At 54.3% G+C, this 485,667-nt stretch overlaps 6 protein-coding genes and 1 long non-coding RNA gene across 12 annotated transcripts; all 7 read left to right on the top strand.

The window, feature by feature from the left end:
* The first annotated feature begins 5,601 nt into the window (after positions 1-5,601).
* Positions 5,602-46,087, top strand: QSOX2 (quiescin sulfhydryl oxidase 2). 2 transcript variants are annotated; one of them, XM_050759921.1, is made up of 12 exons: positions 5,602-5,929; positions 24,856-24,956; positions 26,754-26,802; positions 27,546-27,651; positions 27,805-27,895; positions 29,706-29,851; positions 32,718-32,852; positions 33,075-33,204; positions 35,082-35,204; positions 36,474-36,624; positions 40,671-40,859; positions 43,213-46,087. In XM_050759921.1, exons 1-12 carry the CDS (start codon positions 5,602-5,604, stop codon positions 43,758-43,760), a joined length of 2,097 nt encoding a protein of 698 aa, XP_050615878.1. In that variant the 3' UTR covers positions 43,761-46,087. The 2 variants fall into 2 exon arrangements, with proteins under 2 accessions (XP_050615878.1, XP_050615879.1); XM_050759922.1 differs by lacking the exon at positions 5,602-5,929 and adding an exon at positions 13,729-13,941.
* On the top strand, positions 44,366-332,254 carry UBAC1 (UBA domain containing 1). Its single transcript, XM_050760085.1, has 11 exons — positions 44,366-44,621; positions 302,184-302,359; positions 307,846-307,966; positions 309,531-309,604; positions 317,180-317,287; positions 318,666-318,768; positions 319,018-319,126; positions 319,752-319,974; positions 325,235-325,321; positions 326,506-326,644; positions 331,711-332,254. Exons 1-11 carry the CDS (start codon positions 44,366-44,368, stop codon positions 331,824-331,826), a joined length of 1,512 nt encoding a protein of 503 aa, XP_050616042.1. The 3' UTR covers positions 331,827-332,254.
* LHX3 (LIM homeobox 3) lies at positions 50,646-55,705 on the top strand. The gene is made up of 5 exons (XM_050760179.1): positions 50,646-51,793; positions 52,548-52,750; positions 53,376-53,527; positions 53,615-53,783; positions 54,692-55,705. The coding sequence occupies exons 1-5, from the start codon at positions 51,612-51,614 to the stop codon at positions 55,108-55,110; spliced, it is 1,125 nt and encodes a 374-aa protein (XP_050616136.1). The 5' UTR covers positions 50,646-51,611; the 3' UTR covers positions 55,111-55,705.
* Positions 135,085-138,836, top strand: TMEM250 (transmembrane protein 250). Its single transcript, XM_050760434.1, has one exon. The coding sequence runs from the start codon at positions 136,552-136,554 to the stop codon at positions 136,969-136,971; it is 420 nt and encodes a 139-aa protein (XP_050616391.1). The 5' UTR covers positions 135,085-136,551; the 3' UTR covers positions 136,972-138,836.
* Positions 144,206-145,806, top strand: LOC126937164 (uncharacterized). Its single transcript, XR_007719670.1, has 2 exons — positions 144,206-144,936; positions 145,245-145,806. It is a non-coding gene; the product is annotated as an uncharacterized LOC126937164 (long non-coding RNA).
* Positions 207,722-260,038, top strand: NACC2 (NACC family member 2). The gene is made up of 5 exons (XM_050760052.1): positions 207,722-208,815; positions 250,357-250,521; positions 252,797-252,902; positions 253,472-253,569; positions 254,723-260,038. The coding sequence occupies exons 1-5, from the start codon at positions 207,933-207,935 to the stop codon at positions 255,229-255,231; spliced, it is 1,761 nt and encodes a 586-aa protein (XP_050616009.1). The 5' UTR covers positions 207,722-207,932; the 3' UTR covers positions 255,232-260,038.
* Positions 332,255-365,768: 33,514 nt separating the features above from the next.
* On the top strand, positions 365,769-468,832 carry CAMSAP1 (calmodulin regulated spectrin associated protein 1). Of its 5 annotated transcripts, none has more exons than XM_050759708.1 (18): positions 366,132-366,306; positions 390,728-390,990; positions 392,001-392,162; positions 407,495-407,575; positions 408,666-408,698; positions 411,413-411,554; positions 423,493-423,632; positions 423,720-423,816; positions 444,595-444,772; positions 451,464-451,555; positions 452,641-452,725; positions 453,404-455,825; positions 457,460-457,596; positions 457,988-458,196; positions 458,522-458,624; positions 460,927-461,042; positions 461,738-461,856; positions 465,693-468,832. In XM_050759708.1, the coding sequence occupies exons 1-18, from the start codon at positions 366,147-366,149 to the stop codon at positions 465,993-465,995; spliced, it is 4,842 nt and encodes a 1,613-aa protein (XP_050615665.1). In that variant the 5' UTR covers positions 366,132-366,146; the 3' UTR covers positions 465,996-468,832. The 5 variants fall into 5 exon arrangements, with proteins under 5 accessions (XP_050615666.1, XP_050615665.1, XP_050615667.1 ...); XM_050759710.1 differs by lacking the exon at positions 366,132-366,306 and adding an exon at positions 386,657-387,107; XM_050759709.1 differs by lacking the exon at positions 408,666-408,698 and having other exon boundaries at positions 365,769-366,306.
* Positions 468,833-485,667: the final 16,835 nt, after the last annotated feature.

Genomic DNA, 485,667 nt, shown 5'->3' with positions numbered 1-485,667 from the left:
CCACTTTGAGAGGGGACCACACTCCAGACTTTATGCATGCAGTCCGGTGGGAGACATCACAAAGCTGGCCTGGCAAAGCCCTAAGGCGCCAGGTCGCAGGACACACAGAGCTGCCAGGGCCCTCTACCCCACAGCTCTGGTGAAAGACCCCAGGCCCCTGAGAACCCCTTTGGGCCCCCTTCCGTGAGGTAAGAGCCCCTCTCCAGACACCCCTTGCTGGGCAGCAGCTAGGCCCAGCCTGCCTTCTCCAGCCCCGGGGCGGCTGCTCAGCCCCAGGTGCCGTTAGGATGGCCGGCCTGTGTCAGGGTCCCCACTCAGCATGTGTGTGGGAAGCCCAGCTCGGGGCCGGGCATCTGATTTTGCGCCAGCTCCTGCCCAGCCCACCTGAGAACGCAGAGGTTTGGATCCAGTGGGGAATGTATTCCTGCGCCGTGCTCTCAGTTTCAGAACAAACTTTGAGCTGAGCTACAGCTTTCTCACGGATCCCCTTCTAGTCTTCCGAACAAATTAGTCTGTGATTTTTTATTTTTTTCCATTTATTGCTGACCCTTTTGGATTTATGAGGCCGTGGGAGAGGAATTATGTATTTCACACACACGCATCTGGCACGGCAATAAATCTCCTCCACTGAAGCCCCCGCAGATTTGCGGCAAATCCGATGGCTTCCCGGCTCGCCGCCACATGGTTGGTGCTGACGTGCGGTGTGATGCAGTGGCGGCTGCACTCACAGCTGGACTTTCCCTGGGATCCCAGCAGGTGCCGGTGGCAGGGTGCCCTTGAATGGGGCTGGTCGTGAGGAACGAAGGCAAACCCGGGCCAGGGCTTCCAAGGACAGCAGCGCTGGAGGGGGCCGGAGCTATCAGGTTACTCTGACTGCAGGAGAAAAAGCCACTCCACCAGAGGTGTAAATACATTTAATCTCCCAACATGACACATACAGAGCAGAGGGCTTTGGCATTCAGATATATCGACCGGGCGAGATGGTAATCCAAGGTTCCTCCCCTTCAAGGTCTCCTGCTGTTCTTGTCTGGGCTCTGATCTGTCGTCACCGCTTGGGCCAATAAATCTTGATACCGGCCTCCAGAGAAGTCATTATCTTTCATAGAAAATGATTATTTCTCAGTTAAACCCTACGTTTAATTTTCCCGTGATCTGTCTCTTTCAGCTTCCCTGCTTAACGGTTCCCTCCTGCATAAAATGCCCATGAACGTGTCCGCGGCACTCCCAGTTCCAAATCATCAGACAAACTTTACGAGTCCTTTTGATTCCCTGCCCTGCATGGCCATCACGGCCACCCTCATAAAACACACATGAAGGCCAGGGGGGGCCTTTATGAAAGGGGGCGGCTGCACACACTCCTGGGAAGCATAGCCTCCTGGCACCCAGGGGACTGGGAGAACTCACTCACTGCCCAAGTGGAGCAGGGTCCCTGCGGGTCATTTTCTCTGTCCCCAGGGTCGAGCCTGGCCCGTTCATGCCCAGCAAAGCCAGGCTCAGAAGCCGTCCTTTTCGCGGCTCCCCAGGCAGCTTTGGGGTCCTGGAAGAGTGTTGGCAGGTCCCACAGCCATCCCATGGCGCCTTGTCCCGTCCACCCACCTCATGGCAGCATCAAAAGCTGGGAGTGGAGGATGGGATCACACATACCCCCTGGCGCTGCCCCGGGGCTCCCTGCCACCCTTCCCCTGCCCGCCACTCACCATGTCCATCAGTCTGTAGCTGATGCAGCACCGGCCACACTGGTACTGGGAGCCAGCTCGGGCTCTGAGGCTGCCTGGGCCCTGCTCCACCTCTCCCTAGGGGTCTGGCAGGGAGCCCCTGCCCTCAGACGTGCCTCCGTGTCCACAGTCCCAGGAGGGTGGCCACCCACCTCCTCATGGTGTCCTAGGGAGGACATGGAGAATTGTTCCCCCGGGCACTGTTCCTGGCACGTAGCCAGTACGCAGGGGCTGGCACAGGTGTGCACAATTCCTCCTCAGAAGTTTTCCCAAAGTGGGTGGTGGTCGGTCATAAGCAGCTGAGCCCTCCATGCCAAACTCCTGCTAAAGGGGGAGATGTGGATGGCAGGACCAGTCCTGGAGCCAGGGCCATTGAAATCCATTGGGCCTCATCTCCGCTCTCCCCAGGTGGAAAGGGAGGCGGCTCAGAGCTGGGGTTCTGCCTTTGTCTGCAACACAAGCGTTGGAATGGGCCCTCCTGGGTTCCGGGAGGCACGTGGGCCTGAGACTCTCCTCTCTGTCACATACATGCCATATGTCCTTCACCTCACACAGTAGTCAGCCCTCTGAGCCTCAGTTTCCCCCTCTGTAAAACAGGAATATCAGGCCGGGCACGGTGGCTCACGCCTGTAATCCCAGCACTTTGGGAGGCCGAGGCGGGCGGATCACGAGGTCAGGAGATCGAGACCATCCTGGCTAACACGGTGAAACCCCGTCTCTACTAAAATACAAAAAAAATTAGCCGGGCGTGGTGGTGGGCGCCTGTACTCCCAGCTACTCGGGAGGCTGAGGCAGGAGAATGGCGTGAACCCGGGAGGCAGAGCTTGCAGTGAGCCGAGATCACACCCCTGCACTCCAGCCTGGGCGACAGAGCGAGACTCCGTCTCAAAACAAACAAACAAAACAACAGGAATAGCAATACCTGTTCCACGATGGGCAGGCTTGTGCAAACCTGCTCCAAAGATGGAGGAGGCTGAGAGGCAGAAGAAGGGGGCTGACAGGTCCAGTTTCTCAGGACGAAACATTTAGTAGGGATTTACAAATGGAAGCCACATCTGTGTCTCTGGAGGCCCAGACGGACGGGATCCCGCCAGCACCCCCAGGCCCAGGGCTTATCTGCCACAGGGGAGGTTGGTTTAGAAGGGATGTGCAGAAACCTGAAGCAGAGAGCATCAAGACTTTGTGCCCTAAGGGTAGGATTGATGGCAAGTACCTGCTCTACGCAGGGAACAATAGATCCACTGGAAATCTTGGAGGCCTTCCCGGAATCAGGCTCATCAGGATCCAACACAGCAGGTTAGGTCCAAGATGCTGCCTCAGCCTGCACAGCACCTTATCTCATCAGGTCTGAGATGTGATCTCCCCACATTTTGATCCCTTTGAAGCCAGAGCTGTGTCTGTCAGGGCACCTGAAAATTGCCACCAGCCACGTGTTTTCTCGCTCAGCGGCACGCGTGCTAACCGCGCCTGCAGTCACCTGGCCTTTGCCACAGCGACATGTGACATGCGGACGCCTCTCCTGCAGGAGGAGGGGCAGATTTCACGCGGGCTTTGGGCAGGACCTGGCTCAGCACAGACAGCTCTTGCCTAGACTCCGAGATTCAATCCCAACCCCTTCTCCTCCCCCACCCTGTCTTGGATTGGAGAAACCCTGGTTGTTTTGGGGTGTGGCCTCTAAGTGCTGGGCTGAGCTTGGTCCCATGGGTGGCTCCATTTCACCAAGCAGGTTTGGGGTGAAGTGTTGCCCCGATGTTCTGAATGTGCCCCTCCAGTTGGGCTCATGGCATCCTCTGTCTCAGCCGGATCAGGCTCCTTTTCTCCACTCCCTGTTCCCCTGCCACCTCGCCGCTGCTCCTTCTGGAGGCCTGGGGCTTAGCACGTGGCCCTCCCCTCTGTCCCACAGCCTCCCCAGGGGACCTCAAGCTCTGAGCTCCAGACTCGACTCCCACTTCCAAACCCTGACCTGACACCTCCCTTAGAGGTTGAAAAGGCTGCTCAGATGTAACCGGTCCAAAGCAAACTCCTGGCGTCCTCCCCAGCATAGCTCTCCCATCTCACCACTGCAGGATTTAGTCTCAGCCATAAGCAACCCCATTCCTCCAATTGCTTTGGCCCAAACTCTGCCAATGTGACACCCTCCACCTCCACCTCCACCCAGGCTCAGCCGACCCCTCCACCAGCATTGCCTCTCACCCCTCCTCTGAGTCCCTCCAGCTCATGGAAGGAGGCAGCGGCCCCTCCCAGGTCCCCTGCTTCCCCTCCTGCCCCTCCTACTCTGCAACTGGAAGGGCAGAGCTGCATCTTTGCACCAATCCTCCCATAGTGGACCCCAATTCAGCATCAAAGCCCAAGTCTGTGGCCCGGCTTGTGAGGCCCCCTGGGTCTCGCTCAGGCTCTCAGCTTTTCTTCCCTCCCACACTTCCCCCAGCTTGCTCCGCTCCCACCAGGCCCGGCTCCGGCTCCTCGCTGTTCCTCCAGTGCGCTCAGCACCCTTCTGCCCCAGGGCCTTTGCATGTGTGGCTCCTCTGCCTGGGCCATGTGCCTCCTCCCTCACCTCCTTCTCCACTCGGGTCACCTTCTCAAAGACTTCCCCACCCTCCTGTTTACGGCGGCCCTGCTGGCACTCGCCTCCCTATTCGGCTTCACTGCTTTTCATAGCACGCGTTGGCTGCTTTACGCGTTGGTTTGTTTTGGGTCTGCCTGAATGGCAGGCCAGGGGCACTGGGGGCTCAGTTTTGTGCTCGCTTTGTCTCCAAGGCTTGGCACAGAGCAGAAGCCAGGAAACGTGGGTGATGGAAGGAAACGTGAACAGGGAGACGCAGGACGTGAGGGAAAGGGAGCAGGTGCCTCGGCCAGGGGCCCTCTGGGGAGAATCCTCTCATCTGGGGTTAACTGTTGTTAGCAGCAAAACCGTTTAAACAAAATCTTACACAGAACCCCGCAATATAGTTATCTATTTATTTTGAGACAAGGTCTCGCTCTGTCATCCAGGCTGGAGTGCAGTGGCGGAGTCACTGCTCACTGCAACCTGGAGCTCCCAGGCTCAAGCCATCCTCCCACCTTAGCCCCTCAAGTAGCTGAGACTACAGGTGTGCACCACCATGCCCAGCTTTTTTTTTTTTTTTTTTTTTAAAGAGATGGGCTTTTGCTATGTTGCCCAGGCTCACCCACTCTCTTTTTTTGTTTTGGTCACACAGTTCAGAGAAAATACTGACATGTGTAAAAATTAGAAATAGGAACTAAAAAACCCCAGGTATCCTGTTCGATGAAGTAAAAAGTCATAGGATTTCATTTCCAAACCTTGAAGCTGCGTTCGACTGGAACACCCTAAAAGGTAGCACGCAACACATCCGACTTTGAGTGGATGCTTTGCTGCATTTTCTAAGCGTTCAAATCTCATATTAAAAAGTCGAGGCTGGCTTGCAGACCCTCTGAAACCCCAGGTGGGGTTGCCAAGTAAAAGAACTCCGGAATAGTTTTTTACGTCGAATAATGTCTTGTTAAATTTGCATTTCAGGCATGGCACAGACCTAGGCTGAAAAACCGACTGTTTGCTGAAATTCACATTAAACCTGGCGTCGTGCACTTTTATTTGCTAAATGTGGCCACCTGGCCCCGCTCAGGGACGCGGTTTGGGGATCGCGCGGCGGGGCGGGGCGGGGCGGGGCCTGCCACGCATGGGCGGGGAGATGGCGTCATCAGACTCTTGGGGGCGGGGCTGCCACACATGGGCGGGGCCATACGCGCGGGGGCGGAGAGAGGGCGGGGTCAGACTGCGGGGGCGGGGCGGGACAGAACTGGGCGCGCGGGGGCGGGGCCGGACGCGCCGGCGCACGTGACGGTGGTTGCTAGGGTGAAAGTTCAGCGCGCCGGCGGCACTTCCAACATGGCGGCGGCCGGGGCGGCGGTGGCGCGCAGCCCGGGAGTCGGAGCCAGACCTGCGCCGGGAGCCCGGCGCTCGCCCCCGCCGCGGGCCGCACGGCTGCCGCGGCTGCTAGTGTTGTTGGCGGCGGCGGCGGCAGGGCCGGGCGCGGGCGGTGCGGCGCGGCTGTACCGCGCGGGCGAGGACGCAGTGTGGGTGCTGGACAGCGGCAGCGTGCGCGGGGCCACCGCCAATAGCTCGGCCGCGTGGCTCGTGCAGTTCTACTCGTCGTGGTGTGGACACTGCATCGGCTACGCGCCCACCTGGCGGGCCCTGGCCGGGGATGTGCGAGGTGAGGCGCGCCCCCGCGCGGGGACCCCCGACCCCCGGGACGGCGGCCTTCCAGGACCCCCTGCGACCGCCCCAGAAGGCGGGTCCCGGGGCCTCTCTCCCGTTTTTCTTTCCTTACCGCAGAGCCAGCCCCTGCCCCATAGAGGCACCCCACTCGGACCAACCCTGGCCTTTCCAGGGTCAGGTAACTAAGCCAGCTGCTCCCCACGTCTTCCCCAGGTTAGATCCTAGTGAGTCGGGCTGTCACAAGTGAAAATGAAACCATTTTCCCGCAGCCCTCACCGCACACTTGGGGAGAGGGAAGCCCTCCCGTATCCCAGCTCTCAAAATACCTGTGTTTTGAGCCCCAATAACTTCATTGACTGCCAGGCCTCCTACCCTAGCTATTTCCTGGCGTCCACACACCCCATCCCCAGTTATTCCACATCAGTGCCTAGAATTCCTGTTCTCTGAGGATCCCTCATTTCTATTCCGCACTTGTAGCCACCTCATTCCCTTTAAAACCTTCATCATTAGCTTCCTGGTTCGGATAGCTGGCTGTATAGTGGGTGCTCAGAGTGAACCCACAACGTAGCGATGCAAATACTCTGGAGACTTCTCTATAATAACCCACAATAACCTACAAAGCATTTTTTTTTTTTTTAACTCTACAAAGCATTTCTTTGGTGGGTTCCTTGATCACAGATGCACAGCCTTTGAGAAATCTTTCACCAAACTGCCTAGGTAGTGTTCCACACTTGACTGTTTAGTGCTTTCGTCTGGTCGCACGTTGTTAATCAGTCACGAAGTTACTCGCCTGCTCTACAGGTCAGAGTTGGCGTGGGAGGGGCATTTACCACACCCTTCCCTTAAAATGCAATTTAAATCACTGAAGTAGGAGGTCCTCCCGACCCAGTGAGGTTTGGCAGGGCTTCCTGTGTTGTGCTAACCTCTAATTACATGTTTCAGTGGGCAAGAGCTGTAACAAATTGCTACTCTTTCTTCCGGCACCTTTGTTTTTATGTCTTATACCCAATCCTGCTGTATTTTTCTCATCACCAAACAGATTTGTAAAGAAATCTTTTTTTTTTTCAAGTCTAAATAGGGCTTTTGTATGTCATTGTAAATGGTTATCTTTAAAATGCATTCTCCTCTTATCTCACGGTGATGGGGCCTTTTGATTCGAATGGATTCCTCCTCTTTGATCTCATGTTTTCTTATGTCCCTGTTGACCTGACTCAGAACCGAGGTCAGAGACTGGAATAGAAAGACAGAAATTAACTGTTCAGTGGGGTTTTTAAACACTGCTTTTAGGAAAACAATTCAATCATGTAGAGAACCCTTCAGTTCTTGTGTGTTATTCAGTGGCAGAAACAGATATGTTCATTAAAATGCAGGTGGCCCTGGCAGTACTTTGTCACCTGTTTAGCTTTTTTGTGGGTTTTGGGTTTGATTTTTTTTTTTTCAGTTGAGTCGCTGAAGTCTAAAGATGGTAACCAGATTCAAATATTGCAGATTCTGTAGCTGAAGCAGCACTTAGGTAGCCTTGAGAACCGTCCCCAGAGCTCAGAAGGAAGGCCACTCCTGACATCCATACCCAGTGGTGGGATTAACTCAACTCAATAAGTTGAGACCCTTTAGAGGGTCTGACTGTCTTCCCAGTCACAGCAGGAAGAACAGGCTTGGGCCTGAGACTGAGACTGGAGGAGGATATGGCTGAAAGTGAAAGACAGCAGTGGCCTGACCAGGCAGCAGGGAGAGGGCTTCAGGGAACCCAGGCAGAGGGTCCTGTTGGCTAAAAAGCCAAACTAGAAAATATTGAAAGAGGTTTGTTCTGAGCCAATGAGTGGAGTGGCCATGGCCCAGGGAAGAGTGTCAAGAGGTCCTAAGAAAGTGTGCTCCAGGCAGTCACGCTAATTTGATTTTATACATTTTAGAGAGACAGAAGTTATAGGCAGAGAAACATAAATCAGTACATGTAAGGTATAGGAAGGGGTAGGTTTACAGATCATAGGTGGATTCTGATTGGCAATTGGTTGAAAGAGTTAAGCTTTGTCTAAAGACTTGAAGTCAGCAGAGAGAAATGCTTGAGTTAAGCTAAAAGGGCTATGGAGGCCAAGGTTAAGTAGATGAAGCCTCACAGGCAGCAGCCTTGGGGAGAATAGAGGGTAAATGTCTCTTTTCAGACCTTAACGCTGTCAAACTCATTAAATGTCTCCTAGATCCAGGAAAGACCTAGAAAGGGAGGGAGATTCTCCGCAGATGCAAATTTCCCTCACAAAAGACAGCTTTGCAGGACCATTTCAAATATGTCAAGGAAATAAACGTATTTGAGGGTGAAATATTTTGATTTCCTTCAGGGTTTGCTATCTGTCATGAGGTGCTGTACCCAAGTCAGGCTGGAGTTTGGTGTCATTGCTGGTGAGGCTGTGCTGTCTGTCTCTGTTTCATTCACCCTGGTCAGCTCTGCCTAAACTCCAAAGGGAGGTGGTACAACCAGGTGTGTCTGACCTCCCTTGCCTTCAGGGCCTGGAATTTGTTTCCTCAGGTTGCCCTGGGGTCTCCTTGGCCAAGAGGGGGTTCAGTTCAGTCAGTCAGGGGACTCAGGATTTTATTTTTGGTTTACAGTCCTGAGAGCCAAGCTGTGCCCATGAGGCGTGTGGGAGGTGGAGGCCGGGTAGAAAGGGGTGAAAAGCCCTCGGCACCGAGGAGTCCCCAGAGCTGTTTTAAGGCTGCAGCTCTCAAAGTGGGCCACTTGGGGACTTGTTAGAAATGCCTGCTTCTCAGCCCCAGACCAGACCTGCCAGGTCAGAACTGTCTGCTTGGCACCTGGCTCCTCGTCTGTCATCCCTGCATGGAGCTGTTCCACAGGGATAGGGCGCCCACTGCCCGTGGCAGTGCAGGGGTCTGGCCGCATGCAGTCATCATTCCCGTTGTCAACATTCTCATGTTTTCTTATGTCTCTGTTGACCTGACTCAGATCAGTCACCTGTGGCCCTGATCAGTCACCTGTGACTTAGGCCATCCTGCTGATCCCCTGGGGGCACACAGGCCATGGCTTGGGCCCCACTTCGACCTAGAGTGTCCAGCCACCTCCTCCCACCGGTCCCCCTGGCTGGCACCCGCCACGCCCTGCGTTCTCCACGCCTGTAGCTGCTGGGGAGGATGGTTAGGTGTGGGCTCTGCTCCCCAGGAGCCTCCAGCTGGAAAGAGCAGGACAGGCCAGGGCCGCTCTTAGAGGCCTGTTCCCCACAGCTTAGGGCACGTTTGTTTTCCTCAAAAATTTGGATTGAACTTTAGCTCTTGACTGGCATTTTTAAGGTTGGGAAAATAAATGTTTTTCCTTATAAGAAGGTGGCTTAACAAACAAAAGGTGTACTGTTTGGTGTGACCAAATGTCATTCTAGTGTTTGTGGAGATTTGGCTTAAGCCTGTCGCTTCTAAGTACTTTGCAGAACAAAACCTTGCTGAGTTCCTGAAGATCTGCCTGGCAGTGATGGTTGCTGGGTTTGTGATGGAAGATGAGACACCGGGGCCTGGGGCTACACTTGGGCCTGTCTGACCGGTGAGATCTCTGAAATGCCTCTGCAGTCTTGAGTGGACAACAGGATGCACCCTAAAGGCAGGGCCTGTGTGTCTCCGTGAGCCGTCTGTGGCCCTGGTGCCTGTTCCCTCCCATCTCCTTCACTTGGTCAGCCTGAGAAAGCAGGGCAGGCCGCCACCCACAACAGGCCGAGTCCTCCCACACCTGTCCTCAGGAGGGCAGGAGCGCTCATGTTGCAGGTGATAGCACGTGAGGTTGTGTGGGACAGGCCGAGTCCTCCCACACCTGTCCTCAGGAGGGCGCTCATGTTGCAGGTGATAGCGCCTGAGGTTGTGTGGGATAGTCACGGTCATGCAGCTGAGTGACAGGCCAGGATGGGTGTCCAGGGGTGGGTGACCTGGAGCCCTGGCAGTTCATTCCTGTGTCTTTGTACAGGACGGGTGGGGGTTGGGCACATCCCACGTCTCCTGAAGGAAGGGAAGGGCACTCTGTGATTGCTGCCAGCTCCTCTGTCCCACTTGGTCTGGTTTCTTATCTACTCGACTAGGCTGCAGGCTTCTTGGAGATGAATTAGAACTTGGCGTTCCCCACAGACTCATTGTCTGTTTACTGGAGAAAGAAACAATAAGGGCCAGAGGGAGGGGGACATACGGGTGTCAGTGGGCATCTGGCGGGGCTGACGGCCCTGAGAGCCGCCGGATGCTCACTGGACTCGTGGGGATGGAGAGGGTGGAAGGAGGAAGGTGAGTGGGGCAGTGGAGGCCTCCTGTCTCCTTATGGGCCCAGAAATGGCCTAATGCAGCCCCGCTGTGGCGACCGCCTGGGTATTTCACAGAAAGGATGGTGCGTCGGAGCAGCCGGCCTTCCTGCTGGCCTCCCCAGTGGCTGTGGTTGGTGCGCTGAGAGTCTGCCAAGAGTTCCAGGCCGCTTACTTGTTGTTGAAGTAAGGCGGGATGGTTCGCTAAGAGGGCCTTACAGCCACATCCAGGGAGCCGCCTCCGCTGTGTAGTGGGGTCATCGTGCCTTGGGTGACCCGGGTCGCAAGCACTGCTTGGGCTTCCCGATGGAGGACGGGCTGAGGGACTCGTTCCCTCCCGAGAGAGAAGCAGCGTTGGAATTGCTGTCACCCCAGAGCATCCTTCGAGGCTGAGGACCGTGTAGTTGTGGTTTAACGGAACTGAGCTAAATGCTGGGGATCAAGAGTCCACAGGACCCAGCGCTGCCCTCAGTCCGCAAAGGAGGCGACCGTAGCGTGCGTCCAGGTTGTCTCAGACCAGCCCTTGGCAGCTTCTAGGTGATTTGTGTTAGGCTTTCCCGGTTGCTAGGTGGGTTTCATTTCCACCCAGGCCTGTTGTTCCAAACTTGTGTCTTGAACTTGGAGCTTAGCTAAGAAGACCTTTGCTCAGCCGAGAGGGGGCTCCACACAGAGGGTCTTCTCCAGGGGCTAGCGTGCGGAGTTTGAGACCCCAGCGTGGCCCTGACTCAGGAAGGAGAGGCCGCAGTGGAGCTCTGTCCCTTAAACACAGCTCACTAGTTGCATTTAAACTTGGGAGATGATTTCGTCTTTACTGTAATCATTTTCTAGAACTGATCGATACTTCACTATACATTAGACTTCTATAGACTTTTTCATTAGAACATGACAGGCAGCCGTCAAAGAGTTAATCTTGTTAGATTCGGTATCAGAGTTATTTGACAAGTACGTTTGAAATAAATGTTAGTCTGCTATATATAGAAGCTTAATTATTTCTCAAGTATTTTTAAGACTGGAGTACTAAAATAGCCGGGTGCTTGAGCGGAAGTGAGAATAGGCCTGCAGTCTCATTTCTGCCTCCCTTTGGAAGCCCCTGGCTGCGCTGGGTTGGACACCCCCGCCCCTGCCCACACCCTGTGCCTCTCAGCCAGCTCTAACCCCAGAGGCCCAGTGAAAGCAGGCCATTTGCATTCTGCTTTAGAGGTTCAGAGCTGGACAGGTGGGCAGGGCAGGAGAAGGGGAGGGTACCCGTTGAGTGAGGCCAGTGCCCTGAAGCTAAGCCTTTTACATGTTTTGTGTTTTATTTGATAAGATGGACTGCCATATCTTTTGTGTTGCCATGAATACCGTCCATCTGCCGGGTCCTTGCCGGGACTCCTGGCGCCTGTTCAGCTGCTGAGGGCGGCCTGTGTAACTGAAATTCTCCCTCATCTGCTCAGCCTTCCCCGAGCACACGGGCTGGCGTTCTTTCAAGGGCAGACAAAGGCTTTGTGGGGTACCCGCAGGCCCCTTCACCAGGACCGACCCTGCGTGGGGTGGTGGTGTCGGGAGCATAGCTCTGCCGAGGCAGGCCGAGGTGCTGCCCCTGTGGACTAGTGGAGCTGGACTTTCCTGGCCCTGCAGGGTGTGCAGGGGCTGTGCATGAATTCAAGCTCTGGGATGAATTTGCGCTGTGTGCTCTCCCAGCCCCAGGCCTCGGAGAGCTTGGAGGAACAGCAGGGAACAAAGCAGGGAGGTCCCTGCCTGAGGAAGCCTGTGCTTTAGAGGGAGCAGCTGACAGTCAACAGGAAGGCAAATAAAACAAGGAAGCGGCCAGGGCAGTGGCTCACGCCTGTAATCCCAGCACTTTGGAAGGTGGGAGGATCACTTGAGCCTGGGAGTTCAAGACCAGCCTGGGCAACATAGCAAGATTCCCCACTCCTGTGGTCCCAGCCACTTGGGAGGCTGAGATGGGAAGATCACTTGAGCCCAGGAGGTTGAGGCTACAGTGAGCCGTGATCACGCTCCTGCACTCCAGCCTGGGTGACAGAGCGAGACCTGTCTCAAAATAAAATAAATAAGTTACCTATAGATTGTAAGTCCTAGAAAAATGAATAGACCGGTTAGAAAGAAACTGGAGTGGCCCTGGGTGGTAGAGCAAGGCATCAGACGGCAGCGACTTGGGAGAGGAGCCACGAGGTGAAGGTCCTGCCAGGGGCATGGCCAGCACAGAGGTCCCGAGACAGCCAAGACTGCAGTGTCCAGGGGGCCTTTTGTTTTAGAGACTGGTCTCTCTTTGTGGTCCGGGTTGGCTTAGAACTCCTGGGCTCAAGAGACCCTTCTGCCTCAGTGTCCTAAGTAGCTGGGACAATGGGCAGGTACCACCGTGCCCGGCTAAAAGGACTTTGATAGGGCCTTGGTCACTCAAGGGGGCAACCACGAGGTCCCTGAGGGCCCAGCAGCAGGCAGATGCGGGCTCAGTGAACAGTGCTCGTCTTCTTCCTGAGCAACAGAACGCCAAAGAACGATTTTAAGCAGGGAAACCTGGTTTCTAGGTAAAAATCTCCAGCTGCTCTCTGGAGAACTGAAGGCTAGAAACCAGCGGAGGACAGTGGGATGTGTGAGAGGCCAGGCCGCGCCTGGCAGCTGGGACCTGAGGGGTGGAGGGAGGGTTGGCACAGCCAGGTGGGAGGAGGCTGCCCGCCAGGCTTGCTCAGGGCCTGGATTGCGAGGCGGGAAGGAGGCCCGGGAGCGTTGTCTTTGGAAGGCCGGCTCAGGGTTCCCTGATGTCTGAGGGCTCCTCAGGGAACAGAGGGGAAGACTGTGCCTTCCTGGTAGAACTGTGGTTTCAGGTCATGCAGACAGTGTTTGGGCGAAAGTTACCGAAGGCCGCGTCTCGTCTCCTGGGAGCATGAGGGTGCAGGGAGGTGGGCACGCGCCCGAGATGTGGAGCAGCGCGTTTCACTCCTGGCCAGGGCATGGCTCTTGTTCCTGGCCCCCGACTGGTCGGGTTCCCTGTCTGGCTGGTTTTCTGTATCCTGCTGCTAAGGAAGTATTAGGTAAAACCTGGAAACAGGACAAAAGCTGAGTCTCGTGCCCTCTCAGCATCATGTTGGGGTGCTGCACGGGCTTGCCCGAGGGCTGTGGCCTGGGGGACGTCTGTGTGTTTACGCCGCTGTTCACTGCTGACTACGCGCCCAGGCTCTGGGGTTGTGCATGAGCTCGCAGGCCTTTCCTGGTAGAGGGGTGGACAGCGTCTGTCCAGTAGACAAGGAGAGCCCAAAGGTTGTGGTTTTCTTGCCCAGCAGGCCAGTTTCTTTGCACACTGTCCCTGGGGGCAGGTAGCACGATTCTCTGCTCCCCACCTCGCCTCACCGTTTCCTTCAGCAGCCCCACTGAAGGACGTCGATGACGCGTGTTCACTGTGTGTGTGTGAGAATCGCGTGTTTAGCTTTTGGAAAATTCTTCTTGGGCACTGGCACAGGACGGGCTCCAGGTGACGGTGGCCTAGGACGGGCTCCAGGTGACGCCAGCCCAGGATGGGCTCCAGGTGTGCATTCGTCACGCTGGGAATTCACCTGGTGAATTTATCAGAGGTGTCACGGTGAAGTGCACCCGTGTGAGTCTTGGGACGCACGCTGGGTTCTGGAGCACCCGTGTGGCCGGCGGGCCTGTGATTCAGGTGATGCCGCAGCACTGGCTCTTCCTGCCGTCGTGAGGAAAGCCTCAGATTGGCCAAAACTCGGGGGAAAGCAAGGTGGGTCTTTTCTGTCTCCTTTATTTAAGCTGGCAGCTGCCGCCTGTCTCAGAGGGCACGTTCCACCCGTGGATGTCCATCCAGTCCGGCTGAAGGAGAAACATCGCCATTACCACCTAGCATCTGCCCCATCTCCCCACACCGTGCGTCTCCCCGGGAGCTGGCGCACCCCTCCCTCTGTCCTTGGGCAGCAGCCAGTCCTGTCTCCGCGTGCCCCGTGGAGGACAGCTGTCTACCTGGCTCTCTGTGGAGCAGGGAGTGGGAGGAGGTGGAGGGTCAGGAGCGCCGGGACGATGCCTGGGACAGCTGAGTGGAGTGGTGGGTGGCAGGTGGCTTGCAGAGTGTAGACTGGGAGGGGTCCGGGTTGACTTGGTGGGGTGCAGCGCCCTCACCCGGCCCTGACCCTGATTTCCGGTGACTTCGGAACCAGAGGGAGACTGGATGCTCCCTCAGCTAAGGTGGCTGTGAAGTTCCATACTTGGTATTTATGATGGAAACTGCTCTCTGCAGCCCAGTTCCTCCCAAAGCTGAGGCCAGAGAGCGTCGCTGGTGAAAATGTTCGTAGAGGACGTGCCTGCAGGCACTAAGCCAGTGAGACCCACTCCTTTCTGTGTACCCGGAGTCTGTGGCCTTGGATGTGGAGAAGAGACGGCTCAGCCCTGGCCACCCCTGGGCCATGCTGCCTCTGTAGCCGCCAGAGCTCCGTGGGTCGCCTGGGTGTGACCCAGCCCGAGGGTGAGGGGAGCAGGTGGTCTTCAGGGCTCTGGCTGACGCCGACGCTCTATGCTCGTTGGCCACCCGTCTTCCTTCACTCGGACATCGTGGTGTTTGAGTTCTCCACACACATCAGTGGCCGTCCGTGGCTGTTGAGACAAATAACAAAGCCCGCACCAAGATCTGCAGCCTCTTGTGAACCGGCCCGAGCCCCGCTCAGGGCTTCCTCTCGTCTTCTGGGTGACGGTGTCCCTGACTCGAGGGGTTCCTGCAGCCGCCTCCCCTCCTGCTCTGCCAGCCTGAGTTGTCTTCCCTCCTTCTCTCCTTCCTTGGTCGTCACTCCCCGTAAGGACCCGGCAGTGTCCCTGGTCCCTGCAGGTGTGGCTGTCGTGGGGGCGTGGCCTTCGAGTGGGCTTGTTGGTCCTGGCCCTGCTCCAAGCGGTTGCTGTGCCACCACGTGTGCCTCTGACCCGGGCGAGCCTCACACTGCCCTTGGGAGATGGATCTTCCCTGGCATCTCCATGTTACAGATGGAGCAGCAAGAAGAGATTGTAACTTGCCCCAGTTCTCAAAACTCAGCAAGCAGCAGAGCCGGATGTGAAGCTGGACCTCCTGGCTGGGCCTCCACCTGGAAGGAGGGTCTGCTGGGCATGGGCCTTGGGTGGGGGACCCAGTTGAACAGCAGTCAGGGTAGACTCCCAGATGAAGTGGCATTCGGGTGGAGACCTGGGGGGCAAATAGGAACGAGCCCGGTAAAGGGAGCAGGGGTCACACAGCCCAGACGTGTGGGGACAGGACAGAGCAAGAGACGCAGACTCACCTGTGGTCGCTGGGGTGGGGCGTGATGAGGCTGGGGCGGGCGCAATGGAGCTGGGGGGCCTCGTGGAGACCAGTCTTGCTCCCAAGCCGTAGGTGGCCACTGGGGCTTCCTCCAGGGCCCTGCTTCCGTCTCCGCCTGCTGGTGCGAGGTCCATAGGAGAGGTCTTAGTGACAGCAGCCTCATGCCCAGGACGGCTCCCGGGTGCCAGTGTGCTAGCCCTAAAGGGGCTGCGTGAACTCTCACCTTTTTCTCCGCCAAGTGTCTCTTTGTCAGGCTAGAAAGAATTTGCCACCGTTGCTCTGGGATGGTGCGTTGTCAACTCTGAGCTGGAAAAGGTGTGGGACGTCTACCGGTTACGTCTGGGCTGCCCTCCAGGGGGTCAGTTAGAAGGGCAGCACTCCCGTTGTACAGTTGACCCTCAGACAACTTGGGGTCTGGGGGTGCCAGCTCCTGTACAGTGAAAAATGTGTGTATAACCTGTGACTCTCCAAAAACTGAGCTCATAGCCCACCATTGACTGGAAGCCTTACCGGTAACAAATGGTCGATTGACACAAACTCTGTGTGTTACACATGTTCCGTACTGTGTTCTTACAGTAAAGCAAGCTAGAGAAGATTGTCATACAAGAGAGAAGTAGGCCTTCTGCTCAGGAAGTGTCCTAGGCAGACCCTCATAAAGGCCTTCGCCCTGCCCAGGCTGCCCCAGGTGGATCCTCATAAAGGCCTTCGTCCTGCCCAGGCTGCCCCAGGTGGATCCTCATAAAGGCCTTCGTCCTGCCCAGGCTGTCCCAGGTGGACCCTCCTAAAGGCCTTCGTCCTGCCCGGACTGCCCCAGGTGGACCCTCCTAAAGGCCTTTGTCCTGCCCGGGCCGTCCCAGGTGGACCCTCTTAAAGGCCTTCGTCCTGCCCGGGCCGCCCCAGGTGGACCCTCCTAAAGGCCTTCGTCCTGCCCGGGCCGCCCCAGGTGGACCCTCCTAAAGGCCTTCGTCCTGCCCGGGCCGCCCCAGGTGGACCCTCCTAAAGGCCTTCGTCCTGCCCGGGCTGCCCCAGGTGGACCCTCCTAAAGGCCTTCGTCCTGCCCGGGCTGCCCCAGGTGACAGCGGTAGAGGAGGTGGAGGCAGTAGAAGGGAGGCAGATGTGTTCCATGTCACTTCATGGAGGTACGTCATTCTTTCTGTCTGGCTTTTTTGCTTTTTATTTCTCTGAAGTGTTTCTGTGTGGTCCCAGTCCTCCTTCCACTGTTTGCTTTAGTTTTAGTGCTTGTTTTAGCAAAGGGTCCATGTCATGGAAGAAACCAGAAACCGTCTTGAGTGATGAGAGCCCTTCTGCCAGGTGATGGGCTGCGTTTGTGTTTGGCACTGGTCTGATGGGCTGCGTTTGTGTTTGGCACTGGTCTGATGGGCTGCGTTTGTGTTTGGCCCTGGTTTGGAGGCACTTGGATCCACGGCGTCATCTTCTGTTCATTCCTCTGGTATGAAGTCTGTTAGCTGTTGAGTTTCTCCACGATTCGTCTCATGGAATCCTTCTCCCCTACCCTTTTGGCCACATCCACAATCTCCCGTGGTCTCCTTGATTGGCTCTGTCATAAATCCTGTGAGGTCAGGCACAGCCTATGGACAGTTTTCTCCAGCTTGACGGCCTTCACGGCTCTTCCTGTAGCAACGAGGGCATCTTCGGTGGTGCCGTCCTTCCCGCTGTCGTGATGTTCCCTCTGTGAGGTTCTCTGCCACCGCGTTGGCCGTCCCGAGAGGACGGTGTGATGAGCCCTAAAGGGCCTTAGGACCCCAGATCTAGAGTAAGGTTCACTGTGTCTGGGGACAGGTAGACTGATGAAGCCTTCGGTGTTGAACTCATGAGTTCTTGGTGGCCGGGGGCATTGAGCAAGATCAGATCACTGCAAGAGGCAGCCCCTTACTGGAAGGACTTCCTGGCTTCGGGGACAAAGCGTCCGTGGAACCACTCCGGAAAAGTGTTTCTCGTTGCCCAGGCCTTCTCGTGCTACCAGAAGACTGGCAGCTGGTGTTTGCCTTTCTTGTTCAAGGCTCAAGGGTTAGGGACTCTAATTATAGGTAAGGGCAGTCCTGCCGATACACCCGGCAGCACGTGCAAAACTGCGGAGTTGGCCTCTCCCGGCCGGTGCTCGCGCCTCTTCCTTCCTAATTCGTGTCCTTCGTGGCGTTTTTTTTCCAAATGGGCACTTTCGCCTGCATAAAAATACCTGTTCAGGCAGATGTCCTTTCTCCTCCATGGTTTTCTTTTTTTCTTTTCTTTTCTTTTCTTTTTTTTGAGACAGTGTCTCACTCTACCCAGGCTGGAGTGCAGTGGTGCAGTCTCTGCTCACTGCAGCCTTGACCTCCCGAGCTCAAGTCGTTCTCCCACCTCAACCTGCTAAGTAGCTGGGACCACCGTGCCTGGCTAATTTTAAAATATTTCGCAGAGACAGGGTCTCCCTGTGTTGCCCAGACTGGTCTTAAACTGCTGGGCTCAAGTGATCCACCAGCCTCAGCCTCCCAAAGTGCTTGGATTACAGCCATGAGCCTCCAGGCCCCAGCTTATCCAGTGGTTTACCTTTCTCTCCACTGTGAATGGTGCTGTGTGTGGTCTGTAAGTTTTGTGTGTGTGCATTTTGATGCATTGTAACTTTTTATAATAGATTTGTATATATTTTGTGGTAGTAAATGATGAAATAGCATCTACATATGGTCTCTGCATTCATGACATGCCTTTTCTTAATTTTTTGGATATTTCTAAGCCGTGTGGCTCATCCACAAGTTTTTTCAAATTGTCGCATATCTCCAAAAGTTTCCTAATACATTTGTTGAAAAATGCGTATTTAAGTGAACGCACGCCGTTTGAAGCCACGCTGGTCAAGGTGACCCCTTCGCATGTGTCACGGAGAGGAGGGCGGGAGGTGAGGGAGGCTGCCCGCCCTGTGCAGAAAGCCGTCACTGCACGGCCTCGGTGGTTTCTGCGGACTGCCACGTGAAGCGCGAAGAAGACGGCAGGTCCTCAGATAACCACGTTTCTGTCAACATCATTTCCTTACAGCGTGGATGAGGGAAAAAAACTGGTTTTGTTATGTGTCCTTCCGCTTCAAGCCACCGTTTCCAGGAGCCTGTCAGTGACACGAAGTGAGGACTTCTGTAGTTTCCTCTGCCTCCCTTTTTATGTCTGAGGGTCAGCGGGTGGGACAGTTCCAGAACGGAGGTTCCTCCTCGCTGGGAGAGCCTGGCAGACGGACCGCGGAGAGGGTGGAGGGGCCAGAGGAGGCAGAGCGCCAGCCCTGAGGCTCGCTGTCCCTCTCTTGGCCTCTGGGGTCTTGGAGCTCGGTGTCCTCATCTGCCAAGTAGGGGCGGTGACATTCACACCATAGCCTTTGATGGAAGCTCAAGAGGGATAAGGTGGGTCCGAGTGCTTCTAAAGCATTAAGTGCTGAAGAAACTGCACAGAGGCCATGGTAGCGGGCTGGGTAAGGAGTGATCAGTGTGGGGCTGTGAGGGGCACTGCCCTTCCACTGCGTCATTTCACACAACCCCCTGAGCACTGGCCAGCGACCTCCTGTGCGCGGGGATGGGCTGCCAGGCTGATTGGAGAGGATCCCTACCTTCCAAGGGCAGAGCCCTCTGGTCTAGTGGAGAGACGGTGTGAAATATGTTGGGAAGATGAAGATAATTTGCTTTTACAAAGCATTGGTTTTCTGCATCTTGAAGGAGGTAGCATGTCCTGTGGGAGCCTTTGGAAGGGAATTGGTGGAATGATCTCTCTGCTTCACAGGTGTTTGTCTCAGGGTGTAGCAGGTGCAGGTTTGGGCTGCAGCGTCTGACCTGCGTGACGGGGAGTCTTCATTCGCCACAGTAGGATGGGGGCGTATTCTGGTCACACACTAGTCGGAGTTGGGCACACCTGTTAGGAGGTTTGCCCTCAACGCTTGAGGCGCGTGCTATGTGGACCTGACGGACTTTGGAGCCTTCCTCGGCCTCTGCAAGCGTCAGCGTCCCCCTCTGTAGGATCCTGTGTTTGTCACCAGGCCACTCCCGTGGTAGATAATTTGGTCAGAAAGCTTTGTCAACTTTAAAGGGCTGTGTAAATTTACCACCCATGGAAACAAGGCTGGTAGGAGGCTTTTCCTGCCAATGAAATGAGGCCTGGGCAGGGAGTCAGGGAAGGCCTTGCTGAGTAGGTGTTACCTGTGTTCACATCGTGAAATCGATGGGAAAACAGCCACGAACAGATCAGTGGAAGGAGTTCTGCCAGGGAAGAGATGGGGCGAAGGTGGGAAAACAGCCACGAACAGATCAGTGGAAGGAGTTCTGCCAGGGAAGAGACGGGGCGAAGGCCCAGGGGTGGTGGGGTGGAGGTCAGGCCTGTGCATGGCTGGAGGGGGAGAGGAGAGGACAAGTGAACGGAGCAGTGCTGGGTCCGGCGGATCCTGCGGAGACTGGGACTCTCTCCCAGGCGCCTTCCAGCTGGGTTCAGAATGTTAGAATTACGTACTTAAATCTTGAGTTGAATGTTTACTTGCTTATCACGGAAGAGTAACAGGTAGAAACAACCAGCAGACATTTGGTCTTGGGAATTTGAAGCCTCGTTGGAGAGGCAGAGCCTGTGAAGAGCCGGTGACAGGGTGGGTTTGTGGCCCGACGTGATGAGGATGCCGTCACGGAGGCCGACTGCTGAGGCTCGTGTGTTTTTGGGCAGTGCCCTGCGGTGGATGAGCTGGATGGGAGTGGGGGCACAGGAATCAGGGAGCAGTTGTGAGGCCTGGATCTGATCGTGCCTCTGTTCCTCATGGGCTCAGCCCTTCGGCACCTGGGATTCTGCATTCCAGGTGTTACAGAGTTGTTTACTGCAGGGCTGACAGCCATTCCCACCAGCCACATTGAACTCTTCACATTCTCTCTAGCGCTGCATGAGATTCAGGAGGGTTATTAAATTTTAGGTGTTTTTGAGATGGAGTCTCGCTCTGATGCCTGGCTGGAGTGCAGTGGCATGATCTCGGCTCACTGCAAGCTCCACCTCTCGGGTTCATGCCGTTCTCCTGCCTCAGCCTTCCGAGTAGCTGGGACTATAGGCGCCCGCCACCTCGCCTGGCTAGTTTTTTGTATTTTTAATAGAGACGGGGTTTCACCGTGTTAGCCAGGATGGTCTCGATCTCCTGACCTCGTGATCCACCTGCCTCGGCCTCCCAAAGTGCTGGGATTACAGGCGTGAGCCACCGCACCCGGCCGGGAGGGTTATTTAAAAAGAGCAGCATTGGCCGGGTGCGGTGACTCACACCTGTAATCCCAGCACTTTGGGAGGCTGAGGCAGGTGGATCACGAGGTCAGGAGATCGAGACCATCCTGGCTAACACGGTGAAACCCCGTCTCTACTAAAAATACAAAAATTAGCTGGGCGTGGTGGTGGGCGCCTGTAGTCCCAGCTACTCGGGAGGCTGAGGCAGGAGAATGGCATGAACCCGGGAGGCGGAGCTTGCAGTGAGCGGAGATCACACCACTGGGCAACACAGCGAGACTCCATCTCAAAAAAAAAAAAAAAAAAAGGTAGCACCACCTGGCCTGGGCCCAGACTGTCCAAGCAGCCTTCGCCCGAGGTGCTGGGAGAGTTCCATGGCCACTGTGCAGGGCACTGTGTTGCCACCTTGTACCAAGATCCATGGGAAGATAGAAACTAGGAAAATTGCAGGGGAGGTGGCCAGAGGAGGAAAGGGTGTGGTGTGGCCAGCAAGTGCCTGGGGCAGCGAGGACGTGCTGTGTGTGTGTTTGTAAGTAACGTGCACTGAGGACAAATCTGAGAAACCACAGATGGGGCCAGATCCCACCATGAAAACCAAATCCTGGCGAACATCTTGGAACGTTTTCTTCTTCCCGTCTTATGTTTTTGCTGTTTCTAGGCCAGCTTGATTGTGTCACACGGCCGTGACACGTGTGCAGTTTGGGCTCTCAGAGCAACTTTGTTTTCTTACGTGTTATTTCTGGGCACAAAGGTGCTTTTTTTATTTTTTTTTTATTATTAGACTTTAAGTTCTAGGGTGCATGTGCACAACGTGCAGGTTTGTTACATATGTATACATGTGCCATGTTGGTGTGCTGCACCCATTAACTCGTCATTTACATTAGGTATATCTCCTAATGGTATCCACCCCCCCACAATAGGCCCTGGTGTGTGATGTTCCCCTTCCTGTATCCAAGTGATATCATTGTTCAGTTCCCACCTATGAGTGAGAACATGCAGTGTTTGGTTTTCTGTTCTTGCGATAGTTTGCTGAGAATGATGGTTTCCAGCTGCATCCATGTCCCTACAAAGGACACAAACTCATCCTTTTTTATGGCTGCATAGTATCTGGGCACAAAAGTGCTTTTTTTTTTTTTTTAAAAAAAAAAGTGTGGAATAAAAATGTGTCGTAGAAATTCCCAATAAACAGAATGAAACCATGTGGAATTGTGAGCCAGATAAAAGGCCACAGAAATGAGACACTTCGCCAGGACGCACGGGCTAAGGAGCCGAGGCTGTGGAGGGGTCACCGGTGGGCAGCCCACGGCGGGGCTGCTGGGAGCACCTTCTGTTTCCGTGTCCCCTGCCGTCTGCTGTGCTGACTGGATGAGAGCGCGAACCCTCTGCCGCAGTTCCATGTGGTCTGAGGCTTGAGGAAGGTGTGGCCGGGGATGCAGGGAGCTCACGTGGCTTTTCCCTCATCCACTGAAAGTGGCCTCGAAACGTGAATTGGTTTCACTTAGCCAGCGTAAGCAGGAACGGTATTTGATCATTGTTTCTGAAAGAGGTTTCTTTATTGTTGTTGTTGTTGTTTTTAAATTACAGAGAGAAAAGACCAGTATCTTAAACAAAGCTGTGGTATATTACGTAGAAAAATAGCAATCTGGGCTGGGCGCGGTGGCTCAAGCCTGTAATCCCAGCACTCTGGGAGGCCGAGACGGGCGGATCACAAGGTCAGGAGATCGAGACCATCCTGGCTAACACGGTGAAACCCCGTCTCTACTAAAAGATACAAAAAAAAAAAAAAATAGCCGGGCGAGGTAGCGGGCGCCTGTAGTCCCAGCTACTCGGGAGGCTGAGGCAGGAGAATGGCGTGAACCCGGGAGGCGGAGCTTGCAGTAAGCCGAGATCCAACCACTGCACTCCAGCCTGGGCAACAGAGCGAGACTCCGTCTCAAAAAAAAAAAAAAAAAAAATAGCAATCTGAACCGCTAACACACACAAGCCTTCATATTTGTAGTGTCTGTGATACGTTCCGTCTCTTCCAGGCCTGCTTTTAACAGAACCTCTGAAGTTTGAGATCATAGCTTGTTCTCAGAGAAGACTTCTTACTCTTTTGACATGATTTATAGTCGAATCATTGATTTAGACAAGGGGTCAGAATCAGAATCAAGTCTACAAAGAGCCTTATCAGTGTCTCAGTGACAGGCAGACATACATTCCCATTCAGAAATCACTGGGCTTCTGGTCTCAAGGCTGTGCCACGGCAGCGTCCCACGTGGCTCGCTCCGTTCCTCCAGGCAGGTCCATTGGCTGGGCGCCTGGGTCTTGCCTCTGTACCTGCCTCTCCCACGGTGCGGCGTGCCCTGCCACACCGCTGACTCTGCCACGGCCTCCACGCTCCATGATAGCCAGCGCCCGTCCCTTGACCCATTGGTGCCCCTTCAGGCTGTCCCCTCAAAGTCTCAGGGCCTGGAAGGACCCCTACAGGGTGAGGAGCTGGGAAATGTTTGTGAATTGTTGGCAGTGCAATTTTTACATCCCAGAGAAAGAACACACATCTTTTAAAAAGAAAACCTCAGTGGTGAGCTTCAGAAACCATGACTTTGATACTGGTGACTGAGGCACGAGCCGGGCACCCTCCTTCCTCGTGCGAGTCGTTCCTCTGGGTTGCAGTGAGGGCAGGTCTCTCTTTACAGAATTGTCCCAGCTCATCATGAACAAACGGTGAGAGATGACACGTCACCATTTCACTGCAGCCCTAGTGCATTAATGCATTTAGGTCGTGATCACTAAGGAGCGAGGTGTCGCTTGCCTCTGCGTGGAAGCCTGCCCCACTGCCTACAAAGTAATCTCACCAAACAAATTAGACAGGCGTCTAGATCTGAGTACCCTGTTTCAGAAAAGCCAGGAGTCCAGGGTGCTGTCGGTCAAACCCAGAGACGGAAAGTGCCAGGACCCACAAGAGCAACCAACAAGCCTGGCTGGGGTCTCGATTCAAACAAACTTTAAACAAATGAACATATAGGGACTTTTTGTTGTTGTTTTTTAAGACAGAGCCTCCCTGTGTTGCTGGCTCACTGTAGCCTCTGCCTTCTGGGCTCAAACGGTCCTCCCACCTCAGCCTCTCAAGTAGCTGGGACCACAGGTGTGTGCCACCAATGCCTAGCTAATTTTTTTTGTGTGTTTTTTTTAAGAGACAGGGTTTTACCATGTTGCCCAGGCGGGTCTCAAACTCCTGAGCTTAAACCTTACCTCCTTGGCCTCCCAAAGTGCTGGGATTCCAGGCATGAGCTGCCATGCCCAGTGGAGAGCCTTCATCTTTCAGAGGTAAAGCCTGGTAGATTTCGTGTGGAAATGACGTGCTGTCTGAGATTTGCTTTGGGACAGTTCTGGAAGTGGGTGGAGGCTTTGGCAAAACAGGATTCACCTTGAGCTGATAATTATTGATCTAAGAGGTAGGATGTGTGGGATTTGTTACATTTTTATCTCTATTTTACTTTCATGTTAGAAATTTTCCATAGTAAAAACTTTAGAGTTAGGAACAAAATATTAAAGTAAAAACTTTAGAGATAGGAACAAAAAAATATGGCTCCTTTTAGCCTCCCCAAAATGGCACAGGTGTTCCCGGGTTTGTGGGCAGTGCCTGGGATGGGGTTGGAAACCACTTCACATGTGTCTGTGCGCACGTCCTTGCCCTGAAAGACCCTGCTCAGGTGCTGCCAGTACCTGCTCACTGGAGTGAGAACATGGGAAAGTTTTTACCAAACAGCCTGGACCACGTCTGATTAATCTACACATACTTGCTTGCTGTCCTGATGAAGTGCCGGCCGCTGACAGCCGCTTCTGTAACCAGCGCTTTCATCCATCAGGGTGTCATTTAATTAGGGGACCACAGCCTCGTCCCTGCTCCGTGATGTGCAAGTTCAGCACAAATCTGCTTGTTCTGTGACCATCTGTGGTAGGAGAGGCATCATGCTGTGGGTGGAGGTTCTCTTTCCTAGCTCCCCATAGACGCTCTGTGTGGTGAGGGCCTAACTGATGACGTAGAAGGGGTAGGTGGGCTGGTCTCTTAGGTGTCTGCAGCCTGGAGTGGGGACCGCTGGGTCCTGGGCTTCCCGAGAGTTCAGTGCTCACCACACTGAAGGTCATGCTCCTGCTTTTCAGACTGGGCCAGCGCCATCCGCGTAGCGGCTCTGGACTGCATGGAAGAGAAGAACCAGGCCGTGTGCCATGACTATGACATCCACTTCTACCCCACCTTCCGGGTGAGTATCACGGGGTTTCTTGTATGTTGAAATTCGCCACATCGTAGTGCCTGTGTTTTGGCCTCTCTGGCTCTCTCCTTGAAACTTTGTAGGAATTGTAGGAACTGATGTTTGCTAGGGGCAGCTCTTGTTCCACCCTGTTGTGCTGCAGAAGTGTCTGTGGGACTGTCCATGCTCACACAGCCCCGGTCACATGGAGGGGATGCGTGAAAAGACCTCCTGCAGCCTGCGTGGCCAGAGGGCGCAAGGACACCAGGAGCACAAGGGCCGGCACCCCAGCCTGAAGCCACGCATGTGGTCCGTGTACCACGGGGCTCCCCTCGGTGGAACACACACACACGTGCACACTCACACACACACCCACAGGGCCTCTGCCTTCCTGAGCCAGGGTCAGCCCCGCAGAAGACAAGGCTGTGCCCGTTGCTCCCACTAGGGGGCAGAGGTACCTGTGACCTGTTGCAGGCCCGTGCATAGCATGTGTGTACACGCCGGTGCCGCTGCCTCCTGCACGCCTTGACATGGACATCTCCAGAAATGTAGGCGCCTTGGGCCCACTTCCCAGGAAGCTCTGCGCCCCCGTCCTTGTCAGCCCTGGTGCCTTGCTGTGTGGTGTGGTGTCACGTCATGGTGGCTTCCCTTGTGTTTTGGGGGCTGTTGTTTTCACTGTGCTGGCAGCACCTGTGGTCCTGCCCCAACAGGTGCCACGCTGGGCAGCACCGGTGCCAGCCCCGCCCCAGGGCCTCTCGGGGCCTGTGTCGCACGCTTGCTTGCCTGCCCCTGCGTGCGATTACGTCAGGATGGCTTCCTGTTTTGTTTTAGCTTCAGACACAGGTCACGCTGTGCTGTGTGTAAACTTTCGGGCCTTCTTTCCATTACTTAATGGGACGTTGCTCAGATCCACTACGATGCTCATTGGATGGGATTGTCCAATGATGTCACTCTGAGAACCAGAACCCCCCGTTGCCAGGCATGTGGCCTCTTCGAGGCTTTGGTGGCTTTGAATAGCACTGCTGTATTCATTCCCGGGCACGGGAAGAGCCGAGGCTGGGAGAGAAGCCACTGGGCCGCGAACCAGGTCTGTGCACAACAGACCTGCAGGGCCAGCAGCGTCAGGCAGTTTCGTGCTCGCCCAGGGAGCGGTGCAGTCGGAAGCACCGGCAGCTTCATTTGCATTTCCCTGGCGGCTGCGGTGCCAGCACATCAGGCTTCATGGGCCGTGGGTGTCACGGGTGAAGTGTCTGCCTGTCGTCTGCACATTTCCCTCTTGGCTGGCCGGTGCTTTTCTTACCGACCTGATCTCCGCCATCCTGTAACCTTGTCTCGTCGCTGTCTTTGATGTGCCCTTTGATGAAGAAAGTTTTTAATTTTAACCTAAGAACCCCGTCATCCACTGAGAGGTACTGCATAGTGTCTCCTCCTCCTGCAGATCTCTGTGTGGTTACAGCTAACGTTACAGCTCACCATTAGGACACACGCTCACTACCAAGTCCCGGAGAGCTGTGTCTTTAGTGATTCCAGCCCAGTGGAACTGTCTGTTGCTTCTAGCCCTGTTGGGTCAGAAGATGTCAATGATGGGACTGCTGATTGGAGCTAACCTTAGCCCCCTCGTAAATCTGACAGGAAACACTAATATGCACAGACACGGAGAAGCGTGTGGTTTGTCATCAATTTATGAAAACTTTCCGAAGGAAATTGAGTAAAGCTCCTTCTCTAAGGTGACGGTCGTTTTGTTGCTTAAACACATATGCAGATGCCCACGCGAGGCTGCCTCTTACTTGTTCTGTGTTTTCCTCTTAGTATTTTAAAGCATTTACAAAGGAGTTTACAACTGGAGAAAATTTTAAAGGTAAGGACATAAGCCTTGTATTTTAGTCCCTGCGATTCCCCTCCTAAACCTGCTAAAGACACGCGGTCCCAGAGCCTGGGGAGCTCCCAGCCCGGGCCAGCACCTTTGCCTCTGCTGACCTTTCCTGCCTGCTTTCCTTCAAGAGTTCAGACGTTAATAGCTTCAAAGAGAAATTTTCATTTTGTGATTTGCCTTGCTTGGCAAATATGGTAGTAAAAACTTTTTCAGAGTAAATTTGTTACTATAAAAATATCTGGAGATGTACAGATCACATGTACACACCCGATGAATTTTTGCAAACCACCTCACCCAGGCGAGCATCACCCAGTGTGATCAGACCCCTCAGGCCGCACCTGGGGGGGCTCTGCCTGTAAGTGGCCTGGTGGAATTGCCTGGCCTGCTCCTTGCCACACCCTGGGGGGACTCTGCCTGCAAGTGACCCAGTGGAGCTGCCTGGCCTGCTCCTCGCCGCACCGTGTCTTGCCGTCTGCCTCTGTTGCCTGTCCGTGTGGCCCACCCATGCGTGTCTCATTGCCGTGTGGTCTCCAGTTGTGTGAATCCCGTGCTGTCTGTACCACGCCTGTAGGTGGCATTGGGCACACCCGCTGGGATTGCACACATTGCGGCCACCTGCACCCTGCTGTCTTTGGACCCCGGGCTGGGACGGGGCTGCTGTCCCTGGGTGTGCACCTGCCCCTCGAGGACAGCTGCACACACCTCTGACCCTGGTGTGCTTCCGGCAGGACCCAACCGAGAGCTGCGAACAGTCAGACAGACCATGATTGACTTCCTGCAGAACCACACGGAAGGAAGCCGGCCGCCTGCCTGCCCGCCCCTGGACCCCATTCAGTGAGTAGCTCCAGGAAGAAGGTGGCTGTTAGACTCACGTTGAGCTGTGCGAGAAGTGTAATAGGTTTCTCTTAAGTGATGTGGCCACTGGAATGTGGTGGGCAACTCGCTGCTGTTGACAGCACTAAAAGCCTCTTTTTTTTCTCTTGAAAGGCCCAGTGATGTTCTTTCCCTCCTTGACAACCATGGCAGCCATTACGTGGCTATTGTCTTTGAAAGCAACAGCTCCTACCTTGGACGAGAGGTACGGCCTCTGCGTGGGCTCCAGATGTCACACGTGGTGTGATTGGGGTTGGCGGTGCATCTGTGATGAGATTCGTGGATGCCGGTCACTGCGTCGGCGTCTTGTGTCCTGTCTGTGGCTTTAGGTCTTGTTCATTATCGGAAGCGTAGTTAACGTTACTCAGCAAAGTCACTGGTGTCTGGAGAAGACTGTTAGGAGGAACGAGCTTGGCGGTGGGAGGGGTTCGGAAGGTGGCCTAACCCCAGGTTTGAAACTAACAGAGGGCTTTGCAGAAGAGCTCATTTTTACGACAGGCTCAGCTCACCTTGAGGTCATTCTGTATTTCGCATGCAGTATTGCTGAGATTTTTTCATTGCTATATTCTGAACGCTTGACATTTTTGCCAAATCCAAGATTCCGTAAAACATCATTTCTTTCATCGTCATACTTTGATTTCACACGTACAGTTCTGAAGCCTCGCTTTTGGCCAGGTCTAAATAAGGTCCAGGGACCAGGTGCAGGGGCAGCCCAGGGAGAGTCATTATTGCCAAGTCTTTCCGGAGACGAAAGGCCTCACCGCGCACACGTTCGCCCAGCGCTCACCCTGAGCTTCCCCTCCTCCTCCTTGCAACCTGATAGGCAACTGTTTTTCTGTCCACTGGGGGGGCCTAGCGTTGAGTGGAGGAAACAGCGTTGCCCCTGCGAGGGCTTTTGGAGACACACTTGGGACGGAAGCTGCAGACACCCGCGCTGCGACCATCTCGCTTCGTGCCCTGGCTGCCCTCCTGGCACCCCAGCCCCGCCCCCTCCAGGTTTGGTGGTGATGCCAGGATGCCTTCCCGTGGTTGGCAGGGTTCTCCGTGGAGGGCTGAGGAACCGCTAGCGGTGTGTGGCTCTCCCAGACCCCTCGCCCTTGTCCCAAGGCCCCTCATGCCTTTGCTGTCTCAGGCAGGGCCTCCACACACGCACACCAGAGGCAGGGGTTCCCCCGAGCAGAGGTGGGTGTGGGCCCGTGTTGCACGCTCCCCTACCTCCCTGGCGTGCTGCTGCGTTCGGGGCAGCCAGGCTCCACCCGTGCAGGAGGAGTGCTCTTCAGCACAGAGTCACGGCACGGCCCAGGCACCAGCGCGGCCCAAGAGTAGTGATCAGCTCTTCGAAGACACACCCAGCTCAGGAGAGGCACGGCCACTCGGGGCGCCCAGTTCACCGCTTTAGCTAGGGCCCTTGGTTTGAGGAGCAGCTGGTTTTGTTGCTCTCTAAGAGAAGGAAAGACGTACGCCCGATGTGGTGTTGGCGCACACGGGGTTTCTTCCGAAATGCTGAGATGCCAGTCCTGTGCTCTCTCTGCCACCAAGACCCTGTTGCTGCCCCTTCAGCCTGAGCAGAACCAGACAGGAGCAGGGTGGCTGGGGAGGAGTGGCAGCTCGAGGCCTGCTGCCCCGGCCACGAAGCTTCCACACGGGGGACAGGAGCGTGAGGCCATGGGGCGTGGCTGCTGTGTACAAGGACTCACTTGACCAGTGTCAGTGTTGTTAGAGGCGCCCTGGTTTTAGAAAGTCAAGTGCAAATTCATGGATAAGGGTGTTCTTTGATTGGTCTGTAAAATTGCCAAATAACACTGGTTTCTGCGCATGGCGTGTGTGCCATCGGTTGCCTTAAAGTGCGATAGGAATTCAGATGTGCGTGAGGATGTGAGTGAGGGTCTTGCCTGCAGGGGGCACACTCCGTGCCCTTCTGGGAAAGGTTCCCTGCAAGGCCGTGTATCTGCACGTCGTGTTTTCTGAGAAGCTGCTCGCCCCTGTGGAAGTGTCACTGTGTTCTCACCCCCCAGGTGATCTTAGACCTGATCCCGTATGAAGGCATCGTGGTGGTCCGGGCGCTGGATGGGGACAAAGCATTTCTGGAGAAGCTCGGTGTTTCCTCGGTTCCTGCATGTTACCTGATCTACCCAAATGGGTCGCATGGATTGATTAACGTGTGAGTGCCCTGTGGGATCTGGGAACCCGGTGACGTGCAGAGTTACTGAACAGAGGCTCCGAGTAGACCACGCAAGTCTGGTGTGAGATCCGGGGAGCCCTGGCCCCTCTGCCCAACTTCCCTGGGCAGATTTGGGCCCTGGCTCTCAGCCCTTGGGTATTGCTGATCTGTGCTGTGTTTTCGTGGATTTCTGTTTTCTCACTGCTGTGTCCCTGCACCTGGGAGGGGCCTGGCGTGGTGACTCACCAAGAGCCGCAGAGGAAACCGTGGCTAAACCCGCACATGCACAAGGGCTGCTGGGCCAGTGCTTCGGGAGCAGCAGATGCTCCTCAAACATGGCTCTGGGTAGACTCTGGGCTGCAGTTCGATCTGTATCTGGGGCTGGCAGGCAAGCCCGTGTGCCTGCCTCTGCAGAATGAGAAGTAGGGGTGGGCACCAGGCCCTGCCCCTCACGTTCTGCTCTCTTCTCTGAGAACCGCAGAACCTTGGCAAGCCATTTGCCTCTGCGCGGAGTGCCCGTGTGCCCCTCAGATAAGCCCTTCGCCTCTGCGCAGAGTGCCCGTGTGCCCCTCAGATAAGCCCTTCGCCTCTGCGCAGAGTGTGTGCCCCTCAGATAAGCCCTTCGCCTCTGCACGGAGTGCCCGTGTGCCCCTCAGATAAGCCCTTCGCCTCTGCACGGAGTGCCCGTGTGCCCCTCAGATAAGCTCTTTGCCTCTGCGCGGAGTGCCCGTGTGCCCTTCAGATAAGCCCAACAAAAAAGTAAACAACTTGAATAAGGTTAGAAAAACAGTGAGAGCCGGGCGCTGTGGCTCAAGCCTGTAATCCCAGCACTTTGGGAGGCCGAGATGGGCGGATCACGAGGTCAGGAGTTCGAGACCATCCTGGCTAACACGGTGAAACCCCGTCTCTACTAAAAAATACAAAAAACTAGCCGGGCGAGGTGGTGGGCGCCTGTAGTCCTGGCTACTCGGGAGGCTGAGGCAGGAGAATGGCGTAAAAACCCGGGAGGCGGAGCTTGCAGTGAGCTGAGATCCGGCCACTGCACTCTACCCTGGGCGACACAGCAAGACTCCGTCTCAAAAAAAAAACAGTGAGAAAAATGAGGCTGGGCACAGGTGCATCATTTGAGTCTAGGAGTTCGAGACCAGCCCAGGCAACATAGTGAGACCCCGCCTATACTAAAAATAAAAAACTAGCCGGGCCTGGTGGTGTGTGCCTGTAGTCCCAGCTACTCAGGAGGCTGAGGTGGGAGGATTGCTTGAGCCTCAGAGGTCAAGGCTGCAGTGAGCTAAGATCATACCACTGCACTCCAGCCTGGGCAACAGAGCCAGACCCTGTCTCAAAAAAAAAAAAAAAAAAAAAAAGAAAAAAAGATTGAGAAAGTTAAGTAACATCCTGAGGCTGGAGGGGACCCGGCCTCCTCACCTTGGGGAGAAGGACAGCATGAGGCCGGCCTTGCCCCACACTGGGTGGCCCCTTTCCCTGGCCTGAAGCCGCAGCGCCTCCGGCATGTGCGGGTTTAGCCACGGTTGACTCTGTGGCTCTTGGTGGCTCACCACACCAGGCTCCTAGGTGCAGGGACACATCAGTGAAGATAGGACATGTTTCCTGTCTCTTGGGGCTTCCAGTTTAGCCTCTTCAAAGATCAACTGGGGCATGGAGGGCGCCCTACAGAAGCCCCGAAGACCGCAGCTGCTTAGGTATTTTCCTGTCCTTTTGAAAAGGAGACCAGGCGTGGTGGCTTACCCCTGTCATCCCAGCACTTTGGGAGGCTGAGGTGAGAGGATTACTTGAGCCCAGGCGTCTGAGACCAGCCCAGGTTGATAATGAGACTCCAGACTATGAAAAATAAAACATTAGCTGGATGTGGCGGAGAGTGCCTGTGGCCACAGCTACTCAGGGTGCTGAGGTGGGAGGATCATTTGAGCCCAGGAGGTTGAGGCTGCAGTGAGCTGAGATTGCACCACTGCACTCCAGCCTGGGCAACAGAGCAAGATCCTGTCTCAAAAATAGGTAAGTGGAAATAAAAAAGATAAAGCTAGAATTCAGGGTAACCAGAGAGGCCATTGAGCTTGTTAGGAGATGCTCTGAGTGCTTGGGGACCCCGCTGTGCCAACAAGGTGGCCCATTCCAGGCCTGGGGCACAGCACTGCCCTTGGCAGAGCGGCCTGAACCACTGCCAGATATTTGTTTAGTGTTAAAAGTATCATATAGACAACTTCTTAGTGTCAAATAATGTTAGTAGTTTTATAGATATTTCAATATTTTTGCAAATATCACTGCTACATGCTGTCTTTGGAAACAAGCTCCGCGTCACACTGAAGTGCTCGATAATGGCATTGAGGGTGTCCTCAGAAGGCGACTCCACCCTGTCCACACGGGGCGGGCACACACGGGGCTCAGCTCCACCCTGTCCACACGGGGCAGGCACGCAGGGGGCTCAGGGGCCTGACTTGAGGGAGGGGCTGGCGTCCACCCCAGGCCCCGACTTCCAGATGCCCCACTCAGGGCTGGCAGATTGTGGGCGCGTCGGCGAAGGCTCTTAGGCATGTCGGAAATCTCAGTCAGAATAAAGCTGATCTTGGCAGATGCTCAACCCAGCTTTACAAAACGCCTTAAGTTCCCCACAAACATAAATGAGTCATAGTACTTATGACAAGTGGAACTGGCTATAAATCTGTGGATTTGGTGTGTCTCCTCTTATCCCCAGGTGGAAGCTCAGCCGCGGCCCAGGCCGACCCCCAGTCCCCAGTACATGCCCGAAGAATGGATGGGGTGGCCCAGAGCTTTCCTGAATGCCGGGGGCTCCTGCTTCAGGATTTTATAAAGGAGGCTCTTCTCACCTTTGCCCTCCCCTTTCTCACAGCGTGAAGCCTCTGCGGGCCTTCTTTTCCTCTTACCTGAAGTCATTGCCGGATGTGAGGAAAAAATCGCTTTCCTTGCCTGAAAAGCCAAACAAAGAAGAAAATTCAGAAGTCGTGGTTTGGAGAGAATTTGACAAGCAAGTATTCATTTTGAACCGAAGCCCCCGGGGCACAGCGCGGGTAGACCGAAGGCTGCGTGCTTGCTGGGCGGGCTCACTCAGAAACCCACCCCAGCCGCTGAGGGCCGCTCAGGAGCCCTCCCGGGGGCCCCGGGAGTCCGTGGGGAGGAGCCAGGCCGGGGAGAGGTGCTGTGGAGGGAAAGGTTGGGCGTTCCCTGACTCTGCCGTGTCCCGTCGTAGGTCCAGGCTGTACACGGCGGACCTGGAGTCAGGGCTGCACTACCTCCTGCGGGTGGAGCTGGCAGCCCACAAGTCCCTGGCTGGAGCAGAGCTGAAGACGCTCAAGGACTTTGTGACTGTCTTGGCTAAGGTTTGGGACGGCTCTGGTCTGGGCTGCGTGTGGGAATTTGGCCCTGCACAGAGTGGGCCCTGGGGGCCGTCGGACGCTGCCGGGGCTCCGCCGTCTCCACTGAGGTGCTCTCCACCCTGCTTTGTCCGCTCAGGCCCGTGCCCCAGCTCATTCCACCTGTTCCCGAGTGCCTCCTGCATCCCATGCTGTTCCCAGCACTGGGGCTGGCGCGGTGGCTGTGGAGAGGGGCGGGGCCATGAGCGAAGCACCTGTTGGAAAAGCCCAGCTCTGGCTTCCTGGAGAGGAGACGGAGGAGGGAACGGAGGCGCACACCTCAGCTGGCTCTCGGAGGAGCGGTGCACAGGGGCTGGGCGGGAGAGGGAAAGGCGGGGGCCGTGCAGATCCAGGTGGGGGTGTGCACCTGCTCTGCCAGCCAGGTTCAGGGAGGGGTCCTGGGGGCTTCACACTCAGCACTGTCACAAGCACAGATGTGGTGTCTGAAACCACTGAAGGGGTTGCCAGGAGTGGGCAGAGATATGCAGCCCAACAGAGCTCAGGCCTCGCTGTGCCCAGGGCCAGGCTGAAGAGGACCAGCCAAGGAGGTGGCCAGGTGTAACTCCATGAGCTCACTTACTTGTCACTGTCTAAATGACCAGGGGGCTTAGGCTTAAACTATTTCTCTTGCCAAAAATAAGATGCTAGTGATAGAATAATTTATAGTCAGCACTTTGGATAGAGTTTACTTACAATGTGATTTGTGAAAAGTACAGGAAGCCTTGAAGGACCCGAGGCCCCGCAGATGAATGCACGAGCATCGCCTCGGCAGGTTTTTACCCCACGGTGCCATCCAGAGTTCAGAAATCTCTAGCTGGCCTCGTTTCCTTTAAGAAAGTGTCCTGCTAATCTGTCCATCATATTAGCGGCGGACAGTGTGGCTCTTAGTGGTGATGGCCGCCGGCTAATTCGCTGGAGTCACACAGCTGTTGCTAGGCAGACCTGCTCTCCTCTCCCCGCTTCTCTGTCTTCCCCCTCAGTCTAGTTAGGCCTGGAGCTTTTACACTTGTGCTCTAGGTAACTCCTTAGGCCAGGGTATTAGTAAGTTATTCTTGATATTTTTCTGAACTTTATTTGGATGTCCAAAATAAATTTGATACTGGTAAATTAATCATGGTACTTTTTAACCTGCATGGGAGAGTAATATATTGGACTGAGCTGAAGATGCCGGCGTTTCTGGTCTGGCATCGCCACCATGAGCTTCAGCTTGGGTTTTCGGAGCTCTTTCGGCAGCCTGCGTTTTGCACGGTTTGTGGTGCAGCAGCTGATCGGAGTTCCTCCTAAAAAGACAGCCCTGGGATCTTCTCAGCCAGATGCCTCCCTAAGCTGTGTTGATATCAGCCAGCCTCACAGCCCACACGAGGCCACAGGCAGTTAGCCCCGGCTGCCGGCACCTGTGCACTGCCGCGCGCCCTTCACACAGTCAGCGATGACGGAAGGGAAGCCCAGCGGGCAGGCAGGTGGGGTCAGCGCAGCTCCTGGTGAGGAAGGCAGAATAAATCAGCAAGCCCCCGCCAGTTCCATGATGAGTCACACAGCGTGACCTTGCCTGTCACCTGGAGGGAGCGAGGCCGTGGGCACAGGTGGGTGAGCTGCAGGCATGGGCTGGAGAAAGGCATGGCCGTGGGCGCAGGCTGTCCTGGGGAGAGGTGCTGGCTGGACGCCTGCCCCACAGCCCCTCAGGTTTCCTGCCTCCCATCAGAGAAACCCGAGTTCTGAGAGGCCCCGTCCTAGGTTCAGCCCCTCCGCAGACGGAGTTGCTTGTCCCCGGAGGTGCTGTGTCCGGCGGTGGGGGCGGGCCCGGGTTGGGTCCGTAGCTCTCCAGTGGCTCCTTGCTCGTGCAGCTGTTCCCTGGACGACCGCCAGTCAGGAAACTGTTGGAGACGCTGCAGGAGTGGCTGGCCAGCCTTCCCCTGGACAGGATCCCCTACAACGCTGTGCTCGACCTGGTCAACAACAAGATGCGGGTGAGCCCCAGAACCCTTGCCAGCCACGCCGCGCCCTCCTTCCCTCGCCCTTAACTGTGATGAAGGGGAGCGGCGACTTACTGTCTCCCTGACAGCGTCATGGCTACGGCCTCGTGTCTGCCTTGGCAGCGTCTTGCTGGGGCTTCAGTTTGAGGACAGCTCACCAAAAGTGCACTGTGACCACCTGTCCTTTGGACAAAATGGGGTTTTCTCAAGCAGTGTAGTACTTGGGCTTTTTAAATTTAGTAAGCCAATCTAAGGAAAAAAGTTATATTCAGTAAGTGTGGGCAGTCCTGCCGGAGCTTTCCCCAAGACCAGCTGCCAGCAGGTGCCAGTCTTCACTCAGGGGACCAGCACCCCGAGCGGTCCTGGCACTCCCTCTTGCCGTTCCCTCCTTAGTCCAGATCAGCAGCTTCTCTGTGGCCCCCAGAGCATTTAGTCACGGGCAGTAAACCCACCATGCTGCTTGTCCGACGCCCCCGTGGCCGGCGTGGTCAGCGTGGCCGGCGTGGTCAGCGGCACACAGCAGGTCTTCTGGGAATCCTATAAGGTGCACTTAGCGTGCTGTGACTTTGCCAGCCTTGTCATTCGCTGGCTGCAGCTGAGAAGCAGACGGTGCTGGGCTGCTTGCCCGAGTCCGTCTTCCACCTTGACTCCACTCTGAGCTGGAGGTCATGGGCACACCCTCTTACATGACTGTGACGTAGGACATCTCCCTCTAGCGCGCGTCCCAGGCTCAGGAGTCCTTAGGGAGGGAAAGGTGGATGAGACACAAAACCAAACCGAACGGAATCTGCCCAGGGCTCACAGCCCTCCCAGGCCAGCAGTCACCCGCTCCGAGGGCCACCCCATTGCTTCTCCAAAGTGAACACGCCTTGTTTCTTCTGGCCGAGGGTTATTTGAGGGTTGAGCTTTTGTATGTTGTTAGTTCCTTTTTCTGTTAATACTGTCCTTACAACTAATTCTAATTGAAAAGGTGAATCCTTTTTATGCTTAACACTACTGGTTTATCAAGATACAGAAGAGCTCGCTCTCCTCTTCAGAGTGGCTGGAGAGCTCCTTTAGTAAAGGAGACCATTTCCTCTCATTTGTTTTATTGAATTTAAATCTGCGTACGGTAGGAGGCACAGATCTTGTGTGTACAGTTGATACAGCTTCAGTAAACCACACCCCCATTAACCACCCCCCCAGTCAAGAAGGTATCTGTCGACTGTTTTTAATTTCAACAATTATCTTTTATTCTTTGGGTTGTTTTTTTTTTTTTCCTAGATTTCTGGAATATTCCTTACTAATCACATAAAGTGGGTTGGATGTCAAGGAAGCCGATCTGAGTTGAGGGGTTACCCGTGTTCTCTCTGGAAACTGTTCCACACTTTGACTGTTGAAGCCTCAACCCACCCAGACGCCCTGGTTGGCACAGGTAAGCTGTCCCTGTCCAGCCGGAGGGGCCGACGGACTGCCCGACACGTTAACCCAGCCGGTGTGTGCGAAGGCGCGTACTGCTGTATGTGAGGCAGCGTGTCGCCAGGGCACCGAGGCAGGGGAACCGCACCTCAGACTCCGCCCACAGGCAACTTACCCAGGGCTGTGGCTGCGGGGGCAACAGTTCCCCTTGTCAGAACTCACAAGGATGCGCGTGGCTAACGTGCAGGAAATAAACCATGGAGAAGAAAGGGAATGCTGGCTGGGAATTTTCCTGCAGTGTAAACTCCCTGTTTTTTGCTTTAAAAAGACAGAATAGGCCGGGCGCGGTGGCTGAAGCCTGTAATCCCAGCACTTTGGGAGGCCGAGACGGGCGGATCATGAGGTCAGGAGATCGAGACCATCCTGGCTAACACGGTGACCCTCTCTCTACTAAAAAATACAAAAAACTAGCCGGGTGAGGCGGCGGGCGCCTGTAGTCCCAGCTACTCGGGAGGCTGAGGCAGGAGAACGGCGGGAACCCGGGAGGCAGAGCTTGCAGTGAGCCGAGGCTGAGGCAAGAGAATGGCGGGAACCCGGGGGGCGGAGCTTGCAGTGAGCCGAGGCTGAGGCAGGAGAATGGCGTAAACCCGGGAGGCGGAGCTTGCAGTGAGCTGAGATCCGGCCACTGCACTCCAGCCCGGGCGACAGAGCGAGACTCCGTCTCAAAAAAAAAAAAAAAAAAAAAAAGTAAGTGAAATCTGTTTGGAGAGGTGTTTTCATTATCAGCTGTTGCATAACAAATCACCCTGAAATTTAGCAGCCAGAACTTCCCATGGTGATGAGCTCACAGTTTCTGAGGGTCGGGCATGGCCTCATCTGGGTCCTCATCTTCAGGATTGGTCAGGCTGCAATCGGAGTGTCAGCGGGGCCTGGGGGGTCACCTGAGACCCACCTAGGGAGAGTGGCTTCCCAGCACCCTCATGGGGCAGAGAGCAGGGCACACCTCCTTGCACGTGGCTCGCCTAAGGCCCTGAGCTCCATGCTGGCTGTTGACTGCAGGCGCTTAGGGCCTCTCCGTGGGGCGGCTCACATCATAGCAGCAAGCCTCCTGAGCGAGCCAGTGAGAGGGTGCCCATCCGAGGATGACATTCCGTCACCTCTGTCAGATTCTGCTCAGTAGTCAGTCACCAGGCCCAGGCCACTCGCAAGGGGTGGACATTACAGGCGGGGTGAGTATAGGTGGCATGATCTCTGGGGACCGTCGCAGAGGCTGCCCACCGCAAGGGGTTAAAACCTATAAAACTTTGAAGTTGGATTTAATAATTTTCAATTACTAGGAAATAGATAAAATGAAATTTTCTGTCCTTTACAGAACACTAAAGTATGTATTGGATTTTTTATTCCCTCTGAATTTTGATGTGCGTGTGCTTCTCAGTTGAAGCAGTGATTCAGGTTCATTAATGTTTACTTGAAAGCCGAAGTGGAGTCTTGACTCACACAGTTCGATACTCTTTCCAGTAAAATTCTCAAATTCTTTTGCAGTTCTTTTTTGCCACATAACAAACTAGTCTAAAATGCTGGGGCTTACAGCAGCCACCACTGTGTTTGCTTATCATGCTGTGGGTCAGCAGTTTAGACTGGGCTTGGCTGGGCGGTTCTTCTGTGAGTTGCTGCTTGGGCTCACTTGCGTGTCTGCCTTCATCTGGTGGCAGCTGGTCAGTCCAGGGGACCTTGGAATGCCTCGTGCTCCTGAATGTGGTTTCCCCACCAAGTAGCACCAGGTTCAGGCAGGACCCCCCCCGAGAGGCCTCAGTGTGGAGTCACATACTATCACTTCTGCCGTATCCTGTTGATCTAGCCTAAATTCCTGGTGAGAGAAATAGATTCCACCTGTTAATGGGAGAAGCAGCAAAGTCACATTGCGGGAGAGTGTCCTGGGATGGGGGCACTGTAGTGGCCATCTGAAAATCTACTGTTTTGGCCCTCCTCAAGGTGACACTGGATTACTGCTTCTCGAGGGTCTGGTTAGGGGAGAGGGTGGGTTTTAACCTCAAATCCTTTTCATAATGATACAGAAAAAAAGAGTAGTATGTTTTTGGGGAGAAACGTTGGGAGCTGTCCAAACAGAAATTGAAATCAGAGCATCCACACTGCCTGATCTAATGCCCAGCCAGACCATGTAAACCTGATTCTGGGCCATGCACAAGGTTCACACCTGTAATCCCAGCACTGGAGGCTGCAGTGAGCCGAGATCATGCCACTGCACTCCAGCCTGGGCAAAAGCAAGACTGTCTCAAAAAAAATAACTGTTTCTGAAACGTGAGGCTGAGTTAGGAAACCTCACGTTTACACACAGAAAGTTCTGGTGAGGAGATGAGCTGACACGCCATTCCCCTTTCCATCTGCTCTGATCACACGGGCACACGCAGGCCTGAGCCGACACGCCGTCCCCCTTTCCGTCTGCTCTCATCACACGGGCACATGTGGGCATGAGGAACGGTTCCTTGAAGGCAGTGTGGGTACAGTGTTGGCTGAGGGAAGAAGTTGAATGACCAGGGTATTTGATTTTAAACTATGCTAGCACCAGGCCTAGTGTAGTGGAATGGTAAGAGCAGCGTGATGGCAAAGCATACCGCTGACAAGACCCTCAGCGCTCCTTCCTCCCATCAGCATATTGGAAGCAGCCTCCAGGAGTAGCCTCCTGCCAAGAGAATTGGGTCAGTGGCGACCACAGGATTAAGTCTTGGAAGGTTTTTCTTCTCTTTACTGTACGTTTAAGCCCCATCTAGTAAAATGCCTGCAAAGGCCTCTAATCCCCCCACAGGTAGAGGTTTATGGTTCTTGTCCACTTTAAAGATTAGAGTGGCCCCATGCTTGCGGCAATGTGGGGAAGAGGGAGGGGGATTACGTGGAGATGCAAGGCAGATGTCCGTGAAGCCCTCTCGGCAGGAGAGCAGGGCAGACGGGCCAGGTCACAGGGCCGGCGCCTGAGACACCGCCCAGCTGCCTGTGGACACACTCAAGGCCGAGGAGGAGGTGCTCTGCTCTACTCTCACCTTCTCTGGGTGAAATAAACAAGAAGTGTCGGGATTAAGGATCGACCAGGACGCTGAGATCAGGGCCTGCACGCAGCTGTGCTTTGCAGGGAGCCACAACAAGCGTCAGGCCTTCGCTTGCACGGGAAGCTCCCCCAGGGCCTGCTGTCGATGAAGACGGATTCATTCGCGAAAGCGTGTCTTTTTTTAATGCTGACATGTAATCTGTTTTAATCTCATGGGTCTCCTGTCTGTGCGTTCAAGCTCCCGTGTCGGTCGTCTGAGCGGGGACTGCCGAGCCCTGCCCCGTGCTGCCCCCTTGGTTTTCTTAGGGGTTCCCCTTGGGTGCGGTGCTGGCCACTTCCTGCCGCCTGCGGGCAGGGCTTTGCTTTCCTGAGGCGCGCGTTCGTTCACAGCATCTGCAGGCACCCCGGCCTGTCCACGGCTGTTTTTACGTTCGGTGGCACAGACTCTGGCTTGTGGGTACACCCGTCCCTGTGCCTGCCCACCCGCTCCACATCCTCACGCCCGTGGCTGGCAGCAGCCTAGAGTCACTTCCTAAGGCCGTGTCCCCACTTGGGCTGGTGTCCTGCAGGGCTTTCAGACACGACAGCTGCAGATTTCACCCAGCTGGCAAATCCCAGGGAAGAATCATTGCTTGGCACTGCGGGCGTTCTGGCACAGACGGCCGGAAGCCTGGTGGGAGGTTCGTGGAGCTCCTGGAAAGGCTCCTTGGGGCCCTGGCGGCCGAGTCTGTGGCTCATCCTGGCACGTCCACCCTCTGGGCTGTCCACGGTCATCGTGTCTCCAGACACTGCGGCACCCGTGGGCATGTTGGACATCTTGGCTGGTGCTGGCTCCTGGTCTGTGCCCACAGCCTGAGGCCCCGGGGAGACGTGAGGTGGCTTCCCGACCTGTCAGGAGCAGTTTCCCCCAAGGCTCTCTGGACAGGCGTGGGGTCAGGTGATCCCCACGCACCTGCCATTATCAGCACCTGCCATTGTCAGCGGTGTTTCTTCCCCTGCAGGCTTTGAAGACGACCCCCAGGCTGTGCTGCAGACGATGAGGAGGTACATTCACACCTTCTTTGGGTGTAAGGAATGTGGCGAGCACTTTGAGGAAATGGCTAAAGAATCCATGGACTCGGTGAAAACCCCAGACCAAGCCATCCTCTGGCTTTGGAAGAAACATAATGTGGTGAACGGCCGCCTGGCAGGTGAGAAGCCCCTGGGCGTGGGGGGCTCAGCACGGGCGGAGGGAGGCCCTGGTCCTGGGACAGCACGGATGGCGCGGCTGCGGTGGGGCTTGGCCCTGAGCTTTGCGGCCTCGTGCCACCCACTGTGCTGATGGGATCAGGACTTGGGTGGCTGGGAGCTGCCAGAGCCGCAGCCTTTCCCAGGCTGCTTCTGTCCCCGGCTTTCTAGATGGTTCTCTCACTCGGGGGGCTCTTGGACCCTCGTTGGAATGGGCGTGGCTCTTTCTTCCCCTGTCAGTAGCCACTGGTGCCCGTTAGACTCTGAGGATGTTTTCGTGGCTCTTTCTTCCGCCGTCAGTGCCCACTGGTGCCCGTTAGACTCTGAGGATGTTTTTGATTCTGGAAAGCTTGGAACGTAATTAATTGTTGATGAGGAATTGTAGTTGTATGAAAATTTGTTGTCCAAACGTAAACCAAACCTCTCAAAGTGATTTTGTTAAAAAAAAATAGTTAAATAGAGCACATGTATTTTCTCAGAGTCAAGTACTTCAAACTGTTCCTAAATCAGTGGCAGATTAAAATTAGGCTTAAAAATAATTCCACTGAGAAATAAATCTTAATAGAGATGAATAGAAAATGCCACTAAACTATTGGTTTTTATTTAATCCACTGTATTAGAAAAACATATTACAGCTGAAGCACTAAAGAAATTGGTTTTTCTTTGGCCTGAGCCTGACTGCCGGGGCCGTGGTCATGTGGCGAAGGCACCGCGTGTCTGTGGGATTTGTTCCCTGGGTCAGCGCAGCTCCTCCGCCTCTCCACCCTGGCAGCCTCTGCATCGCCGCCGCCCACAGTGCTCCGTGTGCTTTCCCCGAGCCATCGGCTCTGAGGCGGTGGGACCAGGAACCTCACCAGGCCTGCCTGGACCTGGAGCCCCTGCTGTTACCTGTGGCCCCAGCCTGCATGTGCCTCCACCACTCCAGTCATGAGGCTGCAGCAGAAAGGGGCCTTACAGGCCGGCGCGGTGGCTCAAGCCTGTAATCCCAGCACTTTGGGAGGCCGAGACGGGCGGATCACGAGGTCAAGAGATCGAGACCATCCTGGCTAACACGGTGAAACCCCGTCTCTACTAAAATACAAAAAAAATTAGCTGGACGAGGTGGCGGGCGCCTGTACTCCCAGCTACTCGGGAGGCTGAGGCAGGAGAATGGCGTGAACCCGGGAGGCGGGGCTTGCAGTGAGCTGAGATCCGGCCATTGCACTCCAGCCTGGGCAACAGAGCGAGACTCCGTCTCAAAAAAAAAAAAAAAAAGGGGCCTTACAGCCCGGTGTGACTGTCCCTCCCGAGAGTCCCGCCCCACCCAGTCCCACCTCCAGCCTGTGCTTCAAGACCCAAGCTCCTGGGAGGCCCCTCGGAGATCCGCCCGGGATCTTCTGCCCAGGACTCGCACCTGACTTCACAGTCTTGTGAGGCTCTGGCAGCTTCTGACCAAGCGCCACTGGTCTGTGCTTGTCCCCTCTGGCTTCGTGTGCAGCACCTGGCACCGGTTAGCAGGATAGGCAGTCAGTGACTGGCCCGAGCCGGGCATCTCTTGATTTCAGGCACATGTGAAGTCCTCCAGACAAACGTGGTTGCATTTACATTCACTTCTGGAAGCTCTCTGAGGGTGGCCGGGCATCAGCAAGTCGGCTGGCAGGGGCTGGGAGAGTTGGGAGGCGCCGTCTGCCACGGCTTCTGCATGACGGATGCCTGTTGGGCCCAGGAGTGAGCAGGTGTTACTTTGGAAACGAGTTTTGGAGATTTGAAGGGATTTGTAGTCTGGAAAGGGCCCGTGTATCTGAAGTGCAGTGGAAATTCATTGCTGCCCCTCTGCTCTTTCCCCTCTGCCCTTACCTGAGGCCCGCTGTCCATGGAGCCCAGGTGGCCGGGGCACTGTGGGTAGAGGGCCTCAGGTGCACCCTCAGGAAAGGGCAGAGGGGCAGCAGTGAGGGGAGGGGCACACAGGCAGCACTGTGTGGACAAAGGCCTCGAGGTGAGAGCTGCATGCTCCGTTTTGGAAGCAGAGTGCTGGGTGGTTTGGGACAGGTGCGGTCCGGGAGGTGGCGGAGGCTGAGCGTGTAGCGTCCCCTTACTTGCAGGCATGGGAACCGGCAGAGGGGAACACGTGCGCAGGGGCCTGCAGAAGCAGGATGTTACCTGGGCCACACTGCAAGGGAAGGGTGGTGGGAAGGGCAGGGAGGGAGGCCTGGCAGGACCCTGGGCTGGGGCAGCAGAGGCCCGCGGTGGTGGGAGTAGGAGTCCGGTTGCCTCACGCTGCACGTGGCTCCACAAAGCCCCCTTACCTCGGGCTCTCCCGCTTCCTTTCCTTCCTAGGCCATCTGAGTGAGGATCCCAGGTTTCCTAAGCTTCAGTGGCCCACTCCGGACCTCTGCCCAGCCTGCCACGAGGAAATTAAGGGCCTGGCCAGCTGGGATGAAGGCCACGTGCTCACGTTCTTGAAGCAGCACTACACCCGCGACAACCTCTTAGACACGTATTCTGCAGACCAGGGGGATTCCGGTGAAGGAGGAGCCCTGGCCAGGGGTGAGGAAGAGGAGAAAAGACTCGCTCCCCCAGAGATGTCCCGTGGAGAGCGAGACGCCCAGAGCGTCCGTCCACCCAGTGTGCTGGGCCCCAGGCCCGCCCTTCCAGACAGCTTGCACCACAGCTTGGACGTGAAACTCCAGGATCCAGATGGGCCCGGGGTCCACAAGGAGGTGGGGGGCGCTGCACCCTTCCTCGGGGTTGACTTCTCCAGCCTGGACATGAGTCTCTGTGTCGTGCTGTACGTGGCCTCGTCCCTGTTCCTCATGGTGATGTACTTCTTCTTCCGGGTGAGGTCCAGGCGGTGGAAGGTCAAGCACCACCACCCGGCCGTGTGAGTGCCCGGGTGCTGCCAGCCATGGCGGAAGCTCCCTCGGAGGCAGCCCTGCCCTGTGCCACCTGCAGCTTTAACATGATCAGGGATTTTATAAACATGTGGGCCTGCTTTCACGTCGGACGGCACCTTTTGGCTTCAAAGTCCTGGTTTTACAAATGCTCTTCTAACAAGGGAAGAACACGGGGTAATTTTGTGGGGATGTTTGCATTCCTGGCATACTCAAGTCTGTTCATGCTCCTTTTGCAGGTCCTACAGCAAAAAGACTTCGGTATTTTTACTCTTCTAGATCTAAAAAGGAGGGTGGGGAGTCCAGGCCAAATAGTGTACCCCACACACTTTCATCTCGTTTCCTCGACTCTGCCTCATCCTGCAAGGACTTCTTTTTGTATTTAGAGAAGAACCTCGCCCGCTCCCCCCGCAGCACCCCCTGCACCCTCTACTCCCTTGCCCCCCCCTGCTTCCCCCGTGCCCCCTGCCCCCTGCTCCAGGCTGCCAAGTGTTCTCCTTTGGCCGGGCGGGGACAGAGCAGAGTTCCAGGGACTATCCTGTGCTTGTGGCCGCTTCCCTAGGGCAGGTTCCTGAGGGGCTCTCGGTGTTCCACGCCAGATGTGGGGAATTCAACAGGGGAGGAACCACGGAATTCTGTGGCTGTGCTGCATTTCAGAAAATAACCCCCAGAGGCCTCGGGCAGTGGACTTAGGGGTTGGAAGGATGGCGGCTCATTTAACCCTCAGAGGCAGCGCCTTTGTCTATCTGGTGACGAGAGAGGCAGGTAAATGGGGGCCATTTGGCCACTGGTCCCTGGAGGGCAGCTCTGGGATCAGTGGGCAGTGCTCAGAGCAGAGGCCCCTCTGTTGGGGGGTGGGGAGGAGAGCGGTCTGCCCTTGGGAGCACAGGCCCCAGGGAGACTTCTAAAGCCCCCTGTGTTGTCTGCTCGTCACCCAGCACCAGAGGCGTCTGCCACACACACAAGCGTCTCACTCGGCCCGTGGAGGGGCGGAGGTGGCAGGGGCCTGCACCAGGCTGCTTTGCCTGAAGCTGTTTTGGGAAGTGTCTCCACACAGGCACTGATCTCCCAGGCTTTGGTCATGATTTCTTTTACCATTTCATAATTTTAAACATTGTTTTTAAACCCAAAACATTTAGTGGTCAATTGCCTCTGAAGATTTAAACAAACAAATACACTATTTCTGGGAACATTTATATTGAGATTCTTTGTGGCTGTTGGTGTGTCTCACAGGCAAAATTTGATTTGGCTAAAATAGACTCTCATGTATTTGTGTGCCCGTGTGTGTGTGTGTGAGAGAGAGAGACTTTGACAATTGTATTTTTTCCGCTTTGCCTACTTTATGTTGTGTACTCCTGTGTTTACTAACGAGTTGATCACATGGATGTATTCATAAGACCCCTGTAATATTGATGTGATTGTTGCCACTTAAAAAGTCAACAGCTGATTCCTTAAACAACTGTCACAGAATGGCTGGGCTGAGAACGCTGCCCAGGGCCCTGCAGCTGGTGGAAGAGGTGTCTGGTGGGAGAGGTGTCTGGTGCCTCGGCCTCCTGCTTCACGTCTCTCACTCGAGAGTTGCTTATGGTTTCACACTTTTTAACCCCTCTGTGCTTTAGCAGCCGTGACCTTGCCTTCGTTGCTTCATCCAGTGCAGGCCTGGGTTATTGAAGAAACCAGAGTGTTTCTCTTTCAGTTTGAAAACCAGGCAGGTTTACACATGGGTTCAGTGTATTTGCCTTTGAACCCTTTAAACTAAACTTTTGCCTCTTGGCTAGTGTTGAATATATTCAGCTGGGGTGGCCTGGGGTGACCTGGGATGGTGGTGTGGTTTACCGTCTCGTCTCCAGCTTCAGCCTTTCCGGAAACCCTTGTGGAGGGCAGTGTTCGCTGCTTTCCTCATCATATTGCAGTTCGAGGTCACCACTATTTGGGGGACAAGCTTGCGTCCTGCTGAGGGGCAGGATTTTCAGCAGAGCGTCAGTGGTGGGGCTGGGCCATCGTGGAGGTGGCCTCGGGTTGTAATGCCATGCCCAAACACACCTCGTGTGGCCTGCTCAGAGCTGGATGCCGCCTTTAGGCAATGTTTAGAGTCTATTTTCTAAAGTTTTAAGTATTTTAAGAGGTATTGAGACTAATGAATATAATAGTTCAGTAATTTAAATGCTTATTTATTTTCAATGGAAGGATTTTTATTAAAAAGAAGCAAATCGACATGGAAATGTCAGTGAAATTTCTTACCTGCAAGGAAAGTGAATATTTTGTATTTAAGTAAACTATGATGTACACATTTTAATAAAGAAATCTGACATTTGAAAAAATGGTGATTCTTTTGAAATGTGAACCAGCTCTACCAATGGGAGTTGTGGTAGAGGCGGTGGGTGCAGAATGGACCCTTCTTTCTGTTCACAGACTGGACATCTGAAATCCTAGAATTTCTTCTGTCGAAGGAGACAGCCCAAGGGTGAGATGGAAAGTGATGGATGGAAATCAGTGATAGATCGTCTCCCTGGAGCTGATCTGGGGGAGACTCACAGGACAAGACCCTTGATTTTACACAGATTAAAGGGCAGCTGAGATGCATGTAAACTACACACTTACAAAGTGCACGCGCGGCAGCCCTGCCTGAGGGCACCTCAGAGGAATTTAACCTGTGTCAGCGGCCACCCCTCTGCTTCCTGGGTTTGAGTGTCTCGCTAAGGCTGAGTTTGTGGTGCTCTGTGGGGTGCCCTTGACCCCTTGTTTTCTTCTGCCCCACCCCCACTTTTGTTGTGCCGGTGGGGGCGGGGCAGTGGTCTCCAACAGTCTGGTCTGTGGCTTTGGAGGAGTCCTGTTGGCACCTCCCTGGCCAGGCTGTGCAGAGGCTGGCAGGAACTCAGTCCCTCGGCAGGCACGAAGCAGACACCAGCCTGGGTGTGTGCTGGGCAATTCCTTGAGGCCCTGCCTATGCCCAAGGTCTTCAGTCCGCAGCAGTGCTTTTGTTAGGGGGGACTGCAGGTGCCCCTCCTCCTGGCAGCCTGAGGGGTGCCGGGTGGGCTCCTCCCAGAAGTTGGAGGTTGAGTTCAAGGAGGTTAAGAGTGGAAAGTTCCTCGACCAGCAGAACACCTGCAGGAGAGTGCCCCAGTGAGCCCTGGGCTGGAGGTGATCAGACAAGGGGCTGCCCTGGGGCACGGCCTGCGCACTGCTTTCCAGAGGCTGCACGCCAGAAGGGGAGGGTCAGCAGCCTCCTGCCCTGCGGCTGGACGACCCGCTTGCTGCGAATCTCGGCGAATCCCAGCGCCTCAGCGGGGCCTGGAGCTTAGGGAGGAGCGGGCGCGGCCCCGAGAGCGGCCCAACCCAGCCAGGCAGGGAGGCGCGCCCGACGCTGCCCGCCCGAGCACCGGGGAGGGGGACAGGCGGGGGTGGGGACCGGGGCGGTGAGAGGGGCCCCCGAGAGGTGGGCGGGCGCGCGGGCGGGGCGGGCAGCGGGCGCCTCCTTCAGCACCGCGGACAGCGCCCGGCCCAGTGGCTCCCGGGACTTGGGAGCCCCGAGCCCTCCAGGGGACGCCGACCTAGGAGGAGCGCGGCTCGCGCCACTCGGCCTGGTGGCCGCGATGCTGCTGGAAACGGGGCTCGAGCGCGACCGAGAGAGGCCTGGGGCCGCCGCCGTCTGCACCTTGGGCGGGACTCGGGGTAAGCCCCAGCAGGACACCGAGGACAGAAACCGGCAGAGGCGCGAGGAAGTGGGTGCGTGTAGGGCCAGCGGCCAGGCAAAGAAAGTCACAGAGACACAGAGATGGGAACAGTGCAGAGAGTGAGTTTCCAGATCCCAGGGTGGCAGGGAGGGCCTGACGCTGGCCTGCAAGAGTGAGGGACAGCAGTTGGAGTGGAGGCCCCCAGAGAAAAAGGGGCATCGCAGGCACATCTGGGGGGCGATGGGGCTGAGCAAGGGGTGCCAAGTTCTCCCGGTGACCAGTGCCCCTCAGCTCTTGCACACAGCCCTGCCCAGGCCTCTGGACCCCACAGCAGGGGACCCAGGGCTGGGTCTCCCGCCTGAACCACCCTCTCCAAGGGCCATTCCATCACCACGGACGCTGGGAAATAATGGAGGCATTGTTGGAGGGCTGGCCAGATGCCAGCAGAGTGGGCTGCCTCCTTGACCTGCCGCTGCCCCTTCCCTCGTCCAGCCACACAGGGCCCCTGCTCCCTTCGGCAGCAGCTGACGCTCAGCCACCTGCACCCAGCACAGCCCGCACACACTCGGCTTTGCGCCCGCATGTCCTTGCCCTGGCCCTTCTCGGGTAACAAGTGCGGTGCAAAGTGAAGGGGCAGAAAGAGGGCTGCGTGGGCCACTGCTCAGAACAGACACATTGGAACTGCTGGGAGCTGGGAAGGAGGGACTGTGGTTTCTTTTGCCCATCCTTGTAAGCCTGGGCCCTTAAAGCTCACAGTCCAGAAGCCATGGACAGAGTGGACAGAGTATTACTGTGAAACCCACAGGGAGAGGGACCTGGAGGATGGCATCAGCCCCTGGTCCCCCAACCCTTCCTGGGTGTTTCTGTGCGCTGCCAGGGCCCCCTGCCTTCGCCATGTCCTGTGCTGCTGAGGGCCGCCCACTGCTGGGTTCTTCCCCGGGTGGCTGCCCAGGGCTGGTGCTGGCCCAGGGCCCTCTGGGCAGCGGTGGGTGCATCCCTCTGCCTGCAAGGACAGCGTGGGTTCTGGAGAGCTCACCTGTGTGGACTGGGGCAAGGGGCTGGAATACCAGGTAAGGGACCCTGTTCCGATGGAGCCAGAGGCTGGGGGCTGGAAATGGAGGGTGTGCCCTGGGGCTTCCCCAGCTCAGCCCCCCACCACCCGAGGTCTTGGCTGCGTGTCCAGGACACAGCCTATTCTCACTCAAGGATTGCCCGTCCTCCCTGAGCCCAGTCCGGGGCCGCAGTTCCAGGGGTGGAGCCCAGAAGCCCGTTAACATCTGGGATCGGTCGGGCACCTTGTGGTTCCCGGACGCAGCCTTCAGCGCCACACTCACCCCTTCTGCGTTTCGGGTTGAGCTCCTGCCGACCATCTGCGGCTCCCGAGGCCAAACCTCAGCGGCGGGAGGACCCGGCCGCCTTCTCGACCCCTCTCCCGGGAACCTTAGCCCTCCTGGCGTGTGCTCCAGCCCAGGCCTCTGCCCTCGGCCCGCTCCTGCGCAGGAAGCTGCGGGGCCGGGACGAACGCTGGCGGGCAGCTCTGACCTGAGCCCTCCCCTACCGGTGTCCGCCCTCGGGCCGGGCACGCGGGGCGGCCTCTGGGCACCTCAGGTCCCGGCGCAAAGGCGCGCAGAGTCCGCAGTCACCCCGGGCTGGTCTTCGCGACCCCCGGCCCCGCCCCGCACCGCGGCCCCGCCCCCCGGCCGCTCCGCCCTCCGCTCGGCCAGAGGCTCCGGGCCCCAGGGCGGCCCGCGGGCGCAGCACCCAGCAGCACCGGGAGTCGCTTGGACGCCGGTTCGGGACCACTGCGGGGTGGCGTCGCCGGGCCCGAGAAAGTTCGGGACCGGAGAGTGGCGACGCCGGGCGGCGGGACCCATGGAGGCGCGCGGGGAGCTGGGCCCGGCCCGGGAGTCGGCGGGCGGCGACCTGCTGCTAGCGCTGCTGGCGCGGAGGGCGGACCTGCGCCGAGGTGGGTGCCCGGGCAGATCGGCTGCACCGGGGAGACCCGGAGATCCTCGGGCCTTTCCGGGCCTGGCCGCGGAGGCTGGCAGGAGCTAGAGGACCTGGGCGGGAGTGGGTGCGAGGACCCCGGAACGTCCGCGCCTGGGCGCCTCAGCCTGAATTTGTTTCGGGGCCCCTGGCCTGGGTTGTCAGGGAGTGAGTGAGGTTGTGGCACCGCACTGCTCAGGCCAGGGAGCTCTCGGGGGTCCAGGGTGGGCTTAGGAGACCTCTGCAGCCCTGAGCCGGCCCCCTGGGCTGGACGAGGCGCAGGGAGCAGTGGCAGGGCAGTGACCACGGGACCGGAGGGTCCCCAAGAGGGTCGCCCCACCCGAACTGTTTCCACGTTCCAGCGGAACAGAGTCAGATGCAGGGGCCAAGGTCGAGCTGAACTCCGACCGTCGGTCTCCCCCGGAAATCAGGTTTCAGCGTCTGCGTCCACAGACACCTGCTCGGTTTATCCCCGGCCAGGGCCCGTCTGTAGGAAAAAGCCTCGCTTCTCCGAGGCCCCCAGTTTCCTGCTGGAAATACTCTAGCTCCCAGCACTTTGGTTCTTAGAGAACCTGGGCAGTTCTCTTCGACTCCCGGGCCAGCTGGAGCCGCAGGATGGGGAAGGAGGCCCCTGAGCCAGTGGGGAGTGGGAGGGACCGACCGGCGGGAGGACGGGGTTCCATCCAGGTTGTGGGGGCTCGAGGTTCCCTACTTATTTATTTATTTATTTATTTATTTATTTTCGACGGTTCCTGGGAGGGGTTGACCGCGGGGGCTGGGAGGCGGAGAGAGGGAGGGAGGGAGGAGGGCTGCGCGCCCTGCGCTCCGGAGAGCTGGCCAGAGCGGGCAGGCTGGCTTCCAGGCTCCGCCGACCCCGCCATCCCTGGCAGCAGGAGACCCCGCCGGGGCTGGAGTCGCCATGCAGCGTAAGACTGGGGTCGCGGGCGCGGCGCGGGGTGGGCTGGGGCGGCTTTTGCCCGACTCGGGCTCCGGCGGCGCGTTGCGGCCGAGGCGCTGTCCGATCCGCGGTGCTGAATCCGCGCTGTGTGGGCCTGTCGGGCCGCCCCGCTCTATGCCGGGTCCTAGCCGCCCTGCGATCGCTGCCTGCGATGGGGACCCCGGGCGCGCGGCGGGTCCTCAATACTCCGCACCCGGAGCTGCTGCGGTTTTGCCGGATGCGGGGCGCATTCATCGCCGGTTTCCCGCCAGTGCGGGGGGAGGCGGAGCCCAGTTTTTTCCGCCAGAGGCCGAGGGAGCACCTTGCCGGTGTCTCTCACCCGCTGGGAGACGGGCTGGAGCCGGCGGGGTCCACAGCCAGAGAGGCGGATGCAATAGGGCAGCAGGTCCCGGTCCCTTCAGCGGGCACTCCCGTCTTCCAGAGACTTTTTCTAAGTGAAGAGGGAGTCCTAAGCCCTTGACACCTGGAAAAGCCACTCACAGACTCCAGGCTCCCACAGAGCACCCTTGGACCTCCCCAGCGTGGTTCTTCCAGGGGGCCTGCAGTCCCGAAGTGGAGTGTGGGGGGCAGAAGCAGCGGGAAGCCGGACGTTTGAGTAACTCTGATGGTGCTGGGGGCACCCATGCCTGACACAAAGGCAGTGGATCAGCTTGTCCAGTGCACTCATAAGTACTTCTGCGGCCACCCAGTGATGGGAAAGGCATTGATATTTACCCCAGAGGCCTGCAGACAGGGCCACCAGACGGGGCAGCTACATTTTCCAGGAGTCCCTAGAAAGAGTGGTCATGACACTTAATATGAAGGAGAACCCAGTGGGGTGCCCCAGCTCCAGGTGATGGTGAAGACCCGTTTCCCTGTGTTTCCTGCCTTGCTTCAGACAGCAGGCCTGGGGTGGGGTTTCATTTGAGCTCCATACGCACCCTTCTTGGCACTGGCAACATTTTGTAATTGAGTATTCAGCCTCGTGAAATGGCCTGGGCTGCTTTCCTGCTCTCACACACACATTTTTAGACCGATGCCAGTTTCCCCTTAGTTCCTACCATAGGATGCCTATGCACTCCCAGAACTTGCGGGGCCACTTAAGCTGGCTGGGGAAGAGGGCCTGCAGGGAGAGGAGAACCCCTCAGCAGCCCTGAGTCCTGCGAGCTGGAGGGGAGGCTGACTTGCATTGGGGTGGGAAGGTGGCTTCACTGCCTCCTGGTCTAGGAGGTGACCCAGAGCTTCTTCATGCCCACAGAGATTCCGCTGTGTGCCGGCTGTGACCAGCACATCCTGGACCGATTCATCCTCAAGGCTCTGGACCGCCACTGGCACAGCAAGTGCCTCAAATGCAGCGACTGCCACACGCCACTGGCTGAGCGCTGCTTCAGCCGAGGGGAGAGTGTTTACTGCAAGGATGACTTTTTCAAGTGAGTCCTGAAGCCTCGCCTCACTGTGGGAGCGGAGGGCACGCCTGCCCCAGGAAAGGTGGCCCGGAGTCCTGCCACCCCAGGGCCTCACTGTGGGAGCAGAGGGCACGCCCGTCCCAGGGACTCCTCGCCTCACAATCACCGAGGCCAGGCCCTCAAAGCCCACGTCTCTCACAATCCCGGCCCCCTCCTGTCACCCAGGCAGGGCACCCTGCGGCCTGGCCAAACTAAGGGTGGGGCCTCTCCATGGGTGCTCCCTGGGTGGCTGGGCCTGACTGGGACATCAGCAAGTATTATTTGGAAAAAAACAATTTATTTCCTAAATCACAGAAGCAGTCATTAGAGAAGATACGCCCAAGTTTGTAGAATTCTATCGGACTTAGTCCCTCTGAAATTGGTGGTGTTTTTATCCCGAATGCTCAGGACCCAGGGGCTCCGGCCCAGTGGCCTTCATGGTTCCAGCTGTGGGGTGTGAGGGACCAGGCCCAGATGGGTCCTCTCCCTCCGGATTCACCTTCCCAGATCCGGCATGGGTCCTGCAGGCAGTGGCAGCCGGGCTCCCTGAGGTCTTCCTGAGGTTGAGGTTCCCTTCTCAGTGGCAGTGGACAGCTCTGCCCCGGAGGCCAGGCTGGAGACCAACCTGCAGGGCCAGACGGAGCCCTCCTCCGGGGCACCCGATTCCTGCTCTCTGACCCGCTCGGGGCGAAATGAGCCTCGCCCTGCCGCGCTGAGCCGGGCCCTATGCGTCCCGCAGGCGCTTCGGGACCAAGTGCGCCGCGTGCCAGCTGGGCATCCCGCCCACGCAGGTGGTGCGCCGCGCCCAGGACTTCGTGTACCACCTGCACTGCTTTGCCTGCGTCGTGTGCAAGCGGCAGCTGGCCACGGGTGACGAGTTCTACCTCATGGAGGACAGCCGGCTCGTGTGTAAGGCGGACTACGAAACTGCCAAGCAGCGAGGTCAGCCGAGGGGACGACGCTCCCACCTTTTCTGGTCTGAAAAAATGGGGCTGAGGCCAGGTCCAGGGGGGCTTCCGGGGAAATGCTCACTCCAAGCGCTCACTAAAGGGGCCTGGGCTAGGGCGGTGCGGGCCGAAGGAAGCCGAGGCCGGGAGCGGCGGAGTCAGGGACAGACCCGCGCCCCGAACCGCTTCGTTTGGTCCGAAGTGTACGACTTTTCATCCCTAGTCGGAATTATTGCCCTAAACTCTTGGCCGCGAAGACTGGGCCATACCCACACCCTTAGAATAAAGGGGAGCCCGCGGGGAAAGCAGGGTACTTGGAGTAGGGGGGCCAAGGCTGAAGGCCGGGGCGCCATGGAGGGTGGTGTGATTTTAGGGAAGACGCCGCCCCCACCCCCCGCAGCAGAACCCGCCCTCCGCCGGCGCCCCCTCCACCCCGGCCTGGGTGCCGCCCGTTTTCGCCAATCGCTCCCAGCGCCCGCGCATTCTGAGAAGCCCGTGGGGGCGGGCTGGGAGTGGGCACCTGGGGCCCCGATGTCCCCGCGCCAGCTGGGGTGGGGAGAGCTGGGGGTCCGGCTGGGACTGGAGGGGCCGCCGCGTCTCACCGCTCGCCCGCCGCGCAGAGGCCGAGGCCACGGCCAAGCGGCCGCGCACGACCATCACCGCCAAGCAGCTGGAAACGCTGAAGAGCGCCTACAACACCTCGCCCAAGCCGGCGCGCCACGTGCGTGAGCAGCTCTCCTCCGAGACGGGCCTGGACATGCGCGTGGTGCAGGTCAGCGCTCGCCCCCGCTCCCCTCCCGCCCGCGGCCTTGGGGACCCCCGCAGATCTGGGCGGCCGCTCACCCCGCCCCGCCCCCAGGTTTGGTTCCAGAACCGCCGGGCCAAGGAGAAGAGGCTGAAGAAGGATGCCGGCCGGCAGCGCTGGGGACAGTATTTCCGAAACATGAAGCGCTCTCGCGGCGGCTCCAAGTCGGATAAGGACAGCGTTCAGGAGGGGCAGGACAGCGACGCCGAGGTCTCCTTCCCCGGTAGGCAGGGGGGATCGCGGAGCTCGGGGAGGGACGAGCGCGCGTCAGAGGGTTCGCAGGGGGCCTGCGGATCTGAATTTCCCATGGGGTTAGGGGGCTCCTTAAGTTGTACTTTCAAAAACATTTCACTTAAGAACCTGATCCCCAGCACCCTCCCCGCCCTGGCTGGCCACTCCGGACCACTGCTTTTCCCCTGGTTGGGACACAATCCCTGTGGCCCGACCTGTCCCCAAGCTGGGCCCCTACTGGGCTTTCTCAGGTGGGGTGGTGGGCGTGTCCAGACCGTCTCTCTGGCTCCTAGCCCTTGCAGTGATTTTTAGGAGAATGGGCAGCGCATTTTGGGACAGACTGAGTCAAAGTCCCTGCTGCTTGGAGTTGGGGAGGGCCGCGAAGGGGCTACCTGGGGTCAGGGAGAGAAGGTTCCATACCCTTCTGTGGGGCCCGGATTATTTATCTCATTCTCCAGCACCGGGGATGCTGCGTCCCCATCCGTTGATGCCCATCCTCAGAGTGTGGGCAAGACATTCTCTTCTGGGCCGCCTTGTGACCTGGACTACTCACTCAGCCTCTCTGGAACTAAATTTCCTTGTCTGCAAAATGTGTGTGGTGGTATCTGTGCCCCCTCCCTAGGCTGCTGTGGGGCTGGTCCTGAAAGCCTGGGCCCTGGCTGGGCTGTTCCTGACTGATCCCACCAGGCCTGAGACACCTGGGTTGACTCAGGGGTGAGGGCAGGGAAGGGGCAGGGGCAGCCACGCCTTCCAAGAGCAGAAGGGATCTGTGCTGACCTGTCATGTGGCGTGGGGCAGCCACTCCTGCTTTGGCCCAAGGGTGCTTCTGCTTGCAGGATGGGACTCTGAGGGGCTGCAGGTGGAGGGCAGACGCTGACTGAGCCTCTGCTTCTGTTGCAGATGAGCCTTCTTTGGCGGAAATGGGCCCGGCCACCGGCCTCTACGGGAGCTTGGGGGAACCCACACCAGCCTTGGGCCGGCCCTCGGGAGCCCTGGGCAACTTCGCACTAGAGCATGGAGGCCTGGCAGGCCCAGAGCAGTACCGAGAGCTGCGTCCCGGCAGCCCCTATGGTGTCCCCCCGTCCCCCGCCGCCCCGCAGAGCCTCCCTGGCCCCCAGCCCCTCCTCTCCAGCCTGGTGTACCCAGACACCAGCTTGGGCCTTGTGCCCTCGGGAGCCCCCGGCGGGCCCCCACCCATGAGGGTGCTGGCAGGGAACGGACCCAGTTCCGACCTATCCACGGGGAGCAGCGGGGGTTACCCTGACTTCCCTGCCAGCCCCGCCTCCTGGCTGGACGAGGTGGACCACGCTCAGTTCTGACCCAGGCCCAGCTCCACCCAGCACTGGACATGAGGGAGCTGCTCCTGGGTGGGCGGCTCGGGAATGCTGGGGGTTGCGAGGAAATGGGGCCAGGGCATCAAGGGAGGGCTGGTGCCTTCGGAGCTTCCCACTGCTGACCACACAGCTCCCTCCCTGGGGGCTGAGGGACCCACCTGGCCCCTCCTCTGACACAGGGCTGGCCTGCCTGGTGGCCGCCCAGCAAGCCGGCCTTTTTTTGTAAGCAAATTTCTCCCCTTTATTGATCAATTAACCGAGCACTTGCTGCTGTTTCTAGACATGAAATGTCACCTTGCTGAGGCCCAGCCCAGCCCAGCATAGCCCAAGGGCTGAAAAAATGCTTTCATCTCTAAAACTGAGAAATCATCATAATCGTGCTTTCACTTCCTAGGCTCCGTATGTCTCGGAGCCGTCACCCCGAGGCTCCCTCTTTAGGTCAGAGATTGGCCTTGCCTGTCCAGGCAGGATGCCGCGGGGCAGGGACACACCTGTTCCCCCCCCCTCCCCAGACTGTGGGGGGCCTCCCTGCCTCCAGCCCCGCCTTCCCCGGGAGCAGCTTTCCCCAGTCCCCAGGTCTCTAGATCTTTCTGTTTTGTTTTTTTGTTTGGTTTTTTTTTTTGTTTTTTTTTTTTTTTTGAGACGGAGTCTCGCTCTGTCACCCAGGCTGGAGTGCAGTGGCCGGATCTCAGCTCACTGCAAGCTCCGCCTCCCGGGTTCACGCCATTCTCCTGCCTCAGCCTCCCGAGTAGCTGGGACTACAGGCGCCTGCCACCTCGCCCGGCTAAGTTTTTGTATTTTTAGTAGAGACGGGGTTTCACTGTGTTAGCCAGGATGGTCTCGATCTCCTGACCTCGTGATCCGCCCGTCTCGGCCTCCCAAAGTGCTGGGATTACAGGCTTGAGCCACCTCGCCCGGCCTAGATCTTTCTGTTCTTTTTGAGTACCCTGTGAAGGAGGCAAAAATGCCTGGGGTCCCTTCTCTCCAAGCTCAATTCTCTAAGCCCCTCAGGGTCTCCTCCTCAGTCCACCCCAGGCCCTTGGTGTCCAGGCTGCACCCACAGATGTCCATTGCCAAACAGCCTACCCTCCCTGCTGGAGCCGGCTCTGCCTGGCCCAGACTGGGAGGTCTCCCCACTGGAGAAGGGCGGGGCTTCTCTGAGCCTGCCCTGCCTCCTCCATCAGATCCTTTGGGAAGGAGTTTCTGGGAGACACCTGCAGCTGTGTGTGCCCCAGACACAAAGGCTGGCCTGTGTGTAAGTCAAAGTCACTCCCACAAACCTGAATCTCGAGCTACCTACTGGTTCTGTGAATGTTCTGTGTCTTTTATTTATTCTCGGGTGATCAGCTCTTTCCAAGACTTCAATAAATTTGTCAGTTACAGTCAATGGAAGGCCCGTGTTTTTATGAGGCTGTAGGGGTTGGGGGAGGGTGTCGAGTGTGGGGAACATTCTGTGAATGTTGAGAGGCAGCCCTGGAGGGGCCCTGGGTCCTCCCTAGTTCCTTGCTTGGGCTGGCACCCGGTATGAATTTGGGCTGGCTTTATCCCTGGATCTTGGCCATGCTCAGGAGCACTGGAAGGAGGTGGGGGGACAGCCTGTCCATTCCTGATGAAGGGGGGAGGTTGGGGTCTCCACACCCTGTCCCTGGGAGAGGTAGGGGTTGGGATGTCCAGAGAGCATGATGGGGGTGGAGGGTGGGCCGTGTGTGCCACTCACAGCTTGCAGCTGGCACCAGCCCCAGGACAGGGATGCTGGCGTAGGCTGGTAGGGTGACTAGGCTCATGGTCATGGAAGTCTCTCCAGCTTGGATTCCAATCCTGGCTCTTCTAACTTTCTGTGTGACCCTGGGCTGGGGGCTCGACCCCTCTGAGCCCTGCTTCCCCTCCAACCCTCCCCCCCACCGCCGTAAGCCATAAAGAGAAGACAGTGGTGACAGTCCCCTCAGAGGGCAGAAGGAAGTCGTATGCGCCCCACCCCCACCCCCAGGTGAGTGCTCCTATAGGGGCAGTGGTAGAAGCAGGCAGGACTGGCCCTTCCACCTGGGTCTTCCCTCCTGCAGGATGGGAGGGCTGGGCCTCCTCCCTGAGGGTCTCTTCCTCTGAGGGTCTCCCTGGGGCACAGTGGGGGCTGAGGGAGGAGCCCTCTTGGAGCCTGGTCTGCCTGTTTCTCAGTGGAGGGGAGGGAAGGTGGAGGAGCCTGGTCTGCCTGTTTCTCAGTGGAGAGGAGGGAAGGTGGAGGAGCGGGGGAGTGCCTTTCATGGGGATCTTTGCACTGGCCTCAGTCCCCCAAGTAAGGGTGGGGAGGCCCCTCCAGAATGTGGCCAAGGGAAGCTGCAGAACCAGGATCTTCCCCCTTTTTTGACCCCCAAGTCACTCCAGAACCAGCCATCTTTTGGGGGAAACTGGTTGGGACCAGTTGTCTTTTTTTTTTTTTTTTTTTTTTTTTTTTTTTTTTTTTTTTTTTTTTGAGATGGAGTTTTGCTCTTATTGCCCAGGTTGGAGTGCAATGGCAGGATCTCAGCTCACCACAACCTCTGCCTCCCAGATTCAAGCGATTCTCCTGCCTCAGCCTCCCAAGTAGCTGGGATTACAGGACTGCACCACCACGCCCGGTTTTGTATTTTTAGTAGAGACAGGGTTTCACCATGTTGGCCAGGCTAGCCTCGAACTCCTGACCTCAGGTGATCCACCCGCCTTGGCCTCCAAAAGTGCTGGGATTACAGGCGTGAGCAACTGCGCCCAGCCAAGGGAACAGTTGTCTTTTGAGGGACGTCCTTTTCATCGTTTTGGGATGTGTGTCAGGCATGTCCTCTTCTGAGTCCCACAGCGGCCCGGGAAAGGGGAGGGGAGGGAGCAGAGGGGAGGGAAGAGGGAGAAGGGGAGGGGAGGAAAGAGTGGGGAGGGAGGAGAGAGGAGAGAAGAAGGGGAAGGGGAGGGAAGAGGGGGAAGAGGGGAGTGAAGCTGGGGAGAAAAGAGCGGGAGACTGTCCTCAGCTATGCAGGCTTGGGTAACCCTGGGGTCTGGGAGTGATGGGGCTGGGGTAAAGGAGCTCTGAGAAACATCACAGGGAGAGGGTCTGATGTCCAGGCTGCCCTGACCCTGACCTCTGCTGACCTCTAGGCGCCCACAGACCCCAGGTCTGCAGGGCTGAACCCGGCAGGGGCTCTGGTGGGCTCCTGGATCTGTTCATTCCGTAAACATTTCTGGAATTGGCTGTGCTCCGCCCAGCGGCCCCTGCCTGTGGGGAGACTGAGGCCCAGAGGGGGAAAGGGCCTGTCCTGGCCTGGGTCCCCCCACCCCCACCCCCCGCCCCCCGCTGTGGGGAAGGAGGTGTGCTGCTCATGCAGTCAACGCGGTTTCTGTCGGGTCCTCCCAAGCCCCACCCGCCCCAGCGCCGCCCTCCCTCCCTCCCTGTGGCCCTTGACTTTCGGCCCCCAGTCTGGGCAGCCCCTCTGTGTCTAAGGAGGTACCGGGCACCCCTGGGAAGCGGAAAGACGCGCAGGTCACCAGGGCGGCCCTGGGAGGGGAGAAGGGCCCCGACGGCCACTGGGAATGGAGGCAAAACTGGAGCCGAGCGTGGAAGCAGATGGGGTCGGACGCGCGGATGGCGCGTGGGGACGGCGACCAGTTCGAGCAAAGGCGCGCCCACGGGAAAGTGCGAGGTTCGGGGCCGGCCTCGGCGGCGGTGCCCCCAGGGCAGAGACTCCAGCCAGCGGCCCCACGGCCAGGGACGGGGGCTGGAGGGACGACCCCGAACTCTCTCCGGGGACAACGGACAACCCGCGGGGGAAAGCGGCTCCAGGCCCAGGTCGTAGGCGGGATTTAGGGAGCGGGCACAGCCGCCGGGGTGCGGCGCAGGCTGGGAGGGGCAGCCTCGAGGAGGGGGTGCAAATCCCCCAGTCGCGCCCCCACCCCGTCCCGGCCTCCGGCCCCTCCCCCAGGCCGCCCAGGACCTTTTAGGCGCTGACAGGTTAATAAAGTGCCGAGTGTTCCCGCGGGGACCCCGCCCGCAGCAGCCCCCGCCCAAGCCCGCTCCAGCTGGCGGCGCGTCGATAATCCCGGAGCCCGGGGCCGCCCCCGCTTCGAGTGGGGGCGGGGCTGCTCCCGACACCGACCTGGGAGCCGCGGGGAGGGGGGCGCGGCGGGATCGGCGCGGGGTGCGGGGCCTGCGGAGGCGGCCTCCGCGATGGGAGACCCGCGGTGCCCTGGAGAGCTTGTCTGCGTGACCTCGCTGTCCTCAGGTTCCCGATCGGAACAGCGCGCGCCGTACGCGGTGCCACCCAGCGCGGGCCTGCAGGGAGCCCTGTGACCTCCCCGCGCCCCAGGGACAGAAACGCAGGCTCCGACCTCCTCCGGCTCCCGCTCAGTACCCATGAGGGCGAACCCAGAATCAGACTTAGGGCCGCGGCCCCCACCTGGACCCCCGCCAGGCCCCGGGGTGCCCAGCTAGAGCTGCAGACCTCAGGCGGAGAGAGACCTTGGGCTGCGGGGCAGTCTGCGGGCTCCGGGCTGTAGCGAGGTGAAGGGAAGGGGAAGACGGACCCCTCATCCTCCCTGGGTCCCGCCCCGAGGAGACCGACGCCCCTTCCTTCCAGGGTGGAGACGCCTTCTCGCGGATGGTGGAAGCTTTAGTCGCGCGCCTGCGGGTTGTCGGCCCGGAATTTGGGGTTCCTGGCGCCGGGTCTCCCCGCGGAGCGGGAGGTGCGGGGGCAGATCGAAGGCTGATGTCCCGCCCGCGGCTGGGGTCTCCCGGTCTCGGACCCTGGTGGGGCGGCGGGTGAGGCAGGGCCTGGGGCGCAGTGGGAGAGGGGTCGTCCGGGCTGGGGGAGACCCCGAGATGGGACCTGCCTGGTTCTGCTGGCGTCGCCGGCAGAGGAAACTCGGAGGGCCGGGGCTCTGCGCAGCCGGGGGTGCAGGGAGCCGGGGCCGGGGTCGTGCGCCCCGGCACGCGTTTTGTCTATTTTTTCTCGCTCGTTGGGGTCCCGACCCGAGAGGCAGCAGGGGTCCCTGACCAGAGAGGACCGACCCTTGCCAGGGCCCCATCCCCCTTGCAGCAGGGGCGGGGGCGGGGGTGGCGCAGGGCTCTGGGTGGCCTCCCCTTGGCGGGACGGAGAAGAAGCTTGCTAACTTTGGATCCGGCAACTGTATTACATCATCCAACTTAAATATCTGAATAATAAAATAATTTCAACCAACACATTAAAAGGGCTTATTTTCTCTTAAATATGAAATTCACACGAAGAGCTTCTTTTAGCCCAGAGGACCTTCCCAAATCAGGGGATGCCTTAGAAGTCACAGCGGCACCCCTTCCTCTCCCTAAGAGCAGGGACACCCCCTGCTCTACCCTCCCCTCCTCTCCCTCCTCACCATCTGCCGCCAGGTCCAGCCCCCCTCCCCAAGGGGGGACAGGAGCGGGTGGGGGCCCAAATCCCTGGGCTTGCCTGGTCGAGTAGCAGCCCTGATAAATCAGAGGTTTTTCAGGGGAATCAGCCTGCAGCGCTAAATCCCAGAGGCTGTGATGATCAATTCTTTAAGCCCATAATTGTTTAAATTACTCTGAGCAACATAAAACATTAATTTTAAGAAATTTAATAGAAAAAAGCTCTTTAAATCCACAATGAGATAAATGACACCCAGTATGGCGACCTTTTTCCATACCTTGGTGACATTGAATAATCTGAAAGTTATTTACATTTTCATTCTTCGTGGAAAATGTTGACAAGCTTTTGGCCGTGGGCGAGGTGCGTGGTGGCGCCGGAGCGCCCCCTCCCCCCTAATTAATGGGGGAGCAGCGACTTCATAAGCAGAATTTTCATCAGTCTGCTTGTGCGACCTCGGGTGACGGCTCCCACCCTCCTGGAGCTGATGCAACTGTGGCTCATTTTTTACCATAAAAATATTCTGTCCTGACCAGCGGAGCCCCCTCTTGGCATTCAAAAGTAGGTATGAGACGAAGATGCAGCTGTCACGTTCGGGGTGTAGGACGCAGCCCAAGGCCAAACCTAGGAGAAGACTCCAGATTCTGCAGCCCCCCGGGCAGAGTCTGCCCTGCATGTGCGTGAGAGGCTGCAGCACTGTGGCTGTTGGGGGCAGCCGTGCCTGGGAGCCACAGGTTCCAGATGCTACACAGCCCTCCAAACCCAATTCCACACACTTCCCCCTACACCATCCTGGGTTGCCATCTCAGGAGGGCTGGGGTCCCCCAGGTCACATCGTTGGGGCTGGGTGGGTCCAGGAGTCAGGGAGCCACGGCGGGACACCCTGGGCAAAGCAGGCCCCGGAGTACAGGCTCGGGAGAACTGGCCCCTCGTCCTTTGCGTCCATGCGACTCACCAGCCACACTGTGTGATCGTGGGCGAAACGCTCGGCCTCTCTGAGTCTGTGAAGAGCAAGTACAATCTCCTTCCCAGGGTTACCGTGGGGCTCACCAAGGCAAAGCCTGGGATGGGTGGGTGAAGGGCACACCCACTCTGACCTGCACACCCACATCTGCTCATCCACAGGCTCATCTGCTCTCCAAGAGGTCACACACCCACGGCACGGCACACGCACAAACATCCCCCACGCTCTCCCAGAGCATAGGTGCTGGGGGTGGTGGCTGGATTGGAACTAGACTGTGGTGATGGTTGCACAGGGTTTACTTTAAAGTGGTTCATTTTGCGTGATGTGAACTTTACCTCAATTTTAAACGGGAGGATTACTCCCTCCCAGACTGCCCTGGAGGATGAGCCTGGCTCCCAGCGGGAGAGGCAGACGGGAAGTCTTGTGGTTAGCCTGGTTCGGGCAACATCCCACCTGGCTCCAAAAGCTGCCATCTCTGAGAGCCACTCCCCGCCTCACCCCTCTCGGGAGCCTTGGCCCAGGGCAGCAGGACTGAGCCTCGCTAGCCTCTCCTGCACGGGTCAACCCCACGGGTTTGACCTGTGCACAGGGCTGGGCCATGGACAGCAGTGCGTCTGTGCCCAGCACCTGATCACAGCCTGCCTGTGTTGTACAGGATGTCCTTAACCCACCTCCCGCAGCCCCAGGGCTTCCCCGGAAGGCTTGCGTCTCCACAGGTTTGCCTTGACTGGGGAGAGCCCACCAAGGTGGGCGGGGAACTGGGGTCCTTGGGGCCCAGCAGGGATGTGCTTTTCCAGTGTCCCCGAAACCACTGACTGCCTGTGGCTGGTGGTCATTTATAGAGTGGTTCTGTCCTGTCCTCAGCCAAAAGCTCTGCAAGAGCTTTATTCTCAGGCTGGCCCGCCCTGACCGCTGGCTTTGACAGACCTTCAGAGAGGTCAGAGGTTGAGACCTGTGTTGTTCTAGGGGTGACACCATGACTCATGTCACCCTCCCCATTGTCTTCCTCTGCTTGGGGAACAACGCTGGCTGCAGATATGGTGGGTGGCTGAGCCACCCTTGAAGGCTCAGCTAGGTCTCCCAGAGGACAGGGGTGGTGGGACCAGCCAACCACCACCTGCTCTGAGTCCGAGAGGGCTGACCTTGGGATGAGGCAGGGGGAGGGGGAGGACGGTAGAAAGGGCAGTGGGTTGTCTGGGAGCCCCACCTCGGGCGGTTCGTTATAGCACTTACTCCCCTGGTCTGTCCCTGGGAGACAGCCACCCCGCCCTGTCTGGCACCCAGAAGGGGTGTGGCCAGAGGGCCCTTGAAGTCACTTCTTCAGGGCAAAGGCCCCGGAACCAGACCCCTCCTGGGGGCTGCCTGAGGATCTAGGGCCCTGAGAGTCCTAGGCCTGACAAAAGCTCCTTTTTGGCTGTGGCAGGCAGAGGCCCCTCTGTGGTTTGTGCCGGACGCCCAGCGCGCCCTGCGGGGCAGAGAGCAGCTGACGCCAGGGAGCTCCGGGCCTCTCCCAGGGTGGGGCTCGCTCCTCTCCCTGGCAAACGCTTTGTTCAGAGCTCGGTAATCCTTGGAATGACAAGGTTTAAAATTTAATTAGCAGGCTCCTCTTATGCAAACTCTCGTCATTAAACTAAGTGTCCCATTAGTTAAAGTGAAACTATATGGCAGTGGGATTGGGATCGCGGTGGAGATGGATAAGGCAGCCAGGAGTTTTATGGGCGGGCGGGCGGGCACCTTTCCTGCCGCCCAGGCTGGTGTCAACACACGGGCAGGCGGGGGTCCCCCCAGTCCTGCAGGCGACACGGGCCTCAGAACCGAGGGAGGGCCGGGCAGGCTCTGGCAAGGCTCTCGGGGGACTGAGACATTCAGGCCTGGGACCTCTGCAGCCAGGGTGTGTGGAGAGGCCACCGTCTGCAGACACGATGTCGCCAGTGGGCACACCGAGCCCTGACCCCACCGGGCATTTGAAAGGCAGCGTGGCTGACAGGGGCTGCCTCCTTCCCCACCGGGGCTCAGGACAGAGAGACCTGGGTGGCCACGGGTTCCTCGGGTCTCATCTCCCAGGGGCCGGGCTGGCCACGCTCAGCGTGTATAAACTCACATGCATGGTTGATTTTTTGTTACGAAAGTAACATATGCTCATTGTGGAGAATTTGGAAAACAGAACCTGACACTGCCCCACCGGTCCTCTATCCAGACCCCATTTGCTGATGCTCCTTCCAGGCTTTTCCTAGGCGGTGCACACACATATTTTGCCCAGGGTGGGTTTATCTTTTTAAGTAAAAAATAATTATTTTATTTTATTTTATTTTGAGACAGAGTCTGGCTCTGTCACCCAGGCTGGAGTGCGGTGGCGTGATCTCGGCTCACTGCAACCTCTGCCGCCCGGATTCAAGTGATTCTCCTGCCTTACGAAGACCTCCTGAGTAGCTGGGATTTACAGGCGCCTGCCATCGCGTCGGGCTAATTTTTATAGTTTTTAGTAGAGGCGGGGTTTCACCATCTTGGCCAGGCTGGTCTTGAACTCCTGACTTCGTGATCCAAACCCCTCAGCCTCCCAAAGTGCTGGGATTACAGGTGTAAGCCACCGAACCCGGCCCAAAATTTTATCTTTGTTTACTGATTTTGAGACAAGCTTTCACTCAGTTGCCCAGGCTGGGGTGGAGTGGTGCCATCATAGCTCACTGCAGCCTCCAACTCCTGGACTAAAGCGAAACTCCTGCCTCAGCCTCCTGAGTAGCTGGGACTTCAGCAACTATAGCCAGAACCACAACCGGCTTTTTCTGGGGGGCGGGGGGGCGGGAGTAGTGATAGGGTCTCCCTTTGGTGCCCCGGCTGGTCTCCAACTCCCGGCTTGTTTCCAACTCCCGGCTTCAAGCAATCCTCCCGCTTTAGCCTCTCAAAGTGTTGGGATTACAGGCAGGAAACACCACATCCCAGCCCCCAGGGTTGGGTTTCTAGGAGATGTATTGCTTTGTTTTGAGACAGGGTTCTTTGTCACCCAGGCTTAAGTGCAGTGCCAGGATCTCGGCTCACTGCAGCCTCCACTTCCCAGGCTCAAGCCACCCTCCCAGTTCAGCCCCTCTTTCCCTCCAGTAGCTGCAACCACAGGCACAGGACACCCCACCCAGCTTTTGTTTTCAATGTTTTGGAGAGACAGGGACTTATTATGTTAACCAGGCCAATCTCGAACTTCTGGCCTGAAGTATCCTCCTGCCTCAGCCTCCGAAAGTGCTGGGATTCCAGGCATGAGCCACTGCGCCCGGCCGAGATGTACGGACTTGAAACCTACCTCTTGGTTTGATTGTCACACTATGACCATTTCCCAGGCCATCTGTGACCCTCCAGCAATGGGGTGGCAGAGCCTTCTGAAGTTGGGCTGTCCCTTTAGGCCTCTCTCATTGCTTCTACCAGGCAGTCATGGGCCACGTCCAAGCTCGGTGGAGTAGGGGCAGCTCACCAGGCCAACAGGGCCATGTTGGCAGCAGCTGGGCTCACGAGCCCCCCACCAGCACACACACAGACCCAGACACACACAGCCTAGGGTGCGGATGGTGGCCCAGGACTCACCCGGGGGGATCAGCCTCTCCCCTACCCAGGGACGACTCCCTGACCAAAGGAGCAACCCCTTGGGGAGGACTGTTCACATTGCAGCCTTCTTTTTGATTTCTAGAATGTTCCCATGCCCAGACCACTCCCCCTCCCCATCCGTAACCCTCTCTGTCACTGAGGGGGCCTCTGAGCACGTGGGGACCCTGTTCATGGTTGCCATTGTGGCTCTACCCGGCCCCCGGTCTCCCTCCTTCCCTGCCCTGGTTGGGTGACTTTGAGTTTCTCAAACTGCAGCCAAGGGGCCGTCGTTCTCCACGCATCCTGGGTGCTTTGCCAGAATCTTTAAAACTTTGTGTTTTGGGGTTGACCCTGCCTGTGCGTTAGAACCACGTGAGGGGATGGAAACAAACTGCGTGGTGGCCAGGACCCAGTCCCAAGAACCCCAGGTCTGAGACCCGGTACCCGGGGTTCCTACAGCTCCCAGGTGGCAATAAGAGTGGACTGGACACTGGACGGCGCAATGGGCGTAGACTTCTCGGGTGCAACAATAACATGGTCGACGGAGGAATGAGCCTTGTTGTCACTGAAATGCGCGGTTAGTTGGAATGCACTGTTCCGAATTTTAGCCAAAGCTGTTTTGATTTTACAGTTACCGAAGGCCACAGGCCCGAGGATGTTCACCTGCCTTGTGATTTTCACATACTGAAATTATAATAAAGACAGATGAGGTCAGCTTGGAGGACCTGAGAAAAGTTTCCCTCTGAAACTGTCCCCACGCCCGTTTCCGGAACAGTCGAGTGGGCCTGGAGCCCTCATGACTTATGGATGTACCAGCGAACAGCTGGCCGGCTTCTGTCAGCGCCGGAGCTCTCTGAGGCCCCATTTTCTCACCTGCAGTGTGGGGTTGGGAATTCGTTTATTTCGTGGGCCTCTCCTTAGGGTTAAGGGAACAAATGCTGTTTCCAGCCTGGGGATGTGACCTTGAACGAGGCAGCAGGGTCCCTTCCAGCGTCAGAGGTCAGGAAGGAGCTGAGCTGCAGTGGCGGCGGTGGCCGAGGAAGGCTCCCCTGAGAGGCCGTGCTCCCACGAGGCCTGAGGCATCCCCACCTGGGAAGGGCATCCCAGCGGGAGCTGCAGTGGGAAGAGCCCAGGTCCAAAGAGGCTGAGCCAGGGCTGGGTGGGGGCCCTGGGGTTGCCCAGAGGGCCGCCTGCCCCTCGGGGCTCTCCGTCCAGGGCGGCAATGTGATTAGGGACCAGTCAGTCAATGCCCCCGGTGGAGGCGGTGGTGGTTGGGGTGTGGGGTTAGGCGTGGAGGTAGGGATGTGGGTGGATGTGGTCATGAGCTTGTGAAGGCTTTGGGGGACACTGAGAGAAAGTGAGGGGTCTCTCTCGGGGAGGGAGCAACTGAAGGAAGCCCCTTTTACCCATCGTGGGACAGGGTACTGGGAGGGGCCGAGACGAGTGGTGTATTTGGGTCACACAGTGGGTATTGGCATCTTTGAGTGTGCCCTCTCCAAGCACAGCGGCAGTGTGAAGAGGTGCCCTGGTGGGGGGGTGTGGGCTGGGGTGGAGGGTTGGGGAGGAGGGGTGGGCAAGAGGCGAGTTCCAGAGAAGGAGGAGAACCACGTGGTGTGTCCCAGCAACCCAGAGAGGAAGCTTGGAAAGGCTGAGGCCTAAAACGGTTTCCCGCAGTAACGGCTGGAGCATCGGCAGCTGCTGTCCATTGTTGCTACCAATCCTATTCACAGCGCCAGCGCCAGCACCACCGCCGCGCGGTGCCAGCGCCCACTTTCCCTCCTGCCGTGCAGAGCTCACCTCCAGGCTCTGGGGCCCTCGGTCCGTCCCCTCCACCCCACGGAGCCACCCTGGGTGGCTCCCTCCACCATTGGCCGCATTCCCTCCTCCCACCCTGAGGCAGGCGTGTGGCTGCCCTGTGGCACCCTTGGGTAGCGGGCCGGGGAGGGCACCCGGTGGACCTGGGGAGCTGGCTCCAGAGGTGGGGCTCAGTCACCTGCGGGGCAGGTGCTGCCTGGGTAGCCCAGGGACGTGGCCGGCCACTGCAAAGAAGGAAGCCCCTGGTGGCCGCCTGGACCATCCAACCCCACACCCATCCCTGCCGCCCGCGCCCCTGTGCCTGCATCTGGCCATCCATCTGTCCCTTTGTGTGCAGGCCCCGGGCAGGCGGGCACTACACGAGGGTCTAGAAGGGTCGGACCCCCGAGGCCTGCCCAGACCCGCCCCCTGTCACTGTTCCTTAACAAACCCTCTGAGGAATTTTTAAACTGAACTGTCTCCTTTGACTCCCCCAGTCACAGGGCGGCAACAAGAGGTGTTAATGGGCCCGGGGTCGAGGGGGACAGCTGTGGGGGATTGGGGAGCTGAGACAGCCGGCGAGACCCTGCCGCCCCTTCCTCCTGTTCCTGGGGATACCTCAGCTGCTGCCAGGGATACCTCAGCTGCTCCCAGGACGCTGGGGCACTCAGCCTGTCCTCCACTGAGCCCCCACTGAGCCGACACCTAGCATCAGGAGTGGTGAGCGCCGTGCAGGGGTGAGGAGGGGCCAGGAGCTGACCAGGGCTGGGGGGTCAGGCTTTCCAGATGGGGGAGATGTTGACAGAGGTCAGGGCTCAGGCAGCAGCAGCTCGAGTGGGGAGGTGGCGTTAGGAGATGGCCAGACCTCGCACAGGCTGTGACTTCTCACAGGCTGTGACCCTGCACCTGGCCTGGGGGTCAGGGTCACACGGTCCCCCCAAAACAACTCCTCGTTGTTTCATTTGGAGGAGGCATCATTTAACTCAACAAAACAGAGAAATGGTTCCAGGAACGTCGATGCATTTGGGGTAAAGGAACCTGCTGTTTGTTCTCTTCTGTTTTTGTCTTGGTTAAAGTCATGTGACCCGTTAGTCAGAAGTTAGCTGCGATTCCAAAGGAAATGGTTAATTTTCAGGTCAATCCATTATCAACTTTGTAAACTAGATCGAAAATATAAGAGGGCTGAGGAGGCTTCACGTTTGCAAGTTTAATGTGTTTTTAAGACATGGAAGAATGGCCCATGCGCACGAGGCGTTTGCTTTACGTCCAACAACCGAAGTGATTAAAAGGGAAGCCAATTTTTTTTTCTTTTTTTTTTTTTTTTGAGGCAGAGTCTCGCTCTGTTGCCAGGCTGGAGCGCAGTGGCGCAATCTTCGCTCACTGCAACCTCCGCCTCCCGAGCTCAAGCAATTCCCCTGCCTCAGCCTCCCCAAGTGGCTGGGACTACAGGGACCTGCCACCACGCCTGGCTAATTTTTGTATTTTTGGTAGAGACAGGGTTTCACCATGTTGGCCAGGATGTTCTCGATCTCCTGACCTTGTGATCCACCTGCTTCGGCCTCCCAAAGTGCAGGGATTACAGGCGTGAGCCACCGCGCCCAGCCGGGAAACCAAATTTTAAATTTAAATGTTGAAGGAAATTTAATTGAGTAGTGAAAGTTCCTTCACATTGTTCTTAACATTTACTGGCCGGGCGCGGTGGCTCAAGCCTGTCATCCCAGCACTTTGGGAGGCCGAGACGGGCGGATCACGAGGTCAGCAGATCGAGACCATCCTGGCTAACCCGGTGAAACCCCGTCTCTACTAAAAAATACAAAAAACTAGCCGGGCGAGGTGTCGGGCGCCTGTAGTCCCAGCTACTCGGGAGGCTGAGGCAGGAGAATGGTGTAAACCCGGGAGGCCGAGCTTGCAGTGAACTGAGATCCGGCCACTGCACTCCAGCCTGGGCCGACATAGCGAGACTCTGTCTCAAAAAAAAAAAAAAAAAAAAAATTTACTAAGATTCCTAATGGAATCATATTTGTAAACTGAACTTGAAAGCTTAATGAACAACTAGAGTTTTAAATTAATTGAATATTTCAAAAACCAAAATAACTATGCTGAATAATATTTTCTATGCAAAAAAAACAAAGAAAAACATTCAAGAGCGTGGAATACTGATATTTAACAAATTAAATTTTTCTTTCTTGTTTTTATTTTTGAGACGGAGCTTCGCTCTTGTTGCCCAGGCTGGAGTGCAGTGGTGCGATCTCGGCTCACTACAACCTCCACCTGCCAGGTTCAAGTGATTCTCCTGCCTCAGCCTCCCAAATAGCTGGGATTACAGGCGCCTGCCACCACTCCCGGCTAAGTTTTGTATTTTTAGTAGAAACGTTTCATCATATTGGCCAGGCTGGTCTCGAACTCCTGACCTCAGGTGATCCACCTGCCTTGGCCTCCCAAAGTGCTGGGATTACAGATGTGACCCACCGTGCCTGGCCAACAAATTAAATTTTTCTTTTTTTTTTTTTTTTTTTTTTTTTTTTTTTTGAGACGGAGTCTTGCTCTGCCGCCCAGGCTGGAGTGCAGTGGCCGGATCTCAGCTCACTGCAAGCTCCGCCTCCTGGGTTCACGCCATTCTCCTGCCTCAGCCTCCCGAGTAGCTGGGACTACAGGCGCCCGCCACCGCGCCCGGCTAGTTTTTTGTATTTTTTTAGTAGAGACGGGGTTTCACCGTGTTAGCCAGGATGGTCTCGATCTCCCGACCTCGTGATCCGCCCGTCTCGGCCTCCCAAAGTGCTGGGATTACAGGCTTGAGCCACCGCGCCCGGCCAAATTTTTCTTACACAACTTCACACTTGGGCTATTGGGTGCTCTGAGCGTTCTGTGGGTGTGAGATGACAGCCCCCCATCCCTGCCCCCCACTTCCTTTTAGGGGTTGAACTATGTCCCTCAAAAAAATATGCCCACGTTCTAACCCCCGTCCCGGTGAATATGGCCTTATCTGGAAATATGGTCTTTGTTGATGAGAGCAAGGGGAGATGAGGCCACACTGGAGTAGGGGGCCCTGATCCAATGCGGATCCTTCTAAGACTGTCCTTGCCCCGGGTCCAGGCATTTCCTCTTCTTAGAGGGGGATTTGGACCAAAGACACGGGGGAGGTGTACCAGAAGGCCAAGTGATGGCAGAGGCAGGTGTGGCGGAAGCCAACGGGCAAATGCAGCAGCCACCAGGAGCGGGGAGAGAGGCACAGGACGGGACAATTCTCCCCAAGCCCTTGGAGGCAGCTACCCCAGCGGGCCACCTCGATTTCAGACTGTGGCCCCCGGACTCCGGAAGGACGCCCTCCCATTGTGTGAACCGCCAAAGCTGGCGGTACTTTATGAAAGCCTCCCCAGGACACTAATGCGCCTCCGAGGGGTGGATACTTTTGGCTACCCCTCCCCAGGCCGGTCCCTGGCCCGTGCTGACTGGTCCCGGGAGATCTGGCCAGGCCGGTGGGCGTGGTGTACTCGGGTCCCGACTTGGGGCTGGGCACACAGGAGAACAGGGCCCGGTGTGGCCCTGAACAAGTCAGCCTGGGTGCTGGCTCCAGCCCAGGGCACCTACTGGGGCCTCCCATCTCCAGGGCCTGGGGCTGCTATCTCTGTCCAGCCTTGGCAGAGTGACCCCTGCCCCGCCACCAGCTGGGGCCCTTCCTTCTCACCCTGCAGCCCGGGCAGGCATCACAGCCCCAGCCCACCGCCCCTCGGTGCCCTGACTCTTTTTACGGGCTGTGGGTGGTTGGGGGAGGCAGGCAGGGGTGCCCAGCCAGTGCCTTGGCCGCTCCCTGAGGGCCCCCAAGACCTTGCCCTGGCCTCCCAAATCCACCAATGTTAGAAAGGATTTGTGTCCCCGATAAATAATGCAAAGTTAAATTACATCCGCTGCGGCTTAAAATTTCATATTCCTATTTCTCATCTCCATAAAGAAATTCCACTCGCGGGCCCCACGGGTTGGCCTCTGCCAGCTGCCGCGGACACTCCTAATGAAATTGCTCCTCCAGGCGGGGCGGCATGAGGAGCTGTGCAGGGCAGTCGCCCGCACAGGGGAAAAGGTAAAAGGCCAGAGTTCAAATTATTTATCTCCCTAATAACTTAATAGATTACATGCATGATGTCAGAGGCTGGCAGGCAGGCCTCCAGCCAGTTGGGGTGGGTGATCTATGAGGAGGCGGGAAGGGGATCCCTCCCCAAGGGTACAGCTAGGGCATGCCTGCAGAGTTGGGGACTCCTGCATCCATGTCCAGGAGAGGTGGGTCCTGTGAGCTCTGCCCCCACATTGTCCTTCATAAAACCCCACATCCCAGGAGTTGTGGCTCCTCCTGCCCCGGACGGACGAGGCAGGGCTGGCTTCTGTAGACTTTCTAACGCTTTCTTGGGACCAGGATCCAATAGGTGCTCGGAAAGTGTAGGATGAACAATGAAAGTGTAGGATGAACAATGTCACCAGCCCAGGGCAGTGCAGGGCGCAGGGAGGAGGGAGCCCCTGGGCCTGCCTCGAGGGTCCTGGGGTCCAACGGAATGAGCTGGAGTCCAAGGCAGAAGCAGGAGAGACCCCAAGGGCGAGGATGGGTCTAGTGTAGGAGAGGGAGGAGGTGGCCTCTGCAGGGGAGTAGCCCCAGGAAGCAGGACAAGCAGGGAGGCCAAGGCCCAGAGAGGAGCGAGCCTGCCTGCCTTCTTTTCTTCCTTCCTTCCTTCCTTCCTTCATTCCCTCCCTCCCTCCTTCCCTTCCTTCCTTCCTCCCTTCCTCCCTGCTTCCCTCCTTTCCTTCCTTCCTTCCCTTTCTTTCCTCCCTCCCTCCCTCCCTGCTTCCCTCCTTTCCTTCCTTCCTTCCTTCCCTTTCTTTCCTCCCTCCCTCCCTCCCTTTCTTCCTTCCTTCCTTCCTCCCTTCCTTCCCTCCTTCCTTCCTTTTCTTCCCTCCTTTCCTTCCTTCCTTCCCTCCTTCCTTCCTTCACTTCCTTCCTTCCCTCTCTCCTTCCCTTCCCTCCCTTCCTCCTTCCTTCCTTCCTTTTCTTCTCTCCTTTCCTTCCTTCCTTTCCTCCTTCCTTCTTTCCTTCACTTCCTTCCTTCCTTCCTTCCTTCCTCCTCCCTCCCTCCCTCCCTCCCTTCCTCCTTCCTTCCTTCCCACCCTCCCTCCTTCCTTCCTTCTTTCCTTCCTCCCTCCCTCCCTTCTCCTTCCTTCCTTCCTTCCTTCCTTCCTTCCTTCCTTCCTTCCTTCCTTCCTTCCCTTCCTCCCCAAGCAAATCAATACTTCTTTTAACGTGGTAAGGTTTTTTTTAAAAAAACATGGTAGGGCTTTTTTTTTTTTTTAATGTTTTTTGTTTCTTGTTTTTTTGAGACGGAGTCTCACTTTGTCACCCAGGCTGGAGTGCAGTGGTGCGATCTCAGATCACTGCAAGCTCCGCCTCCCAGGTTCACACCATTCTCCTGCCTCAGCCTCCCCCGTAGCTGGGACTACAGGCGCCTGTCACCATGCCTGGCTAATTTTTTTTATTTTTAGTAGAGATGGAGTTTTCACCGTGTTAGCTGGGATGGTCTTGATCTCCCGACCTCGAGATCCGCCCGCCTCGGCCTCCCACAGTGCTGGGAATACAGGTGTGAGCCACTGCACCTGGCCAAAAACATGGTAGGGTTTTGACCTCAAATATTTACTTGGTCTGTTACTCAAATGAACTTGTAGCTGGACATGTCAACCTTGAAGATGCCGCTTCCAGTGCAATTCAGGCTCCAGCATAGACAGTCCCTACTCTGATCCCCCAGCCCCCTTTGCAAAAATCTCTTCCATTTTATGCCGAGTTCCCCGAAATGCATCAGGTATCACATCAACCTGTACAGAGTATCAAGATCTCATTCTCTACGAGAGGACAGGACAGGCCTCCGAGGCCCCAAAAACCAAGCAAAGAACCATGGGTAAAATTTAAACCATTTTTTAATGATTAAAACAAGTGATTTTGGCCGGGCGCGGTGGCTCAAGCCTGTAATCCCAGCACTTTGGGAGGCCGAGACGGGTGGATCACGAGGTCAGGAGATCGAGACCATCCTGGCTAACACGGTGAAACCCCGTCTCTACTAAAAAAAAAAAAAAAAAAAAAAAAATACAAAAAACTAGCCGGGCGAGGTGGCGGACGCCTGTAGTCCCAGCTACTCGGAGGCCGAGGCAGGAGAATGGCGTGAACCCGGGCGGCGGAGCTTTGCAGTGAGCTGAGATCCGGCCACTGCACTCCAGCCTGGGCAACAGAGCGAGACTCCGTCTCAAAAAAAAAAAAAAAAAAAAAAAAAAAAAAACAAAAAAAAAAAAACAAGTGATTTAGTGATGAAAATCATCTAATTGAATGATTAAAACCCTTCCAGCCTGCAGAACGTTCTGGTGCACAGAGATGAGAAGATCCCTCTGATGCAGCAGCCTGCATCCCAGGGCCCTCCCCCCCGTCCAGGACCAGGGTCTCTCGGCTGTTCCCAGCCTCTCCAGGCCTTGGTGGCTGTCCCTCTGGGCTCCCACACCTCTGAGCCCGTCAAGGTGGGCCAGGAGGCCCTGCATCGGGCTGGAGGTAACCCCCAACCTGCCCTACAACTTGGCCCTGCACCCCTGGCTCCCCCATGCCAAATCCAACCTCTCAGGTGACCCCTCCCCTTGGGGCCCCCAGGGAAGCCTCCAACCCTAATCAGACCCTCCAGGCCTCCTGCCTCCCTCTGGAGGTGCCAGGTACCCCCTCACCTTGTATTTATGGCCACTTAATCTGTGTGAGCAGCCGGCCCCCAATATATCTCCAAGTATTGATCAGCTTTGGGCTGATAGAAGTTCAAGCTCACAAGGTCTCGCTCTTTGACCCCCAAATAGGGTATGAATCTCAATCGAATAGACAGATATTCACACGGCTCCTACCCCGGGCTGGAGACCGCAGGAAAATCAATGAAGAGTGTTGGTGACTCACGATTTATAGAACGCCTGCCATTTTAATATTAGAATAAATGTTCTATTGCCCAGGGAGGGGGTGCAGAGGGTCGCACGGCAAATATTTCTTAGAGAGTCTTTTCTGCTGGAAAATGATGTGCGCGGGATTTTATGAAGTCAAATTTATAGACCTCATTGAGGCTTATAATTTAAAACTCCTGATGAGAAAGACATTAAGGAGAGTGCTTGGGGGGTGGAGAGGGGGCACGGGCTGGACAGGTGGGTGGTCCCGGAGCTGCAGCCTCTGGTGAGGGGAGAGAGCAGGCTGCGGCCAGGGGCCTGGCTGCAGGTTCTGCCAGGGCCTGGGCAGCTGGGCACTGGGGAGGCCCCGGGCATGGGGAGGGCTGGTCTGTCCAGGGGCCCATGGGTGACTCAGAACAGGGGCTGCCAGGTTGTCTCAGCCCTGGGGTCTCAGGGCTCTGGAACCTGGGAGCACCAGGCCTGATGTGGGATGGCCCAGGAAGATGAGGCTAGGCCAGGCACAGTGGTTACCGCCTGTAATCCCAGCACTTTGGGAGGCCGAGGCGGGTGGATCATGAGGTCAGGAGATCGAGACCATCCTGGCTAACACCGTGAAACCCCATCTCTAATAAAAATACAAAAATTAGCCGGGCGCGGTGGCGGGTGCCTGTAGTCCCAGCTACTCGGGAGGCTGAGGCAGAAGAATGTTGTGAACCCAGGAGGTGGAGCTTGCAGTGAGCCGAGATCGCGCCACTGCCCTCCAGCCTGGGTGACAGAGCAAGACTCTGTCTCGAAAAAAAAAAAAAGAAGGCGAGGCTGCCCACAGGTGTCCATGAACACTCCAGGCAAGCATGCTGTGTGTGCACACGTGCTCACGCAGGGGGCTTCCCACCCGGTGTGGGGACACACGCACACGGCCACGTTGTGCTCAGTTACACGCATGCACATGTACACAAACACTGCACACAGGTGTGCACGCTCACACACGCCTGTGCACACACACATCTGCTCCTTGCCAGACCTTGCTTGACCTCCTCTCTCCTCTGAGGCCACTCCTCTGATTTCCCTGCTGAAGAAAGTTCTCGGCCTGAACTTCCCACTCCTGGAGAGACCCTGAGCCACATGTGTCCCGGGTTGGGAAGGTTTGCCTTCAGCATTGCTGGATAAACTTGCAAGAAAGCACCACTGGGTCACGGAGGTTAGGGGGACACTGTTTTCTTTTTCTTTTTTTTTTTTTTTTTTTTGAGAAGGAGTCTGGCTCTGTCGCCCAGGCTGGAGTGCAGTGGCTGGATCTCAGCTCACTGCAAGCTCTGCCTCCCGGGTTTACGCCATTCTCCTGCCTCAGCCTCCCGAGTAGCTGGGACTACAGGCGCCCGCCACCTCGCCCTGCTAGTTTTTTTGTATTTTTTTAGTAGAAACAGGGTTTCACCGTGTTAGCCAGGATGGTCTCGATCTCCTGACCTTGTGGTCCACCCGTCTCGGCCTCCCAAAGTGCTGGGATTACAGACGTGAACCACCGCGTCCAGCCACTGTTTTATTTTTTAAATTTATTTATTTATTTATTTGACATGTAGGAAGACACATGGCAAGGGGGTGCTGTTTTGTAGAAATTAGCTCAGGCCAAAGAAAGGGCTTCACCGTTGGGTCTGATTCCGTGGCAAGGAGCAAACCTCCCACCTGGGAAGCAGGACAAAGGGCAGGCAGCCCCTCCTGAGGCAGCCTGACTTTCCGAGGATGGGTCCCTACTGCAGGGTGGGCGGGGGGAGAACAAGGAGCCATGTAGGGGGCCCCGGGGGTTCTCTGGGGAACACTGGAACCATCCCAGCCAGTAAGGGTGACCCCGAGGGTCTCTCGTCTGTTGGAGGCTGGCTGGGCCCTCTGTGGGCTCACTACCTCCCTGTGACTTTGAGTGAATCCCTTCCCTCCCAGCCTCAGTTTCCCCAGCTGTAACTGAAGAGGTTCAGGAGTCTGTCTTTCCGTGCCCGACTGTCCAAGGTCCCGAGATTCCAGGTTCCAGTTTCAGACTGTGGAACCTCCCAGGGGGACCCGTGGGCCTGCCCTGAGCCCTCGCAGTCCCTGCTGGAAAACCCCCCTGCTCCTGCTCGATCCTCCCTGGAAGTGGCAGTTGGAGGGAAGCCCTGGGGCTCAGAGCTGACACTGCCTGAGGGATGGACTGAGGCTGAATGGCACAGGCTTAGCTTATCTTCTAAGGATGATCCCAGACAGGAGAGCCAGGAATGGGGAGGGGGCCCGAGGAGGGTCCCTCCAGCTCTGGGGCTCTTCACTGAGGACTGGGGGGATTTTTTCAGGGATGGAGCTGTGGCAGCTACAGAGGGGGACAAGCCTGGGATGGGGGTGGGCAGCCCTGCCCCTTCGGCCAGCTCGGCTCTGTCCCTCCTGGCCTTGGTGCCGGGTCCAGCAGGGGCCGCTTATGATCACAGGCCTGCCCGTGCTATCTGCAGCGCTGGTAAGGGGGGTCGCTTACCCCCTACAAAGATCTCAGTGCCCCAGGCAGCATCGGGGGCTCCCCCTGATTTGAGGGGCATCTGGGGCTTCCTCGCCCCCAGCACTGCCCACAGGGTCGGGGCTGACCTTCAATGTGGGGCTGAGCCCTGGTGGGTTGGGGTTTGTGTATGAGTGGTAGTGTTACCAGCTGGGGACCTGAGGAGGTAGAGTGAGGAGCCAGGGGCTGGGGCATGCAGGCTTTGGGGTCTCAGCATTCTCAGCATCAGGTGCCTGTGCCGGTCTGACTCAGCATCCATGCCCATGAGCCGGGAGTAGGAAGAGCCTCTGATGCCTGGTCACCAGGACTTTGGGCACGAGACATCGTGAAGAGCCCAGCTTGGGGCCTGGAGGCTCCATGAGCACAGAGACGGGCTCTGTTGATTGTGAAGCTCTCGACAGCCACGCTGATCCCAGTTCCCCCCGTGCTGCCCCCGCCTGTGACGGCCGAGCTGATCCCAGTTCCCCCCGTGCTGCCCCCGCCTGTGATGCCTGCCCTGATCCCAGCTCCCCCAGTGCCGCCCCCTTCCCCAGGACGGTTGCCCTGATCCCAGTTCCCCCAGTGCTGCCCCCGCCTGCGATGCTGGTGCTCTTCCTGCCGTCTTCCAAGTCTTCCAAAGGCTGATCTTTGGGGCGCCTCCTGGGCCCCAGCACCTCCTCGGCACCCGCCCCACCGCCGCCCCACCGCCACCCCCACCAGCACCGCAACCCTAAACGCCCCGGCCCAGGAGACCCCTACTGAGTTCCTAAGGAGATGAGGGTCGTGCTGCCACCTCTGTAAACTCAGCCGCGGGGCCCACGGCGCCCGGTGCGGGACGGGGCGTATTTTACATTTTCAACTTTATTAAAGGAGCCAGGCGGGCCTGGGAAGGCTGCCTTCCCTCTGTGGTCAATTCTGCCCCTGGAGGCGATAAATCTCCAGGCCTGTGATTTGTGGCTCTGCGTTCCCAATAAATTAAATCTTTCCTGATGAAAAGGTTGGAGTGCCCGGCTCTGCTTTAGGTCACTGTGTTTGTTCAAAGTAAGCTGAGCAGGAGTCGCCCAGCCAAGCCCCGCTGCCCACCCCGCCGGCCGCCCTCCCTGGAGCACAGGGAGAACACGCAGCTTCCTCTGCAGGACTGGGCCCTCCGCAGTGACCCACTCCCGGACCCTCCACCACCAAGGGCATGGCAGCTCTTGGTTGAACAGTCCCAGAAATCTCTGTAGCAATAAGGAACGAAGCCCTTGCCCTCCTCAGATGGCAGAGATGGGGACACTCAGGGCCTGGGCTGGCGAGGCCCCTGGGAGCACTGTCCAGGCCCCACCGGTGGGGCTGCCTGAGGACTGTGCTGGACGTGAACTTCTGGGTGATATTTGCCCCATGTGAGGCCATCTAGGGGCATGGGCAGAGGCACTGGGTTAGAGCACTGGGCTGAGGCTGGCTCCACCCGCTAAGGCCTCCCCTGACCACTCTCAGAGCCTCGGTTCCTAATCGGTGAATGGGAGACAAGACCACCTGAGAGAGCTGGCCGGGGCCTGGAGTATGGGAGAGGGCGCCCGGGACCTGTGTGCTCCAAAGCTAGGACTCGGAACAGAAGCAACAGGGCTGGGGATTCTGCACCCCAGACTCGGAACAGAACCAGCGAAGCCGCAGCCCCCTGCCAGCCCCACTCCTGGTTAAAGTTGGAGGTCACTGGCTGGGCACGGTGGCTCACGCCTGTAATCTCAGCACTCTGGGAGGCTGAGGCAGAAGAATCACTTAAGGTCAGGAGTTCAAGACCAGTCTGGCCAACACGGTGAAACCCCATTTCTACTAAAAACACAAAAAATAGCCAGGCGTGGTGGCGGGCACCTGTAATCCCAGCTACTTGGGAGGCTGAGTCAGGAGAATTGCTTGAACCCGGGAGGCGGAGGTTGCAGGGAGCGGAGATGGCTCAAAAAAAAAAAAAAAAAAAAAAAAAAAAAGTTGGTGCCCAGGACAGCCTGGCCCAGGCAGAAGGTCTCCTGGTGCCCTCTCAGACCAAGAGGAGCGAGAGAAACCCACATCCCACATCCAAGGTTGTGGCCTTTCCGCAGACGGCGCTCTCCACGGCTGGCACCCCACAGAATCACTCAGGACGTTAAGTCCCACCTCCAGGCCCCTCTCATTTAATTTACTGCAAATCTGTGTCAGAAACCAAGAAGAATGAGGTCTGCATTTTGGAACAAAAGATTTACAGCCCTGGCTAACACTTGATCCGGGGAAAGTGCCCAAGAAATTGCTCTGCTCGGAACAAAATCTTGCAGAGCCTGGGAAAAGCTGGGGCCTTGGCCCTGGAGCCAAAGTCAACCCGGCTGAGCCTGTGGCTCTGGTTCCAGGGCGGTGGGGTTGGGCTGGGGTCCAGGGAGCCCACATTCCTGCCCAGGGAAGGGGCTTAGGCGCTGGCACCAGAGACAAAAGCCCTAACCCCGAGCTTCCTCAGACAGGGTTGCAAAGCCATTAGGCTGATGAATGAAATCGTTTCCAAAGCTCTCAGCCCTTTCTGGCTGATTGCATTCGGGAGAACCCCTCCTCGAAGGCCCCTCGGAAGTCCCATCTATTTATTCAATTTAAGTTTTGGCTGGGAGGGGGTGGGGAGCCACCTCCAGGTCACACCAGGCTAAGGAGGACCAGCCTGGGAACAGGAAAGCTGATGGACGTTTCATTGCTGTATGGTGTGAGCTTGAGAGTTTAGCATCAGTTTTCACTCGCTCAAAACAAAGGCCTTCGCCCTCCTCTGACGTGTTGAGCTCAGGGAGGAAAAGGAGGCAGGAAGTGGAAGCGGTCCCGGAAAGGATCAGGAATGTGTTGGGGTCCAACTCCTGGGTTCAGCCCCAGAAAGCTGCCCCAGCTGAGGGAGGGTCTGTCCAGGCCCCTGGAGCCCAGGCCCCTGCATGGCTGCCTCGATGCGGTCAGGAAGGCTGGACCACAGCACCGCCCAGGCCAACTGGGGGGCAACCTGGCCAGGACTTTCTGAGCTGTTCTGAGCCATAGGGAGGGGCCTCAGAGTAAGAGGAACCACGGAGAACACGGGGAGCAGGTGCAGAGAGAGGACGCAGCGGGCCCCGCCCTGGCCCTTGGCCCCTGTTCACAGCTGTTACCCTGCTCGTCCTGGGTAGTGTCAGCCAGGCCTGCTCAGCCCACAGGGGCTCCAGGTTGGCAGCAGGTTAGCAGCCAGGGACAGCCAATGTACCTGCTGTGCACAAAACGTGCCCCTAGGGCAGAGGCTGCCCTCCCAGTTCTCCACCCCTCCTGCCCCAGCCCCTCCAGCCCAGCCCAGAAACACCAGACACCCCAGATACTCCAAACACTCCAGACACCCAGACACCCCAGATACTCCAGACACTCCAGACACCCCAGATACACCAGGCACTCCAGACACTCCAGACACTCCAGATACTCCAGACACCCCAGATACTCCAGACACTCCAGATACTCCAGACACCCCAGATACTCCAGACACTCCAGACACCCCAGATACTCCAGATACTCCAGACACCCCAGACACTCCAGACACTCCAGACACCCCAGCTACCCCAGGCACTTGAGACACTCCAGACTCCCCAGCTACCCCAGGCACTTGAGACACACCCCAGACACCCCAGATACACCCCAGACACCCCAGATACTCCAGATACTCCAGATCTCCAGACTCCCCAGATACTCCAGATACTCCAGACATTCCAGACTCCTCAGACACCCCAGATACTCCAGATACTCCAGACACCCCAGACACCCCAGACACCCCAGATACTCCAGACACCCCAGATACTCCAGATACTCCAGACACCCCAGATACTCCAGATACTCCAGATACTCCAGACATTCCAGACTCCTCAGACACCCCAGATACTCCAGACACCCCAGACACTCCCCAGACACCCCAGATACTCCAGACACCCTCCAGACACCCCAGATACTCCAGACTTCCCAGATACTCCAGATACTCCAGACTTCCCAGACACTCCAGACACTCTAGACTCCCCAGACACTCCAGACACCCCAGACACCCCAGATACTCCAGATACTCAAGATACTCCAGATTTCCCAGACACTCCAGACACTCCAGACTCACCAGAATCCCCAGATACTCCAGATACTCCAGACTCCCCAGACACCCCAGATACCCCAGACACCCCAGACACTCCAGACTCCCCAGACACCCTAGATACTCCAGACACCCAGATACTCCAGACACCCCAGATACCCCAGGCACTTGAGAAACCCCAGACTCCCCAGATACTCCAGACACCCCAGATACTCCAGATACTCCAGACACCCCACATACTCCAGATACTCCAGATACTCCAGACCCCCCAGACACCCCAGGCACTCCAGACACCCGAGACACTTGCTCCTTTCTGAGTCTGCAGCCTCAGGGTCTTTGTGCCTGCTGTCTCCCAGCTGTACCCTCTTCTCCTCCTGCTTCCTGAGACCCTGCCCCAGGCCTCCCTAATGTGGGGTCAGTACCTGTGACCTGCCTGTACCCTTCTGTGTGGCCCGCCTTGGGTGGAGTCACTCGAGTGTGCCGGGCCTGGGCTGTGGGGGGCTCTCACAGGGATGCAGTGGAAGACGCTGTGGTAGGGAAAGGGCTGAGGAGCAGAGCAGAGCTGCTGTGGACGGGAAGGCAGCGCTGGCTCGGGGGTGACAAGGAGCAGGGATGCGCGGGCTCAGCCACAGGCCTGGGTCTGTGTTGGGGTCTCCTGGGGCTGCTATAACAGAGGTCTACAAACTAGGGGCTTAAAACATGGATCCTCTCCGCATTCCGGAGGCCAGAAGTCAGAAACCAGGTGTCACAGGGCCACCTTCAAGGCTCCCTCCGAGGCTCCAGGGGGGATCCTTCCTGCCTCTTCCAGCTTCTGATGCCCCGGCATTCCTTGGCTTGTGGCCACATCGCTCCGTCTCTGCCTCTGCCTTCACATGGCCCCCCTCCTTTCTGTGTCCCTCTGCCTTTCGAAGGGCACCTGTCATTAGATTTAGGTTTTACTCTAATCCAGGAAGATCTCATCTCAAAATGTTTACCTTCATCACCTCTGCAAAGACCTTTCCCAGAGATGGTCAACTCCCAGGATACAGACGGGCTAGGACTTGAACACACCTTTTCTGGGGGCACATCCAGCCCACTGAATCCTGGGTCTGCTGCTCCCGGGCTGACAGTGAGCCAGGATGAAGCCCACTCCCCCAGAGCCCCCAGGGTCTCCCGTGTCCTCCCTTGGTGGAAATTGGGCTGCAGCACTGTTGCCACTGTCATATGGGCCTCCAGGAAGCTCTACTCCGTGGGCCTCCAGGGAAGGCTCTAAGATTGTGGAATTCGAGCAATTCCTGGCTCCAAGGAAGCCTGTAAAACTCTGGAATTCACAGCAATGCCTCCTCACAGCCAGGTGGGCCAAGAACCTGGAGGACTACAGGGACAAACTGACAGCTGCATTTCCTGCTCTCCAAAGGGAAGCATTTTGGCCTCAGAGGGATGTCTCTAAATGTCCACCAGGTGCACCGGTGCCCAGCTGCAGAGCAGCACCTGCTCCAGGTGAGTTTCAGGCTCTTTGAGCTGTCGAGGCATCAGGAAACCACAGATGGGAGGAATGGATGATCTCGGTGTTCAGTAATGAACCCAGCAGGGTTCGTGGCCACCTCTCCTGTCACCCGAGGGGGCTGGAGGCAGTGCCTGTGTCTGCCCCAGCCCATGGCCTGACAGGCCGCACTGGTCGCTCAGCTTCACCTCCTGGGGTGCGTCAGGCACTGGGTGTGAGCAGAGGAACGAAAAACCTACTCAACCCGGTGCTGCCCACCCACAGTGCGTCGACCTCAGCAGGGCTGTGGCCCGCCAATAACTTCCACCCCTGCCCTGACCCACACACTTTTTGCAAGTTCAGAGGCTACCTGGTCACTGTGGAGCAAGGCCAGGCCAACACCTCGATGGCCCCCCTCCCCACAGTGCCAGTGTGTATGCAAGGGTCCCGTCCCCCGCTGGCACACCCTCACGCTCACACGTGGGGCTCCCTCATCAGACACTGTCACCAACAACCACAGAGCCCCAAGAGAAGCAGGGACCCCAGACATCTTAGCGGATTCTTGTAACAATCTGTTCCCTGGGACCACCAGCCCCATTTACAGATGAGTAAACTGAGCCTCTTGGGGTGATGCCACTTGCTAGAGCTGCTCACACAGTAGCAGGGGAACCAGGACCAAGGCTATGCCAAAGACCTTGATGTCAAAGGCTGTGCTTCCCCCTCTCACCCCATCTCTCACACCCAGCACACTGGGAGCCCCTGGGGTGTCCAACATCTCCCCCGAGACCACTGGCAGCCTCCTCAGAACAGCCTCGGAGGCTCAGACTGGGAGGCAGGTTCCAGAGGTCCCCTGAGCACCGCTTGCAACAGGAAGGGCCCCACCCTCTGCCCAGCTGTGGCTCAGTCCCAGGGCAGGGGTGGGGCCCATGGGCCCTGTTGCAGCCGTGGTGAGGCTCTGCCAAGAACCTTGGGTGCCAACCCATGGGCTCGGAGCTTTCTCGTTGACCAGGGAAGCAGGCCAGTCCAAGGGGCTCCTGGGTGGTGTCAAATTGCGTGGAACGGAAATTAGACCTTAAGCGGCCTGCCTCTGAGAGAGGAGTTTCTTTGTTTGCTCTTGGGGGTAAATTCCAGCCCCCGGCCTCTCCCCTGTGATTCTACTGACTTAATTTGGGCTTTTGTCTAGGGCAGCCCCTGGAGGGGATTACCCAAGGGTCCTATTACAGTTCCCAAGTCTGGCCCTGCTAATGAGTTCAGGGGCAGGTGGCAAGGTGAGCTCCAGGCTGTTTCCATGTCACCCGGGGAACAGCGTCTGCAGGGCTTGGTCCAGGTGCTGAGAGCGCTTCCTGGGTGCCGGCTAAGCAGACACAGGGCTGGGCTGCTCATGGCACAGAGAGCCAGGTGACCACACGGGCAGTGCCCCTTCGTTACAGGGCTGACGGACCAGCAGACAGGCGGGCAAACAAGCCGCATCCAGGAAGGGACTTTGACATGGTTATGAGGGCTCTAAAGAAAAGGAGGTGGAGGCCGGGCGCGGTGGCTCACGCCTGTAATCCCAGCACTTTGGGAGGCCGAGATGGGCGGATCACGAGGTCAGGAGATCGAGACCATCCTGGCGAACACGGTGAAACCCCGTCTCTACTAAAAAATACAAAAAACTAGCCGGGCGAGGTGGCGGGCGCCTGTAGTCCCAGCTACTTGGGAGGCTGAGGCAGGAGAATGGCGGGAACCTGGGAGGCGGAGCTTGCAATGAGCTGAGATCCGGCCATTGCACTCCAGCCCTGGCGACAGAGCGAGACTCCGTCTCAAAAAAAAAAAAAAAAAGAAAAGAAAAGGAGGTGGAAAGAGAGAGGGCCTGGCTGCGGCAGAGACATGGGCCAGGGAAAGCCTCCCCTGGGTGGGGGACATTTAAACAGAGGCTTTGATGACTCACTGGAGCTGCCCCTGTGTGGATCATTGGAGAGGCCTTGCAGCCACAGAACACAGCAAGTGCTAAGGCTCTGAGGCTGGCAGAAGCCGGCGTGCCCAGAGTGGGAAGGAGGCTGCCACGTGGAGAAGACAGAGGCGCCCAGAACACAGGGGGATGGGTGGGAGCTGGGGGAAGAGGACAGGGTCTGAGGCTCGGTGGGGACCTAAGTGGAGGGGTCTAGGCAGGAAGTGGCCTCATCTGATTGGCTGTGTCACCCAGGCCCCGTGGGGAAGACAGATGGGGCAGAAAGCGGCATCCACAGGATCTGCAGGGGTCCCAGGGCCATGTCAGCATGGGGCCACCAGGTGGGAGAGGAGCTGCCTTGGGGCCAATGTGGGGGCCTTTATGGCTGAGCAGAGGGAGGGCAGGCAGCCTCGGCAATGAGATGGGGCTCTAGGGTATGCCTGAGCCCAGATGGCAGCCAGAGGACAGCAAAGGCCCCCAGGAATGGGGGGACCAGGCTGTGCCCGGTGGGCTCCACTTCATAGAAGAGGAAACGGAGGGTCAGGGAGGGTCAGAAGCAGTGCCCTGGTGATATAGTAGGGGGCCCAGCCGGGATCAAACCCCTGCCCGGGATGTCAACCTGCCCTAGTGACCACCAGTGCCAGGGCCCACCCCTCTGGGGGTTCCTGATCTGGTTTGGCACACCTGCCCCTGCTGGGTCTGCAGAGGGGAGCTCAGCCCGGGCACAGCCGGGTCCCCAATCGCTGGGCTGCCTCTACTGCCCCCTGGCTGCCACTCTGGCCCGGGCAGCGTCAACCCGACCATCTATTATTACCTCGAGACTGTCTGGGCCCAACCTGGGATTTTGCAAACAGGTTCACCAAATTGTCAATTAAGTGAAAATCAATCTTCAGCCATTCATCACAGGCTGCTGGGGCCGCGCACGGGCCGCCATCGATCGGGGCCCCTGGGGAGCGATTGAGGCCAAGTGCAGCCCACATCTGCTGCATCAGGGCAGATGCCACGATCCATCATCCCAAACGGCCGAGGCGCCCACCCGGTGGCCCGGGCTTGTCCAGAAGGGAGGGCAGGTGGAAGGGGCACAGCGCCCACCTGGTGGCCCGGGCTTGCCCAGGAGGGAGGGCAAGTGGAAGGGGCACAGCGCCCTTGGAACCTTTCAATGCTCTGGCCAGTGCTGGATCCCTGAAAGCCCCTTCCCTCCCCGCCAGGCCCCATGGCCCTGTCCTCCCCCTCCCACCCAGCCCTTCTCCCAGTGACGGGGTTGGGGGCACTTTGAGGGCTCTCCATGAAGGGCCATCACCCTGAGGCCGTGGCAGGGGCTGGGGGAAGTAAGGGGGAGGAGCCTGGCCCTCTCCCTGTCCTCAGCCTCCCCTCTCTGACCTTTCGGGAGACGCCCCTCTGCCTGGCTGTGCACACTGGGCACCCTGACCTCTCTTTCACTATTGTTTGTTGCCTCCTCTCCCAACCTGGCACAAGGCTGTGATCCTGCAAGGCACCTTAAATGCACTGGGTTGAGCTTCAGAGCCTCCCGCTCTGTGAGGTCAAAGTCCGGTGAGACCCCATCTAGGGTGTCAGTGCCCAGACAGCAGGGCTGGGATGCTCCCCCAAGGACCAGAGCATTCCTCCGTGACTTCCACAAGAGCGCCTGCCCATGCTGGGGAAAACAGCCCAGAAACGCCCAGATTTCCATCATTTCTTTATAGTGGAGCCTGTAGCTTGTCACTTTGATGCCCTCCTGCAGACAGCCCCCCAGGCACCTCATGCTGGGGCTGGACCAGCTCAGACTTCTGGACCCTCCCCGCAGGCTTTCAGGGGCTGAACATAGGGCTGGGACATGCCATCAGTCCCGTGTGGGCTGCACCCCAGTATGCTGATGGAGCCTCAGGGAGAAGGGCCCCTTCTGAGCACCAGGTCTAGGGCTGACTGGCCACCTGGGTGTCCTCGCTGGACAGAAGAGAACGTGGAGGGGAGAGCTTCCAGCCCCTCTTCTTGGGCTTCGTTGAGGCGGAGACCAGCAAGGGCTGGTCACTGTCAGCATCCCCTCCTCTCCTCGCCTCCCCCTCAGTCACAGAAGTCCAGCCGGGTTGTTCCACGAGAGCCAGAAAGCAGCTGGGTCACATGGGACAAGGGCCTTCAAAGTGCTGAGACCTGCTCACCTTCCAGTTGCACTTCTGGGGTCAATTCATGCCAGCCATCTGGCCTAGGTGGCTCAGACACTGCAGCAGGAGGCAGAGAGGACAACCTGCCCAACCCTCATGGTGCTAAGGCAATTGTCATCAGTCTGAGTGTGAGAAAAGCATTTTGCATGAAGGCATCCTGGGAGCATCATTCATTCATTCATCAAGAAATAGTAGGCTGGGCGCGGTGGCTCACGCCTGTAATCCCAGCACTTTGGGAGGCCGAGATGGGCGGATCACGAGGTCAGGAGATCGAGACCATCCTGACTAACACGGTGAAACCCCGTCTCTACTAAAAATACAAAAATTAGCCAGGCGCGGTGGCGGGCGCCTATAGTCCCAGCCACACGGGAGGCTGAGGCAGGAGAATGGCGTGAACCCGGGAGGCGGAGCTTGCAGTGAGTGGAGATAGCGCCACTGCACTCCAGCCTGGGCGACAGAGCCAGACTCCGTCTCAAAAAAAACAAAAACAAAAACAAAGAAATAGTTATGGCCGGGCGCGGTGGCTCAAGCCTGTAATCCCAGCACTTTGGGAGGCCGAGACAGGTGGATCACGAGGCCAGGAAATCGAGACCATCCTGGCTAACACGGTGAAACCCCGTGTCTACTAAAAAATACAAAAAAAAAAAAAAAAAAAAAAAAAAAACTAGCTGGGCGAGGTGGCGGGCGCCTGTAGTCCCAGCTACTCGGGAGGCTGAGGCAGGAGAATGGCGGGAACCTGGGAGGTGGAGCTTGCAGTGAGCTGAGATCCGGCCACTGCACTCTAGCCCAGGCGACAGAGCAAGACACCGTCTCAAAAAAAAAAAAAAAAAGAAAGAAATAGTTATTAAACCATTAAGGGACTGTTGCCTCCAACCATGATGAAATAACAGGGGTTGTATTTGCTCACGTGCTAAGATGTACAGAACGTGTGGTTTTCTGACACTGGAAGCCGGGCGGCACAGTGCAGCGCAGTGATCCCTGAGAGATGGGAAGCGAGGGAGGCAGCCCTACAGTGGCCCCAGCTTACTGCCAGGCCTCAAGGTAGGAAGGGGAAACCCAAAGAGAGTCCCTGTCCCCGCAAGTTGACAAAACAAAGTTGAGGAGACCAGGACAAAGAGCAGGAGGGGAGAGAGCTGGCTAAAAGGAGGAGAGTTGTACAGAGAGAGGGAGCACTCCAGAGACCTACAGAAGGGTCCCCTCCGCTCAGCAGCTGAGGACTGACCAGCACATGAGTGTGAGGTGTGAGGAAACTGCCCAAGGCTGAGAAGGAACTACAGGGGAGTCACAGAGGGAGCAATCCTTGGAACTATACAGGACTGAGAGTAGTTCATGCTGCCATCAGCCACAGTGAGAAGACCCCATAACACGTGGAGCATCGGGTGGAATACCCTGAAGGGTATTGTTTTAGGACTGGGGCACAATTAGCCCTGAATAGAAAGTGCTCTAGTCTAACATGATAACGAAACTCAAGGTCAAGCCTCTGAAGGATCAGACCCTTTCCAGTAATTTAACAATGTGTGGAACAAAGCTCAAGAATATTTATAGGAATATGGCCGGGCGCAGTGGCTCACGCCTGTAATCCCAGCACTTTGGGAGGCCTAGGCGTGCGGATCACAAGGTCAGGAGATCGAGACCATCCTGGCTAACACGGTGAAACAGCAGAGCAAGACCGTGTCTCAAAAAGAAAACCAAAACATAAAAAAAAAAATAAAATTCAAAGGAAGGCAGAAAAAAAGAAGGAAAAAGGAACAGAGAACAAATGGGAGGAATCAAAACAAATAACAGGTGATATCAATAATCACATTAAGTGTAAATGAGCTAAACATCCAATTAAAAGGCAGTGATTGTTATTCAGTCATTAAAAAAATGGAATTTTGACACATACTACAACATGAATAAACCCTGAGGACATTTGTTGAGTGAAATAAACCTGTCACAAAAAGACAAATACTGTATGATTCCACTTACATGAGGTATCTAGAGGAATCAAAATCATAGAGACAGAAAGTAGAACAGTGGTTATTAGGAACTGGGAAAGGAGAGAATGGGACTTTCGTGTGATGATCACAGGGTTTAGTTTGGGGAATAAAAAGTTTTGAAAATAGTGGTGGTAGTTGCACAAAAATGTGAATGTATTAAATGCCACTGAATTCCACACTTAAAAAGGTTAAAATGGCAAACGTTATATATGTTTTGCCTCAATTTTTAAAAAATTAATAATGTAATATATCGAAACCCACTGAATTATACAATTTAAATGGGTGAATTATATGGTATGAGAATTATAACTCAATAAAGCTGTTTTTTTAAAGTCAATGATTGTTAGAATCTTTTTTTTTTTTGAGATGGAGTCTCACCCTGTCTCCCAGGCTGGAGTGCAGTGGTGTGATCTTGGCTCACTGCAACTTCTGTCTCCCAGGTTCAAGTGATTCTCCTGCCTCAGCCTCCTGAGTAGCTGGGACTACAGGTGTGAGCCACTACACCCAGCTAATTTTTGTTTTTTTAGTAGAAACGGGGTTTCACCATATTGGCCAGGCTGGTCTCAAACTCCTGACCTCGTGATCTGCCCACCTCAGCCTCCCAAGTAGCTGGGATTACAGGCGTGAGTCACTGGACCTTGCCAGAATCTATTTTAAAAATCATCCAGTAGGCCGGGCGCGGTGGCTCACGCCTGTAATCCCAGCACTTTGAGAGGCCGAGGCGGGCGGATCACAAGGTCAGGAGATCGAGACCATGGTGAAACCCCGTCTCTACTAAAAATAGAAAAAATTAGCCGGGCGCGGTGGCGGGCGCCTGTAGTCCCGGCTACTCGGGAGGCTGAGGCAGGAGAATGGCGTGAACCCAGGAGGCGGAGCTTGCAGTGAGCCGAGATTGCGCCACTGCACTCCAGCCTGGGCGACAGAGTGAGACTCCGTCTCAAAAAAAAAAAATCATCCAGTAGGCACGGTGTACCAGGCACTGTTCTAGACACTGAAGATTGAGCAGGAAACAAAAGCCAGCTTGGCCCTTCTAGAGCCCACCTGCTGGAAGTGGGACGGGCAATAAGCAGGGAATGGAAAGGAGGGAGGGAGGTGGCTCCCTGACGGGCTGGGTGGGCCTCGCTAAATGGGACCCTATGACTAAGAGGGACGCTGTGGACACCAGGGAGAGACAGGGCAACCAGGGGGGCCGCCAGGCAGAGGCTGCTGGGCTGGTACCTGCATGGACATGTCATTTATAAAGGCAAAGAAATAGCATCCCAGCCTGGCATGGTGGCTCACGCTGGTAATCCCGGCACTTTGAGAGGCCGAGGCGGGTCAGTTGCTTGAGCCCAGGAGTTCAAGACCAGCCTGGACCACATGGCAATACCTCGAGTCTATGAAAAATACAGAAGTAGCCAGTGTGGTGGCTCCTGCCTGTAGTCCCAGCTAATCAGGAGGCTGAGGTGGGAGGATCGCTTGAGCCCAGGAGGTGGAGGTTGCAGTGAGCCATGATCACACCACTGCACTCTAGCCTGGGTGACAGAGCCAGACCCTGTTTCCAAAAAAAGGGAAGGGAAAGGGAGAGGAAGGGAGGGAAGGGGAGGGAAGGGAAGGGACAGCATCCCCAAAAGGTCTGGAGAAAAGGGAAACCACTCAGGGTTTTATGCTACAATCCATCCCCTGAGTTCGTGTAGCCATGACAAATATAGTTTTGAAAAAGAGAAGGAGTATTGAATAATCTGGGAAAATGTCCGTCGCATTTTGGGTAAAAAAAACGAAAAAAACTGACAAGGTGCTGCCAGTGTCAATGTGTGTGAAAGCACAGCATACATGCACATACCACATAGGCACATATGCCATGTACACATACAAGTGCACACACTCGTGTGTACAGATGCACATACCAAGCACACCACACATATGCATACATATGCACACATGCACACACCCACACACATATGCACACATCCATACACATGTGTACCCATGCAAACACACATGCACACACCCGCACACATATGCGCACACCCACACACATATGCACACATCCATACACACACGGACACACACATATGCACACACCCACACACATATGCACACACATATGCACACACCCATACACATGTGTACACATGCACATATATATGTACTCACCCATACACATGTATGCACACATCTGCACACACCCATACATATATGTACACACCCCCACACAATGCACACACCTATACACATATGTACATGCTCACACACACATATACACACCCATACACATATGTACACACACATATGCACACGCACATGCACACACCCATACACGTGTACACACACATATGCACACATCCACACACATGCACACACATGCACACACACACATACACAACTGTCATCTCCCCTGCAGATGAGGGGTTGAGACCCGGGCGATGTGATAACCACTTGCCCAGCAGTGGCAGAACCGTGTGGTGCCCTCTGGGGCGATCCCCTCCCACCAGGCTGCCTCCTGATGGCTTTTCCCAAGGTTGACTCGGCCCCAGAGGTCTGGCGACATCTCCCTGTGACCACGCTGAGTTCCTCAGATGACTGCAGCTGTGATGAGCCTTGAGGCCCCTGCCGGGACCCTGGCCTGGCCCAGGCTGTGTCCCCATGTCAGAGCATGTAAACAGCAAGGGCTCAGCCCGTGCCCTCTATGCGCCGAGCCTGCCGTCTCAGGAACAAATTAGAATCTTACGAGAATCCTCATAAATCTTCCGTTCCTGACAAATCCAAAGGAAGATGGGGGAGAGGGGCAGGGGGAGGGGAAGGAGCCGGAGTCCCTCGCTAATTTCTCCAAACTGCTGTTTATTGAAATGAGACACCAGGGATAAGCAAGAGATGGATCAATAAAAGGCCTGTCTAATACAATCAGCCGGGGCCGCCAGCTTCCCGCCCCTCCTTCCAGGGGACACCGGAGGCAGGGGGACTGAGGAGCGCAGCTCGGGCCTCCCCGCTCCTGGGAACCTCCCCTCCTACACTGCCCTGAAGAAGCCGTTCACCTGCAGACACAGCCCACATCATGTTCCTGCAGCTGCTTCTCCGAGGCTGCCCCTCAGCTGGCCCAGCCTTCCCCACAGGTGTCTGCTCCCTAGGGAGAGCCAGGGGGGCCGGCTCGTGGAGAGCAGGACCCCACCCAGGCCCTCTGACTCCTGCCATCTCCAAGCCTCACCCCTGCAGCACCCAGCCAGCCCCAGTGCAGCCACCACGCCACCCTCCCAACATGCCCCACACACTCCAGCTTGCTGGGCCCTGCCTTCCTGGGCCAAGTCCGGGCACCTTGCTGTGCTGCTGGCCCTCAAGCAGTGGCTTTTCCTGAGTCATCCTGCCCACCTGCCTCCGGTCCGGTCCCAGGAATAACTGGCCACTCCTCTTCCTGGGTAACTGTGAGTCCCAGACTGGGGCCTGGACTCTGAGTGGCCCCACCCTGGCACACGAGCTCTTGGGGGCAGGACGGCCAACCCGGTGCTGGGCTCTTGGAAGGGGTTGTCATTTTAATTAGGCAACCAGAGGCTGACGGGGTCTTCCAGGGCTGGGCTCTCCATCGGCTGCCTGTGGTGGAATCACCAACACAGGCTTCACGTAGCCCAGGCCCCGTGCACACTCTGACCCGGCTGTTTCCACGCCTTGGCCACACACTGGCGAAGGCCTCGGGGCAGCCAGTTCAGGCTCCTGTTTTGCGGGAAGAGGCAGCAGGCATGGGGCAAACTGTCCTCCCAGCAGGAGCCCATGCCTCTGTGAAGTGGATTTGACATTCTCGGGTGCACCAGGCCCTGACCGCCTGGTCCTATCCAGGCCTCTGACACCTGCAGCAGGTTCCGCTGAGGGACCCCAGCAACCCTGAACCCGTCTCCGCGGATCTGGAGAACCAACAGCAAGTTCTCAGGGTTCAGTCGCCCCTCAGAGCAGGTCGAAGACTTAAGTCATCTAGGCTCCAGCTTCCTGGGGTGACAGACCCCCACTGCCCCAGCCTGCCCCCGACTTTCCCAAAGAAGGTCCTGCTTTCTGAGTATCCCCCTTTCGCCTTCAAAGTTGATGTCTGAAAATAACTATGATTGGGCCGGGCACGGTGGCTCATGCCTGTAATCCCAGCACTTTGGGAGGCTGAGGTGGGTGGATCATAAGGTCAGGAGTTCTAGACCAGCCTGGCCAACACGGTGAAACCCCGTCTCTACTAAAATACAAAAAAAATTAGCCGGGCGTGGTGGCGGGCTCCTGTAATGCCAGCTACTTAGGAGGCTGAGGCAGGAGAATCGCTTGAACCCGGGAGGTGGAGGTTGCAGTGAGCCAAGATCATGCCACTGCACTCCAGCCTGGGTGACAGAGCAAGAATCCGCCTCAAAAAAAAAAAAAAAAAAAAAAGAGGCCGGGCGCGGTGGCTCAAGCCTGTAATCCCAGCACTTTGGGAGGCCGAGACGGGCGGATCACGAGGTCAGGAGATAGAGACCATCCTGGCGAACACGGTGAAACCCCGTCTCTACTAAAAAAATACAAAAAACTAGCCGGGCGAGGTGGCGGGCGCCTGTAGTCCCAGCTACACAGGAGGCTGAGGCAGGAGAATGGCGTAAACCCGGGAGGCGGAGCTTGCAGTGAGCTGAGATCCGGCCACTGCGCTCCAGCCCCGGCGACAGAGCGAGACTCCGTCTCAAAAAAAAAAAAAAAAAAAAAAAAAAAAGAAAGAAAGAAAAAAGAAAATAACTATGATTGATACCTCAGTAAGCCCCAAATGAGTATTTTTGAGAGAACTTGCCCCATTTCCAGCTGTCAGCTGTGGAATATCACAGGTGGGAGGAGAACCAGAAAGCCCCACAGTGCGGCAATAAGTGATGTACGGCAGCAAACATCGCTGCGGAATTCATCAATTGTTTGAAAAATAGGCCTGCGTGTGCGTGCGACCAGCTCCACCACGGCTCTGTAGACGGGCCCGGTCCATCGTCTGCAAGGCCACGGAAATAGATCTCCGCACGGTGGCCATGTCTCTGCCAGCCCAGGTGTGCAAATGTCCCTGTGAAATACACCAAGGGAGGTATATTTCATTACAGAGCTGGGTGGCCTTGAATCACAGAGCCCTTGGCCTTCGACGGTCTTCCGGGAGAGGCCAGTGGATGGCTAATCCCTCCGGGGTAAATGGGAGGCAGGCCGTTCCATACCTTCTCTCACACACACATTTTGGTGATGGCTGGATTAGGACCGGCTGCCGCGGTGCATGGGGTGAGAGTGGGGGGGTCACTGGTGCTATGCAACAGGCAGCTCTGGGAAAGGGATCAGGAAGTTCCAAGTCAATCAATCAATCAATCAATTAATCAACAAATGCAATGCCAAGCTTGGCTGGAGCTTAAGGGTCAGGACATCACTTGTGCTGACCTTGATGGGTAAACTCTGGGAGGTTGATCGTCTCTTTCCAGAAGGCTCCAAGGCAAATGTATGGGTTCAGCTTGGTCAGGGTACATGGTTGCGGGGTGAACGCACAAATGCTCAATGAGGCCAGCGTTTGAGGGCCACGGTCTCCACAGCGGCCGGAGTCCTGGGCTTGTGTCCACGTCTTCCACCAAAGCCAAGCCCACCCTGGGTTCAGCTCCACTTCTGACTACTCGGAGAGACCCTCCCCTCTGGCCCCAGCTTCCCCCTCTATAGGACGAGGGGTTGGGATGCCCCTCTCTGGTTCTGTTTACCGACATGAATCTCTGATTGAAACATCGCTCAGCGTATCTGGTGGGGAGGAGATGATACCGTTTCCACGAGCTCCACTGAGAGATGATGCAATGTTTTTCTTGGATGCACGGTTTTTAAAAAGACCCTGATACGGGACAAGCTAATTGGGAATTCTTGAAGAGAGGAGCACTGGGGGCACAGGAGGTGGCCATGCTGGGAGCCGACCCCCGTCAGTTGAGAAAAGACCCTCTCTAAGTAGACCAGCCGATACCAAGTGGGGGAGCCCCCAGCAGGTGCCCTGACAAAGAGGGGCCCCCGCCACGAGCAGGCCCAGGGCTCCTAAATGGGGATGGGTGGGGGGAGAACAGGGGCTAAGAGGAAATCAAAAGCAAATGATTTTCGGGATTATAGCTCTCGAGCCCCAGCGAGATATTACCCATTTTTCATAGCAGACAAAAACATTTTCCAAGGGATCAATTTTGCCTGCGGAAGTCGCCTTCCTCCAGCCCACAATCCATCATATTTCCCCATTTGCAATTTCTTGGTGTCTGAGTGTTTTAAGTTTCCTATGAATTATTTTATAAAGCTTTCTTTCTTCCTGCTGAAATGAGGTGCTCCTGCCCTACTGGGAGGGCCCAACACCACTGAGTGGGGGACTGAGGGGCCAGCAGTGTCCCGGCGGGGACGTGGGCAGACAGCAAGGGGTGGACTTGGTCAGAGCCAGCCCTGGTGGCCCCCAGACCACCCCCAGCTTGGAGTTGGCCTCCTGGGACACAGGGAGGTGTCCAGTGCGGACCGGGGCAGAGGGTCCCAGCCCAGCCAGCCGGAAGGGACGCAGGTGGGCTTGGCCCTGGTGAGTTCGGGGGAGGCCACCAGCCACTCGGGGCCCTGGGGGGGAGGTGTGCCCAGGGGAAAGTTTTTGAGGAGATTTATTCTGATGCGCTGCTGAGGGGGACTCATCCTTCAAGAGGCAGCGTGTGTAAAAATTCCCTGGCCTGTTGATTGGTCTGTCAGGGTGATTTGTGACTCTTCCCCCGAGGTAATGGGAGCCACTGGGCTGGTGAAAGGCAGCCGGACAGATTGCTGAACAGAGCGGGCGGGAGGCCGCACAGCCGGCGAGATTTATCGACCTCAACCCACGGAGGCCCCTCCAACGCTTTCAATCCCGCCTTTCAGCCGTCACCCCGGCGATGGCCGCCCGGCAGGCTCCTGGAGCCCCACAGCACAGGGCACCAGACGAGGGTGCCGAACCCCGGGGGGCTGCGCCATCTGTCCCCCCAGGAGGAGGAGAGGGCTCCATCCTCTGCTGCCCTGATTCACCGTTTGCTGGAGCTGCTGCCTTTTTGAGCAACGGCTTTATTGAGATGTAATTCACATACTGTACCACTCACCCATTTGCAGTGTACTGTTCAGAATATGCTAAAAACAGTGGGGTGTTTTGTACATTCACAGAGTTGTGCAGCCGTCAGCACAGTCCATCTTAGAACATTTTCATCACCTCAAAAAGAAAGCCTGCCAGGCACGGTGGCTCACACCTGTAATCCCAGCAGTCTGGGAGGCCAAGGCGGGCAGATCACATGAGGTCGGGAGTTCGAGACCAGCCTGACCAACATGGAGAAACCCCCGTCTCTACCAAAAATACAAAATTAGCCGTGCGTGGTGGCTCATGCCTATAATCCCAGCTACTCGGGGAGGGAGGCTGAGGCGGGAGAATCGCTTGAACATGGGAAGCAGAGGTTGCAGTGAGCCAAGACTGCACCACTGCACTCCAGCCTGGGCGACAAGACCAAGACTCCGTTTCAAAAAAAAAAAAAAAAAAGAAAGCGTATGTCCTCAGTCACCTACCCAGCCCCCGACGCCAGCCCTGGCAACCTCAAATCTGCTGTCCGTCCCTACAGATGTCTGTTCTAGGCTCTGCCTGTGAATGGAATCCCACAACGTGGCCTTTGTGCCCGGCTTCTCGCCCTCGGCGGGACGCTCCGAGGCTTGCCGTGTTTTCCCGTGTGTCAGTGCTGCATCCTTTTTACACCTAAATCACACCCCATGACGCGGTTAGACCGCGTGTTTATCCACCCATCTGCCGGCGGACGCCTGGGCTGTTTCCCCCTTTTGGCTGTTGTGAATGAAGCTGCTGTGACCGTGGACGGTTCCGTCTCTGCAGGGCCTGCCTTCGTTCCCTCGGGGCTGTGTGGTCACCCCGCGTTTAATGGAGCAGCTTGAGGAGCTGGGCACGTGTCTGTGGGGCCTGCCTTCGTTCTCTCGGGTAGGCCCTGATAGAGAATTTCTGGGCTGTGCGGTGACCTGTGTTTAACGGAGCAGTTGAGGACACTGATGGATTATTGACTGCTGGCTGCTTCCATTTCATTTTCCACTTTTCCCTGATTATCAGAGTCAGACGCACTCATCATCCCAAACCTGTGACACACAGAACAGTTGAAGAAACACAGCAACCCCTTCCCCATCCGTCCATGGATCCCGGCGGCTGCTCTCCCACATTTTCTGCCACACTCGTTCTTTGCACACCAAGGACATCCTATAGATCCTGTTTTTGAACCGGCCTTTTCTCACCACGGGATCTCCCTGTGTTATTGGAAACTCTTCCTACACATCGTTTTTGACAGCTGCGTAATATTCCGGGCCGTGGAAGCCCCACCACTTGCTCAATGGATCTTCCCAGGAGCTCCAGGGGGCAGAGAGAACGATGCCAGTGCCAGGGGTTGAACAGCCCTCCCTGGAGGCCGTCATCCACTTACACGTCCAGCCATCAGTTTCCCCCCTTCTAGGAGCCAGGGCCCGGCCATGGCCTTGGCCAGCTTGAGGTCCCAGTGACGGGGACTAAGGCTGACCCGCAGGGCCCACAGTGCATCTGGACTCTCTCTCCATGGACAACCTCGTCCACAGAGTCCTCTCTTCCCTCTGGGCCCTTCTGACCCTGGCGGGGATTCTCCACAAGGGTCCAAAGGACACCATTGTCCTCCTGACCCCCTCACGGACGGCTGCCAATATGTCAGGGGGAGGGGCAGGACAGGAAAGAGGGGAGGGGAGAGACTGGGGGATGGGAGAGACTGGGGGATGGGAGAGACTGGGGGAGGGGAGAGACTGGGGGGATGGGAGAGATTGGGGGATGGGAGAGACTGGGGGGATGGGAGAGACTGGGGGAGGGGAGAGACTGGGGGGAGGGGAGAGACTGGGGGGATGGGAGAGACTGGGGGAGGGGAGAGACTGGGGGGATGGGAGAGATTGGGGGATGGGAGAGACTGGGGGATGGGAGAGAGTGGGGAGGGGAGAGACTGGGGGAGGGGAGAGACTGGGGGGAGGGGAGAGACTGGGGGAGGGGAGAGACTGGGGGGATGGGAGAGACTGGGGGAGGGGAGAGACTGGGGGAGGGGAGAGACTGGGGGAGGGGAGAGACTGGGGGGAGGGGAGAGACTGGGGGGAGGGGAGAGACTGGGGGAGGGGAGAGACTGGGGGGAGGGGAGAGACTGGGGGAGGGGAGAGACTGGGGGGATGGGAGAGACTGGGGGGATGGGAGAGACTGGGAGGGGAGAGACTGGGGGAGGGGAGAGACTGGGGGGATGGGAGAGATTGGGGGAGGGGAGAGACTGGGGGATGGGAGAGACTGGGGGATGGGAGAGACTGGGGGAGGGGAGAGACTGGGGGGAGGGGAGAGACTGGGGGGATGGGAGAGACTGGGGGGATGGGAGAGACTGGGGGGATGGGAGAGACTGGGGGGATGGGAGAGACTGGGGGGATGGGAGAGATTGGGGGATGGGAGAGACTGGGGGATGGGAGAGACTGGGGGGATGGGAGAGATTGGGGGATGGGAGAGACTGGGGGGATGGGAGAGACTGGGGGAGGGGAGAGACTGGGGGATGGGAGAGACTGGGGGGAGGGGAGAGACTGGGGGATGGGAGAGACTGGGGATGGGAGAGACTGGGGGATGGGAGAGACTGGGGGATGGGAGAGACTGGGGGATGGGAGAGACTGGGGATGGGAGAGACTGGGGGGATGGGAGAGACTGGGGGGATGGGAGAGACTGGGGGGATGGGAGAGATTGGGGGATGGGAGAGATTGGGGGATGGGAGAGACTGGGGGGATGGGAGAGATTGGGGGATGGGAGAGACTGGGGGGATGGGAGAGACTGGGGGAGGGGAGAGACTGGGGGATGGGAGAGACTGGGGGGAGGGGAGAGACTGGGGGATGGGAGAGACTGGGGATGGGAGAGACTGGGGGATGGGAGAGACTGGGGGAGGGGAGAGACTGGGGGATGGGAGAGACTGGGGATGGGAGAGACTGGGGGGATGGGAGAGACTGGGGGATGGGAGAGACTGGGGGGATGGGACAGACTGGCCACATGGCTCCCTTCTTGATCCCATGGACGCTAATCCAGCGTCTGAAACTGGTTCTGGAGCAGGTGGGACTGTTCCAAGAAGAACGTGCTCCTCTCCTAACCCACGTGGCGCATGGAGACCTCATTCCTCACCAGACGTAGCCACCAGCGCGGGCCCTTCCTGTGTGCTGGGCTCTGCTCTAAGCCTCCGACATGGGACTGCTTGCTTCACCTCCACACTGCGGGGTGGGGGCTGCTGTTCCGTCCACTCCACCGATGAGCAGACTGCGGGAGGAGAGGTGAGGTCCTGAAGCCCGCAGGTGGCAGAGCCTGCCCCGCCCTGGGTGGCCCCTTTTATGGCAGTGTCTCTGCCACCTGCCAGGCAGCCCTTCCAGGAGGGGGCGGCCAGGGCAGCCTTCGGCCCTCCCCAAAGCCGTGTGCAAGACCGGCAGGGCAGCCGCTGGCACCGAGGGCAGGCCAGGAGCCCAGACTTCTTCTCATGCCAGGGGCCTCACCGCTGGGTGGGGCAGGCTCCTGGTGGAGGTGCGGCACGGACATGCACACCCCAGCCCAGCCTCGTGTGCCGTGGGCAGGGAAGCCACTCACCAGCTCTGGGATGTGGGACATACTGGTTGTAGGCCCCGAGCCTCAGTTTCCCCTTGTGAAAAATGAAGTCTTGGGCCTGTGGTTAGCTCAGAGGGATCAGTGCTCCTTTACTCCTGACCCTACCAGCCTCAGACACGGGTGACAGCATGAGGGACTGGCACCACCCAGGCAGCGGCAGTGGAACCCTGGTTCTGGGAAGTGTCGGGGTTCTGAGCTGCTAAGTCCTGAAGTGAGGGCTCTGTGGGGCCTTGTGCCCAGGCCTGGAGGGTTGCAGAGCCAGAGCACTCTGCTGTGCCCAGCCCTTCAAAGGAGGTGGTTTCTTCATCCCCTCAGTGAGAATTCACTGGACGGTCAGGGTGAGCATCTATGAGGCTGAGGCCCAGCGAGGAGGCTCACCTGTGAACCAGCCTGGCCGTTCCCCCTCCGCAGCCCATGCTCTGCTGTGATCGAGTGACAAATCCACTCCTCTGGCCGCTCTGGAGCCTCATTCTTCTTCCCAGCTCCTCCAGCCTCCCTGAGCTCACTGCTGTTCAGCTAGCCCTTCCTGACCACAGCCACACACGGAGCCCTGTTCCTCTCAAACTCTGACCCTGACCCTGGCCATTGATCTTGACCCCTGCCTCAGACTAGGCCCTGATTTCCCGTCACAGACCAGGCCCTGATCCCCATCACAGACCAGGCCCTGATCCCTGTCTCAGACCAGGCCTTGATCCCCATCAAAGGCCAGTCCCTGATTCCTGTCTCAGACCAGGTCCTGATCCCCATCACAGGCCAGACCCTGATCCCCATCACAGACCAGGCCCTGATTCCCGTCTCAGACCAGGCCCTGATTCCCACTTCAAATCAGGCCCTGATCCCCATCTCAGAGCAGGCCCTGATTCCCGCCTCAGACCAGGCCCTGATCCCCATCACAGACCAGGCCCTGATCCCCGACACAGACCAGGCCCTGATCCCCATCTCAGACCGGGCCCTGATTCCCGCCTCAGACCAGGCCCTGATCCCTGTCTCAGAAGAGCCCTGAGCCCAGACCCCAGTTCCAACTAGAGCCCGATCCCAGAGGAGGAAGGCATTGTGCAGGTTCCCATCCTAAGCAGAAGGCTGGCAGGGTCACCCTCACTGTTGGGGGATGGCAGGCCTCTCTGCAGGGGACCAAGAGTGACCATATCCTGAGGCATCTCAGCCACCACTGCTGAGCCCCATGAAGGTGGGGCTTTGGCCACAGGGCAGCTGACCAGACCCCCTTGCCCAAAACTGCTGAGGGTGAGGCCACAGTGTCTGTTGTGACTTCACCATGCAGATTACAGGCCAGATGGCCACTGGCTGCTGGGGGCCTTTCCCAACATCCCAGGAACCAGGGTTCCTCCCCAGGTGCTGTGCGGGGCTGTGTGGGGCTGTGCCCAGGACTCTCGGGGAATGGGACTTTCCAGCTGCCACCTTCACAGGACTAAATTCCCCTTTCTCTAGACCTCCAGCCTTCAAATTTCAATCATAACTTCAGCTAAAAGCAGTGGCAGGACAGACGATGAAGGGAAGTGACACGGAGCTAACGCGTAGTGCTCCCGGAGACGCTTTCCCCGCTTTCTCGAAGCTCCTCCGCACGGCGGCCTGTGGGCGGCCACGGCACCGCAATCTATTCTCAGTTTCCAAGTGGAAATTAAATTCCCTGTAGCCGAAATGAGCCTCCGCTTCAATCAGCCTGAAGCCTGTCTCCCCATCCCCCACCGCCCTCCCGCTGCAGCATCTTTTAAATATGCAAATGAAGACACCTTGCTAAATGGTCAGCAGGATTGATCCTGCTGTTTTCATCAAGAAAATAAAATTAAAAAGGAATCAGGTGGTTACTGGGCTGCCCTGAGAGCTCCCCAAGGGCCTGCGCCCTTTGGCTGCTTGGGTATTCTCTGAACAGACGCTCTCCAGGCCCCGACCCCACTCCTCAGGGGACCACACTGACCTTGAGAACTTCTGGAGGACACAGGTGGTGGCTATTGCTGGCAGGGGGTTTGGGCGCCTGCCTCAGGACCCCAGCTGGGTCTGATCCCACAAGCGCCTAGTGGCGGGGTCCCAGCTGTGCCCGTGACCCCCACACCCTGTTTGTTCCTGCCCTGTCCCCTCTCTGGGCTGTCATTTCTTCAGCAATAAACTCAGGGATCCCCAGATCTGAGTCCCCCAGCATGGCCTGTGGCCCACCTGGGCTGGAGAGTGTGATCACAGCTCAGGCCCCAGCCCCTGGTATTCCCCAGTCAGGATGGGGGCTGCTGGGGACCTGCCTTCTTCCTCTTCTGGGGTTTTGATGCACAATCCCTGAAAGCCCCAGATTTCTAGCATATTTATTCATTCATTCACTCATTCACTCACTCATGCATTCATTCACTCACTCATTCATTCACTCATTCATTCATTCACTCATTCATGCATTCACTCACTCACTCATTCACTCACTCATTTGTTCACTCATTCATTCATTCACTCATTCATTCACTCATTCATTTATTCACTCATTCATTCACTCACTCATTCACTTATTCATTCACTCACTCATTTATTCATTCACTCATTCATTCACTCACTCATTCACTCATTCATTCCACAGACGTCGGTGCACTGGATCCTGAAGACACAGATAAGATGGACTCGGCCTCCCAGGGTGTTCACAGCCCTGTCAGTCAGACTGGTTTTCTCTGGGAGAATGAAGGGGGCTTCCAGACCCAAGAGAATGACTTTGCCACAGTGGGACCTCAGGCTTGGGAGCAGGGGGCTAGAGGGACTTGTGGCCTTAGCCTCCTCCCAGGGCCCCAGCCCTGGGGCTACAGAGAGAGGGCAGACGTCTGATTGTCCCAGAGAGCCTGGTGGCAGCCGCCTCCCAGAAAGCAGGAGCTTTGTTTCCAGGATGAGAGTGGCTGGAGACGAGTCCAAGGACCTCCAAGGCCACGGTCGGCCTGTGCAGATCTGTCTCAGCACCACACTCCACTCAGGCCACCCTGGAGGAGGGACAGGTCAGGCCCAGACCCATCCCAGGGACTCACGGCCAGCAGGGTCACGGGCCTGGCCCACGGGCCGAGTGGTCTTTGTCAAGAGCAGAACTTGGCATCAGCAACAGCCCTTAGTACTTCCTGAACCAAGTCCAGTGCCAGATTGGGTTCCAGAATTCTACCGACGAGTCGCCCCGAATCTCTTGACGGCCCGCAGGCTTGTTTCTGTCACTGCCCACGTTCTACAGGGCAGTGTGTGGTGTGCCCAGGTCCCAGCTCCCCCTCCACAGGGCAGAATCAGGCCTCGAGGGTGAACGTGGTGGCTTCTCTCAGTGGGTCCTGGGTTCCGCCGCTCCCTTGCCAGGGTGTGCAACAGGAAGTCCCCTCCCCCATCTTTGATTTAAAGCTGTGACGTTAATTATGATGCGTGATTCTCACTGTAATTAAACTGATTCATTTCCAACAATCAAGGCTACACTGAATAATATATTTAATTAGCCAGATCTCCTGTGCACGTTGGCAGGACGGAACTGGCAAGTTCTCGGTGTAATACACTTAATTCTGAAATAAATCATTGTTTGGATTGACGCACAGTGGGCCTGCCACCCAAGGGGACCCAAGGCACTGTGGAGTGGGCTCTGGGTTGGAATGACCGGCTCTTCCATCCAGTTCTTCAGGTGTGGGAGGAGGGCCAGGGGGCTGGGGGCCTGGGAGAGGCTGAGGGGTGGAACCAGCTCGGCCTGGGGCTGCCTGTGGGGATGGCTCAAGGCCAGAGGTTGTGTCCTGGGGCCTGGGTAGTGCACAGGCCTCGGGGCTGCCATTTTCATAGAGTGAGGACCAGAAAGCCCACCTCTCAAGCAAAGACGGGGACCCAGAAGTGCCCCCGCATCTCTGCCCGCACCCTAACGGTGGGCTGTGTCCTAGACCAGGATGCCCACCACTGCCCTCTTGGAGGCCCAGCGAGGCTGCAGTGTCTTCCTGAACACCCACCTTTCCCACCGCGCTGTCCAACGCCAGCCTGACCTCAGCTGCCCTGGGGGGTGCCCTGCACCTTTGAGCCCGGTAGAAGGGCTTTCGTGACTTTGGTGCTCCAGCGAAAGTAGGTGATGCCAGCTCACCGGCTGCTCAGGGAAGCCTGGGGCAGACAGCACCACCTCTAGAGAATGCCAGGGGTGGAGCCCCCTTGGCCTGTACAGGCCCCTGGTCTCTGTTCATCTGAGCCCCACGTCCCCTCTTTACAGCCCAGCCCCTGGTGCCCAGCAAGTGCTGGCTCCCCTGTCCCAGTAGACACAGGCCCTGGGGCCTGCCCTCTTTCCCCCACCCCTTCCCTGGCTGGGCCAGGCCCCTGCCCTCTTGGCACCGCCTTCCCGTCCATCTGAGCTCCACACGCCCAGGGGCCCCGCCCAGAACATGACAAAGGAGGCTGCACCCTCCATCTGGAATTCAAAGAGGAACAAACACACTTAAGGGGAACGTTCCTTGGTCCTGAATTATGCAGACCCTTTGTCCCTTGCAGTGGAATCCCGGGGACCGGGGGCCCCCCTGCCCCGTGCGTGTCTTCATCCCCAGGAGAGCAGCGGGGGAGGGGAAGTGTGCCCGCCTGCCCAGGCTCCAGTTACTGTGTGCGCCGCCATCTGCCTGGCCTCCTGCATAATTCAGGCGCCTAAGAGAGGCCCCAGCGAATGAGCGTTGACGAGCTGAATGGCCTGATCGGATGTCACGACACCGGACACTTGCTGAACAGGACACGTGTCCTTTTGCCCCGTCTGTGTTGCGGTGACAGGCCAGGCAGGGAGCGGTGTGGGTGGTCTCTATGCTCAGGTGTGAGGGTCAAGTTGGCTGCTGGTGCCCCAGAGGCAGCCACATGCTTGGTGGCTCAGGGCTTGGCCGTGTGGGGCTTTGGTCCCACCTCCATCCCCCCACCTGCTGTGTGGCCTTGATCGGGTCGCTGCCTCCTCAGGCCTCAGTTTCCTCATCTGTGAAATGGACCCGGGGCAGGACCTGCCTTCCATGGTTGGAGGGGGCGTGAGGATGATGGCCAAGTGGCCCCTGGAGGCCCAGCAGGGTGCGGCAGCTCGGGGCTGACGTTTTGGGGCCCTGGGCACGAACCTCGGCCCTGGCTCTGGCCCTGGGGATCCCGCTTCCCCTTCCATGCTGCACCCTCTGCTCTACGAAGCCAGAGAGGCAATTCCACCCTCATGTTCAACTCTAAAATGAGACCTTGGACCTTGGTATGCACCGCCGGGGACCCATGTGCCACACAGCTTCTCCGAGTGGACACGCCACAGCAACTGCCCGTGTCTGTGTCCTAAGGCCCCTGGGCTTCCCTCCTGGCCCCGCCACGGGTGGGCGGCAGCTCAATACTAAATCCCCGTGGAGGCCCAGCTGCCAGCCAGTCCCAGCAGCCAGTTAGGGGCTGTACACCTGGCACAGAGGAGCCAGCCTGGAAGACCACAAGCCCGTAACTGTGTCTCCCCAAGATGTGCAGCCCCAGGGAGCGCAGCCCACGAGCAGGCACAGCCCTCTCTGCCATCCCCTCCGCCAGGCACCCTGGGGGGACTGTTGTGAGGATCAAGAGATCAGAGCTCCCACAGGGCCAGGCAGGGAGGGGCTGCAGCGGAGGGACCTTCCCTCCCGGGCAGCTGTTCCAGGGGTGCTGACCCAGCTCACTGAGAGGCCTGGGGCTCAACTCCTCCCTGACCTCCTCGCAGCCGAGTTGGCACCTGCAGACCAGGTAACCTGAGCTGGTTACCTCCTGTGCGCCTGTGCTGGGGCCTTTTTTTTTAAGAAAAGAGGGAGCCCTCCCCTTCAATAATTGATGAAAGATATTAACAATTGAATCCTGGAGAACATCTGGCAGGTGGGGAGCTTCTCACCCGGTCCGCAGCAATCAGATTAAACTGGCTTTGAGAGGCAGGGGCACCGGCTGGGTGGAGGCGGGGCCCGTCCTGCCTGGGGTCTGGGAGAGGAGCTCTGCCCACTCACTACTCCGTGGCCGGTGCCCCTTCCACACTGGGGGTGGCCTGGGCCTGGGAACTTCATCAGCAAGGGGGGCTTTGCGGGTCCCTCGAGCCGCTGCTGTGAGCATGGGCTCCTTTCTCCCATGGTGTGTGTGGACTCATACACACGGCCATGCACACACACATTGCACACATCACACACGTATGCATATGTGCACACACGTATCACATGTGCCTGTTGAACACTATGTACCACGTGTGCACATTTGCTTGCATAGGTGCATGCACACACCACACAGCACGCACATGGGTTTGCACACAGCAGGTCATGCATGTACATGCCTACACACATGTGCATGTGCACACATACCACTTGCCCTTGCACACATACACTTGTGCACCTTTGCACATCACACATGCACACATGCACAGATGCACACACGCAAGCACATTCACGCTGTGCACACACACCACACACATGTCCACACTTCCTTTCCCGAAGGTGACCTGCCACCTCCGCCCTGACTCTGGGGGCCTATTGGAGGCTCCAGGGACCTCAGGGACCTCTTTGGGCTCTGCTCAGAAACTTGCCTTCGTGGCTCTGCCCTCGGAGGTGGGAAGAAGGACAGTGAAGCCAGGGCGCTGGGGGTCCTGCCCAGGTCTTGCATCCTCGTTGTAGAAGCAGCAGCTCTTTCCTTCTAAGACCCGAGTGAGGAGGGGGTTGGGGGTGGGGGCCTGGTGACCAGGGGCTGGCTGCTGGGACTGGAGTGGCAGCCGGACGGGTCCTCGGGTCCTCGGGATGGCTTTTCTTTCTTAGAACCACCTGAGTATGGAGACAGGCATTGTCTATGAGGTGCTCCCCCAGGCCTCCCCGGGGTGGCTGCTCTCAGGACAGAATGAGCTAAGCCCCTTCCTCTCACTTTATTCTGTTTAAGCCTCACAACCTGAACTTATTATTCCATTTTACAGCTGAGAACACTGAGGCCAGGGATAGGGAAGAACTTGCTCAGTGCTGCCCAGCTCCAAACCAAGTGGCCAGATGTCCACAGCCAAGTTCCGCAAGCCCTCCTGCCATCCACAGCCTGACCCCGGGGCTCTGCTCCCCGACATAGCGATAACAGGGTCCCACCAGCCCCCAGGGTGCCGGGAAGCCAGGGCAGCTGGCAAGGTGCAGGTCTCCTGCCCTTCCCCTATCCACTGGGGACCCTTCTGGATGGTGCCGCTCCGTCAAGTGGATTCACTCCAGCTCTGCCTGGAGGCCCCAAGGGCGGGCAGCCCGAGGAAGGGGCTTCCTAGCAGGTAAGGGAGGCCAAGGTCCCACCAATGGACTGAGTTTCAGGGAGAGTATCTCAGGCTCCAGAACCTTCCAAGACTTGGGGATTGGGTGCAGGAGTGATGTCTGCAGAGAGGAAATGGAAGAGGATCCCAAAGCCAGGCAACCTCCACTGCATGGAGGACGAGGAAGGGGAGGAGGGGAGAGAGGAGTTGGTGGGTTTGCACCTCCAACCCTGGCCGCCTTGGGTGGGTGGTGAATAAACAAGTTCCGCCCGGAGCAGACGCTGTCTGGGAGCCTGGGACGGCACCCCTTATTTGCCCTGCCACTCTCCAGGTCCCAGCCACACCCATGGGCAACTCACACATGTGGGTCACTTTTCATTGGGTCCCACGGGACCCGTCCAGGTGCCAGCCTCCCAGTTCCTGTGATGGTGCCCCTTCCAGGTACGCCCCCAAACGCCCTGCCCCCAATCAGAGTCAACGATTTCCTCCTTACAGAAACACAGCTGCAGAATCCCTCCATTGTGCCTAAGCTACTGGGCTTTGGAGGATGAGGACTCTTGGGCACACTGGCCTGCTGGAGGGCCTCTGCTGCCCCTGGCCTGGGCAGAGCTGCCTGGGCCTTCTAAGCAGGTGGGCCGCCACGCGCTGAGCGTTCCTGAGAACCCTGACCCCTGAGGAAGTGGGGGGCAGAGAGGATCCGAGAGGCATGCATCTGTGTTGCGACCAGGACTGGAGCCTGCATCCTTCTCACGGGTGCCTTCTGGGGCCTCAGGATTCCCATCTGTCCAGTGGGGCTGGAGTCCCCCAGATTCCTTCTTACAAAATGCATTCGTAATGCTCAATCCACACAGCGTCCCCAGGACGCGGGGCGGCGCTGGACTGGAGGTCCTGGGGTTTGACCGCGTTGAACCTTTGCTATCGCCCTGGCCTCCGCTATAGAGCTCAGGCCCGTTGTGCAGATGAGAAAAATCAAGACCTGGGAGCAGAAGCCACTTGCCTGACCTACTGTGTTTGTAAGTGGTGGGCTGGGCTGCAGAGCTGGACCCACAGGGCCCAGAGCGGGTGGCGGGTGACAAGTGCTTGTGCTTCGGGGGAACCCAGGCACAGCCGTTGCCGAGAGCTGAGTGTGGGGGACCAAGGCCTTTGTCACCACCTTCCACAGCTGAAAGTCAAATGGTGAAACACTAATTTGCAAAGAGCGTCCAGCCATCTGGCTGCTGACCCAGACTTGGAGATGGTGCTGTGGCCCAGCAGAGGGAAGGCTTGCGTTCCCCATTCCCTGGACATGTCACCCTCTGCAGAGCTCAAAGCCAGGGAGCCCATGTAGGTGGGAAGGACGTGGAGACTCTGCCGTGGGCCCTGCAGCACCCTTCTCAATAGCCTCACCACCCACCTGCCAGCATCTCTCCAGACCTGCCGGAGACACCACCTGCCAGGCCCTGCTGGTTCCAGACTGACCACCTCAGGACCTGACCACGTGTGCACTGCAGAGCCGGCCAGGGGGCTGTTCCTGGCTCCTCCAGGGGCCTAAGTGTCCCAGCAGCCAACTTCTGTCAGCCCAGAGGCATGAACCCCAATGCACCGAGGGGGATACTGAGGCACAAGGAGATTAAATCATGTGCTCCATGATCCTGCCCGAGTCAGGATGAGATGACCAGGGTGTCCCTAAAGTTGCCTAAATACTAGGAGGGAGACGGGTGAGGTGGGGAGCTGGGCTGCAGAAATGTGTGGGCCTCTGGGGAGCAGGGATTCCAGCTGCTGGGGGCCAGGGCAATCCAAAGAGTGGGCTGAGGGAGCAGGCGAAAAGCCCATTGCCCCCTCCCCAGCATGCACAGGCTTCCAAGGCCAACCCAGCCCTGCTGGAGGTAGCTGGGCTGGCCCCAGCGGGCACAGAGGTCCTGCTTTCCCTGTAACTGGTCCCAGCTGGTTTAAAAACCCTCCCAAGTGTGAGCGGTGGGGATGGGAACCCTCGTCCTGGCTGCTTGGATGAATGCCGTTGGGGTGAGGAGCTTGGGTTGGGCCTCTGGGGAGGGGCGATAAAGGGGCCCCTCCAGGGAGGCTGCAGGCCTGGCCTGGGGACCTCGGTGCAATGGGGTGGGGGTCCTTGCTGGTTCCTCACCCTCCTGGAAGCACAGGGGCAGCTCTGGGAGGTCAAGGGAGGGCAAGGCCTCCGCTCCCCACCCCGGCCCGCTCCCCACCCCAGCCCCTGGCCCACTCTGCTCCTCCTCTCCCCTACCCCGTGGGTCCTGTTGACTTTGAGGACTTGGATGGGGAGAATTGAGAGCCTTGAGTGTCCCTTGAGCGCCCCCTGGTTTCACAACCACAAACCTGGAGACCTAGGAGGGCGAGAGACTTGTTCCAGGTCTCACTGGAAGAGGCAGAGCCGGGACTCCCTGTCCAGGACCTTGCCTCAGTTTCCCCTTCCACTAGATGGACTGGGGCCCCTGCCACTCCAGGATCTCTGGGAGACCTTGATGATCACAAAGACAGCCGCCCTGGGCAGCCTGCAGGAGGGCACAGGAGGAGTGGCCCCCAGGCCGTGGGGCACAGACTGACCTGTGGCCCAGCCCACCAACCAGGAACGGGGACGGTCCTGGCCGGCCCGGGCTGGGGGCCTCAGCACCTGCGTGCTCCGAGAGGTCCACTACATCTGCATCCATGCCCAGGGCCAGGACCCCTCCTTGCCTCAGAGCCCGGCCAACCTCGGAGGCCACCTGGGACATGTGGAAACAGATGAATAATATGTTTTAAATTTTTCCAGTTTTACAACCTGGAGACAGGCTTTTAAACAGCCTCACCAGTCAGAGGGTGGGGGTCTCGCTTTATGAGGGAAACGGCCGCCCTGAGCAGGCGAGGTATGTTCGCCCCCACCCCCACCCTAGGATCCTTCCCAAGCCCCTGGGGAGCCTCTGGCCATGAGCGATGATGCGGAGAGCCCAGGGGACTGTCCCTTCGGCTCGTAGAATAGTGATTCCAGCCCGCGTGCATTGATCTCCCTGAGTTTTTAAAGGAAATTTTATTTGTTTGGGGTTTCTAGTCATTAAGTTAAAACCAGTAAAATAGAGCAAAATCAATACCTGTAGGACCCAGCACAACCAGTCTGCATTACGATGCTAAACAGGCTGAATAAATGGTGGGCCAGGGTTAGGCTGGGGGAAGGGCCTGGTAAGTGCAGGAGCGGGGTGGGGAGAAGGTAGGGGGTGTAGGTTGGGGAGGGAGGGAGCCCCAGGAGGTGGGGAGGGAACCCTGGGAGGGAGGGAGGGAGACTGGGGTCCTTCGAGCTTCTCCTGAGCTCGAGGGGAGCTGCGAGGCCTGCAGGGGCCAGTGTTGGTGGAGGCATCGGCTTTATGGGGCAGAAATGGTGATCTTGAAGTCCAGAGGGTCTCAAGCCTCCCTGCTTCCCCTCGTACCCCCTGCCCTTTGAACCCCGGAAGCACACAGGGACCACCAGCTCCCTGGATGCGTCAGTTCTGCAGACTGGTCTAGGCTTTGCTTCCTTCTCAGTGACGCCTGCTATGGTGGTGGCAGAAGGAGGCCCTGCCCCGGGTCGGTCCTGCCAGCCTCCCACCGTGAGACTGCCCTGGGCCCCGTCCCTGTGAGTCCCCTGAGAGGTGGCGTTGCTGTCCGGTCTGCAGGGAAGATGGGCCCTGGGCTGTGGGCTTCTTGAGACCGGCACTGGTCACAGCTGGGACCAGGTGAGAGCAGAATTAAGCTTTGGAGAATGGTGGGGACTGCAGTTGCTGCCTTGGAAAGCTCCGGAATGCTCTGGAAAGCTCCTTATGCTGCCAGGAGGCCAGAGCTGGGCAGGAGCTGAGGGTGAGCACCTCCGGGTTGGGGTGGGCAGAGACGAGGGGGCTCTGCTGGGGTGGGACGGGCTTAGCAGGGAAGAAAGCTGGCTCGCTGGCTCGGTGCTGGGCGCCATGAGTTTCCAGAAGCTTCTTGTCTTGGGGGAGCCACATGTGTGCCTCAGCCAATAAGGCCTGGCTGGAAAATCCACAGCTTCTGGTCTCTAGAGCTCAGCCCCTCACAGGATAGGGAATGAGGGGGCAGGTGGCCTGCACTTAGCCTCTATATTTTATTTATTTATTTTTAACTTTTATTCATTTTTATTGCTTTTTGAGACGGAGTCCCCCTCTGTTGCCCAGGATGGAGTGCAATGGCGTGATCTCAGCTCACTGCAACCTCCGCCACCCAGGTTCAATCAATTCTCCTGCCTCAGTTTCCCGAGTAGCTGAGACTACAGGTACGCACCACCACGCCCAGCTAGTTTTTGTATTTTTAGCAAAGACAGGGTTTCGCCATGTTGGCCAGGCTAGTCTCAAACTCCTGACCTCAGGTGATCAGCCCACCTCAGCCTCCCAAATTGCTGGGATTACAGGTGTGAGCCACTGCACCCAGCTGACCTCTATATTTTAAATAACAGCTTTATTGAGATAGAACTCACATCCCATCCAATTCATCCAGTTAGAGCGTATGATTCAACGGTTTTCTGTGTACTTACAGATGTGTGCAACTATCAACACAGTCAATTTTGGAACATTTTCTTCACTTCAGAAAAACTCCAGGAAATTCTGGCACGAGCTGTGATGGGGACGTGCCTGGAGGACGCTGTGCTCAGGGAAAGGAGCCAGCCATGAAAAGGCAAGGCCTGAGTGATTCCTCCTACAAGAGGTCCTGGCGACAGACAGCAGAGGGGTGTATGCCAGGGGCCGGGGGAGGGGGTGGGAACAGAGCTTCAGTTTGGAAAGAGAAAGTTCTGTCAATGGAGAAAAATGATATTTGTACAGCAATGCGAATGTGCTTAATGCCACTGAAGTGTGCAGTTCAAAATAGTGAGGATGGTGTGATGGCTGTTTCGTGTGTCAACTTGACTTGGCTCCTGGGTTCCCAGATATTTGTTTGAACATTTGGCCGGGTGCAATGGTTCATGCCTGTAATCCCAACACTTTGGGAGGTTGAGGCCAGAGGAACGCTTGAGCCCAGGAGTTTGAGATTAGCCTGGGCAACATAGTGAGACCCAGTCTCTACAAAAATAAATAAATTAGGCTGGCCACAATGGCTCATGCCTGTAATTCCAGCACTTTGGGAGGTTGGGGAGGGCAGATCACTTGAGGCCAGGAGTTCGAGACCAGCCTAGCCAACACGGTAAAACCCCACCTCTACTAAAAAATACAAAAATTAGCTGGGCTTGGGGGTGCACGCCTGTAATCCCAGCTACTCGGGAGGCTGAGGCACGAGAATCACTTGAACCCGGGAGGCAGAGGGTGCAGTCAGCTGAGTTCATGCCACCGCATTCCAGCCTGGGTGACAGAGTGAGACTCTATCTCAATAAATAAATAAATAAATAAATAAATATAAATAAATTAGCTGGGCATGGTGGTGTGCACCTGTAGTCTCAGCTACTCGAGGCTGAGGTGGGAGGAACGCATGAGCCCAGGAATTTGAGGCTGCGGTGAGCCGAGATCACGCCACTGCACTCCAACCTGGGTGACAGAGCGAGACCCTGTCTCAAAAACAACATTTCTGGGTGTGCCTGAGAGTGTGTCCAGAAGAGATGAGTATTGGAACTGAACTGATATGTCCCTGCTGAGTGTGGGGGACCTTATCCCACCTGCGGAGGGACCAGAGAGAACACAGAGGCTGGGGAAGGGCGTGTTCTCGCTCTGCCTGCCTGCTCCAGCTGGGGCTTCGGTCTCCTGCCCTGGGACTTCCATCCTCAGCACTCCGGGTTCTCCACCTTTGGACTTGAATGGGAACCACGCAGAGCTTTCCTGAGTCTCCAGTTTGCAGGAAGTCAGCAGGTCGTGTGGCTTCTCAGCCTCCATCATCACAGAAGCCCACCCCTCAGAATAAATCTCTTTCTACATATATCTACATCAATATATAAAGACAGTTATTATGATTTTTTTTTTTGAGATAGGGTCTTGCTCAGTCGCCCAGGCTGGAGTGGAATGGTGCAATCACAGCTCACTGCAGCCTCGACCTCCTGGGCTCAAGCAATCCTCTGCGGCCCTCCCAGGTAACAGGGATAGCAGCAGGTGTGCACCACCATGCTTAGCTAATTTTTTTTTTTTTTTTTTTTACAGACAGGGTCTCACTTTGTTGCCCAGGCTGTTCTCAAACTCCTGAGCTCAAGCAATCCTTCCGCCTCAGCCTTCCAAAGTGCTGGGATGACGGGCACGAACCACCACACCCAGCCATTATGGTCTTTATAGATGAGATTTATAATGATATATAGAAAAGATAGATATAGACTAATAGAGATGGCAACATTTTTGTTAGGTTTCTTTAAATCACAATTTTTACAATGAAAAAGAAGAAAAGGAAAAGAAAGAGAGCACAAGCTTGTGCCCACTCCTCCACTTCCTGCCTTCAGGGATCTACACAAGGCCTTCCTTGTCAACGGAATCACACGCTCGTGGGCTCGTGGGCTCGTGTGTGGCTCTTCTCACTCAGCACAATGTCCTCGAGCTTCCTCCAGGTCTTAGCATGAATCAGTAACTCATTCCTTTTCAGGCCCAGATCACTGTTCCCTCAATAGATCTACTGTTTGTCCACTCACCCATCCATGGCCCCTTGGTGCTGTTTCCACATCTTGGCTTTTGTGAGTGACGCTGCTGTGGACATTCCGTGTAAGTTCTTGAAGGTGCCTGTTTTCATTTCTTTTGGGTTTGAATCCAGGAATTGAATTGCTTGGTCACATGGTAACTCTGTGCTTCAGAGTTTAGAGAACCACCAGAGTGTTTTTGTAAAATTCAACCATTATTCTATTCTATTCTATTGTATTCTATTCTTTTCTAATTTTTGAGTCGAGTCTTGCTCTGTCGCCCAGGCTGGAGTGCAGTGGCTCAATCTCAGCTCACTGCAACCTCCGCCTCCCGGGTTCAAGCAATTCTCCTGACTCAGCCTTCTGAGTAGCTGGAATTACAGGCATGCACCTCTATGCCCAGCTCATTTTTGTATTTTTAGTAGAGACGGACTTTCACCATGTTGGCCAGGCTGGTCTTGAACTCCTGACTTCAGGTGATCCACCCTCCACCCGCCTCGGCCACCCAAAGTGCTGGGATTACAGGTGTGAGCCACCGCACTCAGCCCTTACCTCTATTCTATTGATTGATTGATTGGTTTTTTTTTTTTTTTTGGTAAGAGCTAGAGTCTCTGTCATCCAGGCTGGAGTACAGCAGTGTGATCACAGCTCACGGCAGCCTTGAACTACTGGGCTCAAACCATTTTCCCACTGCAGCCTCCTGAGTAGCTAGGACTACAGGCATGCACCATCACACCTGGCTATTTTTTTTTTTACACTATTTTTTGTAGAGATGGAGTCTCACCATGTTGCCCAGGCTGGCCTCCAACTCCAGGCTTCAATCAGTCCTCCCCCTCATCTTCCCAAAGTGCTGGGATCACAAGTATGAGCCCCTGTGCTCTGCCACCAGCCTGTATTTTTAAAAGCTGCTTTTGGCTGGGTGCGGTGGCTCACGCCTGTAATCCCTTTGGGAGGCCAAGGTAGGTGGATCACCTGAGGTCAGGAGTTCGAGACCAGCCTGACCACCATGGAGAAAACCCGTCTCTACAAAAATGCAAAAATTAGCCAGGCATGATGGTGGGTGCCTGTAATCCCAGCTACTCAGGGGGCTGAGGCAGGAGAATCGCTTGAACCCGGGAGGCGGATGTTGCCGTGAGCCAAGATCGCGCCATTGCACTCCAGCCTGGGCAGCAAGAGTAAAACTCCATCTCAAAAAAAATAAATAAATAATTTTTTAAAACCCCTGCTTTTATGGTCTATCCCAATTAGGAAAGAGAAATTTCCTTCTACAGAAGGTATTCTCCCGCCCCGGGAGCAGCCAAGAGTCAAAGGTCACCACTGCATACTGGACAGGAGGCCTTGCGTCCTTCCGAGGCTTTCAGTAATGACGGGTTGTGGCTGGAGCCGCTGTTCCAGATGCCTGGCGGGTTTTAATCTGGAGGTGACTTGGAGGCTGGCACGTCCTGCAGAGGGTGCTGGCATTCCTGGGAGACAGGTGAGTGACGGGTTTCCTGCATGCAAACGCCCCACTGCTTTTCTTGTGTCCTGCTCCCTTCTGGGGCCATCAAGCTCCGGTGCAGCCACGGTGTGGTGCTCTGTACTCTAAGGACCTGGCTGGCGACACTGGGCGAGACCCCCGCCATCAGGCCTACAGCTCCCTCAGGAGCGAGGCAGGGCTGAAGGTGGCCAGGAAGGACCAAACTTTCCAAAAATAACCCACAAAATGGATTCCCTGCACCCCACATCCTCCTCCCCACCCAGAAGCCCCCCGGATCACCTAAGGAAACCCCTCTCCACCGCCAGCCCAGGGCCAGCAGAGACCCGAGCCACTGTGGGATTTCCAGAAACCCCACCTGGTAGCAAGGGCGGCCTTTCCCCGTGGCGAGAAACCCTAGGCCTAGGGAAGGGAGGTTTTGGGGAGGGGAGGGGAGGGGAGGGGAGGGGAGGGGAGGGTGGGTCAGCAGAGGATTCTGCCCTTGCTGCTGTGAGACAAACCTCACCCAGTGGAGGAAGGATTCTTCTTTTTGTCTCCGCCTGCCAAAATTCAGGAGCTCACACAATCGAGGTGTTTGGCACTTGAATTCCACAGAAAATTAAATCAATTACCAAGTCTAATAAAGAACTCCAGGTTTTTAATTAAACTAAGCTTAATTAAATGGCGAGCGTGGCGTTCTCTCGATGCCCTGATCGGGCCCCGGGGGCTGGGAACATCTGAGTGGCTCACGCTGGCGCAGCCGCTGGCAGGGGACGGTGGGGGGATTGATGGGCCGCTGCAGAGCCGTGGCAGGGTGACAGGCAGCCGGGGTCCCAGCCTGCCCCAAAGAACCAGACTCTGCAGAGAATTGGGGACTTGCAGCTGGACAGACCCTGGTGACCTCCCAGCCCTTTGACAGAAGGGGGCTGGGCCCCTGAGCCAATGACCCGCCCCGGGGTGCCTGGGAGCTCCGCAGCCGGGCCCACACCGTCTCCTCTGCTTGCAGGTGGCATGTTTCTAGGAGTCTCCTCTGCACCGGGTCTCTGCCTGATGGTTGCTTGCAAAGCCCTGGCTGGGCACCCTGCACCCAGTTCCCTTACTGGGACCCTTCCCTCTTCCCTGCTCACCTGGCCCTGCCCGTCCCGGTTCCTGGTGCATTCTTGGTCCTGAGCCCAGGGCCATTAGTGGTCAGAGGAAGCAAAGGCCTGACTCAGCCAAAGGCTGTCACTGTTTCCCTAGAACCATCTGTGCCAGAACCAGGACCCAGGGCAGGGGAGACTCAGGTAGAAAACGTCACTCCCAAGCAGCCACTCTGCCACACACAGCCCCTGCTCCCGCTGGTCCTCAGACCGCCTGCTGCCAGCTCTAGGCACTGACTGCTACAGAGGTGACCCCTGGCCACACGGCCCCTGCCCCTGCTGGTCCTCAGACCGCCTGCTGCCAGCCCTAGGCGCTGACTGCTACAGAGGTGACCCCTGGCCACACAGTGCCTGCCCCCACTGGTCCTCAGACGGCCTGCTGCCAGCCCTAGGCACTGACTGCTACAGAGGTGACCCCTGGCCACACGGCCCCTGCCCCTGCTGGTCCTCAGACCGCCTGCTGCCAGCCCTAGGCACTGACTGCTACAGAGGTGACCCCTGGCCACACAGCCCCTGCCCCCGCTGGTCCTCAGACGGCCTGCTGCCAGCCCTAGGCACTGACTGCTACAGAGGTGACCCCTGGCCACATGGCCCCTGCCTGGTCTGCAGTGGGCAAGCACAGATAGACCTGGGAATGCTTTTCTGGGGGTGAAGAGATCAGGAAGGCATGGGGGACTCTGCTTCAGAGCCTAGGGAGGGCCAGGCCCTGCAGGAAACAGCCCTGGGTTCAAGTCCCCATGGATCGCCATGGGCTGGTGCACTTGTGACTTCATGTCTCTGGGCTCTGCAAAGTGGAGGTGGAAACATCCCCGCTTCCCAGCCCGCTGGGCGATTCAGCTTTATCAGGGCAGCTCACTGAGTCCCCACAACGGCCCACGAAACTAAGCGATAGCCAAGGTGCCCAAAAGAGATCCCGGCAGGCCCCCTCTCCACCTCTGGTTCCTCCCTAACTGGACTCTCCCTGCCAGCCTGAAACCTCAAGAACATCAGGGACCGTGACGCCTGCTGGTTCCGATGGAGTCTCTTCTGCCTAGTCAGTGCCAGGGGCGGCTGAGTGCCGGTCCGATGAAGTCTCTTATTCTGCTCAGGCAGCGCCAGGGGCAGCTCAGTGCTGGTTCCATGGAGTCTCTTCTTCTGCTCGGGCAGTGCCAGGGGCGGCTGAGCGGCCCCTGCTCCTGGCATCTCCGCTCGGCATCATCACGAGCTCCCACTCCACAGTTGGGGGCCATTCCAACCCACTGGCCCTGCAATTCCAGCCGAAGCACCCCAGGGCACCGGCCTCCCTCCCCGGTGCGTCCATCCCTGCCGGCCTGCAGAAATTCCTTCAGGAGCTGCCGGTGCCCAGGGGGTCTTCAAGCCTCACCCTTTCCCTGAGGCAGCCTCGTGTCCCCTCCCCAGCTCCACTCTGTTCTCAGGCGCAGGAGTGCGCCCCTGCAGCCCGCCCAGGCCCCTGAGGCTGATGGATGTGTGTTGACAGTGGTGTGCTGGGAGCATCCCATCCCCGGCACCAAGAACCAAACGCATAATAAAAAAATAGAACCTTCACTGCAATTGTCTGATCTATATTTATTTCATAACATGCAGAATTAATAAGATACCGGGTTTAAAGCTACCATGGCAACCAAATGCAGAAAGGCCTGTCCCAGGAAATAGATGAATTCATAAATAACCCCGAAGTGCTGATATCAACAGTCGCAGGACCCTCCTGCAATGCTAATGTGACGCCCGTGCCCCCTGCGGCCTGTGTCCAGAGCATCCTGGGCGTCTGGGGTGAGGGACGCTCGTGGCTTCCACCACAAGCATCATTCCAGGGCCAACAGACTGGCTGCCCTTACCTGGACCCTGGTATGTGATGGCCAAGTCCTCAAGGCTGGGCAAATCGGAGCCCCTGCCAAGCTCTGATCCCTGTGGGGACCAGCTCTGCAGATAAATGGCCATCGGGAGGTTATGGGGGTGGGTACAGCAAGCCACCCGATCGCCCTATAGTTCTGACAGCCAGGTGGGGGCCTCTGGTCCTGCCTCTGTAGGCATCAAGGCAATTCACGGGAGAAGGCATCTGTTCATTCATGCAATCAGGCGTTCCTTTGACAAATGTCTCCTGGCCACCAAGCTTGTGGGCACACAGCAGGCGGGCTGGGCAGGGGAGAAGCCTCCAGACGCTCAAACAACTGACCCTGCCTCACTGGCCGACTGCAGGAAATGCTGGGGCCACCTCGGGGCTGTCTGCTCCACACGGGGTGACAACCCTGCTGGACATTCCCTGAGCACTTGTCTGAGAGCTGGTCACATGCTGCCTGTGCCACTGTGGCTCTCCATGACCTTCATGTTCCACAACAGAACAGCTCCCCCATGGCCACGATTGTGCCAAGGGGCGTGAGTAGCCAGCAGGGGTCACGACAGCTGCCCGTCTGGCTGCCCACAGGATGGAGCTAAGCCACGTTTCCAGGTGTGTGACCCTGGCCTCGAGTCAGTCCTCAGCCCGTCCTGAGGGTGAGTGCCCCTATCCCAGGATCCTGTCTCCTGTCTGAGCAGTGTGAACCCCTGTCCCTGCCTGGCCAGAATCCCAAGAAAGAATCCAATAGAATCAGCGGAAATCCCGGGGCAGGGGTGAAGGAGGCATGAGGTGAGCCGGGGATTCCTAGGGCAGGGAAACTATAGTATAGAGCACTGTGAGGGCGGGTGCTGTCATTATGTACCTGCTCAAAGCCACGCCATGCACACCTCCAAGAGGGGCGCCTAATGTACGCTGAGGACTCTGAGGAATGATGATTTTGCTATGAACCTGAAACTGCTTTAAACAATGAGGTCTAAGCTGGGCGCGGTGGCTCACACCTGTAATCCCAGCACTCTGGGAGGCCGAAGTAGGTGGATCACTTGAGGTCAGTAGTTCGAGACCAGCCTGGCCAACATGGTAAAAACCCATCTCTACCAAAAATACAAAAACTAGCCAGGTGTGGTGGCCCACGCCTGTAGTCCCAGCTACTTGGGAGGCTAAGGCAGGAGAATGGCTTGAACCTGGGAGGAAGAGGTTGCAGTGAGCCGAGATCGTGCCATTGAACTCCAGTTTGGGTGACAGAGTGAGACTCCACTTCAAAAAAAAAAAAAAAAAAGAAGAAGAAGAAGTCTATATTTAGTTTTTCTCTTTTTTCTTTTTTTTTTTTTTGAGACAAAGTCTCACTCTGTCACTGTCGGAGTGCCATGGTGCAGTGGCCTGATCACGGCTTACTGCAGCCTCCACCTCCTGGGCTTCAGTGAGCCTCCTGCCTCAGCTTCCCAAGAAGCTAGGACTACAAGTGTACACCACCATGCCTAATTTTAAAAAAAGAAATCTTTTTGTAGAGACAAGGGTCTCACCATGTTGCCCAGGCTGGTCTCAAACTCCTGCCCTCAAGTAATCCTCACGTCTTGGCTTCCCAAAGGGCTGGTATTATGGATGTGAGCCACGCCCGGCCCATTATCACACAAACGCTTTTACGGGACCAACTCCTTTCTGAACTGTCCCTCCCTAGACCTCACAGAACCATCTTTCCAGAAACCCCAGAGCATCATCAGCCATTGCTGGCCCGCCAACCTGCCTCCTGTCTGAAGCTGTCTGTGTCCGGAAGAGCCATTCAGCCAACGGGTGTCTGTTTTACGCCCAAGTTGCTGAATGGGGTGGCTGGGGACACAGGAGGGTGGTGGAGGAGCTGCCTGCCAGGGGGAAGGTTGGGGAGATGTCCAGGCTGTGTTCAAGCTTCAGTTCTAACGCCCCCTGGAAGAGGACGCGGTGAGCCAGTCCCAGGGCTGTGGGACTCCTGTCCACACCTATCCTTAGCAGCTCAGACCACCTAGAGGGAGACAATGGCGCCAGCAGGGCCAGCGGCCAGGGGGTCACTGTGCAGTGTAGGGCACCCTTGAAAGGCCAAGCCCTTTCTCTTGCGACCACTGACTGGCCTGACAAGCCGCACTAACCGCTGCCTCCCCGAGGGCTCGGTCTGTGCCTCGCACGCAGTCTGTCAGCTCTGAGACAGATCACTTGCTCCCCACGGCCTCGCTGCCAGCCCGGAAGGAGACTGTGGAGCATCCCGGTGGAACCAGGACCCTGTGCTGTCTCCACGGGAGGCGTCCGGTGCCAGCCTGGCTCACCTGAGCCCCGGTGCACAGCAGGGCTTCGCACCAACCCCATGCCCCGTGTGCTCTTGCCTGAGAAGTGGGGTCTCCCTTTCTGTCTCTGTCTCTCTTCCCCCATCTCTGTCTCTGTTCCTCTCCCTCTCTCCCTGTCTCCTTCCCTCTCTCCCGTCCCTCCCTTTCTATCTCTCTCTCCCTCTCTCTCTCTCCCCCGTCTCTGTCTCTCTCTCCCGTCTCTCTCTCTCTCTGCCTGTCTCCCGCTCTCTCTCTGTCTCTCTCCCTCCTTCTCTCTGTCTCTCTCTCCCTCGCTCTCTGTCTCTGTTTCTCCCCGCCCCACCGCTGCTGATTGCTGGGTGACCCTCTGGAGGGGGCGCCGAGCGCACACACGCCCCTGGCTTGGGTCCCCCACCCCCCGCCTGTGCTTCTGCAAGAAAAGTCGGCGCCCGGGCGGCGGGGCCGCTCTTCCCCTATCAGGAGGAAGGAAAGGGGCACAGGGGTCCCGGCGCGGGGCTGGGGGCGGCGCTGCAAGGCGGTCTCCCCTCCCCGAGCAAGCGGGGGTCCCGGAGCCGCGGGAAGGACAACGCCGCCCCCTGGCGCTGGCGAGCGCCGCTGCAGCTCCTCGGACCAGCTCGGAGCCAGCGTGGTGGCTGCGCGGCTGCGGGACGGGGCGGGCAGGAGTTGGGGGGCGGGCTCGGGGGCGGAGCGGGGTAGGGGTAGGCCCGGGTTGGTGGAGTATCGGGTGCGGGGGCGGGACAGGCTCGGGGTTGCGGGGCTGGGCAGCTGCAGGGGCCTGGCGGGAGCTGGGGGCGGGCTTGGGGACGGGGCAAGCTTAGGGATAGGGGTGGGGACGGGGGCGGGGGCGAGGCCCAGGGGATAGGGGCGGAGCAGGCTGGGGTTGGAGGGGTACCGGGTAGGGGCGGGGCAGGCTCCGGGGCCCGAGGGACCTTGCGCACTGGGCCTTTGGGGCGGCACTGGCACAGCGTCCCGCCTGGGGCTGCCCACGGCCCCCACATCCCTATGTCCTCCACCCCTGCACCCCAGGGACACCACGAACAGGCGGTGCGAGCTCCCGGGCTCCGCGCTCTGCAGCGCCCCTGTGCATGGGGCGGCCTCAGGAAGCCTGGGCTCCCGCAGCAGCGCCGGCCTCGGGCTGAGGTCCCCGAGCCAGGGCTCCACTTCCCGCTCAGCGGACCGCAGGAGTAAACTGAGGCACAGAGAGAGCCGGGTTCGCCGGGGTGCAGGAGCCGCACAGGGAGGATAGAGACTCAGTAGGACCTGGTGTGGGGGATCCAGCCGAGCCACGGACCCCAGCGAGGCCAGGCGCTGGGCGCGGGCCGGGGGCGCCCCCTGCTGGCCGCGTGGCGGCCGTTTCTCCCCCCCCCCCCCCCCCCCCCCCCCCCCCCCAGGGCTCAGTCTACCCTGCAGCCTGTCTGGGCCACCCGCATTCACCTCCGAAACCCAACACTTCATACCCATGGTCTCGGTGCCACATCCAGGCACCACCCCATGCTCCCCTCCCCCCACACCCAAGTGTGGCACTTCCCAAACCCCTGCCTAGAAAGCCACTAGCCCTGCCCGAGGTTTGCTCTCATGTAGGCCCCTGGCCTACACCCCAGGTTGCAGGGGGAGCTCTCTCCTGGGACCGCCCTCCGCCCTCTACCCTCCTGATCCCTGTTTGGCCTCCTCGTAGACCCCCACCTGCCCCATTCCCTACTTGAGCACTCCTAGAGGTAGGTCCAGCCTGGCCTTGGTGTCCGGGACTGCTGCCAGGACAGAGGACAGAGCAATCAGATGCAAGGACCTGCCCCAGGACAACCGAGACAGCACGGCTGCCAAGAACCTTTTGTCAGAGATGCCTGGAGAGCGTTTCTCTCATTCCAACCAGGTCAGCCCTGCCTGAATAAGTTGTGTGATGCAGCGGGTGACAGGTGTGCAGACAGCCCCTCCTTCTCCAGGGCCGGTTCTGGGACAGGCACTGGGGTGAGTCTGGCCTGCAATCAGGAAGGCTTCCTGGAAGAGGAGGCCTTGAGCTGAATTTTGAAGGATATGAAAGGAAAAGTTTGCCAGGGGATGCGAGACTGCCAAGAAGGGGGGGGCACATGGGAAAAGGTTCAGGGGCGTCGGGGGTGTGGCCCCTGGCCATGGGCAGCCTGGTGTCCTTGGGACCGGGTGGCCTCAGCCATGACTGGGCTGAGTTAGAGTCTCTAGATGCTCAGAAAGGAGCCCAGACTCCTGCCTGTGGGTCAGGCTTGCCTTTGAGAAGGTTCCCTCTGAGTGGGAGGCAACTGCAGGAGGACCTGTGGAAGCATCTGGAAGGATTGGGCCAGTGCTGTGGGGTGTGATGCGAGGAGGGGACAGATCATAGTTGGGAAGGTGTCGATGACACTGTAGGTACCTGAGCAGCCAAGCAGGGACGCCAGAGCCTCCCTGTCCGTCCCCCGAGGGAGAGCCACGCAGCTGTGCAAGTGGGTGAGGATGTCTGTGCTCTGCTGCGGAAGGGACTCCAGGCCTCAGGTACCTGATCACGGAGGCGTGGCGTGCTTCTGGCCTGAACGTGAGAGAGGCAGGATGAATAAGGACAAACCCTGTGATTCCGCTCAGGGCCCTCAGAGCCACAGAGACAAAGTCAAATGGAGGGTCCTGGGGCTGGGAAGGGACGGGAGTAAGTGTTTCATGGAGATAGAGCTTCAGTTTGGGAAGGTGGTGAGTTCTGGAGATGGAGGATGGTGATGGGCTGCAGGACCGTGAATGTGCTCAGTGACACGGAATCGTGCACTTGGAAATGGTTAAGATGACAAATTTTGTTATGTGTCTTTTGCCACAATCAAAAAAAAAAAAAAAGAAAGAAAAAGGGAATGTAAACATACATTCCTAATCACACAGCCAGGATGTGGTTTGATCTTCAATCATGGAAATGTCATATCAACTAAAAAGTTACATTTAAAAAATGGTAATGGCGCCGGGCACGGTGACTCATGCCTGTAATCCCAGCACTTTGGGAGGCCAAGGTGGGTGGATCACCTGAGGTCAGGAGTTTGAGACCAGCCTGGCCAATGTGGTGAAACCCCATCTCTACTAAAAATACAAAAATTAGCTGGGCGTGGTGGCACATGCCTGTAATCTCAGGTACTGGGGAGGCTGAGGCAGGAGAATCACTTGAACCCGAATGGCAGAGGTTGCAGTGAGCCAAGATCATGTCACTGTATTCCAGTCTGGGCAATAAGAGCGAAACTCTGTCTGACCAAAAAAGAAAAAAAAACAGGTAATGACAGCAAGATTGGCCAACAGGAGTGACAGTGAGGAGGAGAGTCTAGGACGCCCCTCGTTCCCAGCCCGGGGGTGAGTGGTCTTTAGAGCCCCAGATGCCTGAGCAGGATGGGAAGGTGTTTCTGGTGAGAGCACCACGGCCTTAGAAGCGCTGGGAATGGCCTGTCATTCTGCCAACAGCTCAGGGGTCCGTCAGTGGTGGCCCTGCTTGGTCCACTGTGAGTGGCCCAACCTGGACACTGTCACCCGGGCGGTCCCGGGGGCCCCAAAGGCAGGCGTGGGGATGCATCCCCGGCCTCTGTTTGTCCCAGAGCTTGTCCTGCGTAGACCTGCTCTCCCGGCACAGCGTGTATTTATTTCCATTCTCTTCTAACAGAAGCTGCCCGGCGATGCTGGAATTGGGAGTTGGGATGAAAATGGCTCTCGCTGTCACCTTCCAGCCCTCCTCACTTTACCCAACCTCTACCTGGGCTCCCTGTCTGTCACTTTTGATATCCTTTTTTTCTCTTTTTCTTGTGGTAAAATACACATAATTCGCCATCTTACCTTTTTTTTTTTTTTTTTTTTTTTTTTTTTTTGAGACGGAGTCTCACTCTGTCCCCCTGGCTGGAGTGCAGTGGCGCGATCTCGGCTCACTGCAAGCTCCGCCTCCCAGGTTCCTGCCATTCTCCTGCCTCAGCCTCCTGAGTAGCTGGGACTACAGGCACCCGCCACCGCGCCTGGCTAATTTTTTTTGGACTTTTAGTAGAGACGGGGTTTCACCGTGGTCTCGATCTCCTGACCTCGTGATTCTACCGTCTCGGCCTCCCAAAGTGCTGGGATTACAGGCGTGAGCCACCGCGCCCGGCCCATCTTACCATGTTTAAGCTCACAGTTCAGTGGCTCTGAGTGCATTCGCCTGACGGTGCAGCCATCACCTCCCTCCATCCACGGAAGTCTCCATCTTCCCCACTGAAGCTCTGTCCCCATGGAACAGTCACACCCCCACCCCAGCCCCTGGCACCCACCTTTCCCCTTCCAGCCTCTGGGCGTGAAGACTCACACCGGGGTTTGTCCTTTGGCTGCCTGCACCTGGCTGTGGCATGCCAGTGTCTCCCTTCCAGGGACGTCACCCTCCCAGCTTCCAGCCAGGTCACAGCTCAGCAGCTCCCCAGATGCTTCGGGCCTTCCCTTCCCGAGACAAACGCTCCTGAGCCCCTCAGCCCCCCAACTCCTCCCTGCGAGGGGTGCTCTCAGCTGCCTACGTTGTAAGTGGCTGATGCCAGGCCTGGTTCCCTTGGCAGGAAACAGCCTCGCTGCCTCTCAGAAGACCCCAGGGAGGGCGGGTGAGGGTGGCGATGGTGGGGCTCAGGCGGGGAGCCCCCAGCCCGGCCGGCCAGTGGGCAGCACAGAGCTTGCCAGGGCACGTGTCAGCAGCCTTAGAAAGTTCAGCCCCGTCGGCAGGTCCAACCAGAGGGCGGTATTTGAAATGTACGCGTGCACAGATTTATGTGCAGGGATGTTCATCACAGCAGCATTTATAATAACAAAACATTGGCACCAACTCACACACCCAATCGGAGAAGAAAGGCGAGGTGAATGATGGCACATCTGAACTCTGGAATACACCACAGCCACTGAACACGAGATTTATGAGGGGTACTCGGACTTGAAAAAATGTTCAGTCCATAAGGTCAAGCAGGGAAAAAGCAGAATGCAAGCCCATGTATGTCCCGTCACCCCTATTTTGAAATTCAATTAAAACAGGGCATTTAGCCAGATGGAGAGCAGGGGCCGTCAAACGTCCGAGGCTGGCCTGAAGCCCCATCTGTGCAGGGCGCCACAGAGATGCGTGCTGAGGGCTTCACGGAGGTCCACCAAGAGGTGGGGGGAAGGGGGCCTTGGAGGAATGAGGTGGGGTCCCAAGGTGGGTTCAGGCAGCAGTCAGGGCCTTGGACTGCGCCAAAGTGATTCAGCTCACGGTCAGCTCAGAAAAGGCATGCACCAGCCTCCTCCTCCTCCCTCCCTCTCTCTGTCTCTGTCTTTGTCTCTCTCCATCTCTGTCTCTCTGTTTCTCCCTCCCTGTGTCCCTCCTTCCCTCTGCCTGTCTCTCCTTCCCTCTCTCTGTCTGTCTCTCTGTCTGTTTCTCTTTGTCTCTCTCTCTCCATTGTCTCTTCCTCATCCACTAGAATGACACAATAAACAGGTTTGGCTCTGGTTGAATTAGATTCACTAAATTTTACAAAAATACCCACAAAACTTTTGTTCCATTTTTAAGCACAAACACCTGCGTGGGTCTCGGGGTGTCGGTGCAGTTTGCCTGGGTTTGGGGTTTCTGCCGGATGAGGTGGCCTCCTGCAGTGGCCGAGTAAGCCTGGGGCGGAGCCGCGGATGCCCAAGAGGCTCCAAGCCCACAGTGCAGGCGCCACCTCCAGCCCATGGTGTCCAAGACAGGGCCCCTTCCCCCAGAAAAGGACATAATCCTGATTTAATCAGGAATCTTCGGTAGGCACAAGCAGGCTCTGAAGGGGCGATGTGGATGGAAACAGCCATTCTGAGCACATTTGGGTTCTCATTGTTCGGGAAAAGATACAGAGGGACCCAGGCTGAGGTTGGTGGAGCCAAGCAAAACCGGAGTGGAGCTTTTTCCAGACGGTGTTCCCTGGTCTGGCTGCTGCAGGTGTGGGAAGGAGGCTGCCTCGGGCTGTTCCTAGACAGCAGTGAAGTCGAGCCCTGTGCCTGGCTGACGGAATCTACTTCCACGTCAGGGATTGACCGAAACAGCTCCCCAGCTGGAAAGAGAGCTGGTTCTCGGTCCCCACCTCGGAAGGCCTTCAGCTCCAGGCTTGGTGTCCCGCCCTGGCCCCCGTCGGGCTCGTGTTCACAGGAATTCATCATTTCCCAGCCTCTAGATTACTCTGAGGCTGATTAAATTAGCGAATGCAATCACAATCTGAAGCAAGTTAATTGAGAGAATTTATTTGGGTCTGACAGTTTTATGCATGTTTGATTAAGTATTATAAGGTTTGTTTTTGACTTTGCATAATTTAACTTTAAATCCTGCATGGGGGGGCCCATCAACCATTAATGACCAAAATAAACCTCTTGTAAGATGCTTCTTTTTATGATTTATTTCTGAATGCAATATCTTCCAGATTTTTTTGATGCTATTGCCAAAGTGACAAATATGTTTAAAGTAACATTTTGAGTCATCCCATTCACCCTGTAAATCTTCCAGAATGTATACAATTCATTAAAAGTTTTGAAAGAAGTACAAGTTAGCATTTATATTGCAACAAGTGACATATAAATGCGTATGTTTGTCTTCCAAGCGCGCCATAAAATATATCCCCCCGTGAGCTCCTCAGAGCCGTACAAATCGTCCACGCACTGGGGTAATGATAAACTTGGTCACAAATCTTCACTGCTGTCAACACAAAACTGTTCAATCAACAGGAATATGAGTTGTGTGTTTTGTGAAATTAGCACAGGAGAAAATACAGCCCAGGCCTGGGTCTAGGGACACTGTGGCCCTGGGAGGAGGGCCTGAACCCAGGGTGAGTGCTAACCTTGAATGCAGGCTTCCTAAGCCCACTTTGTAATCTGAATCTGGGTGTTATGAGGCCACTTGCATTAGGCGGCCAAGGGCCTGCTGCCCAGAGAAGACCAGGACCACCAAGAAGATGGACAAGCAGCACCATCCTCCCCATGCTAAGAGCGTGGGGTCTCTGTTCATGAGCCTAGCCAATGCCCTGCATTCCAAGAACATCACTGCTTTCCAACGGTGGTGTTTATTAAGCACTTATTCTGCCCCAGCCTCAGCTAAGGGCTTCCCAGCATTAAATCTTCATTAATAGCCAAAAAGGATAAGCCCAGCTCATAGACATGCATGTTCAGGGATCTGAAGTCATTCACCCAACCGTGGACTCTCCTCTTGCAGCCTGGGATGGTGGGACAGGGACACTTCTGAAATCAAGCACATCTGTGATCCATGCCTCCCTGATGGCCCCTGACACCACTCACAAGGCCCCCAGATGCAGATCTGTGCCTGATGTCTTCTTCACCCCTGCATGGCACCAACAGGCTACTGGACACATGGTGCCAGGGCTGCCCCTGGGTGAGTTACATGCCTGTGGATGCCAGTGGGCCATGCAAGGCTGAGGCCTGTGGCCCTCCCAAGTCCTCAGGCCTCCATTTTTGAAAAGCCAGCACAAGCCAGGCACTTTAATCAGCCAGCCATCCAACCAACCAACCAACCAACCAACCAATCATCCAACCAACCAATCAACCATCCATCTAACCAAACAACCAAACATACAACAAACCAACCAGCCAACCAACCAACCAACCAACCCACCAACCAACCATCCAACCAACCAACCAACCATCCAATCATCCAACCAACCAACCAACCAACCATCCAGCCAACCAACCAACCAACCAACCAAACAACCAACCAACCATCCAACCAACCAACCAACCAAACAACCATCCAGCCAACCAACCAACCATCCAACCAACCAACCAACCAACCATCCAATCATCCAACCAACCAACCAACCATCCAGCCAACCAACCAACCAACCAACCAAACAAACAACCAACCAACCAACCAACCAACCAACCAACAAACCATCCATCTAACCAAACAACCAACCATACAACAAACCAACCAGCCAACCAACCAACCAACCAAACAACTAACCAACCAACCATACAACCAACCAACCAACCATCCAACCAACCAACCAACCAACCATCCAACCAACCAAACAACCAACCAACCATCCAGCCAACCAACCAACCAACCATCCAACCATCCAACATACCAACAAACCAACCAACCAACCATCCAGCCAACCAACCAACCAACCATCCAGCCAACCAACCAACCAACCATCCAGCCAACCAACCAACCAACCAACCAACCAACCATCCAGCCAACCAACCAACCAACCAACCAACCAACCATCCAATCATCCAACCAACCATCCAACTATCCAACCAACCAACCATCCAACCAACCAACCAGTCATATCCAACCAACCAACCAAGCAGTCATCTGACCAATCATTCAACCAACTATCCAACCAACCAACCAAGCAAGTACACACTGGGCCCTACCGCCTGCCAGGTACCAGGAACTCAGGGAAACAGAGGAGTGCGCCTCCTTTCAGAGCTTGAGCTCCAGAGAGGCTGGACAAGAAAGCACAAGCATGGAAGTAACAAAGACCCTGAGATGGCAAAGGCAGCAGGGCCTCTGCACCCAGCACTCAGCACTGAGACTGAGTGATGTATCCAGGCTTGGAAAGATCTGGAAAGTGCCAGCAGGCTGAGGGGACCGCAGGGAGGGGAGAAGCTGGGCTCTGAGGCTGCCAACCCTCTCCCTAACCTGAGTGTCTCCCTCTGTCAGGGAAGAGGATTCTCCCGCAGGGGCTCCGAGGGGCCCACTGCCCCCCATCCTTCCAAAGAGGACACCATGGGGAGCTTGTGTCCAGGCCAACAGGGTACAGAAAGCACTGGTCCAAGTGCTGCCCCCCAGCCTCCACCTGATGGCCCAAGTGACCTCGAGCAAGTCGCTGCACCCCCTGGCCCCTGTAAACAGGGACAACCACAGCACACTTTCCCGGATCGCTGTGACCAAGGCCCCTGCCATGCTCAGCGGAGTGCCTGGTACACAGTTCTCCATCACTCCTCATCAGAGAACATCCAGAATGGGACGCCGTCAAATAAGCAACCCTTGGATTGCCTTGCCCGGCAGCCATAACAAAGGAACACAGATTCCGTGGCCTTAACAGCGTGCATTTATTTACCCTCTCACAGTCCTGGAGACTGGAAGACCAAGATCAAGGTGTGCACAGGGTTGGGTCCTCCCAAGGCCTCTCTTCTGGACTTGCAGGTGCCGTCTTCTCCCTGTGTCCTCACAGTGTCATCCCTCTGTGCATGTCTGTGTCCTAATCTCCCCTTTGTTTACAGATACCAGTCAGATTTGGGCCCACCCTAATAACTTCATTTTACTTTCATGGCCCTTCCTCCCTCCCTCTCTCCCTTCCTTCCTCTCTCCCCCCTCACCCCCACACCATCACCTCCCTCTTTTTCTTTCTTTCTTTGTTTTTCTTTTGTAGAGACAAGTTCTGGCTATGTTGCCAGGCTGATTCAGAACTTCAGGACTCAAGTGATCCTCTGGCCCCAGCCTCCCAGTGTGTTGGGATTACAGGCACGAGCTGCTCCTGGCCTACCTTAGTAACCTCTTTAATGACAGTGTCTCCAAATGTAGTCACATTCTGAGGTGCTGGGGGATTAGGATTTTAACATATGATTTTGGAGGACCACAATTCAAACCCTAACAACACTTCATATCTCGCCCAGGTCTGTAGGTCAGGACCAAGCCATGGCCAAGCTAAGGGTCTGGCTCAGAGTCGCTTATGAGGTTGCAGAAAGGATGTCCCCAGGCCTGCAGCCCTGTAGAGGCCCAGCAGGAGCTGGAGAGTCTGTTTCTGAGGGGCTCGCCCACACGGCCGGTGAGGTGGCACTGGCCACTGGCGGGGGCCTGAGTTCCTCCCACGAGGGCCTCCCCCAGAGCTGCTTGAGCATCCTTGCAACATGGCAGCTGTCGTGCCCTCACTCAGCTTCTCTCATGGGTGATCCGAGTCAGCAAGATGGAAGCCTTGAGGGATTGTGTGACCTGGCCTCAAAGTCACACCACCCTCCTGCCTTGCCCTCTGGCTCACACAGGGCAAGGAGCCATCATGGGCCACCTTGGGGGCTGGCTCCCCATAAGCGGGGGACAGGCCCTCCTCTGCAGGCTCCACGCAGGCCAGCAAAGCTGTTTCCCACAACATCCCTCTGATGCTTGTGTGTCCTTATCTCCACTTTATAGACAAAGGGACTGAGGCCCAGAGAGCTGAGATTTTGCCCACGGTGAGGAAGTGGTGGAGCCACGGTGGAAGTGGCAGGCTGGGTCTGGAATATTTGCTCTGGGTCACTCTGCACAGCCCTCCATTAATACAGTCTGCTCTTTCTGTGGCGAATAAAACATCTGCCTGACATGGGAACATCTGCCAGGGGAGGCAAGGCCATTTCCCCTGAAGGTGGCTATGAGGATTTGAAGTGACACGTTCTTCCACTCAAGCCAGCTGGGCACATCACAGACCACCCCAGACTCAGAGGCACAAAACAGCAACCATTTGGTTACACTCAAGGAGTCTCCAGGGAAGGGCTAGGCAGGACTCTTCTGCTCCACGCTGTTTGGGGCTCAGTTGGGAAGGCACAGGGTGGTGGGTGTTCCGGTCTCCTGGAGGCTTGTCCATGCTGGGGCCAGCTTCTCCCAGCAGGCGCTAAGAGCTAAGAGGAGGCGGCATGTAGGAGGCAGAGGGGAAGCCACGGGGCTGCTTCTGCCTCCGCCCAGAAACTGTGCAGAGTCCCTTAGGCCTCTGTCTAGTTGCAGGACAGTCACAGAGGCCAGCCCAGTTTCGCAGAAAAGAATTGGCTTGGTCTCCTGCTGGGTAAGTGGGGAGGTGGCTGCAGAAGGGCCTGGGTGGAGATGTCCGTGCAGCCGGAGGATGCTAGGCTTCTGTGTACTGCGTCTCCTTCCCCAGCCTCCTGGGTGGCTCAGCTCAGTGGGGCCACAGGCCCCCACCTCATCCCAGAGACATGGAGAGGGGGGTTGTCACTGAACTTGAAGTCACACTGGCCCTGTCCAACAACCAGTGAAAATGACCCTGGAGGCGGCCATTCTCTCCCATCCCTTCCCCTTCTCTGGCCCGAACCCTGCAAGGTGACTGCTGTCAGAGATAGGACTCTCTAGGCCTCTACTGTCCTGGCAGCAAGAGCCACTCCCTGCCGGGACCCTGAAGTCAACCAGCTGGATCAAGTGCCCACAGTGACCCCATCCTCCGCCCCCAGTCCCAGCAAGTGGAGGGACAGAGGGATGGTACTGGAGGGGTCAGGGGTGGGCTTCAACCCGTCCCACAACCAGGGGTTGTACTGTTTCCACCCATTCAACACACCTGCTCAGCACGTGCCCTGGGCTGGCCTCGGTGGGGAAAGTGCTCCTTCCAGGCAGGGGTTGCCTCGCTGTCCCTGCAAAGACAGGACAACAGGTGTTCTCAGCTGCGTGACCACAGACCTGGAGCCACCGGGTCCCACCAGGAGCCGCCTGGTCCCTCCTGCGCTTGGTGGCACCATGGGCACCAGCCCAGCAGGTGGCGCCAAGCCACTGCCCACAGCACAGAAGGAGGCCGGAAGGGGACAGGGACGCGGACAGGGAAGCTGATGGGGACCCCGCTGGACCTCACACGCCAGGGCAAACCTGTGGCAAATCCCCAGCACACAGTGGTCCTGGGGTGACTGAGCTGTGGCCAGGTCACGGGCGCAGAGCTTAGGGAGTGGGCAAAGGGCCAGAAACAGCCGTGGCCGGGGAGGAAATCGGTGTCCTGGGAAGCTACTTGCGCTGTGCACGCGTGGACTGGGTCACCAGGCCAAAACCCACAGTGGCCACGGCAAGAGAGCACCGGGCCAGCGGAGACATAGGCCACCAATAGGCGGGGGCGGCTTTGCGTGTGAAGGAGGGGGAGGCAGGAGACAGTCAGATGTCCCTCACCGCCTGGGGACAGGGTGTGTGACGGAAGGGGCAGCCCGAGATTGAAGGCGCTTCCCAGAGATGGGGCATTCGAGCTGGGTCCTGAAGGGCAAGTAGGAGCTTGGAAGATGGAGGAGAGACAGAGAGAGAGAAAAAGCAACTGTAAAGGGGTCCAGGCTTCCGCCCTGCACCCTGGTTTCATAGGGAGTTAGGGGAGGCTGGCCGTTCTGGAGGGTCAGCCAGGGAAGGGCGACCCCCACTGTCTTCTGTGAAGAAGGAGTGGCCTCAGGGAGAGCGTCCAGCCACGAACACGACCAAGACCAGAACCCACACCTGGGGCACAGGTGCCTCCACACGTGTGGGGCTTGCAGATTCTCCAAACCAAAATTCAAGGCAGACAGACGGGACTTGTCCTATAACCCAAGGCGCGTGGGCGTTTCCCCGATTGTGGCGCCTCTGTTGAAGTCGAATAATAAACAGCTCCGCACTGAAATTCTCATTCTCCTGGAAAGGGCAACCAGGGCTACCCCTCACTGTCCCCTCACCCCAAACCCCAAGTGATATCCCAACCTTGGCAGCAATGGGCAGCAGGCAGCAGGGTCAGCCTGGGCAGCCACCCTCACAGCTGGCCATCACCATCTAGCGGGGAGCAGAGACTGGTGGGGCAGATGGCCAACCAGAGAGTGTGGAACCATCAACGCAGACAAGCTGACAAGGGGACAGCTGCACCTTTGGAATTCAGGACACAGAACCCTCCTGTAGGGAGAAGCACGTGACTGCGGGCCCAGCCTGAGGTACTGGCGAGTGAGGGCCCCAGCTTTCCCGGAGATTCTACTACAGGGACATGTTTCAGGCCACTCTGGCTGATATGCACTTCTTAATTGTCCAAATCCAGCTTTTTTTTTTTTTTTTTTTTTTTTTTTTGGTCATGCTGAAAACATAAAATCAGAAGTACAGAAATGTTAAAAAAAAAAAAAAAAGTAAAATATATTCATCTCTCTAATCCCACCACACACACATCACCTCTGCAAACATTTATTTGCTTCCAGGACTTCACCCAGAAACAGACATCTAAGAATATGTTTGTGCTGATGAGGGGTCATACTAGACGTGATTTTGTGAACCACTATTTTTTTTTTTTTTTTTTTTGAGACAGAGCCTCACTCCGTCACCCAGGCTGGAGTGCAGTGGCGCGATCTCGGCTCACTGCAAGCTCTGCCTACGGTGTTCACGCCATTCTCCTGCCTCAGCCTCCCCAGTAGTTGGGACTGCAGGTGCCTGCTACCATGCCTGGCTAATTTTTTTTTTTTTTTTGTATTTTTTTAGTAGAGACGGGGTTTCACCGTGCTAGTCAGGATGGTCTTGATCTCCTGACCTCGTGATCTGCCCACTTTGGCCTCCGAACGTGCAGGGATTACAGGCATGAGCCACCGCGCCCGGCCTATGAACCACTTTTGACTCAGCCTGGGGGGCTGTCTTCTGGGCACAGTTGGCAGTGGGTTCACCTGACCCTAAGTTTGGCAACAGAAGCTTCAAGGCCTGTTCCTAATTTTGTATTTTCTTAAGGAAGTTCCCTAAAACCACAGAAGCCTCAGGCCCCACAAAACCTGTGTCTGCCCCTGGCTGCAGGACACTTTAGGGTCTGGATGCAGCCAGGGCCAGTCACAGCCTCACTAGCTGGCCACTCCTTTAAGGGTCTGTTCATTGGCAGCTTTGTTCTGATGGCCACAGCCCCCAAGGGACCTCCTTGGCCTTTCGCTTGGGTGATGCTGACCCACAAGGAAGGGTCTCTGGCCCAGCAGTCCTGGGACGTCCCCTGTATGAAGACCATATGTCTGACATGGCACTTGCCACCCTTTCCGGTCATTTGCCCCTCAGCCTGTCCCTCTCACAAGATGGCAGGTGCCTTGAGGGTGGGGGCTCTGCCGTGCCTGTGTCCTTGGTACCCAGAGCAGGGTAACAGCATGGGGGCAAGGGCAGGCACACATGCTGCGCTTCTCTGGGCGGGTACAGCAGGAAGCAGGGGGCGTCAAATCCAGAGCTGGGGCCAGGGGACTGCAGGGCAGGGAGGACACGGGAAACGCACAGCAAGTTTGGGGCTGTGGCTCTGCCCCTCCCGTGGCACAGCACCAGATGGGCCTGGTGTGAGCCCTGATCCATGGACAGGCGACCACCCTCACCAGCACGTGAGAAGCCGAGTGACGGGTGACCACCTGGTTTACACACCACCCTCTTTCTGGCCACGGGAGCTGTCTTACAGTGCCGGCGTCCCAGCATGAGCTGCATGGGAGGGAGAATTCTCTTTAGTTAGTTTGTCTCTAATGGTCCTTAAAACAGAAGACAAAAAATGAAGGCAGGCATTAAGATGCTTTTTATTATCTCAATGTTTATATATTTAAAATGTTTATTTTTGTGGAGGCCATGTTGCCAGCCATGTCGCCCAGGCTGGTCTTAAAACTCCTGGGCACAAGAGATCTGAGGCCGGAACGACAGGTGTGAGTCACCACGCCCAGCCTTATCTCAATAGCTAAACGTGTGGATCTGCCTCACATCTGGAGAGGCAGAGAGGTGTGCCAGCAACGGGGCTATTGAGGAAGGAAGACCTGTTTACTGATTTTAATTTTTTTGTAGAGACAGGGGTCTCACTATGTTGCCCAGGCTGGTCTCAAACTTCTGGGGCAAGTGATGCCCCTGCCTCGGCTCCCAAAGCAGTGGAATGACTGCCGTGAACCAACATTTCTTGCCTGACACCTGTTTCTTTTGGAACATTTGCCACCAGCCATCGGTAAAGAAAACAGGCTCTTGGCCTTTTTTGCTGTGCTACCTCCTGGTGCCCTTTGGTCGTCCAGATGTTCCTCGAACTCCTGCTCATGCAGGAGTAAAGGCGGCTCTCTCTCCAGTGGCGAGGATGGGGCCACAGTGGAGAACGTAGCTGCGCCAGCCCTCAGGGCGGCCCTGGTCCAAAGGACATGGGTCCAGGAGCCAGCTCGCTGTCCTGGGAGGAGCCAGCTCGCTGTAGCCAATGACGGGCCTGGTGGGCAGGAGGGCCCAGCCCCCTTGTTCCAGTGCCATGAATCTGAAGGGCCACCCACTTTCCGGTCGCCCCAGGGCCTGCTGACCCTGCCTTCCCCTCCCACCCAGCAGCCACACCCAGGAGCGCTCCCCAACACACTCCTCGCTGGAAACCCCCAGGACACCCGCCAGCCTGTACGAACCAGGCGTGGGGACACTAACACAAATCCTTTTCCTTCACTGGGGGAACCCTGGGGCTGCTGCTGGGCCTGCTCGCGCTCCGGGGCTGTCCCCTCTTCAGCTGCCGAAGTCGCCGCTGGCCCACCAGGCCTGGCAGCCACCCACCCGCTCCCTGCCGCCCGGGTCCGCGTGGCATCGGCCGCCCCCACCCTTCCCCGCCCTCCCGGAGCCCGGGGGACGCCCCCATTCCCGCCGCCGCCCCGTCCTCCCAGCCCCAGACCCGAGCCTCGCAGGGCGCCTTCGCACACGGTCCCGCGAGGACCAGATCTGTTCCCGGTCCCTGGGCCGCCCATCTCCGCCGGGAAGGCGGCTTCCTCCGGGGCCCGGCCCCACCCCAGCGACCGGCAGCAGCGCGCCGAGTCGCAGATACCTCAGGCCGGGGCCACTACCAGGGTTAAGCCCTGTTCTGGGACCAACACGGGAGCGCGCCTGCGCACCGCCCCGAGGCGCCCCAGGAACGGTAGGCTCAGGCCAGCCATCTGCGCCTGCGCAAGACCAGGTGCGACCCCGAGGGCGTTCGGGGGAGGGAACGCTGCGCACTGCTCGCAGCGTGCGCACGCACGCACGCACGCACGCGCGCCTCGGGAAGCGTCGAGTCCGGGACGCCCAGAGCGGGCACGGAGCAGGGGGAAGGGAAGCGCGGCTCGGTCGGCGCGGGTGGAGGGGGCGTGAGGCCGGCCTACGGTGGCCGTCGAGGGACGGCGCTACGGCTCCCACGCTGGGCCAAACGCCTCCGGCGGCCGCGCCCGGGCGCCCCTTCACCTGCAGGGCGACCCCAGCCGGGGACGCGTGAACCACGCCCGCAGCCGCCCCGCCGGCGCCCCCAGCTCCGCGTCCCGGCACCATGCGGCCGCCCTGCGCACGGAGCCCCGAGGGACAGGGGCGCCCGCAGGCCCGGCCCCCAGCACCGCCGGCCGGCCCCGAGGTCCGGGACGCCAGCGCCGCCGCGGAGAGGGCACCGGGTGAGCGGCGGGCGGGGACCCGGCCTCGGCGGGGGCCGTCTCCAGGGCAACGCGCGGCGCGGGACCCGGAAGTGGCTCCGGCAGGGGCTCTGCAGCCAGGGGGCCCGGCGCGGCGCAGGCCCGGTGCTCACGAGGCGTTGCGGGGGCCCGTCGCGTCTCTGCGGCCCCGAGGAAACGGTCCTGGGTCCATGGGCCGGGCCGAGCGGGCGTCTGCAGAAAGACGGGGACCCGGATGGAGCCGCGGGCCGTGAGACCCCGCGGGGACACAGCCCCGCCGAGCCACGTTTGAGGGGCACCGCCATGGCTGGGGTCCCGGTGGCTGCGATCTCCAGGCCGAGGCCGGCCTTAAATCGGGCCGCTCTGGCTCCTGCACCGCGTGGAGGAGCCGGGCGGAGGGAGAGGGCGAGGCTGGGCCCCTGGCCCCTGCGGGCACGGGAGGGTCCGGCGGCCCGGTCCCTCCCGCTTCCGCCCCGGGCAGGTCCTCACGGCAGGGCCCCAGGCTGAATCTATCTGACGGCAGGCGAAGGTCTTGGCAACAGTCCCCTTAGTGTTACCAACTTTCCTACTCCGATTTTATTTCCTGACCTTTGAGTTCATTCCGTCTGCAGATTATTTAGGCAAGCTATAAACGGCATTTACTAGGTGAAGCTAGAGAGCCAAATGCCGCGTCTACTCTTTGCAGCCCAGTCTGTAGGGCCGCTGCCAGACCCGGGGCCGACCCCACACGGGGGCCTGGGCGCTGTGCCTCCACTGTGCACGCCAGGCCCAGCCCCTTACCTCCCACAGCTACTCGCAAGAGCAGTGCTACTGGCACCCCCATTGGACAGAGCAGGAGCCGTCTTGGGGTCAGGTGACCTGCCCAAGGTCACTGCTAGGGAAGGACAGTGCCAGGGTTCAGGCCCAGCAAGGTGACCCCAGGGCCCCCCAGCCGTCCATCTGGCCCCTAGCACTTGTCAGGTTGCTGGAGTCACCTGCCCCCGCCGGGCTCGTTCTCGGTTCACCTGTGAGTCCCTTCTCCCGGCCCTGTGGTGGCTTTTTGCAGGCACCATTTTAGGGCTTGTGTCAGCCCTGGTTCAGGCAGCCACAGAAGACCAGGGCAGTAACAGGCAAACTGCCTAAGAGCAGAGAGTGGTCCAGCTTGTGGGGGGCTGCGGGGATCCTGCGGGAAAGAGCCACTCTTGCCCCTTCCCATCCGTTTTGGCATTGACCACCTCCGGGGGCCTCCCCTGGCGGCTGCCCCGAAGGCCCCCCTTCCCCAGTGCTGCCCTAGAACAAGCACTTTGGCTTCCCCAGGTGGTGGGCCCCCTGGAAGTATCCTTGGGAGGGTTTGTGAAAAGAGTAAGCCTGGGAGTGCCCGCAGATCCTGCCCTGGACTCCCTTTTCCCGTAGTCCGGGCGCTGGAGTTTGTGTCCGCCTTCGCCAGCTGATTGCCTGGGGAAGGATCCACACAGTGTCCTCACACTGACATGGGTTTTGCGGCTCTCCCCGCAGGCCGACGCCTCCCGCGAGGCTCAGTGGCCGGCTCCCAGGCCTAGGCGCCCATGACCCCTACGCTGACCGCTGCCTGGACGCCGCCGCCACCACCGCGAGCTAGCGCCGCCGCCACCAGGGCCCAATGCCGGTCATGCCCATCCCGAGGCGGGTGCGCTCCTTCCACGGCCCGCACACCACCTGCCTGCATGCAGCCTGCGGGCCCGTGCGCGCCTCCCACCTGGCCCGTACCAAGTACAACAATTTCGACGTGTACATCAAGACGCGCTGGCTGTACGGCTTCATCCGCTTCCTGCTCTACTTCAGCTGCAGCCTGTTCACCGCGGCGCTCTGGGGTGCTCTGGCCGCCCTCTTCTGCCTACAGTACCTGGGCGTTCGCGTCCTGCTGCGCTTCCAGCGCAAACTCTCGGTGTTGCTGCTGTTGCTGGGCCGCCGGCGCGTGGACTTCCGCCTGGTGAACGAGCTGCTCATCTACGGCATCCATGTCACCATGCTGCTAGTCGGGGGCCTGGGCTGGTGCTTCATGGTCTTCGTGGACATGTGAGGGCCGTGGGCGTGAGCTTGATGTATTGTCCCGGCCTGTGGCTGTGTTCTTTACATCGGTGGGACTGCCCATGCCGCAGGCAGTCGCTGCTGCCTGGCGCCCACGGAGAGAAAAGAAAGGGCTGAGACTTCCGTGATGGGGGTGCGGATGCCGCCCCTAGGCTGGCTTCCTGCGTCCACCCTCCCCATGTGCACTCTCGGGGCGGCGCCCACCTGCGGGTGGCTCCTGTTCACACGACTTCAGGTCATACTGCGGAGTGGGCCGTCTGTTCTGCCTCTCTGTGGGCTTCTCTCCAGGACCACAGCTGCCAGGGACTTTAGACGTCACCCTGGGAGGCCTCTGGACACAGAGGGCTGTGTGCCCAGGAACAAATCCGGAGGGGGGGCCATCCTGGCTGCACAGTCCCTTCCTGCGTTCCCTGGTCTCAGGCCCAGCCAACGGGACACGGAAGGCTCCCCTCGCTGACACACCACACTGCCACAAAGCTGCTTACTCTGCCCTGGGCCGCCTGAGTCCTGGCACTGCCCGCGTACCACCCTCTGTCACTCTGAGGGGCTGTGTGGGTCCTGAGTCCCCAGCCAGCCTTCAGGGTCTCCTTAGATTGTGTAGATGCAGTCTAGCAGGGGGGTGGAGAGGGGCTCAGGTGGGAGGGGCCTCAGCAGGCTCTCAGCTCAGGGGCTGGCCTGGGGGAACCCTGGGAGCCAAGGGCTGACTCCAGCAACACTGGCCTGTCTGCCTGTTCTGGGAGGGCTGTGAGGATGTCCTCAGATGCTGTGGATTTCTGGGGAGGCACTTCCACTCCTTTCTGGGTTTTTTTTGCAGAGGAGGGCTTTGGGCCTCTTTCTTTGGGGGAACATCCTCAAAGAAAGCGTGAGAGATCGAGGCTGCAGTGAGCTGGGATGGAGACTTGCGTGTCCCGAGTGTCCGCAGCAGGTGGCAGAGGCCTCAGTGTGGCAACCACAGCCCCGGAGCCTGTGTGGTACCAGCAGCATCTTAGAGTCCCCGGTATATGCTGAGATCCTATCCCACGCTGTCCTCCAGTGACTGGGGGGCCCAAATGATGGCACAGAGGCAGGTGGGCTGGAGGGGCACAGATGCCTGTGTTCAGGGAGGGCGGCCACCATGGGCCGGGGTCTCATCCAGGACCCCGTGCTCTGCTCCTCAGCCTTGCAGTCGCGGTAGCACTGTGGTGGACTGCCCATGGCCGTGTGGCTTTGGGGGCAAGTGGGAGGGTGCCCTGAATAATGATTACAGGGACAACAGGCAGAGCTGCCCTAAAGCAGGACACAGGGTGCGGTACTGACAACCCTAGCGTCACCCCAAATCCACGTCCCCACACTCCGGGCATGGGTGGGACTTGTGACCCTGCCCTGTCAGGTGGACCAGTGGCCCAGGAGCCAGGAGGACAGTTGTGTGCCACTGGAAGAGAAACTTTTTGAAAAACCCTGAATCAGGTAGAGAAAGCAAAAAAATCTTTGGCCGTAAACCGTGCTAATTTGTTGGCAGCTTCTGTGGATGACCTCCGTTGAGCCCCGGCTGTGTCCAGGCCCTGGGCAGGCGGGCAGGAGTTCTGCGTGGGCCTCATTTCTTGCTGCAGAGAATCTTTTGCACTAAGTCACGCTGTTTCCTCAAAGAAGCTTTGTTTTTTGTTAACGTGTTACTCAGAGTCACCCAGGCCCCTCGGCTGAGGGTGAAGGTGGGGCGGGAGGCAGGAGGGGGCTGGCAGTGCCGCTTGTGTGGTGTCAACGCTGCAGGGAGTCGCGGCACCTTGGTGCCCTCTGAGCACCTGGCCGCCTGCTGTCCCCAGTGCCTGTGAAATTCGTCATGAGATGACCCACCTGCATTAAACCTATTTTTTTAATGTGTTGATGGAGTGATTGCTTAAAGCTCAGTTGTTTTATTCCTTTTTGAAGGACGTAATAATCACCCAGAGCACCATAGAAACCATCTTCTCCTGTAAGATGGGAAAGTTTCCACAAACACTCGTTGTGATGCTGGGGAAGTAGCCCCTGAAGCCAGGGTTCCCCTTGTGGGAAGCTGCCGTGGGGAGGTGGCCTAGCTGACAAGCAAGGATTTGTCAGCAGGGCAGTCACCAGGACACTGCTATGCAGGCCGGTGGAGGTTGCATTCAGCTGACTGGCCCATTCAGAGTTTTTTCGGTTTTTTTTTAGACGGAGTTTTGCTCTTGTAGCCTGGGCTGGAGTGCGTTGATGTAATCTTGACTCACTGCAACCTCCACCTCCCGGGTTCAGGTGATTCTCATGCCTCAGCCTCCCAAGTAGCTGGGATTACAGACACCCGCAACCTCACCCAGCTAATTTTTGTTTTTAGTAGAGATGGAGTTTCACCATGTTGAACGGTCTGGTCTCAAACTCCTGACTTTAGGTGATTCACCTGCCTCGGCCTCCCAAAGTGCCGGGATTCCAGGCGTGAGCCCCTCCACCTGGCCTAGTTCAGAGTCTTAGAATAAAGCTGGGGTAGTGTTTCTGACGCTGCTGAAAGGCGAGAGGCCTCAGGGCTGTGAGCAAGCACAGCGCGATCCACCGCAGGGGGAGATGCACACACACAAAAAAAGGTTGGAAGAAAAATAAAACCAAAGTTCTTATTTATTCAAAAAAAACCGTGTGAGGCCAGGTGCAGTGGCTCACGCCAGTAATCCCAGCACTTTGGGAAGCTAAGGCAGGAGGATCACTTGAGCCCAGGAGTTCGAGACCAGCCTGGGCAACAGAGTGAGACCCCATCTCTACAGAAAATTTAAAAGTTAGTTGGCCGTGGTGGTGTGCGCCTAGGAGATCGAGGCTGCAGTAGCTGTGATTGCAGCACTGCACTCCAGCCTGGGTGACAGAGTGAGACTCTGTCTCTAAAACACAAACCAGTTTGAAGATTGAGAGACAAGCTATTCATATTATTCTAGAATCTTTGCTTTGTAAAGGCTTCCTTAGCTTGTGTGAAGGGAGGAAGTTCACGTTTCTCATTTTTTCACTTGCAAAGGCTTCTAACAACATGAAGATGACAACGATTTCCTCCCAGGCAGTTATTATGGCCAGAAAGTATCACTTAAAGGGAAACCAGCTGGGTGCGGTGGCTTACACTTGTAATTCCAACACTTTGGGAGGCCCAGGTGGGAGGATCGCTTGAGCCCAGGAGTTCCAGATCAGCCTGGGCAACAGGGAGACCCTATCTCTACAAAAAAGATTTTTAAATGAGTCAGGTATAGTGGCGCTCACCTCTAGTTCCAGCTACTCCGGAGGCTGAATGGGGAGGATTGTTTGATCCCAGGCCGGGAGGGGTTGAGGCTACAGTGAACCATGATTCTGTCATTGCTCTCCAGCCTGGGTGACAGAGCAAGACCCCGTCTCAAGAAAATAAAGGAAAACTCTGGATTCCGTTAGGTAACAAGCTATCCATTGTAGAGTTTTGTGGAACCGTTTCACCAAACTTTTGGTGTTTTGTTTTTGACGGCAGAGTTCGTGAAATCATTACTAAAATGTGTGCCCCTGAAAAGCTTAGGAGGGTGACACTTGTTTTACCAAACCCAGGGCTGAAGCTTGGTGTGGAGCACTGCTTCCCAGACCGGGCTTCTGATCCGAAGGTCTGGGGGCTCTGTGTGTCCCACAGGGGATGCCAGGCCGCAGCCGAGTCCTGAGGTGGGCGCAGGGCCTGGCTACACAGCCTTACCTGTGCACACAAAGCTGGGGCAGTTAGCCAACGGGCCCTGTGAGGCTTGGCCTGGGAGAGTGGCCTGGTCTTTTTGCTTTGCCAGGTGTGGGTGAAGGTGGCTATGCCCTTGACTGGTCACACCTGGCCACGCCCCACACCAGAGAGGCTGCAGGAGGGCTCCTGCCTTCCCTGGGGGCTTCCCTGGCCCTCCCCGCCTGGCTTCACTCTGGTTTTCAGTGGATTTGGCATGTTTTCTGTTGTTCCCTGCCTAGGCCATCTCAATCTGATAGAACTCCCCGCGACAGTGCGAACGCCTCATCCGCACTGCCGTGTACAGGAGCCACCAGCCCACAGGACCACTGAGTACAGCGACAGGCACCACCGTGACACCTGAATGTCTCATCAGACCCAAGGAAGCAGTTCCCACAGAAGGAGCCACTCGTGGCTGGATTATAATAAGGGCATTTTTTAAAGTTTTCCTTTTTTTTTTTTTTTAAGAGATGGGGTGTCGCTCTGCTGCCAAGGCTGCAGTGGCCACGATCACAGCTCACTGTAGCCTCAACCTCCTAGGCTCAGGCCGTTCCCTGGCCGGGGCATGTCACAGGCTCTAAGAGCCAGGGAGCTTCCCCATGGCCACGATGTGTGCCTTGCGGGAGCCCCTCTAACCCGGCTCCCCTGGGTGGCTGAAGAGCCCTGTGGGGGATCTGAGGGGTGGTGGAGCTGCTTGTGACCGCTCCCCAGCAGACCTGCCAAACTTGGGCTGTGTTAACCAGGCATCTCCCCTGTTTGACAGATTCTGTTTTCGAAGTTGCTCTCCCCTTGAGGTCCCAGATGACCAGCTGAGCTGTGCATCGGCCACGGCTCCAAGGAAGGCCAGAGCTACCTGGAGGTTGTCCCCAGGCCCTTTGTCCACAGTGACAGACACCCAGACCAGACCATGCTGCAGTGACTGGTAAGGGTGCCACCCAGAGAGGGATCTCCAGGGACCGCCGATGGTGCTGTATGTCCGGGGCTGTCCGTCCTGGGCAGCCTGAGCCCTCCCAGCAGCAGCTGTGTTTCTGCTGGGTGGGGAGACACGCCAGGATCTCTGGGGGGGATCAGGGCATTCCACGGAAACGTCACATTTAGAGCAGCCTGATTTGCTGGTGGTGGGCTCCACCTGTCTGAAACCTACATGCCTGGAGGCTTCCAGGGGCTTCCAGCAGTGGGGAGGAGTAGAGGACTGAAAAGGTGTTGAGACAGAACCTAAGCACATGGCCACTGTGGACTCCTGCAGAGGTCTCAGGCAGTGTGCAGCCGCTTTAGAGGGAGCTGGGAGCTGGTTAGGAGACAGGATCCATCCTTTCAAGGCGGCTGGTCCATACAGCGGCTCCCCTCCTGCTGCCAGTGGCCCGGGTTGCCTGTGAGGGAGGCAAGTGGCCCCAGGGACTCAGGCGGCGGCCGGACCTGGGTGAGCTGGGAAGGACAGGTATGGGCAGGGAGGGCCGCTGGCTGCTCCTGGGGACAAGGGGAAGTGGAGGTAGCTGCAGACTGGCCTGGAGGTCAGGAACATACTGGGAAGTTTCTGGAATCAGAGCTGCCCAGCACTGGCTGGATGAGAGGCCCCCAGTGACAGCAGTGGGTTTGAGAGTCATGGGTTTGGAAGTGAGGAGCCTGGTACCAGAGCTCAGTGTTCAGCCTCAAGGATGGGGGAGGGTGGGCGAGCCTGGACCACAGAGAAGGTCTCCAGCCCAAGGCAGGGGCGAAGCTGAGGGGGAGCTGGGTGGGCCGCGGAGGGAGGAGTCAGAGGGGCTCTGGGGAGGGCGGCCCCTGGGTGGAGACAGGTGGGAGGGAGATCTGGAGGTGGGGAGTGGCTCAGTCTCAGGCTGAATAGAGTGCTGAGCCAGGAAGTCACAGCCGGGCACGGAGTGTGGAGGAAGCCACCAAAGCCAGCCAGGGCTGTTGACTTAGTGGGGTCTGATTTTCAGTCTGTGCCTGGCCCGGGGGATTGTGCCGAGTGGCTCCCAGAGCCCCCCTTTCCCTGTCGTCCACCCCATGGGGCCACCAGCTTGGGCACCAGCCGGGGGTCTCTGTTGCTGAAAAGTAGAATCTGAGCCGAGGAGCCAGCAGAGGGCAGGCAATGGCTGGAAGGGGGTGGTGCTGGGGATTTCAAGGTCTAAGATGCTCAGTCAAGATGGGCCACGTGCTGTCCCGTCCCCAGCGCAGGGGGGACCAGGTGGCCTCGGAAGGCTGCCCCAGCAGAGTCCCCGTGTGCAGCCTCCACGGGCAAAACCACCCCAAACGCACAAACACAGGAATGTCCTCCACCTCCCGCCCCTCCCCCGGGGGCAGGACAGGACAGCAGGGGCTGAGGGGGAAGGTGCTGGGCTCCAGACACAGCCCCCAGCAGGAAGGACAGCAGGGCCAGGCGCGGCCCCCACTCTGGACCAGAGCACGACCCCTGTGCCGCTGCGTCGATGGTGATATTGATGCTCTGTGACCTTGGAAGGGCCTGTCCCCTCCAGCGTGCGATCGGAGGAGGGCGCGGGCCCTGGCAGTGCTGTGAGTGCTGATTCAGCGTTTTCCGGGGGAGACAAACGTGCTTCGATCTGCAGAGGCCAGTGCGTTTCTCTTCTTCTTTATGGGTCTCCTTAGGAAAGGTCCCCTCTCTGCCCAGGCCCTCCCTGCAGGCCTCCTCTCATGCCCTCGGAGGCAGGGGCTGCCCTGCACCCAGCTCCGGAGAGCAGCACTTCCCATGCAGCAGGCTGCAGAGGCCGCAGTCCAGAAACCCCCGCACCCCACCGCCTGGCGCGCCTCCCGACAGTTCCCAAAAGAGAGCGCGCCCCGCCGCACCAGCATCCTTGCCCAGGCGGGGCTGTCCGGGTGCAGCTGATTCAGCGGCTCCTGGCCCGGCGCCCCTCCCCCAGCCCAGCTGGGCAGCGTGCCCGGGCATGCCGGCAGCTGTGTCACACGGGCTCTGGCAGGGCTGCTGTGGCGCGAGGTGTGTGGCCCGCACTGCGCCTGGGGGCGGGGTGGCAGGCTGCTGCGGCGGGCGGGCTGCCAGGCGCCCCCTCCCTGCGGGGCCGCTTCCCCTCCCCTGTAGTCCGCGTACGGCCTCCTGCAGAGGAGAGGCCCCGTGGGAGGCGGAAGGCAGAGCTGGCTCTTGGTGCTCTCAGGTACCATCAGCCCCCAGGACATAATCACATCCGAAGCCCCGTCAGCGGATCCACCGCCACATCCAGAGTCTCCCCATAGCCCAGGTCGGGGCCGCGTTCCTCTATCTCAGGCCAGCCCTTCTGGAGCCACCTGCCGTCCTGACCTGGGCGGAGACTGGAAGGGGCGGGTGGGGCGGGGCCCCACAGAGCCCCACCCGACCAATGGGAACAGCCGGGGCCAAGGGGTTCTCAGGGCAGCAGGAGGGCCGTGCAGGAGTGAGCCACAGCCCCCAGGGCCCCTCCTGCCGGCTTTGCCGCGCCCATGAGCTTGGGTTTGTCTCTAGCTGAGGGCATGGGGCAGGCCTGGGGAGCCGGTCGGCGCTGACCCAGCCCCAGGGCCCAGGGGAGGAGGGTGCCAGCTCTGTTTGGGAAGTGGGCTCTGTAAAGCGGCTTGGTTTATGCGAGGACCTTGGTGTCCCCATCCTGTGAGGGCTGTGGGTGTGAGGTAAATGCAGGGCGGGGAGGGAAGAGGGGTCAGAGCAGAGCAGGAGAAGCAGGGGCAGGATAGGTGAGGAAGAGGGGGGTGAGGAAGGTGCCGTTGGTCGAGGTTAGGTCAGGTAAGGACACGGTGGTAGGTGAAGGCCAGGGGCAGGTGGGGTGGGAGGTCTGTGGTCAGAGGACGGGTGCTGGTGGGGCCTGGAGATGGCGGTACTGCCCCCACCCTCCCAAGCCTGGAGGCCTGACAGTTGCATCCGAAACATCCACAGCCACCATCGTATCAGCAGCACGGTGACCATGGCTCACAATGTAGGGACGGGCATTCGTGCCGCTTTCTCAGAATATTAACGACGGTCCCGGCAGAACGCTGTATGAATATTCATACGGTGATCAGTCAAGCCTGGGCTGGCGGATGGCACAGGGAGAGGTGCTGTGACAGGCTGGGTCCAGGTCCCAGCGGGCACACCTTGGCAGGGTGTGGCCATAAGTCTCTACCAGCTCCAGTCAGGATCCACCTCCCTCGGGATGGAACAGGCCTGGGCCTGTTGTATGGCCACAGGCAGAGGAGGCCGATGGGCGACATGACATCACCACTCAGTGACGGCCATCGTCCTGGGGGCCCAGAGGCTGGGGCGGGGCTCCTTCCCGAGAGACCCACAGAAGTTCATCTCAGGTTTTTTTTTTTTTTTTTGAGACGGGGGTCTCGCTCTGTTGCCCAGGCTTCAGTGCAGTGGCGCGATCTCGGCTCACTGCAAGCTCCGCCTCCTGGGTTCACGCCATTCTCCTGCCTCAGCCCCCCGAGTAGCTGGGACTATAGGCGCCCGCCACCACGCCCGGCTAATTTTTTTGTATTGTTAGTAGAGACGGGGTTGCACTGTGTTAGCCAGGATGGTCTCCATCTCCTGACCTCGTGATCCACCCGCCTCGGCCTCCCAAAGTGCTGGGATTGCAGGCGTGAGCCACCGCGCCTGGCCATCTCAGGTTTAACGGGGGCACTGCTGCCTCAGACGCCTGGCAGTGGGTGGTGAGGTCCCTGTCCTCACTGGGGTCTGCAGCCGAGGACTGGCCACCAAGGCCTGGGACTGCCATCCTGACCTGGGTGGCCACGGCCAGTCCTCCCGGGAGCCCCTAGCACCTTGGGCCTGCCCCCAGCTCTCACGGCAGGAGAAGTTTTTTCCCCACTCTGGTGGCTGACACCCTGGTGAAGGGATTTGCAGAACAGGAGCATGTGGATTTCCAGTTCTTCCCAGCAGGCACACGCAGGCCGGTACCCTCCCCCTCCCCTTTGGGCAACACTCGGGTGCTGCTAGACCCTTGGCCCTGCTCACTGCGTGGGCCGTGCTCCACCCATTCCCTCCCAGCAAGGGTGGTCCCGGGGCTCCCCTGACCTGAACTCTTCTGAGCTTGCTTCTCAGAACCAAGAGGGGCTGGCTCTGCGCCCTGCTTACCTGTCCAGGGGTGGGAGCTGCCCTTTGAAGCTATCAATCTGGGTTTTAAGTGTGGATTCATTATTTACAACACCCTGACATCATGCTGACATGAATTATTTGTATGTTTTTCAAATTGTGCTGTGATAACCCTGGCTGTCTTCCTGCTCCCATAGTGGATAAAAGCATCCTAAAGAATGCCGCCATCTCCCTTCTCCTCACAGCCTGGAGCTGGGCCAACCGGAGCTGAGCCACCACGGGTGCTCGGTGCAGCCTGGTTTGACCCTCACCCTCCTTCACCTGGCTGGGGCGCGTGCCTGGTACATGTATGTGTGCACGTATGTGCGTGTGGGTGTGTGGCATCTGTGTGTCCGAGGGTTTTCTGCTGTCATGTTTTATGTCCTGGCCCGGCCGCCCTCCACATCCACGGCTCCTTCCTGTGTTCCCTCAGATGGTCCCCCAAAAAACGGAGGGACTCTGGCCCCTGGAGGAACAGGGAAGCCTCTGCCTGGGTAGCCATTGGCAGGTGAGTCCCGTGTTCCTGCCGGGAAAAAGTCTGTTTTCAAACGCGGACGGGCAAGCACTCCCTTTGCAGTCCCCACACTTGGGGTCACCGGTCGCTGGGCTGATTGGCAGGAAGAGGTACGGCTCCGCAGCCCCTCGTGGGGCTGTGCGGCCATCTGCCCCTCTCTGGGCACAGCTCTTCCTGTGAGATAAGGGGGCAGGAACCCAGGGAGGCTGGGCCTACAGCCTGCAGCGGGGTGAGGCGCTGGACTGGCTCTTCCCAAGGGAAGCCCTAGGCTGGCATTCTGTCCCCAGGTGGGAAGTTCAGGGAGGAGGAACCAGGGCTGGGGCTGGACTCAGGGGAGGGCTCCTGACGTCACCTGTGGCGTGGCTGCCACGGTGGGCCAGGGATCTCCAGATTCCTGGGTCACTGCCTTCCCGGGGCCTGGGTCAGGGTCTGGGTCTGGGCCATGGGATCACAGAAGCAGCACTGGAGGCTGGTGCCCCGTTCCTGCCACCAAGACTGGGCAGACCCTCTCCTCAAGGGAGGGTGCCAGGGACTGGCTGCAGGCCCTGCCCGAGGCAGATCTAATGACCTTGGGCCAGGGCAGCAAGGCCATCTGTGGCCCAAACCCTTTCCCGGGGCTTGTTCTCAGGGATGTATCCTGGGTGGGGGGCGTCTTCAGGAGTGGGTCTGTAGAAGGATGCTAGACCCTCTCTGGGAGCTCTGAGCCTAACACGAACAAACAAAAGAACACGCTGCTGTCCCACGGGTCCCCGGGGCTTCGTGCATAGCAGGCCTTCAGGACCCACTTTCTGAATGACTGTGCCAAGGGCCAGCCGAGGCCTCCACGAGTGCGTCCTCTGGCGGGCAGGATGTCCCACGGGAGCTGTGCTTGCCTCTCGCTGACTTACAACTAACCCCACCCCCAGGCCAGCCACGGTGGCTCATGCCTGTAATCCCAGCACTTTGGGAAGCCGAGGTGGGTGAATCACCTGAGGTCAGGAGTTCAAGACCAGCCTGGCCAACATGGTGAAACCCCGTTTCTGTGAAAAATACAAAAATTAGCTGGGCGTGGTGGCGGGCTCCTATAATCCCAGCTACTTGGGAGGCCGAGGCAGGAGAATCGCTTGAATCTGGGAGTTGGAGGTTGCAGTGAGCCAAGATCGTGCCACTACATTCTAGCCTGGGCGACAGAGTGAGACTCCATCTCAAAAACAAACAAAAAAAAAACAACTACCCCCTACACACACACACACACACACCACAGAAAGGCAGCCCTGCTGTTTGGGACCTGACCCCTTGACGTCCTTCCGTCTGTCCTACCTGGGAACCTCTAGCTGCTACCGAAGGCTTTCCCAAGCCCAGCTCTCACGTGTCCTGCAAAGGGCACTGGCTGTCCCCTGAGCCTGACTTGGCCAAGGGGCTCTGCAGTGTCTCCCAGGAGGAAGTGAGTCACTGCAGCCGCCCGACCCTCAGCCTTCTCTGGAGCAGGAGGCAGCAGCTGCTTTACAGCTGCATAAAACATTAGAGGGAAATTTAGGACAAAAGAGGAAGACGATTAGAGCATCCAGTTTAAACCGAGGGAGGGCATACGGAACCCAAAACGGCACTGCCCTAATTCAGGAGCAGAGGGAGGCACGGGCTTTGCAACCGCTGACAAGAACCAAAATACTCACCCAGTTTTCTTCTGCGAAAGAGACCCAAACTCGCCTGACGAGGCGCCCACAGATGTCCCAGGCCCTGTGGGAGCCGACCTCCTCCTCAGAGGGTGATGCAGCACGCTCCATGCCCATGCCAGCTGGCCCAGGGCACAGCAGATGCCCCAGGTCACCATCCTTCCAGGGACCTGGCTCAGGGCCGTGGGATGTTCTGTTCTTTCCGCCAAGACTCTGTGGGCACCACTGTGGCAGGCCAGAGCAAGGCTGAGAAGTGGCAGGGAAGGAGCCACATCCAACCATGCAGGCAGCTCCCCCAAGCTCCATCCCTGCTCTGTTCTCCCTGGACGAACTGCCCCAGCCTAAGGCCGTGCAGGGCCTGGACAGCAGGGTCTCACCCCAGCCTTCCTGGGCCTGGGTCACAACACTCTTGCTTTCGGGTCAGCATCTGCAATGGTGCTTCCTCCTGGGGACAGGGATGCAGCCCCCCTAGCTGGTCAGCTCTGCTGTGCCCCTCAGTTCCTGCTGTCCACCAGAGAAGATGGTCCTGGGGAAGCAGAGGCTGCCCAGAGAAGGGGGCCTTCCGGGAGCAGTGTGGGGCCAGATGAGCAGGTCTCTATCTCCAGACCAGCCTTCAGCGACTTCCAGCTGCGAGATGAGGACACCTGGCCCTCACTTTAACCACAGGACCACAGAGATGAGGGGAAAAGCAAAATAAGGGAGGCCGGTGGTTTGGAGACCCTGGCTCTGCCCTCAGGAGCACACTGGGCCTGCTTGCCGGGTTGGTCTGTAAGCCAGTGAGCGCTCCCCACCCACCCCACCATGCACTCCGCATCTGAGCTGCCGGGGTCCCCTTTGACCCCCGCGGTGCCGGTGTGCTGGCGCCATCGGCCAGATCCACCACACTGGGTCCTGGCTCAGCCGCCAGTGGAGCGGGGTCTACCAGATGACACAAGGCCCAGGCCAGAGAAACTGAGGAAAGTGAGACCTTCTCAGTGGGGCAGAGCTGCAGGCCCACCCAGATGCTGCTTTCCTAGGGGAATTTAGGAATCTCTGAAGCAAATGCATGCTTCAAGTAGAGTAGTGCTTGAGCAGATTAGCAGGACTTGAAACTGATAGACATTCCTGTCCTGGTCCTGGTAAGGCGAATTAGAATAAAAGCAAACGTGCCCAGGGTTTTTGGAAGTGAGGTGGTTTATGTGATCATCAGCTGCCTGTTCTGTCCTTCAGCTTGTATGTAAGAAGCACCAGGAAACACCCTCCCAGGCCGGGCGCGGTGGCTCAAGCCTGTAATCCCAGCACTTTGGGAGGCCGAGGCGGGTGGATCACGAGGTCAGGAGATCGAGACTATCCTGGCTAACACGGTAAAACCCCGTCTCTACTAAAAATAGAAGAAAAAAAAAAAAAACTAGCCGGGCGTGGTGGCGGGCGCCTGTAGTCTCAGCTACTTGGGAGGCTGAGGCGGGAGAATGGCGTGAACCCGGGAGGCGGAGCTTGCAGTGAGCCGAGATCATGCCACTGCACTCCAGCCTGGGAGACACAGCGAGACTCCGTCTCAAAAAAAAAAAAAAAAAAAGGAAACACCCTCCCCCATGGACACTAAAGCAGGGGCCGTTCTGTCACAGAGCAGCCACCTCCAGATGGCTGTGCACCTGCACACCGGCTGGCACACCCTGCCCGGAGCCAGGTGAGCTCCCTGTACCTGGAGAAGCCCTGGGCTTGCATGGGTAGGCTGCAGGGGTGGAGGGGAGTGAGCTGCAGGAGGGGGTGGGACACCAGTGCTCGCTCTCTCCTGAGACCACATTCCCGGGCATCCGGCACGAAGGTCACAGAAATGGGCAGTGTTTGGCTGCACTTGCTGGGGGCTCGGGGCACTGCTCTAGCAGCAGCAGGGCAGTGCCCCGAGCCCAGCATCTGGGCAGGCGCTCAGCAGTGTGGCTTCCCGGCCCTTCGTTGTTACTCGGGAATTGAAGCCCGAGTCCCGGGCGATGCCCCACTTCCCCATCCCTCCACTGCACAGAGGCACTGGGTCCTTTGCATAGATGCTCTGGATTGTTCTGGGATGCATTCCTGGGACCCGGCCTCCCCTCCAGCCCTTCCGAGTTCCCTGAATCCTGGCAGACAGACAGCCATGAAGCTGGCTGGCAGGAGGCCAGGGGTGCAGCATGGACACCTCAGGGCATCCTCCCCGCCCCAGAGGTCCCTATGCACAGGGCGTGGGGGCGGCATTCATCCCACTGGGGTGCGCCAGGGTGAATAGGCGGAGTCTGGCCTGACTGTGGGCACCTGGAGGAAAGGGCTCTGCTAGCACCTGTGCTGCACTGTCTGCACCCCCAGCCCAGAGGGGCCCCACATGCCACGTCCCTCTTCTCATGGTGGGGACCTTCCCGCCACCTCCGCCACCCTGGGATGCTCTTCTCCCTCACTTACCCTTGTGCCACAGCACCTTTGGATGACCAAGAGCCTCCCTTTCCTCCCAGGGCCAGATCCTGAGCCGGCTCCACAGGCACCAGCAAGTCCCAGCACCTGCAGCTTGGAGCAGAGGATGGGCTGGGTTCAGAGGCTGCCCCCCAGACTCCATCATGGACTCCAGCGTGCACACTGGTCGCCTGAGATTTGGATTCAGCAGGTCTGGCCCCGGGACCCTGTGATTCCAATGGTTCCACCTTTCCTAGAGGCAGCTGCTCTGCCCTGGGGATCTCAAGGGATGGAGGGTGGGCAGAGAGCATCCAGGAGGTGCGAAAGCCCAGGAGAGCAGCGAGGCTCCAGAGCCACTAGAAGAAGGTGGAGAAGGGCAAGGCAGCTGTGGCTAGATGCAAGAGGTTAAGACAGGACCAGGAACCAGGGGCGGATTTTGAGCAATGGTTACCCCAAGTGACCTCCAGCCCCCAGCGACCTTGTCCAGCCATAGAGACCACCCCTGCATCATTGACCCAAGCCCAGTCTGGCCCTGATTCCCTGGACACTTGAGAACCCAGCAGCAACTGCCTGTCCCTACCTGGATGGCCACAGCGGCCCATTCGTCCTCATCTTCCCTATCCCAGGACATAGGGTGGCCTTCGCGGGCCCACCTGCCCGACCTCAGTCTGAACACTCCCCTTCCCTCCCAGCCCTCCTCGTTCCTCCTGGCTCCACCTTCACGGCCCCTCCACTGCCACTCCCACCCTCACTGGACCCCAGGGAGAGAACCCAGCGGGTCTCATAGAACCCTCTCCCCTGCAACCAGACCTCAGGAGGCTCCCCTTCAGCCGCCAGCTCCATCCAGACGCAGTCCTGGCCCAGCCTCTTCCTTCGCCACCTCCTGCCTCCTCCATAGCAGACCTGGGTCTCTTTTTTAACCAGCCTGCCACCTGCTACTAGAACAGGAGCCCCAGAGGAGCAGGGGCCAGTGACCTTGTTCTCAAGGGGGCCAGGTGCCTTCCTGCCCCTCCTGGGAGTCGGGGGTGCCGGCCCGCCCACATACCCCAGAAGGACGGAGAGCCTCACCTGCAGCCCTGCTGGCCACTTAACCTCTGGGCCAACTGGGCCCAAAATCTGGCCCTTCAGGGAACCCGCAGAGGCCTCTGCTGTGTCCACCAGGTTCCTGGCTCCTCCAGCAAGTGGTGTCTCTTCATCTGGGGGGCGGGGGGATGTCAGTTCAGCTGCATCAAGGGCCCTGAGGAGGGAGCCTGGTGCTGGGAGAGCCACCGGAGCTCAGAGACAGCTTCCCTGAAGTCCTGAGTTGGGCTTTGGGGATGAGCTGGAGCTCACCTGCCCCTGCAGAGAGACAGGGGTGCTGGCAGAGGAGCTATGGGTGCAAAGGCCCTATGTCAGCAGCTCAGGGAGAGCCCACTGTGCTGCAAGGAATAGTGTGAGTGGGGGGACCCAGCTGAGGAGTGGGTGAGGTCAGCAGCTCAGGCTGGGAGGGACATCTCTGAGCACAGAGGGACAGTTTCACTGCAGGGTAAGCTGGGTCCTTCCGGCCTCCTGGAGCTAGCCCTGTCCCCTCCACGCAGCCCAGTGCCTGGTGTGGACACAGGCCTCAAAGGTCAGCCCAGCAGGCAGAGGCGCGAGCTGCCGGGATCAGCACACTGGGCTTCATGGTGGCCACAACAGTGATGCCCAAAAGAGCCACCAGGATGCCAGGTGTCCTTGGCATCTGAGGCCCATAGAAGTGCCCTGTTGTCCAGCAGGATCCTAGACAGGATGGGGACCCCCCAAGGGGTGGAGGGCCCAGGGCGGTCCAGCCCAGGCTTTGAACCCATTCACTAGAATAACCGCCCTAAAGAAAGAAATGGCAGTGGGGGAGTGACCAGGGGCCCAGTCCAGCTCGTCAGGAGACGCAGGGCCTGCCTGCATCTCCCATTGTCCTGCAGGTGTGTGGAACCGCAACCAGTGCACCCGGTGGTGGGGGTGGGGCCAGCTGGGCTTGGCCTTGCAAACTGCACACCTTCTAGGAGCTGGCTGCAGAACTGAAGCGGAGGTGGTTTCCCCCGGAGCTGCCTCCGGACCCCGAGGGGTGGTGTTCAAGGTGGACTCCCCAGGGACCTGCCAAGGCCTGATGTTCTGAGTGGGGCTTTGGCTGGAATGTGGCCTCAGTCTCTGGGTGGACAGGTGGGTGAGGCCCTGTCCAGTGTTCTGGGCCATTCTGCTGTGCACAGCCCTCGTCCCCTGGACTCTGGGGACCCTGGCCCCTCGCTCTTCTCCACGACTCAGCAGGCACCACCCTGGGCTCCTGGGCTGACTTCCTACAGGAGGAGGAGGCTGCCCCCTGGAGCAGCCTGGGGGTTACAGGATCAGGACTATTTTAGTAATAAAAGGGGTAATGGGCTCAATTTGAACCCCAAGCTGGAGGTACCAGGCAAAAACCCCAATTGGTGAAACACTGGGCCTGGCTTCTACTGTAAGTTTGGGGGCTGCACCCAGGGCCCAGGGTGAGGCTGGTGGGCCCAGCTTAGCCCCCAATCGCAAGGGCTGGTTCAGCGGCTCCACCCTCAGGCTGGCACAGAGCAGGGCCCTAACAAGGGAGCTGTGGGAGCAGCCGGGGCTTTCCTGGAGCCTCTCTCTAGGACGGATGGGAGTGAAACCGACACCCTGATATGCAACCACGGATTATGATGGAAGGAAGGAACGAGCACTCAGAAAACAAAGAGGGGGCCTAGTGCAGGGCATGGAGGAGGCGCTGCCGGGAGACTCCTGAGCACTGGGAAGCGGGGGAGACAGCGGGCAGGGATGAAGGCGGCTTGGGAGCTGGTCGCCGCGGACGCACAGCCCCGGAATGTGCTAAATGCCACGGAGTTGTTCACTCCACAGTGGTTGCTGTCAGGTTACGTGAATCTCACCTTGATTTAGGAAAAAAGGCAAAAAAAAAAAAGAGAAAGAACCCAGCCCAAGTCAGTCTCTGCCTTTCTGGTCCGGAGGCCATGGCCCTGGGCCTGCCCCCGCCGCCCCGCACACCCCTCCTACCCGCTGGCCCCCACACAGGCCCCCACTGCCCCCAACACACGCCCCCCCCACCCCGCACACCCCTCCCACCCGCCGCCCCACACACAGGTCCCCGCCGCCCCCCCCATACCTCTCGCACCCGCTGCCCCCACTACAGGCCCCCGCCACCCTCGCACACCCCTCCCACCAGCTGCCCCCCACACAGGCCCCCACCGCCCCGCACACACACACACCAGCCCCCGCCACCCTGCACACACTCCCCACCCGCCCTGCACACACATCCCTGCCACCCCCCCAAACGCCCCCGCTGCCCCCGCAGATACCCCCTCCCCCCGCCGCCCCGCACAAACCCCCAGCCCCCGCCCCACACAGCCCCCCGCCCTTGCGCCACCCCGCACACACGCCCCCACCGCCCAGCACAAACACCCGCCCCCGTCGGTCACCCACACACACACCCCCCACCGCCCCGCACACCCCCCCCCCACCACCAGGCACACACACCACCGCTCTTCACCTCTGCCACACCTTCCCCGTGCTGCCTGCTAGACCGCAAGCCCTCTGAGACCAGGCGTTGGGGCAGCTTCACAGGACAGGGCCCCCTTGGGTGCAGTTGAGGGTGCAGGCCCCAGCAGGCAGGGCTTCCTGTTACCCCCCGACCCCTGAGGGTCCCCCACTCCCTCGTTTCCTCCTCAGCCCATCCCTCCAGTGGAAGCAGCCTTCTCCAGCCGTCTCACTGAGCGCACGCGTCTCATGGGGCCTTTATCATCTGCTGCATGTAAGCCACAAGGCCAGGGGCCTCACCACGTCTTCTCCAACCCCACTGCTGGGACTTGGGTGTCTGGGGGGGGACCACGGAGGCTCCCAGTGAGCAGGAAGTTCCTCCCTCACCGGCGAGCCCTGCCCCAGGAAGGCAGAGGACTGGACCGAAATCAGATGGTTTCTCTTGCCCCCGGTGAACTGCTCTTCAGACAATGAAAGCGGCTTCCTCCTGAGACAGCGGCGCCACCGGCCGTCTCACCAAAGGCTGTTCTGCACCTCTCTTCTGTGTTGACAGGCGAGATGCAAGCGAGAGAGTGGGCAGGGAAGCCTTCTGGCTGTCCTCCTGCTGCGGGGGTGCAGGGGTGCAGGGGTGCAAGGGTGCAGGGGCGCAGGGGCGCACTCTGACTCTGGGGAGCTGTCCTGGCAGCACAGCTTAGAGAGCCTGTGCTGGGATGGTGAAAGGCTCCGGGTCCTGGTGGGGTCTTCTCAGCCCAACAGTCCTGGCCAAGGGCTGACCTGAACAGCAGCACCAGGAAGGCACCTGAGGCCCCCCACCTGCTACTTCCCTTTCTGCTGAGGAGCTCCCTGGGCATTTTGAGGACGGGGAAGAGGCACCAGAACTCGGGCAGGTGCGGGGGACGGGGCACAGGAAACAGGGTGGAGACAGATGGAGCCTAGGCTCCAATTCTGAGAGTCCTCAGGGCACCTGCTCTGTGCCAAGCACCCCGCTCGGCCAGTGATGAGACAGTGGACCAAGTGGGAGACTGTGCTAATGGAAGCCAAGGGTGGACCAGTGTCGGGATGGGGTCCAGGTGCCTGTTGCCAATGGCCGTGTGGCTCTTGCATAAGGAAGGGTCACGGAAGGCTTCCTGAGCCAGGGATATTGGGGCGGAGACTCAAAGAAAGTGACAGAGCAAGCCTTGGAGACACAGGGGCAGAAGGTTCAGACAGTGGGAACAGCAGGTGCAGGGGCCCTGGGGCAGAAGGTGCAGCAGAAGCCAGCCTGGCTACAGCTGAGCAGGCACTGGCGTGGGTGAGGGATGTGAGATGTGGGATGTGAGGAGGGATGTGGGGCATGGGTGGGGCGGGGTATGAGGCGGGGGTAGGGAGCTGGGTCCTGGTCACCCAATCACCTGGGCTTGTGCTCTGAGTAAGAAGTGCATTGGGGAGCCCTTGGGGGTTCTGAGCAGGTGGGGGTAATCCAACAGGTTTAGAAACAGCCCTGTGCTGCTGTGTGGTGACAGGCTGGGGCAGGGCTGGAGGGGAAGCTAGAGACCGGCAGCGGGACTGTGGCAGTCACTGGAGAACAGGGCAGTTGCGGACCAGGAGGGTGGCACCGACATGACTTTAACACAAAGCTGTTAGGATGGGCACAGACTGGATCTGGCTTGAGACTGGGGTGGGATGTCACCACCCGCACAATGGCAGCAGCACCTGGAGAGCCACCAAAGGCTTCTGCCATCCAGGGGAGGACAGGCAGGTGTCCAGGCCAATAGGTTGGTCCTCTGTGTATGGCTCCTGAGTGCACCCAGGGGCTCTGCAGTGTCTGCAGATGTGGCTTGTGACCTCCCCTTACCCCCTGCCCGATGCTTTCTGGATGGAAGGGGAAAAATCAAGCTATAAGGCCGTGAGAACTCAGGCCCAGATCCCGGAAGGGGCCTCCCTGAGCTGGAGACCCATAGCAGTGGAGCTGCTATGCTCAGTTGAGACCGTGGCCACCAGGCCCTTGTACCAGCCAGGAATCAACAAGATCAAACACCGGGAGGAAATACGGAGGATGCACCCAGGGTGAGCCCCACTCAGCCCAAGCCCTGCTGGGGACCCCTGAGTGAGCCCCAAGCTAAGCTGTAAAACGAGAATAAGGCCGGGTGTGGTGGCTCACGCCTCTAATCCCAGCACTTTGGGAGACCGAGGCAGGTGGATCACCTGAGGTCAGGAGTTCAAGACCAGGTTGGCTGACATGGAGAAACCCTGTCTCTACTAAAAATACAAAAATTAGCCAGGCATGGTGGCGCATGCTTATAATCCCAGCTACTCGGGAGGCTGAGGCGGGAGAATTGCTTGAACCTGGGAGGTGGAGGTTGCAGTGAGCTGAGATTGCGCCATTGCCCTCAAGCCTGGGCAATAGAGTTAGACTCCATTTCAAAAAAAAAAAAAATGGCCGGGCACTGATGGCTTACGCCTGTAGACCGAGGCAGGTGGATCATAAGGTCAAGAGATTGAGACCATCCTGGCCAACGTTGTGAAACCCTGTCTCTACTAAAAATACAAAAATTAGCTGGGCGTGGTGGCACACGCCTATAGTCCCAGCTACTCAGGAGGCTGAGGCAGGAGAATTGCTTGAACTCGGGAGGCAGAGGTTGCAGTGAGCTGAGATTGCGCCATTGCACTCCAGCCTGGGCAACAGTGTGAGACTCTGTCTCAAAAACAAAACAACAACAAATAAAGCAATAAACTGAGAGCTCACCTCATGGTGCTGTTGTGAACGTTAAATGTGGTAAGGCGTACATACTCAGTAGCACAGGCCTGGAATTCAGTAGGGATGCAGAGTTTGCTTTAAAAGGTGTAAGTATATGTTGGTGTACATACATATAAACATACCGAAATTGGGGAATTGATTTCTGGGTATCTGCTATCTTCTAAACACTTTTCAATGCTTTCCAAATATCTTTCACTAAAGAAGAATGTCTTTAATATTTAGAAAATAAAAGTGATTAAAACAATCGGTCCCATCCCTAGAGGGCCAGGGGGCCTAGTGGGTAGCCCCTTGGGGCCTGCCCCAGGGCTGGAAGCAGCTCCAGGCATCTGTCTCGGATTCACCATTCTCAGGGGCTTGGAGGAGCTGTGCTCAGTGAACCAGAACCCTGAGGCTGCTGAGCTCATGTCCTGGGCGTGGGAGACACTCAGAACCCTCCTTCCCAACCTGGCGCCCAGGGCCTTCTGCCTCCACCTGTGCTGACCAGGTGACACCACTGCACAACTGCTGTCTGCTCACCTGTCCCTCTCACCCTGCCCCTCATGGGCCAGGACCACAAGCCCACACACCAAGCCACGTGTGGCCGAGTGTCTCCAGCCTGTAGAGTCCTGCCTCCTTCCCAGTAGACTGCGGGGCTGGTTTGGAAGTGGCAGTGGTGGAGGGGAGGGGGGTTGGGGTGTGGGACCTGGGACTGCATTTAGGGCTAGGTGGGGCTCTGCGGGGAGAGCCCAGAGTCCCTGTGGGGTTCCATACTCACCCCCATAGAGGGCAAGCCAGGGAGTGAGCTGGGGGGGTGTGTGTGTGCTGTGGACACAGAGCTGAGTAGAACCTAAAATTGGGGTCAGGGCCAGTCTGTGGCCAAGATCAAGGGCCTAGCTTGAGGTTGGGGTGACAAGAACCTGGCCAAGCGTCTGATAATTTGTCCAGGGAATGACCTTGGCTGACTGTGCCAAGAGGGCTGTAGCCCCAGGTTTTGATCCCCAGAGCCCCAAAGGTGTTCTTGGGGACGCTGGTGGCCATCTCCTTAACCCTTCTCCCAGCGCCCTCAGCGCCCCACTGAGGTGGTATCACTCCATTCTCCTGCAAGGACCCTTGAGCAGGCTGTGGGAGTGAGGCTGGCTCAGCCTCTCAGGACCACTGCAGCCTGTCCTGACCTCAGGCACCAGGTTGCGGGGGCAGCTGAGGCAGGGTCTCTGGGTCCTTTAGGGTGTGTGGTCGGTTTTATTTCCGTTCTTGTTTTAAAACTGCACCTCTGTCCTCAGGAGCGTGGCCTTGCACAGACGGAGAGCTGCGTGGCCGGTGCCAGAATGACTGTCAACGCGCCAGTGCGCCCGGATCACACCAGGCCTGAAGGCAGCACCGGGCCCAGTCCAGGCAGCTTGCAGTTCCCGGGCGGCAGCGACGGGCGCCGGAGCGCCGCAGAGGTTCGCCCAAGGGCGCTCCCGCACCGGCGTCTTCCACGGCCCGCCCGAGCGTCCAGAGCGGCTGCGGATGCACGCACTTCCCCCGCCCGGATCCCGGAGGCTGCACCGTGCAGTCGCGGCGGGGTAGGGGGGCCCGGTGGCTTTCCCGGGCTTAGCGAGTCCGGCCGAGGCCAGGGCCCGGGGAGGGCGGAGGGCGGCACTCCTGGTCCTTCCCCGGCCCGGCAGCCGAGCCCTGTCCTCTGCGCCGCGGCGTCCGGTTCCCGCCCGGTGTCCCGCGCAGGGTCGGCCGCCGGCAGCTCCGGAAGGAGGACGCACGAGGGGCGAGGAGCTGCCGCCTTCCCTCCCCCGCGCTCGGGGTTCCCCACGCTCCGCCGGTCCCCACTTGGGACCCTCCCGGCCCCCGGCCCCCAGCCCCGGCCGCCCACCTGGCTGCCAGTGCGCGCGCGCGCGGCCGGCGCGCTGTCCCTTTAACGGCCCGCGGGCACCTCCCCCGCCGCCGCCCCGCCCCCGCCGCGGTGCGGCCGCCGGTGCTGGGCGAGGTCGGAGAAAGTCCATGGGAGCCGGAGCGCCGGGACGCCGAGCACTTCCTGCCGCGGGCGGCGCGCCGCAGCTGCCCAGGCCGGACCGGGCCGGGCGCCCGCAGGTACCGCCAACTTGGCGCGCGCGGCCGCCCCCGGGTTACGCCGCCGGGCGGGGTCGTCCCGCGGGCCGAGCCCGCACTTCCCGCAAACTCCGCGGCCGCCCAACTTGGCGCGGGCCCCCTGCCGCAGTGCCGGCCGCGCGGGGCGGGTGCGGCCGAGTTCCGCGCCGGCCCGGGCGTGCGCGCGGGAACCGGCCTCGGGAGCCCGCGGAGGGGGGCCGGGCGGGGCCGGGAGGTCTCGGCTGAGGCGCCCGCGACCCCGGGCCGGGACGCCGCGCCGCGCGTTCTGGGGAGACCCCGGCTCCAGGCGTCCCGGGGCGCTCCCCACCGCCCGCTGGGTTTCCCTGGATTTCTGGGGACCCGCGCGGCCTCCCCTGGGACCCGACTGGCCGATTCGGCCCTCCGGGTGTAGAAGCTCGGGCAGGACTGGCCCGGGGCCAGGGAAGAGGGACCCACCCCTCCCGGCGCATCTGCGCAGCAGCTTGGCCCAGCCGGGCCGGCGTCTCGCCCTCCCGGTCCAGGTGGGCCCGTTCGTGGGTCGTCGCCGCCTTCCGCTCCTCCCCCACGCGGGTCCCAGCCTGGGGAGAAACTGGGGTCCAGCCGCAGGGGAAGGGGGCTTCGCCTCTCGCCAGCTTCTATGCCTCTGCGGAGCTGAGGTCGGGGGCCCCCAGCTTCTTCTCTAAGAAACTCAGCGGAGCCTGGGGCCCGCCGCGCACCCCGCACTGCCAGGGCGGACCGAGGCCTTCTGACTGAGTTTCCTGCTTCTCTTGCTGGGATCGTGTGGGGTCGGAGGTCAGAGGTCACCTCCCAGCCCCTCTGCCAGGCTCTGGGGGAAGTTTGGTCTTGGACTCTCGTCGTGGAACCGCTTAAACCTGTGGGTCTGCGGGCCGCGAGGCCCGGTCCCTGGAGTTGGCCTCCCAGGCCGTTCCACTCCCTCCCCCAACCCCCGCGCGGGGCCTCCCGATTGGAGGTGTTTCACCCACGTGCTGGTGGGCCCGTCTCCCTGGGCCGCTGGGTGCCCTGAGCTGTGTTCTCTGCTGTGCGTTCCTTTCTGTGTGTGGCGGGGGTGTTGACCCGTGGACGCCCGAGGCAGCCCGGACTCCCATCCCGTGGAGCTGCCTCCGGGAGCGCGTGCACCTTGGTGTTCCCGCCTGCCAGCGTGGCCGCCCTCTCCTGCCTCCTGCCAGGGTCCCTGTCCCTCCAGGTCGCCCGTTCTTCCCACCCACCCCTCTTTTCCTCTGGCGGACTCCTGACCTCCTTCCCTCCTGTTCTCCAATGGGACACTCAGCTCAGCGTTCTGCAGGGTGTTTTAGCCTGTAGCACCCCCAGCAGGGGCACCTAGAGTTAGGTCAGGGTTCAGGCAGCCCCCGCCACCTCTCAGCCACCCACCCCTTCTTCACCCAGCCACCGTCGGAGCACCCCTCCGGTCCTCTGTGGGGCCTTTCCCAGCTCCTCCCTTCGAGAGGCTTCTTGGCATTTTCCCTTGGGGTCACCGTTGGGTGGTAGCCGAGCCAGAGTCCAAGGCGAGGAAATTAAAGAAGCTGCCACCCAAGGTGGTGGCCCCCTGTCCTTTCAGCAAAGCCACTTGGAATGGGCACAGAAAGTGGAACAAGATACCACTTGTCACCTCTTAGTGGCCAGGGATCCTTTCGCAGTGGTCACACCCAGGGCCCGATGGCGCTGGCCCCGGCCTGGCGGGAGGGTGGCCGCTGCGGCAGAGGCACCCCCGGGGAGATCTCGTGCTGGGAGCAGTGGGAACTGGGCTGCTGCAGGCTTGGAGAACAGGCTCTGTTCTTTACCATCGGCTGCTGGAAGGGTGTGCAAGGCCGCTCTGCCCTGGCCGGGGGGCTGGTGGTGACTTTTAAAAAATTCTTCAGTTCTTCCTGTGTTTTCCAATTAAAGCATGAGGCTGCATTATTCATGAAACAACAGTGGCGATCTTGGTGCTGAGCGGTTCTTCCAGGCCTGCGCTCCTCTTGGCCTCCGCCTCTGGAGTCCTGCTTTCCTGGTTTGTGGGCAGTGTGGTCTCCCAGGCCTGAGGGATGGAACAGGGAACCAGGGTGTCATCCTTTCCGGGATGTTGAGTTCCCAGGGTTCCACCCTGTGCCCCTTCCTCTGAGGTCTGTGCCTCTGACCTGTGTCCCTGGAACGCAGAGGGCACTGAGTGCCCACTGGCCCCAGCCACCGTCAGTGGGGCAGAGCCCATGTTCCTTTCTCAGCCAGCCCTGTCCTAGCCAACTCCACACACTGTCCCCAGGCTGCCTCTCTGCATCTCACAGCCCCTTGGGGTCACTCCATCCCCTTTGCAGGGTCATGTAGTGGGTTCCGGGGTCCAGGTGGACTGTGGCCGGTGGGACGAGGCTCCGAGTCCACGGCGGCGGGGGGTAGGTGGCACCCCTTACCCCAGGCTACACCAGCATGTTTCTCCGGAGAACTGGGGCCTTCTACGGACTCCAATGTAATGAACACATTTGGGAACTTGACTCTGGGGCCCCCTGACTCTGCCGCTCCCCCAGCCCAGTCCACCTTTGCCTTGGTAGTGCATGTCCCTGCCTCAATGGCCCAGGCTGGCCAGCCTCCCATTGTGGTTCTAAGGACAAGATAGGCCACTCTCCACTTCAGGGTGACCTTTCTGGCCTGGGCTGAGGAAACCTGGGGCTGGGCTTCCAGGCCTGGCTCGAAGGGGAGGCAAAGCCCCATGGTGTGAGGCCGTGGAGCGTCCTCCAGGACAGGGGAGAAGTAGTGCTAGTCCCTGTCTGGACGCTGGACCTGAGCCATCGTCTGATGTGCGTGGGCAGGTGCGGGAGTTTGTGAGGTCTGATTGGGTCTGGTCTGACTGGGGGCTGATGAGGGGGCATGGGAACCTGTAGAGCTGGCTCACTGGGGCCTCTCACCCCATCTCCAGTCAGGCTCCCTGGCAGTGAGTGTCTGCAGACCCAGCTCCCTAGGTCTTGGGCCTTCCCCGAGGTGCCCTCTCCCCAGCATTTCGTTCCTTTCCTGGCACCCTTTCTGGGCACGCTCTTGGTCCTCCCAGAGGTGGGCAGTCGGGCCTTGGGTGGGGGAGCTTGGCCAGCCTTTCTCTACTCTTATCTCCTCACTGGACCCCAGTTCAGAGCTGTGTGTGGCCCCCACGCCGGCCTCCCCGAGGTGCCCCCTAATCCCCAGGTGGATCTCGTTTCCCTTTCAGCCTGTCCAGAGTCACCGAGGAGATGTGACTGGAAGGTTGTTTGGGCCTTGGCTCTGGGGGCCGGAATGCGGGGTCACCCAGGCCGGGGGCTGCTGCTGCACGCCTGCCCCCCGCCCCCTCCCCGCCGGCCTCTCTCGCAGGGCAGGATCCTGGCGACCTCTGTTTCTTTTTTAGCAAATCCTTGCTCTCACCAGCTCTGGCGCTTGGTGAGATGAGATCATTTGTAAAATATGCTTCCTGGCTGGCCGGGGCTCCCTTACTGTGTCACCTGCAGCTGCCCATTTGCTGGGAGCCCCAGCTCCCTCAGCTGTGGCCTTCCTGCCTTTGTTGTTTACAGTTTGGGTTTTGGAAGCACACACCCTTACACAGGGTCTCAGCAGGGCGCAGTGGGCGGGCATGAAGGTGTCTGTCTGGAAGTATTGGACGCTTGTCATTTGGGGACATGAACTCTGGGTCCGGCACTCACTTCTGTCCACACAGGGGATCAGCTGAGTAGGGGAGGGCATTTGGGACCCTGACCTGGGGCTCCTGGGGCCCCACCACATCCCCAGTGTCTGCTTGCTGGGCCTGGTCCCCACTGGAGCACTTGGCAGCCAGAACCCTGGGCTCAGGTCTCCTGGGAGAACGCCCAGCCCGGGCTGTGTGACCTTGAGTGAGGAGGTCCTTCCTGAGGCCATCCTGCTACAGAGTAGCATCCTCTGCCTCCTCCGAGGAGCTGGAGGCTGAATGTGGGCAGCCCGACCTTTCCGCCTTCACGCCGGCTGGGGCTGGCCTGGGGGCCGTTGGGCCGGTGAAGTGACTGAATCCCAGTGAGGCTCATTACCCTTTAAGAGGAGGCCGCCATGGAGTCTCCCGGGAGAACGAGAGGCAGGCTTTTCTCCAGACGTGGTTTGCAGGGACCCACGGGGAGGAGAGGCTGCTCTGGGTCTCTCTAGAGGAACCTCCCCTCCCCCAGTGCGGGGCCCTGGCATCCAGGAGGGCACAGCGCCATGGACGGCCGCGAGCTCCTGGGCCCGCCCAGCTCCTGCCCCTGTGCCTGGGAAGCAGGCAGGGCTGGGGGCGGGGAACAAAGGGGCCTGAAAGTGCCCATATATAGTCACTGGGGTGAGCAGCAAGCCATGCTGCAGGGATGTCTCCCAAGCTCAGTCTGGCCGGCCCCAGCCCAGCCACCGGGGCCCCGAGGGCAGCCTGGCCCTGGGCTGGTGGTGGCCTCCCTGGTAGTCTGTGAAGGGGTAGAGCATCAACCTCAGCATAGCCATGCCTCAAGATATGTTTGTTGATTGAAAATAAAAATCTCCCCAGTCCTCCATAGTCAGGCTTGAGTACATTTCAGGAGCTGGTGTTGGAAGCTGGAGGCTGGAATCCAGGCTGTGCTGTTGGTCAGAGCCGTCTGGGGTCCCTCACGGAGGGCGTTGGGAGCTGGGTGCCTGCCGAGGGGAGACTCGTTAGCAACCCAGCCCCCACCCCACGAAATGCTGGTGCCTCCCTCATTACAGTGACACTTTAGATGCCCCCCCCCCCCACTGTCCTGGGGCCTCCTCCCAGTTGGCTAGTGTTTTCTGGAAGAGTTACCTCCTCACTCTTGGGCACGCCTGGAGTCAGGGGGCAGCTGTGGGCCTTCCTTGGTGCTTCTGGGGCAGGTCTTTGAGGGAGTCAGCGCTGGCCTTGCCTTTGGATCGGAGCAGAAGGAAGTTGTCCTGCATCTTTCTCCTCCCAGGGTCCTCCTGAGGCATCCCCTGTGGCCAGGGCCCCCACCCAGGCTGGGCATCTGTCCCGGGGGATGTGCCCGTCTCCCTTCTACCACCCAGTTGGTATCTGTGCCAAGAAAGGGGAAGGAACCATCTTTGCTGCATTCCTGACTTTTGTGCTGTTAAAAAATCAGCGTTAACAGAGTTTTGTTCATTTAATTTCATTTCCGTTGCACAGCTAAGCGCCTTTGTTAAATTTTGTATATTGACACTTTTTGTTGTTGTCAGCAGTTTTTTCTCTCTTTCTTTTTTTTTTTTTTTTTGGATATAAAGCCATTAGGGTGAGAGAAGATTAAAAAGATACATTACAATTAAAATGTTAATGAAATCCGCATCACACAACTTTTGAAACCCTTTAGGCATTAATCTTGCCTGTGTCATGTCCATTAACTTTGGCTATTCTTATTCCACACTGACCCCTGCTGAGAGATTTGTGCTATAATTGGATTTTTTTTTAATAAAAAAGGAAAAAAAAAAGCTTTTAAGAAAATAGAGGTTGAGTGGTCGGCCGTGGCTCCTAAATGAAGAGAGAAAGTAGAAGAACAGGACTCACTCTGTTGGGGCTGGGGTCCCCCGTATGAATGGGGACAAGGGTCACTCAGGGCCTCCCCCAGCTGTAGATGTGCCAAGGGGTGTAGAGGTACAGGAGTTGGGGGAGCCTCAGAGGAGGGAGGGCACCCCAAGGCTGAATTCACCTTCTTGGGGAGAGGCCCCCAGCGCTGGGGGAGGGGCTGACAGAAGCCCCCCCACTAGGCGGGGTTGGGGGGGTGACATGGAGGCTCAGGTGGAGCAGAACCTGAAGGGCCTTGAGTTCTCTGAAATCTGTACCCCCACCCTTCGCCTGGAAGTCAGGCCTCGGTGGGTGCTAGGTTTCCAGCAAGGGGGGTGGCTGTGGGGAGGGGGAGCCCCCTTGTCTCCCTCCTAGGGCCATAGGGACCTCAAGCAGACGTGGACCGTGGGTCCTCCTTTGAGGCCCTGGCCAGAGCCTGGCTCAGATCTGGGTGGGGTCCCCAGCTGGGAGGGTCCCCTGGCAGGGGGAGGCTCTGGGTGGGGGCCTGGGGGTAGCCTGTGGCTGCCGCCCCGCTGGTTCTCCCGGGCTGCAGTGCTGCAAACGTAACCCGCGGCGCCGGGAAAGCTGGTCAGGTGGTTGGCAGCGGGGCTGCAACAGACAGATTTCGTGTCTGTGTGTTTTTGCAACACCTTTCTATAAAGGGAAACATAATTTAAAATATGATTACTTAGTGTTGTAACAGCCGCCTCAGCCGCTCCACGCGATGCCGAGATCATTATCAGAGGCTGATATTAACTTGCAAAGAATATTATGCAAATTGCCCGCTGTCTCCTCCGGGAAACCTTCTCCCAGGATGCCGGGGGCTGGGCTGGCTCCCCTCGGGGCTTGGGGTAGGTCCCTTTGTGGGACAGCCCAGCCCTTCATGCCCAGGCCTCAGCCCTTGTCTGTGGCTAGGGGACCCTAGGAGGCATGAAACAGTGGGTCGGGAAAGACCAAGTCCTTTGCCTCCGTGTGTCTCAGTGACCCCAGACCACGATGCCTCCTGGCCGGCTGGGTGGGGGCCTCAACAAGGCCGCTGTGGTTGGGATGGCAGTGAGTCCCCTGCTGATGGTTAACCACGGCTGACTGCGGTGGTCACCGGACCTAGGTCCTCACGAGCCCCAAGTGCCCCCGAGAAAGGGTCCCTGGCCACAGACCGGGCCGTGTCCATGCACAGTGGCTCGTCCTGCTGACTGACCACTGTGGCTTTGCAGTTTCCAGGGGCCCAGGGGCAGCTACCGGGAAAGATGTTGGCGGTGGCTTGGATCCAGCATTGCCGTGTGGATTCAAAGTTGTGCCCTGGGGGAGAGAGGCAGGGAGTGGGGTCTGAGGGTCCCTCGCACCCTGCTGAGAACAGTGTGTGCCCTGCCCCTGTCATCCGTTCCAGCTGGGCCTGGTGTGGGACCCCCCTGCCATTCTGGGGGTCCCCGTGAGGGTCCGCCAGCTCCAGGAGGGCAGGGTGTCTGCACCTGTACAGGTGACAGGCCAGGAGGAGGAAAGGGGCTTTTCCAGCACCCTGGGGTTTGTTGGAGGGGGGCAGAGTATCCATCTCCTGGGGCCACCATGACAGAGGCCACACCAGGCCCAGCAGTGGGACAGTTCCCAGCTTGAAGATTCTCCCCACAGGCTCCGTCCTCTGTAAGGGAGCTGGACAGGGCGTGTTTAGAGCAAAATTCCCCTGACCCCGCAGAGCCGAGGGGCTGCTGATGCTCTCTCTGGACCAGGGTCCTCCTGGAGACCATAGAAGCCGGACAGTCCCCGAATACCGCTCACCTCCGTGCATGAAGTGACAGCCACTGGGGGTGCCCATCTTCCAGGTCACCTCCGAAACTTCTCAGCAGAGTCCCCAGGGCGGGAAGCTGGGCCTTCCCGGGCCGTGACCGGCCTTGGGCAGCAGAGAAAGGACAGGGAGGAGTTGCCCTTCCTTGAGCAGCTCAGGCTGGGGAGGATGGGGCGCTTGAGGCCTCGATGGGGATCTTGCCGGTGCCGTCCTGGGCTGTCCTCAGCTGAGCAGCCACTTCCAGGGTTGGAGAGTACGTTCTGTCTTGGGATTTGAGCCCCATTTCCCCAGTGCCGCGGTGGAAGCTGGGCAAATGCCATGGCCTCCCTGGGTCTCAGTTTTCCCAGTGTGAGCTCCGAATGGGGTACAGTACCCCGCTTTCTGGTCACCAGGAAGGTCTTGGGCCAGTCCAAGGCAGACCCAGAGAGGGCTCCCAGGCGGCCCCAGAGGCTGCGGGGCCTTTCCCCAGCCAGGCCCTTTGTGGGCTGGTTCTGCTGCCCTCCTTTCCTGTGGGGCTGGCCCGACCCCTGCAAATGCCATTCTGGGGGTCCCCATGAGGGTCCGCCAGCTCCAGGAGGGCAGGGTGTCTGCACCTGTACAGGTGACAGTCCGGGAGGAGGGAAGGGGCTTTTCCAGCACCCTGGGGTTTGTTGGAGGGGGGCAGGGTATCCATCTCCTGGGGCCACCCTGACAAAGGCCACAGGTTTGGTGGCAGGAAGCCTCAGAGAGTGCTCCTGTCCCAGTTCTGCAGGCCCGGAGTCGACACGGTGCATCTTCAGGGCTGGTTCCTCCAGAGGCTTTGAGGGAGACTCCATCCCACGCCACCCTCCACCTCCCGAGGCTGCCATTGTCCTGGGCCTTTCTTGGCATGTGGGAGCATCAGCACCGTCTCTGCCTCTGCCCTCACACGGCCACCTTCCTTCTGTGCATCTGTGTCCAAACTTCTCCCTTCCATAAGGATGCGTGTTAGGATCCACCCTACATCCAGGATGATCTCATCTTACCTCCTTTCACTACTGATATCTGTAAAGACCCTGTTTCCAAATAAGGCCTCATTCAAAGGGTCAGGTAGATGCGAACCTCCGCTGTGGTGTGGGGGGGCAGAAAGCCTTTAGTGCGTAGAGGGCACTGGGGGGGCTGGCTCTGCACTTACCCAGGACAGTGGGAGGAGCCAGGCACAGCAGCTGCTGCTGGGACGGTACCTGGAGGGGCGTGAAACCGGTGCAGCCGGCCAGCTCCAGGCCCAAGCTGAGTGGGGGTCGTGGGAGGGAAATGGGGCCACTGGTGGGGGAGGGTTTTCCTACGAGTTGGCGTTGTCATCTGCGGTTATGTAAGTTTGGGAACAGGATTCGTGTTAATTATTGTAACCCAGTTTAGGTGGTGAGTCCATGTCATAGGAAGTGGCCTGGAAATGACAGCGTGTGGGTCACAGCAGAGCCCGGGGTGGGGCTGTGGCTGGGTGCTGGCAGGCAGACGGCTGTCAGGAAGCTGGGGGCATGTGACATCCCTGGGGCCCAAACCAAGCCACACCTCAGGGAAGCCCAGGCGTTCCCAGATCTGGGACCTCGAGAGCCAGGCCTGGTGCCATCCAGACCAGCAGCTGCCCCACGGCTCAGCCCTAGGCCTCACCAGGCTCCTGATGATGCAGGAGAACAGAGGCACCCCTGCCCCCAAACCCTCCCAGCTCTGAGTGGCAGGCCTCGGGGGACGCGTGCCCTTCATCCTGTGCCCAGCTGCGGGGCATGGGGGTTCTCTCACGGGAAGGCCAGCCCTGCACTTTGCTGCTCTGAAGGCCCATGGAGGGTCCTGGCCACGTTCAGGGAGTGGCTTCTGAAGGTTTTTAGAATGTCCAGCGAGGGTCCCCAGGGGTGACTTGGTTTTCTCCAGCCCGAGGTGAAGGGCCTGGAGGCGACTCCTGCCCGTCGGAGCTGCCCTGTGTGGCGCCCGGCCTCTGGGCTCTGCCAACCCCTCCCATCGGAGCTGCCCTGCATGGCGCCCGGCCTCTGGGCTCTGCCAACCCCTTGTCCCAGGCCTTGTTTCCACAGTGAGTCCAGTATTGTGGAGGGATCTACGCCACCTGGCTGCCCAGCACTGGCAGGTGGGGACTTTGCTTTAGTTGTTTAAGAAAAAAGGTAAAAGGGCCGGGCGCGGTGGCTCAAGCCCGTAATCCCAGCACTTTGGGAGGCCGAGACGGGCGGATCACAAGGTCAAGAGATCGAGACCATCCTGGCTAACACGGTGAAACCCCGTCTCTACTAAAAAATACAAAAAAATTAGCTGGGCGTGGTGGCGGGCGCCTGTAGTCCCAGCTACTCGGAGGCTAAGGCAGGAGAATGGCGTGAACCTGGGAGGCGGAGCTTGCAGTGAGCTGAGATCCGGCCACTGCACTCCAGCCTGGGCCACAGAGCGAGACTCCATCTCAAAAAAAAAAAAAAAAAAAGAAAGAAAGAAAAAAGGTAAAAGATAAAGCTATTAAACTTACAGAAAAATGACACATATTGTACAAATAACATTTTCCTGAACCATTTGAGAGTAAACCTCCCCTGCATACCTGTGTCTTGTTCCAGCGTGGGCTGAGGGCTGCCCGCCACTCGCCTGCACCCACCCCCTGGCAGCCGCCCCTCAGGCCCCTCCCGGCCTTACACCAGCAGATCCAGTGCAGAGCCCACAGTAGAGTTACTTGTTGAGTCTCTTTAAATTTAATTTAAAAAAAAAATTTTTTTTGAGTTAGAGTCTTGCTCTGTTGCCCAGGCTGGAGTGCAGTGGTGCAATCATAGCTTACTGCAGCCTCAAACTCTTGGGCTCAGGTGATCTCCCCGCCTCAGCCTCTGGAGTAGCTGGGACTGTAGGTGTGCATCCCCACACATGGCTGATTAAAACATTTTTTGTGCACCACCACATCTGGCTAATTAAATTTTTTTTTTTTTTTTAGATGGAGTCTCGCTCTGTCACCCAGGCTGGAGTGCAGTGGCATGATCTCAGCTCACTGCAAGCTCTGCCTCCCGGGTTCATGCCATTCCCCTGCCTCAGCCTCCCAGTAGCTGAAGCTACAGGCGCCGCCACCACGCCCGGCTAATTTTTTGTATTTTTAGTAGAGACGGGGTTTCACCCTGTTAGCTAGGATGGTCTTGATCTCATGACCTTGTGATCCGCCCGTCTTGGCCTCCCAGAGTGCTGGGATTACAGGTGTGAACCGCTGCGCCCGGCATTAAACAAATTTTTTTGGGCCGGGCACAGTGGTTCACATCTGTAATCCCAGCTACACGGGAGGCTGAGGCACAAGAATCACTTGAACCCTGGAGGCAGAGGTTGCAGTGAGCTGAGATGGCACCACTGCACTCCAGTCTGGGCGAAAAGAGCGAAACTCAGTCTTGCAAAAAAAAAAAAAAAAAAATTGTAGACATGAAATCTTTCTATGTTGGTTAAGCTATAAATTCAGATTTTGAAAAACGTTCTGATTAGTTGTACATAACATTTACCATTTTAGCTTTTCCAGTGGAACGAAGCCTGTGCATTTCTGTGCTGCCCTCACCACCATCTCTAGAACTTTTTCATCTTCCCAAACTGAACCTCTTTCCCCATCAGACACAAACTCCCCATCCTTGCCGCAGCCCCTGGCAGGCACCGTTCTACTTCCTGTCTCTGTGGGCCTGCCTCCGGGACTGCATGTGAATGGAGTGTCCTTGTGTGACTGGCTCATTTGCTGCACACCGTGTCCCCACGGCTCCTCCGGGTTGCAGGGAGTGGCGGAGTCCGTCCCTTCTCCGGGCTGTATGATGTGTGTGTGTGTATGTGCCCGCCGCCATTTCCTTTGACTGTCACCTGTCGGCGGACCCCGGGGCCACTTGCCTCTTGGCTGTCGGGTGCTGCTGCTGTGGACGTGGCATGCACATCTGTTTGAGTCTTGCTGTGTCTCTGGGCTCCTCCAGCCTGGTGTATTCTGTGGCCTTTCCATGGCCTTCATGATCCTGACTCTGAGGTCCAGGCCAGTTTGACAGATTTGATCCCAGCCTCGAGGTGGGTTTGTCTGTGGCCTCCTGGTGATTCGCGTCTTGGGTGGGGACGTCAGAGATGCTGCCTCCTTGGATGTTGCTCCACCAGCTGGAGACCGGACGTTGCATAGGAAGTGTCTGTGTGATGGGTGAGTCTTGGAAGCAACTCTCCAGCAACCCCGCCTTTGGTGAAGGCCACAGGTGTGCACAGGGGCAGGGCTGGACCCAGGAGGGGCTGGGGGAGGGGTCGGCTACCCAGGACCAGATCTGGGTGTGGAGGTCTTTGGCCTGGGAACAGGGAGGCTGCAGGTTGGTGAGTGGTGATGAGGGTCTCATCAGAACCCACTGCTCCCGGAAAGACAGGTCCCCTCCTGGCTGGATCCTTGTCCCTCTGGTGTCCCTGGAGCCACTCTGAGTGAGGGACACCCCTGGCTGGCACCGCTGTCCCCACCTCCCCACTCTTTCTTGGGCTGTGTGGCTGTAGAGGAACTAGGAGACGGGGTTGTGGCCAAGTCTTGGGTCTCCCCACTGAGTGATGAGGGAGAAGTTGGGGTGGGGCCGAGAGGCTTTTTCAGCTGTGACCGCGTCTGTCTCTGGGTCCCAGAGCTGCCGGGGCCGGCCGGGTTTGTGACGGACATGGTCTGTCTGAGAAGATCTGCCCTCAACCCAGCTGGGCCCGGGGTCCCCTCAGCAGCGGTCTAGGCCACACCGATGGTCCTGTAGGTGAATGTCGTGGGCTGCTGGAACATGGCACCACTAACAGGTAGGGGCAGGGAGGCTTGAAACAGCAGGAATTTCTTCTTGCGCAGCCGTGGAGGCCAGAAGCCTGAGGCCACAGTGTCTCGGGGCCCCCGCCTGCCTCCGCAGCGTGGTGTCGGCTGCCTGTGGTGCCCTGGGCTTGTGCCTGTCTCGTGCCCATCTCGTGCCAGTCTCGGCCTGGTCTCTGTGCGGCGCCCTTCCTAGATGTCCACGTTTTCCCTCCTTAGAAGACACCTCCGGACCTGGCCTAAATCTGGGAAGCTCTCATGTGAACTTGATCGTACATCTGCAAAGACCCTGGTTCCAAATACAGTCACATTCGAGTTTTGGGTACATGTGGATTTTGGGGAGATGCTATTCCCAGTACAGGGGTGAAGGCCAAAGTGCCCACCTGCCCCACAGAGACCCACTCCCTCTTCTCCGTGGCTGCCTCCTCCCCAGTCCAGCCTGGGAAGGAAGGGAGGGCAGTGCTGCCTCCCTGAGCAATGAGATGACCCCTGCGTGCCTAGGCTCAGGTTGGGGTGAAGCGCTGACCGTGCCTGGACCCAGGAGAGCAACTCCCCAGGGGCTGACCCCCACCAGCTCCCCTGAGCCCTGTGGCCGCTGGCTCTTCTGTTGGGAGTGTGTGATGCCCACAGCCTCCGCTCCAGCAGGGTGGCCCCGTTTCTGGCATCGAGGAAGAGGACCCTCGGGTTTCTGTTGTGCTAGAAAGGTTTTGCCGTGTGAAGTGCTCGGCCGTCAGATCAATCTGGTCGCTTCCACGTGAGTGTAGATGTCTAATGGGGCAGAAGTTATGGCAGCCGTAAAACACGGCGTCTTCCCCTTCGCCCTGAAATCTGGCAGAAGTGAGTCAGGCAGCACAAATCCTAGGCATGGAGAGGGCCATGCACGGTGGTAAATGAGCAGAAAAATACCCTCAGCTGCTTATGGAAGATGGCATCTGTCTTTTCCTTTGGGGAGAGGGAAGGCAGTCAACATCCAGAGAACAGGGCGGCCGTGGGATCCGCTAGCCAAGAGCCAGCCCCACCCACCGGCGAGAGGGGGCCGTGACCTAGTGGTGCACACGCTGGACTGAGGGCTGTGCCTCTGTTGGGGTTGGGTGCTTCATGGGAGGCTGGTCCGAGGAGGCAGCGCGGGCCTGGCGGGCGGAGGGTCTCCGTCAGCTCAGCAGCACCTGCTAAGATGCCTCGGCTCTACCTGGTTTTGTCTGTCGGGCTCTGAGGGCCAGACCCAGTGCTTCATGGATGGTGACCCCACCGAGGTGAGGCCCACTGTGAGCTCGGCCCTGCGCACACCTGCCCAGACCTCTCACAGGCATGGTGGGGAGACAGGTGAACCTGAGCATCCCAGCCCCCGGCTCAGTGCGTGGCACAGGCTGGGCAGAGCCCAGACTTGGCCTTGGGGTGGCCTCTGCTTCCCAAGCCTGTGTGGGACCCAAGGCTCCCCGCCCCCTTCCGTCAGGCCGTGGCATCCTGGCCACACCGATGGTCCTGTGGGTGAAGACCCTGGGGAGACGGGCAGAGGGGGTATCCCTGCCTGAGCCCCACCTCTCCCTTCTGCTGGGAGTCCTGGGCGATCACCTGCTTTAGTGATGTGCTGACCCGGGGCCCCGGCAGGTCGTGTTCGGGCGGAGAGTCTTTGGGAATGTCTGGTGCCCCCATTTTGTGAAAGGAGAAATGGGCCCAGGGAGGTTGGGAGGCCCTGGCTGGGGCAGATGGGCCTTTGCTGCAGCCTGGCTCCAGCGACAGCTCCACCCTCATCTCCGAGTTCTGCAGGGACCCTGGGGTTTCGGGGGTGCTGCTGCAGGTGGGCTGGGCCGCGAGGAGTGGTGCAAAGACAGCAGGGGTCCGGTGGGCGGGGGTGGGGGCTGGCTGCCCTCCCCGCCTTGCCCTCGGCCTGGTGTTGCCTGGTTACCTGGGCCAGGTGCCATCCAGGTAGAGGGAGCTTGCTCAGGGGCCAGCTGCCGCCGCTGCTGGGTGGGGATGGCGCCCCGGGGTCTGAGCCGGGAGGGCCTGAGTGTGTTCCTGGCCTGGGGGCCGCAGCTGCCCTCCTTGGGCCCGTGGGTTTTCCCAGAGGCTTCGGTTCATCCTCACTTTAACTGCGCTTTCGTAATAATTACACCGAAACCCAGCAGCTGAGAGGCCCTTGCAGAGACTCGGCAGCTGTGATTACAGCCACTGATTTCCAAGAAACGTCACGAGGGAATTCTGTTACAGCCCGAGGTGGAAGCCGACGCCCGGCACCGCCTTCCCGGGCACCCCGCGCTCCGAGAGCAGGTCCGAGTGCCGAGTTCCCAGCTGGGAGGACGCGTGGAGGATGGGAACCATGGCCGTGAGCGAGCGGGGCCGGGTCATGGGGTGCCCAGTGGGTGGCTGGCTTCACTTTGGTTGGGAGAGTGGTGTGCAGGTCGTTCCGGTCACTCTGCAGGCCGAGCCCAGGTATGCCGACCCCTGCCTTGTCCTGCAGAGGCCCCAGTGCCCGTTGGGCCTGAGTCCACCTGGCTCCTTCCCTGGGTTTCCAGCGGCCTGGGCAGCTGGAGAGTCCCGAGGTGGCCATTGGGGGTCCCTTTGATCTGGCCTTCCTCCTCTGGGAACGGTTTCCTGTGTTACGGGAATATGGGAAACACGTGTTTCTTCTCCCCACAGCCATTTGTGATCCGTGACCCTGGGCCCGTGGTGTTCTGGGGATGAAAACTTCCTCCTCCGTCACCTCCATTAATCTGATGTGCTTGGGGTGGGGGACAGCAGGAGGGGCTACTACCTTGGGCCTGTCTGTCCCAGGCCTGTGTGCCCCCGACCTGCTCTCGAGTGACTGGGTCCTGGCACCGTAGCACGCAGGGGCGGCTCTGCCCGGGGTCTGATGCAGCTGGCCGGAGTTTGTGCTGAGCACAGGCTGGCCTGTGGTTGTCTGCCGTCTGCTCTCCCTGCATCTGCATCCTCTGCAGTGACTCTGCTGGGGTCTGGGTGTGTGTCACGGCCCCGTCTGCACGTGTCCAGAGAGGAGGAGACCCCCAGCTAACCCACACCCCACGGCCTCCGAATCAGATAAGAGCTCCATGGAGTGTCCTTCGTGGGCTGATTCTGTGCGGTCTGTGGGGTGGGGGACGGTGCACTGGCAGTAGCGTTGGAGTTTTCGTTTGTTTGTTTGTTTTTTTGCGGGGGGGTGGAGATGGAGTTTCACTCCTGTTACCCAGGCTGGAGTGCAGTGGCACGATTTCAGCACGCAACCTCAGCCTCCCAGGTTGAAGCAATTCTCCTGTCTCAGCCTCCCGAGAAGCTGGGATTACAGGTGTGCGCCACCATGCCGGCTAATTTTGTACTTTTAGTAGAGACTTTTAGTTTTTTAAGACCCCACTGCAGCGGGCTGCCAGGTGGAGTTTCCTAGAACCTGGGTTGAGTTTTGGATGCCCTGAGAGGAGGCATCGCCCATGTAGGGGCAGCAAAGGGGCCTGGGCTCAGAGAAGAGGAGCACAGATGGGTGTGGGGGCCCTGCTGGGATGAGGCTACACAGGCTGGGGATGCAGTGCCGCTCTGGCACCACCCCTGCTGTGGCGTGGCTACGGGGCCCTGCTAGGAGGGCCTTGTGGTCAAACCATTGGGTTTTGCAGGGCACAGTGGCATGGGCTTTGGCTGGCAGCCACGCCCTGGGTAGGGACTGTGGGTGTCTGCCAGGCTGGGCCATGACTACAGTGGGTGGCCAAGGGTGTGGGCTATCAGCCCCAGGCCTGGCCTAGGCAGCCCCATGGCCAGCGGAGCCCGTCTGTAGATCTCCCAAAGGGCCCCCTTTCCCTGGGGAACAGGTGGCAGGGCTGGCAGCGCCTTCCACAGTGTGGCTGTGGCCTGGCCCCTGGGGCCTTGGGGTCCTGAAAAGTGGAGACTTCCCCAGCTGCCGCCTGTCCTGGTGGCCTGAAATCTTACTGCTTTCAAGATTTCAGTAACTTTCCTATTCCCAGTAGCAGAATGGGTAGTGGGAGGCCTGAGACCCATCTGGCTTCTGCAGCCACGCTCCAGGTCTCTGGTGACCCTGGAGGGCATTTGGGGAGTGCTGGCCATGGCAGGGCCCCAGGAAGGATCTCTGGGGGGCCTCCAGCCTCCCTTCTGCCCTTGGTTGAGGGCCAAGCGGCCTTTCCACTCAGTCAGCCTGGTCCTTCATGTCATTCTCAGCAGGCCGTGGGGTGCCTGTGGTGGAGGAGGGGCTTGCTGTCCCACCTGCTGGCTTCCGGCCTGTGCAGCCTGGGGCCTGTCTGGGGATCCTGTTTCTTGGCTGCACCTGGGCCCCGGGAGCCCACGCATTGGCTTCTGCAGTTGGCACCTTGTGCTCGTAGGAGTGTCTCCTGCCTGGAAGCCAGAGGATGGCACCCCATTGCATCAGGCCCGAGGGTGGATGGGTGCCAGGCAGCCCCTCCCGGGTGTGGGACTCTGGGCACGTGCCCGGGCTCTCCCTGGTCTCCCCCTCAGCTCAGAGTGCCGTGCCCACCCTGGGGGGATGTCTGCCCCTGTGGCCCCTCAGCCCCGAGCCCTCTTGGCAGGAGCTCAAGCTTTCTCTTGCTAAGGACGGGACGCGTAGACACGCACCAGTAGTTTTCAGGTTATGTGCCCTAAACTAATACCACGTGCACTTAAAAAAAAAAAAAAAAGCTATGATTGAAGTCAAATTAACATATTTACCTTCAGTGCTCCCTCGGGAACCGTTAGGGAATCGGAGAGGGACGGCGGCGCGGCGTCATGCTGGCGACAGTGCCAAGGGCGTCTGCTCCCCGCGGGGATGGATGTGTGCTCCTCAGCCTCCCTTGGCTTCGCCTGCTGCCCACAGGGTCGCCTGGACGAGGGGCAAGAGGTCTGGCCCCTGAGAGCCTCAGCTCCTGGAGAGGACCATGCTGGGGGTGCATACCGGGGACTGGGACGCGGCGGTGGCTGTGGTGCCACACTCGTGATGACAGCCCTGCCTGAGGGGCCTCGCTTTGCTCAGTTCTGATGTGGCTGAGACCCAGGCGCCTGACCTGTCCCCTGGCCATTCCCGCGGCCCTTTCTGTCCTGCTCTGGGGGCTGGGCTGGCTCCTCTTGCCCGGCACAGGTTTATGGCTCAGGAGCACATTCCCCTGGAATCCTGTCTATGCATCCAGGTAGGGTTCCAGGGCCAGTGAGCCGGCCACTTCCCAACTCCAAGCTTCAGTTTTCTCATCTGTACAGTAGGGCCATGGTATTTCGCCTGAGCTTACTTTAAGGATTAAATGGAAAAACCTGTATTAAGGGTTGCCATTTAAAGATTAAATGGAAAAGCCTGGGCCTTTAGTTCCTGAAATGAGAGCTGGAATTATTTGGAGAACCTGCTTCCAGATGTGCCTGTCCTGCTCATGGCTCATGAATTCTGCATTCCGAGGGACTGAGCCTCATGGAATTCTGGCGTCTTCTGGACTGCAGGCGGGTGGGGCTGGCCACAAGGTTGAGGGGGCTGGGGGTCCTGGGGACCCCCTACCAGGGGGTGAGTATGCACCCGGCCTTGGGGATGAGGGTTTGAGTGGGTGCCTGGTCCATCCCACTGTCTACCACTGTGTCTGTAAACTCATGTGTGGATCGTTTAAAGACGGTACTGCAAACCTCATGATTGTAAAACTATGGGCCAGGCGCAGTGGCTCACACCTGTAATCCCAGCACTTTGGGAGGCCGAGGCGGGCGGATCACGAGGTCAGGGGTTCGAGACCAGCCTGGCCAACATGGTGAAACCCCGTCTCTACTAAAAAAAAGTTTTCTTTTTTTTTGTACTATGATTGGACGGATATTATTTACATGGTTTTCACTCTTAAAAGCACACCTTTGTGTAATAAAGCACAAGCCAGTATTCACTGATCCTTATTCAGTTTTCAAACTACTTTCACTTACCTTTTATTACTTTATAAATAATTTTAAGCACAATTTTATTGCCCCCTTGCCTGCTCCCCCGTGTGGGTGTGGCCTGAGTCCTTGGGGTCCCCTCGCATTTCCCTGGTGACCGCACAGCTGCCCCCTGCTCATGTGACACTGTCTGGGTGTGAAGGGCCTGCTCTGGGCTCCTGCCCCTCCCTCCTCTGTGAGTTTCCCTTTTCTTGATTGATTCGTAGAATTTGTAGAATTCTTTCCATACTCTGACCACACACCCTTTGCTGAAGTTAGTTGCAGATCTCTGTCCTTCTCAGCTTGTTTTTTCTTAGTGTTGGTCTTTATCTTTCTCTATTTTAATGAAGCACGATTTATCAACAGTGTCCCTTGTGCCCTGGTTTCTTTTTGTTGTTTGTTTTGCCAAAGGCAATGTTTATCTTCTGCTTTTTTTGTTTTTGTTTTTTGAGATGGAGTCTTGCTCTGTTGCCCAGGCTGGAGTACAATGGCACGATCTTGCCTCACTGCAACCTCCACCTCCGGGTTCAAGCGATTCTCCTGCCTCAGCCTCCCAAGTGGCTGGGATTACAGGCATGCGCCACCACACCCGGCTAATTTTTTTTTTTTGAGACGGAGTCCCGCTATGTCGCTCAGGCTGGAGTGCAGTGGTGTGATCTCTGCTCACTTCAAGCTCCGCCTCCCGGGTTCACTCCATTCTCCTGCCTCAACCTCCCGAGTAGCTGGGACTACAGGTGCCACCACCACGCCCGGCTAATTTTTTTGTATTTTTAGTAGAGACGGGGTTTCACCATGTTAGCCAGGATGGTCTCCATCTCCTGACCTCATGATCCACCCGCCTCAGCCTCCCAAAGTGCTGGGATTATAGGCGTGAGCCTCCACGCTCGGCCTAATTTTTGTATTTTTAGTAGAGACGGGGTTTCACCTTATTGGCCAGACTGGTCTCAAACTCCTGATCTCAGGTGATATGCCCGTCTTGGCCTCCCAAAGTGAGCCTGGAGATTCTAGGCGTGAGCCTCCGCGCTCGGCCTCTCTTCAGCTCTTGAAGCTTTATTCTTTGGCCTTTCACATGCAGGTCTGATCAAAGTGTAACTTTTAAGGATTTTTATTTTTATTAAATAAAATTTTTTTGGAGATAAGGTCTCACTCTGTTGCCCAGGCTGGAGTGCAGTGGTGCAATCACAGCTTACTGTAGCCTTCACCTCCTGGGCTCAGGCGATCCTCCCACCTCAGCCTCCTGAGTAGCTGGGACTACAGGTGTGTGTCACCAAGCCAGGCTAGTTTTTAAATTATTTGTAGAGACCCAGTTTCACCATGTTGCGACCTCCTGGGCTCAAGCAGTCTGCCAGCCTTGGCCACCCAAAGTGCTGGGATTACAGGTGTGAGCCACCACACCAGGCCAATGCATTTTTAAAAAATTGTAGTCAAATATACACAACCTGAAATTGTCACCATTTTAACCATTTTTAAGTGCACAGTTCAGTGTCAGTAAGAACATTCACATGCGTTGTCAACCCTCACCTCTGTTTCCAGAACTTTCTCATCATCCCTGACCGAAACTGCAGCCATTGAACACCAGCTCCCCTCCCGCTGTCCCCCAGGCCCCGGAAACCTCCATTCTGCTTCCTTTCTCTGAACCGTCCTGCTCTGGGCCCGCGTGTGAGAGCAACCCCGTGGCGTCGTCTGTGTGTGTCTGGTAGCTTTCACTCGGCGTCATGTCTTTGAGGTTCACCGGGCTGAGGGGTGCATCAGAATTTCGTTTCATTTTTGCCATGGTATGGACAGGAAACCTGGCTCAGAGAACGTTTGAGGAACTGGGCGTTGAGAGTCACCGAGGAGAGGAGGCTGGACAGATTGTTCGGTTAGTTACAGCGCTGCTTCCAGTTCCGCAGGGCCGAGAAGCCCTGCCCCTTGGGGTTCTCTTTGCTACTGGACAGAAATCATTTGCTTCTCTTTTGGTTGCATATATGAGACTTAGGATGTCACGGAGTATACGGGGTGTCATCACTACTGAGTTGCAAATCAGGCAGAGGCCGCAAAAGGTGCCTGTTTGCTTTGTTTCCAAGTTTTTGATGACTGTTCTTTGCAGGATCTCTTTGTGACCACAAATAACCTTCAGGCAGGGCTTTGAGAAGCAGGTGTCTCCGAGTTTTGTCACAGACGCAGCAGAGGAACGGGCAGCAGTGTTAGGGCCACAGGCACTGAGCACGTGGAGGGCTGTGGGGCTGCTCCTGGGCGCTTTGTAGGGAAGCCTGGGTTCCGTTTTCAGCAGCCTCTCACTCCAGAGGGGATGACTTTGTTCTTATTGGATCTTGTGTCCTGCGCCTCGGAGCCCAAACCCAAGACCCCTGTCTCTGAGGTTTCACTGACAGAGCCTGTGGGTGTTGGGTGAGTCTCCTCCCCTCGGTGCGGTCTGCATGGAGGTGCCCTCCCTGCGTGTGGAAGGCCGAGCATAGGGAGCTCAGGACAGGGTCCGCACAGATTTCTTGGGGGAGCCTTGCAGGCTCTGCTCCCACAGGACCTGCAACCCTGAACTCCGAATGTGGGCCTGTGCCCCATGAAAGAAGATGCGTCCTCGGTCACGACAGCCCGGGCTTGGCCCCGGCTGCACAGTCAAAGTTTGAGAAGCTGAACTGCGATGTAGGAGACGGCAGGTTCACACGGAGCCGCTGCTGATGGCCGTGAAAGGGAAACGGGCTCCGGGAGACGTTCGCTTCCAAGTTCCAAGCCTGGGGAGAGTGGGCACCTGTAAGGAGCATTTCAGTCACTTTGCAGCAGCCGGCCTCGGGGGAGCTGGGGAGGGCTTTCCCCGCTCAGTATCCCAGCCAGGCGGCCGCAGCCAGCTCACCCGCATCCCGGTCAGTGCCGGACTGGACCAGAAGGCGTCCTGGAGTCCTGGCCACCTCCCTGGGGCCGTGTGACAGTGTCTGAGGTCAAGTCTGAGTGTGTGGGTCCTTGCAGCCTGCTGCACCCACACCTGGGGCTCCCCACTCCTGACCTGCCTCTTCGAGGGAGCAGAAGCCACCATTGAGGACAAGGTGGAATCGGTTCATTTCACACAGAACCAAGAGCGTCAGCCTGGAGGAGGTCACATCCTCTACTGGGCCTCACGTCACTGTTTCGTGAGGATCCGATTGCTGTTCCCCCAGCCCCATACGCAACAGCGAGTGGGGGACAGAGCTCCCGGGCTCCCAGAAGGAGACCACGTGAGAACCCATTCCCACCAGCATCCCCTGACCCTGCCGACTCAGCCTTGGCTGGGAAGGCTGCGCTTCCTGCCGCTCTGTGTAAGATATAGACGCTGAGGCTCAGAATGACACAGACCCGAGCCCTCCGGGTGAGCTGGGAATAGAATGTGATCACCTACGTGGGCCCTCTGGGAGTCGCAGGGGATGGTCGTTCGGAAGGTCCAGCTTTGTCTGTCGGTGCAGTTTAGGGTCTGACTTGGCGGACACACAGTCGGTATGGAGTCAATATTGAACCAGAGGTTGGGTCCTTGTGGAAGGCAGGCAGCCTTGCCAGGCTGGCGAATGAGGAATGGTTTTGACCAGCCTGTCTGTGTTAATTGAAGGGATAAGACATAATTTTAAATAACCTCAGAAATTATTAACATCTTTGTAAGGAACCTTAATGTTTCTGGAATGAAAAACTTTGTTTTCTTTTTCTTTTTCTTTTTTTGAGATGCAGTCTTGCTCTGTCACCCAGGCTGGAGTGCAGTGGCGCGATCTCGGCGCACTGCAAGCTCTGCCTCCCGGGTTCATGCCATTCTCCTGCCTCAGCCTCCCGAGTAGCTGGGACTAGAGGCGCCTGCCACCACACCCGGCTAATTTTTTTGTGTTTTTAGTAAAGATGGGGTTTCACTGTGTTAGCCAGGGTGGTCTCGATCTCCTAACCTCGTGATCTGCCTGCCTCGGCCCCTCAAAGTGCTGGGATTATAGGCGTGAGCCACCGTGCCCGGCCTGTTTTCTTTTTCTTTTTCTTGTTTTTTTTTTTTTTAATTTTTTTTTTTTATTTGTTTGTTTTGAGACGGAATCTTGCTTTGTTGCCCAGGCTGGAGTGCAGTGGCACGATCTCAGCTCACTGCAAGCTCCACCTTCCAGGTTCACACCATTCTCCTGCCTCAGCCTCCCAAGTAGCTGGGACCACAGGCACCCGGCATCATGCCCAGCTAATTTTTGCATTTTTAGTAGAGACGGGGTTTCACTGTGTTAGCTAGGATGGTCTCGATCTCCTGACCTCGTGATCCACCCGCCTAGGCCTCCCAAAGTGCTGGGATTACAGGTGTGAGTCACCGCACCCGGTTTGTTTTCTTTTTTTTTTTTTTTAATTTTTTTGAGATAGGGTCTTGCTTTGTGGGCCCAGGCTAGAGTGCAGTGGCGGGATCATAGCTCACTGCAGCTTCGCATTCCTGTGCTCGAGGGATCCTCCTGCCTCAGCCTCCCGAGTCGTTGGGATGACAAGTGTGTCCCACTATGCCTGGCGTGTTTTTTTTTTTTTTTTGAGATGGAGTCTTGCTCTGTCACCCGGGCTGGAGTGCAGTGGTGCAACCTTGGCTCACTGCAAGCTCCGCCTCCCAGCTTCACGCCATTCTCCTGCCTCAGCCTCCCGAGTAGCTGGGACTACAGGCGCCTGCCATCTCGCCCGGCTAGTTTTTTTGTATTTTTTAGTAGAGACGGGGTTTCACCGTGTTAACCAGGATGGTCTCGATCTCCTGACCTCGTGATCCGCCCGTCTCGGCCTCCCAGAGTGCTGGGATTACAGGCATGAGTCACCGCACCTGGCCACGCCTGACTAATTTTTTAACAAATTATTTGTGGAGACGATAATCTCACCGTCTCTCCTGGTCTCTCACTCCTGGACTCAAGTGACCCTTCTACTTCAGCCTCCCAAAGTGCTGGGATTCCAGGCATGAGCCACTGTGCCCGGCCAAGATCTTAATTAAAAAAAAAAAAAAAAGTCAAGGACGTGACAGAGTCTGTGCAAAGCCCTGTTGGTTATTTCGGTGAGAGCCGGGGTCTGCTTTCAGGGCAGAGGGAAGGATCACCGCTTACTGCTGACCCTGTTTCTGGGCAGACCAGATACTCCAAGACCAGTCGGCATTTTAGCAGACGGATCACCAAATCCTGCTTGGACGCGAATGCAGTACTTGGCAGTGGAGGATGCATAAGCACCTTTAAAACAATTAGGAATATACCCGTCGAAACTGAGCAAATTGTGCCAAAATTGTAGCACACACGCGGCTTCTTTTCATACTCCTTATTTACAGGTGTTATAAACCGAGGGCAATCAAGTCGACTTTCTGCAAACATTCTCGGGTTGTCCATACATCCCCTGGAGTCTTTTGTCTTTTCCTATTCTCTTTGGCATTCTAGACCAATTGTGCATTTCACTTTGAGACAAACGCCTCTTCTCCCCGATGGGCAGAACTATACTCTGATGCAGTTGGATCCGCGCTCACACGCCCTGTCCACTGCAGCTCGTACTGGGGTCCTCAATTTTTAAAAAATTAAATATATATATATTTTGAGACAGTCTTGCTGTGTCGCCCAGGCTGGAATGTAGTGGCGAGACCACAGCTCGCTGCAGCCTTGACCTCCTAGGCTGAAGCAATCCTCCCGCCTCAGCCTCCCAAGCAGCTGGGACCACAGGTGTACTCCACCATGCCTAGCTAGTTTTTATTTATTTATTTATTTATTTATTTATTTATTTATTTATTTATTTTTGAGACGGAGTCTCACTCTATCGCCCAGGCTGGAGTGCAGTGGCCGGATCTCAGCTCACTGCAAGCTCCACCTCCCGGGTTTTTACGCCATTCTCCTGCCTCAGCCTCCCGAGTAGCCGGGACTACAGGCGCCCGCCACCTCGCCCGGCTAGTTTTTTGTATTTTTTAGTAGAGACGGGGTTTCACCGTGTTAGCCAGGATGGTCTCGATCTCCTGACCTCGTGATCCGCCCGTCTCGGCCTCCCAAAGTGCTGGGATTACAGGCTTGAGCCACCGCGCCCGGCCAACTAATTCTTTATGTAGCCTCGATATTAGTCCTTTGTTAAATGTGTTCCTGGCATGTTTTTTCTACCAACCTGTGTCTTGTCTTTTCATCCTGTTACCAGTGTTTTGTGCTGAGCAACAGTTTTTAAATCTTGATAAAGTCCAATTTATCAGTTTTTCCTTTTACGGAAGAACTGTCTGCCTAGCCCCATATTCTGCAGATATTCTCTTACGGTTTTTTTTCCTCCCCTAGTTTTATGTTTAAGTCTCCAATTAATTTGGGGCTTATTTATTTATTTATTTTATTTATTTTTTTTGAGACAGAGTTTCGCTCTTGTTGCCCGGGCTGGAGTGCAATGGCGCAATCTCGTCTCACCACAACCTCTGCCTCCCGGGTTGAAGCGATTCCTCTGCCTCAGCCTCCCAAGTAGCTGGGATTACAGGCGCCCGCCACCACGCCCAGCTAATTTTTTTGTAGTTTTGGTAGAAACAGGGTTTCTCCATGTTGGTCAGACTGGTCTCGAACTGCTGACCTCAGGTGATCTGCCCGCCTCGGCCTCCCAAAGTGCTGGGATTACAGGCGTGAGGCACCACACCCAGCTTTTTTTTTTTTTTTTTTTTCCTTTTCTTTTTTAAGACAGAGTCTTGCTCTGTTGTGCAGGCTGGAGTGCAGTGATGTGATCTTGGCTCACTACAATCTCTGCCTCCTGGTTTCAAGCAATTCTTATGCCTCAGCCTCCCAAGTAGCTGGGATTACAGGCGTGCACCACCAGACCCAGCTAATTTTGTATTTTTAGTAGCGATGGGGTTTCACTGTGTTGGCCATTCTGATCTCAAACTCTTGGCCTCAAGTGATCTGCCCACCTCGGCCTCCCAGTATGGTGGGATTACACACGTGAGCCACCACACCCTGCCTTTGGGTAATTTTTTTTTTTTTTTTTTTTTTTGAGACAAAGTTTCGCTCATGTTGCCCAGGCTAGAGTGCAATGGCACAATCTCAGCCAACTGCAACCTCTGCCTCCCGGTTTCAAATGTTTCTCCTGCCTCAGCCTCCTGAGTGGCTGGGATTATAGGCACACATCGCCATGCCCAGCTAATTTTTATATTTTTAGTAGAAACAGGGTTTCACCATGTTGGCCAGGCTGGTCTCAAACTCCTGACCTCAGGTGATCCACCCACCTGGGCCTCCCAAAGTGCTAGGATTACAGGCTCGAGCCACCATGCCCGGCTTTTGTGTAATTTTGAATGGGATGTGAGGCTTGGATGGAGTTCAGCACATTTACATCTGGACATGCAGTTGCCCCAGCTCCATTGGCTTCAAAGGCTGTCTGTTCTCCCCTGAATTGCTTTTGCCTCTTTTTAAAAAAATCAGTTGGGCAAATTTTGTGTGGATCTATTTTGGGTTTTTTTTTTCATTCTGTTCCATTGATCCGTATGTGTGTCCCTCTGTCCATACCACACAGCCTTGATCACTATATTTTATAATAACCCTTGAAATCAGGTAGCCTGATTTCTCCCATTTAATTATCTCTCAAAAATTGTCTTAGCTATTTTCATTCCTTTGCCTTTTCATATATATTTAAGAATAAGCTCATCTATATTTACAAAAGGTCTTGCTGGGTTTTTTTCTTTTTTTTTTTTTTTTTGAGACGAAGTCTCGCTCTGTAACCCAGGCTGGAGTGCGGTGGCACAATCTCAGCTCACTGCAACCTCCACCTCCTGGGTTTGAGTGATTCTCCTGCCTCAGCCTCGCGAATAGCCGGGATTACAGGCGCCCGCCTCCACGCCCGGCTAATTTTTGTATTTTTAGTAGAGACAGGGTTTCACCATGTTGGTCAGGCTGGTCTTGAACTCCTGACCTCATGATCAGCCTGCCTCGGCCTCCCACAATGCTGGGATTACAGGCGTGAGCCACCATGTCCGCCCCCCCATTTTTTTTTTTTTTTTAAACAAAGGGTCTGACTCCATCACCCAGGCAAGAGTGTGATGGCATGATCATCGCTCACTGTAACCTTGAACTCCCGGGCTCAAATTCTTTTCCCACTTCCACCTCCTGAGTGGCTAGGACTACAAATGCATGTCACCATGCCCAGCTGATTACTTTTCATTTATTTCATTTTGTAGCGACAGGGTCTTGCGATGTTGGCCAAGCTGGTCTTGAACTCCCAGGCTCAATTGATCTTCCTGCCTTGGCCTCCCAAGGTGTTGGGATTACATGTGTGAACCACTGCAGCTGGTCCTTGCTGGAATTTTGATAGGAATTGTGTTAAACTCATCTACCAGTTTGGGGAGACTTGACATCTTCACTATGTTGAATCTTCCAATCCATGAACATGGTACATCTCTTTATTTAGATCTCGATTTCTTTCATCAGCATTTTGTAGTTTTCAGCATACAGATTCTGTGCATGTTTTGCTAGATTTATATGTAGATGTTGCCTTTTTTTTTTGAATGACTGTAAATGGTATTTCAAGTTTTGGTTATTGCTGGTATATAGAAACAATTGTTCATTTTGCAGCCTGTGACCTTGGTTAACTTATTAGTTCTTGGAGGTTTCTTTTTGTAGATTTCTTGGGATTTTCTACATGGACAATTATGTCATCTGCAAATAGGGACAGGATTATTTCCTCTTTTCCATTCCGTGTGCATCTTCTTCACTTACTGCACTGGCTAAAACTTACAGCACTGTGTTCAACAAGAATGGTGTGAACACACTCTTGCCTTGCTTCCTCCTTATCTTAAGGAGAGAGCTTTAGCTGTAGGATTTTGGTAGATGCTCCCTATGAAGTATATGAAGTTCCTCTCCTTATTTCTCTGAGAGGTGGAGTGCAGTGGCACAATCATGGCCCATAGCAGCCTTGACTTTCCTGGGCTCAAGTGATCCTCCCACCTCAGACTCCTGAGTAGCTGGGACTGCAGGTGTGCCTGTCACCATGACTAGCTTTTATTTCTTTTTTTTTTTTTGAGACAGAGTCTCATTTTGTCACCCAGGCTGCAGTGCAGTGGCGTGATCTTGGCTCATCGCAACCTCTACCTCCCAGGTTGAAGTGATTCTCCTGCTTCAGCCTCCTGAATAGCTGGGATTACAGGTGCGTGCCACCACGCCCAGCTAATTTTTGTATCTTCAGTAGAGATGGGGTTTCACCATGTTGGCCAGGCTGGTCTCAAACTCCTAACCTCATGATCTGCCCGCCTTGGCCTCCCAAGGTGCTGGGATTATAGACGTGAGCCACCGCGCCCAGCCTTTTTAAATTTTATATTTTTTGAGGCGGAGTCTTGCTCTGTCTCCCAGGCTGGATGGAGTGTAGTGGTATGATCTCGGCTCACTACAACCTCTGCCTCCCAGATTCAAGCGATTCTCCTGCCTCAGCCTCCTAGTAACTGGGATTACAGGCATGACCCACCACGTCCGGCAAATTTTTTAAGTTTTTTTTTTTAGTAGAGACGGAGTTTCATTGTGTTGGCCACACTGGTCTTGAACTCCTGACCTCAAGCGATCCATCCGCCTCAGCCTCCCAAAGTGCAGGGATTACAGGAGTGAGCCACCGCACCCGGCCCTCAAATTGTTTTTATTGTTTCCACATTATCCTTTTGCTATCTGCAGGGTCTGTAATTATGTCTCCTGTTTCATTTCTGATACCAAAATTAATTTGTATCTACTCTTTTTTGTCAGTCTTGCTAGAGGCTTATCAGTTTTATTGACCTTTTCAAAAACCCAGCTGTTTCATTGATTTTTTTCCTCCTCTATTCTTGTTTTGAATTTTACTGATTTATGTTCTTATTTTTATCATTTCTTCTGCTTGCTTTGAGTTTTGGGTTTTTTTTTTTTTTTTTTTTTTTTTTTTTTTTTTTTTTTTTTTTTTTTTTTTGAGAGAGTCTTGCTTTGTTGCCCAGGCTGGAGTGCAGTGGCCGGATCTCAGCTCACTGCAAGCTCCACCTCCCGGGTTCACGCCATTCTCCTGCCTCAGCCTCCCGTGTAGCTGGGACTACAGGCGCCCACCACCACGACCGGCCAATTTTTGTATTTTTAGTAGAGACGAGGTTTCACCGTGTTAGCCAGGATGGTCTCAATTTCCTGACCTCGTGATCTGTCCGTCTCGGCCTCCCAAAGTGCTGGGATTACAGGCTTGAGCCACCGCGCCCGGCCTTTTTCTGATTTCTTGAGATGAGAGCTTATATGATTGATTTGAGACTTTTCCTTTTTTCTAATACATCCAGTAATGCTATAAATTTTCCTCTCAGCCCCACTTAAGCGGTGTCCCACAAGCTTTGGTATGTTGTATTTTTCTTTCCATTGTATTTAATTTCCTTGAGACTTCTTTGACATATGGATTACTTAGATGTATGTTGTGTATTTCTGTTTCTAGATTTCCCTGTTACCTTTATGTTATGATTTCTAGTTTGATTCTACTGTGATTGGAGAACACACTGTGTAATTTTAAGTCATGTAAAGTTCTTGAGGTTTTTTTTTTCTGGGCCAGAATATCATCTGTCTTGTCATACGTTCCACAGGTACGTGAAAAGAACATATGATCTGCTGTTGTTGAGTGGAGAGTTCTGTGATGTCGGTTAGATCCTGTTGATGTTATTTAATTCACTGTCTCTGCTGATTTTCTATCTAGTTGTTCTGTCATTGTTGAGAGAAGGTTGTTGAAGCCTCCACTGGAATTGTGGATTTGTCTTTAGTTCTGTCAGTTTGTGCTTCATGTATTTTGTAGGTCCGTTGTCTGGTACATGGACATTTAGGATTGCTGTATCTTAGTGGATTGATGCTTTAATAACTGTGTCATGTCCTACTCTATCTCTGATAATTTTCTTTGCTCTGAAATATGCTTTATTTGATGCAAATAAAACAACCCTTGCTTTGTTTTAAGTTTGCATGATTTATCTTTTTCTATTCTTTTCTTTTTTTTTTTTTTTTTGAGACGGAGTCTTGCTCTGTCCCCCAGGCTGGAGTGCAGTGGCCGGATCTCAGCTCACTGCAAGCTCTGCCTCCTGGGTTTACGCCATTCTCCTGCCTCAGCCTCTCGAGTAGCTGGGACTACAGGCGCCCGCCACATCGCCCGGCTAGCTTTTTTTGTATTTTTTAGTAGAGACGGGGTTTCACCGTGTTAGCGAGGATGGTCTTGATCTCCTGACCTCGTGATCCACCTGTCTCGGCCTCCCAAAGTGCTGGGATTACAGGCTTGAGCCACCGCGCCCGGCCTATTCTTTTCGTTTTAACCTACCTATATCATTATATTTGAAGTGAGGTGTGTTTTTGTTTGTTTGTTTGTTGTTGTTGTTGTTTTTTGATACAAAGTTTCACTCTTTCACCCAGGCTGGAATGCAGTGGCATGGTCTCGGCTCATTGCAACCTCTGCCTTCTGGTTTCAAGCAATTCTCTTGCCTCAGCCTCCCAAGTAGCTGGGATTACAGGTGCTTGCCACCATGCCTGGCTAATTTTTGTATTTTTAGTAGAGATGGGGTTTCACCATGTTGGCCAGGCTGGTCTCAAACTCCTGACCTCAGGTGAGATCCACCTGGCTTGGCCTCCCAAAGTGTTGGGATTACAGGTGTGAGCCATCATGCCCGGTTGATAGAAGACATTTTAAAATATGACTGAGCTATATGCTGTCTAAAAGAAACTCACTTCAAGCCGGGCGCGGTGGCTCACGCCTATAATCCCAGCACTTTGGGAGGCCGAGGCAGGTAGATCACAAGGTCAGGAGTTTGAGACCAGCCTGGCCAACATGGTGAAACCCCATCTCTACTAAAAATACAAAAAATTAGCTGGGCGTGGTGGCGCACGCCCTGTAATCCTGGCTACTCGGGAGGCTGAGGCAGGAGAATCGCTTGAATCTGGGGAACAGAGGTCTCCGTGAGCTGAGATCATGCCGTTGCACTCCAACCTGGGCAACAAGAGTAAAACTTCATCTTAAAAAAAAAAAAAAGTATTCTATCAATCTCTGTCTTTTAATGGATGTTTTTAGATCATTTACATTTAATGAAATTATTGATGTGCTAAGGCCTTGTCTCCTATTTCAGTTTTTTATTCTATTCTGTCTTTTGTTTCTTTTTCCTGCCTTCCTGTGAGCCGCTCGATTTTTAAAATTTCATTTTGGCTTATCCGTATTTTTAGTTTTGAAATAATATCTTTATTGAGACAATTGATGTGTCATACAATTCACTCATACGCTGTACGGTTTAGTGGTTTTTAGTATATAGCCACACACTGCATAACAACAGTTTGGTCAGTGGACAGCATATACAGTGGTGCACTCATGAGATTATAATAGAGCTGAAAAGTTCTATTCCCTAGCGACATTGTAGCCATCATAATGTCCCTGCAAAATTACTTTTTTTTTTTTTGAGATGGAGTTTCACTCTTGTTGCCCAGGCTGGAGTGCCGTGGTGCGATCTCGGCTCACTGCAACCTTTGCCTCCTGGGTTAAATGATCCTCCTGCCTCAGCCCCTTGAGTAGCTGGGATTACAGGTGCACACCACTATGCCCAACTAATTTTTGTATTTTTTAGTAGAGACAGGGTTTCGCCATGTTGACCAGGCTGGTCTTATCTCCTGACCTCAGGTACTCCGCCTGCCTCGGCCTCCCAAAGTGCTGGGATTACAGGTATGAGCTACCGTGCCCAGTCACACAATTATTTTTTTAAAAAAGATAAATATAGTATAGCCTAAATGTACAGTGTTTACAGTCTTCAGTAGCATATAGTAATGTCCCAGGCCTTTACATTCTCTTACTACTCACTCACCCAGAGCGACGCCCAGTCCTGCTAGTTCCATTCATGATAAGTGCCCTCTACAATTTCATCATTTTTAATCTTTTATCCTATATTTTTACTGAACCTTTACTATGTTTCGATACACAGATACTTCCGATTGTGTTGCAGTTGCCTACGGTATTTGGTACAGTACCATGCCCCATAGGTTTATAACCCAGGAGCACTAGGCCATGCCATGTAGCCTGAGTGTGCAGTAGGCTGTACCATCTAGCTTTGTTTTTTTTTGTTGGTTTTTTTTTTTTGTTTTTTTTTGAGATGGCATCTCGCTCTGTCACCGGGCTGGAGTGCCGTGGCGCGATCTCGGCTCACCGCAACCTCTGCCTCCCGGGTTCAAGTGATTCTCCTGCCTCAGCCTCCTGAGTAGCTGGGACTTACAGGTGCCCACCACCATGCCCAGCTAATTTTTGTATTGTTAGTAGAGACGGGGTTTTGCCATGTTGGCCAGATGGTCTCCATCTCTTGACCTCGTGGTCTGCCTGCCTCAGCCTCCCAAAGTGCTGGGATTACAGGAGTGAGCTACCGTGCCCGGCCTATCTAACTTTGTTTAAGTGCATTCTGTGATGTTCACAGAACAACAAAATCACCTGTGATGTTCAGACCACAACAGAATCACCTAATGATGCATTTCTCAGAATATATTCCCATCGTTAATCAACACGTCTGTATTCAGAGTTACGCAGTCATTACCGTCATGAATTCTAGAGCATCTTCATCACTCCAAAAAAACCCACACTCTTTGGTAGTCGTTCTCATTCCCCCATCCCTCCCTCACCCCACTGCTCCCGGCTCTAGGCAACGACAAATCTTTTCTTTTTTTCTTTTGAGACGGAGTCTTGCTCTGTCACCCAGGCTGGAGTGCAGTGGTGTGATCTTGGCTCATTGCAACCTCTGCCTCTCAGGTTCAAGTGATTCTCCTGCTTCAGCCTCCTGAGTAGCTGGGATTACAGGTGCCTGCCACCTCGCCCAGCTAATTTTTGTATCTTTAGTAGAGACGGGGTTTCACCATCTGAGACAGAGTTTCGCTCTTATTGTTTAGGCTGGAGTGCAATGGTGCGATCTTGGCTCACCACAACCTCCGCCTCCTGGGTTCAAGCAATTCTCCTGCCTCAGCCTCCCGAGTAGCTGGGATTACAGGCGCCCACCACCATGTCTGGCTAATTTTGTATTTTTAGTAGAGACGGGGTTTTGCCATGTTGCCGAGGCTAGTCTCGAACTCCCAACCTCAGGTGATCCGGCCGCCTTGACCTCCCAAAGTGCTGGGATTACAGGCTTGAGCCACCGCATCCAGCTAAATCTTTTTTTTTTTCTTTTTAAATATATTTAAATGATCTGGACATTTTGGATCAATGGAATTGTGGCCTCTTGTGACCAGCATTTTTTTCACACTTAGCGTAATGTTTTTCTTAGCGTGGGGCTCATCCGTGCTCTCTCAGTACTTCATTCCTATCATTGCCAAATGATGTTGTATGGATATTCCACGTTTTACTTATCCGTTTAGCAGGTGCATTTGTGTATTTCCACTTCTTGGCTCTTGGAAATGATACTGCGAGGAACACTCTGAACAAGTTTCCGTGTGGATGCATGCTTTCCTTTCTCTTGGCGGCATACCTAGGGTTGGAATTACTGGGTCATGTAGGAATTCTCTTGGACCTTTTGGGGAAATTCCAGATTGTTTTCCATACGTGGCCTTAACATTTTACATTCCCGATCGCTACATCTTTTTATATTTCCACCAATCTTTGTTTTCTGTCTTTTTGATGATAGCCATCCTAGTGGGTATGAAGTGGTATCTCTTTGTGGTTTTGATTTGCATTTCCCTGATGGCTAATGATGCTGAGTATTTTGGCGTGTGTATGTTGGACATTTGTGCACAGTATTTGGAGAAATATCTTTTCAGATGCCTTGCCTATTTTTAAATTGGGTTATTTGTCTTTTTATTGTTGAGTTGTCAGAATTCTTTATATATGCTAGATATAAGTCTCTTGTATGGTTGGCAGATATTCCCTTCTATTCTTTGGTTTCTTTTTATTTTTTATTTTTTGAGATGGGGTTTCACTCTATTGCCCAGGCTAGAGTGCAGTGGTGTGTTTGTGGCTCACTGCAACCTCTGCCTCCCGGGCTCAGGCGATTCTGCTGTTTGAGCCTCCCGAGTAGCTGGGATTACAGGCACCCACCACCACACCCGGCTAGTTGTGTATTTTTAGTAGAGATGGGTTTTCACCATGTTGGCGAGGCTGGTCTCAAACTCCTGACCTCGTGATCCGCCCACCTCTGCCTCCCAAAGTGTTGGGATTACAGGCGTGAGCCACCATGCCCGTCCTCGTTTTACTTTCTTTATGGTATTCTTTGAAGCACAAGATTTTTACATTTTGAGAAAGTCTAATATGTCTGGTTTTTCTTTTCTTTCTTTTTATTTATTTATTTTTTTGGAGACAGGGTCTCTGTCACCCAGGCTGGAGGGCAATGGCATGAACACGGCTCCAGCCCTTTCCTGCAGCCTCAACCTCCTAGGTTAAAGTGATTCTAACACCTCAGCCTCCTGAGTAGCTGGGACTACAGGCATGTGCCACCACTCAAGGCTAATTTTGTATTATTTGTTTGTTTTTGTTTAAATTTGTTCGAAACCGCATCTCGCTTTGTCACCCAGGCTGGAGTGCAGTGGCACAATCTTGGCTCACCGCAGCCTTGGTGTCTCAGGTTCAATCGATTCTCCTGCCTCAACCACCAGAGTAGCTGGGACTACTGGTGTGTGCCACCACGTCTGGCTAACTTTTGTATTTTTAGTAGAGACAGGGTCTAACCGTGTTGGCCAGGCTTGTATTGAACTTCTGACCTCAAGTGATCTGCCTGCCTCTGTCTCCCAAAGTGCTGGGATTATAGGCATGAGCCACCACAAAGCCTGGCCTAATTTTTTATTTTCTGTAGCTACAAGGTCCTGCTATGTTGCCCAGGCTGGTCTTGAACTCCTGGGCTCAAGCGATCCTCCTGCCTCAGCCTCCCAAAATGTTGGATTACAGGCGTGAGCCACCACGCCTGGTCTGGTTTGTTCTTTCCTTGAGTTGCTTTGCTCTTTGATGTCATATGTAAGAATCCATTCTTTTTTTTTTTTTTTTTTTTTTTTTTTTTGAGACGGAGTCTCGCTCTGTCGGCCAGGCTGGAGTGCAGTGGCCGGATCTCAGCTCACTGCAAGCTCCGCCTCCCGGGTTCACGCCATTCCTGCCTCAGCCTCCCGAGTAGCTGGGACTACAGGCGCCCACAACCGCGCCCGGCTAATTTTTTGTATTTTTAGTAGAGACGGGGTTTCACCGTGGTCTCGATCTCCTGACCTTGTGATCCGCCCGCCTCGGCCTCCAAAGTGCTGGGATTACAGGCGTGAGCCACCGCGCCCGGCCCAAGAATCCATTCTTTAACCCAAGACCACAAAGATGTATCCCATATTTTCTTGTAAGAGTTTTATAGTTTTTAGCTCTTACATTTAGGTCTTTGAAATATTTTAAGTTAATTTTTGTATATGGTGTGAGGGAAGGGTCCTGCCTTATTCTTTGGCATGTGGCTATCCAGTTGTCCCAGCACCATATTTTGAAAAGACTGTTCTTTCCCCCATTGAATGGTCTTGGCACCCTTATTAAATTAATTGGCTGCAGACACATGAATACATTTATAGACTCATCTATTCCATTGATCTAAGTCTGTCCTTAGATCAGCACCACACTGTCTTGATTACAGTGGCTTTATAGCAAGTTTAGAAATTCAGAGGTATGACTGCTCCAACTTCGTTCCTCTTTCAATATCGTTTTGGCTCTCCTGGGACCCTTGCATTTCCATATGAATTTTTAGCATCAACTCGTCAATATTGGCAAAGAAATTAACCGGAATTTTGATAGAGATTGCATTGAATCTGTAGATCAATTTGGGGCATATTCCTTAATTAACATGATTAAGGAAGACTTTAATAATGTTAGGTCTTCCCATCTCATGAATATGGATATCTTCTCATTTATTTAGATCTTTCATTTCTTTCAACAGAATTTTGAAACTTTCAAAGTATGAGTTTTACACTACTTTTGTTAAATGTATTCCTATGTATTTTATGCTTTTTGATGCTGTTGTAAATGGAATTGTTTACTTGATTTTATTTTTAGGTTGTTCATTGCAAGTGTAGAGAAATACTTGTGATTTTTGGATACTGAGTTTATATTTTGCAATCTTGCTGTGCTTGTTCATTCTCTAGTAGTTTTTAAGGATTAGGATTTACTTTTGTCTTTTTTTTTTTTTTTTTGAGACAGGGTCTCACTCTCAGGCTGGAGTGCAGTAGTGCAGTCATAGTTCACTGCAGCCCTGATCTCCTGGGCTCACGCGATTCTCCCCCCTTAGTCTCCTGAGTAGCTGGGACCACAGGTACATAACACAATGCCCAGCTCATGTTTGAATTTTTTGTAGAGATGAGGTCTTGCCCAGGCTTGTCTCAAACTCCTGGACTCAAGTGATCTTCCTGCCTTGACCTCCCAAAGTGCTGGGATTATAGGCCTGAGTTACCACGCCTGGCCTACAGTTTCTTTTTTTTTTTTTTTTTGTTGAGACGGAGTCTCGCTCTGTCGCCCAGGCTGGAGTGCAGTGGCGCTATCTCGGCTCACTGCAAGCTCTGCCTCCCGGGTTTACGCCATTCTCCTGCCTCAGCCTCCCGAGTAGCTGGGACTACAGGCGCCTGCCACCTCGCCCGGCTAATTTTTTTGTATTTTTAGTAGAGACGGGGTTTCATTGTGTTAGCCAGGATGGTCTCGATCTCCTGACCTCGTGATCCGCCCGTCAAAGTTTACAGGCTTATATTTCATTATATTCCACGAGTTCTAACAGTGTTAGATATGTAAAGTTGCACAGTATCTGCTAGTCAATGAGGGCACAGCTGTTTAAGTGACTTCATTTTTTTTTTTTTTTTTTTTTTTTTTTTTTTTTGAGATAGAATCTCCCTCTGTTGCCCAGGCTGGGGTACAGGTGGTATGATCTCGGCTCACTGCAACCTCCACTTCCCAGGTTCAAGCGATTCTCCTGCCTCAGCCTCCTGAGTAGCTGGTATAATAGGTGCCCACCACCATGCCTGGCTAATTTTTCTGTTTTTAGTAGAGATGGGATTTCACTGTGTTGGCCAGGCTGGTCTCGAACTCCTGACCTCAGGTGATCCACCAGCCTCGGCCTCCCAAAGTGCTTGGGATTGCAAGTGTGAGCCACTGCGCTCGGCCTCTTTAAGAGCTTTTGTAATCTTGTTTGTGCATCCCCTTCCCAGGTAGGAAAAATGCTATACTTTATGGCAGGGAAAGGCATGTCCATCCTGGTGATGGACATGCAGAGAACTTGCAGGCTCAGCCACAGGTCAAACATAAATCTGGAAAATGGCTCACCTCTTCTTATCTTGGAGGGAAGTGTTTGCTTCTGCAATGTATATGACCTCTTTCCTCGATTGAAGAACAGAGATGATCAATAGGGACAGAACCTGAGCCCCTCATTGGCCCTGCAGGCATCTCCACAGGGTCAGCCCGCAGAGTCAGACCCCAGTCTCCAGGGCCCCCTCGCTGGCACGTCGCTCCCAGGTGCTCTGCACAGCATGGCTGAGACCAGCCCAGGGGTCCTGGTAGCTGCTAATCCCCGGTCCCTGCCGCGGAACAGGAATGTGGCTCAAACCACACATTTGACAGGATAGAGATAGATTGACAGACTTGACCCATAACCAGACACGGAAACAGTCCCAGGGAAAAAGGGTGAAACAACAACAAAAACCAAGAAAACGGTGATGGCGAAGTCTGGGTTCTTCCCTCAGGAAGACACGAGAAGACAGGTGTGGGGTTGAGCACGGGCCACATACCTCATGTTGCTGGGATGTCCTGTCAACGTATAATCTTATTTATTTACTTATTTAGAGACAGGGTCTTGCCCTGTCACCCAGACTGAAGTGCAGTGGCACGACCACGACACGCTGCGGCCTCGGCCTCCCAGGCTCAGGTGATCCTCCCACCTCAGCCTCCCAAGCAGCTGGGACTAGTCATGCACCTTCACACCCGGCTAATTCTTCGTATTTTTTTGTAGAGATGGGTTTTGCCATGTTGCCCAGGCTGATCTTGAACTGCTGGGCTCAAGCAGTCCACCCCCGTTGGCCTCCCAAAATGTTGGGATTACAGGCATGAGCCACTGTGCCCAGCCTGTATAATTTTTTTTTTTTTTTTTTTTTTTTTTTTTTTTTGAGACGGAGTCTCGCTCTGTCACCCAGGCTGGAGTGCGGTGGCCGGATCTCAGCTCACTGCAAGCTCCGCCTCCCGGGTTCATGCCATTCTCCTGCCTCAGCCTCCCGAGTAGCTGGGACTACAGGCGCCTGCCACCTCGCCCGGCTAGTTTTTTGTATTTTTTAGTAGAGACCCCGTGTTAGCCAGGATGGTCTCGATCTCCTGACCTCGTGATCCGCCCGTCTCGGCCTCCCAAAGTGCTGGGATTACAGGTGTGAGCCACCGCGCCCGGCCGCCTGTATAATTTTTAAAGTGATAAATGAGGATGGTGCGAATATACAGAGAACATGTATTATGTATTTAACTCATCAACGAAGGAGCAGGTAGGATGATCACTGGCTGGGAGTGTGCCAGAGGAGCCCCTCGGCCTGGGCACTGAAGATGAGGTCCTATCAGATCTTGCTAGACAAGGTCTAAAACTGGTTAATGCCCCCACGGGCCAAAGCCTCATTGTCTTTGGGATTGTCTTTTCTATAGAGAGAAATCTTTGCATGTTTCCTGGACAAAAGCTGACATGTATACCTGTAACTTGCCGGGGTCGGGTAGATGGCAGGTCAAAGTTGCGCCATCCTAGGTAAACAAGTGACTGCGGAGTGGTCCCTTGGCGTCAAGCGGGGAAGGACTTGTAGTCATCGTGTTGCTTAATTGCTAATTTCTTGCTAACTTCTTTCTTTCCTTTCTTTTTCTTTCCTTCCTTCCTTCCTTCCTTCCTTCCTTCCTTCCTTCCTTCCTTCCTTCCTTCCTTCTCTTTCTCTCTCTCTCTCTGTTTCTCTCTTTCTCTTTCTCTCTCTTTCTCTTTCTTTCTTTTTTCTTTTTCTTTTTTTTTGATGGAGTCTCGCCCTGTCGCCCAGGCTGGAGTACAGGTGCAATGGTGCAATCTCGGCTCATTGCAACTTCCACCTCCCCAGTTCAAGCGATTCTCCTGCCTCAGCCTCCTGAGTAGCTGGGATTACAGGTGCGCACCACCATGCCCAGTTAATTTTTGTATTTTTAGTAGGGATGGGATTTTGCCATGCTGGCCAGACTGGTCTCGAACCCCTGACCTCAGGTGATCCGCCCGCCCTGGCCTCCCAAAGTGCTGGGATTACAGCCACCATGCCCAGCCACTGACTTTTCTTAATGGCGTGCTCTGCACCTGGGCTTGCATTTCTCTGCTTTGTGGGCTTGTCCCCGCCTACCCACCTGGCTTCTCGCTGGTTCCTGAGCCTGGTAGACCTCCAATCTGCCCCTTTCTGACCAGAAGGGTGTTGCCGCCTGGCCGTACGAGGGCTGAGGCTGGGAGCTGGGGTAGACCTGCTGGGTCCCGGTGTGAGCTGTACAGGCTCTTAGCTGCTCAGGTTCCGGAACGTGAACACACATCCTCTTGGGTGCGATCAGCATGGCCCATCCATCTACCCTCCCCGACCCTGGCTGCCTTCTCTCTGCTTCCAGCCGCTTCCTGTGGCCAAATGCCATGGACCCCTCAATGGTCAGGGTTCCTGGATGAGGGGGCGGCCCGGGAGTTGGGCCTGGTGACCTCTAGCATCTGGGCCTGGAGGGAGGGGACCCCTCCATCTGAGGGCTGTGCCTCTGTGTGGTGAGTGCCCGGGAAATGGAGCTGCCACCATGGGCAGTGTCTGCTGTGGGTCCCAGTGGCTGGAGGCCGGGGCAGCCTGTGTTTGGTAACCACTCCAGCTGGGGCATCAGGAGTCCTGGCCTGTCCCTCCCAGCCAGGCAGTGGGAGACACCCGTAGGCAGCAGAATCTGAGCCCACAGTGGGGGAGTTGCAGACCCTGATGGGGTTTAGGGGCATTCAAGGGGTGGAGGCAGAAGAGGAGCCGCTTACCGGGCATTATTCCTCCTCCCCCAGCCGCCAAGGGAGCGTCTGTCCATTCTAGTATGTAACAGAGCCAGTGGGCCCTTGTCCCCACCCTATGATGGTGCAGAACAAACTGTGGCCTCAGGCCAGGGCATCCTGGGGTGACATCCTCCCCTTTCACCTTCCCCCGGGCCAACCCCTGACCTCTGCACCCACAGTCTCTCAGGGAATGACTGTGTTGGGGGGCTTCCCGGATGCAGAGAAGGCTCTGGTCAGCTGGCAGATCCCTAGACAGCCATGTCTGGCGGGAGGGATGAGCAGGGGAGGGCTGAAGCCTGGAGACCAGCGGGCTGGTGGGGACGTGCCCAGGGCTCTGAGGGTCCCCTCACGGCTCTGTGATCACTGGCTGTGTTTCCCACGCCCTTCACCCGGGAGTGTCCTGCCGCCCCAGCTGGCACCTTTGAGACCCGATGGGGCTAAGCGTGTGGTGCTGGAGTCCAGCCTTGCCAGGGAGGATCAAGCAGGGCTTGGCCTTCTCGGGACTGGACCAGATGAGTCAAGGTAGGGTGGCATCCCCCACCCGGCCCCAGTGTGGAGCTGACCCTCAGGGAGGGAAGAGGGATGGGGCCTGGGTCTGGCCCTGCCTTCTGGAAAGAAGCGCCTGCTGCCAGTTTTGCAATTGCCATTCCCGAGCCAAGCCGTAGAAGTTGGGTGTTTGTATTTATGGTCTTTATTTTTCATGTCGGTAATTACCTTTTATGGCCCCGGCTTAAAGGCAGCCCAGCCGGCTCCAGGGCCTCCCCGTGATCCCAGAGCCGAGTGCAGGCCTCCCCGCCTCCCGCCTTTTTTCCCTCTTTTACACAAGATTCTTCAGTGTTTCAAAAGAGCTTTGGGGAGATTTGGGTTTTGTGGTTAAGATTCTCACACTGGAGCACGAGGACAATTATGTGCAGCTTTTATTTGGCCCCCAGGATTCTTACTACATTATCCGTATTTCCTTTAATTTGTGGGATTTCTAGTAAATGGGCTTAAAAATAGGTCTGGGCATGCCGCCAGGGCAGATGCGGGCAGCCAGCATCTCTGCATCCCTGTCTCATGGCAGAGTGGGGTCACCCTGCATCCTTTGGCCCTGTGCCTCCTGCAGGTCCCCCAAGTTGGCTCCCCGTGCACCCTGAGGAGGGGACAGGGTGCAGCTCCTCTCTTCTGGTCAGGACATCGGGGTGGGTCTTGGCTGCAGTTGGGTTAGGGTTGAGGAGTTGGGGTCCTTTTGACAGGGGGAGGTGGGGACTCTTCAGGGGACTCTGATGGAGGCCAGGCTGAGCGGAAAGCTGGGGACTCTGGGTGACATGATTGTGGGCCACACGGACACACACAGAGGCCCAACAGTCCCCATGTAGCCAGCAGCCCTGCCCAAGGCAGACTGTCCTGTCCTTGTCATGGTAGAGAGGACCCAGGCCAGCCCTATGGAGGGTGTCCCTGCAACCGGCTGGGAAGTCCCAGCCTGCAGCCTGCTCAGGTCCCCTGCTGGACCTGCCAACCTGGACGCATTGCTGGAGAAGGGACTTGCCTTTTGTTTAATGTCTAGCCGACTTTGACAATCCCCCTCCCCGCCCGGGGCTCCCTGAGTGGACCACACACCCAAGGAGGCGGCCCCAGGTGGAATTTCGCAACCAGAGTGCAGGTCACTCCCCTTGGGCTGCTGCTGTCCACTGTCTCAGGAGCACCAGATCTGGGCTCTGAGGCTTCTCGCGCAGCCCCCGTGCCAGCTTCTCTCTGGAGGTGCTGACCTGGCACGTCCTGGGGCCCCGCTCCGGGAGGACTGGTGCTCGCATCTGGACACCAAGCGTGGCTGTGCCCCTTGCTTAGCTCTGCGGGCCCCTGTGCAGCTCTAGCCTGGGCACCTTTGGCCTTAGCCTTGAGGGTGTCCCAGTCCCGGGGAATGGCCCTGCTCCTGGGCGTGCTGGATGGCAGTTTTGCCCTCGGACGTCCCAGCTGAATCTTCTCCAGGGACCCTGTGATTGTTTCTGTGCTGCCCACAGGGATTGGGGCCGTCTTAGGCTCTGATGTGGGTTCCAGATCACGCTTCTCCCCTGCCCCTGACCCAGCAACTTCCCTCTACAGCCCCCGCGCTGCCTCTCCCTGCAGACAGGAGGGCCAGGCCCAGGGGCCAGAGTCATGCCTCCCACACCCGGGCCTCTGCTGCCCATCCGGGGGCCGTGCTATCCACTGGGCTGGGGTGGTGGTCAGGAGACCATCCTGCCCTGGGCCCTGCGTCCCCTTCATGGCTTGGGCTCTGCCCAGGACTTTCGTCCAATTCCACGCCTCAGCGTGAGGCATTGCCTGAAGCGTGCGGGTGGGGGCTTTTCCGAACCGCCAGTGCTGCGTGAGTTGAATCTTGTCCTTTTTTCAACTTTGATTTTAGATTCAGAGATATGTGTACAGGTTTGTCACCTGGGTGCATGGTGCGATGCTGAGGTGGGTTGCGATTGAGCTTGTCACTCAGGTGGTAAGCATGGTACCCGGTGGGTCGGTTTTCAGCCTCTGCCCTCCTCCCTCCCTCATCCTGTTGTCCCTAGAGTCTGTCATTCCCATGTTTATGTCCGTGTGTATCCAACGTCCCATCTTTCTGAAGAGCTGAGAAAGCCCAGGTCCCAGACGGGAATGTCCAAGGGGTAAAACATGGATGGCCAGGGCCCTGGGGAGCCTCCGGAGCCCCCTCCTAAGCAGGTGCCTGCAGCTTCCGCCGGAGACCCCTGAAGATGTGATCCCAGGTCCCTGGCTGGAAAGGGCCTGGGCCAGGCACTGGGAGCCCGTGGGGACCGGGCAGGGCGGGGTGGAGCAGGGATGGAGGCGACCGTGAGGTGCTGCCAGTGTCTGCCCTGCAGTTTGCCCTCTGGGGCAAAGGCGAGGCGAGGTTGGTAACCCCAATGACATAGCCTGGGTTCCCTGCTGCCCAACTCCAGGCAGAGGTGGCACCGGCAGCACCCTTGCCAGGGCCCAGAGGCGTGTGGCTCCAGGCATTGATGGGCGCCCCCCCCCCCCCCCCAGCGGCTGATGTAGTGTTTCTGTGTCGCTCTGATTTACATGAGAGTTTTAAGCATAATTAGAAATGCAGGGGAGCTTTGTGTCTTACCTCGCCTCGACTATTTATGGCATGATATGCAGATGAGGAGAGCTATGAATATTAACCATGAGAGTGTGCCGCGAAGTCGCCGTCTCTAATGGGCTGGGTGACCAGCGGTGGGGCCCAGCACACTCCAGACCGCCTCCCAGTGCCCACCTCTGACCGCCGGTGCCTGGGATCCGACAGCTTCCACAACCCCCGGCCCCAGTAGTGATGATCAGGTCACAGCTGCCCCAGGCCATCAAGAGAGGGGGTGAGCAAGCAAGGAGGGTCCTTCCCCTCCCGGCCGCTCCGCCTGGGCAGCCTCAATCTCAGCTTCCACCCGGCCACCCGGTGCCGGGGAGACCCTGCCGCGGCCCTGGGGGAGGAGGGGGCCCTGCGCTGGAGCTGGCGCTGGCGCTGGCTTTTTAAGTTATTAAACTGTGCCCGAGGGAGACGCTCTTCAAGCTTACGTTATTTAAATTACAAATACGGGTGAGGGAGATTGTTGGCTCTTTCAAAACACAGCTTAATTCTCTGGAAACCTTCTAGAATGTTTTGTGGTGTGAGGGAGCATCGCACGGTGTGTGAACCCAGTGGGTCTGTTGGCTAGGGCGGGTCCACGGGGTGGGTCTGGAGGCTCAACAGGAGCTGTGCCAGCCCCACCTATCCCTCCCCACCCTGCGACTCACTCTCTTCCTCTGAGCCATCCCTGTTGCCAGTCTGTGCCGTGTTTGTTCCCCAAGTCCTCACCCAGAAGAAAGTCAGAATATCCTGCAAGCGAAGGTTAGAGATGAGCGTGTCGCTGGCCAGGGGCCGTGCCTCAGGGGAGCCGTGGCTGCCTGGGTCATTCCCTGTAAGCGCAGGGCTCGGCTCAGTCACACAGGCCCCTGGACCAGACCCTCGGGCCAACACCATGGGCACCCCACAAGGCCCTATCGGACGCAGAGCCTGCTGCTGCTGTGCTGGGAGCGTCCTCCCAGCCCTCCCACGAAATACTGGCTGCTGGAGACCCACCCTGGGTGTGGGGGCTAGGGGCTGTGCTATCCAGAGGCCCCCTGCCGTGTCCCTGGCTTTGACCCCAGAGGAAGGGCTGATACACGGAGTTGTGGATTTGCAGGTCCTGGAGTACTGCTCTTCTCCATCTGGGAAGAAAGCTTCCCAGGCAGATGTTCATTAGTGCAGTTACTGCCGGCTCTCACGGCTGATGCTGGCCCCGGCTTGTGGTCTGGGGTAGAAGCCGCCTAGGGACCCTGCTGAATGGAGGGAGCCCGGCCTGGGCCCAGCCCTGCAAGGCTCTCCTCCGCCTCCCAGGCTGGGGCAACAGTGACAGTCCCAGGGGGCCCGTCAGCCCGGAGACTCCCCGCACCTCTGTGACCCTGAAGCTGGGAGCCTGTGTGCCCCTTTCCTGGTGCAACTCTCCTCTCTGCTGCAGAGTCCTTGGGGCCCCGGCAGGGTCGTCGCTACCTGGGGTCTGCTGGGCAGGGCCAGGCCTCCCCTCTGGCTCTTGTGACTTGATGACCAGAGACCACCCAGGAAGGATGACGGCTAGGGGCCTGGCCCAGCTGCCTCCCGACTGTGAGGTCTCAGTTTCCTCATCTGCGTGTCCAGTAGTGGGGAGGTGAGCACACGGCACACGCCATCCTGGCTTGTGTGGGGGCCTCGGGGTTGGGGGGAGTTCCTGGCCACCGAGGGCACTGGCCCGGAGCTCCTGCATCTCATCTGCGTGGAGCTGGTGGTTCCATTAGCGGCCAGGCCTCCAGGCGGCCCAGCTCTGCTTTCTGGTGTCTTAAAAGTTTAATGAAAACCTGAAGGCTAAGCTGGTGCCACGCCCAGCTCCCTGGGGCCCTGGCACATCCAGAGCTGGTTAGCCTCTACCCTCTGCCAGGGTTAACCTCCGGGGCCCCTGCCGCCCCCTTGTCCTCCCTAGGGCCCCTCTTCTGAAGGTATGGGGTCCAAGCAAGTCCTCCTGGAGCCTGCACTGTGTGGGACAGGGAAGGCGTTGCTCCCAGGCGGGCAGAGTCCACCGAGAAGCAGCCTCCAGGCGGTGTTCGTGTTTGTGACACCCCGTGTGCGCCTGCTGACTCCAGAGCAGCTGGTACAGCAGGCCCGCCCCATCCCCACACCATCTCACGCTCCAGGAGCACCTTCCATTGACCTTTTAGGAAATGTCCTCACTTACTGCCAGGCGGTCTCACCAGGGGCCGGGGCTGGGGGTAGAGGGGCTCTCCCCTCCGCAGAACATTTCCCGTGTCCCACCTCTCTCCTTCCTCTACCACGTGTTTAATGGCTGTGCATTTGCCGAGGTCCAGAACCTCTTATTAGATTGGTGAAATTAAATCCTGCAAGATAATTTAATTTAATTTAATTTCTCTCGCCTCCCTTCCCCTTGCTTGTAGTGATCCTGCAGAAATTCAGTGCTGCATTCCTCTAGTTTACTGTGCTGGGCTTAGGAAGTGCTTTACAATCTGGAGGTGGAGGGGGCAGGGTTTCTGGGGACTCTGGGCGAGGCCCTCAGACCATGGAGCTGCCTGGCTGGGCCCCGGGAAAGGGGCTCCTCCTGTTGGGCTGCCTGATTGGTCCCTGTCCCTGTCCTCTGGCCTGGGGGATGCTTTCAGGGGTCTTCTACCTGCCGGAGCCTCTGCTGCTGGACACTAGATGCCAGGACCCAGGTGCCCTGGCCTGGCACCAACCTGGTAACCTGTGTTCTTGTGTGAATCCTGCCAGGATGACACTCAGGCAGGGGGGTCATTCTGGAGACACTGCCCCAACCCCTGTGTGTGCATCAGGCTGCGGTTCCAGTGAGCCCCTGTCCTCCCCGTGGGCTCCTCTCACCCACCGGCAGGTTGCTGGGCATGAGGCTCATCACGGTCGGCAACCCCTAACCCCAGGGCAAGCCTGGCCTGAATCTCAGCCTTCCTCAAGTGAGGCTCTGCAGAGAGGAGACCTCCCGCCCTTCCCTGCCGCAGCTACCCGTATTTTCTTATTCCTCAGGGAGGCTTGTGGGCTCAGAGGAACCCAGCCTCCTCTGTGTGTGTCTGTATGGGGTGGGGCACCCAAGGCTGGCACAGCTGCAGGGACTGGACTCGGGCCTTGGGTCATCTACAGAGGTTTTCCAAAGTGGGTTCCGTTCTGATGAAGGGCATTTTGAGAGCAAGGGTCGTTGGTGCCACAATCCTGAGGATGGCCGGGGTAAACAAAGTTGGCGACCTCTGATTTTCTGCCTGGCTCTGCAGAACTCTCCATAAGTGAATGAGTGTGGTGAATCTCACCGAGGAGGGGAAACAATAGGAGGTTTGGGCTTGGGAAGCAAAGTGGTGGGGAAACTGAGTCAGAGAATCTGCAGGGGAGGGTGGAGAGGCCCTGGTGTCTGAGGAGGGCTTGGCCCTGCCCTCCTCAGCAGACAGCCCTGCTCATGTCCCTGGGCCCACCTGGGCCCTCGGCCCCCTCCTCTCTGGCAGTAGGAGGGTCAGTCCCCGCGTGTCCGCTTTCCTGGCCCTGGGGGCGTGAGCCAAGCCTTTATTTTATTCTTTTCTCCTAAAGTTCAGCTTTGTTCTTGAGCCTTCCAAGAAAGCAACCTAAAACCAGCTCCTGTCCGGCTCTCAGCAGGCTGGGCCGTGGGGCTGCAGCCTCACCGGGCAGGTGGCCTGAGGACAAGCCAGCAAGAGCTCCAGTTGTCCTCGATCCCCAGGGACCACACGGCCCCATCACCTTCAAAGGGAATAATGGTCCCTTCTCTGGGAGAGCTGGTCTGGCCCCCAGCCCTGGGGCTCCCGTTCCTGAGGTGTGGATGCAGGCCGAACTGGGCAGGGCGCTAAGACGGCCACCTGGATGCCCAGCTGAGAGCTGCTCTCCTGCCCAGGTCACAGCAGGTCGCAGGCATCACCGGCTTACTGTGTGCGAGGCTCCAGCCGCGGGCTTCACAAACATTGTTTCATTCACCCCCAGGAACCATCTGAGGGTAAATTATAACCCCAGTTCGCAGCTCAGCATCTGAGGCTGCGGCGTCCTTACAGGAAGTGGCTGGTGCCCACGGGACCTAGGATTTCAACCTGGCCAACAGGCCAGGACCCTCTTGCTGCTGGAAGGGCCAGGCTGAGAGCCTACACTTTCCCTTGTTCTCTCTGTCAGCCCTGGCTGCTGGCCTGCGCAGCCCAGGCTCTTGGGACCCCCAGGAGCCGGTGCACTGTGCTGGCCTCTGCCTGTCCCCTCTTTTGGTACAAGAGCCCCTGTATGATTCAGACATCCCTACTCCCGTCCTTGGGGTGAAGTTGCCCCAACAGAAGCCATGGGCTCTCTGGGAGGCTCCTGGTGGTGGGCGCAGTGGGTCTGTGAAGGGAGCTGTTTAGGGGCCTCTGCCCTCTGTGCTGTGTTGCTGTGTTGCACAGGCCCCTCTCTTGCACCTCCCTGCCCGGGCTGTGTCCAGCATTCAGCCCTTGCCGAGCTTCTGAGGGCACTTGGCAGACTTCCTGGAGGAGGCGGCAACTAAGTGGGGACCTGAGGGTGGAGGGTGTGGCGGGGAGGGTGACAGCTGGGCCCTGCATCTCCTGGCCCCGGGGAGCCCAGCTCTTCTGCGTGGCCAAGTGGGGATGTTTCTGTAAACGCCCCCATCCCAGTCTCCCGGAGTCGTCACCAGCCCCTCGTAGGAGGCAGAAAACACTAGGCACGAAGCCACCTCCACGGGCCTTTGCCGGCAGCTTCCCCGCACCTGGATCTCTTCCCGTCCCCATTCAGCGGCTTTTTGTCTGGTCTGGAGAAACTGAACCCACAGTGTGTGACTAGGGAGGAACCAGATGGCCCTCTCTCTGGTCTCCGGATGCCTCAGAGGGACGCCGGGAGTGAGGGGCAGGGCGCTGTCCCCTTGCCTCCCACCAGGCCTGTGTGGGCCGCCTCCGCATCCTGCTACCAGGGTTACAGTGGTGGAGGTAGCTGGCCAGGCAGGAGGGGGCTCACCTCAACGGCCTCGAGCCTGGACCCTTCTTTTGGGTGGAATGTTCTCTTCCTGGGGGTCACCGCCAGTGGCAGGGAAACTGAGGCTGCGCAATCCAGAGGTCGGCCTCAGGGCCTCACTTAGCCAGGGTGGTGTGAGCCCAGGAGGAAGTGCACATTCTCTGAGGCGCCCCGGGGCCACCACAAGTCCTGCACAGCAGCCCTTTCCCAGGAAAAGGCTCAATAACGGTCAGATGCTGTGGACCCCTTGGGCAGGAGGTGCAGCTGATGTCAGCTGAGAAGTGGGGCCGCCAGGAGCCTGTGTGGCCGCAGCCCGGAGTGTGCGGGAGGAGTGGGGCGGCTGCCTTGCCCTCTGCTGGGACCTCTCCGGCGGGGCTGCCCCTTCCGGCTCCTGGTTGCCCGGCCACAAAGTCGCTCTTTTCTTAAAGTGCCAGGAGGGCGCTGCGAGTGGGATGGGGAGGGGTGCTGGGGCTGGACTCCTGGGCCTGCCGCCTGGGCAGAGGACACAGCTCTGAGGCCGCCAGGACCTGGGGTGCTGCCTCGCCCACCCGCTGCCTGCCGTTTCTGTGCCTCTCTTCACCCTCTGCTGTACCTCCCCTCCCCTTCCCTGGCTCCCCTATCTGTCCTGACCCCTTGCCCCCCTCCCCCAGCGCCTCTGCCCATTCCCCGCCCGCGGTGGAGGAGTTCAGCTCTGCCAGCTCTGCAGACTGTTTGGAATAGTTTAAATGCTTTGACACTGGGGCTGTCCTGGAAGGCCGGGAGGCAGTTTACTGGGTAATTCATATGCAAAACTGCACCATAAATTTCCAGGCTGTCTCAGTTGCCGTGGCACCGGGAAGCATTTCTCCACTACTGTACAGTATTTCTGCCATCTTTGTTTGCATTGCAGTGAGTCATCAAAAGTCTGTCTCGTACCAGCACCCGGGGCCGCGCATTCCTCTGGCACCAACACTCCACTGTTTTTAAAGCCGGGGCTGGGAGCTGGCATTTACTTCGGCTCCCAAATCAAAGGCGGCTATTCATTCCCGAGCCGCCGGAACGTTCGTCTGCATCCGGCCCCTTCATTGAGATGCGGTGCGCTGCCCGGGAGGGCCGGCCTGGGTGCAGCTGAGCTGCGGCCGCGAGCCCAGCGCCCAGGCGCTCTGCCCTCCTCCTCCTTCTCCTCCTCCTCCTCCTCCACCATCTCCTCCTCCTCCTCCTCCTCCTCCTTGCCGGCTCCCTGCGCCCTCCCCGCCCCAGGGCTCCCGCTCCGTTTGCTGCATTCGCGGAGCAGCTGGGCAGGCGGGCTGCGTGCGGGAAGCCTGTCCTGCCAGGCGGAGCGGGCAGTGCCGGCCGGCGGCCGCAGCGGCGGAAGGTAGGTCTTCCCGACCGGCCGGCAACTTCTCCGCAGCGGGGGCACTGCGGGCCGCCCCCGGCGCGCGTCCACCTGCCCAGCTCCAGGCGCGGTGGCTCCGCCCTCCTCCCGCCGCCCGGCGCCTCTGCGGCCGCCCGCACTTTCCTCCCGCGGGACACAGCGGCCTTTGTGCGGCCCTGCGGAGTTGGGCCGGCGCCTTCTGGGCCGCCCCCGCCCCCCTCCGGAGTGCGCACCAGATAAACAGCGGCGCCCTCCCCAGCTCCCAGCCCCGGGGTCCGGGCAGCCCAGCGAGGGCTGGGACCCCTGTAGTCACCTGGGTTGGGGCCGGGCCGTCGGGATTGGCCCGCGAGGGGAGCGAGGCGAGCGGGGTGGGGGGCGTCCGCGAGTGGGGTTGCGACAGGCTTCCCAACTCCTGCTCTGGCGGCGGCTCGGGAACCTGGGTCTGGTCCGAGCCGGGAGAACACCGGAGAACGGAGCGGGCGCGCCCAGGGTGGTCTCTCTGCTCGGGGGAGGAGTGGACGCGGCTTCAGCGGACTTCCCGGCACCACCAGCCCCTCCCCACCTGCCCGGGAGGCTCGGGGGGACGAGGGGACACTGGCCCGCCTTCCCCCCAGGGGCCCTCTGTGAGGCTGCTCAGAGGGAAGAGAGAAAAAGCAAACCGCAAACTGCACAGCTCCAAAGACCCCCTCCCTCCTTCCTTCCCTCCTTCCCCACGGCTCCGGCGCGGCCCCTCCCGGGAGCTCCTGTGCGGGCTGGAACTTTTTTGAGGGAAGGATAGTGGCTGCAGACCTGCTCAGAGGCGCCCCCATCTTCCCCGACATCCCCCCCGCTCCTGTCCCGGGGCAGGTTCAGGCCTGCGCTCCTCCTGCCTGCTGAGCCCGAGTCGCTAACAGCAGCCCCCTGGGAGTGGTGGGGCCGCTCTTCTGCCGGGCAGCGCCCCGGGGGTCTGCAGCGGTGCTGGCCGGGCCCTCTTGCTCCTCTGCCAGGGCGTCTGGGAGACCCCGAGTCCCTTCTCTGGAGTGTCCCAGCCGGGAGGGGTGGGGAAGGGTGCGTGGGGAAGGCTCGCTCTTTGTAAGCCGGTGGCAGGAGGGGGCGGGTGTGGGAATGGCCCCTTGAGCGGGGAGCCTTGGACCTGGAGGAACTGACCACGTGCCTCCTGCCCCCACAGATGAGCCCCTTTAGGGCCGCCCCGCGCTGAGAGCCCAGCCCCGCCGCTGCCCGCCCGCCATGTCTCAGATGCTGCACATCGAGATCCCCAACTTCGGGAACACAGTGCTGGGCTGCCTGAACGAGCAGCGCCTGCTGGGCCTCTACTGCGATGTGTCCATCGTGGTCAAGGGCCAGGCCTTCAAGGCCCACCGGGCGGTGCTGGCCGCCAGCAGCCTCTACTTCCGCGACCTGTTCAGCGGCAACAGCAAGAACGCCTTCGAGCTGCCCGGCTCGGTGCCGCCCGCCTGCTTCCAGCAGATCCTGTCCTTCTGCTACACCGGCAGGCTCACCATGACGGCCAGCGAGCAGCTCGTGGTCATGTACACGGCCGGCTTCCTGCAGATCCAGCACATCGTGGAGCGCGGCACCGACCTCATGTTCAAGGTGAGCTCGCCCCACTGCGACTCGCAGACCGCTGTGATCGAGGACGCCGGCTCCGAGCCCCAGAGCCCCTGCAACCAGCTGCAGCCGGCCGCCGCCGCCGCCCCCTACGTCGTGTCCCCCTCGGTGCCCATCCCGCTGCTGACCCGCGTAAAGCATGAAGCCATGGAGCTGCCACCGGCCGGCCCAGGCCTGGCCCCCAAGCGTCCGCTGGAGACGGGGCCCCGGGACGGCGTGGCGGTGGCCGCAGGGGCTGCGGTGGCGGCGGGTGCAGCCCCTCTCAAACTGCCCCGAGTCTCCTACTACGGGGTGCCCAGCCTGGCCACCCTCATCCCCGGCATCCAGCAGATGCCCTACCCCCAGGGGGAGCGGACCAGTCCGGGCGCCAGCAGCCTGCCCACCACCGACAGCCCCACCTCGTACCACAATGAGGAGGACGAGGAGGACGACGAGGCCTACGACACCATGGTGGAGGAGCAGTACGGCCAGATGTACATCAAGGCCTCTGGCAGCTATGCAGGTAATGCGCGATGGGGTGGTGCCCCACACCACCTGGCTGGGAAGCAGGGCATGCCTGGGACCAGGGCGGCTTAGGAGGCCGCTGGACTGGAGGCTTGCGGGGCCACAGGGGAGCCCCCCACCAAGCCTGGAGGAGGTGGCAGAGCTCTGTTCACCAGGGAGTTCACACTTGGTCCTGGATGAGACAGGAACTCCTGGGAGACTGCCAGCCTGTAGGAAGGGTCTTGTCTCCACTGGATAGATGAGGAAACTCAGGCGTCTGTGGCCCAGGGACCTGCCCGAGAACTCATATTCCCCATCTGTGAAGGGCCTGGCGCCACAAGGTGTCCAGGAGGACCCGCCTACTTCCCCTTTAACCTCACCTGGCGAGGTCCAGAGGCTCCCCTGAACTCCGCCCCTTTGCCACCACCTCTCCAGGCCCCACAGCAGGGACGGGCCAGTAAGTGCCCGCTGCGCTGAGCCGAGTGAGTGGTCGTCCTCCCTCCTCCCCCTTCCTTTCTTTCAAGAAGGGCTGCTCTCCCTCCTGGGACCCGCAAACCCAGGTTGCCCTAATTTGAGATTCCTGGGTTACAGCCTTTGGAGACTGTTCAGGCTTTGCTGGGCAGAGTCCCACAGTTGGTGCCCAGAATCGGGTGTCCCCGCAACCTGACTGTGTGTCTGGGCTGGCCGCCTGGCTGGTCTGCATGCAGGGCCTGTGTGCAGTGGCCTGGGCCTGGGTGGGGGCGCATAGTGCCAGCAGCGGGCAGGTGGTGGGCCCTGAGGGGCAGCATGGGGACTCCACCCCACCACACATATCCTCATGCCCTGATGGGACTCCCCCCCACCCTTCCCCTCCTGCAGTGCTGGTTGGGGGCAGAGGGGGCCAGGACCACCCACCAGCTCGGACCCCTAGGTCAGCTGGGTCCCTGTGCAGCATGTGCCACCACAGCCAGAACAGCGAGGTAGCCTCTGCTTTGGCCAACCTGGCTCCCTCTCCGCCTGCAGGAGAAGCCACTGCTTTGGCAGCAGGTGCTCTGGGCTCCGTGGTATCTTCCTGAGAACTCCACACTTTATTTAAATGTATATTGCTGTGTTTGCATGAATCCTACAGAATACCAGCTCACAGGCCATCTAGATCTGGGCTTCACAGTTTTTGTTTTTGTTTAGTGGTAGCAGGTAGGGCTTGATTTTTCCTGAGACCAGGAATTGTGCTAGCTGCTGAATTGGCCCTTCCCAAGGGCAGAGCACACTGGGCTCCGGCTTACCACAGAGGCCGTACAGGATGTCAGCGCTTGTGGACCCGACTGGCTGAGGCCTCCGGGGAGTCCGCCCCGTGTGTACTTTCCCGCTGCCCCTGCTGACAGCGGCCCTGGGGAAGGCAGGGGACCAGCCAGAGGCTGCTGGGGAAGGCTCCCAAGGCCCACCCAGGGGCCCTGTTGGGAACGGGCTCTGTCCACGGGCTCCGGTCCCAGGGCGGAACCCCAGACAGGCTGAGCACCCCTGCAGTCCCTGAGGACTTCCCCTAATGATGGCAGCCAGACAGTGCCCTGCCGACAGGTCAGGAAGCTGCTCTATGGAGATGGAAATAGACCCAACGTGTCCACACCTCTTCCCAGGGTCCTCCCTGCACAGCCCCCTGCTGCTCCAGTGTGACCTTGGGCCTCAGTGTGTTTGGGGTAATGGAAAGCAGGGCTGGGTGTCAGGTTTGCTGGAAGCACAGTGAAGCCTTGTGACTTGTCCTATGCATCTGCTCCTGGGTGCTAGGTCAGCCTTAAGCCATCACATCACCTGGCCTTCGTGAGCTAGAAGCCCCCAAGCCCAACTGCCTTGACGGATTTTTGGGAAGCAGGCAGGACTGCAGCCAGGAAGTGGCTCTGTGGAGTCCCGGATGTGTGTTGGGTGGGAACAGGAGGCAGCCGCCCTGGCGAGTCCTTCCCTCCAGCTCCCCCATACTCAGACCAGACGAGGTACAGCGTCCTGCTGGGGCTGAGGGGCGGGGATGCCCCCAAGGCCATGTTCCTGCAGGGCCTTGTCCAGGCCGCAGGTGCTGCGAGGCAGTCCTGCCTTTGCACGGGTGTTGCTGACGCCAGCATGGTGGAAAGTGGGCGGCTGGGAGGCCAGGCCTGCTCCCGCCCACCTACCATACAGTTTGGCTCTGGATGCCACAGTCTGGGTTTCTTGTCGTGGTGTTTCTGTTCGGCAAGCCCATAAGTGGGACAGAGAAAGGGGGTGTGTGATTTCTTGGTTAAAATCTAGGTTACTGGCTGTGACGTTGCTGGCGTCGCTGGGTGTGCTGGGTTGGCGGTGCCATGGGGGGGAGCAGGTAGAGGGAGGGGCCGTCCCCTGACCCGGAGCTGCCCCTGGGTGCTGGCTCCCTGTGCCCTGTGCTCCCCGTACCCCGTGCCCTGGGCTCGTCCGGGGAACGTCCTTATACCCATGCAGGAGGCTGGCTGCTGCCCTCGCCAGGCCGTGCAGAAGTGGAGTCGGGCAGCTGTCTCTGGGCTGGTAGGACCAGCGTGTTCTAAGGTCCCTGCAGGCTGAGCTCCTCCTCTCTGGCCTCAGTCTCCCCACTTGTCGAGTGAGAGGCGGGCCTGAGTGATTGCTGAGGGTCCCGGAGCTGCACCTCGGCGTGTGGTAATGCGTGTGCCTGTTCCACTGTGTCTCGCGTTAAGAACCATGGACAGCTTGTCCTCTAGGGCTGTTCTCTTGTTTTTGAAATAAGTCAAAATATTACAGATAAAGTGAGTTGCCTTTCGACCCCGGGGCAGCCCCCGTCCCATGGTCTGCGTGGCCTCACGGCGAGGGTCTCCACGCGGCGTCGGTCTCGTGCCTCTCCTCCCTCCCTCCAGGTCCCGCGTCGCCACCCGTCAGAAGGAACCGCCACGTTTGATTTATCCAGGGCCTTATCAAAGGACGTTTAGGTTGTTTTCAATTTGTTGCAGTCAGGAGTGAAGCTGCTGAGAAGGCTCTGTGTTGGGTGTGTGAGGTTGATGGGGCCGAGTCCAGACCCCCCACACCCAGCGAGGCAGGCCCCATCGGGTGGACTCTGGCTGGGGCCGCTCAGTGCTTCCCACCCACCAGCCCTCATCTCTGCAGCAGTCACTTCATGGCGCCCTCCTGGGCCTTAAGCCATCACCCCTGCGGCGGGCAGGGACCTTCCTCCTGGCCCTGTGGCCGGCAGCGATGGGAGACCCTGGAGTAAGATGAGCTGGGGGTGGGGTGCACCCATGGGTGAAAGAAAAACATCGTATCCACCAGAAGGGAAACGCCCAGTGCAGTTCCCCTCTGGCTGATGGGGAAACCTCCGGACAGTGAAGCACGGGCGTGCCTGCCTCGCCTTGTCAGGGGCCGTGCATCTGAGCTAGAGATTGCGAAATGCCTGCCTCTGCCTCCCCTGCACCCCCATCCCCACCCCCCCCACCACGGGGACGAGTCAGGGGCCAGCCCCTGGAGAGAGCAGGAGGTGGGCCTGGCAGAGGGAGCCCGAGCCTCAGGACTTGGTGGTGCTGTGGCCTGAGCGGCAGGCCCTTTCCTCTTCAGGCCCCCTTCCTCGCTTACCCGCGTTCATTCCCACAGAGGGTGTGGCTGCGTTCCTGCTGGCTCTCAGGGCTCGGGGGCACCTGAACGTCCAGCAGTGACTCCAGGAGCCAGGGACTTCCCTGGGCAAGGCAGCAGGTCTGGTGGGCAGTGCCAGCTGCGGCTGGGCTTGGGGTGGGAGCTCCCCAGCTGCCCTCAGGGGTCTGTTCCCGTGGTCTCCTCGGCACATCGGGCTCCACAGGTCCCTGCAGCGCAGCCGAGATGGACACGGCTGCTGCTTTCACCCCAGGGCAGAGGACGGCACGGGGCCCTGGCGGTTATTTCATCATGGTGAGGGTGGCCGTTGTCGCCCAAGCTGAAGACAGGCACCTGCGGCATGGCAGCCCACTGAGGTCCAGGGACAGGGAAATGGAGCTCGAAGAGGGCACAGCGAGGGAAGGGGTAGTGCCATGCTGGGGCTTCTCTCCTGTCTTCTGAAGGGGAGGGGACTGCCCGGACCTGCACCCGCACCCGCTCCTGTGCTTGACGGGGCTCGCCTAGCCGTCCTTTTCACGCCCTCAGCAGTGGCTTCGGGCGGGCAGATGTTTTTTTTTTTTTTTGAGACGGAGTCTCGCTCTGTCGCCCGGGCTGGAGTGCAGTGGCCAGATCTCGGCTCACTGCAAGCTCCGCCTCCCGGGTTTACGCCATTCTCCTGCCTCAGCCTCCAGGCGCCCGCCACCTCGCCCGGCTAGTTTTCTGTATTTTTTTTTTAAGTAGAGACGGGGTTTCACCGTGTCGGCCAGGATGGTCTCGATCTCCTGACCTCGTGATCTGCCCGTCTCGGCCTCCCAAAGTGCTGGGATTACAGGCTTGAGCCACCGCGCCCGGCCGCACATGTTTAATTGCAGCTGGTAGATGTCACTCTGTGTGGCTGGCGGAGACAGAGCCACGCCTGGGTATTGACACCAGCCACACACTTCCACGGTAACCCTTTCCCAGCAGGGGACAGCTCTGGCCACAGGGCCTGTGTGTCCAGGACAGTAACCCTTTCTGGGGAGGGGACAGCTCTGGCTGCAGGGCCTGTGGGCCTGTGAGCGGGTGGCCCTGTGCATTTCCCCTTCCCTTCTGCCCCCCTACCCCTACCTCTACCTCTCTGGGGTCCACCCGGTGTCCCCTGTGTGCCTCTCTGCGGAGCATGAAGGTCAGGCACCCATCCCTAAGGTCGGTATCCACTTCCATGGGGCGGCCTGAACTCAGGCAAAACAGGCAGAGTTGGAACTGCTCAGGCTCTGGGAGACCCTCCCATCCAGCCTCAGCCCAGCTGCCCACATCCTGGACCCTGGACAGATGCTACTGGGCATGGGTCCTGGCACATAGTAGCACATCTATCCTGGCATCCTGGCTCTGCCCATCAGGAGAGGCCTGCTTCAGGCCCCACCCTTTTCAGGGTGACTTGCAAGGTCAGCGCTGACCTCGTCCAGCCCTTGGCTGAACACCCAGGTTTGGGTGGACTACTCCCATCCCTGGGCCACAGAACCCAGGTGGCCAGGGCTGCTGGCTATGGTGGTCTCCGTTGCAGCCACCCACCCACCACCATCACCCATCCGGAAGGCACTTCTGCCTGGTTGGGGGCAGGGCTGTGTGTCCGAGGCCGCTCCCACCAGCAGCTCAAAACTCAGGACTGTTGTTTGGGGTTCCCAGAGAGAAGCGGGAAGAGGGGCTGGACTTGGGGTTGCCAGGTGTGCAAATCGCACCATCCTCCCCCCACTGCTGCCTCGTGGCCTGGGAAGGGGGCGTCCACACTGTTAGAGCGCCACTCCCACCCCCCACCCCCCACCCCCCACCACCACCCAGGGAGCAGAGGGTGCCTTCATCCCTGGCCTGGACAGGATGGGGCCCAAGAGGAAGCCCCAAGCAGAGGTGGGCAGACCCAGGAGTGCTGTTGGCTGCAGGGGTGGGGGGTGAAGAGTTCCTTTTGCTTTGAAGGGCCAACAGCCCTGCAACTCAGGCCTTCCGAGGAGCTGAGATCACAGTTGTGTGCCACTATGCCCAGCTAATTTTGTAATTATTTATAGAGACAGGGTCTCGCTGTTTTATCCAGGTTGGTCTCAAACTCCTGGGCTCAAGCAATCTTCATGCCTCAACCTCCCAAAGTGCTGAGGTTACAGGTGGGAGCCACCGCACTGGACCGTGTGGCAGCTTTCATCAGCATCCTGTACACGTGGCTCATCTGTGGTGCGGCCCGTCTAGGCCATTGTTCTCTCCTCCCCGCCTTTTTTCCTTGTTGAAGTGTTTGTATTGGCCGTGCATGGTGGCTAACCCCTGTAATCCTAGCACTTTGGGAGGCTGAGCTGGGCGGATCTCTTTTTTTTTTTTTTTTTTTTTTTTTTTGAGACGGAGTCTCGCGCTGTGTCACCCAGGCTGGAGTGCAGTGGCGCGATCTCGGCTCACTGCAAGCTCCGCCTCCCAGGTTCACGCCATTCTCCTGCCTCAGCCTCCGAGTAGCTGGGACTACAGGCGCCCGCCACCACGCCCGGCTAGTTTTTTGTATTTTTAGTAGAGACGGGGTTTCACCATGCCAGCCAGGATGGTCTTGATCTCCTGACCTCGTGATCCACCCGCCTCGGCCTCCCAAAGTGCCGGGACCACAGGCTTGAGCCACCGCGCCTGGCCGCAGATCTTTTAAGGTCAGGAATTCAAGAGCAGCCTGGCCAACGTGGCGAAACCCCGTCTCTACTAAAAATACAAAAATTAGCTGGGTGTGGCAATGCACGCCTGTAGTCCAGCTACTCTGGAGGCTGAGGCAGGAGAATCACTTGAACCAGGAGGCAGAGGCTGCATTGAGCTGAGATTTCGCCGCTGCACTCCAGCCTGGGTGACAGAGCGAGACCCTGTCCCCGACCAAAAAGAAAAACCAGAAGTATTTGTATTCTGTGTAAAGTGTGCCGTCAGTGAGTTCGCTGTACGATCAAGGGCGATGTTGCAATCAAGATACAGAATAGTTCCCTCTTGTGGAGGGTTACCCTGGGGTTCTTTGCGTGGGGTTGTTCACCCCACCCTGGCCCCACGGGACCACCACCCTGCTGCCTCCTGCTGCCCTTTTGCTTCTCATAGGATCCTCGTGCGTGGAACCGTACAGCAGTAGATCCTGTCTATTTCCGTGTGTCATGGTTTCTGTTCGCCGTGCGGTTGAATGCATGATGTCAAGGGGCTGCATGAGGCCGCGGTCCCACCAGCAGCCGGTGAGAACGGCAGGCACCCCACGCCCTTACAGCAGCCGGTGTTCTCTGTCAGCCTGAACGTTTCAGCCCTTCCTAGCGAGTGAAATAGCAATGACATCCGCTGTCGTTTCAATTTGCGTTTCCCTGATGGTCAATAATGCTGAGAATGTTTTACAGGTTGAATAAGCGATACTTCATATAACTTTTATTGTGACGTATGTCTTCAGATCTTTTGTCCGTTTTTTAAACATTGGAGTTTAAGAGTTTCCTATATAATTTGCAAGTAAGTTCACATATGTGTATTGCAGGCACTGTCTCCTAGTCCGACCTGCCTTTTCATTATCGTAATGGTGACTCTTAGGCCAGAAGTTTTAAATTTTGATGAAGATCAATATATTAATGTATTTTATGGCTAGTGCTTTTTGTAGCCTGTTTGAGAAATCCTTGTCTACCTAAAATTCTGTGTCTCTGTGTGAATTCCTGCCCATCCGGGATGGGGCAACACTGTGTGTGTGTCTGTGTGTGTCTGTGTCTGTGTGTGTGTGTCTGTGTGTATGTGTGTCTGTGTGCATCTGTGTCTGTGTATGTGCGTCTGTGTGTGTGTGTCTGTGTGCGTGTGTGTGTGTCTGTGTGTGTCTGTGCGTCTGTGTGTATGTGTGTGTGCGCGTGTCTGTGTGCGTCTGTGTATGTGTCTGTGTGTGTGTGTCTGTGTGTATGTGTCTCTGTGTGTGTGTGGTGTGTGTGTGTGCGCGTCTGTGTGTGCGTCTGTGTGTGTGCGCGTCTGTGTGTGTCTGTGCGTCTGCGTGTGTGTCTGCGTATGTGTCTGTGTGTGTGTGCGTGTGCATCTGTGTGTGTGTCTGTGTGTGTGTCTGTGCGCGTCTGTATGTGTCTGTGCGTCTGTGTGTGTGTGTCTGTGTGTGTGTCTGTGTCTGCGTCTGTGTCTGCGTGTGTCTGTGCGTATGTGTCTGTGTGTGTGCGTGTGCATCTGTGTGTGTGCGCGTCTGTGTGTCTGTGTGTGTCTGTGCGTCTGTGTCTGCGTGTGTGTCTGTGCGTGTGTGTGTGTGTGCGCGCGTCTGTGTATGTGTCTGTGTGTGCGTCTGTGTGTGTGTGTGTGTGTGCGTCTGTGCGTATGTGTCTGTGTGTGTGTGTGTCTGTGCGTCTGTGTGTGTCTGTGTGTGTGTGTGTGTCTGGGTATGTGTGTCTGTGTGCGTCTGTGTGTATGTGTCTGTGTGTGTGTGTCTGTGCGTCTGTGTGTGTGTGTCTGTGTCTGTGTGTGTATGTGTGTCTGTGTATGTGCGTCTGTGTGTGTGTGTCTGTGTATGTGTCTGTGCGTCTGTGCGTCTGTGTGTGTGTGTGTGTGTGTGTCTGTGTGTGTGTGTCTGTGTGTGGGTGTTTTCTTGCGAAAGTCTTAGAGTTTTTGCTCTGATGTTCTGGTGGACTGTTCGTGTTGGGCTCAGTTTTGCAGAAGGGCTCGGGTAGCGGGAAGGTTCATTTCCTTTCCCTGTGGACGTCCAGTCATTGCAGCACCAGGTCTCCGCTGAATTCCCTTCACACCTTTGACAAGAATCAATCAACTGTGTACGTGCAGGCCTATTTCTGGATTCTGTTCGGTTCCATTGATCTGTGTGTCCATGCTTATGCCAAATATCCCACTGTCAGGATTACTGTAGCTGTAAATAAGTCTTAAAGTCAGGTGGCGTAGGTCTTCAACTTCATTTTCTTATTGAAAATTGTTTTGGGCCAGATGCGGTGGTTCACACCTGTAATCCCAGCACTTTGGGAGGCTGAGATGGGGAGATTACCTGAGGTCAGGGGTTCGAGACCAGCCTGGCCAACATGGTGAAACCCCGTCTCTACTAAAAATACAAAAACTAGCCGGTGTGGTGGCGTGCATCTGTAGTCCCAGCTGCTGAGGAGACTGAGGTGAGAGAATCACTTGAACCCAGGAGGCAGAGGTTACAGTGAGCCGAGATCGTGCCACTCCAGCCTGGGCCACAGAGTGAGACTCTGTCTCAAAAAAAAAAGAAAAGAAAGAAAGAAATTGTTTTGAAGGATTATCATAGTCCTTTGCTGTTTGCTGATCTCTAACTAAAAGATTACTAAAATGTTGATTGATGCTGCATTGAATATGTGGATCAGTTTGAGAAGAACTGACCTCTTAACAATACTGAGGCTTCTAAGAAACCCATGAAGAGCCGGGCGCGGTGGCTCACGCCTATAATCCCAGCACTTTGGGAGGCCGAGGCGGGCGGATCACAAGGTCAGGAGATCGAGACCACAGTGAAACCCCGTCTCTACTAAAAATACAAAAAATTAGCCGGGCGCGGTGGCGGGCGCCTGTAGTCCCAGCTACTCGGAGGCTGAGGCAGGAGAATGGCGTGAACCCAGGAGGCGGAGCTTGCAGTGAGCTGAGATCGCGCCACTGCACTCCAACCTGGGTGACAGCGTGAGACTCCGTCTCAAAAAAAAAAAAAAAAAAAAAGAAACCCATGAAGAAAATATGTCTTTCAATTTCTTGCCACTGTAATTTCTCGTAGCTTTTAGTATATGGATGTCATTCATATATGTAACAGCTTTATTGGGACATAATTCACATGCCATACTGTTCCTCCATTTAAAGTAATAATCCAGTGGTTTCTTTTTTTTTGTATATTCAGATCTGTGTGGCCATCACTACAATCAATTTTAGAATATTCCTGTCATCCCTCAAAGAAACCCCATGCCATTTGGCAGACATTTCTGTTTCCCCGTATTCTCTTCGGCCCTAGACAAGCACCAGTCTACTTTGTGTGTAGACTCCTGTTCTGGGCAATCATATGATATACTGTGACTGGCTTTTTTCTTTTGGCATCAGGAATCACCCATGTTGAAGAATATGTCAATGCTTCATTTTTTCTTTCTTTCTTTATTTTTTCTCAGATCATGTCTCGCTCTGTTACCCAGGCTCGAGTGCAGTGGTGCGATCTTGGCTCACTGCAACCTCCACCTCCTGGGTTCAAGCGATTTCTGCCTCAGCCTGCTGAGTAGCTGAGATTACAGTTGCCCGCCACCGTGGCAGCGGATTTTTTTGTATTTTTAATAGAGACGAGGTTTCACCACATTGGCCAGCCTGGTCTCGAACTCCTGACCTCAAGTGATCTGCCTGTCTTGGCCTCCCAAAGTGCTGGGATTACAGGCATGAGCCACTGTGCCCAGCCAAGAACGCTTGCTTACTTCCTTCCTTTCCTTCCTTCTTTCCTTTCTTTCCAGGGTCTCACTCTCACTCTGTCACCCGGGCTGGAGTGCAGTGGCACGATCTCTGCTCATTGCAGCCTCTGCCTCCCAGAGTCAAGAAGTCCTCTAGCCTCAGCCCCTAGAGTAGCTGGAACTACAGGCATGCGCCACCACGCCCGGCTAATTTTTTTGTATTTTTGTAGAGACAGGGTTTTGCCATGTTGCCCAGGCTGGTCTTGAACTCTTGGGCTCAAGCCATCTACCTGCCTTGGCTTCCCAAAGTGTTGGGATTACAGGTGTGAGCCACTGCGCCCGGCCACTTTTTTCTTGCAAAGTCAGATTCCACTGTGTGGATAATACCACATTTTATTTATCAGTTCAGTAGTTGATGGACTTTCGGAGTTTTTCCACTTGTTGGCTATTTTGAATAATGTGGTTGTGAGCATTCATGTACAAGTCTTTACAGACGCGTGTTTTCCATACGTTTACTTACATACCTAGGAGTAGAATTGCTGACGTTATGTATTTTTTGCATGTATTTCTCCATTCTCCTGTTTGGTTTTAATTTGGTGCGTTTGTGAATTATATTGTTTATAATTTCATTTTCCAATTGTTTATTGTCAGTACATAGGAATAAAGTTGATTTTTTTGTATGCTGACCTTGTATTCTATAACCTTGCTACCTTTAGTGATTAGTTCTTATAGCTCTCTGTAAATTCCTTGGCATTTCCTACGTAGGCCATCATCCTGTTTGTGAATAATGACAGTTTTACTGCATCCTTTCCAGTTTTCATGCCTTGTGTTTCTGGATCTCCACTCCAGATTGAGTGGAAGTAGTGAGAGCAGACATGTTTGCCATGCTCTCTCTCGGGGGGGGACAGTCAGCCTTTCTTTGTTACATGTGATGTCACCTGTAGGTTTTTCATGGCTGCATTTGATCAATTTGTGGAAGTTTCTATCTATGCAAGTAATTTTGTAGGTGTCCTTAATTTTGTTCATATGGTGTATTCCTTCAGTTACTGTTCCAGTATTGAACCACCCTTGCATTCCTGCGATAAACCTCACTTGGTCATTTTGTGTTACAGTTTGTACATATATTGCTAGATTCAACTCGCTGATATTTTCTCAAGGAATTTTGCATTTATGTTCATGAAGGTTATTGATCTGTAATTTTCCTCTAATGTCTTTGTCTGGTTTTGGTATCTGTGTAGGCTTTACATTCCCTTCTCCTTTATTTTTTCAAAGAGTTGATGTAAGCTTGACATTGTTGAAGCGTTTGATACACTTGTCTTACCAGTGAAGCCCCTTGGGCCTCGGGTTTGTTGCTGTTGTTAATTGTGGGAAAGCTTTTAATTACCAATTTACTGTAATTAGCAGCATTCTTACCAATTACAATTGACTTTAATTAGCAATATTACTTTAGGCATAGAACTATTAGGATTTTCTCTTTTATCTTGTTCTAGTCATAGTAATGGTCTTTCATGTCATTTATCCATCTCTGAAGTCTACTTTGGTATTACCATAGCATTTCGGCTTTCTTATATTTAGTATTTGCATGGTTTTGGCTCTTTTTGTCCTATTACTTTTAACCTACCTGTGTCTTAAAGTGTATTTTTTAGAGACGGCGTATGGTTGGGATTTGCATTTTTATGCAGTCTAACAATCTGCCTTTTATTTGGGATCTTTGGACCATTTACATTTGATGTAATTTTCAGTGGCTTTAGGTGTACGTCTGCCCTCTTGCAATTTGTTCATTTACCTTTTCTCCTTCCCTGCATGTTTCTCTGTTGAATATGATCCAGTGTTCGTGTTCAGGTCCACACCTGCTTACTAGCTATTTCTGCTTCTGCTTCAGTTGTTTAGCGATTGCTCTAGACCACACGGTAGCATCTCTCATGTACCTCAGCCCACCTCCTCAGTTGTGCGACACCCCTCATGCATAACTTAAGACTCTTAAAACAGTGTCTTCTCATGTTCCTCCTCCCCAGTCCTTTGTGCTAATGTTGTCCTACACTTTACTTCTTCATATGCTATAAGCCTGATATTATTTTTACCATAAAATAACCTTTTTCCATTTTTAATAACTTTAAAATTTTACATATTGTAACATTTACTCTTTGGTGTACAATTCGGAGGTTCAAAATAATTTATATTATTATTACTTTTTGAGACAGGATCTCACTCTGTCACCCAGGCTGGAATGCAGTGGCACGATCTCAGCTCACTATACTCTCTGCCTCCCGGGCTCAAGCCATCCTCCCATCTCAGCCTCTTGAGTGGCCAAGACTACAGGCACATGCCACCACACTCAGCTAATTTTCATGGATTTTTTTTGTAGAGACAAGATTTCAGCACATTGCCCAGGCTGATCTGGAACTCCTGGGCTCAAGCAATCCACCTGCCTTCGCCTCCCAAAGTGCTGAGATTATAGGCATGAGCCATCACGCCCAGCCTGGTGTTTAAAAAAAAATGCATATAGGCTGGGCGCGGTGGCTCAAGCCTGTAATCCCAGCACTTTGGGAGGCCAAGGTGGGTGGATCACGAGGTCAGGAGATCAAGACCATCCTGGCTAACACAGTGAAACCCTGTCTCTACTAAAAATACAAAAAATTAGCCAGGTGCGGTGGCAGGTGCCTGTAGTCGGAGCTACTCGGGAGGCTGAGGCAAGAGAATGACGTGAACCCAGGAGGTGGAGCTTGCAGTGAGCCGAGATTGAGCCACTGCACTCCAGCCTGGGCGACAGAGTGAGACTCCATCTCAAAAAAAAAAAAAAAATCTTATAGTTCTGTAGTCACCTCCCTGGTCGAGATACAGAACAATCTCATCACTCTAAACTCATCCTGCCCCTTTGTGGTCATTTCTCCCCAGCTTCCCCTGACTCCCGACCACCACTAATCTGTTTCCTGGCTTATAGATGGCGTTGTGTACAGTTACGTGGCCTCTTGGATCTGAATGCATTAGAGATTCACATGTGTTAACATTTCATGCTTTTTGTTGCTGAGTAAGTAGTATTCCATTGTATGGCCACACCACAATTTCTGTATGCATTCACCGGTTAAAGGACATTAGGTTTTTAGTGATTATGAATTAAGTTGCCATGAACATGTGCATACCTGATTTTGTATGCACTTCAGTTTTCATTTTTTTTTTTTAAACCATATGACCTTCAGTCCTACTCTTTAGGTTAATTGACCCAATAGAAATGAAAGCTTGGCCAGGCACGGGAGTTCATGCCTATAATCCCAGCACTTTGGGAAGCCGAGGTAGGTGGGTCACCTGAGGTCAGGAGATCGAGACCAGCCTGGCCAACATGGTGAAACCCCATCTCTACTAAAAATACAAAAAATTAGCCTGGTGTGGTGGCGGGTGCCTGTAATCCCAGCTACTTGGGAGGCTGAGGCAGGAGAATTGCTTGAACCTGGGAGGCAGAGGTTGCAATGAGCCGAGATTGTGCCACTGCACTCCAGCCTGAGTGACAGAACCAGACTCTGTCTCAAAAAAAAAAAAAAAGAAAACTTAAGTGCATACAAAATCACATGTGCACATGTTCATGGCAGCTTAGTTCATAATTACTAATGAGTACACAAACTGTGGTGTGGCCATACAATGGAATACAAAAATTAGCCAGGCGTGGTGGTGTGGGCCTGTAGTCCCAGCTATTCGGGAGACTGAGGCAGGAGAATTGCTTGAACCCGGGAGGCAGAGGTTGCAATGAGCTGAGGTTGCACCACTGCACTCCAGCCTGGGCAGCAGAGTGAGATTCCATCTCAAAAAAAAGAAAAAACTTTATATAAAAATATCTGCCTAAGTAAGGTATACCTTACATACAATAAAAGGCATCAGCTTTCTTCGTGTAATTTATTGTCACTTTCACTTTTCAAGGAAACTTTTGCTGCATATAGAATTCTAGGTTGACAGGGTTTCTTTTTGCTTTCAGTACTTTAAGGATGTCATATTCTTTGTCTTCTGAATTGCCTGGGAAATCACAGTCATCCTTATCTATCTTCTTCTGTGTTTATTGTGTTTTCTTTTCAGGCTGCTTTTATCTCATGTTTGCAGCAATTTGACTGTTGTATGCCTTTGTGTTGCTTTGTATTTATTCTGCTTAGGATTTGTTGAACATGTGCATTTATACTTTTTTAAAAAATCAAATTTGGGATTTTAAAAATTATTGTTTCTTCAAATATTCTTCTGCCCCTTACCCTCTAGAAGTTAAACTAAATGTATGTTTTTGTCACTGAGGTTCTGATTATTATTTAGACTTTTTCTTCCATAGACTTTCAGCTGAGTAATCTCTGCTGTGGTTTCTTCATGCTCAAGGGCTTTCTTTTCTAAAGTTCTGTTTTGTTCTTTTTTTATACTTTTCATTTCTCCCCTTATTGAGTTCCTGTTTTGTTTTATAATGCTCTGATCATGTTTATAATAGCCAGTTGTCAGCTAATACACGTGTGTATATATGTGTGTGTGTATATGTATAGATGTATGTGTTTGTGTATATATATGTATCTATGTGTGTGTGTATGTATATATAAAATAACCTTTATCAACTAATGCCAGCATTTTGTCATTTCTTGGTCTGTTTCTGTTTTTACTGATTTTTCTTCTCTTTAAGGGTGATCTTTCTGTGGTTTCTCACTTTTTTTTTTTTTTTTTTTTTTTTTAAGACGGAGTCTGGCTCTGTCGCCCAGGCTGGGGTACAGTGGCCAGATCTCAGCTCACTGCAAGCTCCACCTCCTGGGTTTACACCATTCTCCTGCCTCAGCCTCCCGAGTAGCTGGGACTACAGGCGCCTGCCACCTCGCCCGGCCAGTTTTTTGTATTTTTAGTAGAGACGGGGTTTCACCGTGTTAGTCAGGATGGTCTCGATCTCCTGACCTTGTGATCTGGCCGCCTCGGCCCTCCAAAGTGTTGGGATTACAGGCGTGAGCCACCGCGCCCGGCCTTCACTTGTTTGTTTTTTTAATAGATGCTGGACATTGTAGTTGTTGCATTGTTGAGCATCTCCAAGTTGCCGTCCTTGATTCTCTCACGGTGGTGTTAGGTAGAATTTCAATAATGAGTCATGATGTTGGGCACATCCTCATAGGCGTATCAGCCACGTGGACATCCTCCTTTGTGAAGTGCCTATTTAAATATTTTGCCCCAGTTCCTCATAGAGTGAGTTATCTGTCCCTCTCTTGCCACTGTGTGCATTCTGCGCTGTGAATTGACATCCTTTGTCAGACACGTAAGTAGCTTCTCCCACTGTGCAGCTTTCCGTTTTCTTAATATAATTTTTTATAGTGAAGTTTATCAAACTTTTTGTACAATAGCAGTTTTTATATCCTTTTTTTTTTTTTTTTTTTTTTTTGAGACGGAGTCTTGCTCTGTCACCCAGGCTGGAGTGCAGTGGCCGGATCTCAGCTCACTGCAAGCTCCGCCTCCCGGGTTTACGCCATTCTCCTGCCTCAGCCTCCCAAGTAGCTGGGACTACAGGCGCCCGCCACCTCGCCCGGCTATTTTTTTGTATTTTTTAGTAGAGATGGGGTTTCACCGTGTTAGCCGGGATCGTCTCTCGATCTCCTGACCTCGTGATCCGCCCGTCTCGGCCTCCCAAAGTGCTGGGATTACAGGCTTGAGCCACCGCGCCCGGCCTTTATATCCTATTTAGAGAAATTTGTTCCCCCCTCAGGATCATGATGATGCTCTCTATGTTTGTAAAAAAACAAAAAACACACTTTGTTTTGAAATCATTTTAAACTTGCAGGAAAGTTGTAAGTACAGAGAACTTCTGTATCCCCTTCACAATTGGTAGGAACTTACCACGTCTGTTCTGTCATTCTTTTTACACGTAGAGGTTTTTCACTAAATCATTTGAAAGTAAGTTGCAGATATTATGCCCTTTACATCAAAAGGCTGAACTGTTTTTTTTTGTTGTTGTTGTTTTTTACAGACAGGGGTATTCTCTTACATAACGACAATACGCTGTGCAAAATTCAAGAAATGTTATCTCAATACATCATCCTCATGTAACTACAGACTGTACATTTTCCCGGTTGTCTCAATATTGTGCTTTAGAGCAATGGTTTTTTCCCTGATGTGGTATTTAATCCAGAATCACACATTGCATTTTGTGGTTCTTCTCTTTCATCCCTTTATTCTCTAGAATAGTTTCTCAGCCTCTATCTTTTTTGACACTGATCTTTTGGAAAGCACAGTTCATTATTTTGTAGAATATCCCTCTCTTTAGGTTTGTCAGGTTTCATCTCAGGATTGGGGTCAGGTTGTGCGTTTTGGCTGCAGTTCACAGCAGCAAAACCTTCTCAGTGCGTCATAGGAGTCATGTGACACCACTTTGGCTCAATATTGGTGATGTTCCTTTGATGGTTTGGTGCAGGTGGTCTCTGCCAGGTGGTCACTGTTCTCCCCTTTGTGAGAAGAGGCTGTGTAAATATCCTGTGTGTCCTCAGCCTTCTATCTATTAATTCTAGTATTTATTGATGATTCCTGCCTGGGTCAGGTACTGCTCTGATGGGTGCAGATAGGATTGGGTTTTGTTTTGTTTTTGAGATGGAGTCTCGCTCTGTCACCCAGGCTGGAGTGCAGTGGCGTGGTATCAGCTCACTGCAACTTCTGCGTCCCGGGTTCAAGTGATTCTCCTGCCTCAGCCTCCCAAGTAGCTGGGATTACAGGCACCCACCACCACGCCTGGCTAATGTTTGTATTTTTTTTTTTTTTTTTTTTTGAGACGGAGTCTCGCTCTGTCGCCCAGGCTGGAGTGCAGTGGCCGGATCTCAGCTCACTGCAAGCTCCGCCTCCTGGGTTCACGCCATTCTCCTGCCTCAGCCTCCCGAGTAGCTGGGACTACAGGCGCCTGCCACCTCGCCCAGCTAGTTTTTTTGTATTTTTTAGTAGAGACGGGGTTTCACCGTGTGAGCCAGGATGGTCTTGATCTCTTGATCTCCTGATCTCGTGATCCGCCTGTCTCGGCCTCCCAAAGTGCTGGGATTACAGGCTTGAGCCACCGCGCCCGGCCTGTTTGTATTTTTTGTAGAGATGGGGTTTCGACATGTTGACCAGGCTGATCTTAAACTCCTGACCTCAGGTAATCTGCCCGCCAGTGCCTCCCAAAGTGCTGGGATTACAGGCGTGAGCCACTGTGCCTGACCCCCAATTATGATTATTTCTCACTCCACAGCTCCCATATTTACTAGTTAGGTTACTATTTGTTTACTATCAGTATAGAGTTGTGGGTTTTTTGTTTTTTGTTTTTTTTGAGACGGAGTCTCGCTTTGTCGCCTAGGCTGGAGTGCAGTGGTACGATCTCGGCTCACTGCAAGCTCCGCCTCCTGGGTTTACGCCATTCTCCTGCCTCAGCCTCCCGAGTAGCTGGGACTACAGGCTCCTGCCACCACGCCCGGCTAGTTTTTTGTATTTTTTTTTTTTAGTAGAGACGGGGTTTCACCATGTTAGCCAGGATGGTCTCGATCTCCTGACCTCGTGATCCGCCCGTCTCAGCATCCCAAAGTGCTGGGATTACAGATTACAGGCTTGAGCCACCGCGCCCGGCCTTTAGAGCATTTTCTTGCTGTCTTGTTCGGCAAAATATTCCAGGCTCATCCTAGACTCTCTGGTCCCTAGCCCTAGAATCAGTTATTTCTCCTGTAGTGGGGAATTTAGAAATCAGGATGTTTCTGCTAGATTTGTCTACTGCCACTAAATGTTTTTGTTTTTATAGCCTTTTAGCAGTCAGAGCTGGGAATTTATATATTTAAGAATTGTGGGTTCATACTGATACTCCCCAAAGCAACCAACACTCCAGGGTTCTTCCTGACCTTCCTCCTTTCCTTGTTTCTTTTTCTCTTCCTATTTTTCTTTCCTGATAGTCAAGATTCGGACTCTCTTATGATTTATTATTAAAGACTTTCAGGTCTGTAGTATCTCTGGCATGGATTTTTGTGTGTGGTGCGATCCAGGGCTCAGAACTCACTTGTTCCCGTTTTACTTTCCAGTTGACCTACGTTCTCACCGAGAAGGTCTTTTCCACCGCTGGCCTGCAGGGGCCCTTTGCTGTGTATGAGGTGTCTGTAAAATGTGTGTGTTTGTATTTGAACTCTGTTCTATACCCTTGATCTCTCTGTTTTTCCCTATGGCAGTACATGTTTTTACAATTTTTTTTCTAAATCTTTCTAAATATTTTCTCTAACTGTTTCAAGTTTTAGTTCCTTATGATTTGTCTTGCCTTGGCTATTTTTTGCATTTTTTTTTTTTTTTTTTTTGAGACGGAGTCTGGCTCTGTCGCCCAGTCTGGGGTGCAGTGGCCAGATCTCAGCTCACTGCAAGCTCCGCCTCCTGGGTTTACGCCATTCTCCTGTCTCAGCCTCCCGAGTAGCTGGGACTACAGGCACCCGCCACCACGCCTGGCTAATTTTCTTGTATTTTTAGTAGAGACGGTGTTTCACCGTGTTAGCCAGGATGGTCTCAATCTCCTGACCTCGTGATCCGCCCGTCTCGGCCTCCCTATTTTTTGCATTTTCATATGCTTTTCAGAAGTAGATTACCAAATATCACACACACACACACACACACACACACACACACACACACGGCCTCCCTATTTTTTGCATTTTCATATGCTTTTCAGAAGTAGATTACCAAATATCACACACACACACACACACACACACACACACACACACACACACACACACACACACACCCTCACACCCCTGCTGGAATTTGATTAGGATTTCATTGGTTCTGTTGACTGATGCGGGGTGACCTGACATTTTTACCATATTGGGTCTTCCAGTCCATGGGCATGGTGTATCCTTCTGTTTATGTCTGTCCCCATTTTTCTTAGAATATTTTGTAGTTCTCTACACATCTTTTTTTAAAAAGATTTATTCCTAGAAATTCTTTTTTTTTTTTTTTTTTGAGAGTCTCGCTCTGTCACCTGGGCTGAAGTACATTGGCAGATCTCTGCTCACTCCAACCTCCAACTCCTGAATTCAAGTGATTCTCCTGCCTCAGCCTCCCGAGTAGCTGGGATTGCAGGCGCCCACCATCACACCTGGATAATTTTTGTATTTTTAGTAGAAACGGGATTTTACCGTTTTGTCTGGGCTGGTCTTGAACTCCTGACCTCAGATGTCCGCCCACCTTGGCCTCCCAAAGTGCGGGGATTACAGACGTGAGTCACCGCGCCCGGCTAGAAGTTCATTTTTTAATTTGAATTACATAGTACTTAACTTTCTTTTTTTCATGTTTGTTACTAATATGTAGAAACAAATTGGATTATCTTTGAAGTCTGCTCACTTTGCTAACTCACTGATTTACTCTGAGAGTCTACCTGCAGGTTATTTTGAATTTTGTTATTTTATTTTATTTTATTTTATTTTATTTTATTTTATTTTTGAGACAGGGTCTCACTCCTGTCACCCAGGCCGGATGGAGTGCAGTGGCACAATCTTGGCTCACTGCAGCCTCTGCCTCCTGGGCTCAAGTGATTCTCCTACCTCAGCCTCCCAAGTAGCTGGAATTACAGATGTGTGCTACCATGCCCAACTTATTTTATTTTTTTCGAGACGAAGTTTTGCTCTGTTGCCCAGGCTGGAGTTCAGCGGTGTGATCTCGGTTCACGGCAACCTCTGCCTCCAGAGTTCTAGTGATTCTCCTGCCTCAGCCTCCCGAGTAGCTGGGATTACAGGCGCCTGCCACCATGCCTGGGTGATTTTTTTGTTATTTTTAATAGAGACGGGGTTACAGAGATGGAGTTTTGCCATGTTGGCCAGGCTAGTCTAGTGATCCACCCGCCTCAGCCTCCCAAAGTGGTAGGATTACAGGCGTGAGCCACAAGCCACCGTGCCCAGCCTAATTTTTGTATTTTTAGTAGAGATGGGTTTCACCATGTTGGACGGGCTGGTCTGGAACTCCTGATCTCAAGTGATTCGCCCGCCTCGGCCTCCCGAACTGCTGGGATTACTGGCATCAGCCACTAGGCCCAGCCTGTTTTGGATACAGACATGTCATCTGCTCATAACCACAATTTCTTTATTTCTAATTTTAACCTCTTTGTTTCCTTTGTTGACTCATTGGCCAGAACTTCTTACATATCCCTGTCTCATTTCTCAACTCAGGAAAAGCTTTCACTGTTCCTCTTTAAGTAGGATATTTGCTTTAGGCCTTACTGTGATACATTTTATCAGATTAAGGAAATTTATTTCATTTCCTAGGTTAAGAGGGTTTTTTTTTCCTAGTAAGTGTTGCATTGTAACAAAAGCTTTCTCTAAGCATTTGTAACAGTCCTGTGGTTTTCCTCTTCTGCTCTGTTAATGTGCTTAGTTGCATTGACTGCTTTTCCAAATATTGAAATAACTTCCTATTCCTGGAATAAATGCATCCTAGTTGTGCTGTGGCAGCCTTCTGTTACACATTCCTCTGGATGCAGCTTGCTAATATTCTTTCCCCTCCTTTTGGACGGCTCTCCGGAGCCATGGATCCTCCTCAGTGTTAGAGTCCTGCACAGAGCCTCAGACAGAAAAGGCCGGTGGGATTCCAGGAGTCCAGCAGGAGGGAAATCGTGCCTTCTGTGGCCAAACCTGGGCAGTGAGGACCGGGGGTGCTGCAGAGGATGCCCCTTGCCCCCTATTCATTTACCCTGGGCACCCAGGGTGCTGCAGAGGACGCCCCTTGCCCCCACCCCCACCCCCCCGTTCATTTATGCAGAGCACCAGGCCTGAACATCAGGAAAGCTGTTGAAGAGCTGCCCGTGCCCGTACACATCAACTGTGGGTGTTGGTGCAGATGCCAAAACCTCACAGTTAGAGGAGGTGGGAGTACAGAGCCAGGGCCTGGAGGCAGCAGTAAAAGCCATGTGGGTTAAATCAGTTCCATGAGTGGCCACTAGCTGTGTGGGATGAGATCATACATTTCTTATTTGCTAATATGTTCTTTAGGATTTGTGTTGCCATGTTCACGAGAGATTGCCCTCTAATTTTCCTTTAAGGAAAAGTTCTATGTTTTCTTGTTCTTTTTTCTTTTTTTTTTTTTTTGAGACAGAGTCTCGCTGTGTTGCCCAGGCTGGAGTGCAGTGGCCGGATCTCAGCTCACTGCAAGCTCCGCCTCCCAGATTCACTCCATTCTCCTGCCTCAGCCTCCCGAGTAGCTGGGACTACAGGTGCCCACCACCTCGCCCGGCTAGTTTTTTGTATTTTTTAGTAGAGACGGGGTTTCACCGTATTAGCCAGGATGGTCTCGATCGCCTGACCTCGTGATCCGCCCATCTCGGCCTCCCAAAGTGCTGGGATTACAGGCTTGAGCCACCACGTCCGGCCTCTTGTTCTTTTTTCTATGTTTTAAAATGGGGCCATGGACCGGGCACAGTGACTCACACCTGTAATCCTAGCACTTTAGGAGGCTGAGGCAGGTGGATCACTTGAGTTCAGGAGTACGAGACCAGCCTGGCCAACATGGTGAAACCCCATCTCTACTAAAAATACAAAGATTAACCTGGCGTGGTGACGCACGCCTGTAATCCCAGCTACTCAGGAGGCTGAAGCACGAGAATTGCTTGAACTCGGGAGACAGAGGTTGCAGCGAGCCGAGATCATGCCACTGCACTCCAGCCTGGGTGATGGAGCGAGACTCTATCTCAGAATGAATGAATGAATGAGTGAATGAGTGAATGATTGAAAGAGAAAGAAAGGAGGCTGTGGAGTAAAAGAGAGGGAAAGGCACTAACATTGATACCAACGTTCTCATCGCTTTACCTTCCCAAAGTCCTGTGTTTTGATATCAAGATTATCTGACCTCATTAAATGAATTGAGAATTACTTCCTTATCTTTAATGATCTGGAACAGTTTGTATAACTCTGTACTATTTCATTCTTAAACATTTGAAAAAATGTCATAGGCAAAGTCATTTTGGTCTGGAGTTCTTTGTAGGGAGATATTTATTTAGCTTCATTTTCTTGAGTAGCTGCAGGAATAGTTCACATTATCTATTTCCTCTTGTGTCAGCTTTGGTAAGTTGTATATTTCTAGAAGTTCATTGGCTCCATCTAAAGGTGAGATATATTGCCCGGGTGTGGTGGCTCACTCCTGTAATCCCAGCACTTTGGGAGGCTGAGGTAGGCAGATCACTTGAACTCAGGAGTTCAAGACCAGCCTGGGCAACATGGCAAAACCCCATCTCTACCAAAAATACAAAAAGTTAGCCAGGCATGGCGGTGTATTGCCTGTGGTCCCGGCTACTCAGGAGGCTGAGGTGGGAGGATCTCGTGAACCTGGAAGGCGCAGGCTGTAGTGAGCTGAGATGACACCACTGCACTCCAACCTGGGTGACAGAGCGAGAATCCTGTCTCAAGTGTTAATGTACAGATGTATTGACAGGAAATTGTTCCAGTACCCTCTCTGAGATCTTCTGAATGTCTGCAGCAGGGATGAGCCTCTTCTGACTGTGGCGGATCTGTCCCGTGTCCTGTTTCTCTACAACCCGCAAACTAAGGATGGGGTGTATATTTTTAAAGGATTCCTTTTAAAAAGCAAGGAAGGGCCAGGCACGGTGCCTCACGCCTGTAATCCCAGCACTTTGGGAGGCTGAGGCGGGTGGATCACTTGAGGTCAGGAGTTCAAGACCAGCCTGGTCAACATGGTGAAACCCCGTCTCTACTAAAATTACGAAATTTAGCCAGGCACAGTGTGTGTCATGGGATCCTTGGGATGTCACTTCACCAGCCAGAAACCTCTGTGGCCGGTGGTGCCTTTACCCGAGTTTTGCTCGTGCCTGCTGGGCTCATTCCACCCATTTGGCCTGGCAGGCTGTGCTAGGCTCGCACTACCGGCCCGGATCCCACACCTCCGAAGGCGAGCCAGGAACAGAGCAGCAAGGGGTATGTGAGGGAGCAAGCGCCAGGCCCAGCCACTGTGCACAGCCAGGGACACTGCCTGTGGTGGGGTGGGCAGCTCCAGGCACCGGCACAGGTGTTGGCTCCCTGCAAACCTGCAGCTGGACCGGGCATACCTCAAGCAGCTTCTATTGACCCTGGGAAACATGGTGGCACCTGGAAGCTTGGAGATGCCAGGAACTGGAGAGCTCCAAAGAGGGTGTCACAGCCCTGACTCGTGAACCTCCTGGGTCTGGGATCCCCAAAGAGCTGCAACTCTTCTCTCCTCATTGCTCTCAATGTGGTGAGTAAGGGGCATGTTTCAGCCCTGTTTGTGTTACAGCTCTTGCATCTCTTTTAATCCTGCCATTTGGCAGGTCCCAAGTTCTTGTTCTGCATCCAGGAAGAATGAAGTACGCAGACAACTGGAGGTCGAGTAAAGTGAAGAGATGCTTTATTGAGGGACAGTACAGCACTCAAGGAGACCCTGGAGTGGGTAGCTCCTCTCTGCAGGCAGGTCTCCTCAACATCTGCTCAGCTGTCAGCTGAGAGGAGACCCACAGTAGGTAGCTCCTCTCCACAGGTAGGCCATCCCATTGTCTGCCCAAGTCTGGCTGAGTCTGGGGTTTTTATGGCCTTCAGAGGGGAGGACATGCATGCCGATTTGTCCATGGGCGGCCATGAGTGGGCCTGGAAAAGTCGCCATAAGTTCTCACTCTGGTCTGTGGAACTGACAGCCTGGGCCCTGGGCTTCAGGCCATCCCTGGCTTGAAGGTAGGGCTTACCAGGCACCCACCCCTTTCCATCCAGGAGCCTGTCTGCCTCCTGCCACCATTAACCTGCTGTCCATGGTGGTCACACACACCCAGGCTGTTCGTGCTGAGGGGTGCCTTCAGGCCAAAACCGAGCCACCCTTAGCCCCCTCTTCGGCCTCCCTCTTGTGCTTGATGGTGCCCAACGTCCAGAGGGGGCCAAGGCAGCAGGGACGTGGCGTGTCAGCACTGCCCTGAGCGCGTGTGCACCCGGCCAGGTCGTGACAGTGCCTGGGCTAAAAGCCACAGCTTTGCTCCAAAATCAGAGCAGGTCCTGAAAGCAGGGACAAGGCCAGGCAGCAGGAGCAGGCACTTCGGAGCCTGTGTGGGCAGGGGGCTTCCCAGGCCCCCAAGAGTGCAGAGATGCTCAGGTCTGCGGCCATAGCTGGGCAACTGCGACTGTGCCTGGGAGGGTGGAACTCCCACCCCTCCAACTTGGACGTGGGCAGGGTTTCTACCTGTTCCGGCTCCTGTCAGCTCCGTGGAGGGTGCAGCCCTGGCCACGCCTTACCCACTACAGCTGGCGTCATGGCAGTGGCCGATCCAGATGTGCTACCACTGCTGTCACCTGTAGTCACAGCTACCCAGGAGGCTGAGGCAGAAGAATCACTTGAACCTGAGAGGCAGAGTTGCAGTAAGCTGAGCTTGCACCGCTGTGCTCCAGCCTGGGTGACAGAGAGAGACCCTGTGTAAAAAAAAAAAAAAAAAAAAAAAAAAAAAAAAGGCAGCTAAAGCAAAAGACGTGACAGAAAGTACATGTGGTCAGCCTACCTGAAGTATTTACTCTGCAGCCCTTCCAGTAGAAGTTTGCCAACCCCGTTCTGTAGAACCTGTTATGTAATGGAGTGTTCTCGATGTTGTCTTTTTTTTTTTTTTTTTTTTTTTTTGGAGATGGAGTTTCTCTCTGTCACTCAGGCTGGAGTGGCTCCTGCCACTCAGCCTCCTCCCAAGTAGCTGGGATTACAGGCACCCGCCATTATGCCCAGCTAATGTTTGTATTTTTAGTAGAGATGGGGTTTCACCACGTTGGCCAGGCTGGTCTCAAACTCCTGACCGCAAGTGATCCACCCACCTTGGCCTCCCAAAGTGCTGGGATTACAGGTGTGAGCCACCACACCCGGCCGATGTCAATTTTTGTCTTTTCTCTTCTTCTCTTCGGTCAGACTTGCTAGCGAGTTTCCATTATATTTGTCTTTTCAAAGAACCAACTTCTGGATTTTTTCTGTTATGGATGTATTTATATTTTTTTTATTTCAGTTTCTCTCTACTTCCTTTGTGTTTACTTTGCTATTCTTTTCCTAGTTTCTGAGAGAGATCTGTAGATCATGGATACCTCAGCCTTTTAAAGTAAAGCACTTAGGGTTCTGTACTTCCTGATCAGCGCTGCTTAATTCTAACACATTTTCATATGTCAGATTTTCATTATCATTCAGATAAAAGTATTTTCTAGCGAATTGTGATTTTTTTCCCCCTTTTGCCCTTATGCTGTGTAGCAGTGTACTGCTTAATTTATAAACCTTTTTGGATTTTCTGGTCATCTTTTTTGTTATGAATCCTGAATTAAATTTCCAGTGGAATAGAACGCACTCAGCCTAGTTTGTTCCTCTGGTGTTTGTTGAGACCTTCCCTGTGCCCCTGTATATGCTCCATATGCACTGAAAAGAAACAGCATAAGTGGTACTGATAAGGAAGGCAAATGTATATTCTTTCAGATGTGTTTTTATCTTCTTGTGTTGGTTATGGACATGGTGTGTTAAAATCTCTAAGCATGGCCAGGCGCGGTGGCTGAAGCCTGTAATCCCAGCACTTTAGGAGGCCGAGACGGGCGGATCACGAGGGCAGGAGATCAAGACCATCCTGGCTAACACGGTGAAACCCTGTCTCTACTAAAAAATACAAAAAAAAAAGGCCGGGCGCAGTGGCTCACGCCTGTAATCCCTGCACTTTGGGAGGCCGAGGCGGGCAGATCACGAGGTCAGTAGATCGAGACCATCCTGGCTAACACGGTGAAACCCCGTCTCTACTAAAATACAAAAAATTAGCCGGGCGCGGTGGTGGGCGCCTGTAGTCCCAGCTACTCGGGAGGCTGAGGCAGGAGAATGGCGCGAACCCGTGAGGCGGAGCTTGCAGTGAGCCGAGATGGTGCCACTGCACTCCAGCCTGGGCGACAGAGTGAGACTCTGTCTCAAAAAAAAAAAAAAAAAAAGGCCGGGCGCGGTGGCTCAAGCCTGTAATCCCAGCACTTTGGGAGGCCGAGGCGGGTGGATCACGAGGTCAGGAGATCAAGACTATCCTGGCTAACATGGTGAAACCCCGTCTCTACTAAAAATACAAAAAACTAGCCGGGCGTGGTGGCAGGCGCCTGTAGTCCCAGCTACTCAGGAGACTGAGGCAGGAGAATGGCGTAAACCCGGGAGGCGGAGCTTGCAATGAGCCAATGTTGTGCCACTGCACTCCAGTCTGGGAGACACAGCAAGACTCCGTCTCAAAAAAAAAAAAAACTCTAAGCATGATTGTAGTTTTGACCATTTCTCCTTTCAGTCGTGCTAGCTTCTATTAAATGCATATTAATTTCAGGTGTCGTATCTTCCTGTTGAGTTGATGCCCTTATCATGAACTATGCTTCTTCAGTGTTACCAACAGGTCTTGCTTTAGTATCTGCTTGGTCTGATACTAGCAGAGCCACCTTAGCTCCCTTTTGTTTAATATTTACATGGTACGGCCGGGCGCGGTGGCTCAAGCCTGTAATCCCAGCACTTGGGGAGGCCGAGGCGGGCGGATCACGAGGTCAGGAGATCGAGACCATCCTGGCTGACACGGTGAAACCCCGTCTCTACTAAAAAATACAAAAAACTAGCCGGGCGAGGTGGCGGGCGCCTGTAGTCCCAGCTACTGGGGAGGCTGAGGCAGGAGAATGGCGTGAACCCGGGAGGCGGAGCTTGCAGTGAGCTGAGATCTGGCCACTGCACTCCAGCCTGGGCGACAGAGCGAGACTCCGTCTCAAAAAAAAAAAAAAAAAAATATTTACATGGTACATCTCTTTCCATCATTTGTCCTCTTGTTTAAGGTTTTCTCTTGGGTTTGGTTTTATTCATTCTTCACAAACATTAATTTTGTTTATTTGGTTTGAGACAGTCTTGCTCCATCGTCCAGGCTGGAGGGCAGTGGCGCTATCTCGGCTCACTGCAACCTCTGCCTCCCAGGTTCTAGCGATTCTTGTGCCTCAGCCTCCCGAGTAGCCGGGACTACAGGCATGTGCCACCACACCGGCTAATGTTTGTACTTTTAGTAGAGACAGGGTTTCACCACGTTGGCCAGGTTGGTCTTGAACTCCTGACCTCAGGTGATCCCCCTGCTTCAGCCTCCCATTACAGTCGTGATTACAGGTGTGGGATTACAGGCATGAGCTACTGCGCCCGGCCAACAAACATTATTTTCTATTGGAGTGTTTTGACTTTCATTTCACCTGGTTGCTGACTTTGCTGGGTTAATCTACCGTCTTGTCCGTTGGTCTCTGCTCTTTCCCTCTGACCTCCTGTTGCTTCTCCTTTCTTGCCCCTCCTTTCTGATTAATCAGGTATTCCATTTTTCCCTGTGTATGCCTATTGTAAGTTTGTGTACTGTTCTTGTAGTTTAGGGATTTCAGCATTCATCCTGAGTTAGAATGTTCTGTGTGTTAATTCTGTATGTTGTAAGCACCACTAGACCTGCCTTTGTCATTTTACATCGTGTTTATATTTATCTGCACATTTTTTCCCCATGCTTTTCAGTGTCTCCTGCGTCACCTCACTCCCTATCTGAGATCACTTTCCTTTTCATGGAGCTCCATGTCCTTGTTGGTCTGGGAACCTCTCACTCTTTCTCTTCAGAGCCTCAGCCTCCTCTCCTCCTCTCCTCCTCTCCTCCTCTCCTCCTCTCCTCCTCTCCTCCTCCTCTCCTCCTCTCCTCCTCCTCTCCTCCTCTCCTCCTCTCCTCCTCCTCTCCTCTTCTCCTCCTCTCCTCCTCCCCTCCTCCTCCTCCTCCTCCTCTCTCTCCTCCTCTCCTCTTCTCCTCTCCTCCTCTCCTCCTCTCCTCTTCTCCTCCTCCCCTCCTCCTCTCCTCCTCCCCTCCTCCTCCTCCTCCTCCTCCCCCTCCCCTCCTCCTCCTCCTCCTCTCCTCCTCCTCCTCCTCCTCCTCCTCTCCTCCTCCCCTCCTCCCCTCCTCCTCTCCTCCTCCCCTCCTCCTCTCCTCCTGTCCTCCCCTCCTCCTCTCCTCCTCCCCTCCTCCTCTCCTCCTCCCCTCCTCTCCTCCTCTCCTCCTCTCCTTTGGGGGCTCCAGTTGCATGTATGTTAGGCTTTCCCCAAGTCCTATGTGTTCCATGTGCCTTTTACTCTGTTTCCTGTATTTTCTATTCTTTTATCTTGCCTTTTTTTTTTTTTTTTTTTTGAGATGGAGTTTTCACTCTTGTTGCCCAGGCTGGAGTGCAGTGGTGCTATCTTGGTTCGCTGCAACCTCCACCCCACTGGGTTCAAACGATTCTCCCGCCTCAGCCTCCAGAGTAGCTGGGATTACCTGACTAATCTTTTGTATTTTTAGTAGAGACGGAGTTTCGCCATGTTAGCCAAGCTGGTCTCGAACTCCTGACCTCAAGTGATCCGCCCACCTCGGCCTCCCAAAGTGCTGGGGTTACAGGTGTGAGCCACCATGCCCGGCCTATTCTTTCTTATTCCGCATCAATCTGGATATTTTGTATTAAATTATTTTCTAGTTCACAAATCTCATCTGAAGTGTTTAATTTTCCCCTAAATCATTCTTTTGAGTTCATATTGTTAGTTGTTGGAATTTTTGTTTGTTTGTTTGAGATGGTCTTGCTCTGTCGCCCAGGCTGGAGTGCAGCAGCGCAATCTCAGCTCACTGCAACCTCCACCTCCTGGGTTCAAACAATTCTCTTGCCTCCACTTCCTGAGTAGCTGGGACTACAAGTACATACCACCATATCCGGGTAATTTTTTTTTTTTTTTTTTTGTATTTTTAGTAGAGACAGAGTCTTACCATTTTGGCCAGGCTGTCTCGAACTCCTAACCTCAAGTGATCAGCCCGCCTAGCCTCCCAGAGTGCTGGGATTACAGGTGTGAGCCACCGCACCCGGCTGCATTTTTTTTTTTTTAATAGGACTTAATCCTTTTTGTCGATTCTAGTTTTCTGGTGAAATTTTCCATCTTGTTGCCTGCATTTCTTGTACACATTAAGAATTGTTATTTTAAAGTTGGTGTCTGCTAATTGTCTGATCTGATGTCCTTTTGTAAATTTTTCTCTTTTTTTTATCATTTGGTCTATGGGTCCACATCTAACATCTCTTTGTGAATTAGTTTTCTGTCATTTGGTGCTATTTTCTGGGATTCCTGGCCCTTTCTTTTTTATTTTTATTTATGTATTTTTTTGAGATGGAGTCTTGCTCTGTCGCCCAGGCTGGAGTGCAGTGGCACGATCTCTGCTCACTGCAAGCTCTGCCTCCCGGATTCACGCCATTCTCCTGCCTCAGCCTCCCAAGAAGCTGGGACTACAGGCGCCCACCACCACTCCCGGCTAATGTGTTTGTATTTTTAGTAGAGATGGGGTTTCACCGTGTTGGCCAGGATGGTCTCGATCTCCTGACCTCGTGATCCGCCTGCCTCAGCCTCCCAAAGTGCTGGGATTACAGGTGTGAGCCACTGTCTCATGGACGGCCGGACAGTGTGTGAAAACGCATGAGAAGCCCTAAGCAGTGCTACTCCAAGAGGGGTCTGGGGACTGTTGCCTGAAGGTCTGCAGTGAGGGGAGATCTGTGCCATCCAGCAGCTCCCGTGCCCACATTCTCCAAGGCGGGGGTGCTTCTGGTTTGCCACACCGTAGCCTGTAGCCCTTCCTGGGCCTCAGCTGAAAGCCTGGTGTTCCCCAGAACCCCTCCTCTTGGCTGGCCTTGAAATCAATCCATTTTCATCTCTCCGATACACAAGATGCCAAATTCTAGATTTCCTTGTTTTTTTTCATTTCTTGGCAGTTGTTTTTGCTCCATCTCTGCCTGCACACATGGCTACTTAGTAGTCAGCAAATATCCAAGGGACAGTTTTGAAATCGCAGCCTGAGGCCAACTCTCAGGATCCGGGCCCCCAAGGCTCCCGGCTCCATCAACGGCTGCCGACTCCATCCGCTCCACCCCATGGCCAGTAGGTCCCTGTTCTCAGAATCTCAGCCCCTCAGGGTTATCATTGTTTTTTTTGATAATTTTGATAGTTGTTTTTGATAAGGGAGTTAGTCTAATATTAGTTGCTCCCTCATATCCACAATGGGAATCTCTGGGGCGTTTTAGAAGTTAAATATATTTATTTTTGCATAGCTAATGTGTGTTCACTGTCTTAAAGACTAGGAAAAGGTCATAGAGTGAAAGCCGTTCTCCCCTGCTGGTCCTTGCATACACACACACTGTCCCCACACACACACTGTCCTCACACACACACACTCTGTCCTCACACACACAGTCCTTACACTGTCCTCACACACACTCTGTCCCCACACACTGTCCCCACACACACACTCTGTCCTCACACTGTCCTCACACACACTCTGTCCCCACACACACACACTGTCCTCACACTGTCCTCACACACACTCTGTCCCCACACACACACTCTGTCCTCACACTGTCCTCACACACACACTGTCCTCACACACATACTGTCCCCACACACACACTCTGTCCTCACACTGTCCTCACACACACACACTGTCCCCACACACACACTGTCCTCACACTGTCCTCACACACACTCTGTCCCCACACACACACACTGTCCTCACACACATACTGTCCCCACACACACACTCTGTCCTCACACACACACTCTGTCCTCACACTGTTCTCACACACACACTGTCCCCACACACACACTGTCCTTACACTGTCCTCACACACACACACTCTGTCCCCACACACTGTCCCCACACACACACTCTGTCCTCACACACACTCTGTCCTCACACACACACTGTCCCCACACACACACTGTCCTCACACACACACTCTGTCCTCACACACTCTGTCCTTACACTGTCCTCACACACACTCTGTCCCCACACACACTCTGTCCCCACACACACACTGTCCTCACACACACTCTGTCCCCACACACACACTCTGTCCCCACACACACACTCTGTCCTCACACACACACTCTGTCCCCACACACTTACTGTCCCCACACACACTCTCTGTCCTCACACACACGCTGTCCCCACACACACACTCTGTCCCCACACACACACACTCTGTCCCCACACACACACACTCTGTCCTCACACACACACACTCTGTCCCCACACACACACTCTGTCCTCACACACACACACTGTCCTCACACACTGTCCCCCCACACACACTCTGTCCCCACACACACACACTCTGTCCCCACACACTGTCCCCACACACACACACACTGTGTCCTCACACTGTCCTCACACACACTCTGTCCCCACACAAATACTGTCCCCACACACACACTGTCCCCACACACACACTCTGTCCTCACACACACTCTGTCCCCACACACACTGTCCCCACACTGTCCTCACACACACTCTGTCCTCACACACACACTCTGTCCTCACACACAGTCTTCACACACACACTGTCCCCACACACACTGTCCCCTCACACACATACTCTGTCCCCACACACACACACTCTGTCCCCACACACACTGTCCCCTCACACACACACTCTGTCCCCACACACACACTCTGTCCTCACACACACACTCTGTCCTCACACACACACTCTGTCCTCACACACACTCTGTCCCCACACACACACTCTGTCCCCACACACACACACTCTGTCCTCACACACACACACACTCTGTCCCACACACACACACTCTGTCCTCCCACACACACACTCTGTCCTCACACACACACACTCTGTCCTCACACACACACTCTGTCCCCACACACACACTCTGTCCTCACACACACACTCTGTCCCCACACACACACACTCTGTCCCCACACACACACACTCTGTCCTCACACACTGTCCCCCCACACACACTCTGTCCCCACACACAGTCTTCACACATACTCTGTCCCCACACACACACACTCTGTCCCCACACACAGTCTTCACACATACTCTGTCCCCACACACACACACTCTGTCCCCTCACACACACTCTGTCCTCACACACTGTCCCCCCACACACACTCTGTCCCCACACACAGTCTTCACACATACTCTGTCCCCACACACACACACTCTGTCCCCTCACACACACTCTGTCCTCACACACTGTCCCCACACACACTCTGTCCTCACACACTGTCCCCACACACACACACTCTGTCCCCACACACACACTCTCTGTCCTCACATGCACTCTGTCCCCTCACACTGTCCCCACACACACACACTCTGTCCTCACTGTCCCCACACACACTCTGTCCTCACACGCTGTCCCCACACACACACTGTCCTCACACACTGTCCCCACACACACGCTATCGTCACACACACTCTGTCCCCACACACACGCACTCTGTCCTCACACACACACTGTCCCCACACACACTCTGTCCTTATACACTGTCCCCACACACACTCTGTCCCCACACACACACACACTGTCCCCACACACACTCTGTCCTCACACACTGTCCCCACACACACTCCGTCCTCACACACTGTCCCCACACACACACACTGTCCCCACCCACACTCTGTCCTCACACACTGTCCCCACCCACACTCTGTCCTCACACACTGTCCCCACACACACGCTATCGTCACACACACTCTGTCCCCACACACACGCACTCTGTCCTCACACACACACTGTCCCCACACACACTCTGTCCTCATACACTGTCCCCACACACACGCTATCGTCACACACACTCTGTCCCCACGCACACGCACTCTGTCCTCACACACACACTGTCCCCACACACACTCTGTCCTCATACACTGTCCCCACACACACACTATCGTCACACACACACTGTCCCCACACACATTCTGTCCTCACACACACTCTGTCCTCACATGCACTCTGTCCCCACACACACACAGACACACACTCTATCCTCATACACTGTCCCCACACACACACACTATCGTCACACACACTCTGTCGCCACATACACTCTGTCCTCACACACACTGTCCTCTCACACACACACTCTGTCCTCTCACATGCACACTGTCCTCACACACCCAATCTGTCTTCACACACACACTGTCTCCCGGAGGCACGCACAGCTGGCACACATCCTGGGCGCTTCCTCCATGTGTGATGCATGTGCACGTGTGTCGGGGGCTGTGCATTTGTGTGGTTGGGGGCATGCACCTGTGTGTGGCGTTGGGTACACACTTGTGTGGGTGCCGTCCCATGCATTGCCCTTCGTGTGTCCTTAGTGTCCTGGTCGTCATTCTCAGCACACACGGACCTTGCTAGTGTCTTCACAGTGACCCGCGCCATGTGCTGTGGTAGGTGGGATTGGTTCAACCCGTGCCCGTGGCTGGACAAGCTCTTGCAAAGGCAGGGCGGGCCGCCTGCTGTCTCGAGGGCGTCCTTGGGCAAGTCTGAGAAATTCGTGGATGGCTGTAGAGCCGGAGAGTGATGCCATCAGATCAGCAGTAAAAATCTTCGCTGGGATCCCTGTCGGAGGCTTGGACCACTTGGGGACTTCTCGAGTCTCCAGGACCAGGCTTGGTGCTATCAGGAGTGGGTGCTGGGATTTGCAGGAGATAAAATGGCAGCACCTGCCAGGCCTGGAGGGAGCCCCAGCTCTAGGGAGGGCACTGGCCAGGGGTATAGGTGGGGCAGGGTAGGGGCCAGGTTTAATGGGATTGTTGAGCTGGTCACGGAGAAGCCCAGAGGGCCTCAGTCACTCGGGAGGATCCCTGGCTGCAGGACTGTGTCGGCCCCTCACGTCAGGTGCAAGCCCCTGGCGGTGCCAGTGAGGACTCCACCTCTTACTGGTCCCCACATCTTCCCTGCAGCTGCACCATGAGCTGATCACGGGGGCTTGAGAGACCAACGAGCCCCTTTTTTTTTTTTTTTTTTTTTTTTTTTTTTTTGAGACTGAGTTATTCGCTCTTGTTGCCCAGGCCGGAGTGCAGTGGCTCAATCTTGGCTCACTGCAACCTCCACCTCCTGGGTTCAAGCGATTCTCCTGCCTCAGCCTTCCTGAGTACCTGGGATTACAGGCATGCGCCACCACGCCCAGCTAATTTTGTATTTTTAGTAGAGATGGGGTTTCTCCATGTTGGTCAGGCTGGTCTCGAACTCCCGACCTCAGATGATCCACCCTCCCAAAGTGCTGGGATTACAGGTGTGAGCCACCCTGCCCAGCCAAGCGAGCCCCTTTCTATCTGGGTTCCCAGGAGACCCAGAGAGGCCGGATGTGGGCACAGGTCCTCCCTCCCTCCGTCCGTCCTGACGTGAACGTCCCTCTCCGCCTTCATTTTTCTTCCTCCTGGCGTTCCCGGCTGGATTTTCTGCACTTCCCCATGTCTCAGCATCCACGAAACGGGCTGTTTCTCACAGGCATGGTGTGGTGTGGCATTGCGTGGTAACTGGTGATGGTTTTGCCTTCCCAGTTATGGCATGATGTGGTTAAATTGGTGGTACCTTTGCCCTGTGGCACATGAGAGAATGGTGTACCTTATAACTGTGGCCTCTGTGTTTCCACCAAGTACCGTGTTGAAGTCATTTCCGGTCTTTCTGGAGGATGACAGAGGCACCGCACCAGCCAGCACTGGTAGTTGATGGGGCCTGTGTGTTAAGCGCATGCTGTGTGCCAGACCCTGGGGACACTGACCAGCAGGGTGAGCTCCCCTCACTGCCAGAAGCACTGGGCCCAGAACAGGCTCGCTGGCCAGGAGGCAGCCAGCTGGGACCACGGACCCACCCCCAAAGCTGGGTGGAAGGGGCACCAGCAGTGAGGGCAGGTCTCCCCGAGCTGCAGTGACCACACTCAATGCCACGTCTGCAGCACATGGTCCCACGGCCAGCCCTGGGCTCTGGCCATCAGGAGGCACCTGGGCGGGGAGCTGGGAAGCACGTTGTGGTCCCGGCCTGGCTGGGCATCGGGCAGGAGGGTGTTGAGTCCACACCTGTGTGTTTTCGGGGGTGGGACACAGCCCCACATGGAGAGTGGGGTCATCTCCCCGGGACCCACTGCATGTGGAGCACCCGTTACCAAATTGCCCGGGCCTGGTCACCCGTCTGTGGTGCCCCCACATTGCCCCTCACCATTTCCACCTGGGTCCCTGCGCACCTGTTCTGCACCAATGCCACCAGGTTCACCAGTGTTGCCAGAGCTGGTCTGTGCCGAACCAGCAGCTGCAGAGGTAGTGCAGGGCATGTGCCAGGTCAGCCTCCAGATGTGTGAGCAGAGGCAGCCTGGAGTCGTGCAGGCTGCGCCTCTGGGGACAGGTGTGTAGCCTGACCTTTCCGGATTCACAGTGGCTCCCTCGCCAAACCCCTCCATGCTACCCTTCAGGCTTGTCCACACCCCAACACCTGGTGACCACCAATCTGTTCCTGTCCCTCAGATTTTGTCCCCTGGAAAATGTCATGCAAATGGGATCACCAGTATGTAACCGTTTGACGTTTCTGTGTAACAGCACGATTGGAGAGCCATCCAGGTTGTGTGCCAATCATTTATTCCTTTTCACAGCCAAGCAGTAACGCGTCATGTGGATGGTTCACAGTGCCTTGGTCTGCGTGCCCGTTGCAGGACATCCAGGCTGTGTCTAGCCTGGGGCATTCAAGAATAGAGATGGGATAAGCGTTCCTGTGCAGGCTGTCTTTGGAGATAAATTCCCATTTTTCTTGGGCATATACCTAGAAGTATAATTGCCGTGTCGTAAGTGTATGTTGAACTTGATAAGCCGGGCCGGGCGCGGTGGCTCACGCCTGTAATCCCAGCACTTTGGGAGGCCGAGGCAGGCGGATCACAAGGTCAGGAGATCGAGACCACGGTGAAACCCCGTCTCTACTAAAAATACGAAAAATTAGCCGGGCGCGGTGGCGGGCGCCTGTAGTCCCAGCTACTCAGGAGGCTGAGGCAGGAGAATGGCGTAAACCCAGGAGGCGGAGCTTGCAGTGAGCCGAGATCGCACCACTGCACTCCAGCCTGGGCGACAGAGCGAGACTCCGTCTCAAAAAAAAAAAAAAAAAAAAAAAAAGAAATGAACTTGATAAGCCACCAAGCAGTTTTCCAGAGTGGCCGTGCCACTTTGCATTCTCCCCAGTGAGGTCAGGACGTCCCGGCTGCCCCGCATCCTTGCCAGCACTTAGCAGTGCTGGTCTTTTTACGTTTTGCCGCTCTGGGAGGTGGGACCACATCGTGGCTTGATTTGCATTTCTCTAGTGGCTAAGGATGCTGAGCGTCTTTTCATGTGCTAATTTCCATCTGTGAGTCCCCTGGGGAAGAGTCTGTTCAAATAGTTTGCCCATTCTTTTTTTTTTTTTTTTTTTTTTTTTTTTTGAGACGGAGTCTTGCTCTGTCACCCAGGCTGGAGTGCAGTGGCTGGATCTCAGCTCACTGCAAGCTCCGCCTCCCGGGTTCACGCCATTCTCCTGCCTCAGCCTCCCGAGTAGCTGGGACTACAGGCGCCCGCCACCTCGCCCGGCTAGTTTTTTTGTATTTTTTAGTAGAGACGGGGTTTCACCGTGTTAGCCGGGATGGTCTCTCGATCTCCTGACCTCGTGATCCACCCGTCTCGGCCTCCCAAAGTGCTGGGATTACAGGCTTGAGCCACCGCGCCCGGCAGTTTGCCCATTCTTGAAACTGGATTGTTTGTTTTTAACTGTTGAGTATTGATATTTCTTTATATTTTTTAGATACAAGTCCTTGTCTTTTTATCTTCATTCAGAGATCAGAAGTTTCTCATTTTGGTGAATTCTAGCTCGTCAATCATTTCCACTGTGGATGATGCTTCGGGGTCCTGTCTGAGGCTTTAAGCTTAACCTAAAATCATGAAGACCTTCTGCAGTTTTCGTGTCGGGTGCGAGGCTGAGACGGAGGGTGGTTTGGGTGCCGTGCGTGTGTGCGGACGACCCGTTGCTCAAGCCCCGTTTGTGAAGGCCGCTGCCTCCTCCGTTGAACGGCTGGTGCACCTTTGCCAAAAGCCAGTCGAGCGTGGCCGCGTGGGTCTGTTTGTGGGTCTCCTATTCTGTGCCATTGACCTGTCTGTCCACTTTCCTGAACCACACAGGCTTAATGACTGTAGCTTTACAGGAAGTCTTAAAATCAGTGTGATTCAGCACTGCTTCTGTCTGTTTGCATTTAAGTTGTATGTTTCTATATCGTCAAGAACTAGGGGTTCATTTTCTTGTTCTGCATTTTAACAAATGGCATATACTTTTTTTTGTTTTTGTTTTGTTTTGTTTTGTTTTTTTGATACGGAGTCTCGCTCTGTCGCCCAGGCTGGAGTGCAGTGGTGCGATCTCGGCTCACTGCAAGCTCCGCCTCCCGGGTTCACGCCATTCTCCTGCCTCAGCCTCCCCAGTAGCTGGGACTACAGGCGCCCGCCACCTCGCCCGGCTAATTTTTTGTGTTTTTTTAGTAGACACGGAGTTTCACCGCGTTAGCCAGGATGGTGTTGATCTCCTGACCTCGTGATCCCTCCCACCTCGGCTTCCCAAAGTTCCGGGATTACAGGCGCGAACCACTGCACCCAGCCCCCAAAGTGCTGGGATTGCAGGCGTGAGCCACCATGCCCGGCCTAACAAATGGCATATACTTTTAGGGAGTAGGTCTCCCCATCTCCCTCCTACCCCCGCCAAGGCTCTGCTGGGCTCCACCAGGCGGCCCTGCCACCCACCGACTGCCACCCACATCTGCACGGACTCCCCTGGTGGGGCTGCCTGTGCGGTCTCTGATGGTGTCACCTGGGCGAGTCCCCAGTGACACACTGCTTTGGGGTTGGGAACAGGGCTCGCCATCTGGTGCGTCCTGCTGTGGCGTTGGCCCGTGGACAGGGTCTCAGGGTATTTTGCCTGGGGAGGATGTGAGGCTCCTCAGAACCCAGTCAGTGTCCCCCGGGGAGTTGAGAAAAGTTACGGCAAGGCCAATGACACCCGATTTCCCTCCAGACCTGCACAGCCCCCTCCTTCCAACGTTCGTTCGTTCTTTCTGAGCGTTGTTATCGTGGTAAAGCAGACATAAGATGGGCCATTGCAGTGATTTTTTACGTGCGCGGTTCGGTGGTGCTAAGCGCGTTCCCACTGTTGTGTGAGCATCACTGCCGTCGGCTCCAGAACTCCCATCTTCCCCAGATGAACCTCTTGTCCCCATGAAACGGTCCCTCCCCGTTCCCCCACCCAGCCCCGCACCCACCCTCTTTCCCGCTTCCGTGGACCTGACAACTCTGGGGGCTGCCTGCGAGTGGAGCCCCGGGGTGTGTCCCTCTGTGTCTGGCCGCTTCCTGAGTCTCGTGTCCTCCAGGCTCAGCCACCCTGTCCCAGGCTCCCCTGGTGTCGCCCAGCTGGGAGCAGCAGGACCTGGAAGGCACAGTGGGGGCTCCTTCTCGGTCCCTGAAGGCCCCAACCCCGCGTCCTGGGCTGCATTTGTCGTTGTGTTTACTTCGCCCTGTGTGGTCCAGGGAGGCTGCCCACCTGCCCACCCTCAGTAGCTGGGCCCTGCTGCCCGGGAGGCTGCTGCTCCGAGCCCTCCCGTTGTGACCCTGGCACACCTTCCGTGCGGGGGGAGCTGTTGCTCATCTCCATGCAGTTGGCTTGTTGCTCTTCCCAGCTGTTCCCAGATGTCACCGAGAGGTTTGGAGGGCACCGTCCTGGCACCTGAGTTTCTTCACAGGGCTGTCGAGGGTGAAGGCGGCAGTTCTGCTACGGCGGCCAGTCCTGGGGTGACAGGAGGCCATGGATCCCCCAGTACCCAAGACCCAGGCTCAGGAGGGACCTCGGTGTGACTGGCAGGGGCCTCTTCCCTGCTCACAAGCCCATCAAGGGGCCTCCCGCCACTCTGGGAACCCAGCTCTGACCCTGACTCATGGGGCCTCTGCATGGCCCACCCAGGGGCCACCAGGGATGAGCCGTCCTGTCTCTGCCGTGAACAGGTCTCTCTATGGGTTCTCTTTTAAAGCCCAGTTGTAACTTGGACCTTGAAGCTCAGTTCCTGCGGAGGGTGAGTTGGGGGTCGGGAAAGTGGAGGCTGCGTGAAGACATTTGAAGCACCTTTGCAGTTGAGCTTCGCTCGGTGCGGGGTATTTTTAGCCAGCAGCAGCATCCAGTGCACGGCAAGGCAGAAATAGAAGAGGTTTTTTTGGCCGTTCTGATGCTGACAGTCTCTGGCTCTTGGGGAGTCGGGCAGGGGCTGGGGAGGGGCGGGCGTGCCGAGCACAAACCACTTCTGCTGTTTAGAAAAACATCTCGAGATGAGGTGGTTGTGGATGGGGAATTATTTCTGTTGGTGAACTCTTTATGTAAATGCCACGCACCGCGCTGCTCCTCTGCGTGTGTAATCACAGCGGGCTGCACCGGGGGTGGGGGTGCGTAATTATGTTTTAAAATACCACCCGGGTTGTTTTGCTGTGTTCCCTGAGCACCCGGGTAATTCTGGGCTTATCCTGCGGTGCTCTGCCACCCCCGGGAAATGCTACCTGACCCCTGCAGCGGCCGAGCAGGGGCTGGCACCCACCTTCGAGGCCCCCTTTCTGGCCTCTGTTCTGCCGCGGCCTCCGCTCGGGTGTCCCTGGGTCTTGGGAGGCTCCCTCTCCTCCCTGGGACTGACAGGTGCAGTGTGCACCGCGCTCATCCTGGGCAAGTGGTTCCCTGGGGAGGGAGTGTCGGGGTGACTCCAGGGTGGGTGATTTCAGACCCCGCGTGGTTCTCAGGAGTGGAACCCACTGTCTTCAGTGGGGCGCCCACTGTAGAATTGGGACGTGGGGTCCTCAGTAACCAAGGTTTCAGCCCCTCAGGGCTGGGTGGTCTGACCCTCCCTGACAGGCACTGGGTGCAAAGGTGACTCCAGCTGACTCCGGGACCCTCCCTGCCTCCTGTCCTCCTGAGGCTGCTCCCCAGCAGCCCCCTTGGCAGCCCCCACACCCCGAGGCTCAGCCACTCCTGCAGTGTTTTTCTGTGACTCTCCAAAGTGAAGGTCGTGGTTTGGAGAGACGGGGAACAGGGACAGCATGGCCAGGCGCACCTGCCTCTGAGCATCCTGGTGCAGCTGCTGGTGGACTCTGCATGGAGCTGCCTGCCCCGAGCCTGCTGGACACACAGGTTCCACCCCGCCCCTCCCTCTGCACACCTGGGACCAGCAGGTCCTGCAAGCTACCCCCCCCCGCCCCCCACCGGGGGACTTCCCATCTCACTGAGGCTGCCGAGGGGACCGTGCCCTGCCCTTGGCAAGCAAGGTCCAGCCCTGGGTGGCCTGAGGGCCTTTCCCACCTGCAGGCTGCCCTCGTGCAATCGGGCAGGTGGAGGCTGTGCCGTGGGGCCATCCCTGCAGGCCTTGCAGCTTGGTGGGGTGTGCAGGAGCCCAGGGCAGTGGGATTCCCTAGTGAAGGCAGCAGACTGGGGAGGTGGCCCTCTCAGGGCCTTGTCTTTGGTGCTGGGACACAGGAATGAGGGAGGCGGCGCTCTGCCCTCACCTGGGCAGGGTGGCTGTGCGGGCAGCCTGCCAGGCTGGGGTGTGAGGAGTGCCAGACTGGTGCCCACGGTGGCATTTGAGTACTGGGGGTCCGCTCAGGGGAGCTGATCTTCACTCTGGAACCCTGCTGGGCTTGTGAGGACCCCTGTGTGAGGGTGGGCCCTGTGAGGCTTCCTGGGACTCAGGGTAGCCGGTGGGAGGGGACAACAGGGAAGTGGGGACCCATGGGGAAAATGGAGCCCCAGGCATTGCTGGGCAGGATCTGGGGCCAGGGCTGTGTTTCCTCGGCCCCACGTGCCTGGTGCATGCTGGGTGTCCAGCACGTGGTTGTCAGATGAGGGGTCTCGGCCCTGGCCCTCCGTGAACACTCTAGAGGGGCTCTGTGATCCTGACAGCAGAGAGTCCCGCCCGAGGACCCCGGGGTGGCACCATGGGCTGTGTGGCCCAAGAGCCTCCGAGGGGCCCATCTGTGACGCATGGTGCCATCCGGGTCACGCTGCACAGCTGCAGGTCCCGAGGGTGCAGGGTCCCTGGCCATTGTCTGCCCCAGCAGTGGTTTGTCAGGAACAGTCCCAGACAGCAGGAGGGCTGCCCCTGGTGTTGGCGCATCTGCTGGCCTGGCTGTTGGCAGGTGTTTATGGAGCTGCTCCTCGTCAGGCCAGCGCGGTCCCAGGCCGTGGTCTTGGATGCACTGAGTCCCCATGTCCTTGCCTATGAGTCAGGTGGCCGTGGCCCACTGCCCCTTGCTGGGAGCTGCTGGGAGAAGAGTTGGGGGCCACAGTACCTGTCACCCTTGTCCAGCTACCCGCCTCTCCTCCACCTGGCAGTTTTTATGGCCCCAGAGGTGGCTGCCCTGCTGGCCCCACCAAGCCATCCTCCATCCTCCATCCTCCATCCTGTCTCATGCTGTACTCTCCCTTGGGGCCCTGAGCACTGAGCTGTCACTCCTGCCTGGCCAGCAGGCTCTGCATAGCACCCTCCCAGGAGCCAGCCCTCAGCAGCTCATTCCCTGGGCCTGGGCAGGCATCCCTTGCCTCACATCTTCTGCTCACTCGTTCACAGGGGCTTCACTGTGAGGGCAAGGCCAGGTGGGCAAGAGGGCACCAAGTGTAGGGATGGGGCAGGCTAAAGCCAGTCTGACCCAGGCCAGCAGGAGAGCAGCACAGAGTGGCCTCACCTGGGCCCAGGGAGGCAGAGTGGGTCTAACCCAGGCCCCAGGGAGCATGGAGGGCAGGCGGGCAGGCACAGAGCAGCCCAGCCTCCCAGATGCCCACCTGACCAGGTTGTTCTGGGCCCGCAGTGCAAGAGAAGCCTGAGCCAGTGCCGCTGGAGAGCCGCTCCTGCGTCCTCATCCGCCGCGACCTCGTGGCCCTGCCTGCCAGCCTCATCAGCCAGATCGGATACCGCTGCCATCCCAAGCTGTACTCGGAGGGGGACCCCGGAGAAAAGCTGGAGCTGGTGGCAGGTGAGGCTACCTCCCACCCATCTATTGTATGCAAATGTCCTCACTCATTCATTTATTATTTCTTTTTTTGCGGCGCTCTGAACAATGTACTCATCACCAATCAGTCAAAAAAAAAATCTTAAATTTCCTGTAATTTCCTTTTAGAAGAATGTGTCATTAAGAGAAGTTATTCAATTGAATTAATTTAGTATTTTAATTGAATCCCCTGGGCTGGTCACGCTCCTGATTGGCAGGGGCTGCAGTCGCAACGTGTTTTAATTTGGGTCACAGATAAAACCATGTCACGTATGGTTGCCAGCCCTCCCGCCCCCCGAGGGTCCAGTTGCAGCCTTTGGGGGTAACGGCTGGGTTCTGAGTGGTAGCTGCTGTCAAGGCGGGATCCTTCTGGCGGAACAAACACGTCCGAGTCCAGAAGCCTGTGGGGGCCAGGCCTCGCTCAGGAATGTTTACCTTTTGTGTTGGATTCCTTTGGCGTCATAGCTCCTTGTAGATTTTTACAACCGTTCAAGGAGAAGATGAGGCAGGCTGAAGCCAGTCTGACCCGTGCCATGGGCACCTTCTTCGGTGACTATTGGGCCATTTTCTGGGGATTTCTTCCTGGTTTTCCGGGAAGCCCCACGCTGGGGCCCTCAGGCGCTTTCCTTGGCCACAGCCTGAGCAGTTCTGCCCCAGCCCTGTCCTGTTCCTGTCCACCCCCAAAGGCTACATCTTGGGCAGCACGTCAGGGTCCTCCCTTCCCAGCAGGACGAGTGCCTCAAGTGTGCACCGCCGCCTAAGGGTTGCCAGTGGCCTGGGCTGGCCTCACCTTCCAGCTGCCAGGGACTTTGGTCCTCATGGGAGAGCGGCCTCCTGGGCTGCACCTGGCAGTGTTGGGCTGCCCTGGCCAGGAGGGGTAAGGGCCCACCTTGCTGTGCCCTGAGCCCTCACCCTGCCCCGGCACTGATTCTCGATGGGGAGCGCAGTGCTGGGCTGCCAGGGCTGGGTGGGCCCCTGGGGTTGGGCTCTGGGGCACAGGTGCCCACGTGGGCCGTGGTGCATCACATTGGTGTGGTCCTGGGAAGACAGTCTGTCACCCCAGCCTCCAGCAGCTGTGGCCTGTGTTTGGGGTGTGGGGCTTGAAGTTTATGAGCTCCTCAGGAGAGTTCCTCCAGCCCAGACCCTGGCAGGGAGGGCCTGTGGGAGCAGTGGGTCAGGAGACGGGCCATGCCAGGAGGAGGCCATGGGCACTACAGGCTCCTAGAAGCAGGCACACCTGGACATCAGTATCCTTCAGGACATGGCCTCTCGTGGTCATTGAGATTGGCCGTCCCCAGAGAGCGGTCCCTCCCCGTTCTTCCCAGTGGGGTCAGTCCTGCTGCTGGTTCATGCCCTCGCTCACCCAGACCCTAGCGGGACACCTGAGGTGTGGTCAAGTTTCTGAGGGTAAATAGCACAGCGTGGACCTCCCTGGCCACGCCGCTGCCCCGGCTGGTTTCCCCCTTCACACATACTCAGAGGAGGTCAGCGCTGGGCCCTGCAAAGCTCCAGCCATACCCTCCGGTCGGGGGATTCCGTCTCCCTCATCGTTGCTTGAGGCTCTTTGGTATCTGGGACGGAGCAGAAGGGCAAAGACATGAATGCTTCCCCAGACCCAGGGCCAGAGCCAGCCCTTCAGAGTGTGTTCCCACAGGCCAGGTGCCGTGCCCCACTCCTGTAAGCCCAGCACTCTGGGAGGCCAAAGTGGGAAGATTGCTTGAGGCCAGGTGTTCAAGACCAGCCTGGGCAACATAGGGAGACTTCATCAAAATTAACTGGGCATGGTAGTGGTACCTGTGGTCCCAGCTACTCAAAAGGCTGAGGTGGGAGGATCACTGGAGCCCAGGAGGTCGAGGCTACAGTAAGCTGTGATTACACCACTGCTCTCCAGCCTGGGCAACAGAGCAAGATCCCGTCTCTAAACAGCAACAAAGCATGTTCCCAGGGAGGGAGCTGAGCCCGGGGGCCACAGCATAGCGGGGAGAGCTTGGAGTTTGGGGCTCGTTGGGGAGGGTGGGGGGGGGTTCCGTGGCTTTCCCCACCCCCTGCTTAGTTCCATGTGTGATTTGGGACGTGCCGGGGCTGGCCTTGGCCGTGGCCTCTCCTGGTGACCAGCAGGTGGGACCTCAAATTGCTCCTCCCAAAAAAATCCTGGAGGCCTCCAGCTCCTCCCCACCCTCCCCCTCACCCCTCTGTGCCCCTCTTCGGACCCTAGTGGCCCGGGAAGGCCATGAGCCCTTTTTCTTTGTGGCGGCCACAGGCTCTGGGGTCTACATCACACGCGGCCAGCTGATGAACTGCCACCTCTGCGCAGGGGTGAAGCACAAGGTCTTGCTGCGGAGGCTCCTGGCCACCTTCTTTGACAGGTAGGTCGGGGCAGGGGTGCTGGAGGGCACAGTGGAGCTGCGGAGGGTTCTGGCTCCTTTAGCTGTGAGCTGCCTGATTGTCCAGGGTTGTGGCATTGAAAGTCCCCTTGCATTCCTGACTTCAGCCGCGGCCTGTCAGCGCCGGGACGGTGGAGAGGCTCCCGGGGAGCGAGGGGCTGTCTTTCATGGTCTTTCTCAAAGGGCCTTATGGATGCAACCCCCACAACAAAAAAAAGCAAAGAGCCACACTTACTCAGTCGTGCTGATGGGCTGACAGAACCCTTCCCGAGGACACAGCAGCTTCCTCAGATGCCCCCAGAGTCCCTGAGGACAAGGCTTGGGTCACCTTGCAGCCCCGTCACCTGGTCATCTTCTCAGCCCAGACACTTTTCCTTTGTCTTGTCCCTTAGAGGGTGGCTGGGCTGGCTGCTGCCACTGGACCACGAGCTGGGACACATGCAAACCAGCCAAGGGTGAGGCCAAGTGGCCTCCCAGCAGGGCATTCGCACGGGCGGGTCGCCTCCAGGTCCCCTCTCCGTCATCCTCACCCTTTCTGGTCCCTCCACCAGGAACACGCTGGCCAACAGCTGTGGGACTGGCATCCGCTCATCCACCAGCGACCCCAGCCGGAAGCCGCTGGACAGCCGGGTGCTGAACGCTGTGAAACGTAAGAGCCTGGGGTCTCCCGGGTGGGGGTCTGGGGCTGAGGCTGGGTTCGGATCCCAGCCTGAGGAGGACTGGGTGGGCCCCGGGGGTGCTCCCGGCCACCTGCAGCTTCCGTCCCCGGGGGCCGAGCGTGGTCGGATTGAGGGAAAGACAGGAGAAAAGAGCAGCTCTCAGAAGCCAGGTCTCGAGGTGTTAACGTTCTTGGTAGGTTTCCAAGTGTGATGAATTCAGCTGCGAAACTATTTTAATATGTGAAATAGATCTAATTTTCCTTTTTGAACAAAACCCCTTATTTACATTTTGCGGTTATTTTGAGCCTTTGCCATCTGTTCGGCCGGCTTCTGCCTCCCGCTCTTGGGCGTGTGGGGGCGGAGCCCGGTCCATCTCCGGGGCAGACCGCCGCCCCCCGGCCCGCACCCCAGATGTGGAAGATGCTGACTGCTGCCGGCTCACACCAGGTGGCCAAGAGCACAGCCTCCTGTGGCCCTCAGCCCAAGAAGCATTATCTTGTTTTCTTCCTTAAAAAAAAAAAAAAAAAAAACCTGTGAGGCAAATTCTGTTTTAGAGCAAAGGGGCCTTTGCATCCAGGAATTACAGTCCCAAAGCGTAGGGTGGCAGCCGCGGCTCTGGGAAGATTCTGGGAGGCACCAAGGTGGACATGGCCCCTGGGGCCTGCCTGTGGGTTTGATGCCGTTGGGAGGAATGGCCCGGCCTTGGCCTGGGCTCCTGCTGGATAAAGGAGGCGAGGGTTGCTAAAGTGACGGCTTCTGTCGCTCCCCTCCTCCAGGCTGGGACTGGGACGGGGACGGGGAGGGTCTTGTTATTTCTGAGAGGGGGACCCTCTGACCAGTTCCCGTTAGCCAGTGGGGCTAGGGAAGCCCGGAGAGATTAAAAACAGGCCTGAGCCTCACAGCTGGCGGACAGCCAAGGCTGCTGGGCCTGACCAGGCCAGAGACTGTTCCAGAGGAATGGGGTGGGGAGGCCTCCCAGGCCGCGCAGTGAGAAAGGTGACCTCTGGTCTTCTGGCTGAGCCCAGGGGAGCCCCAGGAGCAGCCAGGGAGGCTCATCCAGGGCATCATGGTTCCGCGGCCTCGGGGAGGGGCGGGCCCTCCCGGCAGGCAGGTGGCTGAGCTCACGCCGCCCCGTCCTCACAGTGTACTGTCAGAACTTCGCCCCCAGCTTCAAGGAGAGCGAGATGAACGTGATCGCTGCGGACATGTGCACCAACGCCCGCCGCGTTCGCAAGCGCTGGCTGCCCAAGATCAAGTCCATGCTGCCGGAGGGCGTGGAGATGTACCGCACGGTCATGGGCTCCTCGGCCGCCAGTGTGCCCCTTGACCCCGAGTTCCCGCCCGCCGCGGCACAGGTGTTCGAGCAGCGCATCTATGCCGAGCGGCGGAGCGACGCGGCCACCATCGTGGCTCTGAGAACTGACGCTGTGAATGTTGACCTGAGCACCGCCACCAACCCGGCCTTCGATGCCGGGGAGGAGGTGGATGGGGCCGGCTCGGTCATCCAGGAGGTGGCCGCCCCTGAGCCACTGCCCGCCGATGGCCAGAGCCCCCCACAGCCCTTTGAGCAGGGTGGGGGCAGCCCCAGCAGGCCCCAGACGCCGGCGGCCGCGGCCCGGAGGCCGGAGGGCACTTATGCAGGGACTTTGTAAGCGGAGCTGGGTGGCTGCGCGAGGGACCGAGTACTAGAGCTGCTTGCATGCGTTACTAATACAAACAAATGTGATCAAGCCACTTACCTACTGAACTGCTACTGTTGCCTGAGAAAAATGTGATTTTTATTCTGCTTGTATTTAAAATTGATGAAGGAAACAAATGCATTCATTATACTGTAAACAATTAGGCCACTGGCAGCCTCCTGTGAGGAAGCTCCCAGAGCTCCCTTTTGATATTCACAAGGTCAGTCTCCACGTGTAGCTTCCCTCCCCCTTCTCGGGGAGGGCGGGAGGCCGCCAGGCCCCTGGTGCCCAGCCCTGCCCCTTCCTCCCTGCCCTTCCTGCTCCTTCTGCCCGGAAGGCGAAGCAGGGGCGGTGGCCTGTGGCGGGGGGTGGGGTGAGGGCTGGGGTGTGCGTCACTGACCCTTCCTTCCTTACCCATGGAACCCCTCTGGGGTAATGGGGCAGGGCTCAGGCCCCAGGGCCCTAACTCCTCGTTTTTGCTTCTTTCTGAGACTCGGGGCCAGGCCCACCAGGCCTCCCACCTGTGTGGGGTGTGTGCACGAGTGTGTGTGTGTGTGTGCGTGTGCGGGGGCGTGGCGAGGGGGCAGGGATGGCTGTGGCTCACCCCTCGGGGGTGGAGTAAAGGGTACTTTATTCTGCCCCCTCACCCTGTCCTTGTTCTGCCCAATCCGTCTCGGCTCTGCAGCCCCTCGGTCCCCTGACCCCCAGGGCACCGCTGACCCCGCCTGGCCTCCCACTGTCCTGCCCGGGCCCACTGTGGGACGTGCACAGCTGACGGAGCCCACGCCGCCCTCTGCCGCCTCAGCCACTTTGGGATTATGCTTGTCTTGTTTTTTTTAGGTTTTGTTGTAATTTAGATCTATTTCATGTATGGTTTGGAAACTTTCCGACTCAATAGAGCAAAAACTTTGGGTGGGATGGTGTACCTGTCCCCGGCCCACCATGACTTGGGGCGGGTCATCTGTGGCAGTCAGGGTGCACCCCCCTGGCCCCCCGCCCAGGGCCAGGGACCACTCCTCTCCCACTGGGGGAAAAAGGGGGTCCCGGATGGGTGACCAGTATGTGTGAAGCTGAGCTCAGGGTCCGACCTGGGGAGGGGGGCTCCGCTCAGGCAGGAGGCAGTGGCCAGGGCTGGGCCAGGGCGAGAGTGAGTCCTCCCAGTACTGGGCTCCCCATCTGCCTTGGGGGTGTGCATGGATGGAGGCTGCAGGCAGGAGGTGGCCAAGATAGGTCTGGGCTGGGGCAGTTGGAGGTGTGGGCACTGGTAGGGGACAGAAGGTTAGGGATGCATGTTGGGGGCCAGAGACGGTGGAGGAAAGGCCCATGGAAGATGGGGCTGGTAGGTTTTGAGGCTGGAGTGCTTCCTTTGAAATTTAATTACTATTTTTTAAGTAGTGGGGGTCACAGACCATGTGAAGTCCTATGTGAAGTGCTGGTGTGGCCACCTACCCAGGTGCCTCTCCCATTTGTTTTGGGGGCCTGGGCCCTTGTCCAGGGGCAGCCGTCCTTCTGAAGTGTGGCCAGAAGAACCCCCCATCCCAAGACTTGAAACGTCTGTTGCTCACCTCTGTCCCTCCAGAACTCGGCTTCCCCATCTGCGTGTGCAAAACAAGTGCAGCGCTGTACCCGTCAGCACCCCCTCCCGTGTGCACACAGGCCGGTGAGCGGCGGCCACTCCCCCAACCTCCACAACCCATCAAGTGGAGGCCGCCCCCGCAAGGGGAGGACCTTGTGCTGCACCCTGGCTTGGGGACCTACAGGGTGTGGGTTAGACGCATTCCCACTGGGTAACCCCTTTCTGCCCCACAGCCCACCCCTGTGGCAAGGCCCTGGGAGACCTCCCGTGGGGCCGCCTCTATAGACTGCACTCAGCCCCCTGGGCTTCCTCCAGCCACGCCCAGCACGTGCCTGCCCTCTAGAAAAATAAATTGCTTTCCAGAAGGAGGTGGGGGACCATGGGCAGACACTATGGACACTAACCTCGGCCCCTCCACCCGTTCCTCAGGGCCCAAGTCCAGGGAGACCAAGGCCTGCATTCCTAGGGCCGGAGGTGGATCAGTGGTGCAGAGGCTTCTGGACCTCCTGCTGAGCTCAGAACCACCCAGCCTAGAGGGAGCCTCTCTCTGCCTCTTCCTCCCCTGTCTTGGGCCCAGGTGGGGTTGGAGCCCCCATGGGGCCCACTGGGAACCTGGACCAAACCTTCCTCGGAGCTGGGAGGAAGCGGGGGTGGGTAGGTGAGGTTGAGCTGCACTTCAGTTCCGTCTGGAGTTTCCTGCATCTGCCCCACACCCAAATTTGCACTTTAATTTGACCATCCCTGGGGGCCTGGCTGCTGACAGAAGGGCGCTCTCCGCCCTCCACTCCAAAGTGGGTGCCCCTCACCCTTGGCCAGGACAGGGAGGGAGCCGCTGGCCGCTGCCGGAGGCAGTGGCTGCACAGAGGACGCCTGACTGCTGCTCAGGCCTGCACAATGTCCCGTGGCCCCTTCCTCGTTTGTAATCGCCGTCTGTTCTGTTGTTCTGGGTAAGGAAGGCAAGAGCTATAGGTAAAACTTAAATAATAATAATTTAATGTGAATGGGTTCTGAGCTCTCCCTGCGCCCCGGGCGGGCCAGGCTGAGCATTTTGCACTAATGTGTCCCACGGTGGGCGTGAGTCGGGAGTGTCTGCGGACGTGCATGGCTGCTGAGCGGACCTGCTGTGTGCTCCCTCCGCGTCCTGAATGTACCGTGGGGCGGGGGCGGCGGCCCGGGCTCGGAGGGGCCTTCCAGAGTGCCTTAGCATCCTTTGATCATTTTTCCCAAGGAAACCAATTAAGAAAGCCGGACCCTTCCCTCCTTTGTTTACAAGATGACTAATTCCAGAATCCGGGGTTGTCCTGTCCTGTGAGTGTGACCCTGACTCATCCAGACCCTGTAGAGAGAGACGAGCCACTCAGTATTTATGAGCTGTCCGCACCTTTATCCCTAAGCCTGACTATTAGCAATACGCATATCCTATATAGAATCTATTACAGAGCTACGTTATCTCCGCACCTTTTAAGGAGGACAGAAGGGACTGGACTGTGTTGGAGCTGCCGCCTGGCAGGTGGTGGGCCTGATACCTAGCCGCCTCTCCTGCCCTGCCCTCCTCTTCCCCAAGGGGATGGGCCCAGGAGGCAGCTGGTTTGCATGCAGAGGTCCAGGAGGGACCGGAGGTGTGACAGATACTGTGAGCCCAGCAGGCCGCGCCTGGCTGGGTGCCTCGGTACTTGAATTCTGTCTTGTTTTCCGCACTGTGTCTGCCCACCCGAGTTCTCTGTCGTCACTTAACTTTGCATTGGATTTGGTTATTGTACTTTGCCCCTGAATGTGGATGAAGCTGTGGGCGAGAGGCCAGCAGGACCCGCCTGGATGTCCCGGTGTTGGCGACCGTGGGTCAGGGCTCCTAGAAGGTGGGAGCCAGCTGCCTGGCCTCCTTTCTCCTCCAGAAAGAGTCATTCTTTGGCATTTGTGTTTGCCAGGAGGAAGGCGGATGGTAGGGACAGAGGGCTGGTCGGCCCTCGGGGCTGGACCCCTCTGAGGGGACTCTAGTGCCTGACCCTGGCCTGTCCTCATTCGACAGCTGGAACTGTAAGCACTGGCCCAGTCCCCCCACCCCAACCAGCCGTGTACTGCCTGGGTTCCCCTCAGAAGGGAAATTTGTATGGAAACATCTTGGCAGCAAGTGGAAAAAGGTGTATGGCCCATGAACCAACTGCAAACTCCAAGAAACCTCGTCTGCCTCTGCCAGCGAGTCCTAAACAGAATCGAGAACTCGTAGCTGTCCTCAGCTGTAACTACTGTTTCAGAATGTTGCTGCCGCATAAATTTGTCATGTCAGCCAGCCGGCTCCGGCTCCGTGTGCGAGTGTGTGTGTGCGCGTGCGCACGCGTCTGTGTCTGTGTGTGCGCGTGCGTGCGTGTCACCACCGGAGCATTTAGGGCTTGGTACAAGATGTTTCTCAAATGGCAAAGGTTTTTCGTGTGTGTTTGTTTTGTTTCTTTGGAAAAAGAAAAAGAAAGGAAAATTATGCAGAATCGAAAGCATTCAGATTGGACGACCTGCTCGTATTCCGATCAGTCGCTTCCACTGTTAGCATCGTACACATGATTGTGATTTTTATGTCAAAAGAAGCCAAAACTTGCAATACTATTTTTAGCAGACAAAAAAAAAAAAAAAAAAAAGAAAAGAACTAAGTATAAAATGTATAAATATTTTTGACTTGAACATTTGGATGGCACTGGGTGCAAGTAGAACATCCATCCTTCGGACGGAATGTTTGGAAAAGAGAGACTTTTAAAAAGGAGACGTTTGTTTTAAAGAGTCTGTTTAGGGGTTAAAGTACTGTAACTCACGACTGTTAAAAAATAAATTTTCCTGTGCTGTAAAGGAAGGTTTCACAGTACCACTGAGTTAGATTTCAGCCACAGAAGATGCTTCGCTTTTTTTTTTTTTTTTTTTTTTTTTTTTGTCTTTTTTTAAGGAGGAAGCCTTTGTTTTGTTTTCCTAAGCCCTCACTCTCTTTTTGTGCTGTTACTCGGTAGAGTCAAGACTGTTACTTTTTAGCCATGGCTGACATTGTATCAATAACTAAAACTGAAACATCCAAAAGCGACCAGGGAAACAGAGGGCTTCAAGCGTGCTCAGAGCCGTTTCAGACAGTGGAAATCCATGACAAGCAAACAAAAGGATGTGATCATTAATTGTAAAGCGCTTTGTAAAATTCACATTTACAAAATAATAAAGTCAGTTCAAACCTAAGTTTCCTGGACTTGACTTGGCCCTGTGGGGTTTGGGGGAGACGCAGAGAAGCCAAGGTTGGGCTGTTGAAGGCGGGGTGGCCAGTGGTCCCCCAGGGGCAGCCTCAGGACCCCTGCCCCTGTTAGCGGCGTCCCCAGGCCAGCTGTCCACACAACAGGGCAGGGATCTGGCTGTGGGGTTCAAGGCCACCTGACCCGTCTCTTGCTCTCCCCAGTGTTTTACAAGGTGAGTTGGATGTCTGCAGGTATCTGTGTGCCTGTTAGAGGGGAGCCCTGTCCGGACCCCCAGGTGACCTGCCAGGACGGAGGGATCTGCTTTTCAGGGCCTTGGTTTTATCATCTGAGAAGTGGGGCAGCCCCTGCCTCACCTGCCACCCAAAAGGTGCATGGCTCCCTCTTTCCCTCCCCCTCCCCCCTGCCACCCCCTCCCGGGCCACGTCTGCCCCCAGGTGCACAGAGAGACAAGTGCAGGTGGGCAGAGCTGGGCCCACGGGATTGGCCTTCTCTCCAGCCCTGAGGCTGGTGTCCTGGGGTTCAGGCTGCGTGGCCAGCCCCACTTCCCTTTGCTCCTCTGGCGTGTCCACAAGGACAGGCCGAGTGCTTTGCAATCATGTGTCCCCCAGACCTGGGGTCCTGCCGGGCCCTTGATGGGTGCCTCCTACGTCTGGAAGCACTTTCCTCTGGACACCTGCATGGTGGGCTCCTCGCTTCCTGCGGTCATGTGAGGGTCTCGTCCAGGGGACCATCCTGATCACCTCACGGACACCCCTCCCTGGCCTCTCTTCCCCTTTTGCAGGGTTCGTGGCACCTGCTCTCCCAGAGGGAAGTGGTGAGTTTATTGGGCAGGGCTTCATGGCCGTGTTCCCAGAAGAGGATCCTCTGGGCCAGCACAGGGCAGCCCCTGATGTCTTAAATGGATGGATGTGGTTTCCACACGGGCCCCCTGGATGGAAGGGCCCCTGTGGCAATGCGGATGGTGGCTTGGGGTCACCCTGAGCCATTACCTCCTACAGGAGCCACATCACCACCCTGTCCCCACCAGGAACGCTCAAGGGGTCTGTTCCCTGGTGGGGGCCAGGAAACACGGAGCGTTCCGGTCCCCATCCCACCACCAAGTCCAGCCTCAAGCTGCCAGGGTAAGTGCGTCTGACTCAACTTCCCTGGAGAAGGAGCAGAGCCGCCGGCTCTCAGGACTGTCCTCCTGCCCTGGGCTTTCAGTGTCATCCTCCTGGAGAAGGAGCAGAGCCGCCGGCTCTCAGGACTGTCCTCCTGCCCTGGGCTTTCAGTGTCATCCTCCTGGAGAAGGAGCAGAGCCCCCGGCTCTCGGGGCCGTCCTCCAAGGCAGGGTTTGTTTTCAGGGCTGGTCTGGCCACCCAGCCCCGCTCCTCCAGGCCGACTCTGCTCTAGACAAGTGGCACGTGCCCGCCCCACCTGGCCTATTCATTCACCTGCACGGGGTGGACTTGGCAGACGCTGAGTGTCCAGGCACCTGCCTGGCTGGTGGGGAGCTTGGTGAGGACAGGCAGCTTGGATGCACACCTGCAAGACCCCAAATGCCCCACCCAGGTGGGTTCCAGGCCACCCCAGCAGCCAGGACTGCTGAGGTCTGGGCAGCGTGGTGAGGGGAAGAAGGGTCGTGGAGAATGCCCCAGCTCTGCTCAAGAATCCCGCCACTCTGGGAGGGGGCCCACCCAGCCCAGCCAGCCCAGCCCAGCCCTTCTCCCCCGAGTCAGCCCTGGTTTTCCAAGGAGGAGGGGGAGCCAGGCACCTGCTGCCCATCCCATCCCATGTCCCGTATCCCCCATCCCCCGTCCTTCCAGTGGCTGCCTCGCCCTTGCAGCCCCCACAGAAACCGGCTGAGGCATCAGGGCACCTCCCCCTCCTGGTGCCCCTTTGTCAGTTTGGACAGGAGGGTGCTGCGTCAGCAGGACCCACGGCTTTGTCCCCGGCCCTTTGCACTTCGGCACAAAAGGGTCAGGAGCCCTGGGTGGAGGAGGGGCCCGGGAGGGAGCTGAGCCCAGAGTCTGGGGAGGGAAGGGCGCCTGCGGGGAGCCTGAGGGGCTGGGATGGGGCCCTGTGACCTCCCTCACTCCTGAGCTGCTTTGGGTCACGCGTGCCTTCTGGCACCCGTGGGATGGACAGACCCCACTCTGATGAGAGGAAGGCTTCCCGGGCTGCCAGTGAGAGCACCCCTGCCTTCACCCGCCTCCCGGCCTGATTCTGCTGTTACCCAGGGGCTGGGGCATGTCCAGCCCTGCCCTGTGCCCGTCCCACCAGGCAGCCTGTGAGGAGTAGGCTGGCCGGACATTCTGTTTGGCGGTGGACACAGGCCTCTTGGGGAGGAACCATGGTGCGGGCGGGGGGAGTTTTACGGGTAAAGGGAAGGAGGGCGGGGCCAGCAGGTTAGGGGCAGAGGGCCCCTAGCTGCTCGCCTGGAATGGCTGACCCTGCCGTGGGTTACTGTGGCCCTCAGGCCAGGACTCTCTCTGGTCTCAAAGACTGGAAGATGTCTGGCAGTGGGCACCTCAGGCCAGAAGAAGAGTCCGGGGGCAGGAAGGGGGGTGGGGTGGGTGGGGGGAGGATGGAGCCTCATCTGCCCGCCCACAGGCACCCGGCTCCCATGACCTCTTGATCACTGGGGGCGCCACGTGGGTCTGAGCACACGGGTGAGGGGCAGGAGGTAGATTGAGTGGTGGGGTGTCCATGGGTTCCATGGGCTGTAACAGAGTTGAGGGGTAGAGAGGCTTGGAGAGGGCTGCATCCCCACCCTCATGTTGAGGGCCTGAGGCCACACCCTCCCCTTGGGGCTCCCTGGGGATCTGGGGCCATCCTGGAGGGCTGGAGCTGGGAGCGGGTAGAGGAAGCCTGGGGTGGGGTTTGGGGGAACTCCAGGTAGCCCCACTGGAAATGCGGCAGAAGTGAGCTGAGGGTTGGGCTTCCAGAGGGAGTGGGGAGCCGCTGTGGAGGGGTCCGCCTGGTGCCTGGGACCCCACCAGGCTGAGGGAGGCGATCTGGGTGGGCCAAGGGTACTGAGCAGGGCTGGAGGTGGGAAGGTTCCCAATGATAAGTCCCCACCCACCCTCTCCAGGGCCTCTCTCGCAGGCAGGGCTCAGCTGGCTGCGGAAGGCTTGGGGGCCCAGAGAGAGAGGAGTTTGGGTGGGGTGCACAGACCTCTCAGTGAGCAAATAGCCAGGCTGAGCCACCAAAGGAACTGGCTCTCTGCCAGGTACCATTCCCACCCACCCTCAAGACCCAGGCTGGGCAGAGCGGGCGTCCTGAGCTGGGGGCAGGGGCCTTGAGATGGGGCCAAGGCTGAGATGTGTGGCTGGCTGCCAGCTCTAGCAGGTAAGATGAGGCAACCCAGGGAGGTCACTATGTGTCCCTCTGGCCCCCGTAGTCGGGCAGGTTCTGAAATGGGGCTCCCTGAGCACCAGCGCCAGGTGCCTGCCCTGGCACCAGGAGGCAGCTCTCCCTCGCACAGGAGCTTCAGGGTGCCCCCCTCCTTCCAAGCCAAGCCCCTGAGAAGCCAGCTCCATGGTGCCCATCCCTCGCCCCCCTCAGCCCCTCTTCCTGGAGTCCTCTTGAGGCCAAAACTAGGCTTCCTCTCAAGGAAGCAGCCGTGGCCCCCAGCTGTGGGCCGCACTCAGGAGGGAGGGAGGGAGGGTCACACGGGACAGTCAGGAGGCAGAGGGACAGAGGGACAGCCTCAGAGGTCCTGAGCACGTGTCTTCATCCCCCACTCCTCCTCCCCTCCAGCTGGGAGGCTCCAGCAGCCCAGGAATGTCCACAGCTCTGGCTGCCCACTGGGGCGCTGGTTCCCCAGCTGTCCCATGTCCCTCGTCAGTCGGCCAGGACCGTTCCGGGAGACCAGCGCTTCTCAGTGACTTCTCATCGAAGGGGCTCTGGGACAGACACGACCCGGTTCAAGGTCGGGCTTGGGGCCTGTGAGCTGGTGAGAGGGCACGTCTTTCCAGGCACCTCAGCCCAGGGGTGGCCCCGGAACTGGGATCCCAGCCCAGGGTTGAGGTCTCCTACCAACCACACCCACATGTTGAGGTGCCACCTGTCCCTTCACCTCGCCCCACCCCCACCACGAGGGGCTTCCTCTGCTCTCCTCCAAGGAGGGACGGATTGGGCTGTTTGGCCCTGTCCCTCAGGGGGCAGGGTGACATGGAGGTGGCTCTTTGGGAAGGGTGACAGTAGCAGTGGCAAGAGCATGCACACTGGCCAGTCAAGCTCAGGACACCTCTGAGGGAGTCAGCACCAGAGCTGGGGTGGGCCCCGGGCTCAGCCAGGCCGTCCCGAAGGCAAGGAGTCCTCCCTGCGGTGCCCTCAGACCAGCCTGGCTGCAGCTGGGCAGGTGGAGTCCTGCCAGATCAGGGTCCCTGGGGAGAAGCACTCTGGCAGCCCCAAAGACCCTGCAGGACCCCACGGTCACGGCAGTGCCCCTTCCCACTGCCCAGAGGTGCAGCCGCCCAGAACCCATGAAGATGACGACCTGCAAACAAAGTCCGTTTGCCAAGTGCAACATGAAGCACCCTAAAACAGGGATGCACCCCAAGGGCACGAGGCTCCGTGAGGGGAGCCAGGCTGACAACTCCCTCCTGCAAGGGTCCACTTCGTGAGGTGCCCTGTCACCAAAATCACGGAGACAGGAAGGATGGAGGGGCCCGGCTGTGGGTGCAGGATCCAGTGTTTCGTGGGGGTGGAGCTTCAGTTGGGGAAGATGGAGGGTTCTGCAGACGAGGGTGATGGCTGCACGACAAGGTGACTGTGCTCAGTGCCACTGAGTCGTGCACTGAAAAATGGCTAAAATGGTGGATTTAGACATAGCCGGGCGCAGTGGCTCATGCCTTGTTAGTGCACAGATCTGGCTCTGGGGGTCTGGCGTGGGCCTGGACTCTGCCTTCAACATCCTGGCCACACAGTGAAGCCGTAAGGGCATCCCTTCTGCCCGGAGAGGTCGGCCCACACTCTCTGGTGGAGAGACCTGGCTTTTTCCTCATGCAGCACAGACTTGTGTGCAGAGACTACACAGACCAAAAATTGCACACTCGCTGCCTCCGGCGTTTGTTGTCTGCAGGCCTCGTCCAGATCGGGGTGCTCCGAGCATCTTTGCTCAGCTTCCCTTTGCCGGGCTCATGGGAGCGCTGGGGTGGAGGTGTCCTCACTGCCTGCCCGAGAGGCATCCACGGTCCTCGCTGGAGATGTGCCCGTATGCCACCCCCTTACCAACACTGGGGCTTACGAATGGTTTCCTTTTTTACCAGATGGATGAGTGTTTAAAAAAAAAAAAAAAAAGGCCGGACGCGGTGGCTCAAGCCTGTAATCCCAGCACTTTGGGAGGCCGAGACGGGTGGATCACGAGGTCAGGAGATCGAGACCATCCTGGCTAACACGGTGAAACCCCGTCTCTACTAAAAAATACAAAAAACTAGCCGGGCGAGGTGGCGGGCGCCTGTAGTCCCAGCTACTCAGGAGGCTGAGGCAGGAGAATGGCGTGAACCCAGGAGGCGGAGCTTGCAGTGAGCTGAGATCTGGCCACTGCACTCCAGCCTGGGCGACAGAGCGAGACTCTGTCTCAAAAAAAAAAAAAAAGAAAAGAAAAGAAAAAGAAAAAAAACCTTCTTCTGACCTGTATGGTAGCAAATCTCAGTCAGCGGTTGCACTCCCACGTCCACAGCCATCCTGTGCCTGTCCCGGCCACATGCATGCTTCTCCTTGTTCACCACGGAGCCCTGTACCATTCCTGCAGGCCTTCCCAGCTCACTGGGTCTCTGTGGCTGTCACATTGCTGTGGGGTGGGCATTGGCCCGAGAGAAGTTCTGAGTTTCTCTTTTTATTTATTTATTTATATTTTTTGAGACACAGTTTCGCTCTTTCACCCAGGCTGGAGTGCAGTGGCACGATTTCGGCTCACTGCAACCTCCGCCTCCCAGGTTCAAGTGATTCTCCCACCTCAGCCTCCCAAGTAGCAGGGATTTCAGGCGCCCGCCGCCATGCCTGGCTAATTTTTGTATTTTTAGTAGAGATGGGGTTTCACCATGTTGGCCAGGCTAGTCTCGAACTCCTGACCTCAGGTGATCTGCCTGCCTCGACCTCCTAGTGTGCTGGGATTACAGGCGTGAGCCACCACGCCAGGCCTGAAGTTTGGAGTTTCTATATCCACTCATCTGGCATCCTCCTCCGAGGATGCGTTTTTCTCTTTGACGCTGGCACCTGAGATCTGGGTCTGCTGATAACGGGGTTTCGGAAGCCTTGGCTGGTCGGGTTGCTGAGCAGGGGAGGACAAAGCACCCTGGGGCCCGGGGCATGGCTGGGCCGCCCCTGCCTGGCTGCTGACAGTGTGGGCCTCACTGCCTCCCAGCCTCTGCCTTGCTTATGGCATTTGCACTAAAACCATTTCCCGGCCGGTGGCTCATGCCTGTAATCCCAGCACTTTGGGAGGCCGAGGCAGGCATATCACTTGAGGTCAAGAGTTTGAGACCAGCCGTAGTGAAACCCCATCTCTACCAAAAATACAAAATTAGCTGGGCGTGGTTAGGCAACCGGGAGGCAGAGGCTGCATTGAGTCAAGATCACACCACTGCACTCCAGCCTTGGGCAACAGAGCAAGACTCCATCAAAAAAATATAAAAATAAAAATAAATAAAACTATTTCCCATCCCCCCAGAGCTGCCCGCAGTGGAGGGATGGGAAGAGAGAGGGTCCCACTGCCTGGGGGCAGGGCTGCTCTAGGCCCATCTCTGTGCCACCAGAGGCCAAGTCACAGCAGAGCCGCTGCAGGGGCCTTGGGGGCACCAGCAGTCTGCTTGCCCCGGAACAGCCAGGCATGACCACAGAGTCGGAGATTGGTGACTGGATTTGGCATCAGCAGGGACAGGGGGCCCATGACAGAGGCCCCGGGGCTGGGGGAGGTCCCTGGGTAGCACCTGTCTGTTCTGGTTTCAGTTTCTGGAATCAGAGTCTTGAGGCTGTGAGAACTGGCAGCCGCAGCCGAGGGCCAGCAGGGGCATCCCACGCTTTTTGTGAACGAGGCCTGGGGAGCCCTGCTCCCAGCTGGCATCTCACCTGGCATGTGAACGATGTGAGCGTGTGGCACTTCCAGTGCCAACCTAGCCCAGGTGCTGGCCAGGGGGCAGGAAGCTGATGACAGTGTCCCTCCTCCATGGTAACAGTGGCTGTGGCAGAAAGAGGCCCCCAGGCCCGGGCACACAGAGGGGCTGGCAGGATTCTGGAGCCGGCCCAGAGGCACCTGTGCCACCCTGGAGTGGCGGGGCTGGCAGCCTCGGTTCCTGATAGCGCCAGGGGAACCCACAGAGGCTCCTCCTGCTCCTCCTGGTTCTCTGTATGCCCACCCCACCGGGCTCCAGCTTCTCGCACCCAGGGGAGGAGGAATGGGGGTCACCTCCCGTCAGAGTCCCTGGCTTGGGAGCCACTGTGGTCAGTCGTGAAGCTTTGAGGGAGTGCTGCATTGGCTTTAAAACTCAGGCTCCCTCTGATGGGACAGAGGAGGAGACACCTGGAGACCCCATCACTCCACCCACAGGTGTGGTCACCCAGGAAGGCCTGGATAGTCCCAGGAGGTCCCCCATCTGCACAAGGCACCCCCCTAAGTTGTTCCAGCATCTGGGAGCACCACCTGAGGGTGCAGGTGGTGGGGCCAGGCCAGGAGCTGGGCGGCAGGGATCCTGGGGCCTTGGGCAGGCCACCCCTCTCCTCGCCCACCTGAAGGAGGCTGAGTATGTATGTCCCTGCCAGCCCTGATGGGCTTCGGGTCTGTCCCTCCACACAGATGCCAGGAACCACAGGGCCCTGGACAATCACAGCCTCAGGACCACCCCCTCCTTCTTGTGCCCCCAAGGCGGTGGTCCGAGCAGACCCAGAAACAGCCTAAACAGAGCTGACTCTGGGGTCAGCCCATGTGGAAACTCCAGGGGCTTCAGTCCCGGGCTAGAGTGTGCAGAAGGAGGAACCAGCCAGCTCCACGCTGGGCCACAGCCAAGAGGAGAAGCCGGGACTGCAGGAACGGAAGGCAATGGCCGGGCCAGCCCCAGCCGAGTGGGGACAGGCGAGGCTCCCGTGGGACTTGATGGGAAAGAAATCCCACGCTCTGACCCACTCCGAATACGCACCAAGCCCTCCTGTCAGATGCTGATGAGCCCGGGATGTGTGCCTCTCCCCAGTGGGAGTGCATCAGTGAGTGGCCAGGCCTAAGCCCTCAGGCCATTTAGCTGTCACTGGGTGGCAGAGAGGACCGTGGTGCGCTCTGCGTTCTGCAGGTTGATGGTGCATTTGTACGGAGCTCCGCTTGCTAGAACAGCGTTCCTGGAATGGAGAGGACGGCAGGACTCACTGGAATGGAAATCAATTTGATTAGAGAGCAGTCAATTACCGCTAGGACCGCGGCTGTGATCCGGGTGGAGAACCAGCTCCGTAAAAACATGTACAACTTCCCGGGGAAATGCTGGAGAGAGGATCTGAGGGGGTGGGGAGGCTGCACAGCTGTGCCCAGCGCAGTGCTGGCCCGGGCCTCGGGCTGGGAGGCGTGGGGGTCCCTGGGGTGCTCCCCATTTGGCCTTGGTGTGTAGGTCAGCTCCTCTCAGCCCCAGTGTTCACCTCTGTAAAATGGGATAATGCTGGTGCTCACCAGCAAGGTATGGGGGGGGCTCAAAGTGGCCGTTTTTACAGAGCACACAGCAGTGCCTGAGTGTAGGACGCCCCAGGAAATGCCTGGTCAGGCAGACTTTGCTCAGCCCAGATGGAAGCTCAGCTGCCTGACACACACGCTGGGCCCCCTGAAGGATTTCACTGGGGGATTCTGTGCCAAAACACCGAGAAAGAGCTGGATCCAAACACCACAATTACCCAAGATGGGCGGGTCGAGTGGAGAGGACCATGAAGGGCAAGGGTCCTGGGCTTACGTCCTGGCCACCCTGAGCCTCAGTCTCCTTCTCTGTATGGGACAATGACCACCTCCCCGGTTGGCAAGGGAGGACTGACCACAGCAGGATCCCCTCTGTTGCTCCCGTGCTGGAAGCCAGAACACGGAGGGCCCGCGCCCGCAGCCTGAGCCCCACACGGAGGCCGGTGCGGTTCTGTGCTGCCTTCTCCCTCATGGGCTCTGGTCAGGGATGCAGGCCTCTCTCCGGCCCCCACCCTTGTCACACAACAGAGGCAAATAGTGCCCTTGGAAATAGCGCCCGTGGAAACGGCTCCCGTGGTGTTGCTGTGCGGAGGGTGAGCCAGCAGCACAGAATGGGCCCCGGACCCACCAGACCACTCGGCCTTCTGTGACAATCACAAGGAGCCCCTGGGCAGAGGCAGTGCCCGGCATGTGGTGGTGGGGAGGGAGAAAGGATGGGGAATGGAGATTCGCCCCTTCCTCCCCTTCAGCCGAGTGCCCTTGTGCAGTAGCAACCCGCACACATGTGTGCAGCGGCCTAGCCGTCGGGAGCCAGGTGGGCCTGAGACCGGGTCCCAGCTCCATCTCCTGGCTGGGGACTTTCAGAGTCACTTAACTTGTCTAAGATTTTGTAAAATGGGATCACGATTGCCATCTTATAGATGTGTCACGGAAATTGGAAAACAGTGTCCATTCAGTATTTCCTGAGATGCTACTGTGTGCCCCGAGCTCTGTGGCTGGTACATCGCAGATGCCCCACACAGGACCTCCAATTCTCATGGTTTCCACGGGCCGAGCCAAGAACGAAGCAGCCTCCTGGAGCATCAGGCCAGACCTGCTGCTACAAAGCTGAGACAGGCGTGACCGCCCAGCATGGGCTCACAGCGGCTCAGCAGAGCCTCGGGGCCGGAAGTGCCCTCAGCCGTTCCATCGGAGTCCCTTTGGTTCTGCTCAGTTCCACAGCTCACCTGGCGTCAGCACGTGCAGATGGTGGAACAGGCCTGGTGCTTCCTCCAAAGACCAGGCTCGTGGGTCATCATGGTGACAGAGCCGCGGCGTGCACCCTCGGCAAAGTAGACCCCATCCTCTCCCTCGCGCTTCCTCACGTGCTGCAGAGGTTATGATTCCCATTTAGCAGATGGGAACGTCGTGGCTTCCAGAGGCTCCAAGTCTTTTTATTTTGAGACGGAGTCTCGCTCTGTCACCCAGGCTGGAGTGCAGTGGCTCCATCTCGGCTCACTGCAAGCTCCGCCTCCCGGGTTCATGCCATTCTCCTGCCTCAGCCTCCCGAGTAGCTGGGACTACAGGCGCTTGCCACACACCCGGCTAATTTTTTGTATTTTGTTTAGTAGAGACGGGGTTCCACTGTGTTAGCCCAGATGGTCTCGATCTCCTGACGTCATGATCCGCCTGCGTCAACCTCCCAAAGTGCTGGGATTACAGGCGTGAGCCACCGTGCCCGGCCCAGGGGCTCCAGATCTTATGGTCAATGAGGATGTCAAATGGCGCACTCAGACCCTGTGGAAACAGATCTCAAAAAGTTACACACAGAATCACCACGTGACCTGGTCGCTCCCTCCTGGCACAATGTGTGCACGAATGTTCACAGCCACAGCGCGGATGACCCTTGGAAAGACTGCTAAGTGAGGGAAGGCAGCCACAGAAGGTGTGTGCGGCCCCACTCCATTGATACGAAAGGCCCCGAGCAGGCGACGCTGTGGAGACAGACGGTGGACGGGGGTGGCTGGGACCTGGGGCGGTGGCCAGGGAGGTGTAGGGGTGGCTGCTGAATGGGGTTGGGGCTTCCTTTGTGGGAGAAGGTTTTGGAACTAGATAATGGTGGTAGTTGCACAATAATATTATGTATGTACTTAATGCCACTGGATTATACAGTTTGCACTGGTTAAAATGGCAACCTGTGTTTTGTGCATTTTACCACAATTTTTGAAAAGCTAGAAAAAAAGCCACCTCACAGCTAGTGAGTGGTGGAGCTGAGATGAGAATCTGAATCAGGCCAGTGCAGCTGTGCCCTCCACCAGCCACTGTCCCTGTGTGGGGACCTGGTGCTGGGGAGGTTCACCTGGGCCGGGTGCCCTCACCAGGGCTGGCTGTGAGTGGGGTCTGGCATGCCCAGGGCTTGCACATGGGCAGGTGGGTGGTGGGCTCCTTGCACATTTGTGCCCCCAGTGGCCCGGGCACAGGGATGAGACATGGCTCTGCCCCCACTCCATTCGCCTCCACTCCAGGCTCAAGGGGCACTGCTGGCCCCTCCTAGGGCTCTGACTTCATCCTGCAGAGGATGGCATGGTGAGGGGTTGGCCTGGAGTGGGAGTCCAGCCCACGGGACATTATTGATCACAGGGAAGAGCCGGGGTGACAGGGGCTGGCCCAAGGCTGAGGGCTCCCTGGTGCAGGAGGGGCTGTCCCTGGGTACTCTGGTCCCGGGCAGGGCCCACCCTCCCTTCCAAGCCAGGGGTGGACTTGGCCAGGAAGGGCCACAGAAGGTGGGGGGTGGTGACCAGCCAGCAGGCAGGGAGGAGGGGGCTGCAGAGTCCGCAGACCCCTGCCCTTTCAAGCCACCAAAGATGTTGGGCTAACCCCTCCTAGCCCCTCGCAGCCCCATGCCCCCTTACAGAGAAGGCAAGGGAGCTGTTCCAGGCCGTATCGATGCTCGGGGAAGCAATTCTGGCTCTAAGCATTTCTGTAAGCACCCAGGGCTGGCGGCTCAGAGTCCAGGGTCCAGCGTGGGTGGCCCCTGCAGAGGCAGCCATAGGTACCAGTGAGTTCACAGGAAAGGAACCCCAGGGGGTCACCTAGCGGCCCTGGCTCACGTCAGATCAGGGAGGAGGCAGAGGGCAGTGGTCAGGGCGGCAGGGGAAGTCTTTGTGCTGGAGATGGCCAGGAGCAGGCTCTGCAGGGTGTTCAGGACACAGGAGGGAAGGGCGGGCAGGTGGTGGCACGGCCTGAATCCAGGTGGGAGGCTCAGAGTCCAGGCCTGTCAGAGCCCCAGCGGTAGGGGTAGAGGGCCAGGCAGCCACGGAGCTCCTGCAGCCTCGAATACTGGGTCAGGAGCAGACACCTCTCCAGCCTGGCTCTGCAGTGCCTGGGGTGCTGCTGCCCAGGGAGAGCCAGCCAGGAGCAGCAGTAGTGGTGCGCGCCCCTCCCGGGACCGCGCTTTTCCGCAGCCGCGCTGAGTTATGTGCTGGCTGCTTTTGTATTTAGAGAGTGGAGCAGATGGTGGGCGCAGTAACACTTTAAATTAAGGATTCCAAATACACATTACATTTAGATTTAATAAGACAGTTATTGTATGGAAATTCAGGCCCACCGATTATTTTTGAATATTGGAGTCTGATCACCGACAGCTCCCATCGCTGGGATTTGCACTGAAGGCGTGGCGGGGAAGTGGTGGCTCGTCTACCAAAGCCCCCGAGGTCCACATCCTCAAGCTCCAGAGCCTGCCCCTCCGTTCCATCCTCAGGGCCCAGGAGGCCAGTGAGGAGGGGCAGAACATCACAGCCGCTCCTGTGGGGTGAGCCCCTTACGCCTCGGAGCTGTCCTCGGAGGCCTGGCAGGTGCCCTGGAATCCACTGGAAGCCGCCCGTTTTGTCCATTTTGCAGGAAAGGAAACCAAGGGGTGAAGGAAATCAGAGGGGTGAAACCATGTGGCCCAGGCCACTCTTAGAGGACCAGGCCGGGAGAGGGGACCTGGTGCTGTGAGGGGTATACCCTTCTGCAGGGCATAGGCTGGGCCTGGGAGGGGAGCCTGCTGCTGCTGGACATCTCGGGCCGCAAGGACAACCTTGAGGCCTAAATCCCCAGCCTGTCCTGGCTGGTTGGGGCTTTTTCTGTCTCTCCCAGGAGAAAAGCCTCGCTGAGCGAGGGCAGTGGGGAAAAGGGGCGGGGGCACTTCCCAGCCACAGCCCCTCCCCCAGCAGCAGCCTCCCCGGGCTCCTGGTGGGTTGAGCAGCCTCAGGAAGGGGGATTCCGGGAGCTGGCCAGCCCCCACTCCCCGCAGGCCAGCCCATCTCAGCCCCCACCGCCCCAGCTTCCCCTCAAACCAGGGGCTGGAAGCTGCTAAGTGCTCGGATGATTTCTTATGGCCGCGATAAATCTGGTCTTTTTGTCCCTCCAGAAAAAGAAGGGGGGGCAGTCAAGTCTCCAGACCGGACGAAGCCTGAGCCCTCCCGACCGCCGGCAGAGCCACGCCCGCCCGGCCACAGTTCCTGTAACCGGCAGCTGCACTGTTTGTAATAACTCCTTGGCAGACATTTATCATCCACGCCAGGGAGCAGAGAGGCCTCAGTGCGGGCTGGTGGCCTGGCCAAGGGCTGGGCTGCCTCGGGAGCCGCATGGCCTCTCTGTGCCTAGCCCAAGGCCCTGCAGGTGCCCAGCAAGACAGGAACACCCCTAGCCTGGGCAGGAGGCTGGGATGCTGGAAGTGTCTGGGGCCTGCAGAGCGTCTAGCCAGGGGGCACCTGCTACCTAGGAGCCAGGTCAACCAAGGTAAAGCCCTGACTTCCTCCAGGAAGGGGCCCTGGTGTGGGACCGGGCTAAGGGCTTTCCTCTGCCCCTCTTTGTCACCTCCAAGAAAGGACCTTGGGATGAAAGAGCCAGGAGATCCCAGAGGGAGGTGGCTGCCCTTGGTGAGAACGTCAGGACTCCCAGGGCAGGGGTGAGCCATGGTGGGGGTCTCCCGTGTGGCCAGTTGAGCTCCAAGGGTCTGTCCCTCACCCTCTGGCCAGAGGGAACACATAAAAATACTTAACACCTGGCCGGGCGCAGTGGCTCAAGCCTGTAATCCCAGCACTTTGGGAGGCCGAGACGGGCAGATCACGAGGTCAGGAGATTGAGACCATCCTGGCTAACCCGGTGAAACCCCGTCTCTACTAAAAAATACAAAAAACTAGCCGGGCGAGGTGGCGGGCCCCTGTAGTCCCAGCTACTTGGGAGGCTGAGGCAGGAGAATGGCGTAAACCCGGGAGGCGGAGCTTGCAGTGAGCTGAGATCCGGCCACTGCACTCCAGCCTGGGCCACAAAGCGAGACTCCGTCTCAAAAAAAAAAGAAAAAAAAAAATACTTAACAGCCAGTGAAATTCTCGTTTCATACTAGCAACAAATCAATTTCTAGTATATGATCCATCCAATTTGGGGGCATATTTCTATTTTTAAAATGCACTGTTCATTTAAAATCAAAACTTAGGTGGGTGTTCTGTGCTTTTCTGGTGAGCTTCCCTTACCCCATGGGGTCTCCCCTTGCTCACGACGCCCAGCTCTGTTCCCCGCCAGACCCCTGTTCCATCCTGTCTGGTCCTCCGCCGGGTCTCTGCCATGCAGCCTTGGCCACCCCAACCCCTCTGCTGAGAACACCTTCCCTTTTGTCATGGCCGCCCCAGCAGGGAGCCTCTTCAGACTTCAGACAAGTGGTGCCTCTTGTTCACGTGACAACACACTCAAAACTCCAACCATGTTCACAGCCCTCGTCCTGGTTTTCCAAGAATTCGGGTTTGTATTTTATTTTTCCGGACCGGTCTTAGTCTGTTGCCCAGGCTGGAGTGCAGTGTCTTGACCTCCCAGCTCACTGCCACCTCCATCTCCGGGACCCCCGCAATTCTCCCACCTCAGCCTCCTAAGTAGCTGGGACCACAAGTGTGCACTGCCACACCCAGCCAATTTTTTTTTTTTTTTTTTTTTTGTAATTTTTGGTAGAGATGGGGATCTCACTATGTTGCCCAGGCTGGTCTTGAACTCCTGAGCTCAAGCGATCCGCCCACCTCAGCCTCCCAAAGTGCTGGGATTACAAGCGTGAGCCACGATGGCCTGAACTCATGTGTTTAGATCAGTGTCCCCCACTTACTGTGAACACAGGGGCTCAGGGCTGTGTCTGCCCTGCCGTCCCCCTGGGTTGGGCCTCAAGCTGCCTGCCCCTGCTCCCCTGCCCGTCACAGCCCAAGGACTGGATGCCATTGGCTCTCAGAGCCTCCATTTCCTGGTTCCTAAAGGGGGAGGGACCTGCATGGCCAGACCCCGCCAGACTCACGGGTGCATGCCACCAGGGAGGCTGGGCCCAAGCCCCGGGAGGTGGCAGTGGCCCTGCCTCCACCCCCGGTGGATCCCAGGGCTGAGGTCTGTGCCCTGCCACGGGGAGACTGTGGAAGCTGCTGGGGCCTCCGCCTCCAGCTAGAGGCACAGGGCAGAGAGGGCCCTACATATAGGGGCACCCTGAAACTGGCAGGACGAGGGAGGAGGGCAGGGATCTGTATACGGCATCTCTGGGTTCTTGGGGAGATCAAACAGAACGGGGATGTGATGTGACTGTCTGACCTCAAGACAGGAGAGGAGAGGAGCAATGGGGAGAAAGGGGAGGGAAAGGGCGGGAGGGGAGGGGTTACGGTGGGGTGTGGAGAGGTGAGGGAAAGGGCAGGAGGGGAGGGGTTACAGAGGGGTGTGGAGAGGAGAGGGGAGGGGTTACGGAGGGGTGTGGAGAGGGCGGGAGGGGAGGGGTTACGGAGATGTGTGGAGAGGGGAGAGAAAGGGCGGGAAGGGAGGGCTTACGGAGGGGCGTGGAGAGGGGAGGGAAATGGCCGGAGGGGAGGGGTTACGGAGGGGCGTGGAGAGGGGAGGGCATGGGGAGCGCAGGTCGGGGAGCTGCTGCCCCTGCAGAGGCCAGAGGCCGCAAGGCTGGCTCTGCGCTCCCTGTGCGACCCTCCGATGTGCCCGGTGACGCCGTCTGCTCCACGAAACCGCTCCATGCATGCTTTGTGCGTGTGCTTCCTGAATTAAAAAACAGAAACAGTGACAAATGGCAACGCCACCACGGCAAGCTTGCCCCGTCTTTGCCTGCAGATGCTCCCACAGCTCCTGGGGAAGGAATTTACCCTAAATGGATGGGGGGGGGGGGGTTCTGCCCACCTCAGCTGTGCGGCCCACCTGGGATAATAGGCAGAGGGGCTTCCCATCAGAGGGGTCCGAGGCTCCCTCCCCACAGAGCCCTCCCCCAAATTCTCCCCTGGTGCCTAACACGACTGCCCCAGAGACCAGAATCCAGGAGCCTGCAGGGTGTGGGGGTGCTGGCTTGGATCCAGGCCCCAGGCCAGGCCCACAGCGGGTGGGCAGGCCCAGTGGGAGGCCCCAGAAGGACCCGACAGCCCCAGCAGCCCCTCTGCCGCCTCTCGCTCCTCCGAGACCCGCCTGCAGGCACTGCTCACTTCTGAGTAGTCTAACCGGGGAGATTTCATCCGGGAAGCTGTCGGCGGCAGTCTGCAAACATCCCCTTGCCGCCGCCGCCTGCCAAGTGCCGCCAGCACCGACAGCTTGCCGCGCAGTCGGTCGCACAAGCTGCCTGGCCTGGCACCGGGCTTCTCGCCGACCTCCCACAGGAGCCAGCCGGGAGTCTGTCCCTGGATGTGCTCAGCCTTGCAGCCTCCCCCAGGTCCCCAGGTCCTGTTGTGTCCCCATTCTGTCCAGGGCTGTGTCCCCGTGCCACCCCCCACGGCCACCTCCGCAGCTCCTGAGTCCCCATAGACACAGAGGAAATCCAGAACCCCTGTGGCTAGAGATGAAAGGACTTTGGGAGATGGCAAATTTGGGTAGCGCTGAGGAGCCCTAGAAAGGAACACAAGTGTCATCGAGCCTTGGGGACAGGCCCCCCATCACCTTTCAAGGTCAGCCCTGCACTGGTTTCCGCCTTGAGCCTCTGTACAGTAGCTGATGCCGCGTGTCTGGTCTGTGACTCTCCAGGGACCTGGGATCCAATCTGCCTTTGGGATCCCCTCCAGGGGTCCCTGCGTCTCCTCCGAGATGCCCTCCTTGCCCAGCAGACACTAACCACCAACTCTGGCTAGGAGAGTGGTCATAGGCCTAGGCCCCAGCCAGGCACAGAGTAAAGCCCCTGCTCTGACTGCTTTGGGAAGGGTTAGGCCATCCCCACGTGGGCCCCCTCTGCCAGAATTGGCCCCCAGTGGATGTGGGGAGCTGGCATGGTCGCACCCTCATCAGTCCTGGAGTACTCTGGCAGACCAGCCTCTGGGGCGCCAGAGTCCTGGCCCCGCCCACACCCCCGTCAGCCCATGGGAGGTAGCCTGCAGCCCGGACCACCCCAGGTTCTGCAGAGCCATCTCCCTGGGCCTTCTGCTGTGGGGAGGGGGAGGTCAGGGCCACCCAGGTGTCCCCCAGCCTCACGGCCCTGTGCCCCCCAAGTCCAGTGCCCAGCCGAGTCTCTGAGCCCTGGCCAGCCCTGTGGCTCCCCGGCCCCCGTGAGCCCCTGGGATAGCACTCCAGGCTCAGCCTTCAGGACTGGGTTGCACAATTTAAAATTAATAATCGCGCTGTCTCGTGGCCTCGTAATTAAGTGTCTGTTGTTCATCCCCATTACTGTCTGAGAGTGATTTGTTGTTCTCTGAGCACTGAAAATCAACCTGCTCAAGGGAGGGGCCTGCAAGCAGCCGGGACAGAGCTGCCCGGGAAACACGGTGCGCCCACCTCCCCCAGGAGCCCAGAGGAAGGGGCCCAGTTCCCACACCTCAGGCTGGGGACCCCTGGCCTCCGCTTTCTCTTTCTTTCTTTCTTTCTTTTTTTTTTTGAGACAGAGTCTCGCTCTATTGCCCAGGCTGGAGGGAAGTGGCGCGATCTCAGCTCACTGCAAGCACCGCCTCCCAGGTTCACGCCTTTCTCCTGCCTCAGCCTCCCGAGTAGCTGGGACTACAGGCGCCCGCCACTGCACCCGGCTAACTTTTTGTATTTTTTTAGTAGAGACAGGGTTTCACCGTGTTAGCCAGGATGGTCTCGATCTCCTGACCTCGTGATCCGCCCGTCTCGGCCTCCCAAAGTGCTGGGATTACAGGCTTGAGCCACCGTGCCCGGCCACTGCATCCTTTCTGACTGTCTCCGCTGCCTCGTGTTCACCCGAGTCCCAATCAACAGGTGAGCAGAGCACTTCACAGGGCTCAAGAAGCTTGAAGCTTGGAGACCGACCCACTTGTGTTCAGCAGCTGGGGGAGGGTTGGAGACCGACCCACTCGTGTTCAGCAGCTGGGGGAGGGGACAGCGTCAGCAAGGCTGCATGCCTGGGGCACAGTGGCGGGTACGGGAGCCCTGGCCAGAAGGGCCAGGCCAGGAGCCAGAGGTGGGTGGCAGCTTGTGGCCTTCCTTCTGGTAGAAGGAGGAAAAAGGCAGGGAGAGGAGGCCGACACCACCTCCAGGATGCTCTCCCAGTCTGACTCCCAGGCTCTCCCAGAGAAGGCAGGGCACTGGGAGGTGAGTTTTAGGAGATTTTCCGACAAAAAATAGCCTAGTAGGCTTTAGCATTTATTTATTTATCACTATTATTATTTTTTTTTTTTATTTTTTTTTTTTTTGAGGCGGAGTCTCGCTCTGTCGCCCAGGCTGGAGTGCAGTGGCCGGATCTCGGCTCACTACAAGCTCTGCTTCCCGGATTTACGCCATTCTCCTGCCTCAGCCTCCCGAGTAGCTGGGACTACAGGCGCCCGCCACCTCGCCCGGCTAGTTTTTTGTATTTTTTTTTAGTAGAGACGGGGTTTCACCGTGTTAGCCAGGCTGGTCTCGATCTCCTGACCTCGTGATCCGCCCGTCTCGGCCTCCCAAAGTGCTGGGATTACAGGCTTGAGCCACCGCGCCCGGCCTTATCACTATTATTATTATTATTGAGACAGAGTCTCGCTCTGTCACCCAGGCTGGAGTGCAGCAGCACAATCTTGGCTCACTACAACCTCCGCCTCCCAGGTTCGAGCGATTCTCCTGTCTCAGCTTCCCAAGTAGCTGAGATTACAGGCACATACCACCAGGTTCGACTAATTTTTGTATTTTTAGTAGAAAGGGGATTTCTCCATGTTGGCCAGGCTGGTCTCGAACTCCTGACCTCATGTGATCTGCCCGCCTCAGCCTCCCAAAGTGCTGGGATTACAGGCATGAGCCCCCATGCCCAGCTGACTTTAGCATTTAAAGGCATAAAGTTTCAGGAAACGTACTAATCCGTCACCCCGCCTCTCTCCAACCCATTGATGCCAGATAAGAACAGATAAGACGGCCGGGCACAGTGGCTCAAGCCTGTAATCCCAGCACTTTGGGAGGCCGAGACGGGCAGATCACAAGGTCAGGAGATCGAGACCATCCTGGCTAACACGGTGAAACCCCCTTCTCTACTAAAAAATACAAAAAACTAGCCGGGTGAGGTGGCGGGCGCCTGTAGTCCCAGCTACTCGGGAGGCTGAGGCAGGAGAATGGCGTAAACCCGGGAGGCGGAGCTTGCAGTGAGCTGAGATCCGGCCACTGCACTCCAGCCTGGGGGACAGAGCAAGACTCCATCTCAAAAAAAAAAAAAAAAAAAAAAAAAAGAACAGATAAGACCAGTCACCCTGCCTCTCTCCAACCCGTCGATGCCAGATAAGAACAGATAAGACCCTAAGATCCGTGTGAGGGTGACTGCCACGGGCTGAACTGTGTCATCCCAGAAAGATACGTCCAAGTCCCAACCCCAGAACCTCCGTAGGGACCTTATTTGGGAACGGAGTCATGCAGAGGCGATTGGTTTAGATGAGGCCATCCTGGAGTGGGGGGCCCCTCATCCAATGTGCCCCCACAAACCGTCCTTACAGGAAGGGGAGTTAGAGACGCAGGCCCTTGGGGCAGGGACTGGGGACCTGCAGCCACAGGCCCTGGGACTGGGAGGGCGGAAGGGGCTCCCCTCGGGCCCTCAGAAGGAGCCTGTCTGTTTCTGATTGTGGGCGTCCGGCCTCTAGAAAGCGTGTGTTGAATTAAGCCCTCCAGGCTGTGGGCTTTCTTGCTGCAGCCACAGGATGGGGACACGGGCATGACGGGACAGCGGCCCGCTGCCCTCAAGCTAGCCCAGCAACTGGGCTGGCCCCTCACACAGCTGCCCACGATGCCCTCCACGCGATGCCCCAAGTCGACTTGCTCCGATTCCTCGTCCCCGCCAGCCCTTCTCTGTTTCTCGGCCACTGCCAGGCATCGGGGGGCGCTCGAGCCTGGAGACGGCAACTCTAGGTGAGGAGGATGCACGGGATGGGGTCCGTTGTGCCGTCCTATCTCCCGGCACTCCCCTCCCACCACGGAGCTCAGCAGAGCCCCCTCCTCCACTTCCTGCCTGTGAGCAGCTTCCCGGACCCTCCTGCCCTTTAGGGTTGGGTTGGGATTAGGGGTGCATCACTGAGGACCTGACTTAGCTCCTTCCCCTCCCCCATCCTCCTCCGGGGACAGGAGGGCTGGTTGCAGCTGAGCGGATATGCAGGGGGAGGGGCCCCGGGCAGTGGCCCCCACATCTCACACGGGCCCCCTCCAATGAGACTCGGATGGACCGCGAAGTCTCGTACCTATAACTTTAAATTAAAAAAGCCACGTGCTGCTTATGGGCGCTCCCGGCGCTGGGAGCGGCAGCGCCATAAAGATCATATCAGAGTACAAGCCATTATGCGGGAGTTTACTATATATACATCCCTAAATGGTTCAGCGAACAGCAGCCTACTTACGGGCAGGGAAGGAGAACTGCTTCATTTGGAGTAACAAATGATCCTTGATTTGATTTTAAATGCAATGACAGCCGAATTTATTTCTTATTTAATCACTTTCCTGTGCAGTTGAGAACAGGGTGATATTAAACTCCACAGTGCAGAGCAGGCTCTGGAATCAGCTGAAAGAGGCACGCGAATAGATTATGTTTAGAGGGCGGCGAGGGACTGGCGCACAAAGCACATAGCCAGAATGGGTATTTTTGTCATTTATACGGTAGCTTATATCATTATTTCTTCCTGCTTCCAATTTTTCAGTAATAAAAATATAGGCAATGTGATTCTCTTTGCATTACAGATAAACCCTCTTGATTCTTTATTAAATATTTTTATTAATCTGAAGCACTACAAAGCATCTGAGCAGATAAATCTGGCTGGGCGCAGTCATTTTCCCTCTGCTCGTGTTCCATAAAGCGGCTTCGTTTATGAGGGAGCAATACCAGAAAAGAAGGTTTCCATATTCATTACCGAGCTCCCGTATGTCTCCGCTTCACGGCCATGTGGACTCGGCAGAAGTAGTGCTAACGGGATATTTGCTCTTCAAAATCCAACTGGTTTGGCTCATTGTTGGCCGGCCCCTGTTTTGTGCTCTATTTAATTAGGAATTACTACGCGGGCGCTACTCTCGGGCGCCAGCTGGGAAACGCAGCCCCCTGGGCCGCTGGGCAGGGAGGGGTCTCCTGGAGGGGTCCCCTTGAGAGCAGAAGAAGGGAGGGCTGGGCAAGACCCAGCATGTGCCTGGGGCCTCAGAGGCCACGGAGCAGCAAGAGGCCCCCAGGTGTGACACGGGACCAGCCTACAGCCGGGACGGAGGCAGGGACAGGGTATCAGAACACACCTGCTGTCCTCACTGAGATGGGGGACAGGTGGGTGAGGGGGCAGGCTGGGGCTATCAGTGGGGTTCCACCTCTCGCTGGAACATTCTCTTTCCTGCCCCTGCTGTAGACCCACCTCAGCGGACGGTGGCGGCCAGCTGTGCCCCCCAAATGTCTTTCCCTTCCCTGGCTGCTCCAGCTCTGAGATGACAGCACACTAGTGTGGACCCCCAGGACCCCCATCTCCTCCTGGCTGACGGCCATCCGTGCTGGTGGCCCTGAGGCATCCGTGCTGGTGGCTGATCAATTGTCAATAGGAGGAAAATGATGCATAAACTTGGTCTGAGACTGAATGAGGCCCTGGAGAAGATGCCCTCTTGTCAGTGGGCCCTGTTACCTCTACTCCCCTGGCCTACCACTTCCTGGCCAGTCCAGGCCATGCTCCCATCACTGGCTCTCACCACACACCTGTCCTCCCAATGACAAGGCCCCACTGTCCCCTCACTTCAGGGGCTCTCTCTTCCTGCTCCCCGAATCCTTACAGAGGTTGAACAGCTGAACCCATGGCCAGGCACCCGCTGGAGACTCGGGTGAGATCTTGACTCTGGCGTCCTAGGTCTGGTGACCCGGGACGAGCTCTGCCCCTCATCCAACACCATTTTCTGCTCCAAAGAGTGGGGTCTCCATGTCCACCTTGCTGGCCTCTGGGAGGGGGCGTCATCCCTCCTGACTGGGGGCTATGTGGCCATGACCTCGGCCCTGGAAGGATGCGCTAGGTCCATCTTGGCCAGGTGATGCTGGGAAGGATGCCCTAGGTCCATCTCGGCCAGGTGATGCTGGAGGCAAGACGTGGGGAGGCTTCGTGGCAGGGCTGCGCCATGGAAGGCCTGTGGTCCTTGGAGGAGCTTCATGAGCCAAGGCTGGGAAGGAACAGGCTGGGGGGAGTTCTCAAGGCAGAGTCATGCCTGTAGCTCCTCGGGACCTGCGCTGAGTGGAGCGCCGCCAGGACACTTCCCAGTATGCCTGGGCAGGGCCACGTGTCCCGTGACAACCTGCAAGCAGGGTGGGGGAGGGTCATGTCCTGGTTTTCCAGCCTGGGGTCAGTGGTGGCCAGGCCTGGCCCCTGTGGGGTCCTTGTCCCCTCGCCCAGGGCAGCAGGGTTCCCCCATTACCTCCCTTACCTGTGTCGCTGTCCCACAGGCTGGCAGGGGGCACCCACAGGCCCTGGGCTACAGACAGTGTGTGTCTGGGAGTGGGCAGGGCCTGAGACTCTGCTGCCACTGCTGAAAGTGCCTGAGTGGAGGAGGGTAGGGGCCAGGCTGTCTGGCCAGGCACCAAGAGAACACTGTGTTCCCGCCGCCTCCTCGTCAGGGACCAGATCTGAATGCAGCTCGTGTGTCCAGGCCCAGCCGTGGTGCCCAGGCCGCTGATGCCAGGCTGGCCACGGGGGGTGGGGAGAGGCCAAAGGAGGAGTGGAAGTGAGGCACTAGGCTCAGGGACCACCCCCAACCTGAGCCCCAAAACTGTGCTGGGGGGCCCTGCACAGCAAAGTCAGCTGACTGAGGGGGTGCCTCTCAGACCCTGCTCCTCCCGAAAGTTCTGGTCTTGCTGGAGGGATGGGGGTAGGAGTAGAGGTGGGAGGAGGGAGCTGATTAATTTCTAGGAACCACCCACTGCAGCCATTCACCAGCCTTCTCTGTGCCTCAGTTTACCCATCTCTTAGTAGCAGTACGGTGACCACCTAAAGCTTGTGCTGCCAGCCAGAGGCAGGGTCCCAGGGGCCGGCACAGCCAGGTGGGTGGGTGCTGCAGCCACTGTGGGAGTGAGGCCACCCACAGCTCTAGGGACCCCCCCCAGACCCTCCCCGAGTCTGCAGCCCACTCCTCTTCCCAGCCTGGCTCAGTTGCCCCATATGCTGTCTAAGGAGGGGTATGGGTGGCAGGTGCGTGTCCTGCCACCACGACATGGGAACTGCGTGACCGGGACAGTCCTCACCCACAAATGTGGATGGAAACGCCCACCTTGCCCAGGCATGGGGACTCACTCCTATAATCCCAGCACTTCGGGAGCCTGGACAGGCGGATCACTTGAGGCCAGGAGTTGGAGCCCAGCCTGGCCAACAGCAAAACCCCATCTCTACTAAAAACACAAAAAATATGAGCCGGGTGTGGTGGTGGGCGCCTGTAATCCCAGCTACTCTGGAGGCTGAGGCAGGGGAATCGCTTGAACCCGGGAGCTAGAGGTTGCAGTGAGCCGAGATCTCCCCACTGCACTCTACCCTGGGCAACAGAGCGAGACTCCGTCTCAAAAAAAGACAAAGGAAACGTCCACCCTCCTGGGCCAGGCCTGCACGGCCTCAGCACGGGGGCCGGCCGTGAACTCAGCACAGGGGCTGGCTGTGGAAATGGAGATGGGAATGACCCCCACCCTAGCTGGGCTTCGAGGCGGGAGGAGGCAGCGAGGGCCGTAGTCCTGCATTGCCTGCTGCGAGGCTCCGGCTGTGCTGCTTCAGCCATGGATGTTTCCTGGGTGCCGGGCCTCCCTGGGTGTCCCTGGAGGAAGGGCAGGTATGTCTACTCCTGCTTGGGGTGGTCTGCAGGCCCAGGACTGCCCTCCACATGGCCCCAGGTTGGGACAGGCCACCACCGCCTGCAGCTGAGTCCCTGCCGGTCCCCAGAGTCTAGGTTTTCCCAGACGCCCTAGCAGGAGGCCCATGCCGCAGATGTGGACCGGGCTTGAAGTGCTGTGTGCCTGGATCCTGAAGCCAGATTGAAACCCAGTGTCCTTGTGGTTCATATTCCACGTTCCTGTTTCCAACAATTAAAGGGCGTCCTTGTGCCAGGCCAGCCTTCTGGTGGGAGAGAGGAGGGGACGGGCTGCAGGGGAAGGGGGCGGGGGGAGGCTCTGGCAGGGTCTGGCTGAGGAAAGAAGGCCACCTCCTCTCCTCCTCCCTGCAACTGCATCCCCCAGGGCGGTGGGTGAGGGCCCTGGGAGGGGCCTATGCTCTCTGCGTGGCTGGTGCCCCAGCTCGGTCCTGTTTCCCGGGTTTGGCTGGCAGCCGCCCTGGCCATGCTGCTGTTGCTGGTTCCCGGCAGCTCTGCTCTGCCCCTGCGTCTGGGGACTCATTTTCCTCCCCGGCTGTCATGCCTTCAGAGGGCTCTGGAGTGGTTCTGGTGTCTGGGCTTCCTGGCCTCCCTCTGGTAGAGTTCGGTGACGTGTGGTAGGGCCTCCAGCTGCCGCGCCCTGCCCCATGCGCCTCGCTGTCAGAGCTGCTGCTCACCCCCCACCCAGAGCCACCCAGGGCCTCCACCCTCAGGCTCAGAGGTGTCTATCCTGACAACTGCAAGCCAGTGCCAGGCTGGAGCTGGAAGCCTGCAGAGGGCTAGTCCTGGTTGACAGACAGGAGATGGAGTCCAGGTGGAGACAGCAGTTTTCCCCGGAGCCCAGCACGTTGAGATGGGGAACTGACTCCTGGCCCAGGGTTCCGCCTCCGCTGGCTCCTGTCCCGTCCCTGCAGAGGGGCTGATGCCTGGAGAAGCACAGAGAGTGAGGTAGACACCAGGGAGGCCCAACACCTGGACTTACCCCCAGGACCTCACCTGGGGTCGCTGGGGTCTGAGAGGAGAGCCCCTGGGGAGGTAGAGAAACTGGGGCCCTAACAGGGTGTCCAGGGCTACTGAGCGGGGGATGGGGGTGTCCAGGGCTGCTGAGGGGGGTGGATGGGGGCTGTCCCAGGGCTGCTGAGTGAGGGATGGAGGGTGTCTGGGGGGTGTCCCAGGGCTGCTAGTTGGGGTGGTCTAGGGGGTGTCCCAGGGCTGCTGGGGGGATGGGGGGATGTCCCAGGGCTCCTGGTTGGGATGGTCTGGGGGGTGTCCCAGGGCTGCTGGGGGGGATGGAGGGTGTCCCAGGGCTGCTGGTTGGGGTGGTCTAGAGGTGTCTCAGGGCTGCCTGGGGGAATGGAGGGTGTCCCAGGGCTTCTGATGAGGGGTTCTGGGGGGTGTCCCAGGGCTGCTGAGGGGGAATGGGGGGTGTCCCAGGGCTGCTCTCAGGTAGTCAAATGCTTTCCAAGAAGGGCCAGCAGCCCGCACAGGTGAGGATCCTCTGGAAAGGCCGTGCATTCCATGAAAGAGTGAATTTTGTGTGCTTCAAGTCCAGCCTGCACTGCACGTGCCTGGCTTTTCTAAGAGGCTCCGGACAGTTCTGGTTTTTCTGATTTTACAACTTGAGTTATGGAATATGGAGAGGCTCCAAGGCACCATGGGGGCCGGACGCCAACCCCCTGCAGAGTGAGAGGGGCCCTGGCTGGGTGGTTTCCCCATCGCCGTGTCCCACCTCTGCCCACCACCCCCACCCTGTACCAGGGAGAAGGTGCGAGATCTCTCTAAGACCCCTCCTCATCCCAAGGCCCAGGTTCTCCCAGCTCTCAGTAACGTTGCACTGAGCTAACGACAGCTGTGTGCAGAGAAATGCTCCACCCAAGGAGGACCTCGCCCTCTGGCTGCACAGCCCAGCTGGCTGCACAGGGTAGCGGGGGTGGGTAAGGAGCCCCTGTGCCTGCATCTGCCACCATCTGCTGCCCTCTGCCTCTCGAGTGGTGACTTCCCGGAAACTAGCAGGCCCTGGGGTGGTCCATAAGAGGGCTTCAGGGGTGTTTGTACACCACCACACCCTGACACCAAATGTGTGGATTTTCCACACCAACCAATTCTCCAGGTCTCTATAGACACAAACGGGGGGTGTTCAACAACTCAGTTCAATGCCGACACCAACTGCCCAGAGTTAGCACAGACCCCGAAGGCAGGCTCAGTCCCACAGGACTGCCCCCACCTCAGCTGCCAGTCTCCCGTTGGGGCCACCGCTGCTTCTGACAGACCAACTGTAAATCGAGGGTTCCCACAACCTCTTCCTCATTTGCTAGAATGACTTACAAAACTCAGGAAACAGTTTACTTACTGCTACCAGTTTATTAGAAAGGATCAGCTCCAGAACAGCCAGATGGAAGAGATGTCCAGGGTGAGGTGCGGGGTGGCCAGGGCCTCTGGGTCCTCTCTGGGCACACACTCCTAGCACCTTGATGTGCTCGTCAGTTCGGAAGCTCCCTGGACCCCATCATTTAGGGGCCTTGATGGAGGTTCTATTAAATAGGCTTGACTGATCAAACCATCAACCATCAGGAACGAACTCAACCTCAAGCCCCTTCCCCCTCCCAGGGTCAGGGGATGGGGTTGAAGATTCCAACCCTCTAACCAGCGACTGGTCCTTCAGGGCACCACCCCCACCCTGAAGCTGTCTAGGGGCTCCCAGCCACCAGCCATCTCGTCAGCATCCCAAAGGCAAGCTTGTCACTCAGGGATTCCAAGGATTTTAGCAGCCTGTGCCAGGAATCCTGGACAAAGTCGGAATAGATATTTCTTATTATCACACTATTTAAGAATTCGTGGGGACATTCAAGCCTTAAAAAGGTAGGAAATTGGCAGGGCACGGTGGCTCATGCCTGTAATCCCTGCACTTTGGGAGGCTGAAGCGGGTGGATCATGAGGTCAGGAGATCGAGACCAGCCTGGTCAACATGGTGAAACCCTGTCTCTACTAAAAAATGCAAAAATTAGCTGGGCGTGGTGATGTGCACCTGTAATTCCAGCTACTCTGGAGGCTGAGGCAGGAGAATCACTTGAACCTGGGAGGCGGAGGTTGTGGTGAGCTGAGAGTACTCCACTGCACTCCAGTGTGAGCAACAGAGTGAGACTCAACCGCAAAAAAAAAAAAAAAAAAAAAAAGAAAGAAAAAAAAAGAAAAAACATGATAAATTTCATGTTATGTGCTCTTTACCACAATTAAAAATTTTAGAAATATGTATTTAAAAATCTCTTGGAGGGAAAAACAGATGGGGATATGTCAACGGGGCCCAGGAACCAAACTAAAAGAGCTCCCGGTGGCCAATGCTGGGACAACTTGAGTGACAAAATAGCATAACCCCAGGTCATAACCCACAGTGTAACATAAGGACACATGCGTCCATTCTGCTGTAAATTAAAGATTAAATAAACAAGTAGTGGGAGATAATGGACGCATCTCTCAAGCAGAATTCCAAATAATGTATGTAGATACCCCCCAAGAAGGTGGACCTGAGTCCCCACCCCTTAAGTGTGGCCTGTGCTTAGTGGCATCTTCCAGAGAAGACAGTAAGGGGGGGAGGGTGGCAGTCACTGATGACAAAGCAAATACCAGCAAACTCTCCTCGGCCAGGTGACCGAGGTCAACACTGGCAGTGAAGGCAATGCTGGCAGCGTCCCCCCGTGCGGTGTGGTGGGAGGGTGTGTCACCTGCCTGCTCTTCCCGCCAAACCCATCACCCAGTCCAACCGTGAGGAACACCAAAGACAGAGCCCAGTTGAGGGATGCCCGACAAAACCTGAGCAGCAATTCTCAAAACTGTCAAGGTCGGCCGGGCGCAGTGGCTCACACCTGTAATCCCAGCACTTTGGGAGGCTGAAGTGGGCGGATCACCTAAGGTCAGGAGTTTGAGACCAGCCTGGCCAACATGGTGAAACCCCATTTCTACTAAAAATACAAACATTAGGCCAGGCTCACGCCTGTAATCCTAGCACTTTGGGAGGTTGAGGAGGGCAGATGACCTGAGGTCAGGAGATCGAGACCAGCATGGCCAACATGATGAACACCTTGTCTCTACTAAAAATACAAAAATTAGTCAGGCATAGTAGTGGGCACCTGTAGTCCCAGTTACTTGGGAGGCCGAGGCAGGAGAATTGCTTGAACCTGGGAGGCAGAGGCTGCAGTGAGCCGAGATGGTGCCATTGCACTCCAGCCTGGCGACAGAGTGAGACTCTATCTCAAAATACAAACAAACACACACAAACAAACCCGTCAAGGTCATGACATGGGCAAGTCATGTGCTTCAAAAGCTGGGACGTCTGGACCAGGGCTTGGGAGGGTCCCTCCAGCTCCAGACCCCAGGCTACTTTGCAGGCTGGCTGGTGTAGCAGGTCCCTGGCCTTGGCCCTCCCTTGTGGCACAGAGCTGTCACAAATGCCTCCATCCCCATGTCGGAGCCCCTACTGCATGCAGGTGCCTGCTGGATGCATGGGTAACACCTGTCCCACAGGAGGGGAGCCTCATTTAGGAGGAGGTGGGCCCTTGGGGAGACAGAGCCAGCAGGGGGACTGCAGGGACTGGCACTGGGGGATGGTGTTTTACAGCGAGAGTGGGTGGAATAACCACACTTTAACCCATCATCATGTGGACAGTTTTGTTATGAAAAACACCAGAAAGCCATTAATGTAAATCATGAAATATTCAGCAAGGAAGTCACTTAAATGTCTCGTGTTCCCAGAAACGGTGCCGAATGCTTCCTGCATCGGGGGCACCCAAACATCAGCTATTTTGTGCATCTTCAGAGGCCATTACCACAGAACTGGAAGCATTAGATCATCACCACAGACGGTGGGCCTCCTGCGGCTTAGCTGATAAGCTGGCGAGGAAAAGAGGAGCCTCTGCAGGCAGCAGCCACCGCCTCCCCTGTGTGAGCCAGGTGGGACAGTCACCTGTGTGCACAGCCCTCCACGTTAAAGTCCTCCCTTCAGTACAAAGTCCTGCCTGCCACGATGACGATGAAAACAGCTGCCCTCTGTTTCCTTCTGCGCTCTGCTCCACGCCCCACATACATTTCCTCCTTCCCTCTGAGGACGGTCTCAGGTCACGTGTGGCTGAGCGGTGAGGCAACGCTTTGGGTCCAGCTCTGTTTGGCTCAAAAACTGTGCTCTCCACCACCGTCCTGCCTGCTTCTAGCAACTCCCACTGCAAAAATACAAAGTGAAGCAAAGCAAAACGCAGTCAGAAAAGAAGGTGATGATGCACCAGTTAAGATGGTGCACGACCCAAACCAGAAAGCAACAACAGCAACAACAAAATTAAAGATAGAATTACAGGCTGGGCACGGTGGCTCACGCCTGTAATCCCAGCACTTTGGAAGGCCGAGGCGGGCGGATCACACGGTCAGGAGATCCAGATCATCCTGGCTAACAGGGTGAAACCCCATCTCTACTAAAAATACAAAAAATTAGCCGGGCGTGGTGGCGGGCGCCTGTAGTCCCAGCTACTTGGGAGGCTGAGGCAGGAGAATGGCGTGAACCTGGGAGGCGGAGCTTGCAGTGAGCCGAGATTGTGCCACTGCACTCCAGCCTGGGGGACACAGCGAGACTCTGTCTCAAAAAAAAAAAAAGAATAACTGTATGGTCCAGCAATTCCACTGCAGGGTCTACACCTAAAATGATTGAAACCAAGGACATGAAGAAATATTTACACACTCATGTTCATAGCAGCAGCCACAATAGCCAAGAGATGGAAGCAACCAGGAGTCCATCAATAAATAAGTGGATAAACCAGTGTGGTCCATTCATACAATGAAATATTACTCAGCCTTAAAAAGGAAGGAAACTGACCGGGTGCAGTGGCTCAAGCCTGTAATCCCAGCACTTTGGGAGGCCGAGGTGGGCGGATCACGAGGTCAGGAGTTCGAGACCAGCCTGACCAACATGGTGAAACCCCATCTCTACTAAAAATACAAAAATTAGCCGGGCGTGGTGGTGCGCACCTGTAATCCCAGCTACTCAGGAGGCCGAGGCAGGAGAATCACTTGAACCCGGGAGGCGGAGGTTACAGTGAGCTGAGATCGTGCCACTGCACTCCAACCTGGGCGCCAAAGCGAGACTCCTCCAAAAAAAGATAAACAAATAAAAAGGAAGAAGCAAATTCTGACACAGGCTACAATGTGGATGATGAACCTTGAGGACATTGTACTAAGTGACATGAACCAGTTGCAAAAGAACAAACACTATATGCTTCCATTTATATAAGGTCCCTAGAGAAGTCAATTTCATACAGACAGAAAGTAGAAAGGTGGGTGCCAGGGGCTGGGGGGAATGCAGAGTCAGTGTTAATGGGGACAGAATTTCGCTTGAACCGGGAGGCGGAGGTTGCAGTGAGCCGAGATGGCGCCACTGCACTCCAGCCTGGGCGACAGAGTGAGACCCCGTCTAAAACGACAACAACAAAGAGTAGGTAAATAAATGAACTATACACTTAAAAAATGGTTAAAATGGTCAATTTTACGTTATGCGTATTTTACTAGAGTTTTAAAATAAAAAGATGTGGATGGTGAAGAGTGTTGGTGAGGGGCCCTGGCATGTCCGGGGAGCGTTGGTGAGACAGCGGCCTGTGACTGAAAGGACTCCAGCCTGGAGGGTGGCCAGGCGAGGGGCGTTTCAGCACCTTGGAGAGAGACACCGCCACACCTGGATTGCCTGGGCGGTGCCTCTGGACCTGGGTGCAGGAGCAGGAGGTCCTAGGAGCCTCTGTGGGCTCTCTGTCCACTCTTTTCCTCTGGCTGAAGCAGAGAAGGTGCTTGGGGAGACTTCCCAGGCCCCTGCCCCTCTGACCTGATGCTCGTAGCACTCCCCTGGCCAGGCGGACGTTCCTCCCGGAGGCTGTGCACTTGAGGGGTGCCCCAGCCCAGAAGAGACGGAGGGATTCAGTGAAAGATCCCAGCAGGCAACAGTGCCCCAGAAGGCGGTTCAGAGGCCCGGGCTCTGCACTGCCCACCCCCACGGCCTTGAGAAAGTTCCTGCCCTCTCTGGACCTCTTAACCCCACCCCACAAAGGCTTTCTGGGGCCCAGTGTTTCCCAGCCCAGCCAGAACAGGAAGGGCCCAGGTGAAGCCAGCACAGGGAAGACAGAAACTCCGGTTTCTTTTCTTTTCTTTTCTTTTCTTGAGTGCCTCTGGCCTGCGACCTTCTGGTACCAAATTCTCAGCTGGGGTGATGTCATTGCCTTCCCCCTAGGAGAGTCTGTTGTTGCTCTTGCAACAGGGAGGCAAGGAGTTGTGCTGTTGGCATTTAGTGCCCAGGAACCAGGATGCCAAACCTCCCTCGTGTGAGACAGCCCTGCCCCCCAGCATCCTCCACCCACCAGGCCCCTGTGACAAATTACTGCAAGTTCCACGAATGCCATTTCAGCCCAGAGCACGCAGCCTTCCGGAAAGTAGGCCCACTCAGACTCTGTGACATGATTCCCGGGGATGGTAAAGGCATCCGGTTCCAGTAAAACCTTGGTCCTGAGTCAACAGTGTTCACCCAAGGGTTGCCGACGCTTTACATTCACACAGTGCCATCAACTAATTACATGCTGGAGGTTTACCCCAACCCCGGAACCTGCATGACATTAACCTGGTTGCTGGGAGTGGCCCTGTGGGTCCCTACGGGTCAGAGTCACATTTCTTACCATTGCTCTGAAATGTGAGTTGTGGCGCAGGCCGTGCAAATGAAAACATAATTCACAGAGCCGTCTGTGAGTGGCTCACACTCCATAAACACATATCATTTTCAGGGGAAACCTGCGTCACTGGCCCCTCTGATAGGAGTTCATTCATTCATTCACTTACTCAGAGCAATCCAGCGCAAGTGCAGGCAGAGCTGTTACCTGCACCCAGGCAAGAGCAATAGGGAAGTGGTGAGACCTGGACTCGGTCTGTCAAGGGCAACAAGGGGCAGAGGTAAACAACGGGAACTGGGGTGCTCAATGTGCTGATCCCAGAGGACCTGCATGTGGGGGACCATGACACGGGGGTCCTAACTCAAGCCTGGTGGGGGCTTCCTGCCAGGTGATGGGGCAAGGGGAGAGGGCCAGGCCGAAGGGACTGGGCTGTAGATGCCTGGGGAGAAGCTTCGTGGGTGCAAAAGGTGTGGAAGCCCAGGACAGCCAGGAGCCAGTCTTCTTGGGGGCCAGTTGGGGAGATGCTCCCATCCTGAGGGGCTGACATGGTGGGAGCCTTTGGGGTTTCAAGAGGGAAGTTCCTTCTGGTAACAGCCGGGGCACAGGGAGGCCAGCCATGGTGATGATGCCAAGTCCCAGAGGAGGGACGGTGTGAGGAGGGCCCGTCCCACTTACCACCATCCATCTCTGGAAAGGGGGTGTCAGGAGGAGCTCCTCCTCACGTGAGCAATTACAGAAAGGAGTTTTGAAATTGGATTTGCCACTTAAACATGTGTGCAGTGAGCTGCCATGGCTTCCTGGGCACGTGGGAGAGCCTGGAATTGCATTGAGTAATAGAAACCACCCTGGGAAGCTGCTCCCAGGGAAGCTGAAGTGGCTGTTCCTCGGGCCAGCCCTCGGTGCCATCATTTCTGCTCCATCAAAAGAGGAGATCTAAACTTCAGGCCAGTGGGGTCTGGTCCTTGGTCTCTCCAGATCCAAGGCAGCAGAGAGGGAGAAGAAACACCAGCCCTGGCACTGGGTGAGCATGGGGTCCGATCCTGGTTTGCAATTCCACTGTACAGATGAGGCCACCAAGGCCCAGAGAAGTTAAGTGATTTGCCCAAGAACACACAGCAGGCAAACAGCAGTGTCAGGATTTGAACTTGGCATCTGTCTGACTTCATGGCTATCCTTCCCAACCTGTTACCTATAGCAAAACTGCTGTGGCCCAATGAACAGAGTGGCTGCAAAGACAGGAACTGGAGGCGGACCAGCTTATAAACCGTTAAGTACCGAGGGGAGGGCCACCCATTAACTGCTGTTTCCATGGACTGACTGTAGTTGGGAACTGGTGCAGGGCGACCTGGCATCCCCTGTCTCCCAGGGGATGGCAGGGACTAGCCCCGTTGTGTCATTGAGTTCCTGGGTCCCGGCTGGCCAGAGTGGTCACTGCCTTTTCATTATTTAGGGGTTGGAAAATTACTATTCATGACAGCAAACTTAAAAATGAAATAATAAGTCTGTCCTTTTAAAAAGCAAATTGCGATGCTGGAATATTCATGAGCTGTGACTTCATGGGAAATGGCAGCAGCAGGGAGATTATCATTCGGTTAAGTCAGCAGCCAAGGAATTTAGGGAAATGCGCTTGTCAGTCTGAGGAAACGGGTGATTAATACTTTCCTGTTTGCGAGGCCCCTTAACGGGCGCATTTTTAATGTAATAATTAATTAACCTTGGGATCACTCACATTTCATAAGCTCCCAATGCCTTAACTTCTACAGGGTGGGGGTGTAGCCACCTTCCGGCTCCCCGGCCCCCTGATCCCATTCCCATTCTGCATGCCGGGACACTCGGAACTGACGCCCCTCTGAGGTCACAAGGCCTGAGACCTTGGCTGAGAGACCGAGGCCAAAGCTCATGGGAGACTTGTCTGGTGAAGACGGGTTGGGCCTCCCCTGGGCAAGGACAGGGCGGGGCTGTTGAGGCCGAGCAGGGTGACGAGGACATGCCCTGCCCTAGCGAATACCCATAACCTCTCTGTTGGTGCAGTGAGTTGAGTAAGGGGCCCCAAAACTCATGTCCACCTGCAGCCTCTGAATGTGGCTTTATTTGGAAACAGAGTCTTTGCAAATATCAATAGTTAAGAATCTCAAGATGAGATCATCCTGGATTTAGAGTGGACCCTGAATTCAACGACTGGTATCTGTATAAGAAGAGAAGAAGACACAGAGAAGAGGCCACGTAGGACAGAGGCAGGGATTGGACTGATGCGACCACAGACCAGGGAGTGCCATGAAAGCTGGGACAGACGCCCCCGCCGGCCACCCGCTTCGGAGCCTTGAAAGGAGCCAAGCCAGCCAGTGCCTTGACTTAGGACTTCTGGTCTCCAGACAGGGGAAGATGCATTTCTATTGTTTTAAGAACCCTGGTTTGCAGGGCCTTGTTCTGGCAGCCCCAGGACGCTCCTACAGCGGCTGTCCCTTTCGGGGGCTACTGGAGAGCGATGGAGGGAGGCCTTGTGTGCAGGGTGGGGGACCACGTCCTGAGACCCTGGAGCTCCCACGGACTGGCTGTGTGGGGCCTGATGCCGGCTTTTTCAGTGAGCAGGCCAAGTGACTAGATGCTCATCCACTCCTTTCTCTGCACCTGAGTGTCTCCCGCTGCAGGGGGTTGAACCAGAGCTATGCTTTTCAAGCTGGGTTCCCCAGCACACCCATAGGGCCCTGGGAGCCGGAACGCCTCAGCGCCACCCTCCAACCTCCTCCCTCCTGCTGCCTAGAGAACTCTTAGTCATCCTTTACGGCCCATTTCCAGTGCCCCTCTCTGGGGGTGCTGGCCTGAGCTATCTGGGTCCTCAGAGCTCCACGTATCCCCCACTCCTGTAGGCCAGCTCCTGCTCCCAGCCCAGGCTCTGGCATGGCCCCCTGTAGGGTTTGTGGATCAGAAGCGGCAATCCCAGGCCCCGAGGCCCTGAGTCACTCACACACATGGGCACACATACACCCATACATACATGCACAGCAACATGCACACCCCCCACACAAACATGCACACATATGCATACATGGCACACACGCATGCACACACAGATACATGCATGCACATACATGGCACATATGCACCGTACACACATGCACACAACACGCCCACACACAAGTGCACACACCCCCCCACATGAACATGCACACATGCATACATGGCACACATGCACACACATATGCATGCACATACGGACACATGCGTGCATACACATGGCACATATACACAGTGCACACATATGCACACATGTACACAACACGTCCACACACAGGCACGCGCGCGCACACACACACACCTGCACACTCACTCCCACCACCTCGCCCCTCCAGGCAGGCTGACAGCTCACCTGCACCCTCTAGTGGCTGACTTAAGGCACCACGGCCAGGCTGCTGCTTGTTGAGTTTTGGGTTAGGTCCAGGCCACCTGAGGGTGCAGTGGATGAGAGCAGCACACCCCACCTCCGTCACACTTGGAGCCCCCTTTGCCAGGAGACCCTGCTTGGCCTGCCCAGCCAGGTGCTGACAGCATATGGGGGTTGGGGGCTCTGGCCACATCTGCCCAGGGAGCTAAGTCGAGGCAGGGGTCGGGGAGACGGGGGGCAGGACGGCCACGTCCTTAGCTGCCACCACCCAGGGCAGCTGGGGCTCCTCCAGGGAACTCTCAGGGCCACGACAGGAGCCAGGACAGGCTGGGGTGGCCTCACTCCAGGCCTCAGGCCAGGACTGGCTCTGACCCTGCAGATGCAGGGAATCTGTCACCTGGGCCCTCGCTGATTCCCTGCAGGGCCTTGGGCAGCTACGCCCAGACCAAACTAGGCAGGCAGCTCCAGAGAATGCACCTGGCCTTCCCCTTCCTGAGCACTGCAGGGAGATCTGAGGGCTGACACCGCCGCCACAGAGCCTGCTCCTATAGCTGTGGGGGGGGGTAGGGTGCCCGGAGTGGCCGTGGCGGTGGGCTCTCCTGGAGACCCCTCTGCAGCATGGTCTTGGGGCCCAGCCTGGTCCTCCTGGCCACAGGAGGTTCTGAGAGCGCCCCAGAAACCCCTCCTTGAATTCCTTTTCTGCCTGAACTGGTCAGAGCTGGGGTCTGTTGCTGTCACCAAGAGGCCCCTCCCCCACCCTGGGAGCACGGGGCTCACTCTCCACCAGATGGGAAGCCTCGTGTGTCTTCTTCCTGCTGCACCCCTGGGCCTAAAGCAGCACCCAGCACACAGTAGGCACTAAACACACAATGGACCAATGCACCAAGGGGGGCCTGCCTGGCGGGTTCCCAGGAAGCAGAGGCTGAGATGGAGTTTGGGGTGCACTGGGGACCACACCTGCTGGATCAGGCCAGGGAGGCAGCGTTGGGCAGAGGGAGAAGCCAAACCTTCATGCAGGCCTTGGCCAGCTGGGGGGCGGGGGACTCGGGAAAGGGCTCCCTGCTGGGAGACCCTCTGAAATGGCTGGGTCTTGCCACCCTACTCAGCTCCGCCATGCAGGGAAGGGTGTGACCTCAAAGGTGGCCTCCAAGGCTGAGGCTGAGGCTGAGGGATGGGGGCAGCAGGTCCTCTTTCAGAGGGGGCTCTGGGTCGTGTCTCCATGTCCATACCAAAGCCTAATGCTTCTAGAAAGCGAAACGGAGGCTCAGAAAGAAAAGAACGGGCCAGGTGCGGTGGCTCACGCCTGTAATCCCAGCACTTTGGGAGGCCGAGGCAGGCGGATCACCTGAGGTCAGGAGCTCGAGACCAACCTGGCCAACATGGCGAAACCCTGTCTCTACTGAAAACACAAAAACTAGCAGGGTGTGGGTGCGGCGCCTGTAATCACAGCTACTCAGGAGGCCTAGGCGCGAGAATCACTTGAACCTAGGAGGCAGAGGTTGTAATGAGCTGAGATCACTCCACTGCACTCCAGCCTTGGTGACAGAGCAAAACTCTGTTTCAAAAAAAAAAAGGAAAAAAGAAAATAACCTGTCCAGGCCTCTTGACTGGGAAGAGACTGTGTGGATGCCAGACTGGGCCATTTAACTCCGGGATCTTCCTTTCATGCCAGCCCTTCCCCCCAGGGAGTCCCAGAGAATGGGGCCTGGGAGGCCTCAGGACAGCCTGGCCACTGGAGAGGGACGCCCCCCAGACCTCTCTGGTACTTGCTGTTCCTCTCCTGCATTCAGGGGCTGGGGGGAGGTACTGCCAGCTGACCTCGGCCTGGGGCAGAGCTGCCACCAACAGGGAGGCGGCTTCCAGCAACTTCCAGGCTCCTTGCTGACACACTTGATGTGCTGAGTGGTGTCCCAGAGGAGATGCAGCCAGGGCGGGCTTCCTGGAGGAGGAGGCCCTGAGCCTGAGGAATGGGCTCTGAGGAATGGACTGGATTGGCACAGGCTTCGAGGTAGGGAGAGAAGCAGAAGCGCTGGTGCGGCCGTGAGCAACCCAGGCGTGAGGGAGGGAGGGGCTTCACTGAGACTCAGGAGGCAGAGTGAGGGGCCAGGCCAGGCCAGCCTGAGTGCTTTGGCTGCGCCAGACACAAGAAGCCACTTCTGACACAGACAATGAGGGAGGAGGAGCATAAGCCCTTGTTCAAAAAGGACAGCATCAGAACCGCAGAGGCCGACGACTCCGGCAGGGTGGGAACTGCCTGCCACTGAGGAGCCCCTGCTGGGCTCCAGCTGTACCCGGGGGTCGGCCGGAAGCCTCTCTGGTGGGCTGGATGGTGGTGGCCCTGATAAACACACCTCGGTGTCCCAACCCTGGAACTACGAGTGGGAGCTTATTTGGGGAGAAGGGTTTTTGCAGATGTAATTAAGTTCAGGATCTCCAGGTGAGATCATCCTAGATGAGGGCAGCTCTAAATCCCATGACAAGTCCTCATGGGAGGCACACGGAGGAGAGGCATGGGAAGAGGAGAGGCTGCATGAAGACGGAGGCAGAGGCTGCAGCCATGCGGCCACAGGCCAAGGAACCCCGGAGGTCCCAAGAGCTGGAGGAGGCAGGAAGGACCCTCCCCTGTGGCTCCAGAGGGAGCATGGCCCGCAGACACCTGGATTTCAGACTTCTGGCCTTCAGAACTGGGTGAGAATACATTTCCGTTGTTTTAAGCACCACCCCTCGGCCCCAGTTGGTGGCAATTTGTTATAGGAAACAGCCTCAGACCCGTGAGAGGAGGGGAGACAATGAGAACCCGTCCGTTGACAGCCTCGTGGGTGAAGCGGGGTGGGGGCTGGAGTAGCCGCAGAGTACCACGAACCTCCTATCCTTCCACGGGAGGGCATGGGGGTCCCTCCAGGACTCGGGCCAGCTTTGGCTTGAGTCTTTGCTAGCGTGGCCTCTGTGGACCCTTGCAGGGTCCTGGTGATGGCACTGCCCCCCGCTGTAAAGCCCGTGGTCAGGAGGAAGCAGGGAGACTGGGAAAGGGTTTGATAGCAAGATGGGGGGTTCAGATGTTTCCTGTCAGAAGCAAGCGGGATGCCCCTGAGGCCCTAGCCTCAGCCCCTTCCCCAGCCACCCACCCCTCCTCCTTCCTCCAGCCCCAGCCTCTCCTCTGCCCGCTCTCATGCTCAGCCCAGAAACGCGCCCAGCCTCTCCAATCGAAACATGCCGCTGGGCCCCCCACAGCTGGTGCCCTCCTATCTCTGTTCCCCTAGCCTTCTCGGAAGGTGGAACAGGTGCATCTGTGGCCTCTTGGTGGCTTCCCATGGCTCCAGCCTTTCCCTGTCACTTTGTCCCCTCCCTCTTTAACTTTGGTCCAGAGGACATCAACAAACACGGCTCAAGCAAAGGCTGAAAAATATGCTGTGGTGGACCCCACACACTCCCGTGGGAACTCACTGGGGAACGTGAGACCGAGGCTGAGGGCCTAGGGGTCCTGCCCAGCCCACCTGCCAGCTGACGGTGGGCGCCCCATGAGCTCGGCCCAGCCTGGCCTGGCCAGCAGCACTGTGGACTTGTGAGAAGTGCCGAGGAGTTGCTGGTTATTTAAATCACTGAGTTTTAGGGCGGTTTTGTTACGAAGCATCACCGTAGCTGCAGATACCAGATCCGCAGCCAGGCAGGCTTGGGCCCCAGTCCCCTTCCGGTCCCTGGAGACACTCCCTGAGATGACACGGTATTTCTGGTTCTTCTCTTACGGGCCCCATTTTCTCCTCAATATCTTCTCCACCCTGGTTTCATGGAGCCACTCTCTTGGAACTTTCCTCGTACCACACTTCTCTGTTTTCTTCACGGGCTCCTCTACATGTGAAGGGGGCGGGCATCCCCTTAGCTCCAGCTGCCAACGATGTGCTCATGACTGGCCTGTTTTATTTTTTTTCTTCTTTTGAGACAGGGTCTTGCTGTGTTGCCCAGGCTGGAGTGCAGTGGTGCCATTACGGCTCACTGCAGCCTGGACCTCCTGGGCTCAGATGATCCTCCCACCTCAGCCTTTTGAGTAGTTGGGACCACAGGTGTGCACCACCATGCTCAGCTAATTAATTTTCTTATTTTTTGTAGAGGGTCTTGCTACGTGGCCCAGGCTGACTGCCCAGTGTTTGTCTCCAGCCTGGGCCTCTCTCCTCAACTTCAGCCCTATAGGTCCAGCTGCCTCCAGGCCACCTCCGTGTGAATGCCCCCAGCACATCCAGGTCCCCGTGTCCAAAGCTACTCAATGCCTTCCTGGCCAATGGCTCCTCCTCCTCCTCCTGCTTCCTACTTCAAAGGGTGGCACTGCCCTGCACTTTGCCACCCACATTGGAAGTCTTCAAGTCATCCTTGATTTCATTCTTGTGTCTACACCAGTCCTGCTGGCCTCCCCTCCCACAGGCCACTGGAAGCCCCCTTCTCCTTTCCCCCTCCCTCCACATTGCTCCCCTGGAAGGACGCCCTGCCCTTTTCCCTGTTCCCTCCACAACCATCACCATTCATTCTGCCTCTTGGTCACACCTTGAGTGGCTCTCTAAGCAACGTCTGAATGCTCTGACCTGGCTCCCCCAAGCCCTCTGGCTTCTCCCACTCTCCGCTCACCACCTTGGTGTTCCACCCCTTCCTCCTCCACCAGCTTCCACGATACTACCACCGACTGCACTAGGGTCTCCAACAGTCGGTACTTCTGCTTCCTGTGTTTAAAATGCCCCATTCCAGGACTGGATCCTCGTGTCTGATCTTAATCACTACCGTATTTTCACTGAGTAGCAGAGGCTCCCGCTCGTAAGAGGCAATTAGTAAGTGCTGAGCTGGACACATGGAATCTGGACAAGGTTGGAATTATCAGGAGAAAAATGAGGACGTGTGTGCAAAATGGTGTGGAGAGAGCAAAAACCTGCAGGCGAGAGACGGAGACAGCCTCCCGGGTTAGACTGCTAACCTCTGAGAACGGGAACCGTGCCTTACTCATCTCTGCGCAGTAAAGGTTTTTTTTTTTTTTTTTTTTTTTTTTTTGAGACCGAGTCTCGCTCTGTCCCCCAGGCTGGAGTGCAGTGGCCGGATTTCAGCTCACTGCAAGCTCCGCCTCCCAGGTTTACACCATTCTCCTGCCTCAGCCTCCCGAGTAGCTGGGACTACAGGCGCCCGCCACCACGCCCGGCTAGTTTTTTTTTTGTATTTTTTAGTAGAGACGGGGTTTCACCGTGTTAGCCAGGGTGGTCTCGATCTCCCGACCTCGTGATCCGCCCGTCTCGGCCTCCCAAAGTGCTGGGATTACAGGCTTGAGCCACCGCGCCCGGCGCAGTAAAGGTTTTTTAAATGAATGGGATGAATGAGTACAGATCAGTCAATGCTTCAGGTCTAACCGAACTACAAAATTCATATTTAGGAGTGTGGTAAGAAAGACGTTATTCGGGACCGTTGCGCTAGGTACAGGGACCACTACCACGGGGGCTTGCAGTGCGGAGGGAGATCAGGCTCAGCTCCGAATACAGCAAGGGCAAGCGGAAACTGACAGCCAGGGAGCAGGGTGGGGTCAGTGAATGGAAAATTAATAGGAGAAAACATCAGGGATGAGGGCGGTTCTGGCTAAACCGATCCGACAGGGTTCTTGCTGAAGAGGGGCTGGAGCTATCAGACAGCACCTGGGGGAGGAGGAACCTGACCAGACGTGGAGGGTGATCTGATATAGACGCTGGGAGTTCTTGCTAAACTCACTTAGCAAGGCTCTTCGCTAAAACTGGATTTTACAAGGAAGAGCACAGATGGTGTAGAAGGTTTAGGAGGCTGCCTAAGTTTGGGGAAGCAAAGACTCTTTGTCACACCCCACCGACAATGAGTCCTGGCACCACCTGCACCAAGGGCGGCTTCCCTCCCCTCTAGGTGCCCCGCAAACCTAGGCTTCGCGGGAACAGTGGCTCTCTGACCTGCGTGTGAATCAGAGACACCTAGGCTTGTTAAAGCCAATTTCTTTTTTTTTTTTTCTTTTTTTTTTGAGACGGAGTCTCGCTCTGTCGCCCAGGCTGGAGTGCAGTGGCCGGATCTCAGCTCACTGCAAGCTCCGCCTCCCGGGTTTACGCCATTCTCCTGCCTCAGCCTCCCGAGTAGCTGGGACTACAGGTGCCGCCACCTCATCCGGCTAGTTTTTTTGTATTTTTTAGTAGAGACGGGGTTTCACCGTGTTAGCCAGGATGGTCTCGATCTCCTGACCTCGTGATCTGCCCGTCTCGGCCTCCTAAAGTGCTGGGATTACAAGCGTGAGCCACCGCGCCCGGCCTAAAGCCAATTTCTTTGGAGAGCCTCCGTTCTACAGCAGTGCAGTCCAAAAGAAGTATCACAGCAGGCCGGGCGCGGTGGCTCACGCCTGTAATCCCAGCACTTTGGGAGGCCGAGGCGGGCGGATCACGAGGTCAGGAGATCGAGACCTCGGTGAAACCCCATCTCTACTAAAAATACAAAAAGTTAGCCGGGCGCGGTGGCGGATGCCTGTAGTCCCAGCTAGTTGGGAGGCTGAGGCAGGAGAATGGCGTGAACCCGGGAGGCGGAGCTTGCAGTGAGCTAAGATCGCGCCACTGCACTCCAAGAAATATCACAGCAGCCGTGTGGGCAATTTAAAATTCTATCTTAAAAAGGTTAAAAGAAACAGGTGAAATTAATTTTAATGACATTTTACTTAACCTAATAGATACAAAATATTATTTCAACATGTAATCAATATGAAAACATTATCGAGATGCCTTACATCCTTTTTTCCAGTTACTTCTTTGGGATCCAGCGTGTATTTTATCTTTAGAGCCTATACGGTCCCACGTGGTGAGTGCCCCGGGTGGGAAGAGCCTGCAGGTGGGGGAGCAACGAAGCGGCCAGAGAACTACAGCTCCCGGCATGCTCCGGGCGCGCCCCGTGGCGCATTCCTTTGCGGTAGCCACAGCGCGCCCCTGGCGGCGGGAGCGAGACGCCTGTCTGAGAACCACATCTCCCGGCATGCGTCAGGGGCGCCCGTGACGCACTTCCGGTGCTGCGGCGACAGCGCGCCCCCGGCGGCTGCAGCGGCGGGAGCGAGGCGACCGCTGAGGCCGCAGCGAGTGACGGCGACCAGGCAGACGGGAGCCGGGGCGGGGCGGCGGCGTCCCAGCGAAGGAGCGCGCGGGCGGCCTGGCCCCGCCCCCGCCCCGCCCGTCTGCCCGGTGACCTTCAGGGGCCCGGGCGGCGGGCGCAGGCCCCTGCGGCGGCGGCGGCGGGATGTTTGTGCAGGAGGAGAAGATCTTCGCGGGCAAGGTGCTGCGGCTGCACATCTGCGCGTCCGACGGCGCCGAGTGGCTGGAGGAGGCCACCGAGGACACCTCGGTGGAGAAGCTCAAGGAGCGCTGCCTCAAGCACGTAAGGCCGGGCCCCCTCCCCCGCCCCCAACACCCGCCCCGGACGCCTCCGACTGCGGACCCTGCCTCAGTCCCCGAACCGCTCCGGCCTGGGGTCCGCCGCCCAGTCCGCAGCTCCCAGGCCCTCTTCTCCGGGGGTGGAGGCAGCGCCTCCTGCCCGGTTGTCCGACTCTCCCCCTTTCAGATCCCACACCTCTGGACGCTCGTCTCGGGCCTGGCCAGCGGACACCGGTCGCTAAGCGCTCGCCCGGTGCCAGCCGCCTGGCCGAGCCCTCTACATACACTCCAGCCTCTCAGTTAACTCTGCAGCTACGCAGGGAGTTAGGGGCAGATCGGGAAACTGAGGCCTGGAGAGTGGAGTCGCCGACGGAGCAGGGCCTGACGACTTTCCAGCAGTTGTACCTTTTTGCTGTTGGGGTGAGGTTTTTTCCAGCAGCCTCTCTGAGAGCTGAGAATTAACGTAGGCTCCTTCATTAAGAGGCCCCTTCTCCTTCCTCTTCCCCTTTCCCGCAGAGCCGGCTGCTTGGAGCTCTTTTCCTGGCTGGCGCAGCCGGGCTGGCCACTGTGCCTCTTAGCTGGAGTGCCTGAAATAGTGTCGCTGCGGGACAAGGCCCTGCGCCCCTGCTTTTCTGCAGAGGTAAAATTGGTCAAGAGGGAAGGCCCAGGAGTAGGGTCTCCTGGCTGAGACACTTGTTAAAGTTTATTCACCCGAAATACTCCTGTGTATTTAGTTCCTTAGGTTGCTGATTTTTGGCACTAGTTCTCGAGTCTCTAATGGACTCAGTAAGGTCAGCTAAGCAGCCTATCTGTGTGTCAGACCGACCTCCTGTCTATACTTGACATGATCTGAGGGCTTGGCAGAATTTAGGTTGAAGGAGGCCGCAGCTTTCTAGCGGCGACTCCATGTGATAAGTTACGTATCTGTGTTGACAGGTTGGGTGCGTTAGACTTGAGCTAAGTGTGGTCTCTAAGGATAAACTTCAGTTCTTACCATAGCAGCTGCTTGCATAGTGTACTTTCGAGTTGCTTTTGTGAGCATGGTTCTGTGAAGTTCTGGAACTGTCAGAGGCAGGCTTGGCAAGTCCCGTCTGCAACGCACTGGCTGTGAACAACTGGGAGGTGCTGTCCTCAGGGTTCACACCAAGGAGGGGGCTGAGCCCCCTGCGTTCAAGGGTCCGTATGTTTTGGTTGCTTTCTTGCTTTTCTTCTGGCCCAGTCTGCATGATTTTGCCTTCTGGACAACCATCGGGGCAGCACTAAGCTCCAGCGCCGGTAACTCTGTGGGCATCCAAGCTGTTTGAGCCAGGCGTTGTTGCTTGCCTAGTTGCTTGTGTTTTAAAAAACTTCTCCGGGCTGGCAGGGTGACTCACACCTGTAATCCCAGCACTTTGGGAGGCCGAGGCGGGCGGATCATGAGGTCAGGAAATCGAGACCATCTTGGCCAACATGGTGAAACCCCGTCTCTACTAAAATACAAAAAAATTAGCCGGGCGTGGTGGCGTGTGCCTGTAATCCCAGCTGCTCGGGAGGCTGAGGCAGGGGAATCACTTGAACCCGAGAAGTGGAGGTTGCAGTGAGATGAGATCACGCCCCTGCACTCCAGCCTGGCAACAGAGCAAGACTCTGTCTCCAAACAAAAAAAACTACAACAGACAAAAAAATCCCACAAACTTCTCTGAGGTGCTGTATCCTCCCTGCACCAGTGCAGAAGCTCCTCGGCGGCTGGGTTTATATCCGCAAGTTCAGGGCCAGGCTCAGAGTGGCACCAAAACAAACTTGTGGGTTAATGGAATAGACCAAAATATCCCGTGGACCCCACACTGCATCGACATGGGATGTCACCTGCATTGGTGCAGCATTTAGTTTAACTCCCTCAGGGCGCGATGCACACGCCACCATGACATTTTTTTGAGATGGAGTCTCGCTCTGTCGCCCAGGCTGGAGTGCAGTGGCGCGATCTCGGCTCACTGCAAGCTCCGCCTCTGGGGTTCCCGCCATTCTCCTGCCTCAGCCTCCCGAGTAGCTGGGACTACAGGCGCCCGCCACCTCGCCCGGCTAATTTTTTGTATTTTTTTAGTAGAGACGGGGTTTCACCGTGTTAGTCAGGATGGGCTCGATCTCCTGACCTTGTGATCTGCCCGTCTCGGCCTCCCAAAGTGCTGGGATTACAGGCTTGAGCCACCGTGCCCCGCCTTGACATTCTTTTATGAAAGGAAATAGGAAATGAGAGCTGTTTGATCCGCAGATACTCACTCATGAATTTCAGGAGCACTGGGGGTCAGTTAGGCAGCCAGTTCCGATGTGATGCTGATTATTATATTCCTGATATTTATTACTCCATCTGATGTTGCGCTGTATCATTTGGGATTTTTTGTCGTTATCCTACTTTAAACTAAGATTGTATTTCACTCTGCAGTCTCCGCAGGTGTGGAGGATCTGACTGGCAGGGGATATCCACACCACAAGAGCCGACATAAATTTCAGGACTCCAGAGCTGAGAGTCAGAAAGGCTCCCCACCACCGCATCCCATCGTGGTTCTGCAGGCAGGGCTAGAATGCATTAGTCAGAAAAGAGAACCCTCAAGTTGTGTATTTGAACGTCTCTCTGGAAGCCGATCCCTGGATGTCATCCTGCCGTCAGCAGTGAGGTCTGGTGTGTTTTAGCTTTGTTGCTCCTCGCCAGGTCCCTAGTGCGTGCTGACACCGGCATGATTTTATCCTTCCTCTTTCCCCTCTACCTGGAGGGTCGTGATGTCGGCTTCTCCCCGCTGTGCTCCTGGGTGTGCATTGCTGAATCGAGGGGCTTTATGATTACAACTCTTGCTGTTGTCTTTCCCTTTTCTGTTTTGTGCAAATTGGGATCACCGTGGTGGTCTCTAGCTTCCACGGCCCTGGAATGGAGAAGCGGGCAGGGGAACCCGTCTTGTACAACAGGTGGTTAATGAGTTTAGGAAAATCGTACCTGTGATGCGGTAGAGTTTTTGGTGCGTGTCGTAAACATTCACGAAATTCCAGCCTGGCCAGCATGGCGATACCCCTTCTCTACTGAAAATGTAAAAAACAGCCTGGCATAGTAGCGGACTCCTGTAATCCCACCTACTCAGGAGGCTGAGGCACAAGAATCTCTTGAACCTGGGAACTGGAGGTTGCAATGAGTGCAGATTGTGCCACTGCACTCCAGCCTGGGTGACAGAACGAGACCTTGTCTTTAAAAAAAAAAAGGAGTTCATGAAATTGCCAAAATAGAACACAGTACCTACTAGTATAGCTGTTAAATTTTCCATTTCCTAGATCGCATGAAGGTGGGTCCTCCGATGACGGATTGCGTCAGGAACAAGCAGAAACCTAGTGCTCTTCTGGGGAGGAGCAGGATGTAGAGGGGTGGGGGTGTGAGGGCCTCCTCCAGCGGCCTTGGCTGGGGCTTTTTTGCTGCCATACCCCAGCTTCTGCTGAGGACAAAGAAGCAGAGTGACGTGGTCGTCCTAGTGCTTCCACGTTGTTTCTGGTGTGCTGGTGACACGTGGACTACAGGTTTTTTGGGAATCGGTAGGAGAATTATTTTGGAAAATTGCATTTCGTAGTCTGTATATTCTGAACTTGATAAATGAACTGGCCTGCAAACTTTAGGATCGTGAAGAAGCACCCCCAGTATTTCAGTGAGCAGAGCCATTGTCAAATCCAGAGGCACTTGAGGGGCTCTCTGCCCTGTCATAAATGGCAGGAGTGTGTCTTCCCAGTAGCCGCGTCCCCCCTCACATCCCCTCAGCCTGGCCAGTCTTGTGTGTGAAGGAGTGACAGCCCCTATTTCAAAACTTTTTTTTTACTTTTTCAAAAAAGAGTAACAGAAAATTCCAGTTACTCTTCAAATGCCAGTGTTGAGAGGTGAAGTGTGTGCTTAGATTTTCTTTCCCAGCAAGCAGTTGTGTGTGCTGGGTGTTTCAGAGCCTCTGTGGCAGCAAAGGGAGGTAGAAAGTGAGCTGCCAGCGGGGCCTCTGCCCGGCCACCTGAGACGTCTGAGGACGGCCTGTCCTGGGGTGGTGCCCCGGCCCCGCTCCAGGCTGGGCCATGCTCCTGACCCACGGGCTGAGCCCGCTACCAGGTTTAGAAAGTGCCCCTTGAGGGTTTCATCCTTTTCTGATCTTCAGGTAATTCTACTATCTAACCTCAGGGGATCTGTAAGAGCAAGAAAATAGTCAGCCTTCTCGCCGCCCAAGCTCTGAGTTCTGAAGGGTTTTCAGGCCAGGCTGTGGAAACGGTGGGTATTTAGGTGGGCGCTGTTTGGTGTGCTGGGGTGTGGTGTGATGTGTCGGGCCGTATGGTGCTGAGACAGATAGATAATAGGGTGGAGTCGTGGAGCTCTGGACCGACTTGGGCACGAACACGCAGGCACATGTACCGACCTTGGTCTTCATCATGTGGCACCATCGGTGTTTGCCGTTCTTCACAAAATGGTGAGCCGACACGCAGAGCCCCCGTGTCCAAAGGAAAGCAGAGATCCCGCAAGCCAGTGCCATGTGCATGAGTCAGGGACAGCTGTGTGCTGTTTTGCAGAGAGGATGCTGGCTGAACTGAGGAGCAGGATCCACCCCTGCCAGCAGTTGGCTGTGAGGTCTTCGTAATGGCAGGGTTGGAAGGGATCATAGCCGTCTGCTCCAACGTCCTCCTGGAGTTTGCAGTCGGTAGCTGTCAAGATGGCTTCCCAGGTCCCCCGTGAGCACTGGTCAGAGGTGGCTGTGGTGTGTGTGAGGGGGATCTCCTCACTGCTGCCCACGTGTTGCCTCCCGTTCCCTGTGCGGGTGTTGCAGGGTTTCCAGGGTCCTGGTGACTGTGTGCCCATCGGTCCCCCTTCGAGCCGCCCAGGGGTGCAGCATGGCTGCTGCTCCGTGAGCTGGGCCAAGCCAAGAGCAGTCATGCTAAGTGCCCCTCTTATCCCAATCTCAGGGTGCAGCATGGCTGTTGCTTAGTGAACTCGGCCAAGCCAAGAGCAATCATGCCAAGTGCTCCTCCTATCCCAGTCTCGGGCTCTCTGTGAGCCCGTCTTCTTTCTGGGCACTCTCTTGGGCCCCTTTCTTGCATCTGTGGAAGAAAGAAAAACGACTGCCCAAAACATAGGTAGGTCTTTAGACCATCAGAAAACAATGGATCTGCTATTTTCATTTAAAATTATTTTCCAGATCTTTCTAGACCGAAGAAGCAATTCTGGTGGCTGTGAATTGTCAGTAGGGTGTGTGGTATGTCAGAGCTGGGAGCTTGCTTCAGGAGTACTCCGTGGGCTGGGGATCAGCTCACTGGCCCAGGGGATCTGGCGCTGTGATGCTTCATTTGCCATCTACTATTAGTGGGAATTCTTGAATTTCATCCATGGTGTAATTTCTTAGCTCATAAGGAAACCCAGTAAATTCCAGGTGTGGCTTGGGATGCCAGGTCCTATGTTATTAGAATTACGATTTACTTATTTTCTGCCTTGAAATATCTATTTTTCCCCAGTGTGCTCATGGGAGCTTAGAAGATCCCAAAAGTATAACCCATCATAAATTAATCCACGCTGCCTCAGAGAGGGTGCTGAGTGATGCCAGGACCATCCTGGAAGAGAACATCCAGGACCAAGGTAAGGCTGCTGTGGGCGGGCGGGTTGGCATCAGGCATCGTGCGCTGCTGGGGGTGCTGGAGCTAGGAGGGGGTGGTCCACCCACAGGAGTCAGTGTTCTGAGCTGGACACGAGCACGAAAATGCGATCGACTAAGAGCATTCTGTTTTTCCTTTATTAAAAAGAGTTCCGTGATAGAATACCTGTGAAAAACAGCAGAAATTGAAATGGAACAAGCAGCAGACATTTGAGACACCACACGTGCATTTTGCTTTTAGTTCTGTTTGGAGCAAAGCGAGAGACTCCAGGGGCTCTGCAGCTTTCACCTTCGTTGTGGGGATTGTTGTCAGCATCCCAGTGCAGTGTTAGACACACACGTCCATTTAATTGCTTATGGTTTTGTGTCTGGAGGCACTTGAAGAGCTAACATCGGTTTTGGTTATGTCATTCAAATAATGCCTTTACTGATGGAATTCCTTGAAGTAAGCTGCTTTGAAAATCCTGGAAGTTTTGCTAACAGATACCCACTGAGGTGACCATCAAGCTCCAAGCCAGTGGGGGGTGGTCACCGTCGTGGGCTGAGGATGAGCCACATCTCAGGTTTTGACCTCCGAGGGTTGAGAGTAAACTCTCCGGCCTCACAGACTTTTTCAAAATTGAGCTGGTGAAAATGAGGGCCCCATGCAGGATTGTCACCAATTCGTTGCACAATTACTGGGGCCATGCTGTGCACGCCTCTGGGGCCACGGGTCACCTGGGGCTTTGTGCCAGGCCTGGGAGCTTGTACCTCAGCTAGGGCCACGCAGACGTCCTGAAAAAGTGAGGGAAGGCTGGTGTAGATCCTTGGTTTGGGGAGACCAAAGGAATCCCTGCTGTTCGGAGACATGGTGTCGCTCAGTCACCCAGGCTGGAGTACAGAGGCACAGTCAGACCCACCGCTGCCTTGACCTCCTGGGCTCAAGCAATCCTCTCACCTCAGTCTCCCAAGTAGCTGGGACTGTGGGCATGTGCCACCATGTGCAGCTATTTTTTGTATTTTCGTAGAGATGGGGTCTTGCCATGTTGTCCAGTCTGGTCTTGGACTCCTGGGCTCAAGTGATCCGCCTGCCTCGTCCTGTCAGAGTGCTGGGCTTGTAGGAGTGAGCCGCTGCACCCAGCTGAAGCCCTGCTCTTCTTCTTCTTCTTCGTCTTTTTTTTTTTTTTTAAGACGAAGTCTTGCTCTGTTGCCCAGGCTGGAGTGCAGTGGTGCTCGGCTCACTGCAACCTCCGCCTCCCGGGTTCAAGTGATTCTCCTGCCTCAGCCTCCTGAGTAGCTGGGATTACAGGTGTGCGCCACCACACCCAGCTAATTTTTGTAGTTTTAGTAGAGATGGGGTTTCACTGTGTTGACCAGGCTGGTCTCGAACGCCTGACCTTGGGTGATTTGCCCACCTCAGCCTCCCTAAGTGCTAGGATTACAGATGGGAGCCACTGCGCCTGGCCGAACTCCTGCTGTTCTGTTCTCAGGGCATCTAGCACTCTTTATGCCGTTCTGTGGATATGAAACGATAACCAGTGTGATGGATATACATGTTGTTTTTTCTAGACGTCCTATTATTGATAAAAAAGCGTGCTCCATCACCACTTCCCAAGATGGCTGAGGTCTCAGCAGAAGAAAAGGTAAATTTCAAAGTTTGCAATTGGGGACCTTGATTGGTAGAAGTTTACATTTAAGAATTATAGGCCAGGTGCGGTGGCTCACGCCTGTAATGCCAGCACTTTAGGGGGCCGAGGTGGGCAGATCACCAGGTCAGGAGATTGAGACCATCCTGGCTAACATGGTGAAACCCCGTCTCTACTAAAAAAGATACAAAAAAATGGCCAGGCGCTGTGGCTCACGCCTGTAATCCCAGCACTTTGGGAGGCCGAGGCGGGTGGATCACAAGGTCAGGAGATCGAGACCATCCTGGCTAACACCATGAAACCCTGTCTCTACTAAAAAAAAAAAAAATACAAAAAATTAGCTGGGCATGGTGGTGGGCGCTTGTAGTCCCAGCTACTTGGGAGACTGAGGCAGGAGAACCGTGTGAACCTGGGAGGTGGAGCTTGCTGTAAGCTGAGATCGTGCCACTGCTCTCCAGCCTGGGCAACAGAGCGAGACTCTGTCTCAAAAAAAAAGAAAAAAATAATAATTATAGGCCGGGTACGGTGGCTCGTGCCTGTAATCCCAGAGATTGAGACCATCCTGGCCAATATGGTGAAACCCCGTTTCTACTAAAAATACAAAAAAATTAGCTGGGCGTGGTGACGCGCACCTGTAGTCCCAGCTACTCGGGAGGTAGAGGTTGCAGTGAGCCGAGATCGTGCCACTGCACTCCAGCCTGGCAACAGAGTGAGACTCCATCTCAAAATTTAATAAATAAATAAATAATTTTTAAAAAGAATTATAAAGAAGTTCTCCATACTAGTTGTTCACCAACCCACATATTTGCCATTTACAGTAGATGTGGTTATAAGGGGTTCTCTCTCCTGGCAGAGCCTGTTTAATCCATGTCAGTCCTGGTCCCTGCTCACGGGACCAGCACAGAAAACCTGCCTCTGAGTTGTTTGAGACAGATAGGAGAGTAGGGGCACATCCTGCGTGACAGTTCACTCCCGTGCTGCTGTCCGCCTTCACCTGCGTGTGCTCCCGTTCCCTCCTCTTCTCAAGCAGCCAAGTCGGTCCTGACAGAAAAACGGAGGGAAGTTGGTAACCAACCTCCACACGGAATAAGGGCTGCGCGTACAGAGAGTGGCCGGCGAGGGGGCACTCGCGACAAGCTGCGCCTCACACCGCACAGGCTCGGCATCCCCATCCAAAAATCCACATGCACCGCAGTCCGAAACTTTTTGAGTGCCGAAATGACACTTAATGGAAGTGCTCGTTGGTGCTTTTCGAGTTTATTATTTGGAATGCAGATATTCCCAAATCTGAAAAAACCCGAAATCCGAACCAGTTCTGGTCCCAGGCATTTCAGATGGGGGACACTCAGCCTGTACTCTTCATACTAAGAGGGGTTCTGGCCCCAGGCGTTTCAGATGGGGGATCCTCAGCCTGCACTCTTCATACTAAGAGGGGTTCTGGCCCCAGGCATTTCAGATGGGGGACACTCAGCCTGCACTCTTCATACTAAGAGGGGTTCTGGCCCCAGGCATTTCAGATGGGGGACACTCAGCCTGCACTCTTCATACTAAGAGGGGTTCTGGCCCCAGGCATTTCAGATGGGGGACACTCAGCCTGCACTCTTCATACTAAGAGGGGTTCTGGTCCCAGGCATTTCAGATGGGGGACACTCAGCCTGCACTCTTCATACTAAGAGGGGTTCTGGCCCCAGGCATTTCAGATGGGGGACACTCAGCCTGCACTCTTCATACTAAGAGGGGTTCTGGTCCCAGGCATTTCAGATGGGGGACACTCAGCCTGCACTCTTCATACTAAGAGGGGTTCTGGCCCCAGGCATTTCAGATGGGGGACACTCAGCCTGCACTCTTCATACTAAGAGGGGTTCTGGTCCCAGGCGTTTCGGATGGGGGATCCTCAGCCTGCACTCTTCATACTAAGAGGGGTTCTGGCCCCAGGCATTTCAAATGGGGGACGCTCAGCCTGCACTCTTCATACTAAGAGGGGTTCTGGCCCCAGGCATTTCAGATGGGGGACACTCAGCCTGTACTCTTCATACTAAGAGGGGTTCTGGTCCCAGGCATTTCAGATGGGGGATCCTCAGCCTGCACTCTTCATACTAAGAGGGGTTCTGGCCCCAGGCATTTCAGATGGGGGACACTCAGCCTGCACTCTTCATACTAAGAGGGGCTGAGTTCTGCCTGTCTTGTCTGTTTCTTGCAAAACAGAACTGGATGGCCTTGGTGTGTACATTCACACACACGTTACCGACTCGTGGTCTGCACCGTCCACTCACGCGTGTCCCTTAGGAGAACCGTGCAGCGTGGTGTTTGCTGGCTGCCCCAGAAGCTCACACTTTGGAAAGCTCACTGAGCAGAGGAAGATGCGTTCTGCAAGTGGCACGTCCTACCCCACAGCAGGGCCCGAGCCCGGGCCGAGCGTGGAGCCTGCTGGCGAGAAGGGCAGCCACTTTCCCCTGCTGTCTTTGCATTACTTATCTCGAGGGTAGAGTTTCTTACTCGTGCTTTGAGAGGCTAAGGAGAGTGTTCACCGCAGAGAAGCAGCGGGCCCAACTCTTTTGGGCCAGGCCCATGCCTGGGAGTGCATAAGCTATTTTTGGGTTTCTCTGGGACCACGGGTCCCCAGGAAGAGCGCCCTGGGCTTGGGTCCCCTCCTTATCTTCAGCCACACCTAGCCACGCATGAGTAACACACAGGCTGCCGCCCCACCCATCTGCAGTGGACAGATCTGGGCCTGCCTCCGCCTGTCCCTGAGTCAGGCCTGTTTCTGGGAACTGCTGCAGGCAGCATTCACAGTTCTCAGATTACAGTTTGACCGTTGGTGTTCAGACTTACAGGCCCGTAACTAATATAAACAGTGGTGTCTGACCGGATAGCCACTGCCCCACAGACCCTTGGATGGGTAGCTTGGAGCTAACTTGAGGAGCTTACCTTTTCTCTTCAAATATTTGCAAACTGAAACATTATAAGATATCAATTCATATTTTTATGAATTAATTATTATTATTGTTATTTTTGAGACAGTTTCGCTCTTGTTACCTAAGCTAGAGTGCAGTGGCGCAATCTTGGCTCACTGCAACCTCTGTCCCCCAGGTTCAAATGATTCTCCTGCCTCAGCCTCCCGAGTAGCTGGAATTACAGGTGCGTGCCACCGCGCCCGGCTAATTTTTTGTATTTTTACAAGAGACGGGGTTTCACCATGTTGGCCAGGCTGGTCTCGAACTCCTGACCTCAGGTAATCCACCTGCCTCAGCCTCCCAAAGTGCTAGGATTACAGGCATGAGTCATCGCGCTTGGCCTAAATTAATTTTTAGTTTAGTTTTTGGTTTTGTTTCAGAGACAGGATCTCACTCTGTTGCCCAGGCCACAGTGCAGTGGTACAATCATAACTCATTGCAACCTTGACCTCCTGGGCTTAAGGAGTCCTCCTGCCTCAGCCTCCCGAGTAGCTGGGACCACAGGTGTGTGCCACCATACCCAGCTAATTTTTGTATTTATGAATTAATTTGTAAGTCAAAGTGACGTATGTTTTTAAAAGGTCAAATAATACTACACATCTTTTAATAAGAATTAGTGGTCTTGGCTGGGTGCAGTGGCCCACGCCTGTAGTCGCAGCACTTTGGGAGGCTGAGGTGGGAGGATCACTTGAGCCCAGGAATTTGAGACCAGCCTGGGCAGCATGATGACACCCTGTCTCTACAAAAAACATAAAAAATTAGCTGGGCGTGTTGGCACAAGCCAGGCAGTGCACATCAGGCTGGAGTGTGTGGTATGATCTCACCTGACTGCAACCTCTGCCTCCTGGGCTTAAGTGATCCTTCTCCCTCAGCCCCAGGAGTAAAGCAACTAGGACTATAGGTGTGTGCCACCACACTTTACTAATTTTTATATCTTTTTTTAGACATGGGGCCTCGCCGTGTTGCCCAGGCTGGTCTTGAACTCCTGGGCTCAGGTGGTCTCTTCCACCTTGGCCTCCCAAAGTGTTGGGATTACAGGCGTAAGCCACCGCGCCTGGCCCAACCACTCGTAACTCTTTTTATCTTTAGCAATTCTCTTCCTGATTTCTAAATAATAAGTGTATATTACTATTCCTTGAATGACCAACTTTAGTCTCTATTGACTTCTTGATGAAGAAACTGTAGTACCTCCCTCTCTCCTCCCTTGAGGGTTAGATTATAATGCTGGTTGAAGATCTCAGGGCTTTCATTACTATTATAATTGAAGTGTAGTTTTCAGCCGTGAGCAAAATAGATTAAGATTATCCATCCTTCTCACACAACTTTGTTTTTCCTGGAATTAATACTTGCCTCTTCCTTTCGTTTGCTTGTTGAGTTTCTTGTAGGCTTATCGCTCATTTTTTCACGCTCTTCCACAGAGCTGATAAAGCTTCTGGAAACATGGGCACAGATGTCAGGTCGCCGGGGCCTTCCCTTTCTCCTGGGGCTGTCCCTCCACATCCCTCTGGCCTGCGCATCTGTCTGAGTCGCTGCCTTCCAGGCCTGCTGCACGGCCTCTCTCCTGTGGTAGAGTTTGCTAAGTCTGTGCAAGTTTTCCGTTGCCACGCAACAAATCGCCACGCACGTAGGCGCTTAAAACAGCACTCGGCTTGTAGCTTGCAGTTCTGTAGGGCAGAAGTCTGGCTGGGTGAGTTCAGCTGGTTTCTGTGCTCAGGGTCTCGAGCTGAAATCAGAGTGCCGAAGGGCTGTGTTCAGGGTGCTGAAGGGCTGCCTTCCTTTCCGAGGCTGGGAAAGATTCTGCTTCTGAGGTCTTCCGGCGGTTGGCAGAGTCCAGTTCCGACCCATTTTCTTGCTGGTTGCCGGCTGGGGGCTGCTCTCAGGGCCTGGGCGTGGCCCGCATTCCTACCCACACAGCCTCCTCCTCCTTCAGAGCCAGGAGCGGGATTTCTGAAGTGTTGAATCTCTCTTTCCAGAAAGAGACCCATCCCTTTTAAGGACCTGTCTGATTAGGTGAGGCCCACCAAGGATCATGCTCTTTCTCCAGAGTCGGCTGTGCCGCGTGATGTAACCTGACCCAGAGTGGACTGTGTCCTCCTGCTCATGCTCTGCAGCCACGCACGGGCAACTGCCAGGCACGGGGAGCGTGCCGCCGTCCTCGAGTTCTGCCCGCCGCAGGACCAGGTGTCTTGTTCTTCTCGACCTGTCCCTTGGTCTGGTGGAGCCTGACTTCCTCTAGTGCCCGGGAGGAGAAACCATCTTGAGGCCTTGCATTCCAGCACAGGAGCTGTGGAGGGGGCACCGCCGTGTGCAGCACACGAGGCAGCTCTGAGCCGCTCCTCCCAGCACCAGCCGAGGCCTCCCCTTCCTCTGCTCCTTCTAGAACCTTCTGCCATCTGGTGTGCTGTAGCGTTCTGGGATGTTCCACGGTGTCTCTGCTGCGGGTCTTTCTCTCTTCGCTCTTCCTGGCGCATTGACTCTGGAAATTCAGATGTTTGAGTTCTGGGAGATTTAGTCCTGGAAAATGTCCTGAATTGGTTTTTTGATCTCCTTGTTTTCTTTTCTCTTTCTGTAACACTTATGAGTTGGCCGGCAGGCCTGTTTTCTGAGGGGTTCCTTGCTTTATCTTCTAAGCATTCTGTAGCGTTTTTGATCTGGCTGTAACGTATTTAAATTCCTAAGCCGGTTCTCCTCCTCGGATGTCTTCTAGTGTTCTCGTGTGTTCCTCTGCGGGCCGTGTGTCCTGGCTCATAACCACTGTCGTCTTCCCTGCTGGCTCCTCACTTTGTGCTGTTTTCTGTTGTTCCTTTTCTTTTATTTTTCAGTCGGAGTCTCACTGTCACTCACCCAGGCTTGAGTGCAGTGGTGTGATCTCAGCTCACCTCCCAGGTTCAAGCGATTCTCCTGCCTCAGCCTCTCGGGTAGCTGGGATTACAGGCGTGCACCAGCACACCCGGCTTATTTTTGTATTTTTATTAGACATGGGGTTTCACCATGTTGGCCATGCTGGTCTCGAACTCCTGACCTCAAGTAATCTACCCACCTCGGCCTCCCAAAGGGCTGGGATTATAGGCATGCACCGCTGCGCCCAGCCTGTTCCTGTTTTTATTTGGGTTTTTGTCTTTTGTTCTGGAAGCTTTCCTCAAACGTCTGGCCGGCTGTCTGTGGCTGAATGCCACCTTCCAGAGGCTCTGGATCTTGTTAGCAGTGCTTTGGGACTGGGTGGCTGGCTGGGGCACTGCCCTTTGGGTGCAGACCCTGCCATTTTGCCCCCTCCCACCTCATGGCTGTGTCTGCCCCACTCCCCTGCTGCTGGGTCTCCCTGTCGAGGGTGCTGGGGGTGCCGCTTTCCCTCTCATGAGCCGAGGGCTTCTGGCCCGGGGTCTCAAGCCCAGCTCTCTGGGAGTTGCCGGCAGGACTGGATGGCAGGGGAGCGCAGGGCAGGGTGGGGGAGGATGGAGTCCTAGCTCCTGAGGCTCGCTCCCCGTCCCCTGCCACCGATGCAGTTCTCGGAGGCTGGAATGGTCTTGCTCCCCGTCCCTGCCACCGATGCAGTTCTCGGAGGCTGGAATGGTCTTGCTCCCCGTCCCCTGCCACCGATGCAGTTCTCGGAGGCTGGAATGGTCTTGCTCCCCGTCCCTGCCACCGATGCAGTTCTCGGAGGCTGGAATGGTCTTGCTCCCCGTCCCTGCCACCGATGCAGTTCTCGGAGGCTGGAATGGTCTTGCTCCCCGTCCCCTGCCACCGATGCAGTTCTCGGAGGCTGGAATGGTCTTGCTCCCCGTCCCTGCCACCGATGCAGTTCTCGGAGGCTGGAATGGTCTTGCTCCCCGTCCCCTGCCACCGATGCAGTTCTCGGAGGCTGGAATGGTCTTGCTCCCCGTCCCCTGCCACCGATGCAGTTCTCGGAGGCTGGAATGGTCTTGCTCCCCGTCCCTGCCACCGATGCAGTTCTCGGAGGCTGGAATGGTCTTGCTCCCCGTCCCCTGCCACCGATGCAGTTCTCGGAGGCTGGAATGGTCTTGCTCCCCGTCCCTGCCACCGATGCAGTTCTCGGAGGCTGGAATGGTCTTGCGTCCATGCTCTGCTCTTGGCCTGAGCCTTCGTAGCTCCGCTGATCCCTCCATCCTCATCCTCTGCCGTCTTCTGAGAATGTGCTGTCACTCTTCCGGTTCTGTTCCTCTCCCATCACTTTTGTTCTCGTGAGTTTCTGCTGCCGTAACTGCCCGTCAGGAGCTTCCAGAAGGAGCAGAGATGAGTTGGTGATTTTGGCCTCAGGGCTCAGCTGCAGCCTGGGTGGTTCTTCTGGAGTCGCCTCCCTTGCCCCAGCCCTGCCACAGCCCCCGTGTGGTTGTCGTTCTGTGACCCTTGCCCCTGCTCTGCCCCTCACCTACCGCTTCACTCTCATTTACGGCAGAGCAGGCGCTGAGGACGCGTCTGCTGTCCCTGGGCCTTGCCCAGAACTCTCCAGGCTCCCCCAGCTCATCAAGGAGTTTACACCTCTGGCTCCTAAAGGAGACGGAGTCTTTCCTGGGCAGAGCTCTGCTGGTTCAGTTTTCATCATCTTGCTTTTTGGTGCTGTTACGTTCATGTCTGACTTTCTGATTACTTTTCTGTGTAGAAAAAACAAGACCAGAAAGCTCCAGATAAAGAGGCCATACTCCGGGCCACCGCCAACCTGCCCTCCTACAACATGGACCGGGCCGCGGTCCAGACCAACATGAGAGATGTAAGTGTCCGCCCAGAGCGGCGGCGGGCGCGTGGGGTCCCCGTGTGGGGGATTGCCGTGGGGGGTTCCCGCAGGGCGGGGCAGCAAGAGGAGATTCTCTAGGAGTATTTGGGGAAGTCAATGAGGGGGTCTATAGGACTGCACTGTTTTGCATTTTTCTGTAAATCAAAAATTATTTCCAAGTAAGAGTTGGAAAGCCATCTGAAGGCAGGGCTGGAAAGATAGATACCCCTGGGAAAACGTCAGTCCGGCCCTGAGTTTGGCAGAAATGTTTAGATAGAATTCTGCACCCAAAGCGGGCGGATCACCTGAGGTCAGAAGTTCGAGACCAGCCTGGCCAACATGGTGAAACCCCGTCTCTGCTAAAAATACCAAAAATTAGCCGGGCGTGGTGGTGGGCACCTGTAATCCCAGCTATTCAGGAGGCTGAGACAGGAGAATCGCTTGAACCCGGGAGGCAGAGGTTGCAGTGAGCTGAGATCGCATCACTGTACTCCAACCTGGGTAGCAAGAGCGAAACTCTGTCTCAAGAAAAAAAAAAAAAAAATCTGAACCCGTGAGTTATTTTGGATCAGAACGTTGTCAGTTAAAAAAGAAAAGTGTTTGCAGTGCTCACGTGGACGCCCCAGCAGTGGGGCACGTGCTGTGCTGGGGTGGGAGGACGGCTGGCTTCCATCGTCATCCGATGCCAGTCCGACCTGAGGGCACTGCTGCCATAACCCCTGTTTCATTTTAGGAATGAACCTCTTGTGGTCTCTTCCAGAGAGTTCTGTGCCAACCAGGGCGTGGTGACTTTTCCCCAGCAGCCAGCCTGTGTGTCTCCCATCCTGTGTGTGTCCAGCTCAGAGGTGTTTCTCTAGTGTGGGATCCACACCAGGGCTCACACTTGTGTGAGAGAAGGGACAGCTGACACCTGACCTCTAGCTGTTCTGGAGGGCGTCTCTGTTCCGTCCCACCGCTTGTCCTGCCTGGGGAGGACAGTGATGGCCACCGCTGTGTGGCAGGCATGCCTCCACCGGGGGCCGGCAGACTCAGGGGCGTGGAGCCTCAGATGATTCTGTTTTCTTCAGTGAAGCCAGAGAGGGTCTTCAGTTGGCTGGACCTACGGTTTCCTCACTGGGCACGGGCTGAGTATCAGGCCAGCACTGAGTGACTGTCACCGGGCGTTCCTGTCCCTTTCCACTGGCTTCAGTCCCACCTTCAGGGAGGCCCCTGGCCCTGCCGATCCCCTGCCTTGCCCTCAGTTGATCCTGCTGTCTTGCAGGAAAGCAGTGTCATCTCGACTCTGAGGATCGGAGTTCCAGGATGGGAGCAAGCCATAGGTCCAAGTAGGTTTGCGGGACATTTAGAGAACTGATCTCCTTTTTTTTCACTGCAGTTCCAGACAGAACTCCGGAAGATCTTGGTGTCTCTCATCGAGGTGGCGCAGAAGCTGTTAGCACTGAACCCAGATGCGGTGGAACTGTTTAAGAAGGCGAATGGTATGAGTCAGCCCTGATGCTGCATTCCAGGCGTGGTTCGCTGCCTGCCTGGGGGAGCGTCTGCAGCTCACGCACCACCAGAACCTCTGTGCTGAGGGCCTGGGGCCTGCCTCACCGGCAGCTCCTGTTGATACGCCTGAGGGCGGGCAGGCAGAGCTCAGACAGATCATTCCTGAAAATGTTTGTGCTCAGATAAGGCCCCTGGGCCTGAGGCTGGAGCCTTCATGGCCCTGTCGTCTCCCCCCGCAGCGATGCTGGACGAGGACGAGGATGAGCGCGTGGACGAGGCCGCCCTGCGGCAGCTCACGGAGATGGGCTTTCCGGAGAACAGAGCCACCAAGGCCCTTCAGCTGAACCAGTGCGTGGGGGCCACCTCCTTCCCTTGCCGGAGACACGTGGGGCCTGGTCTTGTGGGGCTCCCACCGTGGGTGACGTCCTCCTACCCTAAACTCTTTGTTTGACTGAATCTTTTCTAACGTGTGGGGTTTTCAAGAGGTACCTTAAATATGGGCCTGCAAAGCGTTTTGGGGGTGAATGTGGCAGAGCAGTCGTTGTATAAATTCTCTTTGGGCCGTTGTATGAGAACTCAAGGTGAAGCCCGTTCGTAGCAGGAACACGGCCTCTAACATCTTCTCAGGATTTCCGTGTGAGCTACTGGTCCTGCTTCTGTGTTCAGATCTAAAACGAATAATCCGAGATCCAGGGGCAGCCGGGGGCGCTCCATCCCTAAGCTCCCAGCAGAGACCTCCTGGTCCACTCGCGTCTCCTTAGACGGGCTTCTGTTTCTGCCCAGGGTCTCAAGGTAGTCTGAGGCAAGGACCAGAGCTTCCGTTGCACCTGTGTTCATTCAGGTTCTCATTATAAGGGCCACCAGCTGATGCTGGAGAAGTCACTACCATAGCAGAGGCTCTTGGGAATGGACAGGAGGCGAAGGCCCCGGTCCGTTAGCCTGGGGGTGTTGGAAAGAGTCTCTTGCCTTGCAGCATGTCGGTGCCTCAGGCCATGGAGTGGCTAATTGAACACGCAGAAGATCCGACCATAGACACGCCTCTTCCGGGCCAGGCTCCCTCAGGGGCTGAGGGGGCCACCGCAGCCGCCCCAGAGGCTGCCGCAGGAGCCGGCACCGCCGACGAGGAGGCCAGAGATGAGCTCACGGAAATCTTCAAGAAGATCCGGAGGAAAAGGGAGTTTCGGGCTGATGCTCGGGTATGTGTTACTAGACCTGTCGCCAGGCAGAGTCGCCATGTCTTCCCTTGAGGTGGCGCCACGGAAAGGAGGCTGGGGCTGTATGGCTGACCTTGGGCTGAGCCGGCTCATGTCCCAGGAGAGAGAGAAGCTGGGGAAGGGGGTTTATAGGCGGGCCTGGGAAGTGGCGAGCCTGGACCGCGGCCCGAGTTTCTGAGCACCCCTGTAAGTTATCCTGGCTTGAATCCAGGCACCCCAGTTTCCTCTCTGTTGCCACATTCGTCACCTTTTGAAAAACGACATTTTACAGTTCCTGCTGACCACTCATGTCCACAAGCCGCCCCTATTTAGCCGCGTGTCTGCGGGGTGGGGGTCCTGCTCAGAGACCGGGAGGGTCATCTGCCGTGGTGGGTGTCTGTGAACGAGGGGCCGCTCAGGCTGGCCACCCGCCTCCATGGCGCGGTCTGCAGGGCTGCAGGGTCCCTGCGCCTGTGTGTGTGGACCTTCCTCGCCCGCACCTCATGTCCCCGTTCTTCCCTCTCTCTCCTGTTCTTTGATTCGGGTCTTACTTCCTCCTCAGAGGTCTCTGTCTTCTCCGACATGCTCAGACGGCAGATCCGCTCCGTCGGGGCTTCCATCCGCATGCTCTCGTCTCACATGTGGCGTTGATGGTTTCCCTGGGGTGCGTGACGTTGTGCTGTGGCCTCACCTGCGGGGCTCGTGTCTTCCGTGGAGTTCCCTGTGGCCAGGCTGTAGACATCCACCTGGGGTGATTCTGAGTTTGCTTCTGCCGGTGATGAGTGGGGCCCCTGCCCCTCATGTCCTGCAGTGTAACCCCCGGCTTCACAGCTCAGGTCTTCCCTGCACAGGGTCCCGTGGAGACAAACGCTTTTCTTTGTTTCTTTTAAAATTTAATTGAATTTTAAGTTCTGGGATACATATGCAGGATGTGCAGGTTTGTTCCAAAGGTAGACATGTGCCATGGTGGTTTGCTGCACATGTCAACCTATCACCTAGGTATTAAGCCCAGCATACATTAGCTGTTTATCCTGATGCCCTCCCTCCCCCGGGCCCCCAGCAGGCCCCGGTGTGTGGTGTTCCCCTCGCTGTGTCCATGTGTTCTCACTGTTCAGCCCCCACTCATGAGTGAGAACAGGAGGTGCTTGGTTTTCTGTTCCTGTGTTAGTTTGCTGAGAACAATGGCTTCCAGCTTCATCCATGACCCTGCAAAGGACGTGATCTCGTTCCTTTTTATGGCTGCCTAGTATTCCAGGGTGTGTATGTCCCGTATTTTCTTTATCCAGCCTACCCAGTTTCTTTTCTTATCCATGGGCATTTGGGTTGATTCTATATCTTTGCTGTTGTGAATAGTGCTGCAGTGAACATATGTGTGCACTTATCTTTATAATAGAATGATTTCTGTTATTCCTTTGGGTATATACCCAGTAATGGAATTGCAGGGTCAGATGGTATTTCTGTTCCTAGGTCTTTGAGGAATCACCACACGTCTTCCACGGTGGTTGAACTAATTTACGTTCCCACCAACAGTGTAAAAGCGTTCCTGTTTCTCCACAGCCTCACCAGCAGCTGTTGTTTCTTGACTTTTTTTTTTTTTTTTTGAGACGGAGTCTCCCTGTCGCCCAGGCTGGAGTGCAGTGGCCGGATCTCAGCTCACTGCAAGCTCCGCCTCCCAGGTTCACGCCATTCTCCTCCTGAGTAGCTGGGACTACAGGCGCCCGCCACGTCACCCGGATAGTTTTTTGTATTTTTTTAGTAGAGACGGGGTTTCACTGTGTTAGCCAGGATAGTCTCAATCTCCTGACCTCGTGATCCGCCCGTCTCGGCCTCCCAAAGTGCTGGGATTACAGGCTTGAGCCACCGTGCCCGGCCAATTTCATGACTTTTTAATAATCATCATTCTGATTGGCATGAGATGGTATCTCATTGCGGTTTTGATTTGCATTTCTCTAATGATCAGTAATGCTGAGCCTTGCTCTGTTGCCCAGGCTGAATTCTTCCTGCCTCAGCCTCCTGAGTAGCTGGGACTACAGGCACGCACCCACCACGCCCAGCTAATTTTTGTGTTTTTAGTGGAGACAGGGTTTCACCATGTTGGCCAGGCTGGTCTCAAACTCCTCACCTCAAGTGATCTGCCCGCCTCGGCCGCGCAAAGTGCTGGGATTACAGGAGTGAGCCACCGCGCCCGGCCAACTGTCTTCTTTTGAGAAGTATCTGATCATGTCCTTTGCCCAGGTTTTAATGAGGTTGTTTTTTTCTTGTAAATTTGTTTATTCCATGTGGATGATGGATATTAGACCTTTGTCAGGTGGATAGATTGTAAAAATGTTCCCTTCTGTAGGTTGTCTGTTCACTCTGATGGTAGTTTCTTTTGCTGTGCAGAAGCTTTTCAGTTTAGTTAGATCCCATTGAGACAAATGCTTTTCTAGTCCATCTTCTCATCTTTTCAGGGTCCTCGTTTTTCAGTAAGGGTCTCATTTCCCACTGTCTACCTCCCATGGGCCCAAGGCGCACGTTCTGTCTGTGTGTGGACGTTAGACCCTGTGCACACCCTTTCACAGAGCTAGTTTTCTGTCTCTTCCTTCTTGGTTTTTGTCACTTGTGGATATCCCTTTCTTGTGAGTTTAGCTATGCATTTAAAAGTTTCTCTTTTTTTTTTTTTTTTTGAGACAGTTTCACTCTGTCACCCAGGCTAGAGTGTGGTGGCACAATCATGGCTTACTGCAGCCTTGACCTCCTGGGCTCGAATGATGCTACTTCAGCCTCCTGAGTAGCTCTTACAGGCACGCACCACCAAACGGGGCTAATTTTTTAATTTCTAAAATTTTATACAGATAGGGATCTCCCTGTGTTGCCCAGGCTGGTCTTGAACTCCTGGCTTCAAGTGATCCTCTTGCCTTGGCCTCCCAAAGTGCTGGAATTACAGGCATGAGCCATTGTGCCCAGCCTAAAAGCATTTTTGTTTTATTTTTATCTAGCATTTCTAGGTTTAGCAGAAAGTGTGTCTCGTTGTGCTTGTCTCCTAGGGAGCCAAGTTCACATCTGATCCTGGAAGCCTGTCGGGCGGAGCGGCCACTCTCCAGCTGGGTCCCTTGTGCGCTGAGGCTGGACTTTGCACTCTCCCGTGTTGTGGTGCTACACGGTCTCTTGGAAGTTGTTAGTCATATTCTTTCTTGCCGTCTTAAGCCTTTTTGTTAAATAATATGCTCATTCTTAACAATCTTAACGTGCTCATTTTCCTAAGATCTTCCCCATTGTCATTCCCTCCTGTCATCTCTCTGTGTCAGAATATTCCGTAGAATGTCTTTGATGAAAATGGTTACAAGGTGGTCAAGGCTTGAGGGGCCAGCCTATCAGTCCTTCTACCCTTTGGTTTCTGTATGAGTCTTGAGATCAGGCAAGTATCCAGTAGAGATCGAGATATTAGCTTCGTTACCGAGAAAGGATTGGAGATCTCTGACTTGAGGCCAAAACAGATTTCCTGCTGCCCCTCCCTTTCCAGTGGTGGACAGGATACCTGCCGGCCGGGGGCAGAGCTGGCAGGGCCTGAGGTCCTGCAGCCCGTGAGTGCAAGGCCCCTCTCCCATTGCTGCCCACAAGCAAGTCTTTGCCCCCATGGGCTGGGAGGGAGGGCGGGGGCTGCCAGGTGTTGCCTCAGGAGTACTGGGGCATCATTTCCTGGGCTGAGGTAGAAATGAGGGAGAGTGCTTCCTATTGAAGCTAGTGAGAAGGGCATCCTGTCCTTGAATTCAATAGATTCCAGGCTATTCTATATGACTTTGATACCAAAATATTGTATGGTGAGTTCTTCCAAAGTTCATTGTTGGAGCTCCTGGAGTTAGGATGTGTCTCAGGAAGGACCATAAATAGAAGATACGGAGTTTTTTTCTTTTTTGAGATGGAGTATCACTGTGTTGCCCAGGCTGGAGTACAGTGGTACGATCTCGACCCACTGCAGCCTCCACTTCCCGGGCTCAAGCGATTCTCCTGCCTCAGCCTCCCGAGTAGCTGGGATTACAGGCGTGTGCCATCACGCCCAGCTAATTTTTGTATTTTTAGTAGAGATGGGGCTTCCCCATGTTGGTCAGGCTGGTCTCAAACTCCTGACCTCAGGTGATCCTCCCGCCCCGGCCTCCCAAAGTGCTGGGATTACAAGCGTGAGCCAGTGCGCCTGGCTGGGACTTTTGACCTGATCACGCACACAGTTTAGCTCCAGCCAGCATCCTTCCTGAGCTCCACCCCAGCTCAAGTCTTTTTCTGCCAGGTTCTCTTGAAAGCATCTGACAATGCAGTCCAGACTGGCTGCGGACGCGCACGGTCCGTGGGGCGCGGTGCTGCGTGAAGTCAGCCTGGGTGGTGCTGGGAGCTGTGTGGGGCCGGCACCCCTACACTTATGGCCTTATGGTGGCCGGAAAACTGACAAAGACGGAGAGGACTCTGGGGGCTTCAAGAGAGTGGGATCTGACCTTTCAGGGATTAGGAGAGGCCCTTGAAATTTTGATAAAGCCTTCTTTTTATTTATTTATATTTTTTCAAAACGGACCCCTTTAACATTGTGTTATAAATCTCCAGAGTAAAGGATGTATTATCTTGTTACATGAATTGTGTCCAGAAAAATGTACGCCCTTCCCCAAAAATGAATTAGTATATGTTTAGTTGTAGCTTAAGTTTTGTTCAATATTAAAATTAAAAAATTAGTTTTAGGACTTTTTTTCTAAGATAAAATCTGAATAAAACCTTTTTTCATGGATTACAATGACATTTTTGTTTCCATTGAGATTGCATTTACTGACGTGGCCTTTCTCTAATGCCACTTATTCTTGGATAACAAGCCCCTCTGGGGTAAACCTGCAGTGGCTGCTGAGACATCTTATCCACACAGTCATTGGGACAAACCTGAAAGGGTCTGAGGTTGGCCTGACTGCCTCATGTCCACATAAGCGATGCATTTCTACCTGTCATAACCTGTGGCTTCTCCCCACAACCTGTGGCTCCCTGAAGACAAGCCTGGGAGCTGCACTGACCCCCTGGCTCTGCTAACTACAGTCATACTCTTCACTTCTTCGGCTTTAGGATGCTGAAAACCAAGATCTGTTTCAGTAGAGCTGTGAGGAAAGAGAACGTGGACGGAGAACGTCCGCAGTGCTGTTGGGAGCACCCCCCGCTAGGGTGCCGGGGAGCAGGGCCCCCTCTCTGCACGCAGGGCACTGGTTCCTCGGCCTCCTGCTGCCCCCAGCGAGCTAACGGCTGTGCTGTCCTCTAGGCCGTCATTTCCCTGATGGAGATGGGATTCGATGAGAAGGAGGTGATAGATGCCCTCAGAGTGAACAACAACCAACAGAATGCCGCGGTGAGTGTCGGGCTGTGGTGAGTGAGTGTTGGGCTGTGGTGAGTGTCGGGCTGTGGTGAGTGAGTGTCGGGCTGTGGTGAGTGTTGGGCTGTAGTGAGTGAGTGTCGACTGTGATGAGTGAGTGTCGGGCTGTGGTGAGTGTTGGGCTGTAGTGAATGAGTGTCGGCTGTAGTGAGTGAGTGTCAGGCTGGGTGAGTGCTGGGAGCCTCACTCATGAGTGCCCCGGGCATGATAGAGGCCGTGTGTTTCCCTATTTTCACATGCAGTCGGCTGTGTGGCTCTTTAAGTGAGATAATAGGATAGATGGCACAAACAGTATAAAAATGTAAAAATACAGAATTCTAGGCTTTGTCTTTTTAAAAGGGTGCCTTATATGTACATATTTTATGGATGGGTAATTTGTTCATTTATCTTTTTTTTTTTTTTTTTAAATTTTTTTGGAGTCAGGGTCTCACTCTGTCCCCCAGGGTGGAATGCAGCAGTGTGATCACACTCACTGCAGCCTCGATCTCCTGGGCTCAAGCGATCCTCCCGCCTCAGCCTCCTGAATAGCTGGGACCACAGGCATGCACCACCACGCCCGGCTAATTGATTTTAGTTTTTTAGAGACGAGATCTCCCTTTGTTGCCCAGGCCGATCTTGAATTCCTGGCTTCGATCGATCCTCCTGCTTTGGCTTCTGAAGTGCTGGGATTACATGCATGAGCCACCACACCCAGCCCATTTATCTGATTAAACTGACTCTAAGAATGATTCCTGTCCTGTGCCCGTGTGCCAGCTGGGCTGATGGAGCTGTGCTGGGGGAGGGCCCTGTGGTGGCCGACACCCCCCCACCATCCCTCCTGCCAGTGGAGTTGGTGGCTCACACCTCCAAGACAGAGATGAGGAGCCTGTGTCCTCATGGCTCCAGCACTACTGACTGCCCATAACAGGACCACAGGCAAGCTGGGCAATGCCAGCGTCTGCAGAGAAAAGCAGACTAGCTCTTCCTTCTCAGTCCGGCCTGGTCTGACATGCACAGCAGTGAATCCAGACTGGGCTTGTCTTCATGGTAGGGTCCCTTCCAGTGAGATCAGCCTCGGGGGCTCAATAGAAAGGTGCAGGAGCCGTTGTGCCTGCTGCTGGTGGCGTCTTGCAGAGGCACTGAAGGCGCTAACAGTGACATTGGTGCTCTTGGCTTTGCAGTGCGAGTGGCTGCTGGGGGACCGGAAGCCCTCTCCGGAGGAGCTGGACAAGGGCATCGACCCCGACAGTCCTCTCTTTCAGGCCATCCTGGATAACCCGGTGGTGCAGCTGGGCCTGACCAACCCAAAAACATTGCTAGGTATGTGCGCCTTCTTTACGCTAAGTCACGGGTCGGGGAGGCTGGCTGGTTCCCTCGTAGGACGTGCGGGTGCTGTGGAGGCGACGCGGAGGATCCAGCGCTGAGGATCGCCGTGCGCTGGCAGCACGTCCTGCCATGCAGGTTGGCATCCTGCGGGTGTAGCTCTGCTACGTCACCACGGAGCCCACAGGTCAGGTTCTGATCGTGGTGTGACTGTCTCCTGCGCGACGACTCTGACACAGGCTTCAGAAAACCAGTGCCAGTGGCTTTCCGAGGGCCAGCGGGGTGGAGACCACACCAGCAGCTTAGGAACTCACATGAGAACAAGGCGTGGTGTGGGCTTTTGCTCTTACTGTTCCTCAGGGTCTTCGATGGCAATTGTTTATTTTTATTGTCAGATACCTACATGCAAAAGTATATATGATGTTGTAACTTTAAAGAAGGATAAAACTAATAGCCGTGTATCTGCCATTCAGCTCTGGGCCTGGGGTGCCCCTCCCCTACGTACCTCATCCCTCCCTCCAGCCTGGCTGTCGCCGTGGCCGTGGCTTACCTCTCTGCTTCCCTGTAGAGTTTTGCCATATTTGTGTCTCCTCAAACAATCTCTCATTTGTTACTGCTTTTGTGTAAGTAGAATCACGTTTTAAGCAGGCCTCTGTGACTGACTGACTGCGTTCTTTGTGGGGGTTGTGGAGTATTTTGTTGATGGAAGGCACCGGGAATCCAGGGGTCATTGGGTTGTCTGCATGTGGTGCCACTCCCGATGTTCCCCCCCCCTTTTTTTATTTTTTGAGACAGCGCCTCACTTTGTCACCCAGGCTGGAGTGCAGTGGCGTGATCTCGGCTCACTGCAACCTCTGCCTCCCAGGTTCAAGCAATTCTCCTGCCTCAGTCTCCTGAGAACCTGGAATTATAGGCGTGCATTACCATGCCTGGCTAATTTTTTGTATTTTAGTAGAGACGGGTTTCACCATGTTGGCCAGGCTGGTCTCAAACTCCTGACCTCATGAGCCACCCGCCTCGGCCTCCCAAAGTGCTGGGATTACAGACCTGTTGGTCCCTGGGAGCTGAGTTCCGGGATGTTGGGAGGGCCTTTGCCACCCAAGCAGGCTGGAAGTGTCTCTGGAAGCTGTGATGGCCATGCCCTGATCTTGAAGGCTGGCCTTCTTTCAAAAGTGTATTGGCCATCTGTAGAACCTCGGCTGTGAGAGACCGTCTGCTCAGTGTTTGGCCTTCTTTTCTCTTGGATTGTTTTCTTTTTTTTTTTTTTTGAGACGGAGTCTTGCTCTGTCGCCCAGACTGGAGTGCAGTGGCCGGATCTCAGCTCACTGCAAGCTCCGCCTCCCAGGTTTACGCCATTCTCCTGCCTCAGCCTCCTGAGTAGCTGGGACTACAGGCACCCGCCACCTCGCCCGGCTAGTTTTTTGTATTTTTTAGTAGAAACGGGGTTTCACCGTGTTCGCCAGGATGGTCTCGATCTCCTGACCTTGTGATCCGCCCGTCTCGGCCTCCCAAAGTGCTGGGATTACAGGCGTGAGTCACCACACCCGGCCCGGATTGTTTTCTTATTCATTCAGAAAGGTCCTCACCTCCTGGATGCTGACCCTTTTCCCATTTATTTGTGCTGCAGATGCCGTTGTTCAGTTTCTGGCTTATTTACTCATGCTGATGGGCAGAATCCCATGTTTTGATATCTTTCAGGGTGGTTTTTTTAAGGATGTGAAGCTTTAAAGAAAACCTTCCATGGCGGGGTGTGGTGGGTCACGCCTGTAATCCCAGCACTTTGGGAGACCGAGGCAGGTGACTCACGAGATCAGGAGTTCAAGACCAGCCTGGCCAAGATCGTGAAACCCTGTCTCTACTAAAAATACAAAAAATTAGCTGGGTGTGGTGGCATGCACCTGTAATCCCAGCTACTCCGGAGCTGAGGCACAGAATTGTTCAAACCTGGGGGTCAGAGGTTGCAGTGAGCCGAGATTGTGCCACTCCACTCCAGCCTGGGCGACAGAGCGAGACTCCAATCTCAAAAAAAAAAGGAAAAAGAAAAAAGAAAACCCTCCTATCCCAAAGTCAGAAATGTTTTCCTTTTTTAAATTTTTTTCCAAATATTTTAAAAGTTTCTCTTATTTAAGTCCATAATCTACCTAGAAGTATGTGTGTGGTGTGAGGTAGGGATCTTCTTTGTACCCAAATTCTAAAACTTGAGAATGGACTTTTGTGAGTTTGTTTTTATTCTTAGTGATTCCTTTCTCACTGAAAGCATATTCCTCCTAGCTCTCCAGCTGTTTGTATACCTTAGGATATTAGTGTGTGCTGCCTTGGGGTCTGTCCAAGAACTTTTTTTTTTTTTTCTAATAGATATAGACTCTTTCTCTGTCACCCAGGCTAGAGTGCAGTGATGGCGCCACTGTCCATGCAAGATCTGCCCTCAGCACACACACTTGCCCACCTCCATATCATAGACAAGACCTCCATTGTTTTAACTTGTATTCTTTTTGGTATTAGCAATGTTGACTACTTTTCTGTTGGTCATTGCATTTCTTCTTTTACATATTGTGTATGCATATCATCTATTTGTTTTCTTTCTTTTTTTGGAGACAGGGTCTTGCTTTGTCACCCAGGCTGGAGTGCAGTGGTGCAATCACAGCTCACTGCAGCCTTGACCTCCTGGGCTCAAGTCATCCTCCTGGGTAGTTATGACTACAGGCACACACGACCATACCCAGCTAATTTTTTTGTTGTTGTTGAGATGGGGTCTCTTTTTTTTTGCTCAGGCTAGTATTGAACTCCTGGCTTCAAGCAAGCCTCCCACCTCTGCCTTCTAGAGTGCTGGAATTACAGGCATGATTTATTGCACCCGGCACATCTGTTTTTCTATTGCAATATTAATCCTGGAGCTTCTTTAATAGCTTCTTGGATGTTAAGCACATCTGCCTTTGTTGCGTATTGTAAACGGTTTTTGCTCTCTAATTTTGTGTGGCATTTTCTGACATACAGAAGTTAGGATATAGAGAAGAAAGTCCTTCCTCAGGTTGGGCATGGTGGCTCATGCCTGTAGTCGTAGCACTTTGGGAGGCTGAGGCAAGAGGATCACTTGAGCTCAGGAGTTCAAGACCAGTCTGGGTAACATAGCAGGACCTCCTCTCTACTAAAAAAAGCAAACAAACAAAAAAGCAAAATCAGCCAGGAGTGGTGGCACATGTGCCTGTAGTCCCTGCTACTCAGGGGACTGAGGTGGGAGGATCATTGAGTCCAGGAGTTCAAGACTGCAGTGAGCTGTGATCACGCCACTGCACTCCGGCCTGGGCAACAAAGCAAGTCGTTGTCTCCAAAAAAATTAAATTCTCAGATAAATAATCATCTGTGTGGTTTTTAATATTTAACTCTTTATCTTTTTGTTCAACTCTTTCATCCTTCCAGAATTTATTTTGCTGTTTTTGAGAGGAAATGGGAAATTAAGTTCCCCGCCCTGCGTGTGGGAAACAGCTGTTTCGTACCTTATAGTTTGTTCTCGTAGACATCAGGTTGTCATTGTCTTTCTGGGACTTTTTGTGAGATTTTTTTTTTTTTTTTTTTTGAGATGGAGTCTCGCTCTGTCACCCAGGGTGGAGTGCAGTGGCACGATCTCGACTCACTGCAAGCTCCGCCTTCCAGGTTCATGCCATTCTCCTGCCTCAGCCTCCTGAGTAGCTTGGGACTATAGGCACCTGCCACCATGCCCGGCTAATTTTTTATATTTTTAGTAGAGACGGGGTTTCACTGTGTTAGCCAGGATGGTCTCGATCTCCTGACCTTGTGATCCACCTGCCTTGGCCTCCCAAAGTGCTGGGATTACAGGCGTGAGCCACCACACCTGGCTTTTTCAGAGATTTTAAGAGTGGTTTTTGGGGACTTTTTTCTTTTTTTTTTTTTGAGACAGAGTCTTGCTCTGTCGCCCAGGCTGGAGTGCAGTGGCCGGATCTCAGCTCACTGCAAGCTCCGCCTCCCGGGTTCACGCCATAATCCTGCCTCAGCCTCCCTAGTAGCTGGGACTACAGGCGCCCGCCACTGCGCCCGGCTAGTTTTTTGTATTTTTTTAGTAGAGACAGGGTTTCACCGTGTTAGCCAGGATGGTCTCGATCTCCTGACCTTGTGATCCGCCCGCCTTGGCCTCCCAAAATGCTGGGATTACAGGCATGAGCCACCACGCCTGGCTTTTTCAGAGATTTTAAAGTGGTTTTTGGGGACTTTTAATCAGAACACCAGAGATTGTTTCAGGGCCTGGGGGTTGTTTCCGATCACGAACAGAGCCAAGTCGGGTTCACTCTGAGCTCTGTGCTCAGCCACAGGCTACTGGGCCGTGAATGGCTGTGAAATCCTGTAGTGAGCACTGTCCCTGGAGCCTGTAGACCTGGGGCCACTTACGCTGAAGTGCATCCCTGTGTGTCAGGTCAGCATGGAGCCGTCGATCCTGCAGAGGGGCCGGCAGCCAGCAGAACGTGTGCTCCTTCACAGTGGGTGGAGTGGAGAGCTGTTCGCTAAAATCCACCTGTTGGGGGGAAACAGTTTTGTAAAGCTGTTAAAACCCAAGTTTTCATTTTGAAGAAGTGGTGTGTTGCATTTTAAACGCGCTGGTTTTTTAAAGAAGTAATTTTCTTAAGGCTGAGCATTACGTTTTTCCAGTTTGTTGTTAACTTTGCAACAGTGTCTTTGTGTGTCCTTTCTGCATCTGCTGACCTTCTCGGGGTGGGATTGGAAGTGGAGTTGTTGGGGGAGATGATTTTTGAGCCCTGGCGGCTGCCAGACAGCTGCCCAGAGTGTGGGTGCCATGAGCATGCACAGGCATGCTGCCCACCTGCCAGAATTGAGTGCATGATTGTTTGTGATCAGATCTGATTTGATGGGTGCATCTGACAGAGTTGGGTGGGTTTCAGCCTGAGAGTGCACACTTAGCAGTGAGCTCTGTGTGGCCTTTGTATTGGAGACACACCCTCTTCGTTAGGAAGCTGCCGAAGAGGAAAGTCACGCCTGTGCCTGTTGGCTGAGTGGGGGCATGGGCACTCAGGCTGGCTCTGTTTTCCCTGCAGCATTTGAAGACATGCTAGAGAACCCGCTGAACAGCACCCAGTGGATGAATGATCCAGAAACGGGTCCCGTCATGCTGCAGATCTCTAGAATCTTCCAGACGCTAAATCGCACGTAGGTGGCACCGTCCCACTTGGCTGTCCGGCCACAGCAGCCCCCTGGCGCGGCCGGAGACTGGGCAGAGCGGACCTAACCTGAAACTCACCTTCAGCACCTCGGCCCTGGACTGTTAGAGGCGCCGCGGCTGCTCCCGCTCTCTGATCTTATTGCTTATAAACTTCGGTGACGGTCGTGTGTAAAGCCGTATTTTTAGCATCTGCCAGGTGTTTACAAAAAAGTGGTTGTCGTGCTGGGAAGTGGAGTGATGGCCTCCTCTCCAGTGCTCCTCTGGGCTCTTGAGTCGCTGCTTGAATTGCCCCATAGACGTTTGCTTGGAGAGTCCACGTGTTATTTGACGGAGGTAGGTTTCAACCCAGAGTGTTAACGTCAAGCATGCTACTTTAGTCACTCACAGATGACTTTTCTTTAATAAAATCCCTTTTCCTATTTCCTATCTTGGTCTTTTCTTGGTGCCGCAGAAGCAGCCCATGCGTCCCTGGGAGGCTGCATCCCCACGGCTCCGTGCTCGCTGCTCCCACCCGGAGTGGGCGCCGGGGCCACCGCAGCATGTGGGCGGTCTTGTGGCGTCGTTTGGTGGGCAAAGCCTCGTGTTGTATTGGATTTAAGGGACTGGAGCTGAGCCCGTATTCCCGGGACACAGGTGCTGGGCCTGAGCACGGCAGCGCCTGCCTGCCTCTGGCCGCCTCCTTATTTTTCGTTTTAAAAAACATTACCATTACCTGTGTCTTAAAGTGAGAAAATGAGTTTTGTTTGTTGTGAAGCCTGCTCGTTGTTGTTGGAAGCAGTCAGTTGCGAGCTGTTTGTTTTGAACTTCTCTCCTGAACCAGCCCCTCGTCTTCCCTTCCCTGCCCACTGGTGTGGGAACCTTAGCAGAGCTCTGGCTGTATTTTAGCTCAGTAAGAATGTTTTCAGAAAATGTTTCTCTTCACACGTCTAGATCTCTTCATTGTTTTTGAGGTTGAGATTTAAAACTAAAGTTAGTTTAAACTCTTTGGGCAGAAATACTAAAAATGCTTTTCGAAAGTTGCGAATCTTACTTTTTTTTTTTTTTTTTTTTTGAGACAGAATCTTGCTCTGTCGCCCAGGCTGGAGTGCAGTGGTGCGGTATTGGCTCACTGCAAGCTCCACCTCCTGGGTTCACGCCATTCTCCTGCCTAGTCCCGAATAGCTGGGACTACAGGCGCCTGCCACCATGCCTGGCTAGTTTTTTGTATTTTTAGTAGAGACGGGGTTTCACCATGTTAGCCAGGATGGTCTTGATCTCCTGACTTCGTGATCTGCCCACCTTGGCCTCCCAAAGTGCTGGGATTACAGGTGTGAGCCACTGTGCCCAGCCCACAAATCTCACTTCTTTTTTTTTTTTCCTTTGAGACGGAGTCTTGCTCTGTCGCCCATGCTGGAGTGCAGTGGCGCGATCTCGGCTCACTGCAAACTCCACCTCCCGGGTTCACGCCATTCTCCTGCCTCAGCCTCCCAAGTAGCTGGGACTACAGGCGCCCGCCACTACGCCTGGCTAATTTTTTGTATTTTCGGTAGAGACGGGGTTTTTTAAGACAGTCTCACTCTGTTTCCCAGGCTGGAGTGCAGTAACTTGATCTTGGCTTACTGCAACCTCCACCTCTCAGGTTCAAGTGATTCTCGAATCTTACCCTCCCGAGTAGCTGGGATTACAGATGCACGCCACAACGTCTAATTTTTTTTTTTTTTTTGAGATGGAGTCTCACTGTTTGCCCAGGCTAGAGTGAAGTGGCGTGATCTTGACTTACTGCAACCTTCACCCCCTGGGCTCAAGCAATTCTCCTGCCTCAGTCTCCCCAGTAGCTTAGATTATAGGCACCCACCACTATGCTCACTAAGTTTTGTATTTTTAGTAGAGACTGGGTTTCGCCATGTTGGCCAGGCTGGTCTCGAACTCCTGGCCTCAAGTGATCCACCCACCTCTGCCTTCCAAAGTGCTGGGATTACAGGCATGAGCCACTGAGCCTGGCCTGTGTTTCTTTTTTTTTTTTTTTTTTCTTTTTTTCCTGAGACGGAGTCTCTCTGTCTCCCAGGCTGGAGTGCGGTGGCACTGTCTCAGCTCACTGCAACCTCTGCCTCTTGAGTTCAAGCAGTTCTCCTGCCTCAGCCTCTTGAGTAGCTAAGACTACAGGTGTGTGCCACCACAGCCAGCTAATTTTTGTATTTTTAGTAGAGACAGGGTTTTACCATGTTGGCCTTGCTGGTCTGGAACTCCTGACCTCATGATCTGCCTGCCTCAGCCTCCCAAAGTGCTGGGATTACAGGCGTGAGCCACTGCGCCTGACCTGTGTTGTGTTTTGTTTTGTTTTGTTTTTTTCTTTTTTTCCTGAGACGGAGTCTCTCTGTCTCCCAGGCTGGAGTGCGGTGGCGCGATCTCAGCTCACTGCAACCTCTGCCTCTTGAGTTCAAGCAGTTCTCCTGCCTCAGCCTCTTGAGTAGCTGGGATTACAGGCGTGCGCCACCACAGCCAGCTAATTTTTGTATTTGTAGTAGAGACAGGGTTTTACCATGTTGGCCTTGCTGGTCTGGAACTCCTGACCTCATGATCTGCCTGCCTCAGCCTCCCAAAGTGGTGGGATTACAGGCGTGAGTCACCACGCCCGGCCTGTGTTTTGTTTTTTGAATGACAACTAAATCTTTTATTCTGCAAATTCAAAGTACATAGTTCATAGGTCTCCTATCTTTTCTTTCCTGCTCTGCTCCCACACTGTGAAATTGCCCCATCCTGAAGCTGTGGGCCGGGCCCTGGGGCTACAGCCTTCCCATGCACATTAAACTTAAAGCACGGCCCTGGACAGGGTGCCCGGGGCTCTGTGTTTCCATTCTCATCCTCTACAGAAAAGCAAAGCCCCCAGTTGAGAATGTCCCGGGGGTGCTGGGCTGGCCCCGGTACATCCCAGCCCTGGGCAGGTGGGTGCAGGTAAGGGAATCACCCCATCGGGCTTCACACAAACTCATGCATGTCTCCCGTTAGGATGCTTCAGGAGGCCGGGTGAGCGGTGGCTCACGCCTGGAGTCCCAGCACTTTGGGAGGCCGAGGATCAGCAGGAGGATTGCTTGACAAGCCCAGGGGTTCGAGACTAGCCTGGGCAACATAGTGAGACCCTGTTTCTACCAAAACATGCAAAAATTAGCAGGGCAAGGTGATATGTACCTGTAGTCCCAGCTACTCGGGGAGGCTGAGACATGGCAATCACTTGATCCCAGGAGGTCAAGGCTGCAGTAAACCGTGATCTGGCCACTGTACTCCAGCCTGGGCAGCAGAGCAAGGCCCTGTCTCAGGAGATCCCTCAGTAAGAAAAGCCTACTGGGGCCAGGTGTGGTGGCTCATGCTTATAATCCCAGCACCGTAGGAGGCCAAGGTGGGAGGATCGCCTGAGCTTGGGAGTTTGAGACCAGGCTGGGCAACATAGTGAGACCCCTCTCTACAAAAAATACAAAAAATTAGCCAGGTGTGGTGTTGCATACCTATAGTCTCAGCTACTCGGGAGGCTGAGGTGGGAGGATTGCTTAAGCCTGGGAGGTCGGAGCTGCAGTGAGTTGAGATTGTGTCACTGCACTGCAGCCTGGGCGACAGAGCAAGACCCTATCTCAAAAAAAGAAAAGCCTATTGGTGCCTGTCAGCGCAGCCGTATTCATTTTGGTTGTGCTCCTGTGCCTTTACGCCTCCTGGAAAGAGGCAGGAGCCGTTGGCCTCGAGGGGCTTCCCGCATGCCTGCTTCCTTCCCACGTTGCTCTTGGGTTTGAGGGAGGGGACAGGACGGCCCCCGGGTGCTCGCGCTGGCTCCCCACGGGCTCCTGCTCCTGAGGCCGGTTTCCTTTCCCGTCTGGGGACCCGGAGCTGTGGCCGCCCCAGATGGGTGGGGTTCTGTCAAGCGGGTGGCAGCCACAGCTTCGTGTCTCGTGGTTAGGACCTGAGGTCAAGTTGCCTTCATGGGCCTCGCTCGGATTCGCCTGCTGTGCCAGTTGCCTCTGCTATTGACAGCACTCGGCCTTGACCCGGGCCGGGCTCAGCGGAGCAGCCTCCAGAGCCCGCCCTGTGGATCGCGGCCCCTCGTCTGCAGCGGCTCCTGCTGTGGGACCTCTGCTTCGTGGCAGCGTCACTCGGGTGGCAGCCTCAGTTGGGTGGCAGCTCCACTCGGGTTCAGGTGGGGCTGGTGGTATCTGGAAAACCACCCCAGCAACGCCTCAGGTGCTGGGACCTGCAGTTCCCGGAGTATCTGGTGTGGGAGGCTTCTGTTCCAGATCGAGGTGGTGATGTTAGGCTTACGTTGCCAGGCTGCCTACCCGTGGCATTGCTGACACCGTGAGTCTGTGTGGCCACACTGCACCGAGCCTGGGCATGGGGCCTGGGTGGGGCCAGGCATCTCAGCCCGCTGTTTATAACGGAGCTCCTCTAAATGCTTCCTTTGCTTTCTTGCAATGATATTTAGAGAAAATACAACCTGTATACAAGCCTAGCTTTAAAAACCCGTTTACTGGCAGGACGCGGTGGCTTATGCCTATAATCTCAGTGCTTTGGGAGACTGAGATGGGTGGATCACCCGAGGTCAGGAGTTCGAGACCAGCCTGGCCACCATGGTGAAACCCTGTCTCAACTAAAAATACAAAAATTAGCTGGGCAGGCTGTGTGCAGTGGCTCACGCCTGTAATCCCAGCACTTTGGGAGGCCGAGGCGGGTGGCTCACGAGGTCAGGAGATTGAGACCATCCTGGCTGACACAGTGAAACCACACCTCTACTAAAAAATACAAAAAATTAGCTGGGCATGGTGGCGGGCGCCTGTAGTCCAGCTACTTGGGAGGCTGCAGCAGGAGAATGGCGTGAACCCAGGAGGCAGAGGTTGCAGTGAGCTGAGATGATGCCACTGCACTCCAGCCTGGGCGACAGAACAAGACTCCGTCTCAAAAAAAATTAAAAATTAGCTGGGCGTGGTGGCGGGTGCCTGTATTCCCGGCTACTAGGGAGGCTGAGGCAGGAGAATTGCTTGAACCCGGGAGGCGGAGGTTGCAGTGAGCTGAGATGATGCCACTGCACTCCAGCCTGGGCGACAGAGCAAGACTCCATCTCAAAAATAAAACAAAAAGTCCATTGACCATACAGGAATAGAAGAGAAAAGGTAGCAATGTTAACAAATTGTGCATTTGAGTGTGTGGATTCTCAGGCGGCAGCACCGGGGAAGGAAGAGTATAGTCGTCAGTCCCTTATCCCTGTGAGTGGACTCACTCTGACATTGAGAGTGACGCGTTCGGGCTGAGGCCGGGATGGGCTCAGTGACAGCGCCCGTGGGATGTGGCCGTCAGCTGTGATTCTCAGGAGTGGGCCCCTGTCCTGGATGAAGTTCCAAATTCAGCAAAGGACAGGTGACCTGGTAGCAGCCTTCCTGGAGAACTCAGCGAGAACGAAGACTATGCCAGAAATACTGTTTAAAACCATTTGTTTCAAGGCTCAGGCAGCCCCGTTCTCGGTCTCAGCTGCTGAGGGCTGGGCCGGCCCTGGGAAAGCTGGGCAGGACAAGGCCGTCCCCTGCCAGCTGCTTGGGCCCACAGTCCCCCTCGGGGCAGGGCTGGGCTTGCTGAGGGTCCCGGTGACGGGAGAAACAAGAACGAGCAGCGCAGCGGCTCTGCCGCATCCACAGACCGCCCCCCGCGTGCCCCTCACCCCAGTGGGCATGCACGGGCCAGGTGGCTGTGTGGCCTTGTGGGGATCACTGGGAGGCACAGTCGGTCTGAGATGGATCCCCTGTATTTTCCGATTATGAGGCCGGCAGTTAAACGTGGCCTGTGGAGAGCCCTTTCCCTCAAAGCTTCACATGTAACCCAGCTTGATGGGTGTTACTTTCAACAAAATGCAGTCAGTGTGGAAACCCAGTGGTGTTTCCCCACCAAACGCTGGGGACTTGGTTTTCTAAGTGTGTTTGAAGTCAGGGAGGTGGCGGAGGCGAGGAAGCACCCGAGACCCTTGTCCGCAGTCAGCCCGTCTAGATGGCTCTGCTCGATGCAGGTGCTGCTCAGGAGAAGTGGGCAGGGCTATGGGCCTGTGAGCCCTGGGCCTCCAGCTCTAGGACCTGGGTGCAGAGATGCCTGTCCCCTACCCTCGTGCCAGGCCACAGGCCCTTGGCCCGTCCCATGCCAGCAGGGTCTAGCCAACCACAGTGCCCCCCTCGCCCGCCATCCTCTTTTGGCAAACTTGCGAGTCGGAAGAGAATGTTCTCCTCAGTGGGTTTAAGAGTCGAGGTTGGAAATTGCTTCCCAGGAACCTCTGGACAGGTGTGTCCTCGGGGCGGCTCCCGGTACTGCAGGCTGCGGAGCCGCGCTCTCCAGGGGTTCGATGGCTGCCCGGCTCATCTTCTTGCTGTGGCCTGAGCGTCCATGAGGTGGGCAAGGGGTCACACCAACACCTGCCTGATGTGGCGGCCGTGAGGAGGGAAGCGTGTGCCTTTCCTCAGAGATGCTGAGTTTGCTGCCGTTGGCTGGTCCTGCACACTCAGCTTCCCCAGGTGCGCCTCCTCCACTGGCCCCGTGTTCTGCTGCGCCCGCCTTTCAGCCCCCCGGGGCCCTGGGGTTGGGGATGCACGTTCTCACTCAGCCCTGTCCTCTGGTGAGCGTGGATCCATATGTTAACCTGGTGGCGGTTTGCTTGCAGTCGTGGAGTTCTGGGAAGAACCACGGCGGTGAGTGAACACCCTGTGCCACCGAGGCCTTCCCCGGGGCGGTGGGCCATGCGCAGGTGGGTTCTGGAAGGCACGTCGCAGCTGCCCTGGTGAATGTGGTTTCTGCTCCTGCACCGGCTGCTGGCGGGGTGGGGAGCCCTCTGGGCCTGGTCACGGTCCTGCCGCTTCCCTGGGCCAGGCCATCAGCGCACACATGGGCGAGACACCGTCCCTGTGAACAAAGCCTGTGTCCGGCGCGCGTATTTTAGGGCTGAGGTTGTATCTTAGAAGGTGAAACAGAATGGCTGGCAAACTCTAGAAATTCTTCCTTTACGTGGACTTCAGTTCCATGACCAGTAACGCCTCTGTCCGCGTGTGCCTTTGCCACAGTGACCCATGAGCTAGGGGCAGGCAGCTGCCCAACCCTGGCTCTGAGCGCAGTTTTGTTCCAGATGCTGAGGGCCAAGTGGCTTCTCAGCCCATTGGGCCAGGCTGCCTGGCTCTGGGGGGGCGTGGGTGCTCCCACACAATGTGCCAGTGCACAGCCTTCTGTTGAGCTAAGGGCCATCGGTGTCAGTTTGAGCTTCTGCTAAGCTGTTTTTCTTCTTCCGGGCAGGCCCCCGTGGCCATGCTCAGGGCTCTAGACCAGGGTGTGGCGCTGAGGCAGGTCACGTGTATGCAGGGAAGGTGGAGGGATTTGGAGTGCTCACTTGGCCAGCTTCCCTCCTGCGCAGGCGGCCGAGCTCGGCGATGACACACGTGTTTCCTCGTGGAATGGGATCACGCTGAGATTCCAGGACAGCGTGGGTCAGCCACGGGAGGGGTGACTTCCCCTGAGATGGTGTGCTGAAGACATTGCCGCGCCTGCTGTAGGCGCCGTCCACGCAAGCAGGGCATTCCTCCCCCTAGGCACAGAGCGAGGTGGCCCAGCCACTTGGGTCACTATAGCGAGATGGCATGGTGGTGGGACCCCGAGTGAGGAGTCTGAAGGCAGGGGTGGGGCTCACTGTTATCTGGTGGGGACTGGGGGGCTCCAGGAGGTACCGGTTGTGGGACAGGCTGGGGGTCCACCAGCCCGCATCCTTCTCGAGGTCAGGGCCCTGCTCTGTTTCAGGGCTGGCTGGTCGTGGCGGCACTGGGACAACACTAGGTGGAACAGGCGGGTGGGAGGTGGGGCTGGGACGGGGAGCATGGGAGCCATAGACCGCAGGAGCCCAAATCCCAGAGGACAGTCCTGCTGGGGGTGTGGGGACAGCACCATCGGGGCCTCTGTGCATCCAGGGAGCAGGTGGGGCCTGCCTGGGTCCGCCTCAGCCCAGCCGTGGGGTTCGCACCTGTGCCCTTCGCTGCCCTCGGAGGCGTGCTCGGTCCCACAGGAAGGCAGGAGGATGAGCTGCCATTTGTGGGGTGTGGGGTGGGCAGAGCATTCATGTGCTGGGCACAGCCTCAGCCAGAGGAAGGGCACGGTTGGCATTGTGGGCCCAGCACAGGCTGGTGAGAAGGAACCCTATGTGCAGACGTGGCCGAGTCTCCTAGCCATGAGAGCCTCCTAGCCATGAGAGTGCCGCCCAGAGACAGCGTGTGCCCAGCGTGCCCCCACCCACCCAGGGGCTCTTTCCCAGGTTAGGGCTGGGGGTGAGGTGTGGCACCTGCAAGCAGCTTTCTGTGCCCAGCGGAGGCTTGGAAGGCACAGCCGCCTCCAGGTGAGGACGTCTGGTGCCTGGCTGGGGACTGGCTCCTAAGAGGAGAACACAGCTGTGTGGCTCTAGGAGACAAGGGTTTGGATGCTGCAGACTGGGCAGGGCTGGGGGGCGGGGGTCCGAGGCAGTGAGTGGCTCTTCGAGGTGCTCTCAGAGCTCGCTTTGGTTTCCCGCCTCACAGTCTCCCCTTGAACAGCTGCACTTAAGTGAGGTCCACCCTTGCCCCACTCCCAGGGGGGCTCCCTGGCCTGGCACACAAGAGCCAAGAGCTGGCTCCCTGCAGAGGAACCTGCCAGTGCACCCCTGGCACCTTCCTGGGATCGAGTCTCCGCCAGGGATGTCTCCTGGCTTGGTCCTCAAGGGCCTGCCAGCCTCATACCCCGCAGGGCACGGTGGGCTCTCCAAGGCCAGACAGGACCTTTTTTGCTGGGTTTAGCCTAAGCCCAGGGCTGGCAGGGCCAGGGCCTGCAGTTGGGCTGCTCATCACCCAACAGTCGCCGGGGAGCATGGCTGAGTGCCCTGACCCCAACTCTCACTGCCACACAACTGGATGTGGGCCCAGGGCTTTCTTTGGCCAGCAGGTGCCCCACTGTCTTCTCCACATTCCCAAGAGAGGCTCCCTTCTCCCACAACCTGTTCTTAGGGGCTCAAAATGAGTCCCAGCCTGTGTAGGGCCCCCAGTGTGGTCCTCCCACACCTCCCAGGCAGTCCCCGGGCTGTGGGCAGGCTCTGGTGCCAGCGGGGCATGAGCCTGGCTCTCCCCCAGCAGTGGGTCTCTGTCCGCCCTGCATCGTGCCCAGCCTCCCCCAGGCAGCTGCGCTCTTCCTCTCAGCAACCACGCGCCCCCTGGGCCGTGGGGCCCCGCTCCTGCCCTGCACTTGGCTTCTCTGTGGGGCGGGCGGGGATGTCCATCCTCCCACTGCTGCCTCCCAGGCTCCCGAGAACTGCGAGCCCCATCCTGGGCTGGCCTCTGCTTCACCCAGAGGCTGTGGACTGCACAGCCCAGGCATATCCCCTTCCCCTCTGGGGACCTGGCTGACCCCTCGTGGGCTCCTGAATGACCAGGGCCTGGATCCCAGACTTGTGGGGGCCCTTCCAGTTCCCTGTCAGAGTGGACCCCACCCACACCCAAGAGCACACTCCTGCCCCGGTGTGAGTCTGGGGCACCAGGGCCACAGCCAGGGGTGCCGAGGGCCGTGGTGGAGCAGGCACTGGACCAGGAGCCCTGTGGCCGCAGCGGCTCTGCAAGCTGACAGGGTCCTGACAGAAGCTCTGGGATCTGCACCCCCGTCCTTGAGTGGAGATGGATGGAGACAGGAGACCCGGCGTCCTGGCTCTGCCGCAGCAGGCACTGCCGTGGCAGGTCGAGGTGATCCTGACTTCCAGGGCCCAGCCTCAGAGTCTAGAGAAACAATTTTACTCGGGCTCGGGGTTGGGGGGACACAGGTGCCACAGAGCAGGAGGTATGGTCAGGTGGGGCCTTGGCTCCAGGGCCTGGGGCCTTCCCGCCCACAGCACTGGCTCTGTCACCAGAAAGATCCTCCTCGAAGTGAGCTCGGAAGCGGACTCGCCCAGAGGGCAGGGGTGTTGGCTGTGGGGCTGTGGTACACTCTGCCTGCGGCATCGCCCGTGTGTGGCCTGTGAGGTGTGTGTGTGGTGTTGTGGTATGCGTGTGTGCATGCACAGGTGTGTGTGTGGGTGCCTGTGTGCTCTGTGTGGGGGAGCATCACGGGGAGGCCAGGCATGTGCCCAACTCCCCCAACAAGGCCTCCTGGCTTCCCTTCCGGCTGTCCCGTGGCTCCTGTGTGACCGGGGCCTCTGGTGTGGACCGGCAGCTCTTGGCCCCTGATGGGGATGGAGCAGCTCCAGGGTGCCTGGGACCGGGCTGGCACTGCTGGCGAAGGCAGTAGGAGGGGCGCAGCCCCTGGGGACAAGGACAGGAAGCAAGGCCAAAGGCACCGCCAGGACAGGCCAGGACAACTTCTTGGCTTCCACGCGGCCTTCCAGAGCAGGGCCACAATGCTGTCTGTGTTCCAGGTTTGGAATGTCCTGGAGATGCTTCTCAGGTGGCCAGCCCTGAGTCCTGCACTGGAACCCAGCGCGGCAGGGCACATCCCACGGCCACATCCCTGTGGTCACAGAGCAGGTTAGGGCACTGGGGGATCCCGGCCCGGCCTGCCCAGGAGAGAAATGGCTCTCTGTGTGGCCCTGGTGCTCGAGTCCTGGAGGAGCCTGTGGCTGCAGGCTCTCACATCTCCTCCCATCGGGCGGGGTCTCTGGCACCTCCGCCTCTGACTCACTGGCCACCAATGGTGTCAGCAGATCCCCGGCTGCCTCAGCAAGGCCCTGTGGTACCTGCTTGCCTCTTGCTTTTGTTGTCCTGAGTCACCACCACGCAGGAAGTCACACTGCCCCGAGGCGGCTGCGTTGCCAGGAAGCCCAGGCCACGTGGAGAGGCCACTCAGAGAGCCCTTGAGTGCAGCATGATAAATGCTGTGTGAAGCTGTCACACCTGGTGTCACTGGTCACTTGAAGTCACCGCAGCACCAGCTGGAGGCGAGAGGGTCCGGCTCAGCTGAGACACCGCTTCCCATGCAGTGACTGGAGGCAACTCTGTTGGAGAGTTTCCCAGCCTGGGACGGATGCAGGGGAATTTGGAGACTGGTCCCAGCCAGGGTGCATCCCAGGGCGTGGTGGGAGCCGCCCCAATCAGCACGTGCCACAGTTCCTCGCACCCTCTGACCACTGAAGACCTCTGAGGCCAGCCTAAGGAGGGCCTGCAGGGCTCTCCTTGTTTTTTCTTTGTTTGTTTGTTTTTGTTTTTGTTTTTTGCACACAGAGGCAGAGTCTCGCTCCGTCACCCAGGCTGGAGTGCAGTGGCAAGATCTCAGCTCACTGCAACCTCTGCCTCCCGGGTTCACGCCATTCTCCTGCCTTAGCCTCCTGAGCAGCTGGGACCACAGGTGCCCACCACCACACCCAGTTAATTTTTTTATTTTTAGTAGAGACGGGGTTTCACCATGCTAGCCAGGCTGGTCTTTTAACTACTCACCTCATGATCTGCTCGCCTCAGCCTCCCAGAGTGCTGGGATTATAGGCGTGGGCCACCGCAACTGGCCGTTTTCTTTTTTTAGGTTTTATGTATTTACTTTATAGACTAGGTCTTGTTCTGTCACCTGGGCTGGAGTGCAGTGGAGCCGTCACGGCTCATTGTAGCCCGGAACTCCTGGGCTCAAGCCATCCTCCCGCCTCAGCCTCCAGGGTAGCTGGGACCGCAGGTGTGCACCACTGCCCTCAGCCACTTTTTAAATTTCTCTAGAGAGGGGGTTTTGCTGCGTTGCCCAGGCTGGTCTTGAACTCTGGCCTCAAGCAGTCCTGCCTCAGCCTCCCAAAGCACTGGGATTACAGGCATGAGCCACAGGGTCCAGCCTCTCAGTGCTTTTTGAAAATGAGCTGCTTTTCTCCTCCGTCCCCAAACCTGAACCTCAGCGCTCCTGGAAACGCCCACACTTGCATTCTGATGCTGAATTAATCACCGTGTCCCCAGGTGGCTGCTCTTGCCAGCCAAGCACTGAGGCCTCCAAACTCAGTCCCGGGATGGAGGTAGTCAGACCCCATGCTTCCCTGGGGCTCGCTGAGGGAGGGGATCTGACCCCACAGGCCCTACCCAGGAGTGAATCTGGGGCCAAGGTGACCCTCGCTGATGGCGGACGCTCTGGCTGCTTCCCTCCCATCCAGGTTGGCCCCGCCACATCCATGATGCGGCTGCCCTCACGCCACTGCCAGCCCTGGAGCTGTCTGCTGTGTCACTGGCCTCTCAGAGGCTGGGGAGCAGGTGGTGCATGGTGGGGAGGGACTATGGCTGATTTGCAGTCCCCAGGGGCAAGAACGGGTTTGGGCTTGTGGGTTTGAGCAGGGCCCTGCGAGGGTGGTGAGGACGGGGGGCAGGACAGGGGTGACTCTGTGCGTGCCACTTAGGGCTGGGGATTTTCGTGAAAAATGCACACAAGCCCTGAGCTACACCTGTGGGTGCTCCTGCTGGAGGCACTCACTGCAGAGGAGGTTGCTGCCACCCACCGGAAGGGAGGACTGTGCCCTCCTCACCTGGCCTTTGCCCCCAGCTCTGACACTGGCTGTCCAGCCTGCATCCCGTGACACACTGCACCAGGGTGCCCAGGTGTAACCCCCAGAAAATGGTTCTCAGATTCCCACTCACTTCACTCAGTGCAACCAAACCTGGCTGCCCCAGCTCTCAGCTGCTTCCGATGCCTTCATGAGCGCACTGCCTCTGCCTGCACTGGGTCATCGTGGGAAGGATGGCACTGTCCTTTGTCAGAGCATCCACCTCCTGAGAGCACGCAAGTACGCCCCCTACACACATGCACATGCATGCACCCACACACATGCACATGCACGCACACCTACACACATGCTCACACCTACACACATGCACACACGTACCCACACATGCACACACCCACACGCATGCACATGCACGCACACCTACACACATGCTCACACCTACATGCATGCACACACACACCCACACCCACACTCATGCACACACACCCACACACATGCACATGCATGCACACCCACAGGCATGCACACACACACATGCACATGCATGCACACCCACACATGCTCACACACCTACATACATGCACCTGTGTGCACACTTACATGCATGTGCCTACATCCATTGCATGCATTCCTACATGCATGTACACAGTTACATCCATGCACATGCCTGCACACACACAGGTGCAAGCACACACCTACACATATGAACATACCGGCATATGCACACACACCTACATACACATGTACATGCATGCACACGTCTACATGCATGCACCTGTACTCACGCCTACATGCATGAACACAGATGTGCATGTGTGTGCACATGCACGCCTATACGCACGCATGTACTTGCACATGTGTATACACAGGCGCACACAGTGCACGTATGCGAATTCCCTCTTTTTGCCTCTTTTTGTGTTGTCCAGTTAACTTTCTCTTGGAGGGAAGTGCTCCATGGGCGCCCTGTCCAGTACTGTAGCACAGGCTGCATGAGACTCCTGAGCACTGGAGGAGCTGAATTTTTTTTTTTTTGAGACGGAGTCTCACTCTGTCGCCCAGGCTGGAGTGCAGTGGCATGATCTCGGCTCACTGCAAGCTCCGCCCCCTGGGTTCACGCCATTCTCCTGCCTCCGCCTCCCAAGTTGCTGGGACTATAGGTGCCCGCCACCACATCTGGCTAATATTTTTGTATTTTTAGTGGAGATGGGGTTTCGCCGTGTTAGCCAGGATGGTCTCGATCTCCTGACCTCGTGATCCTCCTACCTTAGCCTCCCAAAGTGCTGAGTTTACAGGTGTGAGCCACCGCGCCCGGCCTGAACTTTTTATTTAAGTGAAATTGTCATTGTGTTTGGTGGTGTCTGTAGGGGTGCACGGTACCCCTGGATCTGGAATTTAGATTTGTGGTTTTTCCTGGCACCAATGCTTAGAACATTTTAGGTGCTGCAAGGAAGAGGTGCTGCTGGTTGGCACCTAAATAGAACCAAAGAACTGTCAAAAGGTTGGGCGGGCAGTCAAGACCTGTAATCCCGGGCATCTGGGAAACCATCACAGCTCATGCCTGTAATGCCAGCACTTTGGGAGGCCGAGGCGGGTGGATCACGAGGTCAGGAGATCGAGACCATCCTGGCAAACACGGTGAAACCCCGTCTCTACTGAAAATACAAAAAACTTAGCGGGGTGTGGTGGCGGGCGCCTGTAGTCCCAGCTTCTAGGGAGGCTGAGGCAAGAGAATGGCGTTAACCCGGGAGGTGGCGGAGCTTGCAGTGAGCGGAGATCGCGCCACCGCACTCCAGCCTGGGTGACAGAGCGACACTCCGTCTCAAAAAAAAAAAAAAAAAAAAGGCCCCCAGCATAGGGGACCTGCAGCTGCCAGGCCACTGGTTGCACCGTTCCTGAACCTGCGGGTTTCTTTCACCCTCTGTAGATTCGACATGGCTTGGTGTTTCACACCTTGAAACTGCAAGAGTGAATCTGAAAGTTAGTTCAAAAAGTCAAAGGGGTTCACAGCAGCCAAGAGGTGGAGACAACACGAAGCCCATCGGTGGAGGAGTGGGTGGGCAACGTGTGGTCGACCAGACGCGAGGAGGTGAGTCCTGATGCAGCGACAGGTGTGAACCTTGAAGGCATCATGCTGAGCAGGACAAGCCAGGTACGAAGGGCCACGTGTTGTCTGATTCCATTTCTATGAAACGTCCACAACAGGCCAATCCACAGAGACACAAAGATGGGTGGTTACCAGGCGCTGGGGGAGGGAGGAATGGGGAGTGGACGTTTCCTTCGGGGGGCATGACGGTGTTCTGGAACTAGGTGGAGGTGCTGGCTGCGGTGCATTGGGAATGGATCAGACGGCACTGAATTGTGCACCTTAACATGGCTGCATTTGTTATGTGAATTTCTTTTTTTTTTTTTTTTTTGAGACGGAGTCTCACTCTGTTGCCAGGCTGGAGTACAGTGGTGCGATCTCGGCTCACTGGAAGCTCCGCCTCCCGGGTTCAGGCCGTTCTCCTGCCTCAGCCTCCCGAGTAGCTGGGACTACAGGCTCCTGTCACCACGCCCGGCTAATTTTTTGTATTTTTTAGTAGAGACGGGGTTTCACCGTGTTAGCCAGGATGGTCTCGATCTCCTGACCTCATGATCCGCCCGCCTCGGCCTCCCAAAGTGCTGGGATTACAGGCGTGAGCCACCGTGCCCGGCCTGTTACGTGAATTTCACCTCAATACAAAAAAAAAAAAAAAAAAAAAATTGCCTCCACCTTTCTTTCCAGTTGTAACTTTTGTGATTTTTAAGGCGTTGAACCCAATCCCTCCATTTTATATCCTCTATGAACTAACCAATGCCACCAAACTACTAAATTTCATTTCCCAGAAAGTTCATGAAAAACCAAAATTCCAAGGAAGAAAAACTTGAGACCCAAGCTAGTCTCATGTTTTTTTATCAACTGTGATTTTTCAAAATTTCCATGCTGGGTCTGAAGTACTGTAAGAATCAGAACAGTTTATTTAAGCAAATCAATATGCATGTTTCATCATAAAATAATTTCCACATGGTAATACATTTGTTTTTTCTGTTTGTTTGTTTTTTGAGACAGAGTCTTGCTCTGTCACCCAGGCTAGAGTGCAATGGCGTGATCTCGGCTCACTGCAACCTCTGCCACCCGGGTTCAAGCGATTCTCCTGCCTCAGCATCCTCAGTAGCTGAGATTACAGGCGTGTGCCACCATGCCCAGCTAATTTTTGTATTTTTAGTAGACACTGGGTGGGGGTGTTTTGCCATGTTGGCCAGGTTGATCTCGAACTCTTGACCTCAAGTGATCCGGAATTACAGGCGTGAGCTATCGTGCCAGACGTTATATGATAAGACATCTGTAACAGTGGTATTTTATTTTATTTTGTTTTATTTTTTATTTTTATTTTTTTGGAGACGGAGTCTCACTCTGTCGCCCAGGCTGGAGTGCAGTGGCACGATCTCAGCTCACTGCAAGCTCCGCCTCCCGGGTTCCCGCCATTCTCCTGCCTCAGCCTCCCGAGTAGCTGGGACTACAGGCGCCCGCCACTGCGCCCGGCTAGTTTTTTGTATTTTTAGTAGAGACGGGGTTTCACTGTGTTAGCCAGGATGGTCTGGATCTCCTGACTTCGTGATCCGCCCGTCTCGGCCTCCCAAAGTGCTGGGATTACAGGCGTGAGCCACCGCGCCCGGCCGACAGTGGTATTTTAAACATGACGGGCAGGCACGTTTTGGTTTGGGTTCTGCACATTTTTAGCCTTGCAAGTCAGTGGAGACAGAGGTGCGTGCTGCGCTGTGGAAGGTAACTAGCCTGACCGGGAAGGGCTGGGGCACGGAGATCCCCAACCCGGGGCTCCCCGCCAACTCCTGGAGCCCAGCCTGGAGGTCGTAGGGGAGTGGGCTGTGCCGCACTCCCATGCATGAGTGGGCAGTGGCCACGCTGACCCCCACACCAGGCCTCCGTCCCCAGGACTGGAGGGAGAGGAGGGAACGAGGCAAGTCCTAAAGCTAAGCCAGCTGTTTAGCCCGTTTTCCTGACCGGCCCTGCCCGCTAAATGGTAAATGTTTTAATCTCCAGCGACCTAATTTAGTTCTTTTTAAAAGCACAACTCAGCAAAAATGAAGCTGCCTAATAATATTTGTTAAAACCCTATTATCAGGAGAAGTGGTAATATGTTGAAATTACCTTTGCAAAAATTAAAAAAAGAAAGTCGGCCGGGCACCGTGTGTAATCCCAGCACTTTGGGAGGCCGAGACAGGCGGATCACGAGGTCAGGAGATCGAGACCATCCTGGCCAACATAGTGAAACCCCCACATCTACTAAAAATACACACACACACACACACACACATAAATAAATAAATAAATAAATTAGCCAGGTGTGGTGGTGCACTCCTGTAATCCCAGTTACTTGGGAGGCTGAGGTAGGAGAATTGCTTGAACCCGGGAGGCAGAGGTTGCGGTGAGCCGAGATCACGCCATTGCACTCCAGCCTGGGCAACAAGAGGGAAACTCCATTTCAAAAAAGAAAGTCTATGCGGGGTGGCTCATGCCTGTAATCCCAGCACTTTGGGCGACTGAGGCAGGCAGATCACATGAGGTCAGGAGTTTAACACCAGCCTGGCCAACATGATGAAACACTGTCTCCTAAAAGTATAAACATTAGCTGGGCGTGGTGGCAGGCACCTATAATCCCAGCTACTTGGGAGGCTGAGACAGTAGAATCGCTTGAACCTGGGAGGTGGAGGTTGCAGCGAGCCGAGATTGAGCCACTGCACTCCAGCCTGGCAACAGAAGGAGACTCAAAAAACAAAACAAAAAACAACAAAAAAAAACACACCTAAAAAACAAAACAAAACAAACCACTGTCATTAGGGGAGATGGTAATATGTTGAAATTATCTCTTTACAAAAATTATTAAAAAAAGAAAGAAAGGCTGGGCATGGTGGCTCACACCTGTAATCCCAGTGCTTTGGGAGACCAAGGTGGCAGGATTGCTTGAGCCCAGGAGTTCGAGACCAGGCTGTGCAACATAAGACCCTGTCTCTATTATTATTATTATTATTATTATTATTATTAATGAAAGAAAAGACCTCCTTAGGATGAGGTGAGCAAGCGTCAGCCTGCAGGCCAGATGCCCAGGAGCATGGGCTCACCCTGCCCTGACTTCCAACTAGGCTGGAGGCCAGGTGGGGAAAAGTCCTGTGCCCCTCCTGAGGGGGAACAGGGCCCGATTTGGAAGGCCTGGGTCCAGGGCGGGACACTGCCACCTTTACCAAGCTTGTGTGACCTTGTTGCCAGGGGAAGGTCTGATGGGCTGGCCCGCTGGGGATATCTGGGCTACCAGCTGGGCCATCCTGGGGCCACCGAGAAGGCAAAGGGCGCAGAGCTCAGCCAGGCCAGGGTTTCCTCTCTCATCACTGCCCACTTCTCCGTCCATGCCTAGGGGCATCTGCAGGGCTGGCCTGGGGCCGCCCAGAGGCTGTGAGGGCCAGAAGGCCTCACCTGGGTCACCACCCAGAGTGGGAGCTGAGCTGGGGGCACGGGAGCAAAAGGGAGGCAGGCAGGCTCAGGGGGAAGAGCCCCAGGAGGCAGGTGTGCGGTTAGGGTTAGGGTCATGAAGGAGGGGAGGGGATGTGTGCGTGATGGTGCATTTTGCCTTCCCCAGCAGCTGGGTCTGAAATGCTTGGGGATCAGGTCACCCAGGAGGGTGGGGTGACCAGAGGCCAGGGTTCCAGAAAGGGCTGGCACCTGACCGTGTTGGATGAGGGTGACAGGGACTGGGTCCATGTGCCACAATCCACACGAGGGTGTCCCATTCGTCCCTCTACCTCCCCCCATGGAGGTGGGAACCTGGGGCTGGTGAGGGTGATGGCACCTCCCTGCAAGGCCCCCAGATTCCTGACGCATAAGGAAACAGCGCCTACTCGCCCCACTTCTCAGGTCGCTGACCACCAGAAATCATGAAACACGGGGGGATGATCCACGCAGCATGAGGACAGGCAAGCAGGGTAGGGGAGCAGGGCTAGAGCCGGGGAGCCCGAGGTGGCCTCAGAGAGCACCTGTGTGGAGGGAGGCCCGGGGGTGTCCTGGGCTCGCCTGTCCCAGGAGCCCGATGGCCGGCCGAGCAGTGTGAGAGAGGACAGAGCCCAGTGCAGGACGGGCAAACCCAGGAGGTGTCTGGGAGCACCAAGAGCAGACAGCTTCTCCCGTGGGAGAACAGAGCACAGCCGCTCTTGGGGAAAGGAACATGTGTGAGGCTGAAACTTGGGCGTTCACCAGGTCTCGGGTGGCACAGACCTCTTAGCTGTTCCATGGCGTGGCCGTTCAAAGCTCACCCGTACCTGGCAAAATTGCATTCCTTACTATTTAATTTCTCTCACAAGGGAGAAATTGAATTTAATTCACTTAATTAAATTAGCATTTAATTCACTTAATTAAATTAGCATTTCCTCCTTGGGGGAGTGATGATGTGGTGAGGCCGGGAAGCCCTGCTTTAAGTGTGCCTGCCTGGGCACCACCTGTGCCAGCCTGGAGCGGCCTGGTGGGAGTGTTAGGGGCTGTGGTGTTGGGTGGGTGTCCAGGTCTGATGGGAGACGGTCCGATTCTCTTGCATACTTGTAGAGAGCGACATTTTTCAGTGGAAGCGTCCACAGGTTTTCTCCCCAGCGGTGGGTTAGCCGTGGGATGGGAGGTCTGTGAGCACCCCTGCTGGGTCCTCCCAGGGCTGGGCCCAAAACCCAGCAGACAGTGCCAGGCCTGGTTCAGGCCTCAGGAGAAGCAGCCCTGAGATTCACAGAGGCCAATGTCCCTGAGTCTCTGAGACTCAAGTTTCCACATTTGCAAACTAGGGGACATCGTGGGGCCTGGGTGCAGCTCCCAGTCCTGACTCGGCACACAGCAAGTGCCCAGGAGTGGCTGGCAATGTCAGTGTGCCAGGATCTGAGCCTGCCCCGAGGGACTGGGGATGGTGCCCCCAGCCTCCAAGGCTCCCAGCGAAGTGGGGATCCATCCTTAGGGTTCATAGATATGGTGCGCATCCAGAGAGAAACTCGGCAGCCGCAGGGGCACCTCCCAGGTGATAGCTCAGCTTTCAGCGCTCGTGGAGCCCACCCCAACCCCAGCCCCCATTGTTCTTGCTCGCAGTGCTCACTGCTGTGGCTCACAGGCTGTAAACTACCCCCTCCTGGCAGAACAATCCAGTGGGCCAAAGCAATCCTCCCGCCTCGGCCTCCTGGGTAGCTGGGACCATGGGCACACGCCACCACACCCGGCTACTTTTTTTGTGGAGGTGGGGTCTTGCTATGTTGCCCAGGCTGGTCTTGAGCTCCTGGGTTCAAGCAATCCTCCCACCTCGGCCTCCCAAAGGGCTGGGATTACCGGAGTGCACCACGGCCTCAGTCCGTTTTTATTTAACAGGTGGAGTTTTTGCGTTGGCTCTGATGGAGGCCAGAGGGGTCAGAAATCTGCCTCCGAACTACCCTTCCCACATCATTCCTGGACTGGGAGCTTCCGGGACGCCTTCTTGCAAGTTAGCATGAGAGTCCTCCCTCCCATGGAAGAGTCCACAGGGGCTCTGCCAATGTCCTTCCTGCTCTCATTTTCTGCTGAGGGTGTGTTTTGGTAGGTTCAAGATGCCCAATAAGCTGGGATTTCCTGGGTTCCAGCAGCCCTTGCCATTTCCCCAGGAGCTGGGACTGCAAGTGGGCCCACCACAACCACTCTATTTTTCTCGGGGGGTGGTGCAGAACCTAGGGGAGAAGGGGCCAGACGGCACGGGTGGAGCGAGGAGGGGGCCCATGGGGAACAGAGTGGGGGAGGTGTGTATGGTGTGGTGGGGGCAGGTGCAGGGCCCTGGCCTGAGCTGAGGCTCCAACCCTCAGCGGATCCCAACCTGGTGAGAAGTTGCTGCGCTGTGCACCTCAAGATGAGGGGGGCCTGGCACCACGGGGCACCCGCTGGAGGGCAGAGATTGACCATTGCAGGTGCGCAGGTCAGTGGCACTAAGCAGTCACTGCAACGCAGGACCGTCACTTCCCTCCATCCACAGAACTTTCCATTTGCCCACTCTGTCCCCATGAAACACTCACTTCCGTCCCTTCCCCAGCCCGGCAGCCACCTTTCACCTTCTTGTCTCTATGAACCTGATGACTCTGGGGACTGTCAATAAGCGGAACCACAGGATGTGTCCTTTCGTGACTGGCTCATTTCACTCTGCATAATGTTCTCAAGGCTCATCCGTATTGTAGTGTGGGTCCAAGTTTTCTTCCTTTTTAGGGCTGAGTAGTATTTTCTTGTGTGGCGAGGCCACATTTTCCTTGTCCATCATCTGTCCACAGACACTTCAGCTGTTGCCACCCAAGTGGAATAAGGTGCCATGAACAGGGGTGTCCAAACACCCCTTGGAGACCCTGCTTTCTTTTTTTTTTTTTTTTTTTTTTTGAGACGGAGTTTCGCTCTGTCGCCAAGGCTGGAGTGCAGTGGCCGGATCTCAGCTCACTGCAAGCTCCGCCTCCCGGGTTCCCGCCATTCTCCTGCCTCAGCCTCCCGGGTAGCTGGGACTACAGGCGCCCGCCACCTCGCCCGGCTAGTTTTTTATATTTTTTAGTAGAGACGGGGTTTCACCGGGTTAGCCAGGATGGTCTCGATCTCCTGACCTCGTGATCCGCCCGTCTCGGCCTCCCAAAGTGCTGGGATTACAGGCTTGAGCCACCGCGCCCGGCCCCCTGCTTTCAATTACAGGGTTCCATGGTCATTCTGTTTAATTGTCTGAGGAACTTACATGCTGGTTTTCGCAGTGGCTGCACCATTTTACATTCTCAGCAACGGTGCACAGGGCTTCTCGTTTCTCCACATTCTCCCCAGTACTTGCTATTTTCTCGTTTTTTGGTAGCAGCCATTCTAGTGGCTGGGAGGGGGTCTCTCATGGGTTTTGGTTTACGTTTTCCTGCTGACTAGTGATGTTGAGCATCTTTTCATGTGCTTCTTGGCCATCTGTGTATCTTTTTTGGAGAAGCGTCTATTCAAGCCTGTTGCTCATTTTTTAACCACGTTGTTTGGTTTTCTATTTTTGAGTATTAGGAGTTCTCCACATGTTTTCTGGATATTAATCCTTTTTTTTTTTTTTTTTTTTTTTTTTTTTTTGCAAAGATTTTCTCCCATTTTGTAGGCTGTCTTTGTACTCTGCTGAGTTTTTTTTTTTTTTTTTTTTTTTTTTTTTTTTTTTTTTTTTTGAGACAGTCTCACTCTTGTCACCCAGGCTGGAGTGCAGTAGCACAGTCTTGGATCACTGCAACCTATGCCTCCTGGGCTCAAGCAATCCTCTTGCCTCAGCCCTGCCAGCAGCTGGGAATACAGGAATGAGCCACCATGCCCGGCTAATTTTTGTGTTTTTTGTAGAGACAGGGTTTCACCGTGTTGCCCAGGCTGGTCTCCAACTCCTGAGGTCAAGTGATCCACCAGCCTCGGCCTCCCAAAGTGCTAGGATTACAGGCATGAGCCACCACGCCCAGCCTCTGCTGACAGTGTCTTTTAATGCAAGTAATGTTTTAATTTTCTTGATGTCCAATTTATCTTTTCTTTTGTTGCCTGTGCCTTTGATGTCATATCCAAGAAATCATTGCCAAATTCAGTGTTACGAAGCTTTTGCCACATATATACATATATGTATATTTTTTTGCTACAGGGTCTTACTCTGTCATCCAGGCTGGAGTGCAGTGGTGCAATCACGGCTCTCTGCAGCCACAAACTCCTGGACTCAAGTGATCCTCCCACCTCAGCCTCCTGAGTAGCTGGGACTACAGGTGTGCACCACCACACCTGGCTAATTTTTAAATTTATTGTAGAGCTGGGCTCTCTCTCTCTGTTGCCCAGGTAGGATTCAAACTCCTGGGCTCAAGAGGTCCTCCTTTCTTATTTTTCGAGATGGAGTCTTGCTGTTGCCAAGCTGGAGTGCAGTGGTGCAATCTCGGCTCACTACAACTTCTCCCTCCTGGGTTCAAGCAGTTCTCCTGCCTCAGCCTCCTGAGTAGCTGGGACTACAGCGCACGCCACCATGCCCAGCTAATTTTTGTCGTTTTGGTAGAGACAGGGTTTCACCACTTTGGCCAGGATGGTCTTGATCTCTTGCTTGTGATCCACCTGCCTCGGCCTCCCAAAGTGCTGGGATTACAGGCGTGAACGACTGCACCCGGCCTCAGGGTCGGGGGGGGTCCTCCTTTCTCAGCCTCCCAAAGTGCTGGCATTACAGGTGTGAGCCACTGTGCCTGGCTTTGCCCTTTATTTTCTTCTTAGAATTTTATAGTTTTGGATCTTACATTTAGGTCTTGGATCCATTTTGAATCTTTCTATCTGTGGTAAGGGCCAAACTTTATTTTTCTGCGTGTGGATATCTACTATTCCCAGCACCATTTGCTGAAAAAGACTGTCCTTTCCCCACTGAATGGTCTTGGCACCCTTATTAAAAATCATTTGGGCTGGGCGCGGTGGCTCAAGCCTGTAATCCCAGCACTTTGGGAGGCCGAGGCGGGCGGATCACGAGGTCAGGAGATCGAGACCATCCTGGCTGACACGGTGAAACCCCGTCTCTACTAAAAAATACAAAAAAAACTAGCCGGGCGAGGTGGCGGGCGCCTGTAGTCCCAGCTACTCAGGAGGCTGAGGCAGGAGAATGGCGGGAACCCGGGAGGCGGAGCTTGCAGTGAGCCGAGATCGCGCCACTGCACTCCAGTCTGGGCAACAGCGTGAGACTCCGTCTCAAAAAAAAAAAAAAAAATCATTTGGCCATGTATGCAGGGGTTTGTTTCTGGGCTCGCTATTCTATTCCATTGGTTTGTATGTCTGTCTTTATGCCAGTGCCACATTGCTTACTATAGCTGTGTAGAAAATTTTGAGATCAGGAAGTAAAAGTCCTTAAACTTTGTTCTTTTTCAGACTGTTTTGGCTAGTCAGGGTCCCTTGAGATTCCAAATGAATTTTAAGATGCTTTTCTGTTTCTGCAAAAAATGTCATTGGGATTTTTATAGGGATTGCATTAGATCTGTAGATTGCTTCAGGTAGTACTGACGTCTTAACCATATTAAGCCTTCCAGCCCATGAACACAAAATGTCTCTCCATTTATCTGTCTTCTTTAATTTTTTTCAGCAGTGCTTTGTAGCTTTCGTTGTATCAGTCTTTCACCTCCTTAATTCTTGTTTTGTTTTTATGCTATTGTATGTGGAACTGTTTTCATAATTTCCTTTTCAGATTGTTCTTTGTATCCTACTGCTTTGCTGAATTCATTCATTAGTTCTAACAGATCTTTTGTGGAATCTTTAGGATTTTCTTCATATAGGATCATATAATCTAAAAATATTCATAATTTTACTTCTCCCTTTTCCATTTGGATGCCTTTTACTTTTCTTGCCTAATTGCTCTGGCTAGATCTTCATGGAAGGGGCAAAAGTGGATATTTTGCCTTATTCCTGATTTTAATTTTTTTTGAGATGGAGTTTTGCTCTTGTTGCCCAGGCTGGAGTGCAATGGTGTGATCTCGGCTCACCACAACCTCTGCCTCCTGGGTTCAAGTGATTCTCCTGTCTCAGCCTCCCGAGTAGCTGGGATTACAGGTGTGTGCCACCATGCCTGGCTAGTTTTCTATTTTTAGTAGAGACATGGTTTCTCCATGTTGCTCAGGCTGGTCTTGAACTCCCAACCTCAGGTGATCTGCTCACCTCAGCCTCAAAGTGCTGGGATTACAGGCATGAGCCACTGCACCCGGCCTCTTATTCCTGATTTTACAGGAAAAGTTATCAGCCTTTCATCACTGAGCAGTGTTAGATGTGGGCTTTGCATAAATGGCTTTTATTATGTTGAGGAAGTTTCCTTCTATTCCTAATCTGTTCAGTGGTTTTATCATGAAAGGGTGTTGAGTTTTGTCAAATGCTTTTTCTGCATTGAGATGATCATGTAGTTTTTTCCTTCATTCTGTTAGTATAGTGTATTACATTGATTTTTTATTTTTATTTTTTTGTATGCTAAGCCATCCTTGAATTCCAGGAATAAATCCCCTTGGTCATAGTGTATAACCCTTTTAATATGCTGCTGAAGTTTGCCAGTACTTTGTTGAGGTTTTTTGCATCAGCGTTCACAAGGAATATTGGTCTATAGTTTTCTTGTGGTGTGTATGTCTGGCTTTGGTACCAGCGTAAAGTGGGCCTCACAGAATGAGTTAGGAAGTGTCCCCTTATCTTCAGTTTTTTGGAAATGTTTGAGAAAGGCTGGTATTAGTTCTTTACATGTTTGGTAGAATTCATCAGGAAACCATCAGGTCTTGGACTTTTTTTTGAGATTCAGATAATGCTTTTAATGCCTATAAAGATTAAAAATGAAATTAAAAGACTTTCATTGCAAATTTTAAATGGTGGTACAGCATTGCATGTGCTTCTTTACGAATGCATTAAATAATGTAATCGAGCAGCTGGTCTAGGAGTTATGGTAATTTTGAAGCGATGATGAGCAGAATGGTATTCTGTGGCATCTGCAGCAATGGTGATGTGATGTGAGACATCCATGACTTCTGTAGGAGGTGGAGTCCCAGACACTGCTGATGCTGCTGCAGCAGTTGGTTGCCTAGATTCATAATTCAGGAAAATGTTAAATTTTGATTAACGGCCAGTGATGGTAAAGATGGTATTTTTTTTCTGTCCCAGTTCTCAGTATCAACCTTCTTGGTGTGCTGGGTATGGCAACTATCCCAAACACCCCCATGGGCCCATGTCACACATGAACATATTCTGTTATATCTTTCCAGAAAAAAAAAATGCTGAGAATTACCACAGTAAGGGACGTTTTACTTTGAAACATTCACTGGTGTACCCAGCCCTGACCAAGGGCCATGTGGAGGCTGGAGTGCGCAGGTGCAGGGGGTGGTGCCCTATGCAGGAGGGTGGCCTTGGCTCCTAGGGTGCACAGGCATGGCCTCTCTGCAGGACCTGTGCTTCCACTAGGAGGCTGGGGTGGTTACATGCTCCTGAGTGTGTTTGGGGAAGGAACTCAGTAATTAGTCACCACATGTATACGTTTCCTGCAGCTGCTGTGGCAAATTACCACAAATTCAGTGGCTGAAACACAAGCATTTATTCTCTTACAGTTCTGAGGTCAGAAGTCTAAATTATCTCTCTGGTAAAGTCAAGGTGTTGGCAGGGCTGGCTCCTTCTGGAGGCTCTAGGGTAGGGGGGAATCTGTCTCTGCCTTTTCCAGCTTCTAGGGGTCTCCACATTCCTTGGCTTGTGGCCCCACCCTCTGCCTTCAAAGCCAGCATCTTCTCTCCTCTGACCCCTGCTTCTGTGGTCACATCTTCTGTCCAACTGTGAAGCTCCTGCCTCCCTCTTATGATCATGATTACATGGGACCTACCTGGATAATGCAGGACAAACCCCCTTCTCAAGGCCCTTCACTTAATCCCATCTCCAAAGTCCCTTTTACCAGGTACGATGATTTAAAAGATGTCATCCCCTCCAAAATTCATGTTGAAACTGAAAGTTGTCAGCATCAAAGCAGAGTGACCAATGTTGAGAAAACCCTAACAAATACAGCTAGGGAAGGCCACAAAGAGAGGGTCTGTATGCCCGATAACAAAAACTATCACAAAAGACTGCAAAAACCACAACCTTGCACAAAGGTCATTGTATTTTTTTTTTTTTTTTTTTTTTTTGAGCCCAAGTCTTGCTCTGTCGCCCAGGCTGGAGTGCCTTCTCCCTGAGATCAGGAGCAAGACAAGGATGTCTACTCTCGCTGCTGCTAGTCAATATTGTACTGGAGGTTCTAGCCAGGGCAGCTAGGCAAGAAGGAGAAATAAAAGGCATCCAGATTAGAAAGGAAGAGGTAAAATGATCTCTATTCACAGATGACACGCTTTTGTATAAAATCCCAAGGAATCCACTAAAAGACTAGAAGAACTAATAAATGCCACTAAAAGACTAGAAGAACTAATAAACGGGTTTAACAAGGTTGCAGGATAAAAGATCAATATACAAAAAGCCCTTGGAGTCACCCTTGACCTTTCTAGGTCACACTCCACATCCCATCTGACAGTGGATGGCCTCCTGCCTCCTCCTCAGTCCTTCCTAGTCTGTTCTTCACCCAGGAGTCAGAATGACCCTTTTAAAGGCTTAGTCACATCCTTCCCTGGGCTCAGTCTTCCGAAGGCTGCCCATTTCCTGCAGAGAAGGGGCCACAGTTCTGACTGTGCAGGACCTGCCCGCATCCCTCCATGTCCCCACCTCCCATTTCCCACCAGTCCTTCCAGCTCGTGGGTTCAAGCGATTCTCCTGCCTCAGCCTCCCAAGTAGCTGGGATTACAGGTGTGCCCATCACCATGCCTGGCTAATTTTTGTGTTGTTAGTGAAGACAGGGTTTCACCATGTTAGTCAGGCTGGTCTTGAACTCCTGACCTCAAGTGATCAGCCCACCTGAGCCTCCCAAAGTACTAGGATTATAGGTGTGAGCCACCACGCCTGGCCAAGGTCATTGAAATCTTACACAAGAAAATACTTCTGCAAGGATACCTGCCCAGCAGCTACCTTCCAAACTTGGACTGGTGTCGCCCTTGCAATTAATCTTTGCAGTCAAGGGTAATCATTTCAAAATGATTATGTCATCCTCCTTTTTTCCTTTAAAACCTTTGTCTTCCGGCTGGGCGCAGTGGCTCACGCCTGTAATCCCAGCACTTTGGGAGGCCGAGACGGGCAGATCACAAGGTCAGGAGATCGAGATCATCCTGGCTAACACGGTGAAACCCCGTCTCTACTAAAAATACAAAAAACCAGCCGGGCAAGGTGGCGGGCGCCTGTAGTCCCAGCTACTTGGGAGGCTGAGGCAGGAGAATGGCGTAAACCCGGGAGGCAGAGCTTGCAGTGAGCTGAGATCCGGCCACTGCACTCCAGCCTAGGCAACAGAGCGAGACTCTGTCTCAAACAAACAAACAAAAAAACAAAAAAAAACCTTTGTCCTTGAACATGCACAGTTACTGTAATATGCGTGTTCCCGTTGCAAGGCCCTCTTCCTGAATAAATATCTTTTTAGAGAGCTCCTCTGTTATTTAGGTTAACTAACAACAAACTTGGTACCCACTGTGGTGACAGAAGAGGTAGGGCCATTTAGGACTAGGTCACTAGGGCTCCTCTTATAAAAGAGGCTTCCTGTGGAGTTTGGCTTTTTCTTGCCACTCTGTTCATCCCACCTTGTGAGGACACAGCATTCTTCCCTCCAGAGGAAACAGCAACGAGGTGCCCTCACCAGACACAGGACCTGCCAGTGCCTTGATCTTGGACTTCCCAGCCTTCAGAACCATGAGAAACAAATTTATATTGTTTATAAATCACCCAGTCTGTGGCATTTTGTTATAGTGGCACAAATGAACTAAGACACCAGGTAAGGTCACACATTCACAGGTTCCAGGAATTAAGATGTGGACATCTTTGGGGGGGCGCCGTTGCTGTTACTGCACTATTTTGCTAGTGAGGTTGCAACAGGAAGTCCAGGGGCCTCATCCTGTTGCTTGTATCATAAGCCAATGTCCACTTGGTGGGACCCTCAGGATGTGTCTAGGAACAAGAGGGGAACAGCAGGGCAAACAGGATGAGTTCTCCTCTTGTGCTTTCCGTGGGCAGGCAGGAGCCCCTCAAGGTATGTGCCCATCCAACTCCTCCCCAGAAGACTGGGCCCTGGAGTTACTGGAGCTGTGCCTGAGCTGGTGCTATGCTTGTAGGAGACTTCTGAGCACCTTCCCTCTACCTTCATCATGTCTAATGATGCTGTAACTTGGTCTCAACATTAAAGATGAAAAAAAGGGCCAGGTGCGGTGGCTCATGCCTGTAATCCCAGCACTTTGGGAGGCCGAGGCGGGCAGATCACGAGGTCAGGAGATCAAGACTAACATGGTGAAACCCCGTCTCTACTAAAAATACAAAAAATTAGCCGGGCGTGGTGGCGGGTGCCTGTAGTCCCAGCTACTCGGGAGGCTGAGGCAGGAGAATGGTGTGAACCTGGGAAGCGGAGCTTGCAGTGAGCCACTGCACTCCAGCCCCAGCAACAGAGCGAGATCATGCCACTGCACTCCGGTCCGGGCAACAGAGCGAGACTCTGTCTCAAAAAAAAAAAAAAAAAAAGAAAAGAAAAGAAAAAAAGGTCAGCCTGTTTTGCTCTAACAAAAATATTTTTCTCCTTTTTTTTTTTTTTTTTTTGAGTCAGAGGGTCTTGTTTTGTCACTTAGGCTGGAGTACAGCAGGAAAATCCTGGCTCACTGCAGCCTTGACTTCCTGGGCTCAAGTGATCCTCCTACCTCAGCCTCCTGAGTAGCTGGGACCACAGGTGCACACTATTGCTTCTTGCTTTTTATTTTTTATTTATTTTTATTTTTTGTAGAGGTGGGGTCTTATTTTGTTGCCCAGAATGGTCCTGAACTCCTGGGCTCAAGCGATCCTTCTGCCTTGGCCTCCCAAAGTGCTGGGATTACAGGTGTGAACCACCATGCTGGACCAGAATTAGTTTTTTTTTTTTTTTTTGAGACGGAGTCTCCCTCTGTCTCCCAGGCTGGAGTACAGTGGCACGATCTTGGCTAACTGCAACCTCGCCCTCCCAGGTTTAAAGCAATTCTCCTGCCTCAGTCTCCTGGGTAGCTGGGATTACTGGCATATGCCACCGTGCCCAGCTAATTTTTGTATTTTTAGTAGAGACGGGGTTTCACCACGTTGGCTAGGCTGGTCTTGCAGAACTGGGTTTTAATAAGCAATGAGAAGCATTATAGCAGCCCTGATAATGAAACTTCGATGATATCAAGACTTCTTCCTCTTCTCCTTGTGGCTTGCTCTTTAAGCCTAGGGGGACTTCTGGTCCCTGGACTCTCCCCTCTTCTCACTCCCCACTGAGGTCTGGCGTCAGCATGCATCCTCACATGCGCCCTCAACTGTTCTGCCCTGGTCAAACCAGCCACTGTCTAGGCCCCACCTTCATCCTGTGTTCTTGGTGAGTGGACATATACCTGTACCACCCGGCCTTCCTGTCCACTTAAGGGATGTCCCCAAGGAGGTGAGAATACTGCCCCACATCCAGCCCAGATAACTATCCCGGGCCTTCTGTGCCTCCAACCTGCCGTGCCTCTGCCCTGCCCTGCCCTGCCCTTAACCAGTTCCAGGGCCACCAGGGGAAAACCAGCCAGGCTCCCATCCCAGCCCAGCCCAACCCTCCTTCAGTCCTGCACCCTGCTGCCTTCTCTTCTGCTACAAGAGGAAAAAGGGTCTCTCTGCTGGGCTCCTGCTCAAGGGCACACGACACCTGCTCCCCATCATCAGATCCTGTCTACTGCATCACTCCAACGGGAACCTGTCATCACTCCCATTTTAAACACGCCATTCTGCACCCCATGCCTGTCTCGCTGCTCTCCTTTACAGCAAACTCAGGCATGGAATCCAAATACTCATCCTCAGAACTCCTGCCTGTCTTTTGTCCCCACCCAAATCTCATCTTGAATTCCCACGTGTTGTGGGAGGGACCCGGTGGGAGGTAATTGAATAATGGAGCAGGTCTTTCCCATGCTGTTCTCACGATAGCGAGTAAGTCTCACGAGATCTGGCAGTATTCAATTAGGGCGAGTTTCCCTGCCCACTCTCGCTCTTTGCCTGCCGCCATCCACGTAAGATGTGACTTGCTCCTCCTTGCCTTCCACCATGATTGTGAGGACTCCCCAGCCATGTGGAACTGTAAGTCATTAAACCTCTCTCTTTTGTAAATTGCCCAGTCTCGGGTGTGTCTTTATTAGCATTGTGAAAACGGACTAATACACCACCATTCCACAAAACCTGCACTCGCCAAATCTGAGTCAGCTCCCAGGCCGTAAGCTGGAGACCCCTCTCCTGACTTCTCACCTTTCAGGCTGGCTACTCCCAAGTGCTGCCCCTAGGCCCAAGCACCACGCCTCAACTTCCCCTCCACCTCAGCAATGGCTCCTTGGTGCCTCTTCCTGTCTGACAGCTCTAAAGGCTCTCTCTGTGGTCACAATTCCCAGTCTCCAACATGGGCCACGCCGGTGAGTTGTTCATCCAACCACCCACCAGCGTTTCCATGAGGGGGTCCAACAGGCATCTGAGACTCAACACATCCAAAGCCACAGCCCAAACTCCGCTGGTATTATATTAGGGGGAGTTTGTGGGAGGGACCCGGTGGGAGGTAAAATCCCTGCACTACCCTGCCCTGACCTTTCCCATCTTGGTTAAGGATAACTTTCTCCTTAAAATTGCTTAGGCCCAAAACACTGTAACTTAAATAAAATGGACAAATTCCTCTAAAGACACAAACAGAGGATCTGGAAAGACCTATAACAAATAGAGATTGAATTAGTAATCAAAAAAGCCCAGACCCAAATGGCTTCAATAATGAATTCTACCAAACACTTAAACAATTAAAGCTGGGTCCACTGGCTTGTGCCTGTGATCCCAGCTACTCAGGAGGCTTGAGGTGGGAGGATCAGTTGAAGCCAGGAGTTGGTGACCAACCTGGATGGTATAGTGAACACCGATCTTCTAAAAGAAAAAAAAATTAATAACAATTACAAACTCTTCCAAAAAAAAAAAAAAAAAAAAAAAAAAAGAACACTTACAACTCATTTTATGAGGCCAGTAGGACATTAATTCCAAAACCAGACACAGACAACACAAGAAAACTTCAGACCAGTATCTATGACGAATATGGATTTTAAAAAAAAAAAATCACCCAAAAAAACTGGATTAACCTGAATCCAGGAAGAGAGATACTCCATGACCAACTGGAATTTATCTGAATGCAGGGGATAAATATCTTTTCAATATCTGAAAGTCAATTAATGTAACACACCACATTCCTAGAACAAAGAAAAAAAACCCATGATTATCTCAATGGACGTGGAAAAATCATTTAACCAAATCTGACACCTTTTCGTGATAAACACACTCAACAAACTAGAAATAGAAGATACTTCCTTGGCTGGGCATGGTAGCTCATGCCTATAATCCCAGCATTTTGGGGTGCCGAGTGGGGGGTGGATTACTGGAGGTCAGGAGTTCAAGACCAGCCTGGCCAACATGGTAAAACCCCATCTCTACTAAAAATACAAAATTAGCTGGATGTGGCCATGTGTGCCTGTAATCCCAGCTACTTGGGAGACTGAGGCAGGAGAATCACTTGAACCTGGGAGGCAGAGGTTGCAGTGAGCCAAGACCCAGCCACTGCACTCCAGTCTGGGTGACAGAGTGAGACACTGTCTCAAACAAGAAATAGGTTTTATCAGGTTGAGGAAGTACCTTTTTTTTTTAGATGGAGTTTCCCTCTTTTAGCTGGGATTACAGGCACCTGCCACCACCCCCAGCTAACTTTTTGTATTTTCGGTAGAGATGGGATTTGTCCATGTTGGCCAAGCTGGTCTCAAACTATGGACCCCAAGTGATCCGGCCGCCTCGACCTCCCAAAGGGTTGGGATTACAGGCGTGAGCCACCGCGCCCAGCCTGATAAAACCTATTTTTGAAGCACCCACAGCTATCATTATACCCAATGGCGAAAGACTGGATGCCTTCTCCCTGAGATCAGGAGCAAGACAAGGATGTCTACTCTCGCTGCTGCTAGTCAATATTGTACTGGAGGTTCTAGCCAGGGCAGCTAGGCAAGAAGGAGAAATAAAAGGCATCCAGATTAGAAAGGAAGAGGTAAAATGATCTCTATTCACAGATGACACGCTTTTGTATAAAATCCCAAGGAATCCACTAAAAGACTAGAAGAACTAATAAATGCCACTAAAAGACTAGAAGAACTAATAAACGGGTTTAACAAGGTTGCAGGATAAAAGATCAATATACAAAAAGCCCTTGGAGTCACCCTTGACCTTTCTAGGTCACACTCCATATCCCATCTGACAGTGGATGGCCTCCTGCCTCCTCCTCAGTCCTTCCTAGTCTGTTCTTCACCCAGGAGTCAGAATGACCCTTTTAAAGGCTTAGTCACATCCTTCCCTGGGCTCAGTCTTCCGAAGGCTGCCCATTTCCTGCAGAGAAGGGGCCACAGTTCTGACTGTGCAGGACCTGCCCGCATCCCTCCATGTCCCCACCTCCCATTTCCCACCAGTCCTTCCAGCTCCTGGGTTCTCGACCTAGCGGCCTCTGCTGTTTCTTACACTCCAGGCTCTTGTGTCTCAGAGGCTCTGTCTGCCGTGCCCCCTGCTTAAGACACTTCTTCTGCAGATATCCTCACCCTCGACGCCCACTTCCCGCCGGTCTTTGCTCAAATAAGTGCCCTCCTCCTGTGGCTTTCCTTGACCGTTCCGCCCTGTCCACCTCGTGTTCTTTTCAGACGGCTGACTCAAGAAAAAATAAACTATCTCAACAGACCTATAACAAGTGAAGAGTCTCAATTAGTAACCAAAAAACTACAACTCAAATAAGTCATCAAAAAAGCTCAGCCCCAAGCGGCTTCAACGTTGAATTGAAGCCTGCACGTGGGTTGGTATGTGAATGACGGACTGCCCGGGTCCTCTGGGCACTCGGCATTTCCTACACGCTCCGACTCTGGCACAGGGTGTCTCGACCAGGAACAGACAGGCTGGGAGCCCCGCGCCGGGTGCCTGCTCCCGGGAAGCTCCACCTCTCCCTGCCGTCACGGCGCCGGTGGGCGGCACGTGGACCGGCTCTCCCGGGGGCAGTTCTCTATTCCGGCCATGAGGTTCTCAGACCAAATCCTCGGAATGCAAACTCTCACGGCGTTCCCGTAATTCTCAGCCCAGCGCGGGCCCCGACGCAGGCTCCAGGGGAACGAAGTCAGCGTCCCTTCCGGGGGATGCGCCGGCTGCGCTGCACCTGTTTCTGCCTCAGGGGTCCAAACGCCCATCTTCCCTGCACCGGGACTGGGGCCTGGAGACCGTGGCACGTCCACCTGGTGCCCGTCCACGGGCTGTCGCCTGCCGAGGTCGCCGCCGGCCACACCCACGAGGTCTCCAGGGCGCAGGCGGCGAGAGCTCGGCCGGCCAGGGGGCCGGGCTGCGGCTGAGGCGGGACGAGCCAGGGCCGGGGAGGAGGCACGGCGCGGAGGGTTGGCTGCTGCAGGCTCAGCAGGGTCCCCGCCGCCAACCCACTCCGCCCACCCCGCGCCGCCGATCCCGCGCCCCGCACCGCAGGCCTCAGAACGTGATGGAAGCAGCGGAGCAGGCGCGGACCGGGGCGGGTCCTATTGGGCCTGCGAAAGGGGGCGGAGCGGGGCGGGTCGACGCTCACTGCGCCTGCGGAAAGGGGCGGGGCGGGCACCGGCCGGCGGGTGCCACCTACTGCGCCTGCGGAAAGGGGCGGGGCCGGCGCGGGCTTGCAGGCGGTGCCTAGTGCGCCTGCGGGAAGGGGCGGGGCGGGCGCGAGAAGGGAGCGCAGCTGGGGGCGGGGTCGAGGGCGGGGTGGCGGGCGGTGCCTACTGCGCCTGTGCGAGGCCGCGGCGGTGAGCGCGCTCCTGCTCCTTGGCCGCCGCCTCAGCCGCTGTCGCCGCCGCCGCTCACCCGGGGCCGCGCACGCGCTGCCACCGCCCCCGGCCCGCGCCCGCCCCCGCCTCCGCCCCCGGCCCGCGCCCTCCTGCCGCCGCCTCTCTGGGCCGCGGGCTCGGCTCCTCCTCCGCCCGGGCTCGGCGCCCGCAGCATGCAGCAGCCGCGGGGGCGGCGACGGCGGCGGCTGTGAGGTGAGGCGGGGGCCGCGCTCGGGCGCCCCTCCCGGCGGGCCGGCTGCGGGGCCGAGTGGGGGCTCGGGGCGCACCGGGCCCCGCGCGGCGAGGGGCGGCGGCGCCTTTGTTGCGGCCGGGCCGCCGCCTCAGCCCTTTGTCTGCAGATGGTGGACGCGGGCGGCCGCGCCGCCGCCGAGGGCTGGAGGAAGATGGAGGCCCCGCCGGACGGCGCCGCCGACCTCGTGCCCCTGGACCGCTACGACGCGGCGCGCGCCAAGATCGCCGCCAACCTGCAGTGGATCTGCGCCAAGGCCTACGGCCGAGGTGGGCCGGGCGGGGGGCGCGGGGCGGGGGGCAGGGGCGCGGGCCGGGGCCGGGGGACGCGGCCGGGGTCGGGCCGGGTCGGGGTCCGCGCGCCGCGCCTTTGTGCCGCGTCCGCACTGGGTCGGGGCTGGGCTGGCCGCCTCCGAGATCCCGGTGGCGCCCGGGCAACGCGGAGCGTGGGGACGCGGTCACCTGGCGAGTGGGCGTCCCCGCGGCGGAGGGCGGCGTGGGTCGGGGCTTCCGCTCCTATTTCGGGAGTGCCCCCAGCCTCCCGTTGGCGGCGGCGGCGGGAGGGAGCTGCCCGGTTTTGGGCGCAGGGAGGGACCATGGGGACGCGGGGCCGCTGTCTGAGACGCCGCTTCCCAGCGCGCCGGGCATCGCCAAGTGCTGGACCTGTGATTCCGAGCCTTTCACTTGTTAAGAATTTTGATGCTTACCATCCATCAGCTGTTGAATTCCCCAACTAGAAATTGCGTATTCCGCGGATTGTGCTTAATCATAATGATCCCCTTTGCTTAATTCCTGTTTGGAAGAACTAGGTAACCTTGTTACTGAGTCCAATTTGTTAGGCCCTAATGTGCTTAGTGGATTAAGGCGCTTCTATTTCGTGCCCTGGGAACAGGACAGACCTGGTGATTCTCCTAAGTGGCTGACTTCTCTATTAATTTCAGGTGCTTTGTTTCAGGTACCATATTGAGTTAATATTTCTGTAATCCTCTTTTCATTTGAAGCATTCTTCAACAATTTGCCTTTATCCTGGTGAAAAATTAACCTTTTTAGAGTAAGACTAAAGGAGACAGAGAGCCATTCCAGAGAGGAGTTCAGTTGACCAGTTTGGAAAACGCTGAGCAGGCGTTACCCTGTTTGACAGTGGCCTGTGCCCCAGCTAGACTCTAGTTAGTCATAAGGACAAACGCGTTTTGTAAGTTTTAGGGATTAAATACCTCGCCTTATTTCAAACTGGTTTTTGTACTGTGTAAGTAGTAATTGGGAAAGAATTTTACCTTTCTCTGATAGTTTTCAGTTTTACAGTTCTTGTTTACTGGCTCAGTGGAACCTTAGTTTCTGTGTTGTAATGATGAAGAAACACTGCTACATCCAAGACTTCTCATGAGTTTTTGAGAACGGAATTGGTAAGATGTATGTATAAAACCTGAGTCAGGTGCAAACAACCATCCGAGAGCAGACTTTGGTTATCTTGCAGTCACTGCCGGTTGCATGAGCTCACTTGCCTCACACCTTGTGTCGCTCACTGTTTTGCCTGCCTTTGTATTTTGCCGTATGTGCTTACACCACTATAGTTTTTACACCTTTGCCAGTGGTGTCTGTTTCTGAGACTGGCTTTTGCTCTTCCATTATCCCACGTTGTGTTCTTAGGTTCTTCTCGACTTCATCTATACTTTTCCACTGTATTTTCCGCTGCTGTGGGAGTGTCCCACCGAGGCCCGTCCACCGCAGCTGCTTGTGGGCGCTGGCTGGGCTCCCGCAGATGCAGTGGAGCCCAGGGCATTCTTGGGCATGGCTCCTGGGGTCCGAGCACAAAGTTTTACTCCTGCATGTTTTTTTAAGATTTTATATGTGGAGAGGGCTGAGGGCTCAGGCAGCGGATGTTAGACAAATTGCTATACAAAGAACTTTCATGATCTGCTTCCCAGTTTCTTCAGCAAGGTGCATGCATTTTTATGTCGTTGCATTTAGTTTTGGCATTCAGCATGGAATTTGTCAGCCATCCAGCAATAAATATGCATGTCTCTGTGTTAGTATTGGGTTCGTCTAGTTTCAGTTCCGGTACCAGATCACTCTTTAATACTTGTTGACTCATCAGATGATGAATTCAGAATCTTATACTAAAATGGGCTTTCGAGTTTTGGAATTATTAAAAGGTGGGCATTTAAAGAAAAGAAACACGAACAGGAGCTGGGGAAGACTGGATGCCATCTTAGGAGCTGAGACTGGAGTGCCCCTTCCTGGTGGGTGGCAGTGCCTTTGCACATCAGACCCTGATTTTAGGAGGTCTCGTTTCCACTTTTTTTTTTTTTTTTTTTTTGAGACTGAGTCTCTATCTTCCATGCTGGAGTGCAGTGGCGTGATCTCAGCTCACCGCAACCACTGCCTACTGGGTTCAAGTGTTTCTTCTGCCTCAGCATCCCGAGTAGCTGGGATTACAGGTGTGCACCCCCACACCCGGCCAGTTTTTGTATTTTTAATAGAGACGGGATTTCTCCGTATTGCCAGGCTGGTCTCAAACTCCTGACCTCATGATCCGCCCGCCTTGGCCTCCCAAAGCGCTGGGATTACAGGTGTCAGCCACCGCGCCTGTCTGGTTTCCACTTCTTTTTGCCGAGGGAACAGGGGAGCGTGTGTAATTACAAAAAAAAAAAAAAATTAAGCCAGGTGTGGTGATTTATATTTATAATTCTAGTGAATTAGAGACAAAGGTGGGACGATCACTTGAGGCCAGGAGTTTGAGATGGAGTCTGCTTGGGTTTCCCAGGCTGGTCTCCAGCTCCTGGGCTGGAGTGATCCTCCTGCTTCAGCTTCCTGTGTAATTTTCTTTTTTACTTTTTTTTTTTTTCCGTAGGGGACAGGGTCTCACTCTGTCGGCCAGGCTGGAGTGCAGTGGTGTGACCTCGACTCACTGCAACCTCTGCCTCCCAGGCTCAAGTGATCTTCCCGCCTCAGCCTCCCGAGTAGTCACCACCACACCTGGCTAACTTTTGTTTTTTTTTGTGGACATGGGGGTTTTCTTTAAACAATTTTTAGTTTTGTAAAAATGGGGTCTATTTGCCCAGGCTAGTTTTGAACTCCTGGGCTCAGGTGATCTGCCTGCCTCGGCCTCCCACAGTGCTGGGATTACAGGCGTGAGGCACCGCACTTGGCCGTCCTGTGTAAAACTGTGTAAAAATTGAGAATCTTTATTTAAATTTACAGGTTGAAGAGATCCCAATTCAGATGACCGAAAGACTTGCCTCAGCTCAGCTGAAGTGATTTATGTTGTTGGGGGGGGGGTCACAGCCTGGGTGTGAGATTCGCTGTTACCCAGTGTGCTTGTGTCTTGTAAGAGACTGAGTGGGGAGGGGGTTTTGGTAGGATAGTGTGTGTCCCCCCAACACTTCTTCTAATCCAGCACCTTTTGCTCTGTTTCTTCTTTTGAATGTCTCCATGTGCCTCTCCAGCTTAGTTTTCAGTTAATCGGACATGGTTCTTTCAATATGGATGCTTTAATCGGAAATCGCTTTTGGGGGTGATGGTGAAAGTGGCTTAAATGTTTAACTTGTTAGAGGGTTGTTCATTAGGTTGCTAAATAAGGCCCATCTTCCATTTGTATAGAGATTGAAAGCATGCTGAAACTCCAGGGCTGGCTGCTGTCTCGCTTTGCATTTGCCTTTTGAGAGTTTTGGTGTTCCTGGGGCCACCAGTCTGCCATTGTAGTAAGTGGGTAGGCTCAGGAGAGCTTGCCCTTGGCGAGGCCTTGTGGCATATGGCTGTGCAGAAACACTTCCTCCAGTTTCATTTGTCTCTGGGGCCACAGCCAAGAATTGTGGGCCGCCTTAGGCTTTTATTTTTAGGTCCCCTCTCCCTTTCTTTTGGTAACTCTCTTGTTTCATTGACAGTGTTTTCATTTTTTTTAAGAAATAATGTATTGGACATGTTGAAAATGGTCTGGTTAAAAATGTCTGTAAGAAGGTGTGGAACCTGCTTAGTCAGTACATTTTGTGATGATGTTTGAGTGAAAGTTGTAATAAATTGGTGAAAGAAGTTGAGAAGGGTGGCTGAAGTTCCGTTTATTTTACAGCATAGCATGCTGGACTAGAGCAGTGCAGTCCTGGCGTTGATCTTGGCCACTGTGCATTTTATACATGCCCTTAGGAAACTCAGGTATCTAGACCTTGGTTTCAGGGGACAATGTGGAGAGCAAGCTTTTATTATCTCTCAAGGACAATGTTAAAAAACAACCCGGGGCAAGTACTAGCATGCACTCCATTCTTTGCAAGGATGTTGTGGTGTAGCTCAGTGGAAACCAGGTTTTCCCTTTGCTTGCAGAGCTAAGCTGCCCTGAACCCTAGGGCACTGGATGGGAGCTTAGGGTTCAGGAGTTCATCTCCTCACCTTACTGACAGCACATGGCCCTGCCCAGAAGCCACATGGCCTGCCCAGAGGCACACTGTTGGGAGGAGTTGTCTGGTCCCCTCCTCCTTTTTTGCTCAGTCTTGCTAGAGTAATTTGAACTACTGATTTGGAAACTATGTTATGAAATAAGAAATCAGTGTGAGGATGCTGTGGCCTGTGAAACCTGGGTTTTAGTCCCCATCTCAGGGACCAGCAGTTTCATTGTGTAGGCAACAAGAAGAGTTCAGACTCCGGTTTGCTTACTTGACGTGATGAGCAAAACCCCTTTGTAATCAACTCTGGAGGGTCGCCATATTTCGTTGTAGTGACTTTGGGTTAAAATGAAATCTGTACTCAGAGCCCCTTTCCAACTCCAGAACTGGCTATGAAGCCACTGTGCCTCTTCCTCCCTGCATTGGCAGGAGGGCAGCAGTGGCTGGAGTCTTGGTGTGAAGAGCCTGCTCTGGATGGCAGCACACTTGTGAGCACATTGCCACATTTCTGAAGGTGATGACTTGTTCGGATGATTGGTTTTTGAGTTTAGATTGTATATTTACATCGTCTTTGGTTGTTCTTGATAAGGGATTTGGGTGTTTCCAAGATGGAGGTTACAGAGCATCTTCAAATGCTTCCTGAGCACCTGTTAGGGGGTACTAGATACTGTGGGAGGTGCTGGTTGGTCCAGCTAGCATGACCTTTCCTCTGCAGAGGTGTCCTGAGAACCACCTGCTGCCTAGTTATGTGTGCATCTCTGTGAGGCCAGGGATTATGGTTGTCCCACTTACTGCTGTGTCCACAGCACAGAGTGCTCAAATACTTGTTGAATGGTTAGCCCCAAGAGCAGAGGGGAGGGCGGCTGGCTGCAGCCCTGTGCAGAGGAGAGGTGTGTTCGCGTGTGCTGAGAGTAGATTAACCTTGTTGAGGTGGAGGATTTGTGGACTGAAATAGTAAGTGATTAGTTTGGAAAATAGTCTGGGGCCAGATTGTTTGTGGTGCTCAGGTTGGCTGGGGATTTCTTTGATAATGTGTGCCCGGGAGGGTTTTTAAGTAGGGGGATGTCGTGCTGAGAGAGCGAGCCTGGGAAGATGTTTTTAGCAGGTTGGAGTGGGTAGAGGCCATAGACAGGTGTACCACCTGAGAGCTGATGTCGTTAGGCTGGAAATGCCAAAGACTTGGCTGTTCTTCTTTGTATTTTTTTGGGACAAGGTCTTGCTCTGTTGCCCAGGCTGGAGTGCAGTGGCATGATCATAGCTTACTGCAGCCTTGACCTCCTTGAGCTCAAGTGATCCTCCTACCTCAGCCTCCCGAGTAGCTAGGATCACAGGACCACAGGCCTGCACCTCCAGGTCTGGTTAATTATTATTATTTTTTGTAGAGGTGGAGTTTTCCTGTGTTGCCCAGGCTGGTCTCAAACTCCTGGGCTCAAGCAGTGCTCCCACCCACCTTGGCTTCCCAAAGTGCTGGGATCACAGGTATGAGTTGAGTGAGTGAGTGATTCCACTGTGCCCGGATGGACTTGCCTGTCTGTCGGCAGAGGGAATAGGAAGGGTACACAGAGCAGCAGATATACACGCTGAATCCATGGAGCTGGACTGATTGACAGTGGGTGTGGGAGGCAGCCAAGGGTGAGTTACGGTCAGCTGGACTGCCATGGGGAGCCCAGACATAGGAACGATGGTGCCCTTGACAAGAATATTTAGTCATTATTTCATAGTATTTTTCTGCTTTCGTAACTTTTGTTATCACTACAGAAAAGATCTTTGAGGCCGGGCGTGGTAGCTCATGCCTGTAATCCCAGCATTTTGGGAAGTTGAGGCGGGCAGATCACCTGAAGTCAGGAGTTGGAGACCAGCCTGGCCAACATGGTGAAACCCCGTCTCTACTAAAAATACAAAATTAGCCGGGCGTGGTGGCAGGCGCCTGTAATCCCAGCTATTCAGGAGGCTGAGGCAGGAGAGTTGCTTAAACCCAGGAGGCGGAGGCTGTGGTGAGCCGAGACTACACCACTGCATTCCAGCCTGGGCAACAGAGTGAGACCCTGTCTCAGAAAAAAGAAAGAAAGATCTTTGAGCTTTTTCTATTTCTGGCTTTCCTGAGCTCCCACCTAGTCCTCTTCTTCTTTCTTTTTCTTTTTTTTTGTTTTTTTTTGAGTCGGAGTCTTGCTCTGTCGCCCACGCTGGAGTGCAGTGGCACAATCTCGGCTCACTGCAAACTCCGCCTCCCGGGTTCACGCCATTCTCCTGCCTCAGCCTCCTGAGTAGCTGGGACTACAGGCGTTCACCACAATGCCCGGCTAATTTTTTGTATTTTTTTTAGTAGAGATGGGGTTTCACCGTGTTAGCCGGGATGGTCTCGATCTCCTGACCTCGTGATCCGCCCACCTTGGCCTCCCAAAGTGCTGGGATTACAGGCGTGAGCCACTACGCCTGGCCCTCTTTTTCTTAGAGTGGTTTGCTATTCCCCAGTCACTCTCCTCCCATCACTTCATACTCAACTAGTCAAAATTAAACTTGTATCTGGGGGCAGAATGTGGTGGCTCACACCTGAAATCTCTGCACTTTGGGAGGCTGAGGTGGGAGGATTGCTTGAGCCCAGGAGATTGAGACAGTCTGGGCAGCAGAGTGAGACTGTGTCTACAAAGAACGTAAAAGTTAACTGGGCATGGTGGTGCATGCCTGTGGTCCCAGTTACTTGGGAGGCTGAGGTGGGAAGATCAGTTGAGCCCAGAAGATCGAGGCTGCAGTGAGCCATGATTGTCACACTGCACTTCAGCCTGGGTGACAGAGCAAGATCCTGTCTCAAAAAGAATTAAACTTACATGAGTTCAGTTGGGCATTACATTTTGAACGGTGGGGCCCTTAGTATCCTTTTCAGGCCTCCTGTAGTGATGGAAGTGTCCGCATGTACAGAGACCCATAGTGACAGGCTGAGGAGGCTGGCTCTCTAAAGGGCAGATGCTACTGGCAGAACAGGGGAGGAGCAGAGGGAGGGAGACTCCCCTGAGGGAATCTGGAATGTTCCATTAGAGTGAAAACTGAGTTTGTAGTCTAGGTGTGTGAGAATCAGATGGCGGTAAGGGAATGAATTAAGAGAAGCAAAGACAGAGGGAAGTGGAGGGGAGAGCGTGAAGAGCACACGATGTAGGAAAGGCTGGTGGCCTCATAGGGGTAGAGGCTGCAGAGTTGGAAGGCAAAATTAGACTGAAGAAAGTACTGAGGCCAGAGCGTGGAATGCTTTGAGGGGCTGATTGATGAATTGGGGAACCACCGAAGGTTTCTGAGGAGGGGAGAGATATATGAAATTTGAGCTTTTCAGAGAAGTCCCTGCTAGGATACAATGGTTAATGCCCATTGTAAGGCATAAAGTAAAGACTTGACTTTTGTTTTGGCCTTTTTTTTTTTTTTTTTAAGTAGAGACAAGTTCTGCCAGGGATGGGCTCGAATTCCTGGGCTCAAGCGATCCTCCTGTCTCGGCCTCCCAAAGTGCTGGGATTACAGGTGTGAGCCCCCGCGTCCGGCCATTTTGGACCTTTGAGAGAACCACTTTTACTGAGGTGTAATTTACATGTGGTAAAGCACACATGTTTTAAGAGTATAGTTTGAGGAATTTTTTTTTTTTTTTTTTTTTTTTTTTTTTTTGAGACAGAGTTTTGCTCTGTCGCCCAGGCTGGAGTGCAGTGGCGCGATCTCGGCTCACTGCAAGCTCCATCCCCCGGGTTCACGCCATTCTCTTGCCTCAGCCTCCCGAGTAGCTGGGACTACAGGTGCCCGCCACCACGCCTGGCTAATTTTCTTGTATTTTTGGTAGAGACGGGGTTTCACCGTGTTAGCCAGGATGGTCTCGATTTCCTGACCTCGTGATCCACCCGCCTCAGCCTCCCAAAGTGCTGGGATTACAGGCTTGAGCCACCGCGCCCGGCCAATTGGCATAGTATTTTTGAAATTCATGTTGTGTAGATCTTTTTTGCTTAGTAATAATATTCCATGGTATGGCTAGCTCACGTTTTATATCTCCATTCATCTGTTGGTGATTATCTGGGGACATTTCCAGCTTTTGGCTATTATGAATAGAGCTTCTGTGAACATTCATCTATGTGGACAGATGTTTTCATTTATCTTAAACAGCTGTGCTTGGGATTATTGGGTAATAATAAGATACATATGCGTAACTTTCTTAGAAAGTGCCCAGTTGTTTTCCAAATTGACTTATTTATTTGGCCAGCAGTGTATGTGAGTTCCAGTTGCTTTGCGTCCTTGCCAACACTTGATGATGTCAGTCTTTTTGATTTTAGTTATTTAAGTGGGTGGGTTATATCTCACCATAGTTTTTGTATGCATTTCCTGATGACTAATGATGAGCATTTTTATATGCTTATTGGCCATTGGAGTACCTTTTCTATGAAGTATCTTAAAATCCTTGGCTAATTTAAAAAATTAAATTTTAGTTTTGAGTTAATTGTGTATGTATATGTTTTTCTTTAAACAATTTTTATTTTTGTAGAAATGGGATCTCACTGTGTTGCCCAGACTAGTTTGGAGCTTCTGGACTTAAGTGATTCTTCCACCTCAGCCTCCCAAAGTGCTAGGATTACAGGCGGGAGCTACCACGCCTGGCCAGTTGGAGACAATTGTATATTAACATGCATTTTAAAGAAATACAGAGATCCTTGGTACCCTTTATTCAGTTTCCCTAATGATGACTTGTTCTAAAATTATAGCATAATATTACACCAGGATATTGACATTTATCTAATCTAAGTATAGATCATTCCATCCCACGAGGACTTCTTCTGTTGCCCTTTTCTAGCCATGCCTGTCTCCCTTCCTTCTGCTTCTTTTGGGTTTATTTTGCTGTTCTCTTTCTAGTTTCTTGAGCTAGGAACTCGTATTATTGATTTGAGACCTTTCCTCTTCTGATGGAAGAGTTTAGTGCTATAAATTTCCCACTTACTACTGCCATAGCTGCATCCCACATATGTGTTGTATTTTCATTTTCATTCAGTTCTAGGTATTTTTAAAAAATTTCCTTTGATAACTACTTCTTTGATGCATTGTCTTAGTCCATTTGGGCTGCTATAACAAAATAGAGAAGTCACCTCTTACCAGTAACCTTTGGTCAACTGTGGCCTGAATATATTACATGGAAAATTCAGAAATAATTCATAAGTTTTAAATCGCATGCTATTCTGAGTCACACCATCTTGCCTGGTACGTGACTCATCCCTTTGTCCAGCATGTCCACACTGTATATGCTGTCCTCGTAAGTCATTGATATCATCTGCTCCTGACATTCCCACTGTGGACATCGTCATGGCTTGATGACCCAGGATCTCCCCAAGCAGATAGTCAGTCCTCTGTCTGACCTATTGTCAGAAGATTGGGGGTAGCCTAAAGCTAGGTCACTACTACGCCTATGTGGTTCACCTCACTTCATCTCATCATCTAGGCATTTTCTCATCTCACATCCTCCTAAGAAGTGTGAGTATAGTACAATAAAAGATGTTTTGAGGGCCCGGCGTGGTGGCTGACACCTGTAATCCAAGCACTTTGGGAAGCCAAGGTAGGACGATTGCTTGAGTCTAGGAATTTGAGACCAGCCTGGGCAACATAACAAGACATAGTCTCCACATTAAAAAAAGAATTAGCAAGCCGGGCGCGGTGGCTCAAGCCTGTAATCCCAGCACTTTGGGAGGCCGAGACGGGCGGATCACGAGGTCAGGAGATGGAGACCATCCTGGCTAACACGGTGAAACCCCGTCTCTACTAAAAAATACAAAAAACTAGCCGGGCGAGGCGGCGGGCGCCTGTAGTCCCAGCTACTCGGGAGGCTGAGGCAGGAGAGTGGCGTGAACCCGGGAGGCGGAGCTTGCAGTGAGCTAAGATCCGGCCACTGCACTCCAGCCTGGGCGACAGAGCGAGACTCCGTCTCAAAAAAAAAAAAAAAAAAAAAAAAAAATACAAACATTAGCCAGGCGTGGTGGTGGGTGCCTGTAGTCCCAGCTACTAAGGAGGCTGAGGTGGGAGGATCGTTTGAGTCGGGATTTGAGATTACAGTACCACTGCACTCCAGCCTGGGCAACAGAGTGAGACCCTGTCTCAAAAATTTTTTTTTGTGTGGGAAAGTATAGTACTGAGCCCAATATGTATGTATTTTGTTTCAGGAATCCACTGAGGGTCTTGGAGCTTATCCCTTGGGGATAAGAGGGGACTGCTGTACTTTTGAGTAATTTATAAATGACAGAAATTGATTGTTCACGGTTCTGGAGGCTAAGTAGTCCAAGATTAAAGTGCCAACAGATTTGGTGTGTGGCGAGGGCCCGTTCCTTATAGATGGTACCTTCTGAGCGTCCTCATATGTCAGAAGGGAGAGTCTCCCTCAAGCCTCCTTAGTCTCATTCACGAGAGTGAGGCCCTGGTGATCTGATCACCCCCAAAAGGCCCCACCTCTCAACCCTGCCACATTGGGGATTAGGTTGCAGCATGAATTTTGGAGGGACAGAAAACACTTAGACCACAGCACTTCTCAGTGATTTCAAACTCTGATTTGCAAGTGTTGAGAGATTTTCCTGTTTTGTCTTATTATTTCCCATATGATTTCAGTAAGATAACCTAGTTTGATTTCTGTTCTTTTATACTTGTTAAGGTTTGTTTTGTGGCCTAGGTTATGGTCTCTTTTAGTGAATGTTGCATGGGCATTTGGAAAAAAATGAGTGTTCTGCTGTTTGGTGGAGTGCTTTATCAGTTGTATTCTGCTAGTTGGTTGTGTTCTACTTTATATCTTTGTTGATTTTATGTCTAGTAATTCTGTCTAGGGGGTGTTGAAGTCTGTAGCTATACTTGTAGATTTGTCTGTTCCTCTTTTTAGCTGTGTCAACTTTTTTCATGTACTTTGAGGCTCTATAGTTTGGTGCATGAACTTTCAGGATTTTAAGGTCTTTCTGGTAGATCGATCCTTTTATCATTATGTAATGTCCCTTTTTGCTTCTCGTAATTTTTCTACTTTATTAATGTAGTTCTGCTTTTTTTTTTTTTTAAAGTGTTTGTATGGCATATCTTTTTTCCCTCCTTTTATTTTTTAACCTACTTAAGTTGTTGAATTTGAAGTGTATTTCTTGTAAAGAGCATGTAATGATGTCATGTTTTTTAATCTACCCTCTACCAGTCTGTCTTTTGATTGGTGTATTTAGAGTATTTACATTTACTAATAATATTATATTGTTAACAATTAGTATTGATATGTAGGACTTGAGCCTGACATTTTATTGCTTGTTTTCTGTTTGTTTCCTCTGTTTCTTGTTCCTGTTTCTCTTCTCTTGACTTCTTATTGGTTAAATGACCATTTTTTAGGATTTTTATCTAGACTTATTTATATTGTTTTTGGGTGTATCGCTTTGTATAATTTCTTAGTGATTGCTCTGGGTATTACAGTATACTTATGTGACTTACAACAGTTTACTGATACCCTTTTTTTTTACTGTTGTCAGTGAAATGCGAAGACCTTTTTTCCATTTAGCTGCCCTTAACTCTCCCCACTTTTAAATACCACTGTCTTGACCATCTGACGGTGTTATAATTTTTGTCATTGTGTGTAATTTAAAAAACTCATCAGGAGGGCAGTCTGTTGTGTTTACTCATTACTCACATATCTCCATTATTTTTTCTTTCTGGTCCTCCAAGATTCCTTATTTTCTTGCTGTTTGGACAGCTTCCTTTAGCCATTCTTTAAGGTTTGACAGATTATTTTGTTTTCCTTCAACAGAGAACATCTTTATTTCCTCTTCATTTTTTTAAGGATACTCTTGCTGGCTGTAGAATTTGTGGTTGATTGACAGTTATTTTCCTTCAGCACTTGAAAACTGTGCCACTTCCCTCTGGCCTCCATAGCTTCAGATGAGAAGTCATAGTCATTGGAGTTGGTGTTCCCCTGTATGTATCGTGCCATTCCCCTCTGACTGCTTCAAAATATTTTGTCTTTAGTTTTAGAAGTATAGTCATGATGTGTCCTGGTGTGGATTTCTTAAAGAAGTTTATCTTTTTTGGAGTTCACTCAGTTTCTTAAAACATTTCATTCATTTGTGTCATTCAGCATGTTTGGGAAGATTTTCTCTCTTTCTGTTGCTCTTTCTCCACTTTGATCTGGCCTCGGGTGATAGAACCCTTGGGTCTTTTGTTATTCTCCCGCAGGTCTCGGAGGCTCTGTTCTTCTTTTCTTCATTGCATTTTCTGCCTGTTGTTCAGATTGGGTAAGTTCTCTTGATCTGACCTCAAGTTCAGTGATTCTGTCTTCTGTCATCTCAGCTATTGCTCAGCCCATCCAGTGAGTTTTAAAATGTCTGTTACTATATTTTCCAGTTCTTCATTTGGCTCTCATTACCGCAATTTTCTGGTTTTGTTTCAGGAGAATTTGTGATTACTTGGGAGTGATTTCATGCTAGTTGCTTTAAAATCCTTGTCAGATAGTTCCAACGTTTGATTTATCATGGTGTTTGTGCCAGTTCATTGTCCTCTGGTTAAAGTCATTTCTGATGGCTTCCCGATCATTTTGGCTATTTTGTTAGGAAGCTCTGGGTACTGGTTTTATTTTAGCAGCAGTCACCTTGTTGAGGTTTAGCATGCAGGCCTGTCCTACTTTTGTGACCGTGGTTCTGGTGATAGTCTGACCTTCCTAGCCTTTGTGGTGCTTTTTCAGTCGCTTGACTTAGCCTCTCCCCTGGGGCTCCCGCGGGTCCCTGCTGATGTTGCTCGAGGGCAGAAGCAACTTCCTAGGCTGGGCAGCATGCTGCCTCTGGGTGGACGTGGGAGTCTCTGTGCACAGGACCAAGGGCTTCCCAGGCTGGGTGTTTGTTTTATACCCCTGCCTCTGAGAGGTGGAACATTTCAGCATCACCACCAGGTGTGTGGAGTGTGGCTCCTGTGCCGGTGTCCACCCCTCCCCTCAGCTGGATGGCTTCCCTCAGTGGGGAGAGGAGTCCCATGACCAGTGGGGAAGGAGAGTGCCTCCTAAGCCAGATGCTGGTGATGGTGGTCCCACTTGCTGGATTACCCTGGTGCAGGGTGTGTCTAGTTTGTGGGAGGGTGTCTCAGGTCCGCCCGATGGGGAAGGAGAGTGCCTCTGGGCTGAGTGCTCTCTTGCTGTTGTCCCTGCCTGCTGGTTGTTAGTAGGGCTTGGGCTCACCTGGGGTGGTAGGTGGGACTCCCACTCGATGCAGGCCAGAATAAGTGTACCTGGGTTGCCTGTGTTGCTAGGCAGGGAGTCCGGAAGCACCAGGCCTGGGTCACCTCCTATTGGATGGGGGTCATAAGAACACCCTGTTGCTGTGTCGGTCCTCCAGTCCTGGGGCTCCAAGCCAGTTTGCCTTCCTCTTCCACCTTTCAGAGTCCTCCTTTGTCTCTTGGGTCCTCTCCAGGGTTTGTGATTGTGCTTAGAGGAGGGGAGCAGGGAGAGACAAGTCTGTGCCGTTTTGTCCTGGCCAGAAATTCCTTCTGGCTGCTTGAAAAATCTTCTCTCTGTCTTTGGATTTCATCAGTATTCCTGTGAGTTCTTTGGTCTGTAGATGTCTTTTTTTGAATCCTGCTGGCATTTTGTAGTGCTTCTTGAGACTATGGTTTCATGAGTTTTACAAGTATTGGAAGATTCTCATCCATTGTATGTTTACTGTTTCTGCCCCATTTTTTCTTCTCCTTCGTGGGCCTCCAGTTACATTTCAGTGGCATAGGGTATGTTACTTATCTTCTCTACTCTAATTTCCATTCTTCTATCTCATTGTTCTTCACTCAGGATGCTTTAATTCTCTCATCTGTATCTAATCTGTTCATCAGTCCATTGTATAAAGTTAAATTTAGTTACTATGTTTTTCTGTTCTATAACTTTTCTTTCTTCTCTTTTCTTTTTACCTTTCTCCTCTTTTCTTTTTTCCTTTCTCCTTTTCTTTCTTCCTGCCTTTCCTGCTCTTCTTTTTCTCTTTTCTTTTCATTTTTTTCTTCTTTCTTTCCTCTCTCTCCTCTCTCCTTCTCATCCCTCTTCTCTTCTCCTCTCTTCTTTTCTTCTTTCACTGTCTTTCTCTCTCCTTCTCTTCTCTCTTTTTTTCTTTCGACAGGATCTCATTCTGTCTCCCAGGCTGGAGTGCAGTGGTGCAGTCGTGGCCCACCGTAGCCTTGAACTCCTGGGCTCAAGTGATCCTCCAGCCGCAGCTTCCTGAGGAGCAGGGACCACAGGCAGGTTCTACCTTGCCCGACTAATTTGTAAAGCTTTTTGTACAGATAGGGTCTTGCCGTGTTGCCTAGGCTGGTCTCAAACTCCTGAACTCAAGCGATCTTCCTACCTTGGCCTCTGAAAGTATTGAGATTATAGATGTGAGCCACTGTGCCCAGCCTAGGATTTCTGATTTGTTCTTTTTTTTTTTTTTGAGACAGAGTCTCTCTCTGTTGCCCAGGCTGGAGTACAATCGTGCGATCTTGGCTTACTGCAACCTCTGCTTCCCGGGTTCAAGAGGTTCTCCTGCCTTAGTCTCCCGAGTAGCTGGGATTACAGGTGCGTGCCACCACGCCTGGCTAATTTTTGTGTTTTTAGTAGAGATGGGGTTTCACCACGTTGGCCAGGATGTTCTCGAACTCCTGACCTCGTGTTCCGCCCACCTTGGCCTCCCAGAGTGTTGGGATTACAGGCATGAGCCACTGTACCTGTCCATGATTTGTTCTTTTTTGAAAAATTTATTTATAGAGTTGGGTCTTGCTATGTTACCCAGGCTGGTCTCCTGGGCTCAAGTGATCCACCTGCCTTAGCTTTCCAAAGTGCTGGGATTCCAGGTGTGAGCCACCACACCCAGCCTGTTTTGTTCTTTTTCTAATCTGTCAAGTTCTTTTTTCTTCTTCTTTTGATTTTTTGTAATTTCTACTTTTCTGTCCAAAATTTTAATTGTGTCTTTTTTGTTGCCATTGTTTGAAGCATGGTAACTGAAAGTTTATGGCTGGTATCTCAAGTTGTAGGGTCCTGCGGGCCCGTTTCATCACCTTTGGTCTCCAGCAGTTTATTATGAAGTGTCTGCACGTGGTTTTCTAGGCTTCCTGAGCCTGTAAATGGGTGTCTTTCACCAGATTTGGGGAGATTTGGGCCATGTTTATTCATATACTTTTTTGCACCAACCTTTTCTCTACTGACACAGTGTTGGAACTTTTGACATCATCTCATACTTGCCATTTTATCCCATCAGTTTCTTCTCTCTGTTCTTCAGATTGGGATTGTTTCTGTTGATCTATTTTCAGATTCACTGACTCCTCTGTTGTCGCCATTCTGTTGAGCGCATCCGGTGAATTTTAGGTTGCCATTGTACTTTTTAGTCCTGAAATTTTTGTTCTAGTTTTTAATTTCTCTACTGAGAACTTCTGTTTTTTCATATATTTTAAGAGAGTGTATGTAGCTTTACCTCATGGAACTTATAATAGCTGTTTTAAAGTCTTTGATAACTAACATCTGGGTCATTTTGGGGTTGGCCTCTGTTGGTTTTCTTTTCCCTTGAAAATTGGTCACATTTTCCTTGTTCTTTGTTGAATAATTATGGATTGGGCTCTGGACATTTTGAACATCATGCTGTGAGACCGGTTTCTGGGTCCTGTTAAAGTCCTTTGGATAATGTTGATTTTGCTTTGCAGCTGGGTTGCAATAAAGCCCATTGGGTTCAGCCCAGGAGTCCGTTTTGCTGTCATGGGTGGTGGCTGCAGTGTTGGTTCAGCTTTCACAGCCTTGGCCTGTGGCCCCAGGCTTGCCCAGGGCACACACAGCTCAGGAGTCAGCCCGGATCGTGCAGGCTCATGGCGTGTCTCTGGGGATCCCTCTCCAGCTCTCCTTTTGTGGATTCCCTCCACACTTTCTGGCTCCGAGGAACCCTTCTTCCTCAGCCACTGCCTAGAAAGATGGGGCTTTTCTCCTTCCTCACCCCACGCCTGGGCTTCCCTGTTTCCGCTGCTCGTGCCGCTACTGCACAGCTCTGTGACTGCAACCGGCTGGGTCAGGCTGGGAGAGATAAGTGGGAGCCCTCAGGATTGCCCCTCCAGCTTGTAGGGGCCCCTTTTCCTGGTCCTCTGGCCAGAGAAAGACAGGGTTTCTCTCCGAGCCTGGCTGTCTGGGGCTGCCCTCAGGTCCAGCCAGGGCAGGAAAGAGAAAATGAACCTGAGGAGTCCCCCGTTTTGGGTTCCGTCTTCAGGATGGACCCTCCTCCCCAATGTGCCTGCTGTGGCTTACTTTCCAGAGTCCTTAGGTAAGTGTTTGTCTCTTGCCTAGAGTTTTTAGCTGTCGTCAGCGGGACAGAGGGGCTGTCTTGAACTGTCTTCATCTTGGCAGACTTCAGGAGTCTGGGAGCTTGCTTCTATTACTGTTTCTGCTGGTGTTTGCTCATGATGTCTTGTCATTTTGCTTAACTGACCATTGTATGTGAAAGATTTGGAAATAATCTGAGGCCTAAGATGTCCTCTTTTCCCAGGGGCAGTGTCCGTCGACTTTCAGTGGTCCTTTTAGAGACAGGAACAGATCTGGTCATCCCACGCGAGGCCCTGGTGGAGGTGCCTCAGAGCTGTGCTCTAGTCCCCCTGAGGCTGGGCTGCTTCAAGTTCGCTCCTGCTCCTGGGTGCGGCCCTTCAAGTTTCCCACCCAGAGTGTGCGGTAGGTGTCACTGGGCAGGCCCCGGAGTCCAGATTTTGTCCTTAGAAAGGTGCAGTGCCAGAAACGCAGCCTGCCATCTTTACCACCTCTCCGGGGATGGACCACTCCTCCCAGGCACCCTCGGGGGAGAGCGTGGTCCAGGAAGCGGGGCGGGTTCTCTGGATTGCGTCTTCTTCCTGAACTTGGCCTGGTGATTCCTCACCACCCGGTTGGGCGACCAGAGCCCCCGCAGGTGTGGATTGTGTGTGCGGAGGCTCTGTGGGTATGAGGTGTGTGTGTGTGTGTGTGTGTGTGTGTGTGTAGCCTCCTGCAGGTGTGGATTGTGTGTGCGGAGGCTCTGTGGGTGTGAGCTGTGTGTGTGTAGCATCCTATGGGCGTCAGTTGTGCGTGCGGAGCCTCCAAGGGTGTGGGTTGGGCGTGTGGAGCCTCCGCGGGTGTGAGCTGTGTGCACCGTCCTGCTGTGTCTGCCACTGGGGCTTGCTGGCCTAGCGTGGGGTCCACTGTGCCTGGAAGGAGGCTTCCTCCCACCCCGTCCCGAGGGGCCTCCCATGCTCCTTTGCCCACATTTGCTCCGTGCTTCCTTTCCAGGCTCAGGCTGTGCAGTTTGTGTTTCAGTTGCAGTGGCTGTGCCCCTTGGGAGTCTCGAGATTTCTTTGTGAGCTTGGGGGAGTGAGCTACGGGTGGGAGCTTATGGGGAGAGAACCTGGTGCCAGCACCTTTCCTGATGGGTTTCTGAGGTGTGAATGAGGATGGCCGGCCAGGCCTCAGGTGCAGAACCTCTGGCCTTAGAGTTTGTGCTCCGCTCTTACGATCCCATGCCCTCCCACGGCCTCTCAGAAGAGCTCAGGGGAAGGAGGAGGAGGGGCTATGAGGGTTGCCCCTTAGTGTCTGCCTCCCGGCCCATTGGAGTCACTGCCACTGTGCTCATGAGATGGCCCAGGGCGGCTGCTGGCAGGCGGGCTCTGCGGCCCCTCCAACCTCTCCTCACCAGCACATGGCCTCTGCTCCAGGCTTGGTCTTTCTCCACACTGGGGCTTCTCTTTACTGAGAGTTCTCTGAGTTTCTGGGAGTGTTTTGTTTCGTTCAGGCTTCTGCATGTGCTTCTTGGGGCATTGTTCCACAGTCACTTTGGATTCCTTGTCAGTCAGTCCCAACCTTGGGGATGTTGCTTTTTCTCCTGGGTGTTGCAGGTTTTCCTGTGGGTCTTTCTTTTTTGTCAAGGAGCTTTGGGTTGTGTGTTGGGCATTTGGAATATTGTATTTGGAGGCCACGGGTCCTGTTGGAAGCCTGAGATGTTGGTTTTGGTTTGTTCCAGCAGGTAGTCCACCCAGTTACGTCGAGTCTGCAGGCCCCGGCCTGCCTTCTGGGGGCTACAGTTGAGCGTGGGTTTCATTTTCGGTCTTTGTCCTGCTGCTCTGGCTGGGCTGCAGGCTGTGGCTCTCAGAGTGGCTGCTGTGCCACTGTAGTTGTTTCAGGAGTGGCCAGGATGTGACGCAGATTTAAAGGGTCCCTCTCTCCAGCCCCCTGTTCTCTGGGACCCTCTCCCCTCCCTGGGAGGGGAGGAACCTGAAGGTTCCTGAGGGTCTCCCTTCCTGGCCTTCTGGCTGGAAGCCAGGTCTGCACCTGAGCCTGGTGTGGCGTGGCCGGGCCAGCGCCCTGTGGGGTGCGCGCTTGTCTGTGCACCTGGTGCTCCGCTGTTGAGGTGCCGTTTGTGACTGGTTGTCCCTGGGTGGGGGTCAGGTGGTCTTGGCCCTGTGGGGACCATTACATCAACTTTTCTTATCCTTGTGTCTGGCCCCTCCAGGATGGAGCTGGGGCATGGACCACTGGTTGCTTTTACCTCGAGTTGGAATTATTTCCGTTGGCTCCTTACATCCAAACAGGAAGAGTATCCACGTTTTCCAGGTGTAGATGCTCACAGCCACCTTTGGGGCCTCTGTGGAGGTGACTCTCTCAGTGTCAAATGCTGATAGCCAGTCCGCCCACGGGGACATTCTGGGTGAGTTGGTCTCAGCTCCCAGGTGGCTCAGACAAGCAGCAGAGCAGAGACTCACTGTCCTGCACATCTCGGGGCTGTGCCTGGCACTGCAGTGGTCTGATCTCTTTTCCTGGGGCTGAGTTGGAGGCTGCGGGAGGAGCTGGCTTTAGGTTGGGCCGTGGCCACAGTTGTGGCACCTGCCAGAGGGGTCTTTGCCATGTGCCGCCATGGAAGAGCCGGCGGTTGGCGTGGGCACCTCCTCCCGAGCCCTGTGCAGGTGCCGCGGGAGGGCTGCAGTCGACAGATGGCCACTTCCTCACCTGCCCTTTCATCCTCATTGCAATAATAGTGACGGAAGGAATAACAGCTGAGACTCCCGTTTGCGTCCATGGAGCTTAGGCTCAGCTGGCGCGGGGCGGGAGATGGACCCTTTCATAGTTCGGAATGGACAGGTAGGGGGCCAAGGTTCAGAGGGTCCAGTAGGAGGCCGAGCTAGGACTCTGGGCCAGGTGGCTTTGCTGGGCCCTGCCCTTGGGAGACCCCAGCGCTCCACCTCCTACTCTCCGTCAGCTGCCACCCTTCTGAGTTCCTCCTGCGCTTGGTGTTGACCCCACTGCAGACTGGTTAGAGTCTTCTGACCCCTTCCCAGGGGCCTTTCTTTGCAGCTCCCACTGAGGCCTGCCCCGTAGCAGTCCGGCAGCCACCGGACTGCTCATGGGTACTGATGCAGCAGTCCGAGGAGTGACAGAGAGCGCTGCCACCCTGACAGTGCCGTTGCCGACTCAGTCTCTAGTCTCTGTGGGTCCCTGCCCTGCCCGTGTCCTTGTTTGACTTTCACTCTGCCCCCTGTAGCCGCACTTCTCCCTACTTCCTCCAGGCCGGGCCCTCCCACTCAGCAGATGCCCTGTCTCCTGCTTAACGTAGTAAGACAAACTGCAGGTGCTGATGGGCCGCCCACCCCTTCCCTGCTGCGTCTGTACCCTGACCCAGTGGAAGACGCGGCCCCGCCTGGGCCCCGTGTCCCTCCCCTCCGCCTCCCGAGGGACCTCCTTCCTCAGGAGCAGCCCCCTCCTCTTCAGCCGCTCCCGTTGATTGGGTTTTCTTTTCGTCAACATTTCTCCAATCCTTAAAACAGACACATCTCTTTTGACCACACTTTCCTCTCAGAGCAGAGGCATAATTCCCGCTATCCTCACTTCCTTCCTTGTGTGCCTGCGGCCGTCTCTTCACCAGTTCTCAGAATGCTCTTCTTGAGGCTGCCAGCTGAGTCCGGCGGGCTCTGTGGTATTCATGCATGCATCCTTCTGAGCCTTCCCAGTTGCTCGCTGCCCCTTCAAAACCTTCTCCTGTGGCCTTGGCAGCACCATGTTCTGGCCCCGCCCCGCTCTTGGTTCACTTGTCTGTTTTTTTGGCTTCTCTCCCGACGTCTGTCCTGTGGGGTTGGTGTCCTCAAGTTGCCTTGACCAGCTTCTCCCACCGTGCCCGGCTCTCACTGGATGACTCGTCCCCCTGGGCATCAATGGCTGTGTATATGTAATGGGTTTCAAACCACGTCTCCAGCTGGTCCTTTTACTCTAGTGCTTCCAGTCTCCACGCCTCCCCGTTGGAAAGCTCCCTTTGGGTCCCACAGGCTCATCTCTCGTGTCCCCGACTGCCCTCCTCCTCCACGCTGCTGGTTTCCTGTATTAGGAAAAGGGACCGGCCTGCTCCAGGCTGGCAGGAATTACAAGTTTGGTGTCTTTGTCGTACTGCATCAGGCACAGGCCTGCTGCTAACGCCTCCTTGGTGGTGGCGCCCCTTCCCGGGGCTGCCTGCCTGTGTCAGCCTCCATTGTCTCTCCTGGCGATGACCACAGCAGCCTCCTGAGTCCAGGCTCATTCTCCAGTCTTGTTTACAGGGAACTCTAGCAGATGGGGTCTCCTTGTCCTCTGGCTTCTCTGACCCCCTTACTTGACGTGGTCTCGTTCCATTCCTTGTGTGCCTGCCTAAGCCTGTCTCGCTCTGCTCACAGATCCCACAGTGTCCAGTTCCTCCTGGTGCAGGCATGCATAAAAACCTGGTGAGTTAATGAATGAAACATCCAGTTTGCCTCTCCTGTGCAATTCTGAACTGTTGTCATTTGCTAAAATTCTCTTAACAGGTTCATTTTCATGTTTTTGTCTCCCTCTCTCCTACCCACCCCCCTGCTGGCTGCTTCCTTCCCTAAGAAATTTATCCATCTGCACATCCCACTGCCCCCCTGCCCTACTCCTCAGTGCAGGACTGGTGTCTGTTGCACCTCAGTCCCCCAGCACTCATCCTGTGTGACATCCCTCCGTATTGCGTGGAAATGACCTGTTGACTTTTCAGTTGTCTTACGAAGCTCAGCCTGAGAACACTGGCTTTATCTCTCTCTGTTTGACTCCGTGACATTTTTGTACATTTTCTGGCTGACATGGGTACTTACAATTGTCGAATGAATGTGTATTAATTCTGACAGTCTTACTAGTTTGTAGAAACAACAACAACAAGAAACTACTAGAAGTACATTGAAGGCATTAGAAGGTTTTTTTTTTTTTTAGTAGGTATTGATTTTGATAGAACATTAAACGTTCTAGAACTGTGCACATCCAACTCTTGCAGTAGCTGCCTTCGTTGAAGCCGGTTACTCATGGACAAGTTCAGTATCTGAGGGCAGAACTGCCATGGGCAGGGCCATGGAGGAGCGTGGCCACTGTCACCCTGTGGGGGGTCTGGCCAGGGTCTTCCTTAGGTCGGATGGGAAGGAGTGACATACAGTTAGGAGGGCTTCACCACTGTCTGAAGCTTTTATCTTTAGGAAGTGCGTCGTTTGCCTTTAACTCTCATTTTCCTACATCTGAAATTGATGTGAATTAGTTGTGTTATGCATATTCATATATGATTCAAAAAGGTGATTATATGAATCACTTTATATTGATTAATTTTAAAAGTGGGCCACCCTATGGCAAACGTTTCTACTTGGTAGATTGTAAAAGAGAAACTTAAATCAGAGCCGTGGTTGCTTTTTCCAGCCTAGCCAGGTTTCTGGATCTGTGACGTAGGCTCCGCCATTCTCCCTGGGGCTCACCCTGTTTCCATCGAAGGCCAGCCCTCCACTTACGTGCCTCCTCTGCACAGAGCCATCACTCTGAGGGGTCCCCGGGGGACTTTCTCCTCAGCTGTGCCAGTTTCTGGTCTCCTAGGGGGGCTGCATCACAATTGTCCAAGTGGGAGGAGAGGGTGACTTGGACCAGGCTGGTTAGGCTTGAGGTGCCCCCAGACATCTGCATGAAGATGTCAGGTAGGCAGTTCAGGGAAGTGGTCGGGGCCAGAACTGTACATTTGGGGATGACTGTGTGTCTGTGGTATTTCTAGCCATGAGACTGAATCAGGTCATTAGAGAGGAGATAGGAAGTGCCCCTTCCAGTATTTGGGGAAATGGGGGGCAGCTGGCCTAGGAGATGGGGATGGAGCGGGCAGTGAGATCAGGAGACAGAGGCCAGGTGTCCCGAAAGTCAGGAGAAAGGCACCTCCCTCCAAGAGCCCTGACTAGGTGGGCTGCTGGTGTGGTCAGTTGAGTAAGAGGAAGGCTGAGAGTGACTGTTGCATCTTTCCCCCAGCAGCCGGTGTGAACTGCTGCAAACGTTGTCAGGTTATGGGATCCCTCGCTCAGTGCCCTCCCCTGACTTCCCTCCACGACCCATGGGTGCACGCTCCACAGGCCGCCTGTCCCTGGCCACCTTGCTCCTGTTTCCTGGGACGTCTGAGGCGTGTGCGGGGCGGCTCTGTGCGCACCTCTGCAGGTCGGCTTTCCCTGAGCAGTTTGTAAGGGAAGCAGAAGTCTCCCGCTGTGCTTGGCGTGGGGTTCTGTTCCTTGTGTCACTGCTGGGCTCTGTTGTATTTCCAAAGTTCCGACGATTTCAGACTAGGGGGCTACTCGACGTGGTCAGCAAGTATAGGATGTGAGTCTGTTAACGTCTGCTAAGCCAGCCTGCCATAGCTGGAGCCCTGTCCGCCCCTGGGTTGCCGTGGTGACCTAATCATCGTGTACAATGGTGCTTAAAACAAAAATGCTGTGTAAACAGTGGCTGCTGCCATTTAGAAATAAACCAGCTGTGAGGTGCTCAGATTGTGGGGAAATGACCAGACTCCACGGGACCATAATGAAGTGACTCAGGGCTCAGGAAAACAGTGAAGGAAGCCAGAAGAGATGGCAGCAGAGAGAGAGAGAGGGGTGCTGTGGGGACCATGGCCACAGCTGGTTCTTCCCCGGGGAAGAGCTTAGGAGAGCTTGGCTCTGAGCTCAAGACAGGTTTGTTAGTGTCCCCTTGAACGCCTCTAGTGTTACCGGTTGTCTCAATACGAGGAATCAGTGGGGTTTCTTCACGAGCTGTTCTGTGGAGATGGTAGTCCTTTCTAAACTCTGTGGAGGTGGGAGTGTCTGCACCTCCTGGCAGATTGTTGAGCATGGGGCACATTAAAGACCTGGGGGTCACATGTTTCCCAAAGGCATCTGACCGTAGAGACGTCCCTCGTCCTCCGTCTTCAGTGGGACAGCCGTTGACGTCTTGTGAGACAGTGTGAGGGGCATAGTGGCACGGCTAGAAAACTGGGTGAGGCCAGCCATGACACATTCAGTGTCCTGTGTATATGCTGCTCCTGTGGTGTTTGTGTGGGAGGTGGCGTATGTTGCAGCCGGAAGTATACAGTAGGCTCTCTGGATCAGATTGTGTAGGTTCAGGCTGGTCTCTGCCTCCTGTGGCCTTCAGCAAGTCACTTACTTTCTCTGTGCCTCAGTTCCTCATTTGTAATGTGTGGATGGTAGTCCTCATTTGAGGGCACTGCAGTGGCAAGATTAAGTAGCATAGTTCATGTCAAGAATTTGATGCTGCCTGGTCCAAAAATGGAAAAAGGCTGATTGCTGCTGCTGCTGTGTCGTTGTCATGGTTACAGTGGCACCACGCCTGCCTGGCTGCCTCTTCTGTAAAGACCATGGGTGTCCAGCCTCTGTTATTACTTCCGATTTTCATGTCAGAAAGAGGATGCTGGACTCTCTCCCTGGGCTGATGCTGGCCATGCCCACATGCCCTCTCTGCTGGTGTCACCAGGCACTACATGGTCCTCGCCTGTGCTGGTTTCCCCTCAGCCCCATTAACACCCTCAGGGCTCCCATGCCTACCTTCTTACTACTCTTAAGTTAGGACAGTTGTCCATTGAGGTCAAGTGGTGGAGGTCACAAAATGATTTCAGTTGTCTGTGTTCACAGAGTAGGCTGAGATGCTACAGTTGCCTTTGTAAGCACAGAAGACAACAGAATTATTGAGACACCTGGAGTCTTTTCATGTTGTTAGTTGCCCATTTAATCAATCAATCAATCAATCAATTAATTTTTTTGAGACTTGGTCTCCCTCTGTTGCCCAGGCTGGAGTACAGTGGTACAGTGATAGTTCACTGCAACCTTGAACTCCTGGCTGAAGCAATCCTCCTGCCCCAGCCTCCCAAAGTGCTGGGACTACAGTGGCACACCACTGCGCCCAGCCATTCTCCTTTTCTTGATTGTGCCTTTTGTCTGGGATTGCACTGGAAGGGGGTCCCATGTGGGCCCTTGTCGTGGTGCTGCTCAGGACGCATGTGGATCTTGTATGTCATGCTCACCTGGTCATCCCCTCCCTGTCTTAGATAACATCCCCGAGGACCTCAGAGACCCTTTCTACGTTGACCAGTATGAGCAGGAGCACATTAAGCCGCCTGTTATCAAGCTTCTCCTGTCCAGCGAGCTGTACTGCCGTGTCTGCAGCCTCATCCTGAAAGGGGACCAGGTGGCCGCCTTACAGGGACACCAGTCTGTCATCCAGGCCCTGTCCCGGAAAGGGATCTATGTGATGGAGAGTGATGACACCCCCGTGACAGAGTCCGACCTCAGTCGCGCACCCATAAAAATGGTGAGTGGTCTGCGGTGGCCGCCCCCAGGGGCCATCCTCTGGAGCTGTGGGCTCTCGTGTGGCGCACCTGGCGCGTGGATGGTGTGAACACGGTGTGCAGCGAGGTGGTGGAGACCCGTGCTTTTGCACACTGTCGTTCCTTAGGAAACTGCATCTCTTTTAAAGCACATGACTGTTGTGGAGGATGGGGAGAAGAGAGCTTCCACTGAGCCCTTTTTCTCATTGGGAATGCTCTGTGAATGCTGAGATTGGAGTGAGGCGTATTCATACAGATACTTGAGGCAGACTCTATACAGGTGAGAAATGTGATTGTCGCGCCCATTCTGTTAGGTTGTTTCATGCGTACTTTGTGCTAAAATAACTCAGTCTGCCTTTTTCTCCCCCAAGTATCCCGCCCCCATCTTTCTCTGAAGGCTTGCTCCTGGTGTGCCTTTTGCCTGGGTCAGGGCCATTCTCGGTGCCTCCTGCACTGCCTTTGTTTGGTTGCTCCCATGGCATTCCCGCTGAGACCGGGTGCCATGTGGTGGGTGAAGAGAGTGTTACTCCTGTTGTGTGAGGAAGCTGCACTAAGTCGTGGTGCAGCTGTAGCAGGTAGAGCTCTGGACTAGGAGCCTGAGCCCTTTGATGGGCAGTTGGCCTGGGACAGGTCTCCTGTCTGCCTTCCCACAGCCATGACGTGGGAATCGCATTGCCTTTCCTGGGAGTCCCACAGGGCTGTTGAGGAAATAATAAATGACAGCGTGAGACAGTGCACCATGGGCCGCAGGGCTGGCCTGCCTGCCTGAGAACGGACTCCTGTTTCCTAGCGGTCTCAAGGGTTGGCCAGAAATGCCAGGCTTGAAATAGTGATGGTGAGGGGGAGGCAGGTCTCAGATCTGAGTATCTCTTCAGATGGAAAGGGCGAGGGATGAAGAAATTAGGCCAGGATTCTGAGTGTGAGCAGGTTCTCTGCATCAGAACCTGGTAAAGGGGTGGGTTTGAGGGATTATAGCTGCTGCCTCTGCCCCTAGAGTGCCCACATGGCGATGGTGGACGCCCTGATGATGGCCTACACTGTGGAGATGATCAGCATCGAGAAGGTGGTGGCCAGTGTCAAGCGCTTCTCAACGTTCAGTGCCTCGAAAGAACTTCCGTACGACCTCGAGGACGCCATGGTGTTCTGGATCAACAAGGTGAGTGCCCTGCCTAGATGTGGCGTGTGACTGTGCTCCTGTGTCTGGTCCCCTTTTCACTTGAGAGCAGCACACTTTGTCATGCTGAGACCCAGCTCTTCATTCGGGACAAATCATATTTTGTGTCCAGAAATGTGTCTGCTGTAGTTAAAAAGAAGCAAAGCAAGCAGACGTTGTTCCCGCAGGCCGAGAGTAGAGGGTGATGCATTTGTGTCTGAAAATGCAGCACATGTCAGTGATTTAAGTGCCTTAAAAAAATTTTTTTTTTGAGACAGGGTCTCACTCTGTCCCCCAGGCTGGAGTACAGTGGCACAATCGTGGCTCACTGCAGCCTTAACCTCCCAGGCTCCAAGTGATCCTCCCGCCTCAGCCTCCTGAGTAGCTGGGATCACAGGCACGTGCTACTATGCTTGGCTAATTTATTTTTTATTTTTATTTTTATTTTTAGTAGAGATGGAGTCTCACTCTGTTGCCCAGGCTGGTCTTGAACTCCCAGGCTCAAGCAGTCCTCCCTCTTTGGCCTCTTAAAGTGCTGGGATTACAGGAATGAGCCACCACACCCGGCCAGTGAATAATTTCTTTTTATTTTCATAGTATGCACCTACATGCAATAAAGGAAATTATCAAAATGCCTTCTAAAGGCATTTTGATAATTAAGAAAAAAACATGGCATTTTCCCAAACGCTATTTTCTCCTTTTACATTTAGAAGCTCATAGTGTAATTTTTAATACAATATATGTGAAGAATGTTTATTTTTAGTAGTGTAATTATTTATAGGGTTACTTTACCAGAGGTTTTGGTTAGTAAGCATCCTGTTATATATGTAAAAGGTGTTGAAGTTTGTGTGTTAACACAGCGAAGGAACTAGAGGATTGTGTGGCCTGTGTAAGGCTGTATTAGCGCACCTGAGTAAGAGGCTCACGCGGGATGGCTCTGGAGTTACTGATGGTTAGCTTGCACACGCAGAGCCAGGCCAGTGCTCCATCTGCTGGTTCCCTGGAAGGCCTCTCTGTCTCTGTGACAGGCGGGTCTTTGTCAGGAGTTGGCAGAGGTTTGTGCTTTGACTTTTTCTAAGACAGTTGCTCTGCTTTTTAGCTGTTTTCCTCCCCAAGCTTGGGGTTGGGGAAGCAGGTCTTACATTTGCTTATCCTGCAGTGAGGTGGGGACAGAAAGCCACAGGGTTTTCTGGGACTCACTGGAGCCTCTGGGCCCTAGTTCAGATTTGGGTGCCAGTCAGTACCATCTCCGCCCCACTCTGCCTCTGCCCATGAGGACGCCTCTTGGTGGCGGGCGCCATGTCTTACTCATCCCTGGCTCTCACCTGACAGCGTGTGTGTGGGAAGTGCTTGCAAGAACTCTGTGAAAAATGGTGTTCAGGACTAGTTCACGTTTCCAGAGGACCCTGAGCTTTGGGGACGCTCCTGTATCCTAGCGGAAGCTTCCTGTGATCAAAAGTCAAATTTTAGCTTTTCTTTAACATCTTTTATCGATTTTTTCCTTATATTAGAAATGACATAGTTATAGAAAATATAGAAACTATGGATGAGCAAAAAGAATAAAATGTAAATTACCCATAATCTTACCACCTATGCAAATGGTTAACATTTTGGTAAAAATTCTGGTAGTTTTTCTTTTTTTGTATGTGTTATATAGGCCTGCAGCCCAGTGGGGAGCTTACTGTACGTTCTGTCGTGAGCCACGTTTCTACTTGGTGCGGTACGGTGCAGTGAGTTTCTGCCCATTGGCCAGATACTTGATGCCAGCCATTCCAGTGACTCCCCCGTGGCCCTTCTGTGATCTCAGTGTTGCTGGAGGTCAAGTTGTCCCTTCTCTGTCTGTGCAGTAGTCTCTGTCCAGCCACGATGATTTCCCTCAGGCCGCGTTCGTGCGAGGGGAATGGTTGTTCCTATTTAAGGACTTTTTTTTTTGTTTGCTTGCTTTTTTTTTTTTTTTGGCCAAATCTGATCCTAAAGATTGTAACATTTTCCTTCCTATTAGTTTGTGTAGCTGTCTTTTCCCATGTCTTCCCATATCTTGGACATTATTAAAAATTACTTGCCCATTTGAGAGGTTAAAAATAGTGTCTTTTTCTATGGTAAAGGCATAGAAAAACTTAATTCTGGGTAAAGTTGCAGTTTAGAAAATAGAGCATCTGTCTGACTCCTTACCCTACTTCTCTGGTGAATCACTTGTTCGTTATTTTGCCCGTGTTTCTTTTGGCAGGAGAGTATGTTTATTTTTCTTTGCCGTATTTCTTTGGGCAGGAGGGTATGTTTCTTTTTCCTTTGCTTGGTCACGTTTTTCATATTTGCTGTGCATTTATAAGTGACTTTTCAGGCTGTTGCTGGCCTCTGTGTTTCTGTGGACTTGGCAGATAAATAGAAGGTAGTCTCCTTGTAACCCAGAGGCATCATTTTCCTTCCATGCTATTCTCGTTTCTACTGTTTCTACCTCCGTATTTTAAAGAAATACATTGTATTTCCGGCTCCTGACTCCTCATTTGTGGACATGATCTACTGAGGTAGGATTGTGACAAACAGCAGTTACAGTGGCCCTCCATTGCCCTCCTCCTCATTCCCCTGTGGTTGCACTGACAGCTTTGGACACATTCACGGTCAGACTTGATGTTCCTGTGGTCAGGCACCATTTTCACAGCTCATGTGCCTTTCTTTGTATTATGCTTTGTTTTTCCTGGAGTTAATATTTGCTTTAGTTTTCATGACCTTTTCTTTTTTCTCATGCATTAGTTACATTTGTATTCAGTGTTTTCCATGTTTTACTGTTTTCTTGGCATTTCCATATGAATTTAAGTTCCTTACGTTAGTGGTTTCTGCTTGTGTGACTTTCTCCTGGGTGTGAGTCCTCAGTGCAGGATGCGATGCCGGCTGAATGCTTCCAGAGCACCTTTTGCAGTGTGAATGCCCGGGTGTGTAGGAAGCACCAGTTCCCCGAGCAGCCTCTCACCCGCGCTGTGTTCCTAGGCACTCTCCATGATGGGTTCTCAGATGCTTCACTGGCTTTGAGCTGTGCCCCAAAGCTTACACTGTGCAGGTGGGTTTTCTCCCCACTGGAAATCGCTGCATGTTTAATAAGCTTGGGGCGGTTGGTACGATTTCCATAAGGGTGAGTTTTTTCTCCAGCATCAATTCTTTGATGCATAAGGTCTGAATTCCTTGTGGGCGTAGGTACCGTGTTTCCTAGATGCCTGCTGTGCACAGCTGCATTTGAGTGCGGGCTTCAGCTTCTCACAGCCACGCCTGGGTCCCTCCCTCCTCGGGTTTGGCTCTGTGGCGTCCTCTGCAGCAGCTGTGGGGGAATGGCCACGTTCTCAGTCTCTGTGGCGTCCCTCTGGGGCTGGGTCCTGCCCCTGCCTGCATGGTTTCTGCTCCGGCCACCTGCGTGTCTGCCATCCTGAACTTTCCTCCCTTCACCTCTGCTCCAGGCCGCTCACCCGCCTCCTCCTGGCCGGGGTCCCCACCCTGGGTGCAGGAGCCTTCCTGCCGTCTGAGGAAAGGCTGATGCTGTGCATTTCCGTGACCATTTCTGAGAGAGCTTCTGAAGGAGCCTTCCTCCACCTTTCCTTGGTGATTGTGTAACTAGATGGAAGCCCTTTCCCCAGCTTGAGGGGGTTGCCCAAATGTCTTCTGCCTTCCAGGCTGAGGAATCCGCTACTGTGTGGGTTCCCTGTCCTGTGTGTGACCCGGATGACCTCACTCAGGTTCTCCTCCTTCCTGGGTGCTCTGAAGTTTCACCGTGAACCACCTTGCAGGGGCTCTTTTTTATTTTTTATTGATGCCCAGCCAGTTGTTGTCTCTTTCTCTCTGTTTTTTTTTTTTTTTTGGAGACAGAGTCTCGTTCTGTGGCCCGGGCTGGAGTGTAGTTGTGCCATTGCGGCTCACTGCAGCCTGACCTCCCAGGCTCAGGCAGTTCTCCCACCCCAGCCTCCTGAGTAGCTGGGACTACAGGCATGCACCACAGTGCCTGGCTGATTAAATTTTTTTTTTTTTTTTTTAATTAGAGACGTGGTCTTGCTATATTGCCCAGGCTAGTTTTGAACTACTGGGCTCAAGCAATTCTCCTGCCTTGGCTTCCCAAAATGGTGGGATTACAGGTGTGAGCCATCACTCCTGGCCTCTTTTTGTCTTTTTTTTTTTTTTTAAAGACAGCTGTACTGAGATGTATTTTATATGAAGTCAGTGGATCTGTTTCCTTGAGGTTTGATAAGCAGTCATTTGTTTAGCATTCGCCACGATCAAGGTAATGTTTCCATCACCCTCAACAAGCTCTTCCATGGTCCTTTGCAGTTAATCCTCTACCCCAATGCAGGTAACTACTCATCTGCCTTCTTCACTGTGGATTGGTTTTGATAAAAGTGAAGTTGTGTGGCACATGCTCTTCTTGTGTTTGACTTCTTCCAGTGAACCAAGTGTTTCTGAGACTGGCGCGTGGCGCTGCGTCTGTCGGAAGTTCTGCTGGAGCTTGGTGGAGTTCCGTCGTGTGCATACCCTGGTTCGTTTATCCGTCCACCTGTTGACGGACACTTGGGTTGTTTCCAGTTTTTGCCGATTTTGAATAAAACGACTAGGGACATTTGTGTGCAAGTCTCTGTGTGCAGATATATTTTTATTTCTCTCTCTCTTTTTTGTTTTTAGACGTAGTCTCACTCTGCCGCCCAGGCTAGAGGGTCAGTGGCGAGGTCTCGGCTCACTGCACCCTTCCCCTCCTGGATTCAAGCAATTCTCTTGCCTCAGCCTCCGAGTAGCTGAGATTACAGTTGCCCGCCACCACACCTGGCTAATTTTTGTATTTTTAGTAGGGACGGAGTTTCACCATGTTGGCCAGGCTGGTCTTGAACTCCTGACCTCAGATGATCCACCCATCTTAGCCTCCCAAAGTGCTGGGATTACAGGTGTCAGCTACTGTGCCCAGCCATATTTTTATTTCTTTAAGTAAAAATTTAGGAGTAGAATCGCTGGGTCATGTGATGAGTATATATAACTTAATATGTAAGTTCAATCTTCAGAATAAATGGCCAAAATGTTTTCCAGTGATTGTAGCATTTAGAACTCTCACTAGCAAGATAGAATTCCAGTTGCTCTACATTTGTTATCGTCCGTCTTTTCTCTTTAGCCCTTTGAGTGGATGTGTAACTGTCTCTCATTGTCGTTTTAATTTGTGTTTTCCTAAGATGCTTGTCTCCATTCTTTTGTGAGGTGCTTTTTCAAATATTTTGCCCAGTTTTTAACTGAGTTGTCTTATCAAGTTGCAAGAGTTTTTAGAAATGTATATATTGAGAATCAAGTGCCTTGTCAGATGTGTGTATCGTGAAGATCTTCTCCCAGGCTGGCCACCTTTTTGTTTCCTTAACAGTGTCTGTTAAAAAGCAAAGGTTGGCAGGGTGTGGTGGTTCACACCTGTAATCACAGCACTTTAGGAGGCCGAGGCGGGCAGATTGCCTGAGGTCAGGAGTTCAAGACCAGCTTGGCCAAAAGTGGTGAAACCCTGTCTCTACTAAAAATACAAAAATCTAGTCAGGCATGATGGCAGGCGCCTGTAATCCCAGCCACTCGGGAGACTGAGGCAGGCAGGACTTGAACCAGGGAGGTGGAGGTTGCAGTGAGCTGAGATCATGCCACTGCACTCTAGTCTGGACGACAGAGCAAGACTGTGTGTCAAAAACCAAGCAAAGGCTTTTAAAGTTTTCTTTGTAGCCTGATTTATCAGTATTTCCTTTTATGGTTTGTCCTTTTGTGTCTTATAGAAGAAGTCTTGACCAACTCCAAGGTTGTGAGGAGTTTCTCCTATGTTTTCTTCTAGAAGTTTTATTGTTTTAGCTCTTACTTTTGTCTCTATGACCCATTTTGAGTTCATTTTTATGAATGATGTGAGGGAAGGGTTGAGATTCATTTTTTTCTTTATATAGATAGCAATTCTGAAACCATTTATGGAAGAGATTTTTCTTTCCTTATTGAATTACTTTGACAGCTTTGTTGAAAATCAGTAAACCACATATATGTGAGTCTGTTTCTGGATTCTGTTCTGTTCCGCTGATGTTTGTGTCTGGTTTATAGGAATACTTGTAATTGGACAATGTTAAGTCTTCCAGCCATATCCTTTGTATTAAAAAATAATTGTTTTTGGCTGGGCGTGGTGGCTCACACCTGTAATCTCAGCGCTTTGAGCGGCTGAGGTGGGTGGGTCACTTGAGGTCAGGAGTTCAAGATCAGCCTGCCTAACATGGTGAAACCCCATCTCTACTTAAAATACAAAAAACTAGCCAGGCATGGTGGTGCATGCCTGTAATCCTAGCTACTCGGGAGGTTGAGACAGGAGAATCTCTTGAACCTGGGAAGCAGAGGTTGCAGTGAGCCGAGATCATGCCACTGCACTCCAGCCTGGGTGACAAGAGTGAAACTCCGTTTCAGGGGGAAAAAAAAAATTGTTTTTACTATTCTAGGTCCCCACAGACATGCTTGTATCGCTCATTTTGTGTAGACTTGACAGCTTCACAGCTTCTCTCAGCCAGGTTTCATGGTTTTTCAGGGTAACGTTTTGTGTATAGTTTAACTTTATTCTCTTTTGTGTTTTGGATTCTGTTATAAATGGTGTTCTCCTAATTTCATTTTCCAGTTTATTAGTCTGTAGAAACGTAATTAATAATTTGTATATTGACTTTATATTTTGTGACCTTGCTCAACTTATTTGTTCTAGCGGCATTGAGAAAATTCCTTAAGATTTTCTACGTATGTGATCATGTTGTCTGTGTATAAAGTCATTTGTATTGCTATTTAAGGTGTATGCTCTTTTTTAATTATAAAGGATTTTTTTTCCCCTTATTGCACTGTTTAGTACCTCAGGTAGAATGTTGAATAGAATTGGTGAAAGAAGACATTTTTGTTTGTACTTAATCTTAGGGAATAAAGATTTACTGTATTAACCATTGAAATGATGAATGTTGGTTGTAATTTTTTTTCATCGGTGCCCTTTATTAGGAGTTCCCTGCCCCTGTGCCCCCTCTTTTTTTTTTTTTGAGACATGGTCTAACCCTGTGGCCCAGGCTGGTATGATCATAGCTCACTGTAGCCTCATCCTCCTGAGCTCAAGCAATCCTTCTGCCTCAGCCTCCTGAATAGCTGGGACTACAGGCACACACCACGACGCCTGGCTAAGTTTTTTTTTTTTTTTTTTTTGAGACGGAGTCTCGCTCTGTCGCCCAGGCTGGAGTGCAGTGGCCAGATCTCAGCTCACTGCAAGCTCCGCCTCCCGGGTTCCCGCCATTCTCCTGCCTCAGCCTCCTGAGCAGCTGGGACTACAGGCGCCCGCCGCCTCACCCGGCTAGTTTTTTCTATTTTTTTAGTAGAGACGGGGTTTCACCATGTTAGCCAGGATGGTCTCGATCTCCTGACCTTGTGATCCGCCCGTCTCGGCCTCCCAAAGTGCTGGGATTACAGGCTTGAGCCACCACGCCCAGCCCTAAGTTTTAAAACAGTTTTTGTAGAGGGGATTTTTGCCATGTTGACCAGGCTTATCTGGAACTCCTGAGCTCAAAGGATCCGCCCACCTCGGCCTCCGACCCCTGGCCAGGAGTTCCCTTCTGTTTTGAGTTTGCTTAGGGTATTTTTTTCACGAATACATATTGAATTTTGTCAGATGCCTTTTCTGTATTTATTGAGATGATTATATGGCTTTTCATTTTTAGTGTGTTGATACAATGATTTATGTTAATTGATTTTCAGATGTTGAACCAGCCCTTCCATCCCCAGGACAGATACAAATTGGTTGTGTTTATTATTTGTTTTGTATATTGATGGATCCTATTTGCTAATGTATTGTTGATGATTTTCGTGTCAATGTTCTTGGCAGATACTGGTCTGTAGTTTTTTTTCTCATAATGTATTTCTCTTGTTTTGGTGTCAGAGTAATGTTGGGCTAAAAAAGTGAGTTGGGAAGTATTAATAAGGTAAAAGGAAATTAAATACTAAATTCACTGGTAAAGCAATCTGGAAGTGGAGTTTTCCTAGAAGATTTTAATTATGAATTTAATTTCTTTAATATGCATATGATAATAGATTTTCTATTTAACATTGTGTCAGCTTTGGTAATTTGTGACTTTCAAGGGGTCAGTTTTATTTAAGTAGTTGAATTCATTGGCATAAGGTTTGTATTTCTTTATTTTCCTTTTAATATACCTGCGATCTCTAGTGACAGAGTCCTGTTTGTTTCCTGAGGTTGGCAATTTCTTTTATTTTTCTTTACGTTGATTAGTCCGATTTATCAAGTTGATTAATCTTCTAAAAATCTGCTTTTAGTTTTTATTTTCTCTATTTAATACTTAATTTCCTTTTACCTTTATTATTATTTTCTATTCTGGGTTTAATTTGTTCTCCTTGTCTAATTTTTTAAGGGGGGAGTTAGTTATTGAAGCCGTTTTTCATTTTTAAGACAGGTATTTTAAGCTGTTGATTCCTCTCTAAGCAGTGCTTTAGCTGTGCGTTATATATTTTTATAGGCCATGTCTTTCATCATTCTCTTTAAAATATTTTGTTTCTCCTGTGGGTTCTTGTTTTATCACTGGGTTATCTAGAAGTCGGATGTTTAACTTCCAAACACTTAAAGAGAGGTTCTAGAGAGCTTTTTGTGTTGTGATTTCTGGTTTAATTCTGTTGTCAGGGAACATACTCTGTGTGATTCTCAACCTTTTAAGTTTATTGGGACTTAGGGTCCGCCACGTGCCTTCCATTGCAGAATGTTTAATATGCGTTTGAAAAGAATATTCTGCTGTTTGAAGGTAGCGTGTCTTCAGTGTCAGTGCAGATTGGTTGCTGGTGGTGTTTGCGTCTCCTTCACCGTTTTCCTGTTTTTGGTCCTATTAGTAGGTTAATCTGAGAGGAGGGTGGAAGGTCCTGAGCTGTGCGCTTGTAACCTGCCGTTTGGTTCTGTCAGTTTTTGCTTTGTGTGTTTTCAAAGTCTGTTATGTTTACACATATTCATGTTTTTGATATTAGTTGATGAATTAACCCTTTTGTCATTATGAGATGTCGCTTTTTATCACTGGTGATAATCGTTGTCCCAAAAGTCTACTTCATTTAATGTGGATGTGGATTCAAGAGTGCTTGTGAATAGTGGCTGCACGGTGTGTTTCATTCCTTTCACTTTTAACCTCTCGTTGTCTTTCTCTTTAAAGTGAATTTTTTGTAGATGCTGTATAGTTGCTCTTGCTTTTTTATTCATCTGATAATCTCTTGGAGTGTTTAGACCAATTGCATTTAATATGATTATCCATAAGGCTTGGTTTTACCATCTGGTCTGTTTCTGTTTATCTCTTTTCTTTTTCTTTCCTCTTTTAAGGCTCATTTTGGATTTTTTTTAGTATTCCCTTTTATCCTCCAGTATTGTGTAGGGGTTGCTTTAGGGTTCCTGTCTGCATCTTTAGACCATCGCAGGCTGCCTGCAAGTCAAAGTGATGCCACTGCACAAATAGAAGATGGGTCTTTTCCTTGCTGACCTTTGTGTCACTGTTGTCATTCATTTTGCTGCAACCCCAGCTGTGCTGTTATGGCTTTCTTTTGTCTTTTAAAGTATTTAAAAATTGAGAACAAAAGTCATTAATATTTATCCATATAATTTTCATTCTTGTTGTTCTTAATTCCTTTGCATACATCAAGAGTTTCACACATTTTGGTCTCAGGACCTTTTCTTTTTTAGTTTTCTTTTTATTTCTTTTTTTTTTTGAGATAGAGTTTCGCTCTTGTTACCCAGGTTGGAGTGCAATGGCGTGATCTCGGTTCACTGCAACCTCCCCCTTCTGGGTTCAGGCAGTTCTCCTGCCAGCCTCCGGAGTAGCTGGGATTACAGGCGCCTGCCACTATGCCCAGCTAGTTCTGTATTTTTAGTAGAGATGGAGTTTGTCCATGTTGGTCAGGCTGGTCTCGAACTTCCGACCTCAGGCGATCTGCCCACCTTGGTCTCCTAAAGTGCTGGGATTACAGGCGTGAGCTACCGCGCCTCGCCAGGACCTCTTTATACTCTTAAATTGCTGTGGACCTCAGATAACTTACATTTTTTTTTTTTTTTTTTGATAGAGATGGGGCCTTGCTGTGTTGCCCAGGCTGTTCTCAAACACCTGACCTCCAGCGAGCTTCCTGCCTTGGTCTCCCAGAGTTCTGGGATTACAGGTGTGAGCTAATGCATCTTGCCGAAGTTGTAAAGACAATTTTAATCTATCAATGTTTGCCATACTAGAAGTTAAAAATCAGAAAGTTTAAAAATACTTATTTAAAAATAACAGTAAGTTGATTTCATATTAATACTAATAATGTTTTAGTGAAAAATAACTATTTTTCAAAACAAATTAGAAGGGGCTGTGTGTGGCTCACATCTGGAATCTCAGCACTTTGGTAGGCTGAGGTGGGAGGATTTCTTGAGCCCAGGAGTTCAAGACCATCCCTGACAATATGGTGAGACCCCATCTACAAAAATTATTAAAATTAACCAGGCATGGTGGTGTGTACCTGTAGTCCCAGCTACTTGGGAGACCGAAGCAGGAGGATTGCTTGAGCCAGGGAGATTGAGGCTGCAATGAGCCATGATCGTGCCACTGCACTTCAGCCGGGGTGACAGGGTGAGACCCCCATCTCAAAATAAATTAAGGAAATAAATAAAGAAGATGGCAGTATTTTACAGTTTTGCAAGTGTCTTACTATCTGGCTTGCGAGAAGATAGCTGATTCTCCTATCTGCTTTTGCATTTAATCTGTTACAATATGTTGTTTTTATTGAAGTTCATGAACAAAATCTGGCTTCATGTAGATATATAATTGGAAGAGGGGATAGTATTTTCAGTCTTTTCTGAGAAGTATGCAAATCTGTTTTTGCTGTTACACCAAAACTTGACAAACAATAGTTTCTCAAAGATTATTATGTGGAATTTGAAACAATCATCAATTAATGTTTTTAAAAATTTGAGAGATAATTCACATGCCATAAACTTCACTATTGTTAAAGTGTACTAGTCAGTGGATTTTTGTTTTGTTTTGTTTTTTTGAGAGAGAGAGAGAGAGAGAGACTCTGGCTCTGTCACCCAGGCTGGAGTGCCGTGGTGTGATCGTGGCTCACTGTCACCTCTGCCTCCTGGGTTCAAGGGATTCTCCTGCCTTAGGCTCCCGAGTAACTGAGATTACAGGTGTGTGGTACTGTGCCTGGGTAATTTTTTTATTTTTTGTAGAGGCAAGGTTTTTGCCATGTTGGCCAGACTTGTCTTGATATCCTGGCCTCAAGTGATCCGCCTGCCTCGGGCTCCCAAAGTGCTGGGATTACAGGTGTGAGCCATTGTGCCTGGCCTAGTCAGTGGTTTTTAATATATTCATAAGGATGTTGTATTAATCTGTTTTCACACTGCCTAAAGAACTGTCCAAGACTGGGTAATTTATAAAGAAAAGAGGTTTAATTGACTCAGTTCCACATGGCTGGGGAGGCCTCAGGAAACTTACAATCATGGCGGAAGGGAAAGAGGCACATCTTACATGGTGGCAGGTGTGAGAGAGCAAGCAAGAGTGGGGAAGACTGCCTTATAAAACCATCGGATCTCATGAGAGCTCACTCACTATCACAAGAACAGCATGGGGAAAACCTCCCCATGATCCAGTCACCTCCCACCTCGTCCCTCCCTCCACATGTGGGAATTATGGGGATTACAGTTTGAGGTAAGATTCGGGTGGGGACACAGAGCCAAACCGTATCAGCTATATAGTCAGAATCACTGGCTAATTCCAGAGCATTTTTATCACTCCCGAAAAACTCTCTGTACCTGTTAGCAGCCAGACCTCATTCCCTCCTCAGCCCCTGGCAACCACCAGTCTACTCCGTATCCATGGGTTTGCTCAGTCTGGATGGACAGTTTTCATGAATGGTATCATATAGTGTGTGATCTTCCATGCCTGGCATCTTTCACGGAGCATGTTTCCAGGGTTCATCCGTGTTGTAGCGGGTGTCAGTGTTTCACTCCTTTTCATGCCTGAATAATATTCCACTGTGTGCTTACACTTTATTTTGTTTATTCATTTATCAATTGATGGGCATTTGTGGTGTTTCTGCGTTTTGGCTGTTGTGAATAATGCTGCTTTCATGTACAAGTTTCCTATGTGAATACATGTTTTCATTTCTCTTGGGTATGTACATGGGGTGGAATTGCTGGGTCATGTATTCATTCTGTGTTTAGCTTTTTGAGGAACTTCCAGACTGTCTTCCACAGCAGCTGTGCCATTTTACATTCCCACTAGCTGCATCTGAAGGTTCTAGTTTTCCCCATCCTTGCTAACATTTGTTATTTTCTGGCTTTTTTTTTTTTGAGACAGAGTCTCACTCTTTCGCCCAGGCTGGAGTGCAGTGATGCGATCTCGGCTCGCTGCAACTTCTGCCCCCTGGGTTCAAGCAGTTCTCCTGCCTCAGCCTCTCAAGTAACTAGGATTACAGGTGTGGGCCGCCACGCCTAATTTTTGTATTTTTTGTAGAGACAGGGTTTTGTCATGTTGCCCAGGCTGGTCTCGAACTCCTGAGCTTGAGAGATCCACCTGCTTTGGCCTCCCCAAGTGCTGGGATTACAGGTGTGGGCCACCGTGCCTGGCTGTATATCTTCTTTGGAGGAATTCATACCCTTTGCCTATTTAAAAATTGGATTGCCTTTTTATTATTGCATTGCTCTTTTGTAGATTCTGGGTACTAGATCAGTGAGTTTTTTATACCCTATTATTGCTATAGTAACCATTTCTGGTTCCTGCATTCTTCCTGGACTTTTTACCCACCCAGGGTTTTGCACCTTCATGCTTTGGTCATTTGGAAAATTGTTTCACTGAGTTATGTAGATGTTCCAAATGTTGTCACACTTCATGTTACAGTATCAAAACTTATATTCTTTAATATCACCAATCTCGGCCGGGCGTGGTGGCTCATGCCTGTAATCCCAGCACTTTGGGAGGCCAAGGCAGGTGGCTCACGAGGTCAAGAGATCAAGAACATCCTGGCTAACACGGTGAAACCCCGTCTCTACTAAAAATGCAAAAAATTAGCAGGGCATGGTAGCGGGCGCCTGTAGTCCCAGCTACTCGGGAGGCTAAGGCAGGAGAACCCTGCCATGTGTGAACCCGGGAGGAGGAGCTTGCAGTGAGCCGAGATCGTGCCACTGCACTCCAGCCTGGGCAACAGAGCGAGACACCGTCTCAAAAAAAAAAAAAAAAAAAAAAAAAAAAAAATCAGAAAAGCCTTTATATATTAGGAAGTTATCTAGCTTTTGGTGGCAGAAATAAGTTTTCCAAAATTTAATTTTTTTTTTTTCTGAAATTCATATTTTATTACTGGAAACAAGTAGTTTTCCTTTAGTGACAGACATTCATTTAAAAAAAAAAACTTCTTTGGTTTTTTGTTGATGTCTTAACACGTTTGCAAATATGAATAACTGATTTGCTAGTGGCTCAGCTTGTAACTCAAGTCAGGTGCACAGATGCATGTCCCAAGGTCACTGTTGTCATTTGGTCCACAGGAGAGGTGCTTGGTGCCTGCTGACCATGTGGTCACGGAATACAAAATAAGTTGTACGATAAGGTAGAGATTTAATAAAACTGTTTTCCATCTGTATCGTTTCCTTCAGCCCAAAAAACTTCTTTTAGCTTTTTTTTTTTTTTTACAGGCAGTTCTACTGAATTCTCTCAGCTTTTTCTTTTCTGAAAAAGACATTATTTTGCTTTCATTTTCCAAGATATGGCTGGATATAAAATTTTAGGTTGTCTGAATTTTCTTTCAGGTGAAAATGTGGCTCCATTCTGTGGTGCTGCTGGGGTTGCTTTGTGAGATGAGGTGGGACTGGGCTGACAGTTCTTGCTCCAACTGTTTTAGACACTGACTCTCAACCGTTCTTGTCTGCAGCCTTGTCTCTGGTCTGAGGATGGGAGGCATCTTGGGGGTGTTTGCACGGCCCCTGCCTGGCATCTCTTCCCCAGCACTGGGACTGCACTGACTCTGCTCTGTGTAGCTTTCCCTTGCTTATAGGGTTCCCTCTTTCCTTCTTTGTCCTGTGGATTTTCAGCTTTTAGATTTTCTTTTCTGTGTTGTTTTTACAGGGATCAGAGTTACAAGCAAATGTTTGATTTACTATGTTTAGTCTTCTTGATTTTTTGGTAATGTATATTTTCCTTTAAAATGTTAGTTTCATTAAAAATTTCAAATTAATTTGCACTTTAAGAAGGGTGTGTTTTTACATGGTGCTTTTTTAGTGGCTTTGACTTTCCTCCAAAAATGTGACTATTTGTTTCATGTTATGTATTGGTATTTTCATTCATTTTCTTGATTAGATTTTCCAAAGGCCTTTTTTTTTTAAAAAAAAAAAAAAAGAGACAGGGTCTTGCTGTGTTGCCCAGGCTGGCCTCCAGTTTTTGGGCCCAAATGATCCTCGTGCCTCAGCCTTCCGAGTAGCTGAGATTATACGTGTGAGCAGCCACACTTGTCCTTTGCGAAGGACTCTTTCAATCATGCATACAAAACTTCGTTGTGGATTTAAATACCTTTCTTCTACTTTCTCGTTGATTGAATTTTACATTATCTATATTGATTTTTTGGTCTTTTTTTTTAGTTTTAAAGACACTTTTCGTTCTCCTGATTTGATGTGCATGGTGGACTCCCTTGTCTGTGTTGTTTGATGATGAAGCATTCAGCTCCGTGCCTTTTCGTCTGATCGTGGCTTTTACCTCCTCCCTTTAAGCACTGCTGAGTGTGTTTTCCATACTTCATAATTGCAATTTTGATACTGAGTTAGGAATTACAGGAGAGAATACTTAAATTTCTAAGAAGTTGAAGTAATTTGTAAGGGGTTTATAGTTAAACTTTTATAATTAGATTTGATTTGGTATGATTTTTGCATGGTCTGGGATGTGTGACCTGGTCATCCTGTCACAAGTGAGGCTTTTCAGTGAGATGTCTCCACCAGACTGTTTTGTAAGTGGCACTTGCTGTTCGTGTTGGAGAAGCTGAGCTGTTTGACAGCAGTTGTTTGGTGGGTGACCACTGCCAAGATGCAGTGACTCCGCCCCACAGTGAAGGGGGAGCACTGCGCTGGCGTCGGAGTGGGGGTCGGGGCAGGTGGTTTCCTGGTGGTAACAGGTGGACCTTGTTGTGGATCACAGGGAATCCATGTACTTCTGTGTCTGTGTAATTGGCCTAAACAATGCCCATGTCTAGGAGTCAGAGGTAAATCAGGTGAAGTGGGGGTTTCTGGGGGATAATTGTGGAGATACAGTGGTGCGGGACAGCAATTACCTCTTTAATGCATTTCTCTTCTACTTTAGGTAAATCTTAAAATGAGAGAGATAACAGAGAAAGAAGTGAAATTAAAACAGCAGTTATTGGAGAGTCCAGCTCATCAAAAGGTAAAGGGTGAATTTAGTTTCTCTGGAATGCGCTAAGTTAATGTTGCTCCCAATCTTAAAGAATTCTGTTAGTTCCCATCATTTGCTTATTCTCTATTTTTACTCACCAAAGAAGCAGCTAGTCTCTTGGATTCACCTGGTGGGCTGATTCTCCACACCTCAGTGAGATGTGACCACGGCAGCCTGTCCCGTCTCTCCCTGGGAAGGGGTGTTTTGTATTGAACTTTATGGTGGGTGAGGGTATTTGGGGGAATTGGGAACCTTGAGTGAGGGACGTAGGGCCCACCTGGGCGCTAGCTTCCACAAGTCAACAAACAAGGGGAAAATTGCCCATTGCTAAAGATGCCCCCGGAAAGTCCTTGAATGGCCCGTGAGGTGCAGCGTAGCTGGTGGCGTACCTGTGTGCCTGTGCCATCACTCTGCTGGATGAACCCTACATGCCTCCTGAAGTGGCGTGATGGCTGGGCTGCACCTTCCAGCCATTAGCCTTTTTCTTCCTCTGACATTATTTTCTCTTTTGCAAGCACATGTGACTAAATTCACTCAGTTCAGTGCACACAAGATGCAGCCCGACCATCTATAAGTTGTCGCCTTTGGAGGGCAGTGTGCCGCCTTCCCCTGTTCCTTTTTCCCCGTCCAGGGGCACCGGCCCCTGGCCATGCATTTGTTAGCTGGGTGGGCGGGTGTGTCAGGCTGCCTGGTGTGCCTCCCTCGTCTGGATCTTAAGCATCGAGCTTCCTCCCTGTTCCTCAGATGGTCATGTTTAACACATGGGTACAGACTAAGCACTAGGCCCTTCCCGCGTCAGAGCTGACTTCTTGCCTTTTGGTACCCAGCCCATACCAAGTTTCCGAAGTATTCTTTGCTACTGCAAAGAATAGTGTTGTGGAGGTGACTCGTGATCTTCCACTTTAATCATCTGCTAATACAACATGCCTATGGCCACGCACACTGGGAAGACTTTGCTTACCAGAGGCCCTCCCGCCTCTGCCGTGTAAACGCCGTGGGGAAGTGTGTGTTACCTCGTCCACACGTGGACCTGCTCTGCTGATGCTCCTCTCCTGCCTTCCTTCTCTCGCTTCCTGAGCAGTCTCCCTCCAAGTGGTATTGGAAGTTAGTGCCTGTAAGTGAACCCCGAGCCTCCAGCTGCCATCTACAGAGCCATCCTGTCGCGATCACTTGCTTCCATTAAAAATTGCTCGCACCCAAAAGTGTTTTTTTTTTTTTTTTTTTTTTTGTTGTTGTTGTTTTTAAATGTCCCACCTTGGAGTTATTTATATAGTACAAGAATTGGCCTGATTCTGAGCCGAATAGGCCTTGTAATATGGCACTTTGGAACTCTAAGTTACATTTCACCCAGTTTCCTAGTTACTTCTTTAAGTGATCAACATGCACGTAATGAGAAGGCGTTCTCTTTTGTGATAGATACAGAGAGAATGAGAAGTGGTCTAGTTGCCCAAGTTACTCTTTATATTTTGTTATTTCTGATGTTACCTTGCCTGACTGTGGTATTTAACATGACATCTATTAGGAGCCATCAGCTGGGTGGTCCAGGTATGCGGGTGATGCACCTGGTAGACTAGGGCTGGAGGGCTGCAGAGAGGGGCTCTCACCAGCGTGTCAGATTCCTCTGTTCTCCTCTGTTCCTGCTGCCTTGGTCTGCATGGAGTGGCGAAGGGACATTTCCTTATTGTCAGGAAAGGGTCTGAGTTTAGGTCAGCCTGGCCACAGGCTTTCTGTAGTTAAGTGTGAATTTTCACATAAAAAGAAAGGTGAAAATAGCATTTGGTTTTCCAACCCTAGTTATGCTCCACCTGGTGGCCCATTCTGGAAGCAGAGCCAGTTTGTTACCCAGGCCCCTGGGGAGAGTACTTGGTGCCAGTGGTGCCTGTCTCGGGAATTTTGGATGCAGATCTTCCAGAGGGCTTTATGCGTACTCCATTAACTGCCTGTATCCTTCAGTGTCATTATTGGGCCCCTATTTTCCTTTGAAGTCCGTCCTCAGTGGGAGTAAGCTGGGAGACAGGGCTCCTTTGAGCAGCGGTAGATTCTGCTGCGGAGCTCACAGATCGTTTTGCTTCTCTTGAAATATGTTAATAAGACGGAAGAAGAAAGCATTTTAAATCAGTATAGATCTTTTAACTTTTTGAATCCTGAAGACTGAAGAGCTAAATATCAAAGCACTTATGTGATTTAGTCAAGGGCTCACAGACTTCATCTGTCCTACAGGAAGTGAGGTTTCACTTGGGAGTTTTATAAAAACAGAAACGTGTTACCAAGAGCAGTAGGTCCCTTTAATGCTTTTTTATTAGATAGTTCGTAACCCTAACTTTCTGACCCCAGTGTTCGGTAAGTAGGTCAGTGAGGAGAAGCGTGGAAAGGCCTGGGAAAGACGGACAGATTTAGAGGTCTAACCTCAACACTGTACAGCCTAGAGGTTCAAACCACCTGATTTGCAAGGCAGCTATACAAGTTCCTGGACTCTCGTAGTTCAGGAGTGTTTCACCTGACCTTAAGCCCACCCCATCCATCTTTAATCAAGAAACCATGTGCTTTCCCGCATGCCTATGGCCACCCCTCACGTGTCTGCTGTCTGTGTGGAAGCCTGGCCTGGCGCATGCTGTGGTGCACTGCATGCTGGAACCCGTGGAGTTTGCACGCGTGGTACAGTATGAGGCGGGTCACGTTTTGTAGAGTGTGCCGTGGGCTCCGAGAAACAAGTTAAAGTGTGTGCTGAAACGGATTTTACTGACATAAAATAAGCCTTATTGCTAAATTTGAGAATGTGTTACACATGTTTTTTGCTAAACATCAGTATTGATTATTCTGTATGATGTACTTACTGACATAACAACTTGAAATTATTGATTTTAGACAATTTCTCCTCAAGTTGATTCAGCTGCATGACTCTCAGAATTCAGTCGTTTTTATTGTAGATTGCTGGTTTTTTCCTCTAGTTTGCATCGTGTATTTTCCTCCTGTGGAGAAAATGTGGTTGGCAACAAATGCCATATTTTGAAGCTGTGTTGTGGCTGTTAATGCAGAAAACACGAGTGTACTGCAGGCTGTTTGGCAGCGGGGCTGGGGCTGAGTGTCCTGCCCTCAGTCGCCTGTGTCTGTACTCTCATACGCTGACATGCAGATACGGGGCGGCTCTGAGGGTTCGATGGAGCGCAGAAGGCCACACATGGGGCTTCCTCTGAATGCAGAAACACAGAATCCTTGAGCAGACACTTGTCTTCTGGAGCACCTTGCATGGATTTCGTCTCCTGATGCTTCATTGCCGTTAATAGAGTGGTGGTGGTGATGTTACGAGAAATTTTGTCTAACCTGGCTTCTGAAATTTCTCAAGCTAAATATTAATGCTGTTTTGTGTTTTTCTTAATGACTGAGGCTAGTGATATTACTTAGAAAAGTAACAGTAACTTGGGTCTTCCTAGCATCAGGATGTTCACCATTTAACTTGTTTCTCGTTAGTGTCTAGTACGTCAGCTTTTGGTAGTGTAGGTGTGTGTTCTGTCTCCTTTCCCGTGTGTGCCTGCACTAGTGGCAGCCTCTGCTTCCAGGTCAGTTTAGAGTAGACTGGCTCTGGTATTGCTGGCAAGTAGTTGCTGTTACCCAGTGTAGCCATGAAGCCCAGCTCCTTGGATCTTGACATATATGTTCCAGGCAAAGTACGTAATCCAGACGTTTCTAACTTTTTCTAGATGATTGCAATTGTTTTCTATGTTGTCTGTTAGGCGTTATGTTAATTCTCGATCTAACAGTGTGCCTGTAACATATATGGTAGTGAAGAGACGTCACATGCAGAGACCGTTTTCCTTTTATCAACTGCAGGTCCGCTATCGACGAGAGCACCTTTCTGCTAGGCAGTCACCCTACTTCCCGTTGTTGGAGGATTTGATGAGAGACGGCAGTGATGGTGCTGCTCTCTTAGCTGTGATTCACTATTATTGCCCAGAGCAGATGAAACTGGATGGTGAGTGGAGAACGCTTCCCTGAAACAGACCCGAAAGGGTTAAAAGAAAATTATAGTGTACATTAATCCACATATAAAAAAAAAAAAAAAAGAAAATGGAATCCTTAATATAAATGGGGATGTTAGCCTATAGATGAAAAAATTGGGGGATGATGTGCTCATGCTTAACCTGCATTTTATCTGATGACAGAACTGCACTTTGAAATTAGCCGGGTGTGGTGGTGCACGCCTGTGGTCCCAGCTACTTGGGAGGCTAAGGAGAGATGATCACCTTAGCCCGGGGCAGGGGCGGGGGGTGGTGGAGAGGGAGAGAGAAATCGTACTTGAAAGTATTTGAGTGATGTGTGAAAGTATTTGTGACTTTACCTATGTCTCAGAATGGGTAGCTTTTGTAAATCCTTCCTCAACTGATTTAAATCATCTAGAACTTAGTTTGAGGATGGGAAAATTAATGCAAAATTGAGTCTGTTTATGAACCATTTATGAACAACCGCCACACGCTTGGTGTTGGGGACATTCCGATGACAGCATATCTCCCTCCAGGTGTTTACAACCTAACAACGAGGAGAGAGACAGTGAATGACTATCACCAGCACGACAGTGGGTGTCTGGACAGGGGCCAGGGGGAGCATGAATTCTGATTTAGGTTTTGCTAAGCACCCTTCATTCTGAAGTAGGCAGATACCAGGCCAAGAGGTGCCCCCCGAACTAATATGGAAGCATTTGTGTCGGACTTCAGGCGCTGGGTGCATTGAGCTGACATTGATCTTGTTCCTGCTGAACGTAAAAGTGCTAGAAAATACAGTTTTTTAGACAAAATAGTTTCACAAATATATAGCTGCACTTAAAGGAAGAGGCTGGGCACGGTGGCCATACCTGTAATCCCAGCACTTTGGGAGGCCAAGGCAGGTAGATCACCTGAGGTCAGGAGTTAGAGACCAGCCTGACCAACGGGGCAAACCCCGTCTCTCTACTAAAAATTAGCCGGGTGTGGTGGCACGTGCCTGTAGTCCCAGCTACTCGGGAGGCTGAGACAGGAGAATTGTCTGAACCCGGGAGGCAGACACTGTGGTGAGCCGAGATTGCACCACTGCATTCCAGCCTGGGTGACAGAGCAAGACTCTGTCTCAAAAAAAAAAAAAAAAAAAAAAAAAAAAAAGAGAGAGCCTCAGGTAGCAGGAGATGATCTGTCATTGAGTGAAAACTCCTCAGTGGAGGGCAGGTGGGTGCCCTGGGGCCCTGGGCCTGAGTTTCCATGTTCGTTTGGCCCTGGGCCTGTGTGCTGTCCGGAGCTGTGACTGGGACCTCTTGGGAAGAGAACTGGAAAACTCCACCTACTGCCCAGGAGTGAACCAAGGAGGTCTGACAGATGCCCTTGGCTCTGGGGATGTGGAGGAGAAGCTCTTTAAGGAGGAAATGCAGCTCTTGGGTACACAGTGGATCAGAGGACGGTTGAGATGTGTGTCACCCATATGGCGTGGGAATGCCAGTTGAACGTTAGTGCAACAGGTAGTCTAGGACTAGTGAAGCTCATGGACCCTGGCAGGGATAAAGCACAGCTTGGCTATACAGGGACATTTCCATGAGCCGGGGGATGCTGGCTGCCCACTGAGAAGAGCCCCTGCTGGAAGACGAACTCTGAGAAATCAGAAACCATGCAGGGAAAGCAGGTACTGCAGCTAATTTGGCACCAGGACATGGGTGAAAGATAACAGGATGTTTAAAATGATGGACATAAAAGGAGAACTAGACAAATTAAAGAAGACTGGGGATGGGGGATGGAGTCTTGAGCTGTGTTGCGATTTTCTTCATCCCCCAGGTCTTATCTTGGCACTTTTTTTTTTTTTTTTTTTTTCTTTTTGAGCCGGAGTCTTGCTGTGTCACCCAGGCTGGAATGTAACTGCGTGATCTCGACTCACTGCAACCTCCATTTCCCAGGTTCAAGCGATTCTTCCACCTCAGCCTCCTGAGTAGCTAGGATTACAGGTGTCCGCCACCACAGCCAGCTTTTTTTTTTTTTTTTTTTTTTTTTTTGAGACGGAGTCTCGCTCTGTCACCCAGGCTGGAGTGCAGTGGCCGGATCTCGGCTCACTGCAAGCTCCGCCTCCCGGGTTCACGCCATTCTCCTGCCTCAGCCTCCCGAGTAGCTGGGACTACAGGCACCCGCCACCTCGCCCGGCTAGTTTTTTTTGTAATTTTTAGTAGAGACGGGGTTTCACCGTGTTAGCCAGGATGGTCTCGATCTCCTGACCTCGTGATCCGCCCGTCTCAGCCTCCCAAAGTGCTGGGATTACAGGCTTGAGCCACCGCTCCCGGCCCTAATTTTTTTATTTTTAGTAGAGATGGGGTTTCACCATGTTGGCCAGACCGGTCTTGAACTCCTGACCTCAGGTGATCCACCTGCCTTGGCCTCCCAAAGTGCTGGGATTACAGGCGTGAGCCACCACGCCTGGCCATGGGACCTTCTTTTATGTGTTCATCTCTTATATTCTCCCTGCTGAGTTCTGGATGCCTTTTATTTTATTTATTTATTTATTTTGGAGACAACGTCTCACTCACTCTGTCACCCAGGGTGGAGTAGAGTGGTGTGATCATGGTTCACTGCAGCCTTGACTTCTCAGGCTCAGGTGATTATCCCACCTCAGCCTCCTGAGTAGCCAGGACTACAGGCACATACAACCATGCCTGGCTAACTTTTGTATTTTTTGTGTGTGTGTGTGGAGATAGGGTTTTGCCATGTTGCCCGGGCTGGTCTTGAACTCCTGGGTTCAAGCGATCTGCTTGCCTTGGCCTCCCAAAGTGCCGGGATTCCATGTGAGCCACCACATCTGGTCCTGGATGCTTTCTGAAGTCTACCTTCTAGTTTATAAATTTGACTTTTCCTTCATTGTGTGTGGCCTGCCCTGTATGTCTGTTGGGGATCTTAAGACAGAGCGAATTGCTAAGGATACAGGCTCATTACCAATTATAATCATGTGAACGGTTTACGGGAAGGTGTGACTGTATTGAAACTCATTATATGTAAGAGCAGAACATCAAAATGGATTTTAAATAATGGCAAAGTTATGGCCAGGTGCGGTGGCTCACGCCTGTAATCCCAGCACTTTGGGAGGCCGAGGTGGGTGGGTCACGAGGTTGGGAGATCGAGACCATCCTGGCTAACACAGGGAAACCCTGTTTCTACTAAAAACACAGAAAACTAGCCAGGTGAGGTGGCGGCACCTGTAGTCCCAGCTACTCCGCAGGCTGAGGCAGGAGAATGGCGGGAACCCGGGAGGCGGAGCTTGCAGTGAGCCGAGATTGCGCCACTGCACTCCAGCCTGGGCGACAGAGTGAGACTCTGTCTCAAAAAAGCAAACAAACAAACAAAAATGACAGAGTTACAAGTAGAAATGGACAGAGCCACATTGCTGACTTTTGTAGCAGAAACTGATTGATAAAGCAGACAATTTAGTAAGGCCATAGAGGACTTCAGGCTTTATCCAGTGCACCAGCCACTGTGGAATCTGCTCACTTAGATACATAAAGACAAGCACTGGAGCCTTTATAAAACGTGCAGTCGATTAAGGCCACAGGTGAGACTGCAGCAGATCCCAAAGAACCAGTACATTCTCCACAGTAAGGTCAAGTGAGAACTCACCAGCTAGAAGATGCAGCCTCTTTTCCTGCCTGTGAATTAATGATGGTTCATTTCAGGTGTGAATTTGACTGGATTGAGAGATGCCTCGGTGACTGGTGAAGCATTGTTTCTGGGTGTGTGTCTGAGGGTTTTTCCAGGGGTGATGGGTGTGAGTCAGTGGCTTGAGAAAGGAAGACCTGCCCTCAGTGTGGGTGGAGGAGGGGGGCTCTCCCTCTCTGCTCTCTCTCCCTTCCTGAGTGGGGCACCTTCTCTCTTCCTGTCCTTGGACATCACACTCCGGGTGTTTTGGCTTTTAGACTCTGGGACTTGCACCATGGCCTTCTGGGGGATTTTAGGCCTTTGGCCTTGGCCTGGGGGCTGCACATCAGCTTCGCTGGCTCTGAGGCTTCCAGACTTGGACCCAGGCATGCTGCCACCCCTGAGTCCCTAGCTGCAGTTGGCCTGTCGTGGGATTGCTCTGTCTTTGTGATCTTGTGAGCAAACTTCTCTCGTATGTCCTATTGGTTCTGTCTGTCTGGAGAACCCTGACAAATGCACAGTTATTCTAAAATCTTAAAAGATTGAGTGCCTGGAAGCCAGAGAAGACATTTAAATATTTCATGGACCGTAGGGGAAAACGTAGTGGTACTTGCTAGTGTGAGCTCAGCAGGGGCAGAGTTTTACCTGATTTGCTCACTGATGTATCCCAGTCATCTGAAGTAGTGTTTGGGGCCAGTTGGTGTTGAGTAGGTGTTTGTTATCAGAAAAAGAACATAGAAGTAAACCCAAAAAAAGTTGAAGGAGAAATGAAGGGCAGTTTTCTGTCCATTTCTGTTAGTCAGAAGTCACTCCCAAACAAGGAGAATAAGGAACTGAATTGCAGATTCCATTTTGGATGAAACTAGGATATATCTGGACTCTGAACAAGTCCACTAATGGAGAAGTAATTAAAAAAAAAAAAAAAAAAAAGCAAAGCGGAGGAGGGGTGGGTGTCAAGCTGGGGAAGCAAAGAGGCTCATCCTGTAGGACCCTGGACAGCAGAATGGAGCACCAAGGATGCTGGTGGACAGCAGTACCTGGGGTGGATTCTTTGAAAGTTGGTCTCCAGCAGTGAGAGCTCCGGTTCACTTTGCTTCTCGTGCCGTTCTCCTCACACACCCTTAGTAGATGCGGGACACTCTTGAGAGAACTGAGCCAGATAAACTCTAGCCTCAGACCCCAGGTGCAGGCGGGGATGAGGTGACACTGAAATCAGGGCTTTTGTGTAAAATTCTTCATACTTGAAGATGAGACTGGTTCTCCTCCCAGTGCACCCTGCCCCAGAAGCCACCATTTCTCTTGCTTGACTCCATGATGCAGACCTGCCCCACATGCAGCACGGGGAAGGATTCTTCTCTGCAGAAATCGGCCTCAGGAAAAAGACCCACAGTGACTCACTCCTTACTAAGAGCGGCAGCCAAAGATTCCTGACATTTGAGGAAAACCACTGACCTGAATGAGAACCCAAATCAACAGAGATGGTGCAAGTGAGCAGCAGAAAATGTTAGAGATGAGAGGGTTTGGACCTCAGAACCAACAGCAGGACTCTGGAAACGATGTCTGCAAGGTAGTGGCACGTAAGTATGTACAGAATCATCAGACTCAGAACAGCTGTTGGAGTGCTACAGCTTGTTTAGAATTCTCTGGCAAAGTCTGAAGAGCCCCCGAAAACCAGTTCTTGGGAAGGAAATCTTTGGTGCTAAGATGGAGAGCCACTGAAGTGCTAGAGGACAGAGTTGAAAAAATCTCCCAGAAAGTAGAACCAGAAAAGCAAAGAGATGGGAAATAAGGGAAAAAAGATAGAAAAATAAGGATCAGTGTACGAAGAAAGAGAGGAGAAAGTAGGAGAAAAGAACTCAGTCAACATAAAATGCAGAAAAATGTCCCAAGGACATGAGTGGCAAGTAGGAAGGACCCACTGGGTGGCCAGCAGGATTCCTGAAGAAGGGCCATGGCAAAGCATACCACGATGAACTCCAGAACCCCTGGGAAAGAGGAGATCCCAAATAACTGTGGAGAGACCAAGCGGGTTACACACAAGGCAGGCAGCCCCAATGACACCAGATTCCTCAGCCACAGTCCTGGAAGGAAGATGACTGGGTGGTGCCTTCCCAGTGCCGGGGAGCGTGCCCACGCACACCATCCCGAAGAGGAGGTGGAGGGAGGCTCGGGCCGAAGTCCACAGTGCCAGCCTTCCCATGGATGGGCCAGGAACGTGGGACAGAGGCACAGATCAGTAGAAGGCAGTTGGCCTGTCTGGCCCAGAGGCAGTAACATAGGTGAATAACTGAGCCAAGTATTAAATCCAGGAAAAATGAAGAGTTGTCCAAGGAGTGTAAGTAGAGATACTGTGTAGCCCAGCTGTGGAAGATGGTTACATAGTTATGGTGTACAGAGACTCAGTCTGGGTTTAATCACACATCCTTGGCTGTGTGGCGGCTGGGGAGGCACACAGAGGACCACCCACACTGTGGTGGTTGTCTGCTGTGACAGTGGGCTGTAGCCTCGTAGTGATAGGGTAGGGGATGGGCTGCATGTTCTGTTACCAAGGCCACAGGCAGAAGGAGTGGAACGGGCAGTGATAAGGTTTGGCTCTGTGTCCCCGCCCAAATCTCTTCTTGAATTGTACTCACATAATTCCCATGTGCTGTGGGAGGGAGCTGGTGGGAGATAATTGAATCACAGGGGCGGTTCCCCCCCTGCTGTTCTCGTGGTAGTGAATAAATCTCATGAGATCTGATGGTTTAATAAGGGGAAACCCATTTCGCTTGGCTCTCATTCTCTCTCTTGCCGCCGCCATGTGACATGTGACATGTACCTTTCATCTTCTGCCATGATGGTGAGGCCTCCCCAGCCATGTGGAATTGTAAGTCCAGTAAACCTCTTTCTTTTGTAAATTGCCCAGTCTCAGGTATGTCTTTATTAGCAGTGTGAAAATGGACTAATATAGGCAGAGACCTATTTCTCTTAAGCTTTTCAAAACAAATGGTTTGGCTTTTTTTTTTTTTTTTTTTTTTTTTTTTTTTAAATTGAGATGAAATCTTGTTTGGTTGTCCAGGCTGGAGTGCAGTGGCCCGATCTCTGCTCACTGCAACCTCTGTCACCACCCAGATTCAAGCAGTTCTTGTGTCTCAGCCTCCGAAGTAGCTGGGACTACAGTCGCGCACCATCACACCCGGCCAATTTTTAAATATTTTTAGTAGAGATGGGATTTCACCATGTTGGCCAGGCTGGTCTCGAACTCCTGACTTCAGGTGGTCTTCCCGGGAGCCTTGGCCTCCCAAAGTGCTGGGATTACAGGCATGAGCCCAGCCAGCTTCTTAAAGTAAAATAAAAATTTTAAAATTTTGCCATGCAGCGATAGAAAAGATTGTGATCATGTTTTTTGCAGGAATGTGGATGGAGCTGGAAGCCATTATCCTTAGCAAACTAACAGGAACAGAAAACCAAGTACTGCATGTTCTCACTTAAGAAGTGGGAGCTAAGGCCAGGCGCAGTCACTCACGCCTGTAATCCCAGCACTTTGGGAGGCCAAGGTGGGCGGATCACCAGAGGTCAGGAGTTCGAGACCAGCCTGGCCAACATGGTGAAACCCGTCTCTACTAAAAATACAAAAATTAGCTGGGCGTGGTGATGCACACGTGTAGTCTCAGCTACTCGGGAAGCTGAGGCAGGAAAATTGCTTGAACCCGGGAGGTGGAGGTTGCAGTGAGCTGAGATCATGCCACGGTACTCCAGCCTGGGTGACAGAGTGAGGCTCTGTCTCAGTAAAAACAATGGGAGCTAAATAATAAGAACTTAAGAACACAAAGAAGGAAACACAAGACACTGGGATCTCCTTGAGGGTGGAGAGTGGGAGGAGGGAGAGGAGCAGAAAAGATAACTATTGGGTACTGGACTTAATTCGTGGGTGATGAAATAATTTGTACAACAAACCCCTGTGACGTGAGGTTACCTATGTAACAAGCCTTCATATGTACCCTCCCAAACCTAAAATAAAAGTTAAAAAAAAATTGGCAGATTTGCTCGATGTGGTAGCTCATGCCTGTAATTCTAGCACTTTGGGAGGCTGAGGCAGTGAGTTCAAGACCAACCTGGGCAACATAATGAGACCCCCAAAATTAAAAAGTTAGCTTGGCCTGGTGACGTGCACCTGTAGTCCCAGGTACTCAGGAGGCTGAGACAGGAGGATCACTTGAGCTCAGGAGGCTGAGGCCACAATAAGCTGTGATTGTGCCACTGCACTCCAGATGACAGAGTGAGACCTGCTCTCAAAAAAAAAAAAAAAAAAAAAAAAAGTTTTGGCAAATTTAACAGCAAAAAGTGAATAAAGTAGAAAAAATTCCAAAGTTCTAGAGAATATGTAAAACTAAAAGCTTATTGTTTTAAAGAATTAACAAAATAGATAATCTGGAAAGATTGATCAAGAATACATGTATAGCAGCTACTAAAATAAAAATACTGAGAATATTTGTGTGCCATATGTGTTTGAAATGTTAGACAAAATGGGCAATCTTCTTTGAAGCCAAAAGTGGTGGGCAGTCTAAATAGACCTATAACTACAAAGAAAACGGACTCAGGAGTCAACAAATGCATCCACAGGGACCAGCTTCTTCCTGGGGCATTTCCCAGACTCTCAAGGAATTGTCAGCTCCTGTGTTATGTCCCCTGTACTAGATAATAGGAAAAGATGGAGTGGCCCGAAAGCGGGGGATTATTCCCTGACACCAAGTAGACTATGAGAGGAGATTCTAGGCTGGCTTTCTATGTTCGTATAGATTGAAAATCCTATGTAAAATGTTAGAACAAATTGAACACATTTCTGTGGCAGTGACTTGTGGGCAGTCACCGCCCCCTTCTGATGGTGGCTCTGGGCCTTGTAGGGACGTGATGAGACCTCATAGACTTTTGACCCCACCCGTGGCAGGTGCAGTTCCAGTGAAGGCCCAGGAGCAGCAGTGCCTTTGTGTCCTGACAGAGCGGGTTCTCCAAGCCTGGCAGGGGGCAGGTAGCGGGAGCTGTAGCCAGGGCTGCCCTGTACCCCTGCCTGCACTTCAGTGCCCACTCCGTATGAGCATTCTCTTGTCATGTGAGAACTGGGAGGCACTTGGGAGTGAGTGCAGCAGAAAAGAGGCGAGGAAAATCCATACGCTTTTGTATTTCTCTTGGGAGAAGACTAAAACAAGTGTTCTTAGATCCCCAGTCCGTATTAAAACTTGTATTTTCTCCAGATTGTTCTGAAAACTTGTTGCCAGTCCAGTGAATACTTTTGTCTTCACAGATATTAACAAGGCAATGCAGAAATTCTCTTGGATTGTGTTATTCTTTCTCTCTCTCAACCATTTGAGAGTAACACAGCAAAAGTTGGGAAAGCTAACGTTGGCACACAGATCCCCAGCCTGGTCCAGACTCGCTCAGCTACCCAGGAGCACCTGCTTGGCCCAGCATCCCCTCATAGTTTCCCTTCATCTGGAGTCGTTTCCAGCCTTTACCTCTCTTGACTCTTGATGTTTTCGAAGAGTAAGGTTGTGAGTAGTGGCCCTTGGTGTGTTTGTCTGGAATTTCCTTGCGGTGTGTCCTCCCAGCGTGTCACCTCAGGGGCATAGTACTGGGACATCTCCGTGTTGGTGACTCTAGCTTCACCCCTTGGTGCAGGTGGCATGTGCTGGCCTTCCCCGCTTCTAAGCTTGCTGTTTTTGCTTTAGAATGCATTAGTAATTTGTGGGGAGAGGCTTTGGACTATGAATATCATGTTTCTCATCAGATTCTCACCTGCTGGTCTCCACCTGTGGATGGCTTCCAGCCTCAGTGTGTCTTCCCGTCTTGTCAGCATTTGCCCCGCTTGCTTGCTTCTTTATTCATGTATTTGTTTATATCCGGATGGCATCATGGATCTTACTTTATTCAGTAGGTCATAATTCATTACTTTCATTTTTATTTTGTTGCTTAAATTGTCCCAGATTTTAGCTGAGTAGTTTTGTAGAATAAGAATGTGCGGGGTATGTGCCCTAAAAATACCAAGTTTTGCTTAACTTGACATTACCAAAAACAGTGTGGTTTTGGTTCCGGGACAGTCACGTGGACCAGATGAATGAACCACATGTAGAACCGAGAAAAGAGATGCTTTGCAAGGAATCTGGTGCCTTTGAGGTGGCCTCACCGAGGGGAGCCACCCTGGCTGGCCAAGCACATGGCGGCATTGACGTCTCTGTGGGAAAGTGCCGTAAAACCCCACCCCACCCGAGCCAGAAACATCCCTTCCTCGGAGTAAAGATGCGAACCTGAGAAGTAAAAGTTAAGAATTTTGAGAAGATAAAGGAAAATACTCTTATGATATTCGTGTAGAGATGGATTGCCGAAATTATAAAAAGCACAAATAGAAAAGATTGTTAAATGCAACCATATTAAAATGTAAAACTTTCCTGTGACAAAAGCACATCATAAACGAAATGAAAAACTGTACCCATTGAAAATATTTGCAGCACATGTGGCCTGATGAAGGACTGTCACCCAGTCCTTTCGTAATCACAATCCAGAAAGGATTCCAGAATCGGTAAGAAAAAGATGCACAGCCCAAGGCCGATATGGACAGGGCCCACAGGAGAGGACCCTTCATGGCCAGTAACCATGAAGAAGTAAAACACACCAGTCGTCAGAGGCATGCTCTTTGAGAAGGAGGTGCTCACGCCCTCCACCTGGCAGACATGGACAGGTCGGTCATTCTGAGGTGCAGGTGGGAAGGGACAAGCTGTGGAGTGCCGTTGATGGGACTGGAGCGAGGCACAACCATGCAGAAGGGCGCTGCGAGGTGACGCAGGAGGGCATGCCTAGCTCATGGCCCAGTGAGTACCCTCTCGGAGTGTGCCTGGGCAACACCCGTCTGTACACGCATAGACAGCACACGTAAACTTTGTGATGGCAGCATTTGTCATAATCGTGAGAAATCATGGAGGACCACATAGCGGTCAAGATGAATGACAGAAATCTCCCCATAGCAATATAGATCTGTTTGCAAACATCATGAGTTTTGGGGGAAAAACTGGCTGCTAAAATAAGGCATAGCTTGGTACCATTAATGTAAGTTTCTCAAGGCTGAGACAACACTGTGTTACTTGTGGATGCAGACAGTGTAGAATACTCAGGAGGAGTGGGAAGGGTTCGCGGCAGCGTTCGGAGAGTGGTTCCCTTTGGAGATGGAGATGATGTCGGCTGTTTTATGTCTAAAAGAAAAGATCTGAAGCCCATAAGACGTTAACATTTGATGGTCAGAACCGCAGCAAAGGAAACATGCTTAGCGGTGTAAGTGTGCGCACTTCCTCCGCTTTAAAGGTTTCTTTTGAGAATGAATCTGCTTAGGTGACTGAGGAGGACAGAATTCATGAATGACTGGATGCTGTGGGTCCAGTTTGTGCACACTTCTAAAGCCTTGAAAATGGTTTTTTCCTTAGAAATAAAATTTATGTAAAAAGTTATTTCTGAAAAAATTTTTTTTTCCACTATGTATATATTTACAAGCAAAATAAAGTCAAGTCACTTCCCAGGGAGTCCTGAGCTGCACCCTGCTCTCCGCAGGGCTCTTTATCGGAGGGCCGCCCGAGTCCACACCAGGGTGCCGAGACTGGGGAGGGGCGTTCTCTTTGGTCCTGTGACTTGTTGCCCATACTGGCGCTTCCTCCATGGAGGGTCTGCAAAGTCGTGTGCAGTGGAAAGTTGCCCTGCAGATGCTTATAGCCACCAGTCTCCACCTCTTCCTGGAAGGAGACTTGGGCTATGCATCGTCCTTGATCTTTGTGATTAGTCACATTCCTGTGTTATCACTGAGTGGGCGTGGATGAGCTTGATGCTTTACATTTTTATTCATTTCCCTTCCCCCTGCCCTTTACAAACACGGAAACAGAGGGTTTTGATGGGTGGAAGAAACTTGGCTCAACATTTACTGGCTACATGCAGCAGGGGCTCTGCTGTAAACCGAAAGGTGATTGTTGCTGTTTGTTTTGGACGCCCACTCTTGAGATCTGAGCGATTTCTATTATGCTTTCTGGATGTTCACCATCAAATTCAGACTTGAGAGGTTCCTGGACTTGTCTTGAGTGTTTTCTTTTTATACTTAGTGTTCCTTGTTATACATCCTATACTCCCTACATTTCTCAATGTCATTACCTTCGTTACTACCTTTATATAAAATGGTTTTCAGTTCAGAATGCTTCTCCCTCTCTCTCTCTCTCTCTTTTGAAGCAGAATACCTTTATAATAAATTGTGATTTTCTTTTCGTCTATTAGATATATGCTTAAAGGAGGTAACGTCGATGGCTGACAGTCTGTATAATATTCGGCTTCTGAGAGAATTCTCCAATGAATATCTTAATAAATGTTTTTATCTCACCTTGGAAGATATGCTGTATGCGCCCTTAGTGTTGAAGGTAATAACGAATTATTTGGCATGCAGTTTTAAAACCGTGTGTGGATAAACTACTTACCATACTTTGGTTTTTGTTTTTGTCTTTTAGCCGAATGTTATGGTTTTTATTGCGGAGCTCTTTTGGTGGTTTGAGAATGTCAAGCCAGATTTTGTTCAGCCCAGGGATGTTCAGGAGCTGAAAGACGGTGAGTGACAGACATTCCTCAGGTTGGCAGCGGCTTCCTTGCGAGCCCAGATAGAGTATCCGAAAGTGCTCTCCAGTGGGTCCTTGTTTCTCGCACAGCAGAGTTCTTGGAAGAGCTCTGTACAGCTGTACAGCCCTGGGCCTTGCCTTGCCCTGTGCAGTCAGAATCCCAGGGATGGGCCTGAGAGTTTGGGGAAAGACTTTCTAAGTGATTTTGATGAACTATTCAGTTACGAATCACAGCTCTAAAAATTGCACAACTCTAAAAGTTCCAGGATGGCTGTTCTCACCGCCAGAATGAACAAACTGAAAAAAAATCTGTTTACTACAGATTAAAATAATCTGCCAGGCTTGACAATCTGGAAAGTTTTAAGAAGATAGTATAGAAGAATATCTTTATAACCTTGGATTAAGAAATTATTTCTTACAAAGAATATGAAAGTATTAGCCACAAAGGAAAAGATTGCAAATTCAGCCACGTTAAAGTTTGGACCTTCTTTTCCTTGAAAGATGATAAAGATAATTAAAAAAAAAACCCAACTATTAATAACCATAGAGGGGGAAAAGGTACTTGCAGTGCATGTAGTAAAGAGCTAGGATCCAGAATATATAAAGAGCTCGCTCATAGCAATAAGAAAAAAGAACCAACAGAAAAAAAAGGCAAAAGAACAAACACTTGATGAGAGTGGGACCCCATGTGCCTAACTGATTTATGAAACGCTGCTTAGCATCACTCATCAAGGATATGCAAATTAAAGATGACACCCAGACGGCCTGCAGCTTATAATGCTTAAGATTTTTCAGCTTCACAGTGGTCCAAAAGCGATGCGTGTTCAGTGGAAACCCTGCTTCCCGTGTCCTACAAGCATTTTGTTTTTCACTGTCAGTACAGCATTCAGTAAATTACACGAGATATTCAGCACTTTATTCTAAAACAGGCTGTGTGTTAGATTTCTCCTGGCTGTAGGCTAATGTCAGTGTTCTGAGCACACTGAAGGCGCCTAGGCTAAGCCATGATGTTTGCTAGGTTAAGTGTATTCAGTGTGTTTTCTACTCACCGATATTTTCGTTTTACGATGGGTTTATTGGGTCATTACCACACTGTAAGCTGAGGAGCATCTGTGTGTGTATGTATCCTCCCGATCTATTTGTGGCAAAATGGTAGAACGGGACCAGGTATGGGATAGTGTCTGAGAGTGCATCTTTCACCACTGCTGGCAAGAGTGTTCTTTGGAGCAGCCTCTGAAGCTGTTGAGTGTGTTACCCAGTCCTGTGGGTTGTCTGCCCTTTGGCTCAGCAAGCCCATTCCTCTGGTGTATCCCCAGGGAAACTTGGTACTTGTGCGTCAGGACACAGGGAAAGGATGCTCAGAGCAGCTCTGCTCATAATAGCTAAAAAGAAGCTCCCAAATGTGCCTCTGCAGTCAGAGGGGTGCATTGTTCTATGTCCATGCCACAAGATGCTATACAGCACTGGGCATGTGTGAGCCACAGCCACGAGCAGCTGCAAGGAAGATTCTCCTGATAATGAAGGCACAGAATCACATGGACAGGCTGGAGAGTAGGCAGAGCTCCACTGTGTTTTCCAGGGGGTGTGTATGTGCGTGTGTGTGTGCGTGCACGTGCACGCGTGTGTGTGCGTGTGTGTGTGTAGGGGGGTAAAAAGCAGTGGTTAATTGGGCATGTTGGGTGCTCTTGGCAGACTGGTGACTTTCTCTCTTCTGGACCCAAGTGGTGGTTACCTGGATTTTGCTTTATAATTATTTGTTAAGCTCTGTGTATGTGTTATGCAGTTTCTCTCTCTCTCTCTCTCTCTCTCTCTCTCTCTCTGTGTGTGTGTGCGCGCGTGCTATTTTACAGTAAGAAAGAGTAATGGCAAAAAGCTTAGAACTGGGTTACCTTGCTGTTAGAATGTTTTTAAGTCACCTCATTTCCTCATGGGTGACCTTGAACTAATTTTTCATCCCTGGACTAACTTTCCTTCCCAACTCTTCTTCTGCCTTAACAATTCCATCTTATAGCAAGAAACACTGTAGTGCTGTTAAACTTGCTTCCTTCATTTTCATTGAGGTTAGCCCTAAGTCAAGGCTATTGCTAACTCCTCTTTTCAGATTAGTTTCTATCCTTCTTGCATTTAAGGTAGAATAGGCTTTCCTCGTTTGATGCCTTCATGACTGCCGCACCGTCTCCACTGCTCCATCCTCTCTGGCTTCCCTTCACTCCTCCCCTCCTCTGCCTCCCCTCCCTTCCCCCTCCCCCCTCCTCTCTTCCCCTCTTTCCCTCCCCTCCCCTGTTCTGGGATACTTGTGTGGAACCTGCAGGTTGGTTGCATAGGTATACATGTGCCATGGTGGTTTGCTGCATCCATCAACCCATCACCTACATTAGGTATTTTTCCTAATGCTCTCCCTCTCCTAGCCCCCGCCACCCCTTCACAGGCCCCGGTGTGTGATGTTCCCCTCCCTGTGTCCATGTGTTCTCATTGTTCAACTCCCACTTATGAGTGAGAACATGCGGTGTTTGGTTGTCAGTTCCTGTGTTAGTTTGCTGAGAATGATGGTTTCCAGCTTCATCCATGTCCCTGCAAAGGGCATGAACTCATCCTTTTTTTTTTGTGGCTGCATAGTATTCCATGGTGTGTATGTGCCACATTTTCTTTATCCAGATGGGCATTTAGGTTGGTTCCAAGTCTTTGCCATTATGAATAGTGCTGCAGTAAACATACGTGTGCATGTGTCTTTATAGTAGGATGATTTATAATCCTTTGGGTATATACCCAGTAATGAGATTGCTGGGTCAAATGGTATTTCAGTTTCTAGATTCTTGAGGAATCGCCACAGTGTCTTCCACAATGGTTGAACTAATTTACACTCCCACCAACAGTGTAAAAGTGTTCCTATTTCTCCACATCCTCTCCAGCACCTGTTGTTTCCTGACTTTTTAATATCGCCTTTCTAACTGGCATGAGATGGTATCTCATTGTGGTTTTGATTTTCATTTCTCTAATGACCAGTGATGATGAAGTTTTTTCCTATGTTCGTTGGCCGCATAATCGTCTTCTTTTGAGAAGTGTCTATTCAGATCCTTTGCCCACTTTTTGATGGGGTTGTTTGTTTGTTTGTTTGTTTTTGTAGATTTGTTTTAAGTTCCTTGTAGATTCTGGGTGTTAGCCCTTTGTCAGATGGATAGATTGCAAAAATTTTCTCCCATTCTGTAGGTTGCCTGTTCACTCTGATGATAGTTTCTTTTGCTGTGCAGAAGCTCTTTAGTTTAATTAGATTCATTTGTCAATTTTGGCTTTTGTTGCCATTGTTTTTGATGTTTTAGTCTTGAAGTCTTTGCCCATGCCTGTGTCCTGAATGGTATTGCCTAGGTTTTCTTCTAGGTTTTTTATGGTTTTAGGTCTTATGTTTAATTAAGTTTTTAATCCATCTTGACTTAATTTTTGTATAAGCTGTAAGGAAGGGATCCAGTATCAGTTTTCTGCATATGGCTAGCCAGTTTTCCCAACACCATTTATTAAATAGGGAATCCTTTCCCCGTTGCTTGTTTTTGTCAGATTTGTCAAAGATCAGATGGTTGTAGATGTGTGGCATTATTTCTGAGGCCTCTGTTCTGTTACATTGGTCTATATATCTGTTTTGGTACCAGTACCATGCTGTTTTGGTTACTGTAGCCTTGTAGTATAGTTTGAAGTCAGGTAGTGTGATGCTTCCAGCTTTGTTCTTTTTCCTTAGGATTGTCTTGGCTATGAGGGCTCTCTTTTGGTTCCATATGACATTTAAAGTAGTTTTTTCTAATTCTGTGAAGAAAGTCAATGGTAGCTTGATGGGGATAGCATTGAATCTGTAAATTACTTTGGGCAGTATAGACATTTTCACGATATTGGTTCTTCCTATCCATGAGCATGGAATGTTTTTCCATTTGTTTGTGTCCTCTCTTATTTCCTTGAGCAGTGGTTTGTAGTTCTCCTTGATAGGTCCTTCACATCCCTTGTAAGTTGTATTCCTAGGTGTTTTATTTTCTTTGTAGCAGTTGCGAATGGGAGTTCACTCATGATTTGGCTCTCTGTTCATCTGTTATTGGTGTATAGGAATGCTTGTGATTTTTGCACGTTGATTTTTGTATCCTGAGACTTGCTGAAGTTGCTTATCAGCTTAAGGAGATTTTGGGTTGAGACGATGGGGTTTTCTAAATATACGATCATGTCATCTGCAAACAGAGGCTTGACTTCCTCTCTTCCTATCTGAATACCCTTTATTTCTTTCTCTTGCCTGATTGCCCTGGCCAGAACTTCCAATACTGTGTTGAATAGGAGTGGTGAGAGAGGGCATTCCTTGTCTGGTACCAGTTTTCAAAGGGAATACTTCCAGCTTTTGCCCATTCAGTATGATGTTGGCTCTGGGTTCGTCATAAATAGTTCTTACTATTTTGAGATATGTTCCATCAATACCTAGTTTATTGAGAGTTTTTAGCATGAAGTGGTGTTGAATTTTATTGAAGACCTTTTCTGCATCTATCCAGATAATCATGTGGTTTTTGTCATTGGCTCTGTTTATGTGATGGATTACATTTATTGATTTGTGTATGTTGAACCAGCCCTGCATCAGGGATGAAGCCAACTTGATCGTGGTGGATAAGATTTCTGATGTGCTGCTGGATTTCGGTTTGCCAGTATTTTATTGAGGATTTTTGCATCGATGTTCATCAGAGATACTGGCCTGAAATTTTCTTTTTTGTTGTTGTGTCTCTGCCGGGGTTTGGCATCAGGATGATGCTGGCCTCATAAAATGAGTTAGGAAGGATTTCCTCTTTTTCTATCGTTTGGAATAGTTTCAGAAGGAATGGTACCAGCTCCTCTTTGTACCTCTGGTAGAATTCGGCTGTGAATCCGTCTGTTCCTGGGCTTTTTTCGGTTGGTAGGCTATTAATTACTGCCTTAATTTCAGAACTTGTTATTGGTCTTTTCAGGGATTTGACTTTTTCTGGTTTAGTCTTGGGAGGGTATATGTGTCCAGGAATTTATCCGTTTTTTTCTAGATTTTCTAGTTTATTTGCACTGAGGTGTTTGTAGTATTCTCTGATGGTAGTTTGTATTTCTGTGGGATCAATGGTCATATCCCCTTTATCATTTTTTTTTGTGTCTATTTGACTCTTCTCTCTTTTCTTCTTCATTAGTGTGGCTAGCAGTCTGGTTTGTTAATTCAAAAAACCAGCTCCTGGATTCATTGCATTTTTTAAGGGTTTTTCATGTCTCTATCTCCTTCAGTTCTGCTCTGATCCTAGTTATTTCTTGTCTTCTGCTAGCTTTTGAATTTCTTTGCTCTCGCTTCTCTGGTTCTTTCAATTGTGATGTTTGGGTGTCGATTTCAGATCTTTCCAGCTTTCTGATATGGGCATTTAGTGCTATAAATTTCCCTCTAAACACTGCTTTAGCTGTGTCCCAGAGATTCTGGTACATTATCTCTTTGTTCTCATTTGTTTCAAAGAACTTCTTTGTTTCTGCCTTAATTTAGTTATTTACTCAGTAGTCATTCAGAAGCAGGTTGTTCGATTTCCATGTAGTTGTGCAGTTTTGAGTGAGTTTCTTCATCCTGAGTTCTAATTTGATTGCACCGTGGTCTGAGAGACTGTTCGTTATGATTTCCGTTCTTTGGCATTTGCTGAGGAGTGTTTTACTTCCAATTACGTGGTCAATTTTAGAATAAGTGCTGTGTGGTGCTGAGAAGAATGTATATTCTGTTGATTTGGGGTGGAGAGTTCTGTAGATGTCTATTAGATCTGCTTGGTCCAGAACTGAGTTCAAGTCCTGAATATCATTGTTAATTTTCTGTCTCGTTGATTTGTCTAGTATTGACAGTGGGGTGTTAAAGTCTCCCACTATTATTGTGTGGCAGTCTAAGTCTCTTTCTAGGTCTCTAAGAACTTGCTTTATGAATCTGGGTGCTCCTGTATTGGGTGCATATATATTTAGGATAGTTAGCTCTTCTTGTTGCATTGATCCCTTTACCATTATGTAATACCCTTCTTCGTCTTTTTTGATCTTAGTTGGTTTAAAGTCTGTTTTATCAGAGACTAGGATTGCACCTCTTGCCTTTGTTTTGCTTTCCATTTGCGTGGTAAATATTCCTTCATCCCTTTATTTTGAGTTTTTGTGTATCTTTGTACATGAGATGGATCTCCGGAATACAGCATACTGATGGGTCTTGACTCTTTACCCAATTTGCAATCTGTCTTTTTATTTATTTATTTTTTGAGATGGAGTTTTGCTCTTGTTTCCCAGGCTGGAGTGCAATGGCGTGATCTTGGCTCACTGCAGCCTCCGCCTCCTGGGTTCAAGTGATTCTCCTGCCTCAGCCTCCCAAGTAGCTGGGATTATAGGCATGTGCCACCATGCCTGGCTAATTTTGTATTTTTAGTAGAGATGGGGTTTCTCCATGTTGGTCAGGCTGGTCTTGAACTCCCAACCTCAGGTGATTCACCTGCCACAGCCTCCCAAGGTGCTGGGATTACAGGTGTGAGCCACCACGCCCAGCCCAGTCTGTGTCTTTTAATTGGGGCATTTAGCCCATTTACATTTAAGGTTAATATTGTTATGTGTGAATTCAATCCTGTCATTATGATGCTAGCTGGTTATTTTGCCTGTTAGTTGATGCAGTTTATTCATAGATAGTGTCGATGGTCTTTACAGTTTGGGATGTTTTTGCAGTGGCTGGTACCGGTTTTTCCTTTCCATGTTTAGTGCTTCCTTTAGGAGCTCTTGTAAGGCCTGGAGGTGACAAAATCTCTCAGTATTTGCTTCTCTGTAAAGGATTTTATTTCTCCTTCGCTTATGAAGCTTAGTTTGGCTGGATATGAAATTCTGAGTTGAAAATTATGTTCTTTAAGTATGTTGAATATTGGCCCTCACTCTCTTCTGTCTTTTAGGGTATCTGCAGAGAGATCTACTGTTTGTCTGATGGGTGTCCCTTTGTGGGTAACCCGACCTTTCTCTCTGGCTGCCCTTAACGTTCTTTCCTTCATTTCAACCTTGGTGAATCTGAAGATTATGTGTCTTGGGGTTGCTCTTCTCGAGGAGTATCTTTGTGGTGGTCTCTGTATTTCCTGAATTTGAATGTTGGCCTGTCTTGCTAAGTTGGGGAAATTCTCCTGGATAATATCCTGAAGTGTGTTTTCCAACTTGGTTCATTCTCCCCGTCACTTTCAGGTACATCAGTCAAATGTAGGTTTGGTCTTTTCACATAGTCCCATATTTCTTGGAGGCTTTGTTTGTTCCTTTTCATTCTTTTTTCTCTAATCTTGTCTTCATGCCTTATTTCATTAAGTTGATCTTCAATCTATCCTTTCTTCTGCTTGATCAATTCGGCTATTGATAATTGTGTATGCTACATGAAGTTCTCGTGCTGTGGTTTTCAACTCCATCAGGTCATTTATGTTCTTCTCTAGACTGGTTATTCTAGTTAACAATCCCTCTAACCTTATTTCAAGGTTCTTAGCTTCCTTGCATTAAGTTAGAACATGTTTCTTTAGCTCAGAGGAGTTTGTTATAACCCACCTTCTGAAGCCTACTTCTGTCAATTCGTCAAACACATTCTTTGTCCAGCTTTGTTCCCTTGCTGGCAAGGAGTTGTGATCCTTTGGAGGAGAAGAGGTATTCTGGTTTTTGGAATTTTCAACCTTTTTGCACTGGTTATTTCTCATCTTTGTGGATTTATCTGTCTTTGGTTTTTTTTTTTTTTTTTTTTTTTTTTTTTTGAGACGGAGTCTCGCTCTGTGGCCCAGGCTGGAGTGCAGTGGCCAGATCTCAGCTCACTGCAAGCTCCGCCTCCCGGGTTTATGCCATTCTCCTGCCTCACCCTCCCGAGTAGCTGGGACTACAGGCGTCTGCCACCTCGCCCGGCTAGTTTTTTTTTTGTATTTTTTAGTAGAGACGGGGTTTCACTGTGTTAGCCAGGATGGTCTCGATCTCCTGACCTCCTGATCCACCCGTCTCGGCCTCCCAAAGTGCTGGGATTACAGGCTTGAGCCACCGCGCCCGGCCTGTCTTTGTTTTTTGATGGTGACCTTCGGATGGGGTTTTTGTGTGGACGTCCTTTTTGTTGATGTTGATGCTATTCCTTTCCGTTTGTTAGTTTTCCTTCTAAAAGTCAGGTCCCTTTGCTGCAGGTCTGCTGCAGTTTGCTGGAGGTCCACTCCAAACCCTGTTTTCCTGGGTATCACCAGCAGAGGCTGCAGAACAGCAAAGATTGCTGCCTGTTCCTCCCTCTGGAAGCTTCATCCCAGAAGGGTACCCTTCAGGTGTCAGCTGGAGCTCTCCTGTATGAGGTGTCTGTTGACCCCCGATGGGAGGTGTCTCCTAGTCAAGAGGCACGGGGATCAGGGACCTACTTGAGGCAGTCTGTCCCTTAGCAGAGCCCCAGTGCTGTGCTGGGAGATCTACTGCTCTCTTCAGAGCCGGCAGGCAGTGATGTTTAAGTCTGCTGAGGCTGCACCCATAGCCGCCTCTTCCCCCAGGTGCTCTGTCCCAGGGAGATGGGAGTTTTATGTATAAGCCCCTGACTGGGGCTGCTGCCTTTCTTTCAGAGATGCCCTGCTCAGAGAGGAGGAATCTAGAGAGGCAGTCTGGCTATAGCGGCTTTGCCGAGATGTGGAGGGCTCCACCCAGTTAGAACTTCCTGGAGGCTTTGTTTACACTGTGGGGGAAAAACCGCCTACTCAATCCTCAGTAATGGTGGACGTCCCTCCTCCCACCAAGCTCGAGCACCCCGGGTAGACTTCAGACTGCTGTACTGGCAGCGAGAATTTCAAGCTAGTGGATCTTAGCTTGCTGGGCTCTGTGGGGGTTGGATCCACTGAGCTAGACCACTTGGCTCCCTGGCTTCAGCACCCTTTCCAGGGGAGTGAACAGTTCTGCCTCGCTGACTTTCCAGGTGCCACTGGGGTATGAAAAAAAACTCCTGCAGCTAGCTCGGTGTCTGCCCGAATGACTGCTCAGTTTTGTGCTGGAAACCCAGGGCCCTGGTGGTGTAGGCACCTGAGGGAATCTCCTGGTCTGCGGGTTGCGAAGACTGTGGGAAAAGCATAGTATTTGGACCAGAATGCACCATTCCTCACAGCTTCCCTTGGCTGGAGGAGGGAGTTCCCCGACCCACTGTGCTTCCTGGGTGAAGTGATTCCCCACCCTGCTTCGGCTTTGCCCTCGATGGGCTGCACCTACTGTCTAATCAGCCCCAGTGAAATAAGCCGGGTACCTCAGCTAGAAATGGAGAAATCACTCGTCTTCTGTGTTGGTCTTGCTGGGAGCTGCAGATTGAGCTGTTTGATCTTGCCAGCCACCTTCCTCCTGCTTTCTTCACCTTTTTCATTATAGTGTCCAGCTTAAGAAGGAAGTCTTGGCCGGGCGCGGTGGCTCAAGCCTGTAATCCCAGCACTTTGGGAGGCCGAGACGGGCGAATCACGAGGTCAGGAGATCGAGACCATCCTGGCTGACACGGTGAAACCCCGTCTCTACTAAAAAATACAAAAAACTAGCCGGGTGAGGTGGCGGCGCCTGTAGTCCCAGCTACTCGGGAGGCTGAGGCAGGAGAATGGTGAGAACCCGGGAGGCGGAGCTTGCAGTGAGCTGAGATCCGGCCACTGCACTTCAGCCTGGGCGGCAGAGCGAGACTCCGTCTCAAAAAAAAAAAAAAAAAAAAAAGGAAGTCTTATTTTTCCTGCTGCTTACAGAGCAGTTTCACCTGTTCTGCCTGGTGGGAAAGGCCTCTTCCCATCGGACCCCATCGTGAGTCGTGGCTGGAGCCCCGTTCTTCCTGCGGGGCTTCTCTTCTTGCCTGCTGGTCCTTAGGAATGAGGAGTCAGGAGTGCTAGGAAGCAGCTGTAGCTCCAGTTCACTCTGGGATGAGACATAGCCGGGGAGGGGGGCCTAGTAGTCCTGGGCCCGCTCTGTACCTCTGAGGCTGGGGAGTGTCTCTGGTCTGATACAGTATTACGTGGGGCCCTGTGCAGTGGGTCCTACTGCCAGCTGTTGGGTAGTGGTGCCTGCTGAAGCCCTATGGCCAGGAGAAGCCAACACTCAGATGCAGAATGCAGGTCTGCTCTTGGAAAAGTGAATTGCTGGCCCTTCCAGGCTGCAAGGGGTCTATTGTAGTTACCTTGCTGTCAAGTGATTGGCTGGTCTTCTCAAGGGCGGTGCCATATTAGGAGTCAGCACTGGTCTTGGCAGGTAGTAGTCTGTGCTCTTAGTCTCCATACCTGCCTACCTCTAGCTGCTTCATGTGTGTGCCTGTTGTCCTGGCCTGAGAGTGGCTGATAGCAGAGTTTGTCTGCATTCCCAGTTGACCCACTGTTAACTGTGCCCAGGCTTTCCCCTTTTCCATCTGTGGTCGTCAGGGGCCCTTGTGTGGCTGTAGAGAGGAGTTTGGTGGGCTGCTGGTTCCCTGGTGGCGGCTCTTGCAGGCTCGGTCCCAAGGCACAACCCCGTCTTGCAGGTGCACTTGGCCTTATGCCCTGGAGTGAGTGGCAGAACCCAGCTTGTGATGGGCAGTTCTGAACACACTGTCAGCAGGCGTGCAGTGCCCTGTGCACATCAGGGGCTGTTGTTAATGTCACGTGATTCTCTGTGGCTCTAGAGTCCCAGAATCTTGCGTCGTGCTCTCCCACCTGACTTGCCAGAGCTCCTGTGGCGTGTTCTCCCTTCACTGATACCTGTAAGGCCGTGGGGTGTGATGTCCCCTCCCTTTCCCAGTGCATACTCATCTGTGAACGTAGCTGGTGGTCCCTCTGGGAATGACTGGGGAACCATTGCCATGCATGCTCACCTTAGTGTTGCTGGTCCCAGAGACGGCATTGTTGGGAGGAAATACAGACACAAACAGTCTCACAGCTATTCATATGCATGTGGCAGGCACAGAAGCAGTGACTTGCTGAATAACTGGAAATAGGGACTCATACACCCTGCGTCAGCAGGGAGAGGCAGGGAGAGAAGAAGCTTGTATGGGAAGGACAAATCAGTTTCCTCAGGAAAGGCAGATAGGTTCGTAGGGTAGCAGAACCGAAGGGAGCCGAACTGAGTAGAAAGTGTGTGGTGATGTGTGTCTGCAGAACGGGTAGAAAGTGTGTGATGATGTGTGTCTTAAGAATGGGGTAGAGAGGCCGGGCGCGGTGGCTCACGCCTGTAATCCCAGCACTTTGGGAGGCCGAGGCGGGCGGATCACAAGGTCAGGAGATCGAGATCACGGTGAAACCCCGTCTCTACTAAAAATACAAAAAATTAGCCGGGCGCGGTTGTGGGCGCCTGTAGTCCCAGCTACTCGGGAGGCTGAGGCAGGAGAATGGCGTGAACCCGGGAGGCGGAGCTTGCAGTGTGTCGCGCACTGCACTCCAGCCTGGGCGACAGAGCGAGACTCCGTCTCAAAAAAAAAAAAAAAAAAAAAAAAAGAATGGGGTAGAAAGTGCATGACAATTTGTGTCTGTAGAACAGGGTAGAAAGTGCGTGGTGATGTGTGTCTGCAGAACGGGTAGAAAGTGTGTGGTGATGTGTGTCTGCAGAACGGGGTAGAAAGTGCGTGATGATGTGTGTCTGTAGAATGGGGTAGAAAGTGCATGACAATTTGTGTCTGTAGAACAGGGTAGAAAGTGCGTGGTGATGTGTGTCTGCAGAATGGATATAAAGTGTGTGGTGACATGTCTCTGCAGAATGGGTAGAAAGTGCGTGGTGACGTGTGTCTGTAGAACGGGGAGAAGGTACGTGGTGACGTGTGGCTACAGAATGGTAGAAAGTGTGTGATGACGTGTGTCTGTGGAACGGGCAGAAAGTGCTTGATGTGTGTCTATAGAATGTGTGTCTGTAGAATGGGTAGAAGGTGCAGGTTGATGTGTGGCTGTAGAATGGGTAGAAAGTGCATGTTGATGTGTGGCTGTAGAACGGGTAGAAAGTGCATGATGACGTGTGTCTGTAGAATGGGGTAGAAAGTGCGTGATGACGTGTATCTGTAGAATGGGGTAGAAAGTGAGTGATGATGTGTGTCTGTAGAACGGAGTAGAAAGTGCGTGATGATGTGTGTCTGTAGAATGGGTAGAAAGTGCATGATGACATGTTTCTGTAGAACCAGTAGAAAGTGTGTGGTGATGTGTGTCTGTAGAACAGGGTAGAAGGTACATGGTGACGTGTGTCTGTAGAACAGGGTAGAAGGTACATGGTGACGTGTGTCTGTAGAACAGGGTAGAAGGTACATGGTGACGTGTGTCTGTAGAACAGGGTAGAAGGTACGTGGCAATGTGGCTGTGGAATGGGTAAAGGGACGTGGTGACGTGTGTCTGTAGAACAGGGTAGAAGGTACGTGGCGATGTGGCTGTGGAATGGGTAAAGGGACGTGGTGACGTGTGTCTGTAGAACAGGGTAGAAGGTACGTGGCGATGTGTGGCTGCGGAATGGGTAAAGGGACGTGGTGAAGTGTGTCTGTAGAACAGGGTAGAAGGTACATGGTGACGTGTGTCTCTGTAGAACAGGGTAGAAGGTACGTGGCGATGTGTGGCTGCCGAATGGGTAAAGGGACGTGGTGACGTGTGTCTGTAGATGCACATGGGCTTTCTGGGTACTTTTGGGCAGGAAGTCTGCCCCAGAGGGGATTTTGGCACCTCTCCTTCCGAAGTTTCTGCCCCTGGTCAGATAAGAGAAGCTCTGAAAAAGCTGTTTTTTGAGTCTGTTGGATAGCAAATGTCAAAATAATTTTTTTATTTTTCTTTTTTAGACAGGGTCTTGCTTTGTCGCCCAGGCTGGAGAGAAGTGGCATGATCTCAGCTCACTGCAACCTCCACCTCCTGGGTTCAAGTGATTCTCCTGCCTCAGCCTGCTGAGTAGCTGGGATTACAGGTGCACACTACCACACCTGGCTAATTTTTGCATTTTTTAGTAGAGACAGGGTTTCACCATGTTGGCCAGGCTGGCTAGAACTCCTGACCTCAGGTGATATGCCCACCCTGGCCTCCCAAAGTGCTGGGATTACAGGCGTGAGCCACCGCGCCCGGCCATCAAAATAATTTTTATGCCACTAGGGTGTAACTGGGATCCATCCAGCATGGCATACTGAATTCCAGTGGGGGTGCAGCGGCCCTTAGCATCCAGTCATCCTTTCTTGGTTTCTTCTCATGGGATAAGCACACCAGTGCCCTTGTTGGCTCTGCATTTTGTGCCTAGTGAAACAGTTCTCAATTCTGTGACTCTGCTGACCAGGCCCCATGGCTGCCCCTCCAGCCTTGCCATTCACCATAGTCACTGCGGCCACCTGGTTTCTGATACCTCCGTGAAGCCTCTCACTTTGGAACTCTGTCTCCCTCTTGCCACAGTGATTGCTTCCCCACCAATCCAATCATTGCTTCAGACAGCCCTGGTGTACTGAAAGGGGCGACCGCAGGGCTGCCTGGTGCTGCTGTGGGTACCCTTCTGACGGGCACGCTCCCCATGCTTCTGCTGTGTGTGTGTGTGTTGGGGGGTGCGGGGGGTCCTGGCCCCTCCTCTGCTGTCCCGTGGCAGTTACGGTACTTCTCCTTTACTTGGTAAGGGCCATCATCACTCCGTTCCTGCCGAATCCTGTGCTCAGGGGTCCTCCCAAATGGACACATTCTTCCTCAACCCGCTCCCTTGACAGAGGCCCTGAGTCCAGCACCTCACAGCCTCCCCTGGCTGCTGAAACTGGCTGGCTACACCCCGCAACTCCACAGGGTGGGTGGGTGTGTGGCCCTTTTCTCCCAGGCAAGGGCTTTGTTGGATATCACCCTGGTTATAGGCCTGGTGACCGGGAGGGAAGATGGGACAGGTCCTATTGAAGATTAAAAGTGTATATATTTAAGGTGTACAGCATGATGTTTTGATACACGTATACAAAGTGAACTGGTTACCACAGTCAAGCTAGTTAACGTCCATCTCTTCACATAGTTACCTTTGTATGTGGTGAGAACACTTACAATCTCTCAGCAGATTTCAAGTATACAACACAGTACTGCTAACTATATTCCCATGCTGCCTTACTCACCTTAAAATGGAAACCTGGTACCCTTTGACCATCATCTCCTTATTCCCCTCACCCTCCAGCCCCTGGCAAACACTTCTCTGCTTAAGTTCTACTTTTTAGATTCCACATACACTTGTGATCAAGCAGTATTTTTCTTTCTGTGTCTGGCTTATTTACTGTACATAGTATCTTCCAGGTCCATTTGTGTTGTCACAAATGACAAGACTTCCTTCTTTTTTGAGGTTGAGTAATATTCCATGGTATGTCTCTGTATAGCACAATTTCTTTATTCATCTGTTGACAAACGGATTGATTATGTATCTGGGCAATCATGAGTTGTGCTGCAGTAAACATGGGAGTGCGGATAACTCTTAGCGACATTGATTTCATTTCCTGGATATATACCCAGAAGAGGGATTGCTGGATCATATGGTAATTCTATTTTCAGTTTTTTGAGTAACCTCCATATGTTTTTCAGAATGGCTATGCCAATTTGTGTTCCCACCAACAGTATACAAAGGTTCACTTTTTCTCCACATTCTCCTCAATACTCATCTCCTGTCTTTTTGATAATAGCCATCCTGACAGGCGTGAGTGATGCCTTATTGTGGTTTTGATTTGCATTCCCTGATGATTGGTCATGTTGAGCAGCTTTTCACATACCTATCGGCCGCCTGTATGTCTTCTTTGGAAAAAATGCCTATTTAAGACCTTAGCCTGTTTTTTATTTGGGTTATTTGTATTTTTGCTGTTGAGTTGAGTTACTTATGTATTTTGGATGCTAACCCCTTATCAGCCATACTGTTTGTAAATAGTTTCTCAGTCTGTGGGCTGCCATTTCGTTTTGTTTGTTTCCTTTGCTTTGCAGAACCTTTTTCATTTGGTGTCGTTCCTGTGGTTTATTTTTGTTTTCATTAGTTGTGCTTTTGGTGTGATAATCAAATAATTGCCAAGGCTAATGTCAAGGAGCTTGTTTCTCTAGAGTTTTACAGTTTGAGGTCTTAATTAAATTAATTACTCTTAGTTTAAGTCTTCAGTCCATTTTGAGTTGATTTTTGTATATGGTGTGAAATAAAGGTCCAGTTTCATTCTTCTACATCTGGTTATCCAGTTTTCCCAACAACATTTATTGGAGGTACTACTATCCTTTCCCCATGGTGTATTTTTGGCACCTTTGTCAAAGATTAGTTAACCATATATCTCAATTCTGTTTCTTTGGCTTGTGTCTGTTTTTATGCCAGTATGATACTGTTTTACTATAGCTTCGTAGTATAATTTGAAATCAGGAAGTGTGATGTTTCTACCTTTGTTGTTCTTTCTCAAGATTACTGTGGCTATTTTGGGTCTTTTGTGGTTCCATACAGATTTTAGGTTTGTTTTTCTGTTTTGGTGGAAAATGCCATTGGGATTTTGATAGGGATTGCAGTGAATTTGTAGGTCATTTTTGGTAGTATGGACATTTTGACAATATTACTTCAATCCATGAATATGGGATATCTTTACACTAATTTTGTTGTCTTCAGTTTCTTTCATCAGTGTTTTATTGTTTTCAGTGTACAGATCTTTTAGTCATTGGTTATATTTATTCCTAAGTGTTTGTTCTTTTTGATGCTATTAAAAATTGGATTGTTTTCTTGATTTCTTTTTTAGATAGTCAATTGTTAGTGTATAGAAATGCTACAATTTTTTTTTAATGTTGATTTTGTATCCTGCAACTTGACTGAATTTGTTGATTAGCTCTAACACTTATTTTATGGAGCCTTTAGAGTTTTCTGTGTATAGGACCTTGGATCTGCAGTGAAACAATTTTATTTCTTCCTTTCCAATTTGGATTTCCTTTTTTCTTTCTAATTTATTTATTTATTTATTTTGACTAATTTATCTGACTAGAATTCCCAGTACTGTGTTGAACAGAAGAGGTAAGAGTGGGCATGCTTGTCTTGTTCCAGATCTTAGAGGAAAAACTTTCAGTTTTCCCCCATTTATTATGGTACTGACTGTGGGGTTTTCATAAGTGGTTTTTATTGTGAGGAGGTAAGCTCATTCTATAACTGTTTCGTGTAGAGTTGTTTCTTGTAAATCATGAATAGATGTTGAACTTTGTCAGATGCTTTTTCTGCATACCATTGAGATGATCTTGTGGTTTCATCTGTAATTCTGTTAATGTGTTCTGCATTGATTTGCCTGTGTTGAACCAACCTGACATTCCAGGGAGGAATTCCACTTAATCATGGCGTATAATCTTTTGATGTAATGTTGAATTTGGTTTGTTAGTATTTTATTGAGGATTTTTACATCTGTGTTAATCAGAGATATTGGCCTGTAGTTTTCTTTCCTTCTGGTGTCTGTGTCTGCCTTTGGTATCAGGGTGATGCTGTCTTCATAAAATGAGTTTCAAAGCGTTTTCTCTTTTTTGGAAGGATTTAAGAAGAATTGGTAGAATTCAGTAGTGAAGCCATCTGGTCCTGGGCTTTTTCTTTGTTGGGAGGTTTGTGATTATTGCTTCAATCTATTTATTACTATCTGTTTGGGCTTTAGATCTTGCTTCGATCTCTTTGTTTATTACTATCTGTTTGGGCTTTAGATCTTGCTTCGATCTCTTTGTTTATTACTATCTGTTTGGGCTTTAGATCTTGCTTCGATCTCTTTGTTTATTACTATCTGTTGGGGCTTTAGATCTTGCTTCGATCTCTTTGTTTATTACTATCTGTTGGGGCTTTAGATCTTGCTTCGATCTCTTTATTACTATCTGTTGGGGCTTTAGATCTCTTCTTTGCTCAGTCTTCATAGATTGTATATTTCTAGAGAGTTATCCGCTTCTTCTGCGTTATTCAGTTCGTTGGCATGTAAGTGTTTGTAATAGGCCCTTGTAATCATTTTTATTTCTGAGGCATCTATTATATCTCCTTTTTTATTTCTGATTTTGAGTCTTCTTTTTCTTCATTAGTCGATTTTATCTTCACCAACTTAGTTTTGTTGATTTTTTTCTATTGTTTTTCTCTGTTTGATCTATTTCTGCTCTGGTCTTTATTATTTCCTTCCTTCTGCTAACTTTGAGCTTAGTTTGTTCTTCCTTTCCTAGTCCTTGAGGTATGAAGTTAGGTTGTTATTTAAAGTCCTGCTTCTTTGTTAATGGAGGTGTTGATTGCTACAGAATTCCTTTTTTTTTTAAATTAAAAAAAGAGAGATGGAATCTCACTATGTTGGCCAGATTTGTCTTGAACTCCTGGCCTCAAGCAGTCCTCTCACTTCAGCCTCCCAAAGTGCTGGGATTACAGGCGTGAGCCACTGCGCCGGCCAAGACAGCGTTTTCAACGTGTTGGCCAAGCTGGTCTTGAACTCCTGACCTCCAGTGATCTACCCGCCTCAGCCTCCCAAAGTGCTGGGATTATAGGTGTGAGCCCCTGCGCCCGGCCTTCTTGCTGTAATTAATTTTAGGTTCATTCCGTTGTGGTTGGAAAAGATACGTGACATGATTTTGATCTTCTTAAATTTTTTATGACTGGTTTTATGACCTAACGTGTGATCTGTGCTGGAGAACGGGCCACGTGCGCTTGAGAAAAATACGTCTTCTGCTGCCGTTGGGTGAAAAGTGTGTGTGTCTCTGTGAGGTCGTTTAGTCTGGAGCACTGTGTAAGCCTTCTGTTCTTTGTTTTTGTCACTGTTAAATTTCCTGTCTGGGTATTCCATCCATTATTTAAAGTGGGGTGTTGAAGCCTTCTGCTATTACTGTATTTGTTTCTCCTTTGAGATCTGTCAGTATTGCTTTATATATTTGGGTCTGATGTGGGAACACAGATACTTACAGTTGTTACAGCTTTCTGTTGAATTGACCCTTTGTCATGACGTAACGACTTTTTTGTCTCTAGAGACAGTTTTTGACTTAAAGTCTGTTTTGTCTGAGATAAGTATAGCCATTCCTGCTTTCTTTGGGTTACCATTCTTACACATGGAATATCTTTTCATCCCGTCACTTTCAGCCTGTATGTGTTCTTCACTCAAAAGTGAGTTTCCTGGAGGCAGTATACTGTTGAATCATTTAGCTGCTCTCTATCTTTTGATTAGTGAGTTGAATCCGTTTTTATTCGAAGTAATTATTGATAGGAAAGGATTTCCTTTTTCCATTTTGTTAACTGTTTTGTCTATCTAACAGTTCTTTTGCATGTCTTTGTCTCTTGCTGTCTTCATTTGTGTTTTGTTGTTGTTTTTGTGTTTAATGGTCTTTGTTTTCCCTTCTCTTTTCCTTTTGTGTAACTTCCATAGTCATTACCTGGGACTTACATAAAATACAGTTGTCTGTTTTATGATGGCAACTCACCTTCACTTATATGCTAGACCTCTCAGCTTTTACCTCCCCCTTCTACATGGTGTGCAGTTAATGCCACCATTCACAGCTATTTATGTAATCGTTAACATAACTTGTTATTTATTTATTTATTTATTTATTTATTTATTTATTTATTTATGAATGACAGATTCTCACTCTCACCCAGGCTGGAATGCAGGGGCACAATCTCAGCTCACTGCAACCTCCGCCTCCAGGTTCAAGTGATTCTCCTGCCTCAGCCTCCTCAGTAGCTGGGACTACAGGTATCTGCCACCACGCCCGGCTAATTTTTGTATTTTCAGTAGACATAGGGTTTCACCACGTGGCCACGCTGGTCTTGAACTCCCGAACTCAGGTGATCCACCTGCTTCAGCCTCCCAAAGTACTGGTGTTACAGGTGTGAGCCACCATGCCTGGTCAATTTATTGTTGTTTTAAATATTTTTGTCTTTTACCTTTTTTTCTTCTTTAGGACAAGGTCTTACTCTGTTGCCCAGGCTGGACTGAAGTGCAGTGGCTTGATCATTGCTCACTGTAACCTCAGACTCCTGGGCTCAAGCAATCCTCCCACTTCAGCCTCCCAAGTAGCTGGGACTACAGGCTTGTGCCACCACGCCTAGCTACTTTTTTTTTTTTTTTTTTTTTTTTTAGTAGAGATGAGGTCTTGCTGTCTTGCCCAGGCTAGTCTGGAACTCCTGAGCTCAAGTGCTCTTCCCACCTCAGCCTCCCAAAGTGTTGGGATTACAGGCATGGGCCACTGTGCCTGGCCTCTTTTAACTTTTATAATGGAATTAAAAGTGATGTATCTACCACTGTTAGGGTAATACAGTATTGTGTTTGTGTCTGTATATGTCCCTTGACCAGTAAGTTTCATATTTTTTATGCTTTTGTGTTGCTATTTAGTGTTCTTTTGATTCAGTATGAAGAATTCCTTTTAGTCATTCTTGGAAGGCAGGTGCAGTGGTGATGAACTCCCTCAACTTTTGTTTGTCTGGGAATGTTTTTTTTTTCCGTGTTTCTGAAGTATTGCTTCGCCAGATGTAATGTTCTTGGAACATGATATCTGAACACCCATCTGAAAGGAAGGGTTTTTTCCCTTCCTTTCAGCATTTTGAATATATCATCCCGTTTCTTTCTGGCCTGAAGGTTTCTGCTGAGAAATCTACTGATAGTCTAATGAGGGTTCCCATGTATGTGATGAATCACTTTTCTCTTGCTGCTTTCAGAATTCTTTTTGTCTTTGACAATTTGATTATACGTGCTTCGGGGGGCACATGTCATCTTGAGAGAGAGGCCTCTGTATCATCTAAATATGGGGCCAGCAGGGATGCTGGCCCTTAACAGGGAGGGGAGCCCTCTTCTGTAGGCTCAGAGAATTTTAGGTAATCTGAGAATCTGAGGTTCTCCAGGCCTAGAAGTTTGTATGCCACGAGTCATAGTCTCTTTCCTTCCCATCTAGGGTCTAACCTTGGCCTTGCAGCCTTCTTGGGTTGGGGGTTTAGCTTCCCTGGCAGCCATTCATTTCTGGTTCCGGCCCCTGGCTGCCAGAGAGCACAGCTCAGTGCCCTTGGCTTTTGGTCACATTGCTGCCTCTCAGCCTTCTTTGTCTTTTCCCTAGACCATCTGCAGAGCTCAGTGCAGCCGCCACCCCCTCGTCCTTACACTTCCTGCCTCCATGTTCACAACACATCACCTAGTGGGTGCTCTCCCACTGGTCCCCACCACTGGTCCCCACCATATGGCCCCACCTCTTGCCTTCTTGAGCTGCTCTTGGCACCACCTCCCATAGGTTAGTTCTCTGGGAAGCAACCTTAGAGACAGAGTCACTGTTTGGGGCTGACCGTTTGGGAGAGAGGTGGGTGAGCAGGCATGGGCCAAGAAAGGGAGTGGCGCCCAAGCCAGGCTCAGCACCTCACCTGACCCCCAGGGGCTGGGCTGAAGGGACCCGCCAGAGCAGCTGCCCACGTGCTGGGCCTAGATAAGTGCCCTTCAGACCCTGCCTCGGCCCCTTGCTGACTGGGTGGCTCTCTGGAGCTGAGCCCCAAGCCTTCTCCCAGGAGCCTGGGTGGTGGCGTCTTGTCTAGCACCAGGATTAGTGAAGGTGGCATGTGGTTTTGGAAGCAGCTCACCAGTGGAGTGGAGGACTTTTGTGCGGGTGCTAGACGATGACCAAGACAGAGCCCATCAGCTGGGCTTACGTTTCCTCTCAGTTCTTCTTCTCCTCATGTGTGTTGTGTCTTTTAATTTTAGTATTTATTTTGGTACAATATTTACAGTACTTATTATTGTAGAATGCATTTGTTAAACTTGAAACCAGTTTTTTTTTTTTTTTGGCAGAAGTTTGGTTTCAAGAAAAGGTTGAGTTGGTGCTTATAAAAGCTGCAGGATTTTTCTGTGCTTTCAGTTAGTGTTGTAAGTAACGATGCAAAAACACTATTTCTGCAGCTAAAACAGTGTTACACCAGAAAAGCAGCCGGCCTCCTGTACCTATCTCCAATGCGACCAAACGCAGTTTCCTAGGCAGCCCTGCTGCAGGGACCCCGGCTGACCTGCAGCCCCCCGCGCAGCTGCCGGCGGACGGCTGTCACAGGCACTACCTGCACCCTGAAGAACCTGAATACCTGTAAGTCTGTCTGTCTGCTTTCAGAATCAATTCACCATCGTGTGTCCCTATTTGTGTTACTTTAAAATATTAATTGAAGTTACCTTTTTTAACATAAGCAATCTGTAGTAGCTTATGAAAGGTTTTCTTTCTGCCACTGCCCTTCTGGCCACTCGGTCCCCTCTGCAGAGGCCGGGAATGATACTAGCAGGAAGTTCCTTCAAGGATGTGTACCTAATTCTAACATTGTTTATGGAACAGGTGTTTTTCTATTCTCTTTTCCACCATGTGTTACACTGTTTAAGAAATGATCTAAAGATTAGAAAGTTGAATTGACGGTTTAGATGTGCTGTTTATGGTCTGATAGACATAAAGAGTGAGATCCTCTTGCATTTCAAATATTGTGAAGTCTTCAAAGAAGAGTATTTGTTTGCTTCATTAACTTCGGGGAAGAATTAATTTGATTCTAGTGAAAAAGTTTATAGAGCTGCTTAAAGGCTAAACAACTCTAGAAAAAGAGTTGTTTAAAAAGCGTTTTTTGGAAAATGAATTTTCATCACGAAGACCTAATTTGGATAACCATATCTGAGATAGAGTGATTGTCCCAGAACTGGGGGAGGGGATGAAGGAACCTTCGCTTGGAGTAAGAGTGAGCTTTGTGTTTCGTGTGGTAGGAGGGCCCACAGCTGATTCCAGCCTGGAGCCAGTTAGCACACCTAAAGTGGATAAACAATGTTAACATGTGGCGATTTCAGATGAAAACACTACTTAAAAGTGATTTTAAATAGTCACATAAAGGAATGGTTCAGTGGGACAGCATGGCATAGAACGAACTCATTTGTTTCAGGTTGTTTGAGAGGAGCTAAAACCGGCGACCGTGTTGAGGGTTGGGATGCCGGGGCTGCCGGAGCCGGGAGGAAGGAGTTGAGAGGCCTTGTGATACAGGCAGTGAGGCGGGTGCACACCCAGGGGCGGGGCTTAGCTGAGGGAGGGGTTTGGATATGTTCTGTGTTGGGGGGCTTTGAGACTGGTGTGTGTCCCCAGAGCTCAGAGCAGAGGTGGGGCGGTAACTCTGACCGCGGGCACAGGCGGGGTCACTGAGTGAGGAGAATGCCTCGAGGCTGAGCCATCCCTCACATGGGCCAGCGCGGACACTTGGCATCCTTTCTCTGGTCTTTGCGTGTCTGTTGTTGAGCCCAGTGTGTGTGTGTGTGTGTGTGTGCGCGCGCGCACACAACAAGAAGCTGGTGCCCGTGTACACACCTGCTCTGTGACCTGCTGTTTGCACCCAGCAGCCTGTGGTGAGAATTTTCCCACTTGGTGCATCCTCCTCTGCCACAGTTTCAACAGCTACCCAGTCTTTCACGTCACGGGTGTGCTGTGAGCGTCCGCTGTCCCCACGCTGTCCAGGCTGCAGGGTTTGCATTGTGGCCCTGACACAGGTCCCTGTGCCATTCATGCTCTGCCCAGCTTCCCCGGTCTCCCTGCCCTGAGCCCCTCTCTTCGCAGCCCTTTCGCTTATGTGCTCCTGCACACGTGCTCTCACTGTGTCTCTGTGGTGTCTGTGTCCTGACTCTGGTGTCCTCTGTCCGTCTTTGCCTCTTCAGGCCTAGGTGTGCCAACTCTGGTCCAGGGTGCTGAGCTGTCCCCTGCGATTTCCCCAGCCCGTCTGCACCTGGCAAATTATCCCTTTACCAAATTCTCCCCAAAGGGAAACAACCAAGATAGCTGCCCTGCAGTGTGAGCGTGCTTGTTTCTCGGGAGCTGGTGCCTGTGGGGTGGCAGGGGCTGCTGGGTGCCGGTCTCACGGGTGTTTCTCTGTCAGAACTGTGCGATCCGCACACGTGTGACCTCGGCCTTTCCTGCACGTGCTGTTCTTCCCGGGATTGAGGCCCTCACGCCCGTGCCTCTGTGTGTGTGTGTGCACCTCTCATCCTTCTCACACCCGTGCCTGTGTGTGTGTGCACCTCTCATCCTTCTCACACCCGTGCCTGTGTGTGTGCACCTCTCATCCTTCTCACACCCGTGCCTGTGTGTGTGTGTGCACCTCTCATCCTTCTCACACCCGTGCCTGTGTGTGTGTGCACCTCTCATCCTTCTCACACCCGTGCCTGTGTGTGTGTGTGCACCTCTCATCCTTCTCACACCCGTGCCTGTGTGTGTGTGTGTGCACCTCTCATCCTTCTCACACCCGTGCCTGTGTGTGTGTGTGTGCACCTCTCATCCTTCTCACACCCGTGCCTGTGTGTGTGTGTGTGTGTGCACCTCTCATCCTTCTCACACCCGTGCCTGTGTGTGTGTGTGTGCACCTCTCATCCTTCTCACACCCGTGCCTGTGTGTGTGTGTCATCCTTCTCACACCCCCCGTGCCTGTGTGTGTGTGCACCTCTCATCCTTCTCACACCCGTGCCTGTGTGTGTGTGTGTGCACCTCTCATCCTTCTCACACCCGTGCCTGTGTGTGTGTGTGCACCTCTCATCCTTCTCACACCCGTGCCTGTGTGTGTGTGTGTGCACCTGTCATCCTTCTCACACCCGTGCCTGTGTGTGTGCACCTGTCATCCTTCTCACACCCGTGCCTGTGTGTGTGTGTGTGCACCTCTCATCCTTCTCACACCCGTGCCTGTGTGTGTGTGTGTGCACCTGTCATCCTTCTCACACCCGTGCCTGTGTGTGTGTGTGTGCACCTCTCATCCTTCTCACACCCCCGTGCCTGTGTGTGTGTGTGCACCTCTCATCCTTCTCACACCCGTGCCTGTGTGTGTGTGCACCTGTCATCCTTCTCACACCCGTGCCTGTGTGTGTGTGCACCTCTCATCCTTCTCACACCCGTGCCTGTGTGTGTGTGCACCTCTCATCCTTCTCACACCCGTGCCTGTGTGTGTGTGCACCTCTCATCCTTCTCACACCCGTGCCTGTGTGTGTGTGCACCTCTCATCCTTCTCACACCCCGTGCCTGTGTGTGTGTGCACCTCTCATCCTTCTCACACCCGTGCCTGTGTGTGTGTGCACCTCTCATCCTTCTCACACCCGTGCCTGTGTGTGTGTGCACCTCTCATCCTTCTCACACCCGTGCCTGTGTGTGCACCTCTCATCCTTCTCACACCCGTGCCTGTGTGTGTGTGCACCTCTCATCCTTCTCACGCCCCGTGCCTGTGTGTGCACCTCTCATCCTTCTCACACCCGTGCCTGTGTGTGTGTGTGTGCACCTCTCATCCTTCTCACACCCGTGCCTCTGTGTGTGTGTGCACCTCTCATCCTTCTCACACCCGTGCCTGTGTGTGCACCTCTCATCCTTCTCACACCCGTGCCTCTGTGTGTGTGTGTGCACCTCTCATCCTTCTCACACCCGTGCCTGTGTGTGCACCTCTCATCCTTCTCACACCCGTGCCTGTGTGTGTGTGCACCTCTCATCCTTCTCACACCCGTGCCTGTGTGTGTGTGTGCACCTCTCATCCTTCTCACACCCGTGCCTGTGTGTGCACCTCTCATCCTTCTCACACCCGTGCCTGTGTGTGTGTGTGCACCTGTCATCCTTCTCACACCCGTGCCTGTGTGTGCACCTCTCATCCTTCTCACACCCGTGCCTGTGTGTGCACCTCTCATCCTTCTCACACCCGTGCCTGTGTGTGTGTGTGCACCTCTCATCCTTCTCACACCCGTGCCTGTGTGTGTGTGTGCACCTCTCATCCTTCTCACACCCGTGCCTGTGTGTGTGTGTGTGCACCTCTCATCCTTCTCACACCCGTGCCTGTGTGTGTGTGTGCACCTCTCATCCTTCTCACACCCGTGCCTGTGTGTGTGTGTGTGCACCTCTCATCGTTCTCACACCCGTGCCTGTGTGTGTGTGTGTGTGCACCTCTCATCCTTCTCACTCCCGTGCCTCTGTGTGTGTGTGTGCACCTCTCATCCTTCTTACACCCGTGCCTGTGTGTGTGTGCACCTCTCATCGTTCTCACACCCGTGCCTGTGTGTGTGTGTGTGTGCACCTCTCATCCTTCTCACTCCCGTGCCTCTGTGTGTGTGTGTGCACCTCTCATCCTTCTTACACCCGTGCCTGTGTGTGTGTGCACCTCTCATCGTTCTCACACCCGTGCCTGTGTGTGTGTGTGTGTGCACCTCTCATCCTTCTCACGCCCGTGCCTGTGTGTGTGTGTGTGCACCTCTCATCCTTCTCACACCCGTGCCTGTGTGTGCACCTCTCATCCTTCTCACACCCGTGCCTGTGTGTGTGTGTGTGTGCACCTCTCATCCTTCTCACACCCGTGCCTGTGTGTGTGTGTGTGTGCACCTCTCATCCTTCTCACACCCGTGCCTGTGTGTGTGTGTGTGTGCACCTCTCATCCTTCTCACACCCGTGCCTGTGTGTGCACCTCTCATCCTTCTCACACCCGTGCCTGTGTGTGTGTGCACCTCTCATCCTTCTCACACCCGTGCCTGTGTGTGTGTGTGCACCTCTCATCCTTCTCACACCCGTGCCTGTGTGTGCACCTCTCATCCTTCTCACACCCGTGCCTGTGTGTGTGTGTGCACCTCTCATCCTTCTCACACCCGTGCCTGTGTGTGCACCTCTCATCCTTCTCACACCCGTGCCTGTGTGTGCACCTCTCATCCTTCTCACACCCGTGCCTGTGTGTGTGTGTGCACCTCTCATCCTTCTCACACCCGTGCCTGTGTGTGTGTGTGTGTGCACCTCTCATCCTTCTCACACCCGTGCCTGTGTGTGTGTGTGTGTGCACCTCTCATCCTTCTCACACCCGTGCCTGTGTGTGCACCTCTCATCCTTCTCACACCCGTGCCTCTGTGTGTGTGTGTGCACCTCTCATCCTTCTCACACCCGTGCCTGTGTGTGTGTGTGCACCTCTCATCCTTCTCACACCCGTGCCTGTGTGTGTGTGTGCACCTCTCATCCTTCTCACACCCGTGCCTGTGTGTGTGTGTGTGTGCACCTCTCATCCTTCTCACACCCGTGCCTGTGTGTGTGTGCACCTCTCATCCTTCTCACACCCGTGCCTGTGTGTGTGTGTGTGCACCTCTCATCCTTCTCACACCCGTGCCTGTGTGTGTGTGTGTGTGCACCTCTCATCCTTCTCACTCCCGTGCCTCTGTGTGTGTGTGTGCACCTCTCATCCTTCTTACACCCGTGCCTGTGTGTGTGTGCACCTCTCATCGTTCTCACACCCGTGCCTGTGTGTGTGTGTGTGTGCACCTCTCATCCTTCTCACACCCGTGCCTCTGTGTGTGTGTGTGCACCTCTCATCCTTCTTACACCCGTGCCTGTGTGTGTGTGCACCTCTCATCGTTCTCACACCCGTGCCTGTGTGTGTGTGTGTGTGCACCTCTCATCCTTCTCACGCCCGTGCCTGTGTGTGTGTGTGTGCACCTCTCATCCTTCTCACACCCGTGCCTGTGTGTGCACCTCTCATCCTTCTCACACCCGTGCCTGTGTGTGTGTGTGTGTGCACCTCTCATCCTTCTCACGCCCGTGCCTGTGTGTGTGTGTGTGTGCACCTCTCATCCTTCTCACACCCGTGCCTGTGTGTGTGTGTGCACCTCTCATCCTTCTCACACCCGTGCCTGTGTGTGTGTGTGTGCACCTCTCATCCTTCTCACACCCGTGCCTCTGTGTGTGTGTGTGCACCTGTCATCCTTCTCACACCCGTGCCTGTGTGTGTGCACCTCTCATCCTTCTCACACCCGTGCCTGTGTGTGTGTGTGCACCTCTCATCCTTCTCACACCCGTGCCTGTGTGTGTGTGTGCACCTCTCATCCTTCTCACACCCGTGCCTGTGTGTGTGTGTGTGCACCTCTCATCCTTCTCACACCCGTGCCTGTGTGTGTGTGTGTGCACCTCTCATCCTTCTCACACCCGTGCCTGTGTGTGTGTGTGTGCACCTCTCATCCTTCTCACACCCGTGCCTGTGTGTGTGTGTGCACCTCTCATCCTTCTCACACCCGTGCCTGTGTGTGTGTGCACCTGTCATCCTTCTCACACCCGTGCCTGTGTGTGTGTGTGCACCTCTCATTGTTCTCACACCCGTGCCTCTGTGTGTGTGCACCTCTCATCCTTCTCACACCCGTGCCTGTGTGTGTGTGCACCTCTCATCGTTCTCTCCCTTAAGCTGTAATCCAAGGAGTGGTAAAGGTGTGAGTGATTTTAAGGGGTTTTTATAGATATTGCCATATTTTCCTCTAAAAATGTACATTTTTACCCTCCCACCAGCATTGTGGGAATGTTCTTGCTGCTGTCTGTGATGGGTTTAAGTTACTCATCAGTATCTTCACAGTTGTGGCTTAGTACAGTGGGCATCATCTTTGTGGTCTGTTTTATCTCTGAAGTTCTCTCTCTCTTATTTTTTTATTGAGGCAATAATGTGCATTTTTGAAAACTGTTGCTTGTCAAAGGATCACTTTTTCTTTTTACTTTTGCTTATCTCAAAAAATCACTCTAATTGCACGCTTGGGTTTTGCTTTTCCTGTGGGAAGCTGGTTGTGTTGTAGACACATCGGAGGGTCGGTGTGCCCCTGTTCACGGTGTGTGGATGTCCATCCCAAGTTGGAAGTTCCTGGTACTCTTGGCTCATTTTTCCCAAACAGTCCGAGTTTCTCAAAACTTGGTGTGAATTCAGGATGGTCCTGTATACTCGTGCATTTGCTGTTGACCTTGAAGTGTGATAAAGGAAGGATTTTCCCGTAATTCTTTTTCCATTTAGTGGGAAAGGAACTGCTGCCTTCAGCCCATCCCATCCTTTATTGCCACTGCGACAGAAACAGCAGAAATCCATACAGGGAGAGGACATCCCCGGTAAGAATGTTGTTTCCTCCTCATCTTTTTTCCTTAATTTCTCGTGACTATAGATTAGTACAATCATATTTCTCAAAATTAACTCATTTTTTTCTGATGTAGTGTTTTTTTTGTTTTGAGATGGAGTCTTGCTCTGTAACCAGGCTCCCTGGTTCAAGCAATTCTCCTGCCTGAGGCTCCCACGTAGCTGGGATTACAAGCACATGCCACCATGCCTAGCTAATTTTTGTATTTTTAGTAGAAACAGGGTTTCATCATGTCGGCCAGGATGGTCTCAATCTCCTAGCCTTGTGATCTGCCCACCTCGGCCTCCCAAAGTACTGGGATTACAGGTGTGAGCTACTGTGCCTGGCCAATGTAGTCATTTTAGTTAAGACTGTGGCCAGATAAATTTTAACTTGTGTTGTTGTATCTCAGAATTTATAGTCTTGCTGTGAAACTATCGTTGAGAGCGATTACCTTCTGTGTAGTAGACACAGAGTAACTGCGACATAAGCAGGAGCTCACTCACGCTGAAGCTCTTTCACAGTTCTGGGTACTTCGTTGGGCCGGTCGCTGTTGAACCGTGTGTGACCATCAAAATGTGGGACAAAGGCCGGGCGCGGTGGCTCAAGCCTGTAATCCCAGCACTTTGGGAGGCCGAGACGGGCGGATCACGAGGTCAGGAGATCGAAACCATCCTGGCTAACACGGTGAAACCCCGTCTCTATTAAGAAATACAAAAAACTAGCCGGGCGAGGTGGCGGGCGCCTGTAGTCCCAGCTACTCGGGAGGCTGAGGCCGGAGAATGGCGTGAACCCGGGAGGCGGAGCTTGCAGTGAGCTGAGATCCGGCCACTGCACTCCAGCCTGGGCGACAGAGCGAGACTCCGTCTCAAAAAAAAAAAAAAAAAAATGAAAATAAATAAATAAATAAATAAAAAACAAAATGTGGGACAAGTGCGTGGTTTTGCCTCTCTGCTTTCCGTGAGGCCCTTCTAGTGTACTAACTTGCGAGGCATTTTTCTGGAGAAATGGTCATACTGAAAGAATTTCCAGTGATAGAAAATTGGTTACTCAACACTGTCTGTTTCCTCTGAACTGCAGATCAGCGACATCGATCGAATTCTTTGACCCGAGTTGATGGTCAGCCTCGAGGAGCAGCAATAGCATGGCCAGAAAAAAAAACCAGGTGAGTCTCTGTTTCAGCGATGTTTCTGTTTGGAATTTTTTTATACTAAACAGCAGTTCTTAAGATGTCGCCCCGACCCCCTGAGGATCACCGAGACCCTTTTAGGGAGTCCCTGCGATCAGAATTATTTTTATAACAACACTAGGAAGTTACTGCCTCTCTGCAGCCTCACGCTCGTGAGTGTGCCGTGGGATTTTTCGGAGTCTGCACGCCATGTGGTGTGGCAGCAGGTGGAGTCAGGTATGAGGGTCCAGCCAGATCCCAGAGCTATACAGGTGTCAAATAGTGCCTGGCCTTACACTGGAAACTTCCCTTCTGGAGAATATAGTCATTTGTCATGGAATGGACTAATTACTGTAATTTCAATCAATGTTTAGAAAATGTCTGAGCTTTAATTTCTAGGATGATAAATAGAGATTAATACTGATAAATAGAAACAAAAGCTCTTTGGGGTCCTCAGTAATTTTTAAGGGTATCAGGAGGTCCTGGGACTAGAGTGAGAATCACAAAGCTGAAATGATCTCTGATTTTCTTCTGCCTCGCAGAAGAATGAGTTTAAATCTCCTGCGTATGAGAGGCGCATTCTCGTTGCATGGCCGGCATTCTCCCCCACCGGTCCGTGTTGGGGGTCTCTGGTGTATACAGCAGCGCACCCAGTGGGCCTTCCCTGTGTTTCAGGCCTGCGTCCCAGCCGACACCTTTTGCTCTCCATCATGCTGCGAGTTGTGAAGTGGATCCCAGCTCTGGCGACAGCATCAGCTTGGCCCGCTCCATCAGCAAAGACAGTTTGGCATCCAATATTGTTAATCTGACCCCACAGAACCAGCCACACCCCACGGCCGTGAAGACCCATGGGAAGAGCCTCCTGAACAATGTCAGTATTGAGGATGAGGAAGAGGAGCTTGTGGCTATCGTTAGAGCAGATGTGGCTCCCCAGCAGGCTGACCTGGAGTTCCCCAGGGCCTCACCCCGGGCCTCAGGCCTTATAGCAAGTGCCCGGTCTCCCCAAGGACAACTGGACACCTCAGAAAGTAAGCCTGACAGTTTTTTCTTGGAGCCTTTGATGCCAGCGGTGCTTAAGCCAGCGAAGGAGAAGCAGGTGATCACCAAGGAGGATGAACGGGGGGAAGGGAGACCAAGGAGCATCACGTCCAGGAGGCCCAGCGAGGGCCCCCAGCCTTTGGTACGAAGGAAAGTGACTGGTAGTCGTGACTTGAATAGGACTTTTACCCCAATTCCATGCTCAGAATTTCCCATGGGCATCGACCCCACCGAGACAGGACTGCAGTCAGTGGAGACCATGGGAGAGGTGTGTGGGGGGCCTCTGGCCCTTGGCGGATTCGATCCGTTCCCCCAGGGACCATCCACAGATGGCTTCTTCCTTCATGTAGACAGGGCTGATGAGGACACTGAGGGCAGGTTGTATGTTAGTTGTTCAAAAAGCCCCAACTCCCACGATTCAGAGCCGTGGAGTCTCCTCAGGCAGGATTCTGACTCGGATGTGGTGGACATAGAGGAAGCCGAGCATGATTTCCTGGGTGAGGCCCATCCTGTGGTTCTCAGCAGATACATCGGGGAGGAAGAGTCGGCTAAACTGCAGGAGGACATGAAGGTGAAGGAACATGAAGACAAAGATGACGCCAGTGGCCGCTCGAGCCCCTGCCTGAGCACAGCGTCTCAGATGAGCAGCGTCTCTGTGGCGAGTGGGAGTGTGAAGATGACCAGCTTTGCAGAGAGGAAGCTCCAGAGACTCAACAGCTGCGAGACCAAGTCCAGCACCAGCAGCTCCCAAAAGACCACACCAGATGCGTCTGAGAGCTGCCCGGCCCCTCTGACGACATGGAGGCAGAAAAGGGAGCAGAGCCCGGGCCGGCATGGCAGGGACCCCGCCAGCCTCTTGGCGTCTGAGCTGGTACAGCTGCACATGCAGCTGGAGGAGAAGCGCAGGGCCATCGAGGCCCAGAAGAAGAAGATGGAGGCGCTGTCGGCAAGGCAGCGCCTGAAGCTCGGCAAGGCTGCGTTCCTGCATGTGGTGAAGAAGGGCAAGGCCGAGGCTGCCCTGCCCCTCAGGCCGGAGCACTTTTCAAAGGAGTACTCTCAGCACAATGGGGAGGACTGTGGGGATGGCGTTTCCAAAACTGAAGACTTTCTCGTGAAGGAGGAGCAGAGAGAGGAGCTCCTGCACGAGCCTCAGGATGTGGACAAAGAGAGCCTGGCCTTTGCTCAGCAACATAAAGCCAAAGACCCCGTGGCTCTGCATGAGCTGGAGAGAAATAAGGTGATCTCTGCCGCCCTCCTGGAGGACGCCGTTGGGGAGGTGGTGGACGTGAACGAGTGCGACCTTTCCATCGAGAAGCTCAACGAAACCATCAGTGCGCTGCAGCAGGCCATCCTGAAAATCTCTCAGCAGCAGGAGCAGCTTCTCCTGAAGTCTCCCACAGTCCCAGTGCCGGGCTCTAAGAGTAACTCGCAGGACCACAAAGGGAAGGCGCCAGTGCACTTCGTGGAGCCACTCTCTCCTACGGGCGTGGCTGGCCACCGCAAAGCCCCCCGGCTGGGTCAGGGCCGGAATTCCCGTTCCGGAAGGCCGGCGGAGCTGAAGGTCCCAAAAGACAGGCCACAGGGCTCCTCCCGAAGTAAAACCCCAACGCCCAGTGTAGAGACGCTCCCGCACTTGAGACCCTTCCCTGCCAGCAGCCACCCTCGGACGCCCACGGACCCTGGCCTGGACGGTGCCCTGGAGCCCAGCGGTGACCCACATGGGAAGTGTCTCTTCGATAGTTACAGGCTCCACGATGAAAGCAACCAGCGGACACTTACTCTGTCCTCTTCCAAAGACACCAACATTCTTTCGGAGCAGATGAGCCTCAAAGAAGTTCTGGATGCAAGTGTGAAGGAGGCGGGGCCCAGCTCCTCAGATGTCTCGGGAAAAGAAAGCATCCCCGTGGAGGAGCCTCTGAGGAGCAGGGCCAGCCTCATTGAAGTGGACCTCTCTGACCTGAAGGCCCCCGACGAGGACGGGGAGCTGGTAAGCCTCGACGGCTCGGCGGACCTCATCAGCGAAGGCGACCAGAAGCCGGGGGTCGGCTTCTTCTTCAAGGTAAGGGATCAGTAGCATCTGTTTCAGGCACTCGTGATTGTGAGTGAGTTAGAAAACACAGATCTGCGCCAGGCTGGCCTGCCGCTCCTGTAAGAGGCCAAGGGATGCGTGTGTTTAGCTTTATGGGCCACAGAGTCTCTGTCCCGAAGACTCCATTTGGCCAGAGGCATCCCTGGGCAGTACGAATGCAAGGGAGCATGGCGTGGCTGAGATGACTTTGTTATGAGCCCTAAAACTGGAATTTCATGTGATTTTCAACATTGTTTGCTTTGCTGGTTTTCCAGTCAAAACCCTGTTGTCGCCCCATCCCACCCCAAAGTGTAAAAAGCGTTCATCGTTAGAATGCTCTGGCGGTGGCCAGGCCTGGCATGTGGGCTGAAGTTTGCCAACCTCTGATATAGCAACTTCAAAAAACATTTTTTATATGTCTGTCTTGTAATTTTTTTTCTTAGAGATGAAGGGAAGCGTAAACTGAACTGTTTTAATAGTCAGTGCATCACATGATGTTTCGCTGTGACATTCATCTCCTAAGATGATAAGACCATATTTTTGTTGTAGCTTTTCAATGTTGAGACAGATGTTGATACACAGTTATGGTATTGGGTGCAGTAATGTGCCGTACAGGTCTGTGGCCTAGGAGCAGTGGCTGACCTCACTGAGGCCTGTGGGGGGCGCTGCCAGCCAGGTGCGCGCACGCTGCGTGATGCTCACAGGACAGCGAAGTCGCCTAAGGACCTATTTCTCAGAATGTTTTCTCTTGGCAAGGGACACGCAACTGTTTCTGCTTTGCCTCCAGGTAATTATGAATTTGACTGAGAGGATACCAAATCATCAGGCGGATCTTAGCAAAAGAGGCAAGCTTTATTTGGTGGTTGCACTTCTGAAATGTAAACAAATTAGTGACCAATTTCAGTATTCTCTTTTTTGCTTTTTTTTGGACAGAGTCTGGCTCTGTTGCCCAGGCTGGAGTAAAAGGGCATGATCTTGGCTCACTGCAACCTCTGTCTCCCGAGTTGAAACGATTCTCCTGCCTCAGCCTCCTGAGTAGCTGGGATTACAGGCGTGTGCCACCATGCCCAGCTAATTTTTTTTTTTTTTTTTTTTTTAGTGGAGACAGGGTTTTGCCATGTTGGCCAGACAGGTCTTGAACTCCTGATCTCAGGTGATCCACACTCCTTGGCCTCCCGAAGTGCTAGGATTACAGGTGTGAGCCACCCCACCTAGCCAATTTTTGTATTTTTAGTAGAGACAGGGTTTCGCCATGTTAGGCAGGCTGGTCTCGAACTCCTGACCTCGAGTGATTCACCCACTTCAGCCTCCCAAAGTGCTGGGATTACAGGAATGAGCCACTGTGCCCAGCCTCGCTCTTATTTTGGAAATATACGTGTACTTTTTAAGGCAAACTGGATCTCACGTGAGATGTTTGGAAAGTTGGGTTGATGCGGAGCGCCTTTGAAATGCACTGGTTTGTCTTCATTCGTATTTTAGAGTCTGTAACGGTTACAGAAAAGTGTAGAAGTCTTTATGCGTTAAACTTTTAAAGGTGTAGTGACAGTCGGCTGCTGGGTCGAGTGCGGCCGTGTCGGGCGTCTGAGGGGGTTCCTGTCATGCTCTGTGTGGCTTCTGTCTTGCAGGACGAACAGAAAGCTGAAGATGAGCTCGCCAAGAAGCGGGCGGCCTTCCTCCTGAAGCAGCAGCGCAAGGCCGAGGAGGCCCGCGTGCGCAAGCAGCAGCTGGAAGCAGAGGTGGAGCTCAAGCGTGATGAAGCCCGGTAAGCCTCCCGCGGCGGCGGAAAGCAGACTGGGCAGGAGCCTGGTGGGTCCCTGGCGGCCCCCGTCCCGTTCCTGGCACTGGCCGTGGACCATGGCAGTGAGTGCCTCTGAGGGTCGTACTCCTCCCATGGGTGGCCTCCCTGAACTTTCACGGCCCCTGCTGATCTGCAGTGAGGATGTGCGTTGCCGGTGGCCAGTGAGGCTGTGTGGCCCGGTGGCTCATCTGCAGGACTGCCCTTGCAGCCTCTGCGCCCGCTTGTGGAGGCTGGCCACCCTTGGTCCCAGCGGCCGGGCAGAACCCGAGAAACGCGCCTGGACAGAGCGCCGCGGCGCAGGCGTCATAGAAGAAGCCCGGTGACCGAGCAGTGTCTGAGCCTGTGTTTCTCTCAGGCGCAAAGCTGAGGAAGACCGGGTCCGGAAGGAGGAGGAGAAGGCGCGGCGCGAGCTCATCAAGCAGGAGTACCTGCGGAGGAAGCAGCAGCAGATCCTAGAGGAGCAGGGGCTCGGCAAGCCCAAGTCAAAGCCGAAGAAGCCGCGGCCGAAGTCGGTGCACCGGGAAGAGTCGTGCAGCGACTCCGGCACCAAGTGCTCCTCCACCCGTAAGCGGCCCTGGCCCTCAAGCGGGCAGCGCTTCCTTCCGTGGGCGGCGGCCTCATGTTCTTTAGCTCATTGCAGTTTTGTCAAGAGTGGTGTGAGGCAGGAAGGGTGGGGATGATTTTCCCTGTTTCACGGATGACAGTGTTGAGACCAGAGGCTCTGAGATGTGCGGCACATCCAGGCACAGCCTGGCTCCCTGGGGCAGGGTGGGGTCGTGGCCTCTCTGGCCGAGCTCTGCAGAGCCAGGTGAGGGGTAAAGGTACAGAGGACAGGTACGTGTCTGTCGGAATCTGTTCATGAACCATCATCTGTTTCTGTCTCTGGCAGCTGATAACTTGAGCCGGACTCAGTCAGGCTCCAGCCTGTCCTTGGCCTCTGCGGCAACGACAGAACCCGAGAGCGTTCATTCTGGGGGCACACCCTCTCAGCGGTAAGGGACTGGAGACGGCCGCAGGCCCGAGGCTGGAGCACGTTGGTGGGGGGGGTGGGCGGGGGCCAGGGTGGGACTTCCTGATTAAAAACAATGAGAAAGGCTTTTGTAACTTTAGTTTTGATAGAATTTCACATTTACAGAACAGTTGCAATAATGTCATCAGGAATTCCAGTGCCCTTCACACGGGCTCCCCAACTGGTTAAACTTGGCAGCCTTTGCCTTATCACCCTCCCCTTTCCCCCACCCCACACATGCACGCTTGCTTCTTCATCATTATGAGTCCCTTGGAGTCCAAGCATGGTGGCTTACCCCCATGATTCCAGCACTTTTGGAGGCTGAGGCAGGAGGATCACTTAGGCCCTGGAGTCCCAGACCAGCCTGCACAACAGAGTGAGACCCCCATCTCTACAAAAAATACAAAAAAAGTTGGCTGGGTGTGGTGGCATGCACCTATAGTCCCAGCTACTTAGGAAGCTGAGGTGGTAGCATCACTTGAGCCCAGGAAGTTGAGGCTGCAGTGGGCTATGCTCACACGACTGCACTCCAGCCTGGGCGACAGTGAGACGCTGCCAAAAACCCGAAAACCAAACAGAAAAAAACCACTCTGTTGGAGATGTTGGGCCTTTTTTGCTTTAATACTTCAGTGTGTATTTCCTGGAACGAAGTTTTCTCGTGTAATCAGTTACCAAGCCAGCACTTTCATCCAATTTGCGGTCCCCATTCAGCTGTCCTCAGTTGTCTCAAGAGTGTCCCTGACAACCGTGGTGTTCCCTAGTCTAGGATCTGGTTTGGGGTGACGAATGGCCTTGAAATGCCATGTCCCTTTAGTCTCCTTCCATCCAGAGCAGTTCCTTAGCCTTTCTGTGCCTCTCTGGACCTTGACTTTTGGTAACCACAGGTCAGTTATCCTTCTGGCTGCCTCTCAGTTTCGGTTTCCTGTGATGAGACTGGGGCCTCACGCTTCTGACTGAGCAGCCCAGAAGTGAGCGTGTGTCTTTCTCAACGCGGCCTCTCAGGTGGGCCCGGGACCGCTCCTGTGGTGAGGAAGTAACTCGGGAGAGAGGCTGGGGACTGCTCTGGACCTCACGAACTGTCCTCAAGGGCTTTAGTGGTCACTGTGGAGCTCCTGCTCACTGCTTCCTCCACGTGTGCTGTCAGCTCCCGTGGGAGCAAGGGCCTCCCCCGCCCATGTGTCCCTTTATTTTTATGTGCACACCGTGTGGCCCCTGTTCTGTCTGCACCTATGGACCATGTTTTCTTTTTTTTTTTTTTTTTTTTTTTTTTTTTTTTTTTTTTTTTTTTTTTTTTTGAGATGGAGTCTTGCTCTGTCACCCAGGCTGGAGTGCAGTGGCCCGATCTCGGCTCACTGCAAGCTCCGCCTCCCGGGTTCACGCCATTCTCCTGCCTCAGCCTCCCGAGTAGCTGGGACTACAGGCGCCCGCCACCTCGCCCGGCTAGTTTTTTGTATTTTTTAGTAGAGACGGGGTTTCACCGTGTTAGCCAGGATGGTCTCGATCTCCTGACCTCATGATCCACCCGTCTCGGCCTCCCAAAGTGCTGGGATTACAGGCTTGAGCCACCGCGCCCGGCCTATGTTTTCTTGTCTCTTCACCCGACTCGTGGCTCCTTGTTGTCTCTGGGCTTTGTGGCGGATCCCTCCGAGGGACTGCAGATTCTGTTTGGGTTTTTGTTCTGGTGGTCAATTACCGTGGCTGGATTCAGACTCCAGCGCTGTCTGCCTGCTTTGTGAGAGCAGCAGCCGACATCTCTGAGCAGCTGTGTTCAGCCTTTTGGCATCTTTGGTGCTCAGTGGAGACTCCCTGCAGGGTGGAGCTCAGGCCTTCCAGGGATCAGAGTCACTGGGGCCCAGGTTTTCAGACTCGGCCCACTGTGGCCCCTCCTTCCCTTGGCCTCATCCCTGGCTGGGCAGCAGCACAAGTGGTCCAAACTTCATCCTCTGGCTTCCTGAGCCTGCAGCACTGTGCCCTGTTCTGTGCCTGTGCCCTGCTCAAGGGGGTGGTGCCTCGAGCAAGGGCTGCGTGGAGGTGAACCCCTTCGTTGAAGGACTGACTCCCCTCTGTCCTCATCACTCCCTAGTACCTGAAGTGTTTGCTTTTGTATTTTGCTCGGAGTGTCTGTACTGTGTGGGGGTTGTGGCAACTCAAGCCCTCACCGTCACTGGAAGCCTCCTCCCCTGCTGATGTGCTTCCTGTCCTTGTTGTGGGCCGGCCCCTTGCCAGCAGTGGCGAGAGGAAGCCAGCGCTTCACCTGCCTGTCTCTTGTCTGTTTCTGCCCGCAGAGTGGAATCGATGGAAGCCCTGCCCATACTGAGCCGTAACCCGAGCAGGAGCACAGACCGAGACTGGGAGACCGCGTCGGCAGCGTCTTCCTTGGCCTCGGTGGCTGAGTACACAGGTGACGGCCTTCGCCCTCCTTAGAGGTCATCGTGGGCATGGCCGCATGCCTTTGCGTGGCTCTTTCAATGTCTGTTCTCTGTTTTGGTCTAAAAAGTATTTTTCTAATAAAGATGTTTTGTTTAGTGAAAGAGAGCTATTTTTAGCTCTTTGGTACTGAAATTGGCATGTAGTTTAGTAGAAGCTCTTAGTCCTGCTTTTCCCTCCTAGCCATATGCCTTGCTGTCTGCTGTGTAGGGGGCAGCGGACCTGGGGGCGGCAGAGCCCGGGAGTGGCAGAGCCCGGGAGTGGTGGGAGTGCTTGGCTCTCACCAGCTGCCCTTGGAGCAGGTGTGGGCTCAGGGCACGGTGAACTGGAGGTGCTGCTGTGGCTGAGGAGTCTGTCCTGGGGCCTTTGAACTTTAGACTTTTTACAAGTTTTTTTCCTGGTTTTGTCTTTTTTTTTTATAGTTAAGACACTGAATTTAGAAAGGGGATAAATTATTGATTACTTTCGTCTTTAGTTGTCTAAAAGTTTATAACTTAAAATTGTTTTGAATAAATTTTAAGTGACTTTTACTTCCCATTTTTAAATAATCATAAATATCTGTAATTCAGCCTACCCATTGCTTGCTTCTAAGACATCTTTGGGTTTTTTTGTGTGTGCGTGTTCGTGCCTTGAAATAATAATTTTGCCAATCCTGGCCTCGTTTCTTAGGTCCCAAGCTCTTTAAGGAGCCCAGTAGCAAATCAAACAAGCCGATTATTCACAATGCCATATCCCATTGCTGCCTGGCTGGAAAAGTGAATGAACCCCACAAGAATTCCATATTGGAGGCAAGTATCACGTTTCAACCTGTTTTTATGTGAAGTAAAAAATGTTTATAAATTAAGCATTCCTTCTACAAGAAAACACCCCAAATCTTTGATGAACGAGAGTTGCTAGGGAGGATGCAGATTTCAGGGAAGGCCGTTCCAGGCAGGTGGGAGTGAGGCGTGCCAAGGTCCAGGGGCTGCAGCGAGCCTGTGCTGGAGGAACACCCAGGAGGACGGGGCGGGGTTCAGAGGCTACATCCCTGTGTGGGGCCTCTGTGGGCTGAGGAAAGACTCAGCTTTACTCAGAGTGAGACAGTGGATGCAGGTGTGGGCAGAGGAGAGCCAGGAACCCACCTGCCCTTCCCAGTAGATCAGAGCAGTTAGCAGGGAAGCCAGGGAGGCAGCCTGGTGGTGAGTGAGGAACAGGGGCCAGGGCCGGAGTGGTGGGGTGGGGAGGACGGAGCAGGGAGGGTGGGAGGAGGCATGCACCTGCTGAGCGTGTGGACTCCGGAGCACACAGTGTGCATGCCCAGGGAGGGGATTGGAAGCTGGAATCTGAGGGTCCTGCGTGGGGTCTAGGCTGGCCCCTGAGAGGCAGGACTGGAATTCCAGGGGAGAGGAGGCAGAGCCACTGGAACCCATCCCAGATTCAGGCCCGTGTGTGGCCTTAAGTTGCTGACCTTGGGATACAACAGCTTGTGAATGAAAATTATGCAACAGTCTGTCACCCACCAGAAATTCTGCTTTTTAATAATTAAGACTAACCCCTGGTCCTTAGTTGGTTTGGTTGTAAAAATTAAAGTGACATACGGAATTTGTGACCCACTTTAAAACGGATGTGTTCTTCTTGGTAGTGAAGATCATCTAGACTAAGAGTGGCTCCAGCCTAGGCAGGTCTCATGGGACTGGGGACGGAAGTGGCCATGGTCATGCCCTTCCTGCTTAGATTTCCACACGGAGAGAAGATCATCTGGACTAAGAATGGCCCCGACCTAGGCAGGTCTCACGGGACTGGGGACAGAAGCGGCCATGGTCATGCCCTTCCTGCTTAGATTTCCACATGGAGAGGTGGTTGGCCCCTTGTATCAGTGGCCCCCAGGATCACCTTGCATGCGGAGATGCACTGGAAGGACTCGTGGCCCTCAGTGTGGAGTCGACCCATGGCTTAGATTTATTCCAGCACTGTGGAGGGAGCCAGAGCCACGGGGTGAAGAGGGAGAAGACAGAGGCAGGGCCAGACCCTGCGCAGCTCCCTCTGTTCTCGTTCTTCCAGCAGCAGATCCACAGCAGCCTGTGGGCCATGGAAAGCCCTTTTGAGACTGGATGCCCTGAGCTCTCGCTGGGGGCTGGTCACGAGGCACACCCCTTGCCTAGTGTGCAGCAGTGTGCCTGATGCCTGGGAGGAAACCAGCGTTAGCGTGCGGACCAGCAGTTGAGACTCAGGGAGGCCCTCCTGTCAGCCAGTGAGTGACTGGGAGCTCTGCAGATAGCAAGTTCCCAGGCGCCCGCTGAGGGCTGCCCAGCAGGCAGGACAGCAGCCATCTCAGCTGTGCCACGTAAGCTGTAGGCACCACATGCTTCCTTACCGCGCAGGCAGCAATAAGTAAATAAGATGAACCCCACTCCCCACAGTCCCACTGCCGCTACAAATTAAATGTTTCTTTCTTTTTGGCATCTAAATCTGTTCATATTTAAACACAGTGTTTGTAGGGTTGAAATCAGTATTATATATACACTTTTGGATTCTTTTAAAATATATATATTATTTAAAATAATAAGCCCCATTATATGCCGATACATTGTGTATTTATGAAAAGAAACTTTTCTAAAGGCAAATAAATAGAAGAGTGGCATTGACATAAGAGGGCTGACATCTCAGCCGCTCGTGCCCTCCGTCCATTACAGCCACACGGCCCAGGACCTTGGGAAGGTTCCGCCGCACACTCGTGAGAGGCAATGAGGCCATAGCCTTTCGAGGTCAAGGGTTTGACCCTGAGATTCCTGGGAAGGCCTCAGGACGCCTGGGCCACATGTGGAGAACTGCTGGGGCAGACCCATATGCTCCCATTCCCAGGCATGTGGAGGGTCTGTTTTTAAAAGTTACCAAAACCCTTGAAGATATGTTTTAAACTTTAGAATACAATCAACAAACACTGCGACAGGCATCAGCGGTTTGTCATATTTACTTCAGATTCTTCTTTTTTTTTGAGATGGAATCTCGCTCTGTCACCCAGGCTGGAGTGTGGTGATGCGACCTCAGCTCACTGCAACCTCCACCCCTCCAGGCTCAAGTGATTCTCTGAGTAGCTGGGACTACAGGCATGTGCCACCATGCCTGGCTAATTTTTGTATTGTTAGTAGAGATGGGGTTTCACCATACTGGCCAGGCTAGTCTTGAACTCCTGACCTCAAGTGATCCGCCCACCTCAGCCTCCCAAAGTGCTGGCATTACAGGTGTGAGCCACCGCGCTCGGCCCAAACAGCTTTGTGAGATATCATTCATATACCGTAAAATTTACCCTTTTAAACTATACCATTCATTGGTTTTTAGTACATTCATAGAATAGCACAACCATCACCACCGCCTAATTCCAGAACATTTTCATCCTCACAAAAAGAAACTCCGCCCCCGTGAACAGTCACTCCCCTAGTCTTCCTGCGCCCCAGCTCTTGGCAGTTACCAGTCTGCTGTCTGTCTCCATGGATTTGTCTGTTCTGGGCATTTATATAAATGGAATCATAATTTATATGACCTTTTGGGTTGGACTTCTTTCACTTAGCATGATGCTCTGAGGTTTCTCAGTGTAATGTGTACTGGGACTGCGTTCCTTTTCACAGCTGGGTAATGCTCCATTGCATGCTCGGACCCCGTACTGTTCATCTCGTCATCTGCTGATGCACACTTGGGTTGATTCTACTTAAAACATTTTTTATCGATACAGAACAGATGTACATGTTTTTGGGGGTACATGTGATGATTTTGTTTCTGCTTTTTGCCTGTGAGGGATGGTGCTGTTATTTGTATGCAGTGTTTTGTGTGGATGTGTGTTTTCATTTCCCTTGAGTACATACGTGAGAGAGGAATTGCTGCGTCCCACGGTAACTGCCTGACAGTTTGGAGAGCGGCCAAGTTGTTTTTCACAGCAGCTGCTGTGCTCTGCATGCTCCCGCAGTGAACGAGCCCCGTGGCTCGCCAGCACTCATTGCCGCCTGTTTCTGGGTTCCAGCCGCCTTGTGGGCATGACGCGGCGTCTCTTTCTGACTGGCATTTCTCTGGTGGCTAATGATGAGCATCTTTTCATAGACTTTTCCACTTAATTGTAAAAGCATTTTTTCCGGCCGGGCGCGGTGGCTCAAGCCTGTAATCCCAGCACTTTGGGAGGCCGAGGCGGGCGGATCACAAGGTCAGGAGATCGAGACCACAGTGAAACCCCGTCTCTACTAAAAATACAAAAAATTAGCCGGGCGCGGTGGCGGGCGCCTGTAGTCCCAGCTACTCAGGAGGCTGAGGCAGGAGAATGGCGGGAACCCGGGAGGCGGAGCTTGCAGTGAGCCGAGATCGCGCCACTGCACTCCAGCCTGGGCAACAGCGTGAGACTCCGTCTCAAAAAAAAAAAAAAAAAAAAAAAAAAAGCATTTTTTCCGCTTGCTTGCCTAGACTTCTTAAGTCAAGTCTCAGTGGCACGTAATGCTCTAGGACGGGTCTGCCATAATTGTGTACAACAGGCAGGCTGTAGGTGACAGGTGGGGGAGCTTCCCACGGAGCAGTGCCAGTTGAGCGGCTGTGGGAGCCTAACTCATGGCGATTGGAGTGGCCTTGAAGTGTTTGTCTCTTTCTCTTTTCTCTCTCCACACAGGAGCTGGAGAAGTGTGACGCCAATCACTACATCATACTGTTTCGTGATGCTGGCTGCCAGTTCAGGGCACTTTACTGCTACTATCCTGACACTGAGGAAATCTACAAACTCACTGGCACGGGGCCAAAGAACATCACCAAGAAAATGATCGACAAGCTGTATAAATACAGCTCAGACCGAAAACAGTTTAACTTGATCCCAGCCAAAACCATGTCTGTCAGTGTGGATGCACTCACAATCCACAACCACCTGTGGCAGCCCAAGCGGCCCGCAGTGCCAAAGAAGGGCCAGACTCGTAAATGACCCCGGTGCAGCCGGTGTCCGAAGGGTGACCCAGACTCGTAAATGACGCCCTCGTGGCTGGCATCCAGAGGGTGCCACGGGGTCCTTATTTATTGTTTTCATCTATTTGGGTACGAAGTGTGCAAAGTCACAGACCTTTTGCAAAGACGTTTCTAGACAACAGAAGAAAACCCTTCTCTCAGCGCTCATCTCACGCAGAGGACGCCAGGCAGGGCGAGGATGGGGGAGTAGATGCCGCCTTTGCAGTGGCTCGCACTGCTGTGGCCACCACTGACCACTGAGGCTCCCGGAGGAGGGTGTTCACAGCGAGGTCCCAGGCCACGGAGCTCCCTTACTTGAAGTTCTCCTTCAGCATAGATTAGATGCGATCCACTTTGCTTTCTCGCTTCTCACCTCACCCCCTTGCACATTGCCTGACACCCTCATGTTGGCCAGCTGTAATCTCATGTGACTGTAGGACTGAGGCTCAATCTTGGCTTGGGGTGTTTGAATGTCTATAGCAAAGGAATTCATAATGGGAAATCTTTTTCATTTGAGAAATTGTATGATACTTATTGATTGTGTCTACTGCCAACATTTATATTCAATTCTAAGATTTCTGAAAAAAAATTCTTATCCCTTGCTGCTCAGAAAAAGTTTACTGAAAATACCAGTTCACTAAAAGCACTGAAATCTGCAAAGTCTGTCTTCTGCTAAAATAACGTTTACAAATGTGAAGATGATTATTTCTGGCACACAGTCATGAGGATGGGGAATGGCACTAGGAGCTGATGTTTGCTTCATTTAAAGTGGGCAAGCCGAGCCAACTGCAGCCATCGTTAATTAAGTTTCGGATAGTACTCTAATGATTTGTTCACTGTAATAAAGACAGATTTTGGTGAAGTAGAATATTTTTCATTCTGAGCATGTTTGTCCCATAAGGTGATGCACTTAAGCTGACAGTCCCTTTAGTGGTTTTGTTAGGTCACGGCTTGTCCTGTCTGGATTCTGCATCTGGAAGCGCTGTGTGCTCTCAGAGGAGCATGCTCTTTTCCGTGTAGATGGATAGTTTTGTTTTGTTGCCTATTTGAAAACAAGTGGTTATTTGCAGTTATTTCAGAACTCCAAGTAAGTGGATGGCTTTGGGTGCTTTCTGCCTTGGTCCCAATGGTGTTGATGCTTCTGCGGAGCGGACATTGCTGGGAGCAGGTGCGTGCCAGCCACAGCTGCCAGACACTGCAGCGACTGACCAGCTGCCGGAAGATTCTGGAGCCACTAACATTAGTTTTGCACATATTTTCTTGGGAGTGTTACTTGAATCTATCTCGAACTGCAGAAAAAATTAAAGATCAATAGGGAGAAAAAGTTAAGAGACAAGTGTAACTGTTACATAATTTTAGATAAGAAACGTGAGTCGTGTACATAAGGAAGGCGGGAACGTGGTACAGAAGGCTAGAAGGAATTACAGGTCTTATTCCCCTTTCCTCAGTCCTTTGAAGAAAAGGACGGTCTCTTGCGATTTTGTATATATCGTGTTCAACACAGCCGCTCTCTGTCCTGTAAATAGGGAACTAAAGGCTGTATGATTTCTCAAGTGCTGAGTTACACATCCTGAGTGAGCTTTCTGTTACCATACTTTCACACGTGGGCTTTATTTCTCACTGTATGTTTGATATGATATTACCGTATTTATTTTAAGAAAGCACTAAGATGTAATAAAGTGATGAACTAATTTGCTTTACATTGAATCGTATGTGTGAGGTTGCTGTGGCTCATTTCTCTGACCAGGCGACACCAACTCCTTGCTTTATAGGAGTTTCACGTTGTGGTTTTTTTTTTTTTTTTTTTTTTTTTTTCCCCATGGCCCTATTGAAGTCAGTGGAATTGGATTATTTTTAAGGAAGAGCTAGAAAATGTCTGTCATAGAGCTGGAAAATTGCATTCCCATGGGACTTCTGAGTCAATTCTGGATTTTCTCCATGGAATGAGTCAGTCTGTGGAACATCCTGAAACTTGTCCTTGAGCATGTAGGATTTTTCACTGTTTGTTGTGAGTAAGCACCAACATGGCACGGACATTCCTGATGTCCCAAGTCCCCAGGCCATAGTTTGCCTAATGGTTGACAGAAACATCCCTGCATTCTTCATGCTTGGACACAGCAACCCTTTTCATTTGTCTTGAAAAGGTTCGGACACAGGATTAATTTTCGTGGTGGTGCTTTTGGGCCTTTCTGGCTTGGGTGGCGGTAAAGTCATGATTTTGCAGTTGGTAACACTGACCGATAGCTCTGTTATCAATGTCCGCCATTTTCAAAGCCTCTGCAGTGGTATTTGTGTCTCGTTGCAAATGTCTTTCAGCGGAAAGCTTGCACATCTTTCCTTGCCTCTCGGAATTCTAACCTTGTTATTTCAGACAAGCTGCTCTACCCATTTAGGATACCACTTTGTAAAGAAAGTGTAAACCAAATGATTCAATGTATGACGAAGTTTATGTGTAAATCCTTGGTGTGCTAGAATTCTGGGAGCCCAGAAGGGTTGAAAGAGAAATGAAACTTGTGTGAGTCCTATTATTTTACACGTGTATGTGCAGATACGTTCTACCCACACGTGTGCATGCACATGGCTGTGTGCGTGCACCAAACGCACTGGTTTCCATGTGTCCTTTTGACTTTCTACGCGTGTCACTGCGGTGCAGTCTCTCAGCAGACTTCAGGCCCAAACTGTATTCTTCACTCAGGCAAAATTGAAAAGTGGAATATTCTAAATTACTTCTAGGTTATACTTTTACCTCCCTGAAATTGTAGTTGTCACTTGGAGGGCAAAATATTTATTGAAATAAAATTTTCTGTTAAAAATTCATCAACTTGGAGAATGTTTTACAATTGATTGTGATTTATTTTGTGCAGTGGGATTTGACTTGTGAGAAGTGCCAACGGGCATCTCTACAGCAGTTGCGTTTCACCTTTTCTGGGAATGTTTTTGAAAAGGACAGTAGCTGTATCTCTCCATCATTGTTTTGGTCAAGTCTGTCTGTGTTACTGGGAAGCAGACACACCCAGGACTGCATCTCTGACTTTCACACCTGCCTTTTCTTATAGGGCTTGAGTGGGTGCCTTGCTGTTGTCTAGAGTTTTTTCTGGTGTGGAAGGTGGAGGTGTATTTTTAAGGACAGTCCAGGGGATTCGGACGTCACCAGCGGATTCGGACGTCACCAGCGGAGCCATGTAGGATACTCTGTCATTCACAGTCTCCATTTGCTACAATTTATCACATTTGAAGGCCCAGGCTGTGGGGTTTGTTAGAGGTTTCAGAGAGCCGAACTTGCTCTTGTAAGAAACTTGGACTCCGGGGAGCATCTCGCCGTACAGATGGCAAGTTCCTCTCCTTCCTCCTCGTGCCGTTTTTCAGGATTATGAACTAGGAAAGTAAATTTCAGCTGTGGAAGTGAGTGCCCTCGTCCCTCCACCATCTAGAAGAGGGGTGATCTCCACTTGCAAGCTGTTTGCAGATGCCTCGTTTTGTTCTTTCTCCTTTAGAAAGAGCAAGTTAAATTTTCCCAGTTACTTCTCATGTAGCAATACTTTGCCAAAGCAACATATAATGGGAATGAATGACAGGGGAAAGGAATAGATTAGCAGACTCCACGTAGACAAGCCCAGGCACAAAACTTGTGAATGAATTGCTGAGTGATTTGTTTCAGGGTAGAACATTTATTTGCAATGAAAAATTTGGGTTGCTTCTGGTTCAAAAGTATTAAACCACATTTCCCATACAAATGAATTTCTACGCTAGTATCACGATGATGGTCAGCAACTAACCAGTTTGGCCTTGGAGCCGCTTCTCAGTAGCTCTCTTTTTTCATCTGGTAAATGATGCTCCCGAACTGCAAACTAAGATACTTTAGCTCTGACAGCCTGAGATTCAGGGTGCGGCCTGCCATTCAGATGTGCATAGCGTGTTGGCTTCATCTGTGCACACAGCCTTCAGGAGGATGATGATCCTGCTCTGAGTGTGGCTTGCCACTAACGGGGCTCCAGACATGCTGTCGGGGGCACACAGGGATGATGCTTGCAGGATCCATGTTGCTGCCACAGGGCAAGGTCGAGAAAAGCCCACGTGGCACCCATCTTGCTTACTCCCAGTTGGAGATCTCATGTCCTTTCTCTCTCATTGTGGCAAGAATGACACACATCCTTCTAGTTTTATGCTATCATGAAAAGTTTGCTTTATAGTTGAAATGATTAATAACAAGGTGGGTTTGGATGGACGGAGACTCCTGTACGATGGGCGTGCTGGCAGAGGCATCAGCTGTTGGAGTTGGGCCCAGAGGACCCCAGTGGGTGCTTGCTTTATGTCTTCCCCAGGCAGCCCCTGGGCCTGCGTCGGTGTGCACCATGGGGTGCTGACGCTTCAGGACGGGCATTTAAAGTCTTGAGTTTTTTCAGGCCAGGTGTGGTGGCCCACGTCTGTAATCCCAGCACTTTGGGAGGCTGAGGTGGGAAGATTACCTGACAGGTCAGGAGTTTGAGACCAGCCTGGCCAAAAGGGTGAAACCCCATCTCCATTAAAAATACAAAAATTAGCCGAGTGCGGTGGCGGGCGCCTGTGGTCCCAGCGGCAGGAGAATCGCTTGAACCTGGGAGACGGAGCTTGCAGTGAGCTGAGATCGCGCCACTACACTCCAGCCTGGGTGACAGAGTGAGACTCCGTCTCAAAAATAAATAAATGCATCTTGGGTTTTTTAAAAACTGATTTGTTAGTTGAGCTGATAAATCTCTCTAATTTCCATTTTTTCCAGGAGACCTTTTTTTTTTTTTTTTCTTTTTATGCCAGGTGGTAAATTTTTGTTTTCATTACAATGCAATCCTTATTCTTTCAAAGTTTATAAAGTAGAACATACTTAGAGAAAAGCAGATTCCCAGCATCCAGCCCAATAAACTTTTGGCAAAGTACGTGTTCTGGTTTTAAAATCAGTGGTTCCCAATATTTGTCACCAAAGTTCCCCCCTGTAACATCTGGCTCCTAAATTATATTTCTCGATACATATCTTTGCACTGTTTTAGTAGACATTTGACTGCCAGTACAAGTCGGCCTGGCAAGGTTGACTGCAAGCTGGACAGTCCCTGTGGCCCCTTGGAGGTGCTGTGGAGGCAGAGTGTTGGGCCTCTGGTGGGCACGCGGGTTTCTGTTCCATTATTGACATTATTTCTGTGTATGTTTCTTCAGGTCGGACTCTCATTCAGCTTGCAGGTCGCTGCGTTGTTTCTTGGGTAGTGTTTCCTCATCCCAGGAAATCAACTTGCTGGGGCACAAGCATTGTCATTCCTGGGGAAGACACTCCCGACTGCTGGCTGGCTGCACGCTCGGTCCTGGAGCAGACCTGCCGGTTGCAGACCTGGGCATTTGATGTTTATTTTCCTTGAGGATGACTTTTGCTGTCGTTCTTCCATGACAGTCTTCAAGGGCCAGAGGTGGACAGTGTAGCCCCAGGTGGCACACAGCCAGGTGAGGGACGCGGGGACCCACCCATGCACATCCGCAGGCAGCACAGCGGGGCCTTTTCCTTGGTGGGCCGTGCTTGGCTCTTAGATCGTGGTGGCTGCACCAGGAGGTGTTGGTAAAGGCCAGTGAAGCCTCCTGTTGGGGTGAGGTCAGCGACACCGCCCTCGCTCCTCCAACAGAGGAAGCCTGTGTTGTGTACATCAGCGTCCCGTGCAGCCCACAGGATGTGGTGATGTGGTGGTGGCGGCCGCGGAAGGCGAAGGGGAGGGTGCGACCACCCTGAGCTTTGCAGTTCGGGTCAGAGAGCAGCCGTGGGCCAGTGGGCAGAGGCCGGGCCATCCTCCCTGCAGGTGCTGGGTGAGTGCCAGTGGCCGGCACACAGGACAGTCAGTGCGTGGTGAGGATGCCGCCCTGGGCCCGGGTCTTGGTGGAGGCTCTGCCTGGAAGCCCGCTTGCTGTAAGAATGCCACCATGTTCTCAAGGGAAGGGGGAACATTTTTCAGGGAGGAATGGTAGCCACGGAGTAGTCAGATAAAATTAGCCTTAATAACTGTGGGCCTATCTGTTAGGGAAAGAAAAGAAATGAGATCACCACTTATGTGACTATTTTGGCTACAAATCGGGTTTTTAAACTAAGCTGCAAAACTTCAAGTCCTTTGGTGCAAAGACTGTGTCTGAACGGTGGAGACCGTGGGGCTCCCGGCCTAAGCCCTGCCTTCCAGGAGCAGTGAGGGCCCGTGGGCTGCGTGCCCGCTCAGTGCCCAGTGGCTCAGGAGCGCCCTCTGGAGGGCTCCGGTACACACAGCAGGCCAGACATGGGGTGAGGCGGTGGCACCCTGAGCCTCGTGGTTGAGTCCTAGTCCTGGGCTGGGCACACTGGAGAGGGCTGTTCCAGTCAGCCTCCCACTGACTTCCTCAGGAGGAGGCTTGGGCGGAGTGTGTGTGTTTGGGGGGGGGGGGGGGGGGCGGGGGGGGGTTGCAGGCACAGGAGCTACGTCAAGCGAGGAACGGGGTACACAGGGCAGAGCCCACAGTGTGCCAGGCTGGCAGTTCCTGCAGAGCAGCCGTGTCACAAACGCTGCCTGTGAACACACTCTTGTGTTTGGCACCTCGTCCCCGGGAGCCTGTTGTGGGTGGAGCAGTCTTGTGAGTGTGCAGACATTGACCTGGTGCTGGGAGGGGGCGACAGCAGACGATTGGCGGTTAGTCTGAGGATCACCTCCCCATACTCCGTCCCTTAGAGACAGCACCAGCCACGCCCTCCCTGCAGAGCATTTGGGCAAGGTGTGGACCCAGCTGGCAAGTGGGTGGTAGAGGGTTCATTTATTGTTTTGAAGATGGATCTGCTTTTTGTTTTTTTTCTTTTTGAGATGGACTCTCACTCTGTCGCCCAGGCTGGAGTGCAGTGGCGCGATCTCAGCTCACTACAACCTCCGCCTCCCAGGTTCAAGTGATTCTCCTGCCTCAGCCTCCCGAGTAGCTATGACTACAGGCACGCGCCAGCACACCTGACTGAGTTCTGTATTTTTGGTAGAGACAGGGTTTCACCATGTTGGCCAGGCCGGTCTCGAACTCCTGACCTCAGGTGATCCGCCCATCTCGGCCTCCCAAAATGCTGGGATTACAGGCGTGAGCCACCAAGCCCGGTCTGCATCTTCTTTTTTGTCTGAGAATTCAGAAGCAAATGGGTTTTCCTCTATTTACTGAGAAGCTGCAGGCCCGACTTCTGTGCTTTCAAATAAAAACTGGTCATGTAGATCTTGTTTTAGAAGCCCTACAGAAGTAGCATGTCAGCCTCGGAGATTTACGGTACAAAGGAAAGGCCTCGTTCTGAAGTGCGAGGCAAGGGGCGAGGGGGGTTTCCCACAAGCCTGGCTGGGGCTGTGGTGGGCGCTGGCGCCTCTTTTGTTCCCGGAACACACCCAGGTGGGTGCCCTGCAGGAAGCTCTGGGCTGCAGTCTCTCCTTCGGAGTTAATATCCTTGCCCTGCACTGGAAGTGAATTGATTGCATACACAGCCCTTGAGATATATATATATATGCTTTCCTTGAAAGTATCAGCTGTGCCAACAGTTCGGAAGTGCACAGGAGAGAACAGAACAAAAAGCTGCCCTGCCCCTTCTCCACAGCACGTGGCTGTTGGTGTCTCCAGACTCTCTGAGTGGCTACACCCCTCTCCACACCGTGCACCCCACGCCGGCGTCACCGCGTGAGCAGATGCACCTGCACCAGTGCTTACCAGCCCTGCCCTCCTGGAGCTTACGGGCCGGCCAGTGCACAGGCAGATGAGGATAGCAGCGTCCAGTGACAACTTCATATTTCACGGAATCTAAGATGTCCTTTATTTTAAGATGCATCATGATTTTGTGTCACCAGGAAAGAAATGCTGCCCATGAAACTATGCCACGCTGTTGATGTTAAGACGCTCTGCTTTCAAAGATGTTGAAGTGTGTACAGCACCGGTGGGGGTGTACGTCTGGGCCTCAGTGGAGCTCATGGGAGTGGCCATTTGAGAAAGTGGAAGGAGGAGAGGAGCTGTTTGCCCAGCTGGGGTGGAGTCCAGGGCCTGAGGATGACTCGGGGTCCTCCCCGCATGGCTCATGAAGCAAGCCTGGACGCGCTTGGGTCTCGGCAGGTGGGGGAGGATCTGCCCAGAGCGTGCCCTGTCCCAGGCCCCTCCTGGCACCGCCACTGCTCTGCCAAGCCTGTCTCCAGCCCTGAGCCCAGGTCCTGGGAGTGCTGGCTGGGGGCTGGGATGCACTGGGCTCGTGTGGGATTCTCGGGGCCCCAGGATTGGACTTTCCTGGACTGGTGGGTGTGGTGTGGGTTGTCACTGCTTTGTCTGTTCCTTTCCCGGGCACTGGGAGGTCCGGGCACTGGGGAGGTTGACTTGTTTTTTCAAATAGGGATGGGCCTAATACGCTGCTGCTTCTAGGAGATTTCCATTCATTTCCTTGGCCCACTTTTAATGAGGTTGCTTTAATTGGGTGGGCTTTTTTCCCTATTGATTCGTAGAACTTCTTTCAGCGATCAAGATGACAGGGCACCTCTCCTTTTGTGAGCAGCGGACGTGCCAAGCTGGGGCTCCTCTATGTGGTGTTGGCGTTTGAGACGCACCACGCGCTGCCCAGTGTCTTGGCATTTTTTTTTTTTTTTTTTAAAGACGAAGTCTCGCTCCGTCACCCAGGCTGGAGTGCAGTGGTGCAATCTCGGCTCACCGAAACCTCTGCTTCCTGGGTTCAAGCGATTCTCCTGCCTCAGCCTCCTGAGTAGCTGGGATTACAGGTGCCCGCCACCATGCCCAGCTAATTTTTGTATTTTTAAGTAGAGACGGGGTTTCTCCATGTTGGTTGGGCTCTGACCTCAAACTCCTGACCTGGTGATCCACCCACCTCGGCCTCCCAAAGTGCTGAGATTACAGGCATGAGCCACTGTGCCCGGCCGATTGGCAGTTTCTTGATGGCAACAGAAGTTGAGCCTATTTACATCTTTTTATGGTCATGGAGTTTCCTCCTGTGAAACGTCTGTACAAGCTTTTTGCCTGGTTTTCTCCTGAGTCATCTTTTCCTAATTAATTTACAGAAGATAAATTTCTGAAAAACAATATACAGAAGGTATAAGTATCTTCTATTCTGTGGCTCTTCAATTTTTTTTGTTGGCGATACACAGAAGTTTTTAAGATTATGTGGCCAGATTGTCAGTGTTCTTATTAGAGTTTAAGAAATCTGGGCCGGGCGCGGTGGCTCAAGCCTGTAATCCCAGCACTTTGGGAGGCCGAGACGGGCGGATCACGAGGTCAGGAGATCGAAACCATCCTGGCTAACACGGTGAAACCCCGTCTCTATTAAGAAATACAAAAAACTAGCCGGGCGAGGTGGCGGGCACCTGTAGTCCCAGCTACTCGGGAGGCTGAGGCCGGAGAATGGCGTGAACCCGGGAGGCGGAGCTTGCAGTGAGCTGAGATCCGGCCACTGCACTCCAGCCTGGGCGACAGAGTGAGACTCCGTCTCAAAAAAAAAAAAAAAAAAAAAAAAAAAAAAAAGAAATCTAGGCCGGGCGCGGTGGCTCACGCCTGTAATCCCAGGACTTTTGGAGGCCGAGGCGGGCAGATCACGAGGTCAGGAGATCGAGACCATCCTGGCTAACACGGTGAAACCCCATCTTTACTAAAAATATGAAAACTTAGCCAGGCGTGGTGGCGGGCACCTGTAGTCCCAGCTACTTGGGAGGCTGAGGCAGGAGAATGGCGTGAACCCGGGAGGCGGAGCTTGCAGTGAGCTGAGATCATGCTACTGCACTCCAGCCTGGGCAACAGAGCAAGACTCTGTCTCAAAGAAAAAAAAAAAAAAGAAATCTAGGCCGGGTGCAGTGGCTCACGCTTGTAATCCCAGCACTTTGGGAGGCCGAGGCAGGTGGATCATCTGAGGTCAGGAGTTCAAGACCACCAGCCTGGTCAACGTGGTGAAACCTCATCACTACTAAAAATATAAAAACTAGCCGGGCGTGGTGGTGGGCGCCTGTAATCCCAGCTACTCAGGAGGTTGAGGCAGGAGAATTGCTTGAACCCAGGAGACGGAGCTTGCAGTGAGCTGACACAGTGCCACTGCACTCCAGCCTCGGCGACAGATTGAGACTGCCTGTCAGAGAAGAAGAAAAAAAGTAATTCTTTCCCTACCGTGGAGTCATGAAGGTATTTTTGAAACTACCTTCTAAACCTTTTTCTTTTTTCCTTTGGGTTTTGTATTTCAGCCTATTATTACGCACCTGGATTTGGCTTTTATCGGGCTTGTGAATGAGGTGGACGGTCCATATAATTTGTTTTCTATGAGGGTATCTAATGATCCCAGAGCCACTTCTTGGATACGCCATCCCTCCTCCACTGTTTGACAGTGCCAGTTTTGCTGTGGCTTTGTTTCCATACTTCAAGTCCATTGGTCTCTGGTGAGCAGAGCAGTGCTCTCCCTGCACCCTCAGAGATGTCCATATTCTGACCTCTGGGTGTTTTGTTACACAGGGAAGGGGAATCAAAGTTGAAGATGGGCCGGGCGCAGTGGCTCAAGCCTGTAATCCCAGCACTTTGGGAGGCCGAGACGGGCGGATCATGAGGTCAGGAGATCGAGACCATCCTAGCTAACACGGTGAAACCCCATCTCTACTAAAAAATACAAAAAACTAGCCGGGCGAGGTGGCGGGCGCCTGTAGTCCCAGCTACTCGGGAGGTTGAGGCAGGAGAATGGCGTGAACCCGGGAGGCGGAGCTTGCAGTGAGCTGAGATCCGGCCACTGCACTCCAGCCTGGGCGACAGAGCGAGACTCCATCTCAAAAAAAAAAAAAAAAAAAAGTTGAAGATGGAATTCAGGTTGCTAATAGATGATCTTTGAGATGGGAGATCAGCCTAGACTGTTAGGGGAGTCCCGTGTCATCACAAGGGTGTCTCAAGTGTGGGACGGGTGCAGAGGACAGAGCAAGACTGGGCGCACGGAAGAAAGCACAGAGCTGCAGATTGCTGGTTTTCCAGATGGAGGGAGGGGCTGTGAGCCAAGGAATGCAGATGCCCTCTAGAAGCTGGAAAGGCTTCTAGATTCTCTGGAGAGTCTCCAGAAAGCTGGAAGCTCTGCTGATAACCTGGATCTCAACTCAGCTGTTTGTTGGACTCCTGGTCTACAGAGCTGTTAAGTTTGTGGTGTTTGAAGTCAACTACGTTTGTCACAGGAGCAACAGGAAGCAGATCAGTCTACTCGTCTATCTGTGCAACACACAGGCAGGGTCCGGATACCTGTCGCTTGATAATGAGACTCGCTCTCTGGTAAACCAGCTGCTTCCACTAGGAGTGTTTTGGATATTCTTGGCCCTTGGCATGTCAGGTTCTACCTCCAGCCTCCCCTCCCCGACCCTGAGTAATTAAGATTTGGTTTGGGATTGCCTTGAAGTTAGAGAGATTTGACATCTTTATCGTATTGGGTCCTTGATCCGTGAACTTGGTGCGGCTTCATTATTTAACTCTTGAAGCTTGATAATTTTTCCCGTAGAGGTCTAATAGTTTTTTTGCTCTTTTGTTTGTTTGTTTGTTTTTGAGACGGAGTCTGGCTGTGTCGCCCAGGCTGGAGTGCAGTGGCTCGATCTTGGCTCACTGCAAGCTCCGTCCCCCAGGTTCACGCCATTCTCCTGCTTCAGCCTCCCGAGTAGCTGGGACTACAGGCGCCCGCCACCACGCCCGGCTAATTTTTTGTATTTTTAGTAGAGACGGGGTTTCACCGTGTTAGCCAGGATGGTCTCGATCTCCTGACCTCGTGATTCACCCGCCTCGGCCTCCCAAAGTGTTGGGATTACAGGCGTGAGCCACCGCGCCCGGCCTAATTTCTTCTTCTTATAAGGACACCAGTCAGATTGGATTAGGGTCCACTCCGGTGGCCTCTTTTTAACTTAATTATCTCTTTAAAGGCCCTGTCTCCAAAGACAATCACATTCTGACATCCTCAGGGAATGGACGTCCACCTGTGGGTTTGGGGCACACCGTTCGGCCCATAACAGACGTCACCAGGGATAGGACGTCCACCTGTGGTTTTGAGGGACACCGTTGAGGTCGCGTGTAGGCAGCACGTCCCCTGCTTGGAGAGCTACATTGCCAAAGGTAGGTGGACCTCGGGGGATTTCTGTTTTTTATTATGAAATATTCGACCTGTAATCCCAGCACTTTGAGAGACTGAGGTGGGAGGATTGCTTGAGCCCAGGAATCGGAGACCAGTCTGGGCAACATGGTGAAACCACATCTGTACCAAAAATACAAAAATTAGCCGGGCTTGGTGGCACTTAACCTGTCGTCCCAGCTATTCGGGAGGCTGAGGTAAAAGGATCTTTCAAGCCCAGCAGGTTGAGGCTGTAGGGAGCTGTGACTCCACCACTGCACTTCCGTCTGGGCGACAGAGCTAAACCTAGCCTCAAATAAAAAGTGAAATATTTGAAAGCCATCCAAGGAATAGAGTTGCCTATGTTAGTCACGAAGCAAAATAATGAAGTGGGTGCCGGCGACTCTTGTCAGTCATTTTAATAATTTTATAATGTGATTTCTAGAGATGGAAGGAGTCACAAAGGCCAGTGCCCTTGCCTCACTTCCCCAGGACTTGGGACATCACTTCCCTGGGTCCGCAGCACATGGCAAGTCTGCGTTTCTCCTGGTCATCCCTAAGTGTGTACTGGAAGCACCCGTGGAGTGAGGTGCTGTGGGCTGGACATGCGGCGCTGAGCACGCAGCCCGGTGTGTCTGAGCTTTGCAGGCTGGTGGAGGAAGGTCAGGCAGGTGGACTGGGCAGGACCTTTTCCAGACCCAAAGAATTGACCGGGGTTGGTTGGGAGGTGATGAAGAAGTCTTTGCAGAAGCCAAGGAGCATGCGATGCTGAGGAGCTCAGGCTCCTGAGGGGCTCCTGGCAGGGTGACAGCGGAGGGCCCACTGGGTCACGGCAGGTGGTGAGCGTGGACTGAATGTCGGTTCCCTCTGCAGCTAGACACCGGCCCAGTGACAGATCTGTCTGTACCTTGTTTGCTCATCTGTATGGTGGCGATTGCAAAACAGGTTTGCTGTGTGTTGATTACCAACTAGTCTGATTGTGGTGAGACAGAACACCGCCCCCCAACACACAGAAGCTGCATGAACAGGCGTATGACCATAGACAGGCAGCAAAGGGCAACAGAAGCCTCAGATTCACCACAAGCCTGTCCCCCAGGCCCAGGGAAACTGCCTGAGGAGGACGGAGTCTCCTCTGTGTGTGCCCCACTTACACTGCAGCTGAACGGCCCCCAAAAGCAGCCGCCCTGGGTTTTATGCCCCAGGGTGATGTTATTCACTGGGCTAAAGCCTGGAAGGATGTCCTGCTTCCAGGGGGACTGTCCAGCCAGCCCCTCCCATCTGAGGATGTGGCACTCGCAGCACAGGCTGCAGTCGTTCCTGAGAACTATGAGCGAGAAATGGAGAACTGAGCTGACCCGAGGTCCCTGGGGCCATGTCCTGGGGTGATGACCATTCAGGGGCCTCCTGCGTGAACCTTAGGAGAACTGAGCTGCCAGGACCAGGCAGAGTGAATCCCCTGCGAGTGCTCAGAGGGATAAAGGTCGTGGGGGAAGTGAGGGGATGGGACAGTAGGACTGTGTGGTAAAGTGAGGCTTTGCTACTGACACGCGCAGGGAGGGAGAGCCGTGGATGGACTAAGCAGCAAGTGGAAGCTGAGTGGGTGGCTGGAAGTGACTGGGCATTCTCCCCGAGGGCCCAGCTTCTGTGTGGGTGCCGCCTGTCTGTGACTTCTCATCCTCTGCCTCCATTGCTGTGGGACACAGGAGGTCAGAGGAGCTGGTCTGGGCAGGTGTTTGATTGTGGAAGGATGCAGGAATGGGAGGTCCCAGGACTGATGGTCAGGGCAGTGGGTATGCCTTCTGGGCTAAGTGACCCGCGAGTCCTACTGACATCTTGTTCCTCAAGTGCAAGCACCATCTGTGGAAGTCTGGGCCGGTTGGTCATGTGACAACATGATGGTGGACTGAGCAGGACCACGGCAGCTGCTACCCAAGGGAGGTGGCCGCAGGCAGGTGGCTTGGGAATCACGGCCAGTGCCTGCTGCTCACTGTTCTGTTACTAGAGTGGTGGCCTTCTCAGGCTGGGAGGTGGTGGTGGGGGATGGAGGACCAGACTGTAAGGAGTAATCCGGGCCACACTGTCAAGGACCCTGGCCACAAGCTGCCATCTGGCCTTTGGAACTTTGTATTTTGAGCAGAATGACCACACACTCACCCACTCCTCCACTCACTTATCTGTTCATTCACTTGTCCTTCTGCTCATTCATTCATTAATTCACTCATTCATTCACTCATTTACTCATTCATTCATTCACTCATTCACTCATTTACTCATTAATTCACTCATTAATTCACTCATTCATTCATTCACTTGTTCTGGAATAGGGCTGGGCATGCTCTTGGGTGTGATGCAGGGTTAGAGACAGGGGTCCCAGCCAGGGTGGCTTGCATTAATTCACGGCATTTGGGGGGCGTTGCAGTTCATGGATAGTACAGAGATGTGACCCTGAGGCTGTGGCACTATGGAGGGGTGGTGGAGAGAGGAGGTGCGGCTCACGACTTAAGGATGGAAGTTAGAGGCGAGGCACTGGAGCGTGCGGGCCCCAGGGGGGCAGGAGGAGGCAGGAGGGTGTCCTCAGGGAGGAGGAGGCACAGCCTCAGAAGAGGTTGAGACCGGGCAAGCTTGTCCACCACCCAGCAGGGCCCGAGCAGGGTGGGTGGAGGGCAGTGGGAGGTGGGGACAATGCACGCTGCCCGGGCAGGTGGTACTGGAGACTGTGGCGCAGAGCTGGTGTTTTGGTGTGTGGAGGTGCCACCATGGGCTGCTTCCTGCAAACCTGTCCTGCCTGCAGCACGCAGTGCTCTGCAGGGCTGGTTTTGCTGCAGCAAAGAACTGAGGGAGGGGGCAGGGCCTGCCCTGGACAGGTCCTGTGGGGATGTAGATTGGAGCATGGCCAGGGTCAGGCTGTTCCCAGGGCCTTCCAGCGGTGGCCATGTTTGACACATGCCTGAAAGAAAGCCTGGTCCCAAGCAGCCATCAGTGTCTTTGATGAACATCCTGGGTGCCAGGGGCTGTGGCCAAGGCCCCAGGGCCCACCCCAGGAGGAACTCACAGCCACTCTCAGAGTTTAGGACTGTATCGTCATGCACCCCAGGATTTTAGACAGTGGCAGGGTAGATGAAGGTCAGCTCTGGTTACAGAGAACAGACAAAGGGCCCAAGGCACAGGAAGGGGTGGGTTTCCCGGCTGGGGCAATACCGGGGAGGGCAGAGGCTGCTTGGGGAGCAGAGAACAGAGGGCAGAGGCACCCCCTAGTGCCTGTGTGAGACACAGCGGGTGGCCTCAGGGTGTGGGTGGGGGACACTGAGGAGGACATGGGGTCTCGAGGGTGTGACAGACGGATCGGCTTGGACACGGGGAGTGGAGGTGCCCCCAGGACAGCCACTTGGAGTGTGGAGTGGGCTGATGGGTTTCCAGGCTTGAGTGGGGCTGGACTTCTGGAGGGGCTGGTAGACGGGTCAGCACCGGCAAACCTCAGTAGTCTGGGGCCGCGTGAGGACAGTCAGGAGCGCCAAGACAGACTCTGTGGAGGGCGGGTGGGGTGAGTGTCCCGTGGAGGTCACGTGAGGTGAGAACCAGCAGCACCCTTCGGGTTCAGTGGCCAGGAGTCAGCCTGACTCAGGGTGCGTTTTGGGGGGTGCTGGGAGTGGGGTGAGGAAGAGAGGACGGCACGTGGGGAAGGCTGGAGAAGCTCAGCTACTCAGAGGGGAAGAGAAAGAGAGCGTGAGCTCATGTGTGGAGGTGGTGCCAGAGGGCGGGCTGAGCTGAGGGCAGCGGCCCAGGAACAGCTGGATGGGAGCTGGCATCCTGGGAGAGTGCAGAGCTCCGCCGTTGGGGCTGAGGCTTGGCGGTGCTCAGCAGACAGGAGGCCAAGCCTCTGTCAGTCCCCCGGGGATCTGGGCTCCTCGGGGGTCAGGAGGGCTCCTGGCTGCTGTCCTCTGGGGCGGGCTGGGAGTCACAGCAGTAGACAGAGTGTGTGAGTTGGTGGCTCCGTGGGACTGCCCCTGGTGCCCTGTGGCCCCCCTGCAGCTTGCTTTCAGGAATGCCAGGGCAAGTGGAGGGGCTGGGCCGGCTGCTCTCTGAGCGTCCTCTGTCCTCCGTCCTGCCTGACTCCTCTGCTCACAGAGAAGCCCTTGCTCTGCAGTGGCCGTGCCTCAGTGCTCCTCACACGCAGTGGACCTTCCACGCAGGCAAGGTGGGGGCCTCTGGAGCCTGGCCCTCACACACAACCATCCAGGCAGCTGTGGGGCGGAGACGGCAGCTTTCTGGGACCTGGGGTCACTGCAGGGGCTGATCATGGTAGGCAATGCCTGGATACCTGGCAGGCGGCATGGCCATGAAGGGGCCGTGCCTCAGTTTTCCCACCAAATGAGGTACATGCGCCCTCAGGCAAGTGCATCACCCACCTGTCACCTGGCACTTTCCAGCAGGTACCTGCCTGGAGGAGCTCTTCCTGGCTTCCAACCAGCTGTGCCACCTGCCGTGGGTGCCTTTGGCAGCCTGCGCACCTGACCAGGTTGGACCTCTCCAACAGAGAGCATCTGTTTGCTGAGCGGGACACCTTCCTGTCCCCAGGGGCCCTCCAGGAGCTGGGGCTGCGGGGAGCTGGCTGGCCACACTGCCTGCTGTAAAACCATGGGCCACCGAGGGGTCTCTTTAAAGCCCTCCAGCCTGGACACACATCCAGGCCTGAGGTGTGTGCGCGAGGTGGAGGAGGACAGGGCTGAGGACTGCTGAAGCTGGGCTGATGTGCTGGTCATGTGACTCTCCATAACTTGGGGACTTAACAAATCCACTATCAGCCTCCATCTTTTTTTTTTTTTTTTTGAGACGAAGTCTTGCTCTGTCGCCCAGGCTGGAGCGCGGTGGCACGATCTCGGCTCACTGCAGCCTTCTCCTCCCAGGTTCAAGTGATTCTTGTGCCTCGGCCTCCCGAGTAGCTGGGATTACTGGTGCCCGCCACCACGCCCAGCTAATTTTTGTATTTTTAGTAGAGTTGGGTTTCACCATGTTGGCCAGGCTGGTCTCGAAACTCCTGACCTTAGGTGATCTGCCTGTCTCGGCCTCCCAAAGTGCTGGGATTACAGGTGTGAGCCACCGTGCCTGGCCAGTCTCTGTCTTTTAATTGGTATATTTAGACCAATGCATTGCCATGTAATGTGATAATGGGTTTCGTGGGATTAACATCTGCCACATTAGTAACTGTTTTCCTATTTGTTGCCCTTGGTCTTAGTTTCTATCTCCCTTTGTTCTCTGCTTTCTCTGGTTTCAGTTAAGCATTTTATATGATTCCATAGTCCTTTCTTTTGTAGCATATCAATTACACTTTCAGATAGAGAAAAAAAACAAAAATAAGTATATATATTTTAGTGGTTGCTGTAGAGTTTGCAGCTAATCCAAATCCACCTGTAAGTTACACTGTGTTGCTTCTCAGGTCACATGGTAACTTGTAACTGATGACCCCGGCTTCCTGTCGCCTGTCCCTTTTAATGTTGCTCTTACATTTTACTCACCCATAAGTGAGAGTCACCCAATACACTGTTAGTATTCTGATTTTGAGCAGTTTTCTTCTCTTTTTCTTTTTCTTTTTTTGTTTGAGACAGGGTCTCACTCTGCCGCCCAGGCTGGAGTGCAGTGGTGCAGTCTCAGCTCACTGCAGCCTCAGCCTCCCCGGCTCAGGTGATCCTCCTTCCTCAGCCTCCTGGGTACCTAGGGCTATATGCACATGCCACCACGTCTAGCTAATTTATTTATCTTTTTTTGTATTTTTTGATAGAGTCAGGGCTTTGTCATGTTGCCCACGCTGATCTTTTTTTTTTTTTTTTTTTGAGATGGAGCCGTACTCTGTCGCCCAGGCTGGAGTGCAGTGGTGCAACCTTGGCTCACTGCAAGCTCTGCTTCCCAGGTTCATGCCATTCTCCTGCCTCAGCCTCCCGAGTAGCTGGGACTACAGGCGCCTGCCACCATGCTCGGCTAATTTTTTTTGTATTTTTAGTAGAGACAGGGTTTCACCATGTTAGCCAGGATGGTCTCGATTTCCTGACCTCGTGATCCGCCGGCCTCAGCCTCCCAAAGTGCTGGGATTACAGGCGTGAGCCACCGCGCCCGGCTGCCCATGCTGATCTTAAACTCCTGGGCTCAAGCAGTCCACCTGCCTTGGCCTCCCAAAGTGCTGGGATTATAGGCATGAGACACCGCGCCCTGCCCAAACAGGTTTTTGTTAGATGGATGAGGAATAAGGAAAATTAAAACAAACAAACAAAAGGAATAAGGAAAATAGCAGGTTTCTCACTAATTTTGTGTGTTTCAAATAATTCTACCGTAAAGCATTAAAACAAATTCTTTTAGCTCATTCTAGGCAGTGATGACTTAGGGAATTCAGTTCCTCAACCTTTGCTCAGATCCTGCTTCACTTGCTGTAGGCTTTGCAGGGGGACCTTTGATGGGTCAGCCGGACATGAGGCTGGGAGAAGTGATGGTGGACGAGGATGGCTGGGGGAGCAGGGACCCACCTTCCTGATGTCTGACTGTGCCAGCCGGGGCTGTTGGTGAGTGGGCTCGGGACAAGCAGAGAGGTACCCCAGGTACTCCCTAAACCCGGGGATGAAGAACATGGAGGCCAAGGAGAGCACAGAAGGTTCCAGATGCTTCAGGCAGCTTTTATTGGGCTGGCAGCTGGCATCTCACAGTCATGGACCTGCCTGGTTCCAGCCCCTGGCTCCCAGCCTTGCCCACGGGAGGATTCACAGGCCGCTGGGCGCTGGGTGCCACCTGTGTCCGTGGCTGCCCGCATGAGCTCCGGGCAGAGCAGGGGGCCACGGGCCTGACATCCTCTGCGGTTAGTGAAGGAGCAGGGACTGCCCGCCTCCTCCTCAGATGTCCAAGGCTGGACCTGAAGTGGCCTCGCTACTGGAGATTATGAACATGCTGCCACTTGCCGCCGACGTGCGGGAGGGAACGGACCACTGATGTTCTCCGAGGCCCAAAGTGCCCACCCAGCCCCACCTGGGCAGCAAGCCCCCAGCCCTCTTTGGGGGACTCCACTCACCTGTGGAGAGAGGCTCAAAGGCCAAGAGGCCTCCCGGCCTCCCGGTGGTGGAGTGGCCACAAGGGACTCCAGGAACACCGTCCACATCGCAAGTCAATCCCCAGCAAGTCATGTGACTCCCCCATGGTGCCTCCTAGAGGCCAGCTCTTCCCAGTGTGGGGTTCCAGGGGCTACAGCTTCCCCCGCCACCACTGGAGCTGTGGCCCTCCCATCCCAGCTGCTAGGCTGGCTTTTCTCTCCCGTCTCCTCCCTGCAGGGGCTGTGCAGCCGCTGTTGCCTGGGGGCCAGGGTGTGGGTGACACGAGAAGCCGCCTAGGTGAGGCAGGCTTGGACCTGCCTGCTGCAGGGTGACTGCAGGGCAGGGCGTGCCCGCTGGTTGGATCCCGGGAACCTGATAGACCCCAGCCCTGCTGGGACAGCCTCTGGCCACTCTAGCCCAACATCAACCCCTGCCACTCCATCAAGGTCCTGGGACTTTCTGGCCCCCTGAATCCACACAGCCTCTTCCTGACCACCCAT

Source organism: Macaca thibetana, chromosome 15, assembly GCF_024542745.1.
Source record: "Macaca thibetana thibetana isolate TM-01 chromosome 15, ASM2454274v1, whole genome shotgun sequence".
Classification (NCBI taxonomy): domain Eukaryota; kingdom Metazoa; phylum Chordata; class Mammalia; order Primates; family Cercopithecidae; genus Macaca; species Macaca thibetana.
This window is presented reverse-complemented; position numbering and strand designations above follow the sequence as displayed.

Bases quoted from the DNA above. Each gene is read 5' to 3' on its own strand.
- QSOX2 (XM_050759921.1), top strand. From the start codon at position 5,602: ATGGCGGCGGCCGGGGCGGCGGTGGCGCGCAGCCCGGGAGTCGGAGCC. The intron at 24,957-26,753 runs GTGAGTATCACG...TTTTCCTCTTAG, and splicing joins ACTTCTACCCCACCTTCCGG to TATTTTAAAGCATTTACAAA. The intron at 27,652-27,804 runs GTGAGTAGCTCC...TTCTCTTGAAAG, and splicing joins CCGCCCCTGGACCCCATTCA to GCCCAGTGATGTTCTTTCCC.
- NACC2 (XM_050760052.1), top strand. From the start codon at position 207,933: ATGTCTCAGATGCTGCACATCGAGATCCCCAACTTCGGGAACACAGTG. The intron at 252,903-253,471 runs GTAGGTCGGGGC...TCCCTCCACCAG, and splicing joins CTGGCCACCTTCTTTGACAG to GAACACGCTGGCCAACAGCT. The intron at 253,570-254,722 runs GTAAGAGCCTGG...CCGTCCTCACAG, and splicing joins GGTGCTGAACGCTGTGAAAC to TGTACTGTCAGAACTTCGCC.
- TMEM250 (XM_050760434.1), top strand. From the start codon at position 136,552: ATGCCGGTCATGCCCATCCCGAGGCGGGTGCGCTCCTTCCACGGCCCG.
- LHX3 (XM_050760179.1), top strand. From the start codon at position 51,612: ATGCCCACAGAGATTCCGCTGTGTGCCGGCTGTGACCAGCACATCCTG. The intron at 51,794-52,547 runs GTGAGTCCTGAA...TGCGTCCCGCAG, and splicing joins TGCAAGGATGACTTTTTCAA to GCGCTTCGGGACCAAGTGCG. The intron at 53,528-53,614 runs GTCAGCGCTCGC...CCCCGCCCCCAG, and splicing joins TGGACATGCGCGTGGTGCAG to GTTTGGTTCCAGAACCGCCG.
- UBAC1 (XM_050760085.1), top strand. From the start codon at position 44,366: ATGTGGGGAATTCAACAGGGGAGGAACCACGGAATTCTGTGGCTGTGC. The intron at 307,967-309,530 runs GTAAGGCTGCTG...TGTTTTTTCTAG, and splicing joins AGAGAACATCCAGGACCAAG to ACGTCCTATTATTGATAAAA. The intron at 309,605-317,179 runs GTAAATTTCAAA...TTTTCTGTGTAG, and splicing joins AGGTCTCAGCAGAAGAAAAG to AAAAAACAAGACCAGAAAGC.
- CAMSAP1 (XM_050759708.1), top strand. From the start codon at position 366,147: ATGGTGGACGCGGGCGGCCGCGCCGCCGCCGAGGGCTGGAGGAAGATG. The intron at 408,699-411,412 runs GTAAGTGAACCC...TATCAACTGCAG, and splicing joins GGTATTGGAAGTTAGTGCCT to GTCCGCTATCGACGAGAGCA. The intron at 458,197-458,521 runs GTAAGCGGCCCT...TGTCTCTGGCAG, and splicing joins CACCAAGTGCTCCTCCACCC to CTGATAACTTGAGCCGGACT.